The following is a 535,313-nucleotide window of genomic DNA, read 5'->3' as shown; positions in this document are numbered from 1 at the left end:
GGTCTCATTGATACAGAAAGCTTTTAAAAAAATAATTTGAACAGAATTCTATAAAACCAAATAAAATTTACTGTACACTTTAAACAACTTAATTCAGTAAACTGCAGTATTAACTTTCTTCCCAAAACAGCTAAAAATTTACAATTTTATATACTTAAGTATTTCAATTTTACTTATCGTTGCCTTCAGTTTATTCCACTATCTCACCAGTGATTGCTCATCACCCAACAGCAAATTAGATTCATCCTACAAAATGAAAGGAAAAACTAAAATTTTTTAAAGACCTATAACCAGTTCCTCAATTTTTGAAGAAAGCTGAACTATTCCCAAACACAAGAGGTTCTGCAGAGACTTGAAATCCAGAGTAACACACACAAAATACTGGAGAAACTAAGTACGTCAGGCAGCATTTGAGGCCCTCCATTGGTTGGGATTGACCATGGATGTTACGTTCTAATTGTCATATGCAAATCAGGACAGTATGATATGAAGAGCAAGCCGTTGCCCATGCAGCTGATGAATCCAAAGGAATGGCAGAGACTGATACAGTTTGACACCAGTGGTGTCACAGGAGTTGCCAGTCAGTGTTGAACTCAGCATAGGACTGCGTTTGGGACTCCGGATTTTACTTTGGGGTTTACTTCTGAAGTCTTCCCCGTGAGTGGGTATAGCTGCAAGGGAGCAGAGGTTTGAGATCAGTTTTCCTTCTCTGGCAGCATCTATGGACAGGAATAGAGTTGATGTTTCGGACTGAGCCCCTTCAGAATCATCTATGGAAAGGAAGAATTGCATTTTGAGCCAAGTCTCAGCCTGAAATGTTGACTCTTTGTTCCTTTCCATAGACGCCGCCTGGTCTGCTGAGTTCCTTCAGCATTTTGTGTGTGAATATTTGACAGTGCATTGCTATGCAACAATACCATGATTTTAGTGCATTGGGCCATAAAAAAGTATATCAATGTTAAGTGTTCTCGTGAGGTCACATAATGAAAGAATCCAACCCAATGAAAGTATTTAGCAGCAATAGTGTGGATTTAGTCTTTTCAAAAGTACTTTCCTATATTCGGAGAATGGACTCGCAAAACAATATTTATTGTCCATTTACAGGCACTGGTTTTCTGCCTCATAGTACATTTGTTTTAGTTCACAATTCAACAATTTGTAGGCCTATTTGGACAGATCACTATTGATTTCTATTTATTTAGAGATACAATGTGCAACAGTTACACCACCGATCAACCCACCTATTTAACACTAGCTTAATCACAGGATAATTTACAATGACCAATTAACCCAACAACGAGCACGTCTTTGGAATGTGGAGGAGGCCACAGCACCCAGAGGAAACCCAGGCATTCACAGAGAGGACCACAAACTCCTTACAGATGGTTTCAGAACCCAACTCAACTGCCACAAGCTTTAATAAAATCACGCTAACTGCCAAACTTTAGGTTCCCCACCCTCCCAGTAGCAGCTCCTAATACAGTGAATTTAGTCTAAATTGACCCAATGCCATTTGAATTCTCAGTGTCAATAACATTTGAATTGTACTGATAGAGAAGCTGCAGGTGATGTCTAAATTAACAGAATTGCACAGAATCCATTTGAACACCTTAACTGGCTGGAGGAATGGGTATTCAACCTCACCAACACCCAGCATCCTATGTGAGAATAAAAGTGCTATTTTCCTAGTACACTGACCGCACTGTTTAAAGCTAGTGCCAACATTGAACACATACACCCTCAGTTAGAATCGCCTACCTAATATAAAACTAAGTTGACAGATACAGATGCAGCATGAACCAAGAACGTGATCAATCCATTGTCCAGATCAGATGTCATAGGTGATATTGATCATGGCCTCCGATGGTTCAGCTTGTTCCAGTCTGTAATCCTATTGCAGGATCCATGTTCAAAGGAGCTCATTTTAAACATCCTGCGTAAAGCCATGCAATTTATAGACGTGAAAGGGATCAGCGATAGTAAACAATCCAATCTCCAGAGGAAACTGCAAGCAAAGAGAGTTCTTTATCAAGACTTCTGCTGAGCTTAACGTGGTCTGTTTATATCGACAAGAATCATTAAGTGTCCAGGAAAGGATAATTTGGCGCTGAAAATCTGCAGTCACCAGCTGAAGAACTCGCTCAGCCACTGGCCGGGTCGTCGTTAGGTCCCCGCTTTTGGAAGTTGAACCAGTAGCCGGAACGATTTCACGATGCAAAAACATCTGTGTACAAAATGTCCTTTCACTTTCTCCCTGGCCGAAGACCTGATAGCGAGAAAGGGATTCAGGCAGAGGCAGAAGTGAAAACGCACAAGTCCTTTGTTTTAAATTAGAAGAGTTGGGGTAACGCGACCCGGTGTTGGAGGATCTGATGTCCTTCGTGCCCGAAAGCGGTGGCGGGTTTGCCCCCAGGGAGCAGCGGCCGGGGTGAACCCCCTCCCCCTCTGACCCCCGGAGCTTCCAACGCGGCAGCCGAGCCCCTCAGCCCACCGTCACCTCGTTGCCGGGCACTTGCTCGGGCGGTTCTCCGGCTTCGGGCTGCGGTCCGGTCTCAGCGCCCGGCTTCTGCTGGTGGCAGCGGCACTCTCGCTGCAGCCGCTCAAGCTGGCGGGCGGTGGCGGCCAGGGCGGCTTCCAGCTGCCGGCTCCGCTGCCGCAGATGATCGTTCTCGCCCTTGAGGCAGGCGATGAGGGTGCGAGCCACCCGCTGGCTGGAGCTGCAGCGGAGCCCCATGATGGCCTGCACCGCGGCCTGTTCCCAGGAGCGGGGAGTGCCTACCGGCTCCCGCGAGTGCCACGGCTTGGGGCCGGGGTGCCGCCGCTTGCGGGCGCGGCTGGCCCGGGTCTCCCTGCCGGGCCGTGTAGGCGAGCCCGGAGAAGGGGACAGCGTCGGGGCCTGATCAGCCTTCGGCTTCTTGCAGAGACCCAGTCCGAGGAGCAGTGTGCCTTCCTCCAGGTGCTGCGAGCAGACAGTGGCCCCCGGCCCGGGGTCGGGAGCTGGCGATACCCGCAAACCGCGGCCCCGCAGCGCCTGCAGCCAGCGGCCGCGCTCCTCCACGCCGCTCGGGAAGCTGTAGAAACAGAAGGGTTCGAGGCACGGGCACTCGGCGTGCCGCAAGGGCCTGTGCAGATCGCACTCGGCCGCCCGCCACTCGCTCAGGTTGCTGCGGGTGTTCGTGCAGCCGTGGACGGCGCAGCCTCGGCCCTCGCTCTCCTCGCCGGCCATGTCCGGAAGTGTCGAGCACCGTCCGGAAACAGGCGACGCGGAACCTCAGAGCCACGGAGCGGAGGCGGTGATAACACGGAACAAAATCCGGTGGACATACATATCCGGAGTGTACATGCCTTAAGAATTTACTTCTTGTGGACATCAGTGCATAAACTTACGCATTAACAAACACCAGAAATCTTGCAAATGCCGGAAATCCAGAGCAACACACAGAAATGAATAAACAGGCGATGTTTCTGACCAACACTATTCGACTGCTGAGTTCTTCCAGCATTTTGTGTATGTTACATTATGAGCTTGTATAATTTATGTAAATGACTTCTGTTCTCATCCAAGAGACCTAGTGCACGATAGTACAGAAGCTAGTCCCATCGACCTGTACCCAGACCGAAATCCACGAAGCACCTGTCCAAAGTTCTCTTAAATGTTACACTTGACCGTCCATCTATCACGTCACTCGCAGCTCATTCTACACTCGCACCACCCTAGTGAAAAAGTTTCCCATCGGGTTCCCCTTAAATATCTCACCATTCATCCTAACCCCATGACACACATTCTGAGGGGTGGAGGGAATACTCTTATCTATACCCCTCTTAATTTAGTATACGTACTTCTAGAAGACGTTTCATTCTCCTGCGCTCCAGTCAGTAAGTCGTTACCCATTCAACCTTTTCTAATAACCCTGGCTCTCTAGTCCTGGCAACATCCTTGTAAATGTTCTTGTAAAGTATGTGAACAACAGGAATTCTGCAGATGCTGGAAATTCAAGCAACATACATCAAAGTTGCTGGTGAACGCAGCAGGCCAAGCAGCATCTATAGGAAGAGGCGCAGTCGACGTTTCAGGCCGAGACCCTTCGTCAGGACTAACTGAAGGAAGAGTGAGTAAGGGATTTGAAAGTTGGTGGGGGAGGGGGAGATCCAAAATAATAGGAGAAGACAGGAGGGGGAGGGATAGAGCCGAGAGCTGGACAGGTGATCGGCAAAAGGGGATACGAGAGGACCATGGGACAGGAGGTCCGGGAAGAAAGACAAGGGGGGGGGGTGACCCAGAGGATGGGCAAGAGGTATATTCAGAGGGACAGAGGGAGAAAAAGGAGAGTGAGAGAAAGAATGTGTGCATAAAAAAGAGTAACAGATGGGGTACGAGGGGGAGGTGGGGCCTAGCGGAAGTTAGAGAAGTCAATGTTCATGCCATCAGGTTAGAGGCTACCCAGACGGAATATAAGGTGTTGTTCCTCCAACCTGAGTGTGGCTTCATCTTTACAGTAGAGGAGGCCGTGGATAGACATGTCAGAATGGCAATGGGATGTGGAATTAAAATGTGTGGCCACTGGGAGATCCTGCTTTCTCTGGCGGACAGAGCGTAGATGTTCAGCAAAGCGGTCTCCCAGTCTGCGTCGGGTCTCACCAATATATAAAAGGCCACATCGGGAGCACCGGACGCAGTATATCACCCCAGTCGACTCACAGGTGAAGTGATGCCTCACCTGGAAGGACTGTTTGGGGCCCTGAATGGTGGTAAGGGAGGAAGTGTAAGGGCATGTGTAGCACTTGTTCCGCTTACACGGATAAGTGCCAGGAGGGAGATCAGTGGGGAGGGATGGGGGGGACGAATGGACAAGGGAGTTGTGTAGGGAGCGATCCCTGCGGAATGCAGAGAGGGGGGGAGGGAAAGATGTGCTTAGTGGTGGGATCCCGTTGGAGGTGGCGGAAGTTACGGAGAATAATATGTTGGACCCGGAGGCTGGTGGGGTGGTAGGTGAGGACCAGGGGAACCCTATTCCTAGTGGGGTGGTGGGAGGATGGAGTGAGAGCAGATGTACGTGAAATGGAGGAGATGCGTTTAAGAGCAGAGTTGATAGTGGAGGAAGGGAAGCCCCTTTCTTTAAAAAATGAAGACATCTCCCTTGTCCTAGAATGAAAAGCCTCATCCTGAGAGCAGATGCGGCGGAGACAGAGGAATTGCGAGAAGGGGATGGCGTTTTTGCAAGAGACAGGGTGAGAAGAGGAATAGTCCAGATAGCTGTGAGAGTCAGTAGGCTTATAGTAGACATCAGTGGATAAGCTGTCTCCAGAGACAGAGACAGAAAGATCTAGAAAGGGGAGGGAGGTGTCGGAAATGGACCAGGTAAACTTGAGGGCAGGGTGAAAGTTGGAGGCAAAGTTAATAAAGTCAACGAGTTCTGCATGCGTGCAGGAAGCAGCGCCAATGCAGTCGTCGATATAGCGAAGGAAAAGTGGGGGACAGATACCAGAATAGGCACGGAACATAGATTGTTCCACAAACCCAACAAAAAGGCAGGCATAGCTAGGACCCATACGGGTGCCCATAGCTACACCTTTAGTTTGGAGGAAATGGGAGGAGCAAAAGGAGAAATTATTAAGAGTAAGGACTAATTCCGCTAGACGGAGCAGAGTGGTGGTAGAGGGGAACTGATTGGGTCTGGAATCCAAAAAGCGTAGAGCTTTGAGACCTTCCTGATGGGGGATGGAAGTATATAAGGACTGGACATCCATGGTGAAAATAAAGCGGTGGGGGCCAGGGAACATAAAATCATCGAAAAGTTTAAGAGCGTGAGAAGTGTCACGAACATAGGTCGGAAGGGATTGAACAAGGGGTGATAAAACAGTGTCGAGGTATGCAGAAACAAGTTCGGTGGGGCAGGAGCAAGCTGAGACAATAGGTCGGCCAGGACAGGCAGGTTTGTGGATCTTGGGTAGGAGGTAGAAACGGGAAGTGCGGGGTGTGGGAACTATGGCCTTTTATATATTGGTGAGACCCGACGCAGACTGGGAGACCGCTTTGCTGAACATCTACGCTCTGTCCGCCAGAGAAAGCAGGATCTCCCAGTGGCCACACATTTTAATTCCACATCCCATTCCCATTCTGACATGTCTATCCACGGCCTCCTCTACTGTAAAGATGAAGCCACACTCAGGTTGGAGGAACAACACCTTATATTCCGTCTGGGTAGCCTCCAACCTGATGGCATGAACATTGACTTCTCTAACTTCCGCTAGGCCCCACCTCCCCCTCGTACCCCAGCTGTTACTCATTTTTATGCACACATTCTTTCTCTCACTCTCCTTTTTCTCCCTCTGTCCCTCTGAATATACCTCTTGCCCATCCTCTGGGTCACCCCCCCCCGTCTTTCTTCCCGGACTTCCTGTCCCATGATCCTCTCGTATCCCCTTTTGCCTATCACCTGTCCAGCTCTCGGCTCTATCCCTCCCCCTCCTGTCTTCTCCTATTATTTTGGATCTCCCCCTCCCCCTCCAGCTTTCAAATCCCTTACTCACTCTTCCTTCAGTTAGTCCTGACGAAGGGTCTCGGCCTGAAACGTCGACTGCGCCTCTTCCCATAGATGCTGCTTGGCCTGCTGCGTTCACCAGCAACTTTGATGTATGTTGCTTGTAAAGTATGTGAATTAGGTTTAATATCGCTGGCACCTGCCGTGAAATTTATTGTTTTGTGACAGTAGTACAGTGCAATACATAACAAAAAAATTATTAATGACATATATATATAAAATATGGAGTAAAAAATGGCAAAAAATAATGAGGTGTTCATTGTCCATTCAAAATTCTAATGGTGAAGGGGAAGAATCTTTTCCTGAACCGCTGAGTGTGTGTTTTCAGACTCCTGTACCTCCTCCTTAATGGTAGCAGTGAGAAGAGGTAATGTCGTGGGTAATAGGGGTCTTTAATGATAGACGCTGCCTTTTTGAGGCGTTGTCTTTTGAAAGTGTCCTCAGTACTATGGAGGCTAGTGTCCATGAAGAGTTGGCTGAGTTTACAACTTTCTGCAGCATTTTACAATCTTGTGCATACCAAATCATGACGCAACCAGTTAGAATGCTCTCCACTGTAAATCTGTGGAAGTTTGCGAAAATCTTTGGTGATATACCAATTCTCCTCAAACTTGCAATTAAATATAATTGTTGTCATGTCTTTTCTGTAATTGCATCGATATATTGGGCCCAGTATAGATCCTCAGAGATGTTGACGCCCAGGAACGTGCAACTGCTCATCCTTTCCACTGCTGATCCCTCGATGACGACTGGTGTGTGTTCCCTCGACTTCCTCTGCTGATCCCTCGATGACTGGTGTGTGTTCCCTCGACTTCCTCTGCTGATCCCTCGATGACTGGTGTGTGTTCCCTCGACTTCCTCTGCTGAAGTAAACAATCAATTCCGTGGTCCTGCTGACATTGTTGGTTGTTGTTGTAACACCACTCAACCAGCTGGTCTACCTCGCTCCTGTATGTCTCCTCGTATGTGCTGCTGCAAACAGCTCATTGTAATGGCATTTATACTCATGACATTAATACGAATGGAGTTGGAGTTGGAACTGGATGAACTCTGGATTATTCGGGAGGCTGAGGGGTTGATAGACAGGACATACTGGGAATTAGTTACACCCAAGGTGCAGGGCACAGGCAACTGGGTGACCATCAGGAAGAGCAAAGGGGAATAGGCAGCCAGTGCAGAATACCCCTGTGGCCATCCCCCTCAGAAGGTACACTGCTTTGGATACTGTTGTGGGGAAGACCAAGCAGAGGAAGGCCACAACGGTCAGGTTACTGGCCCTGAGCCTGGTTCTGTGGCTCAGGAGGGAAGTGGGGAGAAGAGGCAGGCTGTACTGATAGGGGATTTATTTGTTATGGGAACAGAAAGGATGTTCTGTGGATGAGAACGAGATTCCTAGAAGGTTTGTTGCCTCCTGGGTGCCAGGGTCAGGGGCAACTTGAATCAAGTCCACATTCCTTCTTTCTTTTTCAATCTTTTTATTAGTTTCATAATAATACACATAGCATGGTAATGGTACAAAGTTATTGGGAATACATTGTTATAATTGGCATAGTTAATTATAAAGGCAGTTGACACTTAAATGATAAAACTCCCAACCATATAGGATACAGATGAACAATATAAAACAAATAAAAATATCTAAAAAAATCATGAAAAAGAAAAAAAATTGTAACCCCCCCCCCCAAAAAAAACTAATCTAAACAGTATTAACAGTAATCTCAACCAAAGTAAAAAAAAAGACATGGGCTGTTATGTGACATCATAAAAAAAAAAGGAAACCTTAGTGTCGACGACTGCGTTCCAGTGTCCACATTCTTAAGTGGGAGGGTGAGCAGTCAGAGGTTGCGGTCCACGTTGGTACCAATGGTATGGATGGGATGGGTGATGAGATTCTGCAAAGTGAGTATAGGGAATTAGGTGCTAAGTTAAAGACAGGTCCTCCAGGGTTGTGATTTCAGGTCTGCTACTCGTACCAAGTGCTAGAAAGGGCAGAAATAGAAATATCATATAGTTTAACACGCAGCTGACTTCAAGGTCCTCTGCTGGCTGGGCTCGCCCGTAGATATTGGGTCCTAGCTGTCTAAGTGATACGCAAACAAACCAGAGCAATATGATATGGAGAACAAGCTGTCGCCCCTGCAGCAGGCTCCCCCTCGCCACACAGGTAATGAGTTCAAAGGAGTGGCAAGGACCAGTGCAGTTTGGCACTAGGATTATGTCGCAGGAGTTGCCAGCCAGCATTGAACTGAATGTAGGAGTGCCTTAGAGACTCCAGCTCTGGAGTCTTCCTCGGGTCTATTCCTGAAGCCTTTTCCGTGAGTGGGTAGGTTTGAGATCAGAGTTTCCCTTCTCCAAGATGTGCAGCCAACCACAGCTAACGTGCCCCATTTGCCTGAAGCCACTGGTTTTAGGGCACCAGTAACCTGACTTTTCCCCTTCTCCTGTCACTAGAAATGATTCTGCTGGGTTTAGTAACTGAAGCCACACATGAAGGCCAGGAGCTGGACTTGGTTGTCAGAGACTGAGATGCACGCCATAGGGAGCACTTAATAGGTAGTGGGAGCTTGTCCCCATTACCACCTGTCTATGAAAACCTTAAGGAACCAAACTTAAATTAATATAACTTACATGACAAAGTAACTTAACAAAGTTGGTACAAGTTTGGGGGAATATAGTCCAGGGTAAAATTGGGGATTTCAGGTTAGTTTAAGAACCTGAAGACAGTGAGAAGTTGCTGTTTTACCTTAAGTCTTCAGGCTCCTGTACCTCCTGCCTGATGGTAACAGTGTGAAGAGACCTTCCTGAGACATTTCCTTAATGTTGGGGAGAGCTCTACCTGTGATGGAATTGTCTGAGTCCACCATTCTCTTTAGACTCTTGTGTTCCTGTGCATTGGAGTGCCCATATCAGCAAGTTAGAATGCTTTCGGCTGTACACCTGTAAAAGTTTGTAAAGAATCTTCAGTGACATGCTGAATCTTCTTAGACTTCCAAGCTTCTAAACAGATGCTGGAAAAAACCCAGCAGGTCAGGCAGCATCTCTGGTAGAAGGTGAGTTAATGCCTCCAAGTCATCAGACCTGAAAAGACCTGGAAATCAAACGTTTTGTTTCAGACACTCCCACCTCTCCCCCTTCTCTGCAACTTAAAACACATCTGACCCCAAACAATTATTGTTATTATTACAAAGACATTGCCAGGACTGGAGAACCTGAGTTACAAGAAAAGCTTGACTCGGTTAGGTCTTTATTCCTTGGAATGTAGAAATTGAGGGAGATTTAATAGAGGTATACAAAATTATGATGGGTATAGATAGGGTAAATGAAAGCATGCTTTTTCCACTGTGATTGGGTGGGACAACTAGAGGTCATGGGTTAAGGGTGAAAGGTGAAAAGTTTAACAGGAACATGAGGAGGATCTTCTTCACTCAGAGGGTCCTGAGAGTGAGGAATGAACTGCCAGCACAAGTGGTGAATGTGAGCTCAATTTCAACATTTAAGAGAAGTTTGGATAGATACATGGATGGTAAGGTTGTGGAAAGCTATGGTCCCGGTGCAGGTCAATGGGAGCAGGCAGTTTAAATGGTTCAGCACGGACTAGATGGGCTGAACGACCTATTTCTGTGCTATACTTTTCTATGACTCTACCGTTAGATGTGCCGAGATACACTGTTCTGCATTGTTAACATTTTATCTTGCAGCACTACCTCTAACTTTTAAAACAGACATCCCACCTCTCCCAGAAGTTCCGGGAGTCTCCCGCATATCGATAGTAGCTCCCTGACACCTGGAAATTATATACAATATCCTGGAAATCAATTTTTTTTCAGAGGGAGAGGGAGAGCGAGCTTCCTGATTGGTCTCTCTTCGTGCTAAGAGTGGTCCCCATCCACTGGGCCGCAAGGAAACGATATGATTTGGCGATATGAAACGATATGAGTCAACTGCACCTTTCCTCATTCGCTGTCAAGCCCACTGTTGAACTTGAACGCACGCGAGGTCATTACACACGCGTCATCCATGTCAGCGCGGGAAGATCAACTCCTCGAGCTTGCAAATAACAGCGGGCTGAAAAGTATGTTTGATATAACATCTCTGCCAGCACTGGATCAAAGTCAAGGCTGAATATCCTGAGATAATCACAGAAGCACTGAAAACTTTGCTTCCATTTCCAACATATCTCTGCGAAGTGGAGTTTTCTGCAATGAATGCAACGAAAATAAAATTGCGGAATAGACTGGACATAAGGAACCCCCTTCGATTATCGCTGTCTCCCATCACCCCTCGATGGCACCGTCTTGTTGCAGGGAAACAAGCCCAGGGCTCCCACTGATTCAGCGATATTGGTGTGTTGCAATGATTTTATATGTTCATATGAGGAAAATATGTGTTGTGTGTTTAATATCCAAACGTTACTTAAAATGTTATGATGCTATTGACTTACGATTGACTTATCACTATATTCATGCGAGGAAAATATGCGCTGTGTGTTTAATATTAAATTCGTTAGATAAACCCTTTTAGAAACGAAATTGAGTGTATTAGCCACTTATAACTGACTTATAGTTGACTTATCACCTATGATTAGCACCCCTGCCCCCGGTCAGCAAGAATATTGTCAATATTAAACCGGTCCGCGGTGCAAAAAAAGTTGGGGACCCCTGCTAAGTAGACCTATCAGTTTTCTCTGTGGGTAGACTTTACACTCGACCTCAAAAATAATGACAGTGTTGCTCGCTGCACTGTTTGCAACAGTGACTTTTCTATTGCCCATGGCGAGTTAAAATATAAAAGACATGTTGAGGTGAGTTTAACAGGTGTCATTCGTTCATTAGCATAGCTAACGTTATTTAAACTAGCTGACTAGCTGCTAAAGAGCTACGCTATTGATGTCCTACATGATGAGGCCAAACTCCCTGTAGACTTGCTTAAAGTTGTAATAGAATAAACATGATAATATAAGTACATATTTTAATGTCACATTTTCTACATATACCCAACTTGGTTTACAGATTAGACAAAATCACTAAACAAAGTATTACATACATCCTTGGAGGTCGACGGGGGAGGGGGGGGCGAAGGGGGGGATGCTACCTCCCTGAAATGGGTTTTTGCAGGGTAGGATTTATGTTGTTGTTTAAAGTTAAATTGGATAGATATATGGACAGGAAAGGAATGGAGGGTTATGAGCCGAGTGCAGGTCGGTGGGAATAGGATAGGGTAAGAGTTTGGCACGGACTAGAAGGGCTGAGATGGCCTGTTTCCGTGCTGTAATTGTTATGTGGTTATATGGGATGTCTGCATTTATACTGAAATGATCTGCAGGCACAGTACGGAAGATGTCAGTACGTGTGCCAATAATATACTGATTACAAGCATACATCTGTTTGAAATGATCTGTCTGGATGACTTGCAAACAAAGCTAAGCTTTTCACTGTAACACGGTACATCTGACAATAATAAACCAGTTCCAGTTCTAGTTCAATTAAATTACCTGCTGCACTACAGTGCCATCCATTGAGTCTTATTTAAACAGAAGGCCCATCTGTGAAAAGCTTTGCTTGTGTGTCATCTTTCAGTCTCCCATCATAGACCTTGCACCTAATTTATCTACCTGCACTGCACTTTCTCAAACTTGTGGATGGGATTAGAGCGGAATCTGAGTGTGACATACACAGGTGACAAAGGGTCTCGGCCTGAAACGTCGACTGTACTTTTATCCATTTATGCTGCCTGGCCTGCTGAGTTCCTCCTATTGCCAGTCCTTAGGTCTATTTGTTCAAATAAATGAAATAAAAATTAAAAGATAAAATAAATGCGCCAATGCTCCCGATAATCATCATTTGTGTGTACAGTTTCTCTTTTGCTTATTTTTATTTACCGTTTTAACTCCTATTTCTCTCTAGAAGCGCTGAGGTAATTTCCTGTGCAGTGACGAGACAAACAGTTTAATTTCCGGGCCGTGTCCCCGGCAACAGTGAGGCCTGTTTACTACTCCGGAGCCTCGGACTGTCCCGTGCCCCTAGGAGGATGCGCCCCGACAGTATCGCGGTGAAACTGGCCGAGCAGCCGCGGGCCCCCAGGGTGGTGCTGCCGTTGCCCGAGGAGCCTCCGCCGGGGCCCGGCGGTGGCCTCCGCATCTCCGCCCTCAAGGAGCTGATCGCCGAGAAGCTACCCGGAGCCGCGCCGGCCCCCGAGCTGATCGGTAAAGCGAAAGTAGGGGAGGAAGCCGGGGACTGGGGACTGGGGGCTGGGGGAGGAAGGAGTGCAGTTTGGGGAAGGGTGGGGTGGGGAGCTGGGGGCTGGGGGAGGAATGAGTGTAGTTTGGGGTAGGGGGCTGGGGGAGGAATGAGTGTAGTTTGGGGTAGGGGGCTGGGGGAGGAATGAGTGTAGTTTGGGGTAGGGGGCTGGGGGAGGAAGGAGTGTAGTTTGGGGAAGGGTGTGGGGTGGGGGCTGTGGAGGAATGAGTGTAGTTTGGGGTAGGGGGCTGGGGGAGGAATGAGTGTAGTTTGGGGTAGGGGGCTGGGGGAGGAATGAGTGTAGTTTGGGGTAGGGGGCTGGGGGAGGAAGGAGTGTAGTTTGGGGAAGGGTATGGGGTAGGGGGCTGGGGGAGGAATGAGTGTAGTTTGGGGAAGGGTGTGGGGTAGGGGGCTGGGGGAGGAATGAGTGTAGTTTGGGGTAGGGGCTGGGGCAGGAAGGAGTGTAGTTTGGGGAAGGGTGTGGGGTAGGGAGCTGGGGGCTGGGGGAGGAAGGAGTGTAGTTTGGGGAAGGGTGTGGGGTAGGAGGCTGGGGAGGAAGGAGTGTAGTTTGGGGAAGGGTGTGGGGTAGGGGGCTGGGGGAGGAAGGAGTGTAGTTTGGGGAAGGGTGTGGGGTAGGGGGCTGAGGACTGGGGGAGGAAAGAGTGTAGTTTGGGGAAGGGTGTGGGCTAGGGGGCTGGGGGTAGGGAGCTGAGGGTGGGGGTAGGGGGCTGGGGGGCTAGGGGTGGGGGTGAGGGTGAGGATGAACTGTTGATTGATATGTCGAACCGATTGATGTTACAGAGCTGGTGTACTGCGGGCGGAAACTGAAAGATGAACAGACGCTGGATTTCTATGGGATTCAAGCAGGCTCCACCATCCATGTTCTGAAGAAGTCCTGGCCGGAACCAGAACAGAAGCCTGGTTTGAAACATTACTAGTGGTTTATAAGTGATTAGTCTATTAATTCATTTGGAAAATAAAAATATACTTCTTTATACTAGAGAAACTTGAAACTATAGGCTGTAGTAGACGCCATGCTGTATCTCACCGGATACATAGATTTAGCCTAAATTGGATCAGAAATAAAGCAAAGATAGCATGCAACAGAGATTATAGAAAGAACAGGCAGGAGACGAGGCATAATCACAGCCAGTGGCATAAGTTACAGGGCAATAGAGGCGTGGTGCAGTTAAAACAGAAAGCAACAAATACTGGACTGAGAGTGTTGTATTTGAATACATGCAGCATAAGGAATAAAATGGACAATCTTGAAATTCAGCTACAGATTGGCTAATAGGACTTTGTGGCCATCTCTGAAACTTGGCTAAAGGATGGCTGCCATTGGGATATATAGTAAATCGGAAAGATAGGTTAGTAGGCAGAGGGGGTGGTGTGGCTCTGTGTATAAGAAATAATGTTAAATCATTGGAAAGGGATGACATAGGATCAGAAGGCGTAGAGTTTCTATGGGTTGAGTTAAGAAATGGCAAGGGTAAAAGGACCCTAATGGCAGTTGTATACAGGAACAAACAGGAGCTGGGATGTGGATTACAAATTACAGCAGGAGATAGAGAAGGTGTGTCAGAAAGGCAATGTCATGATAATCGTTGGGGATTTTAACATGAAAGTGGATTGGGAAAACCAGGTCAGTACTGGACCTCAAGAGATAATTAGTAGAATGTCTAAGGGATGGCTTTTTAGAGCAGCTTGTTGTTGAGCCCACTAGGGGATCGGCTGTGCTGGATTGGGTGTTGTGCAATGATCCAGAGGTGATAAGAGAGTTAACCCTGAGGAGCAGTGATCACAATATGATTGATTTTAAGGTCTGTCCCGTGCTTTGTGGCCCATCAGACCGGTGCTTATGCCGGTTTCCATGGGCGTGAAGAGTCAGAGTCAGAGAGTATGAGACAACCCCCCCCCCCCCAGATAGGATGCCAGTCTATCGCGAGGTTAGCCCCCAGTATTTTTGCCGCTACCCATTCTCAGCTGGGTAGACTGGAGCACTGTGTAGGTAAGTGCCTTGCTCAAGGACACACATGCTGCCCCGGCCGAGGCTCGACCCCACGACCTTCAGATCACTAGGCCAACGCCCTAACCACTTGGCCACGTGCCACACAATATGATTGAGTTCACATTGAAATTTGAGAGGGAAAAAATAAAATCCAATGTGGTGGTATTTCAGTGGAATAAAGGAAATTACAATGGCATGAGAGGGGAACTGGCTGAAGTTGACTGGAAAGGGACATTTGCAGGATAGACAGCAGAGCAGCAATGCCTGGAGTTTCTGCAAAAAATGAGGGAAGTGCAAGACAGATATATTCCAAATAAGGAGAAATTTTCAAATGGAAAGAGGACACTACTGTGGCTGACAAGTGAAGTCAGAGCCAAAGTAAAAACAAAAGAGAGGGCATACAAGGAAGCCAGAGCTAGTGGGAAGATGGAGGATTGGAGACCTTTTAAAAACTTGCAGAAGGAAACTAGCAAGGTCATTCGGAAGGAAAAGATGAATTATGAGAGGAAACTGGCAACTAATATCAAAGAAGAAACTAAAAGCTTTTTTAAGTATATCTAACTCTCACATGTTACATATATAAAGGGTAAAAGAGAGTCGAGGATAGATATAGGACCCATACAAAATGACGCTGGAGATAATTGTGATGAGAGATGCAGAGATGGCAGAGGAACTGAATGCATATTTTGCATCAGTCTTCACAGTGGAAGAAGTCTGCAGTATACTGGACATTCAAGAGTGTCAGGGAAGTGAAGTTTGTGCAGTGAAAATTACGACTGAGAAGGTGCTCAGGAAGCTTAATGGTTTGAGGGTGGAGGAGCAGGTAGTGTTGAGGAAACAGAGAGACTCAGATAGTTTAGGGGAATGGGCAAAGAAGTGGCAAATGAAATACAATGTTGGAAAGTGTATGGTCATGTAGTGTGGTGGAAGAAATAAATGGGCAGACTATTATTTAGATGGGGAGAGAATTCAAAATGCAGAGATGCAAAGGGACTTGGGAGTCCTTGTGCAAGATACCCTAAAGGTTAACCTCTAGGTTGAGTCGGTTGTGAAGAAGGCGAATGCAGTGTTGGCATTCATTTCTGGAGGTACAGAATATAAGAGCAGGGATGTGATGTTGAGGTTCTAAAAGGCACTCGTGAGACCACACTTTGAGTACTGTGTGCAGCTTTGGGTTCCTTATTTTAGAAAGGATATACTGACATTGGAGAGGGTTCAGAGAAGATTCACGAGAATGATTCCAGGAATGAAAAGGTTACCGTAAGAGGAATGTCTGGCAGCTGTTGGGCTGTATTTATACTTTGTTCTTGGTTGGTGCAACTGTAACGAAACCAAATTTCCCTCGGGATCAATAAAGTATGACTATGACTATATTCCCTGGAGTTCAGGACAATGAGGAGGGATCTCGTAGAAACATTCCAAATGTTAAAAGGCCTGAACAGATTAGATATGGCAAAGTTATTTCCCAAGGTAGGGGATTCTAAGACAAGAGGGCACAACTTCAGGATTTAAGTCTTTTTAAAAGACATTTTAAAAAAGGATGTAGGCAAAAGGCGGGCAACTATAGGCCAGTTAGCTTAACATCTGTAGTCGGGAAAATGCTTGAAGCTGTCATTAAGGAAGAAATAGCGAAACATTTAGAAAGCAGTGGTTCCATTAGACAGACACAGCATGGATTCAAAAAGGGCAGGTCTTGTTTGACAAACTTACTGGAGTTCTTTGAGGACATAATGAGTGCAGTGGATAGAGGGGAACAGGTGGATGTCGTATACTTGGATTTCCAGAAGGCGTTCGATAAGGTGCCGCACAAGAGACTTATAAATAAGATACAGATGCATGGAGTCAGAGGAAGTGTATTAGCATGGATAGTGGATTGGTTAACCAATAGAAGGCAGAGAGTTGGTATAAATGGGTGTTTCTCCAGTTGGGAGTCAGTGGTGAGTGGGGTGCTGCAGGGGTTGGTGCTGTGCCCGTAGCTGTTTACCATTTACATTGATGATTTGGAAGAGGGGACTGAGTGTAGCGTAGCAAAATTTGCTGATGACTCTAAATTGAGTGGAAAAGCAAATTGTGCAGAGGATGTGGAGAGTCTGCAAAGGGATATAGATAGGTTAGGTGGGTGGGCCAGGGTCTGGCAGATGGAATACAATGTTGTTAAATGCGAGATCATCCACTTTGGAAGGAATAATGGAACAGCAGATTATTATTTAAATGGTGAAAGATTGCAGCATGCTGTTGTGCAGAGGGACTTGGGAGTGCTTGTTCATGAATCGCAGAAAGTTGGCTTGCAGGTACAACAGGTTATTAAGAAGGCAAACGGAATGTTGGTCTTCATTGCTAGAGGGATTGAATTTGAGAGCAGGGAGGTCATGCTGCAACTATACAAGGTACTGATGAGGCTGCACCTGGAGTACTGTCTGCAGTTCTGGTCTCCATACTTGAGGAAGGATATACTGGCTTTGGAGGTAGTGCAGAGGAGGTTCACCAGGTTTATTCCAGAGATGAAGGTGTTAACCTATGAGGAGAGATTGAGTCGCCTGGGACTGTACTCGCTGAAATTCAGAAGAATGAGAGGGGATCTTATAGAAACATACAAAATTTTGAAAGGGATAGATAAGATAGAAGTAGGAAAGTTGTTTCCATTGGTAGGTGAGACTAGAACTAGGGGACATTGCCCCAAGATTCAGGGGAGAAGATTTAGGACGGAGATGAGGAGAAACTGTTTTTCCCAAAGAGTGGTGAATCTGTGGAATTCTCTGCCCAGGGAAGCAGTTGAGGCTTCTTCATTACATATATTTAAGATACAGTTAGATAGATTCTTACATAGTGAGGGAATCAAGGGTTATAGGGAAAAGGCAGGTAGATGGAGCTGAATTTACGGACAGATTAGCCATGATCTTATTGAATGGCGGGGCAGGCTCAATGGGCCGGATGGCTTACTCCTGCTTCTGTTTCTTGTGTTCTTATTAAGAACATCCTTTTAGAACTGAGTTGCGGAGAAATTGCTTTAGTCAGAGGGTGGTAAATCTGTGGAATTTGTTGCCATGAGCGGCTGTGGAGGCCAAGTTATTGGGTTTATTTAAGGCAGAGATAGATAGGTATTTGATTAGCCAGGGCAATAAAGGGTATGGGGTGAAAGCAGGGGAGGTGGGGATGACTGGAAGAATTGTTTCAGCTCGTGATTGAATGGCGGAGCAGACTTGATGGGCCAAATGGCCTACTTCTGCTCCTATATCTTATTGACCAACGAGAGCAACAAAAATATACTAAGGATGAGATTAAGAGATGGGATGAGAGCTTGTGTAGTGTAGAAACATCGGGGGGTGGGGGCCTTAATTGAGTATTTTGAGCTTTAACTTTTCATAAGGTTGTTATAGCCAGGGGTGGGGGGGAAGCAGTGGAGATAAGCTCCCACTACCTTTTTACTAAATGGTACCAATGGCATGCGTCTCAAATAGCCTCTGATACCTGTCTAGCTCCTGGCTTTCAGGTGTAGCTTAGCTACTGACAGGAGAAGTGGGGAAGGCTGGTTACTATTGACAGGAGAAGGGAGGAAGGCTGGTTACTGGTGCCTTAAAACTATTTGCTTCGAGCAGATGGGGGTCATCAGCCACGGTTGGTAGCTCAACTAGGAGAAGGAAAACTCCAATTGTAAACCGTGGTTATTCCCACTCATGGGGAAGGCTTCGGGAGTGAACCCTGAGAAAAAATCCGGAGCTGGACCCCCTGGGGCAGTCAGTCCCAAGTTGAGTACAATGCTGACTGGTAACACCTGCAACGCGCTGGTGCCAAACTGTATCGGACTCTACTGTTCCTTTGGATTCATCAGCTGCATGGAGAGGAGGAGCCCTCTGCATTGTACTGCCCTGGCTAGTGTACGTAGACAGCTAGGACACAACATCAGTGGTGGACCCCAATTTAAAATATAGTTGGATGGGGAAGAAGAGATCTCTGGTTTCGATGTAAGCCTCATTTGTCTCTCATTTAAATGTTTTAAACAGGGGCGGTAGAGTAGCATAGTGGTTAGCACAACACTGCAGTACAGGTGACCCGGGTTCAATTCCCACTGCTGCCTGTAAGGAGTTTGTACATTCTCCCGGTGACCACATGGGTTTACTCTGGGTGCTCTGGTTTTCTCCCACAGTCCAAAGACGTAAATTAAATTGGTCATTGTAAATTGTCCCATGATTAGGCTAGGACTAAATTCAGGGGATTGCTTGGTGGCATGGCTCAAAGGGCCAGAAAAGCCTATTTTGCGGCTGTATCTCAATAATAAATAAAAACAAAATGCTAGACATACTCGATCAGGTGGCACCTATATGGAAAGAAATAGAACTAATGCTTGGAATCGATGAGTTTTCATCAGAAGTATTTGAAGTATCATTACTGGCATCAATCAAGAAAAATCATTCCCTGTTGTATTCCAGGGGACTTGGGAAATGAAGGGAACTGTGGTAAGATGTGAATTGGTTTTACCCTTGCTTGCTCTGGGAGCTCCAGAAACATTTATTATGTTGCTGCTTTACAGAGCCCGTGGACCAGGCCGCGGCAGCACGTGAGTTCCGTGTACTCCAGGCAGCGCTTCACGCCAGCCCTGCCTACAGGGAGGCGGTAAGTGAAAATGGTGGGAGCAAAGGCTTTTTTTTCCTGTTGCTTTCAGATATGAAAAGTTTACAGGTACTGTAAAGTTGATCATATTGATAGCAGGGGTACATTTTGCTGTTTGCAAGCAGGTGCAGATGGTGGAAAAATAGTGAGGAATTCAGTTTGAAGATGTATAGGAAGAATAGGTTGAGTGAGCTATTGTTTTTCTCTTTGGAGCGAAGGAAGACAGGTGACTTTCTAGAGGTGTACAAGATGATAAGAGGCATAGATCGAGTGTAACCAATGACATTATTTCTGGGGCAGAAATGGCTAACACGAGGGGACATATTTTTAAGATGATTATGGGAAAGTATGGGGGGGGATGTCAGAGTTAAGTTTTTTTTAAACACAGTGGTGGGTGCGCTTTGTCAGAGGTGATGGTCAAGGCAAATGCATTAGGTACATTTAAGAAACTCAGACAGGCACATGGATGATAGAAATATAGGGGGCCATGTAGGAGGGAAGGGTTCGATTGATCTTAGAGTAGGTTATAAGGTCAGCATAATGTGTGCTGAAGAGGCTGTGCTATGCTGTAAAGTTCTATGTGCTGTGTATTTGGGAAGGTCAAACACTTGAAGCAATAGTAGACTACTGGCAAGTATAGGCTATTGGCATCTGACGGAGAAGATACTCAGTATCTCTGTTGTACAGAGGGACCGTGGAATGCAAGTCCATAAGTTCATGAAAGGCTGATGGATAAGGTATAATAAGAGCCATGCCAAATCTGTATGCAACCACTTAAGTCTCAGCTGAGCGATGTGAACAGACCATAGAGGTTCATGGAGAGATTGGCAAGAGTTAAGGAATTCCAGGTATGGGCAAAGATCAGACAGGAGAGGATCTTGCAGCAGAGAAAGCTGAGGGAAAATTTGTATAACATTGAGAGATCTTGACAAAATAAATAGGAAGGCCCTTGGCATAAGTCAATAACTGACCATGGACTTGCTAGAAGGATTTGAAGAGTGTAAGAGATTTATTGGAGGTCTATCAACAGCTACTTGAAAGTATAGTCCCGTGAAACTTTAATCATGTCTACATAAAACTGGGCTGAGCACATAATATGCAGTATCATAAGGCTATGTACATGGACTTGAGTAGTCATCACGAGCTAGTTCCTCTCAAATGATCTGAATAGAATTAATGGAAGATAATGTTGTGGCTGGTAGTTTTGCTTCTCTCCGTTTCCAGCCACTGCCCCAGTGTCTAAATACTCACCCTGCTTTTGCTTTCTCTTTCCTAACTGGGTGGTTCTTGTTGAAATCTAGCTGTTAATTGGGTTTTGGTGCCTTAAAGCAATGAGGTACTTGGAGTGAACATTTTTAAATAACGATAATCCAAGGGGTTACTTAACTACCATCAGGGAGGAAGTATGGGAGCCTGAGCTTCTTAAGGGATGTCCTTCTATGTTGAGGCTGCACCCAGTATAAGAGAGACCACACTGTGATCGCTAAGTACAGCACATACGACATAGGAACAGAATTAGATCATTTGGCCCATCGAGTCTGCTCTGCCATTTTATCATGGCATTTTCCCCTTCAGCACCATTCTCCTGCCTTCTCCCTGTAACCTTTCATGCCCTGACTAATCAAGAATCTATCGAGCTTTGTCTTAATTATACCCAATGACTTGGCCTTCACAGCCACCTGTGGCAAAGAATTCCACAGATTTACTCTCTGGCTTAATGAATTTCTCCTCATCTCTGTTCTAAACGAATGTCCCTCTATGGTAAGGCTCTGCCCTCTGGTCCTACAGTCCCCCACCATAGGAAACATCCTCTTCACATCCACTCTATCAAGGCTTTTCAACATTTGATAAGTTTCAGTGAGATCCCACCCCCACCCCCATTCTTCTGAATTCCACTGAATATCACCTTACGTCTTGTACTCCTTCCCCTCACTCCCCCACCTTATTCTGGCTTCTCCCCCTTCCTTTCCAGTCTTGATGAAGGGTCTTGGTCAAAGCTTCAACTGTTTATTCCCTTCCATAGATGCTGCCTGACCTACTGAGCTCCTCCAGCATTTTGTGTGTGTTACTCTGGATTTCCAGCGTCTGCAGAATCTCTTTAAAGTAGCTGATTTGATTCAATTACAGGTTTTCAAGATGCTGGGTAATAAGGAGTCACTGGACCAGATTATTGTTGCTACACCAGGTCTCAGCAATGATCCCATTGCTTTAGGTAAGTTTGAATAATCATCTTTGTTCTTTCAAGCAACAATGCTGGGTCATTGTTCAAAGTACACGTGTGTTACTGTTGCCCCAAGTTGCACACCATGCTGATTTGTTCCTTTGCCTTGTTCAGTAGCATGGGGTTCCCTGTCACATGTCCTACAGTTCTTTAAGGAGAAGGTCATCACTACCAGACCCAAGTGGTGGTAGGATGGGTGATAAATGTCTCATGGCATGTATGATTTACTTTTGTACCCATTCATCTGTTTCATAAACACAATTGATTCTGCAGATGCTGGAAATCGTAAGCAACACACACAAAATGCTGGAGGAACGCAGCAAGTCAGGCATCTTTTGTGGAGGGGAGTAAACAGTCAACGTTTCAGGCTGAGACCCATCATTAGGACACTCTTGTGTTCATTTATTTATCTGTTTTGTGGTCATGGACTCCAAAGAATACTACAGTACACACGCAGGATTTTTGGCCAAATCTAGTCAATGCTGAACTAATAATCTGCCCAATCCCAACAACTTGCACCCAGACCATATCCCTCTATACCCCTCCCATCCATGTACCTGTCCAACTTATTCTTAAATGTTGAAATTGAACCCGCATCCACCAGTTCTGCTGGCGGCACGTTCCACACTCACCACTCTTTGAGTGAAGACGTTTCCCCTCTTGTTCCCCTTAAGCATTTTACCCCCATGACCTCTAATTCTAGTCTCACACAGTCTCAGTGGAAAAAGTCTGCTTGCATTTCCCCTATCTATGCCCCCTATAATTTTGTGTACTTCTATCAAATCTCCCCTCATTCTTTTGTGTTGTTTAATTGGTTGTGGGTGTAACTGGGCAGTGTGGGCTCATTGGGCTGGCAGGGCCTGTGGCGTGTTGTATCTCTAAAAACAAAAGCAGTGCACCAAAAAAAACATTTCATCACATACATTAGTGGTGGTACTCTGATTCTGATATGGGTCCCTAATGTAGACTGAGAATGAGAAGGGTGCAGGGAGAGGGGATGGAGTGGGAAGCATCTGAGAAACATTCTGTAATGATCAATAAACCAGTCGTTTGGCATCAAATGACCTTGCATGGTGTCTCGGGGCTGGGTGTGTCTGCCTTTGTGCCACCCCCAGCCCCTGGCACTCCTCTGCCATCTGTCCCACACTTTCCACGATGCTCCTCTCTCACCTTTCCCAACATCCTTTGCTCCCGCCGGATTGACAAATTCGCTCTCTGCTCCATGTTAACAAATAAGATACTGTGCAAGTCTGGGGTATGGGGGTGTGTGTGTGTGTGTGTATCTATATATCAGTGACTTTTGCACACGACTGTATATAGAAAAGAAAATTAAATTATTAGTGCAAAAAAAGAGCAAAAAAAACAGAGGTAGAGTTCATTGTCCATTCAAAGACCTGATGGTGGAGAAGAATCTGTTTTTGAAATGTTGAGTGTGTCCTCAGACTCCTGTACCTCCTTGGTGGTAGCAATGAGGAGAGGACATGTGCTGAATGATGGGGTCCTTACTGACGATGCCACCTTTCTGAGACATACTCTTGAAAAGGTACGAAGAGCATCATAGGAACAGACTGCCAGTGCCACACTAACATGTTAGCCTAGTATCTCCATGTGTTTTTCTGGAAAGGGGGAAGTAGACTCTCAGAACCAGAGCTGACAGTATAAACTGGGCTAATATCGTTTTCAGAATAACCACACTAATATCTTGGAGGCAAGCTGCATGTACAGAGTGCATTTCCATCAAGATGCTGAACCCTTTTTAAATCCCTGTGCCTTGGAGGCTGTAATGCGACTAGTCAGAATGCTCTCCACCATACACCTATAAAAATCTGTCAAGCGTCTTTGACATACCAGATCTTCTCAAACTCCTAATGAGGTAGAGCCACTGATGTGCCTTCTTCATGAGCACATCAGTGTGTTGGACCCAGGATAGATCCTCTGAGACGCTGACATACAGAAACTTGAAACTGTTCACCTTTTATATCAGTGACCCCTTAATGAGAATGCATGTACTTCAGGCACATTGCTCTGGCTTCTTTCCCCTTCTGTTCCAGTGCTGATGAAGGGTCTTGGCTTGAAACATCAGCTGTTTATCCCCCTCCATTGCTGCTGTCTAAACAGCTGAATTCATCCAGCATTTTGTCTGTGTCACTCTGGATATCCAGAATCTACGGGTTCTTGTGTTCCCATTTGAAAGCATTGTAGATAGTGGGTAACTAATACAGTTGCTAGTGTTGGTAAGTGATTAATAAGATTCTTAAACCTGCTGAGGTGGAGATTTGGGGAGCCTTCAACACGTCAGCAATGTAAACCCTATTAAACTAAGTCCAATTGTTGGGTTTTATTTGATCCTTGTTAATTTTTGTCTGTTTTTGAACCAGGTGTACTTCAAGACAAAGATCTATTTGTGCTTTTCACTGACCCAAGCCTGCTGGACACGTAAGTGTTGATTTTTATTTTCTGAACTCAATTTCCAGTGCCCTATTGTCTATTTTGTCTGTTGACCTCTATTGGTGAGCAGTGCCTGGTAGATTTTCACTGAATTAATGGATCATTTATTTAGATTTCTTTAACCTAGATTCAAGCTGCGTTTGGTTTAATTCAGCTGTTGCCCAGAAGTGAAAGAGCACAGAATCAGAATCAGATTTATTATCACGTACTTGATGGGAAATTTGTTGTTTTGCATTAGTAGTATAGTGCAAAAGCAAAGTTACTATAAATTAGTACAAACAAATGAATAACAAAGTAGTGTTTATGGATTCATGGACCGCTCAGAAGCTTTCCCTGAGTCTCCTGCTACCCATTTACATTCTGGGTAACTTTTAGTGCTTTTCTTGAATCTCAGCCATTTTCTTTCTATTGAAATCCTTGGCTGGTTGTTAGGAAAGAAACTGTGGGAAATAGACAGCAGGACCTCAGTACACCACTCTTGAGAAAGTCGATGGGAGGGGAGCCGCGGTAGTGCAGAGGTCAGCTCAATGCTGTTACAGCTTGGGACAGGGGGCGTCAGAGTTCAGAGTGCAGTTCCACCACTGTACGTAAAGACATCATCCCCTGAACATGTTCCGGTTAGTAGGTTAATTGGTCATTGTAATTTGTCCTGTGATTAGGCTAGGGTTAGATAGGTGGGTTGCTGGGAATGTGCCTCATTGGCCCAGCAGGGCGTGTTCTATGCTGTATCTCTAAATAAATAAAACATAGACAGAAGAGTGACTACAGATGCTGCAGATCTGATTCAGTGCACACAAGGTGCTGGAGGAACTCATTGGGCTGGGCAGCAGCTGTGGAGGAAAATGAATGGTAAAAGCTATGGCTAAGACTCTTCGTCAGGTCTCTAGGAATGTAGGGAGAATAAAATGGATTAGAGAAAACGGCCAGCACAGACTTGATGGGCCAGCTCTGTGCTTTAGTGACTTGACAACAACCAATCTCAATACCTTTGGGATCTACAAGGGAACAGCAGCCCAGGGAGAAACCCACTTGGTCACAGAAGAATATACAAGCTTACACATACCAGTGTATACCTGAGTCCCAAATCAAGGCAAATATTACAGGAACCAGCCCAGTAAGATCTCACTTCTCTGATATCTCAAGAGACATTGATTGGGCTGACAATAGCGACAGAGTGTGAGGCTTTGCATGTTGTACAAAGGAAATAAATTGGGTTGCCTTAACGTGGAACTGCTTTGATTTTCATGTCTGTGGTCTCACCCATCAGGTTAGTTTCCTCACACCCTGCACTGGTCAATGCAATGGTGCTGGTCCTACACTCTGTGACTGGCACTACCCCTCCTCCAGCTGCTGGCGGCAACTCCAGGAATATCCCATCTAGCTCGTACAGTGAAGTGCCAGGTAAGCTTAATATTTATATATATCTCACAGCATTTTCACATGGTACACTGATCCAAGATGCCTTGTCAGCAAAAGTTTGAGATTCCTGTCTGAGCAATGAAGTCAAGGTGACCTGTAGTGTATGAAGTAGGGGATGAAAGCTGCCTAGAAGTGAAGATACGTAGAGCTCCTAGAGATTTGTAAAAACAAAGTAGAGAAAAGGTCAGTTACAGTCATTTCACTTATTGCCCCCTTTTTCATATCATGACCTGTTAGTTTATAGCTGAAGGGGCTGGTTACTATTTTAACAATGTCTTCATTGGACAGGCAAACTGGATAAAACAGTAGCAAATAGGTTAACACTATTTGCTGCTGGCCTGGGTCCACTGCTGTTTTGGGACAAGACTTCCAACATTTATTTTCCATTTTCTGCTACAACAGAAGGTTTGTAACAAGGGGGAAGAACTTGTGTTACCGGAAGTCAAATGGGTCTGTCAGTGCCTGAAAGGAGAAAAGTGGCTTGCCATTTTCCATGTGATTCTTTTATATCCTCTCTCCGTTCTTCTTGAGAATTCTACTTGTCCTCTGCTAACCATTTCTGCTAAAATCAGTTACTGCAACACATCAAGACTGCTACTTTGGATAGTTCCACTATACTTGCCTAGTTTATCATAACGTACCTTAATTCCCCCAAATAGTTATTCTGTACTTCTAGTCTCGCTGGGCTTTTATTGTGTTTGGTTTGCTTCCCTCAGCCAGTGAAGGGCGCAGTTTTTCTGATATTGAGATGAATGGATCAGGTTGGACATGGCCACAGTTGATGGAATGTCCCCCATGCCACAAGTCATCTTGTTAACCAAGGGCAGATTTGCACAAGTTGGTTTAGTCCAAGCTCCCAATGTTTCCTGTTCCAGTTATTTTTTTAAGACAAGACACCATCCAGACTTATAGGCTGCTTATCTTGTTATGAGTCGAGCACTATATACGTACAGAATCACCCAGTAGGCTTGTCTGGAAAGTGAGATCCCATGGCTGACCAGATGCATTTGCCTGGTGGTAGGAGGCAGAGAGAGGTAGTAGAGGGGAGTTTTTCAGATTGAAGACCAGGGACCAATATTGTGCTGCAGGGATTGGTTCTGGGTCCACTGTTGTTTGTCATTCATTTCAACTATTTGTAGGACTTTCACAGTGAATATCAGGGCTCTAGGGAGTGTTGTACAACAGAGGAACCTAGCAGCCAGGTAGATAGTTCCCTCAGTGGCATCACAAGTAGATAGGATGCTGAGGAAGGTATTTGTCATGCTGGCCGTCGTCAATCAGGGCACTGAATACAAGATCTAGCATATCATGTTGCATTTGTGTGATACGTTGGTGAGGTCACACTTGAAGTATTGCGTACAGCTTTGGCCATCTCTCTATAGGAAGAATGTGGAAGCTTTTGAGAGGGTGCAGAGGAGATTCCCTGTGGACTAGAGAGCCTGTCTAATAAGCCAAGTTTGAGCAAGCTAGGCCTTTTCTCTTTGGATCAAAGGAGATTAAGAGGTGACTTGATAGAGATGTATATTGTGAGAAAGGTGAAGATTGAGTGGACAGCCAGTGCCTTTATTTCAACATGGCAATAGCAAATACAGGAGGACATAGTTATAAGGTGATTGGAGGAAAGTATAGGGAGGTGTCAGAGGTTTTTTTTAACGTGGAATTGTGGGTGTGGAACACACTGCCAGGGGTAGTGGTAGATACACTATAGACACTTAATGGTCTTGGATAGGCTCATGGATGAAAGAAAAAAGGACTATGTGGGAGGGAAGTGTTAAGATTGATTGTGGAGTAGATTAAAAGGTCATCACAACATTGTGGGCCAAAGGGCTTTGTTGTGTTGTACTGTTCTGTGTTCTAATCACACACATTCAAATGTTCTGTTAGGAGTTTAATTTGTTACTCTTCCCTGTTTCCTGTTTCAGGGGGATTCCTCTTTGATGGTCTGTCTGACGATGAGGATGAATTTCAGCAGGTAAGTAAAGTGCCAGCTGGTCACGGAAATTGTGTCTGTGCCTAACATCTTACTGCATGTGGAAAATGGCCCTAAGCATTTCAAATACACTCTCATGTTTACAGCTATACATTCCTTTCCTGTGCTTAGGTGTTAAGTAATTAAGTTTAAGAAAATGTTTTATTCTGTGAGGTCTAACCTCTGAATTATTTAAAATTACTTCCTCTTGGTTTATTTAAAATTCACCAGTGCAAAGTAGCTGTTTGGTTTATGGGGATTTAAACAGTATCTCAAAACGCACGAGTCCTCCAATGTGCCTGGTAGTATAAATGGAATTTAGTTTCTATTGCATCCACTGAGGATGTTACCCATTGACAGCATTCTCTGGGCAGTGGAGGATACATGACCCCTATAGGGCCATTGTGAACTTCCCTCTCATTTGCTACTGTGAAAGGCACCTTGTACTATAAATAATGAGGCATTGGAGCCTGTATAACACCTATTATCCTGGCTGTGATATAGCAGTGCTTGCATGTACTGTATAGTTAAACATAGAGCACCACAGACAGAAGCAAGCCCTTTGCCCCATCTAGTCCATGCCGACCTGATCTTCTGTCTAGTCCCATCTATTTACATGAAGACCATAACCCTCCGTCCCCCTCCCATTCACGTACCTGTCCAAACCTTTCTCAAATGTAACAATTGAACCTGCATCTACCATCTCTGCTGGCAGCTCGTTCCGCTCTCGCACCACCCTCTGAGCGAAGAAGTTTCACCTCAGATTCCCCTTAAATATTTCCCCTTCCCCCACTTTTTATCCAGGCATCTTTCCACTTCCTTTTCAGTCTTGAAGAAGGTTCTCAGCCCAAAATGTCGACTGCTTATTCATTTCCATAGAAGCTGCCCGACCTGCTGTGTCCCTGCAGCATTTTGTGTGGGTGTTACTCTGGATTTCCAGCGTCCGTGGAGCATTGTGTTTATGAGAGGGAAAACACCTGCATGCATTCACCCCTACTGGTATTGGTTTTGGTATTTTATTGTCACGTGCACCAAAATGAAGTGGAAAGCTTGCCTTGCCGAAATCATACAGATCAAATCATCACACAGTGCATTGAGCTAGAATAAGGTCAAACAGTAACAGTGCGGAATAAAGTGTATACGCGACTGAAAGAGTGTAGAGCAGGTAAACAGTATAGTGGAAGATCATTAACAAGGTAGATGTGAGGCCGAAGGTCCACATTCGTCATACAGGAGTGGGGTAGAAGCTGTTCTTGAGTCCGATGGTATGTGCTTTCAGGCTTTTGTATCTTCTGCCTGATGGGAGAGAGGAGAGAGCGAATGTCCAGACGGAGTCTTTGATTATGCTGGGTGCCTTACAGAGGCAGGAGGTAGTATAAACAGTTCAGAGAGGGGATGCTGGTTCCTGTGGTCTGTGATGTGCTGACCTTTGTCTACAACTCTCTGCTGGTCTTACAATCACGTTCACAGCAGTTGCCATACCAATTTGTTGTGCATCCAGACAGAATCTTGATTGGTTTCTTATTGACTCTTGTAAGAGTATTCTTGCCATCCGTGATTAAAACCTTTTCTGCTTTCTCCACAGTCCCGGCCCACTGCTTCCTCAAGCAACACCTCCGGCTCTCGCCCTTCTACTTTGGGTTACAGTGGTTCTGTGGGACCTCGGCCCATTACTCAGAGTGAGCTGGCAACCGCGCTGGCCCTGGCCAGTACGCCAGAGAGCAGTGCTGTCACCCCAACAACCGGGACGCAGGTAGGTCAAAGTTGCCCACTCGTGCTCCCACCCTCCTTGGCTGTGTCCTCTGTCACTACCAGGGGTTGCAGTAGCATAATGCTATTACAAAGCCAGCGATCCAGGTTCCTTCCTGCCACTGTCAGTAAGGAATTTGTATGTTCTCCCCGTGACCGCATGGATTTCCTCCAGTTTCTTCCCTCATTCTAAAGACATGGTTTTGTAGATTAATTGGTCACATGGGTAACTGGGTGGCATGGGCTCAGACAGGAAGTGGCTGTTACTGTGTTAGATCTCTAAACAAATTGGGTGTATGCTTCCCTCCCCACAGGGCACATCATCAAGTCTGTCTCCGGTGATGAATTCAGGCGCACCGTCAGCTGCCCCCATCAGTCACGACATATTCAGCCAGGCCCTGCAGCAGGCACTACAAGCCTCCAACATCTCGGCTCTTCAGGTCAGTACCTGCAGTTAACAGTTCTTGAGTGTAATGCTGAAACCGGGAGGTTTCAGAAACTTCTGACTGCAAAATCTGAGACACGCTCCAGCTTGATACAAAGGGTGGGTCCCCGATCTGTGACAACTCATTTGGGATGTGTCTAAAAATGTGCTAAACAGATTTTTGCAGATGCTAAAAACCTTGAGCGCACACGGATTGGTGGAGGAACTCAGTAAGTCAGACAGCGTCTATAGAGGGGAATAAATGGGGCTAAGACCATTCATCATCACTGGAAAGGAACGGGACAGAATCCAGAAGCTGAAGGGAGGGGGAAGTGCACAAACTGGCAGGTGATTGGTGAGACCAGGTGACGGGTAATGTGGGTGGGTGAGGAATGAAGAAGTTTGGGAGGGGATAGGTGGAAGAAGTAAAGGCTGAAAAAGGGAAGAGAAGAGAGGAGAGGAGCTGTGGGGAGGGGAGATGTTGCTTAACCCACTGAATCCTCCAGCATTGTGTGTATGTTGCTGAAGGTGTTAATGTCAAGTTCATTTCCTCTGTTTTATTTGGTCGATGGGGAAGGGAGCTGGAGGGGGAATATTATCTGACTCTGGCCCGTTTGCCTCCCGCAGAACCAGTGGCAGCCCCAGCTTCAGCAGTTGAGGGACATGGGGATCCAGGATACTGAGCTGAGCCTTCGCGCACTGCAGGCAACCGGAGGAGACATCCAGGCTGCGCTGGAACTCATTTTTGCTGGAGGAGCCCCTTAGCTTGGTTGGCTGGAGCCTGTGGAGCTGCTATAGAAAGCAAGCAACTGGGAGTCCATGGCAGAGTAGTTAACTCCAAAGACTGGTGTGTGTTAAAAGGAAATGTAATTGTAGGGTAAATACTACATTGGTAAGTAGATGGCCCCAGTGTGAGTCCTGGATATCTTTATCCAAAGGAAAATATTGAGATAACTGGTTTAATTTAAAAAAAAAATTCCTGTTGATTTTAAAAGATCTAGGAGAAATCTGCTGGTCATAGTTTATGTCTGTTGGAGGTTGAGACACTGCCATCGTCAGCTGCCTGACCTGGTTATCACAAACTTTTAGAAAGGTTTGGATCCTGTGATTCTCTTGGCTTTACCTCAGCAGCAAATTGTGCAGGGTCAGACGTTACATGTTGAGTTTGCTGTTCTTTGCCCTACTTATTGAGTGCTATCCCCAGTAGGGGGAGCTTGTTCAAGCTTCTCTAATTCTAACAATCTATTACTCCCTCCCAAAACAGAAACGGAGCCTGAGTCAGCACTTAAAATTACTAGCAGCTTTCTTACAGAAGTTCCCCTTTAAAATGTATAGATTTTAAATTACAGTTTTGAGTAGTTCCAGATCTGCCTTTTTATGTTGTGTATTCTGCCAATGGAGATATGCATCAGTTATTTTTCATCAAATTATTAAACATTACTGTGTGTATTACAGTTCAGTCCATGCTGAACAAGTAGTTACATGGTTTTGGAAAATGTGATGATTTTCTTATGGCAATGAGCTTCTGAACAACATGTCTGGCCTTTGTCAACTTGACATTTACTGATGTGTTGCCACCAGAGGGAAGGTCCCTGACAACTAGTAGACACCCAACAATTGCTTCCATGTGGGGACCTGGCATTGTGCTATGTTGCATAGCAGTTTGGAAAGCAGCCTTGGATTCTTCCTTTTCCTCCCTTCACGTGACTATTGGTCATTTGGGATCTTGGAGAATTGCTGCATCTAAGATTCTCAGATAGTCAGTGAAGATGATAGGTTTGAGAACAATGGAGCCGTTGTGTGTTGTAATAATTTTAAGTGTATCAAACATTAAAGGTCACCTTATGTCATGAACTTCATTGTGTTGACATCCTAGTTTTTCCAATTTGTTTGGTCAAATACGGCAGTATTTCTTTACCCCCATGATGATTGAATCTCATTCAATCAATATTTCACATCCAGTGTGCTGGTACATTTCTTTATTTTTGAGGTAGAGGCACACAGGAAAATATAATGAACAATTAGGGTGGAATGAGCATGATTTATTATCCTTCTCAACCCTATTCTTCTGCCTTCTCCCTGTAGCCTTTGACATCCCTACTAATCAAAAACCTATCAACTTCCACTTCAAATAAACCCAATGACTTGGTCTCTATGGCCACTGTGACAATTGTCACGGGCTTGTTGCACGTGCTGAAGCGCTGCAAATGGAACTGATTGGTGTGGAACTGTCAGGGATGCATTCTCAGCTCGCAGTTTATGATGGAAGAAAGATTCCTTGAGCTGAGTGATCTGTGGTGAGCAGGTTGTTGCCGGAGTGGATTTGTCTCTCTAATTCTGAGTAATGTTCCCTGCTAATAATCGTCCCTTCCATAAGCTTTCCAGCTCTTCCTCCTTCCATTCCATTCCTGAAATACCGACTGTTTATTCCTTTCCATCGATGCTGTCTGACCTGCTGAAGTCCTCCAGCATTTTGTGTATGTTGCTCTGGATTTCCGGCATCAGCAGAATCTTTTGTGTTCATCTTCCTCCTCCCCATCCTGTGTAAAATCACTAGTTTGCTGTCTGTTCAGGAACCTAGTTAATACTGACTAAATAATCAGGCCCAACTCCACCTGACTGGGAATGTTTTGACTAAATGATCTGTGCATGGTCATGTCCTGTCGGGCTTGAGCAAGGTAGCCAGTCAGGAATATTATATCAATTGATTCCGCTACCTGTCACCAGTTGGGTTCACCATATCAATACACAGCAGCATTACGCTTTAATTACTGAATGGTTGATATAACTCTCTTGCCTTCAATGCCTCTACTGATTCTCCCCATCTCTTCCACTTCCCAGAAGATGTTGACTTACTCTAGTGTCATTTCTCAACTTCCAGTCGTTTTGGTATGTCCAAGCAGCACCTTTCCACCTGGGAACCACATGAGCACAGGGGCTCAATTTCTGTCATAGTCATAGTCATACTTTATTGATCCTGGGGGGAAATTGGTTTTCATTACAGTTGCACCATAAATAATAAATAGTAATAAAACCATAAATAGTTAAATAGTAATATGTAAATTATGCCAGGAAATAAGTCCAGGACCAGCCTATTGGCTCAGGGTGTCTGACCCTCCAAGGGAGGAGTTGTAAAGTTTGATGGCCACAGGCAGGAATGACTTCCTATGACGTTCTGTGTTGCATGTCAGTGGAATGAGTCTCTGGCTGAATGTACTCCTGTGCCCAACCAGTACATTATGTAGTGGGTGGGAGACATTGTCCAAGATGGCATGCAACTTGGACAGCATCCTCTTTTCAGACACCACCGTCAGAGAGTCCAGTTCCATCCCCACAACATCACTGGCCTTACGAATGAGTTTGTTGATTCTGTTCGTGTCTGCTACCCTCAGCCTGCTGCCCCAGCACACAACAGCAAACACAATAGCATTGGCCACCGCGAACTCGTAGAACATCCTCAGCATCATCCGGCAGATGTTAAAGGATCTCAGTCTCCTCAGGAAATAGAGACGGCTCTGACCCTTCTTGTAGACAGCCTCAGTGTTCTTTGACCAGTCCAGTTTATTGTCAATTCGTATCCCTAGGAATTTGTAATCCTCCACCATGTCCACACTGACCCCCTGGATGGAAACAGGGGTCACCGGTACCTTAGCTCTCCTCAGGTCTACCACCAGCTCCTTAGTCTTTTTCACATTAAGCTGCAGATAATTCTGCTCACACCATGTGACACAGTTTCCTACCGTAGCCCTGTACCCAGCCTCATCTCCCTTGCGGATGCATCCAACTATGGCAGAGTCATCAGAAAACTTCTGAAGATGACAAGACTCCGTGCAGTAGTTGAAGTCTGAGGTGTAAATGGTGAAGAGAAAGGGAGACAAGACAGTCCCCTGTGGAGCCCCAGTGCTGCTGATCACTCTGTCGCTCTCTGTAAGGAGTTTCTACATTCTCCCTGTGAACGTGTGGGGTTTCTGCAGGTGCTCTGGTTTCTTCCCACGTTCCAAAGGTGTACAGGTTAGGACTAATAAGTTGTGGGCACGCTCTGGTGGCACTGCAAGCATAGCGACATTGCAGGCTGTCTACAGCAAATATTCAGACTGTTGTGGTCATTGATGCAAACAACATTTCACTGTATGCTTTGATGTACATGTGACAAATAAAACTAATCTTGAATCTGTTCATATGATTGCTGATCAGTGTATCTGGCCGGGGCACAGATTACCTTGTGGAAAAGTGCCACTTCTCAGGCCCGGAGCAGTCTCTTCATTTGTGCCCACTAAGTAAGTCGAAGAGGAATTTTACAGTTAGAACATTTCCAGCCAGATTTCATTCTTACTTACTGTCTTGGATTTTTTTTTCAGGAGTCCACTTGGATTTTTGATGGTAAATGAGGCTGATTAGATGAATTTGTGGAAACAGGCCTTGTTTCTATTGTGATTGTCCCACCCTCTCCCCGTAACCTTCACCCCCTTATCAGTCAAGAACTTATTAATCTCTAAAACACCCAATGGCTTGGCCTTCATAGCCCACTGTGACAATGAATTTCACAGATTCACCACCTTCTGGCTGAAGAACTTTTTCTGGATAGGAAGTTGCAATGCCAATTTTGGTTCCCTACTTGTCACCCACTTATAATAACCACGGGATTGATCATCAAAACTATGATATCCTTTCTGCTGTGACTTGGTTCACTGTGATTTGATCTATCTGTACAATGTAAATCCCTTGGTGACTGACAGTTTGGTTTCACTTCTTGCACACTGCAGATCTAAGCTCGCTCCTGTTTTTGTTTAGTAACTGAAGGCTGTTTGCCGGGTTATGAGTGCCTAACTTATGGACAGCACTGCATGCAAACAAGCTCCCACAATATAGTCCGGCATGGGTACAAACATTAGTTTCCTATATTAATTGTTCTTATCGGTCTTTTGATTTTAGCCATTACAGTACCGTGGAGGTATGGTTCCTATATTGTGTATGGCAGCGGTCCCCAACCACGAGGAAACAATATGATTTGGCGATATGAGTCAGCTGCACCTTTCCTCATTCCCTGTCACGGCCACTGATCAGCCATTACGCATACGAGGTCATGACCCGCGCGTCATCCGTGTCAGGGTGGGAAGGCGATCAACTCCTCGAGCTTGCAAATGATGACGGGCTGAAAAGTATGTTTGACATAACATCTCTGTCAGCATTTTAGATCAAAGTCAAGGCTAAATATCCTGAAATAGCCACGAAAGCACTGAAATCGTTGCTTCCATTTCCAACATTTTTCTGCGAAGCGGAGTTTTCTGCAATGAATGCAACGAAAACTAAACTGCAGAATAGACTGGACATAAGGAACCCCCTTGGAGTATCACTGTCTCCCATCACCCATCGATAGGACCGTCTTGAGCCCAGGGCTCCCACTGATTCAGCAATATTGGTGCGTTGCAATGATTTTATATATTCATACGAGGAAAATATGTGCTGTGTGTTTAATATCCAAATGTTACTTAAAATGTTACGATGCTATTGACTTATAAGTGACCTATATAACCGTATAACAATTACAGCACGGAAACAGGCGATCACGGCCCTTCTAGTCCGTGCTGAACGCTACTCTCACCTAGTCCCACCGACCTGCACTCAGCCCATAACCCTCCATTTCTTTCCTGTCCATATACCTGTCCAATTTTTCTTTAAATGATCATATCGAACCTGCTTCTGCCACTTCTTCTGGAAGTTCGTTCAACACTTACTTCAAGTTCCCCTGATAATTGATTTATCATTATATTCATGCGAGGAAAATCTGTGTTTAATATTAAATTCGTTAGATAAACCCTTTTAGAAACAAAATTGAGTGTATTACCAACGTATCACCTATATTCCGGTAGTGATTAACACCCACCCCCACGAACAGAATCGCCAAAAAGGATTTGCTGTTGGGGGGAAGGGGAATCGGCAGGTAACGACGCGCATGCGCATTGGTGCCCGCGCAAGGCTTCATGGTCATTGTAGTCTTTTGAGTAAACAACACATTTGACTGCTACTCTTGTCCGTTGGCAATGCTACCTTGCCCCCCCTCCCCCCCGGGTCGGCCGGTCCGCAAGAATATTGTCAATATTAAATCGGTCCGCAGTGCAAAAAAGGTTGGGGACCCCTGGTGTATGGGTCCTAATGCCCTTCCCTTGGACAACATCAGTGTCGTGGAGAGGGGAGACTTGCAGCATGGGCAACTGCTGGTCTTCCATACAACCTTGCCCAGGCCTGCACCCTGGAGAGTGAAGACTTTCCAGGCGCAGATCCATGGTCTCGCAAGACTAACGGATGCCATTTGTGTATTTTCTAACTCATGGACAAAATAAACTCAAAGATTGAGTCATAGAGCACTACAGCACAGAAACAGGCCCATCAGCCTATCTACTCCATGTCGCACTCACACTACCCTCTGAGTAAAGAAACACAAAACCCATTTGATACCAAGTAGACGGTCAGTATCTAGACTTTTATCCTTTGCTTCAAATTTCGACTGTTTCATTTTATTTCTCTCATTTCACAATAAATATGCTTGAAGAAAATAACTCACAATTCTATATTCCACACTCTCCTTTCCATTACTCCTCAATTTCCCTATCACTTGGCCAACCTGAGAAACTTGATTGAATTTGGTCTTCCTAGCAATCGGTTTCTTGGATTCTGAAGTCAAATTTGACGACATATTTACATGCATCTATATCCATGGGCCTTTAACATCAGAACAAAGCTTACACGGCACGTGCGTCAGTAAGTGAAGCAGAAAAGATGACAGATAGTTTGCAGAAATATACATTTTCTCCAGAAAAGTTGTAGCTCTTCCGTTTTCTGTGCCCCCGACCCTCCCTCTCCAAACTTCTTAATGCACAGGGTCTTCTAGTGTTTTACCCAGTCTTAAAAGGAGCATCTGTGTTTACGACACAGTCCCTGACTCTGCTCAGGTCTCATTCGCAGACATCAGTGGCTGCAGGAATGAGCCAGTCGACCCCAAGATGCACATCAGAATGAAGATCCAGAGGAAGATCCGATCGATCACCAAGGCAACGTACTTCCAGTCATCTTCTATCTGAAGGGAATGCCATTGAAAGGAAGTTCAGAAACTACAACTGAAGTTTAAAGGTTACAAACCAAGTGTACCTCAAACATGAGCAGGGCAGTTGAAGATTAATATTTCTTCTTCACTGTCCCATTGCATACTACCAGGTTGGTGACAGTGGGGGTTAGCAGAGTAAAACCCCCTCTACTGACCCATTACATTTAACCAACTGAGGAAATATGTATTTACACTCAGTGGCTGCTTTATTAGGTACCCCATCTAGATAATGCAAATATCTAATCAGTCATTCATATAGCAACAACTCAATTCATAAAGCATGCAGACATAGTCAAGAGGTTGAGTTGTTCAGATGAAACATCAGAATAGGGAAGAAATATGAATGACTATAAGTGACTTTGGAATGATTATTGGTGCCAGATGGGGTGTTTTTAGTATCTCCAACTGTTGATCTCCTGGGATTTTCATGCACACCAGTCTCTAGAATTTACAGAGAATAGTACAAAAAACATCCAGTGAGCATCAGTTCTGTGGGTGAAAATGCCTTGTTAATGAGAGAGGTCAAGAGGGAATGGCTAGACTGGTTCAAGCTGATTGGAAGACAAAAGTAATTCAAATAACCATGTGTTACAACAGTGGTTTGCAGAAGGGCATCTCTGAGCACACAGCACTTGAACCTTGAAGTGGATGGGCTAAAGCAGCAGAAGATTTCACTAGGTATATCTAATAAAGTGACCTCTGAGTGTGGATTCCACTGACATTAGAAATCAAACCTGACACCTCTGCTTTGTGGATCAGCATCATGGGCTACAAAATCTTTAAAAGAGGACAATTTAAGGTTAGTTTTTTTTTTAGTGATGCCAGTTCAGTAAGGATTGGACAAAAATGATAATTTTTTTAAAAACCTGCTGAAAGAGAAGCACACACGTACACACACAAAGTTGGAGGAACTCAGCATGTCAGGCAGCATCTACAGCGGGAAAAGAACAGTTAATTTTTCGGCCGAGGATCCTTCATCATGCGTCCTAAGACCCTTCATCAGAACTGGAAGGGAAGGGCATAGAAGCCAGAAAAAGTTGATGGGTGGAGGGATAGCTGTACAAGCTGGCAGGTCAGACCTATCACCTGCCAGCTTGTACTCCTATCCTTCCACCCACCACCTTTTTCTGGCTTCTTCCCCCTTCCCTTCCAGTTCTGATGAAGGGTCTTAGCCTGAAATGTCGACTGTTCGTTTTCCTCTGTAAATGCTGCCATATCTACTGAGTTTCTGCACCATTTAGTGTGTGCTTCTCCAGAGTAACAACATCTATAGAATTTCTTGTCTCTGAAAGTGCATTACAATCCTTCACCACTGGATGTCGACATGTTCCATGATTTCCTTTTCATACTTGCTTGCTCACTCATTTGTCTTGATGTCACATCTACTAATGTCCAGCTGGTAAAGTCAAAGTAAATCTATTCTCAAAATACATATATGTTACAATATACTACCTTGAGATACATTTTCTTGCAGGCATTTACAGAAAAAGAAATATAATAGAATTCATGAAAAACCTATACATAAACAATGGTTGACAAGCAACCAATGTGCAATAAAAAGTAATACTGAGAACATTGCTTGTAGGGTTGGTTTTCACTATTGTCAGTCATGCAAGTCCCGGGTGGAGACTCAGGAATACCGTCGCACACAGATGTAAAAGGATTCTTCACTGCTGTTTCCATAACAATTTTGTTAGACCAGTCAGGGTTGTTAGCCCTGAGCTGAACCTCTGAACCTGGAGGACCGGTGGACCACTCTCAGTCTGACCTCTACCCGTTGATCTATTTGGCATGGGTGACCCTACCAAGAGTCAAAGCCTACAGGCCTGACTCCAGCCAGCATATCTCTCTGGGTCATTGAGGCACACAAGCCTACAAACCATGACCACCTTATGGAGGGTGAGAGTGAATGTTGAAGATTAATGATTAACTTTATCTTCACATGTGCATCAAACTCTAGTCGGTGAGGATGTGCTGGGGGCAGTCTGTAAGGGTTGCCATGCTTCTGGCCCCAACATAACACACCCACAATTTACTAACACCGACTGTACCTCTCAGGAAATGGCGGGGGGAACTGGAGCACGTGGTGGAAACCCACGTGGTCATGGGAAGAATGTTATGGAGAGAATGCACAAAAGTCCTTACAGACAGAGGTGGGAATTGTCACTGTAATCTTGTACCTTTTCACACCTTGTGGCACACCAGGCTGCATTTTTGCCATTTCTGTAGCATTTGACAGTTTTTTTACGAGGTTGAGTTGCTAGCTCTACACTCAACCCAGCACAGATGGAAAGCATACTGAATTCGAACTCGGGACCATTCCCTCGACGTCTGGTCCTGATGCCACTACACCACCAGCCGGCTGGTTACTGTAATAGTATTACACCAGCTGCTATGCTACCGTGCCACCCAATCTCAAAATCTTTGGGTATTGATTTGATAATTCTGTAAAGGGCAAATTTCCATAAACTGAATGAGCTTAACACAGGAGTTGCCTGTACTTGCAAGTAAATCTACACGCACGATAGCAACAAAGACTAGAAGCATTGCACAGCTTTGGTGAACACCCGCCAACAAATTTCACTGAAATCCCACTGCAAAATTGCAGTCTGCCAGCTTGGCAGTGTGGAGCTTAACCAGAAAGTACAGTATATACCTTGTTAAACAGCAGAGGAGAAAAAACCTGTAGATGATCAAGGAATTAACAAAGAAAATTAAAACAGAATATGAAAAACAGATGGAGTTTATCATGGACTCATTGACTCCATCTTGGCTCTGGGCAAGAGCAATTCAGCTGGTCCCATTCCCACAGGTCCTGTAAGTTACTTACTTTCCAGAAGTTATCCACTGCCCTTCGAAATGAGTACGCACATGCTCAGTGGCCACTTTATGAGGTACAGGAGGTATCTAATAAAATCACCACAATGTATTTGTGTCTGTTCACGATCTTCTGCTTTTGTAGCTCATCCACTTCAAGGTTCAAGATGCTCTTCTGCACACACTGCTGTAACCAGTGGTTATTTGAGTTATTGTCACCTTTCTGTCAGCTTGAAATAGTCTGGTCATTCTCCTCTGACCTCTCTCATTACTGCTCACTGGATTTTTTTTCCCCTTGTTTTTTGCAGCATTCTCTGTAAACTCTAGAGACTTGTGTGTGAAAATCCCAGGAGATCAGCAATTTCTGAAATGAACCCGTCTGTCACCAACAATCATTCCATGGTCAACGTCACTGAAATCACATCCCCCCCCCCCATTCTGATGTTAGATCTGAACAACTGAATCTCTTGACCATGTCTGCAGACTTTAATGCATTGAGTTACTGCCACATGATTGGCTGATTACATATTTGCATTAATGAGCAGGTGTACAGGTATCTAATAAAGTGACCACTAAGTGTAGTTCACCTATCTCTCCTTCATCAGGCTCTGGTTTCTTTTGCTATTTACCTCTCCCTCTCCCCATTATCACCTTCTTTACATATCAGATTGCATCACCATGCCTCCCTCCCATGATGTTGTGCTGACCTTATGATCTTAGAGTAGGTTAATCTAACCCCTCCTACATAACCCTCCATTTTTCTATCTTCCATGTGTCTGGCTAAGAGTTTCTTAAATGTCTCCAATGTATCTGCCTCTGCCACCATCCCTGGCAGGGCATTCCATGCACCAACCACTTCATGTGAAAAAAACTTACATTTCACACCCGGCCTCCCCCATACTTTTTTTTCAATCACATTAAAATTATGCCATTTCTGTCCTGGGAAAAAGTCTCTGGCTAAACACATTATCTATACCTCTTAACACCTTGGACACCCCCCATCCTCTTTTATTCCAAAAAGAAAAGCTCTAGCACACTCATCCTATCCCCATAAGACATGAAGATATCTAAAATACTCCAGTGTGACAGAGCCAGTCATGGGATTAGATAGCACAGAAACAGGCGCTTCGGCCCGACTGGTCTCAGCTGACCAAGATGCCTTATCCAGTTAGTCCCATTTGCCTGTGTTTAGCCAATAACGACTCTCTAATACTTAACTGTGTCTTTCTTGTACTTTGTGCCTTGGATTATAAAACATTGAAATCTGCTCTGTGTGTGTAAAGATGTGGAACATCAGTCTTTCTCACCTCCTTGTCTTCATTCTGTTGCTTCATCCGTTCCACAATGCGTGTGATGCTTTTAACAGCTTCTTGAACTTCAGGACCAGGGCTAGGGGTTGTGAACGAAGCCTCCGGGGTCTCTACACTGGTGCTTCGTGTTAGATAGATCCCCGTGTCCAAGGATCCCAGCCTGCAGCCCCCGCAGCAGGTGCATCGCAGGCCCTGGCTGCAGGCTTCTGACGTGCCACTGAAGTTGGAGAGCTCATCGGTGCATTCAGGCGGACTGAGGGGCGTTGGGGCTTCCTGAGCTCCAGCCTCTTCTCCCGGCCTTGTCATGAACAGGAGGCGTGGCAGGGCCCTCAGAAAGAAGGTCTTCACCCAGCTTGGCATGGTGTGAGTAGAGGGGCTTCTGTAGTGGACGTTGAGGACAAAGACAGTTATGATGATAGAGAGCACCACAAAGATCATAATGAAAAGAAGGTATTCCTCAATGAGAGGGATCACCAAGGAGGTGGATGGAACACTCTCCGTGATGCCGAGGAGAAACACAGTGAGTGAAAGCAGAACTGAAACCGATAGGGTTATCTTCTCACCGCAGTCGGAGGGTAGCCAGAAAACCAGGACAGTCAGAAAAGAAATCATTAGACACGGAATGATCATGTTGATGGTGTGGAATAGAGGCATCCGTCTAATGTAAATGGAGTAGGTTATGTCCACATAGATCTCCTCACAGCAGTTATACTTGATGTCGTGCTTGTACCCAGGGGCAGCGATGATCGCCCACTCGCCGCTTTCCCAGAAGTCCTTCTGGTTCATCTCGCTGCCAATCAGGGCCAGGTCAATTTTGGCTTTGTCATGGGTCCAGGAGCCAAACTTCATGCTGCAGTTCTGGTAATCGAATGGGAAGTAGGTGACGTCCATCTTGCAGGAGCTCTTGAATATGGCTGGTGGGACCCAGGTCACTGTACCATTGGACAACAGCAGCACCTTGGTCTTTTCCTCCACTTGGAAATCCGCAACTGCACTGAAATCACAATCCAAATCAGCAGAACATCAGCAGCAGCTCTGTGGTCAGCTACCATATTCCAGACCATAGCCAATAAAGGTAAACATCTCCTCTGTCTTATTAACCACCTTATCAACCAGCCTTGGTATTTCAGGCACTTTCTGACTGGAGGCCAGATACCTGTAGTATGCCGTAGAGATCAGTGCTGGGTCCTCCATTGTCTGTCATCTACATCAATGATTTGGATGAGAATGTAGGTGGCATGATAAGGAAGCTTGCAGATGGCACTAAAATTGGTGGTATAGTGGGCAGTGAAGACCACAAGATATAGGATATGTGGCCCATTGAGTCTGCTCCACCATTCAATCAATCCTTCTCTGACTTCTGGTAATCTATTTTTCCACTCTCCATTTTGGTTCTCCTCTCACCGCTTCTCTTCATCTGTCCATTTCCTCTGTCTGGTTTAATGGTTCTGTGCCTGTATTCACTGGAATTTAGAAGAATGAGGGAGGATCTCATTGAAACCTACTGAATATTGAAAGTCTTAGAGTGAACATGAAGAAGATATTTCCTACAGTGGGGAGTCTAGGACCCCCCACTCAGAATAGAAGATGTCCCTTTAGAACTGAGATAAGGAATTTAAAGTGGAGGTTGATAGGTTCTTGATTATTAAGGGTGTCAAAGGTTATGGGGAGAAGGCAGGAGTATGTGGTTGAGAGGGATAATAAATCAGCCAAGATCGAGTGACAGAGCAGACTCAATGGGCCAAATGGCCTTATTCTGCTCCTACGTTTTATGGTCTCGTAGAGCCTTTCCTTCTTCCCTTTCTCCTTTGGTCCACTGTCCACTCCTATCAAATTCCTTCTTCAGTCCTTTACCTGTATCTGTCCATCACTTCCCTACTTCCCACTTCATTTCCCCTTCACCTTGTCTCAGCTATCACCTGCCAGCTTGTACTCCTCCCTCTTCCTCCTCCTTATTGTGGCTTCTGCACCCTTCCTTCCCAGTCCTGATAAAGGTTCTCAGCTCAAAACAATGGCTGCTTACTCCCTCTATAGATACTTCCTGACTTGCTGAGTTCCACCAGCATAGCGCGTGTGTTGCTCAAAAAATAAGTCGACTTTGCAAAACAAGTTATTAGTTAAAAAAGTCAGAACCAGAGGCAGGTCCATGGTAATGCAATGGATGGCGTGTAGTTGTTGAATTGGGATTAAGGTTGTGTAAGTTGGTTTAAGAATCTGACGGTTGTAGGAAAGTAGCTGTTCCTGAACATGGTGATGTGGGAATTGAGGCACTTTTACCCTCCTGCTTCTACATGCATAGCTCCTCTGCCAATCAGTACCATGGGGCAATGACACTCCAAGGTTCTGAGAGGCTTACCCAAGGACAAGCTACGTGAGAAGCAGGGCAAAGGACAGAGGCAGGGCAAGCCCTGTGGGACAAATGTAATCTTGCAATGAAAGCATACAACATAGAACATAGAATAGTACAGCACAGCACAGTACAAGCCCCTTGACCCATGATTTTGTGCCGACCCTTTACCCTACTCTAAGATCAATCTAACCTTCCCTCCCACACAGCCCTCCTTTTTTCTATCATCCCTGTGCCTACCTAAGAGTCTCTTAAATGAATAAACTCTTCTTGGGCTTCCAGCTAGGCACAGATAATGATGTTAACCAAAGTTGTGATTACAAACTCTACCATCTTCATTAAGGATGATGCCTGGGCATATCTAGTCTGGTGATACATATGTATCCATCCCTCTTGTTCCTTATCCAATCAGGTTTCTGCTGTCCCACCTTGTTTACATTGGAATTCCAGTTCTTGCTTAGAGTGAGACCTTCATCTTTATTAAAATTCTTTTCCTTTAGTTTTAATTCAGTGGCTTCCTTCACCAGGTGGTCCTAAAAGCCATTGGCGCAGAACAGTAGTTTTGTGCCGTCGAAGTCAATCCTGTGGCCATTGTGAATGCAATGTCCTGCTACTGCTGATTTCTCCAGGTAATCCAAACGGTACACTTCTGTGCTCCTTGATGCGGGTTTCCGCCATGTGTCCCATTTGGCCGATTTACGCTGCTCCGCATTCACAGGGAATCCTGTAAACGCCAGCTGTCCTGAGTCCCAGGTCATTTTTGATCCACATAAGCTGGGACCTCAGTTTCCTCACGAGTTTGTGGGTGGTATTAATCCGGTATTTCTTCAGGATCCTGGCGATCCTTCCAAAAACTGTGGAAATATAGAGAAGACAGGTGGTAGCAACCGGTTTCTCCTCATTAGGTTTTTCCGTTGGCCCTCTTAAGGGCCCCAATTGATTTTTTTCACCTTGTAACCACAACGAGGAGGAACCCATCACTACCTGCTGTCTTCCGTGTGAGTACAGAGCAGCGTATATCGGCCAGACGAGACGCACAGAGGAAACCTGCATCAAAGAGCATAGGAGGTGTATCATTTTGGGTTACTTGGAGAATTAGGTGGTAGCAGAACATTGCTTTCTCAATGACCATGGGATTGAATTCGATGACACAAAATTGCCGTACCACGCCAATGGCTGTCGGGACCACCCCGTAAAGGGAAGCATTGAAAGAAAACTAGAGGAAAATAATTTTAACAAAGACGAAGATCTTGGCTCTAAGTAAGAACTGGAATTCGGTTGTAAACAAGGTGGGCAGCAGAAATCTGATTGGATCAAGACTACCCAATCATGAGGGATGGATGACAGGGGTACAAATACCACTGAACTAGACATGCCCAGGCATCATCCCCGATGAAAATGGCAGAGTTTGTCATCAAAACGTTGGTTAAAATCAATATCTGTACCCAGCTGGAAGCCCGAGAAGAGCTTATTGGTCATATATGCCAGGAAAGCACTAGATCATTTTTCAGTCTCTTAAACGTTCCTAATGTCTCTGCCTCTAACACCAGCCCTGGCTGCATATTCCATACACCCACTACTCTCTGTGTATGTAAGTATGTTCTCTGGTATGGAAGTTGTCCTGTCCGAGACCGGAAGAAGCTGCAGAAGATCGTGAACACGGCGCAGCACATCACACAAACCAATCTTCCGTCCTTGGACTCACTTTACACCGCACGCTGTCAGAGCAGAGCTGCCAGGATAATCAAGGACACGACCCACCCAGCCAACACACTTTTTGTCCCTCTTCCCTCCAGGAGAAGATTCAGGAGCTTGAAGACTCATACGGCCAGATTTGGGAACAGCTTCTTTCCAACTGTGATAAGACTGCTGAATGGATCCTGACCCGGATCTGGGCCAAACCCTCCAAATATCCGGACCTGCTGCTCGGTTTTTTTTTGCACTACCTTACTTTCCATTTTCTATTTTCGATTTATAATTTAAATTTTTAATATTTACTATCGATTTGTACTCCAGGGAGCGGGAAGCGCAGAATCAAATATCACTGTGATGATTGTACGTTCTAGTATCAACTGCTTGGCGACAATAAAGTATAAAGTAAGTATAAGTAAGTAAATAAATATGTGAATAAGTAAGTAAACAAACAAACAAACAAATAAACCTATCCACTTATGACATATCCCCTCTACTTTCTTCCAAACACCCCATAAACTAGGACTACCATCATGAGAACAACTTATTGAAGTAGCCGTCCGATGAATTCTTCTTTCAACCTTTTAGGTTTAAGTGAGTTGTTTGGAAGCAGTTCTGTCAGTAGGTTTTGATGGTGGGCTCTGTTTCCTTTCAGTTGCTGCATATTATTTGACCTAAGTAGCCAGAATAAGATTGGACTGATGCAAAATGTATGGGAACATTAATTCCAATTAAAATCAATAAATTATTCTACATGAATTGTGCATTTAATGAGACTGGCCATCCATTTCATGGATAAAAAGCTCTAATCTGCTATGCATATTGATTTGTTGCATCATTTGATGTGTTAGCTTAGTGTCTTCTCGCTGAATCAGAAAGTCAGGGGTTTAAATCTGTTTCAGTGCACCTAGGTAAGATTTTCTCTTGGGCTGCAGTCAGTAAACCACCTGACCAAATGCACCAGCTTAACTCTGGAGGGCTGCCTGGAAGAACTACAGATATACCCTATGTAATTATTCAGTTCATCCTGTGGGGAGGGAGTGAATAGTTATGAGACACAGCCAACTTCTAGCATAAAAGGCCAAGGACAGTGAGTCTGTGGGTAACATTCTGCATAGATTATAGAGTCACAAAGTTGTGCAGCTTAGACACTGCTCTTTGCCCTACCAAGTCTATGATAACCATCATGCTTATCTGTATTAATCCCACTTGTCTTCATTAACTCTCTATCTCTCTATACCTGGCTCATTCATGCATCTGTCTAGATGTCTCCTAAATGTAGTGACTGTTCTTGCCTCCACCAACTACATTCCAGACACCAACTACTCTTCATGTGTAGTTCCACTTTAAAACTCTTCTATCTGACCCAAGAACCTTTTCCTCTAGTTTTAGATACCCCTATCATAGGAAACACACACTAGCTACCTACACCTCTCATAATTTCAAAGTACATTTTATATCAGAGCATGTATCCTGTGCACAACCTGAAATTTGTCCTCTTCACAGACATCCACGAAACAAAGAAACTCTATAGAATGATAGAAACATTGAAGACCCCCTCCTTCGTCCCTTACCAGAAGCAGCAGAAAGAAGTATTGATCCCCCACCCCCACCATGCAAGCAACAGTAGCAATATATGATTTTGTATATTTTCATCAGTCTCCTTCACTCCAGGGAATATGGACCCAGCCTAGCTGATCTCTCTGGCCTTGCAGTGCAAGCAACATCCCTCTGAATCTCTTCTATGGCTTATTGACATCTCTCCTGTAGGGTGGCAACCAGAACTCACACAATGCAAAACGCTGGGGGATCTCAGCAGGGCAGGCAGCATCAATGGAGGGGAAAAACAGTCGACATTTTGGACTGACACCCTTCATTGGGACTGAAACGGATTGAGGAAGATGCTAGATTTTGTTCAACAGTGACATGGAACAACTTTTGTACTTAATGCCTTAACCCAAGAAAGCATGAATGCCATATGCCATCTTTGCCACCCTATTTACCTTTGTTGCCATTTACAGAGGACAATGTGGACCAGGTACTTGTACCCTAAAGTCAATAACACTCACCAATGCTCTGCCTCTCACCATGTGTGGCCTGCCTGGTCCAACTTCCCATAAAGCACCAGTCAAGTTCTATCTGTCTTTTCCTTGTTCACTTTCCTAGTTGATTTCTATCTTGCTTTGATCTTAGACCATCAACTTCTATGAGGAGACATTTCTTCAGCCAGAGGGTGGTGAATCTGTGGAATGTGGTGGAGGCCAAAATATTGTGTGTATTTAAGGCAGAGGTTGATAGGTTCTTGATTGGTTAAAGGATTAAGGATCACAGGGAGAAGGCAGAATCGGGTTGAAAACGATCAGCCACGATGGAGTACATAAACGTGAGATTCTGCGGATGTTGGAAATCCGGAACGACACATGCATACACAAGCACACACACACTGTGCTGGAGGAACTCTGCAGATCGGGCAGCATCTATGGTGAGGTATAAACATACAATGTTTTGGGCCAAGACCCTTCAGTAGGACTGGAAAAGAAGTGGGAAGGAGCCAGAAGAAGAAGATGGGAGGAGGGAAAGGAGTACAAGCTGGCAGATGGTAAGTGAGACCAGGTGATGGGGAAAGATGGGTGGCTGAGAGAGGGGAGAATGAAGTGAGAAGCTGGCAGGGGGTAGGTGAAGAGTATTCCAGAATAGAGAATGGAAAAACGGCACATTTTTCTTCACTGTCTTGTACAACTTATACATAAATTATGTATATTTATGTCCTGATTTTTGTTTGTACCTCAATATCTCATATGACAATAAACCTGATCTGAATTCATCTGAAGAGAGGTGAAAGAAGCTTCATTTCTCATTAGTAATTTGACTGAGTTGAGCCAAGGAACGTTGCCTTTCTCCCGGCACAGGCAGGCTTCTGCTATCTCACCCATACAGCCCTAAAGTAATACAGTATACAGGCCCTTTGGTCCAACTCATCCATGCCCACCAAGCTAGACCTATTTGCTCACATATCCTGCTCAACCTCTACTTATCCGAATATCTATGTATGCGTTTTTTTTCAGGGTCATGCTTAGAGATGGCACAGTGACATTACCAGTACAGATGCTGTCTTACGCCTCCAGTGAGCTGGATTTAATCCTGATGTCTGGCGCTGTCTGTGTGGAGTTTTCACATTCTCCCCATGACTGCAGGGGTTTCCTCCGGGTGCTTCGGTTACCTACCACATCCCAAAGTCATGCAGACTGTTGGGTTGATTAGGCAATGCAGGTTGTGTGTTGGTAAATGCTAGAACCTCATTGGGAGAAAGAGGTCAACGTGGGGGAAAAATACAATGCGATTAATCAAAATGGATGTTTGATGGTCAGCACCCAGACTTGGTGAGCCAAAGGGCCTGATCCATGCCGAATGACTTCAACACTCAGTTCAAGCCATACTAGATATTCACAAACATGGATCACTGGGGAACAGTGAATAGAAGTTACAGAATGAAGCTCAAATGACCCTTCAGCCCAGAGCAACATAAAACAAAGGAACACAATTAGGCCATTTGGTCCATCGAGTCTGCTCCACCATTCCATCAAGGCTGATTTATTTTCCCTCTCAACCCCATTCTCCGCCTTTGTCCCCATAACCTTTGAAGCCCTTCCTAATCAAACATAGAAACATAGAAAACCTATAGCACAATACAGGCCCTTCAGCCCACAATACTATGCCAAACATGTACTTACTTTAGAAATTACCTAGGGTTACCCATAGCCCTCTATTTTTCTAAGCTCCATGTACCTAACCAGGAATCTCTTAAAAGCCTTTCTTCTTGACTAGATTTTCAACAGCCTTTGTACACCACGGTTCCTGTACCCTACCATCCTTTCCCTGTCTCATTGGAACGTACCTATGCAGAATGCTATGCAAGTATCCCCTGAATATTTGCCACATTTCTGCTGTACATTTCCCTGAGAACTTCTGTTCCCAATTTATGCTTCCAAGTTCCTGCCTGATAGCTTCATACTTCTCCTTACTCCAATTATGCGCTTTCCTAACGTGTCTGTTCCTATCCGTCTCCACTGCAATGGTAAAAGAGATAGAACTATGATCAGTATCTCCAAAATGCTCTTCCACTGAGAGACCTGACACCTGACCACGTTCATTTCCCAATACCAGATCAAGTACAGCTTTTCCTCTTGTAGGCTTATCTACATATTGTATCAGGAAACCTTCCTGAACATACCTAACAAACTCCACTCCATCTAAACCCCTCACTGTAGGGAGATGCCAATCAATATTCAGGAAATCAAAATCTCCCACCACGACAATCCTGTTATTATTACACCTTTCCAGAATCTATCTCCCTATCTGCTCCTCGATGTCCCTGTTACTATTGGGTGGTCTATGAAAAACACCCAGTAGAGTTATTGACCCCTTCCTGTTTCTAACTTCCACCCACAGAGACTCAGTAGACAATCCCTCCATGGCTTCCTCCTTTCCTGCAGCTGTGACACTATCTCTGATCAACAGTGCCACACTCTCACCTCTTTTGCCTCCCTCCCTGTCCTTTCTGAAACACATAAAGCTGACACTCTAAGTAACCATTCCTGCCCCTGAGCCATCCACGTCTCTGTAATTGCCACAACATCATAGCTCCAAGTACTGATCCACGCTCTATGCTCATCCACTTTGTTCATGGTGCTTCTTACATTAAAATAGACACATCTCAAACCATCAGTCTGACTGTATCCCTTCTCTATCACCTGCCTATCCTCCCTCTTGCACTGTCTCCAAGCTTTCTCTATTTGTGAGCCAACAGCCCCTTCCTCCATCGCTTCAGTTCGGTTCCCACCCCCCAGCAATTCTAGTTTAAACTCTCCCCAGTAGCCTCAGCAAACCTCCCTGCCAGGATATTGGTCTCCCTCGGAGTCAAGTGCAGCCAAGAACCTATTAACCTCTGCTTTAAAAGTATCCAATGACTTTGCCACTTGTGGCAATGAATTCCACAGATTCACCATCCTCTGGCTAAAGAAGTTCTTTCTCCTCTCTATTCTAAAGTCCTATTCTGAGGCTGTCCCCTCTGGTCCTAGACTCTCCCACAATAGGGACCATCCTCTCCATGTCCACCCTATCTAGGACTTTTCATATTCAATGAGATTTCCCTTCATTCTTCTAAATCCCAGTGAGTATAAGACCAAAGGCATCAAATATTCTTCAAATGTTAACTTTAATTCCAGGAGTCATTCTTGTGAACCTCCTGGATGCTCTTCAATGCTGGCACATCCTTTCTTAGATAAGGGACCTACAGGAGCCATATATTCTGTGTGCACATTTATTATGGCAACTACTCACATGAATGGGAGCATAGTAGAGGCAAAGTGAATAAGTTGTCTATTCTTGCTTATTTCATGCCAGTTTGTGGCTTGGGACCAGCAGAGATCATATCTTTGCTGACCATTGAGATAACGCTCAATAATGCTTAATTGCATGTTTTCTAATTACTAATGAAGGATCAAAATAAGGAATTCGACTCTTTGGAGCAATCATTGGAGCTGTGGGCATGTCACACAAGCATAACGACTCTGTCTGAGCTCGCAGGCTGGCCGCAATTGTTTTGTTTCATTTTGGATCAATTTTGCTGTTACAGGGCTTCAAACTGCTCACTGTGTGTTCATGCTGGTCACAAAACATGTAAGCTAACCTCACTCATTAAATTTCGGTCTGCTGCAGGATGTAGCAAGTCAGGTGCTTTTCATATTAAATGTAGTGAGGATTCCTCCCTCTGCCATCCTGTCAATAAAACATCCAGGATTTACCGAGCATCTCAACGAAGAGTTTGTCAAGAGCCCAAAGCAGGGGCTAATCCGGATATTGTTGTCGGCCTCTTTATGGTAACTCTGCATAGAATCATACACCTTGTGATCTAACCCACTGCAGGATTTCAGTTGTGGTAGTGCCTCACTTGGTTTAATTTGTTTAAATACACCTTGGTGGCAGGCCCTTCTGGCACAACGAGCCCACGCCGCCCAGTTACACCTATGTGACCAATTAACCCACTAACATGGAAGTCTTTTGGGTAAGGGGAAACCAGAGCACCAGGAGGAAACCCACGTGGATAACGTACAAACTCCTTACAGACAGCGGCAGGAATTGAACCCGTGTCGCGAGTGCTGTAATAGATTTAAGGAAACAAACTGCTGCACTACTCTGCCACCCATCGGCAAAGATTGTAGTCCATTTGGGCCCTGTGACACGCTGATGTTACTTACTTGTTGTACAGAATGATATCTGGCTTCCAGATTCTGTCCGAAGGAACTCTAATAAAGCGGACTCCTTCGTATTCTGCAGGGTCCCACGTTAACCTGTAATCATTCCATATCTGAGGGTGTCAAAATGAGAACAAAAAAAAGTTAAAGATACAGTAAAGACAAGTATATCCAGCATGAAATGAAACTGTACGTTGTTCGAATTGTGTAGTGAAATTGCATTTTGTGAATTTAGTCATGTTACTGTCTTGGAGGTACAACTAAAACTGTTTCCTACTTTCCTCTACTCTCTACCCTTGTGCATATGTTTGTTCACTGACATCTCACACTTCTCCATCAACTTCATGAATTGTTTATTTCAGACAATCTGCCCACAAGGACATCTTCAAGCAGCAACGCCTCAGAAGGGTGGTATTCTTCATGAAGGACCCCACCACCCAAGACCGGCCCTTCTCTCGTTGCTACCATCGGGGAGGAGCTACGGGGGCCTGAAGAACCTTCAGCATTTTGGGGACAGCTTTTTTACCTCTGCCATCAGACTTCTGAACAGTCCATAAACTCATGAGCACTACCTCATTGCTTTCTTTTTGTAGTATTTAATTTTTAAAAACATTTCTTATTGTAGCTTTTAATTTTTTTAATGTACTGTACTGCTGCCGCAAAACAACAAATTTCATGATTTGTTATTATTGGTGATAATAAACTTGATTTTGATTCTTATTGTAAGCCATGTCCTTTTTAAAGAAATGCCTTGATGCTGTGCCCAGTTTGTCAGTGTTGATTCAGATTTACATTCAGATTTATGTATCACATGTACATTGAAACATACAGTGAAATATGTCATTGTGTTAACAACCAACATTGAAGGATGTGCTGGGAGCAGTCCAGAAGTGTCACTACACATTCTGGCACCAACGTAGCATGCCTGCAATGTTTGGCAGCACAAAAGAAGCAACAACAACAAAACAAGATAACAACAGCACAGCAAGACCCTTACCCACCCTCTCAATCACACAGACAATCCTCCAACCCCAGGATAGGCCTCCCCTCTGGGCCTCCAGTCCTTGGCCACAGACTCTCAGACTTGTGAACATCAGACCTCCAGCCCCTGTTTCAGACTTACAGACTCATGGACATTGGGCCTCTGACTAACCAAACCATTACATCCGAAGCCAAGGTGGACCAATCAACAGGTGAAGTTGTGGGCCCGAGTGACATCCCCAGCCACCACCTCAAAACCCCCCATGTTCCACCACTGCAATATTGTGAATGTTGTGGTTATCAAGGCTGCTTTGACAGCTCAAACCCTTGACCTCAGCTATTAACAAAAAGAGATTCCCATGCAAGTAACACAATAACTTGCCTTGGATTTATATTACTGTTTATTTACCATCCCCATGGCACAGTAGCTTAGTGGTTACTGTACTGCTTTACAGTGATCAGAAGATCGGGGTTCAATTCCCACTGCTGTCGATAAGGACATTCTCCCTGTAACTGTATGGGTTTCCTCCGGGTGCTTCAGTTTCCTCCCACAGTCCAAAGAACGCACGGGTTAGGGTTAGTAGGTTGTGAGGATACTACGTTGGTGCCAGAAGTATAACGACACGTGGGCTGCCCCGGCACATTCTCAGACTGTGCTGGCAATTGACATACACGGCACATTTCACTATGTTTCAATGTATAGCACACATGACAAGTAATGCTAGTCTTTAATCGGAGTCTAATTCTTATAAATCCTTTCTGCACAGGTCTGTGAGAGCACCTTCACCACGTGGACCAGCTGAAGTTTAAGGGGTCAGATGACAGTGACTTCCAAGGGCAGAAATAAACAATTCATGAAGTTGATGGAGAAGTGTGAGATGTCAGTGAACAAACATGTGCACAAGGGTAGTGAGTAGAGGAAAGTAGGAAACAGTTTTAGTTGTACCTCCGGGACAGTAACATGGCTAAATTTGCAGAGGCTTTGGTACAGTCGCAATGTTTAATTAATGTGTTGAACTTCCTCCTCAGTGACATCTAAAATATGGTTATTGTTGCAATTAAGGAAAACATTGCAGCTGATTTGTACATAACAAACACCCAAGAGTAGTAATATGTTAATAATTAGATTATTTGTCTTTTAAAAAATATTTAAAAATAAATACTACCTTTCAGCTCCAAATCGTGCTGGCCACTTGACAGGTTGTGTCTATAACAGTGCAGTATTCCCTTGTACTGGACTACAGTGTTAGTCTGGATCCGAGCACAAATCCCCCCTGGGATTAGGAATCTCAACCTTCCAACTTGGAGAGGTGAATTCAATTGATTGAACTACATCTGACATTCAACAAAATGCATTTGCATTTTTTCAATATTTTTTCTACAGTGGTCTCCCATAACACTGCTCACAACAGAGAACAACCTACAGATCTCGTCTATCTTCGGTCTGTTGAGTATGTATTAACAGCAGAGCGTACTGCAAATACCTAGCAGCTCAGACATCATTCCTTGGAAAAGAAGCAGAGGTAACCTTCTATCACCTTAGAATACTGATGAGGAGGAATTTCTTTAGCCAGTGGATGGTGAACCTGTGGAATTCATTGTCACAGACTGCTGTGATGGCCAAGTAATTTGGTATATTTAAAGCAGTGGTTGATAAATTCTTGATTAGTAAGGGCATCAAAGGTTACAGGGAGAAGGCAGGAGCACGGGCTTGAGAGGGATTATAAATCAGTCATGATGGAATGGTGGAACAGACTCAATGGGACGAATGGCCTAATTCTGCTCCTATGTCTTATGGTCTATCACAATGGTGTATTGCTATTGTAGATATATAGCTAATGCAGGAACGGTGTCAAATATTTGTACGTGTAGTTTAATGCACGGAATTGCTAAGAAATTGTTTGCACTTGAGTGGTTTTCAGCTGTGATATTCAGTTTGAACTAGAAATGTAAGTTTTATCCAATGACTTAAACATCATTGATAAATCATACCCATAGTGCATGAAATGAGAAGTCACCAGGTTGGAGCAACATCAATGTTCACCATCTGTGTGTGTTCAAAGTTAAAATGTATTATCAAAGTATATATACACACACACAACCTCGAAATTCATCTTCTTGCAAGCACTCACAAAACAAAGAAACACAATAGAAATCACTAAAGCATACACACAATACTGCCACATATCCAATTTGCAAAAGAGGACAATGCGAGCAAATAGTAAGAAAAAGTAAACAAAACGACATGACACGTGAACTGCTGAGTCCACAGCTGGGAGCCAGTCCAGTGCTGAGGCAAATGAAACCTGTCCAGGAGCCCAGTGGCTGCAGGGCATCAACTGTTCCCAAACCTGGTGGTGTGGGACCCAAGACTCCTGCATCTCCCAGCTGATGGTAGTCGTGAGAAGACAGGGAGACTGGTCAAACGCGGGCAGATATCACTGAACACGATGCTCGATCCACCCCTAACTCGACACTTTAATTGGTGCAGAATAATGGAGTGGGTTTTTGCTTCCACCATCAGGCCCTAATGCAGCATCCACCTCTAGCAATGGCTGCCCTGACAGTACCTCCACTCTTGAGAGTCTAGTTCGCCGATTCCCCCAGGAGATCATAAAAAAACCAGATCATTTAGTCAGTTCAAAAGTACATCCTTAAAACGGAGATTACAGGCTGCAGACTGCAGCAATCACTGTTCAGAAGAAGTATATCTACTAATCTTGTAGTTTTGTGAACTGTCTGAAAGGCACTGCCATTGGTTGCTAGTGCCATCTTCCGTGACTCATTCATATCTAACCATAAGATCATAAGATTTAGGAGTAGAATTAGGCCGTTTGGCCCATTGAGACTGCTCAACCATTCCATGATGACATTAATCTTAACCCCAATCTCCAGCGTTCTCTTCATAACCTTTTACACTAGGCCATTCAGTCCATCGAGTTTGCTCTGCATCATGACTGATTATTATCCCTCTCAACCCCATTCTCCTGCCTTCTCCCCAAATCCTTTGATACCCTCACCAATCAAGAGCTTATCAACCTCTGCTTTAAATATACCAAATGACTTGGCTAAAGAAATTCCTTATTCTAAAGGGACATCCTTCTATTCTGAGGCTGTACCTTCTGTTGTAGACTGTGCCATTATTGCAAACATCGAACAGATTTACAATATTTTCATTAAGACTGCTAGTCTTCTAATCTCTGCTGGTGAGGATCTTGCTGGGTTCAATCATCCAATGTCTTGTGCAAAAGACCAGTTCTAATACATGAGCTAACCTGCTTTTATTGTTCAAGGGCTAGGAGCTAGATGGCTAAGGCAACATTTACTGTCCATGTCCAAATGAAGAGAATGCTGTCCATTTCTAAAGGCAATTAACAGTCAACCATATTGCATTGGTCCAAGAGCCAAGCACAGGCCTAACCCAACACAAGTAAAGATGTTGTGTTTCCTTTGCTGAAAGAGCACCAGTGGACCCAAATTGTTTATTTACAACAATTCAAAGTTTAACATTGACTACTAATCCATTCTGGATTTGAGAGCATGTCATGAGGATAGGTTGAGTGAGCCAGGGCTTTTCTCTTTGGAGAAAAGCAGGATGAGAAGTGACTTGATAGAGGTGTACAAGATGATAGGGGGAATGTCAGAGGCAGATTTTTTAATGTAGGGAGTGGCGGGTACACGGAATGCACTGCCAGGGGTGTGGATACAGTAGGAACATTCAAGAGACTGTTTGATAGGCACATGATTGTCTGTCTAAAAATGGAAGGCTATTGATGTCAGAGTAGGTTAAAGGGCAGCACAATATGGCCTGTACTGCGATGTACTGTTCTATATTCTATTACTGATAGTAGCTTTGTAATTTCAGATTTAATTAAATAACTGTAGTGTAAATCAAATTCTGAGAGGCCATATGGAGCAAATGGCAGGGACCTGAGCAAAGATGATGCAAGAGGGACCTCTGAAACGGGAGACATAGATAGACAGAGCAGAGAAGAAGCATTTGGTACTTTTCCTCCACAGGCATTGAGAATGTGAGCTGGAACATCGCATTGGTTAGACCACTCTTGGTATACTGTTTATGATTCTGGTTGCCAGTACAGGATGTGCTAGCGTTAGAGAAAGTGCAGAAGAGATTCACCAGGATAAACATTAGGGGTTTTGCAGGGCCTCAGCCTGAAACATTGACTGTTTATTCCTCTTCATAGATGCTACCTGAAATGTATCAGGATGTTACTCATAACGGAGGGCTGTAATTATAAAAAGAGATTGGATGGCTGGGTTTAACCTCACTGGAACATAGGAGGCTAAGAGGTTCCATACAGAGATTTAGAAAGCAATACGGGGCACACATGAGATATTTAAACATGGCATACATGAATAGGGACATTATTGTGCCCCTGGAGTGGGACTTAAACCCAGCTTCTTCAAGTTTGAGAGTGCTGCCCACAGACCATTGCTGACAATCCCTTCTAGCATTTAACTTTACTGATTTCACTCTCTGTCCAAGTTGGGAGCAGACTTGGAACTCATCATCAAACATCTCCAATCCACCATGGCCAAGTAAAGTCCTGCTCAGTGATCTCTGTCCTTCCACACGTTCCTGAGACCCGGATTACCTTCAGCAGACATCTCAAAGATAGTAGCCTCTGCAAGACTCTCCCAATCCATTGGTAGAGGAAACAAACCAAGGCCAGTGACAATCATTTGGTGTGACAGTTAGATGTACCGATCTAAGCATTAATTGTATACTTAGCAAACGTCCAGATATCCAATCTCTCTCAGTCTCACAAGCAAACAAGTCGACGTGGACCCACCCCCGTCACTCTAAACGCGGATTCTCACATGTTTCAGCCAGAGATTGGTCTCCATAATTTGATTGACTTCATCCTGCAATAAATCAGGCAGAACGTTATTAGGACGGCAGTTGACGGCACGGAAGAGCTCAGTAAAGCGGAGCGGGAGAAGAGTAGGGTGGATACTGTACCACTTTGATGAGCTGAGACAGCGACACCTCAAAATGCACGATGACAGGCTCCGACACATTCTTCACCGGCCGACTGCGCCGGCTGTAATTGCCGAAGAGTTTGGCGAATAGCCTTTTCTCTCCATCTAACGCAAGAGCGCCTTCCAAAGGTAGGCGAGGATGGCAAACAATTTAAAAAGTATGAATATTACTTTTAGTTACTCTTTCAACGAAACGTGATGGCCCGGCATAAAATGACAACATGTACAGGGAGAGTGAGACCCCCCCCCCGAAATAATCATTAAAATAATCAATCCAAAGATGCTGGAACATTGGATAAGATTTCACACACACACATTTTGATTGGGACCATTAATTGTGCCAATTTTGTTCCATCCAAAAACCAAGTTTCAGACTGTAGAGCAACGCACAAACCTGCAGGAGGAACTCGGCGGGTCAGGTAGCAACTGTGAAGGGACACGGACGGACCTTGTTTCGAAACAAAACCCTTCGTTTGGACCACACGACCCTTAACTTGGATTATTTAGTTCCTTCGCTAGATGCTGCTCGACTCGCTGAGTTCCTCCAGCATCTTGTTTGTTGCTACCGGTTCCAGCGGCTGCAGACTCTCGTGTCTCGTTCAGGAGTGCATCGGACGAGATGCACACTGGATAGTTGTAGGATAAACCGCGGTAGATCCGAGTAAGCAAGGCACGCCGAAGTTAAACTTACCTCCGAGCATCAGGAGAAAAGGCCATGCGGCCCGTGGCGTGCACAGGGTAGCGCTCATTTCGCGCAGGGCAGGCAGGTGGTGCTGAAAAAACAGTGCCTGCAGGAAGCGCAGCGAACGGAGTGCGAGCTCTCGGTGATCCCGGGCGGAGGCGAAACGGACAGGGGTGTGTCCGGCTGGGCGGCGGTGCTGAAAGGACAGCGCCTGGGAAGAGCAGCTGCCGGCGTGCGGGTTATGAGTGATGCCGAGGCGGAGCTTCAGGGACCGGGATAGAGACAGTCCTTGCCCCTCCGGCTGATGGACATGCTGTGTCACACACCATTTAGTCACGCCCCTCCCTCACATACAGCGGCCCTGAGGTACTGTACTGGAAAAGTCCGCGACTTTCCACAGGAGGGCCATCAGACCCCGTGTGACACCACTGGACAATCGACTTTAAACAGCGTCATAGTTGGAGAGGGAATGAGATTTGAAGAGTGGAAGTTCGGGAGCTGAAACACGACCGCACTCCAGAGGCCGGATGTGAAATTAGAGATCTGAGGTTTACGGAGTTACATGCCGTTAGAAATAGGGAGAGGCAAGTCTGCTTTCTAAGTCGTACAACAACCTTTTACAGTACAGTTTTTCCTTATATTTGACCTTCCAAAGTGGAACACTTTACATTCACCCTAACTAAATTCCGTTTGCCATTCCTCCGCCGAAATCTGTAATTGCTAATACGAGAGAGCAAAACTTTAAGGTGTTTGAAGGAAAGTATAATGGGAGATATCAGAGGTAGGTTTTTTACACAGATAGTAGGTGCATGGAACGCGTTGCCACGGATGGTGGTAAAGGAAGCTATAGGGACATTTAAGAAACTCTTAGATGGGTTGAAAGAAAAATAGAGGGCTATGTGAGAGTGAAAAGTTAGATTGATTTTAGAGTAGGCTAACCTATAATACCACTCCACAAATCGTTGTGTTCTCTGCAACATTTGGAAGCTGGTGTTTAATAGGCTTTTAGAGAGACAAGTAAATATGCAGGGAATGGAGGGATGCAGAGCATGTACCTGCAGAAAGGATCTAGTTTAATTTAGTACTGTGTTTGATGTAGATATTGTAGGTTAAGGGATTGGTTCTTGTGCTGTACTGTTCTTGTTCTATGCTCTAATGTCTTGAAAGCAGCTATAAGAATTTTAAGGGGAAATTTGAAAAAAAACCTGTAGGTGCTGGAAATGCAAAATAAAAACAAACAATACTGGAAACAGGTAGCAGGTCAGACAGTGGGTGAGGGGAAACAATCGGAGCTTTTAAAATTAAAATGCCGCCTTTGGGGTCAAAGTGATTTAAAAAATTTTCAACAGTAAACTTGGTTTTGGAGACAAAGGGGGAAGATAGGAGTCAGATTAGGGTTGAGGAACAGGATTGGGGGAGCAGTTAAAGATCAGGCCAGAGTCTAAGTTTTGCACTGCACTCCATGTTTGGAGACTAATGACGTGGCTGTGTGACAAAGGACATTGGTGAATGTCAGGCTGGCAAACACTGCGGATAAGGACCAGAGAGAATGAGGGCTTGTGGCCTCCAGGTCAGGGTGTCCCCCCAGGTCGATGGGTCCTGGGATCCAATGACAATGCAAGCAGGAGGTACCGGGGCTAGTGATGCCCTGGGTATGTTAATTGACAGTCCAGAATTCATGTCCTGGAGTTTGGCATCCCATTATTGGCTAGTCCATACTAAAGACTGAAGGCTAAAGGTCGATCGGAAGTTGAAGTCAGATGGCCGATGCTGTAGGCCGAGGGAGTCCACTGGGGAAGTTGGGGGCCGATTGTCTGTGAGTCCTCGAGTCCACTGGAGGCAGGGGACCTGGAGGCCTATCCTGGGTTTGGAGGACTCTCTATCTGTGTGATTGGGTGGGTGGGTGGATAGGAAGAGAGGGGCTTGCTTTGCAGTTGTTGTTCATTTATTGTTGATGTTTATGTTTTTCTGTTGAACAGTGTAGTAATGCTATATTGACATGACAATGTGTGGCAACGCTTACAGGCTGCCCTCAGCTCATCCTTTGGTTGTGTTGTTAATGTAAATGACACATATCACTGTATGTTTCAGTGTACATGTGATTAATGAATCTGAATCTCCTAAAAATATATACAAAAGAATAATCATGGCACAAAACTCTTCACATTCTTAGTGTTAATGGTCAATGCATCTGCTAGTGTTGGCACAAAGCACCACTACCACTCACGTTGCCCCTTTGGGTGTTACACCTTCCATTGTTTGAGGAGCTTCCCCACCGGTTTCATATCCAGAGGCATGTCCTGGGACGATGATGATTATTTTCTCTGTCTTTCTTTATCTCACTCTCTCCCCACAAATACGGCTGTTTGGAGGAGCAAAGTGAAAAATCACATGAAGTTAGTGTTTGAATAAAAAGCATTTTATTAAAGACTGGTGCGCATCAGGAGACCAGCCAAAGCTGATTTACTTGATCAAGAATTTGGTACAGCTTTTACATTCCCATTTGATGAGATTTTTGATGGGAAAATGGTGGAGACAGGAAAACTTTAACAGACTAGGTCGTAATTAAAGTATAAAGTGATTATCCACAGGTCTAGCAGTAAATCCAGTAAATTCTATTACAACAAAGGGCACATGCTGTAATCTGGGTCTCAATGCTGCTGCGTGTCTTGTCTCTACTTTTGACTGCAGTTTCCCATTATCACATTATCACAATCCACATCTATAGTTACTAATTATTAGCCCTCACTTCTTTCCCCTTCAACACGGTATATTTCCTTTTCAATTTGTTTATATTTTCTGCCTCTTAATGCTCTGCAAAATTAGGCCATTTGGACTATCAAGTCTGCTCTATCATGGCTGAATATCCCTCTCAACACCATTCTCTGGTTTTCTTCCCATAACCTTGATGCCGTTACTAATCAAGAACGTGCCAGCCTCCGCATTAAATACAGGTACCCAATGACTTGGCCTTCACAGCCATCAATGGCAATGAATCCCCCAGATTCATCACCATCACAAGTTCCTCTTCATCTCCACTCTAAAGAGACGTCCTTGCATTCTGAGGCTGTGCCCTCTGGTCCTTTTAATACAATTTTGGCTTCTGCCCAATCTCAGACATCCCGCTCCTCCCTCTCCGCAGTTTAACATGCACAAATGACTTCCTGGTTTTCCAGTTCTGACAAACAGTTTTTGGCAGAAATGTCATCTTTGTTTCCTGACTTGCTGAGCGTTTCCAGCATTTATTCTGTTTGTCTCTCCAATAGACATGGACAAGTTGCATATTGTGTCGCTTGCTCTCGCGCCCTCCTGCTGACTCTGTCCTTCTGTCTCCGCACAGGCAATGATTCACAAAGTGGCTGTTTAATAGTCATTACTGCAGACTGCAGTAGTACAATGCTATAAATCCCAGTAAATTAGACAGAGCATTCTCCTCAAGGCATAGCCATGTCACACCCAGTGCTTGCTCTTTCTAAATATTAAACACTGGACTCAGATCTGCTGCTAGACTCTGTGAAGTTCAGCTTAGATCAATGATGCTTCAAACCCCGAGGCACAGAGGAACTCTTCTTCTGTTAATACTTACCATCCGGAAAATTAGTCGCCACCTCACTGATCATTGTGTATTATGTGGTATAATGATCCTGTACGTTATTTCTGGAATTATAATGTATCTCATAGGAAAGAAATACTCATCTTCCTTTCATCGCATCAGGCCATCTCAACATTTTTTACACACAATAGTGATTCGTACTCGGTATTCAAACATTTGGAAATATTTGTGTGCAGTAAGCTTCCAAAAGATCAATAGAATAAATGACTGGATAACCTCTGTTATTTGAAGAATATTTAGTGACCAGGACATTAGGGATATCACTGAAATCTATCATTCATATAACCTCCTCCACCTCAGTGTCTACAGGAGGTGGTGCCTCAGGAAGCCAATATCCATCATCAAAGATTCCTACCGTCCACGTCATGCGATTGTCTCGCAGCTGTCAGTAGGCAGGGGGTACAGAAGACCCAAGTCCCAAGCCACCATGTTCAGGAACTGCTATTTCCCTTCAACAATTTGGTTCTTGAGCCAACCCGCACAACTCTAATCACAACCTTGCCACAGCAACTCTATGGCCATTGTGATCAATTTGCCTTTTATTTTGTTTTAATTTTGTTCTTTCTTGTAAAAATTGTATACATTTTATGTCTAATTTGATGTTTTTCTTGTGACCGCTGCCTACGTAATGTTATGTGCCTGTGATGCCACTGCAAGGAAATTTTCATCGCACCTGTGCCTACGTGTACTTGTGCATATGACAATAAACTCAACTGACTTTGATCTCCCCTGTCCTTTAATAAATAGAAGGACCTTTTGCATCCTCCTCTAGTGAAAGAGAGAACCTCATCTGAGTGTCTCTGCTGGGCCTATGCTCGCTGGAGTTTAGAAGAATGAAGGGGGATTTCATTGAAACCTATTGAATACTGAAAGGTCTAGATAGAATGGATGTGGAGATGACATTTCCTATACTGGGGGAGTCTAGAACCAAAGGGCACTTCCTTAGAATATAGGAGTGTCTCCAGAACAGAGGTGAGGAGGAATTTCTTTAGCCAGAGGGCCCAGGTCCTAGAGTGTGGACAACCCAATGTTTGGACAATTTAAACGCTGAGCCAGATGGATTGAAAAGGCTGGCTGTTGGGACCAGAGGGGAAGGTTTTATTTTCTCTCTGCGGATTGAGTGTTTGATGGTTTTTTTTTAATGGGTTCTTTTAGGTTTCTTTGTTTTGTGGCTGCCAGTTAGAAGACAAACCTCAGGGTTGTGTAATACATTCGTTGATAATAAATGTACCTTGAACTTTGACCCTGTGGAATTCATTGCCATAGATGGCTGTGGAGGCCAAGTCACTGGGTATATTTAAAGCAGAGGTTGATAGGTTCGTGATTAATCAGGGCATCAAAAATTATGAGGAGAAAGAAGGAGAGTGGAGTTGAGGGAAAACAAATCATCCATGATATAATGGTGGATTAGATTCAATGGGTCAAATGGCCTAATTCTGCTCCTGTGTCTTATGGTCTTACGGCTGAAAGACTGCACCTCTGACTGTACAGCTCTCATACAGCATTACACTGGAAGGCTAGTCTGAATATTGTGTTTGACTATGAGGCATAGGGTCGGGACTCACTAACTCACTAGGGACACCACGGTAGTTTAGCAGTTTGCACAACACTGTTACAGCTTGGGCCATGAGAATTCGGAGTTCAATTCTGATGTTGTCCATAAGGCATTTGTGCATTCCTCTCTGTGGCTGCATGGGTTTCCTCCTGATGCCCCGGGTTCCTCCCACAGTCCAAAGACGTACTGGGTAATTGATTAATTAGTCATTGTAAATTGTCCTGTGATTAGCCCAGGGTTAAAACAGAAGTTGCTGAGTGGTGAGGCTTGTTGGGCCAGAAAGGCATGTTCAGTGCTGTATCTCTAAATGAATAATAAATAAATTCCTAACTATGAGTGCTGGCTACTCAGCCATTGCCTACAGTGGTGCATTATGATGTAATGATGTTATTGTTTTAAACCAGCAATCGCCTTGTTCAACCACAAGTTTTCCCTGTGGACATCATCATTTTAATATTAAGAGGGATGAGTGAAATAATATGCAGTTTTAAATCGAGTTTGCATGAGTTAGAATCGTTAACAGGAGGCTATCAAAGATTAAGGTCTCTAATGCCAAACCACAGAACGAGATTTCAGATTAAGAAGGGTTTTTGCTTCTTCATAATGTTTCCAATTTTTTTTCGGTTTTTAAATATTCATTGAAAGCAAAACTCTTAATTTTTTAACATTTAATTTTAAGATCCAGATGTTGCTAAAAAGGCCAGCATGTTTTGCCCATCCTAAATTGCCCTTGACAATGTGGTGGTGAGATGCCTCCTTGAACTGCTCCAATCATTTGGGTAAAGGTGCAGTTGGGGAGGGAAATCCAGGATTTAGAACCAGCGCTGATGAAGGACCAGAAGACCATAACATATAGGAACAGAATTAAGCCATTCAACCCATCGAATCCGTTCCATCATTTGATCATAACTGATTTATTTTCCCCCTCAGCACCATTCTCTTGCCTTCTCCCTGTAACCTTTCACACCCAGATTAATCAGGAATCTATCAATCTCCACATTAAATACACCCAATGACTTGGCCTCTACTGCCGTCTACGGCAATGAATTCCACAGATTCGTCACCCTCTGGCTAAATAAGTTCCAGCTCATCTCTGTACCAAAGGGATGTTCTTTAGAACGCCCAACTCTGCTAGTATTTTTTAAAGTCTTATGGTGAGAAAACATCACCTCAGAACTCACCCTGTCAATCACCTCAGAACCACGTGTATGTGATAAAGACTATCCCACATTCTTCTGAAATCCATGGTATGCGCCCAATCTGCTCAACTGTCCATTCCTGGAATCAACACATGAACCTTTACTGCACTGCCTCCAATGCTGGTGTATCCTTCTGTAAATATCGATCGGGAGCTGTGTACAATGTTCCAGGTCAGTTACACGATAAAGGTGCATCAAACCTTCCCTACTTTTAAACCAAATTCCTTTTGCAAAGACAATCAACCTTCCTAGTTACCTGCTTGCTGACTTTTTGTGCTTTGTGTACCCAGAGCCACATTCCCCATCTCTTTGTCCTGCAATATTTTGTTGTCCCAAATCTCTGTTCTAAGTTACAGAACATTGAACAGTACAGGCCATTCAGCCCATGATGCAGTGTCATCTTTATTAACCTAGTTCAAACAAACCCTTCTCTCCCACATAGCCCTCCATTTTTCTTTTATCTATGTGCCTATCTAGGGGTCTTTTAATTCCCCCTAATGTAAAACCATCTACCACCATCCTGGCAGTGCATTACACTCACACACTCACTCACGCTCACACTTACACTCCATTCTCTGTGTAAAAAAACTGCCTCTTGACATCCCCTTATATTTTGCTTCAATCACCTTAAAATTATGCTTCCTTGTATTAGCCACTTCTACCCTGGGTAGAATTTTCTGGTTGTCTGCTCTCTCTGTGCCTCTTATCATTTTGTACATCTCTATCAAGTCATCTCTCGTCTTCCTTTGCTTCAAAGAGAAAAGCCCTAGCTCGCTCAACCCATCCTCATAAGACATGTTCTCAAAAGTAGGCAGCATCCAGGTAAATCTCCTCTGCGCCCTCTCTAAAGCTTCAGCATTCTATCTATAATGAGGTGACCAGAACTGAACACTGTACTCCAAGTGTGGTCTAGTCAGAGTTTTATAGAGCGGCAACATTAAGGCTCTTGAACTCAATTTTCCATCTAATGAAGGCCAGCACTCCATATACCTTCTTAACAACCCTACCTGCCCGTGTGGCAACTTTGAGAGATGCATGGATGTGGATCCCAAAGTCCCTCTGTTCTGCCGCATGGCTAAAAAGCCTGCCATTACCTTGGATTCTCCCTTCAAATTCAACCTTCCAAAGTGAGGCACTTCACAGTTCTTTGGATTGAAATCCACCTGCTACTTTTCAGCCCAGCTCTGAATTCCGTCACTGGTCCATTGTTCCTTTGACGATCTTCTACACTAATCACATCATCATCAACCCTTGTGTCACCTGCAGACGTACTAAACCACCTTCCCACATCCTCATCCAACTCACTTATATAAATCCCAAAGAGCAGGGGTCCCAGAACTCATCCCTGCGAAACGTTAAGGATTTCTTCTGAATGTTAGTTACCCTTTCAGTGCTAATATATTACCTCCAACCCCATGGACTCCTAAGCAGTAACTTTTTATTTATTGAATGCCTTCTGGAAATCTAAATACACCCAATGAAACTCCTCTATCCACTCTGCTTGTTACATCCTCGAAGAACACTTGAAAAATTGCCAAACTTGAGTCCTCCTTCTTAAAACCTATCGACTGAGCTTGATAGTCAGACTGTTTTCTAACTGTCCTCCTATTATGACAATAATAATGGATTGGAGTGATCTACCAAAGATAATTCCTAAGTTGACTGGTCTTGTTCTGTATTTATCTTCTTTCTTCAATGGTGTCATTATATTTGTGGTTTCTGATCCTCTGAACCTCTCCACAATCCAGAGAATTTTGGTGCATTCCAACCAATGTATCCACGATCTTTTTTTGCCATTATTTATACTTAAGACCCACAGGATCTTGTCTCTCAGGTCCAGGGGATCTGCAGACCTTTAGCCCATTAGATTTCCTGGTATTTTTCCTCCAATGCTGGCCATTCACATTTCCGAGTCACATATTTTTGGTTGCCTTGCTTACCTTTGGAAACTTGACCACGCAAACTGGGCTGACAGTCAACATTTCAGGCTGAGATCCTTCATCAGGACCTTTGTGAGTCCTGATGCATGATCTTGGTCTGAACCGTTGACCGTTCATTCTTCTCTGTAGAGCCTGCCTGACCTGCTGAGTTCCTCCAGCATTTTGTGTATGTTAACCTGATGATTATTGTGTTGTTGTCTGTGACAACATGATGTGTAACACTTCAATAGAGTCTACATTTCAGCTAGGGCTTAACTGGCTGTCAAGACTTTCAGATATCCTAAGGGTATATGAGATCTCTTACAATAATTTTGAAAAATGGTCTGAAATCCCAATTCAGAGAAATCCAACAGAAAATAACTTATCTTTTTGTAATTTGCTGGTTTATTAAATTCAACTAAGTACACAAGATGAAAAAATGATTGTTTAAAGTAAGATCTTTAAAAGCTAATGCTCTCCTCCAGATATTCACTCTAAATCACATCCTGATGCTAATGAATTAATGGGATAACCACCTTTTTAAAGGAATTTTTAAAAGCCGCTGAGTGACACAGAGGTCAAAAGCTGATTGTCCTCTCCAATTAACAAGGGTATTAGAACATAAGATTGGGAGGACATGTTTAGAAGTGCAAGTGTTATCTGTTCTATGCCAATTGTTGTAATGTTGTTATCATACATCAAATAAACTTGAATATGCTTATTGAAGTGCCTCGTGCCTTGCAGTCAGTGAGAAACATAAAGAAGATGGATTTTGATAGGCTCTGATGTGACAAATAAAGTAGTTTGCAATTAAAGCAATGATGGAGCCACATGTAAGACGTGGGCCTAGGAGCTTTGAGATGAAGAACATTAGAGTCACAGTGTCATAGAAAAGTACAGCATAGAAACAGGCCCTTTGGCCCATCTAATCCAGGCCCAAGCCATTTAGACTGCCTGCTCCCATTGACCTACGCCAGGACCATAGCCCTCCATGCCCTTACCATCCATGTACCCATCCAAACTTTGCTTAAATGTTGAAATCGAGCTCACATGCACCACTTGTTCTGGCAGCTCGTTCCACACTCTCATGACCCTCTGAGTGAAGAAGCTTCCCTTCATGTTCCTCTTAAACTTTTCACCTTTCACCCTTAACCAATGACCTCTGGTTGTAGTCCCACCCAAACTTAGTGGAAAAAGCCTGTTTGCATTTACCCTATTTATACCCCTCTAGTACTGTATACCTCAAACAAATATCCTCTCAATCTTCTACTTTCTAAGAAATAAGGTTCTACCCTATTCAATCTTTTCTTATAGTTCATGTCCTTCACACCCGGCAATATCCTTGTAAATTTTCTCTCTTCTCTTTCAACTAACTTTCCTGTAGGTCGGGGACCAAAACTACACACAATACTCCAAATTAGGCCTCACCAATGTGTAAAACAACTACAACATAGCATCCCATCCACTTCCACAAATAAAACAAAGTGAGGCATGTTTTGTTTAAAGAAATCCGTAGCACATTTTATTGAACTCTGAAATCTACACACACAAAAGCGCGCTAAAAATCTTTATGTAATAATGTCATCACGTCAAGCAGCCTCTGAAGGTAAAACCCAAACCCAATGTCGGTGGTTGTGAATTAAGTACATTCCCACCTGTGGTGGTACCCTACATACTCAATACTGTGATTACGTTAACTTTGTCTTACATTATTCCTAAAAGCCCAAAACAGGTTCAAGGAACATCATTGCACCTTTAGACTAGATATGTCATAGTTCTCTGGACTGAACATTGAACTCAGCAACTCCAGTTAACTAGCCCACCTGCACCTGTCCTTCCCTGTAGCTACAACACTACACTCTTTTCACCTCATTTGTATGTACGTATGTATGGCATGATGTGTCTGGATGGCAGACACTGTATCTCAGCACTTCCACGTGTGCTAGGATGCAGAGTACAGCACCTCCATACATTAATCTACCCCACCATCCCTCACTATGACTACAGACATCAGCTTACTTTTCCGAGGATCGTCACCTTATCATGAGATCCTGAGAGTGATGCGGCCTGCAGCTTTGCTCCCGGTAGGGTCACCCATGGTGGTCAGGTCAAGGGAAAGGTTCCAGATCAAGAGCTCAGTGATGGAACTGCTGGAGAATGATGACACACCAGAACGGTGGTGAAGGCTCCCCGATTATCTTGCCTTCCATGTCACTGGACCATGACCCTGATCTGTCAATGACTGCGTGGACGCTGCCCGTGTATCAGCCTCCCCACGTTAAACAAAGGTGCACACAAGCGTTCTTCATTAAGGGAATAACCCCTCAGGAGAACATCGTACTCGACTCGAGTGATCGCAGTACTACAATGCATCATCTAGAGTCACTTTATGTGCGTTAAACCAGTCTATGTATATAACAGTTACTCCTACATTGGGGTGTCTGGGGCATCCATTCCGGGGCAGCTCACTAACCTTTGGTCCCCACCAGACATTCAGCTCTCACCTGCGGCTCCAAGTAGCTGTTTGCATGTGGTGCAGAGGGTGGGTTAAACCAGGTGAGGGTAGCTGGAGGGTCTCATACCCCAGTGAGATCCCATGGTGAGGGAGGTGGTACTGCAAAGCTCCATGGAGAGTGAAGGGCATGACAAGGCACAGAAGACATCAGGGTCACCTACTGCAACCAAGGAAGACCCCAGTTTGTCACGTTTGTTCGTACCACTGGACCTGGACTTCTGAGGTCGAGAGAGTGGAACTATTCCAGTGCAACAGCTTTTCCACTTCAAAAAGTCTCCTGCACAAGTTTCCTGTCATCATCAGATACAATTGACAACCACCATATTTTAAAGGATTGCTTTTATATTTATTGTTTTTTTTTAATTGTTTATTGTGTTTTAATTACGCTGCATCAAATCTGGATTAAAATCATTTCATTTTCCTTTAACTTCACGTACTGAAGAATGACAATAAGCAATCTTGAATACAATAAGTTACTGATGGAAGGCTTCAGCATGAAACGTCGATTGTTTATTTCCCTCCATAGATGCTGACTGACCTGATGAGTTCCTCCAGTATTTTGGGTACTTCTCACAATAATTGAAGCTCCAGCAGTAGTCTAGTGGGTAGCACACCTGCTCCAGAGCCAGAAGGTTAAGAGTTCAAATCCCCTTTGAGGGGCTGGGACAAAATCTCTCCTCTAAGGGGAGGAGTTGGTAGGGATGATGAGTATTCAGGGCGGGAGCGGATGAGGGGAGCTGCAGTGTCAAGTCGGGTAGGAGATGTGAGACTCCCCTTCAAGGTGTGGTGTGGTAGCATAGCGGTTAGCTTAACCCTCTACAGCACCAACGATCTGGGTTCAGTTCCTGCCACTGTCCATAAGGAGTTTGTACATTCTCCCCTAACTATGTGAGCTCTTCTGGGTGCTCCAGTTTTCTCCTACACTCCAGAGACATATGGGCTAGTAGGTTAGTTGGTTTCATCCGTGTACAGTAATTGGGTGACGACACATTGGGCTGAAAGGACCTGTTACCATACTGTATCTCTAAATAAAAATAAACCAATACCAATTTCTTCCCAATCTGTGTCCTGTTCTGATGAAAGATCCACGAATCCATAATGTTAGCTCTGTGCTTTTCTCTCTCTAGATGCTGTCTTGCCCGCTGACTGATTTCAGCATTTGGACAGCTCCGTCTGCCAGTGCGAGTTTTGCCACCTTCTCTGTCTTCGGAGAAGTGTGGAAGAGTGGAGTCTGCTTGGCAGACCAAACTAGGTGGGCCATATTCTGCTCCTATGTCTTATGGTCTCATGTATCTCTCTATTTACACCTCCTTTCACGCTGATCAGCTTCACCCTTCTGTTTCTCTTTGTTTACCCAAAATTCATCAATTTGTGATCTTATTACTTATTTATTTAGCGAACCAGCCCAACGAGCCACACCGCCCAACAATCCACCTAGTTAACCCTAGCCTAATCACCCAAAAATTTACAATGACCAATTAATCTACTAACCAGTACATCTTTGGAATGTGGGAGGAAACCGGATCACCCGGAGGAAACCCACATGTTCAGAGGGAGGAATGTACAGAGGACGTTGTAATTGAACTCCAAACTCCAAACTCTGAGCTGTAACAGCGATGGGCCAGCTGCAACACTGCCACTCACCATACACAAAATGCTGGAGGAAATCAGCAGGCCAGGCAGAAAAGAGTACAGTCGACATGTCGGGTCGAGACCCTTCGGCAGGACTGGAGAAGAAAGATGAGGAGTAGGGTTAAAAGGATGGGGGAGGGGAGGGAGAAACACAAGGTGATAGGTGAAACCAGGAGGGGGAGGGGTGAAGTAAAGAGTTGGGAAGTTGATTGGTGAAAGACATACAGGGCTGGAGAAGGGGGGAATCTGATAGGAGAGAACAGAAGGCCATGGAAGAAAGAAAAATGAGGGAAGAGCACCAGAGGGAGGTGATGGGCAGGTAAGAAGGTATGTTATTCCTACATTGGGGTGTCTGGGGCAGCTCACTCACCTGGTTTAACCCACCCCTTGAGAGGGGGTACCATGGTATGGCTGCACCACATGCAAACAGCTACTTGGGGCCACAGGTGAGAGATGAATGTCTGGTGGGGACCAAAGGTGAATGGTCTCAACCTGAGACATCGGCTGTACTTTTCCCCGTAAATGCTGCCTGGCCTGCTGAGGTCCTCCAGAATTTTGTGTGCATTGCTCGGATTTCCAGCATCTGCAGATTTTCTCTTGTTTGTGATTGGGCAACTCCACACTGTCTACTTCAGTCAGAACTCCTCCCATCCTTCAGAGCTCCAAGGAGAACATGCCCAGATTCCCCACTCTAACCTCCCTCAGCTCTAGAACCACCCCAGTGGAAAAGGTTCCAGGCTGCATGCATTGGGCATGTTCTGAAGTGAATTGTCCATAGTTGGAGTTCTACCCTGGTTAAACATAAGACTATAAGACCATAAGACATAGGATGAGAATTAGGTCTTCCAGTTCACTTGCCACATTGAATTCCACTATTCCATCATGGCTGATTTATTATTCTACTCAACCTCATTCTCCTGCCTTCTCCCTGTAACCTTTGATATCCTTAATAATTAAGAACCCATCAACTTCTGCTTTAAATATACTCAATGACTTGGCCTCCACAGCTGTCTGTGGCAATGAATTCCACCGATTCCCCACCCTTTAGCTAAAGAAATTCCTCCTCATCTCCGTTCTAAAGAGACATCCTTGTATTCTGAGGCTGTGCCCTCAGGTCCTAGACTCCCCCACTATTGGAAGCATCTTCTCCACATCCACTCTGTCTAGGCATTTCAATATTTGATAAGTTTCAATGAGATCTCCCCTCATTCTTCTAAACTCCATTGAATACAGGCCCAGACCCATGAAACACCCCTCATACGTTAACCCTTTCGTTCCTGTGATCATTCTCATGAACATCCTTTGGACCCTGTGCAATGCCAGCAAATCCTTTCTTAGATATGGGGCCCAAAGCTGCTCAGCATGTTCCAAGTGCGTTCGGACCAGTGCCTCATAAAGCCTCAGCATTAGATCCTTGTGTCTATATTCCAGCCATCTCAAAATGAAGGCAACCACTGCATTTGCCTTCTGTACTGCCAATTTAAGCTGCAAATCCCACATGAGGACTCCCAAGTCCCTTTGTACATCTGATTTCTGAATTTGCTCCCCGTTTAGAAAGTAGTCCATACTTTTATTGCTTCTACCAAAGCATATTTTCCTACACTGTTTTCCATCTGCCACTTCTTTTCTTGTTCTACTAATCTGTTCAAGTGCTTTAGCAGACTCCCTGCTTCCTCAACTCTACCTGTCCCTCCACCTTTCTTTGCATTGAGCCCAAATTTGGCCACAAGGCTTTCAAATCCGTCATCCAGATCAGAGACATATTACATAACCTCCTTGTTTTTGTGTTGTACGACTGTATTTATGAATCTCGGGATTATGCCAATCCTACCTTTCCAATACAATTGGTCAATAAAGGAGACACGCAGCAAACATGCTGCAGTCTTCCAGTTTATTTAGAACAGTGCAACTTTCAAAAATTGAAAGGATATTATAAAGTCAAATAATCAAAAATACTTTGTATCAAACCAAAGTCATACTTGATTAATAGAAGCCAGCTATTAAAGCCAATGTTACAAGTCATACATAATGCCTCGATATAACGCAGCTTTATCAGGATAGGTATGTAGCGAAGACATTCAGAAGGACTTTGCGGGGCAGACTCCTTGGGCCAAGTAGCCTAATTCTGCTTCTATGTCTTATGGTCTTGCAGATCTTTGGGGCGATTATTGAATGTTCTGCCTTCCTTGTGAAAAACAGTCAGTGGTTAAAAATTCGGCGAACAGAGGAAGTCCATGTGCAGAGGGAGAATGCACCTGTCTCAGTGGTGGTGTGCTTCACAGAACGGTTGCAGAAATAATCCAACTGTCCCCAAAATGCAAACCACAATGAAGATCCAGAGGAACAGCCGGTCCACCACCATCGCTACATACTTCCAGTCTTCATTTACCTGGAAGGGAAGGGAATTTTCAGGTTGATGTTAATTTTAACTTGTATTATAGACTTATAACAAATGTATTTCTCTGGCCTTGAGAGTTTAGTATACTTCATTATAAGTGGCTAAGGTCAGAAACTATCCCAATCTTCCTGCTGTGGAGGCCAAGTCAATGGGTATATTTAAAGTGGAGGTTGTTAGGTTCTTGATTAGTAAAGGTGTCACAAGTTACAGGAACAACACAGAACAACGAGAGGGGTAATAAATCAGCCGTGACGGGATGGCAGAGCAGACTCTATGGGCCGAATAGCTTAATTCTGCTCCTATGTCTTAAGGCCTTATGATCTTTACAAGGTTACTTGCTCAGCAGGTCAAGCAGCAGCTATGGAAATGAATAAACAATCAAGTTTCAGGCCGAGACCCTTCTTCATTCCCATAGATGCTGCCTGGCCTGCTGAGTTTCTCCAGTATTTTGTGTGTGTTGCTTTGGATTTCCAGCATCTTCAGACGTTCTTGTGCTTATGGTTATTTGCCGTCCCAGTGGAAGTACTTACACGGTGACAGGTGACTTGAACTTAAATAGAAAATAAGAACACACAAAACAGGAACAGGAGAAGTCAACTGGCTCTTTGGCTGAGGATTATGGGAACTAGCGAAGAAGAGGAGTTGAGGCCAACATAGATAAGCGGTGATCACATTGAATGTCAGGGTAGGCTTGAGGGGCCGAGTGGCCAAGGGTGTTCTTGAGCCTGCTCTACCCCTCAGTGATGGGTTGATCCAACCTCGACCCCAGCACCACCCTATTCCTTGGCTCCCCTCAGATGCTGCCTGACTCCTGAGAGGTTCCAGCATTTTATTTCCGTTTCATCGTGTCCTTATCTTCCCCCGCACTCTGGTCCAACACTCTGTGACCAATCTCAGCCTCGGAGCTGAGTAGGGGTCTGGCAGAGAAGCTGGACCCCTCCTTGACCCAGTCCTTGCTATGACCATGTGTGCAGCACAAGAAGAAATCGTTGATGCCCGAGTTGGTCAGATCCACTGGAAAAGCTGGCCTCCATTCTATCTGGAGGATTGTTGCATTGTTGTGGTAAGAAATGAGGCCATTTGGTCCATAGGGTCTTTGCCAGCTCAATGAATATGGAATATAGTACAGGACAGGAAAAGTCCATCAGCCCATGCATGGTCAAATTAAACTCATCCCCTCTGCCTGCACATGGTCCCTATCCCTCCTTTCCCTGCATATCTGCTGCCTCTTGAAAACCACAATCAGGTTATTTCACTACCACTATCAACCATTCCAGTTATCCCTCATCTATCACTACGCTGTTAACACTTTAAACTACTTTTTAATAATGTAGACACTGGCTGGTATTTATGAATTTAGTCACATTTTACTCCATATTTGCACTTTAACCTCTAACTTTATGTTTTATATAATTCTTTATTCTTTCTAATTGTTGAATGTTGTTGTTTATTTGTTGCATGTCGTGCCCCGACCACCACACCACAGCAAATCCCTGATACATGTAAATGTACATGTCGAATAAAGTTGATCCTTGCTACCTAATTCCACTACTATCCCTGGCAGCACTGTTCTAAGCACCTAACACTCTTTTGTGTAAACTTTCCTTTAAACTTTCCCCTCTCTCACGCTAGAGTTATGCTCCCGAGTATTCGGCAGCCCTGGGAGAAAGATACATTTCGATCAGGTCTCCCTTCAGCCTTCGAAGCTCCAGAGAGAAAAAAAATCCAAATTTGTCCAACCCTCCCATTCCCCCGAATCCAGGCAGCATCCTGGTAAACCTCTTCTGCACCCTCTTCTAACCTCCACAGATTTCCTGTAATGGGGCATTGAAGATACGCACCCAATGTTTTTGGAACAGCTTCGTCCCTTCCACCATCAGATTTTTGAATAGGCCCTGAACCCATGAACATGGTCCACATCCTTCATGTAATGGGCTGTTGAAGACCCACAGTAAATGTTTCAGGACTAGCTTTTTCCCCTTTGCCATCAGATGTCTGAATGGCCCATGACACATGAACATTGCCTCATTTTTGCACCCTTTTTACACTACTTGCTTGTTTTGATATATATTTCCTATTGTAACTTATAATAATTTATTGCACTGTGTTGTTTCTGCACAACACACGTCAGTGATAATATATCTGATTCTGATTCATATACCTACTTTGATAATAAATTTACTTTGAGCTTTGAGGAAACCATTCGGTTCTGCTCATCAACTGCTGGCTCCCACTATGTGCTTCAGTTGTCATATTCATCCAGTTCCTTACTAAATCTGGTGCTGAATCTGCATCCTGCACTGTGATAGATTGTGTGTCCCATTGGCCAATTACCTTAAATCAGCAGCGTCTGGTTCTGACCCTCCTGCCGGTGGAAGGAGATGGAAGTTAATTGTCGTGCTGCGATTGTCTCATGATCTGCAGTCAGCCTGGGACTGAAGCCAAGACCTTCTGGTGTATCGCAGGGAGGAATGCAGCACGGAAACAAGTCCTTCAGCCCATTGAGTTCATACCAATGACCAATTATCTGCTCATATTAATCCCACTTTGTGAGGTGGGAGACTCGGCGACCAGAGGGCTCAACCTCAGAAGAGAAGGATTTCCCTTTAGAACAGGTATGAGGAGAGATTTCTTCAGCATGAGGAGGGTGAATCTGTGGAATTCATTGTTATATATGGCTGTGGAAATCAAGTCACTAAGTATATTTAAAGCGGAGGTTGATAGATTCTTGATTAGTAAGGATGTCAAAGGTTGTGGGGAGAACGGGGTTGAGAGGGATAATAAATCAGCCGTGGTGGAATGGTGGAGAAGACTTGATGGGCTGAATGGACAATTTTCCTCCTATATCTTATGGGCTGGGTGAGCACATGGCCAAGTGGTTAAGGCATTGGACTAGCTACCTGAAGGTCGTGAGTTCGAGCCCCAGCCGAGGGAACGTGTTGTGTCCTTGAGCAAGGCACTTAATCACACGCTGCTCTGCGACGACACTGGTGCCAAGCTGTATGGGTCCTAATGCCCTTCCCTTGGACAACATTGGTGTTGTGGAGAGGGGAGACTTGCAGCATAGGCAACTGCTGGTCTTCAATACAACCTTGTCCAGGCCTGCGCCCTGGAGAGTGAAGACTTTCCAGGGGCAGATCCATGGTCTCACAAGTCCAACAGATGCCTTTAATTTTAATCTTATGGTCTAATTCAACTTTGCCCTCCCATCAGCCCTCGTCCCCAGACCCTACACCTCACTCACACTGTAGCAATAATATACTGTGGCCACCAACCACAGGAAACTGGAGCACCCGGGGAAACTCAGAAGGTCTCAGAGAGAATGTGCAGACTTCCCAGAGAGAGTGCCAGAGTTCGGGATTGAACTCAGGTCACAGGAGCTGTGATTCAGCAATTATATTACCTGAACTGTCTGTGTTGGTATCATCCACAGTACCTTCTGGAACTAGCCCATTGCTCGGGCACCCTGTATGCTCATTACAACATTAACACCAAAAGACGATAAGACAGAGGAGCAGAATTAAGCCATTTGGCCCATCAAGTCTGCTCCATTATTCCATCATGGCTGATTTATTAGCTCATACTCCTGCCTTCTCCTGTAACTTTTAACACCATGACTAATCAAGAATCTATCAACTCCCGCTATAAAATATACCCAATGATTTGGCAATAAATTCTACAGATTCTCCACTCTCTGGCTAAAGGAATTCTCCGAATCTCTGTTTTAAATGGATGTACCACTATTCCAGGGGTTCCACAGACCCTTTGCTTAAGGTATTGGTCCATGGCTTTAAAAAGGCTGGGAATCCTCACTCTGTTCTGAGGCAGTGCCCTCTGGTTCCGGACCCCCCCACTATAAGAAACATCCTCTCTGCATTACTGTATCTAAGGCTCTCAGTATTTCAATAGGTTTAAATGAGATTCTCCCTCATCCTTCTAAACTCCAGCGACTACAAGCGGAGAGCCAACAAATGCTCTTCCTACATTAACCCTTTCATTACGGGAGAGGTTTTCTCATGAACCTCTCCAATGCCGGCTCATCTTTCCTCAGATAAAGGGTCCAAAAATACTCTTTCCAATTTCAGAGTATTTCTTCCTTTCTGCTTATCTCCCTCTTTCTCGATCTCTCTCCCTCAGTCTTCTACATTTCAGTGAAAATAAAGTATATTTCTGCCCACGTCCTTCCTGCAGATTAGGGGCACTCCCTTGCTAAGGGATCTTGTGCCCCGTCAATGGGGCAGGTGTGGCCTCAGCATTACGTAGAAGAGGGGCACTAAGCTGGTCTTTCTACCCAACTGTGTGACTCCAGAAGGAGACTGGGCTAATTGAGGTGATGCTAAAAGCAATATGTCCACTTCAGTTCTAATAAAGCCACACTTACGCTCTGATTCTCATCGTCAGTTTTCACATGGTCTGCAATGAATTTCACCCCTTCGATGGCTTCCTGCAGCTCCAGGGAAAGTTTTGCAGAAGTTCTTAGTCTCAAGTCTTGTCGGCAACTAAATCCGTCAGGTGCCTCTATCACATTCAGGTCATAGACTTTGGAAGGCGTTGGGTTGATAAAGAAGGTCGAGTGTATGGTGTTCTCTTCTGGATTTGTCTGAGCAGCAGAGAGATTGTTCTTCCTGTGATGGGTCGACTTTTGTTTATTGCAGTTGTTTTGAGGCCTTTTAATAAACAGCAGGGTTGGAAGCCTCTCGAGGAACATGATCTTCACCCACTGGGGCATGGTGTGCGTGCTGGGGGAACGGTGGTGAATGTTCAGCACGCAGACACTGGTCACTATAGAAAATGTCACCAGGACCATAGTGAACATGAGGTACTTCCCAATTAGTGGGACATCTAAGGAGGTTGGTGGGACGATCTTAGAGATCAACAACAGAAACACAGTGAGAGCCAGTAACACAGAGATACACAAGGTCATTTTCTCACCGCAGTCTGATGGCAGGTAAAACACTAGAATAGCTAGCGAGGTTATCAGTATACATGGTATTATCAGGTTGATGGTGTAAAAGAGAGGTTTCCTCTTAATGATGAAGTCGTACGTCACGTCAATATATGATGGGTCCATTGGATTTGTGTTCCTTCTGCCTGGTAGTGACACGATGTCCCACTCCCCGCTGGCCGTGAAATCATCCATGCTTGCACTGGCGGTTTTGGGGACGAGATCTATTTCTGTGTGGTCGTAGGTCCAGGACCTGAATTTCATGGTGCAGTTCTGCTGGTCGAAGGGGAAATGCTTCACTTCGATCTTGCAGGCGCTCTTGTAGATGGCAGGTGGCAGCCAGTAGATGCTCCCATTGTTCCAAATGATGGCGTTGGTGTACAGGGAGATTTCATAGGTTCCATCTGCACTGTAATGAGAGAAAGATTTGCAGAAATGAAAAAAGAAGGAATGGGACATAATGGAGTGGGGGGGGATATTTACTTGATGTAGGTATATAACACATAAAGGATGGTGGGGTGTCTAAGATCAGAGGGTACAGCCTCAGAATAGAGGGACATTCATTTAGAACAGAGATGTGGAGGAATTTCTTTAAGCAGAGAGTGGTGAATCTGTGGAATTCATTGCTACAGACAACTGTGGAGGCCAAGTCATTGGGTATATTTAAAGTGGAAATTGATGGGTTCTTACTAATTAAGAGTGTCAAAGGTTATGGGGAGAAGGCAGGAGAATGGGCTTGAGAGGGTTAACAAATCAGCCATGATGGAATGGTACAGCAGACTCAATGGACAGAATGGCCTAATTCTGCTCCTATGTCTTACGGTCTAATGGTTTATAAAAGCGTATGGTAATAAATATTCCTCTAGTGCAGGGGTTCCCGACCTTTTCTATGCCATGGACCCCTCCCGTTAACCAAGGGTTCCATGGACCCCAGACTGGGAACTGCTGCTCTAGTGATTTTCCAACAGAGACCAGGTTTACTTTAACTAGTTCAGTGCCTTTTTAAAATATTGGAATTGAAGATTTTGCATCAGTGCGCTCGATGCTAATCACAGTACAATTTGTGCAAAATTCCTACATTCACCACATTACCCAAGGAGTAATTAAACTTCATATGATGTGGTTACAATAATGGACATGCTGGTGTATCCTTTGTTAGTAATGTGCAGTGTGAGAACAGTACTGCCGAAAGATGGCACAGAAATTACCCCACCCTTTTTGATCTCTTCTCCTCCTGCTGTACCCAGGCTTCACATCTACAATCATTCAAATCTCATTCACCCAGCCTGCTCCCATTCCACGTCCAATTCTGCAGCATTGCCAAACCCTAACAGTTCACTCACATCGAAGGCAATTTGCGCTAAATCGTGCAGTTACATCCCTTTGTCTTAAATCATTTGCAATACCAGAGGGCCATTGCTACACCACCATCATCTCAGGTTGGTAGAATCTCAGGTGGTGACAGGAGGGCGTACAGGAGTGAGATGTGCCAACTAGTGGAGTGATGTCATAGCAACAACCTGGCACTCAACGTCAGTAAGACGAAAGAGCTGATTGTGGACTTCAGGAAGGGTAAGACGAAGGAACACATACCAATCCTCAGAGAGGGATCAAAAGTGGAGAGTAAGCAGCTTCAAGTTCCTGGGTATCAAGATCTCTGAGGACCTAACCTGGTCCCAATATATCGATACAGTTATAAAGAAGGCAAAACAGCGGCTATACTTAATTCGGAGTTTGAAAATATTTGGCATGTCAACAAATACACTCAAAAACTTCTATAGTTGTACTGTGGAGAGCATTCTGACAGGCTGCATCACTGTCTGGTATGGAGGGGCTACTGCACAGGACCGAAAGAAGCTGCAGAAGGTTGTAAATCTAGTCAGCTCCATCTTGGGTACGAGCCTACAAAGCACCCAGGACATCTTCAGGGAGCGGTGTCTCAGAGAGGCAGCGTCCATAATTAAGGACCCCCAGCACCCAGGGCATGCCCTTTTCTCACTGTTACCATCAGGTAGGAGGTACAGAGGCCTGAAGGCACACACTCAGCGATTCAGGAAACAGCTTCTTCCGCTCTGCCATCCGATTCCTAAATGGACATTGAACCCTTGGACACTACCTCACTTTTTTGAAATATACAGTGTTTCTGTTTTTTACATGTTTTTTAATCTATTCAATATATGTAATTGATTTACTTGTTCATTTATTATTATTATTATTTTATTTTATTTATTATTATTTTCTTTTTTTTCTCTTCTCGACTATGTATTGCATTGAACTGCTGCCGCTAAATTAACAAATTTCACGTCACATGCTGGTGATAATAAACCTGATTCTGATCATTCCCCCACTGGAACCTTCTGTTTCCACTCTGTCACATCTCTTTTGATCTCTTTGAACACAGAACAGTACAGTACAGGCACAGGCCCTTCTGCCCACAATATTTGCATTGAATCCATACGACCGTAAGAGATAGGAGCATAATGAGGCCATTCAGCCCATCGGGTCTGCTCCGCCTTTCCATCATGTCTGATTTATTACCCTCTCAACCCTACTGTCCTGCTTTCTCCCCATAACCTATGACCCACTTCCTTATCAAGAAGCTGACAACCTCTGCTTTAAAACTACCCAGTGACTTGGCCTCCATGGCCATCTGTGGCAATGAATTCCACAGATTCACCACACTCTGGCTAATAAAAAGTGCATCTCAGTTCTAAAGGGGCACCCCTGTATTCTGAGGCTGTGTCCTCTGGTCCGACAATCCCCCACCATAGAAAACCTTCTCTCCACATCCACTCAGTCTGGGGTTTTCAATATTCAGTAGGTTTCACTGAGATCTCTCATGATTCTTCGAAACCTCCATGAGTACAGGCCCAGAGCCATCAAATACTCCTCACACATTCATGCTTTAATTCCCAGGATCATTATTGAGAATCATGGCTGGACCCCCTCAATGCCAGCACACCCTTTCTGAGACAGGGGTCCCAAAACTGTTCAAAGTATTCCAAGTGTGGTCTGACAAACACCTCATAAAGCCTCAGCGTTCAAATCTCTTTGAACATAGAACAGTACAGCAGAGAATTAGGCCATTCTACCCACAATGTCTGCGCTGAATCGATGCTGAATTAAAGCAATTAATTCTCTTCTGCCTATACATGATCTATATCCCTCCAGTCCCTGCCCCCAGCACATCCTTGGTTGCTGATGCAAATGACACATCTCACTCGTGTTTTGATGTACCTGTGACAAACAAATCTGAATTTGAACCCGAACCATGTGCCTATCTAACAGTCTCTTAAACGCCGCTATCATATCAAAGACCACGCTCCCTGGAAACCTGTTGCAGGCACTTACTTTGTGAAAAGAAATTGTCCTGCACAATTATTTTAATTTTGCTTAGAGACACAAGGACCAGGACCCTCTGGCCTAACGAGCCACCCACCCTGCAACCAACCTATTTAACCCTAGCCTAACCACAGGACAATTTACAATGACCTATTAACTTACTAACCAGTATGTCTTTGGACAGTGGGAGGGAAGTGGAGCCCCAGGAGGAAACCCACGTGGTCGCGGGGAGAATGTACAAACTCCTAACAGATGGCACCAGAATTGAACTCTGAACTCCAAAACTCTAAGCTGTAACAGCATCATGATAACTGCTACACTACCGTGGCGCCCCAACTTTTCCTTTACATCTCCTTTAAATGCCCCCACCCATCTTAAATGCATGTCTTCTGACATTTCCACCCTGGGAGAAATGATTCTACCTGCCTACCTCATCCATGCCTCTCACACTCTTATAATGTTCTCAGGTCTATGCTCAGCCTCTGTTATCCTTGGAGGTTTAGACCCCATCCACCTCCCCGCAGGACCTTCGGAGCACAGTCCATCCCACTGTATCCATGGAGATGCTGGGCGTTGAGCTTACTTGTTATACAGGACGATGTCTGGCAGCCAGATGAGCTTGGAGTTGATCCTTAGCTTGCTGATCCCTTCAAACTCCTCGGGGTTCCACCTGAGCCGGTAATCCACCCACTCCTGTAACAAAGCACACGAGTGGAAGTGACCGTCTCGGCCTGCTCAGTACGGACATTCCCACTTCCCGCAAAACGTGGAGGGTCACTCACCTGTTTTAACCAAACATTCGTCGTCATTACCTGTTCGCGTTCGTTCTAAACACAGAAGGGAGAGATCAGAGAATTAGCGTGAGGGTTTATACATGAAAGGAGACAATTCTGCATAACACCAGCAGGGCAGGGAAAGGGGTGCAACCCCATCTGACTCCAGATGGGTTCAGGAATCTTCCCATGTGCAAAGACAACATTTTCTGATTCAGCAAGGAGTATTCTTAAATGTGTTGACAAACAACTGAGTCGCTGTGCACAAGAAATCACTTCATTAGAGTTGTATGAAACATGCAATATGGAAAAGAAATGATTAATGAGGTAGCAGTACAGAGAACAAACAAGCTAATACAGAGCAACACACACAAAATGCTGGAGGAACTCAACAGGTCAGGTAGCATCGATGGAGATGAATGTTTCAGGCTGAGACCTTTCTTTGGGTCTAAAAAGGAATGGGGAAGATGCCAGAGTAAAAATGTGGGGAAGGGGGAAGGAGGTTAGCTAGAAGGTGACAGGTGAAGCCAGGTGGGCGGGAAAGGTAAAGCCGAGAGAATCGGGCAGGAGATGAGCGTGGACCATAGGAGAAAGGCAAGGGGTAGGGGACCCAGGGGGAAGGGATAGGCAGGCGAGAAGAAGTGAAGGGTCAGAATGGGGAATAGAAGAAGAGGGGAGGAGGAGGGGAAAAATTACTGGAAGCAGAAGTTGGTATTCATGCCATCAGGTTGGACGCTACCTAGAGGTGTTGCTCCTCCACTCTGAGGGTGGCCCCATCTCGGCACAGGAGGAGGCCATGGATCGACATGTCGGAATGGGAATGGGAATGGGAATTATTATGTTTGGCCATCAGGAAGTTCCGTGTTTGGCAGATGGAGCGGAGGTGCTCGATGAAGCGTTCCCCCAATTTATGACGGGTCTCACCACTAGAGAGGAGGCTGCAATGGGAGCGCCGGAGACAGTAGACCATCCCAGCAGATTTGCAGGTGAAGTGTTGTTTCACCTGGCAGGATTGTTTGGGGCCCCAAATGGAGGTAAAGGAGGAGGTGAGTAGACAGGTGTAGCACTTAGGCTCCTTGCAGGGTTAAGTGTTGGGAGGGACGAATGGATAAAGGAATAGCGGAGGGATCTGACATCCTCCCTGTACTTTCCTCCAATCACTTTAACATTTTTCGCCATTGTATTAGCCAGTTCCACCCTGGGAAAAATGTCTACGCCTCTTATCACCTTATACACATCTATCAAGTCACCTCTCATCCTCCTTCGCTCCAAAGAGAAAAGGATTAGGCCAATCAGCCCAACAAGTCTATTCTGCCATTCCATCACCGGTTTAGTATCCTTCCCAACCCCATCCTCCTGCCCTCTCACCATAACATTTGATGTCCTTTCTAATCAAGAACCTATCAACTTCCACTTTAAAATATCCAATGACCTGGCCCCCACAGCTGTCCGTGGCAGTGAATTTCATAGATTCACTACCCTCTGGATAAACATCTACAAATCTTTTTATACTGCACTGTGCTATTGTAGGGAGCATAATGCTTCAGAACTTCCTGTCCTGTATCTCAGAGGACTTAGGACAAGAGCAGGCGGGAGAGTCTGATCCAGCCATTGGCTCTGGCCAAACTGTTATACGATTGCTCCATATAGACACCATCGGCTCAGCCAAGTGGCTAAAATAAAATGGAGGTCTCCAAGACAAAATAGTGTTAGCCCAGTAGTGGGAACATTTTGAGAAAGTAAATAGAGCACAAGTCTACAGCTTTGAGAGTAGATCATGATGAAAACATGGTTGTCTGGGAAGGTGAGATCATTGTGCAGGTGTAGGTACAAAAGGGTGCTTTATCGTCGCAAAGTACTGCAGTAAGGTGTTTTGAAGGGTAAAAATGAGGGCAATTTCTTTGTGCAGGGTGGAAACTAGTCTTAGGCTAGGTCACAAGTGTCAGTGCTAAGAGTTGGAGAAGATAGGAATAAGGATGTTGAGAGATGAGAGAAAGAAGGTGGCGTGAAAGGTTTCAGATTTGTGGTTCCCTCTGTCATTCAGCAGGTCAGCAAATTTAGAGGATGTCAAGTATTAGGGGATCCTACTACTGAATATATCTTTACCTAACCGCCATCCGCTTTCCACAGGAATCGCTCTGCAGAGAGTGGTAAACACTGCCCAGCTCATCACTTCCTCCCATCCTCTTCATCTTCACTGCGCATTGCTTCAGGAAGGCTAGCAGTTTCGTCAAGGATTCCTACCACCCTGACTACTTTCTCTTCCCTTTTCTTCCTTCAGGAAGAAGAAACGGGCATTTGGAAACCCAGACAACCAGGCTCAGGAACAGCTTCTTCCCCACTGCCATCCGACTCCGGGACAGATCTCCTCTTTCCCATCCCTTTCCCAGTGGTGCTGCCACATTCTCGGACCCTAGCTCTACATTTTCCGTTACCGTCACTTCACCATTTCACTTTGCACTCCCCTGATTGCACTACGGTCATTGCACTGTTCTGTTCTGCCATCATCGCTGTAGTTATGGCTGTGATTACTATTACCATGTACACTGTTTTCTCCGTGAGCTTCAAATAAGCATTGCACGCGAGTGTATATGCAAATAAAGTAATCAAATTCGGTGTAGGAGAGACACATATCCTAAATAGGGCTGGTCCTGTGCTCAAACTAGATTCAATAATCCCCTGAAGCTTCATATCTCCGGCCCCTTCCTTTCCAGTCCTGACGAAGGGTCTCACCCTGAAACATTGGCTGCTTATTCCTATCCATTGATGCTGCCTGACTTGCTGAGTTCCTCCAGCATTTTGTGTGAGCTCTTCATTAATCCCTTAGATTTCTAACCTTCACCAATCTTCTTTGTTCTAACACTGGTGGCCATGTCTCCCACTCTTAGGACCTTATCTCCTCAAACCTCCACACTCCCTTTCCGCGCTGAAACTTATTTCTTTGACTGAGCTTTCGAGATTTAAGATCCAAGATTGTTTATTGTCATTCTTTGGTATACAGGTGTAAAAGAGAACGAAATGATTGCTCATATGGATCTGATGCAGCATTAAAAAAAAATCACAATAAATATAAAGAACATAATAAAAATGCAAACAAAAAACACAATATAAGTATAAACGCAATCCTATGAAGCAAACCATATAAATAGTTGTTTGAGTGTGGCTGGGATACAAAGGCTTGATTGTATGTACATAAAGTGATGCTGGGTGCAGGAATATCTGAACAGAAGGTGACTGACAGGAAATGATAAAGTGATAAAGTGACTCTTGGCAACAGAAACTCTTCTGGGTAGCAGCAGGGCCTATGGAAACAGAGTAGGACAGTGACTGTGTCTATAGGTAAGCGGTATGGAGTGTAAATGTGAAGTGGCAATTCATGGGGGGAAGGGTGCTGAGGGGCTGTAGGGAGGAGTGGCTGATGTGGACGTAGTGATGGTGGGGTGGGTAACGGATGGAGGTGTTGATCAGCCTGACAACTTTGGGTGAGTAACTGTTTTTGAGTCTACCTGCCCCACCGTGGATACTGCGTAGCCTCTTCCTGGACGGGAGTGGGGTCCTTCATGATCTGGTTCATACTGGCCCATTGTAGTACCTCCTCATGTACATATTACATTTGATTTGATAATATTCCTTCAGCTATCACTGTAGGGCAGCACATGCTTTACAGTACAGGCAACCTGTGTTCAATTCCCGCCACTACTTGTAAAGAGATTGGACATTCTCCCCGTGACCACAGGGGTTTTCTCTGGGTGCTCCAGTTTCCACCCACAGTCCAAAGGTGTACCAGTTGGTAAATTAATAGGCATCCGTTAATCTCATGAGACCATGGATTTGTGCCTTGGGCGCAGGCCTGGGCAAGGTTGTATGGAAGACATGCTGCAAGTCTCCCCTCTCCACGGCACTGATGTTGTCCAAGGGAAGGGCATTAGGACCCATACAGCTTGGCACCGGTGTTGTCGCAGAGCAATGTGTGGTTAAGTGCCTTGCTCAAGGACACACACGCTGCCTCAGCCAAGGCTTGAACTAGTGACCTTCAAATCACTAGACAAACCCCTTAACCACTTGGCCACGCGCCAACACTGGTAAGTAAGTTAATTGGCATTGCAAATCATCCCGCATTTAGGTTAGGATTAAATCGGGGGAATTGCCAGGCAGCGTGGCGCAAATGGCTGGAAGGCCCAATTCCACACTGTATTTCAATAAATAAATTCTTAAAATAAATAAATAAACGTCCTACAAATGCTACGTCAATGTTGATCTGTGCAGAATGAAGGACGGGTTGGCTTACCACATTGATGAGCTGTGCCAGTGAGACCTGGAAGACAATCGTGACAAGCTCAGAGTTGTTCTTAGCCGGCCGGATCAGCTTATTGTATCTCTCAGGGTTCAGGAGGTGGTTCATCAGCTTCTCTTCAACCTCTGCACCATAGATCCCTGTGGAATAGGAAACACTGCTTTAGGACCAGAGCAAAATTAGTTTCAGACTGATAGTTCTGCATCAATTCCAAAGCACAGATTATTCCCTGGTTAAGTTAAAATTAGCTTTATTTATCACTTGTACATCAAAACACACAGTGAAAAACATCATTTGTATCAATGACCGGTAGTGACCACGGATGTGCCGGAAGCAGCCCACAAGTGTTGCTATGTTTCCACCGCCAATGTAGCATGCCCATGGCCGATTAACCCTAACCAGTACATCTTTGTGATGTGGGAGGAAACCAGAGCACCCGGAGGAAACCCACGTGGTCTTCGAGAGAACATGCAAACTCCTTTCAGGCAGCAGTGGGAATTGAACATTGGTCACTGTAAAGCATTATGCTAAACGTCACACTACCCAGTGAACAGCTGGAGGTCTTTCTGAACTCTTGGAATTGGAATTGAAATTGATTTATTTTTGTCACATGTACTGAGATAAAGTGAAAAGCTTGTCTTGCATACTGTTCATACAGATCAGATCATTGTATAGTGTATTGAGGAATAAAAAGTAAACAATAACAGAATTCAGAGTAAGGTGAAACTGCTACAGAGGAAATGTTGTACAGGTAGACAATAAGAAGCGAGATCATAACAAGATACTGTAGATTATGAGGTCAAACATCTTATCTCCTCTGCTTCCTAAGATCCTGATCTGTGTTGCTTTAGGCTCAGAGATCAAGATGGACAATATAAGATTCGTGGTCACAGGGTGACCTGAGCTAGTTGGTGATTCACTTGGGCTGCCAGCTCTGGTTGGATGCGTTGCTGGAGGTTTCATCACATGACTATGTGGTGGTCAGTGAACCGGAGACCTGATTAATCATGCCCCAACATTACAACAAGTCCCACCATGCAGCTGGGGAAATTAAATTAAATTGAATTAAAAGTTAGTCTCAATAGTTGTAACCATGAAATGAGTAGCTCCTTGTACAGACCCATCTGGTTTACTGCTGTTCTCTAAGGAAGAAAACTTGTTACCTCTATCTAGGAGATATAGTTGACTCGGAATTGTCTTCTGAAATGCCCCAATATTGGCGGGAGGAGAGATAGCAGTGCGCCGTGCGTGCGCAGCCCTCCGGTGAAAATTATATCATATCCATTAAATAGGGGCCGTGGACAATTCTGATTTGATGGAGACAGACGTGAGAAGGCACAGAGGAACATCTGCAGAAACTTCTGAAACGCCAGTTCGCTGCCGTTGTTACTGTGCGATCGAGAATCTTCCGGAGGGAAGGCCTCAAAATCCCCGGCTTTGCCTGCTGTTGGTGACCGAGATTGAGGTCGAATCGTTCGGATAGAGATGGTGCTCGGTACTCGGTGTCAGAGAGCTGATCGGAGGCTCGAAGTTTATGGACGACTCAGAGTCGGATTGTGGTTGGCATGGCAGGGAGAGTTTTTCTTCCTTCTCCCGTCTGCGTGAGATGTGGGACATTCGAGAGACTTTGAACTTTTTACTGTGCTCATGGACTGTTCTTCATCAAGTTATGGTATTGTTGTACTGTTGTAACTATATGTTATAATTATGTGGTTTTGTCAGTTTTTTCAGTCTTGGTCTGTCCTGTGTTTTGTGATACCACACCGGAGGAAATATTGTGTCATTTCTTAATGCATGCATTACTAAATGACAATAAAAGAGGACTGTGTGTCTTCATAATCAAAAAAAATCTAATATGATCCTTGGTCCAGAGAGTGGAAAGAAATTGTTTATCTTCTTCCAATAAGTTGTTGGCACATGCAAATGCAGTGGCCTCTTGGGAGTCAACCAAAGGTGCTTTTGCTTTATAAAATTTGTTTTTTTACGATCCAAAGACAATTCTACTCCAAGAACATTGGGTACTGCAGTGCTACTCCATCAGTGAGCTACTCGTTGAGCGGAGTAGCTGGACTGGTGTCGGCAGTGGGGCCGGCCGAGGGGTCGAAGGGGTCGGATGAAACGTCAAAGAGGTTGGCCAAGGTGTTGAAGAAGCCTGTTGGGATGTCGGAGGATCCTGTCGGGATGTCGGAGGAGCCTGTCGGGATGTCGGAGGATCCTGTCGGGACCTGTTGGGATGTTGGAGGATCCTGTCAGGATATCGGAGGATCCTGTCGGGGTGTCGGAGGAGCTGGCCAGGATATTGGAGAATCTAGGTGGGAATATCTGAGGAGCCCGCTGATGTGTCAGAGGAGCCGGTTTGGGTACGGAAGAGCTGATCCGGCCGCAGATCGTGTTGCTGCCCGCTACTCAGAAGCATCGGAGTTGACACAGTATCACTGTGGAAGTTTGTCTCAGACACTCCACTTGCAACTGCAAGACTCTGTTGGACAGGGATCATGTAAGTTACCGCAGGCCTGTTACCCTTGTCTGGTGGAGGGACAGTCAACATGGGTGCTGTGTCGCCTCAGTTGTAGCGAGAACTAGGCCACAAGCCTCGGGCTTGCCTGCTACTGCAGACCAGGTGAGCAACACAGAAGGACCACATTGTGGTTTATCTCAGCTGGGGCCTGGCCTTGCCTGTCAGTGCTGCCCTCCCATGTTCGAGTGGTGGAATGACAGGCTGGTTTGCGTGCAGCTGTACGCTGCTGGGAGACTATACATTCCATTGCCAGACGTTGTCACTCAGGGTCTTGGACTACGTATATTTTATTTTTGTAACAGTGAATGTTTCTTTGAATTTGTTACTCGCTGTTTTGAATGTTTTGCACATTGTCCCAGAGGAACGCTGTCTCGTTCAGCTGTATCTATGTATGGCTTGAATGATAATTAAATTTGATATGACTTGATTTGATTTTATTGGATTTGCCAGCGTCTTGGAAATACAAACTCTAGGGATGACCAGAAATATTTATTTCACTTTATCTAATCCAGGTGATTGTCCTGAGGGTGACGGGGGTGTAGGGTGGATGAGGCAAAAGAAAGACACTTTAAGTGCTAAATCCTGCATCTGGACCCTAACCCTGGACATGCAAAAGATGACGGTCTAACAATAGGGTGCCAGCAGGAAGAAAAATGACCCCATCAGGAGGGCTATGTGTCAGATGTGGAATACGTAGGCAGCAGGTTAGATGGGCACAAACAGAAGAGATTCTGCAGATGCTGGAAATCTTGAGCAAAACACATAAAATTCTTCTTCCCATTCCCATTCTGGAATGTCATGATGAGGCATCTCACAGCTTGGAGGAGCAACACCTCATATTCCGTCTGGGTGGCTTCCTACCTGACAGCGTGAATATTGATTTCTCTAATTTCTCTCCCCTGCCCTTTCTCTCTCTTTCATTCCCCATTCTGACTCTCCTCTTACCCCTTCTCTTCTCCTCACTTGCCCATCACGTCCCTCTGGTGCTCTTCAACCTTCCTTTTCTCCCAGGTCTACTTTACTCCTCCCTCACGTTCCTTCTTCGTCAGTCCATTCCCTGATCCACCCATCATCTCTCTGCTTCTCACTTCACCTCCTCTCCCACATCACCCCTTCCCCCTCACCTGGCTTCACCTATCATCTGCCAACTTGTACTCCTTCCCCTACCCTCCCCACCTTCTTATTCTGTCTTCTTCCCCATTCCTTTCCAGTCTTGATGAAGGGCCATGGCCCAAAACATCAACTGTTTAATCTCCTCCATAGATACTGCCTGATCTGGGGAGTCCCTTCAGCGTTTTGTGTAGATTAGGTGGGTATCTGGTTCGGCAAGGATGATTTTGGCCAAATGGCCTATTTGCATGCTGTGTTACTATATGACTCTGTGACCCTAGTTATACATATTCAGTGCCTATAAAAATATTCACACCCTTGGAAGTTTTCATGCTTTCTTTCTTTACAACATTGAATCACAGTGGAATTAATTTGGCTTTCCTGACACTGATCAACAGAAAAAGACTCTTCTGTGTCAAAGTGGAAACAGATCTCTACAAAGTGATCTAAATTAATTATAAATATAAAACACGAAATAATTGATTGCATAAGTATCCACCACCTTCAAGTCAGTATTTAGCAGATGTACTTTAGGCAGCAATTACAGCCTTGTGTCTGTGTGAATAGGTCTCTATCAGATTTGCACATCTGGTCATTGCAATTTTTCCCCATTCTTCTTTACAAAACTGCTTAAGCTCTGTCAGATTGCATGGGGATCATGAGTGAACAGCCTTTTTCAAGTCCAGCCACAAATTCTTAATTGAATTGAGGACTGGACTCTGACTTGGCCACACCAGAACATTAACTTTGTTGTTTTTAAGCTATTCCTGTGCAACTTTGGCTTTATGCTTGAGGTCATTGTCTTGCTGGAAAATAAATCTCCCCAGCTGCAGTTCTCTTGCAGACTGTATCAGGTTTTCCTCCAGGATTCCCCCGTATTTTGCTGCATTCATTTCACCCTCTGCCTTCACAACCCTTCCAGGGACTGCTATAGTGAAGCATCCCCATAGTATGATGGCACCACTGGAATGCTTCACGGTAGGGATGGTGCGTTTTTGATGATGTGTGGTGTTTGGCTTATACCAAACATAATGTTTAGTCTTATAGCCAGAAAGCTCAATTTTGGCTTCATTAGACAATAGAACCTTCCCCCACCTGACTTCAGTGTCTCTTACATGCCTTCTGGCAAACTCTAACTGAGATTTCACGTGAGTTTTTTTCAACAGTGGCTTTCTCTTTGCCACTCTCCCATAAAGCAGATGGACTCCGAGTCCATTCCTCACTACAGGAAGGATGTGGAAACCATAGAAAGGGTGCAGAGGGGATTTACAAGGATGTTGCCTGGATTGGGGAGCATGCCTTATGCGAATAGGTTGAGTGAACTTGGCCTTTTTTCCTTGGAGCGATGGAGGATGAGAGGTGACCTGACAGAGGTATATAAGATGATGAGAAGCATTGATCATTGATGAGAAACATTTTTCCCAGGGCTGAAATAACTAGCATGAGAGGGCACAGTTTTAAGGTGCTTGGAAGTAGGCACAGAGGAGATGTCAGGGGTAAGTTTTTTACACAAAGAGTGGTGAGTGTGTGGAATGGGCTGCCAGCGATGGTGGTGGAGGCGGATACAGTAGGGTCTTTTAAGAGACTCCTGGACAGGTACGTGGAGCTCAGAAAAATAGAGGGCTATGGGTAACCCTAGGTAATTTCTAAGGTAAGAACATGTTCGGCACTGCTTTGTGGGCCGAAGGGTCTGTATTGTACTGCAGGTTTTCTATGTTTCTAAAGCTGCGACTGATGAAGCACCCAGATAACAGTTGTATGTGCAGTCTCTCCCTTCTCAGCCACTGAAGCTTGTAACTCCTCCAGAGTTGCCATAGGTCTCTTGGTGGCCTTCCTCACTCATCCCCTTCCTGCACGGTCACTCAGTTATTGAGGACAACTTGCTCTAGTGTTCTTTTGTCTTCATGGTATAGTTTTTGCCAGGATACCTTCTCACCAGCAGTTGGACCTTCCAGATACAGGTGTATTTTCACTACAATCAATTGAAACATCTTGACGGCACACAGGTGATCTCCATTTTGTTAATTATGTGACTTCTAAAACCAATTGGCTGCACCAGTGATGATTTGGGTCTGTCATATTAAAGGGGGTGAATACTTATGCAATCAACTATTTTGTGTTTTATATTTGTAATTAATTTAAATCACTTTGTAGAGATCTGTTTTCACTTTGACAGAAAAGAGTCTGTTTCTGTTGATCAGTGTCAAAAAAAGCCAAATTAAATCCACTGTGATACAATGTTGTAAAACAAAAATACATGAAAACTTCCGGGTGGGGGGGGGTGTGAATACTTTTTATAGGCACTGTATCATATATTTAAACATGTTAGAGCAGATGCACTCTTTGTTGCCTTGTTAATTCCAAAGATAATGTCACACAAATTTAACAAAATCCCTGCTTCCTCTCCCCCTTCAGGTCATGCTTTTACTTGGATGTCCCAATATTATTATTCATTATGATTAATGTTCCCTCTCATTGTTTTTACAATTGCACCAATCAACCATTGCTCCAAGCAGGAAATTTTTACACAGCCTGAAAACTCTGCAGCATACTATGAATACTAGCATAAAAATTGAAAAATCACATACTTTTGATTTAATTTATTAATTGAAGAGTATAATGAATTATAAACATTTTCTTGTCAGTCTTTATTCCAGCTGTGCAGTAACGAAGGCTATGTGCAAGGGGGCATTTCAGTTATTGCGCGGCCATGCAGCTGCGCCACTTGGATGAAAAGGTGCTTATTATTTTCAACTGGATTTTTTTTCACATTAACAACTGCCAGTGGACTATTCTTGGAACATAGAACTTAGAACATAGAAATTTACAGCACATTATAGGCCCTTTGGCCCTCAATGTAACCTACTCTAGAGACTGCCTAGAATTTTCCTACCGCAAAGCCCTCCATTTTTCTAAGCTCCATGTACCTATCTGTGGTGTGTTTGTCCGTCGTCGACGTCGATGAGGACCTCAACACCATTATGATGGTGTCGAGACTAGCGCGTGATTTGGATTCAAGTGAGGGAGAGTTGCGCAGCGTCAGCCTCACTCTCTCTTCCCAATTCCCATCTGGATCCAGTGGCAAGACAGAGTCGAGATGGTTGGAGATGGAACTAGGCGCAGTGGATGACCAGGACATCTTCTGTGTCTTGTCCTGCCCTACACGTTCCACAACACTCGCAGAGACCGCCTTCTTGACCGTTGGAGCTTCCATTGGTCTCATCCACTCAATCCGCCGGAGTCTGTCTTCACATGCTGGGATAGACAACTCCCTATCTCACCAAGGGTTTGAGACCCATCATCTACCCTGACCTGGTTTAGCCGGCTTGTCAAAGCCATTGCCCGGGATATGGCCGCTGTCGAATGCAAACAACTACGAGGAGCCACAGGTGAGAGCTGAGTGCCAGGTGGGGACCAAAGGTGGACTAACCGCCTTGAAAAGGACGCAACATGTTCCCCCACCAGAGGTGCTACCCCTCCCTGACACCCCATACACCCCAATGTACTATCTAAGAGGCACTTAAAAGACCCTATTGTATCCGCTTCCACCAGCACCGCCAGCAGTGATTCCATGCACCCACCACTCTCTGTGTGAAGAACTTACCCCTGCACCCTCTCGGTACCTATTTCCAAGCACCTTGAAACTATGCCCCCTCATGTTATCCATTTCAGCCCTGGGAAAAAGCCTCTGGCTATCTACGCAATCAATGCCTCTCATCATGTTATACACTTCTATCAGGTCACCTCTCATCCTCCGTCACTCCAAGGAGAAAAGACAAAGTACACCCAAACTATTCTCGTAAGATACGCCCTCCAACTCAGGTAACATCCTTGTAAACCTCCTCTGCTCTTTCTCAGTAGTATCCACATCGTTCCTGTAGTGAGGTGACCAGAACTGAACACAGTACTCCAAGTGGGATCTGACCAAGCTGTAACATTACCTCATGGCTCTTGAACTCAATCCCACGGTTGATGAATGCTAACACACCATATGCCTTCTTAACAAGACTGTCAACCTGTGCAGCAGCTTTGGGTGTCCTATTGGCACGGACCCCAAGATCCCTCTGATCCTCCACACTGCCAAGAGTCTTACCATTTATATTATATTCCTTCTTCAAATTGGACCTACCAAAATGAACCACTTCACACTTATCCAGGTTGAAGTCCGTCTGCCACTTCTCAGCCCAGTTCTGCATCCTATCGATGTCCCACTGTAAGCCCTGACAACCCTCCAGGCTATCCACAACACCTGCAATCTTTGTGTCACCTGCAAACTTACTAACCCAGCCTTCTACTTCTTCATCCAGGTCATTTATAAAAATCACAAAGAGGGGTCCCAGAGCAGATCCCTGCGGAACACCACTGGTCACTGACCTCCATGCAGAATATGAACCATCTACAGCCACCCTTTGCCTTCTGTGGGCAAGTCAATTCTGGATCCACAAAGCAAGGTCTCCTTGGAACCCATGCCTCCTTACTTTCTGAAGCAGCCTTGCGTGGGGAACATTCTTGTGGATTTAGATGAACGGTTCCTTCACCAATCTCTGTGTTGATTCACAACTATTCAGTGGGCACACCTCATCAGAGATGAATGCTCCCAGTAAAATTTCATTCATTAATTTCAAAAGATCCTGAAAGTCAGAGGTTGCAGTTCTGGTTGAAGAAGAAAATCAGGGAAAAACACTGAAATATACACTTTATTAGGACACCTTATATATTAATAAATATATACAAAAGACAGAGGGGGTGGCGTTGCTCTGTTGGTAAAAAATTAAATCAAATCATTAGAAAGAGGTAACATAGGATCAGAAAGTGTTGAATTATTGTGGATTGAGCTAAGGAACTACAAGGGTAAAAAGACCCTAATAGGAGTTGTATACAGACCCCCACAGAGTAGTAAGGATGTGCTGTACAAATTACAATGAGAGATAGAAAATGCATGCCAAAAGGACAATGTTACAATAGTCATGGGGGACTTCAATATGCAGGTAGATTGAGAAAATCCGATTGGTGCTGGATTACAGGAGGAGTGATTTCTAGAGTGCCTTCAAGATGGCTTTTTAGAGCAGCTTGTGGTTGGGCCCACTAGAGGCTCAGCTATTTTGGATTGAATGTTATGCAATGAACCAGAATTGATTAGAGAGCTTAAGGTAAAAGAACCCTTAGGGTTAAGTGATCATAATATGATAGAATTCACCCTGCAATTTGAGAAGGAGAAGCTAAAGTCAGATGTATCAGTATTACAGTGGAGTGAAGGGAATTACAGAGGCATGAGAGAGAAGTTGGCCAGAATTGATTGGAAAAGAACACTGGCAGGGATGACGGCAAAGCAGCAATGGCTGGGATTTCTGGAAGCAATTCGGAAGGATTTATACATTCCAAAGAGGAAACAGTATTCTAAAGGAAAGATGACACAGCTGTGGCGAACAACAGAAGTCAAAGCCAACATGAAAACCAAAGAGAGGGCATATAATAGAGCAAAAATTAGTGGGAAGTTAGAGTATTGGGAAGCTTTTAAAAACCAACAGAAGGCAACTAAAAAAGTCATTAAGAAGGAAAAGATGGAATACAAAAGTAAGCCAGCCAATAATATTAAAGAGGATACCAAAAGTTTCTTCAGATACATAAAGTGTAAAAGAGAGGTGAGAGTGGAAAACGATGCTGGAGAGGTAGTAATAGGGGACAATGAAATAGTGGATGAACTGAGTAGTCTTTTGCGTCAATCTTCACTGTGGAAGATATTAGCAGTATTGTGGAAATTCCAGGTGTCAGGGGGCATGAAGTGTGCGAAGTTACCATAACTAGAGAGAAGGTTTTTGGGAAACTGAAAGGTCTGAAGGTAGATAAGTCACCTAGACCAGATGGCGTACACTCTGGAGTTCTGAAAGAGATGGCTGAAAAGATCATAGAGGCATTAATAAAGATCTTTCAAGAATTACTGGATTCTGGAATGGTCCTGGAAGACTGGAAAATTGCAGCTATCACTCCACTCTCCAAGGATGGAGAGAGGCAGAAGAAGGGAAACTATAGGCCAGTTAGTTTGACCTCAGTTGTTGCAAAGATGACGCAGTCGATTATTAAGGATGAGGTCTCAGAGTACTTGGAGGCACATGATGAAATAGGCCATAGTCAGCACGGTTTCCTCAAGGGAAAATCTTGCCTGACAAATCTGCTGGAATTCTCTGAAGAAATAACACACAGGATAGACAAAGGAGAATCAGATGATGTTGTGTACTTGGATTTTCAGAAGGCCTTTGACAAGGCGTCACACATGAAGCTGCTTAACAAACTATGAACCCATGGTATTACAGGAAAGATTCTAGCATGGATAAAGCAGTGGCTGATTGGCAGGAAGAAAAGAGTGGAATAAAGGGAGCCTTTTCTGACTGGCTGCCGGTGACTAGTGGTGTTCCACAGGTTCTGTGTTGGGTCAAATTCTTTTTACGTTATAGGTCAATGATTTGGATGATGGGATTGATGGCTTTGTGGCAAAGATTACAGTCAATTTGAGATAGGTGGAGGGGCAGCTAGTTTTGAGGAAGTAGAGTGTCATGGTCCAGTCCGTGGACTCCAGACTCCCTTGTTTCAGTTGGCACCTGATGCTCATCTTGGGGCTGGGAATATAAGTGGCCCTGGGATCCACTGTGGGGGCTGGTTTGTCTTGTCAGTATCCCCTTGGAGCAACCTGCTGGTGGAAGACTAGAGCAGCCATTTATGATCTCTAGGCCTGGTTGGAGGACCACTGCTTCTTAGAGCCTTGTTGTCTTTAGTTGGAGCAGTCATCATGGTATGGATTTGACTGTTTCTGGGGCCAGCTGAGTGGCTGTCTGCCACTCCGAGCTAGATATGGATTTGGCTGTTTCTGTAGCCAGCGAAGGTTGCTGGCCGCCCTGAGACTCGGAGCCCTGGATTGAGCTCCCTTCCTGTCCTTGCCTCTGTTGGGTAGGTCAGGCTGTCTTTGCTGTTACCCTGTGGTTGGATCTGTCCCTTCCCGTCCTTGCCTCTGTTGGGTCAGCCAGACCACCTGTGCTGTTACCCTGAGGCAGGACTGTTCTCTTCCCCTCCCCATCTGACTCCCTGTCAGTTTCCTCAGCGGTTTACCTCAGCAGTCATCCCGGCCTGGTGTCCAAGGAAGGGGCCTGGCCCTGTGTCCTAGGAAGGGTCCTGGCCCTGTGCTCTAAGAAGGGGTGCCTCGCCCTGCCCAGGGGTGCCTTGAAGAATCCAAGCCTCATCCAGTCCTGTAGCCACGTCATGTCTTTGCCTAGTTCTGGAGTCCGAGCCCGAGTCAAGACCCAGGTTCTGGGTCCTTGTCCAGTCTCTGGCTCAGAGTCCAAACCCAGGATCCTAGTTCCCAGTCTCTTGTCCTGGTCCTGCTCTCCTAGCCTAAGTCTGTGTTCCTGTCCCAGCTCCTAGTCTATGTCCAGTCCAGTTCCCAGTACTTTGGTGTCTGTGTCTTGCATCTGAGTCGCCTCCAGTTCCCCCCCACCCCATGACATGGAGAGGTTACAGAAAGACTTAGTTAGATTTGGAGAATGGGCAAAGAAATGGTGAATGGAATACAGTGTCTGGAAGTGTATGGTCATACACTTTGGTAGAAGAAATAAGAGGGTTGATTATTTTCTAAATTATCTTCTGAAACTACTGACCTCCTGGGATTTTCAAGCACAACAGTCTAGAGTTTACAGAGAACAGTACCATAAAAGACTGCAGATGCTGGAAGTTTCCAACAACACACAAGGGAGCTGGAGGAAATTAGCAGGCCAGGCAGAATCTACGGAGGGAAATGGACATTCCACATTGCCTGTAGGTTGGCCAGTTCATTCCCTTTTGAAGTCATTAATTGTTTCTGCATCTATCTATCCTCTGTAATACCAAGCTTCTCGCCCCCATATCCACCCTGTCACAAAGGTCACTAATTCCCACCTCTACAGGAGTGCTAATCTTTGAACTCGTTCAACTGAAACTCTTAACTCTGGGTATGTTTCCTTTGGGTTCAACCGCTCCACTGTTCACCTGTCCAGAAAGCAACCTCCATGAAGTCAAGCAGTGCCGATTCTGTTTTCTAGCTGGGAATGAGTCCTGATAACCCCTCACAATTTGTTCTCACTCATCAGCACTAATGCCCCATCCAACCACCAATCCCTCCCTGCATCCCTCTCTATCCTACAACACTGCCTTTCCCCTGTCCCTGCCTCTTGTCCATCCTCTGCTTGCTTCACCCATCTGTGGTGGCCGACACTTGATGTCCAAGCCTTGGGCTCAGGAGAGCCCCCTCTCAATCTCTGCAGCTCTCAGCTGAGAAGCCATTCCTTGTGAGCAAGCAATATATATTTTTTCCTTATAGAAAGCAATCTCCTTCTTCACCCCCCATGTTCCCTTGCCTCGACAGTGGAGGTAAATAAACACTGTTAGTGACACACCCATCTCCAGGCTTCGGGAGAGTCTCTGACCCCTACATCTTTGCTGGAGGGACATACAGAGGTTTTTTTTCCCCTCTTGGGAACTGCTGCTTAGGGTGGAGTGTGAAGGAAATGGTATAGCAGCCGTTCACACAGTAGAAAGCACTGAACTGTCCCTGGAGACTTGTGAAACCAAGTTGTGAGGTATGGCACACTACTTCACAACAACAAAAAACCCAGTAAAGGCTGATTAAAAATATGTTGAAAGATTGTGTGGCTTTTAAAAGCTGAAAAGCAGAACAATTGCTTTCTTAATCACATCTCGAAGTGATGGGTATGATGCTGGTACCATCTTAGGCAGACTTGAGCAGCCAGTAGCCAGCAGTATAAGTATTCTGGAGGTTTTTTGACGTTACGAGCTGTAAATGCCAGTGTAAGCAGTTCCCAGGGTGTGAGTGATGTGAGAGCAGAGTTTGTAATGCGCAGTATCATATTGGCTTCATCGCCAGGGATGGAAAAATGAAATCATCTCTCTCTACACATATGCAGAAAGGTATTGGAAAAGGGCTAGTAACATCATGAAGGATCCCACCCACCCTACCCTCATGAACTATTTGTCCCACTCTCATCAGGGAAGACGTTATGTAGCATTCACACCAAGACCACCAGACTCAAAAATCAGTTACTTTCCCCAAGCAGCAAGGCGGATCAACACCTCTACCCCCGTCAACCACCATTACTTTATCATTTCTTATCAGTCACCTTATGTGCAGACACTCCTGTGCCTAACGTCTCTTTGTGGACATACAATCAATCTACGTATATAAGCTATTTTATGCATTTATACTTATTGTGTCTTTTTATTATTTACGTGCTCTTTATGTTTTGTGGTATTTTTGTGCTGGATTGGATCCAGAGTAACAATTATTTCGTTCTTCTTTATACTTGTGTACAGGACATGACATTAGACAATCTTTATAACTCTCTCTCTCGTACACACACACAAACATGTGGACACAGTGCGCTGTATCACTCAGATCAACTCTGGCCAAAGCCAAGAGTCAATTTCGAGTAAGGGACTTGATATCAAGCATTTAGGTAGCCGCCTCTTTCATACAGAGTGATATATTCGCCCTAATGCAACAGCATTTGGGGAAGAGACAGATAGCCATCTTCCGCCACTCCGACTGAATACAATACACATCTCGGTCGGCTGTCCAGGCATTGCCACTGACTTTTTAAGTTAATGCCAATCTCAAGTTAAATGCAGGGTTAAATATTCTTGATGAAGGGTCTCGGCCGTAAGCGTCGACTCTTTATTCCTTTCCGTACATGCTGCCTGGCCTGCTAAGTTCCTCCAGCATTGTGTTGTTCTGGATTTCCAGCGTCTGCAGAATCACTTATGTGTAAAATAGTTCGCGTTTCAAACTGGTTTTTGAGTCGCCGCTGGATTCTGAGCTGCCTACACCAATTCTCTCCTCCATAAGTTCTACATCCAAGCGCTGACATCGGACAGTTGTTCCCCTCCTTCACCCTCTTTACAAACTGCCCACACATTGCAATAAAAACCTTCCGCTATTGACCCCCGGCTATAACGCCCCAAAAAGGAAGTGGACAATGCCCCCGTTGCAATAGGACTTGAGGATGCAACTCCGACGATATGCACTTTGATATAAATTAGATCCAGTCTCTCAAAACTCTTTAATATGCAGCGGCGGATCTGATGCATACATGCCCTCCGGCTAAATTTAACCTGCTAAAAGAAGATGTAAATGGTGTACTTACTTGGTACAGTAATTAGCAGGCAGAGAAAGAGCACTGAAGCCATCTCCGCTGAAGTATTGTTCCACACAACTGGGGGTGTTACGGAGCAGATTTCAGAGGAGAGGCGCAGCTCGCGTGGTTGGGAGCTCTCCGTGGTGCTGAAGAGAGAGGCTGGGAGAAGAAAGCGTCACTCAGCCGCAGCCTGCAGTACTGGGCATAAGAGCGAGGCGGGAATGCACCGGACAGCTCCTCGTCCCAGCGTCATTGGAGGGGACTTCAGCTACAACCTGCCTCGGAAGCTACCCCGTGCTTGGACAGAGCAATGGCTCAAACCCTTTCGGCTATTGTTCTATAGCAGCCGGCGCCAAAGTGTGTGGTATCCATACAGAGCGGACTCGAGTCTCCCATCGCAGGAGGGAGATATTCAGCCCTTCCAACCCTTGCTAGCTGATTGAAAGAGCTATCCCATATCTTACAGTACATAAATATTTGACCATGGTCTAGAATTATCTTCTTCATTTCACATGGTAATAGAGAAATACAGCACAGCAGCAGGCCCTTTGCCCTGCTGAATACATGCTATCAATATATTTTACACTAGTTCTGTACTAAATGATTTCTTTCTTCCCATATTGCCATCAAATTCTGCCCCATTTCTATCCATCATCTGTGCACCATGGACCAATTAATCTACTAACCCAGAGCCGCATACAAAATGCTAGATGAGCTCTACAGGTCCGGCAGTACCTACAGAAAGGAATAAGCATTCCACGCGTTTGGACGAGGTCCTTCATCAGCACTGGAAAGCAAGGGGGAAGAAGCCAGAATAAGGAGACTGGGAAGGGGAAAGAGTACAAGTAGATGGTGAAAAGTAAAGTTGGGGGAGTGGTGATGAAGTGAGAAGTTAAGAGGTAACCCCCCCCCCCACATCTTTGGGATGTGGGAGAAATAGGAGGACTGGGGGGAACCAGCAGTCATAAGGAGAGTATGCAAACCCCACACAGACATTGTTGATAGTCAGGAGTTAACCCAGGTCACCAGAGCAGTGAGGCAGTGTCTCTACCAGCTTCGCCACTGTGCTACACGATAGATTTATAAACAGTGTCAGCTTTGAGTATTTTCATGTAGGCTTAAGGCAGTTGTATTAATTTTGAATTTGCATAGAACATTGCAGAACATAGTACAGTACAGAAATTGACCCTTTGGGCCTTGGGGTAAAATTGGGGGAATGTTATTGGTTCAATTGCTCTTCAAAGAGCTGCACAGATTCGATAACAGAATGGCCTCCTTAATGGTTCAATAATTCTAGCAGAAAATATCATTTTGTAATTCAGGACAGAAAAGAACATTCTGATCGAATAATTAATTAAAGTAAAGTCTAATCAAATCAGCGATTACTGGGTCCAAGTCCTGGAACTTGTTCCCAACAGCACCTTCACTAGGAACACTGAGGTGGTTCAGGAAGATGGTTCACCACTGTCTTCCGGAGGATAGTTAAGACGGGTCAATAAGTGGTGTCCTTGAGTGGGATACCCACGTCCAATAAGTACAACAACATACCATTTTTCTTTGATTAAAGAGATCAGCTTTATTTGTCACATGTACATGGAAATCATCGAAACATAGAGTAAAATGCTTGATTTGCATCAATGACAGTCTAGGAACATGTGCTGCAGGTAACTTGCAAGTGTCACAAAGCTTCTGGCACCAACATCACATGCCCACAACTAGCCCATCCAGAGGAAACTCATGAGGGTTACGGGGAGAACGTACAAACTCCTTACAGACAGCAGTGGAATTGAACTCATGTTGCTGTCACTATAAAGCATTACACTAATTGCTACAGTACCATGCTACTGTATGACTATTGGGAGCCTTTTACTGAATTGATCCACTGACTGCCTCAAGAAAGAGATGAAAATAAATATGCTGTTTCTTGAGAGACAGTCACACTGACTTGATAGAGAATCCCTGCTCACAATGTGTTAAGATCAAACTATTGTACAGGTACAATAGCACGTACTGTAAGCACCATTACAAAAAGAGATAATGGCATCTCTACTTTCTTAGAAATTTGCAAAGATTCAACCTGTCATCTAAAACTTTGACAAACCTCTATAGATGACTAGTGGAGTGTATTCTAACTGCTTGTATCATTGCTCAGTATGGAAACATCAATGCCCAGCAATGGAAAAGTCTCCAGAAAGTGGGGGATACAGCCCAAGCCCTCCCCACCATAGAGCTCATATACATGGAGCACTGCCACAAGAAAGCAGCATCCATTATCAAGGGTGTCCACCATGCTCTCTCTTCACTGCTACCATTAGGCAGGAGGTACAAGAGCCTTAGGTCCCACAGCACTAGGTTCAGAAACAGTTATTACCCTACAACCATCAGACTGCTCAACCAGTGTGGATAACTTCATTCACCAGTACTCTGACCTGATTCCACAACCTATGGACTCACTTTCAAGGACTCTACAACTCATGTTCTCAGTACTAATATTTTTTATTTGCACAATTTGTCTTTTGCACATTGTCAGTTTTTGCTGATATATAGTTTTTCATAAATTCTATTGCATTTCTCTATTTTCCTGTGAATGCCTGTAAGAAAACAAATCTCAGTGTTGTATACAGTGACGTACAGTATAAGTACTTTAATAGTAAATTTACTTTGACTTTGAAGTTGATAAAAGGCAGAGGATGATTTGACTTGAGATTTGGCTGTTGGTAAGTGTGTCATCAAGACCAAGTCTCACCCACCTTCCTCCATATAGTAGTATTGGTTTTATTAAGGAATCACTGGAAAATGACCATGAATGGGTGTCGGCTGTGGCTCGGTGAGGTTGTTACACTAAGAAGGTTAAGTTGGTAGAATATCAGATGGTGACGAGGAGGCATACAGGAGTGAGAAAGGTCAGTTGGTTGAGTGGTGTCACAACAACATCCTTGCACTTAGCACCAGCAAGACTAGGAGATTCTAGGAGATTTAATTGTGGACTTCAGGAAGGGGAAGTTGAGGGAACATATACCAATCCTCAATGAGGGGCCAGCAGTGGAAAGGATGAGCAGTTTCAAGTTCCTGGGCACCTTCATCTCAATCTCTCTTGACATTCGTGCAATCATGAAGAAGACATGCCAGTGACTGCACTTCATTATGCATTTGAGGAGATTTGTTATTTCACCAAAGACTCTAACAAATTTCTACAGATGTACTATAGACAGGATTTTGACTGGTTGCATCACCAGCTGGTACCGATGCGCAGGATCAGAAGAGGCTGCAGAGGGCTGTAGACTCAGTCAGTTCCAACATGGAACTGACCACACTTGCCACCATCAAGGACATCTTTAAGAAGCGACGCCTCAAGGAGACATCAATCATTAAGAACCTTCACCATCCAGGCCATGCCCTCTTCTTATTACAACCATCAGGGAAGAGGTACAGGAGCTTGAAGACCCACACTCAATGTTTTAAGAACAGCTCATCCACCATCAAATTTCTGAACGGTCCATGAACACTACCTCGCTATTCACCTTTCACACTATCTATCTATCTATCTACCAAAGTGAATTTATTATCAAAGTATATACTGTATATGTCACCATATACTACCCTGAGATTCATTTTCTTGCAGGCATTCACTGTAGAACAAAGACATACAATAGAATCAATGAAACACTACACACAAAACTGATAAACAACCAATATGCAGAAGAAGATAAACAGTGTAAATACGTAAAAAAATAGGTAAATACACTATACTGTATTGAAAATATGAGTTGCAGAGTTACTGAGAGTGAATCCATAGGTTGTAGGATCAGTTCAGAGTTGAGGTGACTGGAGTTATCCACGCTGGTTCAGGAACCTGACGGTTGAAAGCAATAACTATTTCTGAAGCTGGAGATGTGGGTCCTGAGGCTCCTGTACCTCCTTCCCGATGGCAGCAGCAACAAGAAAGCATGGCCTGGATGGTGGGGTCCTTAAAGGTTGATGCTGCTTTCTTGTGGCACTGCTTCTTGTAAATATGCTCAATGGTGGGGAGGGCTTTGCCTGTGATGGACAAGGCTGTATCCATTACTTTTTGTAGACTTTTCCATTCTTGAGCATTGGTGTTTCCATACCAGGCTGTGATGCAACCAGTTAGGATACTCTCCACTGTGCATCTACATATCTGTCAAATTTTTAAATGATATGCCAAATCTGTGCACATCTATCTATCTGTCTATTTACTGTAATTAATAATAAGTTTTATGTATTGTACTGTTCTGCTGCCACAAAGTAACACATTTCATGACATATATCAGTGATAATAAACCTGATTCTGACATGTCTCATCTGATAAACCTATGCACAATATCAATTAATGAAAGATTTCTGCTTCCCATTGTCAGGTCTTTAAACCATTTGATTTCAGCTGATCTCCCTCCTGACACTTATCCTTGCAAGCGGAACAAGTGCTACACCTGCCCCTATATCTCCTCCCTCACTACCATTCAGGGCCCTAAACAGTCCTTCCAGGTGAGGCAACACTTCACCTGTAGCATACATCAAAGTTGCTGGTGAACGCAGCAGGCCAAGCAGCGTCTATAGGAAGAGGTGCAGTCGACGTTTCAGGCCGAGCCTAAAACGTCGACTGCACCTCTTCCTATAGATGCTGCTTGGCCTGCTGCGTTCACCAGCAACTTTGATGTATGTTGCTTGAATTTCCAGCATCTGCAGAATTCCTGTTGTTTGCGTTTAACTTCACCTGTAGGACTGTTGGGGTCATCTACTGTATCCAGTGCTCCCGGTGTGGCCTCCTGTATATTGATGAGACCCGACGTATATTGAGAGACTGCCAAACATCTATGCTCCGTCTGCCAGAAAAAAGTAGGATCTCCCAGTGGCCACCCATGTTAATTCCGCTTCCCATTCCCATTCCAATATGTCCATCCACAGCCTCCTCCACTGTTGTGATGAGGCCACACTTAGGCTGGAGGAACAACACCTTGTATTCCGTCTGGGTAGCCTCCAACCTGATGGCAGAAACATTGACTTCTCGAGCTTCCAGTAATGTCCCCAACCCCCCCCTTCAACATTTTCCATCCCCTTTTCCCTCTTTCCCCCTACCTCCTTGTTGCCCATTGCCTCACACTGGTTCCCTTCCCCCCTTTTCTTTCTTCCATGGCCTTCTGTCTCTTTCACCAATCAACTTCCCAGCTCTCTACTTCACCCCTTCCCCTCCATTTCACCTATCGCCTGGCGTTTCTCCCTCCCCTCCCCCCACCTTTCAAATCTACTCCTCAGCTTTTTTTCTCAGTTCTGCCGAAGGGTTTCGGCCTGAAACTTCAACTGTGCTTTTTTCCATTGATGCTGCCTGGCCAGCTGAGTTCCTTCAGCATTTTGTGTGTGTTGCTCAGATTTCCAGCATCTGCAGATATTCTCCTGTTTGTGGTTTCAACTGTATGTGGAAACCCATGAGGATCAATTTGAAGAAGAGCGATGGGGTTCTCCCTGATCATCCCTCAGCACCGCTGTATCACATAACTGGCTGAAAAGTGTTTTGGAGCTCAGAACGGGACTAAGTGAAAGCAAGATCTTTCTTTGATGAGAAACAAAGGTTCAACTTCTTCCTGGATTTTGTGTAGTCTCGGATGAATAGAAATTGAGATAGCCACAGTCCGTCTCCAGCTGAGGAAGCAAATTGAGAACGTGCCTGGGGATTAAGGCAGGTGCCTGTTTTTAATGCTGCGTTAAATCTAACCTTCAGTGAAGCCTCCAGCAAGGCATTTTACTCCACTTATCAATTTGGATATACTTTTCCTCCTGGTCTGTCTCTCTCCGGTACAGGGATTGTTACGGTGCAAGTTATTAATGAATGTCTTGATCATTATCCTGCTACTGATGTTATTGAGTTACCAGCCTACTGGCACTCAGAGGAGGTTGTAATCCTTATTTATATTCCAGCTGATTGGATTGTATGAGCATCTGTTTATCGTACAGTTTGGACACCGGCTTCTGACTGCCATAACTGAGATTGTCTCCACTTTGCATCCTTTCACCAGGTCTAATTTTGCCTCTGGCATTACTTTCCCTGCATTAAAGAGATTAATCCAAATAAAGAGACACAGAGCATGCAACTCAACTCAAAACATATTCATAAATTTTGATTAAAAGGCCATCATTGCTGCATATAATGACATTAGCCTTCCAAACCAGCTAAGCCTGTGATTTTCAGAGAATATTTTGCTGATATACTGTGTGTGATAGTGGAGTATCTGCTGGATCTCAGCAGGTGACACATTCACATCAAAACTTCTGGGATGAAGTCCCACTCGAGACATTTGAATGTAACATTGAGCCTGAGGTCCCAGACCACAGGATTAGGAACAGTTATTACCCATCAATCATCAGGCTCCTGAACCAGCCTGGATTACTTTCCCCATCTCAACACTGAACTGATTCCACAACCTATAGACTCTATAACTCATGTTCTCAGTATGTATGTGTGTACTTATCTAAAACAAGTGAAAATCTGCAGATGCTGGAAATCCAAGCAACACACACAAAATACTGGAGGAACTCAGCAGGCCAGGCAGCATCTATGGAAAAAGTACAGTCGACGTTTAGGGCTGAAACCTTTCATCAGGACTGGTGTTACATGCCTCAAGGAGATCTGTGATTTTTTTTTGTGAGAATGATGTAATGGTCTTTTGGAGGTCACCTGATGTAATTTTCCCGCCAATGTGCGGTCACGTGATAACCTGTGCACCACAGGTAAATAAGGGAAGACCCCAGATGACGCAGTTAGTTTTTAGTTTTTAGATTTCCAGCTAGAACGTGCTGTGTCTCCGTTTCTGTTGCGTATTTGTTTTTACGATGCAGTTTCATTTTTAAAACAGAGTGTTGCGTTCTGTTGCAAGGTACAATATTACTGGACTGGAAATTTTTGCTAGATGAGTTGATGTACCTTATTCCAGCAGTAGAAGGGAGAGTGAAGACTTTATCGAAGTACAGAACCCGAAGGATTGAGAGGAGTCAGTTTCGTTCAGCAGTTTAACAAAGGATCGACCTTATTGAGTCTTCGTTGAAGGAGTAGTGACCTGCATCGAAGATAACTCTTGCCAAAAGAGTAAAGAGTTCATGCAAGGTTTGCTCTCTAAAAGAAATTAAAGTCAGTTGTTTTAAACTGTTTATTTACTGCATCGTGAATCCTTTGGACCGAACCAGCAGGAAAGTCACGTCTATAAAGAAATTCTTCTCCAGAGAAGTCTCTCCCAATTGAACGTATAATTTAGCTTTTTAAGAACTATATCTGACTTTACCGCTTTAAGAACTGTTTTCACATTTATCGCTTTAAGAACCAGTGCCAAGTAACGATTTGTTAAACGGCTGCATAGCGGTTAACTTCCGGTTAAGGTTTTCGTTTGTTTTTTATTGTTGATCCGTGTTTAATAAATGTTTGGTTGTTTTTATATAACCTATCTCGATTGATATTCATTGTTGCCGGTTACGTAACACAGGGGAGAAAAAATGAGATGTCAGTCCTGCCGAACGGTCTTGGCCCAAAGTGTCGATTGTTTACTGTTTTCCTGATGCTGCCTGATCTGCTGAGTTCCTCCAGCATTTTGTGTGTGATGCTTTGTATCTATCTATCGATTTATTCACTTATTTATTTGTATTTGAATAATTTGTTTTTTGCACATTGATTGTCAGTCTTTCTTAAGTTAATCTGTTGTTGACTCTTTTATTAGAGGAATCAAAATCCAAAACTCACTCTCATTGGCTCCATCTGGTTGGTATCACTAACAGAATCAGAATCAGGTTTACTATCACCGGCATGTGACGTGAAATTCGTTAACTTAGCAGCAGCAGTTCAATGCAATACATAAGCTAGCAGAGAGTGAGAGAGGGAAAAAATAATAAATAAACAAGTAAATCAATTATGTATAATGAATAGATTTAAAAGAATGTGCAAAATCAGAAATACTGTATATTTTTAAAAAGTGAGGTAGTGTCCAAAGCTTCAATGTCCATTTAGGAATCGGGTGGCAGAGGGGAAGAAGCTGTTCCTGAATCGCTGAGTGTGTGCCTTCAGGCTTCTGTGCCTCCTACCTGATGGTAACAGTGAGAAAAGGGCATGCCCTGGGTGCTGGAGGTCCTTAATAATGGACGCTGCCTTTCTAAGACACCGCTCTCTAAAGATGTCCTGAGTAGTTTGTAGGCTAGTACCCAAGATGGAGCTGACTAGATTTACAACCTTCTGCAGCTTCTTTCAGTCCTGTGCAGTAGCCCCTCCATACCAGACAGTGATGCAGTGATGCAGTTTTTCATTGATTCTGTTGTACAGGTATTTATTTGTTCTGCTATGAATGCCTGTAAGAGACTGGATCTCAGGGTAGTAAATAGTGGCATATACATACTTCAATAATAAATTTTCTTTGAATTTTTGAATTGTAAAACTTAAACTGACGCTCTCATGTTCTGGAATGAAGTTCCGCTCGAGACATTTGAGCCTTAGGTTCCACACCATCAGTTTGAGGAAAAGTTATTACAATACCCTTCATTCATCAGGCTCCTGAACCGCCTCTCAGAGTGAACTGAGTCCAAAACCTGTGGAAACTCATGTGCCTTTTGGAGAGACTGTCTTATAGATGAGATGTGAAACCAAGGCCCAACTGAGAGGGCATGGTAACATATCTCACAAAAATCATCAAAACATGGCAAGTAGACACCTCAGGTTTACTCAACATTCATTACAATCCAAGTAGATAATTCTCCATCTCAATAGTATGTTGTTGCTCTCTCCCAATACACCAGGTCGTCTCTGGAATTCTATCTTCATGAATAAGTTCGGTGACTTGGGAATCCATCATTTCTGTGTAGTGAATTCCACGGCTTTTGCACGATTTTTAATCTATTCAGAATACATGTACTGTGGTTTGTTTGTTTATTTATCTATCTAGCTATCTATTTATTTAGTCATCTATCTATTTGTTTGTTTGTTATTTAAAATTTTCTTCTATATTATGCATTGCATTGAACTGCTGCTGTTAGGTTAACAAATTTCCCAACACATGCCGGTGATAATAAACCTGATTCTGATTCTGAACCTATCACTCACTGGCTGAAGCAAGTTCATACACCTTCTAAACTCCACATCTTCACTGCTCCCAGTCTATCTGTAAAACAGATTTTGCATCACATAAATCAGTGATATAACCATAAGACCAACAGGGGTGGCCTCGTCGAAACCTATCGAATGTTGAAAGACCCCGATAGAGTGGATGTGGAGAGGATGTTTCCTGTGGTAGGGGTGTCAGAGGACCCAACCTGAGAACAGATGGACATCCATTTAGAATGGGGATGAGAAGGAATTTCCTTAGCCAGAAGGTGGTGAATCTGTGGAATTTGTTGCCACAGGCATCTGTAAAGGCCAAGTCATTGGCTATATTTATTAGAATTAGAATTTATTTAAATCTTACATCCATCCCACAATGTGAGGGAGTAATAATCTTTGTGTTATGACTCCATTGCAATGTACAGACATGTGAATTTATAGGTCTAATGGCTTGTAAAAAGAAGCTGTCCCATAGCCTGTTGGTCCTGGCTTTAATGCTGTGCTAGTGTTTGCCAGACAGAAGCAGCTGAAACAGTTTATGGTTGGGGTGACTGGTGTCCCCGATGATCTTCCAGGCCTTCTTTCTGCACTTGCTGCTATAAATGTCCTCAATCGAGGGAAGTTCACGTCCACAGATGCGCTGGGCTGTCCATACTACTCTCTGCAGTGCCCAGCGATCAAGGTTGGTGCAGTTCCCGTACCAGGCAATGATACATCTAGTCAGTATGCTCTCAGTGGTGCCCCTGTAGAAGGTCTTGAGGATTTGGGGGCCCATGCCAAACTTCTTCAATTGCCACAAAGCCGGTGTATACAGTCCAGGTGAGATCTTCGGTGAAGTGTATACCAAGGAACTTGAAACTACCCACCCTCTCAACTGCAGTCCCATTGATGTTGATCGGGGCGAGCCTGTCTCAATTCCTCCTGTAATCCACAATCAGCTGTTTTGTTTTTTGGACACTGAGGGAGAGGTTGTTATCTTGGCACCACTGTGTCAGTGTGTCACCCTCTCCTCTGTAGGCTGTCTCATCACTGCTAGAAATAAGGCCGATCAAAGTTGTGTCATCTGTAAAATTGATCAGTAGATTGGAGTTGTGTGTGGCAGCACAGTCGTGGGTGTAAAGGGAGTAGAGGAGGGGACTCAGGACACAACCCTGGGGGAGCACCTGTTTTGAGGGTCAGAGGGGCAGAGGTGAGGGAGCGCATACTTACCACCTGTTGACAATCCGATAGGAGGTCTAGGATCCTGCTGCACAAGGTGGGGTGCAGTCCGAGGTCTCTGAGCTTCCTGTCAAGTCTGGAGGGAATTATATTGTTGAATGCAGAACCGTAGTCCAGGAACAGCATGCTAACGTATGTATCCTTCTTCTCCAGGTGAGCGAGGAGGGTGGGTCGTGCTGTGGCTATGGTGTCATCGGTAGACCGGTTCCGTCGGTAGGTGAATTGTGGGGGGCCCGGTGTGGGTGATAGCATGCTGCAGATGTAGATCTTTAAACAGCCTCTCAAAAGCATTTGCTTATAATTGGGCTGAGTGCGATAGGGTGCCAATCGTTCAGGCACACTATCTTGGTTTTCTTAGGTACAGGGAAAATGATGGACGATTTGAAACGGGGGGCACTACACACTGGGAGAAGGGAGATTGAAAATGTCCGTAAACACACCAGCCAGCTGTTCAGATACACAATTTGAGCCATCCGGCCGGCTGCCTTGCGGCAGTTGACATGTTCTATGTACCTCAGCCTCAGAGATGGTCAAGGTGCTGGTCTCGTTGGCGGTCCTCCTGGGAGGCGGGGGGGGTTCAGTCCTATCAACCCCGAATCAAGTGCAAAAAACATTTAGCTTGTCTGGGGCGAGGCAACAATGTTGGCTGTACTGCTGCATCTCCTTTTGAAGTCTTTGATGACAGAGGTTGATAGATTCCAGATTATTCCGGGCATGAAGGGTTATGGGGAGAAGGCATGAAATTGGGACTGAGAGGGAAATAGATCAACCTTGATGAAAAGGTGGAGCAAACTCAATGACCAAGTGACCTAATTCTGCTCCTGTATCTTATGGTCTATGACTATAAGATAAAGGAACAAAATTAGGCCATTCAGCCCATCAAGTCTGCTCCACTATTCCATCATTAGGTTAGATTATAAGGCCACTCAGTCCTCATTTATTGTCATTTAGAAATGCATGCATTAAGAAATGATACAATGTTCCTCCAGTATGATATTACAGAAACACAGGACAGACCAAGACTAAAACTGACAAAAACCACATAATTATAACATATAGTTACAACAGTGCAAAGCAATACCATAATTTGATAAACAGCAGACCATGGGCACGGTAAAAAAAGTCTCAAAGTCCCGATAGCCCATCATCTCACGCAGACGGTAGAAGGGAGAAACCCTCCCTGCCATGAACCTCCAGCGCCGCAAACTTGCCCATGCAGTACCCTGGAAGCACCCGACCACAGTCGACTCTGAGTCCATCCAAAAACTTCAAGCCTCCGACCAGCCCTCCGACACTGAGCACCGAGCACCATCTCTGCCGAGCGCTTCGACCCCACCCTGGCCGCCGAGCAACAAACAAAGCCAAGGACTCGGGGCCTTCCCCTCCGGAGATTCTGGATCACGCAGTAGCAGCGGCAGTGAAACAGGCATTCCAGAAGTTTCACCAGATGTTCCTCCGCGCTCTCACGTCAGCCTCCATCAAATCAGGATTGTGCACGGCACCCTACTTGACAGATAACAGATATTCATCACCGGAGTGGCCACTGTGCCCTGCGTCGTGCCACCATCTTCTCCTCTCCATGGCGGGTTCATCATCTCAACACCATTCTCCTGCCTTCTCCCTGTAACCTTTGTCACACTTGCTAATTGAGAATCTATCAACCTCTACTTTAAACATACTCAATGATCTGGCCTCCACCGCTGTCTGTGGCAGTGAATTCCACAGATTCACCACCCTCCGGATAAAGAAGTTCCTCCTCATCTGCGTTTAATTATAAATCCAGACAAAAGATTTGTGATAGCAAAAACTGACAGGAAATATGACCAGACATAGGATAGAAGATTAGTTTTGAGGCTGTGACATTTAAAATACTTAGGATATTTTGGCTTATAGAGTGAACATTATGAGGGGTATAGATAGGGTAAATGCAAATGGGCTTTTTCCACCGAGGTTGGGTGAGACTCGAACTAGAGGTCATAGGTTAAGGGTGAAAGGTGAAATGTTCAATGTGAACCTGAAGGGAATTTCTTCACTCAGAAGGTGGTGAGAGTGTGGAACGAGCTGCCAGTGGAAGTGGAAGATGCAGGTTCGATAGCAACATTTATGAAAAGTCTAGATAAGTACGTTAATAGGAGGGGTGTGGAGGGCTATGGTCCAGGTGCAGGTCAATGGGATCAGGCAGAGAAACAGTTTGGCATGGAGTAGGCCTGTTTCTGTGCTGTATTACTGTATGAATCGATAGGTACACCTGGAGGAAATCTGTTCGAGAGGGGGCTATGACAGCTCCCCCCGCTGTGCCACAGAGAACGAGCGGCAGCCGTGAAAGGAGAGACGGAACAACCAAAAACACCAATCACGAACCACAGCCACACTTACACTCGCCCGCACGGCACCAGAATATGTGGAGCCTAGGTCAGCCTCTACAGCCAGCTGAGGACCCACCAGAAGACAAACCCTAGGGGAACATCATACTCAACTCAACATGAGTGATCGTACTCCTACTGCTACTGTGACCCCAGACTATTCCACCTTAAAAGCAGAGAGATTCCTGGCAGGTTCTGAAGGATTCAATTAGTGAAAAATTCAGGATTCAAGATCCAAGACTGTTTGGTGCCATTTCCTGTGCACAAGAGTAAAGGAGAATTAAATAATTGTTACTCTGGATCTGATGTAGCACAAAGACAACCAGCAAAAGATAAAGAACACAATAATAATAACGAAACACAATAAATATAAATACGTAAGATAGCTTAAACACACGGATTGAGTGTATGTCCGTAAAATGACGTCAGGCTGTACACGAGGTGAGCGACAGGGAAGAATAAATTAGTGGTGGAGTTAATGGGTGGAGGTGTTGATCAGCCTCACTGCTTGGGGAAAGTAACTGTTTTTGAGTCTGGTGGTCCTGGTCTGGATGCTTTGCTGATGGGAGTGGTGCAAACAGTCCATGAGCAGGGTGGGTGGGGTTCCAAAGGAGCTGATCATTTATTCACAGGATAATGATCCAATGTTTTCGCAGGGACGGCGTTTAACACTTTAAATCCAAGAGTATTTTTTTCTGTTGATGATCCAGGCTGAACGGGATAGGAGAAATAAAAGTAAATTAGAAGTGATTAAAGCTGCCAAGCTTGGATTTTAAGAGCCTGAGCTTATTTTAGATCACTCAGAAGCAATTTGCTTTGTGCATGCAGCAGTTATAATGGAGGCAATAGGGGAGCCAATTTTACACACAGCAAGCATCTACAAATTAGATAATAACCAGTTAATCTATTTTTAATGATGCTGTTTGAAGAGGAATGTTTCAACATGTTGCCTATCTTTTGGAGGTTGTCTAGCGCAGTGGAGTCCCATACACCCATCTGAGCAAGATCCTCTGATTTGCTTGGGGAATCGTAAACGCAAAATACTCTGCAGATGCTGGGGTCAAAGCAACACTCACAACACGCTGGAGGAACTCAGCAGGTCAGGCAGCATCCGTGGAAACGATCAGTCAACGTTTCCGGCCGGAATGTTGACTGATCGTTTCCATGGAGGCTGCCCGGCCTGCTGAGTTCCTCCAGCGTGTTGTGAGTGTTGCTTGCTTGGAGAATGGCTGCTTTAACAGCCCCACTCTACAGTGCACGAATGTGCCAGTCTTGACCTGCGCTACTACTACCCCGAAGTGGAATGTGAGTCGCGGTGATCTCACTGCGTGCTTTCCACTGAGCCCCTAACAGAGGGTAGATGACATTGTCAGGAAGGGACGCTGTGTCTAATACATGGGGAGTTTATACGTAGCATTGCAAGGGTTTGTTTTTATCCCCATGTGTCCTGTTAGATAAGTGAAATGTGATGCACATTACAGTTGAATAACAAGGACAGAATAATAATTGTGCTAAATGCATCTGTATATTCTAGACTCTATAAGCACAAAAGAAAATTAAAATTTTATGCAAACCTTTTAAACTGTCCCCAAAGCTCTTTACAGCCAATGAAGTATTTTTTGTTGTGTCATTGCTTTTTCGTTAGATTGAATTCAGCAGCCAATTTATGCATAGAATCTTCAATATTGAGCAGATAATCCCATCCTGATTAAGGGGCTTGGCCCAAAACGCCGATTGTTTGTTCCTCTTCATAGATGCTGATTGACCTGCTGAATTTCTCCGGCAGCATTATTGTCTGTTAATTTATTTCTAGTAGTATTACCTATGTGTTGTGTGTGTGAGTTATATGTACTATGTGGTTCACCTTGGCCCAGAGGTTCATTGTTTTACTTGGTGGCATAACGGTTAGATGACAAAACATAACATTGAACTTGAACTGCTCAAGCAGGTTACGTGGGGACAGAGAGACAGAGCTAACGTTTCACATGGATGGATGGTTCCTGCACTGTTGCTGTGTGTACTACTGAGTACTTCCAGCGTTTTCTGTTTCATTTCAGCGTTCCAAAATCTTCAAGATTTAATTTTTTGGACACACTGATTTTTAGAATCGTAGAATCAGAGAGCACGATTCAGCACAGAAATAAGACCTTCACCACCAGTCCGTACCGAACTTCAGCCTCCCGTTTACTCTAATCACAGCCTGATGCATTTTATCTGTCCCACGTTCTTACAAACTCTCTTCAAGTTCAACCACTTACCCACACACTGGAAACAACTTACAGTGGTCATTTAACCCTCCGGTCTTCATGGAAGGTTGGGAAACCAGAGCACTTGGAGAAAACCATATGGTTATGGGGAGAACACGCAAACTCCACACCGACAGCGCAGACCTCGAGATAAACATGAGACAGTGTCTCTGCCAGCTGTGTCAGTTTATAAACAAGGTGTGTGGAATTTATAACACACAGATTTACTCTACTTGTGATGTGTCAGCTTTTTTTAAAGTTGACCCACATCTTGTCTAGCTGAATGACTTTGAAGCATTTTATACAAAGGACATTCTGGAGCAAGGGATGTTGGCAAAGACTCGATACCATAGCTCGAATAGTTGACACTCTCAAATGAGGCCGGGGTGAGTCCACTGTAGAATGTGACGCAGTAGGGTAGCGTTTAACACAATCACTTTACAGTGTCTGCGATTAGCGATCGGACTTTGATCCCCGACACTGTAAGTAAGATGTTTGTACGTTCTTCCTGTGAATGCGTGTCTTTCTTCTAGGTGCTTCAATCTCCTCCCACACTCGAAAGATGCACAGTTAGGGTCACTGAATTGTGGGCATGCAGAGACGCGGTGACGATTGTGGGCTGTGTCCATCAACGATTTCACTGCACGTTTTGACATTTTGACGTATATGTAAAATCTAATCTTTATCTTTTCTCAGCAGTGGTGCTTTCCTTCAAGGACCCATTGCTGGTGCAGGAGCCCTAATATTGGGGAGGCAACATTTGTCCCAAATGTGACAGAGTGCCACAGTGTGACTTGATCAAAATCCTGTGGATCATATGCCCTTGGGCAAATTTCTGACTCTCAACAGTTTTCAAATATTAAACTTGCCAACATATTAATGGTGCTGATTATAAAACAGAACAGATTCAGAGCATGAATCAGGCCAGGTGCCAGTTTTATTCAGTGTGTGTATAGAGACTCCAATGAGCAGGAAGAGCAGAGGCTGCAGAGTGTTGTAGACTCAGCTTACTCCATCACAGGCACAACCCTCCCCACCATCGAGGACATCCTCAAGAGGGCAACATCAGAATCAGAACCAGGTTTCACGTCACTGGCCTGTGTCATGAAATTTGTTCTCTTTGCAGCGTAATAATAGACAAAAATGTGACTTGTGTAACCCAGGTTAATTAAACCCAAAGATGTAATGTTAGAAAGCGCCACCTGTGGAGGGATGAAAACGAGGTTTACCAAATTTTTAAAAAAATGAGAACTTGAAAAAAAAGATAGCTATGTGAGAATGAGGAGTGGACAAGTGACAGAAATGCAGCAAACTAAACTGACTAAAGATAAAAACTGTTAAAAGTGGAGTTAGTAGTTAGTATCACCACCCCACTTACTGGAAATCCTCAGGGTAAAACCCCTGGAGGAGGGACGATATCGATATAAGATTTATTGAAGCTATGACTGTAAAGAACAGCAGCTATAGCGGGATGATATCGGCAGAGAAAGTGTCCAAGATCTTTACAGAGTAAATGGGAATTAGTTTGTTAAATCATATCAAGGGATTTGGACAGGTTTTCTTTGTGCAAGTATTGTGATTCCACTTTCCATGGATGACCCATCATTTCATCCAATAAACCAAGAGGTATGCTGGCCAGCCTCCCAAGATCGAAGAACCAGCACAGAAACAGAATGCTTCAAGATGTAGAGGTTGGATGTATAAGTTTTCTTCAAAGGGTCTGAATCTGATATTCTGGAAGAACTGATTATTTTGCAAGAACTTTGATAAGCGACGAATGGGATTTACTTTGTTTAAAAGTGGAGGTGTTGGAGATTTGTCGTGAAAGGGTATTTTTTTTTCTTTTGGTGTTGAATTTGAATTTGTAGATGTACTGACCTGAAACTGAAACTGAAGTTAACCATAATACTTAAGAATAGGAATTCAACTAGTTTTCTAACCAACTAGGGATAAATGAAAAGGGAAGGTTAGTCTGTAAACCTTTAAATAGGGAATAACATTAGATCTAATTAGTTACAGAAATTGGAGTAATAAAGGTTATTCTAATGAATCTCACTGATTCTAACTAAAAAAAATTTGGTTTCCATTGATATCTGAGACTTGGAACCTAAGACAGGATGTTGGAATCTTGAATTGTTCTTGCGCATGTAAATATTTTGTATATATTGATATTTTTAATCAACAAAACTTACCTCTAGAAGTGCATGCTTTCTATTCACTGCCTCCTTCCGATACCTTGAGCTTCTGATGGCCTACTAGAACCTAGTGTAGAACCAGGTAATTTGATGTTCTCATAAGGAGTGTATCGACCAGTCACATGAGATAAGACAAGCACTGCACAGGTGTTACACTTACAATAAATATCTATATCTATACATATTATAGTTAAGTTAAATAAACAGTGGAAGAATATTAATAAATAAGTAGCGAGGTAGTGTTCATGGGTTCAATGTCCATTCAGAAATTGGATGGCAAATGGGAAGCTGTTCCCGAATCATTATGCGTATATCTTTAGGCTTCTAAACCTCCTTGCTGGTGGTAGCAATGAGAACAGAGCATGACATGGGATGTGGGGTCCTTAATGATGGATGCTGCATTTTCCATCGCTCCTTGAACATAAGACCATAAGATATAGGAGCAGAAGTAGGCCATTCGGCCCATTGAGTCTGCTCCACCATCCAATCATGGGCTGATCCAATTCTTCCAGTCATCCCTGCCTGCCTTCTCCCCATACCCTTTGATGCCCTGGCTAATCAAGAACCTATCTATCTCTGCTTTAAATACACCCAATGACTTGGCCTCCACAGCCGCTCGTGGCAATAAATTCCACAGATTTACCACCCTCTGACTAAAGTAATTTCTCCACATCTCTGTTCTAAATGGATGTCCTTCAATCCTGAAGTCGTGCGCTCTTGTCCTAGACTCTCCTACCATGAAAAATAACTTTGCCATATCTTAAAAACACAAACAACAGGAATTCTGCAGATGCTGGAAATTCAAGTAACACACATCAAAGTTGCATTTGCCATATCTAATCTGTTCAGGCCTTTTAACATTCAGAATATTTCTATGAAATCCCCCCTCACTCTCCTGAACTCCAGGGAATACAACCCAAGAGCTGCTGGACATTCCTCATCGGTAACCCTTTCATTCCTAGATCATTCTCAAGAATCTGCTCTGAACCATCTCCAATGTCAGTATATCCTTTCTAAAATAAGGAGCCCAAAACTGCACACAGTACTCCAAGTGTGATCTCATGAGTGCCTGATAGAGCCTCAACATCACATCCCTGCTCTTATATTCTATACCTCTAGATGTCCTGGATACTATGGGCATTTATCACTAAGGACCCTCACCACCTGCAACATGCCCTCTTTGTGTTCCTACCATTGGAGAGAAGGTGCAGAAAGCTCCTGTAACTAGATCATCAAGACTCCACATTCAGTGCAGACCTCAAGAATGTGTGCTTGGCCTGTTGCCCTACTCTCTCTCTACACTCGTGACTGTGTGGCTAGGCACAGCTCAAACAGCATTTATAAATTCACTGTTATTGGGCGAATCTCTGATGGTGACGAGGAGGCATACAGGAGTGAGATAGATCAGCTGGCTGAGTGGTGTCATGGCAACAGCCTTGCACTCCATGCTAGTCAGACCAAATAATTGATTGTAGACTTCAGGAAGGTGAAGTTGAGGGAACACAAACCAGTCCTCATTGAGGGATCAGCAGTGGAAAGGGTGAGCGCTTTCAAATTCCCGGGTGTCAACATTTTTGAAGATCTACAGTATCTTGGGCCCAACATATTAATGCAATTACAAAGAAGGCATCACAGGAGCTATACTTCATTAGGAGTTTCAGAAGATTTGGTCTGCCAACAAAGATAAGCAAATTTCTACAAATGCACTATGGAGACCATTCTGACTCACTGCAGGATGGAGTCTCCAACAGACAGAAGCTGAAGGGGTCTGTACACTTAGCAGACCGCCAAGGCGCAACCATCCCAACCATCGAGGACATCTTCAAGCGGAGATGACGAGAAGGTGGCATCCATCATTAATGACTCTCACCATTTGGTACACACCTTCTTCTCGTTACTACCATCAGGGAGGAGGTACAGGAGCCTGAGACTCACACTCAACATTTAAGGAACAGCTTCTTCCCCTCTGCCGTCAGATTTCTGAACAGTCCATGAACACTACGTCACTATTCCTCATTTGGACTATACTTTTTTATTGTTGAAACTCACAGTATTCTACTTACCGTGGTGCTAGAAAGTTTTTTGAACCCTTTGGAATTTTCTCTATTTCTTCATAACTATGACTTAAAATGTGATCAGATCATGTAACTCCTAAAACTTAATAAACAGAACCCAATTAAATATATAACACAAAATGTTATACTTGTTCATTATTTATCGAGAAAAATTATCTAATATTACACGTATTTGTTGGAAAAAGTACATGAACCTTTGCTTTCAGTAACCCTTTGTACAGCAAAAACTTCAAGCAAATGTTTCCGGTAACTGTTAATCAATCCTGCACATTGGCCTGGAGGAATTTTAGACCACTCCTCTATACAAAACAGTTTCAGTTCATCAATATTTCTGGGATATCTTGCATTAACAACCCTCTTCTGGTCATGCCACAGCAAATTAATTGGGTTAAGATCTGGACTTTGACTTGGCCATATCAAAACAAATTTTCTTCTTTTTAAACCATTCTGTTGTTGATTTACTCTTGTGTTTCAGATCATTGTCTTGTTGCACCATCCAACTTCTATTAAGCTTCAGGTGATGGACCGCTACCGTGACATTCTATTGTAATATGTCTTGATACAATTCCAAATTAATTGTTCCTTCAATGATTGCAAGCTGTCTAGGCCCAGAGGCAGCGAAGCAGCCCCAAACGATGATACTCTTTCCCCAATGCTTCACTGTTGGGATGAGGTTTTGGTGTTGGTGTGCAGTGACCTTTTCCCTCCAAACATAACGGTGTGCATTTCTGCCAAAAAAGTTCAATTTTTTCTCATCTGTCCACAGAATATTGTCCCAGAAGCATTGTGGAACATCCAGGTGGTCGTTGCAAACTTGAGACGTGCAGCAATGTTTTTTCTGGAAAGCAGTGGTTTCCTCCATGGTGTCTGTCCGTGAACAACATTCTTGTTCAGTGCCTTTCTTAAAGTGAACACATGAACAGAGACTTCAGCAAGTTCCAGAGATTTCTGCAGGTCTTTTGTTGTTACCTTTCAGTTCCATTTCACCTCCTTCGGCATTGCAAGTTGTGCTCTTGCTGTGATCTTTGCAGGATGCCCACTCCTAGGGAGAGTAGCAACAGTACTGCGTTTCCTCCATTTGGAGACAATTTCTCTTACTGTCGACCGATGAACACTCAAGTCTTTAGAAATGCTCTTGTGGGCATGGTGCACCTAAACAGATCTTTCTTGAGAAGCACAGGCTCTGTCAGTAACCTGACTTTGTGTGTCTTTTTAAAGGACAGAGCACCTCTACTATCCACACCTCCAATCTCATCTCATTGATTGTAACACCTGACTCCAAATGGCTTTTGTAGAAGGCGTTATCCCAGAGGTTCTCACTACTTTTTGAACCTAGACTATGATTGTTTAAATAGTGTACTCAGTAATGATGAGAAGAAGTACAAATGTTTGTGTGTTATTAGTTTAGGTAGATTGTGTTTGTCTATTATTGTGACTTAGATGAAGATCAGACCTGATTTTATGAGTAATTAATGCAGAAAACCAGGTAATTGCAAAGGGTTCACAAACTTTTTCTTGCAACTGCATATATTGTACTGTACTGCTGCTACAAAATAAAACAAAAATTCACAACATATGTCAGTGATAGTAAGCCCAATTCTGATTCTGAAGACCCACACTCAATAATTCAGGAACAGCTTCTTCACCTCCGCCATCAGATTTTTAAATGGTCCATGAACCTGTGAACATGACCTCCTTATTCCCTTGCAACAAGCACAAAATGCTGGAAGGAACAGCAGGCCAGGCAGCATCTATGGAGAAAAGTAGTCGACGTTTCGGGCTGAGACCCTTTGACAGGACCAGCATCCCTGGAAGAGACTGGGCAGTGTGGTAATCAAATCACAGACAAGAGATTTGCTCTTTCTCATGATTTGCTCCATTTTCTTTTTTATTTTTCAATATTGAATTGAATTGAATTGACTTTGTTACTTACATCCTTCATATACACGAGGAGTAAAAATCTTTACGTTACGTCTCTGTTCAAATGTGAAATGTACAATTATACTAATTTATAATAAATATTATGTACAACAGGATAGTCAATATAACATAGAAATACAGTTGCATCAACATGAATTAATCAGTCAGATGGCCTGGTGGAAGAAGCTGTCCTGGAGCCTGTTGGTCCTGGCTTTTATGCTGCGGTACTGTTTTCCAGATAGCAGCAGCTGGAACACTTTGTGGTTGGGGTGACTTGGGTCTCCAATGATCCTTCGGGCCCTTTCTACACACCTGTCTTAAAGACAGTGTCTTTGTAATTGTCCTGAATAGTGGGAAGTTCTCATCTACAGATGTGCTGGGCTGTCCACACCACTCTCTGCAGAGTCCTGCGATTGAGGGAAGTACAGTTCCCATACCAGGCAGTGATGCAGCCAGTCAGGATGCTCTCAATTGTGCCCCTGTAGAAAGTTCTTGGGATTTGGGGGCCCATACCAAACTTCTTCAAACATCTGAAGTGAAAGAGGCACTGTTGTGCCTTTTTCACCACACAGCTGGTACGTACAGACCATGTGAGATCCTCAATGATGTTTATGCCAAGGAACTTAAAGTTGTTCACCCTCTCAACCCCAGATCCATTGATGTCAATCGGGGTTAGTCTGTCTCCATTCCTCCTGTAGTCCGCAACCAGCTCCTTTGTTTTTGCGACATTGAGGGAGAGGTTGTTCTCTTGACATATAACCATATAACCATATAACAATTACAGCACAGAAACAGGCCATCTCGGCCCTTCTGGTCTGTTCCCAACTCTGACTCTCTCCTCGTCCCACCGACCTGCAGTCAGCCCATAACCCTCCATTCCTTTCCTGTCCATATATCTATCTAAGTTAACTTTAAACGACAACATCGAACCTGCCTCAACCACTTCTGCTGGAAGCTCGTTCCACACAGCTATCACTCTCTGAGTAAAGAAGTTCCCCCTCATGTTACCCCTAAACTTTTGTCCTTTAACTCTCAACTCATGTCCTCTTGTTTGAATCTTCCCCACTCTCAATGGAAAAAGCCTATCCACGTCAATCCCCCTCATAATTTTAAACACCTCTATCAAGTCCCCCCTCAGTCTTCTATGCTCCAAAGAATAAAGACCTAACTTGTTTAACCTTTCTCTGTAATTTAGGAGATGAAACCCAGGCAACATTTTAGTAAACCTCCTCTGTACTCTCTCAATTTTATTGACATCTTTCCTATAATTCAGTGACCAGAACTGTACACGATACTCCAAATTTGGCCTTATCAATGCCTTATACAATTTCAACATTACATCCCAACTCCTGTAATCAATGATCTGATAAATAAAGGCCAGCATACCAAAAGCTTTCTTCACCACCCTATTCACATGAGATTCCACCTTCAGGGAACTATGCACCATTATTCCTAGATCCCTCTGTTCTACAGCATTCTTCAATGCCCTACCATTTACCATGTATGTCCTATTTTGATTAGTCCTACCAAAATGTAGCACCTCACATTTTTCAGCATTAAACTCCATCTGCCATCTTTCATGACTGTGTCTGGGTGATGACTTCCTCTCTGTAGGCTGCCTTATTGATAATACCATTTATTTTTGTAATTTACAGTAATTTTATGTCTCTGCACTGCAGTGTTGCTGCCAACTAACAAATATCATGTTATCTTAGTCAGCGATAATGAACACAAGAGATTCTGCATGTTAAGGCATATTCTGGAGTTGGGGTATAGAGCAAATATTAATCTCCACAGCAACCAGTCTTCAGAACTGAATGCGGATTACAGATTGAATTTAAAATGCAGCTCAGAACAATGGTCTTTTTGGAGCTGCAGACTGGGGTCGATTTCAAACCAGGAATTACCCCACTGAGATGTCTTCATTTGCATGAATGCAGCTCAGAGACAGCGGTGATTAACATTTAATCTAGGGTGTCTGGTGTGTTGCTGTGAAGATCTAGAGGTTTGAAAATTATATATAACTCAAAGGAAGCATTGTCAACCCAAAGTATTGAAGTAAACAATGTCATTGCAACTTTTGAAACTGCTTTGAGTTACCATTGATCTCAAGGGTATAAAATGTGATGTATTTTGAGTTACACACACAAAATGCTGGAGGAACTCAGCAGGCCAGGCAGCATCTATGGAAAAGAGAACAGTTGACGTTTCAGGCCGAAACCCTTCGACAGAACGGACGTTTTGAGTTTATGAGCATCTTCTTCTGAGAGTGTTTCCAGTATGATGCCTGATTGAATTGTTGAATAAAGACTTCTATATCTACCTGCTTCAGTGTCTGTCTGGTCACAATACTGCAGATGCTGGAAACCTCCCTCTTTCTCCAAACTCAAGGTGTAGCTGCAGCCACCTGCATGGGCCCCAGCTATGCCTGCCTTTTTGGTGACTATGTGGAGCAGTCCATGTTCCAAGCCTTCCCTGGTAATGCTCCCCAGCTCTTTCTGTGCTACGTTGATGACGATATTGGTGCTGTTTCATGCACCCATGTTGAACTTGTCAATTTCATCGACTTTGCCTCCAACTTCCACCCTGCCCTTAAATTCACATGGTCCATTTCTAATAACTCTCTCCCCTTTAGCCATCTCTGGGGCCAAACTATCTACCAATATCTTTTATAAACCTACCAATTCCCATAGCTACCTTGACCATTCCTCTTCCCACCCTGTCTCCCGTAAAAATGCCATTCCCTTTTCTTAGATCCTTCATCTCTGCCGCATCTGAATCCATGATGCTGCTTTCCTTTCCATGATGTCAGAGATGCCCTCCTCTTCAAAGAACCGGTGTCCCCCTTCCTCCACTATCGATGCTGTCCTCACCTGCATCTCATTCATTTCCTGGACATCTGTGCTCATGCCATTATCCCGTTGACTTAACAGGGGTAGGGTTCCTCTTGTCCTTACCCATCACCCCATGAGCCTCCACATCCAACACATCATTCTCCACAAATTCCACTATCTACAATGGGGCCCGTCCCTTTACCTCCCCCAACTCTCTTCTTTCCACAGGGATTCCTCCCTCCATGATTGTCCATTCATCCCTCCCCACTAATTTCCGTCCTGGCACTTATCTTTGCATGTGGAAGAAGTGCTACACCTGCCCACTCACCTCCTCCCTCACTTCCATTCAGGGCCTGAAACAGTCCTTCCAGGTGAGGCGACACTTCACCTGCGAATCTGTTGCGGTCGTCTACTGTATCTGGTGCTCCTGATGCTGCCTCCTGTACGTTGGTGAGACCTGATATAAATTGGGGGGACTTCGTTGTCAAGCACCATCTCTCCATCTGCAAAAAGCAGGGTTTCCTGGTGGCCAACCATTTCAATTCCAGTCCCTATTCCTACTCCGACATGTTGGTCCATGGCCTCCTCTTCTGCCATGAAGAGGCCACTCTCTGCTTGGAGGACCAACACCTTATGATCAAGCTAGATAGCCTTTAACCTGATGGCATGAGCATTGATATCTCCAGCTTCCTTTCCCCTTCTCTCTTCTTCATTTCCCCACTCTGGACCCCCTCACACCTCACACCTCACCTGCCTATCTCCTCTTCCTGGTGCCCTTTCCCCCAAGGTCCACAATCCTCTCCTATCAGATTCCTTCTTCTCCAGCTCTTTGCCTTTTCCACTTATTAACTTCTCTGCTTCTTACTTCACCTCTCCCCTTCCCCACCCGCCTGGCTTCACCTATCACTCTCTAACTTGTATTCATTCCACTCCTCCCTCCTTATTGTTCTGGCATCCCCCCCTTCCTTTCCAGTCCTGATGAAGAGTCTCAGCCCAATACTTTCCATGAGCTGCTGAGTTCCTCCAGCACTTTGTGCGTATTGCCAGTGATAATAAATCTGACTCTGATTCAAACTTTGCTTCCGGATGGTCAGAGCCGGCAGCAATGCCCCATCTCGAGTTTCCACCTGTCTCAGAGGACAGTGCAATTATGACAACATGGGAGGAGGCTATTCAGCCCATCAGGATCATGTCAGCTTCCAGGAAGGAGTCCCACCATCCCAATCCCCTTCTCCTAATGTCTCTCCTTAATTATCCACACACTCATCAACAGAACTTTCTTGTCATTAACCCTCACCAAGGGAGTGGTTTACACAGAGAATTAACCCACTCGCTCATCTCTGGGAGGAGGGAGGAAACAGGAGTGCCAGGAGGAAATCCCCACGGTCACGGGGAGGACGTGCAAACTCCACACAGACTGCACCCGGGGTAGGGGTTGGACCCGAGAGTCGTGAGGCAGTGGAACTGCGTAACTGTGCCACACTGTTTTCTCTTCAGCTAGGAGGTTGGAGGTTCAAGGCCCACCCCAGGGGCAGGATCTTGCAGTTACTGTTGACGGTTCTGCGCCTCATTGTGGGTGGCACGGGGGCACAGCAGACAGAGGCCCTGCCTGAAGGCTCCTGTGATCTGCGTCTGAGCCTGACCTCGGGCACTGTCTGGGTGGAGTGGGCACATTCTCCCTGTGACTGCATGGGTTAACCCAGTGCTCTGGTATCCCCCCACGTCCCAGTGTCAGCGGTTGGTTAACTGGTCACTGTAAATTGCCCCTCATGCGTAGGTGAGTGAAAGAACAGTGGACAATGTGGTAGATTCATAGTCAGAACATAGTACAGCACTAGAAAGGCCCTTCAGTGCACCCTGTTCATGCTGACCATCAACGTATCATCCACACTACAAGTATTTATCAGCATTTGATCAGTCCTTTAGGCTTTGGTGATTCTGGTGTCTTACTCCACAAACAAGAGAAAATCTGCAGATGCTGGAAATCCAAGCAACGCACACAAAACGCTGGAGGAACTCAGCCGGCCGGGGACTGTTTACTCTTTTCCATAGGTGCTCCCTGACTGCTGAGTTGCTCCAGCATTTCGTGTGTGTTGCTAGCATCTTACCTGATGGAATGGGGGAGGAGGGGTTATAGGGAACACGAGAGGTGACTTGATAGGGGTCTACAAGATAATAAGAGATATCGATAGAGTTGACAGCCAGAGACATTTGAGCGGAAATGGTTCCTATGAGGGGGCATAATTTTAAGATGATTTAATTTGGAAGAAAGTATGGGGGGATGTCGGATGCACGTTATTTACGCAGAGAGTGGCAGGTGCATGTGATGCACTGATAGAGGTGATGGTAGAGACAGATATTGTACATTAGAGTCATTTAACAAAATCTTGGGCACATAGATGAATGAAAATCAGAATCAGGGTTATTATCACCGGCACGTGAAATTTGTTGGCTTAGCAGCCCCAGTTCAGTGCAATACCTAATATAGCAGGAAAAAAGTGTAAATAAATAAATAAATAAATTACAGTATATGTATATTGAATAGATTAAAATCGTGCAAAAACAGAAATAATATACATTTACAAAGTGAGGTAGTGTTCATGGGATCAATGTCCATTTAGTAGTAGGATGGCAGAGGGGAAGAAGCTGTTCCTGAATCGCTGAGTGTGTGCCTTCAGGCTTCTGTATCTCCTACCTGATGGTAACAGTGAGAAAAGGACATGCCCTGGGTGCTGGAGGTCCTTAATAATGGACGCTGCCTTTCTGAAACACTGCTTCTTGAAGATGTCCTGGTTACTTTGTAGGCTAGTACCCAAGATGGAGCTGACTAGATTTATGACCCTCTGCAGCTTCTTTCGAGCTGTGTGGAAGAGAAGGGTTATATTGATCTTGATCTAGGTTGAAGGGCTTGTATTGTGTGTCTCGTTCTATGTTCTCTATTCTATGTCCTTAGAGTGGGGGAATGTGGTTTCCCTGTGAGATTGCACAGACTTGATGGGATGAATGCCTGCTTCTATGTTGTGAAGAAATACGGATATAAACAGAGTCATGCGGTGATCAAGTGCCAGGTGAGGATGTTTGCACAAGTCCCTCCAGTGGATTAAATGGCTTCCACGATGTTTTATTGAAATAGAGAGTTCTTGTTTATATCTCCAAAGTTCAAAAGTTCAAAGTTCAAAGTAAATTTATTATCAAAGTACATATATGTTACCATATACAACCCTGAGATTCATTTTCTTGTGGGCATTCAAAGTAAATAGAAAGAAACAAAATAAAATCAATGAAAAGCCACACACGACAGAGACGGACAAACAATCAGTGTGCAAAAGACAATAAACTGTGCAAATACAAAAAGAAAAGAAATAATAATAATATACTTTATACTTTATTGTTGCCAAACAATTGATACTAGAATGTACAATCATCACTGGGTGCAAAGAAAACAAATAAATAAATAAAATAATAAATAAGCAAGAAATATCAACACATGAGTGGTGGAGTCCTTCAAAGTAAATCCATCAGTAATGTACACATTTGCTAACAAGTGTTACGTACCCCGTAACTGGGTTGCCAAACCAGCAGAAATGGATCACTCAGTTGGAGTCTGGATTACTAGAACTAAGAAAGTTTTATTAAAGAAACAAGCAACACAGTACTCTAATCAAAAGGATAATAAATGCAACAGTTCAGCAAAGATAAACACACCTGTACACAGAATTCAGATAACAGGATCAATCAAGCTCTATCGCTGTCTAGGGGTAAATGACCAGTTTCAAAGTGACGCAAAGTTCAGTTCAATTTAGTTCAGTTCAGTTCGCAGTAATCGCTGCCGTGGGAGATGGACAGTGGGGGGAAGGAGAGAGAGAGAGCAAAACGAATGAATATTCAAAACGGCTTCCACACAGACCTTCGCAGTCAGCTTTCGGGCGAGTCCTTTGTGATGTCATCTGAGGTCACCGACCGTGACCCCTCCGTTTCCAGATACGATCGTTTCTCTGCGGTTAACCCGGCACCCAGGCAAGGGTGGACACACACCAGGTTCCCGCCGATCGTGCCTTTCCACCCTGTGCGTCTATGGCCTGGTCCCGCAACCGGCCTTCCAAAACTTCCCACCGACTTGTGAGAGACGCACCGCTTCCAGGGTCTCGTTACCTCGGGTGTCGTGTGTGTGTGCCTTAGCGAACCTGTCCCTTTTTATCCCCCTGCTGGGGTATCGCCTGTCCATCACTTCAAACAGTTCAGGGTTCAAAGGGGGAGCCGATCTTGACAGCTCTCTCCTTCCGGTACTCTCTCCCGTCCCTTCATTAACAACTCCAAATGCTGCTCCATTGTTTTCCTTATCTCTCTCTCTCCTGAAGTCAGGCGGCAGACCAACTGCTGATCCCACTGGTGCCAGCACAGGGCAGCTAACATCTTAATCTATGTGTATTCTCGTCACACAAGATACTGAGTAGAGGAAGTTTTACACCCTGCTGTTTTAGTCTGGCTCAGAGTCCTCCCCTCTTCTCTCTTGTTCGACCTTCATCCACTTAAAGTTGCTGCACCTGCGTTTCTGAGAGTTAAATCTGCTGAGTCCTTTGGAAGATTGTGAAATCACTAGTTCAAAAGTAAGCTACTTAAAGAGAAGTTACAGGCTGCGGATTGCAATGATAGCAGTTCAGAGGAAGTGTATTTAGAAATTCTGTCAGCTGCCCACAAAACATCGTCGTGTTGCAGCAGTGCCATTTTCCTGGAAAGATTATTCAGTCTGTTCATGAGATCTTGCATTGCACTGTCCTGATGAAAGGTCTCAGCCCAAAACGTTGACTGTTTAGTCCTCTTGGTAAACGTTGCCTGACCTGCTGACTTCCTCCGGCATTTTGTGAGCAGAGATTGCTAGTTCTTGATTAGTAAGGGAGTTATAGGTTACAAGGAGAGGGCAAGAGAATAGGGTTTGTGAGGGATAATAAATTAGCCATGATGGAATGACAGTAGCAGACTCGATGGGTCAAATAGCCTAATTCTGCTCTTATGTCGTAAGGTCTTATGTTGCCTGTTGATTTTTACCTACAAAACAATGGGGACTGACACATATGAAATTCTCCTGAATAGGGTGGAGGTGGGAAGGATGTATCCCTAGTTATGGAGACCTGAACTATATCACAGCCTCCAAATAAAGGGTAAGCTTTTTCTTTGGATATTAGAGAAATCGCAGATTATGGGGAAATTGGACCATTAGAGGGAGATCAGTTATAGTCTTGTTTAATGGGTAAGTGGGCTCATATGACTTACTGCTCCCACTTCTTATATTTTTATTACATTTCAGCACTAGCTCCTGGATATCCTGGACTTGTGAAAGAAACTACATCAGCTCAAGCACTTTTTCCGTTTTTATTGCAGAGTTCTGGCAGCTGCAGATTTTCTTGCATTTCATTGCACCCAGGAAATGGTTTCATCTGCAGCTGAGAGACTACAACTCCCAGAGTGCACCACAAAAATCCAGTCACATGATACTGAGGTACCAATGACTAGGGTCTTGGCCTGAAACGTCGACTGTACCTCTTCCTAGAGATGCTGCCTGGCCTGCTGCGTTCACCAGCAACTTTGATGTGTGTTGCACCAATGACTAGGATAATATTGTTCCTGTGTAGCAGTTTGGAGGTGTTGGGAGGAGTGAGAAGAGAGAAATAACTCTTGCATTGAGGTATGTTTCCTTTTTTGATAATTTTGTTCCTTTGAGAATGTTTGGAGGTGTTGGGAAGAGTAAGAATAGAGGAAGAGAACTTTTGTATTGAGGTAGGTTTTCTTGTTTGATGAACCCACTAGTTCTTTCTTCCATTCAAAAGCTTTAATTATCTTCTCTGCACCCTAATTTACCCTTTGGTCATCCCTACTAATAAGTCTGGTTTGAACAATATCAGGCAGTCTCTGCCTCATTGCTGACGTTTGCTTTGTGTTCTATGGAAAGGTGCTCTGAGGTGCCAATTTGGCCTTAGTGTGTGAGAACATAAATGGTCAAACAATTACACAGCTCATGTTGGCTCCCACCAGAGTAATCCCATCATCTCATTCTCCCACTTGTGATGCTTTGGCCCTGCATTCTCATTCATTCTCTCTCTATTTCCCCCTCTCTCTCTCTCCCCCCCCCCCTCTCTCCCCCCCTCCTCCCCCCCCTCTCCCCCCTCTCTCTCCCCCCTCTCCCCCCCTCTCTCCCCCTCTCTCTCCCCCTCTCTCTCCCCCCTCTCTCTCTCCCTCCCCTCTCTCTCCCCCCTCTCTCCCCCCCTCTCTCCCCCCCTCTCTCTCCCCCGCCTCTCTCTCCCCCGCCTCCCACCAGAGTTCCCCTTTGGTTCATTGACATTTCTCTACATTGGGACTAATATGCTCCGGCCAACGAATCCACCGGCAGACTGTAGATCACTAGGAACTCACTCACTACCAGCATGTAGTGTGGAGGTTAGTGGAACGCTTTGCAGCGCCAGAGATTGGGGTTCGAATCCTGGGGCTGTTGGTAAGGAGTTTGCACATTCCCTCTGTGACCATATGGGTTTCCTCTGGGTGCTCTGGCTTCCTCCCACACTCCAAAGGCATACAGATTAGGGTTAGTAGGCTGTGGGCATGCTGTGTTGGTGCCGGGCAATACTTTTCAGGCTGCCCTCAGCACATCTCCGGACTGTGTTGGTTGTTGACGCAAACGATGCATTTCACGGTATTTTTCGACATACATGTGACAAATAAAGGTAATTTTTTAAAAACCTTTGGGGTGTGCGAGGAAACCAGAGCACACTTAAAGTATGGTAGAAAGCTTGGGCAACCTGCGTGCACGCAGGGAGTCCGTGCAAACTCCACGCAGTCAGCACCGAAGGTCAGCATTGAACCTGAGTCACGGGAGCTGTGACGAGTGACTACTACAGCCCCACTCTGCCGCTTTAAATAGACGACCCGCTCCACTGGGAATTGGGGGACATCCTCCCTTTAAGATGGGGCCAAGTATGTGACTGAGGGTGGCAGTGCACACCACTGATCGATTTCCTTGAAGGTATAGCCATCTGGTTAACTGAAAAATACCATCTGTTCAATGCACAGGAATGGTCTGCCCACTGATGTTTAAGCATCACACTCTGGAATGGAGTAGCCTGATTGTTTTGCAAGACATATGTTTTTTTTTAGCTAGTCGGATTAGGGGATCTGTGAAACATTTTTCACATGCCAACATTAAATGAACTCAGTTGAAAGCTTCTCATTGCTGCTGCAACTTGGAGATTAAAAAAGAGATTCCACTCCCTGTCAGTGGCATGCTTTACCCAGATGGACACCAAACCCGTCGGAGGAACAGGATGTTCTCACCATGCCTATGGATAAGATTGTCTGCTTTAAACAGTCCTCATGAGGCTCACTACCGAATGTCAGAGATACTCCGAACAGACCACAAGTGTCAATGTTACGATCCACGCTTCTGCAGCTCACTTATAACAATCTTATGTTTTTGCATAGTACTGTTGCCGCAAAGCAGCACGTTTTGTGATGGGTGAAAATAAATCTGATTCTGATGTTATTGGTTATAATTCATGATAAACAATGCAGTGGGGAATTGATAGGCTGCAGAGATGGGCTAAGAAGTGGCAGATGGAGTTCAACCCAAACGAGTGTGAAATGATTCACTTTGAAAGGTTGAACTTGAAGGCAGAATACAGGGTGAGTGACAGGATTCTGAGCGGTGTGGAGGCACAGAGGGGGCTTGGGGTCCATGTCCCTAAACCCCTCAAAGTTGGTCGGGTGGTTAAGAAGGCATATGATGTGTAGCCTTCATTAGTCGGGGGAATGCGTTCAAGAGCCGTGAGGTAATGTTGTAGCTCTATAAAACCCTTGTTAGACCCCACTTGGAGTATTGTTTTTGGTTTTAGTTGCCTCATGATAGGGAGGATGCAGAAGCCTTAGAGAGGGTGAAGGGAAGATTTACCAGGATGTTGTCTGGACGAGAGAGCCTGTCCTGTGAGGATAGGTTGAACAAGTTAGTGTCACAATGGGGGCATTGGGAACGGACCCAAATGCAAGACACAGACGCTGAAGTACTAGGAACAGGACAAGGATGCAGGACCTGGGCTAGGACATGGACAAGAAACAGGGAAACCAGAGAAGGAACTATGAACTAGGAGCCCGGGCTTGAACCCCGAGCCAGAGACTGGACAAGGACCCAGAACCTGGGTCTTGCCTCGGGCTCAGACCGCAGAACCAGGCAAGGACATGACATGACTGCAGAACTGGAGGCTGGGGTCTTGAGGCTGGAGGCTTGGAGACAGGTTTGGGGTCTTGAGGCTGGAGGATTGGAGACAGGCTTGGAGTTGACAATCAGCTTTGAATTCAATGTAGGACTGCCTCAAGGACTGGAGCTCTGGAGTTTTCCTTGGGGGTTTACTTCTGAACCTTCCCCATGAGTGGGTACAGCCGCATGGCAGCGGAGGTTTGAGATCAGCGTTTTCCTTCTCCAAGATGAACTGCCAACGAGCCCATCTGCCCTAAGCAATTAGTTTTAAGGTGCCGGTAGCCCACCTTTGCCCCTTCTTCTGTCAGTAGAAATGGTTCTGCTGGGCATTGTAGCTTTGCGACAGAAGAAGTCTAGGAGCTGGAGTTGGTTGTCAGAGGCTATTTGAGATGGATGCCATTGAGAGAATTTAATAGGTAGTGGGAGTTTATCCCCATTACCACCCCACCCCCAGCTATGACAACCTTAAGTACTACAGAGAAACGTCGGTAAAAATACAGAATCAGCTATGCTATAATTATTGTGTATTTCACTGAACAATTACACGTATAATATAATTATAAAAATGGCAAACAAACAAGAAAAATCAAACTACAAGAAAAGTAACAACTAGACTAACTACAGTTTAACAGCACTATCACCATTTTGACTACTTTGGATTAAAATTGACCTTGTACTGATTGTGTTCTTTCTTCTAACTATTGTGTATAATTTATATTTTTTTCCCTTGTGAACACTGCTTCCCTAATGTTGTGATCCTGTGATGTTGGCCGTAAGTAACTTTTTCATTACACCTGTACGCACAGTACATGTACCTGCGCAGATGACAAATAAACCCGACTTTGACTTTGGCCTAAATTGATCTTAATAGTCAATCATTTGTTCATTTCAAATGTGCTTGGTAGGCAATTGACAGTGTAGAAATGGGAGGTATTATGCATATTTGGACTGAATGGTGTTGTAAAGTAACAGATATTGTTAAATGGATAGAAGAAAAATGTTAAAGGATTGTCTGTGGCAGATCGGCTAGCAAAGTGTCAGAGCTGGGCTGGTTTATGGATTGTCAGAACCGGGTTGGTTCATAAATTGTTAGAGCTGTGATGATTTACAAGTTGTCTGGAGTGGGTTGGTTAATGAACTTTGAGAGCCAGGTTAGTTAACGAATTGTCCTGAGCTGGGTTGGTTAATGAATTGTCAGAGCCAGGCTGGTTAATGAATTGTCCGGAGCCAGTAGGTTAATGAATCGTCAGAGCCAGGCTGGTTAACGAATTGTTCGGAGCCAGTAGGTTAACCATTTGCCCAAGGACAACTCTTTAACCAGAGCACAAGTTACAGTTAACACAATTGAAGTTGCAGATGCGGCTGCCCTTCGCTAATGGGTTGTTTACCAATGTGCTGATTGTTTAACTTTCAACTATGAGGCAAATCGGTGCGATCTTTTGACACAGTGCACCTTCCCCCATCACCTCTACTCTTCCCATCACCTTCCTTTCCTCTCTGACCATCTCCATTCGGAAGGATTGAGCCTGCCTTTTCAAACTCTCAGCAGAAACTTCCAATAATGTACGATGTGGCTGTGTTTTTGATTTGTTAGTTCTGAGGAGAGATCACACAAGGGACAAGCCTTAGCTGTGCCTAATGCTTTGCAATTGATTTATGTTTTCTTCTTCTGTCCGCCAAATGGTCCTGAAATCATCTATGTTAAAATTCACCTAAATATAATGGCCTGAAAGCTATGAGTCAGGGTAATAGATGGTGAAGGGTGGCCCTTTATAAAATATGTATGTTAATGTGATTACATGGTGATGTGATTCATAATAATAATCACTCTGCTGGTATCAGTGACCTTGGTTTAATGAGGATGCATTTACCTTCCAATTCAATCAGGGAAAAACCATTTTACTTGATTTATTCTCTAAGTGTTCACAGCAGAGAAGTGATGAATCGTGATGAAAAGGGGCAAATAGCCAATAGAAAGGGCTACCAGTGCCTGGTGCTGTTCTTCAAGGATCGGTGTTGGGACCACTTCATTTCACGTTATATGTCAATGATTTGGACGATGGGATTGATGGCTTTGTGGCCAAGTTTGAGGACGATACGAAGATAGATGGAGGGGCAGGTAGCGCTGAGAAAGCAGGGAGTCTGCCGAAGGGACTTAGTCAGACTGGGAATGTGTTACGTTTTGTAACTTCAGAACATTAAACTAACAAAAAGGAAGACATGGGGAGTCTGAAATATGAGTGTAACTTCATCTTTACTTTCAGTGAGGCGTGCACATATCACGTGGTAGCGTGATGATGTATGCAATTAATGTATTTTTATATATAACCCATAATAAATTATTTAAAGGAAGAAGAGAGCTTAATCAACTAATGTATATTCAAGATTACTCAAACATTAGATACACAATATTAAATATTAAATGCACAACAAGGCAAGGAGAATACACAAAGAAGTGGCAGATGGAATACAGTGTCAGGAATTGTATGGTCATGAACGATAGTAGACGGAATAAAGGCATAGACTACTTTCTAAACGGGGAAAAAAATTCAGAAATCAGAGGTTGCAAAGAGGCTTGGGGGTTGTTGGATCTCTCTTCAATTTCTGATCCTTGGGGTTCTTCCAGGATTCAGGAATGGCGAGCACTCTTAATTCCAAGATTTCAGTTTATCTTAGAATACAAACAAACATACAAATAATAAGCAAACTAAATATAGAGCTGGCTAACAATGCCAAGGGGCATAAGACAAAAGAACAAACATGTCACTTCTGAAAAATCTATCACTTTTATAGATGAGGTAAGAAATACCTCAGATAAAGAGAAATTAGTTAAGCTACAAAATTAAAACAACCACATCACATGGGTAATGTGCCAATGAAAAATGAAAAAAGTGATAAACCGCTAGTTCAGCTGCTATACCGCTTTCTGCCAGTGAGTGTGAAAAATACATGAGTTTGTTTAAAAAATACAAATCTTATCAAAAGTATCATTTTTTAAAAAAACAGTGGTTTCCAACAGAGTCCTTGTGTAGGATTCCTTAAAGGTTAACTTCAAGCTGAGTCAGTGACAAGGAAGGCAAATGCAATGTTAACATTCATTTTGAGAGGACTAGAATATAAAAGCAAAGATGTAATGCTAATTGTGTGGGCACATGGTCAAGTGGTTAAGGCATTGGACTAGTGACCCGAAGGTCATGAGTTCGAGCCCCAGCCGAGGGAACGTGTTGTGTCCTTGAGCAAGGCACCTAATCACACGACAACACTGGTGCCAAGCTGTATGGGTCCTAATGCCCTTCCCTTGGACAACATTGGTGTTGTGGAGAGGGGAGACTTCCATACAACCTTGCCCAGGCCTGCGCCCTGGAGAGTGAAGACTTTCCAGGAGCTGATCCAGGGTCTCGCAAGACTAATGGATGCTTTAGAATGCTAAGGTTCTGTAAAGCGTTGGTCAGACCACACTTGGAGTATTGTGAACAGTTTGGTCACAAATATCTAAATGAGGATGTGCTGCCATTGGAGACAGTCCAGAGAGGTTCATCAGAATGATCACAGTAATGAAAGGGTTAATATTTCAGTAAAGGGTTAATGTTCGGTAACTCTGGGACTGTACTCGCTGGAATTTAGAAAAATGAGGGGAGATCTCATTGAAACTTATCAAATATTGAGAGGATGGATGTGGAGATGATGTTTTCTATGGCTGGGGAGCCTTGGACTGGAGGACACAGCCTCAGAACACAAGGATATCCCTTTAGAACAGAGATGAGGAGGAATTTCTTCAGACAGGGGATGGTGAATCTGTAGAATTCATTGCCGCAGACATCTGTGGAGGACAAGTCATTGTGTATACTTAAAGTGGAGGTTGATAGGTTCTTGGTTAGTCAGGGTGTCAAAGGTTACAGGGAGAAGGCAGGAGAATGGGGTTGAGAGGGATAATAAATCAGGCACAATGGAATGGTGGAGCAGACCCAAAGGATTGAATGGCCTAATTTTCCTCCTGTGTTTTATGATCCTGTGATTAGGCCGGGGTCAAATCGATTAAATCAGTGGGTGGCTGGGCAGGACAGCTTGGTGGGCTGGAAGTGCCTGTTCCACACTGTACCTCTAAAATAAACTTAACTTGCAGTCATAGGTTAAGAGTGAAAGGTGAAATATTTAAGGGAATGAATATGAGAGCTTCTTCACTCGGAGGTTGGTGAGAGTGTGGAACGAACTGCCAGTTGAAGTGGCAGATGTGGGTTCAACTGTAACATTTTTAAAAAATTGGATAGCAACATGGATGGGAGGGCTCAGTTGCTATCTTGAACAGCAACAGTCTGTGTGGTCTGGGCTATTCGATGAGGGAGTTCCAGGGTGCAGACCCAGCAACGATGAAGAGCTGATGATATATTTCCAAGTCGGCAAGGTTTGGGGAAGAACCTGAGGGAGTCATAGAGAACTACAGCAGAAAAACAGGCCCTTCGGCTCTTTTCACCTATGACTGTGTTCCTGTACATGGTTCTAACTTCATAATCAAGTTCGCAGGCGACACCACGGTGGTTGGCCTGATCAGAGGGGATGACGAGACGGCCTACAGGGACGAGGTCCAGCACCTGGCTGCATGGTGTGCCGACAACAATCTGGCCCTTAACGCCCAGAAGACCAAGGAGATCATTGTGAACTTCAGGCATGCCAGCAGTCACACTCACATCCCCATCTACATCAACGGAGCTGTAATGGAGCGTGTATCAAGCTTCAAGTTCCTTGGTGTCCACATTTCCGAGGATCTCACTTGGTCCCTGAACTCCTCCATCCTGATCAAAAAGACACAACAGCGACTTTATTTCCTGCGGAACATCAAGAAAGCTCACTTCTGTCCCAGGATACTGACGGACTTTTACCTCTGTACCATTGAGAGCATACTCACCAACTGCATCTCAGTATGGTATGGCAATTGTCCCGTATTAGACCGCAAAGCTCTCCAGAGTGTGGAGAAAAATGCCCAATGGATTATCGGCACCCAATTGCCCACCATTGAGAACATCTACCATAAACACTGCCTGGGCAGGGAGAAAAGCATTATCAAGGATGCATCTCACCCTAACCATGGACTTTTTACTCTCCTCCCATCTGGTATGTGCTACAGGAGCCTCCGCTCCCGCACCAGCAGGCACAGGAAGAGCTTCTTCCCCGAGGCTGTGACCCTGCTGAACCTCTCATCACAGCGCTAAGCAGTATTGCACCCATATTGTACTGTCTCAGTACTTTTATATTTGTGTGCTGTAGCACTTTTTTATTTGCAGTTATTTTGTAAATAACACTATTCTTTGCATTTTTGGTCAGATGCTAACTGCATTTCATTGGCTTTGTATCTGTACTCGGCACAATGACAGTACAGTGGAATCTAATCTAATCCATGCTGACCTGGTCTTCTACATAGTCCCACCTGCCTGCACCAGGACCATATCCCTTCCACCATTGTACCTATCCAAACTTCCCTTAAGCTTTACAATTGAACCTGCATCCTCCACTTCCACTGGCAGTTCGTTTCACACTCGCACCACCCTCTGTGTGGAGTTTCCCCTCAAATATTTCATCTTTCACCGTAAACCTGTGACCCGGTGGGAGAGGGGAGAAGAGAGAATGTCTGGGCTGGGGTGGGTGTTTTCTTTAACTCTGCTGACTGCTTTACTGAGGCAGTGAGAAGGGTAGACAGATTCTATACTCCTTTGATGTGGGCTGGTTTCGGTAACATGCTGAGCTCCGTCCACAACTCTCTGCAGTTTTCTGTGGTCGTGTGCAGAGCAGATGCCACACCAAGCCATTATACACCCAGACAAAATGCTTTCTATGGTGCAGCAGTAAGAATCAGGAAGAGTCAGTGGGGCAGAAGATACCAAAGCCTGAATGCATCACTTGAGGCTTAAGGACAGCTTCTATCCCACGGTAAAGACTCTTACCGGCTGCTGCCAGCCCATCCTCGGACTACGTTGGTTGTGGATGCAAATGGCACATTTCTCTGTATGTTTTGATGCTCGTGTAATAAATAAATCTAATTGAACTTAATCCAATCTAAACTGTGGTGAGCTCTCCCAGTGAACATGTGCATCGGTCAGACCGCAGGATATTAGCTTTCTGAATGCAGCTGGCAGGAGTGCATTGGGTATCTGTCTGTGAAGTTGTTGCCCTTCACTGAGCTGATACCTTCTGGCATTTGGCTCCTTGACCTCATATTAAGTCCCTCTAGCACCAACACATTGTCGCCACGGCGGGCACCAATTACAAACCACGCTGGGGTTACTCACCCAGACTAGTCTGACTGCGGCTCCCAATCTTGTAACAAACAGTAACACACACACGAATGCTGGAGGAACTCAGCAGTTCAGGCAGCACCTATGGACAGGAATAAACAGCTGACGTTTCATAAGGCTTATGAAAGAGACAGAAGACTATTCAAAATCATAATGAGGTAGATTGTGAGGCCAAGCATCCGCCTTATCGGAGCAGTCTGAAAACAGTGGGGTAGTGTAATGGCTTGGCATGGCATCTCCTCTATACATGACAGCAGAGAGTTGTAGACTCAGCTCATCACGTCACAGGAACCTGCCTCCCCTCTATACTCCTCACTGCTTCAGTGAAGTAGTCAGCTTAATCAAAGACACAAACACGAGGAAATCTGCAGATGCTGGAAATTCAAGCAACACACACAAAATGCTGGTGGAACGCAGCAGGCCAGGCAGCATCTCTAGGAAGAGGTACAGTCGACGTTTCGGGCCGAGATCCTTCATCAGGACTAACTAGAAGAAGAGCTAGTAAGAGATTTGAAAGTGGGAGGGGGAGGGGGAAATCTGAAATGATAGAAGAAGACAGGAGGGGGAGAGATGGAGCCAAGAGCTGGACAGGTGATTGGCAAAGATGATACAAGGCTGGAGAAGGGAGAGGATCATGGGACGGGAGGCCTAGGGAGAGTGAAGGGGGGAGGGGAGCACCAGAGGAGGATATAGTGAGAGGGACAGAGGGAGAAAAAAGAGAGAGAAAGAAAGGGGAAAGAATAAATAATAATAAATAAGAGATGGGGTAAGAAGGGGAGGAGGGGCATTAACGGAAATTAGAGAAGTCAATGTTCATTCCATCAGGTTGGAGGCTACCCAGACAGAATATAAGATGTTGTTTCTCCAATCTGAGTGTGGCTTCATCTTGACAGTAGAGGAGGCCATGGATGGACATATCAGAATGGGAATGGGACGTGGAATTAAAATGTGTGGCCACTGGGAGATCCTGCTTTCTCTGGCAGACGGAGCGTAGGTGTTCAGCGAAACGGTCTCCCAGTCTGCATCAGGTCTTGCCAATATATAGAAGGCCGCACCGGGAGCACCGGATGCAGTATATCACCCCAGCTCTTTTTAGCTCTTAGCTCCATCCCTCCCCCTCCTGACTACTTCTATCATTTCGGATCTCCCCCTCCTACATTCAAATCTCTTACTATCTCTTCTTTCAGTTAGTCCTGATGAAGGGTCTCGGCCCGAAACGCCGATTGTACCTCTTCCTATAGATGCTGCCTGGCCTGCTGCATTCCACCAGCATTTTGTGTGTGTAGCTTAATCAAAGACCCCACCAGCATAGCATGCTGACCATGTTTGAGAACAACACAACCAGCAACAACAACGCAAAACAAGACAACAGCGGCGTACCATCTCTGGGGGCTCGGCAGGGACTGGAGGGCTCCAGAGAGATTGGATAGACTGTGACTGTTTTCCCTGGAGCAGGAGAGGTTGAGGGGTGACCTGATCGAGGTAGAGAAGATTATGAGAGATGGTCAGAAAGGTAAGAGGGGAGATGGTGGGCTGAAGGGCCTGTGTTTGTATTGTACAATGTTGTGAGTCTGTCTCTGAGCACTGTGGCTGGGATGTGCCACGCCATAACACGAACAATGCAAGTCTTGCCGTTATTTGATGAGTCTACAGAAAAGCAACAGCTGCCTGCGTTAGACAAGTGGATTGGTAAAATCCTATTCAGGTTCATTTATTTGTCAGGCGCACGGTGAAATGTGCCATTTGTGTTAACGAACAACACAATATAAGCAACGCACATAAAAATTGCTGGAGAACGCAGCAGGCCAGGCAGCATCTATAGGAAGAGGTACAGTCGAAGTTTTGGGCCGAGACCCTTCGTCAGGACTAACTGAAAGAAGAGATAGTAAGAGATTTGAAAGTAGGAGGGGGAGGGGGAGATCTGAAATGATAGGAGAAGACAGGAGGGGGAGGGATAGAGCTAAGAGCTGGACAGGTGATTGGCAAAAGAGATATGAGAGGATCATGGGACAAGAGGCCTAGGGAGAAAGAAAAGGGGGAGGGGAACACCAGAAGAAGATATAGTGAGAGGGACGGAGGGAGAAAAAGAAGAGAGAGAAAAAAAAATTAATGATAATACATAGATAACGGATAAGGTACGAAAGGGAGGTGGGGCATTAACAGAAGTTAGAGAAGTCAATGCTCATGTCATCAGGTTGGCTGGGGGCAGCCCGCAAGTGTTGCCACTCATTGTGGTGCCAACAGGGCACGCCCACAGTGTTCAGCAGAACAACATGCAGCTGACATTCAGCAAGCAACAACGAAACAAAACGACAACAGCAAAACAAACCCCCTTCCCACCCCTCCCAAACCAGTTGGGCCTCCAACCCTAGGACTGGCTCCCTCCAGCCACCCAGTCAGAAGCAATGGGGTTGAGTCGTCTCTACCTCTAGTACCAATCTAAAATGGAGGTCAGGATGTTATGTCAGTTATAGAGACCCATTGCGTGTCTCAGCTACCTAGGAACAGATTACCTCTAGTTAAAGCAGAGGTCAGTACGTTCTTGATTAGTAAGAGCGACAAAGGTTATGGGACAAGGCTGGAGAATATGGTTGAGAGGGATAATAAATCAGCCATGATGGAATGGCAGAGGAGACTCGACTGGCCAAATGGCCTAATTCTGCTCCTAAGTCTCACGGTCTTATTACAAGTCATGCATAGATGGTACATGTTGCCTATTTTTTTAATTGAATAATGATAGGTGATGTTTAAGCTGTAAGGGGGACGAATGGAGGGGTTGGGGGTTCCTGGTGGAAGGAGAAACATCCGAACGGGCTGAGAACAATCACAAAGAGAGCTTTCACGGGAGATAATTTAATGAGCCCCTGAGTTGTAGATAAATCAAGCAGCTCACGATAAAAGGTCAGACTTGCATTGTGACTCTGCACAGGGTAATGGTGCTCGTGGCCATACTGTTATTACATAACCCTGCCATCATTTCACCTGTCTCCAATATAGCGGCTGGGTCTGCCGAAGGGTCTCGGCTTGAAACATCGGCTGTACTTTTTTCCTTAGATGCTGCCTGGCCTGCTGAGTTCCTCCAGCATTTTGTGTGTGTTTGCCTGGGTACAGTCTACTCCCTCGGGGCATCAACCCAAACTAATTATTCGTGGACCTTAGAGATTATTGGCTTTTGTCTTTGGATTTTTCAGGTTCTGTTTGCACTTGGCAATCTTGTTCAGCTTCAGTTACTTAAAAAATAACTTTGGTCTTCAAGTGTAACCAAGTTGAAATCACAGCCACAGATATTGATTCTGACGGGAGGTGGCTGCTTTCTCTTGAGGGAGTTCAGTTCTTTCAAAATGAAATAGAAATGACATCCATGCATTTTCTGGGATAAATATTATGAACTGAAGGCACTAAAACTCAGGTAAACTATTCACTCATCTCTAGGCGGTTTGTAATATCTTGTGTGTACAGCAGCTTTGCCCTGTTTAAACTACAGTTAAAACTACTTTGCATTGCCTGCCGTGAGATGTAGCCCTGTCTCCGTCTTTTTCAATATGTAAAAATAAAGATTTAAAGACTGGCTTCATTTATCACGTATGCATTGAAACATTGAAACATACAGTGAGATATGCCATTTTGTGACAATGACCAACAAAGTCTAAGGATATGTTCCAGCTCTAACATAGCATGCTCAAAACTTACTAACCCTAACCAGTACACAACAGGAATTCTGCAGATGCTGGAAATTCAAGCAACACACATCAAATTTGCTGGTGAACGCAGCAGGCCAGGCAGCATCCCTAGGAAGAGGTACAGTCGACGTTTCAGGCCGAGACCCTTCGTCAGGACTAACTGAAGGAAGAGTTAGTAAGAGATTTGAAAGTGGGAGCGGGAGGGGGAGATCCAAAATGATAGGAGAAGACAGGAGGGGGAGGGATGGAGCCAAGAGCTGGACAGGTGATTGGCAAAAGGGATACGAGAGGATCATGGGACAGGAGGTCCAGGAAGAAAGACAAGGGGGGGGGTTACCCAGAGGATGGGCAAGGGGTATAGTCAGAGGGACAGAGGGAGAAAAAGGAGAGTGAGAGAAAGAATGTGTGTATAAAAATAAATAACAGATGGGGTACGAGGGGGAGGTGGGGCCTTAGTGGAAGTTAGAGAAGTCGATGTTCATGCCATCCGGTTGGAGGCTACCCAGACGGAATATAAGGTGTTGTTCCTCCAACCTGAGTGTGGCTTCATCTTTACAGTAGAGGAGGCCGTGGATGACATGTCAGAATGGGAATGGGATGTGGAATTAAAATGTGTGGCCACTGGGAAATCCTGTCCCATGATCCTCTCATATCCCTTTTGCCAATCACCTGTCCAGCTCTTGGCTCCATCCCTCCTCCTCCTGTCTTCTCCTATCATTTTGGATCTCCCCCTGCCCCTCCCACTTTCAAATCTCTAACTAACTCTTCCTTCAGTTAGTCCTGACGAAGGGTCTCGGCCTGAAACGTCGACTGTACCTCTTCCTAGAGATGCTGCCTGGCCTGCTGCATTCACCAGCAACTTTGATGTGTGTTGCTAACCCTAACCAGTACATCTTTGGCAGACTGGGAGGAAACTGGAGCACCCAGAGGAAACCCATGTGGTCATGGGGAGAACATACAAACATCTTACGTGTAGCAAAGGGATTTGAACCCCTATCGCTGGTGCTGTAAAGCTGGAGATGGAAAGAACAACCAGAAGAGAGCCAGGAGAAATGCAACCATGGTTGCCACCACTACCACATATACAAGTCCCACCTGCAATAGAGCTTGTGGGTCCAGGATAGGACTGTATAGTCATCAAAGATCTCACCGTTAAAGGAGTAGACATTGTCATCGGATTTCGATGGACAACCGAAGAAGAAGAAAGCATTACGCTAACTGCTACAACACTGTGCTGACCCGCGTAATGACCACATAATCTATTTTTATTGAGAACAAGGGAGGATAAACATCAGGCAGGTCTTTCAGTCAAAGTCAAAGTAATGATCTGTCACCTTATACTACCTTGAGATTCATTTTCTTGCAGACAAATATGAAAATAAAGAAATACAATAGAAGTAGTGAAAAATACATATATAAAGACTGACAAACATCTAATGTGCAAAAGAAGACAAATTGTGCAAATAAAATATATACATATATATAAAAATTAATATATATACACACACGCACATTTTCATATATTCAGTAAGTATAGGTTTTCGAATCAGTTCACTGTTGAAGTTATCTACGCTGGTTCAAGAGCCCCATGGTTGAAGGGTAGTAACTGTTCCCGAACCTGGTGGTGTGGGACCTAAGGCTCCTGTACCTCCCGTCCAACAGTAGTGGTGAGGAGAGAGGCCAGGTTGGTGGGGGCCCTTGATGATGGATGCAGCCGTTACAGAAGACTGGAGTCTGAGTTTAAGTCTCATCCAAGAAGTGGGTCCTGTGACAGTGCTGTGCTGTGGTTCCAGTTTAGACCTTGGCTCATACAGTGGGACTTGAGCCCAGGACCTCCTCAGTCTGCAGTCAATGACTAGACGGAGCACTGTGTGAAGGCACCTGCAGAGAGATGGGCTTTGAGCAGCTGCCTGGTGCCACAGGATTCCAACAACTGGTGGTAAAATGAAATTACTGAAAGATAATTACAGCTCCAGCAGCAGATATAAATCAGCATTAAAGGAGACAAGTAAGTTTTTTGTATTCAATTACAGTTGAAGTTGGAGAATTACAGGAAGGGAAGTAGAGAGGCAGAGAAAAAAATATTGGTCAATTACCCAAATGAGAGAGGACAATGGATTTAATATACTCAGGAGCATCATGCAGTTGTCAACTCATCCAGAGATCCCTTGAAGTTTTGGTCCACTTCCACATGCATTCCCTGGGATCTCCTGACTCTTGTGAAGCTTTGGTTGTGGGATGTAGATAGCAATGGACGACTGCGTTCACAAGAGGGTTGATAACATTGGGGGGGTGTACAAGTGCACAACATGGCAAAAGAAGCTTGAGAGATTAAGATAAAAAGAGCTCTTTATGTGTTCCCCCCTCCTCTTTTTCTATTTTTCCATTCCCTTTTCAGGCTCCCCACTTACCCCTTCCCTTCTCACTTGCCCATCACTTCCTTCTAGTTTCCCTCCTCCTTCCCTTTCTCCCTTGGTCCACTCACCTCTCCGATCAGATTCCCTCTTCTTCAGCCCTTTACATCTTTCACCTATCGCCTCCCTGCTTCTTACTTCATCCCCCCTCTCCCACCCACCTAGCTCCCCCCTCACCTGGTTTTACCTACCAGCTGAAAGCTTCTCCTGCCTTCCTATTCTGGTATCTGCCTCCACCCTTTATAGTCCTGATGAAGGGTCTCAGCCCAAAACATCGACAGTTTATTCACCTCCATTGATACTACATGACCTGCTAAGTTCCTCTAGCATTTTGTAGGCATTCCTCTGGATTTCCAGCACCTGCAGGATCTCCAGTATTCCTGACTATTTGGAGCTGTCTTCCTGAAAGACTGGATGAAGCAGGGTATTTGAATATTTCTGAGGCCGAGGTCATAGAATATTGACAAACAAAGGGAGTGAAGAGTTATGAGGACAGGTGGGGCAGGGAGTTGTGGTAACAATTGGCTATTACCGATTAAATGACAAACCAAGCCCGAGGGCCAAGAGGACCCTACTCTAGTTCCTAACCTCTATGTTTGTATGCTCCTTGGAGGAGTGAATTCAATGGTCTAACCATTCTCTAATGTTTTTTTGTGACGTACATGTCAATAGTCACAGAGTGACTATTTTCTGTTTGTGGTTTATATTAGTGGACTAACAGTGCTCCTTTCAGCTTTGGCTCAGTGGGTTACACTCCTGCTGAGTTCAATTCCCATTGCAGAAACCAAAACTGAAAGGTCTAGGTGGTAATGGAGGCGATGGAGGATCAGCCTTTCATATGTGGTATTACAGAGGCCTTGTGCCTTTTCTTCACTGTTTATATAGAGGATCAAAGCCCGAAAGTTGATCAGGTCTGGAAGTCAAGATCCTTGGGTCCACTGGAGGCTGGGAGCCTGGAAGTGGCTTGTCCTAAGGTTAGAGAGATGTGTGTGTGTGTGTGTGTCTGTGTGTGTGTGTATGGGGAGAAGTGAGAAGCTGGCAGATGATAGGTGAGATCAGATGAAGGGGAAGGTGGGTAGGGGGAGGAGAGTTGAAGTGAGAAGGGGGGAGGTGATGGGTGGTGGAGGTAGTTGTTTGGTTGCTGGTGTTCTGTTGTTGCTTGTGTTGTTCAGAATAGGTGACAACACTTGCGAGCCGCCCCCAGCACATCCTTATTTTGTGTTGACTGTTAATGCAAATGCCACATTTCACTGTTTAGATGTACATGTGATAAGTAAATGAATCTGCACATTAATCTGAATCACAAAATTTCAAAATGGAACAGTGATCTTCCAGTTGTCCAAAATTTACCACTTGGTTAACATTACTAAACCCAGAACACTTGGTCTTAACCTTACACTGTCTCTGGGAACTTGAGGAAAATTGCCGTGCATTACAATAATAACACTTCAAAATTCACAAACACCAGAACATTTGCAGATGCTGGAAATCCAAAACAACGTGTATAAAATACTGGAGGAACTCAGGAGGCCAGGCAGCATCTATGGAAAAAGAGTAACAGTCAACGTTTTGGGCCAAGACCCTCCATCAGGGCCCAAAACCAAGACCGCTTTCTCTTTTCTGTAAATGCTGCTTGGCCTGCCCAGTTCCTCCGGCATTTTGTGTCTGTTACTTCAGAATTCCCCTCATTGATTGTGAAGGTTTTTGAAAGGGAAGGAAAGGCAATATGTAAACTGTTTCTGTCAAACTCCCTTCATAACTTAAGCATTCTAATCAGCTCTCAGCTTTCCCATTTGCAGAGAGTCATAGCTCTGGTCTGTTTAATCTTTTCCTGAGTGATCCAATTCACATTAAGCACAAGCGTTTAATGAATGCTCATCGCCAGTCTTTCATCCATCTCGGAGAATATGCCTCTCTGTCTGGGATCATCAGTATGTCAAGGAGGAAGCTGGAGGTCCAACAATGAAAAACTGTTTCCTGTAACTACCAGTGAGAGGAGGTTGGCTTCCTACTGATGGATGATGATGGTCTGATTCTAGTTTTGATGACCTTCCAATGCCAAATTTTGCCAAATCCTCGCTAATATCATTTCTGCCTTTTTAAAGGTTTTGGTCACCTACCTAGAGTGAAAATATCAATAAGACTGAAAGAGTACAAGAGAAAATTCACAAGGATGTTGCTGGGACGTGAGGACTTGAATTGTAGGGAAAGTTGAATAGGTTAGGACTTACTCCCTGGAGCACAGGAGAATGAGGAGAGATTCGACAGAGGTATAGAAAAGATTATGAGGGGTATAAATATGGCAAATGCAAGCAGGCTTTTTCCACCGAGGTTGAGGGAAACTAGAAGAGGAGGTCATGGGTTAAGGGTGAAATGTGGGTGTCTGAGGGAGCTCTTCATTCAGAGGGCAGTGTGAGTGTGGAACGAGCTGCCAGTGGAAGTGATGGCTGCAGGTACGATGGCAACATTTAAGAGAAGTTTGGGTAAGTACATGCATGGAGAGGTATGGAGGGCTGTGGAGATCAATGGGACTAGGAACATTAACAGTTTGGTATGGACTAGATGGGCTGAAGGACTGCTTCTGTGCTGTAGTGTTTTATGACTCTATGGCTTGTAAGAATATGTGCCGCAGTTCTCAGTGCTGCTTCAGGCTTTGATGGGCTTTGCTGGCTAATAAAAGTGCATCATGCCCAGAGAATCATTCAAGCCTGCTGGCAGCCTATTGCTCTTGTAGGTTCTCCAATCAATGTTGTTAATTAAAAACTTAACAGCACCATTTGTTATGGTATGTAGATTCACTTACTTATCTTCTGGGAGATTGGATTGAGAATGAGATTTCTAATGAATCTTGAAAGATTTGAGTTTTTGTGCAGAATTTTTTTAACTATTATGATCACCTCTTTAACTCTCTGTATTTATCTTATTGTAACATCCTTTCAGTGGCACTTTATTCGGAACAGGTGTAGTCTTTTGCTGCTGTAGTCCATCCACTTCAAGGTTCAACGTGTTTTCAGAGATGCTCTTCTGTAATGTGTGGTTATTTCAGTTACTGTCAATTCCCGTCAGCTTGAACCAGCCTGCTCATTCTGATCTGACCTCTCTCATTAACAAGGCATCTTTGCCCACAGTACAGCCACTCGCTGAATATCTTTTGATTCTCGCATCATTCTCTGTAAACTCGAGAGATTGTTGTGTGTGAACATCCCAAGAGATCAGCAGTTTCTGAGATACTCAAATCACCCCATCTGACGCCAACAATCATTCCACTCCCAAGGTCACTTATATCACATTTCTTCCCCATTCTGATGTTTGGTCTGGACAACAAATGAACCTCTTGACCACATCTTAATGCATACAAGCATACAGTTGCTGCAACGTGATTAGCTGATAGTAGCATTAGCAAGCAGGTATACAGGTGTACCTAATAAAGTGGCCTCTGAGTGTATTTCCAAGTATTCTTGGATTCCACCCAAGGAAAAGGCAGATTATTTTGTCTCGAAGGATGTTTTTATCCATCGAAAATGAGACTTTTTGTTTCAGGATGGGTTTTGTAGCTGTTAAACTGTGGGAAATGAGGTATGGCTTTGTTGGCTCTCGTGTCCTTCACTCTGAGCCAAATTCCTCCTCTATTTCCGGAAAATTTATTGATCAAAACCTACCATCTGCCTCTGGATGGAAGTTTGCCCCATCACTGAGCAACCCATCTCTTTGATCTTGACCAACTGTTCCTCTCCAGGATACCAATCAATCCATGCAGTAACAGTAAATCGCTGTTCTTTCATCCATAATGGCCCACAGCTGGAGTGCATGGGATTTAGTCTCAAAAATCAAACATGCTTAATACACATTTGCTGATGAAATATTAAGCACAAGGGATTCCGCAGATGCTGGAAATCCAGAGAAATGCACACAAAGTGCTGGAGGAACTCAACGGGTCATGGTGTATCTATGGAGAGGCATAAACAGTCTGTGTTTTGGCTTGAAACTCTTCATCAGGACTGGAAAGGAAGGGGGAAGAAGCCAGAATAAGATGATGTGGGGGGGGGGGGAGGGAAAGGAGTACAAGCTGGCAGGTATTAGCTTGGTGAAGGGAAGGAGGAAGGTGCAAGAGGGAGGAATGAAGTGAAAAGCTGGGTGGTGATAGGAGGGACAGGTAAAGGGGAGAAGAAGAAGGTATCTGCTAGAAGAGAACAATGGACCACGAGAGAAAGGGAAAGAGAGAGGACATCACAGAGAGGTGATGGGCAGATGGGGTAAGAGAAGAACCAGAATGGGAAGAGGAAAAAGAGAGGAGACTGAGAGGGGAGGGGAATTTTGAGACTTTAAAAAAAATTTGTTGGTCACTTTGTCACCTTGTTGAAAGTAATCAACTGGTAGTTCTGCTGCCTCACACTCCTGTGACCTGGCTTTGATGCTAATTTCTGGTGCTGTTTGTGTGGCGTTTGCATGTTCTCCCTGTGATTACATAGGTTTCCCCTGGGTGCTCTAGTTTCTTCCCACATTCCAAAGCCATGCAGTAAGTGGGTGTGCTTGGTGTGCAGGTAGTCAGAATTGAGGGGGGATTAATGGGAAAGTGGGGTGCCTCCTAAGGGTCTGTGCAATTTCCCTAATGTATCTTCCTCAACCTCCACCCCTGGCAGGGCATTCCATACAGCACTCTCTTTGTGAAAAAAAAACAACTACTACTAATCTATCTCATTTCCACCCCCTCCCCACCCCATACTTGCCTGTAATCACCTTAAAGTCATATACTGTTGTATTAGTGATTTCCATTCTGGGAAATAACACTGGCAGTCCACACTGTCAAATCTCTTGTACATTTCTATCAAGTTGCTTCTCACCCTCCTTCACTCCAGAGAGAAAAGTCGTAGCCTGCTCTGTCTTTCCTTGTAAGAACATGAAGCTGTTTCTGAAATGTTGAGTGAGTGTGGGTCTCCTGTACATCCCCCTTGATGGTAGTAATAAGAAGAGGGTATATTCTGGATGGTGAGAGGCATCAATGATGGACACTGCCTTCTTGAAGCACTGTGTCTTAAAGATGTCTGCAACGGTCCCTATTCTACAGCGTGCATGCCGTGAGAGGGGTGGCTGTCAATGCCCGGGTAACACTATATGTGTGATCAGATATTGACTTGGTGCTGCTAGTCTCACAACTCCAGCAATGCTGGTTTGTTCATGACTTCTGGCACAGTCTGTGTGGAGCCTGCATGCTCTGCCTGTGACTGTGTAGGCTTCCTCTGATTAGAACTTGGAACATAGAAATCTACAGCACATTACAGGCCCTTCGGCCCACAATGTTGTGCTGACCATGTAACCTACTCTAGAGACTGCCAAGAATTACCCTACCGCATAGCCCTCTATTTTTCTAAGCTCTGTGTACCTATATAAGAGTCTCTTGTATCCGCCTCCACCATCGCCAGCAGTACATTTCACTCCCTGTGTGAAAAACTTACCCCTGACATCCTCCCTGTATCTACTTCCAAACACCTTAAAACTATGCCCCCACGTGTTAGCCATCCCAACCCTGGGAAAAAGCCTCTGGCTATCCACATGATCCATGCCTCCCATCATCTTATACACCTCTATTTCCCAAAGTTCCTTTCCCTTCCCAAACATGTGCTGGTTGGTAAGGTAACGCTCTAATTTGCCTTTAGTCTGTGGATAAGTGGTAAAATCTGGGGATGCTAATAGGAATGTGAAGAGAATAGGAATGAGTGCAGTAGTTAGCACAATGCTTAACAGTACAGGCGACCAGGGATCAATTCTCGCCACTGCATGTAAGAATTTAGCATATTCTCCCCGTGACTGCGTGGGTTTCCGCCGGGTGCTCCAGTGTCCTCCCACAGTCCAAAAATGTACTGATTGGTAGGTTAATTGGTCATTGTAAATTGTCCTGTGATTAGGCTAGGATTAAATCGGGATATTGCTGTGTGGCACGGCTCAAGGGGCCAGAAGGGCCTATTGCACACTGCATCTCAATAAATAAACAAGTAAATGAATAAATAAATAAATAGAAGAAAATAGGGTTCATGTAGGATTAATATAAATAGGTAACACACACAAAATGCTGGAGGACCTCCACTGGTCAGGCAGCATTTATGGGAGGGAGTAAAAAGTCACCGTTTCAGGGTGAGACATTCCAAATACTTGCAAGTGCTTGGTGGTTGGTGTAGACTCACACAGCTGACAATCTGTACAACTCCATAAACTTGTCTGTTTGCTCACTTAAATTCAAAGTTCGCAGTTCAGTGTTTTTTTTTAGTCAAAGAATGTGTATCATAAACAATCTTGAGATTAATTTTCTTGCAGGCACCCACAGGAAAATAAAGAAATACAATAGAATCCATGAAAAACCACACGTTACAAAGGTGGTGCTCCTGAAAGAAGGGGAAGCAGATCTGGGCTTCTGTAAAGTGTGAAGGTCCCAGATCTACTAATAGACTCTTGAGGTCCAGTCCAGCAGTGGGAACCCATCCTGGTGAGATTGTTCTTCACTTCCGTGAGGGAGTTCCCCCTCGGATCTGAGCAGAACAGACCCCGGTTCCGGACCAGGGGTTCCAGTGATTCCAGTGGGAAATATTGAGTTATGGAGGCAATGGGAATGTTCATGGTCTTCTGCTTCTGCAGCCCATTCACTTCCAGGTCTCCCATGTTGCGTGTTCTCTTCTGCACACTACTGTTGCAAAACATTGGTTATTTGAGATAGTGTTGTCTTCCAGTCGGCCATTCTCTCCGACCTCTCTCATTAACAATGTCTTTTCACCCACAGAACTGCTGCTCACGGGATGTTTTTACTTTTCCATACCATTCTCCGTAAACTCTAGAGACTGTTGTGTGTGAAAATCTCAGGAGATCAGCAGTTTCTGAGATATTCAAACTACACCCCCCACCCCCCGGCACCAACCATCATTCAAATGTCAATGTCACTTAGCTCACATTTCTTCCCCATTCTAGTGTTTGTTCTGAGCAACAACTGAACCTCCTGACCATGTCTGCATGCTTTTATTTACTGAGTTGCTGCCATGTGATTGGCTGATTGGATATTAGCATTAATGAGCATTTGTGCAGATGTACCTAATAAAGATGTACTTAATACTGAGTGTATTTTTCAATGGTGTGACGTAGGCTGTGATATATTTAGACATCTCTACCTCAGGCTTTTGGGGCAGATATTGGATCCTGAGTTTGATTTACAGCAGGGGTTCCCAACCTGGGGTCCACTGACCTCTCGGTCAATGGCATGAAAAGGTTTGGGAACCCCTGGAACAGCATGGGTGATGTTTTATCGTGTATTGAACAGGTTCAGTACATGTCCTGGCAGCATGTGATTGGACAGCGTAGAGACGCCATTGCTCAGCACTGGAGATGCAAACTGCAGATCTGGGATCTGGACCAACGCACAGAGCAATCTGCTGGAGGAACTCAGTGGAACTTAGCAGCATCGGCGGAAGGAAAATAAATGCCAACGTGTCAGATTGAAACCCCTATGTCGGTCCTGATGCAGAGATTTGACCCAGAACATTAACAATTCCTTCCCTCCTATGGGTATTGCTTGACCCATTGAGTTCTTCGAGCAGATTGTTTGTTGCCTTACACGGCACTGCCCCTGTCCGGGGAGTTTGTGATAAGACAGTGTAAAGGGATCTCTAGTTGGTATCTCACCAGTCCCGTCCTTGCCCTTGGAATGTGTAATGGAACCATGTGGAAGAGGCTTGGCTTTGTATCTAGCCTGGGGCGTCCCTCCCATGGGAACATTGGATAGGACAATATAAAAGGATCTTTACACTCAATCTAACCCAAAATGTTCCAGCTTTGGAAATGTTTAATTCTAACACCAGGTACCTGAATTAGAAAGTGTTCCATTTTAATTGCATGGTTAATACTTCAGTTTTGTACTTGATTACAATTTATCCCCTTTTGAAAATATTCTCAGGAAAATTAAGCCACAATTTATTGTTGCTTTAATTTTCCAAGCAGGTCATTAAGTTAATGAGAATTTCCAAAGTACATTTTCTAAATTGGGAAGTAATTCATTTTGAAATTGCTGTGTACTAATTGTCTCTTCTGAACATATGTGATGGAACATCATCAACACCAGGGTGATTATCTGCAAAGGCTCTTCAGTTCTGCCTTATTTTAGATCTGATGATGCAGAAAGTGGTGATGTGCTGAATATTGAAACTATTATATGTTTGTGAGCAATGTCAATGTTATGAAAACGTCCCCAGGGTAGGAACAACACAGGCAGAGTAAAGCTCCCTCTACACTGTCCCTCAAACATCTCCAGGAACGGGGGATCACAGGTTAGATAGTCATAGTCATAGTCATACTTTATTGATCCCGGGGGAAATTGGTTTTTGTTACAGTTGCACTATAAATAATTAAATAGTAATAAAACCATAAATAGTTAAATAGTAATATGTAAATTATGCCAGGAAATAAGTCCAGGACCAGCCTATTGGCTCAGGGTGTCTGACCCTCCAAGGGAGGAGTTGTAAAGTTTGATGGCCACAGGCAGGAATGACTTCCTATGACGCTCTGTGTTGCATCTCGGTGGAATGAGTCTCTGGCTGAATGTACTCCTGTGCCCACCCAGTACATTATGTAGTGGATGGGAGACATTGTCCAAGATGGCATGCAACTTAGACAGCATCCTCTTTTCAGACACCACCGTGAGAGAGTCCAGTTCCATCCCCACAACATCACTGGCCTTACGAATGAGTTTGTTGATTCTGTTGGTGTCTGCTACCCTCAGCCTGCTGCCCCAGCACACAACAGCAAACATGATCGCACTGGCCACCACAGACTAGTAGAACATCCTTGTAGAACATTGAAGCTCCCTCTACACTGTCCCTCCAACATCCCCAGGGAAGGGGGAGTACATTTGATACACAGTTTCAAGGCTATCCAGATGAAATCTGAGGTGTTTCACCTCTAACCTGCATTTGGTCTCATCGTGGGTATAGAGGAGGCCATGGACAGACATGTCAGAAAGGGAATGAGAAGTTGAACAAAAATTCGATTCTTCAATGTAGATGAAAAAGACGTTACCACCTACTCTACCTCAGTGGCACAACCACTAAGCTGCCTCCCCCCACTGCACCAGTGTGGAATTACACCAATTCTAATATCGGCCATCCATACAGTATGTGGAATGTGCTGCCAGAAGAATTGAGGAAGGTACAATAATGACATGCAAAAAAGCACTTGGACAGGAAGAGTTAAGAGTGTAATGGGCTAAACACTGGTAAATGGGACAAGCTGAGTTGGGCATCTTGGACGGTGTGGACAGGGTCACTTTATCCCAGCAGGATTTCTCAGCTACCTGGAGGCAAAACTAGTGGGTCTGGGATGTGACTTATCAAATACCATTCATTCCAAGGCAGGCTGATCTGATGCCTGAACTTGGCCTTCATTAGTTGGGGGATTGAATTCAAGTGCCATGAGGTAATGTTGCAGCTCTGAAAAATCCTGTTGATGAAGGGTCTCGGCCTGAAACGTTTACTGTACCTCTTCCTAGAGATGCTGCCTGGCCTGCTGTGTTCACCAGCAACTTTGGTGTGTGTCCACACTTGGAATGTTGTGTTACCTCATTATAGGAAGGACGCAGAAGCTTTAGAGAGGGTGCAGAGATTGACCAGGATGCCTGGATGAGAGATCATGTCTTATGAGAAAAATTTTATTGATTTTTTTTTAGAAAACATAGAAAACCTACAGCACAATACAGGCCCTTCAGCCCACAAAGCTGTGCTGAACATGTCCTTACCTTAGAGCAACACTCACAACATGCTGGAGGAACTCAGCAGGTTGGGCAGCATCCATGGAAGCAATCCGTCAACGTTTCCACAGATGCTGCCCGACCTGCTGAGTTCCTCCAGCGTGTTGTGAGTGTTGCTTTGACCCCAGCATCTGCGGAGTATTTTGTCCCTACCTTAGAACTACCTGGGCTTACCCATAGCCCTCTATTTTTCTAAGCTCCATGTATCCACCCAGGAGTCTCTTAAAAGACCCTATCGTTCCCACCTCCACCACTGCCACCGCCAGCCCATTCCACGCACTATTTTATTGAGATAAGGTGCAGAATAGGCCCTTCTGAACCTTCAAGCCCCATCCCAGCCTAATCACAGGACAATTTACAATGACCAGTCAACCTACTAACCAGTACATCTTTGGATTGTGGGAGGAAACCGGAGCACCCGGAGGAAATCCACGCAGTCACAGGGAGGACATACAAACTCCTTACAGGCAGCGGTGGGAAATGAACCTGCGCTATAAAGCATTGTGCTAACCACTACACTGCTTGAGTAGTTAAGGTTGAGTGAGTTAGGGCTATTCTTTTGGAGCGAAGGAGGATGAGAGCTGACTTGACAAGATGGTAAGAGACATAGAAAAAGTGAATAGCTAGAAACTTTTTCCCAGGGCTGAAACTGCTAATATAAAGGGGCATAACTTTAAGGTGATAGGAGGAAAGCAGAAGGGTGGAATTGGAGGGAGGTATTTGTGGTGGGTGTGTGGAACACCCTGCCAGGGTGGTGGTAGAGGGAGATACATTAGGGAAGTTTAAGAGACTCTTGGATAGGTGCATGGATGATAGAAAAATGGAGGGTTATATAGGAGGGAAGGGTTGGATTGATCTTGGAGTAGGTTAAAAGGTTGGCACAACATTGTGGCCTGTACTGTGTTGTATTATTCTATGCTCAACATAATGGATGAGTGTATGAGAACTGTGCAGTGTTTTTCCAGCTGAGGTTAAATGAAACACAGCCGTGCCGTCTCGATGGATTCATTTTCTTCCTTTTAATGTCAGGCATGTAATACAGTTCTGTAACTAGGATAAGGGTTGACCTTTCAAGAAATGAAACATGCCGTGCTCCCTTTGTAGTCTGAAGCCTATAAATGTCATATTTAATCCCACATACTGTGCAGCAAAAGCGAGTGGATTTAATGCATTGATTCGGAGAGGACGGGGCTGAAATAACACCGCACAGTACAGTAGTCAAAAGCATTCCTCAGTTGATGTGATGGACCTTTGACCACAAGGTTCATGGAAGAGATGAATAGTAATTCCTGGATTTTAATTGTCATTAGCTTGCGTTTCAGGTCCAAATCTGTTTTCAAAGGCTTGGCTGCATAGAATTATCGGATCATAAAAAGAATGGCTAATCAGCCCATTGAGAGTGTGATGGATAATTGTAGAGTAATCCGTCTCATCACCCATTCTGCTCCCATGGCCCTCAAATGCACATCCAGTTCCAGACTGCTTGTAATCCCACCATCCTGGAGGGAAGGCATTCCACGCCTCTCCCGAGGTTCACATCTCTCATGTCTTCTGGCCAACGCTGAATTGGATCCCCCTGCTCCTTAGTAAAACCACTAGAAGAAAAATCTTCTACCTAAGCCTCATTCACCCCTTTCAAATCTCCTCTCAATCATCTTTTCTTCAGGGAAAACAACTCCGCTTCTCCAGTCTAACCTCAGAGCTCATCCCTGGGTCTCTTCGAGTAAATCCTTACTGCATCTTCTCCAGGCTCTTCACAACCTTCCTGAATCACAGTGACCAGCAATGGACATTAAATTTTATTGATTTATTTAACGATATAGCAGGGTAAAAGGGCCCCTTCCAGCCCAATAAATCCACATCACCCAAGTATACCCAAGCCTCCAATTGACCTACTAACCTGCACACACAAAATGCTGGAGGAACTCCGCAGGCCAGGCAGTATCTATGGAGAAACGTACAGTTGACGTTTAAAACCGAGACTCTTCAGCAGGACTGCACTTTTCTCCATAGATGCTGCCTGGCCTGCTGAGTTCCTCCAGCATTTTGTGTGTGTCTTGCTTGGATTTCCAGCATCTGCAGATGTTCTCTTGTTTGTGACCTGCCAATCTGTACACCTTTGGAATGTGGGAAGAAATTGGAGGAGGACGTACAGACTGCTTGCAAACAAGATTGGGCATTGAACCACGATCTGTGATCAATTGTGCTGTAATAGGGTTATGGTAACAGTATAACTGATATTTTATAACAGTTTAACTTAACCTCCAGCTTTTGGTTACAAAGCCCAGTGACCCATTTTCTCCACTGACCAGATGCCTTGCAAAGATTTCTACGTAGTTGTAGCCCGGACCGCCTATTCCTCCGCCCTCTCTCCAGAGGGGCCGCATGGTAGTGTAGCCGTTAGCGGAATGGCTAGTGTACCCGTAACCCAGGTCTATCCCGTTGCTGGCTGTAAGGAGTTTGTATGTGCTCCCTGTGACTGTTTGGGCTCCCCCACCCCCAGATGCTCTAATTTCCTCCCACATATCAAAGGTGTACGGGTGAAGCTTGGTAAGTTGTGGGCACGCTATGTTGGTACCAGAGGCATGGTGACACTTGCAGGCTGCCCCCAGCACATCCTCGGACTGTGTTGGTCATTGAAACAGCACGGGTGTTGTAGTTGGGCACACGGGTATAATTGTGTGGCGCAGGCTTGTTCTGCCTTTCACCCTAAGTTATCTTGTATGTTTTGCTAAATATATCACAATACTTTACTCAGCCAGGGGTCCATGGACCCCATGATTAATGGTATAAAAAAGTTTGGGAATCCTGACTCTAGACTGACACTTCACTGCCGCACTGAGGGAACGCCTCTCTGTCAAGAGCTGTTTTTGACCAGATGTTAAACTGAGGCCTCTCCTTCCAGTGAAGGCAAGAATAGTTCTCCTTGATGCCCCGACCTTTGCTTATCCCAAACTCAACACCCAGAAACAGATTAAATGATCATCAGCTCCTTGCTGATAGTGGGAGCTCACTATGTGAAAATCCCTGCAGACTCAGATTTACCTATCACGTGTAAATTGAAACGTACAGTGTTTGCATTTGTGACCAACGCAACCTAGAGGTATGTAAGTGTCGCCACACATTCCGGCACCAGAATCACGTACCCACAATGCTCAGCAGAACCACACAGAACTGGACATAAGAAACAGAACAACAACAGCAAAACGAGTCCCTTTCTGCCCTCCCATCCTCACTTCCACCCACTCACCCACACGGACAATCCACCAACCCAGGACAGGTCTCCAGGCTCCAGACTTCTAACTAACCTCCGGGCTCTGATCTTTGACTTCTACCACCACACTAGCCAATGATCCCCAGACAAACACCAGGCTCAAACTCCGGGCATGCCGACCGACCGGCCCTCATGCCTCCCGCTCGCACGGCCTCTGAGCGCAGAGCGGACGCCTGGACTGTGGACGGGTCCTTCGTTGCCCGTCCACGTCGCTGGACTTTGAACACGGAGCGGGAACACGACCTCTCACTCCTCCGCATCCCTAGACCTGATGCCTAATTCCCCTCTCTGTCCCAAAACCATCCCAATAAACTTAAAAAGGAACTAAGTTTGAGCCATGATATTGATGAAGATTGCAGTTTGGCACCATCTTAAGAGGGAAAAAAAATTACAACAGTAACTATACTTCAAAAGTAGTTCATTAGTATAAAGTGCCTCAAGATATCCTGAGGTTGTAAAGGCACTGTAGGGTTGCAAAGCATCCCTCTTTCATTAGATAATATTAATATGTTGACTACTGAAATCATTCAATAGGATTTCATTTCTACATCCATCATTATCGCCTTCAGTTATTCATTTCAAGGTAGTGAGCTACACAAATCCAAACACCTACATGCTGTTGATCTCAAGAGATGGGAATGTTTTACAACCTATCAATCAGACAGCATGGAAAGAGATCGATTTGGCACGTTGTGTCAGTGCCAGCTCTTTGAAAGAGTTATTCAATTAGTCCCACTCGCTACTCACCCTAAAGCCCTGCTATTGCTTTCCCTGTGAAGGATATGCCCAACTCTCCTTCAGAATTAAGCTTCATCACCAACAGCTGAACACTCGATTTATTTTAGCTAACATTATCATTGGGAATCAGCTCACGTTCTCTGTACAGAGCTTAAGAACGTTCACTAAAACCTGCAATGCCTGCTCTATCCCACTGCAGAGGAACAATAGGAATGACTGACCATGAACACAGACACTGAGATTATTGGTTCTTACATTGATTTCAAATTGTGTTCCTCATGGGACAGCGTTCATTAAAATATTACTGGCTGTGCCGATGACCTTGAGAGAGATTTGACTAAACGTCAGAATTTCTTCTTCGTTGAAATATCTTAGCATTAGGATAGAACCTAGAATGGTACAGCAGAGGGACAGGTCCTTCACAAATCATATTCTCAATATTATTTGTGTACCTTTTTTGTTTTTTTTTATATTTGTACAATTTGTCTTATTTTACATATCGGTTTTTCTCCGTGGATTGTCACCTTGTCGCGGTGGAGAGGCTTGTGTGGTCCTGTGATCCTGAGAGCAATGCCATCTGGAGCTATGCTCCTGGTAGGGTCGCCCATGGCGGTAAGGTCAAGGGTGAGGTCCCTGACAAAGAACAATCCAACCAAGACCTCAGCGGTGAAACAGGCGGACGAAGTTACTTCGAAATCAACGGTTGTGAAGGCGAATGAAGGCTGCAACAAATCCATCAGCTCCAGTCATCGTGGTTTTCTCGCCATTGGAATCAGTTGGTTGATTTGTGAAGTATCGTGTGCTTCTTGGAGTGCAACATCAAGTACACGTTAAACAAATACACGCACAGGCATCTTCGCTCTGTGGGCCACCTCTTCAGAACAAAGACCATCATCCTTGACCTCGAGGAATAGCCACGACGACAACGACGTATCGGTTGCTTCTCAGTCTGTGTGTAGTTTTTCATTGATTCTATTGTATTTCTTTGTTCTACTGTGAATGCCTGCAAGAAAATGAATCTCATGGTGGTATATGGTGACAGATCCGTACTTAGATCAGGGGTTCCCAACCTGGGTTCCACTGACCCCTCTGTTAATGGTAGGGGGTCAATGGCATGAAAAAGATTGAGAAGTCTTGAGTTAGATAATAAATTTACCTTGAAACTTTGAACTAATTAAGTGAGTAGTTAAATGCCTAACTAATCTAATATCTTCTGCCTACACAATGTCCATATCCATCCATGCTCTGCATGTTAGTTCTGCCTATCCAACAGCCTCTTAAAAGGCACTGTTGTATTTACCTCCACCCCAACCCTGGCAATAAATTCCAAGCCCCCTCCCTGTGTAATAATCTTGTCCCCCGTCCCACTCCATATCTCCTTTGAACTTACCTCTTCTCACCTTAAACAAATGCTCTCTATTATTGGCCCTGGGAAAAAGATTCAACCTGTGTTCTCTATCTGTGCATAATCTTATAAAGTTCTATCGGCCTCCACCACTCCAGCGAAAACTACCCCGAGTTTGTCCAATCTCATCTCATAGCACCTGTCTTCTAATCCAAGCAGCATCCTGGTAAACCTCCTTGAGAGGCTGGTATCATCACCAATAAATTAAATAACTAAAATAATCAGGCCTCGAACGCACACTCTTGTTCGACTCAGACATTCTTTTAATTTTACGTGTGCACAAGGAGGACGACATGGCTCCTGTCATTCTCGCTGTTCTGAAGCCATGACAGGAAACTGCAATTTTTATATAGAATTACCTTATCAGCTATGAATATTGACCATTTGGTAAATTGCGTATGTTTGAATTCCTCACCTGCAAGATCAATCACCATTCAGAGTAAAGGTGTTAAGAGGCAATCAAAGCTTTAAGCGGACAACTGATGAGATTTTGAAGGTAGTAAAGCAATTGTCCCTTAGTTGTTTGGTGTGTTTGACGTCCTCCTGTTATTTCTATCTTGCCTGCCTCCAGCACCCCTATTGTGCAAAAGGGATGTTGTCTTTTAGAAAGACCTTTCTAGGAAAGTCTGACTACAGAGGCCTTACTCGCCTGGCTTGAGTGCACCTTGCCACAGTCACTGGCACTAGCTTCACTAGATTCACAGTCACTAGTGCTGGGTGGGGTGCTGGGCGGGGTGCTGAGGAGTGGGGTGCTGGGCGGGGTGCTGGGCAGGGTGCTGAGGAGTGGGGTGCTGGGCGGGGTGCTGAGGAGTGGGGTGCTGGGCGGGGTGCTGGGTGGGGTGCTGGGCGGGGTGCTGAGGAGTGGGGTGCTGGGCGGGGTGCTGAGGAGTGGGGTGCTGGGCGGGGTGCTGGGGGGGGTGCTGAGGCGTGGGGTGCTGGGCGGGGTGCTGAGGCGTGGGGTGCTGGGCAGGGTGCTGGGCGGGGTGCTGAGTGGGGTGCTGAGGAGTGGGGTGCTGGGCGGGGTGCTGAGTGGGGTGCTGAGGAGTGGGGTGCTGGGCGGGGTGCTGGGCGGGGCTGGGCGGGTGGGCGGGTGCTGAGGAGTGGGGTGCTGGGCGGGGTGCTGAGGAGTGGGGTGCTGAGGAGTGGGGTGCTGGGCGGGGTGCTGAGGAGTGGGGTGCTGGGCGGGGTGCTGAGGAGTGGGGTGCTGGGCGGGGTGCTGGGCGGGGTGCTGAGGAGTGGGGTGCTGAGGAGTGGGGTGCTGGGCGGGGTGCTGAGCGGGGTGCTGAGGAGTGGGGTGCTGGGCGGGGTGCTGAGGAGTGGGGTGCTGGGCGGGGTGCTGGGCGGGGTGCTGAGGAGTGGGGTGCTGGGCGGGGTGCTGAGGAGTGGGGTGCTGGGCGGGGTGCTGGGCGGGGTGCTGAGGGGTGGGGTGCTGAGGAGTGGGGTGCTGGGCGGGGTGCTGAGGAGTGGGGTGCTGGGCGGGGTGCTGAGGAGTGGGGTGCTGGGCGGGGTGCTGGGCGGGGTGCTGAGTGGGGTGCTGAGGAGTGGGGTGCTGAGCGGGGTGCTGACTGAGCGGGGTGCTGAGTGGGGTGCTGGGCGGGGTGCTGAGGAGTGGGGTGCTGGGCGGGGTGCTGAGGAGTGGGGTGCTGGGCGGGGTGCTGGGCGGGGTGCTGAGGAGTGGGGTGCTGGGCGGGGTGCTGGGCGGGGTGCTGGGCGGGGTGCTGGGCGGGGTGCTGAGGAGTGGGGTGCTGAGGAGTGGGGTGCTGGGCGGGGTGCTGGGCGGGGTGCTGAGGAGTGGGGTGCTGAGGAGTGGGGTGCTGAGGAGTGGGGTGCTGGGCGGGGTGCTGAGGAGTGGGGTGCTGGGCGGGGTGCTGGGCGGGGTGCTGAGGAGTGGGGTGCTGAGTGGGGTGCTGAGTGGGGTGCTGGGCGGGGTGCTGAGTGGGGTGCTGGGTGGGGTGCTGGGCGGGGTGCTGAGGAGTGGGGTGCTGGGCGGGGTGCTGGGCGGGGTGCTGAGGAGTGGGGTGCTGAGTGGGGTGCTGGGCGGGGTGCTGGGCGGGGTGCTGGGCGGGGTGCTGGGCGGGGTGCTGAGTGGGGTGCTGGGTGGGGTGCTGGGCGGGGTGCTGAGGAGTGGGGTGCTGAGGAGTGGGGTGCTGGGCGGGGTGCTGAGGAGTGGGGTGCTGGGCGGGGTGCTGAGGAGTGGGGTGCTGAGCGGGGTGCTGGGCGGGGTGCTGAGTGGGGTGCTGGGCGGGGTGCTGAGTGGGGTGCTGGTGAGGCCCGAACTGCAGAAGCACATTGCCACATTACAGTCATGTCTTGTCTGTAATAAGGTGTCTTCCGGTGGTGTCACTGGATTTCAACTGCCCGAGGCTATCCCCGCCTGGACATTGTCCTTAACCCTTGCCTTACTGCAACTTCTACATTAGAAGGTAATTTTATTCTTAAAGTAGCAGCTTACACAAGGAACACACATCAAAGTTGCTGGTGAACGCAGCAGGCCAGGCAGCATCTCTAGGAAGAGGTACAGTCGACGTTTCCGGCCGAGACCCTTCGTCAGGACTGTCTTACACGAATTCCTCGTGTTTAAGCTTACACAAGGTTACCCTTCCCTTATCGCCCTTTCACACTATGCTACAAGCTGAACATGTATTGATTTATTGTATTTAGAGATGCAGGGAGGAGTAGAGCTTTCCGGCCCTTTAAGTCACACTGCCCAGCAACCCCTGATGACCCCGACAGCAGGACAATTTACAATGAGCAATTAACCTACCCGGTAGGTTGAACTGTGGGTGAAAACCCACGCATTCAATGGAGAAGAGATACAATCGCCCTACAGAGGATGCTGGGTTTGAACTCCGAACTCTGGCTTTAAGAGCGTCTCACTCACCACTACATTACCGTGGCATCATAAGATTATCTCAAAGGTTAACCTAACAACAATTCACCAAAGTATGACACCTGGTAACTGATCCGGTCACCTTCACTGATAGCAATATCGTTGTGAGTGACAGGGCTTCTCTTTTATCTAACTGCACTGCCATAAACAGTGGGAATTGCAGCTTCTTCTTTGATCTAAATGCCGAGCTGCTGATCTCCCTCTCATCTGTTGCAGGAGCGATACTCTGTCTCTCCCTCATTAGTGAGAGAGAGAGAGAGAGAGAGCCTGTCTGAGATCGCCAAGTGTTGGGATGGACAGTAGTTTTCGATGGACTCCAGATCACTGCCTCTGGGGGCTTTGCTATTGCTTGCTTAGCGAGCGGTGGGGGTTGATGCTTTTGTGGAGAGACAGAGGGGGGGAAGGTTGATGCTTTTGCTGTTACTTGTGTGTGGGAGGGGGAGGGTGTGGCTTTGGGGCTTCTAACATTTTCTGTCATTCATTCTTTGGGGTCATTTTCTTCTGTTTTGTGGATGTCTGCAAAGAGGAAGGATTTCAGGTTGTGTATTGCATACGTTTTCTGACATTAAACTGAAACATTAAGTCATTGAACCATCTAAGTACAAAGTTTAAAGTAATTTATCAAAGTTCAAAATAAATTTATTACTACAGTACGAATATGTCACCATATACAACCCCGAGATTCATTTTCTCCCAGGCATACTCCATAAATCCAATAACCATAACAGAATCAATGAAAGGCCACACCAACAGGGCAGACAACCAGTCTGCAAAATACAGCAAACTGTGTAAATACAAAGAGAAGGACAAGAAACAATATTATTAATTTTATTTTTCTCAGCTCAAGCTGGTAAAGCCTGAGGTGCAGTCATAGCCACGCACAGTCATTTCTCAATTGCCAGGAACTTTCAGACTATTCTAGTGGTGTTTAGTACTGTGGCTTTTTGGAGGTTTACATAGATCTTGTTTTGTCAGCCTAATTGTTTAATGTTATTGTATAGTGACTATGGGATGATACCAGTTGTAGATATTACTATTGTATACCCTCTTTGTGTTCCTCTTTTAATTCAGCATATTTCTAGTGTTTTTCACTTACGTGTGTTTGAAATGGTTATATCTGTTAAGTGAGTTGTGTGCGTGCTGAGTGGGGTACTGGTGCGGCCCGAACTGCAGAAACTCTCGGTTGTACAGGCGAACAGGATGGCAGTGTTTGTCAGGAACACTGAGAAGAGGGAGGTCGCCTTCAAGCGGGGGATGCCCCTGGCGCATCTCTTCCCGGTGACAGTAATATCTAGTGTCCCTGTGAAGCTATCTGCAAAAGGGGGAAAGTTGACTGCGGAGTCATTCAGCTTTGGGGACTCCCCGGTACCTACGGGTTGGAAGTGGAGGTTGACAGAGAAGATGTTGTAGCTGGAAGGTGACTTTTCCACTGATGAATTTGATGTGGGTTGTTCCACGAGCACTCGTCACACTACCTGGGTGACCAAGGACACCCCATTCAGAGAGAGGTCGCAGCGACTGGCCCCTGCAGAGGTGGAAGACGCTTGGCAGCATTTGTGTAAGTTGAAGGAAACTGGGATCATCACTGAGTCCAGAAGCCCCTATGCGTCCCCAATAGTAGTGGCCAGAAAGAAGAATGGGAAGGTAGGGATGTGTGTGAACTATAGGACTCTGAGCAGGCGTACTGTCCCCGACCAGTATACGGTCCCAAGGATCGAAGACATGCTGGCCTGTCTGAGAGGTGTGAAGTGGTTCAGTGTGCTGGACTTGAGGAGTGGATGTTACCAGATCCCCATGAGTGACAAAGAGAAGATGCATTTATACGTCCACTGGGATTCTTCCAGTTTGAAATGATGCCCCAGGGCATATCGGGAGTCCAGCGTGTCGTGGAGAAAACGGTGGGGGATATGAACTTGCCTGAGATATTGGAGTATCTGGATGACCTCATAGTGTTTGGGTCCATGTTGGAAGAACATGAAGCGAGGCTACTGAACCTGAAGAAGTAGATGATGGGGTAAGGAGGTCTCAAAGAATCAGGAAACCACTGGATAGGCTGGCCTATGTAGCACAGGGGAAACAGAGTGTGGCACCTATTGCCTTGGTGAGCTATGTCACTGCCTTTTACACCTCTGTTGGACTTTGTGCTTTGTATGAAGGGTTGGCAAATTATCTCAATGTCGTGAGGACATGACTAAGTTTGGTGGGGGGAGAGTGTAACACCCTGGGAGAGGTTTCATTGCTAATGTAATGGTCTTTCTGTGGAAGGATGTGAGCCATCCAATGACGGGAGGATATTTTCGTGCCGTATGCCTGACACCAGGGTGATCTGGGTCTTTTGTTCGGTGGGAGATGAAGAGAGAAGACACTGGAGTGGGGCTGTGACCCAACGAAGTCCGGGGAGACTGAAGGAGGACTGGCGAAGGGGAAACCGTGAGCTCCAACTTGTGCACATCAGACTTTCATTAAAATGGGCCCTTTTCTTTTTTCGCTTTTTCTTCACTAAGCCTGTAGTCAAATTAAGAATTATGAAGCTAAATGGTTTAATTGTATGCGGCGTACTGGGTAACAAATCACGCAGCATCCACACAAACAGCAGGGTTTCGGGGTGGCCTCGCACCTCAATCTCACCCGTTTGGCAGGGCCAGAGATTGTCTCCCCTAGACTTCCACGGCCAACAGAACCTAAGGGTTACACTAGTTTATCCTGCAATATTATATCTGGACTTTTAATATGGATTGTCCTATCTGTAATAATGATCGATTGCAATATAATTTGTAGGACTCTGATTCTGGATCAGGCTTGTATTTATCGAAAGCATGGAGTCTTTTATGAGTTTGTGTTTTAAAGCAAGATTCTGGTGAAGGATGTTTGCCACTTGATTGTGCCTGTGTAAAGTAATCAGATTGAGTTAAACTGCTATAGGATCCTGTATTGTGTTGGATTGTTTCTGGTTTCTCTTGGCATTTTCTGCATTTATCATATTAAATTTGTTGTTCTTTTTTATGTATGTTTATGTACCTGCATCAGCTGTTTTATCCAATTTTTAATTTATAAGGCAGTAATTTTGAATTGTGTTCTAAGTCATTAAAGATGTTTCCTGGTGTTATAATGGGGTCACTTTAAGCAAGAGAGAAGCCAGCTTAATGGAATTAAAGTCACGATTCAGATTAGTTATTGCCATATACACCAGGGTGCAATGAAGCTTACAGAGTAAACAATGTATGTGGTAAGAATAAATGCAGAAATGATTACAATGATGACTGCAAGCCAGCGGAATGGTGCAAATTCCATGCATGCTGAAGAGCAAAACAGCATAGTGCAATGACAGTAGTGCAATCAGGGAAGTGCAAAAAGAAATGGTGAAGTCATGGTAAAAGAAGAGGGAGAGCTAAGAGTCTGAGAATGTGGCAGCACCACTGGGAAGGGGATGGGAAAGAGGAATCTGATAGCAGTGGGGAAGAAGCTGTTTCTCGTTCTGATCATTCTGGCTTCTGGGCTCTTGTGTCTTCTCCCTGAAAGGAGAAGAGGGAAGAGGAAATGGTCAGGGTGGCAGGTGCCCTTGATGGTACTGCTAGCCTTCCTGAAGCAATGCACGGTGAAGATGAAGAGGATAGGAGGAAGTGATGAGCCTGTGATGGTCTGAGCAGTGTTTGCCACTCTCTACAAGCTCCGACCATGTAGTGCAGCACAGTTGCCATTCCAGGCTGAGATGCAGCCCATGGGGATAATTTCTATACTCCATCTGTACAAGTTTGAGAAGATCCTTGCGGATCGGCTGGAACTTCTCAGACGCCTAAGAAAGTGCACACGCTGATCACTTCGTCAGTGTGGAGGATTCCTTTCAGCTGGGTGCCAGCTGTGCAGAATTCATCACCCTCCCTTCATAGGCACTCTGACTAAATCCTGGAACTCCCTCCCCAGGCACCTTCAGAAGGAGAGCAGTAATTCAAGAAACACACACACACACACACACACACACACACACACACAAAACAATGGAAGAACTTAGCAGATTAGGCTGTGTCTATGGAAAGGAATACGGAGTCGACATTGTGGGTTGAGATGCTGATAAAGGGTCTACGGATCCATTTTTGCAGCCTGAACCCTCCGCAGATGCTGTCTGACCTCCTGAGTTCCTCCAGCATTTTGTGTGTGTTACTCTGGCTTTCCAGCACCTGCAGATAAGGTGTACAGACAAGGTTGCGCGGGGGGATGATGTGAGAGTCTAGGAGGTAACCAAGGATGGGTAACAAGCGGAGAGACAAGATGCTGGAAATCTGGAGCAACACACACAAAGTACTGGAGGATCTCAGGTCCGAGATCAGGCCAGTCCTGAAGAAAGGTCTCCGCCCAAAATGTCAACTGTTCAATTCCCTCAATAGATGCTGCCTGACTTGTTGAGTTCGTCCAGCGCTTGGTGTGAGGTGGACTATAAACACCGGCCTTGCCTCAGTCGGAAGTGGACAAAGGATCAACTTTATTCTCCATGTACATTTACGTGTATTCAGAATTTGCTGTGATGTGTTGGTCAGGGTGCGACATGCAACATTGCATCAACAACACAGGTAGAAGAGGTGAGGAGATCCTGAGGAGAGGTTTTAGGGAGCTAGGTAGAAAATTGAAAAACAGGATCTCCCGGGTGGGCTCTCTTCTGGGGAAGGTGCGATCTGTGCAAGAGGGACAGGTTACACCTGAACCAGAGGGGGACCAATATCCTTGCGGATAAGTTCGCTAGAATTGCTCAGGAGGGTTTAAGCTAATTTGGCAGGGGGCTGGGACAGTGCTGAGGATGAGGTAGTTGATTCACAAACAGAGGCAGTTACAGAGAGACCATGAGCAAAGAGGGACTGATGACAGGGCAAAACTGCAGTCAACAGGATGAGTTGCAATATAAGAGGCAGGCAAAATTAAAAAGGATGATTACAAGACTGGAGGTGGTATATTAGAATGCGCGCAGTATATGGAATAAGGTAGATGAACTTGTAACACAGTTACAGATTGGCATGTATGATGCTGTGGGCATCACTGAATCATGGCTCAAAGAAGATTATAGATGGGAGCTTAACGTCCAAGAACACACATTGTATCAAAAGGACTGGAAGGAAGGCAGAGGGGGTGGCGTGGCTCTGCTGGTAAAAAGTAAAATCAAATCATTAGGAAGAGGTGACATGGGGTTGGAAGACATTGAATCATTCTGGATAGAGCTAAGGAACAGCCAGGAAAAAAAGACCCTGATGGGAGATGTATACAGACCCCCAAACAGTAGAAAGGATAAGGTCGACAAATTACAGTGGGAGGTGCAAAATGCATGCTGAAAGGGCAAGGTTACAATAGTCATAGAGGATTTCAACATGCAGGTAGATTGGAACATCAGGTTGGTGCTGGATCAAAAGAGGAGGAATTTCTAGAATGCCTATGGGATAGCTTTTTAAGCAGCTCGTGGTTGAGCCAACTAGGTGTTCAGCTATGATGGGCTGGGTGTTGTGCAATGAACCAGAATTGATTAGAGAGCTTAAGGTAAAAGAACCCTTAGGGGTTAAGTGATCATAGTAGTCATAGTCATACTTTATTGATCCTGGGGGAAATTGGTTTTCGTTACAGTTGCACCATAAATAATTAAATAGTAATAAAACCATAAATAATTAAATAGTAATATGTAAATTATGCCAGGAAATAAGTGCAGGACCAGCCTATTGGCTCAGGGTGTCTGACCCTCCAAGGGAGGAGTTGTAAAGTTTGATGGCCACAGGCAGGAATGACTTCCTATGACGCTCTGTGTTGCATCTCGGTGGAATGAGTCTCTGGCTGAATGTACTCCTGTGCCCAACCAGTACATTATGTAGTGGATGGGAGACGTTGTCCAAGATAGCATGCAACTGGAACAGCATCCTCTTTTCAGACACCACCGTCAGAGAGTCCAGTTCCATCCCCACAACATCACTGGCCTTACGAATGAGTTTGTTGATTCTGCTGGTGTCTGCTACCCTCAGCCTGCTGCCCCAGCACACAACAGCAAACATGATCGCACTGGCCACCACAGACTCATAGAACATCCTCAGCATAACATGATCGAATTCACCCTGCAATTTGAGAAGGAGAAGCTAAAGTCAGATGTATCAGTATTAGAATGGAGTAAAGGGAATTACAGAGGCCTGAGAAAGGAGTTGGCCAGAACTGATTGGAAACCAATACGAGCAGGGATAATGGCAGAGCAGCAATGGTTGAAATTTCTGGAAGCAATTTGGAAGGCATGGAATATATGCATCCCAATGAGGAAGAAGTATTCTAAAACTAGGTTGATACAACTGTGGCTAACAAGTGAAGTCAAAGCCAACATAAAAACCAAAGTGAGGGCATATAATAGAGCAAGAGTTAATGGCAAGTTAGAATATTGAGAAGCTTTTAAAAACCAACAGAAAGGAACTAAAAAAGTCATTAGGAAAGAAAAATATGGAATACAAAGGTAAGCTAGCCAATAATATTAAAGAGGATACCAAAAGTTTATTCAAATACATAAAGTGTAAAAGACAGGTGAGAGTGAATATTGGTCCACCGGAAAATGATGTTGGAGAGGTAGTAATGGGGGACAATAGAATAGCGGACAAACTGAATAAGTATTTTGCTTGAGTCTTCACTGTGGAAGACACTAGCAGTATGCCAGAAATCCGAGTGTATCAGGGATCAGAAATGGGTAAAGTTACCATTACTAGGAAGAAGGTTCTTGGGAAACTGAAAGGTCTGAAGGTAGCAAAGTCACCTGAACCAGATGGGATGTACCCCGGTGTTCTGAAAGAGGTGGCTGATAAGATTGAGGAGGCATTAATAATGATCTTTGAAGTATCAATAGATTCTGGCATGGTTCTGGAGGAATGGAAAATTGTAAATGTCACTCCACTCTTCATGAACAGAGGGAGGCAGGAGAAAGGAAATTATAAACCAATCTGTCTGACTTCAGTGGTTGGGAAGATGTTGGAGTTGATTATCAAGGATGAGGACTCAGGCACATGATAAAATAGGCCATAGTCAGTATGGTTTCCTCAAGGGAAAATCTTGCCTGACAAATCTGTTACAATCCTTGGAAGAAATAACAAGCAGGATAGACAAAGGAGAATCGGCTGATGTTGTGCACTTGGATTTTCAAAAGGCCTTTGACAAGGGTCCACACATGAGGCTGCTTAACAAGTTAAGAGCCTGGGGTATGACAGGAAAGATACTAGCATGAACAAAGCACTGGCTGATTGGCAGGAGGCAAAGAGCAGGAATAAAGGGAGCCTTTTTTGGATGGTTGCCAATGAGTGGTGGTGTTCCACAGGGGTCTGTGTTGGGACCGATTCTTTTTTGTGTTATGTGTCAATAACTTGGACGATGAAATGGATGACTTTATTTCAAAGTTTGCAGTTGATGTGAAGATAGGTGGAGGGGCAGGTTGTGAGGAAGTAGAGAGGCTACAGAAGGACATAGGCAGGTTAGGAGAGAGGGCAACGAAGTGGCAGATGGAACACCGTGTCAGGAAGTGTATGGTCATGCACTTTGGTAGAAGAAATAAAAGGGTAGATTGGTTTCTAAATGAGAGAAAATTCAAAAATCTGTGATGCAACGATGGGAGTCCTTGTGCAGGATTCCCTAAAGGTTGATTTGCAGGTTGTGCCTGGTGAGGAGGACAAATACAATGTCAGCATTTATTTCAAGAGGACTGGAATATAAAAGCAAGGATGTAATGTTGAGGCTTTCTAAAGCACTGGTGAGCCCTCACATGGAATATTTGGCAGTTTTGAGCTCCTTATCTAAGAAAGGGTGTGTTGACATTGGAGGAGAATCAAAGGAGGTTCATAAAAATGACTCTGGGATTGAAAGGCTTGTCATTTGAAGAGCGTTTGATGCCCCTGGGCCTGTACTCTTTGGAATTCAGGAGAACGAGGGCAACCTATCGAATGTTGAAAGGCTTTGATATAGTGGATGTGGAGAGGATGTTTCCTGTGGTGGGAGAGTCTACGACCAGAGGAGACAGCCTCCGAATAGAGGTGCGTCCTTTCAGAGCAAGGATGAGGAGGAACTTCTTTAGTCAGGGAGTGGTGAATCTGTGGAATTTGGTGCCACGGCCGGCTGAGGAGGCCAAGTCACTGGGTTATATTTAAGTCAGAGGTTGATGGGCCGTGAAGAGATATAGGAAGGAGACTGGGGCTGAGAGGGAAAATTGATCAGCCAGGGTGAAATGACGGAGCAGACTATATGGGCCAGATGGTCTAGCTCTGCTCCAATGTCTTATAGTCTAAAAAAACAACAATTCAACAATTATTTTTTAAAAAATCAAAAAATAAAGTTAGAATTTAAAATATGGATGTGGAATAAAATGTGCGTAAACACCAGCAGTGTAAACGGCGTATAAAGAGTTTAAAGTGTTTACAGTGCTGTGACTGAGGTAATAGAGGGGGGAGGGGGGAGGTGTGCTAACTCAAATGGATTAACTGCCTGGGGGAAGAAATTTTTAAGACGTTGTGAAGTTTTTGCTTTAATAGGCTGACAGTGCTTTCAAGAAGGGAGTTTTTGGAAAAGGTATTTTGTAGGGTTGTTACTGTCTTCAATTTCTTTGACCTGGCTATATTCAAGTCCTGCAGCGATGGTAGACTGCAGCCAGTGACTTTTCGTGCTGACCTGATAGTTTCTGTGTATTGTGAGAGGATGCTGCTCCAAACCAGACAGTAATGGCTGGGATGAGGATTCTGTCCATGACGACAGTGTCGAATTGCACCAGGATGTTCTGGGTGGGATGGGATTTTACCAGCTGCTGCAAGGAGTATATCTTCTGCCAAGCCATCTTGTTAACAGGGGATGAGAGAAAGAACTTGGCTGTATGAGGGACTGGTGTCAGTGACTGAAAACTTGCTTGAAATGGAAAAGAGAGTCAGAGAGGAATGGAGATGGATTCCAGAGGTTAGGAATTTAAGCGGCTAAAACCTCAACAACCTGTCCAGCACTGATTAAATTTGAAGAGGACTGAAAGGCATGGTTTTAGAAGCACAGAAAAGGATAAGGACAGAAAGAGATTTAAAAAAACTAGGGAGAGATGATGGGACTTGCAAAAGCCTGAATCATTTTAAAAACCAGCACATTATTCGACTGTAATCCAGTTTATGGGTGACATGGTGGTGTAGCGGTTAGCACAATCCCTTTACAGGGTAAAATTCTGATCAGGGTTCAATTCCCACTGCTGAGTCTGTGGTGGCTAGTGCTATCATATTTGCTGTTGTGTGCTGGGGCAGCAGGCTGAGGGTAGCAGACACCAACAGAATCAACAAACTCATTCGTAAGGCCAGTGATGTTGTGGGGATGGAACTGGACTCTTCTCACGGTGGTGTCTGAAAAGAGGATGCTGTCCAAGTTGCATGCCATCTTGGACAATGTCTCCCATCCACTACATAATGTACTGGTTGGGCACAGGAGTACATTCAGCCAGAGACTCATTCCACTGAGATGCAGCACAGAGCGTCATAGGAAGTCATTCCTGCCTGTGGCCATCAAACTTTACAACTCCTCCCTTAGAGGGTCAGACACCCTGAGCCGATAGGCTGGTCCTGGACTTATTTCATAATTTTACTGGCATAATTTACATATTACTATTTAACTACTTATGGTTTTATTACTATTTATTACTTATGGTGCAACTGTAATGAAAACCAATTTCCCCCGGGATCAATAAAGTATGACTATGACTATTTGTAAGGAGTTTATGTTCTCCCTGTGACAGTGTGGCTTTCCTCCAGGTGCTCTGGTTTCCTCCCACATTCCAAAGATGTATGGGTTGGGCATAGTAAATTGTTGGCATGCTATCTTGGCAGCGGAATCCTAGTGACACTTGTGAGCTGCCCCAGCACAGCCTCGCCAACAATGCATTTCATTATATCAAGCAGTAGTAAATCAAGGCAACTGGACTTGCTGTGTTGTCTAGAGGACATTTCACCACTCATCCGAGAGGCTTCTTCAGTTCTGATCCGTGGTGGGTAGTTTTCCAGTTTATAAACTCTGTGAGTTGTTTAAAGGTATAGAAATCACATCATAGTGGTAATGAGAGGGTGACTAGTCTTATCCTTGCATGAATGGAGGTGTGATCTGTTGTGGAGATGCTGGGCTAGAGATGTTGGAACTGCATTGTAAGAAGCTGATAGGTGGTGTCGTGTCGTACCCTACCCCTCTGTTCGGGGATGGATTTTCCAGTTTGACAAAGATGCCTTCTTTAACCCCTCTTTCAAACCACCTTTCCTCCCTGTCCAAAACGTGCACATTGTTATCATCAAAGGCATGTCCCTTGTCCTTTAGGTGTAGATATACAGTCGAGACTTCACCTGAGGTGTTAGCCCTCCTATGTGGAACTATCCATTTGTGAAGTGGTTGTTTTGTCTCGCCGATATACAGATCTGTGCAGTTCTCATTGCATTGGATGGCATATACAATATTGTTCTGCTTATGTTTGCATGTTGGATCCTTGGGGTGGACGAGTTTCTGAAGAATCCTCTCGGATGAGTGGCAAAACACCTTCTAGACAACACAAGTCCAGTTACTTTGATTTACCACTGCTTGATATGCAATGGCTGAGAACAAGCATTTCATAGACAAGAATTTCATGTCAGTTTCAATGCACATGTGACAATAAGTAAATCTGAGTCTGTACCTGAAATCTCTTCAGCACCCTTTCCAAAGCCTTTACTACTTAAAAGTAATAAAATATGATCAGACTTAACGATGGATATTGGTAAACATTGGGGCGGCGTGATAGTGTAGTGGTTAGCACAATGCTTCACAGTACCAGCAATCTGGGTTCAACTTCCACTGCCGTTTGTAAGGAGTTTGTCCATTCTCCCCGTGACAGTGTGGGTTTCCTCCAGATACTCCGGTTTCCTCCCACATTCCAAAGATGTACCGGTTGGTAAGTTAATTGGTCATTGTAAATTGCCCCGTGACTAGGCTTTGTTGGATGGCACAGCTTGATGGGCCGAAAGGCCTTATTCCCTGTTGTATCTCAGTAAATTAATAAATAAACACCTGTTGAAGGAAGCTTGTGAATGCCAGTCACTGGAGGCGTGTAAAGTAGTTGGATGTTTGAAAGATCAGAGAATTAAGACCATAAGACCATAAGACATAGGAGCAGAATTAGGCCATTCAGCCCATTAAGTCTGCTCCCCCATTCCATCATGGCTGATCCTGGATGCCACTCAACCCCATATACCTGCCTCTTGCCATTATCCTTTGATGCTCTGACTGATCAGGAAACTATCAACTTCCGCCTTAAATGTACGCACGGACTTGGCCTCCAGCACAGTCTGTGGCAGAACATTCCACAGATGTACTACCCTCTGGCTAAAAAGTTTCCTCTTTATCTCTGTTCTAAAGGGTTGCCTCTCAGTTTTGAGGCTGTGCCCTCTAGTTCTGGATACCCCTGCACCATAGGAAACATCCTCTCCACATCCACCCTATTTAGTCCTTTCAACATTCAGTAGGTTTCAATGAGATCCCCCCCACATTTGTCTAAGTTCCAGTGAGTACAGGCCCAAAACCGCCAAACGCTTCTCATATGTTAACTCCTTCATAACCGGAATCATCCTCATGAACCTCCTCTGGACTCTCTCCGATGACAACGCATACTTTCTGAAATATGGGGCCCAAAACTGTTGACAATACTCTTAGGTGTGGCCTGACTAGTGTTCTATAAAGGCTCAGCATTATCTCTTTGCTTTTATATTCTATCCCCCTTGAAATAAATGCCAACATTGCATTTGCCTTCTTTACCACAGACAACCTGTAAATTAACCTCTGGGAGTCTTGCACAAGGACTCCCAAGTCCCTCTGCACCTCTGATATTTGAACCTTCTCCCCATTTGGATAATAGTCTGCAGTATTGTTCCTTTTACCCAAATGCATTATCAGACATTTCCCAACACTGTATTCCATCTGCCACTTTTTTGCCCATTCTTCCAATTTGCCTAAGTCTTGCTGACCGCATTGCTTCCTCAGCACTACCTACCCCTCCACCTGTTTTCGTGTCATCCGCAAACTTTGTCACAACGCCATCAATTACATTATCCAACTCATTGACAAATAATGTGAAAAGCAGCAGTCCTAATACTGACCGCTGAGGAACACCACTGGTCACCAGCAGCTAACCAGAAAAGGCTCCTTTTTATTCCCACTCACTGCCTCCTGCCTGTCAGCTATTCCTCTATCCATGCCAGTAACTTTCCTGTCACACCATAGGATTTTATCTTGTTAAGCAGCCTCAGGTGTGGCACCTTATCAAATGCCTTCTGAAAATCCAAGTAAATGACATCCACTGTCTCTCCTTTGTCCACCCTGCTTGTTACTTCCTTGAAGATCTGTTACAGATTTGTCAGGCAAGAGTTCCCTTTACAGAAATCATGCTGACTTTGACTCATTTTATCATTAAGATAAATAGGGAAGAGAAATGAGACCTGGTAGATCAAAGTTTCAAGGTACACTTAATATCAGAGATTATGTATCCAGTCCTATTCCCAGGCATCCCCAAACCAAAGAAACCCCACAGAACAATAGAAGCATCAAAGCCCCGAAGCCTCCCCTGCTCCCCTGCCTTAGCACATACAGCCGCAAAACGCATTGCCCCTACCTGCGCGAGGAGAAACACCAACCACGCCATCCTCCCCCACCCCCATGCGGGCAGCAGCGGGAGCCTCAAAGAGTCCATCAGACTACAGACCACAAACCAGCATTTCAGTACCTCAGACAGGCCCTCTCTCTCTCCAGCAAGGGAGGGAGGGAGAGGTTTGATTACACCCATGATTACGTTGAACGACGGGGCAGGTTTTGGTGTCTCTTTCCGCAGGAATGTCTCACTGCATCATTAGTAAGTTACGGGAATGCTGCGTTGGCTGAGGCCGCACACTGACTCTTGTGGGCTGCCCCCAGCATGTCCCTGGACTGTGTTGGTTGGTGCAAACAACACACTTCACTGGGATGTCTCAATGTTCACGTGACAAGTAAAACCAATAATCCTGACACTGAGTGTTGAACTGGCAGTTCCTACCATTCCATAAAGCCGGGGTCTTTATTAAATCTTCATCATGCAATTTTGAACATGCCAAGGGCTTCAGAAATTCAGTGTCTGTGGAGAAATCTCTTTGAAAACTGGTTTCTGCTGTGCAGTAAATATTATTCGGACAGTGACTAATCTGCAGTTTGGAGCTTATCTGAACAACAGGTTGTGTTGCTGTCATCCGTCTTCCAGTAATTACAATTCCGTTTGTACGAAAGAAAAATTAAACAGACAGGCTGACTCTGTTGAATGCATTTCGGAAGTTGTCAGTCTTTAATTGTCTTAGCCAGTGCATTACTTATCCTGCCTTAATATAGAATCTTGTGCAAGTATTCTTTTAATATTTCTGAGTGTGCACTTCAAAGTGCCAACTGTATTTTAGTGGGCTGAACTGTCCCCTTGGAGAAAGGAGATTGTACAGGGACTTCAGCCCAATAATTTCTCCAGTTCATGACTGAAGGAATTCCACACTGTCAGTGGACTCAGATTCATTTATTTTTCACATGGAACATAGAACACTACCGCCTTCAGCCCCAGACGTTGTGCTGAACTTTTAACCTACTGTAAGATCAATCTAACCCTTTCCTCCCACACAGCCCACAACTTTTCTATCATCCATATACAGTCTGCCTATCTACAAGTTTCTTAAATGCTCCTAATGTATCTGCCTCTACCACCACCCCTGGCAGAGCACTCCACACACTCTCCCCTCTCTGTGTAGAAAACCTACCCCGACATTCCCCTACACATCTTAGCTACGGGTAGCATCAGCAGACGTGTTCGGTGTCCATTGACGCAGAGAGCAGAGGCAAAGTTTGGGCCCAGAATCTGGTCTTTTATTTCAGTACTGGTTGAAACAACACACCAGCCCTCACAGAGGGATCAGAAAAGGAAAGGATGAGCAACTTCAACCCGCTGGGTGTCAACATCTCTGAGGATCTATCCTGGTCCCAACATACCGAAGCAGTTACAAAGATGGTGGCTACATTTCATTGGGAGGTGGGGAGATTAGGTATGACACCAAAGACACTTGCAGATTTCTACAGTTGTACCAAGGAGAGCGCTCTGACTGGCTTCATCACCGTCTGGAATGCGGGAGTGGGGGTTGGGAGGGTGTGGGGAGCTACTGCTCAGGACTGAAATAAGCTGCAGTGAGCTGTGAACATAATCAGCTCTGTCAAGGCCATTAGCCTCCCTGGCATCCAGGACGCCTTCAAGCAGCGATGCTTCAAAAAGGCAGCATCCATCATGAAGAACACCCATCTCCCAGGACGTGCCCTTTTCTCACACTGCCATCAGGGAGAAGGTACAAGAACCTGAAGGCAGACTCTCAACGATTCAGGAATAGCTTCTCCTCTGCCATCAGATTTCTAAATGGTCATTGAACCCATAAACTACCTCATTACTTTTTCTTTTTGCACTATATACTTAATTTAACTTTTAAAATTATGTATTATACATATTGTAATTTACAGTTTATTTTAGGTATTACATTGTGCTGCTGCCATATAACAAATTTCATGATGTATGCTGGTGGTATTAAACCTGATTCTGATTCTGGTTGTGGGAGTTGCTATTATTGCAGAACATTTTAACACTCTGTTTTCTAAGCGTTTATTTTAGTGTGCTTTTATTGTGCATCAAGTGTTTATTCAGGTTTTTACTACGCATTAAGTGTCTGTTATTGAGAGTGTAGGGATTACTACAGTATTTCAACTATGTAACCATTGAATGAAACCTGTGTACTTTTGACCTCTTGAGAAAGAAAGAATTTAACCAAGTAGATTGATTTATTAGTTAGAGTAAAACTTACAGCGGTATGTTAACCCAGAAGGGCTTTAAAAATTGTTGTGTGAAACCGACAGGCGGACATTCAGTGGCAGACTTACAAAGGTTAGCCCACTGACTGTCTCAGCTTTACTTTGCAAATTAAAGTTTAAACATTTCTTGAAGAATCTTCGGCGTCTCCCTTTGTCATTTGTAAAACCACAACACTATACACCAATTTAACCCCACCCTGCCCCGGTTTTTTTTGCCTTCATTGTCACAATACTTTATTGTTCAGATTCAGACTTACTTATCACAGTGACATGTGTAGTTTGCAAAACGACCAACGCACCCAAGGACGTGTTGTGGGCAGCCCACAAGTGTCGCTGCACATGACAGCGCCAGTGTGGAATGGCCATATTGTTCAGCGTAATAACACAAGCAGTGGCAATGCCAGTAACAGAACAAAACAAGACGAAGAGAGTACAAAACCCCCTTGCCCACCCACCCATCCACTCTCACACACAGACGGGCCCAGGACAGGCTGTCTCTTGACTTCCTATCATTGGCCCCTTTGGGAGGACAAATCAGGGTAGGACTTACACAGTGAACGGTAGGGCACGCAGGAGAGCGGTAGAAAAGAGGGATCTGGGAATACAGATCCATAATTCCTTGAAAGTGGCACCACAGGTTGTTAAGAGAGTTTCTGGCATAATGGCCTTCATAAATCAAACTATTGAGCACAGGAGTTAGAATGTTATGTTGAAATTGTATAAGACGTTGGTGATGCCTAATTTGGAGTATTGCCTGCAGTTCTGGCACCTACCTAGAGGGAAGCTATCAATAAGATTGAAAGAGTACAGAGGCCATTTACAAGGACTTTGCCGGGACTTGAGTTGTTGGAAAAGGTTGAATCAGTGAGGACTTTGTTCCCTGGAGCACAGGAGAATGAGGGGAGATTTGAGAAAGGTATACAAAATTATGAGGGCTACAGATAGGGTAACTGCCACAGATGGTCGTAATCCTGGCTGCAAAAGGAGGAGGATCGGGCATGAGGAAAGCAAACCAAGAGTTGCAGGAATGCCAACAGAAGTGTCAAAGACTTTGACAGGATCTTCGCCTGCAAGATGTATGAGGTCACCTGCTGAAAGTGGAAGACACAGGGCCAATCAAACTTCCAGCAGCCCAAAGTATACAGTGCAGAATAGAATGGGCCCTTCCAGCTACCCAGATCACACAGCCCAGCAACCCCCTGATTTAATCCTAGCCTAATCACAGGACAATTTACAATGGCCAATTAGTGTTCCAACCGGTACGTCTTTGGACTGTGGGAGGAAACCGGGGCATCTGGAAGAAACCCACACAGTCATGGGGAGAACATACAGACTCCTCGCAGGCAGTAGCGGGAATTGAACCCGGGACCCTGGTACCGTAAAGCGTGGTGCTAACCACTACGCTACCGTGCGAGAGGAGCTTCCTCGGAAGATGGTGAGAGTGTGGAATGAGCTGCCAGCTACTGATGGAGGTGATAGTTGCGGGTTTGATTTCAGTATTTAAGCGAAATTTGGATAGGTACATGGATGGGAGGGGTGTGGACGGCTGTGCTCTGGGTGCAGGTCGATGGGACGAGGCAGATTAATAAGAGGACCAAAAGGACTGGTATTGTGCTACAGAGCTCTCTGACTGTGCAGTCACAGGGAGCAAGTGCCAACTCCCATCTACAAACTATTCTCATTGTTACTGGCAAGAGTAGCAGCCAATTTGCAAAAAGCCAAGTTCCCAGTAGCAGTTATGAAAAGAATGACAAGTTAATTAATCTTAAAGTTAATATATTGGGCAGTGGGTGAACTCATATTTATACTTTCTAAACTGTATATTCATTTCTTTAGCATAGTAGTGTCTGTATGAATATAAAACCAGCATCGGTTCAAAACATTGGCTTTGTAAACAACTCGATAGCATAAAACATTTCAAAGATATTTGTTGTGTTGGGGAGACAGCTCATTTGCAGTCTGGCACTGGGAGTTCTTCCAGATTCTAAGTGAAAAGGTAAATCTCCACCGGATGAGTGGTTTACGTTTGATTGTGGTGAAGGTTTGATTACACATGGCTGAATAATTGAAACGCATTCATGAATATCATGGTGCCCTGTTCACCTGTTGAATTGGTGCACACTTCAGCTCCACTCTGTTTGAGCTAATTCTACTCTAATTCCCAGGCCAGTCCTCAATTCCATGGAGGCTTCTCCTCTTCTGCCAAATCCACCCCCTCGTCTTCTCAGCCTTTCTCCTTTACCTCTTTCCATCTTGCTCTTTGGCCCCTTTCTCTCTCCCCCCATTCCATGGTATCTCTTCACTCACTCCTTCATCATTACTGTTACTCCCTTGATCCTTTCTTCCCACCCTCACCCATTTCCTTCTTCGCTCTCTTTCTGCTCACCCCTCCCCCTCATCCCTTCCTTCCCTTTCCCCTCCCTCTTCATATTCAGATCAGATTCAATTATTTATCGTAGACACAAGAGATTCTGCAGATGCTGGGAAATCTTGAGGCGCGCACACAGTGCAGGAGGAACTCGGCAGGTCAGGCAGCATCTACGGTGGGGAATAAACAGTTGAAGTTTTGAGCTGAGATGAAGATAGATGCTGTCCGACCTGCTGAATTCCTCCAGCATTTTGTGCATGTTGCTCATTTACTTATCGCATGTACATCGAGGCATACATATAGTGAAATGCTTCATGTGTGTTTATAACCAACACAAGCTAGGGTTCAGGTTGGTATTGTCCAGGTCTGGGTTGGGATAGACCAGGTCCAGGCTGTTGTTGGCCAGGTCCAGGCTAGGTTTGATTGGGTCTGGGTTGGATTGGTCAAATACCGTTTGGATAGAATTGGGAATGGCTGTGTTGGAGTGGGATTCCCACAGTCAAGTTGGATTTTAATTTTAAACCTACCCAATGGCACTATTAGTACATTTTAACCCTAGAGAACCAGGTCAGTCGAAGTTCATTGCTGTATAACCATTGAGTCCTTTCTGTAATTTTTCAGGAAGTTTCAGTTAACAAATTGGGAAAGATTTACAGGAAAGCAAATTTCTTGAAGACTTTACATGAATTATTAATATTGTCAAAGTGCAAAGTGGCTTTTGATGGAATCCCTGGCACCTTCCCAGTCACCAACATTAACTACTTGTAATTGAGGGAATGACCACAAACTTTTTCATTCAAGAGAGTTGAAGATGTGAAGGAGAAAGTAATTTGGAAAACATTGGCCCACTGAAGGCACAAAGTCCCTTTCTCCCATGGTCCAGTCTCTTCTATCAGGTTCCTCCTTCTTCAGCCATTTACCTTTTCTACCTGTTACCTTCCAGCTTCTCATTTCGTTCCTCCTCCTCCCCCACCTGGCTTCACCTATCATCTTCTAGCTTGTACTCCTTCCTCTCCACCTGCCTTCTTCTGATATGTCTTTGGACTGTGGGAGGACACCAGAGCATCCGGGGAAAACGTAAGCATTCCACGGGGAGGACGTACAGACTCCTTACAGATGACGCCAGAATTGGACTCGGAACTCCAACAGCCCGCGTTGTAATGACGTTGCGCTAAGCACTACACTACCATGGTGCCCTAACGTGCGAGAGATGATATAAGATAACGTATGCTGGAGAAACTCACCAAGTCAGGCAGCATCTATGAACAGAAATAAATAGCCGATGTTCTAGGCCGAGGTCCTTCACTTTGCATTGTTTCCTCGGATTCTTTTCTTTTTTGAAGTCCTTTGAACCTGCTGTCCCCTTCTGTAAAATTATGGCTCTGGGGTTGAACAACTCTCAGAGAAGGAATTCCCTCCCATCTCCCTTTTCTGAAACTAATCATCTTCTCCGTATCTATCCTGTCATGCCTTCTCAGAGACTCAAAGGTTTCAAGGATTACAAGATTCAAAATTCAAGTTTATTGGTCACATGTGCCTCAATACAAACACCCACCGACAACTTGCTGACCCTGGGGGAGAGGTCTCTCTCATCCACTCTCTGATGGCCCAATATCTGCCCATGACTGTGTCACTGATCTTTGAGTACAGAGTGGATAATTAGACTCCGGCCTGAACTCTAATTTCCCTCACATTCCTGTTCCTAAACCCGGTCACTGACCTCTAATTCCCCTCTCTGTCCCCAAAACCATCCTTACGAATGTGGAGCATGACAGGAACATAACAATAAGCATCACGTTATCACAGCTTGGAGCATTGCATTTCAGAGTTCAATTCCAATGTTGTCTGTAAGGAGTTTATATGTCCTCCCACGAGTGCATGGGTTTCCTCTGGGTGCTCTGGTTTCCTCCCAAATTCCAAGGACGTACCAGTTAGTAAGTTAATTGGTCATTGTAAATGCTTCGTAATTTGGCTCGGGTTAAATTAGTGGGTTGCTGGGCAGTACAGCTAGTTTGGCCAGAGGGCCTATTCCACACTGAATCAATAAATTAAAAAAAAAGAAAAGAACAGAAGCAATAAAAACATAAATAATTTAAAAAACAACTAAATCTGTGCTGCAACTCATCGGACACAGTTCGGTGCCACCTTGGATCTATGGATTACCTTGCAGCCTCCTTTGAGTTATCGGCCCAACTTGCTTCCTCAGTGTGCTAGTGCCCCGGCTCCAATCATGGCCTGGAATGCTGTCTGCGTTGATGTTTAACTGGGAGTGACATCCAGATCCGACAGCCCCATACCAACAAAGTCCCTATGATGTTGGAGCATCAGAATTTCACTGTAGTTCAGCTTGGTGGGGCTCAGGTTGGGAAACCAGGATCCAATCCTCACGCCACATAATTCAAACCCTTCTGTCATGCCACTCAGCCCTTCGTCCCTCCTGTTATCCAATGAGATTATGGTCTTCTGATGACCCAACTCCACCTTCTTCCCTCTCCCGTTTGGCAGAAGGTACAAAAGCCAGAAAGCTCGTACCACCAGGTTTAAGGACAGCCTCTACCCCATTGTTATCAGAATGAGATAGACTCTTGGCCTCATAATCCACCTCGTTATGATCTTGCACTTTATCGTTTACCTGCACTGCACCTCCTTTAGGGAGCTAATTTGTGCAGAGCAAGATCCCACAAACTGTGACGTGATTATGTTCAGATCTACTGTTAGTGTGGTCTGAAGAATCAACACTGGCTCTTCTGTAACGTTCAGAATGGTGTTATGTACTATGTCCACCCGAGAGAGTAGAGCAGTCCCTGTTCCACACACTGCAGTACTCCCTCAGTAGTATGTCGGATGGGGAACATATCGGGCAAGTATGTTCATTTCTGATCTACCTGCCAATATTGAGAAAGGTTGTATTTGAAGAGTGAATCTTGATGGAGAAGCTGATGATTTAGAAAGGCCACACCTTTCTGCAAAATATTTTCTGTTAATTATTAGGAGAAAAAAAATTATCAAGTGTAAAAAAAACATCATTTTAGTGCAATTATTTACATAAGAGATTCTTCAGATGCTAGATATCCAGAGTGCAATTATTAATGTTGTTCTTGAAGTTTCCTTAAGTTGAGGAACTGGACTACACTCTGGTAAACAACTTAAGTTCATACACTCAGTGGCCACTTTATTAGGTACACCTGGACACCTGCTCATTAATTCAAATAACTAATCAGCCAATCACGTGGGAACAACTCAATGCATACAAGCATGCAGATATGGTCTAGAGCAGGGGTGGCCAACCTTTTACATTCCATGTGTCAATTTTTTCATGCACGAGTTCAGATGTGCCATGCAACTCTTGTACCCCCACAATTCTTGTAAAAATAGGTTAATATAGAACTTGTGCATGAAAAAATTGACGCATGGAATGTAAAAGGTTGGCCACCCCTGGTCTAGAGGTTCAGTTGTTCAAACCAAACACCAGAAATGGGGAAGCAATGTGATCTAAATGACTTTGACCAAGGAATGATAAGTTGGTGTCAGTCGCGGTGGTTTAAGTATCTCAGAAACTGCTGATCTCCTGGGATTTTCACACACAACTGGCTCTAGAGTTTACAGAGAATGGTGTGGAAGAAAAAGACATCCAGTGAGTGACAGTTCTGTGGGTGAAAATGCCTTTTCAATGCGGGATGTCAGAACAGAACGGCCAGACTGGTTCAAACTGACAGGAGTGCAACATTAACTTGAGTAATGATAGGCTACAACAGTGGTGTGCATGAAACAGCTCTGAACACACAACATGTCGAACCTAGAAATGTAGCTACAGAAGACCACACTACGTTCCACACTTGTACCTGATGAAGTGGCTAGTAAGTGTACTTTTTGTCAATTAGAAATGAAGATATAATTTTGAACATTAGCTCCTAGTTATTGTTCCACAGATGTCTAGTTGATTTCAGCTGATCACTGTCAAAGACTCTTTGGGCAGAAAATGTGACAATATCAAGCCTAGGCAGGTTTAGTCATGACATTGACTACAGTTCAGCAGCTCACTGTTGAGACTTGAGTAAGGGATATTGCTTGAGACCAGCGCCTGAAAGTAGGTATCAGCTTGGGTGTAAAACTTCGTAAGATTAAAGATGACCTTTATTTGTCACAAGTACATCAAAGCATTGTGACATACAGTGAAATGCTTCGTTTGCGTCAACGACACATTTCTCTGTTCAAGGATGTACTGGGGGCAGCCTGCAACTGTCACACATGCTTCTGGCACCAACATAGCATGCCCACAGCTTAATAACCTTTAACCCATGCGATTTGGAATATGGGATTTGTACTGTTGCCACATAACAACAAATTTCACAACTTACAGTGACAATAAACCTGATTCTGATTCTTACTCTGAAGATACCTCTTTCAGCTGAAGATCTGCCAGTGTAGATCTGCCTGATTTGAGAGTCTAGCCAGTACCTGCTGTTGCAGCCCAGGGATACCCATGTTTATTCCCACAGTTGGCAAGCTGTTATCCTCTCCAGCTGTTTGAAAGGCCATTTTGAGATGGTAAATTCCCTTTCACAGATGTTTCATCGTTTTTTAAGGAAAAAGCAGGCATTAGTTACTAGGTGAGAGGTTGAGAATGGATGTGATCTAAAGCTGTCAGTTCTGTTGCAGACTCTACAGACCAGTTGATAGAGTCAGAACATCTCACACTCTGCAAGTCGAAACCACAACAGCTTGTTTGCATGTGAGGGGAATGCAAATGAAATGTTTCTTGGCATGGATCAACCGAGAGCTCGGGGAGACGGTTTCCTGTTTGTTCCCTGACTCCAGGGATTCCAAGGCAGCAGAATGCGGCACCTGGCCCATGATCCTGCTTTAACGGGAGCAAGCTTCGAAAGGGGCTGGGCAAGGGTCACGAGAGGGAGCTGCTGTCAGGGGGAAACCTTGCAGGGTAGCTTACATTAAGAAAAGTCATACAAGATAAAAGAAAAGAACAGATTTGCATTTGCCTCTTACAGTGAATACACTTTGTGAGCAGTTTTGGGCCCCCTATTTGAGAAAGGACTCGCTGGCATTGGAGAGGGTCTGAAGGAGGCTGACAAGAATAATTCCAGGAAATAAAGGGTTAATGCATGAGGGGTGTTTGATGGCTCTGGGCTTGTACTTCCGGAGTTTAGAGGATTGAGGGCAACCTCATTGAAACCAACCAAATATTGAAAGGAACACAAACAAAATGCTGGAGGAACTCAGCAGGCCAGGCAGCATCTGTGGAAAAGAATAAACAGTTGATGTTCTGGGCCAAGGCCCTTCTCCAGTCCTGATGGAAAAAGTTCTCCGGTTCCTAAAAGTCCTTACTCTTTTAGGAAATTGCCTTTTAAACTCAGGAGAGAGTTCTTGCTGTTGGTGTTCCTGTAGCAGGCAGTTTCTTTTTTACAATGTCGAGTTGCTAGCTCGACGCTCAACCCAGCACGGATGGAAAGCGTGCCTGGGGAACCGGCTGGATTCGAACTCGGGAGCCTTCACTCCAAAGCCTGGTGCTGATGCCACTACACCACCAGCCGGCCTTGTTCACTCTTTCAGTAAATAGTAAATCCAAAGCATTTTGTGTGCATTGCTTTGGATTTCCAGCATCTGCAGATTTTCTCACGTTTGAAATATTGTAAAGCCTAGGTAGAGTAGATGTGCAGAGGATGTTTCCAGTAGTGGGAGAGTCTAGGATCAGAGAGCAGAATGTCAGACTAGAAGATCAACGCTTTAGAGCAAAACTGAAGAATTTCTTTAGCCAGAGAGTGGTGAATCTGTGGAAATCATTGTCACAGGGGACTGTGGAAATCATTGTCACAGGGGACTGTGGAGGCCATGTCCTTGGGTATATTTAAAGCAGATTGATAAATACTTAATCAGTATCGGTGTCAAAGTTATGGGGAGAAGATAGGAAAATGGGCTTGAGCGGGATAATAAATCAGCCATGATCAAATGGTGGAGCTGATCTGATCTGCTGAATTCCGCTCCTGTGTGCGATGGCCTAATATTTCCAAAGTGTAGTCACCACCAGCCTGGTAGAACAACACACCTAGTGCTATATAGGAACTCATCTGAAGGGTCTTGACCCAAACGTCAACTCCAAAGATGCTGCCTGACCAGATGAGTTTCTTCAGCATCTTGTGAGTGTTGCTCCAGATTCCAGCGTCTCCAGAATCTTTGGTGTCTTCACTGATGTGACCAAAACTGATTGATGCTATTTGTACAAGGGCTGGTGAGATCTTCTCCGTCCACAGTGTACGTCAGGTCCTTGATATGACAGTTAACCAGAACACTGCAGGACAGCATTCACTCAATCTGGAAGTTTCATTTTCATTATAATGACACAGAAGGAGGCCCTTCTGTCCATTGGGTACATACTGATTCTTAAAGGAGCAATCTCATTGGTCGCATTCCTCCTCCTCCTCACGACCCTGTGTTCTATTCCCTCTCATAAGTACATCAACTCCCCCTATCATTCTTTTAAAATGTACCTATGCTAAGGGTAACCTATGTCAGCCATTTAACCTCCAACCCCACAATTTGGGATGTGGGAGGGAAACTGGAGCACCCACACAGTCACAAGGAGAACATGCAAACTCCACATGGACAGCGCTGGAGTTCAGGATCGAACCCAGGTTGCTGGTGCTGTGCGCCACCACATCGTCAGGATTGATGTGCTCCAGCTTCTGGAATGAGTGGAACGCACTGATACACATTGTTGGCTGGCATGTTGGGCAGGAGCAGGGACTTGCCATGTTGCCTGTAGCTATTTGCCTGTGATACTGCTGAAAGCAGGGTTTTCATCATACCTGTGCCTCACCGTGCTCCTGCACAAGATGATAAACTCAGCTTGACAATGTCCTCCCAGACATTGGTCACTCTCCGAGGCCACATCTGCCATGAAAACAGTAGCCAGGGTTCGATTCCCACTGCTGTCAGAAAGAGTCCGTACATTGTCCCTGTGACTGTGTGGGGTTCATCTGGGAGCTCTGATTTCCTCCCACATTTCGAAATGTGCGGGTTAGTACATGGCAGGGTGGGCTGGTTGGGCCAGAAGGTCCTATTATCATGCTTCAGGGTCAAGCAACATCTGTGGAGAAATGAACAGAATTAACCTTTCAGGTTGAATTCTCTTCACAGAGGTCATCGACCTGAAACACTATCTCTGTACCTCTCTCCACAGGTGCTGCCTGACCTGCCGAGCTTATCATCTGTATTTCTTCTCACTTTGACCGAGCTTGGGCTTTTCTCTTTGGCGTGAAGCAGGATTAGAGTTGACCTTATAGAGGTGTATAAGATGGTAAGAGGCATAGATAGGGTGGACAGTGAGAGGTGTTTTCCCAGGGCAGAAATAGCTGATGAAAGGGTAAGTAATTGGGGCGGTTAGCGTAGCGTTATTACAGCGGGAGTGACCCGTGTTCAATTCCCGCTGCTGTCTATAAGGAGACCGCACTTTCTCCCGTGACCACATGGGTTTCCTCCGGGTGCTCCGGTTTCTTTCCACATTCCAAAGAAGACTTATGGGTTAGGGTTAGCCAATTGTGGGCATGCGACGTTGGCACCAGAAACATGCCAACACATCCTCAGACTGTGTTTCAATGTACATATGACAAATAAAGCTAATTTTTAACCCTGATGTGCTATCAGTCTAAACTTACATCTCTCAGAAGCTTCACTTTTTCCTGGATCCCACAGCGCTTTGGGGAAGGGAGTCCAGATTCCCATCAGCCAAAGTGCTCAAGGATTCCATTCCAAATTCGTGTGGATTTGTACGTTAATTGGTCACATGGTGTAAATGGGTAGCGTGGGCTTGTGGGGACGGATTGGCCTGTTACAATGCTGTACCGCCAATCGAATAAATAGCAACTGGAGATACTCAGCAGATCAGGGAGCATCAATGGAGGGAGGAACAGAATTGACCTTTTAGGTCAAAGCTTTTTCATAGAGGTCATCCACCTAAGCATTACCTCTGCTCTTCTCTCACTACAGATGCTGCCTGACCTGCTGAGCATGTTAGGAACGTTGTTTTTTAAATTTGGATCTGTAGAATCTGTGATTTCTTGCAGCTGTTGTAAGTTGAAATAAAAATGGACAAGGATTGTCCCATTTGTATGACGTCACCAAGCCCCATGCAGTGGTACCAAAGTGCAGAATTGGCTTCTCCCGGAAGATTAATAGAACTTTAAAGATGAATCACAATGATTAGCTTTATTTGTCACATATACATCAAAACATACAGTGAAATGTGTCGTTCTGCGGGAACAACCAAATACAGTCGGAGAATTGTGCTGAGGGCAGCTCGCAATTGCCGCCACGCTCCTGGTGCCAACGTGATACAGCAGAGCCTCTTAGATAGGTAGATGGAACTTAGGAAAATAGAGGGCTGTGTGCTAGGGAAATTCTAGGCAGTTTCTAGAGTAGGTTACATGGTCAGCACAACATTGTGGGCCGAAGGGCCTGTAATCTGCTGTAGATTTCTATGTTCTATGACATGCCACAGTTTACTAACCCTAACCTGTACGTCTTTGGACTATGGGCGGAAACCGGAGTCCCTGGAGGAAATCCACATGGTCATGGGAAGAATGTACAAACTCCTTACCGCAGTGGGAGTTGAACCCTGATCTTACAGCCAGCTCTGTAAAGCATGACGCTAACCGTTGCACTACTTGCTTCCAGAGTGCAAACAAACTGGCGGATGTTGTCTCGCGAGGGTACATCAGGAAGGATTTGGAAGGTGCAGCTGGACAGAAATTCCTTTCTTGTAGCCCCGTTATTCTGAATGCAGATGCCAATCGTCAGAACTGTAGGTGCCTTGTGAGAGAAGTCACTCTGTGATGTTGTGCCAGTAACCATCTGACCTACCTGTTATTCCTCATTCTCCTCTGCTGACTAAAGGGGACTTCCGAGCAATCTGCAGTTAAGTGTGAATTTGGCTAAAGCCAGCTCCAAAAGACGTGATGTGTTTCACAATTAATTAGTGAGTGTAATCCAATCTAGGGTTTAAGAAGTGGGAGCAGGAGTTGGCCATCTGGCCCGTTGAGCCTGCTCCACCATTCTACACAACTGTGGCTGATCAGGCCTTGGACTCAGCTACGTTTCCCTGTAACCCTACATTCTCCTGCTGTGCAAAAATCTAATGGTGTTTTAAGTATATTTAATGAGGCCGCCTCTACTACAAACCTGAGCAGCAAATTCCATGGACTCACTACTCTCTGGGAAAAGCAGTCATTCCACATTCCCATCCTAAATCTACTCCCTCAAATCTACACGGTTTGCCTCCTAATTCTGGTCTCACTTACCAATGGAAGCAACTTCACTGCCTCTATCTTATCTATTCCTTCCATAATTTTATAACGGTCTATAAGATCCCCTCTCGTCTTCTGAATTCCAGTGAGTGTAGTTGCAGGAGACTCCCTCTCTCCTCTCGGGTTAAATCCCTCATCTCCAGAATCAGCTTTAAATTTTGAAAAAGGTAAAGATTGTCACACGTACCTTGAAGCACATAGTAAAATGCACCATTTGCATCAGTGGCCAGCATAGCCCAAAGATGTGCTGGGGGCAGCCCACAAGCATCAGCAAGCTTCTGGCGCCAATATAGCATACCCACAACTCACTAACCCATATGTCTTTGGAATGTCGGCAGAGACCGGAGTACCCGGAGAAAATGCACACAATCACGGGGAGAATGTAGCAACACCTCACAGACAGTGGTGGGAATCGAACTCCAGTCAGTGATCGCTGGTGTCGTAAAGCAATTGTGCAAACCACTGTGCTACTGGGGAACAAAGTTCAACAACACAGGGTTGAGGTCCAAGCCAGCCGCAATCGAGCTGAAAGGTAGCATGACCTTGAAGGGCTGAGTTTCTCCAGCTGTAGCCACAATTACCCAGTGCACAATACGGCTTTGCGGGGAGATGGCTGGTGTCCTTGTCCGAGGAAGGATGTCCCTTGGGATGATGGAGCAGAAGTTTATCAGATAGGTTTCTGCCCTGAGCACCAGATTCAGAAGACTGGATCTCTCTGAAGGCAAGGGTTCGGGAGGGCAGATGCCAAAGTCTGGCCACTCATGTGGCAGAACCTCAAACCAGGTGACAAAGTTTCTCAGATGAAGAGTTAGAGTCATACAACAGGGAAGCCGGCCATTCAGTCCAGCTGTTCCATGCCAGCCAAGATGCCCATCCAAGCTAGTTCCGTTTGCCCACATTTGGCCCATAACCTTCTAGACTTCTTCCAGTCCATGTCTTTTAAAAGTTATTAGTATACCTGCCTGAACCACTTCCCTGGCAGCTCATTCTACATACATACCATCCTGTATGTAAGAAAAAAACAAAATTGCCCATCAAATTCCTATTAAATCTTTCCCCTCTATCCTTAAGCTTACGTCCTCTTGTTCTTGACTCCACAGGCCTGGGAGTCAAGCCTGTCTATACCCTGCATGGTGTTATGCGCCTCTAACAGATCACCTCCTAACCCATCAATACCCCTCATGGCATTATACACCTCTATAAGATCACCTCCTAGCCTGTCTATACCCTCGTGGTGTTATACACCTCTAACAAATCACCTCCTAACCCATCAATACCCCTCGTGGCATTATACACCTCTATAAGATCACCTCCTAGCCTGTCTATACCCTCGTGGTGTTATACACCTCTAACAGATCACCTCCTAACCTGTCAATACCCCTCGTGGTGTTATACACCTCTATAAGATCACCTCCTAGCCTGTCTATACCCCTCGTGGTGTTATACATCTCTAACAGATCACCTCCTAACCCATCAATACCCCTCGTGGTGTTATACACCTCTATAAGATCACCTCCTAGCCTGTCTATACCCCTCGTGGCATTATACACCTCTATAAGATCACCTCCTAGCCTCTCCCTGTAACTCAATTCCTCTAGTCCTGGCAACTCCCTTGTAAACTTTTTCTGCACTCTGTCAAGTTTAATAACATTGTTCCTTTAGCAGGGCAACCAAAACCAAACGCAGGACTCCAAGTGTGGCCTCATCAGTGTCTTGTAGAACCAGACATGACCTCCTGACTTGGATATTCAGTGCCCTGACTGACATAGGCCAGCGTGCTAAAAGCTTTCTTCACCGTACTGTCTCCCTGTGACAGCACTTTCAGGGCACTATATACCTGAATTCCAAGTGCTGCTCTTCCTATTATATTCCCATATTCTGTGCTGATAGAGAAGGAGGCCATTCAACTCATTGACTACATACTATCCCATCAGTGGTATCCCATTCTGTACATATAGTGCCTCCCTGCTGAAATAAGACTGAGACGGGATGAAGTATCTTCACCCATAGAATGGTGAACATGGAAACCTTCATCCCAGTGATGTACAGGTTCACTCTCTGAGGATATTTAATTGGATTTTGGACACTACATGTTCTGGAGCAGATCCCTCATTGTTCTGGATCAGAGTCCCTCCTGGTTCTGGAACAGATCCCTCACTTTCTGGAGGAGATTTTTCACTGTCCAAATCAGGGTCCCCCTCTGTTCTGGAGAAGATCCCTCAATGTTTGGAGGAAATTCTCTCTCTATTCTAGAGCAGATCCTCAATGTTCTGGAGGAGGTTCTCTCTCCATGTTCTGGAACAAACAGTGAACCAATACGTTTCGCAGAGCTGTCTCACAGCAGGTAAATCTTTTTTTTATTTCAAAATATTTTCTTTAGTAAAATATCTAACACGTATAATACAGAACATCTAAATCATGAATCCAATAAATTATTAGCATGACCTTGGGTATATTGAAATGAAATCGTTGAACAAACCGTTTGTGGAATGTTAACTCCAATTCCAGCCATTTAGTGTTCAGAGGCAGGAGGGGCCTTCATCGGAGGGGCAAATATTTTATTAGGCGGCTGTGCCTTAAAGATCTACATGCACAGGATGGTGGAGCACCAGGTGTAATCACACTTGAAGCTCTCAGTGGTGTGACTGCGCTGTGTGTGCTTGTATACATTCCTGGCATAATTCTTACTGATGAACAGTTCTCCATTACATCAGCGCTCTGCCAGAAATCCTGCTTTCGTTGTGAGAGTCAAGCGGCTTAACCCTTTGCTACCTGGGTGTATGTTTGATAGGTTAACTAAGTGGTATTGATGGCCTTCCTGCAGGGTGTAAACTGCAGCGTCTCTTACACACGGGGTAAGTGTAACGCTTTACAGCGCTGGCTGGAAGATTGGGGTTCAGTTCCTACTGCTGCCTGTAAGGAGTTCGTACATTCTCCCCGTGACCGTGTGGATTTCCTCCGGGTGCTCAGGTTTCCTCCCATATTCCAAAGACGTGTGGTTACGGTTAGTGAGATATGGGCATGCTCTGTTGGCGCCAGAAGCATGGCGATACTTGCAGGCTGCCCCCAGCACAATTCTTGCTGATTACATTTGACACAAATGATGTATTTTATTGTATATTTCAATTTACTTGTCAAATAAAGCCTATCTTTATCTTCTTTATCATACCCCTGCATTCTCTGCACATTCATATGCCTATCTAACAGCTTCTCTTATGCATCCCTCCACCATCCCAGCAGAACATTCCAGGCACCCACCACTCTCTGTGTAAATAAAAAAATACTTGCCCCCCCCGCCACACCTCCTTTGAACTTTTTCCCTCTCACTTTAAATGCATGTTCTCTAATACCAGACATTATGACTCCAGAAGAAAGATTCAATGTATCTCTGCATCTCATAATTGTATACATTTCTATTATGTCTCCCCCCCACCCCCCCAAGCTCTGACGTTCCAGAGAAAACAACCCAAGTTTGTCCAACCTTTCCTCATCACTTGTGCTCTCTAATCTAGGCTACACGCTGGTGAATCTCTTCTGCACCCTCTCCAAAGCCTCCACATCCTTCCTATAATGGGTGACCAGAACCAAATGCAACAGTCCATCTACATTCTGCTGTCTGTACACAGAACTTGTCCAGAACCTTGCTGGCCATATCCAAATTGTCTCGTTGACATGCTCAGTAGATCCAAGTTAAGCAACAGTTCACCAATAGAACTCCTATTCTTGTTATCAGGTACAACCTCAGCCCCAACCCCCACCCTGTAGGCCCCTGTAGGATCCTCTGGTCACGGAATTGGGGCCTCAACCCAAAACATTGACTGTCCATTTCCCTCCACAGATGCTGCCTGATCCACCAAGTTCCTCCAGCAAATCATAAGTTAGCAAATCTGCAGGCAGACCTCTTCCCAGCTTCTCACTTCATCTCCCTCCCCTGCCCACCCATTTTTGTGTTTATCAGCATTTTGTGTATATCATTCTGAGTTCCTCCAGCAGATTTTTTGAACCTCCCAGGTCCCTGTCCTCCTCCATCTCCAGCTTCCTGACCAATTGGTCCAAAAGCTCAATCTCTTGTACCTTCCATCTCTTGAGACCTAATCTCCGGGATCCATTCCTGAACCTATTGACTATTTAAAAGCCTGGAATGAGTGGATGTGGAGATATGAGTGGATATATCCTATAGTGGGGGATGCTTAAGATCAGAGGGCACTGCCTCAGAATAGAAGGGCTTCTCTTTAGAACAGAGATGAGGAGAATTTCTTTAGCCAGAAGCCGGTGAATCTGTTTGAATCCATTGCCATAGACGACTGTGGAAGCCAAGTTATTGGGTATATTTAAAGTGGATGTTAATGGGTTCTTGATTAGTAAGGGTGTCAAAGGTTATGGGGAGAAAGCAGGAGAGCGGAATTGAGAGGGTTAATCAGCCATGATGGAATGGTCGAGCAGTCCCGATGGGCTGAATGGCCTATTTCTGCTCCTATGTCTTTTGGCCTTATGGTCTGTTGTCTAAATCGCTCTGTCCCTCCTTCTCCTTTAAAGATCCACCTTTGGATCCACAGTGACTCACCATCGCCTATTCAATTCTCTCATCCAGGGCCAAGTGCTTCCGGTTACTTCTCCTGCGGGTTCACCTCACATTCAGAATCAGGTTTGTTATCACTGGCACACGGTATGTCACAGAATTTGTCGTTTTGCTGCAGCAGTACAGTGCAAGACAGAAAACAAATACTCCAAGTTACATAAAAAAGTGCAAAAGAGGAAATCCAGAGCAACACACACAAAATGCTAGAAGAACTCAACAGGTCAGGTAGTATTGATGGAGGGGAATGAACAGTTGAGGTTTCAAGGCAAGATCCTTCACGTTTCTCTCCAATCAGAATCCTCCTTCTTCAGTCCTTTACCTTTCTCCACCTATCCCTTCCCAGCTTCTGACTTCATCCACCCACCTTCCTCCTCACCAAGTCTCATCTATCACCCGCCAGCTTGTTCTCTTTCCCTTCCACCCCACCTTCATATTCTGGCATCTTTCACCTTCCTTTCCATTCCTGATTCGGGGACTTTATTCCTCTGGCCGGCTGAGTCCCTCCAGCATTGTGTGTGTGTGTGTTGGTCTGGATCTCCCGCACCTGCGGAACCTCGCGTGTTCATGGGGCCATGGGCCGTTCGGAAATCTGATGGCGGAGGGGAAGCGGCTGTTTCTGAAGCTTTGCGTTTGGTTCAGCGGGCTGTAGCAGCTCTTCCCTGACGACAGCAATGAGAAGAGGGCATGTCCTGGGTGGTAAGAGTCCTTCATGGTGGGCACTGCCTCCTTGAGGTGCGACCTTCTGAAGATGTTCTCGATGGTGGGGAGTGTTCTGCCCATGCTGGAGCTGGATGACCTTATAACCCTCTGCAGTGTCTGTGCATTGGTAATCCAGCCAGTCAGAATGCACTCCTCTGTGCATCTGTGGAAATTTGCCAGTCTTTGGTGACGTACCAGATCAGCTCAAGCTCCTGATGAATGCTGCGGGTGAGCGGCTGACTTGGTCCAGGTTCCCACAGGTGGCTAGGGTTCTGGGGTTCGGAGGTGGACTGCAGGCTGCCACTGCCACCTGATGGACAGAAGTGGGAATTACGGATCAATGGCGCGGAGCCTGGGCGGCGGGATTGGGCTGGATTGACAAATGGGTTCCTGAAGGACCCATTGCTGTAGAGTCTGGGAGGGGCAAGTCATCTGGCATTGTGGGAAGGCCTTCTGGTCTCTAAAGTCTTCCATCCGAGGGCTGCTTGGAGAAAATTGGTGGCCCTGAGGTTGAGTGATGGACATTGGTTGGGGTGATTGGTTTGTTAGTTCAGGGTCGGTGGGGGGGGGGGGGCAATGAACCAGGCGAGGGGACGTGCGATTAGTATGGGTAAGTACAACGGTCAGTGTGGATGTAGTGGGCCAAAGGGCCTGTTTCTGTGTTGGAGCTCCCTGGCTCGCTGGATGGGAGGAGAGCCTGGGAATACACCACTCAAAGCCTGGCTCCCAGAGCTAGGAGCTGTGGCCTTGAACTTCATGCAAGGCTAAAGGTGATGCACTAGCAATGGGAGGTCCTGTGCTATCCAAAGTTCAAAGTACATTTATTATCAAAGTGTATATACTATATACAGCCTTGAGATTTGTCACCTTACAGACAGCCACAAAGAAACCCAATAGAACCCATTTTCAAAAACGACTGTCAAACACCCAATGTGTAGAAAAAAGAACAAATCATGCAAATGATAAAAGTAAGCAAATAGCATTCGGAACTGAAGTTCGGAAAGTGAGTGGACAGACACGAAGCCAGCTGCCAGTCCAGGAGCCCGTTAGCTGCAGTCCACAGCCACAGTTCAGTGCAGAGCAGAGTAAACCTTACGGAACAGCGAGCTGAACTGGCTCACCCTTCGACCTTCGACCCCGGCCCCGACAACCTGACCTTTCCAGCCTTGCCTGGCACTTAAATCGTCCAAACCTCGGGTTGTTCTTTGCTCTTGGACTGGGGCCCTGTCACCTCGATGTGCTGTCGGGCCCGGGCTCTACCATCTCAGTTTGGCTCATCCCCAGTCTTTCCAATCTGGCCCAACACTTAAATCAATCCAACCTCAGGTCTTTCCTCGCTCTCAGGCCTGGGCTCCACCTCGACTCTGCCTTGCCTCTGCCTGCCTCACTGGTTCTACCAGATTGAATCGCTTCCAAGTCCACTCCAAACGTTCCCCACTCTCACGCCCCGGCCAAACTGCCTTAATTCGGCATGTACACGCCACACCGCAACCATCCTGTATCTTCGATACTTCAATTCACACTGCATTAACGCCAGGTCGTACAACTGGTTCAAATCTCGACTTCGAACGGGATGTTACAGGACATTAGTTATAGTGATTACTTACCTGAAAAAGTGAAATTAATAAAGTAGTTTGTAGTTTATTTGGTTTTGTTTGCCTCTGGTCAGGAGTCGCTGAGCTTCACCTGTGCCATCTTAAACCAGAACAGTTCAGAGTTGAGTTTATTGTCTTATGAACAAGTACATGTATGTACACTGATGATTGAGAAACAGCTTTTTCTCCTCTTCCACCATCAGATTTCTGAATGGACATTGAACCCATAAATACAACCTCTATTTTTCCTCTTTTTTTTGCACTGTTTATTTAATAATACATACTTCAGAATCAGAACCAGAATCAGGTTTATTATCACTGGCCTGTGACGTGAAATTTGTTAACTTAGCAGCAGCAGTTCAATGTAACACATAATCTAGCAGAGAGAGAAAAAATAATACATAAAATAAAACATAATAATAAATAAACAAGCAAATCAATTGTGTATATTGAATAGATTTTTTTAAATGTGCAAAAACAGAAATACGGTATATTAGAAAAGGTGAGGTAGTATCCAAAGATTCAGTGTCCATTTAGGAATTGGATGGTGGAGGGGAAGAAGCTGTTCCTGAATCGCTGAGTGTGTGCCTTCAGGCTTCTGTACCTCCTACCTGATGGTAACAGTGAGAAAAGGACATGCCCTGGGTGCTGGATGTCCTTAATAATGGACGCTGCCTTTCTGAGACACTGCTCCCTAAAGATGTCTTGGATACTTTGTAGGCTAGTGCCCAAGATGGAGCTGACTAGATTTATAACCTTCTGCAGCTTCTTTTGGTCCTGTGCAGTAGCCCCTCCATACCAGACAGTGATGCAGCCTGTCAGAATGCTCTCCATGGTACAACTATAGAAGTTTTTGAGGTAATTTGTTGACATGCCAAATCTCTTCAAACTCCTAATAAAGTATAGCCACTGTCTTGCCTTCTTTATAACTACACCGATATGTTGGGACCAGGTTAGATCCTCAGAGATCTTGACACCCAGGAACTTGAAGCTGCTCACTCTCTCCACTTCTGATCCCTCTATGAGGATTGGTATGTGTTCCTTCGTCTTACCCTTGCTGAAGTCCACAATCAGCTCTTTTGTCTTACTGACATTGAGTGCCAGGTTGTTGCTGCGACACCACTCCACTAGTTGGCATATCTCACTCCTGTACGCCCTCTTGTCACCACCTGGGATTCTACCAACAATGGTTGTATCATCAACAAATTTATAGATGGTATTAGAGCTATGCCTAGTCACACAGTCATGTGTATATAGAGAGTAGAGCGGTGGGCTAAGCACACACCCCTGAGGTGCGCCAGTGTTGATCGTCAGGAGGAGATGTTATCACCAATCCGCATAGACTGTGGTCTTCCAGTTAGGAAGCTGAGGATCCAATTGCAGAGGGAGCTACAGAGGCCCAGGTTCTGCAACTTCTCAATCAGGATTATGGGAATGATGGTATTAAATGCTTATTGTAATTGATAGTTTTTTATTGTTATGTATGGAATGTACTGCTGCCACAAAACAACATATTTCACGTCATATGTCAGTGATATGAAACCTGATTCTGATGCATAGGTACGATGACAAAATCACTTGCAAGCAGCAAGACAGACACATAGTGTTAGATCCACAGCATTCATAAGTGAGATATAGATAAAACATAAATTATACACAATTCTAACATGAAAGAACAAAAGTAGAACCAAGAACTCCATTGTAGTGCAAAGTGATCAAAGTGGTCACAGCGTTGCAGTACTGAGGTAGTGATTAGGGTCGTGCATTGAGTGCCTTCCTCTTGTACCAAGGTAAGAAAGTGAATGATTTGCCTCAGGCAACACACACAAAATGCTGGTGAACGCAGCAGGCCAGGCAGCATCTCTAGGAAGAAGCACAGTCGATGTTTCGGGCCGAGACCCTTCGTCAGGAGACTTCTTTCAGTTAGTCCCGACGAAGGGTCTCGGCCTGAAACGTCGACTGTACTTTTCCCTATAGACGCTGCCTGGCCTGCTGCATTCCACCAGCATCTCGTGTGTGTTGAATGAATCGCCTGATGCCGTGTGATAAGTTGTTTGGCCACTGGGTGGCAGCAGTAAGCCACAGCAGCCCAGCTCCTTCCCAGCTGTGCGCAGGGGCTCACCCACCGGGACTCCCAGGAATCGATGCTTCACCGCTGCTCAGTGTGGAGGAGGAACAATCAGGAAGGTATCGACAATCTCAAGGCCTTCACCAGCTGCTGCCTACTCCATCTGTGGACGAGTGATCACTTTAACCCCAACGCAGGCAGCACGGTTGCATAACGCTTTACAGTGGCAGCGACTGGGGATTTAACTCCTGCCGCTGCCTGCAAGCAGCTTGTACGTTCTCCATCTGGGCTTTCTGCGGGTGCTCCGGTTTCCTCCCACGTTCCAAAGACACGTGGTTAGGGTTAGTAAGTTGTGGGCATGCGATGTTGGTGCTGGAAGAGTGACAACACTTGCAGGCTGCACAAGCACTTCTTCGGACTGCAGTGGTCGTTGACATAAAGCATTTCATTGCATTTTTCAGTGTTTCAATGTATATGTGACAAATAAAGTTAATTTTATGATCTTCTCCCACCCCAAGAGGCTCAGACTTGTTTTCTTGAAAGCAAAAAGTGGTGGAAATCAGCATTCATCGTCAGGGACCACCACCACCATCCAGGCCATGCTCTCTTCTCGTTGCTGCCGTCAGGAAGAGGGTACAGGAGCCTCAGGATTCACATCACCAGGTTCAGGAACAGTTATTACCCCTCAGCCGTCAGGCTTGTGAACCAGGGGGATACCTTCACTCAACTTCACTTCCACTATCATATATCATCCCCACAACCGATGGGCTCCAGTTCAAGGATTTTCATCTCATGTTCTTGATATATGTTTTGCTTACTTATTTATTATTATTATTTCATTCTTTTTGTATTTACACAGTTTGCTGTCTTCTACACTCTGGATGAATGCTTTAGTCATGTGGTCTTTCATTGATTCAGTTGTGGTTATTTGTCTATAGATTTATTGAGTATGCCCAACAAGAAATTGAATCTCAGGGTTGTATATGGTGACATAATAGATTAGATTATGAGGACACGCTGTCCTCTTTTATTGTCATTTAGTAATGCATGCATTAAGAAATGATACAATGTTTTTCCAGAATGATATCACAGAAACGCATGACAAACCGACTTAAAAACTGACAAAAACCACATAATTATAACATATAGTTACAACAGTGCAAAGCAATACCGTAATTTGATAAGAACAGACCATGGGCACGGTAAAAGTCTCTCAAAAGTCCCATCATCTCACGGTGACGGTTGAAGGGAGAAACTCTCCCTGCCATGAGCTTCCAGTGCCGCAAACTTGCCGATGCAGCATCCTGGAAGCATCCGACCACAGTCCGACTCTGAGTCCGTCCGAAAACTCCGAGCCTTCGACCAGCTCTTCGACACCGAGCCCCGAGCACCATCTCTGCTGAGCGCTTCGACCCCGACCCCGATAGGCAAAGCCAAGGATTGGGTGCCTTCCCCTCCGGAGATTCTCGATCGCGCAGTAGCAGCGGCAGTGAAGCGGGCATTTCAGAAGTTTCTCCAGATGTTCCTCCGTGCTTCTCACGTCCGTCTCCATCAAATCAGGATTGTGCACGGCCCCCTAGTTAACACATATGATGTTCATTCGGAACGGCCGCACGTGCTGCATCGCGCCGCCAACTTCTCCTCCCTCCTTTGATAAAAAATTAGTACACTTTGATAATAAATTTACTTTGAACTTTTTGAACTTTGAGATGCAGCAAGTTTAAGCTCAAGTTTATCGCCGTGGGTATAAATGACATGAAAATTAGTTTTATTCAGTAGGAGCACTTTAGAAACATGACAAAGCATAAACCACATAAATTAACATAAATTATACATGATGAAATAAAAATAAACATTATTGAATTTGTGCAAGTTGAGAAAATATAGTTTGAAGTAGAATGAGAGATTCTTAGGTCAGTTCAGAATGTGATGGCAGTGCGGAAAGCAGCCGTACTGTACAGAAGCTGAGGCAGAATACATGGGGTCCATGTCTGTAGATCCCTCTAGGGTCCCTCAAGATGATAAGAAGACATATGTGGTGTTGGCCTTAGTTAGTCAGGGGACTGAGTTCAAGGGCCATGAGGTGATGTTGCAGCTCTATAAAACCCGAGTTAAACCACACTTGGAGTATTAACCCACCTCAACTAGCTTCACATTATGTACAAACAATTAATCTATGTACTGTATATAACAGTCATTTGCACATCGCATTTTATAGACAGATTCTGCAGATGCTGGAAATCCATAGCAGCACACACAAAATGCTGGAGGATCTCAGCAGGTCAGGCAGCATCGATGGAGAGGAATAAAGAGTCAACATTTTGGGCCAAGACCCTTCATCAGAACTGGAAAGAAAGGGGGAAGGATCCAGAATAAGAGGGTGAGGGGAGGAAAAGGAGTACAAGCTAGAAGCTGAGAGTTAGGTGAAGCCAGGTGGGTGGGGGAGGAAGTAAGTAGCAGGGAGGTGATAGGTGGAAAAGGTAGAGGGATGAAGAAGGAATCTGATTGGACAGGAGAGTGGACCATGGGAGAAAGGGAAGGAGGAAGGGCACCAGGGGAAGATAATAGGCAGGTGAGCTGAGGGGGGAACAAGAGTGGGGAATGGAAGAAGAGAAGGCAGAGGGGAAATTATTGGAAGTTAGAGAAATCGATATTCATGACATCAGTTTGGAGGCTATCCAGGCTAATTATGAGGTTGTGCTCTTCCAACCTGAGAGTGGCCCCATCTTGGCCGTAGAGGAGACCAATGGATTGATATCTTGGAATGGAATGGGAATTGGAATTAAAGTGGTTGGCCAGCGGGAATCAATGCTTTTTGTGGATGGAGTGAAGATGCTCGACAAAGCGGTACTCCAATCTACATAGAGTTTCAGCAATGTAGTGGAGGCTGCCTCAGGAGCACGGGATACAGTAGATGATGCCAACGGATCTGCAGGTGAAGCGTTGCCTCACCTGGAAGGACCATTTGAGGCCCAGAATGGAGGTGAGGGAAGATGTTGCGTCTGTATTTACTAAGGAAACTGGCATGAAGCCTATGGAATTACGGGAAACAAGTAGTGAGGTTATGGAAACTGTACAGATTGAAAAAGAGGAGGTGCTTGCTATCTTGAGGCAAATTAAAGTGGCTAAATCCCCAGGACCTGACAGGGTATTCCCTCGGACCTTGAAGGAGACTAGTGTTGAAATTGCAGGGGCCCTGGCAGATATATTTAAAATGTCAGTGTCTACAGGCCGGAGGATTGGAGAGTGGCTCATGTTATTCCGTTGTTTAAAAAAGGATCGAAAAGTAATCCAGGAAATTATAGGCCGGTAAATTTGCTGTCGGTAGTGGGTAAGTTGTTGGAGGGAGTACTAAGGGACAGAGTGTACAAGCATTTGGATAGACAGGGACTTATTAGGGAGAGTTAACATGGCTTTGTGCGTGGTAGGTCATGTTTGACCAATCTATTGGAGTTTTTTGAGGAGGTTACCAGAAAAGTGGATGAAGGGAAGGCAGTGGATGTTGTCTACATGGACTTCAGTAAGGCCTTTGACAAGGTCCGCATGGGAGGTTAGTTAAGAAAATTCAGTCGCTAGGTATACATGGAGAGGTGGTAAATTGGATTAGACATTGGCTCAATGGAAGAAGCCAAAGAGTGGTAGTAGAGAATTGCTTCTCTGAGTGGAGGCCTGTGACTAGTGGTGTGCCACAGGGATCAGTGCTGGGTCCATTGTTATTTGTCATCTATATCAATGATCTGGATGATAATGTGGTAAATTGGATCAGCAAACTTGCTGATGATACAAAGATTGGAGGTGTAGTGGACAGTGAAGAAAGTTTTCAGAGCCTGCAGAGGGACTTGGACCAGCTGGAAAAATGGGTTAAAAAATGGCAGATGGAGTTTAATACTGACAAGTGTGAGGTATTGCACGTTGGAAGGACAAACCAACGTAGAACATACAGGGTTAATGGTAAGGCACTGAGGAGTACAGTAGAACAGAGGGATCTGGGAATACAGATACAAAATTCCCTAAAAGTGGCGTCATAGGTAGATACGGTCGTAAAGAGAGCTTTTGGTACATTGGCCTTTATTAATCAAAGTATTGAGTATAAGAGCTGGAATGTTATGATAAGGTTGTATAAGGCATTGGTGAGGCTGAATCTGGAGTATTGTGTTCAGTTTTGGTCACCAAATTACAGGAAGGATATTAATAAGGTTGAAAGAGTGCAGAGAAGGTTTACAAGGATGTTGCCGGGACTTGAGAAACTCAGTTACAGAGGAAAGTTGAATAGGTTAGGACTTTATTCCTTGGAGCGTAGAAGAATGAGGGGAGATTTGATAGAGGTATATAAAATTATGATGGGTATAGATAGAGTGAATGCAAGCAGGCTTTTTCTACTGAGGCAAGGAGAGAAAAAAACCAGAGGACATGGGTTAAGGGTGAGGGGGGAAAAGTTTAAAGGGAACATTGGGGGGGGCTTCTTCACACAGAGAGTGGTGGGAGTATGGAATGAGCTGCCAGACGAGGTGGTAAATGCGAGTTCTTTTTTAACATTTAAGAATAATTTGGACAGATACATGGATGGAAGGTGTATGGAGGGATATGGTCCGTGTGCAGGTCAGTGGGACTAGGCAGAAAAATGGTTCGGCACAGCCAAGAATGGCCAAAAGGCCTGTTTCTGTGCTGTAGTTTCTATGGTTTCTATAGAAAAGGTAGAGGGATGAAGAAGGAATCTGATTGGAGAGGAGAGTGGACCATGGGAGAAAGGGAAGGAGGAAGGGCACCAGGGGGAGATAATAGGCAGGTGAGCTGAGGGGGGAACAAGAGTGGGGAATGGAAGAAGAGAAGGCAGAGGGGAAAATTATTGGAAGTTAGAGAAATCGATATTCATGACATCAGTTTGGAGGCTATCCAGACTAATTATGAGGTTGTGCTCTTCCAACCTGAGAGTGGCCCCATCTTGGCCATAGAGGAGACCAATGGATCAATATCCTGGAATGGAATGGGAATTGGAGTTAAGGTGGTTGGCCAGCGGGAATCAATGCTTTTTGTGGATGGAGTGAAGATGCTCGACAAAGTGGGACGACAATCTACATAGAGTTTCATCAGTGTAGTGGAGGCTGTCTCAGGAGCACAGGATACAGTAGATGATGCCAACGGATCTGCAGGTGAAGCGTTGCCTCACCTGGAAGGACCATTTGAGGCGCAGAATGGAGGTGAGGGAAGATGTAAATGGGCAGGTGTAGCACTTTAGGTGCTTGCAGGGATTGGTGCCGGAGGGAGATTAGGCGGGAGGGATGAATGGACAAGGGAATCATGGAGACTGTGATCCCTGTGGAGGGCAGAGAGCGGGAAGAAGGTTTAGATGTGTTTGGCAGTAGGGGCCTGTTGAATATGGCAGATATTGCGGAAAATGACATGTTTGGCCTCACTGAAAGTCTTATACATCGTCAACAGAACATCCATACTCCTGCAATCAGTGCTCTGCTCTGATTTATGAAGGATAATGTGCCAAAAGCTCTCTTTATGACCTTATCTACCTGTGATGCCACTTAACAAGGAATTATGAACCTGTATTCCCAGATACTTTTGTTGTGGTTTATAGAGTTGTTTTATATTTATATTAGTTGTGTTTTTATTGCATTCTTTATGCTTACTGTGTTTTTTATGCTGCTTTGGATTCGGAGTTACAATCATTTTGTACAACCTCTTTACACTTGTTACTGAAAAATGACAAGAACCAAACCTTGAATCTTGAATTGTGTTCATTTCTGGTTCCACTATGATAGGAAGGGTGCAAAAACTTTAGAGAGGGTGCAGAGGAGATTTGCCAGGGTGCTGTCTGGAATAAAGAGCATGTCTTATGAGTAAAGACTGAGCGAGTTGGTGCTTTTCTCTTTGGAGTGAAGGAGGATGAGGGGCAACTCGATAGAGGTGTATAAGGTAAGAGGCATTGATAGATTGGACATCCAGCAACTTTTCCCCTGGGTGGCAATGGCTAATACTAAAAGACATGTTTTTAAGGTGTTTGGAGGAAAGTATAGGGGTGGATATCAGAAGTAGGTTTTTTACTCAGGGAGTGGTGGAATGTTCTGCCGGGGTGATGGTAGAGACAAATATGTTAGGGACTTTAAGAGACTCTTTAATGGGCACATGGATGAAAGGAAAATGAGGACCACGTAGGAGGGAAGTATTGGAATTTTGGAATAGGTTAAAAGGTTGGCACAATATTGTGGGTCAGAGGACCTGCACAGTTCTGTACTACTCTATGTTTTATGTATAGTAAACTTCAACAGTCCAACATAGACCATAAGATCAAAACCTCATTCTCCTGCCTTCTCCATTTGGTTTTTAATGCCTATACTTACCAAGAACCCATCAACCTCCACTTCAAATATATTCAATAACAACTGTCAGTGGCAATGATTTCCACAGATTCACCATCTAAAGAAATTCCTCCTCATCTCTGTTCTAAAGAGATATCTTCGTATTCTGAGGTTGTACCCTCTGGAAACATCCTCTGCCCATCCGCTCTATCTCTGCCTTTCAATATTCGATAGGTTTCAATGAGATCCCCCCTCATTCTTCTAAGCTCCATGGAGTACAAGCCCAGAGCCATCAAATGCTCCTCACACATTAACTCTTTCTCATGAACATCCTCTGAACCTTTCCAATGCTAGTACGTCCTTTCTTAAATAGTATGTTAGGAAATCCCAATATTCCAGTTCTCTAGGTTCTGTTACCGATGTCCCCTATAGACACACTGAGTTCAAAGTTCAAAGTACATTTATTATCGAAGTATGTATGGTATAAGCAATTTGAGAGTTGTCTCCTTACAGGCAAACACAAAACCAAGAAACCCAATAGAACCCATTAAAAAAAGAAAGACTGTAAACGCCCAATGTGCAGAAAAAGAACAAATTCTGCAAGCAATAAAAGTAAGCAAATAGCATTCAGAACTGAAGTTCATGAAGCAGGTCACACTGTAGCCGATCCAGGTGCCCTGTCCTCTGCTTTCCATTTAAGGTATACCTGGTCTCGGTTTTCACCCTTGCTTTAAATATCTTGGGTTCTGCTTTCTCAGCTTAATTTAAATACACCAAACCTAACTTTGCATATATCCTTTAAACATAATGGGGTTTCTGGAAATGTGTTGTACTACAATTAAAAGTATGTTGAGGTACTAATGGATCTTCCACTAGTCTGGAAGATTTGCCGGTCCACCACTGCCAAGGTCCCAAATGTTTGGAGTGTTACTGAATGTTCAGGGTATCATAGGGTCATAGAGCACAATAGCGGAGAAACAGGTCTTTCAGATGATCTGGTCCGTGCCAAACTGTACTCTGAGGACCACTCTCTGTGCCTGAGCTGGTAGGAGGGGCAAGTTCCGGGAGATGTAAGTCCCATATCGGGGCATGGTGTCGGGTCAAGTGCCATTGTTATGTGATGGCCATTGCCTCGGTGCTGGTGATGGGTGACCTCAGCGAGGGTACCATTCTGCATGCGTCCATCTTCCCAATCCTTGAAGTGCGCATACTCGGCCAAGACTTGGGGGGGGATTTACAATGTCAAATGAAGTAGTTATGGGACATGAGGAGGTGGGTCCAGGGGAGATAAAATTAGGAATGGGAGAAACATCTGAAATCACTCAGCTTGATGTTGGCTCCAAAGTGCTGTCTTATGCCCAGTCAGAAGGTGAGGTGCACTCGCTCGGCTTCACTGAGATAGTGGATGAGGCCAAAGAACAGGGGGATCTGAGATGGAAAAAGAATTAACATACCAAAATTCATGCCTTAGAATATGAAAAGCAGGTGTAGGCCACTTGGCCCATCAAAACTGCCCTGCTGTTCGGTATGATCATGACTGATCTGCCTCAGGGATTAGTTCCTTTTCCATGTCTGTTCATCACAGCCCACATTCCCTGAGCTTTCAGAGATTTATCTACCTCATTTTTTTGTTGCTTTTCTCAGTGCACTGATTATGGTGGAATGATCTATTTGGAACAACATACAGGATTTAACCGTAAACAAATTACCAGCTGCCAAACTGACTTGACACAACCCACAAACTCCCACCCGTATGCTCCATCTTTCTCTGAAGAGAGGTTGCAGCGTGATCTGATGGAAGTGTTGTACGGTGCAGTAGCATAGCAGTTATTTTATTTTATTTAGAGGTATAGCCTGGCTACAGCTCCTTCCAGCCCAATAAACCCACACTGCCCAATGACACCCATGTGATTGATTAACCTACGAACCTGTACACCTTTGGAATGTGGGTGGAAACGGAGGAGCCAGTGGAAAACAAGGAGAGCGTACAAACTCCTTACAGATGGTGACGGGAACTGACCCCAGTCACTGACACTGTAATACTGTGACTGACAAACGATGCGTTTCCCTGTGTGCTTCAATGTGACTAATGAAGCTAATCTTTAAAGTAAGTTCTGAAGTATATAAAACTCTGAGAGTCACAGGTAGGGTCTTTTGTCCCAGGGCTGGAAGGCAGAGGACAAAGGTTTAAGGTAAAAGGGGAAATATTAAGGGATATTGTACGTGGCTAATATTTTTACCCAGAGAGTGGTAGATGTCTGGAACACATTCCCAGGGAAATGGTGGAAGCAGATTTTAGATGGGATGAGATGAGCTTTATTTGTCACTCGCGCACTGAAACATACAGTGAAATGTGTTGGCTGTGTCAACACAGTCTGAATATATCTGCAAGTGTCACCACGCTTCTGGCGTCGACATAGCACGTCCACATCTCACTAACCCTATCCCGTATGTCTTTTGGAAGCTGGGAGGAGACCAGAGCATCTGCAGCAAACCCACGCATACTAACTCCTTGCAGACAGTGGTGGGAATTGAACCCAGATCGCTGGTGCTGTACAGCATTACGAAACCACAATACAAGAGCAATGTTTAAGAATTTACTTTATACTTTATACTTTATTGTCGCCAAGCAATTGATACTAGAACGTACAATCATCATAGCGAAATTTGATTCTGTGCTTTCCGCTCCCTGGATTACAAATCGATAGTAAATATTAAAAATTTAAATTATAAATCATAAATAGAAAAATGGAAAGTAAGGTAGTGCAAAAAAACCGAGAGGCAGGTCCGGATATTTGGAGGGTACGGCCCAGATCCAGGTCAGGATCCGTTCAGCAGTCTTATCACAGTTGGAAAGAAGCTGTTCCCAAATCTGGCCGTACGAGTCTTCAAGCTCCTGAGCCTTCTCCTGGAGGGAAGAGGGTCGAAAAGTGTGTTGGCTGGGTGGGTCGTGTCCTTGATTATCCTGGCAGCACTGCTCCGACAGTGTGCGGTGTAAAGTGAGTCCACGGACGGAAGATTGGTTTGTGTGATGTGCTGCGCCGTGTTCACGATCTTCTGCAGCTTCTTCCGATCTTGTGTGGAACTTAGACAACAGATCAGGCAGGGAACAGAGAGACATGGACCAGATGCAGGCTAATGGGATCAGTTAGAATCAGAATCAGGTTTATTCTCACCAGCATGTGACGTGAAATTTGTTAACTTAGCAGCAGCGTTCAATGCAATACATAACATAGAAAAGGAAAAAAAAATAATAAATAAAATAAAAATAATAAATAAACAAGTAAATCAATTACAGTATTCGTATATCAAACAGATTTTTTTAAAAATGTGCATAAAAACAGAAATACGGTATATTTTTAAAAGTGAGAGTGCTTATGGGTTCAATGTTCATTCAGGAATCGGATGACAGAGGGGAAGAAGCTGTTCCTGAATCGCTGAGTGTGTGCTTTCAGGCTTCTGTACCCCCCATCTGATGGTAGATTAGCATTATGGGTGGCACAGATCAAGATTCAAGACTGTTTAATGTCATTTCCAGTGCACAAGTGTGAAGGAAAATGAAATAATTGTTACTCTGGACCTGATGCAGAGCAAAGAGAACACAATAAGGGAAAAAACACGTAAGACAGCTTATATACACAGATTGATTATATGTCCCTAAAATGACGTTGGCCACGGGAGTGTCTGTACATACAGTGACTGACAGGAAATGATAAAGTAGTGGTGGTGGGTTCGCGGGTGGAGGTGTTGATCAGCCTTACTGCTTGAGGAAAGTAACTGTTTTTGAGTCTGCTGGTCCTGGCATTAATGCTACGTAGCCTTCTCCCTGATGGGAGGGGGGCAGACACTCCATGAGCAGGGTGGGTGAATCCTTCATGATGTTACTGGGCTTTTCCCAGAACTTTTCTGTATATATGTCCTTGACGGCAGGTTGATATGATGGGCTGAAGGGCCTGATCTTGCACTATCAGAGGCCACAGTTTAAGAATAAGGGGTAGACAATTTAGAATGGAGTTGAGGAAAATCTTTTTCACCCAGAGGGTTGTGGATCTGTGGAATGCTCTGCCTCAGAAGGCAGTGGAGGCCAGTTCTCTGGATTCTTTCAAGAAAGAGTTAGATAGAGCTCTTAAAGATAGTGGAGTGAAGGAATATAGGGAGAAGGCAGGAAAAGGGTACTGATTGTGGATGATCAGCCATGATCACAGTAAATGATGGTGCTGCCTCGAAGGGCTAAATGGCCTACTCCTGCACCTATTGTCTATTGTCTATCATGTTCTTTGCCTGTCATCCCTCCCTGAACCCTGCTTGACTTTCTGAGAAGATGGATTACATTCTGTGCTCGTTTCTGGAGAGGTGCTTTGCCAGACAAGAGTTGTGTTTGCTAACAACCTCAGTGGAACAGTAATCCTGACTGCGGGTTATCGGAAGAAGAAATCATCTCCAAAATAAATGCAGGAAATAGTCAGTGTACATATTTGAAAGCACACTGTAATTATAGTAGATTATGTCCCACAAAACTCGTACTGAGCTATTTATTGCTTCAGTGACTGTGACTTATCATACAGCCTGCTGTCTTTGCACAGATTACTGCTTATGAGTGTTTCTCCAGGATGGTTAGGGATGCTTAGGTGCTTGAAGTCAGGTTTTTACAGATCTATTCAGCATTCCTGCTAAGACTAGCAGCTCCAGCAGACAGGGAGAAGACCATGGAGGGAGGACAATAGCAGTGTGATCAGACAGGCCGGATGTGCTCTTCTCCAGAGGCTTGTCTCCTAGCTGGCCCTCAGGAGGCTGCCAAGGCTGATCCGGGATCCACACACAGGTGACCCGGGTTCAATTCCAGCCACTGCCTGTAAGGAGTTTGTACGTTCTCCCCGTGACTGTCTGGGTTTCCTCAGAGAGCTCTGGTTTCCTCCCACAGTCCAAAGACGTACCAGTTAGTGAGTCAGACATTGCAAATTGTCCCAGGATTAGGCTTGGATTAAATCGGGGCATTGCTGGGCAGCGTGGTCGATGTGCTGGAAGGGCTTGTTCCACGCTGTATATCAATGAATAAATAAAATAACCGGGATGTCAGGGTGGATTCCCTTAATGGAGAATGCCCTTTGTCTAATGTGGGGAGGCTTATACATGGGTAGCCACCGCACGGTCCAGTGGCATGGAGTGCAAGACGATGCTTCACTGCTGTAGCCCTCCTCCACCGTCCACCATCACTGCTGTTGTGATGTGTCCTCATCTGTCAGCTCCACCACTGAGGTCTTGGTTGGATTGATGTTTGTCTGGAACCTCTCCCCTTTGACCTTACCGCCATGGATGACCCTATCAGGAGCCAAGCGCCAGATGGCTAAACTTCAGGCAGCATTGCTCTCGGGACCTCAGGAACGCACAGGCTTCGCCACCAGGACAAAGGGACCATCCTTGGAGGAGTCTGTACGCATTAGGGTTGGGGAGGGGACTGACATTCTCTCATTTAAACCATATTGCATTACCCAGGTAACGAGTTTGGTGCTACAAGGAAGGTTCAGTATGGACAACACCAGGACATCGATAGGATGCAGACCTGGGCTAGGAGGTGGCAGATGGAGTTCAATCCAGAAAGGATTGAAGGAATTCACTTTTGAAGGACGAACTTGAGACAGAAATCAACGTTAATTGTAGGATTCTTAACAGTGTGAAGGGACAGAGGGATCCTGGGGTTCATGTCCATTTCAAAGATGCCATACAGGTTGATGGAGTGCTTAAGAAGGCATATATAGGAGATTGAGTTGAAGAGCTGTGAGATGATGTTGTAGCTCTATCAAAACTCTTGTCTAGACCACACTTGGAGTATTGTGTTCAGTTCTGGTCACCTCATTGCAGGAAGGATGTGGAAGCTTGGGAGAGGTGCAGAGGAGATTTACCAGGATGCTGCCTGGATGAGAGGGTGTGTCTTATGAGGGTAGGTTGAGTGAGTGAGGGCTTTTCCCTTTGGAGTGAAGGAAGATGAGAGGGGAGCAGACAAAGGTGTACAAGATGATAAGAGGCATCGATTGAATGGACAGCCAGAGTTTTTCCCAGGACGGAAATGTCTAATACAAGTGGATATAACTTTGCGGTGATTGGAGGAAAGTATAGGTGGAATGCCATAAACAGGTTTGTTTACACAGAGAGGGGTAGGCGCATGAAATGTACCGTGAAATGCATTGTTTGCCTGAACAACCTGCATAAGCTAAGGATGTGCTGGGGGCAGCTCACAGGTGTCACCACACGTTCCTGTGCCAACGTAGCGTGCCCACAACGTTCAGCAGAACAACGCAAAAAACAACAACAGCAAATGAGCCCCATTCCTCACTCCCATACCCTCTGACCCCCAGAGAGGCCAGCTTCGGCCTGCCAGCTTCCAGCGAACTCGTGGACCCACAGTCATCAGGCCACTGACTTCCCCAGCACGCGTGGAGAGAGGTGGACAGTCGACATTTCAGATCGAGACCCTTCATGGGAGACCAAAATTCGTAAAACATAGGAGCAGAATTAGGCTATTCAGCCCATCAAGTCTGCTCCACCATTTCATCATGGCTGATTTATTATCCCGCTCAACTCCATTCCCTGTAACCCTTGACACCCTAACTAATCGAAAACCTATCAGCTTTCCCTTTAATCATACACAATGACTTGGCCCCCCACAGCTGTCTGTGGCAATGAATTCCACAGATTCACCACCCTCTGGCTAAAGAAACACCTCCTCATTTCTGTTCTAAAGCAACATCCCTCTATTCTGAGGCTGTGGCCTCTGGTCCGAGACGCCTCCACTCCCGGAAACATCTTCACCACATCCACTCTCTAAACCTTCCAATATTTGATAGGTTTCAATGATATCCCACGTCATTCTTCTGAACTCCAGTGAGTGCAGGCCCAGAGCTCTCAAACACTCTTCACACGTTAACCCTTCCATTCCCAGAGTCATTCTCTTGAATCTCCTCTGGACCCTCTCCAATGTCAGCAAAACTTTTCTTAGATAAGGGGCCCAAAACTGCTCACAATACTCCATGTGCAGTTTGACCAGTGCCCTATAAAGTCTCAAAAATGGAGGGCTGCAGATGGTGGCATCTGATAGGGAGGGAGGTGGAGCATAGAACAAGGGAGGGAGGTGGAGCATAGAACAAGGGAGGGAGGTGGGGAGAATAATGGGAACAGTGGGGGTAGGGGAGCCAGTGTGTGGGTGATGGGCAGATGGAGGGAGTGGGGTAGACGGTAGGGTAGGAGAGCCAGAGGGAGGTGTGTGGCTGATGGGCAGATAGAGGAAGGGTAAAAAGCAAGATGATGAGGGTTGGAGATGGTGGATGGGTGGGTTAGAAAGAAGGGAGTGTGAGAGAGGACCTAGATCAGAGGAGAGAGAAAGGATTGGGGTGAAGGTTAGGGGAAGAGTTGAGAAATGCATTATCTTGCTTCTGGTCTAATTAGCCTTTGTTTTATCATCTCATAGCTCCGTAATGAACCCCATTCTGAGTGATAAAATGAGCTAACTTTATGGCCCAGCCGTGACTGCTGAGAACATGGAGAGCAGCAAAGATGCAGCCGTGAATTTCTGAGTGTGTGACTCATTATCTGTAATCAATGGTCCAAAGTCTGCAAATCAATGGCCCTCCACTCTCCATTTAATCCCAGCACTTCCCGTTGCGAGGTTCCCTGTTCTGGTCAGGACGGAAAACACCACAGGATTGACAATCTACAACCCCTGAGTTAACACGACCCCATTCCATCCCATGCAACACATTGCCTCAAAGTATTTCCGGAATGTTCTCCAAGCCATCATAGGCCCAAAGGGTGGGATCATTCAGACTCAAGGTCACATGGGTAACTAGCCCAGCGATGTCAAGGATGACAGTAAAATTCCAAAGATCAACTTTATTTGCCATATAAGTTTACGTGTGTTTACATGCAACAAAAAAATACGACATTCAACACTCCCCGTAAATGTGTGCATTTCCTCCGTGTGCTCTGGTTTCCTCCCACATTCCTAAGATGTACCTGTTAGTAGATTAACTACCCATTGTAACTTGTCGTGTGATCAGGCTAGTGTTAAATCAAATCGGTGGGTTGCTGAGCGGTTCCGGAAGATAGATAGATAGATAGATTGATAGATTAGATAGATAGGTACTTAAATGCGCTGGAACAGCTTTTGGACATCTCCGAACAAGAGTCTTTCATGATCGTGACATCCGAACAGACACCAAAATGTTAGTGTACAAAGCAATGGTAATCCCAACGCTGCTGTATGCATCAGAAACCTTTGTCAACATACCGACGACATCTGAAGGCACTTGAAAAGTTTCATCAACGCTGTCTTCGAAACATCTTAAATATCAGCTGGGAAGATAGAAGAACCAACGTTAGTGTGCTGAATGAAGCAAAAATAACAAGCATTGAAGCCTAGGTCATCAAGAACCAACTAAGATGGAGCAGTCATGTTGTTCGGACAAAAGACAAACGTCTGCCGAAACAAATCTTCTACTCCCAGTTTAAAGAAGGCAAACGTAAAAGAAGCGGACAACAGAAGAGATTCAAAGACGTCTTAAAAGCCAACATGAAGAAATGTAACATCGACATCAACAATTGGGAAACCAATGCCAAGGACAGGAAGCTCTGGCAAGCCATCATCCGAGAAGGAACAGCAACTTTCGAAGCCAACAGATGTGCAGAATTAGAAGAAAAGAGAAGAAAATGGAAAGAGAGGCAGCAACAACCAAAGCCCGATCTGCCATCTGGAACTACCTGTCCTGAATGCAGAAGAACTTTCAAAGCCAAGATTGGACCCATAAGCCACTTGAGAACCCATAAATAGATCAACAGAACAAAGACCATCATCCTCGACCTCGAGGGATAGCCACGACAAGGTAGGTAAGTAGGTAGATAGACAAAGATAAACAAAATTGGAGGTTAAATTGTTCAATCCTTTTCCAACTGAGTGTGTGGCTGTGGTGATGGAATCCTATGTAAACATGTCACATTATAATTGCCCCCATTGGGGCAGGCGGCTTTACTTAGTCAGCTGACCAGGCTGTAGTTTAGCATCACCTGCTGTCACCCCACCAAATTGTCTTTCCATTATCACCTTTAATCAAGTACAGTAGTCATAGTCATACTTTATTGATCCTGGGGGAAATTGGTTTTCATTACAGTTGTACCATAAATAATTAAATAGTAATAAAACCATAAATAGTTAAATAGTAATATGTAAATTATGCCAGGAAATAAGTCCAGGACCAGCCTATTGGCTCAGGGTTGGAGTTGTAAAGTTTGATGGCCACAGGCAGGAATGACTTCCTATGACACTCTGTGTTGCATCTCGGTGGAATGAGTCTCTGGCTGAATGTACTCCTGTGCCCAACCAGTACATTATGTAGTGGGTGGGAGACATTGTCCAAGATGGCATGCAACTTGGACAGTACAAGTAGAGTGGACAGCTCAGTAGTGTAGCAGGTAATGTAATGCTGTAAAATCCGGGTTTAATTCCTGCCTCTGCTTATAAGGAGTTTGTACGTTCTCCCTGTGACTGTGTGAGTTTCCTCCGTGTACTCTGGTTTCCTCCCATATTCCAAAGACATACAGGTTAGCGTTAGTGACTTGAGGGCAGGCTTTGTTGGCATTGAAAGCATGGTAACACTTGTGGGCGGCTCCAGCAGATCCTCAGAATGTCTTGGTCTTTGAATGCGAATGATGCATTTCGCTGTATATTTTGATGTACGTGTGACAAATAAAGCTCATTAAAATTTTTAACCAAGGGGGATTTATGCCATGTAACCAAGTGAGAAGTTCTTAGGAGCCTTGGGAGGGAAGAGGGAAGGGTACTGGGGCAGATCGGGACCGGGAGAGTTGGAGAGCAGGCTGCTGTTGGTGGCGTTCCCCAACAGGGGCACAAAGGATGTCCGTGTTGCAGCTCGGACCCGCACATTGTGAACTGACACCAGGAGAGCGACATTGCAAAGCAAAGAGTAACAGCAGGATATAACTGTCCGGGCCAGTAACACTATTGTGTCTTTGGCACTAGATAGTCAAAGCTTAAATACATTGTAAAGAAAACCTAGATAAAGCGGACGGATTACTGTTGGGCTGTCAAAGTGGTTTCACACTACACAATGCCCCGGAGCGCTGTGCCGCGTAGGAGCACACACCACCGATTCATTTCTGTCACCGAGGCGTATTTACTTTCAGTGAATGAGACCACTCCTTGCTCCGGGCTGCATTGTGTCCTAGAATTGAATTTCACTGATCCGAATGCTCTTTTTTTAGAGGAGGGATGGGGATGTTGTTGTGTAACCTGACAGGCAGGGCAGACACAAAGGGGGGGAGCCTCACATAACCAGCAAGTGACCAGCCAGCGGCTCTGTTCAACCTTCCAGTGCAGATGTAACGGTGGCTGGGGATAGGACTACCACAGAATGAACTAATTTAGTTAATGATGACCAGGTCGAATAGGCACACCAGAGTGAGAAAGATCAGCTGGTTGTGTCATGTCACAACAAATTTGCATTCAGCATCAGCAAGATCAAATAATTGATTATGGACTTCAGGAAGGGGAAGTCAAAGGAACACACACCGGTCCTCGACTAGGAATCAGCAGTGGGAAAGGTGAGCAATTTCAAGTTCCTGGGTTTAGCATCTCTGAAGATCCATCCTGGGTACAACATGTTGATGCAGTTACAAAAGAGGCACGCCAGCAGCTCTAGCTCGTTAGGAGTTTGAGGTGAGTTGGTGTCACTGCACATTTCTACAGATGTATTGAGGAGAGTGTTCTACAAACAAGAGAAAATCTGCAGATGCTGGAAATCTGAGCAACACACACAAAATGCTGGAGGGACTCAGCAGGCCAGGCAGCGTCTATGAAAAAGAGTAAACAGTTGATGTTTTGGGTTGAAACGTTGACTGTTTACTCTTTTCCGTAGATGCTGCCTGGCCTGCTGAGTTCCTCCAGCATTCTGTGTGAGAGTATTCTACCTGCTTGCATCACCGTCGGGCACAGAGGGGCGACAGCACAGGAGGAGAAAAAGCTACGGAAAGGTGTAAACACAGCCATCTCCATCATGGGCGCTAGACTCCCCAGAATCAGGGACATTTTCAAAAAGCAATGCCTTTAAAGGGTGTCATCCATCATGAAGGACCCTCACAATCTAGGACATGCCGTCTTCTCGTTGCTGTCATCAGGATGGAGGTTCGGGAGCCTGAAGACACAGAGTCAATGTTTTGGAAACAGCTCCATCCCCTCCGCCATCAGATTTGTGAACAGTCCATGAACACTACTTCACTATTCTGCTCTCTTTTTATACCATTTACTAAATTTTTATATCTCTTACAGTCATTTTTTTAGGTATTGCAGTGTACAGCTGCCGCAAAGCAAAACAAGATGTCAGTGATAATAAACCTGATTCAGGATCTGCTTCTTTCTGTTTCTAACTCAAACTGAGAGATTACAATAATCTAAAGTGACAGTTGACACTACAAACTCGAATACCTGCTCTTTCTAAGTTAGAAGCTTAGCAACCCTGCATCTTCCTGACAGTTCCGATGTTCAATCCATATCCAAGCATTTCTCCAGAGATTTATTGTCTGAGCTCAGCCTGCTCCTTTCCATCAGGGGGAAAATTAGTTAAGACTCAGGACAACACATCCCCGCACGAAATAAGCACTGAAATTTATGTTGTGTAGAGCTCTGCAAATAACATAATGAAATACTGCATGAAGTTACTGCTGCAGCCTTCCTCCGCCTTCACCACTGCAGTGATGCATCAGCGTCTCATGCCAGCTCCACCACTGAGGCCTAGGCTGGATCTCTCTTTGTCTGGAACCACCCTTTGACCTTACCGTCATGGGTGACCCTACAGGTCTTGACCTTACTGACATGGGTGACCCTACCAGGTCTTGACCTTATTGTCATGGATGACCCTACCAGGACTTGACCTTACCGTCATGGGTGACCCTACCAAGGGTTAAGTGGCATCGCTCCCGGGATCTCAGCAGCTCACAAGCCTCTCCACCACAGCAAGGTGATGACCCGAAAAGAAGATCTGTTATGCCTATTAAACTAATCCCAACTCCCTGTGCATGGTCTATAACCCTCCATTTCCTATCTGCTTGTGTGCCTGTATAATTGCCTCTTCAATGTTGCTATCATATCTGTTTCTACCATCGCCCCTGGCATCACATCGCAGGCACCCGCCGCTCTCTGTGCAAAAAAACCTTGCCTCACAATTTCCCCTTAAGATTTTCTCCTTCCACCTTTAAACATTTGCCATCTAAAGAATAGCCTTACTTGCCAGGTGTACATTGAAACAAACAGTGAAATGCACCTTTTGTGTCAATGACCAACACAGTCCGAGGATGTGCTGGGGGCAGGCTGCAAGTGTTGCCAAGGTTCTGGCATCAACAAAGCAGGCCCACAACTCACTAACCCTAACCTGTATGTCTTTGGAATGTGGGAGGATCTGTGCGATATCCCTTCCTTTTATACACAGGATACAGCACACTTATACAGCCTCTGCACTCTATCTAACAACCTGTTGTAAAAGAGAACTACAGATGATGGAAATCTGAAATAAAAACTGAAAATCCTGGAAAAAAAACGCTGCGGGTCAGGCAGCATCTGTGAAGGGAGAAACAGCAAATGTTTCAGATCCAGAGCAATTAATCAGAACTGAGACTGGAAAATGAATGCTTCAGTTAGATTAGACAATCCGGAAACAGCCATGGAATTATCAGCCATTTCAGCTCTGAGACAGGATGAGTAGTTTAATCATGTCTTCTGCTGAGTCATTCAGTTCCTGATCCTGTCCAGTTGCCTAGAATGTAGCTGTTAATTTCATTCGATTTACTTATTTAGTTAACTAGCTTGTTAAAAATACAGTGAGGATTAGGCTCTTCCAGCCCTTTGAGCTGTGACACCCAGCAGCCCCCAACACCCCGATTTAACCCTAACCTTAATCACAGGACAACTTATGATGACCAGTTAACCTGCCTGGTGAAACTGGGGCGCCTGGAGGAAATCGATGCGTTCTACGGGGAGGAACGTACAGAGACTCCTTGCAGAGAGCGCCAGGGTTGAACTCCGAATTCCGAAGCCCCACGCTGTAATAGCATCGTGTTAACTGTTATGTTGCCGTGGCGCCGAACGGGGAACGGCCATTCACACGAGTGACCAATCTCTTCCGCTGTAGCCACTGGGAGCTTTGATCGGTGAATGATCAGACGCGGGTTAATTATTGAAATGTTCACCCTACAGAATAATCCGTAACTAAGTAATAGAGTTTAAAACAGTACAATCCTGGACTGGCTATTCAGCCCACAATGTTGTGTTGATTCTGTTGCCAATTTATACTAAACGTCCAACAAATTTCGTGACATTTGCCGTTGACATTAAACCTGATTCTGTCCCTCCTGTGTGTCATCCACATCCCTCCATTCCCTTCATATTTATGGGTCTATCTAAAAGCCCCTTGAACTCCACCAAGCCATCTGCTTCCACTATCACCCCTAGGTACACATTCCAGGCACCTGCTACTCTCTCCATAAAAGACTGCCCCTCACATCACCTTTAAATTCCCCCTTTGATTTTAAAAGCATGTTGTCTGGTAGTTGACATTTCTACCCTGGGGAAGGTATCTTGATTCTTCCCTGTCTATACCACTCATAAGTTTATAAATCTCTATCAGGTCTCCCCTTGGCCTCTAACACTCTAAAGAAAACAACCCAAGTTTGCCCAACCTCCCCTTATAGCACATACCCTCTAATCCAGACACCATCCTGGTGAAACCTCCCACAGTCTCCACATCCTTCCTGTAATGGGGTGACCCCTCCAAACGTCAAGCAAATATCCTAACTCCTCAATGGATAAAGTAGCAATGCTTCAAGACATGTCTCTGTCTCCCGCGCTCTTCACCATCCCTCACCATCTTAGATTCAGTCCACCTCTTCTTCTTCCATTCTCTCTCTATCCCTAACTGCCTGTCCAGTGACAGACAGAAAGAGTTTGTAAGTTGTTGTTACTTTATTATTGTCTCATGTACTGAGGTACTGTGAAAAACTTGTCTTGCATACTGTATAAGCTGTTCAAATCATACACAGTGCACTGAGGTAGAATGAGGTAAAATAACAACAGAATGCAGAAGGAAGTTTTAGAGATTGTGTAGTCTCTCTCTCGCTCTCGCTCTCACTCTCTCTCTCTCTCTCTCTCTCTCTTTCCCCCTCACTCTCCACTTTCCCTCTCTCTCACCCTCTCCCTCTCTCTTATTCCTCCCTCACTTCTCTCTCTCCCTCTCTCTAGCTTTTCTCTCTCTCTCTCTCTCGTTTTCTCTTCCTCTACTGACCTTTGTCAGTTTGCCTGTTGATATGTTATATCTTCCTCTCTCTCTTCCAATCCTTTTGCCCCTCTCTTTTTCCCCCTCTTCATCCTCTCTCCTCTTGACTGGGCAAGTCTGGAACATCGACTGTTCACTTCCCTCCATAGATGCCACCTGACCTGGTGAGCTCCCCCAGCATCTTTAGTGTTTTGTTCAAGACTTGCAGCATCTGCAGAACATTTTGTGTCTCTGGGCAAAAGTCTGACCAGTTTTGGTCATGAACGGTCTTTGCAAACAAGGATGTGATTGCACTGGAGAGGGTGCAGAGAACAGTCTCTGAGTTGATGCTGGGTTCTACCACCTACTCACACTCCAGGGTTTACAGACATCCCACCCTGCAAAAACTCATTTCAGGGAGGTAGCACCATCAATTTGCGGGAGACCTCTGGAACTTCCGGGAGAGGTGGGATGTCTGCAACAGAGTAGCTCCTTAGCTGCTAGCCAGCTAGTTTAAATAACGTTAGCTATGCTAATGAACGAATGACACCTGTTAAACTCACCTTAGCAAGTCTTTTACAGTCTTAACCCACCATGGGCAATAGAAAAGTCACTGTTGCAAACAGTGCAGCGAGCAACACTGTCATTATTTTGACCCTGTTAGGCAGGGGTACACTTTAGGGTAGTCTTGGGTGACGTACGTTTTATGTTTTCTTTTTTGGAACACTCTGCCATGACGTGCTCTCTCTCACTCCCTCTCTCTTGCGCTCTCTCTCTCTCTCGCTTGTGCACTCTCTCACTCTCACGCTCTCGCTCTCTCGCACGCGCTCTCTCTCTCTCGTAGTCGCTCACGCGCTCTCTCTTGCTTTCTCTCGCTCGCTCGCTCGTTCTCAAAAAAATTGATTTCCGTGATATTGTATATAATTTGCGGGCATCAGGGAGCCACTATTAATATGCGGGAGACTCCCGGAACTTCCGGGAGAGGTGGGATGTCAGGGTTTATGCTCTGTTCTAATGGTGCTTAACCTCAATGCATCCCTTGAACAAACTTGTTACTGTTGTAATGTTGTGCATGAAAAGCGCACACCAGCTAGACTGGAAGATACACTCAAACACGGTGGAAAGTCCTTTCTTCTCCCATCATCACTTTCCCCACTGTATTTACCCCAAAATGCCTGACGTTTTCCTGCTCCCTCTCACTGGGCCTCTGGGCCTAACGTAGTCAAACCTCACCCTGTTTTACCATCATCTTTTAGCATCCACCCTATTGACAATCGAGTGCGTGAAAATCTCCAGTAGCAGGGGAAGAGGAATGCTCTTTAACGTGCAGCAAAGTCTCTCTGCAACAACACAAGTTTTTCTTTCTAAAGGTCAGATACCGCAGCATTGATTACGACTCCTGTATCTCGGGCAGATTCTCTGATCTCACAGTCGGCTGGGACACAATAGAAGCTCATCAACTGATAACTAATCTCTCTCTCACCTCTAGCTCCCAGCTGTTCCGCTGCGATGTGCCTTTCTCTATTTTATCTGAATTACTGCAGCCGCTACAGTTGCCTTTTCTCCCTTTTCCTGCCTGCTGATCCCTACTCCGTCTCCCTGGTCCTGACAGCAGGAATCGTCACACTAATCCCTGCTTCAATCCAGGTCCCTTCTTTTCCGTCTCAGACTCACTCCCAAGTAGCATTTGCTCACTCTTCTTATCAAAGTTCAAATTAAATTTATTATCAAGTTGCAAGCATGTTACCATTTACTACCTTGTGATTCATTTTCTTGCTGGCATTTACATGAAAAATAAATACGACAGAATTTTATGAAAAAAACTATTCACAAACTGACAAAGATTGACAAACACCAATGTATAAAAGAAGATAAACTGTAATACTGACGACATGAGTTATAAAGCGTCCTTGAAAGTGAGTCCATAGATTGTACAATCAGTTCTCAGCAGTAGTGAGTGGAGTTCAGGAGCCTGATGTTTGTGGGGTAATAACTGTTCCTGAACATGGTGGTGTGGGATCTAAGGCTTCCGATCCCTCCTGCCGGATGGTTGTAGTGAGAAGAGGACATGACCTGAATGGGAGGGGGAGGGGGCGGGAGTGGTCTGTTTTCTTTGGCCGCGCTCGACTAAATGTGATCTCCGACGAGGAGGGCTTTACCTGTGACGGGCTGGGCCGTAAGCACCACTTTCTGAAGGCTTTTCTCCAACCCTGAAGAAGACAACATCCTTTATTAAGGACTCTGACTGTCCGGACATACCCTTTTCTCATTGGGGAGGAGGTACAGGAGCCTGAAGGCCCACGCTCAACAATCCAGGAACAGCTTCTTCCCCTCGGCTATCAGATTTTTGAACCATCAATAAAAAACTAACTGGTTATTCTTTTTTTTCCAGTTTATTTATTTTTGTAATTTTAGCAAAATTACATATATCTTTGCGGCAAGACAACATACAAGACAGTGATAAAAACCGGATTCTGATTCCAGCAGGTCTGTGAGAGACAGCAACAACAGAAGTAAAGTTACTACCTGAGGTGGGCTAAGGTACCGGTGACCCCTGTTTCCATCCAGGGGGTCAGTGTGGACATGGTGGAGGATTACAAATACCTGGGGATACGAATTGACAATAAACTAGACTGGTTAAAGAACACTGAGGCTGTCTACAAGAAGGGTCAGAGCCGTCTCTATTTCCTGAGGAGACTGAGGTCCTTTAACATCTGCCGGACAATGCTGAGGATGTTCTACGAGTCTGTGGTGGCCAGTGCGATCATGTTTGCTGTTGTGTGCTGGGGCAGCAGGCTGAGGGTAGCAGACACCAACAGAATCAACAAACTGATTCGTAAGGCCAGTGATGTTGTGGGGATGGAACTGGACTCTCTGACGGTGGTGTCTGAAAAGAGGATGCTGTCCAAGTTGCATGCCATCTTGGACAATGTCTCCCATCCACTACATAATGTACTGGTTGGGCACAGGAGTACATTCAGCCAGAGACTCATTCCACCGAGATGCAACACTGAGCGTCATAGGAAGTCATTCCTGCCTGTGGCCATCAAACTTTACAACTACTCCCTTGGAGGGTCAGACACCCTGAGTCAATAGGCTGGTCCTGGACTTATTTCCTGGCATAATTTACATATTACTATTTAATTATTTATGGTGCAACTGTAATGAAAACCATTCACCCGGGATCAATAAAGTATGACTATGACTGTGAGTATGATACAGAACGGAATGGGCCCATCGACCCACTGACTCTGCAGTGGACATCATCTGGCAGAACGGAATGGGCCCATCGACCCACTGACTCTGCAGTGGGCATCACCGGGTGACCCACACTAACCTCACTTTAAAGCACTTTGGTTATGGCCTTCTACATCCTGGTGTCTCAGGTGCCCATGTATGTACTTCATGGACAATGTGAGAGAACACATTTCCCCTTCATGCATTAACTTCCAGATTTAAGACCATGAGACCATAAAGCATTGGAGCCGAATTAGGCCACTTGACCTATTGAATCTGCTCCACCATTTTGCCATGGTTGATCCATTTCCCTCTCAACCCCATTCTCCTGCCTTCTCCCCATAACCTTTCACACCCTGACTTATCAAAAATCTATCAACCTCCGTTTTAAATATACCCAGTGACTTGTCCTCCACACACAGATTCACCTTGCTCCGGCTAAAAAAATTCCTCCTCTCTGTTCTAAATAGACATCCCTCTATTCCGAGGCTGTGCCCTCTGGTCATAGACTCCCACACCATAGGAAACATCTTCTCCACATCCACACTATCTTTAAACATTCAATAGATTTCAATGAGATTCCCCCCGCCATTCTTCAAAATTCCAGCAAGTACAGGCCCAGAGCTGTCAAACGCTCATATAATAAGTCTTAAAATTGCAGAATCATTTTCATGAACCTCCTTTGAGCGCTCTCCGATGTCAGCCTCTGTGAAAAATTTAATTCAACCTCTATGGAAAAAAAACTTCCTCAAATCCGTTCTAAATCTCCCACTTGCTTCCTTAAACCCTTGTCCCTCTGAATATGGATTCAGATTTATTAATCACATGGAAACATACAGTGAAATGGGTCATTTGTGTTAACAACCTTTCCTCCCTCCCTCCCACCCACCCACCCACCCACACGTCATAAAAACAGTCCTCCAACTCCAGGACACGCCTTCGGATCTCCAATCGCCAATCTCCAGGTTTCAGCCAGCAGGCTTCAACTTCCAGATTTCTGATCACCTTTGAGCTTTTATCTCTTTCGAGAAATAAATCTATATAGTGCTGGAACCTCCAAGTGTTGCAAACTAATCCCTCTAACATGAAGTCTAACAGGAGGCGGATCAAATGGCCTGCAGCTAACATGACCACCGATGCGGCAGAGAGGGCCTCAAGATGGCTGTGGCTCAAAAGAGGGGACCATGGAGTCATAAGTAGCTAGCCATCTGGACACAATCTGGGGTCTGATCAGCCCGGCTGGGTCATCTGGAGGAGGTTGTATGATGTTGAAAGACCCGAAACACACGATGATTCCAGGGACATCACTGAAGATGTGTCCAGAAGCATCGATAGATGTACGTACACAGCAGTACCCTATCAATACCCTTCATAGTTTTGTGTAACTCAGTCAGGTCCCCAATGAGTCTTCTCTGCTTCAGGAACTACTGTACAGCTGGGAGAGACACAGCCTCACAACTGCAGTGAAATGGGTTCAGTACTGACCTCTGGTGCCGTCCCTGTGGGGTCTGCACAGTCCCTTTGTGAATATGCGAACTCTGATTTCCTCCCACGTCCCAAAGGTGTCGATTCATTACTCACAGAAACTGCCCTGGTGTTTCGGTGGGTGAGTCCAGAAGGGTTAATGGAAATGTGAGATTTAATTGGGATTGATGTAAATGGAGCTTTAATAGATGTACAGGCCCATTCGGGTGGCAGGGTAGAGATACGTCTCCACCAAAGGAGCTGCAAGCTGCGCCTTCCCTCCGTTAGCCTGCAGGTCATCCCTGGTCAAGGTGTAGTACCTGCTTAGACCCCCCCCCCCCGGCCCGATCAGGGTCACGTGAAGCGGTGGAGCAGGTGCTGGATAGTTGTATGAGCAGCTGGTGCAGATCACGACTCCTGGTTGTACTGTAGGTTTTCTCAAATGAAATGGCGTGAGGCATTTTAAATTTAAAGGAAACCATAATAAACTCCTTTATTGTCCTCCATTTGCAGAACATAAAGCATGGTAAAAGAACTTCATATCATTACCCCATCTCGTCAGACCAGCCCCTTAAAGTGAACCCCAACTCAATGTTGGTGGTTGTGAATTATGTACATTCCCTCCAATTACATTAAGTCTACAACACAACCACTGATGCCAGGCAGTCAATCTCTGAAGAGTATTGATAATGGCTGGGGTCACCTGTCTTGTAAGAAGAAGGCAATGGCAAACCACTTCTGTAGAAAAATTTGCCAAGGACAATCGTGGTCATGAGACGTGGCAGATGATGCTGATGACGAACTCATTGGGACTGCTGTGGTGCTGTATTTCTCCATGACCACTGTCCCAGACACATCAATGCTGAAATACCCCCACTGCTCACTGCCTGAGACGGAAGTGGAGGCCTGTTCTTTCATACTGTCCATGAGGTACAGTCATGAGAGAGGACCAGGACAAAGAAGGCCACAGCACAAGCGCTGTAAAGTGGTGTTAGCGTGGGCCGCTAGCTGATGTCCGCTGCACTCACTCTCTCACTGTGATTCCTTCACTTTCCTTCTGTCTTTCCTCCACTCTCTCCACTGCCCTCTCACTGTTATGGGCGTAGCGGTTAGCCTATCACTGTTACAGCACCAGTGACCCTGGTCTAATTCCGCTGTGGTTGATGAAGAGTTTGTACCTTCTCCCTGTGACCGTGGTGTCCCGATTTCCTCCCACATTCTAAAAACGTACAGCCTAGTAGTTAATCAGTCTGATGGGTGTAATTGGGTCCTCCGAGAAGACCACAAGCTTGTCGTAGGGTTTGGAGGCTTGCATACCTAAAAGAGCTGGAGAGCTATGTTGGCTGGAGTCAAGGCCTTGTGCTCATGGTAGGATCACCCATACCAAGCAGGTCAAAGGGTAAAGGACAAACTCGGAGTAGTCCACTGGTCCTCTGGGTTTGGGGTTCAGCTCAGGGCTAACAACCCTAACTGAGAAACAGCAATGAAGAATTCTTCTACATCTGAGTGTGAGGGTGTTCCTGAGTCTCCACCCGGGACTGGCATGACTGACTGTAGTGAAAACTGAGAGGAAGCTACTGACACGATGAAGGAAGCCCTGAACACCGCCAAAGATGGAGGACCTTCATTGCTGCCCTAAACCAGCAGCAAGTCGGGCAGTAGGTGTGAAACTGTGTGGCGTGGGCTCTTTGGGTCGGAAGGACCTGTTACCATGCTGTATCTTTAAACAAAAATTAAATTAAAGTAAAAGATCTTTTAGAATCAATACCAGGATTAGATACCGTGAACTTTGTTATTTTGCACAAGCAGACAGTGCAAAGGCATGAAATTACTATAACCTACAAAACTAAATAATGCAGAGAAAGGAATGATGAGGTTGTGTTCATGGGTTCATTTTCTGTTCAGAAATCTGACTGGGGGGGCAAGAAACTGTTCCTAAATCATGGAGTGAGTGTATTCAGACTCCTGTACCTCACCCTGATGGTAGTAATGAGAGAGATCGTGTTCCGGATGTGAGGGTCTCTATGCCACCTTCTTGAGGATATGATAAGGAAAATGAGAAAGTCCAACTTCAGAGTGAGTCTGAGACGGAAAAGAAGGGACCTGGATTGAAGCAGGGATTAGTGTGACGATTCCTGCTGTCAGGACCAGAGAGACGGAGTAGGGATCAGCAGGCAGGAGAAGGGAGAAAAGGCAACTGTAGCGGCTGCAGTAATTCAGATAAAATAGAGAAAGGCACATCGCAGCGGAACAGCTGGGAGCTAGAGGTGAGAGAGAGATTAGTTATCAGTTGATGAGCTTCTATTGTGTCCCAGCCGACTGTGAGATCAGAGAATCTGCCCTAGATTCGGGAGTCGTAATCAACGCTGCGGTATCTGACCTTTAGAAAGAAAAACTTGTGTTGTTGCAGAGAGACTTTGCTGCATGTTAAAGAGCATTCCTCTTCCCCTGCCACTGGAGATTTTCGCGAACTCGATTGTCAATAGGGTGGATGCTGAAGATGATAAAACAGGGTGAGGTTTGACTACGTTAGGCCCAGAGGCCCAGTGAGAGGAAGCGGGAAAACGTCAGTCATTTTGGGGTAAATACAGTGGGGAAGTGATGAAGGGAGAAGAAAGGACTTTCCACCGTGTCTGAGTGAATCTTTCAGACTGGCTGGTGTGGACTTTTCATGCTCAACATTACAACAGTAAAGAAAAAGCCTGTTCAAGGGACAGAGGTGGTTGTCTGTTGTATCGTGACAATGACAGGGAACCTGTGCGGGACAGTTTTAAGTAGGAAAGCCATTGCACTGGGGCAGTTCCATTTTCTTGACCTTGGAAGTCTGGGTTCGGTGGTATCAGTAGTCGTCACAACTAGGGTCCTCCTTGGGTGCAGTGGATGAACATAGCTTCTTCGATGCTCCATCGTGCCCTTGGTGCTCCACAAAGTGAGGCACAACTGCCTTCCTGGGTGAAAATGGTGCGTTGCTTCAAGTTCCTGGCTGTTAACATCTTTGAAGATCTACTCTGGGCCAAATATTGAGGCAATTACGAAGAAGTCAAGCCAGCAGCTATATTTCATTAGGAATCTGAGGAGATTTCGTAGACACCTAAGGCTGTAGCAAATTTCTATGGCTGTACAGTGGGGAGCATTCCGACTGGTTGCATCCACCACTGGTATGAGGGGCCAGTGGACGGGATTACAGAGGGCTGTAACCTCAGCCGGCTCCACCACGGGCACAAGCCTCAGCACCATCGAGGACATCTTCGAAAGGTGAAGCCTCAAGAAAGCGGTATCCATCATGAAGAACCCTCACCACTCAGATCTCAGCCTCTTCTCATGACTACCATCAGGGAGGAGGTGCAGGAGGCTGAGGACTCACACTCAACATTTTAGGAACAGTTTCTTTCCCTCCGCCGTCAGATTTCTGAGCAGACTATGAACCCGTGAACACTACCTCACAATTTTGCTCCTTTTTGCACTGTTGATTTACATTTTTATATAATACTTATTCTACCTTATTGTAATTTGTTTTTATTGCACTGTCTGAGAGCCTTAATATTTGTCTTTTGCATTATTCATTTATTTTTGTAATTTATAGTGAATCTTATATGTTGCACTGTACAGCTGCCACAAAACAACAAATTTGCCAACATACGTCAGCGGTAATAAAACCGATTCTGATTCCAGACACTGTAGCCAGAGAAACCACCATCCCTTTTAAAGCACAGTCGGAGTTTTGTATGTGGCAGCTCTTACTCTGCAGACTGAGTAATGCTCGCGAGGTTAAGCTGTTGGGAGGCAGCAGCAATAACTGGATATTCATAAGCTAGTTTATCGGTTAATGCAGTGGAAAATGGCAGTCAGAGCTGATGATCGCTAATGGAAGGAATCTCAACTAAATAGGGCTTTTATGATTCTGGCAAGGAATGGCTGGCTGGTTGTAAAACCCAAACTGCTGAGTTATCAGCTGACTCAGAGTCCGCTCCAAAGCACAAAGCAGAAAGTAGATTTATTTATTATCCAGGTATGTATATGATATATAACCTTGAGGTTTGTATTCTTGCAGGCAGCCACAAAACAAAGTAACACAATAGAACCCGTTTAAAACACTCACTCACAAAAGGTTGTTAGCACAACGCTTTACCGTGCTAGTGACCTGGTTCAATTCCTGCTCCTGTCTGTAAGGAGTTTGCACAGTTCCCCCATGACCGTGGGCGTTTCCTCTGGGTGCTCCGGTTTCCTCATTGTAAATTGACCCGTGATTAAGCTCCGATTAAATCCGGGGTTTGCTGTGTAATGAGGCTTGAAGGACGGGAAGGGATTGTATCTCAATAAATAAATAGATATCTGGATAGATAGAAAAAGAAAAAAATGTGCAAACAAGATAAAAATGAAATAACATTAACCACAGAGTCTCAAAATTGAGTTCTCAGCACTGTGCCGACTGTAGTTCTCAGCACTGTGCCGACTGTAGTTCTCAGCACTGTGCCGATGTTAGTTCTCAGCACTGTGCCGACAGTAGTTCTCAGCACTGTGCCGATGTTAGTTCTCAACACTGTGCCAATGGTAGTTCTCAACAGTGTGCCGATAATAGTTCTCAACAGTGTGCCGATGGTAGTTCTCAACACTGTGCCAATGGTAGTTCTCAACACTGTGCCAATGGTAGTTCTCAGCACTGTGCCGATGGTAGTTCTCAGCACTGTGCCGACTGTAGTTCTCAGCACTGTGCTGATGGTAGTTCTCAGCACTGTGCTGATGGTAGTTCTCAACACTGTGCCAATGGTAGTTCTCAGCACTGTGCCGATGGTAGTTCTCAGCACTGTGCCGACTGTAGTTCTCAGCACTGTGCTGATGGTAGTTCTCAGCACTGTGCTGATGGTAGTTCTCAACACTGTGCCAATGGTAGTTCTCAACACTGTGCCAATGGTAGTTCTCAGCACTGTGCCGATGGTAGTTCTCAGCACTGTGCCGATGTTAGTTCTCAGCACTGTGCCGATGTTAGTTCTCAACACTGTGCCAATGGTAGTTCTCAACAGTGTGCCGATAATAGTTCTCAACAGTGTGCCAATGGTAGTTCTCAACACTGTGCCAATGGTAGTTCTCAGCACTGTGCCGATGGTAGTTCTCAGCACTGTGCTGATGGTAGTTCTCAGCACTGTGCTGATGGTAGTTCTCAGCACTGTGCTGATGGTAGTTCTCAGCACTGTGCCAATGGTAGTTCTCAGCACTGTGCCGATGGTAGTTCTCAGCACTGTGCCGACTGTAGTTCTCAGCACTGTGCCGATGGTAGTTCTCAGCACTGTGCTGATGGTAGTTCTCAACACTGTGCCGATGGTAGTTCTCAACACTGTGCCGATGGTAGTTCTCAGCACTGTGCCGATGGTAGTTCTCAGCACTGTGCCGATGGTAGTTCTCAGCACTGTGCCGATGGTAGTTCTCAGCACTGTGCCGACTGTAGTTCTCAGCACTGTGCTGATGGTAGTTCTCAGCACTGTGCCGATGGTAGTTCTCAGTGTTTTGTCGATGCAGAGTTCGTTCAGTGCTGAAGCTCCCTGATCAAATCATACAAATAGTAAAAAGGAAGTAAACTAACACAAAGGAACATGAAGTGAAGCCTCTCCTACAGTGAGCGCACAATTGCAGAATGTGTTCAGCAATGAGGCGAGCCAGTCCAGAAGCCCAATGTTGGCAGGAAACAGCACCCAGCCTCCTGCACCTTCCGCCCACTGACTGCAGCAAGAGAGACCAGTCAAACGCAGGCAGATGGCACTGAAAACCTGTTCATATTCTGCTCTCTTCTGCCACAATTTTAATCTTGTGTGGCGTAACACCGACCACAGGCCCGCATTCCACCTTTAGGAATTGGCACAGAGTCTCATCCACGCCAAATCTACCAGGAGGTTGCACAAATGCCAGATTGTTCAGTCGGTCCAAAGATACATTCTCATCGGGAACTTACAGGCTGCAAACGATCGCCGTTCAGAAGAAGTCGATTTAGAAGAGTATCCGGCAGTTTTGTAAGCTGTCTGCAAGTTGTTAATATTGGTCACTGGCACCATCTTGCTGGAAGTATTGAACATTGAGCCGTGCAGGCCCTTCAGCCCACAATGTTTTGCCAGCCCTTTGACCAACTCCAAGATCAATCCAAACACTTCCTTCCCCCCTCCCCCACCACGCTCACAGCCCTCCATTTTCTCTCATATGTCTGCCCATCTAAGTTACCCTTAAATGTCACTTATATATTTGGCTCTACCACCACCACCCCTGGCAGGGCAGGGGGTTCTGTGCACTCACCACTCTCTGTGTGAAGAACCCTACCTCTGACATTTACCCTCCCCCCACATACTGTCCTCCAATCACCTTAAAATCATGTCCCCTTGTATTAGCCTTTCATGGAAGATTGTTTAAATAAAGATATGTTTCTACAGGGGCTTGCTTTGCTGTTGTTGCCTTGTTGCTTACGTAGTTCCGTTGAACTTTATGGGCTGACTGTGTTGCTGCCAGAATGTGTGGTGACGCTTGTGGGCTGCCCCCAGCACATCCTCAGATTCTGTTGGTCCTTAACACAGACGGTGCATTTCACTGTATGTTTCGATGTACATGTGATGAGTAAATCTGAATCATCACCTGGTCATAGACTCGGGTTCAGATCTGAATCTGACTCTGTGACCCGGGGTGATGGTTTCAATGTTTTCTTCTGCCTGCTCAGGGACCCAGTTCCCGTCCTCTCCTCAAACTGACTATGGTCCCTTTTCAGGGATCCCTTCAAGTGTGCAGGCAGACTAGGAAATACATATAACATAGAACATTACAGCACAGCACAGTCAGCCCATAATGTTGTGCTGACATTTAACCTACTTCAAGATCAATCTAACACTTCCCTCTCCATTTTCCTTTCATCCATAAGCCTGTCTAAGAGTTTATTAAATGCCCATAATGAATCTGCCTCTACCACCACCCCTGGCAGTGTGTTTCACACACCCACCACTCTGTGTAAAGAACTTACTTCTGACATCCCCCTGTACATTCCTCCAATCACCTTAAAGTTATGCCCCCTTGAGTTAGCCATTCACTCCCTGGGGAAAAGTCTCTGGCTATCTACTCAATCTATACCTCTTATCACCTTGTACACCTCTAGCAAGTCACCTCGCATCCTCATAGAGTGTAATATCTAAACAAAAGTGAGTTTAAGAACAGAAATATCATCCCATAATCTGGAGGTTCTGCTTGTCTGAGCCACCAAGTCCCAAGTGTGCTGGATTATCAGAGTTTACTGTGGATGGGGCTTAGTTGCAGTAGTACTGCAATCATTCGAGTTGAGTATGATTTTAAAAAGGAGTTGTATTTTGGTAGGCCCTCAAGTAGCCGTAGAGGTCGATCCAGGATCCACATAACCAGAATAATACAGTGGATTCCCTTAACGCAGGACGCCTGGACATGCATTTGTTTAACATGGGGAGGATGATACATGTGCAGCCACCACAGGGTCCTTGACAGATCGGGGTCAGGGTGCAGTGGGATGGAATGCAGGATGACTGGGGACCCTTTACTGCTGCGCCTTTCCTCCGTCTTTACTGCCGTTGTGATGTAGGGTGCCGTGCACAATTCTGATTTGATGGCAAACATGAGAGCACGGAGGAACATCGGGAGAAACTTCTGAAATGCCTGTTTTGCTGCCGCTGCTACTGTGTGATCTGAAATCTCCGGAGGGGAAGGCCCTGAGTCCTCGGCTTTGCTTGTTGCTCGGCGGCCGGGGTGGGGTCAAAGCGCTCGGCAGAGATGGTGCTCGGTGCTTGGTGTCGGAGGCTCAAAGTTTTCGGACGGACTCAGAGTTGGACTGTGGTCGGGTGCTTCCAGGGTGCTGCATCGACAAGTTTGCGGCGCTGGAGGTTCATGGCAGGGAGAGTTTTTCTTCCTTCTACCGTCTGCGTGAAATGATGGGACTTTCGAGAGACTTGAGACTTTTTTTTTTACTGTGCCCATGGTCTGTTCTTTATCAAAATACGGTATTGCTTTGCACTGTTGTAACTATATGTTATAATTATGTGTTTTTTGTCAGTTTTAGTCTTGGTCTGTCCTATGTTTCCGTGATATCATATGGAGGAACATTGTATCATTTCTTAATGCATGCATTTCTAAACAACAATAAACGAGGACTGAGTGTCTTCATAATCTAATGTCTCATCATCTTCTGCCAGCTCCACCAATGAGGCCTTGTTTGCTTCACCCTTTGTTTGGAACATCCCCTTGACCCACCATGGGTGACCCACCAGGAGCTAAACACCAGATGACTAAACTCCAGGCAGCATCGCTCTCAAGATCTCAGGAACGCACAAGTTTCTCCACCACAACAAGGTGACGATCTGCCGATCCTCGGAGGAGAGACGGAGGGAACCACAGTGGGAAGTTCAGGACAAACAGCCTCATTACGTAAGGCCAGTATTACTGTCCGATATAATGGACTTCCTGCGAGCAACTCCACCTTTTCAACCGTCGTCCACTGCGCTAACCTCATACCACCTGTCATAGCTGACAGGCTGATACAACCGGTCACTGTGACAAGCAGTAATATTTTAATCATTTGCTGTCCGCAACCCCACAATTTGAATGCTACACAGTTCAGAATTCTACGAGGCCACAAGACTAAAGTTCAGGAGCAGAATTGGGCTTTTCAGCCCATTGAGTCTGATACCCCATTCCAGCATGGCTGATTATTATCCCTGTCAACCCATTCTCCTGCTTTCACCCTGTAACCTTTGATGTCCGTACTAATTAAGAACCTATCAGCCTCCACTTTAAATATACCCAATGGCTTGGCCTCTGTAGCAATGAATTCCACATGTTCACCTCCCTCTTACACCACCACGTCATATGTGCTTGCCTTGCTAAAGAAATTCTTCCTTGTCTCGGTTCTGAAGGGACGTCTCTCTACACTGAGGCTGTTCCTTCTGGTCTTAGACTTCCCCCGCTACAGGAAACATCCTCTCCACGTCCACTCTATCTATGCCTATCAATATTCAGTAGGTTTCAATGAGATCCTAATCACTACTTCTGACCTCTGTGTAATGCTTCCCTCAGTCCCTGGCCTGGTCAGTATACCCTGGGGGTTGGAGGCTATTGAGCCCACTGCTGCTAGCCCTAAATTACTGACCCTCTGCCCTGTACCCCAGTTTAAAGATTCTGCCTGGTAATTAGGAACATTGGTTGTTGTATTTAGACAGAAACATGAACAGGTGGGGACTGGAGGGAGATAGACTGCGTGCAAGCAGATGTACTTTTAATTTGACACTGTTCTATGAAATCGTGTTAAATGAGTTCTTGATGGAGGCATGAACTCAGTGGGCTGAAGGGCCTGTTTCTGTGCTGGACGAGCCTCTGACTCTATCAGATTTGACTTGAATTGACCTGTCAACCTTTCTTAAATCAGAATCAGAACCAGATTTATTGTCACTGATATGACCTGAAATATGTCATTTTGTGGCTGAGGTACATAGCAGATATAATTGACAAAAATAAATAAAAAACTATTGTTGTGTATTTATTATATCAGCGATATTGTAAGTATATTGTCTAATTAAACATTCTTTGTTGTTTACATAATACATTGTGGGTTATATGTTGATTGGTTGGCATCCATCTGTCTTGAAGGACAATGGGTGATGATCTCAAGCCGGGTGGAAGGCGTGGAGATCCTGAGATGCCCAGTCAAGATCCCCCTCTCAGCCTCACCAGTGTAGTCCAAAGGAAAGCTTATGAAGCAATACGTTTGGTACCAGCTTGACTGCAGGAGCTGCTGGAAGGATGTTCAATGATGTCCAGTGTCTTAGGGGCTCCACTCCAGATTTGCTGTTGGGTTTACTCCCGTAGCCTTCGTCTCTCCTGAGGCTGTCAACAAGGCAGTGGGGTTACCTACCCATAGCTGGTGGGCCTATGTGTGCAGAGGCCAGATGTCCTCCCTGTCCTCTGTAGTTCTGCCTGTGTCCGAAAGGACGTTCAGTTTCCATGTATTACCAGTGAGGAGGCACTACATGAGGCTTGCTGTTGGAGAGGCTATGCACTGGCAGGGAGAGACTTACACATTCAGATCTCCTTTTCACAAGACGGCTAGCCAGCGGTGGAAGCTGAAAGTGAGAGCGACAAGCACTACCCACTACACTACCACACTAAACAACCATTTTGACATCTATATGTAGAAGTACATAAATAGCATACGTCATTAGGTCACCATGTCATACGTACGTGCCTTGCTTAAAGTAAAACTAAATTTAGACTCACATTCATGGCTCTGTGTTTCCTTCCAATAAGTTTTTATGCTTTGGAGTATTAAAACTATAAATATATAAATAATTAAACAAACAGTACAAAAAGGAAGAGTGAGTTAGTGTTCATGGGTTTATGGACTATTCAGAAATCTGAAGGTGGAGGGCAAGAAACTGTTCCTGAATCACTGAGTGTTCAGGCTCCTACCCCCTCCCTGATGATAGTAATAAGAAAAGAGCTGTCTCGGGTGGAGAGGGTCCTTAATGATGGATGCCGCCTTCCAGAGGCATCACCGTCCAAAGATGTCCTCGATGGTTTTGCCCGTGATGGAGCTGACTGAGTCTACATCACTACATCACTCTGCAACTTCTTGTGATCCTCTGCATTTGAGCCTCCATGCCAGCTGGTCATGCAACCAGTCAGAATGCATCTACAGACATCTGCAAGAGTCTTTGTTGATATACCAAACGTCCTCAAACCGCTAATGAAGTATAGCCATTGGCGAGCTGTCTTCACGATTGGCAATGTACTCCATGCCTCCTCAACTCATCCCTCTCCTCCCTCGGGCAGAGGCAGGGAAAGGCCATGTGCAGGACCCCTCTCAAAGAAGTGCCACACGGGGGTGCAGCGGGTGCAGCCACAGCCTCGTAGCTCCAGGAATCCAGGTTCAGTCCTGATTACCAGCGCTGTCTGTGTGGAGTTTGCAAGATTAGTCCCAGGAGCTCCAGCTTTCTCCTGCATCCCAAAGACCAGTGGACTAGTTAATAAATTGGCTTCTGTAAACTCCCCTCGAGAGTGAGGGTGAGTAGTGGAGTCCGAGGGGAGTTATGGGAACTTGAGAAGAACAACATGGCACATCGGATGCTGAGGAGAGACTAGACAGGAGAATATAAAATCACAAGAGGCATAGATAGAGTAGATATTTGTTGTCTTTATGCCAGGTTGGAAATATCAAATATCAGAGGACATTGACCTAAGGTGAGAGAGGGACAGTTTATGGAGATACAGTGGATTCTGGCTAACTGGGACACATCAGGACCGGTACATTTTGGCCCAATTACGTGGCTGTCCCAATTAGCCAAAGCTTCACGGAAAAAATTAAAAAGGTATACAAAAAGGCAACCTACCATTTAACTGAATAACAATTTATGTATTTAAATGAAATACAGAACAAATTAGAACACTGCCAATACCTCTACAGTACTATAAAATTGCGTATTAGTTCCAAATAGTTATCGATGGAGAAATTCATCAGGTGTTCTCTTGATTGACTGTAAATGAACAAAATCCGTGCAGACACCTTGTAAAGACTTCCTTCATACAATGCTTTAGATAATTGCATCATACAGATCTTCGTTTTCATTCCAACTTGCTAGATAACTGTCGATACCTTTGTAATTCCTAACCTGCTGAAGTAGTGAAATAGTTTTATTTTTACTCCCGGCTGTTTCTGGCATCTCCAAACCTGAAAACTTGAATCCGCAGTGACAAAAATCACTGCTTTATGAACACATACACACGCCACTGATAACATTTAAATACTGATCGCTTTAAGCATAGTGCAGTGTCTAACGGCAACTCAAGTTCGCACGTCTGATGCTAGTTAGAAACTGTTTGACAACTGTCTCCTGCCCCAGTTAAGCAGAATAGTGTCCCAGATAACTGAAGGGAATCCCGGCTGTTTTCTCAATTTAGTTTTTGTTTTTTAACAGTTGTTCCAAACAAATGGCCGCCTCGATTAACCAATCAGCCAAGTAACTGGAACGCGTGGAACTTGCGGGACAAATTTATGACATGGAGAGGTGTGTGTCTGGAACTCACTGCAAGGGGAAATGAACTAAAAAGATATAAATATAAAAAGATTAGCTTTATTTGTCACTTGTACATTGAAATACACAGTGAAATGCTTTGTTTGTGTCAAATCTAATCCGGGAGAATTGTGTTGGGCAGCCTGCAAGTGTCGCCATGCTTCCAGTGACACATAACATGGTCAAACTCAGTAACCCTAGCCCGTACGCTTCCAGTGACACATAACATGCTCAAACCCAGTAACCCTGGCCCGTACGCTTCCAGTGACACATAATATGCTCAAACTCACTAACCCTGGCCCGTACGCTTCCAGTGACACATAACATGCTCAGACTCACTAACCCTGGCCCGTACGCTTCCAGTGACACATAACATGCTCATACCCAGTAACCCTGGCCCGTACGCTTCCAGTGACACATAACATGCTCAAACCCAGTAACCCTGGCCCGTACGCTTCCAGTGACACATAACATGCTCATACCCAGTAACCCTGGCCCGTACGCTTCCAGTGACACATAACATGCTCAGACTCACTAACCCTGGCCCGTACGCTTCCAGTGACACATAACATGCTCATACCCAGTAACCCTGGCCCGTACGCTTCCAGTGACACATAACATGCTCAAACCCAGTAACCCTGGCCCGTACGCTTCCAGTGACACATAACATGCTCAGACTCACTAACCCTGGCCCGTACGCTTCCAGTGACACATAACATGCTCAAACTCACTAACCCTGGCCCGTACGCTTCCAGTGACACATAACATGCTCAGACTCACTAACCCTGGCCCGTACGCTTCCAGTGACACATAACATGCTCAGACACACTAACCCTGGCCCGTACGCTTCCAGTGACACATAACATGCTCAGACTCACTAACCCTGGCCCGTACGCTTCCAGTGACACATAACATGCTCAGACTCACTAACCCTGGCCCGTACGCTGCCAGTGACATATAACATGGTCAAACTCAGTAACCCTAGCCCGTACGCTTCCAGTGACACATAACATGATCAAACCCAGTAACCCTGGCCCGTACGCTTCCAGTGACACATAACTTGGTCAAACTCAGTAACCCTGGCCCATACGCTTCCAGTGACACATAACATGCTCAAACCCACTAACCCTGGTCCTTACATCTTTGGAATGTGGGAGGAAACTGAGGCAAGTGGAGGAAACCCATGCATTCGCCGGAAGAACATACAAACTCCTTATAGACAGCAGTGGGAATCAAATCCCGATTGTTATAGCTGCCACTGTTAAGCAATAGTGCTAATCGATAAGCTAACATGTGGAAGCAGATTCAATAGCAATGTTTGAGAGGCATGTACCGTGAACAGGCAGTGAATGGAGGGATATAGAAAACGTAGTTTTAATTGTATCATAGGCAGCACTGACAGGATGGGCTAAACAGTCTGATCCTGTGCTGTACAGTTCCATGTCCTATATACTGTAAATTAGTGTAACTTGGTGTTTGACAGCAGACGTCTGAAGGGACTGTTTACTTGCTGGATGAACCTCTAACCCTGTTGTTTTTGACTTGGCGTTGACCTGTCAACCTTTCTTAGATCAACAGGTAATCTACTCAAAGCCTCACTGGTGACTGGGATCTTGCTGAGCTCAATTTGGTTTCCATAGTAATGATCACTGTACTAAAAGTGAGATTGAGAAGTGATAATGGATCCTGTTGGGATCTAGAACTTCCTCAGATCTATCCTCTCCCTCCATCCTTCATTGCAAGGAGGCTGGCAACGGTAACGGGTGTTGACATTACCAACAAACCCATGTCTTAAAAACAAAGTTAAAAATAATGTTACAGAGTGAGCATTCAAGAGAGCTTTGAATGTCCCATGAGATTTCATCTGAAAACTCCTGTGTAGCGAAATATCTCTTATTTTAACATTTCAAAGATTTTGCTGATTGAAAATCTCTCAATTATTCATTACGCCAAGATCAGCTGAATTTGGCATTTGAAACTTTTAGCAAACAGTACATTGCTCAGCTGAAGGAATTAAGGTTTGAGTAGACAGCTGAGACCTCGTAATATGACCAAAAGACCATACGGCACAGGGGCAGAATTGGGCCATTTGGCCCATCAAGTCTGTTCCGCCATTCCATCATGGCTGATTTATTATCCCTCTTACTTCCATTCTCCCCCTAATTTTTGACACCCTTATTAATCAAGAACCTGTCAACCTTGGCCTCCATGGCTATCTGTGGCAATGAATTTAGTGGATTCACCACCCTCTGGCTAAATTAATAGTGGTGTCAGGGATCGGAATGAGAGGTGGAGGGTGATGGGGGCGGGGTGCAGAGTCTGACGCTGAGAGAGAATTAGAAAATCTAAGCCTGCAAGTAAATCAGATGAGAAGGGAGTTGATCAGATTAAGATAGATTACATCTCCTCACTCAATAGCATGTCTGCATTCAACCATCACTCTGAGAATAAGTGGGTAATTCATTTGGAGGCACAGGAGACTGGAAACAGTGGAATCTGGAGCATATGTGCAACAAATTAGATGCTGGGGGACTGCATCGAGAGTCCTGATGAAGGATCTCGCCCTCCACAATTATTGCCCAACCCTCTGGCAACTTGCTTGTTGCTTGGGAAATTCATTTTACTTTTAAAGAAGTTTAGAAATAACACAGGTGCCATTCAGCAGGTCATTTAGTTTTCAAGACTTCACTGCATTCCAATAGGCCACAAGATATAGGAGCAGAATTAGGCCATTTGGCCCATCGAATCTGTTCCACCATTCAATCTTGGCTGATTTATTATTTATGTATTTACTGGGTTACAGCACAGAATAGGTCCTACTGGCCCTTCAAGTAGCATCACTTAGCAATCTCCCGATCTAACCCTAGCCTAATCACGGGTCAATTTACAATGACCAATTAATCTACCAACCGATACGTCTTTAGACTGTAGGAGGGAACAGGCAGCAGCAGGAATTGAACCTGGGTTGCCTGTACTGTAAGACCTGGTTCTAACCACTACACTATCCTCTCAACCCCGTTCTCCTGCCTTCTCCCCATAACCTTTCTGACTAATCAAAGACCTATCAATCTCTGCCTTCTATATACCCAATGTCTTGGCCTCCACTGGTCAAACAGATACTGTGGTTCATGTTCTGCCTTCCTACTCAGTTCCCAGAACCTCGTGTAAAAGTCTGTCAGCATCAAGAACATATTTAATGAATGAACATTCACTGCCCAAGAAATGACAGCTCTCTGAATCAAAACATTTTTCAAAATTCAACATTTAAGATTGTTTAATGTAATTTCCTGTCCACAAGTGTAAGTAGAACAAAATAATTGTTACTCTGGATCTGATGCAGCACAAAAAAGCACAAAAGATTAAAAAAAACACAATAATAAAAATAATAAAACATGATAAATGTAAATAGATAAGACAACTTATATACTTAGATTGATTATATGTCCATAAAGTGATGCTGGGCTGTCCATAAGGTGACGGGAAATAATACAGTAGGGGTGGGTCAGTGTGTGGAGGTGTTGATCAGCCTTACTGCTTGGGGAAAGTAACTGTTTTTGAGTCTAATAGTCCTGGCGTGGATGCTGTAGTATGTAGCCTCCTCCCTGAATGGAGTGGGACAAACAGTCCATGAGCAGGATGTGTGTGATCCTTCAGAATGTTAGTGGCCCTTTTCTGTATATATGTCCTTGATGGTGGGTAAGATGGTGTCAGTGATACGTTGGGCAGTTTTGACTAATGTAGAGCCTTCCTGTCCGCCGCGGTGCCGCTTACGTACCAGGCAGTGATGCTCCCTACTGCACAACTGTAGAACAACGTGAGTTTGAACATGCAATGTCCAGCTCGCTTCAGCCTCTCAGAATGTAGAACCATTGGCGAGCTTTCTAGAATGTGCAGGATGTGTTCCAGGACGATGAGAGGTAGGGTGTAAAGTGCACTCCTAGGAGTTTGAACTGACTCCTCAGCTCTTAAATGACCAAGGCCTTATGCTGAATCTGTGGTCCCTCGTCCCACACCCTTCAGCCTCTCAGCAAGGGCCTCCTACACCTGGATGAGTCTGTGTGCCTGACATTCACAATGTCACTTCTTTCTCTTTTCTATCCGGATGCATCGTGGCTTGGAACGGCAACGGCTCTGCACAGGACTGCAAGAAACTGCAGAGAGTTTTGGACACAATTCAGCACCTCACAGAAACCAAAGCAACACACACAGAATGCTGGAGGAACTCAGCAGGCCAGGCAGCATCTATGAAAATGAATAAACAGTCGATGTTTTGGGCCAAGACCCTTCTTCAGGACTGATGAGGGGTCTCGGCCTGAAATGGTAACTGTTTACTCTTTTCCATAGATGCTACCTGGTCAGCTGAGTTCCTCCAGCATTTTGTGTGTGTTGCTTTGGATTTCCAGCACCTGCAGATTTTCCTGTGTTTGTCACCATAGGAACCAGCCTCCCCTCTATCAATTCTCTATACATTTCTCGCTGCCTCAGTAAAACAACCAGGATAATCAAAACCCCCCACCCACTCCAGACATTTTATTTTTTCCTCTTTTCCATTAGGCAGAAGATACAAAAGCCTGAAAGTACATTCTACCCAGCTCAAGGACAGGTCCTACCCCGCTGTAATCAGACTTGTGAATGGGCCTCTTGTACAATAAGGTGAACTCTTGGGCTCACCAGTTATCCCGTTATGATCTGGTACTTTATCATTTACCTTTCTCGGTAGCTTTTACGCTTTATTTGGCAGTGATGTTACTTTTTACTGTGCTCTAGCTCAGTGCACTGTATAAACAGTATGCAAGACAAGCGTTTCACTGCATGGGACAATAATCGGCCAATACCAATAGGGTGAATGCATGCAGGCGTTTGGTGAGACCAGAGCCGGAGGTCGTACAGTAGGTTTGGGGTGAAAGGTGAAATATTTGAGGGGAAATTTCTTCACTCAGATGGTGGTGTGAGTGTGGAATGAACTGCCAGTGAAGGTGGTAGATGTGGATTCATTTGACTCTGTAAACACTTGCCACTGCCTCAGGAAAACAGCCAACTTAATCAGGGATCCCTCTTACCCCGGTCATTCGCTTTTCTCCCCTCTCCCGTTGGGCAGAAGATACAAACTCTTGGAATCTCTTTAGACTCTAGGGCATCTTCCTTGTTATCAGCCTTGAATGGAATGTTCACATGCTGGAGGTGAACCAATTTCTGATTTCCCAGTCTAGACCACTGTGGCTCTTGTATTTTTTGGTCTACCCGCTTTGCATTTTTCTCTGTACCTATACTTTATTTTGCTTTTTTTTTTGCAACCTTTTGAAGGTATAGAGCGGATAGGCAGAGACTTTTTTCCCAGGGCAGAAATGACTAGTACAAGGGGTCATAACTTTAAGGTGATTGAAGGAAAGTACTGGGGGGGAAGTCAGTGATAGCTTTTTATTACAAAGAGTGGTGGGTGTGTGGAACGCACTATCTGGGTTGGTGGTAGAGGTGGATACATTAGGGTCATTTAAAAGACTTTTAGATGGGCACAAAGATGAAAGAAAAATGGAGGGCTACGTGGGACGGAAGGGTTAAATTGATCTTGGAGTAGGTTAAAAAGTCAGCACATCATAGGCCTAAGAGTCTGTCCTGTGCTGTACTGTTCTATGTAACTTGATATACTTATGTATGGCATAATCTACACAAAACAAAAGCTTTTATTTATTTATTGAGATACAGTGCTGAACAGGCCACACCAACCAGCAATCCCCCAATTTAATCCTAGCGTAACCACAGGACAATTTACAATGACCGGTATGTTCTTGGACTGTGGGAGGAAACCAGAGCACCTGGAGGAAACCCACGCGGTAACAGCAAAGAGCGCACAAACTTCTTACAGGCAGTGGCAGGAATTGAACCCGAGTCACTGGTACTGTAAACTGTAGTGCTAACCACAACGCTACGAATCAGTATCAGAACAAATTTATTATCACTGACATATGTCATGAAATGTATTGTTTTACAATATAAAATATATGATACATTGCAATAAGAACTCTTTTAAAAATTTAAATAAGCAGTCTGTCTGTCTGTCTGTCTAGGTACCATATTCAATGCAGACTTTGGTAACCATGGTTTTCCGTATAGATCTATCCTTCGTTTTTTGGATGACTTCCATTTCCTCGATGTGTAACCACCTGGCTATGCTTTTGATGTACATAAGCTGAGGTCTTCCTCTAGGTTTGCTCCCCTCAATCTTTCCAGAGAGTATGAGTTTTTCTAGTTCATCTTTCTGCATGATGTGTCCTGGGAATCTGAGTTGTCTTTCTCTTATTGTTGGTATGAGTGATCGAACTGTTTGGGCTCTTCTGAAAACTTCTTCATTTGATGTGTGTGTGGTCCATGATATTTTTAACATTCTCCTGTAGAACCATAATTCAGCTGCTTCTAGTCTCTTTTCCATTGCTGGAGAAATGGTCCAGCATTCACTTCCATAAGTCAGGTTAGAATAAATGTAGCACTGCAGTATTCTGTTTTTATTGTACATGCTCATCTTTCTGTCTGTCAATATGGTCTTCATTTTTTGGAAAGCTTCTTTTGCCATTGCTATTCTGTATTTGTTATCTGTGTCGCACCTGCCATCACTTGTTATTAGGCTGCCAAGATATCTGAATTTGTTGACTTGTTTGATGTTTGTATTTCCGATCTTGATCACACGTTGTGGGATGTTTGTCTTTCTGAAGATGACCATGCTTTCTGTCTTCTTGGTGTTGATCAAGAGGCCTCTGTGATTACTTTCTGCTGCCACTATAGTGAGTAGTTCTTGAAGTTTTGTTTCTGAGTCAGCTATTAGTACAATGTTAACAGCATTTCTGATGTTATTTATATTATGGCCTCCAATTGTGAATCCTTTGATGTCTTTGATACCTCTCAAGATACTTTCACTATACAGGTTGAATAAGTCTGGTGAAAAGACACAACCTTGCCTGACTCCTCTCATGATATTCACATACTCACTCACTTCTCCTTCTATTCTGATGGATGCTGTCTGGTCCCAGTATAAGTTTCTTAAGAAACTTATATCTTTCCCATCTATGTCAAGATCTTGAACCATATCCAGAAGATCTTGCTGTCTGACAGTGTCAAAAGCTTTTGTATAGTCGATGAAACATAGGTGGATGTCTTTTTGTACCTGGATGGCTCGTTCACTGATCATCCGTAGCATGAAAATTGCATTTCTGGTTCCAGTGTTTTCCACAAAGCCGCATTGTTCTTTACTGATTTCTGGTTTTATACAGCATCTTGCTCTCATCATGATTACCCTGAGAATAATTTTTGCCATGTGGCTCATCAGGCTTATTGTACGATGTAACTCACATTCTGTTGCTCCCTCTTTCTTTGGAACTGTGATGAACACTGATTTACTTAAATCATCAGGTATCTCCCCATGATCATAGATTTCATTTGCTGTTTCTGTTATTTTCTCTATTCCAAAATCTTCTCAGTATCATTTCAACAGCGATGTTGTCTGGACCAGTTGCTCTGTTATGTTTTGTTTTATTTACGGCTGCTCGAATTTCTGATTTTAGAATGCTAGGTCCTTTAAGATTCTTCCTTATGTTCGGTTTTTCTCCTCTTTGGTCTTCAAAAAGTTCTTTTATATATTCTGTCCATCTGTTTAGGATTTCCTCTTTGTTCATAATTAAGCTGCCACCTTTTGCCTGATGCATCGACTTGCTGGGTAAGCAGTGCACATATAAAAATATGGAATAGGTGGTGCATCCTGTACATGGGACAATAATCCTTGACCAGTCTTTCCCCTTTCTCTTCATCAGCTATTTCTTGGTATTGAGGATGACTTGCTTCTTCTCTAGTTCCATGAGTTCTGAGGCCATTCTGAGAGCCTCAGGTTCAGCCCATAGATGGACAAGAGGTGCCCGACAGGATGGGTGAGTGGGTAGTCGGCTGGCAGTGCTCCTTTCAGTTTATGTTTCGCTCTTGATACACCAACTCAAAGGTCTTCAATGACATCCCCAGTGCTCCTTCTCCACTCTGAGTGGTCATGGGCCATGGACTCTCATGAGATAATGGGAATGCTGTACTTTCTTAAGGAGACCCTAGGACCATCCTTGAACCTTTTCCTCCCTTCACCTGGTTTGCTGTTGCCATAATGAATGTGGGCTGCTGTATTCAAGCAGCAATAGAGCAAGTCTCCCTCCCGCACGTGAAGGGAGAAACGTCAGGTGCAGAAAGGAGTACACCAAACAAGCACCACCTTCATAGCAAAAGAAGGCAGGTCCTGTGGAGAGCATTCTAACTGGTTGCATTCCTGCTTGATACAGAGGTTCCAGTGCTCAGGATCGCAAGAGGCTACAGAGGGTTGTAGGTTCATTCAGCTCCATGATGGGCACCACCCTCCCCACCATCGAGGATATCTTCATAAGACAGTGCCTCAAGAGGCAACTTCCCTCACCTTCCGGGACATGCCCTCTTCTCATTACTACCATCAGTTTAGGAACAGCTTCCTCCCGTCCATTGTCAGATTTCTGAACAGCTGATGAACTCATGAACACTACTTTATTATTTGTCTTTTGCAGTATTTATTTTTGTAAGTTGTAGTAGTTTTTATGTATTGCACTTTACTGCTGCTGCGAAACAACAAATCTCTTTTAGAAAGCTAAAGAAATTTGGCCTGTTCCCTAAAACCCTCACCAATTTTTATAGGTGCACCGTAGAAAGCATTCTTCTAGGGTGCATCACAACCTGGTATGGAAGTTGTCCTGTCCAAGACTGGAAGAAGCTGCAGAAGATCGTGAAGACGGCGCAGCACATCACACAAAGCAACCTTCGTCCGAAGGATCTCGGCCTGAAACGTCGACTGTACCTCTTCCTATAGATGCTGCCTGGCCTGCTGCGTTCACCAGCAACTTCGATGTGTGTTGCTTCCGTCCTTGGACTCACTTTACACCGCACGCTCTCGGAGCAGTGCTGCCAGGATAATTAAGGACACGACCCACCCAGCCAACACAGTTTTCATCCCTCTTCTCTCCGGGAGAAGGCTCAGGAGCTTGAAGGCTCCTACTGCCAGATTTGGAAACAGCTTCTTTCCAACTGTGATAAGACTGCTGAACAGATCCTAACCCGGATCTGGGCCGTACCCTCCAAATATTCGGACTGGCCGCTTGGTTTTTTTGCACTACCTTACTTTCCCTTTTCTATTTATGATTTAGTTTTTAAACTTTTACTATTTCTATCGATTTGTACTCCAGGGAGCACGAAACGCAGAATCAAATATCGCTGTGATGATTGTACGCTCTAGTATCAATTGTTTGGCGACAATAAAGTATTTCATGATATTTGTCAGTGATGATAACTTGATTCTGATTCTGAAGCAGGATGAGAGAAGTAAGGGATCTCAAACAAATGAGGAGCAGGAGGAGAATAACACGTGGCAGCATGGTAGTGTAGCAGCTAGCGTTAACGCTTTACAGCGCCAGCGAACAGGGTTCAATTCCCACTGCTGTCTGTATGGAGATCATATATTCTCCTCATGCCCACACGGGTTTCATTCGGGTGCTCCGGTTTCCTCCCACATTCCAAAGATTTGCCAGTTAGATTATAAGAACACTCAGTCCTCTTTTAGTGTCATTTAGAAATGCATACATGCGTTAAGAAATGATACAATGTTCCTCCAGAGTGATATCACAGAAAACAGGACAAACCAAAGACTAACACTGACAGAACCACATAATTATAACATATAGTTACAGCAGTGCAAAACAATACCATAATTTGATGAAGAGCAGACCATGGGCACGATTAAAAAAAAGTCTCAGAGTCCCTGAGTCGATCGACTCCCGAGTCCCCGATAGCAGGCGGCAAAAGGGAGAAACTCCCTGCCATAAACCTCCAGGGACCGACAACTGCCAATGCCTTGGAAGCAGCCGACCACAGCCAACACCGAGTCCGTCCATCCGAAAACGCGAGCTTCCGACCAGCCCCTCCGATACAGCCTCCCGAGCGCCTTCGACCTTACCCTGGCCGCCGAAGCAAGCAAAGCCGAGGATTTCGGGGCCTTCTGCTCCGGAGATTCCGGTTACCGCACAATAGCAGCGGCAGCGAAGCGGGCATTTCAGAAGTTTTCCAGATGTTCCTCCATACTCTTACATCTGTCTCCATCAAATCAGAATTGTGCACGGCACCCTACTTGACAGGTTACAGATATCATTCTTTATATATCATTACAGGATTGGTAAATTGCGGGCATACTATTTTGGCGCCGGAAGCATGGCGACACTTGCAGGCTGCCCCCAGCACATCCTCAGGCTGCGTTGGTCATTGGCGCAGATGCTGCATTTCATTGTATGTTTCGATGTAAGTGTGACAAATAAAGCTAATCCATTCACCAAATATAAAAGAGGTTAGTGTGGCTCGTGTGAATTGTGGAGGCTTACACCAGTGAAATGAAAAGTTTAAAGCTCGATGTTTACAAGAAATAGATTCTGCAAGAGTTCATATTTGTGAAGGGTTTAGTGCATCTCATACAGTCATTCCCCGAACGACTGGATGTTTAATGGAGTAATTAAAATGCTGTAGAGGATGGTCAAAATCTCTCCTGTAAGTAAGCTCTGCAATTTACGTGGTCTATACAGCAAACTGGGGAGTAATTACAGGACTATAATGTCGCACAGAGTTCGGGAGTTGTTACAAATCATTCCGGAGATTTACGACTGACTGTTTGGCTGAGTACAAGTTACAACTAATTTCAGCTGATCAGTTATTGGGGGCAGCATGATATTATGCCCAGTGCAACTCTACCCAGCAGCAGCGATCATGATCGGGGTTCAATTCCCACCGTTGTTTGTTAGAAATTTGTGTGTTCTCCCTCTGACCACGTGGGTTTCCTCCTGGTGCTCTGGTCTCCTCCCACATTCGTGTTAATAAGTAGTGGGCATGCTGCATTGGAGCAAAGGGCAGAGTAACACTTGTGGGCTGCCACCAGCACATCCTCGGCAGTGCTGGTCTTTGACACAAATGATAAACTTCACCGTTTGTTTCAATGTTTTGAAATCCATGTTCAGAATTCCAGTGGCAGAGGGGAAGAAGCTGTTCTTAATACGTTAGTGTGAATGGAGGCAGTGGGTTTAAGGGCCTTTTTCTGTGCTGTATGACAGTTTCCCCAGCCATGTAGAACTAACTGTCCCTGTACCTTTCTTCATTTTCCCTGTCTCTCTGGTTATTTCTTCTCTACATCAGCACTTTGCACGGTGAGCTACCTGCAGTTCCTGACACTGCACAACAAGTCACAACGGGTAGTCAAAACTGCCCAACACATCACTGCCATCAGGGACATACAGTATATACAAAAAAGTGCCAAAGAAAGTCCAGTAACATCATAAAGGACCCCAGCCACCCTGCTTATGAACTGTCTGTCCCACTCCCTCAGGGAGGAGGCTACAGAGCATCCACTCCAGGACCACCAGACACAAAACAATTACATCTCCCAAGTTATCAGGCTGATCAACACCTCCTTTACTTCACTCTTACTTTTACTTTATAGTCGCCAAACAACTGATACTAGAGTGTACATTCATCACAATGATATTTGATTCTGCTCTTCATGCTCCCTGGAGTACAATTCGATAGTAAATATTAAAAATGTAATGATTATGAAGACACGTAGTCCTCTTTTATTGTCATTTAGTAATGCATGCGTTAAGAAATGATACATTATTTCCTCCGGGGTGATATCACAAAACACAGGACAAACCAAGACTGAAAAAACTGACAAAACCACATAATTATAACATATAGTTACAAACAGTGCAATAATACCATAACTTGATGAAGGAAGTCCATGAGCACAGTAAAGTTCAAAGTTTCTCAAATGTCCCACATCTCACGCAGACGGGAGAAGGAAGAAAAACTCTCCCTGCCATGCTGACCACAATCCGACTCTGAGTCATTCGAAAACTTCGAGCTCTGATCAGGTCTCCGACACCGAGTACTGAGCGCCATCTCTGTCCGAACGATTCGACCTCCTTCTTGGTCGCCAAAAGCAGGCAAGGCTGGGGATTTTGAGGCCTACCCTCCGAAAGATTCCCGACCACACAGTAACGACAGCAGCGAATGGGTGTTTCAGAAATTTCTCCAAATGTTCCTCTGTGCTTTCACGTCCATTCTCCATCAAATCAGAATTGTCCACGGCCCCTATTTAACAGACAAGATATCATTTTTCACCGGAGGGCTGCGCACACACAGGTGCACCGCCATCTTCTCCTCCCAAAGTTAAATAATAAATCATAAATAGAAAATAGAAAAGGGAAGGTAAGGTAATGCAAAAAAACCAAGAGGCAGGTCCGGATATTTGGAGGGTACGGCCCAGATTTGGGTCAGGATCCGTTCAGCAGTCTTATCACAGTTGGAAAGAAGCTGTTCCCAAATCTGGCCATAGGAGTCTTCAAGCTCCTGAGCCTTCTCCTGGAGGGAAGAGGGATGAAAAGTGTGTTGGCTGGGTGGGTCGTGTCCTTGATTATCCTGGCAGCACTGCTCCGACAGCGTGCAGTGTAAAGTGAGTCCACAGATGGAAGATTGGTTTGTGTGATGTGCTGGGCTGTGTTCTCCCACTAACACACCACCACCTCCACCACTATTTTATCATTTCCTGTCAGTCAGATGCCTCTGTACCTAGCCTCACTTTATGTACATACAATCAATCTATATATATAAGCTCTTATGAATTTATGTTTATTGTGTTTTTATTATTGCGATCTTATTGTGTTTTTTAATGCTGCATCAGAGTAACGCTTATTTGTTCTCCTTTACATGTGTGTACTGAAAATGACATTAAGTTATTTTAAATGTGAACACAAGAGATTCTACAGATGCTGGAAATCCAGAGTAACACACAAAAAATGCTGGAAGAACTCAGAAGGTCAGGTAACATCGATGGAAATGAATAAACAGTTGACGTTTCATGCTGAAACCCTTCTTTGGGACCAGAATCTTGAAACTTGAAAGGTCAGCCCTTTGCCCATGAAGCAAACACTCAGGAATATCCAGACAATTAGAGATTAAAACCTTCAATGGGTCTTGACCCCTTTCCGTCCAAACCCTCTGAGCAGTTTATGGAGGAAAGGGAACCAACAAGTGTCATCTTGTCCAGGCAATTAAAAGCCTAACAAAAGACGTCATTCTTGACACACACCAAAGAAGTCATCTCTTTTGTCTGCTCTCTGGGGAAGTGAGGATTGCACGGTTATTTGTTATTTCAAGCTCTTTTGATATGTCTGAACGAAACCCATTTAAACGGCCGCTGCTGCCTTTGTAGCTTCGCTCTGTGGTGAAAGGTAAACAGACACAAGATAATTTGGTTGTCAGAGGGAGAAACGGACACAGCGCAACAAAGAGAATGATTTCAGTAATTGTCAACGGTGTCTCATTAGATGCTGCAGTTCGATCAGATGTGTGTGTTTGTGCCAGAAAGAGCTTCTTTCTTTGCGCTGCCTTTTACCCTTTACTGGGAAATGGGTTTCCCGCAGACAGCTAGTAAAGTTTACAGGGCTCAGAGTGACACAGCAGGTTAGATCCACTGATACACACACAGAATGATGGAGGAACATAACGGGTCAGACAGCGTCTGTGGATGGGAATAAACAGTTGATGTTTCAGGCTGAGGCCCATTCCTCTCCACAGAATCAAAAACATAATCAGGTTTAATATCGCCGGCCCATGTCATGAAATTTGCTAACTTAACGTCTCAGTCCGAAACGTCAACTGTACCTCTTCCAATAGATGCCGCCTGGCCTGCTGCATTCCACCGGCATTTTGTGTTTGTTAACTTAAAGTTGTTTCCATTAGGAAATTGGATGGCAGAAGGGGAGAAGCTGTTCCGTAATCGGTGAGTGTGTGCCTTCACGCTTCCGTACCTTCTCGGTGGTAACAATGAGAAGAGGGTATGTTTTGGGTGGTGGGCATCCTTAATAATGGACGCCGCTTTTCTAAGGCACCGTTTCTTGAAGATGTCTTCGATACTGTGGAGGCCAGCACCCATGATGGAGCTGCCTAATCTTTCAAGTTATAGGATGCTACCTGACTAGATGAGCTCCCCCAGCATTTAGTGTGTCTTGCCCTTAATTTCTACATGAACTGTCTCAGGACTTGTGGGGTAATATACAACGGCCAACCAACCTCCCGATCCTGCATTCCTTTGCAAAGTGGAAGGAAACCGAGCACCTGGGGAGGTACAGGCAGCCTCAGAGAGAAAGTTCAGAGTCCATGCTGGGAGCTGTGGAGGTCAGGATTGACTTGGGGGGGTGGGTCACTGGCGCTGTGAGGCAGTAACTCTGCCTGCTGTGCCCTGTGCCGCATCATGAGATGTGGGTGGAGGAGTTATTGGGTCTGAGATGACAAGGAGCTGCAGATTGTAGACCCAGAAGAGCACATCACAGAAACCAGCCTCCCCTCCATGGACTATGTCAGCACTTCTCCCTGCCTCAGACCCTACTAACACCCCAGACATTCTCTCTTCCCGCCCTCCCATCGTGGAGAAGATAAAGCTTAAAGCCATGCACAGCACCCTCAAGGACACCTTCTACCCTGCTGTTATAGGGCTATTGAACAGTTCCCTAGAATGATAACTCGACCCTTGACCTCACAGTCTACTCCATTGTGACCATGCATCTTATTGTCTACCTGCACTGCAATTTCACTGCTGTAACACTTTAATCTGCACTTATTTAATGTTTTACCTTGTACTACCTCGATGCACTGTTGTAATGAATTGATCTGTACAGACAGTGAGCAAGACAAGTTTTTCACTGTACGTAAGACAATGATAAACCAATTTATCATTTACCCTTCTGTCGAACTCTGACTATTTTCCTGTGAGCTGGTAGGCAAACCAGCATTCCTGCTGCTAGCAATGAGATGTTAAATTGAGGCCCTTGTCACATTGTTGGCAATTTTGAAGAATTACAGGGGACATCTTCCTGCTACCTTCTATCCCCAGTTAATGCATGGGTTCCGTTTTTATAGACGTCCATAAGTCATCTTAGTCCATTGGTTGGAAAATGCAAAAAGATAACTTGATACAGTACTCAGACCTTGACCATATTGTAATGAATAGCGTTAAAATCGCACAAGGATGATAAGAAATATCAATAAAAGAAAAGAGGGAGAATCGGATCAGGTTTATTATCACTGAACTATGTTGTGAAATTGGTTGTTTTGCGGCAGCAGGACAGTGCAATATGTAAAACATACTATAATTTATAATAAATATATAAATAGTGCAAAAAGAGAGGAAAAGCAGTGAGGTAGCGTTCGGGGTTCATGAAATGTTCAGAAATTTGATGATGGAGGGGATGAAGCTGTTCCTAAAATGTTGAGTGTGTGTCTTCAGGTTCCTGTACCTCCTTCCTGATAGAACATAGAACGTAGAACAGTACACCTCAGGAGCTGGCCCTTCAGCCCACAGTGTTGTGCTGAACCAGCTAACAAGTGGATCAAAAACCCCTAAAACAATCCCTCCTACCTACACAAGGTCCATATCCCTGCATCTTCCTCACATTCACGGGCCTATCTAAATGTCTCTTAAAAGCCTCAAATGTATTTGCCTGTACCACCACACCAGGAAGCGCATTCCAGGGACCCACCACTCTCTTACCCCTCACATCCCCTTTGATCCTACCTGTTGTAGCGTGGATAAAATCACCGGAGAGACAGAGTCACTGGTAGATACAAAGCAGCTTCTTTATTCGACGCAACAAGCAGGCATCATATGGACGGAGACACTTTCGGTAGAAGAGTCTGTTAGCTCAATATTTATATGCTAAACACAAAGCCAATCGCTACTTAAAAAGTTATAGGCAATGCTTCCTTTTGAAGCTACATACAAACATCACACCTTTAGATTTCATCCTTTCCTTCTGACGCCAACATGTCTGGGTTGGTATCCACAGCCTTTAGTTAAATCCACAATACATTTATTTGGCATTTTACGTGCTAACATAGAAGACAATTAATATTTATAATGTATAGATAATACTGTCTTCGAAACTACAGCATCAGGTCAAACTACCGCGCCAGAAGCATCTGGTATTCACACCATTTTAGGAAGTGCATTGTTGTGGACTCAATCCACAGTACCTTGTCAAATTGTCAAATAGAAGTCTGGTGGCCAAAGTCATTTAAGTGTAAACAAATCATCTACCCAAAAAACTCACTCTAACACTACCCCCTCTCGCCCTCAATGCATGCCCCCTGGTATTAGACACTGGACAAACAGCAGAGGTGCCAGCACAGATCCCTGCGGAACACCACTGATTCCAGTAATCAGACAAAGGAATGCCCTGCATGGTGAGGGTCTTTAATGATGGATGCTACCGTCCTGAGGCGCTGTGCTTTGAAGATTACCTTGATGGTGCCCATGGTGGAACTGCCTGAGTCCGCAGCCATCTGTAGTTTTCTCAGTCCTGTGAATTGGAGGTGGTAAACTACTTCTGCCGTAGGTAGGTGTGAACGTGTGTACCTGTGTCAGGCTTTTGAATGCAATAATATTATGAGAGCTTCCTCGTACGTAGGGGGGTATCCATGAGTTGGGTGTTCGCCACCCGAGGGTGACCCATACACCAACCTGATTGTTACTGTGTCACCACAGTTACTGTATGCATTTTGTCAAGAGATTCTACCTTGCTGAGCTAAATACATAATGCAAGTATCTCAGCTGCCTAGGGATTTAGATTGTCTTGAGGCTATACAGGGGACTTTTGTAATGCAAATCTTCCTTACAATTGAAACTCAACAAATATTAATTTTTTCCCAAAGGGGTGCTGAGGTGTCCTGTGCTGGCCGTGACGGGCGGCACACAGGTGATTTGTAGTGCTGATGACAGCGAGGCTCTGAGTAAGACATCAAAGCTCCTAATTTAGGGTATTTGCTTTTGCACAATTTGCACGGAGCTCAGAGCTCGGAGGACGCCGCAGCCAGGCTACGGTAATTCATCCGTTCCCAGCAAGCGAGGAGGCGCTGGAGAATTAAAGTGCAGGATGCCGCCTTGAATTTGCAATGCAACCTTTATTTCCCAAGTTTCAGTAATTATTCTCCATGATGCTTTATTCATGGATTCAACTGGCCACCTGAGAATTTGTTTAAGAATACAGTAAGAAATGATGTTTTATTTAAGGGCACTCACTCAAATTGAAATAAAACGTTAGAACATAGAACAGTACAGCACATTGCAGACCCCTTGGCCCACAGTGCTATGCCAACCTTTTAACCTTCTCGAAAATCAATTGAAATGTTCTCCCCTATATAGGTCTCCACTTTTCTATTATCCATATGTCTATCTAAGAGTTTCAAAATTGCCCCTCATGTACCTGCTTCTGCCACCACCCCTGCAGTGCAACTACCACTCTCCGTGTGAAAGACTGACCTCAGAAGTCTCTCCTCTACTTTCCTTCAATCACTTTAAAATTGTATTACCCATTGCTGCCCTGGGAAAATGTCGCTGGGTATCCACTTAATCAATGCCTCTTATCACCTTGTACACCTCAGTTAAGTTACCTCTCACCCTTAAAGTTTAAAGTAAAATTATTATCAAAGCACATGGAGCTTGGAAAAATAGGGGCTATGGGTAACCCTTGGTAATTTCTAAAGTGCATGTTTGGCACAGCATTGAGGTCCGAAGGACCTGTATTGTGCTGTAGGTTTTCTATGTTTCTATGTTAAAGTACGTATATGTCACCATATACTACCCTGACATTCATTTTCTTGCAAGGTTTACAGAAGAACAAAGAAATTCAAGAGATGAGAAGTTACTTTGACTTCTCATCTCTTTTTCCGGTCCTGATGAAAGGTTTAGACCCAAAACTCTTCCGTAGGTGCTGCCTGACCTGCTGTGCTCTTCCAGCATTTTGTCTGTGTTGCCCTGGATTTCCAGCATCTCCATAAATTTCTCCTGTCTCTGACTCCCTTTTATAGACTCTGTCCACACTTTTCATTTTGCGTGTGTTGCTCTATAAAGGGGAGGCTGATTTCTGTGATGTGCTGAGCTGTGTTCACAACTCTCTGCGATTTCTTGTGACCATGTGCAGGTTGCTTTAAGGTGAGAGGAAGAAGGGTTACAGGAGATGTTCAAGTTTTTTTTTACATAGAGAATAGCAGGCGCTTGGAATGGACTACGAGAGGAGAAGGGGAAAACAAGTAGTAATGTTTAAGGGAGAGTTAGACAGACAGGAGATAGATGGATATGGACCATGGGCCGGCAGATGGACTTAGTTAGCTTGCATGATGGGCAGCACAGACATGGTGGGCTAAAGGGCCTGTTCCGTGCTGTACGATTTTATGTTCTAAATAAAAAGATTTTGGGTCAAGGCCTGGGGCGAAGTCCAAAGTTGGAAGCCTGATGTCTGTAAGTCCAGGACTACAGGGCCGAGGTCTGGAGACCAGGAGGTGGTCTGTCCTGGGCTTCCAGGCATATTTGTGTTTAGGAGTGGGTGTGTGGGTGGGAGGGTCTGATTTTACTGTCATTGACTCACCTTGTGTTGTTCCGCTGAGCATGGTAGGCATGCTATGGTGGCTGTGGAATGTGCGGTGACACTTAGGGGCTGCTCCCAGCACACCCTCGGATGTGCTGGTTGTTACTGTAAATGAGGCATTCCACTGTACGCTTCGACGTACATGTGATAAATAAATCTGAATCTGAATCTACGTGTATTGCTGGGATCATCCCATGAGGGAGGAGAAGATGGCGCGACGCAGCGTGCGCGGCCACTCCGGAATGCTATCTGTATTTGTTAAGTAGGGACCGTGCACAATCCTGATTTGATGGAGACAGCTGTGAGAAGCACGGAGGAACATCCGGAGAAACCTCTGAAATGCCTGCTTCGCTGCCGCTGCTACTGTGCGATCGAGAATCTCCGGAGGGGAAGGCCCCAAATCCTCGGCTTTGCCTGTTGCTGGTGGTCGGGGCCGGGGTCGAAGCGCTCAGCAGAGATGGTGCTCGGGGTCGGAGGGCTGGTCGGAGGCTCGAAGTTTTCAGACAGACTCAATAGTCGGCTGTGGTCGGGTGCTTCCAGGGTGCTGCATCGGCAAATTTGCAGCGCTGGAAGCTCATGGCAGGGAGAGTTTTTCTTCCTTCTACCATCTGCGTGAGATGATGGGACTTTCGAGAGAATTTGAGAATTTTTTTTACCGTGCCCATGGTCTGTTCTTTATCAAATTACGGTATTGCTTTGCACTGTTGTAACTATATGTTATAATTATGTGTTTTGTCAGTTTTTCAGTCTTGGTCTGTCTTGTATTTCTGTGATATCATACTGGAGGAACATTGTATCATTTCTTAATGCATGCATTACTAAATGACAATAAAAGAGGACTGCGTGTCCTCATAATCTAATCTAATGAGAGGAAACACCAATGTCCTTGAACAAGAAAATCCTACAAAAAATAGTGGGTACAGCCCAGTCCGTCACGGCTAAAGTCGGGGGAGTCGGAATATCTGCGGCTGTATGCCCAGAGACTCATGATCTTTGGGCACAGAGCTTGAAAAAGGAGACATGACGGACTTTTAACATTGTAAACCAGCGAGTTGTTTGTGATGTCTCCCTGCTCGCTGTGAAAACGGAGACATCTCTTTTTCCCTTATTAGGGAAAGAGAGCCTGTGGTATGTCGAATACCGGGTGAACGATGTATTATTTGGGGTAACTGCAAGTCTGTGTCTTTACTGTTGTTTTGCTCACGCTTGAGTGCTCGGTGACAGGTGCCGATGCGCCTTTTTTTGTCGGTGGGGGTGGGGGGGGGTAATTGCTTGCTGCCGCTTACGCGCGGAGGGGGGACTTTGGGGTTTTAACATTTGACTGTCATTCACTCTTTGGGGCACTCCTCTGTTTTTGTGGATGTTTGCGAAGAAAAAGCATTTCAGGATGCTGTATATTGTATACATTTCTCTGACTTTAAATTGTACCTTTGAAACCTTTAAAGCCCTCTCCACCATTGAGCACGTCAACATGGAGCGCTGTCACAGGAAAGCAGCGTCTATCATGACCAACCCGGCCACGCTGTCTTCTCACTGCTGCCATCAGGAAGGTGGTGCAGGAGCCCCAGGACCCATATCACCAGTTTCAGGAACAGTTATCACCCCTCAACTATCAGGCTCTTGAACCAGAGGGGATAACTTCACTCACTCCAACACTGAACTGTTTCCGCAATCTATGGGCTTACTTTCAAGGACTCTTCATCTCATGCTCTTGTTATTTATTAATAGAAAACATAGAAACATAGAAAATAGGTGCAGGAGTAGGCCATTCGGCCCATCGAGCCTGCACCGCCATTCAGTATGATCATGGCTGATCATCCAACTCAGAACCCCGTACCAGCCTTCCCTCCATACCCCCTGATCCCTTTACCCACAACGGCCATATCCAACTCCCTCTTAAATATAGCCAAAGAACTGGCCTCAACTGTTTCCTGTGGCAGAGAATTCCACAGATTCACCACTCTCTGTGTGAAGAAGTTTTTCCTCATCTCGGTCCTAAAAGGCTTCCCCTTTATCCTCAAACTGTGACCCCTTGTTCTGGACTTCCCCAACATCGGGAACAATCTTCCTGCATCTAGCCTGTCCAATCCCTTTAGAATTTTATATGTTTCAATAAGATCCCCCCTCAATCTTCTAAACTCCAGCGAGTATAAGCCTAGTCGATCCAGTATTTCATCATATGAAAGTCCGGCCATCCCAGGAGTCAATCTGGTGAACCTTCTTTGTACTCCCTCTATGGCAAGGATGTCTTTCCTCAGATTAGGGGACCAAAACTGCACACAATACTCCAGGTGTGGTCTCACCAAGGCCTTGTACAACTGCAGTAGTACCTCCCTGCTCCTGTACTCGAATCCTCTTGCTATGAATGCCAGCATACCATTCGCCTTTTTCACCGCCTGCTGTACCTGCATGCCCACTTTCAATGACTGGTGTACAATGACACCCAGGTCTCGTTGCACCTCCCCTTTTCCTAATCGGCCACCATTCAGATAATAATCTGTTTTCCTGTTTTTGCCACCAAAGTGGATAACCTCACATTATCCACATTATTGCTTATTTATTGATTATTATTCTTTTTTCCTTTTGCATTTGCACAGCTCACTGTCTTTTGCACATTGGTTGTTTGTCCATCCTGTTGGGTGTGGTCTTTCATTGATTCTATTATTGTGTTTCTTAGATTTACTGTGTATGCTCACAAGAAAATTAATCTCAGGGCTGCATATGGTGTCATATACGTACTTTGATAATAAATTTACATTGAACTTTGATCTTTGAATACTGTCATTTGGATGAGAAAGTTCTGTCTGGTCTTCAGTAAATGTAAAAGGTCGTGTGGTGCTAACTCAAAGAAGGCCAAGGAAATTATCCCAGTCCGCATTAATCTCTCATTACCAGGAAAAGGTTATTTAGTCATTATCACGTTGCTACTTGTGAGAACTGACTATGTGTGAACTGGCTGTGGCTATTTTCCTACCTTAAAAAAAATCTGCATTTCAAAACCTTACTTAATTGAATGTAAAATGCTTTATCCTTTATCCTTAAAGAGATGAGTCACCAAGCACCGAGATTTTTTTCAGCCCATCGCCTTCAAAGTTTAAAGTAAATTTATTATCAAAGTACATATAAAGGCATCCGTTAGTCTTGCGAGACCATGGATCTGTGCCTGGAAAGTCTTCACTCTCCAGGGCACAGGCCTGGGCAAGGTTGTATGGAAGACCAACAGTTGCCCATGCTGCAAGTCTCCCCTCTTCACGACACCAATATTGTCCATGGGAAGGGCACTAGGACCCATACAGCTTGACACCAGTGTCATCGTGTGATGAAGTGCCTTGCTCAAGGATACAACACGTTCCCTCGGCTGGGGCTCGAACTCACGACCTTCAGGTCGCTAGTCCAATGCCTTAACCACTTGGCCACGTGCCCACCCCACAAAGTACATATATGACACCTCGAGATTCATTTTCTTGTGGGTATTCATTGTAACTAAAAAGAAACAATAGAAAAGAAACAATGAAAAACTGCACACGACAAAGATGGACAAAAAACAATGTGCAAAAGACGACAAACTATTCAAATACAAAAAGACAAGAAATAATAATAATAAATAGGTATCAAATATCACGGTCCAGAGTTGTAGAGTTGGTCCTTAAAAGTGACTCCACAGGTTTTGGAACCAGTTCAGTGTTGGGGTGAGTGAAGTTATCCTTTCTGATTCAAGAGCCTGATGGTTGAGGGGTAATAACTGTTCCTGAACCTGATGGTCTGGGACTTAAGGTCATTGTACCCCCTTCCTGACAGCAGCGGCAAAAAGAGAGTACCGTACAGTATAGCCAGGATGGTGGGGGCCCTTGATAATGGATGCTGGTTTCCTGTGACAGCGCTCTGTGTAGGTGTGCTCAATGGTGGAAGGGCTTTACTCGTGAGGGATTGGACTATAGCCACTACCTTTTGTAGTTTTTTTTTCCATTCAAGGGTATTTGTGTTCCCATAACAGGCCGTGATGAAACCAGTCAGTATACTCTCCACCGTGCATCTATAGAAGTTTTTCATGCCGAATCTTCACAAATGTTTAAGAAAGTAGAGCTGCTGCTGTTCCTTTTTTGTAATGCTGGACCCAGGACAGATCCTCGGAAATGATAATCCCGAGGTATTTAAAGTTGCTGACCCTCTCCACCTCTGATCCCTTGATGAGGACTGGGTCACAGACCTCCGGTTTCCTGCTTTCGTCAACAATCAGCTCTTTGGTTTGGCTCATGGTGACATTAAGTACCTGTCCACACTCATTCATTTACCAGCACTTGGTCCAGATCCCTCTCTGTCTTGGTGATTCAGGCGCATGTCCAGATACTTCTTCCATGTTGTGAGGGTTTCTGTATCCACCACCCCTCAGTCACTGTGTTCTGTATTCCAACCCCCTTTCAGGGCAGACGTTCTTCTCTAAACCTCCAACCGCTTCACCAGGCCAGGAGACTACTGAACTCCCTGCCAGCACCAAGGTCTCAACACAGGTGAAGTGCCAGTAGAGTAATCTGTTTAGTTTTTAACTTGTGTTGTAAATACACCTTATTAATTGCTGAGTTATTTGTGGTAAGATTGGAAGAAGATGGCGGCGCGACGACAGCGTGCGCAGCCTCTCCGGTGATGAATATCTGTTATCTGTCAAGTAGAGGACCGTGCACAATCCTGATTTGATGGAGACAGATGTGAGTGCATAGCGGAACATCTGGAAAACTTCTGAAATGTCTGCTTCGCTGTCGCTGCTACTGTGTGGTAACTGGAATCTCTGGAGCTGAAGACCTCGAAGTCCTCGGCTTTGCGTGCTTCAGCGGCCGGGGAGAGGTCAAAGGCGCTCGGCAGAGGATGGCGCTCGGGAGGCTGTATTGGAGAGGCTGCTCGGAAGCTCGGAGTTTTCGGATGGATGGACTCAGGGTCGGCTGTGGCCCGCTGCTTCCAAGGTATCGGCAAGTTGACGGTGCCTGGAGGTTTATGGCAGGGAGTTTCTCCCTTTTGCCGCCTGCTATCGGGGACTCGGGAGTCGATCGACTCGGGGACTTTGAGACTTTTTTTTACTGTGCCCATTTACTGTTCTTCATCAAATTATGGTATTCCTTTGCACTGCTGTAACTATATGGTATAACTATGTGGTTTTGTCAGTGTTAGTCTTTGGTCTGTATTGTTTTCTGTGATATCACGCCAGAGAAACATTGTGTCATTTCTTAATGCATGTATGCATTTCTAAGTGACAATAAAAGAGGACTGAGCGTTCTCATAATCTAATATTACTTTATGTGTTGTGTGTGAGTTACATGTTCGGTGTTGTGCGGGAATGTTGTTTCGTTTAGCTGTATACACGTGTGTGGATGAATGACAATAAACTTCAACTTGTACCTGAAGCCTGTGCCTGCTGCTCTGGGGAACTGTTTCCATCCAGCTCCTCTATCAATGACTTTATTTCTTACATCCTTCACATACACGAGGAGTAAAAATCTTTTCATTGCCTATCCGTCTAAATGTGCAATGTGCAATTTATAGTAATTTGTAATAAATAGTATGTACAACAGGACAGTCAATATAGCATAGAAATACAATTGTATCAGTGTGAATTAATCAGTCTGGTGCCCTGGTGGAGGAAGTTGTCCCGGAGCCTGTTGGTCCGGGCTTTTATGTTGCAGTACAGTTTCCCAGATGGTAGCAGCTGGAGCAGTTTGTGGCTGGGGTGACTCGGGTCCCCAATGATCCTTCAGGCCCTTTTTACGCACCTGTCTCTGTAGATGTCCTGAACAGTGGGAAGTTCACATCTACAGACGTGCTGGGCTGTCCGTACCACTCTCTGCAGAGTCCTGCGATTGAGGGAGGTACAGTTCCCATACCAGGCAGTGATGCAGCCAGTCAGGATGCTCTCAATTGTGCCCCTGTAGAAAGTCCTTGGGATCTGGGGACTCATGCCGAACTTCTTCAACCAGCTGTGGTGAAAGAGGCACTGTTGTGCTTTTTCCACCACATAGCCAGTACGTACAGACCATGTGAGATCCTTGGTGATGTGTATGCTGAGGAACTTAAAGCTATTCACCCTCTCAAGCCCAGATCCATTGATGTCAATAGGGGTTAGCCTGTCTCCATTCCTCCTGTAGTCCACAACTAGCTCCTTTGTTTTTGTGACATTGAGGAAGAGGTTGTTTTCTTGACACCACGGTGTCAGGGTGATGACTTCTTCACCGTAGGCTGCCTCGTTATTATTTGAGATAAAGCCAATGAATGTAGTGTCGTCAGCAAATTTAATTAGCAGATTGGAGCTGTGGGTGGTGACACAGTCATGGTGTACCGGGAGTAAAGGAGGGGGCTTAGGACACAGCCCTGGGGGCACCTGTGTTGAGGGTCCGAGGGGCAGAGGTGAGGGAGCCCACTCTTACCACCTGCCGGCCATCTGACAGGAAGTCCAGGATCTAGCGCACGAGGCAGGGTGAATTCCCTTGAGGTGTCTGAGATTCTTGTCAAGCCTGGAGGGAATCATGGTGTTGATTGCTGAACTGTAGTCCAAAAATAGCATTCTCACATAAGCAATCTTCTTCTTCACATGTGGAAGGACAGTGCGTAGAGCAGTGGCTATTGCATCGTCTGTCAATCGGTTGTGTCGGTAGGTGAATTGTAGGGGGTCCAGTTTGGGTGGTAGCAAGCTGCAAATGAGCAGCCTGTCAAAGCATTTGCTTATTATTGAGGTGAGTGTGACAGGACGCCAGTCGTTCAGACATGTTACCTTGGTGTTTTTAGGTATAGGAACAATAGTGGATGTTTTGAAGCAGGAGGGCACTCGACACTGGGAGAGGAGAGATTAAAAATATCAGTAAACACACCTGCCAGTTGTGCTGTGCCCATCCTGAGTACTCACCCTAGGACGCCCAACGGTCCCGCAGCCACTCGTTGGAAATACCTGCGTACTTCAGCCTCAGAGATGACCAAGGTGCCGGTCAGTTCAGCGGCTCTCCTCGGGGGCTCAGTGTTGGCAACATCAAATCGAGCATAAAAATAATTTAGCTCATCTGGGAGAGAGGCAACACCACTGTGCTTAGCTTTGAAGCCTGCAATGGTGTGCAGACCTTGCCATAATCTGCGTGTGTTGTTGGTGGAGAGTCGAGTCTGGATCTTGTCCCTGTATTGTCGTTTCGCTGCCTTGACGACTTTGCATAGATCGTAGCTGCATTTCTTGAGCTCCTGTTGGTTCCTGGCAACGTACAGTTGGTGCTGCTCGCACGGAACTGTTGATCCAGGGTTTATGGTTTGCATAGACCCTGACTGATTTTGTGGGGGAACAACATCCTCGATGAACTTCCGGATGAAGCTCTTGACCCCATCTGTGAACTTGGAGACATCCTCGTCATGAACGACATTCCAGTTGACATCATCAAAACAATCCTGGAGCATGGAAACCGATTGGTCAGATCAACAGTGGACGGTTTTAGCTATGGCCACCTCTTAGTTCAGCTTCTGCCTGTACATCGGCAGAACCAAGAAGGAGGAGTGATCCGACTCCCCAAACGGCAGACGGAGGAGCACTTTGTAAGTGTTGCAGAAGGGAGAGTAGCAGTGGTCGAGTATGCTATCTCCCCATGTGTTGACAAAACTTCGGAGAGATTTTAGACAGTGAAACTCTATAAAAGTCTCCGGCAACAATGAAGGCAGGCTCTGGGTACACAGTCTCCAGGTTGCTGATGGTCTTGTACAGTTCCTTGAGAGCCAGTTCAGTATCAGCCCGTGGCGGAATATACACAGCTGTGATAATGTAGCATTCCTCTCTCAGTTACTCCATTATAATGTAGCATTCCTCTCTCAGTCACTCCGTTAGCTTCCTCTGGGCTGTTCAAGTTTCTTTCCCTTGATTTCTTTATTTTCAGCTTAGTGGGAGGAAACACAAAATAATCATTCGAGATATGAATTTATGTTTATATCATAATGGCAAGCTGATGCAGTTCGTGACTCTAAGTCTGGAGCCCTGTAAACAGGAACACAGCAGAAGTGTTATCAACACTTAACTAAATCTTTTCTAATGCACCATGGTCCTGTTTGCAGGCTGGCCTGATTTGTTTTCTATATTTCCATTCTAAAAATAGAAAATACTGAATATTATCCGGCTGTCAGACAGCATAAATGGAGAGAGAAAAACGAGAGCTTTTCATGTCCATTTTCACTTCAGATTCAGATTCATTTCATGTACATTGAAACACACAGTAAAATGTCTCCTTTTCATTAACAACCAACATAACCTAAGGATCTGCTGGGGACAGCCCGCAGGTGTTGGCACACATTCCATGGCCAGAATGGCATGCCCATGATGTTCAGCAGAACAACGCAAACAACAACAGCAGCAAAACAAGCCGCATTCTGCCTTCTCCCCACCCACTCACACACATAGGCCCCAGGACAGGCTTCCTCTGGGTCTCCTGCCTTCACTGGACTCAGGGACTCAGACATTGGGTCCTTGACTTCCCCAGTGGACTCACAGCCCCAGGGATACGGCCATCAGGCCTCGACTTCTGATTGACCTTTGGCCTTCTCTCTGCGGTATTGACCTCTGGACTTGGCGATGATGAACCTATCTGTTTATTTATTGAGATACAGCGCAGAATAGGCCCTTCCAGAACTTCACGCCACGCCGCAGAGCAACTCCTGATTTAACCCTGACCTATTCATGGGACAACTTACAATGACAAGTGAACTACTAACCAGTGGGACAGAAGGACAGACTCCTTACAGAGGACACCAGAATTGAACTCTGAACTCTGACACCCCGAGCTGTTATAGCGTCCTGCTAACCGTAGCGAATGAAGATCTCAAAATCCAAGCCTGTTCCTATCAGAACAGTTCTGATGAATGGTTGTCAACTTGAGGAATGAACCCAGTTTCTCTCTCCTCAGATGCTACCTGACCTCCTGAGAATTTCTCGCATTCCCTGTCTTTATTTCAGGTTTCCAGCTACTGCTGGGTTATAGTTCTGTTTCATTACTTCTGCCAAGAGATACTCAGTGTCTAGACAAGGCTCCAGCAATTTGTAACTCTTACTTCAGCTTAGAAGGTCGTGAGTTCAAACTATGCCTTGGAGCCTTCAAGATCAAAATTGAGGCTCTGTCTCCGTGCTGGTTCTCAGGCAGGTCTGAACAGCTGGGGGTTGAGGAGGTGTTAATCCAACTGCTCCGACCTACTGATCAGATGGAAAACTCCCACTGCAATACTTAAAGAGCAGAGAAGTTCCCAGTGCTCTACACCATCAAAAGTAGATCAATTGCCTTTTCATCTGTTTCTTTGTATGCACAGTGTGCAAGCTTGGCTTTAAGCTAACACTAGGTGGATTTTAGAAATACAAGAATAAATATAAAAGCATTTTTTGTAGCTTTGGTGGTGATTCACAGTGTAATGGGAATGTGAGTTCTGTCTTTCCATTCACACCTACACTCAGTAGCCACTTTATTACCTCCAGGAACCTGTGGTCATCTGCTGCAAGGTTTAATGTTTTGTGTGTTCATAAAAGCTCTTCTGCACACCACTGTTGTTATGCGTGGTTATCTGAGTTACTGTCACCTTCCTGTCAGCTTGAACCAGTCTGGTCATTCTCCTCTGACCCCTCTCACTGACAAGGCACTTTCACCCACAGAACTGCCACTTACTGATTGTTCTTTTGTTTTTTGCACCATTCTCTGTAAACTCTAGATACTGTTGTGCGTGAAAATCCCAAACCAGCAGTGTCTGAGATGCTCAAACCATCCCGTCTAGCACCAACAATCATTCCACGGTCAAAGTCACTCTGATCACATTTCCTTCCCATCCTTATGTTTGGTCTGAACAACTGAACTTCTTGACCATGCCTGCATGCTTCTATGCACTGAATTACTGCCAGATGATTGGCTGATTAGATATTTGCATTAATGAGCAGGTCTACCTAATAAAGTGGCCACTGATAATACTTTGTTCACTCGTCTTAGTTTGAACTCACACTAATACACAGTGACAGGACAATAATCAATCTCAACTGGAGGAACACAGTGGGCCAAGCAGCTTCAGGGTCAAACTCAAAGTTCAAAAGTTCATAGTCAAGGATGTATGCATTAATATACCCTATCCTGAGATTCATTTTCTTACAGCCATTTACGGGGAAGAAAGAAATACCTGCTCTCTTCTCATTACTACCATTGAGTAGGAGACACAGGAGCCAGGTTTAGATACAGTTATTACCTGACAACCATCAGTCTCCTGAACCAGTGTGGATAACTTCACTCACTTCAGCACTGAACTAATTCCTCAACCTACAGACTCACTTTTAAGGATTCTAGAACTCATGGTCTCAGCGTTACTTGTTTTATTTACGTAATCTGTCTTCCTTTGCACATTGGTTGCTTGTCAGTCTTTGTTTATGTATATTTTTATGTAAATTCTATAGTATTTCTTTTTTTTGCAAATGCCTGCAAGAAAAAAAATCTCAAGGTAGTATATGGTAGCATATATGTACTTTGAATTTCAAACTGTGAAGTTATTGGACTATTGTTGTCACTATTAGTGTGACTATGGTTAGAGCTTAGTAAAGACATTGAATGATTGTTCATTAGCTAGTGAAGTCATTCAGTGACTCTGGTTGGTGAAGCCAGAGAGTCATTGCTTTCTCTGGGGGGGCGTGGGGGAGGAGAAGATGGCGTCACGAAGCAGCGCACGCGGCTGCTCTGAAATGATATCATATTTGTTAAGTAGGGGCCATGCACAATCCTGACTTGATGGAGACGGACGCGAGGAGCATAGAGGAACGTCTGGAGAAACTTCTGAAATGCCTGCTTCACTGCCCCTGCTATTGTGCGATCAAGAATGTGGGAAGGCCCCAGATCCTCGGCTTTGCCTATTGCCTGTTGCTGGGGCCGGGGTCGAAGCGCTCGGCAGAGATGGCGCTCGGTGTCGGAAGGCTGGTCGGAGACTCGAAGTTTTCGGACAGACTCAAGAGTCGGCTGTGGTCGGGTGCTTCCAGGGTGCTGCATCAGCAAGTTTGCGGTGCTGGAGGTTCATGGCGGGGAGAGTTTTTTTCTTCCTTCTACCGTCTGTGTGAGATGATGGGACTTTCGAGAGACTTTGACTTTTTTTTTACCATGCCCATGGTCTGTTCTTTATCAAATTACGGTATTGCTTTGCACTGTTGTAACTATATGTTATAATTATGTAGTTTTTGTCAGTTTTTCAGTCTTGATTTGTCTTGTGTTTCTGTGATATCATTCTGGAGGAACATTGTATCATTTCTTAATGCGTGCATTACTAAATGACAATAAAAGAGGACTGTGTATCCTCATAATCTAATATTTAGTGAAGTCCTTGAGCTAATTGTGATCACCAGTTAGTAAAAGTATTTGAGTTCCTGAGTCAGTGGTTAGTAAACTTTTTGAGTGACTGTCGTTGATTAAGTTGTCATGTTATCCCAGCTTGGTTGTCAAGGTGCTAGTTTTTATCGCGGTAATATTGTGAAATGGCTATAATAAGGTCATAAGACATAAGAGAAGAATTAGTCCATTCAGCCCATCAAGTCTGCTGTGCCATTCAGTCATGGTTGATTTATTTTCCCTCTCAACCCTATCCTCCTGCCTTCTCCTCACAACCATTGAAGCCATGACTAATCAAGAACCTATCAAACCGCTTTAAATATACGCCATGACTTGGCCTCCACAGCCATCTGCGTCAGGGAATTCCACAGATACACCACTCTCTGGCTAAAGAAATTCCTCCTCATCTCTGTTCTATAGGGATGCCCTTCGATTCTGAGGCTGTGCTTCAGAAGAATCCTTGAAAGTGAGTCCATAGGTTGTGGGAATAGTTCAGTGATGGGGCAAGTGAAGTTAAGTGAATTATCCTTTCTGGTTCAAGGGCCTGATGGACGATGGTAATAGCTGTCTAGAACCTGTTGCCATGGGCCCCAACGTTCCAGCAGTGACATGGTGGGGTCCTTGATAACAGATGCTGCTTTTTTTGTGGCAGCGCTCCTTGTAGACATACTGAACGGTGGGGATGATTTTTCTGCTGATGGACTGGTCTGTATCTTGTACTTTTTGGAGGCTTTTCCATTCCTGGGCATTGGTGTTCCCATACCAGGCCGTGCTGCAGACAGTCAGGATACTCTCCACTGTGCACCTATAGAGGTTTGTCAAAGTTTTAGATAACACGACGAACCTGTGCAAACTTCCAGGAAAGTAAAGGTGCTTTGAAATGGCATGTACATGCTGGATACTCTGAAATGATAATGCTGATGAATTTAAAGTTACTGAACTTCTAGGCATGCGCCAAAAATTTGGGGAGAGTTCCTTTGTATCAATTTGAATGTTGTGGTCAGATCTGAAACGCATAAAATAGAAATTTGCATCGAGACAGCTCCTGTGGTTTCAGGCAAGTGAATCATTGCTGGATTTATTGAAACTGGCAAGTAACATAATAATATCATTTTTTTTTAAACTGGGGGTCATGCTTGATTCAATGGACTTCAAAAGAATTTTACAAACAATATTGAGACATGTTTGTGGTTTGGTACAGTTTATAGCAGAACAGTGCCATTTTCCAGAGGTACTTGGATGTCACGGTGACACAGATTGTACAGTTTCTGCCTCGCTACACCAGAGACCCAGGTTCACTCCTGACCTCGGGTCCTGTCTGTGCGGAGTTTGCACGTTCTTCCCTGTGACAAGGCAGGTTTCCCCAAGATGCTCCTGTTTGTTCCCACAATTCAAAGGTATAAAGATTCATCCTTGTGCAAGGTGTAGCACCACCTCCCCCCGCCCCCCCACCACCCCGATCAGGGTCATGTGAAGCCATGGGAGTAGGTGGTGGACGGTCGTATGAGCAGCTGGTGCATATCGCAAGTCCTGGTTATGCAACCGTTGACACCAGGCAGACAATCTCTGAAGAGTATTGATGATGGCTGGGGTCACCAGTCTTGTAAAAACACTGCCTGGAAGAATGCAATGGCAAACCAGTTCTGTAGGAAAATTTGCCAAGAACAATCATGGACCTGGAAAGACCATGATCAGCTCTGCCATACAACATGGCACTTAATGAAAAAAATGAAAGATCTGGTAAGTTAACCAACTTGTAAATTGCCCCTCATAAGTAGGTAAGTGGTAGAATATGGTGAGAATAAACGAAGTGATCAATGTAGAATTAATATAGATGTGTGACTGATGGTCTGCATGGACTTGATGGGCAGAAGGGCCTGCTTCCATGCTGTATCTCTCTATGACTGTATAAGCAGACAATCTGTTAACAACAGTTGACCATCAACAGGGAGTACTGACTCAAAGTCAAAATGCGTGGCACTGTAATGTAGCGGTTAGCGCAATGCTTTGCAGCGCCTGTAATCGGTCACCCAAGCTATCGAACAGTCCCTACATTGGGGTCAAAGCCATTATACTCGGACACATTAGCCATGTGGGAGCACTGATTTGTTAAAAGCAGGGTTCTCTGGGTGAGTGTCCAGTAGATAGACAGGTAGAAAAGAGAAAATCTGCAGCTGCTGGAAATCCAAAGCAACACATACAAAATGCTGGAGGAACTCAGCAGGCCATGCAGCATCTATGGAAAAGAGTACAGTGAACATTTTGGGCTGAGACCTTTCAGAAGGACTGTATTTTTTTTTCCAATAGATGCTGACTGACCTGCTGAGTTTCTCCAGCATTTTGTGTGTGTGTTGCTTAGATAGATACTTTACTGATCCCAAAGGAAATTACAGTGTCACAGCAGCATTACAAGTGCACAGATATAAATATTAGAAGAGAAGTAGAACGAATAAAAAAAATAAGTTACTACAAACAGTCTAAAAGGAGGGGGTCATCACTTCCCCGGCGATAGGTTGACTCATTATAGAGCCTAATGGCTGAGGGTAAGAATGACCTCATACAGCGCTGTTTGGAGCGGCACAATTGTCTTAGTCCATCACTAAAAGTGCTCCTGTTCAGCCAAGGTGGCATGCAGAGGGTGAGAAACATTGTCCAGAATTGCCAGGATTTTCCGTAGGGTCCTTTGTTCTACCACAGCCTCCAGTATGTCCAGTTTGACTCCTATAACAGAGCCAGCCTTTCTAATCAGTTTACTGAGCCTGTTGGCATCATCTGTGTTGATGCCATTGCCCCAGCACACCACTGCATAGAACATTCTACTGGCGACAACAGACTGGTGGAACATGTGAAGGAGAGGCCTGCATACTCCAAAGGACCTCAGTCTCCTCAGGAAGTAGAAGCGACTCTGGCCCTTCTTGTACACAGCCTCTGTGCTGGTGCTCCACCCAAGTCTGTCATCCAGGAGCATCCTCAGGTACTTGTAGGTCCTCACCATCAGTAATATCAGGGAGCAGTGCAGGCTTAGTCTTCATAAAGTCCATCACCATCTCCTTTGTCTTACTGATGTTGAGCTGCAGATGATTCAGCTTGCACCGTTTGACAAAATCCTCCACCAGGGCCCTGTATTCATCCTCCCATCCTCCCTTTATACACCCAACTATTGCTGGGTCATCAGAGAATTTCTGCAGATAACGTGACTCAGAGTTGTATCTTAAGTCCAAGGTACACGGGGAAAAAGGTTGTACCTGAAGTCTGAGGTATACAGGGCAAACAGAAAGGGAGCCAATACAGTCCCCGAGGCCCCAGTGCTGCTTGTAGCTACACTCCAGCATGTGGAATTTTGCAAAGTTCATCCATGAACTGGGGCTATCAGGAACCACCCACCTGGTTATTCACCCTTACTTGTCAGACCTTGATTTGTGTAGTTGACACACTCATGTGGACAATTGGAGCTTATGCTGGGAACTGGTTATGACAGTTGTGCTGTGATATAAGGATGTGGAGTACTAATGAGAACAGGAGGTACATAATAAAGTGTATTTCACAGTCATACTTTGCAGTCACTTACATCCATACATAATGCAGAGTGTATGTGGACGGAAATAATCCTCAGTAATCTCTCTGCTCAGACTAACTTTTGATATCTCTCACCAGATTCTGTGCTTGAATGCAATTTAATTCACTCACACTCCCTATAAAACCTTGTTTACTTATGCACACAGTGAGAGCTGGAATTTTAATCTTGCCTTTCACTTGTTCATCGCAGCGTGCCAGCTTCCATCGCGTACAGGAGTGAGATATAGCAAGCCTGCTGAACAAACACATGAGCCAATTGTCTTCAAGGATTAATGGCAATGGGGAGGGTTCACTTCCATCACCTCACTCCCAAGAAGTTGTAGAGGGTATGAACTCTGCTCAATATATCACGGGCAGTTCACTCCCCAACCATCGGCATCCACAAGAGGTACTGCCTCAAAAACTACTACGTCAACTCAGGCCTAGGGGGCCAGCCTTGGGCACGATGACAGACTCTCCACTTCTCCCTCTCCCTCATCAGTGTGTTCAGTTCATCTACATTAGCCACGCTGCTGTCCTCTAGGAGCGTGTTGACCATAGTCTTGGGAGGGTGCCCAGGGTTCATCCTCACGTGCTTGGGCTCGCATATGATGACTAGGCTGGCAGGTAGCTCGGGGTGGCGTAGACAGTGCCCCGCTAGTTGCAGTCTTCTCACCTCGATTTTAGTGGTGAGCATCGGTAGGTCGTCATGGAGCTCGACGTTCGTCATGTGCTGTTGCCAACTCACATCAAGAGCCATCCGGAGCATTTGTGTATAGCAACCATCTAGAGACTTTCACATCGTCTTGGTGAGTGTCCACATCTCACATCCGTACGTGACAATGTATTCTATGACTGCTATGAAAATCCTTTCTTTAAGCCCTCTGGTCAGGTTCGACTTCCAGATTTTCTTCATGTCGTTCATAGTCCTCCACGCCAGCACCTTCCTTATCTTTATGTCCTTCTCCGAACTCATCATTCTTGACCCGAGATACTTGTAATCAAAGACTTTTCTAATGGTATCATTCTTTACGGTCTTGAGAGTACCTTGGTCGCAGATAAACGCCATGTACTCTGTCTTTTTAGCGTTTAGGTGAAGTCCAACTCTATTGCGTTCAATTTCCACTTTTGTCAGTAGCTGCTGTGCTTCCTCCATCTGGTCAGAGAGCAGGACTACGTCACCTGCAAAATCAAGATCTGTGAGCGTAACTGGTCTGACCCTTCTGGTTCGCCCTGGTTTTATGGTGAAACCAAGCTTGTCATGATCTTTGGTAGCTTGACGGTGCCTCAAGAAGGCAACATCCATCATCAAAGATCCTCACCACTATGCCACCTTGAATCTCCCGTTGAGCAGGAGGCACGGAAGCCGGAATTCCCACACCAAGAGGGTGGGAGGAGGAAGGAGAAGGAGTGAGGGCAGTTGAGTGAGGGAAGGGGACAGAGAGCAGGGGATGGAGAGAGGTTGAGAGTTGGGGAAGGAGGGGCAATGGTTGGGAGGGAAGGCTCAACAACAGCTACTTCCTTTCGATTCTTTCATTCTTGAACCAACGCGTTCAACTCTGACTTTGAAGAGACCGGGATGGAGGAAGGAATAAGGGAGCAAGAAAGTAGTGGAGAATAATGGAATGGAAAAGAATTCTCACTGTAGATTGATGGAGCCACGGGAGTCTAGAGGGAGGGTCAGATAGACCATGGAACACTACAGTACAGGAACAGGCCCTTTGACCCACGATGTTCCATAGTCATAGTCATACTTTATCGATCCCGGGGGAAATTGTTTTTTGTTACAGTTGCACCATAAATAATAAATAGTAATAGAACCATAAATAGTTAGATAGTAAATGTAAATTATGCCAGTAAATTATGAAATAAGTCCAGGACCAGCCTATCAGCTCAGGGTGTCTGAGCCTCCAAGGGAGGAGTTGTAAAGTTTGATGGCCACAGGCAGGAATGACTTCCTATGACGCTCTGTGTTGCATCTCGGTGGAATGAGTCTCTGGCTGAATGTACACCCTCCCTCCCCCTCCCCTTCCCTTCCCCTTCCCCCTCCCCTGCCCATCCCCGCCCCTCCCCTCCCCCCCTCACCTCCCCTCCCCGTCTCCCGCTCACCTCTCCTCCACTCTCCCCCTCCCCTCCCCTCCACTTTCCCCCTCCCCGTCCCCTCCCCTCCTCTCCCCCTCTCCTCTCCCCTCTCCCCCTCCTCTCCCCTCTCCCCTCTCCCCCTCCTCTCCCCTCTCCCCCTCCTCTCTCTCCCCTCTCCCCCTCCTCTCTCCCCTCTCCCCTCTCCCCCTCCTCTCTCCCTCTCCTCTCTCCTCTCTCCCTCTCCTCTCTCCCTCTCCTCTCTCCCTCTCCTCTCTCCCTCTCCTCTCTCCCCTCTCCTCTCCCCTCTCCCCCTCCTCTCCCCTCCCCTCTCCCCCTCTCCCCCTCTCCCCCTCCCCTCCCCGTCTCCCCTTCACCACTCCTCCACTCTCCCCCTCCCCTCCCCTCCCCTCCACTTTCCCCCTCCCCATCCCCTCCCCTCCCCTCCTCTCTCCCTCTCCTCTCCCCCCTCCTCTCTCCCTCTCCTCTCCCCTCTCCCCTCTCCCCTCTCCCCCTCCTCTCCCCTCTCCCCCTCCCCCCCTCCTCTCCCCTCTCCCCCTCCCCTCCCCCCTCCCCCTGCCCTCTCCCCCTCCCCTCCCCCCTCCCCTCCCCTCTCCCCCTCCCCTCCCCTCTCCCCCTCTCCCTCTCCTCCTCCCCCTCTCCCCCTCTCCTCCCCCTCTCCCCCCCTCCTCCCCCTCTCCCCCCCTCCTCTCCCCCTCCCCCTCTCCCCCTCTCCTCCCCCTCTCCCCCCCTCCTCCCCCTCTCCCCCCCTCCTCTCCCCCTCCCCTCCTCTCCCCCTCTCCTCCTCTCCCCCTCTCCTCCTCTCCCCCTCTCCTCTCCCCCTCTCCTCTCCCCCTCTCCTCTCCCCCTCTCCTCTCCCCCTCTCCTCTCCCCTCCCCTCCCCCTCCTCTCCCCTCCCCTCCCCCTCCTCTCCCCTCCCCCCTCCTCTCCCCTCTCCTCCCCCCTCCCCTCCCCCTCCCCTCTCCCCCCTCCCCTCTCTCCCCTCCTCTCCCCTCTCCCCCTCCTCTCCCCTCTCCCCCTCCCCCTCCCTCTCCCCTCCCCCCTCCCCCTCCCCCTCCCCCCTCCCCCTCCCCCCTCCCCTCTACCCTCTCCCCCTCTACCCTCTCCCTCTCCCCCTCTACCCCCTCCCATCTCCCCCCTCCCCTCTCCCCCCTCCCCCTCCCCCCTCCCCCTCCTCCCCCTCCCCCTCCTCCCCCTCCAACCCTCCCCTATCCCATCCCCTCCCCTATCCCCATCCCCTCCACTCTTCCCCCTCTTCCTTCCCCCCCTCACCTTCCCTTCCCCTCCCCTTCCCTCCCCCTCCCCATCACCTCCCCTCCCCCTCCCCATCACCTCCCCTACCCTCCCCCTCCCCATCACCTACCCTCCCCCTCCCCATCACCTCCCCTACCCTCCCCCCATCACCTCCCCATCCCCTCCCCATCACCTCCCCTCCCCTTCCCCTCCCCTCCCCTAACCCCTCCCCCTCACTTCCCCTCCCCACATGTCCCTCCCTCTCCCCCTCTCTTTGCTTCCCCACCCTCCCCTCCCCCTCCCTTTCCCTCCGCTTCCCCTCCCCTCCCCTAACCCCTCCCCCTCACTTCCCCTCCCCCTCCCTTTCCCCCCCCTTCCCCTCCCCTCCCCTTCCCCTCCCCTCCCCTTCCCCTCCCCTCCCCCTCACTTCCCCTCCCCACATGTCCCTCCCTCTCCCCCTCTCTTTGCTTCCCCACCCCTTCCTTCTTCCCCTCTACCTCCCATCCCCTCACCTTCCCTCCCCTCCTCCTCTCTCTCCCCAATTCCTTCCCCTTCCCTCTCTCCCTCCCTTCCCTCCCTCCCTTCCCTCCCTCCCTTCCCTCTCCCTCCCTCCCTCCCTTCCCTCTCCCTCCCTCCCTCCCTTCCCTCTCCCTCCCTCCCTCCCTTCCCTCTCCCTCCCTCCCTCCCTTCCCTCTCCCTCCCTCCCTCCCTTCCCTCTCCCTCCCTCCCTCCCTTCCCTCTCCCTCCCTCCCTCCCTTCCCTCTCCCTCCCTCCCTCCCTTCCCTCTCCCTCCCTCCCTCCCTTCCCTCTCCCTCCCTTCCCTCTCCCTCCCTCCCTCCCTTCCCTCTCCCTCCCTCCCTCCCTTCCCTCTCCCTCCCTCCCTCCCTTCCCTCTCCCTCCCTCCCTCCCTCCCTCCCTTCCCTCTCCCTCCCTCCCTCCCTTCCCTCTCCCTCCCTCCCTCCCTTCCCTCTCCCTCCCTCCCTCCCTTCCCTCTCCCTCCCTCCCTCCCTTCCCTCTCCCTCCCTCCCTCCCTTCCCTCTCCCTCCCTCCCTCCCTCCCTCTCCCTCCCTCCCTCCCTTCCCTCTCCCTCCCTCCCCTCTCCCTCCCTCCCTCCCTTCCCTCTCCCTCCCTCCCTCCCTTCCCTCTCCCTCCCTCCCTTCCCTCCCTCCCTTCCCTCTCCCTCCCTCCCTCCCTTCCCTCTCCCTCCCTTTCCCTCCCTCTCCCCCCTCTCCCCCTTTCCCTCCCTCCCCCCTTTCCCCCCTCCCTCCCTCCCCCCTTCCCCCCTCCCTCCCTCCCCCCTTTCCCCCCTCCCTCCCTCCCTTTCCCCCCTCCCTCCCTCCCTTTCCCCCCTCCCTCCCTCCCTTTCCCCCCTCCCTCCCTTTCCTCCCTCCCTCCCTTTCCCCCCTCCCTCCCTCCCTCCCTCCCTTCCCTCCCTCCCTCCCTCCCTCCCTTTCCCTCCCTCCCTCCCTCCCTTTCCCTCCCTCCCTCCCTCCCTTTCCCTCCCTCCCTCCCTTTCCCTCCCTTTCCCTCCCTCCCTCCCTCCCTCCCTTTCCCTCCCTCCCTCCCTCCCTCTCCCTCTCCCCCTCCCTCCCTCCCTCTCCCCCTCCCTCCCTCCCTCTCCCCCTCCCTCCCTTTCCCTCCCTCCCTCCCTCCCTCCCTTTCCCTCCCTCCCTCCCTCCCTCCCTTTCCCTCCCTCCCTCCCTCCCTTTCCCTCCCTCCCTCCCTCCCTCCCTTTCCCTCCCTCCCTCCCTCCCTCCCTTCCCTCCCTCCCTCCCTCCCTTTCCCTCCCTCCCTCCCTCCCTTTCCCTCCCTTTCCCTCCCTCTCCCCCTCTCCCCCTTTCCCTCCCTCTCCCCCTCCCTCTCCCCCCCTCCCCTCCCTCTCCCCTCCCCCCTCTCCCTCCCTCTCCCCTCCCCCCTCTCCCCTCCCCCCTCTCCCTCCCTCTCCCCTCCCCCCTCCCCCCCTCTCCCCCCCCCCTCTCCCCTCCCCCTCTCCCCTCCCCCTCTCCCTTTCCTTCCCCCTCTCCCTTTCCTTCCCCCTCTCCCCTCCCCCCTCCCTTTCCTTCCCCTCTCCCTCTCCCCTCCCCCCTCCCTTTCCTTCCCCCTCTCCCTCTCCTTCCCCCTCTCCCTCCCCTCTCCCCTCCAAACCTTCCCAATCCCTCCACTTTCCTTCCCCATCCCTCTATTTCTCCCTCCATAACCTCCACTTCCCTCCCCATCCCTCTACCCTGCTCGCTCCCTTCATTCCTCCACTTCCCCTCCCTCACTCCATTTCTCTCTCCATAACCTCCACTTCACTTCCCCATCCATCGACTTTTTCCTCCAGCCCTCCATCCTTTCTCTTCCCTCTATCCCTCCACTTCCCTCTATCCCGCTAGTTCCCTTCATCCCTCCACTTCCTCCTCCATCCCTCCTCCCCTATCCCTCATTGCCTTTCCCATCCCTCATTTCCCTCCCCATCCCTCATTGCCCTCCCCATCCCTCATTGTCCTCCCCATCCCTCATTGCCCTCCCCATCCCTCATTGCCTTCCCCATCCCTCATTTCCCTCCCCATCCCTCACTGCCCTCCCCATCCCTCAGTCGGCTGTAAGGAGCCGCTCGGCCTGCAGGCGGCGCCGGCGGCCCCGCTGCCCCCGCCGCCCGTGTGCGAGGATCGGCGGCGCCAGTCGGCGGAGGCTCCGACGGGACCGGCCGGGCAGAGCGATGCGCGGCTGCAGCGATGGCCAAATGGTTCAAGGAGCACTTGATCTTCAAGAGCAACAAGGGTCCTCCGCAGCCCCCCAAACCCGACTACCGACTGCGCTCGGCCGGGCAGCCCGACATCCTGGCCGCTTACAAGCTGCAGAAAGAGCGGGACTTCGAGGACCCTTACACCGGCTCCCGGGGCTGCGGCGCTCCGGCTCCGGGCTGCGGTGCCAGCTCTTGCCCGCTCCCCAACCCCGTCAAGAAAGGCGCCGCCGAGGTCAGGTACATCTCGCCGAAACACCGGCTCATCAAAGTAGAAAACCCCGAGAAAAACTGCGGTAAATCGCCCGGATCCCCCGAGGATCAACAGGGCAAGGTGAGTGACCGAGACCCCGAAACGTCCCGCTCTTCAGCCCGCACTCCAGGCAGCGCCGGGGCTCTCGGCACACTTCGCCTTTCGGCAGATAAACATCGGGATTTCACACTTTTCCGCTTAAAGAATAGCACTTTCAAGACGCAGAGTGTTTACTGCGAAGTAGTTACTTTGTTTCTTAAAATATCTTCCTGGAAAGATATTTTCAGATACAAAGTACCTCCGCAAAATAAGCCCGCTGTGTTTTGAAGGATACTTTGTTGCTGATGAGGTTGTTATGTTTCTGTGACTCAGCGGGCGCCTCTTTCTCTTCAGAATTAGCTTGCGAATTGACACCTTGGTTTCTTAAGCTTTGATTTTTTAAGCTTAGATTTTTCGGTTGGAGTTTCAAATGCTCGCTCAGATCCCAGAGACTGACCGAGGGAGGGATTCCCCGATTCGGAGAAGACATCCTGTGCTGCTGTTTGCTCCGACTGGGGGAATTCTGAGGTCTTGATTAGCCTTTCTTTTTTTTATATAAAAACGGGGTGTTTTATAATGACTTCTTCGCTTGTGTGATGTTGCTTGTGTATGAATTAGTTGCAAAGTTACGTACATCACAACAATGGCGGTAATGCGTTTTGGCATGATGAGAAAGGCGCTACAGAAACGTACGTCCTCGGGTGAAATAAAGGTTCCTGTTCGCTTCTCGCTTTTTAAACGTTGTTTTGATTCACTTCACCTGGAAAGAGGAGTTAATAGACACAGGAGATTCTGCAGATGCTGGAAGTCCAGAGCAACAAACACAAAATTGCTGGAGGAGCTCAGGTCAGGCAACATCTATGGCAGAGAATAAACAGTCGATGTTCTGCTCAAGAGGAATTAATAGTCTGCCCCACCCCCTCTCTTCACTTCTTCCTTCACAAAGTTCAAAGTAAATCTTTCTCCCTCCCCTACACATACACCCACTCTCTCTTGTACAACACATATATACACACACACCCATATAAACACTACACTCACTCCCGTACTAACACTCACACTTCCACACACTCCTCAGAGTTCCAGGTTAACCATGTCAGGGGAAGGGGCCACATTCTGAGACAGAGGGTCTCTGGGGAGGGCTGATGGTTGCAGTGTCACCAATTTAATATTGTCACTGCGAGTGAAGGGGGTGGGGAGTTTGGCACCATTCCTTTTGACAGATAAGATGTATTGCGGCCGACGCTGAGAGGTCTGAAATAGATTTCACCGCACCTAGGGAAGAGGGGAGAAAAGTAAACGATAGAGAGTGTGAATGAGGTACTGGTTTAGAGAGTGGGTTCAGATTCATCTGTTTATCACATGCACTTTGAGACATACAGTGAAATGTGCCATTTGGATTAACAGCCAGCACAACCTGAGGATGCGGTGGCTGCAAGTAACACACACAAAATGCTGAAGGAACTCGGCATATCAGACAACATCTGTGGAGAGGAATAAAGAGTTAATGTTTCTGGCTTCATCCCACTTCCTTTCCAGTCGTGGTGAAGGGTCTTGGCCTGAAACTGTGACTGTCTATTCCCCTCTGTAGACGCTGCCTGACCTGCTGAGCTCCTTTGTGTGTTACTCTGGATTTCCAGCATCTGCAGAAATCGCTTGTGTTTGTGTTGGTGGCAGGAGCAGCCACTCAGTGGGTCAAGTAGGACCACAATCTAGATGGGCTGAATGGACTTGAATAATAAATTTACCTTTTATGTAATACTTTGTTATTTCAAAGATAACATTCATTGTGAAATCGGTAGGTGTCTTCATCTTCATTTGTTTTATATCATAAGATCAATACACTGAGTTCTTGTGAATCTGTGTGTGTGTGTGTGTGTATTAGAAAGCCTATTCAAATGGGGAGTGAATCCACAAATGAGCTAGTATTTGCTGTACGTGATGCCTGCTTGGCACAAGGGATTCCGTACATGCTGAAAGTCCAGAGCAACACACACACACACACACACACACACACACACACACAATGCTGGAGATGCTGCCTGACCTGCTTATGAAGGGGAATGAACTGCTGGCATTTTGGGTGGAGACCCTTTATCAGCATCTGACTCAGTCTGAAGCTTTGACTGTCTCTTCCCCTCCATAGATGCTGCCTGACCTGCTGAGTTTCTCCAGCATCATTTTGCGTGTGATCGGTTATGGGGGGGGGGGGGTGAATGAACGTAGCGAGTGGCTTCATTACAGGGGAATAAGTCCTGATGAAGGGTCACAAACCAGAAATGTGGGCTGTCCATTTCCCTCTACAGAAGTGGCTTGGCTCACTGCGTATTTTGTCTTCCTCCTGAATCCAGCTTCAGTCTCTTACATCTCCATGAGGCAGTGATATTCGGGAGTCAGTGGGAGGGGGTGATGTCATTCAGTGATATTAGGGAGTCACTGGGAGGGAGTGATGTCATTCAGTGGTGATGTCAACAGCAGTGAAATTCGGGAGTCAGTGGGAGGGGGTGATGTCAACAGCAGTGATATTCGGGAGTCAGTGGGAGGGGGTGTTGTCAATAGCAGTGAAATTCGGGAGTCAGTGGGAGGGGGTGATGTCAACAGCAGTGATATTCGGGAGTCAGTGGGAGGGGGTGTTGTCAATAGCAGTGATATTCGGGAGTCAGTGGGAGGGGGAGTTGTCAATAGCAGTGATATTCGGGAGTCAATGGGAGGGGGTGATGTCAACAGCAGTGATATTCTGGAGTCAGTGGGAGGGGGTGTTGTCAATAGCAGTGATTTTCGGGAGTCAATGGGAGGGGGTGATGTCAACAGCAGTGATATTCGGGAGTCAGTGGGAGGGGGTGTTGTCAATAGCAGTGATATTCGGGAGTCAGTGGGAGGGGGTGATGTCAATAGCAGTGATATTCGGGAGTCAGTGGGAGGGGGTGATGTCAACAGCAGTGATATTCGGGATCAGTGGGAGGGGGTGTTGTCAATAGCAGTGATATTCGGGAGTCAGTGGGAGGGGGTGATGTCATTCAGTGGTGATGTCAATGGCAGTGATATTAGGGAGTGGTGTCAATGGGGGGGGGGAAGATGTCACACAGGAGTTTGTAGGGTAAACGTGCCTTATCCTTGGCATCCCCTCCCTCAATGACAGTTGATTACCAGCGCTTCTCTCCTCAAGATCACCCCCAAACCAGAACCTTTCTGTTTGTGACTGCAATCTTCAGTAAAGCTTTTGGTATGATGAGGTCTCCGGGGTAATACCTTCTCAAATAGACCAGTCCCTATCAAGAGAGCACTGTGCACAATTAAACTCTCTGTCGAAGCTGTGCTGATGATCCCCCACAAGCCCTGTTAACTGCGGCAATTAACCACCGTCCCTCACTCTTGGAGGAGGTTTCTGCCTTCCCCTCAGTGGTCAGTGCCAAGCTCTTGTCTTAAGCCACTGTGTTTTTTCCCTAAGCCTGCAGTGGTGCTCCTGGGGATTATTGTGCTTTTGTTTAAAGGTCGATTGTAAAGTCAGTTTTATGGGATCATATATAATGGACAGCCGCTCACAGACTGGCGCACTTTTGCTATTGTATTTAACGTAGGGCGATGGCATTGTGATCGTTAATCCTGTGGCGTGGAGCTTACTATCAGCTGTGGGAAGGCAGAGAGCAGTTACACAATAATGTGTGTCTGAGAGTGAATACATGCATCTGATGGACTGGCTAGGCATGAGTGTATCTGTACGTAGCACTATGCTACATTACCAGTGAGGATGGGTTTGTCACTGTACAAGATTAGGGTACGGTACTAGTGAAGAAAGTTGTATACTGGGGTACAGTACCTGTGGGATAGGTATAACACTGGGGTACAGTACTGATGGGGATAAGTCTGTCACTGTATAGCACTGGGGTACGGTACCAGTGGGGATGGGTCTGTCACTGTATAACACCAGGGTACAGTACCAGTGGGGATGGGTCTGTCACTGTATAACACTGGGGTGCGGTGCCGGTGCGGATGGGTCTGTCACTGTATAACTCTGGGGTACAATACCGGTGGGGATGGGTCTGTCACTGTATAACTCTGGGGTACAGTACCGGTGGGGACAGGTCTGTCACTGTAAAACACTGGGGTATAGTACCGGTGGGGACAGGTCTGTCACTGTATAACACCAGGTACAGTACCAGTGGGGACAGGTCTGTCACTGTATAACACTGGGGTACGGTACCGGTGGGGATGGGTCTGTCACTGTATAACACCGGGGTATAGTACCGGTGGGGACGGGTCTGTCACTGTATAACACCGGGTACAGTACCGGTGGGGACGGGTCTGTCACTGTATAACACTGGGGTACGGTACTGGTGGGGACGGGTCTGTCACTGTATAACACCGGGGTACGGTACCAGTGGAGACAGGTCTGTCACCGTATAACTCTGGGGTACAGTACCGGTGGGGATGGGTCTGTCACTGTATAACACCAGGGTACAGTACCAGTGGGGACGGGTCTGTCATTGTATAACACTGGGATACAGTACCGGTGGGGATGGGTCTGTCAGTGTATAACTCTGGGGTACAGTACCGGTGCGGACGGGTCTGTCACTGTATAACACCGGGGTACGGTACCGGTGGGGATGGGTCTGTCACTGTATAACACCGGGTACAGTACCGGTGGGGACGGGTCTGTCACTGTATAACACCGGGGTACGGTACCGGTGGGGACGGGTCTGTCACTGTATAACGCTGGGGTACAGTACCGGTGGGGATGGGTCTGTCACTGTATAATGCTGGGGTACAGTACCGGTGGGGATGGGTCTGTCACTGTATAACACCGGGTACAGTACCGGTGGGGATGGGTCTGTCACTGTATAACACTGGGGTATAGTACTGGTGGGGATGGGTCTGTCACTGTATAACACTGGGGTACAGTACTGGTGGGGATGGGTCTGTCACTGTATAACACTGGGGTATAGTACCGGTGGGGATGGGTCTGTCACTGTATAACACCGGGTACAGTACCGGTGGGGATGGGTCTGTCACTGTATAACACTGGGGTACAGTACCGGTGGGGATGGGTCTGTCACTGTATAACACCGGGGTATAGTACCGGTGGGGATGGGTCTGTCACTGTATAACACCGGGGTATAGTACCGGTGGGGATGGGTCTGTCACTGTATAACACCGGGGTATAGTACCAGTGGGGATGGGTCTGTCACTGTATAACACCAGGGTACAGTACCGGTGGGGACGGGTCTGTCACTGTATAACACCAGGGTACGGTACCGATGGGGACAGGTCTGCCATTGGTGTTGAAAGGAGCAGGTTAGAGTGATGAATTGAAAGCGTCTGACTAAACGATGGCAATAAAATGCTGGCTTTTATTAGCTACCTGCAGTGTGACGAGCTGGTGCCTTTCCTACTCCAGCTCTAATCCTCTCTCTCGTTCCTACCCTGGGATGTGGTTATGATTCAATGCTGAAATCTTCCCATTTAACATCATTACATTATTTATATCATTTTGAATAGCCTTTTAACTTATGCAATGGAGATGTTTGACATACAGATGTGTTGATTTGGTGAGGGGGCGGGAACGTGGGACTTGTGCTAACGGGCTCTAGGTGAAGCACTTCAAACCTGGAGCTCCTTGCCAAAGGGTTGTCCAGGGATCTTTCCCATTCTGTCTCATGCTCAGCGAATCTTTAAGGAAGAGCTTCAGATGGCACTGTAAGGGATTCTTTCCTGCCTGTTGTTGAAGTCTCCGGCCAGAGCAGAGTGAGCCTGTGAGAGTTTGAACAAGTGTCTGTCCGCTCTCCGTATCCTCTTCTGACTGGGCCCACCTCCATCCACACCCTCGTTGTCTCCACACTTCACAACTCCTGCATATTCCCAGTGGGCATCTTCTCCTGAGTTCAGCAGGATGGGGGCGAATCTCACTGAAATCACCTGAATACTGAAAGACCTGACCACTGGGGGTGGGGTCTCTGTATCTGTACTCTATGCACTTCAGAAGGATGAGGCTGGAGATTCTCATTAAAATGTATTGCATACTGAAAGTCCTGGATAGAGTGGATGTGGAGAGGATGTTTCTGTCAATGGGGGAGTCTAGGATCAGAGGGCACAGCCCCAGAATAGAGGGATATCCCTTTAGAACAGAGATGAGGAGGAGTTTTTTAGTTAGAGGGTGGTGAATCTGGAATTCATTGCCACAGATGGCTGTGGAGGCCAGGTTATTTAAAGTAGAGATTAGTGAGGGGTTTTAAGGGTTACAAGGAGACGGCAGGAGAATTTCAGTCATGATTGCCTGATTCTGCTCCTCTATTTCGTGGCCTTATTGTACCCTCTAAACGAGGCATCCAAAACTCGTGCACCTGAGCTCTTTTTAATCCAACTTCGCCCCTACCTTCCCAGCCTGCTTCCTAGGTGAGCAGTGGTGCAATCTGTTTAAAAAAACATCTCACCTTCTCACCTTTGATTTCAAAACTCCCCCCGCAGCCACCACCCTCTCCAGTTTCAATCCCTGTGCTCTTCGTTCCAAGACTTTTCTCTGTTCCAGAATAATTTCTCCACGACTGGTGTTACCTTTTCCGTTGCCTGGGCCCTGAGTCTGAAATTCCCCCCCTAAACCTCTGTGTGCTTCCCTCCCCCGTCATTAACATGACTTTTAAAGCCTTTCTTTTTATCAGCCTGCATTGTCCATGCCTAACATTGAGCGTCCATCTATAATCCCGATCAAATTCCGATTCACATATACACTGAAACATAGAGGGAAATGCGTTGTTTGTGTTAAACAACCAACACAACCGAAGGATGTGCTGGGGGCAGCCCACAAGTGTGGCCACACATTCTGATGCCTATAACAGAATGCCTACAATGTTCGGCTGAACAACACAGAGCATAGCAAGTAACAAAACAACAGCAAAACAAGCCCCATCCTCCCTCCCACCCACCCACCCGCGTACACACACACACACACACACACACACACACACACCCCTGCACACACCCCTGCACACACATGTACACACACCCACACACACACATGTACACACACCCCCCCACACACACACACAGTCCTCCAACCCCTGGGCAGACAGTCTGAGGCCTCCAGCCTCTGGTGGATTTGCAGATCGCAGACACTGGGCTCAACTTCCCCAGTGCACACAGAGGCCAGGGCTCCAGATATCGCGTTTGACTTCCGAACTTTCAGTCGAACTTGAGGCTTTGATCTTCCATTGCCAGCACTTGTCTGTAGCCTTTCAGGTTCAAGTGATTGTCTAGATTTTAATGTCGTGAGAGTTTCTGTTGTCATCACTCTCTCAGTGTGTCCCAGATTCCAACCACCCTGGGTGTAAGAATACTTCCCTCAAACCCTTCTAAACCTTCTGTCTTTGTTCCTGTGTTTTCTTATTTTGTACATTTCTATTATGCAGAAGCTTTTAAAATCATTCTGTCTATGTCCCTCTGCTGTTGTACAGCTCAGTCAGCAACACCCCACTCCCCAGAACCCTCTCCAGTACAATCACTGTTTTCTTCCCGCAGTATCGTCAGGTTTAGTGCAATAATTTGTCTTCTGCTTTGTAAAAGGTTTAAAAATAATAACTTCTCTTAACTAATATAAGATACAATAGTTTAAGAATAAAATGCTATCCTCATTGTCCAATACCCCAGGAGGGTAGAGGGAGCTTCACTCTGTGTCTGACCCCATGAATGTGTGATGGGACAGTGTAGAGGGAGCTTCACTCTGTGTCTGACCCCATGAGTATGTGATGGGACAGTGCAGAGGGAGCTTCACTCTGTGTCTGACCCCATGAGTGTGTGATGGGACAGTGTAGAGGGAGCTTCACTCTGTGTCTGACCCAGGGAGTGTATGATGGGACAGTGTAGAGGAAGCTTCACTCTGTGTCTGACCCCATGAGTGTGTGATGGGACAGTGTAGAGGAAGCTTCACTCTGTGTCTGACCCCGAGAGTGTGTGATGGGACAGTGTAGAGGGAGCTTCACTCTGTGTCTGACCCCATGAGTGTGTGATGGGACAGTGTAGAGGAAGCTTCACTCTGTGTCTGACCCCGAGAGTGTGTGATGGGACAGTGTAGAGGGAGCTTCACTCTGTGTCTGACCCCATGAGTGTGTGATGGGACAGTGTAGAGGAAGCTTCACTCTGTGTCTGACCCCGAGAGTGTGTGATGGGACAGTGTAGAGGAAGCTTCACTCTGTGTCTGACCCCGAGAGTGTGTGATGGGACAGTGTAGAGGGAGCTTCACTCTGTGTCTGACCCCATGAGTGTGTTATGGGACAGTGTAGAGGGAGCTTCACCCCTAAAGTTGCAGGATATAGAACATTACAGCGCAGTACAGGCCCTTTGGTCCATGATGTTATGACAACCTTTTAACCTACTTGAAGATCAATATAACCCTTCCCTCTCACATGGACCTCCATTGTCCTTTCATCCATGTTCCTAAGAGTGTCCTAAATGTCCCTTATGTATCTGACTCTACCACCTCCCATGGCAGTATGTTCCACGCACCCACCACTCTCTGTGTATAATAAAACAGCGACCTGTGACATCCCCCATATACTTTCCTCCAATCACTTAAAACTTTGCCCCCTGGCATTAGCCACTTACGCCCCGTGAAAATGTCTTTGACTGTCCACTTCGTCTCTGCCTCTTATCATTTTATACACCTCTGTCAAGTCACCACTCATCCTCCTGCGTTCCAAAGAGAGAAGCTCTGCTTCACTCAACCTGTCCTCATAAGACATGCTCTGTAATCCAGAGAGAGAAAGCAGGAAGATTCAGAGAGGACAGATGGAAGGTCTGTGTTAGAGGACAAGAGCTTGGATGGTGGAAAAGAGAGGTAGTGGCGATGGGAACAAATGAGGCATAAATAGGATCTTTACCTGCCTGAAGGAGCACACTTTCAACAACCGCGTTATGCTATGGGATTTATATTAAAGCTGTACAAAATATTGGTTAGGCCAAATTTGGAGTATTGTGTGTAATTCTGTCACCTACCTACAAGAAAGCTATGAATAAGATTGAAAGAGGGCAGAGGAAATTTACACAGATGCTGACAGGACTTGAGTTACAGGGAAAGGTTGACTAGGTTAAGACATTATTTCCTAAAGTGTAGGAGAACGATGGGAGATTTGATAGAGGTATAGAAAAAATGATGAGGGATATAGATCGGGTGAATGCAAGCAGGCTTTTTCCACTGAGCTTGGGTGAGACTAGAACTAGAGATCATCGATTAGGGGTGAAAGGTGAAATGTTTGAAGGGAACCTGAGGGGGAACGAGTTCACTCAGAGGGTGGTGCGTGGGTGAAGTGAGCTGCCAGCGGAAGTGGCGGATGCAGGTTTGATTGCAAGCTTGGATAAGTACACGGCTGGGAAGAATGTGGAGGGTTATGATCCAGGTGTGTGTCGAAGGGACTAGACAGAATTACAGCTTGACACAGACTAAATGGGCTGAATGACTTGTTTTTGTGCTGTAGCTCTCTGACTCTGTGGCTGGATAACACTCAATGCCCTTCTGAAAGCTGCCCTGAGCGCATCTTTCCAAGGGCACTAGGAGGGACGTAATACCTATAGGAATGTAATATGCACCTAGTGATTTCAGGATGCCAAGGGTTAAACTGCAAGAAGCTACTCAAGCTTGCCTTATTGTTTTGGTTGGTGGGTGATTGAGTGGGCCCTTTTAATACATTTAAGGAAACTGATAGGTGGGGGGGGGTTGCAATCTCTGCTGGTCTTGGAGTCTGGGGCCACGGTGTCTGGCATGTACATGGTGCTGGAAATCAGTGCCAGGTGAGGGGTATTGTGGTAAGCTGAGTTATTGCAGGGGATAGAAAAGAGGTCGCTACATGTAGCTGGGAGATGGTTTAGCCATGATCTTGCAGAATGGCAGAGTATCCCCGAGAGGCTGAATAGTGCCCCTTGTCGATGTTGATGGGATTTATTGAAATATCAAATTAATTGAATCGGAAGTCTGGAAGTGGTGGCCCATTGGCCAGAGCCCAGGACTGCGAGTCTGCTAGGGTCATCAAAGGCCCAATGTCCGTGTCCAAATCCAAGTCCACTGGCGGCCAAGGAAGTCAAACTGACTTGGGGTTAGAGGATTGTGTGTCTGCGTGGGACGGACGGAGGAAAGGGGCTTGTTTTGCTGTTGTTGTTTCATTGCTTGTTGTGTTCTGTGTTGTTCTACCAAGCATACCGGGCATGCATGGCGACCTTGCGGGCTGCCCCCAGTATATTCTCTGGTGCGATGGCTGTTAACACAAAACAATGCATTTCACTCTATGTTTTGATGTACACACGATAGGTAAACTTAAGTATTGAATCTCGAATATCCTTCATCCGGAACGTACATTCATCTTAACTGTATCAAACAGAGTAAGGACACTGAATAACTGTTGCAAGTCAGTGGCGAGGTTTAACAACTGGTTCTGCTGATATAATTGCCAAATGTGTACCTTCCTTACTGATGTCCAATTGCTTTTTGCTCAGGAGATTTGTCTTTACCATAATTGTAAAAAGCAGAGTCGCCCTTCAAAGCCACATCTTTGCTGAGTCCTAAGCAGCTGTTTGATGATGGCTGATTGGATTGGACAGTGTTATATCGTACATTGGACATGTTCATGGGCTCCAATTAATGTAAAGCCCTGGCTAATTGACCTGTCGGGCTCTGTAACATTCATCACTGGGTCATCAGCTGCTCCAGAGCAGCCCCTGAATTCTCATCATGGGGAGAATCTAGGGGCATTGAGGCCAGTTTCTGTTCTGAAATGTATTAAAAAAAACATGATCAACCTGGAGTAGGGAAAACTAACTACAAATTCTCCCGGGCATTTTTCAAACTGGTGATAATAATAATAATCAAATGTTTCACATCATTCATTAATGACCAGGTGCAGTATATATTCCATTAGTTAATTATGGGGAGCGTTAGGGTGATTATTCAATGAAATGAAAGAATTATTGCTCGTGTTCGTATGGTGCCTGGAAAAGGCAGTGTCAGTCATTAAGAACCCCATCATCCAGGGACACGCCCTCTACTCATTGCGACCATCAGCGAGGAAGTGCAGGAGCCTGGAGAGATGCACTCAACGTTTCAGACACAACTGCTTCCACTCCGCCATCAGATTTCTGAACCGTCCAAGAACACCACCACTAGTTTTACTCTCTTTTTGCACTACTTATTGCAGTCAATGGCTTCTTTTCTTTTCTTTTCTTCTTGTACTTTATAGTATTTTTTATGAATTGCACTGTACAGTAGTCACAAAATGACAAATTTCACGACAAATGTCAGTGATATTAAACCTGATTCTGAGTGTTACAGTACCAATTACTGTAGAAAACAGATGTTTCCAACTTGTGAAAACAAGAATCATCTCGCAAACGGATTTCAGGGACAGAACCCAGGGGCTGCCTGTACTCAGAAGATCAGGCTGCATCTGAATCTGAATCAGGTGTAATATCACTGGTATATGTTGTGAAATTTGTTTTGGAGCAGGAGTACATTGCAATACATAATAGAAAATCAATAAATTAGAGTAAGAATTATGTTTATTAATTAAGTAGTGCAAAAAGAAAGCGAAAAAATAGAGGTAGTATACATGGGTTCATTGTCCATTCAGAAATGTGATGTCAGGGAAGAAGAAGCTGTCCCTGAAACGTCAAGTGTGTGTCTCTTCAGGCTACTGTATCTCCTCCCTGATGGTAGCAATGAGAATAGGACGTGTCCTGCATGGTGGGGGATAGGGGTCTTTCATGATGGATGCCGCCCTTTTGAGGCATCGCCTTTTGAAGATGTCCTCGATGCTGGGGAGGCTAGTGCCCATGATGGAGCTGGCTGAGTTTACAACTTTCTTCAGCTTTTTCCGACCTTGTGCAGTAGCCCCTCTGTACCCGACAGATGCAGCCATTTAGAATGCTCTCTACAGTACATCTGTGGAAATTTGTGAGAGTCTTTGGTGTCATACCAAGTCTCCTCAAACGAATGAATTATAGATGCTGTCGTGCTTTCTTGTAATTGCATCGATATGTTGGGCCTGGGATAGATCCTCAGAGGTGTTGACGCCCTGGAACTTGAAACTGTTCACCCTTTCCACTTCTGATTCCTTAATGTGGATTGGTGTGCGTTCCCTTGACTTCCCTTTCCTGAATTCCACTGTTAATTCCTTGGTCCTACTGATTTTGAATGCAAGAATCTTGTTGTGACACCACTCAACCAGCAGGTCTCTCTCACTCTTGTATGCCTCTTTGTCGCCATCTGAAAGTCTGCCTACAATACTTGTGTCATCAGTAAATTTATAGACGATATTTGAGCTGTGCCTAGCCACATAGTTGTGGGTGTAGACAGAGAGTAGAGCAGTGGGCTAAGCACAGATCCTTGAGGTGTGCCTGTGTTGATTGTCAGTGAGGAGGAGATGCTTTTTGTGATCTGCACTGACTGGTGAGGAAGTCGGGGATCTGTGTAGAGAGATACAGCGTTAATATTTCAGTTCTATAATCTGAAAGGTGCTGCCTGACCTGCTGAGTATTGCTAGCACTTTCTGTCTTTATTTCAGATTTCCTGCATCTGCAATGTTTGATTACTTTTCTGATCTAGTTCCCCCAAACCTATCTCCTTCCTTGCTCAAAGTGCAAAGTAATTTCGTTAACACAAGAGATTCTGGAATGACAAACAAAATGCCGGAGGAACTCGGCATCTATGGAACGGAATAACCAGTCCACATTTCAGGCCGAGACCCTTCATCAGTCATTTGGCAGTCGTTGTGTGTAGTTTTTCATTGATTCTATCGTATTGCTTTGTTTTACTGTGAATGACTGCATCAAAATGAATACTCAAGATAGTATATGGTGACATAAACGTACTTCGATAATAAATTTACTTTGAACATTGAAGTACATATATGATAGATACTACATTGAGATTAATTTTCTTGCTGGAATTTACTGGAAAAATAAAGAAATACGTTAGAATTTATGAAAAACTATACATGGCAAATACTGATAAACAATCTATGTGCAAAGAAGACCAAAACAGAGCAAATAAAAATTAATGCAAGACTGCAAGTGCAGGGGGACTCTTTGGGTTTCAGTTGACCTGACCGGGAAAATTACTCTACACAAATTCTTCCATGCATTTTGGTGGCAGTGAGGCACAATTTTTGTATGACTTCACAACCTGACAACTCCAACGCCCTATGTGCCTGGGGGAATCATCACTCTAAACCTGCCTGATGTTCTCAGTCTGTGCTTTCCCCTCTGTAGAGCAGGAAGGGGTGGGGGAGGGGGCTGGATTTAATCTCTGGTTGAAGCAGCATTCCTCCAGTGCGATTCCCATCTGAGGGCTGGTACTTGCATCTGAAGTGCCAAAGAAAATTAAATGAGGAAGAACCTGTAGAATTCTTCACTCGCCGAGGGACCTAGGTAGGTCATCATGGACAGGAGTAACCTCCTTGTGGTCGAGTCCTCATTGACTCATGGCGACCCTATGCATAGTGTAGGTGGAAATAGATTGTTAGGCCTTTCCTCCGCACAGATACTGCTGCTTCCCAGGTTGGGACCTGGCTGGATTCGAACTTGGGACCATCCGCCTCAGGGTCCAGCACTGATGCCACTACACCACCAGCCAGCTCAACCTCCTAGTATCTCACACAAATTCAGCATGTCAACAACCAGAGGCGGGGAGGGTCAGTAGCTTTAAAATCCTTGGCGTTAACTTATCAGGAGGACCAGCACATAGCTTCTCTACTTCTTTATAAGTTTGCACAGATTCAGTGTGTCACCAGAAACACTGACGAACTTCTATAGATGCAGAGTGGAGAGTATTGTAACTGGTTGCATCATGGCCTGGTATGGAAGCACCAATGCCCAGGAACAAAGAAATCTACAGAATGGTGGATACAGGCCAGTCCATTACAAAAAATGCCCTCCCCACCATTGAGCACATTCACATGGTGCGCTGCCACAAAAAAGCAGCGTCCATCATCAGAGCCCCCCATCCTCCAGGCCATTCCCTCTTCTCACTGCTACCTATGGCAAATGATGTGAAAGCCTTAGTTTCCACACCACCAGGTTCAGGAAGAGTTATTACCCTACCACTCTGAACCGACATGAATAAGTTCATTCACTACTGCTCTGAACTGATTCTGCAACCTATGGATTCAATTTCAAGAGCTCTTTACAACTCATGTTCTCTGTACTTCTGACAACAGTGACAAATTGAAAACCGCTTACAAAACTACTGAATACTCTCCTTCTTCTAGATATAGCACTACTTCTGAACAGCAATCGATTGCAGCCAGTAATTTCCCGTTTTAGGAATGTATGTTTGGGCCCAGTGAACGATCTGGCACTTCTGCGATCTCCTGGGGGACTCAGAATGGGGTGCAGCCACGGCAATCGCTGGGGGTGGGCGCTGCGTCGATTCCTAATGGCAGAACACAAACCCGTTGTTGGCTCCGTTACGCTGTGCCAATTAAAGTGTCGAGCAAGATTAAAAATCGACAAGGACGAGTGCGGAAAACTGTATTTGGCTGGTCTCCCTCTCGCTGCTGCCGGCGGAAGGCACAGGGGTAGGTAGATAGATAGATAGATATACTTTATTGATCCTGAGGAAAATTGGGTTTCATTACAGCCACACCAACCAAGAATAGAGCATAAATATAGCAATACAAAAACCACAAACAATCAAACAACAAAATGCAAACTATGCCAGATGGAAAATAAGTCCAGGACCAGCCTATTGGCTCAGAGTGTCTGACCCTCCACGGGAGGAGCTGCACGTTCGATGGCCACAGGCAGGAACAACCTCCCATGACGCCCAGTGTTGTGTCTCGGTGGAATATGGCCGAAGTCCAACAGCAAAAAGTTCAATATCCGGTCTACGGACACGTTCCTCGATCGTAATATGACCTGGATTGCACCATCCGTTGTTAACCAGAACAGTAAGCACCCAACTCTTTCACGCTTACCGCTCTCAGTGCACTTCCGGTCAGCCCGAACGGTCTGGAAGCCGTCCATGGAAAAGTTTTGATTGGGTATGTCCTCGTGCAGCCCCGTTCCAGTGAAACACATAACACTGCACTCCTGGAATGTTCTCTGACGCCTGGCTAGCGCTGTGAACTCGTCCATTTTATTACCCACCAAACTCCTCTTCTCCATAAGTCTCTGTTGTCTCGACCCGGTCCTCTTTCCTTGACTTTGTGATCCTCCTCTGCATCCTCTGTGCGTTTTCCTCCAGATTTCAGCCAGGGTGTCCACCGCTTTGTTCGCTAAACCGGCCGGCATAAGCTCAATCAGCTGGTCCCTGGAATAAACAACGTGACCATGCTTCTGTCCCGCTAATGAGACGTGTCGGAATGTAACTATTTCCAGCGCTAAAAATCCAAATAAAACTCTCTCTACCAGCATGTTAGAGAGGGTGCAGCTTCGACGTGTTACTGTGCAAAAAAAAATACAAAACGTAACATAAATTAAACAGTAAGAAGAAAAAAGTAAGAATACTGGTCTGGAACGGCTGTAACAGGCTGCATGCACAATGATCTTGGGTCCCACACTGCAGGGTTTGATTGCCTCGTTGGCTCATGGTGGTGGAATCACTTTCGGTTGTGGTTTGATGTCTATTGTCCTCAGTGCTCAATGCGCTGTGCTATTTGTGTGATTTGATCGCGGACGTTCTGGTGCAGAACTGGATCTGTGGCTGTGGCTTGCAGCCATCTGCAGAGCACTGAACTGTCTGACTCAGGGGCTGTGGCCATGCTCATCAGCTCCTGGACCAGCTTCACTCGCCTCAGCGGCTCGTGGCTCTGCACTCTCTTTTGGGGCACTGCGGTTTGATGTTGAATGTTCTCTGTGTTATTTGTTCACTTTATGTTGTTTGCGCAATTTGCTCTTCTGTTTTTGCATATTTGAAGGTCTTTGGTCTCATTTTCTTTACGTCATGGTGTTTCTATTTAGTGGCTGCCTACAAGAAGACAAATCTCAAGGTGGTATACTATATACATACCTTGATAACGAATGCACTTTGGACCTTGAACTATATGTTATCTCACCTGTGGCTCCTCGTAGCTGTTTGCTTGTGACAGTGACCACACCCTGGGCAATGGCTTCGACAAGCCGGCTAAACCAAGTGAGGGTAGCCGACGGGTCTCAAACCCTCGGTGAGATAGGGAGTTGTCTATCCCAGCATGTGAAGACAGACTCCGGCGGATTGAGCGGACGAGACCAGCGGAAGGTCCAATGGTCAAGAAGGTGGTCTCTGCATGCATCGTGGAACATGTAGAGCACGACAAGACACAGAAGATGTCCTGGTCATCCACTGCGCCTAGTCCCATCTCCAGCCGTCTCGACTCTGTCTTGCCACCGGATCCAGATGGGAATTGGGAAGAGAGAGTGAGGCTGACACTACGCAACTCTCCCTCACTTAAATCCAAATCACGCGCTAGTCTCGACACCATCAATAATGGTGTCGAGGTCCTCACCGACGTTGACGATGGACGAACACATATTTTATTGCACAGTTTGTCTTTTGCACATTGGTTGATTATCAGTTTTTGCTCAAAAGATAAGATTAGGTTAAGTTTTATTTATCACATGTACATCAAAACATACAGGAGAATGCGTTGGTTGTGTCAAATCAAATCACAACGTTTGTGCTGGGAAGCCCACAGTGTTGCAAGGCTTTGGAATGTGAGAGTTAGAGGAAACCCATGTGGTCACGGGGAAAACATACAAACTCCTTACAGTGGCGAGAATGGAATCCCGAACTCATCGCTATCACTGTAGTAGTGTTATGCTAACTGCTATACTACTGTGTTGCCCCACTTATATTTAGCTATTTATGTATAGTGTTTGGTAAATTCTATTCTTTTTCTTATATTTCTTCTAAAAACTTCCATGAAAACTAATCTCAAGTACATTTACGTACTTTGATAATAAACTTACTTTGAACTTTGAAATGATAAGTACACCCCTGCCCCAGGTTCTAGCTCAAGGACTGTTCAGCTTGAGCCATTGGCTCTTACAAATGCCGCAGGAATGCTGTTTATTTCCCTGTATCGATGCTGCCTGACCTGCTGAGTTCCTCTAGCACTTTGTGTGTGTTGCTCTGGATTTCCAACATCTCTTGTGCTCTTAGCCAGCCTTTAGGAACTTCACATTAAGCCTCCAAGGATCAATGTTCTCCTTGCTGCTACTATCTCTGGGTTACCTAATCATTATCATGCTGCTACCCTTGAGAGCTTCCTGCACACTGTTATGCTCTGACATTTAGAAAGAAAAAGACCTAATTTTTAGAGGGATTTTAATTTCCCTTCCAGGCTAACCTCGAGCACTTAACTGTCAGTGAAGTACCTTTAAAGTATTCTCCCAGTGGTGGTGTAGGAAATTCTTCCATAGCTGCGCCAAGAGCAACCCAAAACCACATTATTGGCTGTCAATCTCTTTGGAAAGTGCTGGGATGGTGAAAGATGCAAAGCTTTTCTTTTGTGGTGTTGGGTGTGAGTCAGTTTGCTGAATTGTGTGTGTGTGTGTGTGTGTGTGTAACAGAGTAATTTGTTTGTCTTCACTAGTGAGATGTCAAACAAGCCCCCGAGTCGCGTCCAGCCCGGCCCGAAGTGTCAACTGTGTATTCCCCTCAGATGCTGCCCAAGCTGCTGAGTTGCTCCAGCATTTCGTGTGTGTGTTGCTCAGAATTCCCAGTGTCTGCAGAATTGGTTGTACTTTTGACCAACACTGAAGTGCCTACATGTGAAACAAGGCCATAAGACCATTTGATATATGAGCAGAATCAGGCCATTTGGCCCATCGAGTCTGCTCCACCAAATGGCTGATCCATTTTTCCTTTCTCCCGCCTTCATGCCCTGACTAATCAAGAATCTGTCAACCTCTATCTTAAATTTACCAAAAAACGCGGCCTCCACAGCTGCCTGTGGCAATGAATTCCACAGATTCACCACTCTCTGGCTCGAGAAGTTCCTCCTCATCTCTGTTCTAAAAGGATACCCTTCCGTTCTAAGGCTGTGTCCTCTGGTCTGACACGTCCACCGTAGGAAACATCCTCTCCCCATCCACTCTGTCGAGGCTTTTCACCATTCGATAGGTTTCAATGAAGTCACCACCCATTCTTCTGAATTCCAGTGAGCAGAGTCCCAGAGCCTTCAAACACTCCTCGTATGATAAGCCTTTCAATCTCAGAATCATTTTCATGAACCTCCTTCGAACCCTCTCCAATGTAAGTATATGCTTTCTTAGATAAGAGGCCCAAAATTGCTCTGAATACTCCAAGTGAGACGTCACCAGTGCTCAACATTACATCCTTGCTTTTATATTCTAGTCCTCTCAAAATAAATGTTTACTTCACATTTGCCTTCCTCTCCACCAACTCAGCCTGCAAATTAACCTTTAGGGTGTTCTGCACAAGGACTCCCAAATCCCTTTACATCTCAGATTTTTGGATTTTCTCCCCATTTAGAAAATAGTCTGCATATTTATTTGTACTACCAAAGTATTTCATTTGCCACTCTCTTGCCCATTCTCCTAATTTGTCTAAGTCCTTCTGCAGCCTACCTGTTTCTGCAACACTACCTGCCCCTCCATCAATCTTTGTATCATCTGCAAACTTGGCATCAAAGCCGTTTATTTCATCATCTAAATCTTTGATATACAGTGTAAAAAGAAGTGGTCCTAACACCGACCCCTGTGGAACAGCACTAGTCACTGGCAGCCAACCAGAAAAAGATCCTTTTATTCCCACTCACTGCCTCCTACCAATCAGCCAATGCTCTAACCATGCACCAGGACTCTTTGGCCCTCAGATTTCTGAACTTTTCTCTCCATTTCTCTCACTGTATTCCCAGCTCCCTTGCTACAACGCATATCTCCCAGTCACTTCAAATAAAAGGGGCTTATTGGTTTGTCGCAGGCTTCTGCTGCAAGGATCTCATGGGGGTGGGGGCTGGAGAGTGCGCTGCTAGACAAATTCAGCCTGTGTGCCTTGGTTGCAGAGAAACTTCCTGCCGTTGGATCTTGATGCTTGTGTGTAGGGAGAGTGGAGGGAACGACCAATTACCCTCCCCCAACCTGAGCAATACAAACAGTGGGTAAATGGATTAGTGAAGGCAGCATCATTGGTTTAAAACTTGGGGGAGTGTTTAGGTGTGAATTGCATTAGGTTCTGAACCACCCACTCCTTGTATGATGTGTGTGATCTGCTAGTGGGTCCATCAGCACACCAGTTTCCTAAATTGCTCAGCGTTTTACAGAGGCTGTCCGTTGGTTGGTTGACCATGGATGTTGTGTCCTAGCTACCTACATTGTTAGTGCAGCACCGCCAGTACACAAGCCAGGGCAGTATGATATGTACAGCAACGCCAGTACGCAAGCCAGGGCAGTATGATATGTACAGCACCGCCAGTACGCAAGCCAGGGCAGTATGATATGTACAGCACCGCCAGTACACATGCCAGGGCTGTATGATATGTACAGCACCGCCGGGACACATGCCAGGGCAGTATGATATGTACAGCACTGCCAGTACACATGCCAGGGCAGTATGATATGTACAGCACCGCCGGGACACATGCCAGGGCAGTATGATATGTACAGCACCGCCAGTACACATGCCAGGGCAGTATGATATGTACAGCAATGCCGGGACGCATGCCAGGGCAGTATGATATGTACAGCACCGCCAGTACACATGCCAGGGCAGTATGATATGTACAGCACCGCCAGTACACATGCCAGGGCAGTATGATATGTACAGCACCGCCAGTACACATGCCAGGGCAGTATGATATGTACAGCACCACCGGGACGCATGCCAGGGCAGTATGATATGGAGAGCAAGCTGCCATCCAAAGGAATGGCAGAGACCAATACAGTTTTGCACCAACAGTAGTCAGCCCCGAACTCGACATAGGGCTGCTGTATAGATTCCAGCTGTGATTTTTCATTGGGGTTTATGCCCGAAGCCTTCACCATGAGTGGGCATAGCTGCAAGGCAGCAGAGGTTTGAGATCAGAGTTTTCCTTCTAGATCAGGAGCTGGACTTGATTGTCAGAGGCTATTTGAGACGCACACCACTGGGAACATTTAATAGGTAGTGGGAGATTATCTTCCCCCACCCATGGCCATGACAACCTTAAGTGTTGTAATACATAAGAACTTGGAGCAGGAATTGGCCAGGTGGCCCGTCGAACCTGCTCCACAAATCAATAGATCATGGCTGATCTGTCCGTGGTCTCAGCTCCACCTTATCCTTAGTTCCCCTGATGTCCAAAAATCTAACCAACTGTGCCTTAAGTATACTTACAGAGGAAACATCTACAGCTTCTCTGGGCAGGGAATTCCACAGATTCACTACTGTCTGAGAAAAGCAGTTTCTCTTCATCTCCGTCCTAAATCTATTGTCTATTTTATTTATCCCTTTCATAATTCTATAAGATCCCTTCTCATTCTTCTGAATCCCAGTGAATATAGTCCCAGGTGACTCAATCTCTCCTCATAGCTATAGAGAGCCTCCTGACGTATTGCTGTGCAGTGTGGTTTCCCAGCTGCACGGAACAGAACAGGAAGGACTTGCAGCGGGTGGTGAGGGTAGAAGAGCGGGTTATTGGCACATTACCCTCCCTCAGAGACATTTATACTGGCAGACTTCAAAAGAAGGCTACTTGTATTTCAAAGGATCCCACTCATCCTGGACATCACCTGTTTTCCCCTCTACCTTCTGGGAAGAGATACAGAGCATTAAGGATGAAAACAAAGAGACTCCTTAACAGCTTCTACCCACAAACAGTGAAATGTGTAACAGCCCCCTTCCCTTCTCCTGCCCCCCCTCCTAAGACGGCAGCAGCTAAATGCATCACACTTCCAGGAATGACAGGTGTGCAATAGTCCTACCCCCCCCATCCATATATTATTAATTTTGGGCTGCACTCCTGAGGTTTTAGAATTTATTTTATGCGTATATTCTTTGTCATGCTGCAAAATGTTGAGCTGCTAAACTGTGTTTCATTGCTCCACAACAATGACAATAAAGATAAAGATAAGGATAGCTAACCCCTTCAATTCTCAGAATCAACCAGGTGAACTTCCTCTGCACTGCCTCCAAAGTCAGTATATATTTACTCAAATGATCTGGGTTCAATTCCACCGCTGTCTGTAAGGAGTTTTCCCCGTGACCGTGTGGGTTTCCTCCCACATTTGAAAGATGCACAGGTTAGAAGGTTAATTGCCGACAGGTCTGTAATTGGGCGACGCGGGATCATGGTCCAGAAGGTTCTATTACTGTGCTCTATCTCTTAATAAATAAGGAGAGCAGAACTGTATGCAGTACTCCGGGTGTAGCCTCACACCAGTTGGAGCATAATCTCCTTGTTCTTAAATTCGATCCCTCTAGCTAATGCACTGTCACTTTATGCTTACACTCCACACCTCATACCTACACAGACACAGTCACTGTCCAACTGTGTTTTCAAATGTCTGTTGCTATCTGGAAGAGTTCCTCTTGCCAAGAGTCACGTTGTCACTTCATCATTTCCTGTCAGAGTCACCTTCGGTTCAGGTACTGCCCTTAGCCTCATTTCTGTACGTACAATCGGTCTATGTACCATATAGAAGCTGATCTTATGTATATACGGCCACACTCAACAGTTACATGTACATAGTGTTTTATAGGATTGCTTTTATATTGATTGTGTTTTTATGCTTATCATGTTTTTATGCTGCATCGGCTCTGCAGTAACAATCTTTTCATCCTCCATTAGGATGCACACTGAAAAATGACAATAATGTTGAATCTGTCTCAGAGATTAACTTATTTTCTTTCTCCCTTTCTCTCATGTACCTTATCTTGTTCCCGTCAGTAAGATAAATCTGTGTGAGGGAGTGCTACTCTGTAAGAATGATGTCTTTTTGGTTTAGTCAATAAGTCAGACCCCAGCAGTGTACCGCGCAAGACAGAAGGTCCCTGGTTCTACTTCAGAGAAGATCAGTGTTCTCCCTGGTCTGATGACACTCCCAGTATTCATCCCTCAGCCTGAATTATTAAAGCAGATTAGCTGTTCGTCACGGGATTGCTGTTTGTGAGAGCTTGCTGTGTACAAAGTGGCTGCTGATCTCCACGGTATTTTGGGGAGTGCTGACATCCCCAACAGTGCTAGGGAAATGCAAGCCTTGCTAATGGTATGGGACGACTTTCGATCTCACAGAAAGGCGTTATTACGCAAATTAATATATAATTCGGTAGTTAAGATGTGTTCCAGACTCAGAGTCATAGAGCATAGGGCCTACAGCCAAACCAATCCATGCTGACCAAGAGGCCTATACAACTGAGCCCTATTTTCCCCCATTTGGCCCATATCCTTGTAGACCTATAGTCATACAAGATAGAAACAGGCCCCTCAGCCCACCAAGTCTACCCTGACCATAAAGCTCCCAACCACACTGATCCAACATTAAACCCAGTCCTGTTGAAGGGTCTTGACCTGAAACGTTGACTGTCATTTCCACCACAGATGCTGCCCGACTTGCTGCGTTTCATGAGTGTTTTGTATGGGGCCTGATTTGCAGCATCTGCAGTCCCTCCTGTGTCTCTATTATTCCCGTTGACTCACAGTAGGCTCTACCTCTTGCATCTACATTCAGTGGCCACATTATTAGGTACACCTGTGCACCTGCTCGCTAATGCAAATGTCTAATCAGCCAATCATGTGGCAGCAACTCAATGCATAAAGCATGCAGACATGGTCAAGAGGCTCAGTCGTTATTCAGACCAAACATCAGAATGGGGAAGAAATGTGATCTAAGTGATTTCCACTGTGGAATGATAGTTGGTGTGAGACAGGGTGTTTTGAATCAACACACACAAAACGCTGGAGGAACTCAGCAGGTCAGGCAGCATCTATTGAAATGAATACACGGTCGCTGTTTTGGGCTGAGACCCTTACTCAGGCATGAGAAGGAAAGCGGAAGATGCCAGAATAAAATGGTGAGGGGAGGGGAAGGTGGGTAGCTGGAAGGTGATGGGTGAAGCCAGGTGGGTGGGAAAGGTAAAAGGCTGGAGCGGAAGGAATCTGATAGGACGGTGGACAACGGGAGAAAATGAAGGAGGAGGAGACATTTTGAATGTACCAGAAACTGCTGATCTCCTTGGATTTTCATGCACAACAGTCTCTAATGTTTATAGAGAATGGTGAGAAAAACAAACAAAAAATAAATCCAGTGAGCAGCAGTTCTGTGGCTGAAAATGCCTTACTAATGAAAGAGGCCAGAGGAGAATAGTCAGACTGGTTCAAGCTGACAGGAAGGTGACAGTGTTACAACACACTTTACAAGGGTTGTGCAGAAGAGCATCTCAAAACGTACAACATTGAACCTTGAAGCGGATGGGCTACAGCAGTAGAAGAACACAAACATATACAGTCTCTATTTCCTGAGGAGACTGAGGTCCTTTAACATCTGCTGGAAGATGCTGAGGATGTTCTACAAGTCTGTGGTGGCCAGTGCGACCATGTTTGCTGTTGTGTGCTGGGGCAGCAGGCTGAGGGTAGCAGACACCAACAGAATCAACAAACTCATTCGTAAGGCCAGTGATGTTGTGGGGATGGAACTGGACTCTCTGACGGTGGTGTCTGAAAAGAGGATGCTGTCCAAGTTGCATGCCATCTTGGACAATGTCCCCCATCCACTACATAATGTACTGGTTGGGCACAGGAGTACATTCAGCCAGAGACTCATTCCACCGAGATGCAACACAGAGTGTCATAGGAAGTCATTCCTGCCTGTGGCCATCAAACTTTACAACTCCCTTGGAGGGTCAGACACCCTGAGCCAATAGGCTGGTCCTGGACTTATTTCCTGGCATAATTTACATATTGCTATTTAATTATTTATGGTTTTATTACTATTTAATTATTTATGGTGCAACTATGACGAAAACCAATTTCCCCCGGGATCAATAAAGTATGACTACTACCTTCAGTGGCCACTTCATTAGATACTGGAGGTGTACACTCAAGCCAAGTTATAGTGGCTAATTAAACTCCCTATGTCCTTGTGATGTGGCAGGAATCCCTCATGGTCGCATGGAGAATATACATTCTTGAAGGGCTGAACGGCTTAATTCTGCTCCTATGTCTTATGGTGGTTATGATGCCAAGCAAGGTTTGGATTACCCTACAGTCTGGACTGGATTTGAAAGTTAGAGTCTAAGCAAATAATTTTCATTTAATGTTTTCTGTTCTAACCTGGGAAAGACTCATCCATGCTCCAAACCTATGATTACAAGGTGTAAAGGATATTTGGACCCGTACATGGATAGGAAAGGTCTAGAGAATATGGGCATGGGACTGTCAATAAGCATCTTTTTCAGTGTGGATGAGTTGGGTCAAAGGGCCTGTTTCTGTGCTGTATGACTAAGAGTGGAGCCATTGTGAATGGAGAGCAGACACTCACCCTTTCCTACCCACTGACCTCTCTGTGGCCTGGGGGTATTTAAGTAACAGCCTGCAGAAGTCACGTGGCCAAGTGGTTAAGGCGTTCGACTAGCAATCTGAAGGTCGTGAGTTCGAGCCCCAGCCGAAGGAACGTGTTGTGTCCTTGAGCAAGGCACTTAACCACACAGTGCTCTGCGATGGCACTGGTGTCAAGCTGTATGGGTCCTAATGCCCTTCCCTTGGACAACATCGGTGTCATGGAGAGGGGAGACTTGCAGCATGGGCAACTGCCAGTCTTCCATACAACCTTGCCCAGGCCTGTGCCTGGAGAATGAAGACTATCCAGGCGCAGGTTCATGGTCTCGCAAGACTAACGGATGCAGAGGTCTCTTTTGAGACCGGCTCTGGGAGGACGTGTGACAGGCTACTCGGCTGTACAATCTTCACTGCAGAGAAGCTCGAGAGCTCAAAGAGAGAGAATGAACAGAATAAACAGAAACACAGACCGAAGAAAGGATGTAAAAAGGCTTTTGTCACTGTCAGAATTGATATCTTCGGCTGACACAGATGAGTCTCTCTGTGATGTGTGCTGGTATCCGACTGCAGCACTCTTTCTGCCTGCATCTGGACCCCCACTGTTCCTCTCGCTTCTTCCAGCTCTCTGCTCTGCTGCTCTCACTCCCTCCTTCACGGTCACCCTCCGCTCTCCCTCGAGCCTGGTGTCAAACAACCGGGTTTAAATGAAAACATGGAATTGCCCATCGGTGTCCGTCAGCACCTGGGCCAGGTGAGGTCAGTACTGCTGCTGCAGGTATGGAGAGTCAGGGGAGTGTTTATCCTGCTCAGTAGATGCATGGATCTCAGCCTTAGACTGTGGGCAGCAGATGACAAATGATATTCCTCCCTGCACACACTCATAATCTAACAGCTTATCTCAGCAGTTAAATCACTAACTGTCTAAAGAACTGAGAAAATACACACGGCTGACATCTCCGATTTCTTCTCTCGCCCTGGTGCTCCTGGCATGAATCATTCATGCTGCCCACTGCCACCCACTCACCCTCAGAGCCAACAAGACATCTAGTGTTCCCTCCGCAACCCCGTCTCCTCATTTGTTAACTTTTTCCTGACAGGAGTTACAGATTTGAGCTCAAGAATCTTTTCACAAATAATTCATTGCTTGCTCCATATAATTCATTAGCTTACAGAGGGTACAGATGAAAAAAGGCACTCTTGGTGCTGCGATAAGACCGTAAAACATAGGAGCAGAATTAGGCCATTTGGCCTATTGAGTCCTGCAGAACTGAGGAGATGCAGGTGGAGGCAGAGCCCAGGCCCAACTGCAAGGGAAGACCCGAGGTTTAATTAACTTAAGCGCCAAGTAGAATTGGAAAGGTTGGGCTCAGGCCCAAGAGTGTACTGAAGTGGTGGTAACTGGGTCAAGTTACAGGGAATGGCCCAAGGCTTGGATGATTTAAGCACCGAGCCAGATTGATAAGGTCAGGGTGTTGGGGCTGGGGGCAAGGGACGGGTCAGTTCAGCTCACTGCTCTGTGAGGCTTTCTCGCCTGAGCACCGAACTTCATGCGTGATTTATTATCCCTCCCAACTCCATTGTGAACAGTTTTGGGCCCCATATCTTAGAAAGGATGTGCTGGCATTCTGAACCTCCTCCATGAGAATAATCCTAGGAGTAAAATCATTAACGTATGAGGAGCATCTGATAACTCTGCACCTGAATTTACTGGAGATAAAAGGAATGAGGGAGGATCTAATTGAAACCTATTGAATATTGAAAGGTCTAGATAAAGTGGACATAGAGAGGATGTTTCCTATAGCGGGGAGAGTCTAGGACCAGAGGGTGTAGCTCAGAATACAAGGATGTCCCTCTAGAACAGAGATGAGGAAATTCTTTACCAGAGGGTGGTGAATCTGTGAAATTTGTTACCACAGATACCAATTGGGTATATTTAAAGCAGAGGTTGATAGATTCTCGATTAGTAAGGGCATCAAAGGTTATGGGGAGTAGGCAGGAAAATGGGGTTGAGAGGGATAATAAATCAGCCATAATTGACTGAGAGCAGACTTGATGGGCAAAATGGCTTCATTCTACTTCTATGTCTTATGGTCTTGTTTTCCCCTTCAAAGCTTCAAGCTTCAGCGGTTGGATGGGTATAGGAGCAGTCTTGGGCTTATGGTCAGGGGACTGGAGACGGAGTGAGCCTTCGGGTTTGGAGTTTGGGATTGGGGTGTGGCTCTGTTTTAGGATCTGAGGCTTTTTTGTGTCGGGTTTAGAGTTAATATGGGAGGGTCTCAGTGCAGGGCAGGTGTTTAAGGTCTGGCGATGGGACACTCTGGGCCAGGATTTGGCACTGGATTATGGGTACAGCTTTGAATTTTGCCTCTTGGGATGGGAGTCTCAGTGCAAGGCATGGTTTTAGGGTCTGGGCATGGGAATATAGGGCAGGGCTTTGGCATCAGGTTACGAACGGAGGTCATAGGTTTCGGATTTGTCGCAGACTGGGGGTTTAGTCCCTAATTATCCTGCCCCTGACAGCAAATAGCAAGTTGAGGGAGCTGCCCTTTCCCAGTCAGTATGATCTGGGTGAGTGAGTGAACCATTGTCTTCCTGGTTACATGAATGTGGAAAGTTTCATTTAGCAAAGTGTTGGACAATGCCAGAACCTTGGTGAGGTTTTGTAGCCCGGTGAAGGAATTTCTGGTGATGCAGTCGTTGACAGGCACACGGTAACATACAACAGATACTGGAAACTCCAGAGGCCATTTGATCCAGGATAGAGACTCGAGGCTGCAGACTCATTCAAGCTCCTTTCCCATTCCTTCCCTCTTGGCTTTATGTCCTTTCTCCATCACCTCCCCCTTCCCAACCTCAGTCAGGACCCCAGGGATCATTGCTTCACAAGTCTATAATGGGGGTTCAGTGCCCTTGGGGAGGCAGATGGGTGCTTGGTTTACGTGTAAGAGGACAGCCCCAACATCGCAGTGCTCCCTCGGTATGTCATGGAGGTAATTTGCTCGGCATCGAGCCAGTGCTGATGCAGAGGTGAAGCCCAGTGGGTGAAGTCATTGGGGGGGGGGGGTGTTGGTGGCCTGTCGCACACTGATGTAGAGGGTAGAGCTGCTGCCTCACAAGGCCAGAGACCCAGGTTCGATCCTGAGTGCCGGTACTGTCTGTGTGGCGATCTCCCTGTGACTGCTCTGGCTTCCTCCCACATTCCAAAGACAAGTGCGGTGGTGAGTTAATTGGCCAGTGTAAGTTGCCCTAGTGTTTAGGTGAGGGGGAGTTAAGGAGGGTAGCACTATAGCATAGCGGTTAGCACCAGCAATCACTGTAAGAAGTTCATACATTCTCTCTGTGACCACAGTGTTTACTCCAGGGGCTCTGGTTTTCTCCCACATTTCAGAGGCGTATGAGTCAAGGTGAGTAAGTTGTGTTGGTGCCGGAAATATGGCAACACTTGCCGGCCACCCAGCACAATCCTCACTGATCTGATTTGACGTAAATGATGCATTTCACTGTACCTTTCACTGTACATGCGACAAATAAAGCTGATCTTTCTTTTTCCTTTCCACATACTAAATATGAAAAGTAGGTCAGGGGTTTAAATGGCTGTAGATGCCCGAGTGTATGGTGAGGGGCAGAATCTGGGGTGAGTGGAACGATTGGCGAAACAATGGGCCAGATTTGATGGGCTGAGGGGCCTGGGTACATCTGCATGACTCTCTGTGTGTGAACAGAGAGGGAAATCTCTGCTGGAATAAACCAGTGGGCTGAATATAGATGAGTGTAAATGGGAGAGTGATGACACGCACAGACTCGATAGACCAGAGGGCCTGTGCCCTTGCTCCATGACTTTCTGTGTGTGGACAGAGATGGGAATCTCAGCTGGAAGCTGGTCTCTGAGGAGTCTGGGTGTGTGCACTTCCTCTGCCTGGCAATTGATGTTTCCTGGACTCTCCTACACCCTTCCAGATGTCTCATCACATGTCCTGTTGTGTGCTGCTTACCTCCCACACCCTGCACTCTGCAGCCTTCTCTGGAACTCCCTGCAGCCCGTGACCTGCTCAGGCAGAGCTGCCTGTCATCGGATTCCTTTCCCGACTTCCGGGATTATCTTTGTCAAGCATTTGTTGAATTGGTCAATGAGAGTGCTTCCCGGCCACCAATAAACTCTTCCTCGTCTCCATCCTGTTTTCTCCAGGAATATGATTTCCTCCCCTGGGTCATCTTGACATACTCGGGGGAATGAATCAGTCTTTCCCTCTCTAATCTCTCTCCCCTCCCCTCTCTAATCTCTCTCCCCTCCCCTCTCTCTCCCCTCCCCCTCTCCCCCTCCCCTCCCCCTCCCCCTCTCCCCCTCCCCTCCCCCTCCCCCCTCTCCCCCTCCCCTCCCCACTCTCCCCCTCTCTCTCCCCCCTCTCTCTCCCCCTCTCTCCCCCCTCTCCCCTCCGCAACCTCCCTGCTCTCTTCCCCTGCCACTCTCTCCCCTCCTCTCTCCTCCCCCACCACTCCCTCCCTCCCTTACCTCTCCCCCATCCACGCTCCTTTCTCCCCCCCTACTTTTTATCACACGTACATCAAAATGTACACTGTTATTTGCACCTACAACCAACACAGTCCGAGGGTGTGCCGGGGTGAGCCCGCAATTGTCACAGTGCCAACATAGATGCCCACCGCTCACTAACCCTCGTCTGTACGTCTGTGGAATGTGGGTGGAAACTGGAGCATCCGGAGCAAACCCATGCAGTCATGAGGAGAGCACAGAAACTCCTTACAGACAGCAGCAGGTATTGACAGCCGGTGCTGTAAAGTGATACCCCAACTGTTATGTTACCTCGCTGCACTGTTTGACTGTGGAGGCTTCACATTTTGGTGTAAGTTCATGCTGGATGATGCTGGGATGAGAATGTTGGACAGGGTCAGCAAAGATCTCGGTTACTGTGGTTAGCGATGTGTTTGTGTGAAGCCAGAGTATGAATGGTGCCTGGTGATAATTGCCTTCCACAGCCAAAAAGCCTGATGGCTTTGGAGCACGGACTGTGATTTATCTGTGGCCTAGTTGTGACCAGAGTACACAAATCCAGCACATCTCTCCCTCTGCTGTTTTTGCACTCTTTGTGTCTCTCTCTTTTCCGTTTTTGCACTACTCCTTCAGGTTCCACTCTCTTCTTACCTGCCCATTGCCTCTTTCTGTTCTTCTTCCTCCTTCCCTTTCTCCGCATGTCCACTCTCCTCTCCTATCAAATTCATTCTTCTTCACCCCTTTGCCTCTTCCACCCATCACCTCCTTACTTCATCCCTCTTCCCTCAACCACCTGCCGTCCTTTCCTCTCATCTGATCCCAACGAGCACCTTCCAGCTTGAACTCATCCTCCTCAACCCCCTTCTTGTGCTGTGTTCTTCCCCTGCCCCTTCCTTTCCAGTTCCCCTCCCCTTATTCTGGCCTCTGCCTCCTTCCTGTCCTGATGAAAGGTTTTGGTCTGGGATGTCCACTGTTTATTTCTCTGCATGGATGCCGCCTGCCTTGCTGAGTTCCTCCAGCATATTGTGTAGTTATTCCGGAGTATCCAGCATCTGCAGAATCGGGATTGGAGGCAAGAGTCAGGGCCGATTTTGCTCGCTCTCCCGCGATGTCCACTCCTCTGTCCGCGGCGCTGAGGACGTGAGACTGCCTCAGGCTGCTGTGCTTCACGTCTGTGAGCTTTGTGGTGATTTGCCTGGCTAGTATGATGAACTGAGTCTGAGGCTTTGGGCCTACCCTGCGGATTCGGATCTAAGGACTCAGTTTGGTTTGGAATGCTGTTGCTCACTCCGATTTTTTTTTGCATAATTTGTTTTTTTTTCTCTTTCTCTGCGCATTGGGTGTTGGTCTTTATTTTCTTTTAAGTTGGGTTCTTTTGGGTTTCTTGACTTCTGGCTGCCTGTAAGCAGACGAATCACAAGGTTGTTTAATTTATACACACTTTGATAATAAATGCATTTTGAATCTTGTGTGAATGAATGTGAATCTTTTGCCTGGGCTTAGAGCAGGACAAATGCAATGGGCAGTGGAGTGTGGTTACTGTATCAAGACAACATTAAAAGAATGAGGAAGACATTCCTTCCGATGATAAATCTGCCACCTTCCTTCCTTCCCCGTCTCGTTGTCTGAGAGATTAATGATTATCTGCTATTTCCATCCCAGCAAGTATCAGGAGTTCACCCTCAGTATTATTTACATGCTGTAGTTTGTCACTTTAAAGCTGCTGGTTTATGGAGAAAGTCTCTTTTACTAATGCCTAGAGGGCGTGGAATACAGATCTTTAGCACATTACAGAAACAATTACCTATTCAATGAGTGCCGTGTGTCTAATGTAGCTCTTTTGTGCTCTAATTTGTTCCCACTGACAGGTCATTATTCTTGAAGATTATGCCGATCCTTTCGATGCTCAGGCTGGTGTGACCCAGGCTGGTCAGGAGAAAGTGGTGGGAAACGATGGCTACATGGAGCCGTACGAGGCCCAAAGAATGATGGCAGGTACGAAAGTCAACGTTCTACAATTGTACCGTGGAGCGCAGACCTGTTATGTTGTTCCTGGCGTCGGGTGTCGGCTCTTCATTCAAGTTGGGCGGCACGGTAGCGTAGTGGTCAGCACAACGCCTTACGGTGTGGGCGACGCGGGTTCAATTCTCGCCGCTGCCTGTAAGGAGTTTGGAATCTCTCTGTGACCACGTGGGTTTCCTATTGGGCTCTCTGGTTTCCTCCCGCAGTCCAAAGACGTACTGGTTGGTAGGCTAATTGGTCGTGTGATAAAGCTAGGATTAAATCAGGGCATTGCTGGGTAGGTATGGCTCAAAGGGCCAGAAGGGCCTATTCTGTGCTGTATCTCAATAAATAATTAAATATATTCAAGTTTATTACCACAGGCATGCAGGGTATAAATGCCACAAAAATTAGCAGTCTGCAGCTGCTGCACAGTACATTGCAAACATGACAATCATAAGTTAACATCAATTTAGATTAACATGAATTATACATAACTTGGAGCACATCTACAAAGGAGTGCTGTCAGAAGAAAGAAGCATTCGTCATCAAGGACACCCCAATACCAGTCTGTCAGACGAGCTCAGGTAACCTGATTCTGTGCTGCCCTCGTACCAATCCAAGCAGCCCTGTTCGGATTCAACGTTAAGTGGCAAATCCTCAGCCGAGTATCTCTTCTTCCTCAGGAACTACTCTGTAGCTCTGGAGTTAATACTTAGCAAGTGCGTCCAAAGTATTGTATCTCCTTAACTCTTTCAGGAACTGAGTTAGAGCTCCTAGAATCTTTGGCTCAGTCAGTTCAGACACTTCAATCTTATATTGTGTTTTCTTGTTATTATCACATGAAGTAAGAACATACAATGCCACAGTGCAGGCTCTTCTGTTCATCAAGTTGTGCTGACCTTTTAATCTAGTCCAAGATCAATATAGTCCTCTATTTTTTCTTTATCCATATGCCTATTTAAGAATCTCTTTGGTGTCCCTTAGGCACCTACCTCTGCTGCCATGCACTTGCACTCTTGTGTAAAACAAAATGCCTCTGACAGCCCCCCCCCATATTTTTCTCCAATCATCCTAAAGGCAATGTCCTTTTTTGTCACATCAGCTGTGACAAGCCTTGCTTATAAGGAGAGACCGTGGCAAGGGGTGATCTTACAAAGGGTTATAAAATCAGGAGGGGCACGGATAATGGGGGTGCTCAGGAAAGGGGGGGGTCTAAAAATACAGTTAAGGTGAGAAGGGACAGATTTAAAGAGGATCTGGGGGGTAGCTGAAACCCATCTAATATTGAAAGGACTGGACAGAGTGCACATGGAGAGGATGTTTCCAACAGTGGAGCGATCTAGGAGTAGAGAGCACAGCCTTAGAGTAGAAGGGCGTCCCATTAGAACAGAGATGAGGAGGAATTTCTTTAGCCTGGGGGGGGGGTGAATCTGTAGAATTCATTGCCCCAGACGGTTGTAGAGTTCAAGTCAATGGGGATATTTAAAGCGGAGGCTAATATATTCTTGATAAGTAGAGGTGTGAAATGTATGGGCAGAAGCCAGGAGAATGGGGTTGAGGTATGATGAATGGCGGAACAGACTCGATGGGCTGAATGGTCTAACTCTGTTCTATGCCTTTTGCTCTTATAAGTTTTTCAGTTAAGAGTGTGGTGTGCTGCACACAGCTCTGCTATTTCTTATTTCACCGAAGCTGACCTGATTTATTGAGTCAGACCGTTCCTTATAGTCAATATTCAATAGGCACCATGCCCATGACACACTGACCCTTGTCTTTATTTGTAAAGGCTTAGGGCGTGAGTACATTAAAACTTCAATAATCTCTCTGGATATTCAGAAATCCCAGTGGCTCATGGTTTGCCCTCCTCCCTTCAGATTTCTCAGTCGCTCATCAGAGGGGCAGTTAATAGGAGTGCTGGCTGTCTCACAAGCACCAGTGACCCGGCTTCCACCTTGATGTCTGGTGCTGTGTGGACATATTCTCTGTGACCGCGGGGGTTCCCGGCCGGGTGCTCTGGTTTCCTCCCACATCCCAGAGATGTGCTGGTCAGTGGGTAATTGACCGCTGTAAGTTGGCTCCAAAGTGTGGCTAAGTGGTAGAATCTTTGGTGGGGGGGGGAGAGGGTAGTTGAGAGGAACATGGGGAGAACAAAACTCTAGTCAGTGCAGGATTAATGCACATGAGTGATTAATGGCTAGTGCAGACTCGATGGACCAAAGGACCTATTTCCATGCCTCACTTAAAAAGTTCAAACTACATTTTATTGTCAAAGTGTTTATACTTAATACGACCTTGAGATCTGTCTTCTTACAGGAGGCTACAAAACAAAGAATCCATTAAAAACAAAAGAAGACCTTCAAACACCCAATATGCAGAGAGGGAAAAAAACAAATAAAAACAAATCATGCAAACAATAAAAGCAAGCAAGTAGCATTCCGAACTGAAGTTCACAACGCCAGGCATCATTGCAGCCAATTCAGAAGCCCACTAGTTGCAGGCAACAGCCTCAGTCCAGCACAGAGATGAGCAGACCCCTGCGGAACAGCGAGTTGAAGTGGCCCATCTCTCGCCTCCGAGCCCGACACATTCCAATCTTGCTCGGCGTTTAAATCGTCCAACCCTCGGGTCGTTCCTCGACCATGGGCTCGGGCTGTGTCGCTTCAATACTTTAAGAAGTTGTCCATTACTGAGAGCCGTAAGCCCCCCGTACTATCAACAGGACAGACCCCCCCACCCCGCCTTCCCTAAAAGACATTATTGAACCATTTGGGATTTTTATGTACTTTTATGTTTACCATGCCTGGCACAAGCCTTTTCTATCCGTTACGTTTAATAAGATTGATTTAATTTATTTAGGATTGAAGCCGGGTCTTTGGATCTTTATCTAAGACTCTGGTTTACTAATCCCACAATGTAACCACTCTGCTGTTTCCCTGTTCTATTCACTCTCGAGTCCCTTTGTCGGCCAAACACTAAGAGGCTTTTGTTATTATTCTATTGACTTCTTGTTTCCTGACAGTTGCCACACTCACAAGCCCCCTATGTGTTCGCTGTGTTGTTTTATTCTGGAGTGTGTGCCTACTTGCCTGCCCACGAGTCCTTTAACACAGACCGGCTGGCTGTGACATCCCCTCTTTGTTGCGCGGTGTGTAAAACAATCAGAATGAGTCGCACTTCTCCATCCCCAGAGTGACTCAGTGCCTCGACTGATATCATCACCAGCAGGATATCGGTTTGATTAAAGTCCACGTCTTCAAACCCAGCCTCATTACATATGCAAAAGCAAAATGTTAATGTGTTCGTTTCTGATTATATTAACTTACCGCCACCTCTCTCCAGCACAGGAGGGTTGGTGATTAACACGAGTATAATCCCCATGAGATCATGAGAACCATATTTAAAGGGCAGGTGCAATCAAGTCACTCAATTTTGCTGAGTGCCATTAAAGTTTCTGCTGGAAATTATCTTAGTTTTATCCTCCTGTCAACCTCATGTATAGTGCTTGGCTTGCATCCCTGTACCAACCACGTGACTGAAGCAAGATAAGTCGAAGTTCAAAGCAAATTTATTACTGAAGTGCATATACACTTAGTGGCCACTTTATTAGGTACACCTGCTCATTAATGCAAATATCTAATCAGCCAATCATGTGGCAGCAACTTTTTGCAAAAAAAGCCTGCAGACATGGTCAAGAGGTTCAGTTGTTATTCAGACAAAACGTCAGAATGGGGAAGAAATGTGATCTCAGTGACTTTGTCTGTGGAACAATTGCTGGTGCCAGAAAGGGTGGTTTGAATTTCTCAGAAACTGTTGATCACTGGGAATTTTCATACACGACAATCTCTAGAGGTTAGAGAGAACGGTGTGAAAAACAAAAAAAAATCCAACAGTCCTGAAGAAGGCTTGGCTTGAAATATCAACTCATTTCTACAAATGCTGCCTGACCTGTTGAGTTCCTCCAGCATTTTTTGTTGCTTTGGATTTCCAGTATTTGCAGACTTTCTCATGTGTATGATCCAGTGAACGGCAGTTCTGTGGGTAAAAATGCCTTGTTAATGAGAGAGAATGGCCAGACTGGTTCAAGCTGACCGTAACTTAAATAACCACACGTTTCAACCACGATGTGCAGAAATGCATCTCTAAATGCATAACATGTTGAACCTTGAAGTGGATGGGCTACAGCAGCGGAAGATCATGAATGTACAATCAGAGACTACTTCATGAGGTAACTAATAAAGTGGCCACTGAATGTATGTCACCAAATACTGTCTTGAGATTCATTTTCTTGCAGGCATTCACAGTAGAACAAAGAAATACAATAGAGTCAATAGAAAGCTACACGTAGAAACTGACAAGCAAAACCAATGTGCAATGCCGTCCATTTTGAGCTGGTGGGTGACCAATGGTAGTTTGCATTGGTTTGCACTCTGCGCCGTTACACTGGCAGGCCAGTGTGCAAGCCATCCAAACTTGGCAGCGACATAAATCACTATGATTTATGTGGCGTAGATCCATATCTTTATAAAGCAACAAATCATCTGACTTACAGCGGTGACAAGAAATCTGCAAGTGAACTCAATATTCACTGGTTCTGTCATCTTGTCTTTCTTCTTTTCTGGAGACCTAATGGGTAACTTTGGTGAGGAAAGTTGTTAGTGTTGTAGATAGGCTGAGTATCGGCTGTTGAACCTACCTGTCTTTGATTCTGTAGAAATTCCACTGGAACCGATTGTTGATACAGATTTAGCCCTCAGGCTGAAGATTCATTTCTCCGTTCTCTCCAGTCCCTATCCCTCTACAATAGTCTTGTCAATCATGTTGGAAGCTACCCTAAGTTTAGCTCTCCAGGATGTTTCCCCACTATTCCTTTTAGTCTTTCTTTCTCTTTCCATCCTTGTCTATAGACACTTATGGGCACTTCATGAGATACCTCTTGTACCTAATAAAGTGACCACTGAGTATGGTCATAATCTTCTGTTGCTGTAGCCCATCCACTTCAACGTTTGACATGTGCATTTAGAAATGCTATTCTGCACACCAGTATTGTAATGCATGATTAGTTGAGTTACTGTTGCCCTCCTATTAGCTTAAACCAGTCTGGCCATTTTCCTCTGTCCTCTCTCATTTACGAGGCATTTTCACCCACAGAACTGCTGCTCACTGAATTTTTGTTTTGTTTTTCGCACCATTCTCTGTAAACTCTAGAGATTGTTGTGTGTGAAAATCCCAGGAGATCAGCAGTTTCTGAGATACTCAAACCACCCCGTCTGGCATCTGCAATCATTCCACGGTCAAAGTCACTCAGATCACATTTCAAAGTACATTTACCTAAGTACATATGCGGTGTACAACCCTGAGATTTGTCTTCCTGCAGACAGGCACAGAACAAAGAAACACCATGGAACCTATTCAAAGAAAACAAACACCCATTGCGCAAAAAAGAACAAACCTTGCAAATGACAAAAAAAATGAGCGAATACCACAGAATATAAAACATCAAACCATTGAATGGCCATAAAGTTTAGTTCCGTTCAACTTAGTGTTAACATTCTGATGGTTTGTGTGGACAACAACTGAACCTCTTGACCATGTTTGCATGCTCTATGCATTGAGTTGCTGATTGGCTGATTAGGTTTTTACACTAACGATCAGGTGTACCTAGTAAAGTGGCTACAGAGTGTATGTCACCCCTCATCCCTCCTCGCACCAATACTGATTTGCTCCCAGTATCTTGAGCAAATTCCACCCCTCCCTGTTCTGCTTTTAACACATAGCAAGTGCTTGACACTCCTGATTTAACTTTTTGTTGGTCCTAGGCTTTTGAGCCTTGGTGTCATACAACCTGGAAATGGACCCTTCGGCCCATCAAGTGTTTGCCTGCCATCAATCATCAATGGGCAAAGACTGCAGTCCATCTGTGCCCTGTGACATGCTGATGTTTCTTACTTGTGCAGAATGATATCTGGCTGCTAGTTTTTGAAAGAGGGAACTTTAATAAAGTGGACTGCTTTGTGTTCTGCAAGATCCTTTATTAACTTGTGATTATTCCTGGTAAGTATTCCTGAACTCTCAGAGCCTGACTTTGCCCCAAGTTCGGAATGGGCTTGTGGCCGGTGGGTCTAGGGGCAAGAACATCAGGGAGTTTTTCCGTCTGTGTTGTCATCTTCCATAACGGATGGTCTCGGCGCACGGCGGCTGGAGGAACCAGGGAGGGAGAGCTGTGTGCTGCGGCCATGAAAAGACACTAACATTTCATTCCCACCACTTCTCTCTCAACGACGGGCAAATCAATATCTGCTGCATGCATCAGTAACCTTTCACTCGCTCACACTGTCTGGCGCTGTTGTGCGCTCTCTCCATCCTCCCTCTTTCCCCTGAGATTGTGCTGGGGCCGAATAAGACCAAACTATTCAAGTGCTTAGTCTGGCCCAGTGCCCACCTTGATGTATTCTGTCGCTGATGTTGATTACCGTAAGATCTTAAGACAGAGGAGCAGAATTAGGCCATTCAATCCATTGAGCCTGCTTGAAACCTGGCTACACTACCTCCAGTCAGCTCACAGCACTGAATCAGCGCAGAGATCGGATTATCCCACACACAACTCTGGCTGCCCCATTACAAGAGGGTTGTGGGGACTTCGGAGAGGGTGCAGAAGTGGTTAACCGTATGCTGCTGGATTATAGGGGTTAACTATAAGGATAGAACATACAACAGTACAGTACACGCCCTTCAGCCCACAATGCTGTACTGACCTTTTAACTTACACCAAGATCAATCTAATCCTTCCCTCCATTTTTCTTTCGTCCATGTGCTTATCAAAGAGTCTGTTGAATGAGCCGAATGTCCCTGTGGCCTATGTCTTGTGGAACAGTATTGTTGTCAGAAGTGCAATTGTTTGAGAAACACCCTGCCTGCCCCCTCAGGTGGCCCTTGTTTGTAATTATTCAGAGTATTCTAGCCAACGTTTATCCCTCAAATAAAATGACTGAAAGACACATTGTGTTGTTTGTGGGACCTTGCTGTGTGTGAATTGTCAACCTTACAGATGGGAACATACTCAGGAGAATGGGTGTTGGGAATCTGTTAAAACCTGATAGGGTTCCAGCTACCCCCTTCCTCCGCCCCGTCAACCCCACCCTGCCACACCCACTCCGTCCTCAACCCCACCCTGCTCTGCCCACCTCTGTCCTCTGCCACGCCCACCCCATCATCTGCCATGCCCACCCTATCCTCTGCCCAACCCACCCCCATCATTTGCCATGCCCACCCCATCCTCTACCACCCCACCCCCATCATCTGCCACGCCCACCCTATCCTCTGCCCAGCCCACCCCCGTCCTCTGCCCCGCCAACCCCACCCTGCTCTGCCCTGCCCACTCCCGTCCTCCGCCATGCCCACGCCCATCCTCTGCCATGCCACCCCCTGTCACACTCCCCCCCACCCCATCCTCCTCTGCCACCTCCCTCCAGTCCTACTCCCCCTCTCCCACCCTGTCCTCTGCCACCCCCCCGATCCTACTCCCCCTCCCCATGCCGCATGTGACCCCCTACCATGCCCTCCCACTCTCTGCTGCCCGTGCACCTTCCCCCAACGCCCCCTCTCTGTCCTATGCCAGCTGTGCCACGCCACCCCACTGCTGCGCTCCCCCCCCCACCTCAGTTAGGTTGAAAAAGTCAGTTATCATGGTTCAGTGGGCTGAGAGATGATTTAACAACTGGACAAGGCTTCCAGCCTTTTTTTTTAAATGGCTGCTGCCACCTCATAGGATAGGTTCAGTTCCAGTCCGACTAGGTGGGGGCTTGCCTCTGCACATGAGTGCTCCCTTCTCATGCTCTGACCAGCTACAAAGCTCGTACAGTTTGCTGGCGGGGTATCACTGTCGAGAGGAAAGGATTAATAAGAGTAAAGAGAGGTGTACACACAGAGGAGAGGACACAAGCATACACTATCACCCTTCAAAACACACACACACATACTCTCTCTAAGCACTGCTTTATGTCTTAGCTTGCTTGTGTGTGTCTGTCTCTGTCTGAGTATCTCTCCCTCTCCCTTTGTTTGTGTGTGTGTCTGTCTGTCTGTCTCCCTTTGCGTGTGTAAGTTTGTGTGTGTGTGTCTGTCTGTCTCGCTCTGTCTCCTTTTGTGTGTCTGCGTGTCTGCCTGTCTCCCCCCCTTTCTCTCTCTCTCTGTATCTTCGTCCGCATCTGTGTTTCTGTCTGTGTGTGTCTCTCCCACTGTCTCTTTCTTTGTCTCTCTGTCTGTAACTCTCTCCATCTCCCTGTGTGTGCTTGAGTGCCTGTCTCCATCTCCTCTGTGTGTGGGAGACCCTCGGTACCTCTGCATCTATGTGTGTGTGTGTGTGTGTGTATCTCTTTTTTCTCTCTTCTCCCCTCTCTGTCTGTCTCTCTCTCTTTCCCTTTTTATGTGCGTATGTGTGTGTCTGTCCCTATCTCTCTCACATACACACTGCCTACCATACAAATGGACACACATATGTTCATATACAAACTCCAGATATGTATGCATAGTCCACTTGTTAAAATTTTAATTGCCTCTTTAGCAGAATTCAATTGTATTGATTGAACTGATTATTCAGACCACTTCCTTCATCAAACACAAGCTGTGTTTCTAATTTAAACATGAACACAAACTTGTCAAAATCTGCCACTCTAGTCAAATATAATAAACCAGGCGTGGGCTGGAAAAAGCAATTTCATTCTTAAAGGGAGATACAAATAAATTAGTGTCTTCATAAATCATCTGTTGTTGTTTCTGGACCTTGAGTCATGAGGAACAGAGGGACCAACTCTGGCTGAAACCTGTGGCAACTTGATTCACTTTGGTAGGTGGCACTGGAATTGGTTTATAATAGTCATATATAGCAAGGTACAGTGAAAAGCTTGTCTTGCATACCATTGCGCAGTGTATTGAGGCAGAACAAGTTAAAACAAAAACAATGCAGAATAAATATAACAGCTACAGAAAAAGTGCAGCGCAGGAAAATGATAACGAGGTAGATGTAAGGTCAAGGGTCCATCTTATTGTACAAGAGGTCCATTCAATAGCCTTATAACCTGGGCTAGATGGACTACATCCTAGAGTCCTGAGAGAGGTTGCTGAAGAGGTCATGGATGCATTGGTCATGATCTTTCAAGAATCACTTGATTCTGGCATGGTCCCAGGGGACTGGAAGATTGCAAATGCCATTCCACCCTTTAAGAAGGGTGAAATTATAGGCCAGTTAGCCTAACCTTACTGATTGGGAAAGTGACTTAGATAATGGAATTGATGACTTTGAGGCAAAGTTTGAGGATGATATGAAGATAGGTGGAGGGGTAGGTAGTGTTGAGGAAACAATGTGATTGCAGCAGGACTTAGTCAAATTGGAAGAATGGGCAAAAAAGTGGCACGTGGAATACAGTGTTGGGAAATGTATGATAATGCATTTTGATAAAAGGAACAATAGTGCAAACTTTTATCTAAATGGAGAGAAGGCTCAAACATCAGGGGTGCAGAGGGACTTGGGAGTCCTTGTGCAATACTGCCAGAAGATTAACGTACAGATTGAGTCTGTGGTAAAGAATGCAAATGCAATGTTGGCATTTATTTCAAGGGGAGTAGAATATAAAAGCAAGGAGATAATGCTGAGCCTTTATAAAACACCAGTCAGACCCCACGTAGAGTACTGTCAACGGTTTTGGGCACAATATTTCAGAAAGGATGTGTGGTCATTGGAGAGAGTCCAGAGGAGGTTCATGAGAATGATACACATCAAAGTTGCTGGTGAACGCAGCAGGCCAGGCAGCATCTCTAGGAAGAGGTACAGTCGACGTTTCGGGCCGAGACTCTTTGTCAGGACCCTTCGTCAGCCCGAAACGTCGACTGTAGCTCTTCCTAGAGATGCTGCCTGGCCTGCTGCGTTCACCAGCAACTTTGATGTGTGTGGTTTGAATTTCCAGCATCTGCAGATTTCCTCGTGTTCATGAGAATGATTCTGGGAATGTAAGGAGTGTTTGGCAGCTTTGGACCTGTACTCACTGGAATTCAGAAGAATGCGGGGGGTCTCATTGAAACCTACTGAATGTTGAAAGGACTAGATAGGGTGGATGTGGAGAGGATGTTTCCTGCGTTAGGGGTATCCAGAACTAGAGGGTACATCCTCAAAATTATCATCCCTCCTCACTTGGATCCACCTGTTGCAGCAACCCCCCCCCCCCAGCCTTCTCCCCTCTATCTTTCAATCCAGGTGAAGGGTTTTGACTTGAGATGTCGACTGTCCATCTCCCTCCCCAGATGCTGCCTGTCCCACCGAGTTCCTCCAGCAGTATGGTTTAGTTTTTACACTGTATAGGGACAGTTCACTGATGTGGAACGGAGTGTAGCAAGCTCTGATTGGTAGTATAGTGCTCAACCAGATTGCCTTACAGTGCCAGTGCTAACAGATCAGCGGTTCAATTCCTGCCACCGTCTGTAAGGAGTTTGTACGTTCTCCCTGTGACCGCGTGGGTTTCCTCCGGGTCTCCGGTTTCCTCCCACGTTCCAGATACTTGAGGGTTAGGGCGTGCTATGTTGGCACCGGAAGCACGGCGACACCTGCGGGCTGTTCCCAGCGCGTCTGCGGACTGTGTTGGTTGTTGACACAAAATGACGCATTTCACTGTATGTTCCGAGGTACATGCAACAAATAAAGCCAATCTTTTAAAAGGCATTTGTGGAGCAAATCATTCCCCAAGCAACTGAACACTGGCTGGCACATACCAGTGGAAGTGTTGACTGACGTGGTAAAGTTGATAGGCACTGCAGAAATAGATCAAATTATCGCAGGTCATTATTTCAACCAGCATATCATGTCGTTAATTTGAAGCCTGATTAACCGCTCTCTATAAAAATTGCGAATTTCATTAATGACCGCATATCATAACTGCAGGGCTGCATGGTGGGACAGGTCAATAGTTCACGTTCTCTACTATGAAGAAAACATCTCCCTCGGAAGGTTATCATTAGCCTTTTATCGTCATGACAACTGGCTTCCGTTTATTTTTGCCCATGCTTGCTTAGCAAGGCTGGGCTCTTTGGGCTTTGCCAGTTGAACTTGTCCTTCGAGCTTTCCATGTGGGACCCTTGGCTCTTCCCAGTAAATCAATCTTTACAATGTTCTTATAATTAAAATACTTCAGTGGTGATAAAGTGCTTTGGGGCATCCTGAGGTTGTGAATGGCACATTGGCAATAAAGCCTTTTTAAAACGAATTCAAATAAATTAGGAAATTAATACCAATCCTTTTAAATGCATTAATATTTATTCTCCTACATCCAGCTGGACCCAGGAATTTAATTTTGGAGCCTGTGACTTGCACCCCTCCCATCCAGGATGGGGCTAATGGGGGGGGGGCAAACAAGATGGGCTTCATCCTTGTCAGGCGCAGACTGAGTGTTGCGTTTGGTCTGACAGTAGAAGGGAGCAGTTGTTTTCCAAGAGGTCTTTTTGCAGCCCATTCAGGTTGTTTCAAAGTGCTGAATGACCATTGCAGTACCTTTGAAGCCTGTTGCCAAGGGGATGAGGGTAACAGCATCAATTTATGTGGAGAAAACTCCAACAGGTAACAAAGGGGTTGTTGTCAAATGCATGGTGGTGGGCTAGGAGAGGCCAGTCCTTCCAGCAGGATGAAGAATTGTGATCTTTTAGGACCAATACTGAAGCACACATCCATTGTACTGGGTTGGTCTACATTCATTGTCAGTGACTGAGAGGAGCTTTCCCCACCTACCCATTCCTTAGCCCCCAGGCACTTGGCCCTGCAACTGCAAGAGGTGTAGCCCTTGTTCGTACACTTTCTCCGTTGCCAACATCCAGGGCCCTAACCAGCCCTTCTATATGAGACTACAATTCATGTTCACTTCCTCCAATTTTACTTATTTATTTTTTGTTCAGAAATACAGCACAGTAACATGGTCTTCCGGCCCAACAAACCCATGCTGCCCAATTACATCGGGCCAATCTGACCATGTGACCAATTAATCTATTAACCCGTACGTGTTTGGAACGTGGAAGGAAACCCACATGGTCATGAGAAGAATGTACTAACTCCTTACGGACAGTGGCAGGAATTGACCCCTGCTCACTGGTACTGTAATAGCATTACACTGGTACTGTAATAGCATTACACTAACCGTGCTGCCCCAGATTTGTCTGCTGCCTTTGTTGCTCCTGATGTGACCTTCTCTATAGACTGAATCGCAGATCACCTGTGCTCCGTCCACAGTGGCCATCCTGAGCTCCCAATAGCATGGGAACCTCCTTCCCGCTTCCACAGCAACCTGTCCGTCCACCAGTACCAGAGTAAAGTACTAGACCAACAAAACCTTGTATTCCGCCTGGGTAGTCTGCAATCCAGTGATATGAATGTTGACTTTTCCAATTTCATGTTCCCCTTACTTCTGTGTTCCCCCACCACCCCATTCTAATCCACAAATGGTCCTTCTATTCGTCTGTCCTTTCCCTTAACTCTCCTCCCCCCACAACACCTATTTTCATCTCCCCCTGTTCTATCCACCTACTGAAGTGTAATCACTGGAGTTTAGTATGATGTACTCCTCAGAGGTTGTCTACTGGTGGGTCTTCAGGTGGCTGTAGAATGAATCCATGATCTACATATTCTGGTGCAGTGTGGGGCAAAACGACCACTCTTCTCCTCCTCCAGTTGCCCTTCTTAAACCCAACACCATGGATCTTGGCTTATACGTACCTCACAGTCCTCCTCCCTTCGCCACTTGCTGATTGCCACGGGACTTAATCCAGGATGTTAGAGTGAATTCCCTTAATGGGGAATGCCTTTAACGTGGGGAGGCCGACACATGGGCAGCCACCTCACAGTCCTTGACAGATCGGTGTCAGGGTCCAGTGGGATGGAATGCAAGACGACTGGGGACCCTTCACTGCTGCAGCCTTTCTCCACCTTCACTGCTGTTGTGACGTCTCATCATCTTCTGCCAGCTCCACTGTTAGGTTCTTGGTTGGATCGCTCTTTGTCTAAAACCTCCCCCTTAAACTTACTGCCATGAGTAACCCTATCAGGAGCTAAGCATCAAATGGTTAAACCCCAGACAGTATCACCCTCGGATTTTCAGGAACTCACAAGCCGCAGAAAAACCAGCAACAATAACAATCCCCAATCCCCTCCCTACAGAAAAACCAGCAACATTAACAATCCCCAATCCCCTCCCCACAGAAAAACCAGCAACAATAACAATCCCCAATCCCGTCCCCACAGAAAAACCAGCAACAATAACAATCCCTGACCCTTCCCGCACAGAAAAAGATCTTAGCAGTTGGGCTGCCCCCCATACGTTGTCAGACTGTGTTGGCCATTGATGTAAAAAACAACACATTTCACTGTATGTTTTGATGTACGTGTGACAACTAAAGCTCATCTTTCTTCCTTTCTGCCAGCTCCTGTCTCACCCCCATCCTATCTTCCTCTTTACAGCAGCTACCTTCCCCCTCCATTCTCAGCCCTGATGTCGGGGCTTGATCTGAAACATCGACAATTCCTCCCCCCGCCCCCCCCCGGCCAATGCATCTCGCCCCGCTGAGTCTCTCCAGCAGATTGTGTGTTGCAGACTGTAGTCTCTTGCACCACTGTTGTTGGTAACACAAAAGTCTGGAGGAATCTCTCGCCGCCTAAAATACAGTTGTCTCCAAATATCTCTTTACTGTCAGGGTTGAAAGAAGAGCAGGCTGACTAGAAATCATTTGTGGGTTTTGACAGAATTTAATTCTGACCCAGGAGCAGTGAACTAAACTGACACTGGATGAAGCTGGATTTGTGTCAACTTCATATGGCAGAGAACAGACTCAGGCTTATTGGAATTGATAAAGCTGTTTTGTGTTTATGTTTTTCCCATCTTTCGCTGTCTGGTTATTGGTTGCCAGGGCGACAGTGATTGCCTATGAGCACTGAGATGCAACAAGTGCAGAAAATCTATTTTAGAGAATGCTGATTGACAGGGCCCACAAGCACGACTCAGCTGATCCAATTGCACCTTTCTCGTTGCATAGCTGCTCTTGGTGATTACGTACCAGGGTGATTTCTCTGTGAGCAGGAGACCATGGCTTGATGTCTCAGTTAAAAGCAGTGAGCCATTTGCTTATGCACAGTGCTCTCGGTCCCAGTCCCCCCATCTCACAACTGCCGACTGTCACTGGACTAGCAAGGCTGGCCAGTCAGCTTCCTCTGTTTACGGTCTTCTGACGTGGGAGGATATTTGGCTCATTGAGTCAACCTAGGTGCAGTCCCATTCTATCTGACTTCTCAGGAGTAGAGTATTCGCTCTCGCTTGCTCATAAACATTCTCCCATTCTCCTACCACTCCCATGCACACACTGGGAGTAACCTACAGGGACCAATTAACCTATGAGGGGTAATTATAGGGGAAATGCAAGTCGGCTTTTCCCATTGAGGTTCGGTGAGACTGCAACTGGAGGTCATGGGTGAAAGGGGAAAGGGGAACATGAATGGGAACTTTTCCACTCTTGAGGGTGGTGAGAGTGTGGAACGAGTTGCCAGCGGATGTGGCAGATGCAGGTTCGATTTCAACGTGGAAGAGAAATTTAGACAGGTGCAGAACAAACCCTTCTGGCCCTTCAAGCTGTGCCGCCCAACAATGCCCAATTTTAATCCCAGCATGATCACGGGGTAATTTACAATGCCCAATTTTAATCCCAGCATGATCACAGGGTAATTTACAATGCCCAATTTTAATCCCAGCATGATCACGGGGTAATTTACAATGCCCAGCATGATCACGGGATAATTTACAATGCCCAATTTTAATCCCAGCATGATCACGGGATAATTTACAATGCCCAATTTTGATCCCAGCATGATCACGGGATAATTTACAATGCCCAATTTTAATCCCAGCATGATCACGGGATAATTTACAATGCCCAATTTTAATCCCAGCATGATCACGGGGTAATTTACAATGCCCAATTTTAATCCCAGCATGATCACGGGATAATTTACAATGCCCAATTTTAATCCTAGCATGATCACAGGATAATTTACAATGCCCAATTAATCTACCAACCAGTACATCTTTGGACTGTGGGAGGAAACCAGAGCACCCTGAGGAAACCCACACAGCCATGGGGAGAACGTACAAACACCTTACAGGCAGTAGCAGGAATGGAGGGTCAGGGTCAGGTCCAGGTGCAGGTCGATGGGACTAGGTGGATTAGTCGTTCGGCAGAGACTGGATGTGCCATAGTGTTCTATGACCCCGTGACTATGAATCTACCAACCACACATCACCTGAGCACCACAGGGGTTCAGGAAGGAGACGCAAGCTTCCACACATCCTGACTTCAGCCAGAGACTCATTCCACTGAGATGCAACACAGAGCGTCATAGGAAGCCATTCCTGCCTGTGGCCATCAAACTTTACAACTCCTCCCTTGGAGGGTCAGACACCCTGAGCCGATAGGCTGGTCCTGGACTTATTTCCTGGCGTAATTTACATATTACTATTTAATTATTTATAGTTTTATTACTATTTAATTATTTATGGTGCAACTGTAACAAAAACCAATTTCCCCCGGGATCAATAAAGTATGACTATGACTATGACTTCTCGAGGGCAGTTGGGGACGGTGGTAAGTATAGACCACATCAATGAAAACCAGGGACTGAGAAGTGAATAAAGTGAATAAATTAAATAGCTTCTGCCATCTGGTTTGGACAAAGTCTCCTCGCCATTGCTCCATACCCTATGATGGCCATAAAGCCTATTGTGGCTGGTGAGCGATGAAGTTTTATTTATTAAATTTATTGGGGTTCAGTTCTGGTCACCTTATTATAGGAAGAACGTGGAAACTTTAGAGAGGGTGCAGGGGAGATTTTCCAGGATGCTGCCTGGCTTAGAGAGCATGCCTTATAAGGATAGGTTGAGTGAACTAGGGCTTTTCTCTTTGGATCAAAGGAGGATGAGAGGTGACTTGATAAAAATGTGCAAGGTGATAAGAGGCATAGATCGAGTGGACAGCCAGCATCTTTTGCAAGGTGGCAATGGCTAATATGAGGGGACATAATTTTAAGGTGATTGGAGGACAATGTGAGGGGTTGTCAGATGTAGATTCTTTACACAGGTTACGCACTGCCAGGGTGGTGCTATGGCATGGGATACATGTTGCACCACTGGTGTTTAGGGCAGCAATGAAGGTCCTCCATCTCTGGTGTGTTCAGGGCTTCCTTCATTGTGTCAGTAGCTTCCTCTCGGTTTTCACTTCTGTCAGTCATGCAAGTTCCAGGTGGAGACTTAGGAACACTGTTGAACTAAGATGTAGAAGAATTCTTTATTGCTATTTCTGTAACAATTTTGTTTCTCCAGTCAGGGTTGTTAGCCCTGAGCTGAACCCCTGAACCAGGAGGACCGGTGGACCACTCTCAGTCTGTCCTCTACCCTTTGACCTGTTTGGCGTGGGTGACCCTACCAAGGGCCAAAACATAAAGCCCTGACTTCAGCCAACATAGTTCTCCAATCATTGAGGCATGCAAGTGGCCAAACCTCGACAGGGTTGCTGTCCTCTTGGAGGAGGATGGTGGTAGAGGCAGATGTATTAGGGACATATAACAAACTTTTAGATAAGCATGTGGATGAATGAAAAATGGGAAAGAAGAGTTAGATTGATTTTAGAGTAGAATAAAAAGCACAACTTTGTGGGCTGAAGGATCTGTTCTTTGCTGTAATGTTATATGTTGTAGGTTCACTATCAAATTCTCTGACTTTAGGTAACTAGGTTGCTCTTTCTGGGTCGATCAGAACTATTTCTGCTATAAGTTACCCATCTCTAACTTTTAGCTCCTTTTTCTCTATAATGCGGTTCTGATGAATGGTCTTTGACCCAAAGTGTGCACAGTTTCTCTTCACATAAATACTACTTGACCCGCTGAGTGTTTCCAGCAATTTCTGCTTTTATCTTGGTTTAGTCAGGCCTGCTGGGAATGTTTCATAGCCCTGTTATTAACAGCACAATTAACAGACAAATGGGCACAATGTGCATCTGAAGCCACATTAACCCACTTGGACTCTGGTTGTCAGAGAGATTCCTTTTGTTTTGCACTTTCCTGCCCAGCTTCTTTACAACAGAAAGTTAACTCCCTTCCCAGTTCTGTCCTGGTTAAATCTGTTAACTTTGTTTCTCTTTTTACTGGTGCTGCCTACCCTGCTCAATAATTCAAACAGTTTTTGTTTTTGTTACAAATTTCCAGCTTCTGCAGTTTAAAAAAATATATATTTATATTTGGAGGACTGTCTTGGAATTGGTTTATTATTGTCACATGTACTGAGATGAAGTGAAAAGTTTGTCTTGCGTATAGTTCATACAGATCAGATCATTAGCACGGTACATTCTTGTCACTGAATCACAGAGCTGCTATGCTGTGTCTACAGTGGCCATCCTGGTCTCACGGTTGCATGGGACTCCCTCAGCAAACTGTCCACCCTCCAGTACCAGGGTGAAGCCCAAAGCAAACTGGAAGAACGAAGCCTTGAATTCCGCTGGGGTAATCTGCAACCCAATGGTGTGAACATTGACCATTTCTGATTTCAGGTACCCCTTACCCCTGCAAGGACAGAACACTGGAGACACAGACCCACCAGATCTGTGTAAGAATTGGCTGGGAGCAGCCCACCAGTGTTGCCATGCTTTCAGTGCCAACACAGCATGGCCACAACCTACTAACCCCAACCTGTATGTATTTGGAAATTAACACCCGGAGGAAACCCACACGGTCACAGGGGGAATGCGCAAATGTCTTACATACTACGGCAGAATTTGAACCCTGATCAATTTTACAGCTGACGCTGTTAAGCATTGTGCTAACCACTGTTACCGTGCCCAAAAGAGATGCGATCTCCGAAGAGAACAGATAAATGGAATTTTTTTGCCCTGCAATGCCGGGGTCAGATGAAGCTTTGTTTTAAGGTAGAATGTTCAGTAATCACTAAATGGATTTGGGAGACAGATGAAGGAGAAATTGAGCAGATGGCACATGGCTGGTTTATTGTTTGTACGGATCTCAGTATACATTGTGATATGCAATCTAATTGAAAGGCCCTCGGGTCTGAACAGACTCCCTCTGGTCCTGCTGTCAGCAGTGTTACAGACTGACTAAAGAAACAACTCATAATGAAAATGGCTATTAAGAACATGCAAAACCATTAAGTCCCTCATGTCTGTACTGCTATTTGGTACCATGGGATGCTGGGGTCTCCCAGAGGAGCAATCTCATTAGTCTAATTCTCTCTCATTCTCTCTCTCTCTCTCTCTCTCTCTCTGTCTCTCTGTCTCTCTGTCTCTCTGACTCTCTGTCTCTATCTCTTATCTCTCTATCTCTATCTATCTATCTATCTGTCCTCCAACTGCTTTTTCACACCTGATGATCAGTTCTCCCAGGATACTGGCGGGTCTGTGTCTCCAGTGTTCTGTCCTTCCATGAACTTCCCACAACTTCCATCATAAGGTTACCTTAGAGTTCTTCTAGCCTGTCTTGGAAATCGGAGGTGCAAAGAGACTTGAACGTCCCCGTGTTGGATTCCTTAAACATCCACTTTCATGTTGAGTTGGTAGTCAGGAAGGCAAATGCAATGTTCGCAATCATTTCCAGAGGACGAGAAAATGAAGGCAAAGATGTAATGTTGAGGCTTGGTCAGACCACGTCTGGAGTATTGTGAGCAGTTCTGGCCCTTTTTTTTTATCTAAGAAAGGATGTGCTGGCATTAGAGAGGGTCCAGAGGAAGTTCAAGGGAATGATCCCGAGAATGAAAGGGTTAATGTGCAGTATGTGAACCGTTTGATGGCTTGGGGGCCTGTACTCGCTAGAATTTAGAAGAATGAGGCGGGGTATCTCAAGGACACGTGTCGAATACTGAAAGGATTAGATAGAGCACGCATTGGAGAGGATGTTTCTTATAGTTGGGAGGGGGGAGGTCTCATACAAGAGTGCACAGGTTCAAAGTACAAGAATGTCCCTTTAGAACAGAGATGAGGAGGAATTTTTTGAGCCAGTGGTTGGTGAATCTATGGAAATTATTGAAACATTTGGCTGTGGAGACCAAGTCAATGGGTATATTCAAAGCAGAGGTTGATATGTTCTTGATTAGTAAGGGCGTCAAAGGTTATGAGGAGAAGACAGAAGAATGGGGTTGAGAGGGATAATAAATCAGCCATGATTGAAGGGCAGAACAGACTCAATGGGCCAAATAGCCTAATTCTGCTCCTATGCTTATGGTCTTGTGCCAGTATTTAGTCATGCATTTCCTCAACTTATTAGGGAATATTCCATCTTTTTAAAACATATTTGTGGGACCTGGGCATCGGAAGCATTTGCTGTTCACCCCTAGCTGCTCTAGAGAAGGTGATGGTGACCTTGAACTTCTAATGGAGATTCTCCCATTGTGTCGCTGGACGGGGAGATGCAAGATTTAGACCTCGAGCTGGAGAAACATTTCTGAATTGGGGTGGTGTGAGACTGTGAGGGGAGCTGGTGGTTGCCATTGTCCTTGTGTACTTGCTACACCTGTCCTCCATGGCAGGTGTTGGTGCAGTGTTGCTGAGGTATGTTCACCATGGCTGGAAATGTAGAGTACAATCCATACACAGCAAGCTCCCGCCGATCTTACTGTTCCCCTTTCCTCCTGCCTGCTTCTCTCCCTCCCCCTCACCCCTCCAGCCCTTCTCCCACTTCCCACCCCCTCTTCCACCACTCGCCTACCTCTCTGCTTCCCCTCCCATCTCCCTCCCTCTTTTCTCCTCCCATCTCCCTCCATCCTTTCTCCTCCATCTCCCTCCCTCCTTCCATCTCCCTCACTCCTTTCCCCTCCCATCTCCCTCCCTCCTTTCCCCTCCCATCTCCCTCCCTCCTTTCCCTTCCCATCTCCCTCCCTCCTTTCCTCTCCCAACTGCCTCCTTCCTTTCCCCTCCCATCTCCCTCCCTCCTTTCCCCTCCCATCTCCCTCCCTCCTTTCCTCTCCCAACTCTTCCCCTTTCCCCTCTTGCCACACTCCCTCCTTCCCTCCTTAACCCCCACCTCCTTCCTCTTCATCACACCCCCTGCCCCCTTCCCTCTTCTGCCTCCCTCCCCATCTGTCCGCCTCCCTTTATTCCCCCTTTGTTCTCTCCCTCTGCCCCAGGTTTAGGTTTGGGCTATTTTTAGTTGAACCACCTCATTAACTGGGACGGTTTGGATCGAGAAGCTTCTCAGCCATGCTGCTGGCCTGCCTGCCCACCTGTCAGCTCTGGCTTGTGTTCCAGTCCACTTGGCCAAGTAGCCACTCCTGTGTGAGAGAGACCGGGCCGTGTGTCTGTTGGCTGTTTGCCACAGGAAAGCAGCGCAGTAATGCTCAGGAACTGAGAGATGATTTGGCTGATTCATCCTGTCTCCTAGAGACCCGTTCACCCAAGCCAGCTGCAGGAAAGTCTGGGATCTTGCAGATCAATATTACTCAGTAGGAGTACTGTGTAGTGCGGTAGGAGACCGAGGGAATGCAGAGTCAGAATCACCTTTATTATTACTGACTTACAGTGTGACTTTTTTTGTTTCAAGACTGTTGCCCAGTGGGAAGACACACCCAGCGCAGTAAGGAGGACTTGATGGACTGAATGGAAAATGCTGAATACTTTTCGTACGATTTTCTAGTCGACTGAGCTGGCTGTATGCCTGTTCCAGGGGAGTGATGTGCCGTGTTAAGTGGTGGCACGGGGCTGTGGTGTTAGTTCGTGGAGGTGTTCCATCTGTTGCCTTTCTGTGCACAAACCTTGAAGGGCGTCACATCCATGGCGCAGTAGTGTGTGTGTGTGTGTGTGTGTGTGTGTGTGAGAGAGAGAGAAACATAGAAAACCTACAGCACAATACAGGCCCTTCGGCCCACAAAGCTGTGCCGAACATGTCCTTACCTTAGAAATTACCCTTCAATACACGAGTGTAATGGAGAACAAAATGATTGTTTTTTTTGATCCGATGCATCATAAAAAACATAATAAGCATAAAAACAGAATATAAATATAAAAGCAATCCTAGAAAACAAAATGTACAAGTAACTTCTGAGTGTGGCTATATATACATAGGTTGATTTTATGTACACAAAGTGACACTAGGTGTGGAAATATTTGAACATAAGGTGACTCTGACAGGAAGTGATAAAGTGTCCAGTCTCTATACACTTTTATTCACCATTAAGAAGGCTTAAAGCTCTCTGGTTCTTTCTCAATAAAAGAACCAACCAGATCCCCTCCACTACCACCCTCCTCCATCTGGTAGATCTGGTTCTCCCCCTCAACAATTTTTCCTTCGGCTTTTCTCACTTCCTACAGACTTGAGGGGTAACCATGGGCACCTGTATGGGTCCTAGCTATGCCTGGCTTTTCATTGGCTACATAGAACAGTCCATATTCCAAGCCTTCATAGGTAATGCTCTGCAATTCTTCCTCCGCTGCACTGACAACTGCATTGGTTCTGCTCCCAGCACCTATGCTGAGCACATCTATTTCATCAACCTTACTTCCAACCTCCACTCTGTCCTTTAAATTCACTTGGTCCATTTCTGACACCTCCCTCCCTTTCTTGACTTCACAGTCTCCATCTCTGGAGATGAACTGTCGACTGACATCTTTTATAAACCTACCAATTCCCATGGCTATCTTGACTATACCTCATCCCACCCTGTCTCCTGTAAAAATGCCATTCCCTTTTCTCATTTCTTTCATCTCTGACACATCTGTTCCTAGGATATCAGAGGCATCCTCCTTCTTCAAAGGAAGGGATTTCCCTTCCTCTGTCATTGATGGTACCTTCACCTGCATCTCCTCCATCTCTCAAACATCTGCGCTCACTCCACCAGCTGAACGGTGATAGAGTTCCTCTTGTCCTTACGTATTGGCCCATTAGCCTCCACAGCCAACGCATCATTCTCCATAACTTCTGCTGTCTCCAAAGGGATCCTACCACCAAACATCTCTTTACCTACCTCCCTCCCCCAGCTTTCTGCAGGGATTGCTCCCTCTGTATTCCCTTGTCCATTTGTCCGCCCTGGCACTTACCCCTGCCTGCGGCTAAAGTGCTACACCTGCCCATTCGCCTCCTCCCTCGTCTCTGTTCAGAGCCCCAAGTAGGCAGCACTTCACCTGCCAATGTGCCAGCATTGTCTATCGCATCCAGTGCTCCTGATGCAGCCTCCTCTACATCGGTAAATTGGGGGACTGCTTCGTTGAGCACCTCCGCTCAATCCACCAAAAGCAGAACTTCCTGGTGGCCAACGATTTTAAGTTTGATTCCCATTCCCGTACCAACATGTTGGTCCATGGCCTCCTCTTGTGCCATGATGAGGCTGCCCTCAGAACAGAGGAGAAACACCTCATATTCTGTCTGGGTAGCCTCCAACCTAATGGCATGAGTATCAATTTCTCCTCCTTTTATATATATATAAAAATTTCCCTCCTCCTCCCCTCTTCTATTCCTTACTCTGGCATCTTGCTTCCTCTCACCTGCCTATCACCTCCCCCTCCATTACCCTCCTTCTTCCCTTTCTCTTATGGTCCACTCTCCTCCCCTATCAGATTCCTTCTTCTCCAGCCCTTTATCTTTCCTACCCACCTGGCTTCACCTATCACCTTTTCCAAGCTATCCTCCTTCTCTCCTCCCTACACCTTTTTACTGTGGCCTCTTCCTCCCTCCTTTCCAGTCCAGAAGAAAGGTCTCGGTCCAAAGCGTCTACTATTTGTCCTTTCCATGGATACTGCCTGACTTGAGTCCTCCAGCATTTTCTGTGTGGTGCTTTGGATTTCCAGCATCTGCAGAGTTTCTCGTGTTTACAAAGTGACTCTTGGCAAGAGGAGCTCTGCTAGGACTGCAGCAAGGCGTACGAAAACACATTAAGACAGTGACTGTGTCAGTGTAGGGATGAAGTGTGGAGTGTAATTGTAAAGTGGCAGTGTATGGGGGGGATGAAGGGTGCTGAGGGGCTGTGGAGAGGAGTGGCTGACACGGGTGTAGTGGTGGGGTGGCTGTGAGGTGGATTAATGGCTGGAGATGTTACTCAACCTATTGGCTTGGGGGAAGTAACTGTTTTTGAGTCTAGTGGTCCTGGCATAAAATGCTGCATTGTATCTTCCCTGATGGGAGTGGGATAAACAATCCCCGAGCAGGGTGGGCGGGATCCTTCATGATATTATCGGCTTTTTGCCAACACCTGTCTGTCTACATGTCCTTGATGGCGGGTAGGCTGGTGCTGGTGATGCATTGGGCAGTTTTAACCACTCACTTTAGAGAAGCCTGAGAGTTCTTTAGCCAGAAAGTGGGTAAATCTGTGGAATTCTTTGCCACAGGCAGCTGCGAAGACCAAGTCTTTATGTCTATTTAAGGCAGAGGTTGATGGATTCTTGATTGGTCAGGGTGTGAAGTAATTTGGGGAGAAGGCAGGAGATTGGGGCTGGGAGGAAAAATGGATCAGCCACAATAAAATGGTGGAGCGGACTCGATGGGCCAAAAGGCCTAATTCTGCTTCTATGTCTTATGGTCTAATGAGATGACTTTTTGATGGTTTGGGTTCTGGTGCAGGGTTTTGGCCTGAATTGGTAAAAATCCCTTCCTCCTATCCCCCCGCCCCACCCCCAGACCCACCCCGCCCCTCCCCCACCCCCACACAGTAGCTGCTTGGCCTGCTGAGCTCCCTCAGCGGATTCCTGGTTGTATCAGCATTTGGTGTTGCCAATAGCAACCAGAGGAGTTTTAGTCTCACACAAAATAATGCTGGAGGAACTCAGCAAGTCAGGCAGCATCTATGGAGGGGAATAAACAGTTGATATTTTGGGTCAAGACCCTTCAATAGAGTAATAGCTCTCAGGCAGAACTATTCTCAGAGCTGTCTCTGACAATTCTTGCCCAGACAGTTGCAGTCTGAGCTTTGTACCAACTGGTGATCTGTTCATATAAGGAGTTTTCCAGCAAACCAGTGTGGGGTATCCATGGAGCGAGTCGTGGTGCGGTGTGCAGGAGAGGAGCCAACATATTCAAGATTCAAAGTGCGTTTATTATCAAAACCCTGAGATTCGTGTTCCCCACGGACAGCCATGAAACAAAGAAAACCACAGAACCTGTTCAGTGAAAAACATCAAACCCCCCCCATTGCAAAAAACACAAATACGCAAACAGCAGCAAAAACCTGAGCGAGAAACACAGAATATAAAACACCAAATCGAAGGAGTTCAGGCATATTCAGTTCAGCTCAGTGTCTCACTGTTATCCCATTCTTGTATGATAAGATGGACACTTGGCCTCACAATCTACCTTGTTATGATTCTGCACTTTATCACTGTACTCTTTCAGTAACTTTTACATTTTATACTGCATTGTTGTTGTTTTACCTTATTCCAGCTCAGTACACTGTGTAATAATCTAATCTGTATGAACAGTATACAAGCCGAGCTTTTCACTGTTAAGTTGGTATATGTGACAATAATAAACCAACACAAATTCATTCCCCCTCCCAAACATTGACCATCTCCATCTAAGCCCACTTGTCCCGAGTATCATTGAGTCTCGGACACCTTTTCTGGGATTGTGAGGATGCTTTTAACGATGAAGATTCCAACACTAGGGAACGACATTTAAAGAAACATTAGCTTTATTTCTCACATATACATCAAAATATCACAACATACAGTGGATTGTGCTGGGAGCAGCTCGCGAATGGTGCCATGCCTCTGGTGCCAACAGAGCCTGGCCACCATTTACTAACCCTGACCTGAACACCTTGGGAATGTGGGAGGACGCTCACAGGGTCACAGAGAGAGCACGCAAACGTCTCGCAGACAGCGGTGGGAATTGGACCCAGATCGCTGGTGCTGTAGACTGGTGCACTAACTGCTCTGCTATTTTGCCACCCCTATCAGATGAGCATGAATAATCCAGTAGGGAATCTGGGAGAGTCCTCATGCCTAAGGACTGGTTTTTGATGTGGAACGCAAGTGAAATATCCTGAAGTGTTTAAGGTTGAAGGGAATTGAGTGGCATCTAATTGTGGTACGGATCAGTTGCTGAGACATTCAGTCTCTTTCTGTACCACCTGGGGATCAGGGTGCCATGGTGTTTGGGTTTAGAGAGTGAGAGGAGACAGTGAGATAATAATTGTCTGCGGGAATGTTGATATCTCTCCTCTTCCCACTTGGAGACTTTCCTCAATTCCCAACCCAGTGCTGTGCCGGGAAGGGACCTGCCTGGCTGGTGAATTTTTGACTGATCTGCAATGTTTCAATAGCTCTCTGAGAGTTCTGTGAATATTAGAGAAACAGAGGAGCTGGTGGAGCTCAGCAGGTCTGGCCGCATTTGTAGAGAGGAATAAACAGTTTATGTTTTAGACCAAGGACCTTTCCCAGCCTGAAATGTTGATTATTTATTCCTCTCCACGGATGCTGCCTGACCTGCTGAGTTTTACAGCATCTTCAACATCTCTTAGACTTGTGGAGGGAAATGGACAGTTGACATTTCGGGTTGAGACCCTTCATCTGAATTGGATATGGACTGCCAGTCGTGATGAAGGGTCTCAACCTGAAATATCAGCTGTTCATTTCCCTCCATAGATGTTGCCTGATCCACTGAGTATCCCCCAGCTCTGTATTCCACTGTCTACACTCTCTCCTGTGGCCTTGAAATGTTGGCTACACGCTGATCTTAAACTTGCCATGTCCTTGCTCTACTTTCCACTGGAGGCTGTTTTCGACTTCACATTTCGGAAACAAGCCATGGTGCTATCTGTAGCAGATTATTGAGTGCCAGATCCAGGTCAGTTGTGATCTGGGAAAAACTTTCTTTTACTCAGGTGAAAGAAAAGTGGAGGGCTATGTGGGAGGGAAAGGGCAGACTGATCTTTAGAGTAGTTCAAAAGATCAGCACAACATCATTAGCTGAAAGGTCTGTGCTGTATTGTACTATGTTCTAGATAATTGTAAACTGAGGTGAGTCACACCGTCACAGACACCGGAGTCCTGCACGATCTGCGGTGGCTCCTAACTGAGCAGCTCCTTACCAATTGTTTAAAAATCCCTCTAGTGCAACCTTTTTTTCCGCCATGGACCAATACCATTAAGCAAGGGGTCCGTGCACCTCGGGTTGGGAATCCTTGCTCTGCAGTTCTACTCCTTCCCACCCCTGCAAGGATCTCTGCATCTTCAGCCCCTTCACTCTCTCCCTGGTCCCCACAATCCCACGGTCCTGACTGCCTCTGGTTTTAATAGCTCAACGTGGGTTTAGAACATGCAGCCTGGAACAGTACAGTGCTGGAACAGGACCTTTGGCCCTACACTGACCATGATACCCATTAAAATAACCCCATCTGCTTGCGCATGATCCATATCCCTCTACCTCCTACACGTTCATGTGTCTGTCTTAAATCAGGGGTCCCCAACCTGGGGTGAACGGACCACTTGGTTAATGGTAAGGGGTCCATGGCATAACAAAAATTGGGAACCCCTGGTCTAAATGCTTCTTAAACACTACCATCATATCTGTTTCTACCGCTTCCTCTGGCAGTGCGTCCCAGTCACCTATCTCCTACATAAAGCAAGTAGCTCTGCTTTAAACTTTTCGCCCCTCTGATTAATCCTATACCCTCTAGCATATAACATTTCCACCCTGACAGCTGAGTTTTCTGTTGTTGAGCTTCAAGCTCTGGAATTCGCTTCATCAACCTTCAAAAACGTTAGGATAGATAGGTCCCCGAGACTGGATGGGATATGGCCCAGGCTACAATAGAAAGTGTGAGAGGAGACTGCTGTGCCTTTACTGATGATCTTTGTGTCTTTACTGGCCATAGGAATAGTGCCAGAAAACTGGAGAAGCATAGTCTGATTAGGGATAGTCAGCATGGCTTTGTGAGGGGCAGGTTGCGCTTCATGAGCCTGATGGAATTTTTCGAGGAAGTGACAAAGCAAATTGATGAGCTGTGGATGTGGTGTCTATGGACTTTCGTAAGGGGTTTGGTAAGGTTCTTCATAGGAGCTCATTCAGAAAGTCAGGAGGTGTGGGATCCAGGGAAACATGGCTGTGTCGATTCCGAACTGGCTTGCCCACAGGAGGCAGAGGGTGGTAGTAGATGGAGTGTATTCTGTCTGGGGGTCAGTGACCAGCTGTATTCCACAGGGTCCCCTGCTCTTAGTGATGAGGTGGGTCAGTAAGTTTGCAGATGACACAAAGGTTGGTGGTATTGTGGATGGTGTGGACGGTTACAACAGTGATGGTAGAGACTGATTCATTCAGGACTTAAAGAGACTCTCAGATAGGCACTTGGATGATGGGAAAATGGAGGGCTATGTGGGTAAAGAGTTGGATTGATCTTGAAGTAGGTTAAAGGGTTGGCACAACTTCATAGGCTGAAGGGCGGGTACCATGCTTTAGTGTTCTGTGTTCAAACTCTCTCCATCTTTCTTTAAAACACTCCCTAATATCCACATCTCTGACTATACTTCTAATTTCAGTTCCATTTTGTGGCTGTGTGCCCAGTTATGGTCCCATGAAGCACCTTGCAATATTCAAAGGTGCAAATTAAATGAAGTTATTTCCTGTGAAATTCAGGAAGTTCAGTAGTCTCTTGTTCCTTGAGCCCGAAGCTTTCCATTTCACTTGTTATATTTATTTTTATTAATTGACTCACCGAGTTTGGTTGTTGCTGGCAAGAAAACTGTTCCTTGTTCTTCCTTATTTGCCCCGTGGGAAGGAGGGATGTGAGCAAGCTTCTAGCGTCATTGCAGTCTCTCAGGCCAGGGTACCCCCCCCCCCATTGCACAGCTGGGGAGCTAGTTCCGGGGCTTAGTCCTGATTAAGGGAATATCTCAAACTTGCATATGCAACTCATAATGCAGTTCAAATTTTGGGAAGGCAAGGAGTTCCCATGAATAGACATAGTGTGTCCTCAGAATCAGATTTACTATCACCAGCACATGTCGTGAAATTTGTTAACCTTACGGGAGCAGAACAATGCAATACATGATAAATAAATATAGAGACAAAAAACAGAGTTATATTAAGTATATATAATTATAAAACTGTTATGTTAAGTATACAATTATAAAACTGAGTTACATTATATATGTCTATTGAATAGTTAAAATAAGTAGTGCAAAGTAACAGAAATAAAAAAAGTCATGAGGTGCTGTTCATGGGTTAAATGTTCCGTTAGAAACTGGATGGCAGTAGGGAAGAAGCTGTTGCTGAATTGCCGAGCGTGTGTGTGCCTTCCTTCCTGACAGTAACGGTGTGCAGAGGACATGTTCTGCAAGTTTCTGTGTGGGATCATTAAAACAGTATTGTGTTAGATCCAGAAAGTCACCTGCAAATGGTGATATTCAGCCATGTGTCCTCATGATGTGAGTCAACAGAATATTAAAATTGTGTATTAAAACGCAAGCACCCTTCCAATGCAATAATTTACTAATTTAACACAATAATAAAGCAGTGGCTATATTTCATGAGGAGTTTGAGGAGATTTGGTATGTCACCGAAGACTGTTCTCCACTGTACAGCTGTGGAAATTTGTCATTCTAACTGGCTGCATCACCATCTGGCACGGAAGGTCCGTTGCAGACGATTGGAAAAAGCTACAGTGGGTTGTAGACTCAGCCAGCTCCATCGTGAGCATAACCCTTTCCACCCATCAAGAACACCTTCAAAAGATAAGGCCTCAGAAAGGGGGCATCCATTATTAAGGACCTTCGCGACCCTCTTCTCATTGCTGCCATCAGGGAAGAGGTACAGGACCCCGAAGCACATACTCGACAGTTTAGCAACAGCTTCTTCCCCATTTTAGGAACAACTTTTCCCCCTCTGCCATCTGATTTCTGAACGGCCCATGAACACTACCTCACTGCTTCGCTCCCTTTTTCACTGCCTATTTTTTATATTTATATTAATTTACATAAATATATTTTTATTATAATTTACAGCATACTTTGTCTATTGCACTGTACTGTTAATGCAAAAGAGCAAATTTCACACCTTATGTTAGTATTAATAAACATGATTCTTTTGATTGATTAAGGGCTATTCAAAGATGATTCAGACAAATTATGGCTTTGAGTTTGCAAGAAAAGATGAGTCCTGTTCCATTGAGCTCAGAATACTAACTCACACTGGAACTTGCAAGGACAATGTGTAAGCATTCCTGGGCATTCCTTCCCTCTGCATTGCAGGTTGTGAATGGAAATTCCCGACGTTCCCTTAATCAACAACTGGCAGTCAACCTAGCAGGCATCTGGAGTGAGGCAGACCGGCCAGCCAGCACCCCCCTGAACTTGGCCTTCTCGTGCAGTGTGTGCACAAACTTTAATACAATTATTCTTTTCATTGCATCTTAGAATAGCAATAGAACCCTCTCCACTCAAAAGAAAAGCTTTTATTAATTACATTTGGGGGCCTGTTACAAGTCTGTCCACTGGGAATATCATTTCCCGCATTGACCTGTCAGAATTCAGTAGGCTAAAGAAAAAAATTGCAAATCAACGTGAAATTTCATCGAAAATAATGGAAATTGCTGAAACTGTTTAATATTTATGAAATACACTGAAGCGAATACTTCAATGCATTGTGTTATTTAAGTGGATTAAAGTTATGCTAAATAGGAAACAGGGTTCCAGAGTTTGAAGATACAGATGGCGTTGCAGGGAAGTAGCCTTGAGCATGATGTGCTGGAGTGGACTATCACAGTCCTGAGAATTAATCCAGTGGCAAATCCATTCGATAGGTTTTCAAGTTTAATTATACAGTTGGTTCTTTCATAAAGTCTTCACAGCTTAGAAGCAGGCCCTTCAATGCAACTAGTCCATGCTGATGACAATGTTGCCCGGTGACCTCTTCCCATCCAGCCGTGTTAGGCCCGTAGCTCTCTAAATCATCCGTATCAATGTACTCATCGAGAAGGCTTTTAAACGTCGATAATGTGGCCTCCTCAGCCACTATTTCTGGTCGAAAAATGCACCACCCTTTATGTCAGGGGTTCCCAGTCTGTGGTCTACAGACCCCTTGATTAATGTTATGGCATTAAAAAAGTTGTTATAAAGCCCCCGCTTGCATGAAGAATCTGTCCCTGAGGTCACCTCTGATCTTAAATCTAAGCCCTTTCATTTAGAACCCCTTCCCTGGGGAAAAGACTATGTGGCTTCACACTGTCTCTTGCCCTTCCTGATCTTGTATCAGCCACCCCTCAGTCGCCTAGGTTCCAGGGAATAAAAAAATGCGAATATAGTCCCATTCTATGCAACCTCTCCTTGTAACTCAGAGTCCCGAGTCTAGGTATCATCCCGGTAGAACAGTCTCTGTATTTTTTGGTAGCTGTAGCTTGATGTTAAAGTCAGAGTCAGAATCAGGCTTCCTATCAGTGGCTTATGTTGCGAAATTTGTTAACTTTGCGGCAGCAGTGCAATGCAATACATGATAAATATAGAAAAAAATACTGAATTACTGTAAGTATAAATGTGTCTGTAAAATAATTAAGTTAAAATAAGTGGTGCCAAAACAGAAATAGTATTAAAAGGGAAGTGAGGTAGTGTTCATAAGTTCAATGTCCATTTGGAAATTGAATGGTGGAGGGGAAGAAGCTGTATCTGAATTGCTGAGTGTGATCCTTCAGGCTCTTGTACCTTCCTCCCAATGGTAACAATGAGAAGGCATGTCGTGGGTGGTGGGGGGTTATTAATGAAGTACGCCGGGTTCCTGAGGCACTGCTCCTTGAAGATGTCTTGGATCCTATGGAGGCTAGTACCCATGATGGAGCTGACCAACAATGTAAATAAATTTACAAGATGTAATTTTTTTTTTCTCATTTTCTTTTATACATGGTGACCTGCGTTTATAGGTCCTTGATTAGTCAGGGCATCAAACCGGGAGAAGGCAGGGGAATAGGGTTGAGAGGGAAAATAAATCAGCCGTGATCGAATGGTGTAATGCTGCTCAAATGTTTTATGGTGTTATGGTCTTAAATCTTTAGTGCACTCTTTTTAGTTTAATAAAATCTTTCCTCTAACAGGGTGACCAAAACTGAACACAATACTCCAAGCAAGGCCTCATCAATGTCTTACATATTCATCCTGCCTTTATTATTTGCAATAATGAAACACGGGATGGAGTTATGAGTCGAGACCAGAGGGTGGGCTTGTTTTCCTTGGATTGGGGGAGGCTGAGGGGACAGCTAACAGATGTATCCAAAATAAAGAAGGGGGCAGATAAAGTGAGTGAGAAAGATTTTCCCGCAGTGAGTGTCAGGCGCTCTAGAGCAGGAAATCACAACCTGGGGTCCAGGGACTGCTTGCTTAATGGTATTGGTCTCTGGCAAAAAGGAGGATGTGAACCCCCGCTCTGGAGCTTGGGTTGAGGGTAAAGGGGTAGGATGTCTTGAGGGGATCTGAGGTTGAATCTTTCCAACCAGAGAATGGTTGAAATCTGGAACCCACTTCCTGTGTGGGTGTTATACACAAGTCCTTTTACATTAAAAAAACTATCTAGATAAGCACTTGAATCACAAGTGCTGGTAAACCGGATTCATATAGTTCATGGTTAGCATGGCCACAGTGGGCTGAATGGCCTGCTTCTGTGCTGTATGACATTGAGTTGGCCAGTCTACACCAGATTTTCCCAACCTGGTGTCCATGCAACATTTAGTTAATGATAACGGCCCATGGCATAAAAAAGGTTGGGAACCTCTTGTCTACACTGACCACTTCCCAGTATCTATTGATCACGCAGGCAGAGTCTAATCCTGTTGGCGGGATGGCGGGACTGTCATATGTCGAAAGATTGGAGCAACTGGGCTTGTATACTCTGGAATTTAGAAGGCTGAGAGGGGAGCTTATTGAAACATATAAGATTATTAAGGGATTGGACACGCTGGAGGCAGGAAGCATGTTCCTGCTTATGGGTGAGTCCAGAACCAAAGGCCACAGTTTAAGAATTAGGGGTAGGCCATTTAGAACGGAGTTGAGGAAAAACCTTTTCACCCAGAGAGTGGTGTATATATGGAATGCTCTGCCCCAGAAGGCTGTGGAGACCAAGTCTCTGGATGCTTTCAAAAAAGAGATGGATAGAGCTCTTAAAGATAGTGGAATCAAAGGTTATGGGGATAAGGCAGGAACTGGATACTGATAGTGGATGATCAGCCATGATCACAGTGAATGGCGGTGCTGGCTTGAAGGGCCGAATGGCCTAGTCCTGCACTTATTGTCTGTTGCCTCTTCGTAAAGGGGGAGAAACAGTTCAAAGTAATCACAGAATGTTTACTAACTGTAGTTCTACAGAGAGCCAGTGAGTCTGGCCCCAAGATACTCCAGTAACCAAATAACCAAATTTATAATTGCCGTTATATAATTACAGGCTGCCGAAGATCAATCATTATCCTTTGAGATCATTATATTTTGATGAGCTAGAGTTCAGCAAACTCCACCCAGTAATGTAGTCTTTCCTGAACGCTGATGGCCATCGTTCTGTTCAAAATTCAAATTTATTTATCACGTGTACATTGAAACATTGTGAGGTGCATTGTTTGTGATAACTGCAGTCTGGGTTATCCATTGCTCTATCTGAGCCAGCCTCCACTGAGGTTGCCAGGGGGGTTTTAGATTAGTGGGGTATCATCTTCACACCCATCCTCCCCTCTATTCAAGCTCGTTTAATTGTCATTCAATCATACACATGTATATAGCTAAACAAAACATTGTTCCTCTGTGTCCAAGGTGCAAAACACAGTACATGCAGTCACACACAGCTCATATAGTTACGACAGCACATACAATATTAGCAGAGTGGCACGGCCTGAAGATTGGTGGTGCATGAGATGTTGTCATGGAACCCCATTTCTGCAAGAACAACATGCAGCAGTTCCTTATCTTGCACTGGGTCAGCTACAGACAAAGGCCAGCTTCTTTCAGGGAGTGGACACTGGAGAGCCTCGTGCTGGTGAGCTGCAGATGAAGACAATCAAGCTGGTCTTCCAGGGGGTGAAAACTGAGAGCGGCATTGACAAGAGAGCTGGCCTGCAGGGGCCAGGCCCCAATCCGGCACAGATTCCAGCCCGTCTGCCATGCCTCTGTTCTCTTCCACACCACCCCCAGCGTCTCCTCCCCTGCAGCAGGCGATGCCACGGCATGGGGCCTGTTCCACGCAGCTTCCCTGCTATCGGTCTGGCCAATGAACCCTGAAAGACACTGCTCATTCCCCCCTCCCTTTGGCTTCAATCTCTGCTCATTGATTCTCTCCTCTCCTTGCAAAAGCCTTTTTCAAAACAAGTTCTACCCATGCGTTCTGAGGGCTCCCCAGACACTTTGTCTTGCTTGGATCTCTTCCACTGCTTTGCAAAGTACCCTGATGAGTTTATTACATAAAAGATGAAATGTCACTACAACCATGTGTGTGCATTCTTTGTTTCCTCTGCATTCCACTGCCATCAGCTGCCTGATTCCTGCTCTCCAAATTCCCTTGCTGTATCTTGCTCCCTACATCTCCTCCAGCTCCTTTGAGAGCCTCCTTAAAGTCCCTCTCATTGGCTGAGCTGTTGGCACCCTTCGTTTGACTTGGCATCCATCATCCTAACAATACCTTTGTAAAGCTCCTTGGGACATTTCTTTGTGTTAAAAGCACTGACTGAACGCAAGTCACTGTTCCTCCGGCTTCTAAATAAATCATCGGCATACTTTTATGCAGAGAATCAAACTGAAATAATCCCACAGTCAGTTGTTTGGTTGACGTGTTGCATGAAGCTTCACTCAACAAGCAAAGGCACTGGCCCTGTGATGCAAGCTTTAATTAAACACATCAGATTCCCCTGGTCTGCAACACTTTGAAGTGAATTCACAAGTTTGTGAACCATCCCGTGCTTTTTGTGGGTGACACGGTAACATAAATGCTACCATATCACAGTGCCAGCGATCACCGATCAGTGTGCATTTCCCGCCGCTGTCTATAAGGAGTTTGCATGCTCTCCCCGTGACCTAGTGGGTTTCCTCTGTGTGCTCTTGTTTAATCCAACCTTCCAAAGATGTATGGTTCAATGTACGTGTCAAATAAAGCTGAACGTTAATCTGTAGGTAAGTGGTGCTTGGAAGTTTCAATTCAAGGTAAAAGTGACAGTGGGAGACTATTTCCTGAATTGGTGCTACTGTTGACCTCACCTCGTAGCTCTAGAAACCTGGCTTCACTCCTGACAACGACCCTGGGATCTGTCAGTGTGGGGAGCTTCTGCATGGACACTGAGTCCATGAAAATATATATATATATAGGTAGTGCCCAAAAACAGGGAAAAATATAGTGAAGTAGTGTTTATGAATATATACACACTTGTAATTTAATGTTGCCCCTGGGGTTGAAGGTGACTAGTAGAATCTGAGGGGAGGGGCGAGCCTATGGGGAAGAGGGGAGGGGAGGGAACGTCGACTCAGACCATGAGAGGCCTGCCTCGGGCATTTTCTGCCTTACAAGGCGCGGATTGGAAGTCTGTGTGGGGCGCCACTGCTCGCACAGACACGAGAGCGATGTGTGGTTAAGTGCCTTGCTCAAGGACACAAACACGCTGCCACAGCTGAGGCTCGAACTAGCGACCTTCAGACCACTAGATGAATGCCTTAACCACTTGGCCACGTGCCTATCGGAAGGTAGGGGAATAAACTGGATTTAGAATAAACAAATGTTGCTGGAAAATGCAGCTCGATGGGCTGAACGGGCTGTCTGTGTGTTGTGTGATATTATTACAATGGGTTAAATTTTTGATTTTGTTACCAGACAAAGCACTTTGGAGCATGTGTCAATCTCCAGGAATAACAAGGAGCCAGGAATAAATTGTCTGGGGCTGTGGTGGCCCTTGGTGGAAGCACGTCAGACAGTCCCCACCACACTCGTCCCAGTGCCTTATTTACAGTAGGGTCACACTGAGTTGCCTTTAACTCTACCGTCTCATGACAGATGATGACTTTTGATAGCTCTGGGCTCACTGGAGTTTAGAATAATGAGGGGGAAGTCCACTAAGTAATAAAAGGCCTAGGTAGAGTGGATGTGGAGATGTTTTCTATTGTGGGAGAGACTAGGACCAGAGGGCACTGCTTCAGATTAGAAGAACGCTCCTTTAGAACAGAGATGAAGAGGAATTTCTTGAGCCAGAGGGTGAGGAATCTGTGGAATCCATTGCCACAGGTGACCGTGGAGTCCAAGTCGTGGAGTATATTTAAAACGAAGGTTGTTAACGTTCTTGATTAGTAAGGGCATCAAATATTACAGGATGAAGGCAGGGGAATGAGGTTGAGAGGGAGAATAAATCAGCCATGATGAAATGGCAGAGCAGACTTGATGGGCCAAATGGCCTAATTCTGCTCCTGTGTCTTATCTGTCTACAAGAACGGTCAGAGCCGTCTCTATTTCCTGAGGAGACTGAGGTCCTTTAACATCTGCCGGACGATGCTGAGGATGTTCTACGAGTCTGTGGTGGCCAGTGCGATCATGTTTGCTGTTGTGTGCTGGGGCAGCAGGCTGAGGGTAGCAGACACCAATAGAATCAACAAACTGATTCGTAAGGCCAGTGATGTTGTGGGGATGGAACTGGACTCTCTGACGGTGGTGTCTGAAAAGAGGATGCTGTCCAAGTTGCATGCCATCTTGGATAATGTCTCCCATCCACTACATAATGTACTGGTTGGGCACAGGAGTACATTCAGCCAGAGACTCATTCCACCGAGATGCAGCACAGAGCGTCATAGGAAGTCATTCCTGCCTGTGGCCATCAAACTTTACAACTCCTCCCTTGGAGGGTCAGACATCCTGAGCCAATAGTCCTGGACTTATTTCCTGGCATAATTTACATATTACTATTTAACTATTTATGGTTTTATTACTATTTAATTATTTATGGTGCAACTGTAACAAAAACCAATTTCCCCCAGGATCAATAAAGTATGTCTATGACTATGACTATGTTATGATCTCTGTACCTAGTGCCCAGCTTAGGCAGTGGAAGTTGCTTCCGGGGACTGTTCAAAACATCTGCTCTGGAAGCAGTCGGGAGATGAACGCCATTGGATTTGGAATTGGTTTATTATTGTTTTATGTACCAAGATACAGTGAAAAGCTTGTCTTGCATACTGCTCATACAGATCAGATCATTACACAGTGCATTGAGGTAGAACAAGATAAGATAACAGAGGGCAGAATAAAGTGTAACAGCTACAGAGAAAGTGCAGTGCAGGTAAACAATGAGGTGCAGGATTATAACAAAGTAGATTGTGCGGCCAAGAGTCCATCTTATTGTACTATTGTTCTCCTTGTGCTGATATGGGTTACCTCTGGGTACCCTGGTGTCCTCACGCTCTGTAAATTGTCTTTGTTGCATAGATGGGGGGTGGAATCTGAGTAGAGTTGATGGGAATGTGGGACAAACATGCTTCATGGAAAATTGGTGGGGGTAAAGGAATGCTTTTTCTCTGTGAGCTGGCATGGACTCTAGGGGCCAAATGGCCTCACGTTACGTCACATTGAAATAATAGAGTGGAGATCACGCTCACTGCAACGTGAGGTTAAAAAGGCACAAAGTACACCTTCCCTCATTGGCTGAGGTGCAGATTAAAAATAAGCTTTATTCTGTCACCTACTTTGAAACATGAAAACTTGCAGTGAAGTGCGTCATTTGCGTCAACAACCAACACGGGGGGGGGGAGGGGGGGATGAAGTAAGAAGCTGGGAGGTGATAGGTGGAAGAGATAAAGGGCTGAGGGAGAAGGAATCTGATCAGCGAGAAAAGTGGCTCGTGAGACAAGGGGAAGGAGGAGGGGCACCAAAGGGAGGTGAGGGATGATGCTGCTTGACCTGCAGGGTCCGTCCAGGGTTTTAGACTATAAGAGACAGCAAAAGAATCAGGCCATTTACCCTATCGAGTCTGCTCTACTGTTTCGTCATGGTTGATCCATTTTCCTTCTCAACCCCATTCTCCTGCCTTCTCCCTGTAACCTTTCGCCCTCTGTCTAATCGAGAGCCTATCAACCTCTGTCTTAAATACACCCAACGATCTGGCCTCCACAGCTGACTGTACGTCGCTCAAAATTTCCAGCATCTGCAGAATCTCTTGTGTTACTGATCAGTCTTGCTACTTTTGAAACCCATGGGTGTACACTGCAATAGCCCTCTGTTTTTCCACACCAGAGGTTCCCAACCTGGGCTCCATAGACTCCTCAGTTAATGGTAGGGGTCCATGGCATAGGAAAGATTGGGAACCCCTGCTCTACACCATTTAATATCTTCCTACTTCTTGTATATTCCCCTTACCGTGTAGCAGTCCCCAAATGCATTCCCACATACTTCTGTCACTTAAATTCCACTTACCTTTTTCTGCTCAACTGATCATAGCACCTGTATCTCCCATAGTTTAAAGCTTTCCTTGCCCCGTTAACCATGCAGGTGAATTTTGTGACGAGGGATTTGTAGCCTTATCTGAACTTGCACCAGCCTTTCCCATGTCATTTCCAGAGTGCAGTTCCCATGCTACAGATTCAGATTGATTTATCCTCTGTGCATCAAGGCGTACAGTGAAACCTGCTTGTGTTAACAGCCGACACACACGAGGGTGTGCTGGGGGCAGCCCGCAAGTGTCACCACACATTCCAGCACCAGGACAGCGTGCCTACAATGCTCAGCAGAGCAACACAAACAGTAACAGCAAAACAGTCCTTTCCCTTCCCCCACCCACCCTCGCACAGGTCCGCTGTTCATCAGAAGAACATGGCAGACACTTGCACGTTGCAGGGAGGTGTCGAGGAAAAGGCAGCCCTGTGTTTTCTGTAGTACCCTGCACATTCTCTTCAGCCGCAGAAACAGGCCATTTGGCCCACATTATCTGTGTCTTCCTGTTTCTTTTGCATCCCAGACCATAGCCCTCCATGCCCCTCCCAACCAATGTACCTATCCAAAACTAAAATGTTAGAATTGAACCTGCATCCACCATTCCACTGATGACTCGTTCCACACTTGTACCACCCTCTGAGCGTAGAAGTTCCTTCCCAGGTTCCCCTTAAATTCAGGCGCAGGTTCATTTACAGTATTTATCACATGTCCATTGAAACATCGGGTGAAAAGTGTTCTGTTAGCAACCGCACAATCTAAACGTGCTGGGACAGCCCGCAGATGTCACCACACAATGTAGCATGACCACAGTGTTCAGCAGAAAGACACAAACAGCAATAACAATGGCAAAACAAGCCCCTGTTTCACTTGTCACCCTAAACCTGTGACCCCTGTTCTAGTCTCACCCAACTTGAGGGAAGGGCAGAGTCCTGGCTCAATATCTCCTCTGAAGACAACTCCCCTGACAGTCGCACTCTCTCAGTACTGTACTGGCATGCCAGACTCTGGGGGGGCCGTCTATCTCCTAACAAGAGTGTCAATGGACTTGACATACCATTGACAGATTAGTGCCATGGAGATCATTAACAATGAAGCTCACAGTTTAAAGCTTCATCCCAAGAACAACAAGGAACTCTGGCTTTCATGTCAGCGTATCAGTCTGATAATCATACACTAAGGCTGTGATATCTTGAGTCAGTGTGATAGAAGGAAGCCCACTATAGCTGCTGAACTCGCTGTGTAGATTATCAGAAGAAAGATGGGTATTGACTTCCATAATACTGAAGGACTGTTTTCAATACTCATTGTGAAAACTGCTTGCGTAGAAAGCCGAGGGCGTAGAAAGCTGAGAGCTTGCTGTCTGAAGATGCCATTGGAGGCCTGCTAACCATTTATTGACGCCAAGCTAAAGACATCCCAGGAGGGACACAATTAGCCTCCAAACAATCCTCATATCAGTCCTCTCAATCAATTTAAGGAGATTCGCATCAATGGTTTCCTGCATGTTAAGCATGTTGCTTGACCTAGTTCTTGTTGAGATTGTACAGGGGCTTTGGAGAGACCCTTGTGTGCAGTTTCTGGCACTGAACCCCTCCCCCCACCCACAGGAAGGGTATATACTTGGAGCCAGTGCAACATAGAATGGGATGATGGGTTTGGGTGGGAAAAAGGACAAGCACGGGGTTAAATCTGATTGACCCAGGACTGGAAATGAAAGGAACAGAAGCCAGAATAAGGGGCAGGATAGAGGAGCACAGGCTGACAGGTAATAGGTCAAACCAAGTGAAGGGGAAGGTGTCACAGTCGCACAGTATGGCCCACCATGCTAATTAAGTTCTAATATGGGAGGGCATAATTTTAAGGTGAGTGGAAGAAAGTTTAGCCTGTAAGACATGGGAGCAGAATTTGGCCATTCAGCCTATCAAGTTCTGCTTTGCCAATCTTTAGGGGAAATGTCAAAGGTAGATTTTCACAGAGAGTGGTGGGTGTTTGGAACGCATTGCCAGGGGTGGTAGTAGAGGCAGATACATTAGGGACCTTTGAGACACTCTCAGATAGACACGTGTACAAAGAAAAATGAATGGTTATGGAATGTGTAGGCAAGAAGGGTTAGATTAACTGTAGAGGAGGGTGAGAGGTCAAAACAACACGATGGGCTGAAGAGCCTCTGCTCATCCATTCTGTAGGTGAGTGGGCAGCAGTATTGTCTCTATTGTTGTGGGGAAAGCCACTCCACTGTAGTACTGAGGGGGTAATCCCCCTCGGAGTGCTGTAAAACAGTTTCAATCTGCCTTCCGCTGACAATGTCATGTAAAGCTCACTGCATATGTCTCTTCCGCCCTCCTTCTCTCCTTATTCCTCTCATCTCATCTCTTCCCTTCTCCCCATCTGCCCATCACCTTCTTCTGGAGCCCTGCCTCTTTCCCTTTCTCCCATAGTCCACTCTCCTCTCCAACCAGATTCCTCCTCCTTCAGAATTTCACTTCTTCCAAATATCACCTCCCAGCTTCTTACTTCATCCCACTCCTCCACCTTCCCCCTCACCTCCCACTCCTCCACCTTCCCTCACCTACCCCTCATCCACCTTCCCCCTCACCTCCCACTCATCCACCTTCCCCCTCACCTCCCACTCCTCCACCTTCCCCTCACCTCCCACTCCTCCACCTTCCCCTCACCTCCCACTCCTCCACCTTCCCTCACCTACCCCTCATCCACCTTCCCCCTCACCTCCCACTCCTCCACCTTCCCTAACCTCCCACTCCTCCACCTTCCCTAACCTCCCACTCCTCTACCTTTCCCCTCACCTCCCACTCATCCACCTTCCCCATCACCTCCCACTCCTCCACCATCCCCCTCATCTCCCACTCCTCCACCTTCCCCCTCATCTCCCACCCATTCACCATCCCACTCACCTCCCACTCCTCCACCTTCCCATCACCTCCCACTCATCCACCTTCCCCCTCACCTCCCACTCCTCCACCTTCCCCTCACCTCCACCTTCCCCTCACCTCCCACTCTTCCTCCTTCCCCCAACACCCACTCATCCACCTTCCCCTCACCTCCCACTCCTCCACCTTCCCCTAACCTCCCACTCCTCCACCTTCCCCTAACCTCCCACTCCTCCACCTTCCCCTCACCTGCCACTCATCCACCTTCCCCCTCACCTCCCACTGATCCACCTTCCCCTCATCTCCCATTCATCCACCTTCCCCTCATCTCCCACCCATTCACCTTCCCACTCACCTCCCACTCCTCCACCTTCCCCTCACCTCCCACTCATCCACCTTCCCCTTCACCTCCCACTCCTCCACCTTCCCCTCACCTCCCACTCCTCCTCCTTCCCCAACACCCACTCATCCACCTTCCCCTCACCTCCCACTCCTCCTCCTTCCCCCAACACCCACTCATCCACCTTCCCCTCACCTCCCACTCCTCCACCTTCCCCTCACCTCCCACTCATCCACCTTCCCCTCACCTCCCACTCCTCCACCTTCCCCTCACCTCCCACTCCTCCACCTTCCCCTCACCTCCCACTCCTCCACCTTCCACTTCACCCCCACTCCTCCACGTTCCCCTCACCTCCCACTCCTCCACCTTTCCCCCACCTCTCACTCCTCCACCTTGCCCTCACCACCCACTCCTCCATCTTCCCCTCAGTCCCACACCTCCACCTTCCCCTTAACCTCCCACTCATCCACCTTCCCCTCACCTCCCACTCCTCCACCTTCCCCAACCTCCCACTCCTCCACCTTCCCCTCACCTCCCACTCATCCACCTTCCCCCTCACCTCCCACTGATCCACCTTCCCCTCATCTCCCATTCATCCACCCTCCCCTCACCTCCCACTCCTCCACCTTCCCCCTCATATCCCACTACTCCACCTTCCCCCTCACCTCCCACTCATCCACCTTCCCCTCATCTCCCACCCATTCACCTTCCCACTTACCTCCCACTCCTCCACCTTCCCCTCAGCTCCCACTCATCCACCTTCCCCCTCACCTCCCACTCCTCCACCTCCCCTCACCTCCCACTCCACCTCCTTCCCCCAACACCCACTCATCCACCTTCCCCTCACCTCCCACTCCTCCACCTTCCCCTCACCTCCCACTCCTCCACCTTCCACTTCACCCCCCACTCCTCCACGTTCCCATCACCTCCCACTCCTCCACCTTTCCCCCACCTCCCACTCCTCCACCTTGCCCTCACCACCCACTCCTCCATCTTCCCCTCAGTCCCACACCTCCACCTTCCCCTTCACCTCCCACTCCTCCACCTTCCCATCAGCCTCCACTCCTCCACTTTCCCCTCAATTCACACTCCTCCACCTTCCCCTTACCTTCCACTGCTCCACCTTCCCCTCACCTTCCACTGCTCCACCTTCCCCTCACCTCCAACTCCTCCAACTTCTCCTCACCTCCCACTCATCCACCTTCCCCTCACCTCCCACTCATCCACCTTCCCCTCACCTCCGACTCCTCCATCTTCCCCTCACCTCCCACCCTCCACCTTCCCCTCACCTCCCACTCCTCCACCTTCCACTCACCTCCCACTCGTCCACCTTCCCCTCACCTCCCACTCCTCCAAATTCCCCTCACCTCCCACTCATCCACCTTCCCCTCACCTCCCACTCATCCACCTTCCCCTCACCTCCGACTCCTCCATCTTCCCCTCACCTCCCACCCTCCACCTTCCCACTCACCTTCCACAAATCCACCTTCCCCTCATCTCCCACTCATCCACCCTCTCCTCACCTCCCATTCCTCCACATTCCCCTCACCTGCCACTCATCAACATTCCCCTCACCTCCCACTCCTCCACCTTCTCCCTCACCTCCCACTCATCCACCTTCCCCCTCACCTCTCACTCCATCAAATTGCCCTCACCTCCCACTCATCCACCTTGCCGTCACCTCCCACTCATCCACCTTCTCCTCACCTCCCACTCATCCACTTTCCCCTCACCTCCCACCTCCACCTCCCCTCACCTCTCACTCATCCACCTTCCCCTCAGCTCCCACCCTCCACCTTCCCCTCACCTACCACTCCTCCACTTTCCCCTCACCTCCTACTCCTCCATCTTTCCCCTCACCTGCCCCATCCACCTTCCCCTCACATCCCACTCCTCCACCTCTCCCTCACCTTCCACTCCTCCACCTTCCACTCTCCTCCCACTCCACTACCTTCCCTCTCACCTCCCATTCCCCCACCTTCCCCTCACCTCCCACTCATCCACCTTCCCCTCATCTCCCACTCCTCCACCTTCCCCTCACCTCCCACTCTTCCACCTTCCATTTCACCCCCCATTCCTCCACCTTCCGCTCACCTCCCACTCCTCCACCTTCACCCTCACCTCCCACTACTCCACCTTCCCCTCACCTCCCACTACTCCACCTTCCCCTCACCTCCCACTCATCCACCTTCCCCCTCACCTCCCACTCCTCCACCTTCCCCTCACCTCCCACTCCTCCACCTTCCACTTCACCCCCCATTCCTCCACCTTCCGCTCACCTCCCACTTCTCCACCTTCCCCCTCACCTCCCACTACTCCACCTTCCCCTCACCTCCCACTACTCCACCTTCCCCTCACCTCCCACTCATCCACCTTCCCCCTCACCTCCCACTCCTCCACCTTCCCCTCACCTCCCACTCATCCACATTCCCCTCACCTCCAACTCCTCCATCTTCCCCTCAACACCCACTTCTCCACCTTCACCTCACCTCCACCTCACCTCCCACTCATCCACCTTCTCCTCACCTCCCACTCATCCACCCTCCCCTCACCTCCCACTCATCCACCTTCCCCTCACTTCCCACTCCTCCAACTTCCCCTCACCTCCCACCCTCCACCTTCCCCTCACCTCCCACTCCTCCACCTTTCCCTCACCTCCCACTCCTGCACCTTCCCCTCACCTCCCACTCCTCCACCTTTCCCTCACCTCCCACTCCTGCACCTTCCCCCTGACCTCCCACTCATCCACCTTTCCTTCACCTCCCACTCATCCACCTTCCCACTCACCTTCCACTGATCCACCTTCCCCTCATCTCCCACACATCCCCCCCCTCTCCTCCCACTCGTCCACATTCCCCTCACCTGCCACTCATCGACATTCCCCTCAGCTGCCACTCCTGCACCATCTCCCTCACCTCCTACTCATCCACCTTCCTCTCACCTCCCACTCATCCACCTTCCCCTCACCTCCCACTCCTCCAACTTCCCCTCACCTCCCACTCATCCACCTTCCCCTCACCTCTGACTCCTCCATCTTCCCCTCACCTCCCACCCTCCACCTTCCCCTCACCTCCCACTCATCCACCTTCCCCTCACCTCCCACTCCTCCAACTTCCTCTCACCTCCCACTCATCCACCCCCTCACCTCCCAATCCTCCACCTTCCCCTCACCTCCCGCCCTCCACCTACCCCTCACCTCCCACTCATCCACCTTCCCTTCACCTCCCACTCATCCACCTTCCCACTCACCTTCCACTGATCCACCTTCCCCTCATCTCCCACTCCTCCACCCTCCCCTCACCTCCCACTCGTCCACATTCCCCTCACCTGCCACTCATCGACATTCCCCTCACCTCCCACTCCTCCACCTTCTCCCTCACCTCCTACTCATCCACCTTCCCCTCACCTCCCACTCATCCACCATCCCCCTCACCTCCCACTCATTCACCTTCCCCCTCACCTCCCACTCCTCCACCTTCCCCTCACCTCCACTCCTCCACCTTGCCCTCACCTCCCACTCCTCCACCTTCCCCCTCACCTCCCACTACTCCACCTTCCCCTCACCTCCCACTACTCCACCTTCCCCTCACCTCCCACTCCTCCAACTTCCCCTCACCTCCCACTCATCCACCTTCCCACTCACCTTCCACTGATCCACCTTCCCCTCATCTGCCACTCATCCACCCTCCCCTCACCTCCCACTCGTCCACATTCCCCTCACCTGCCACTCATCGACATTCCCCTCAGCTCCCACTCCTCCACCTTCTCCCTCACCTCCTACTCATCCACCTTCCCCTCACCTCCCACTCATCCACCTTCCCCCTCACCTCCCACTCATTCACCTTCCCCCTCACCTCCCACTCCTCCACCTTCCCCTCACCTCCCACTCCTCCACCTTGCCCTCACCTCCCATTCATCCACCTTCCCCTCACCCACTCATCCAACTTCCCCTCACCCCCCACTCATCCACCTTCCCGCTCACCTCCCACTCATCCACCCTCCCCTCACATCGCACTCATCCACCTTCCCCTCACCTCCCAGTCATCCACCTTCCCCCTCACCTCCCAGTCATCCACCTTCCCCCTCACCTCCCACTCATCCACCTTCCCGCTCACCTCCCACTGATCCACCTTCCCGTCATCTCCCACTCATCCACCCTCCCCTCACCTTCCACTCCTCCACCTTCCCCCTCATCTCCCACTCCTCCACCTTCCCCCTCACCTCCCACTCATCCACCTTCCCCTCACCTCCCACTCATCCACCTTCCCACTCATCTCCCACTCATCCACCCTCCCCCCACCTTCCCCCTCAGCTCCCACTCATCCACCTTCCCCCTCACCTCCCACTCATCCACCTTCCCCTCACCTCCCACTCATCCACCTTCCCCTCACCTCCCACTCATCCACCTTCCCGCTCACCTCCCACTGATTCACCTTCCCCTCATCTCCCACTCATCCATCCTCCCCTCACCTCCCACTCCTCCACCTTCCCCCTCACCTCCCACTCATCCACCTTCCCCTCACCTCCCATTCATCCACCTTCCCCTCACCCACTCATCCAACTTCCCCTCACCTCCCACTCCTCCACCTTCCCACTCACCTCCCACTCCTCCACCTTCCACTCACCTCCCACTCCACTACCTTCCCTCTCACCTCCCACTCCTCCACCTTCCCCTCACCTTCCCCCTCACCAACCACTCATCCACCTTCCCCCTCACCTCCCACTCATCCACCTTCCCCTCACCCCCCACTCATCCGCCTATCCCTAACCTCCCACTCCTCCACATTCCCCTCACCTCCCACTCATTCATCTTCCCCTCATGTCCCACTCCTGCACCTTCGCCCTCACCTCCCACTCATGCACCTTCCCCTCACCCACTCATCCAACTTCCCCTCACCTCCCACTCATCCACCTTCCCCTCACCTCCCACTCATCCACCTTCCCCTCACCTCCCACTCCTCCACCTTCCCCTCACCTCCCACTCATCCACCTTCCCCCTCACCTACCCCTCATCCACCTTCCCCTCACCTCCCACTCATCCACCTTCCCGCTCACCTCCCACTCATCCACCCTCCCCTCACATCCCACTCATCCACCTTCCCCTCACCTCCCAGTCATCCACCTTCCCCCTCACCTCCCAGTCATCCACCTTCCCCCTCACCTCCCACTCATCCACCTTCCCCTCACCTCCCACTCATCCACCTTCCCGCTCATCTCCCACTGATCCACCTTCCCGTCATCTCCCACTCATCCACCCTCCCGTCACCTTCCACTCCTCCACCTTCCCCCTCATCTCCCACTCCTCCACCTTCCCCCTCACCTCCCACTCATCCACCTTCCCACTCATCTCCCACTCATCCACCCTCCCCCCACCTTCCCCCTCACCTCCCACTCATCCACCTTCCCCCTCACCTCCCACTCATCCACCTTCCCCTCACCTCCCACTCATCCACCTTCCCCTCACCTCCCACTCATCCACCTTCCCGCTCACCTCCCACTGATCCACCTTCCCCTCATCTCCCACTCATCCATCCTCCCCTCACCTCCCAGTCCTCCACCTTCCCCCTCACCTCCCACTCATTCACCTTCCCTCTCATCTCCCAGTCCTCCACCTTCCCCCCACCTCCCACTCATCCACCTTCCCCTCACCTCCCACTCATCCAAATTCCCCTCACCTCCCACTCCTCCACCTTCCCCCTCACCTCCCACTCCTCCACCTTCCCCCTCACCTCCCGCCCTCCACCTTCCCCCTTATCTCCCCTGCATTGCATCCGGTGTAACAATCATTTTGTTCTCCTTTACACTCATGTACTGAAGAATAGCAATAAATAATCTTGAATCTTGACTTTGTAGCATTGCGAGTTTTGAGTTGTTGGCTTGTGCCTAGCTACCATTTTCCTACCAGACCAGCGATTAGTCTGTCCGACGTCTGTGATGTTGTTCCTTTCCTTCAGCTCTGTGAATGTGAACTTGGCCGGTTACCAAGGGATAAAGTATCTGTCTGAAGCTGCTGATGAAGCATTGTATTCTCTTTGCAAATGTCACTTCCTTGTCTGTCTGTCAGTTGGCTGAGGCTCTCAGGTCCTGGCCCTCCATCTTGTGATTGTAAATCAAGCTTTGAAGTTGTTTGGATGACTTGAAGCAGTCCTGGAGGCTGTATCTTTAACTAACTGCCTCCTTCCAAGGCCCGGAATTGCCCCCATGGACTGCTCTGCCTCTCTTTTCGATGCTTCTCTCTCATCATCGTCATGTGTTGTGTTGTATGTGGATGATCATAGCCTCATTGCTGATTGTTGGTTCTGTAAAGCAATTGCAGTAACCACGACGCTACTGTGCTACCCTTAACTCTGGACCACCTCAGAGATAGAACATAGAACATAGAGCATAGAATAGTACAGCACAGTACAGGCCCTTCGGCCCACATTGTTGTGCTGACCCTCAAACCCTACCTCCCATATAAGCGCCCACCTTAAATTCCTCCATATGCCTGTCCAGTAGTCTCTTAAACTTCGATAGTTTTACATGGCTACATGGGGTGGGGAGCAGTGGCGGGGTGTCAATTCTTTTCCTCACAGGATGGTCCCTTTTGAATGCATCTTGTAATGCTTGTTATGGCTGGTTATTGGGCCAACACCCAGTGGGTATACCGAGCTGGGATTGAACCGAGTCTCCAGTGCTGAGTGGTCGCGGCTCTGCTAACTGCACCGCTGCCCGACCGTTGATTTCTCTGAAGTGAGGTGAGCTGTCTTCCTGAACCCCTACACTCCTGAGAGTCATAGAGACATACAACATGGAAGCAAGCCCTCTTGGCCCAACAAGTTCCTGCCGACTGCGTTAACCAGCGAGCTCGTCCCATCGGCCTACGTTTGCCCTTAGCCCTTTAAATTTGTCCGATCCACGTAGCTACCTTGATGGCTCTTAAATGTCGCTAATGGGACCATCTCAACCGATATTCTAAATATGCACCATCATTTGTGTGAGGATGCTGGCCTGATGTCCCTTTTAAGCCACTCCCCTCTGATTTCAAACCTATACCCTCTTGTTTAAAAACGCAAACACGAGGAAATCTGCCGATGCTGGAATTTCAAGCAACACACATAAAAGTTGCTGGTGAATGCAACTGGCCAGGCAGCATCTATAGGAAGAGGTACAGTCGACGTCCCTGACGAAGGGTCTCGGCCCAAAACATTGACTGTACCTCTTCCTAGAGATGCTGCCTGGCCTGCTGCGTTCCGCCAGCAACTTCAATGTGTGTTGCCCTCTTGTTTAATTAGTTTTCTCCCTGGGAGAAAGACTGGGTTCTGGTTAGGGTCTGCCATGGTGCTGTTGGGGAGGGAGTTCTCGGGGTTAGACCCAGTGGTGCCGATGGAGGGGCGATACATTTCTGAGTCAGGATGGTGTGTGGATGAGAGGGGGATCTGCAGGGAAAGGAAGGGTGTGCTTCGGATCCTGCAGGCAGAGACTGCGGGTTTGGGATATACTGTCAGAGTGGCCCGGGTGAATAACTGCAGTGCATCTTACAATTGCGTAGTGATCAATGTTGGCAGCTCCCAACCCTGCACATCGAACCATCGCAGCACTTCTTGGAGCAGCTGCATAGCGTTGGGAACATGCAAGTCCAGTCAAATCTGAATCTTTCTTTAAAACACTCTTTTAACATTAATTTTTCAACTACTCCTTCAGCTGACTCTGGGTCGATCTTTGTCACAGGCAGGGCCGGAGAATTATTGGGCTACAAAAGCTGCTTGCTGTCTCTGTGAAATATTGGCCTTGCTGGCAAGGCGCAGATCACAGACAGTGAATGAAGTGAAAAAGAGAGATTGTGCTGGCAAGTCTCCCATGGCTTTGAACATTGTACTACATCTATACTGGTTCATACACATTTCACTTCCACTGCAGTCTCCTGCTTATCATCATGGAGTCTCACATTTAGAGTCATCGAGTCATTGAGGACATCTTCAAAAGGCAATGCCTCTAAAAAGTGGCGTCAATCATGAATGACCCCGTATACCCAGCACATGCCTTCTTCTCATTGCTACTATTGGAAAGGAGGTATAAGAGCCTAAAGACCCATATTAGAAACAGCTTCTTCCTCTCTGTGATCAGATTTCTGAATGGACAATGAACTCATGAACAATATTTTACTATTTTTGCTCTCTTTTGTACTACTCATTTATTTTATGTATATATTTCCTATAATTTACGGTATATTTTATGTAATGCATGGTACTGTTGACACAAAACAAAAAATTTCAAGACGTGTCAGAAATAATAAACCTGCTTCTGATTCTGATTCTCGTTTGACGGGAACACGAGGAAATCTGTAGATGGTAAACATTTTCTTTCACCGCAATCCAGCGGGCTCATGGACAACGGGCCTCGAACTTTCCCAGTGGAGCCCCCTCGCTGACATGAAGAACATTTGGCCATCGAGTCTGTTGCTCCATTCAGTCACGGCTGAGTCATTATCCCTCTCAACCCCACTCTCTTACCCTTTCCCGTAATCATTGACACCCTGACTAATCAAGAACCTCTGCTTTAAATGTACTCAATGACTTAGCTTCATCAAGCGGCAATGAAGTCCATAGATTCTCCATCCTCTGGCAAAAGAAATTCATTGTCTCTCTGAGAACCTTCTATTCAGAGGCTGCGGTACATGACGTGCAGGTAGTTGGGTTGTTGCTGTTCAGTGAGGTTTGGAAAGGAATATAATGGACAGAACAGAGCTCTTTTAATCGGGCGCAGTATTATATTGCTTTCAATTACCAAGCCTAATTAATTTCCCATTGCACAGATTATGCAGCTTATCCATCTGAAAGCCTTCACTGGGGATTGAGATAACTCCACAAGCTGATTAACAGTAACGGCCTTATGGCTGGGCTCCATGCACCATTTAATCCGCCACTCAGCCAGAAACACAGCAACCACATCTGACTCTGAACTGACTGGATCTCTAAAACTTTGGTCAGACTGCACTTAGTGTATAGTGCACCGTTCTGGATGCCTGCTCCCCCCTCCACCCCATTACAGGTGGAGGCCTTGGAGTGTTTAGGGAAAGGTAACAGTTTGGCAGAGACTAGGTTGGGCCAGAGGGCCTGTACTGCTCTATGATTCTGTCAGTTTTTTAAATTGAGATTTCGGCCCTTCTGGCTCTTCGAACCCACCGCCTAACAATCCCCCAATTTAATCCTAGACTAATCATGGTGCAATTTACAACAGCCAATTAACCTACCAACCGGTACATCTTCGGACTGTAGGAAGAAACCAGAGAACCCGGAGTAAATCCACACAATCACGGGGAGGATGTAGAGACACCTTACAGGCATCGGAGGGAATTAGACCATAAGACGTAGGAGCAGAATGAGGCCGTTCAGTCCATCGAAACTGCCCTACCATCGCATCATGCTGATCCTGGATCCCACTCAAACCCCATACACCTACCCTCTCACCATATCCCTTGATGCCCCGACCAATCAGGAATCCCAACTTCTGCTTTGAATATACCCACAGACTTGGCCTCCACTGCAGTCTGTGGCAGAGCATTCCACAGATTCATCACTCTCAGGCTAAAATAATTCCTCTTTACTCCTGTTCTGAAAGGTTGCCCCTAAATTTTGAAGCTGTGCCCTTTAGTTCTGGATACCCCCACCAGAGGAAACATCCTCTCCACGTCCACCTTATCCAGTCTTTTCAATATTCTCCCAGGAATTAGGCCCGGGTCATTGGTACCGTAAAGTGTTGTGCTAACTAACCATTATGCTGCCCCTACATTCACCAGGATGCTGCCTGGATGAGCAGGTATGACCTGGAAGGAGAGGTTAGACAAACTTCAGTTGTTCTGTTTGGTTTCGGAGGCTAAGAGGAGACCTGTCAGATGTATGAGAGGCATAGACACAATTGACAGTCAGAATCTTTTTTTCAGTGCAGCAATGTCTGATTCTAGCTTTAAGGTGAGATGGGAGAAGTTCACACAGAGGGCAGTGGGTGCACAGAATGCACTGTCAGGGATACTGCAAGAAACAGATGTAATGGGGGATGTCAGGAAGCTTTTAGATAAATATACAGGAAATGGAGGAATATGGATCATTTTCAGGCAGAAGGGATTAAATTAATCCTGCATTGTGCCCGACACAGACGTTGTCTCTGTGCTGGGGTATTCAAAAAGCCTCCTTCCCAGCTCCAGTTGGGTTCGGAGTCAAGACCAGGAATTGAGGGGTAGGACTGCAGGTCTGCACTGAGCACTGCAGGCGTTGCATTGCAGCTGATAGCATTCATCCTGCCCACACCAACCATGCATCTCAGTGAAATGGTCAACTTGGAGGGTATCGTGCACCAGCCTGAGGTCCCACACCAGGTTCAGGAACAGTTAATACCTTACAAGCATCAGGCTCCTGAACCAGCACTAAACTGCTTCCTCAACCTACAGAATCACCTTCAAGGACTCAAGTTTTCAGTATTTTTTGAATTATTATTTGCACTATTTGTCTTCTTTTGCACGTTGGTTGTAATTCTACTGTATTTTTTTTATTTTCCTGTAATTGCCTGCAGGAAATCAATCTCAAGGTAGTATATGGTAAAATGCACACACCTTGGTAATAAATTTTACTTTGAACTTTGAACTTCTCTCCCAATGTGATTTAAAGCTGATGAAGTATTTTTGCATTGTTTGGGAAATGGTGGAGGGATAATTAATGCTGAAATAATGTCCAGTATCCTGTGGCTACTCTGTAAGGTGCTGTATGTCTATGGTCTTCTACTGCTGTGGTCCATCTACGTCAAGCTTCAACAGTCCATGCATTTAGAGATGCTTTTCAACACGCCACTGTTGGAACGCGTGGTTATTTGAGTTACTGTCGCCTTCCTGTCAGCTTGAACCAGTCTGGCCGTTCTCCTCTGCCCTCTCTCATTAACAAGGCACTTTCACCCACAGAACTGCCGCTCACTGGATGTTCTTTTGTCTTTCGCACCATCCTCTCTCTGGAGACTGTTGTGCATGATTATCCCAGGTGATCAGCTGTTTCTGAGATACTCAAACCACTGACTGATGCCAGCAATCGTTCCACAGTCAAAGTCACTTAGATCACATTTCCTTCCCAATCTGATATTTGGTCTGAACAACAAATGAACCTCTTGACCATGTCTGCATGCTTTTCTGCAATGAGTTGCTGCCACGTGACTGGCTGATTAGATATTTGCATTAACGAGCAGCCGTACAGATGTACAGCTAATAAAATGACAACTGATGTATGACCATACATGGGTTTTCTTTACTCATCCCCGGGCTGAGGCTCCCATTGCCGAATCTGCTCTTCGCGTTTTAGCTGCAGGAGAGATTCTGGCCGGTGTACCAGGTAGAACCTCCCTGGTCTCTTAACCAATTGTGTGGATCCTTTAGTCCCATCAAAGGGCATTTATGTGGCCTCTGGATTAATGGCTCAAATGAAAGATGTTAACTCGATTACTGAGCCCCTCCCTCAGTAAGACTGCAAAGTGTAGAGCCTGGTTTTAGAATCAGAATCAGGTTTATTATCGCTGATATATGTTATGAAAACTGTTGTTTTACAACAGCAGTGCAAGACATAAAAGGTTGTTATAAGCTAGAGTAAGAATATAAAAAATAAATGAGAAGTGCAAAAAAAAGCACAATATAGTAAGTTAGTGTTCATGGACTCATTGACTGTTCAGAAATCTGATGGGAGGGGGGGAAGAGGCTGTTCCTAAAATGTTGAGTGCGTGCTTTCAGGCTCCTGTACCTCCTCCCTGGGGCGGCAAGGGTCCTCAACGATGGATACCGCCTTCCTGGGGCACTGCCTTTTAAAGATGTCATCGGTGGTGGGGAGGGTTGTGCCCGTGATGAAGCTGGCTTCGTTTACAACCCGCTGCGATGTTTTCCGATCCTGTGCAGCGGCCCCCTCCATACCGGCTGGTGATGCAACTAGTCAGAACGCTCACCACGGTACATTTGTAGAGATTTGCTGGGATCAGAATCAAGTTTAATACCACAGGTATATGTCATGAAATTTGATGTCTTTGCATCAGCAGTAGAATGCAATACATAATAATAAAAAACAGTGAATTACATTAAGTAAATAAATAAATTATATATACATATACATGCAGTATAATAATAGTTAAATATGTAGTGCAAAAAAGTAGTGAGGTAGTATTCGCAAACATGAGGAAATCTGCAGATGCTGGAATTTCAAGCAACACACTTAAAAGTTGCTGGTGAACGCAGCAGGCCAGGCAGCATCTCTAGGAAGAGGTACAGTCGACGTTTCGGGCTGACACCCTTCGTCAGGGCTAACTGAAGGAAGAGCTAGTAAGAGATTCTCCCACTTTCAAATCTCTTACTAGCTCCTCTTTCAGTTAGTCCTGACGAAGGGTCTTGGTCCAAAACGTCGACTGTACCTCTTCCTAGAGATGCTCCCTGGCCTGCTGCGTTCACCAGCAACTTTGATGTGTGTTGAGTGAGGTAGTATTCATGGGTTCAATGTCCATTTAGAAATCCAATGACAGAGGCAAAGAAATGTTGAGTGTGCACCTTTAGGCTCCTGTACCTGATGACAGCAATGAGAACAGGCAAGTCCTGGGTGATAGAGGACCTTAATGATGGACGCCACCTTTTTGAGACATCGCTCCTTGAAGATGTCTTGGATACTACGAATGATGGAGCTGACTGTGTTCGCAACTTTGGACTTGAATCTCCTGAAATTCACTAGTGTGTCTTCTTGGTAATTGCATCAACACATTGGGCCCCGGATAAATCGTCCATGGACAATGCAACCCCAACAGCTCAGCAGAATCTCCAGTTGCCAGGGTTGTGCACACAACCAGATCACAAGGGTTGATTAGTGAATTAGCAGTATTGTTTGTGAGTTTGGTGAGTGCTGGTGTACAGAGGGAATAGAACTGAAGTGTGGGTGCGACTAGGTTCTGGCATCAGTCTGACTTTGTTCTTCTTCAGAGGCACCAACCGCATTCAAACCTGGATAGATCATCCAATTGATAAAGATATGGATCTGAACTGGTCTCATTATCAGTTTGCTCCCCCCTCCCCCCACCATGCAGTGATGGAGTGGTGAAGCATTCCATGTGCAAGATGTTTGTCAAGTGTGCTTTAATCAACAACGTTTGACCATGCTTTCTGGGCTCAGAGTGAAGCAACTGAACGCTGAACTTAACCAACAGAATGTTGAAAGTACTGGACAGGGTGGATGTGGAGGGGATGTTTCTTATGGTGGGGGTGTCCAGAACTAGAGGGCACAGCCTCAAAATTGACAAGCGACCCTTTAGAACAGAGGTAAGGAGGAATTTTTTTAGCCAGAGAGTAGTGAATCTATGGAATGCTCTGCGGTGGAGGCCAAGTCCGTGCGTATATTTAAGGCGGAAGTTGATCATTTCCTGATTGGTCAGGGCATCAAAGGATATGGTGAGAAGGCAGGTGTGTGGGGTTGAGTGGGATCTGGGATCAGCCATGATGGAATGGTGGAGCAGACTCGATGGGCTGAATGTCCTAATTCTGCTCCTGTGTCTTATGGTCCATTATGAGTCCCACTTGAATCATGTTTGTAAATCTAATTCCTGGTGGGCATGGAACAATCCCAAATTTGTCACCTATTGGCAGAAGTTCCTAGCAAGGGTTGGATGAGGAGACATTCAGACTTCCTTTAGAAAATAGAGCAACTGCTGTCCCAGAGCGAACGGTGGTGTTACAGGAAAATAAAGAAATGCAATAGAATTTATGAAAAATCTATACATAAATACCAACTACCAATGTGGAAAAGGTGAAAAACTGTGTAAACAAAAAATAAATAATACAGGGAACATGAGTGGTAGAGTCCTTGAAAGTGAGACCATCGTTTGTGGAATCATCTGAGAGCTGAGGTGAATGAAGTTATCCACACCAGTACTGGAGCCTGATGGTTGAAGGGCGATAACTGTTCCTGAACCTGGTGGTGTGGGACCTAAGGCTTCTGTACCTCCTGCCCAATGGCAGTAGTAAGAAGAGAGCAAGGCCTGGATGGTGGGGTCCTTGATGATAGATGCTGTTTTTTTTGTGGCAATGCTGCTGGTAAATGTGCTCAGTTGTGGAGAGGGATTTACCTGTGATGGATTGGGCTGTATCCATCATTTTCTGTTCATGGGCATTGGTGTTTCCATACTAGGCTGTGATTCAACCAGTTAGGATACCCTTCACTGAATATATAGAAGTTTGTCAAAGTTTTATTTTGTCAAAGCTACATAAACTTCTTAGAAGGTAGAGCTGATGTCTTGCCTTCTTTGTGATGACACATGCTGGCTGAAGGACAGATCCACTGATATTGATAATGACGTAGAATTTAAAGTTACTGATCCTTTCCACCTGCCTATGAATCCCATCAGAGCTTAAACCCACCTGCAGTTATATTCAATGCCAGAATAGGCTAGAGGGACTGAATGGCCTACTCGGGCTTCTGATTCCTTTAGCTAGGAGATCAGTTCTATGAATATCATTTGCTCTTTCTCTACAGCCAGTGCCCTTGAGAAATGCTTGAGCTTCTGCTCATTGTTTAGATTGAGAGGTGATTTCATTAAAACTTAAGCCTCTGAGGGAGAGTAATGGGGTCGATGTTGAGAGGATCGTTCCCTCATGGGATTATCTAGAACCAGGCAATGTAGTTACAGGAGAAGTTACAAAAAGTAGAGGAAATCCCCAGTCCATCATGGCTAAATCCCCACCACCAAAGAGTACATCTACACAGAGTGTTATCACGGTAAAGCAGCTTCCATCATCAGGGTCCCCCAACCCCCACCATCCAGGTCATGCTCTCTTCTTGCTGTTGCCATCGGGAAGAAGGTACAGGAGCCCCAGGACTCTCACCACCAGGTTCAGGAACAGTTATTGCCCTTCATTCATCAGCTTTTTGAATCAAAGGGGTTAACTTCACTTGCCCTGTCTCTGAAATTTCCCACAACCTGTGGACTCACTTCCAAGAACTCTTCATCTCATGTTCTAGATATTTATTGCTTATTTAGTTGCAATAATAATATTATTATTATTATCTCTTTCTTTTCCTATTTGCACAGTCTGTTGCCTTTTGCACACTGGTTGACCACCAAGTTGAGGTGCGGTCTTTTATTGATTCTATTATAGTTATTATTCTATTATGGATTTATGGAATATGCCTGCAAGAAAATGAACCTCAGGGTTGTATATGGTGATATATATGTACTTTGATAAGAAATTTACTTTAAACTTTAATCTAGACCAGATTCCTGATTTTTAAATTCTGGTGAGAACACACTTGGATTATTGTGTTCATTTCTGTTTACCCCATTATACGAAGGATGTAGAAGTTTTAGAGAGGGTGCGGATGTGATTTCCAAGTATGCCGCCTGAATTAGACAGCATGTCTTATGAGGACTGGTTAAGCACACTAGGGTTTTTCTCTTTGGAGCAAAGGAGGATGAGAGGCCATATGATAGAAGTGTGTAAGATCAGAATCAGGTTTAATACATAGCAATACATAATAATAAAAACTGTAAATTATAGTAAGTTTATATATCAAAAAAGTTAAATTAAATAAGAAGTGCAAAAAGAGAAAAAAAATTGTTCGTGTACATGGGTTTAACGTCCATTCAGAAATCAGATGGCAGAGAGGAAGAAGCTGTTCCTGAATTGTTGAGTGTGTGCCTTCAGGCTCCTGTACCTTCTTCCGGATGATAGCAATGAGAAGAGGGCATGTTCTGGGGTGATGGTGGTCCTTAATCATGGATTCCACAGCTCCTTGAAGATGTCCTTGATGCAGGGGAAACCAGTACCCATGATGGAGCTGACAGAATTTACAACTTTCTGAAGCTTACTTTGATCCTGTGCATTGCTTCCCCCATACTGTATGGCAATGCAGCCAGTTGGAATGATCTCCACAGTACATCTGTGGAAACTTGTGTCTTTGGTGACATACCAAATCTCCTCACGCTCCAAATGAAATATAGCCACAGTCGATATGTTGGCCCCAGGATAGATCCTTGGAGATGTTGACTACCCCGGGAACTTGAAATTGCTCACCCTCAGTGAGGACAGGTGTGTGTTCCCTCACCCTTACTCTTTCTGAAGTCCACAATCAGTTCTTTGGTCTTACTGATGAGCACCAGGTTGTTGCTGCAGCACCAGTCAACCCGCTGATCTATCGTGCCTGTACACCTTCTCATCATGATAAGATAGAGTAGGCAGCCAGAGACTTTTCCAGGGTAGAAATGGGTAATATATGGGAGCATAATATTAAGGTGCCTACTACCCCAGCGTGGGGGTGGGGGGAGGGTGTCAGAGGTAGGTATTTTATGCAGGTGTGTTGGGTGTGTAAGGGGGTTTCCAGGGGGGCTACAGGTGCATGGTGTATGATATCAGTATTGGCGTAGTAGGTGCAGGTACATTAGAGACATTTATGAGACTCTTAGATGGGCACATTGATGAAAGGAAAATGGGGGGCTATGTGGGAGGGAAGAATTAAATTGATGTTAGAGTAGATTAAAGGATCAGAGCAAAATCCTGGGTTGAAGAGCCTGTACTGTTCTATGCTATCGAATAGAACAGCAGATGTATCAAGTCATATCGTAAAACACAAAATGCTGGAGGAACTCAGCATTTTGTATGTTTTCTATTGAGTTCCTCCGCATTTTGTGTGTTACTCTGGATTTCCCACGTCTGTAGTATCTCTTGTGTCTACGGGGTCAAATGACTTGCTCTGGCTCCTACTTCATACGTTTTGATGTTGATCAAGGTTTTGTGGTTAGCTTTACTTCCAGGTTTATTTAATTACTTGAATTTGAAATCCCCTGCTTCCTTGATGGGTCTTGAATTCACATCACTAGATCAGTGCTCAGGGATGGTGGTCAACTAACTTAACCACTGTGCCATCCTATCTGCTGAGTCATCGAGCTTTATCCATGAGGTCATAGGCTTTATTCTATCAATGTCAAAACAGATGTTGGTGAAAGTAAGTGATCTTAACTTCCTGATTGTTTCTTTTAGTTATCATCTTTCCTTATACTTTTAATGGGGAGTTTTGGTTTTCCAGGCTGAAATTTAGGGTTGAGGCACGCAGGCTGACTGCAGAGGTCACGACAGCGTGTAAATCCCCTGAGTCACTTGAGCCGAACATCTCGTCAGTCATGAGGAGATGCAAGAGACCGCAGAGGCTGGAATCTAGAGCAATGCACAATCTGCTAGACAGACCCAGTGGTTTGAGAACCTATGAGGGGTTGTCAAGGACGAATTGTCAGTCTTTTGGGTCAAACTACATTAATCACAAGGGCTCTCTGAAGAGAATTAGGTAGGCATTTGAGGAGCATATGATTTGTGGGGTAACAGCAGGAGATGGGACTGATCTAGGTTTCCTCACACAGAGTTAGTGGACTGAATGACTACTCTTATGTTGACTCCATAGTCTTATCTGATTTTATTTAGAGATACAGCAGAGTAACAGGTCCTACCAGCACCATGAGCCCACATCCATCAAGTTAACCTACTAACTAGTACATCTTTGCATTCTGGGAAACCAGAGCACCGAAAGGAAATCCATTCGGTCACGGGGAGAATCTACAAACTTCTTACAGACAGTGGTGGAAATATCCACTTCAGGGTTGGGTGTGTTGTGCATTCAGAGATGTTCTTCTGCACACCACTGTTGTAACGTATGGTTATTTGAGATACTGTCGCCTTCCTGTCAGCTTGAACCAGTCTGGCCATTCTCCTCTGTAACAAGGCGTTTTTGCCCACAACTCACTGGATTTCTTTTTGTTTTTCACACTGTTCTCTGTAAACTCTAGGGACAGTTATGCATAAATATTCCAGAAGGTCAGCAAGTTTAGACATACCCAAACCTCCCTATCTGGCACCAACAATTATTCCACGATCAAAGTCACTTAGATCATATTTCTTCCCCAATCTGATGTTTGGTCTGAACAATAACTGAACCTCTTGACCATGTCTGCATGCTTTTATTCATTAAGTTGCTGCCACATGATTGGCTGATTAGATATTTGCATTAATGTGCAGGTGTACAGGTGTACCTACTAAAGTGGCCACTGACAGTATACTTGTGCAGTAGACTTTGACCTTGTGATTTGGGGACAACTGACCATTGTGTGGCTCTTGGGGGTTTCAGTTTAATTCATTCAGACACGTCTCTCTAATTCCCCTCCCCCACCACACCCCAACCTTCAGACTGAGGAAGCAACACAATGGAAAATCACCCCTGCCCTGAAGCTAGATATTCTGCAGATGCTGGAAACCTTCAGCAACACACACAACATGCAGGAGGAACTCGGCAAGTCAGGCAGCGTCTCTGGAAAGGAATACATTTTCGATGTTTTGGGACCTTCTGAAGGGTCTCTGCCCACAACGTCACCTGTTTACTCCCCTCCATAGTTGCTGTCCTATTTGCAGAGTTCCTAAAGCATCCATGGTGTGTGGTTGAGTGGGGGAGGCTAATTCTTAAAGTGATCTAGTAATCTCTGGGATTTAGGTAAAGAAAGCTCAGATACGTATGAATGTAAAAACATGGAATCTAGCCCCTGACCCCTCAATTTAGGAGTCTTATTAGCAAACCTTCCCACCTGCAAGTCAGCAGGCTGTGGGTTCAAGTCCCACTCCACTGACTGAAGAACAAAATCCAGGCTGCCATTCCAGTACAGTACCAAGGTATGCCTTCCTGTTGTTGCTCGGACTAAGTGCCTGTGCATTTGAGGCAGTTACTCTTGTAGTATTTAAGAAACATCTGGACCAGGGGTGGCGAACCTATGGAACCCCCCAAAAATTTTGTTGGCATACGGCATGCAATACCACCTCTCAATTCTTTAAACCCCCCGCCATAATAAAAAAAATACATAATGATTATCTTTACTTCCAAGTGAAGCAGTGAATTCTTTTTCACAGAAACATCTCACACCAGCTTGCTGCCAGCTTGACGGTTGGAGAACATGTGTCATTGGATGATTCATTTTGAAATCCTCACAGATATGGTGTATGCAACAGTATTTGGATAGTAAGCAGTTATAATAACAAAACTATTTAGACATGATGTCATTTTGAAAAGGTTAATACTAATAATTTTAAAACAGGTTTTCTTAAATGCTTCATTTATTTGAATCTGTCTCTGTTAGATAGATAGATAGATAGATATACTTTATTGATTCCAAGGGAAGTTGGGTTTTGTTCCAGCCGCACCAACCAAGAATAGAGCATAAATATAGCAATACAAAAACCAGGAACAATCAAACAACAAAATGCAAACTATGCCAGATGGAAATAAGTCCAGGACCAGTCTATTGGCTCAGGGTGTCTGACCCTCCACGGGAGGAGCTGCAAAGTTCGATGACCACAGGCAGGAACAACCTCCCGTGACCCCAGTGTTGTGTCTCGGTGGAATATGGCTGAAGTCCAACAGCAAAAAGTTCAATATCCGGTCTACAAACATGTTCCTTGATCGTAATATGACCCGGATTGCACCATCTGTTGTTAACCAGAACAGTAAGCACCCAACTCCTTCACGCTTACCGCTCTCAGTGCACTTCCGGTCAGCCCAAACGGTCTGGAAGCTGTCCATGGAAAAGTTTTGATCGGTTATGTCCTCGTGCAGCCCCGTTCCAGTAAAACACATAACGCTGCACTCCTGGAATGTTCTCTGACGCCTGGCTAGCGCTGTGAACTCGTCCATTTTATTACCCACCGAACTCTTCTTCTCCATAAGTCTCTGTTGTCTCGAGCCAGTCCTCTTTCCTCGCTTTTGTGATCCCCCTCTGCATCCTCTGTGTGTTTTCCTCCAGATTTCAGCCGGGGTGTCCGCCGCTCTGCTCGCTAAACCGGCCGGCATTAGCGCAATCAACTGGTCCCTGGAATAAACAATGCGACCATACTGCTGCCCCGCTAATGAGACGTGTCAGAATGTAACTATTTCCAGCGCTAAAAACCCAAATAAAACTCTCTCTACCAGCATGTTAGAGAGGGTGCAGCTTCAACGTGTTACCATGAAAAAAAAATGCAAAAAATAACGTAAGTTAAAGAAGTAAGAAGAAAAAAGTAAGAATACTCGTCGGAACAGCTTTAATATAAGACAGTGATGATGAACCTGACTCTGAGCAACTTCTTCTTCACTTCCCTATTTTACCCCTCGAACTTCGCTCCATGGGATCTCCAACTTCGCTCCATGGGATCTCCAACTTCGCTCCATGGGATCTCCAACTTTGTTCCATGGGATTTCTCACTTCACCCAGTATCCCTGCTCCCCTCTTTCTGTCACAGGATCTGATATCTTTAAACTCCCCTCTTTCAAACCACCCTTTAAAGTTTTCAGAAACCAGTCCATAGGGTGCATCCTGCAATTTTCGTCCGTGCTGGTGTCCTGTGCTCTGAGCTGGTCTGTCTGGACAATGGATGCTGCAGCTGCTGCTTGTCTCTGCAGTGTCTTGGGTAAGGGTGGCTTGGGACTGGGTGGTCTACTCCACTGCCGTGACACCTGACTGGTGACAGGAGGCAAGGAAACTCGGAGGAGAGGATACCGAAATGCAGCAATAGGAAAACCAGACTCTTGCAGCCCACTCTCTAATTGGGCAGTCAATATTGCAAAAGTCCTTGTGTAAATCTTTATGCCATTTGTTTATCTGTGCTCATTCACTGGGGGGCACTGAAACTAATTGAATAGCTGTCAGAGTAAATGAAATGGCCGTGAGAAATGGCCCTTCAGTAATTCAATCATCCACCTTCCCTCTCCTCCCTCGAAAGTCACTTGTTGTTTGCATGTTTTTATTCCATAGTCTTGCAAAACTTTTTTGACTTGCAAGGCTGTTGCATTTTAAACTCCAATGATTAAGCCATTTAAATTAGAATCATGGAATTAATATTAATTATACAGTGCAGAAGTAGGTACCTCGGCACAACTTGTCCATTCCAACCAAGATGTCTTCTTGACAAGTCCCATGTGCCTTTAGCTGACCCGTCTCTCTCTAAATTTTTCCCAAAAGAGAAAAATATTAGCTTTACTTGTCTCAAGTACATTGAAACATAAGGCGAAATGTACTGCTTGTGTCAAATCAGATCAGGAGAGGATTTGTTGCAGGGCAGTCCGCAAGTGTCGCCATGCTTCCAGCACCATCATATCATGCCCACAACTTGAGTCTTTGGAATGTGGGAGGGACCTGGAGTACGCAGAGGGAAACCATGCAGCCACAGGCGGAACGTGCAAACTCCTTACAGACAGGAGCAGGAATTGAGCCCCGATCTTACAATTGGCGCTGTAATCGTGTTACGTTAAGCATAGCACTGTCATGCTGCTGCTATCCATATACCTGTCCAAATGTCTTTTAAACATCATAAAAGTCCCTCCTCTGGCAGCTTGTTCCTTACACACACCACCGTATATGTGGAACCCTTGCCTATCAGATCCCTTTAAATTCCTTATCCTCTCCCACTGCGTAAAACTATACCCTCTAGTCCTGACGAAGGGTCTCGGCCTGAAACGTCGACTGCGCCTCTTCCTATAGATGCTGCCTGGCCTGCTGCGTTCACCAGTAACTTTGATGTGTGTTGCTTGAATTTCCAGCATCTGCAGAATTCCTGTTGTTTCCCTCTAGTCCTTCCACAGGGATCGCTCCCTACGCAACTCTCTTGTCCACTCGTCCCCCCCATCCCTCCCCACCGATCTCCCTCCTGGCACTTATCCCTGTAAGTGGAACAAGTGCTACACATGCCCTTACACTTCCTCCCTTACCACCATTCAGGGCCCCAAACAGTCCTTCCAGGTGAGGCGACACTTCACCTGTGAGTCAGCTGGGGTGATATACTGCGTACGGTGCTCCCGATGTGGCCTTCTGTATATTGGCGAGACCCGATGCAGACTGGGAGACTGTTTCGCTGAACACCTACGCTCTGTCTGCCAGGGAAAGCAGAATCTCCCAGTGGCCACACATTTTAATTCCACATCCCATTCCCATTCTGATATGTCTATCCACGGCCTCCTCTACTGTCAAGATGAAGCCACACTCAGGTTGGAGGAACAACAACTTATATTCCGTCTGGGTAGCTTCCAACCTGATGGCATGAACATTGACTTCTCAAACTTCCGCTAATGCTCCACCTCCCCCTTGTACCCCATCCGTTATTTATTTATATACACACATTCTTTCTCTCTCTCTCCTTTTTCTCCCTCTGTCCCTCTCACTATACCCCTTTCCCATCCTCTGGGGTTTTCCCCCCTCCCCCTTTTCTTTCTCCCTGGACCTCCTGTTTCATGATCCCCTCATATCCCTTTTGCCAATCACCTGTCCAGCTCTTGGCTCCATCCCTCCCCCTCCTGTCTTCTCCTATCATTTCGGATCTCCCCTCCCCCTCCCACTTTCAAATCTCTTACTAACTTTTCTTTCACATGGTCCTGACGAAGTGTCTCGGCCCAAAACGTCGACCGTACCGCTTCGTAGAGATACTGCCTGGCCTGCTGCGTTCACCAGCAACTTTGATGTGTGTTGCTTGAATTTCCAGCATCTGCAGAATTCCTCGTGTTTACCCTCTCGTCTTATTCCGTTGGCATGGGGTAAGAGTGCAGTCCAAGTCCAGATGCAGAAGGAGGAGGAGGATTGGGCATGGGGCTAGCAATGCCATCCCGTAAAAACCCAGGGCTTCAAAAATGCCAACAAAAGCTCCAAATACCTCATCCCTTCCAGTCATTTTTGGTACAATACAGTATATGCCCTTCCCTTGGCTTTTATGCAGTCCTTAACTATCTTGTCGGTTATGGTTGCCTACTCCTGTCATCTCAGAACAATTTCTTCTGTGGGATATATTTATCCTGTGCCCTGTGAACTATTCCCAGAAACTTCAGCCACATCTGCTCTGCCATCATCCCCGCCAGTATCCCCCTCCAATCCACCTGGGCAAGCTCCTCTCTCATGCCTCTGTAATTCCCTTTATTCTATTGCGATACTAATGCATCTGATTAATGCTTCTCCCTCTCAAATTGCAGTATGAATTCAATCATATTATGATCACTACCTCATAAGGGTTCCCTTACCTTAAGTTCCCAAATAAAATCTGGATTATTACACAACACCCAATCCAAGATAGCCTTTCCCCGAATAGGCTGAAGCATAATTTGATCTAAAAAGCCATCTCGTAGGCTTTCAACAAATTCCCCCTCTTGTGATCCAACACCAACCTGATATTCCCAATCCCCTTGCATATTGAGGTCCCCCATTACAATTGTGACATTACCCTTATTACATGCCCTTTCCAGTTCCCTCTGCAATCTCAACCCCACATCTTGGCTACTATTTGGAGGCCTATACATGATTCCCATAATGATTTTTTTACCTTTGCGATTTCTTAACTCCACCCACAAAGATTCAACATTCTCTGGCCCTATGTCACCTCTTTCTAAAGATGTAATTCCATCTCTTACCAACAGAGCCACACCACTGCCTATGCCTTCCTGCCTGTCCTTTTGAGACAACGTGTATCTTTTGATATTAGGCTCCCAAATATGACCTTCTTTCAGCCACGACTCAGTGATGCACATGACATCATACTGACAAACCTCTAATTGCGCCACAAGTTCTTCCACCTTATTCTAAATGCTACGTGCATTTAAATACAACACTTTCAGTCCTACATTCTTCACCCTTTTGAACTTTGCCTCTGTGTGTACAATTTAACTCTTTGCACTGTCTGTATTGTACTCAATCATTGGCTTGTCCTTCCTAACATTCATTTTACACCCATCATGTAAACCTGCTGGGTCATCCTCAGCTCTGTCGTACTGGTTCCCATCCTCCTGCCATATTAGTTGAAACCACCCCCAACAGCTTGAGCACATCTGCCCGCACGGATATTGGCCCCCCCTTGGATTCAAGTGTGATACATCCCTTTTTTTTAACAGGTTTTTTTTTTATTTCAAAATATACTTTATTCAAAAATAAATATATACAATAAACCATTCAATAACTTTTCATCCTTTACATACGTTTGCATTATACACAGTACATATCCGTATTTATACCACATCATTTCATTGTTGAGGGGTATACTCCCCGCCCTCCGACCCCTCCCACTCCCACGGGTGGAGAAACCTATACTGTGGTCCTTCCCCACCGGGCCCTTGCGGTGGCTGCACCAAGTTTCAGTGCGTCCCTCAGCACGTACTCCTGCAGTCGAGAATGTGCCAGTCGGCAGCATTCTCCCACGGACATCTCCATGTGCTGGTAGATCATCAAGTTACGGGCCGACCAAATAGCATCTTTCACCGAGTTGATGATCTGCCAGCAGCACCGGACGTTGGTCTCCGTGTGTGTCCCCGGGAACAGCCCGTAGATCAGAGAGTCCTCTGTTACGCAGCTGCTGGGGATAAACCGTGACACTAGCCCATCCATCCTCCTCCACACCCTCTTTGCGAACTGGCAGTGTGCAAAGAGGTGGGTCACAGACTCCTCCTCACTGCAGTCCTCCCGTGGGCAATGGGGTGCGGAGACGACGTTCCGGGCGTACAGGAGGGCTCTGACTGGGAGGGCCCCTCTCACCGCCAGCCAGGCGAGCACCAAGTGAGATGTTAGCACTTGGAATATAGAGTCTTTGAAGTGTTGAATAACCACAGTAGGTTTTGTGTACAGTGAAGCCACATTATAATGGTGATGTTTAGGGATGCAAATCACTTGCATTCTCTTCATGTTATTGGTCGAACACAAAGTTGCCGCTTGCTTTCTTTGGCAGAACTCACCTTGTAGACACTGATAAGCCGAAAAAGTTCTGCAGATGCTGGAAATCCAGAGTGGTGCACACAAAATGCTGGAGGAACTCAGCAGGCCAGGCAGCATCTCTAGGAAGAGGTACAGTCGACATTTTGGGCCGAGACCCTTCGTCAGGGCTAACTGAAAGAAGAGCTAGTAAGAGATTTGAAAGGGGGGGGGGAGACCACTTTCAAATCTCTTACTAGCTCTTCTTTCAGTTAGCCCTGACGAAGGGTCTCGGCCCAAAATGTCGACTGTACCTCTTCCTAGAGATGCTGCCTGGCCTGCTGCGTTCACCAGCAACTTTGATGTGTGTTGTTTGAAATTCCAGCATCTGCAGATTTCCTTGTGTTTGCATTTTCTGCGGAGACCCTTCGTCAGGACTGGAAAGGAAAGGGGAAGAAACCAGATAAAGAAGGTTGAGAGGGGAAGTACAAGCTTGGAGGTGATAGGTGAAGCCAGGTGAAGGGGGAAGATGGGTGGAGGAAGTGGAATGAAGTGAGAAGCTGAGAGGTGATTGGTGGGAAAGGTAAAGGGCTGAAGAAGAAGGACTCTGATAGAAAAACAGAGTGGACCATGGGAGAAAGGGAAGGGGGAGGGGCAGAGGAGAGGAGAAGAGAAAGAGGTAAGAGGGAAGCAAAAATAAGGAATGGAAGAAGGATGAGGGGGCAGAAATTATTGGAAGTTAGAGAAATTGATGTTCCTGCTGTCAGGTTGGAGGCTACTGATACTGATGGTCCGATTTGGAAATGCTCACCTCACTGTGGTCGGCCGCACCTGATACCAGCTGCCATATTTTCTCATTAGTCCTTGTTATTGCTCACCTCTCTGAATAATCCTTTGTGCAATATGCAACCAACAGATGCTGCAGCCTGTAAATACATTTAGTGTGGACCAGTTGGTGTCATTAATTGATTGGTCAGGGCTGAGGATCCCATGAGGGGAATGAGAGTGAAACACTGTCTAATGTTTATCTGGCAGTTAGCCATGTGGTTGGGTAAAATACATCCAACTGAGATAGGACTGAGCAGGCTCTTTCTTTCTTTACTGCTCAGGCGTTGTTTCCTTAGATTCAATTAGCTTTACTTGTACATCAAAAGATACAGTGAAATGCAATGTTTGCGTCAACAACCTACACATTCTAAGGATGTGCTGAGGGCAGCCATGTTTCTGGTACCAACATCGCATGCCCACAACTTACTAAATCTGACACATACATCCTTGGACTGTGGAGCACATGGAGGAATCTCACACGGTCACAGAGAGAATGTACGAACTCCTTACAGACCACAGTGGGAATTGAACCCCAGTCTTGCAGATGGCGCTGTAAAGTCTTATGCTAACCACTACACAACGACCATGGTGCCCTGTTTAAAGACCACAGACTTTACTGGTCACTTTCTTTTGTTCCTCCAGCACATTATGAAGATGACTCAGATTGGTATAGGTAGGGAAGTGTGAGGTCATGCACTTTGGTAGAGGGAGTAAAGGTGTAAACTATTTTCTAAACAGGGAGAAAATTCAAAAATCAGAGGTGCAAATGGACTTGGGAGTCCTTGTGCAGAATTCCCTAAAGGTTAACTTGCGGGTTGAGTCAGTGGTGAGGAAGGCAAATGAATGTTAGCAATTTTCTCAAGAGGACTAGAATATAAGAGCAGGGATGTAATGCAAATGCATTGGTCAGACTGCACTTGGAATATTGTGCCCAGTTTTGGGCCCCTTATCTAAGAAGTGTTGGCATTGGAAAGGGTCCAGAGGAGGTTCACAACAATGATTCTGGGAATGAAAGGGTTAACATGAGTAATGCTTGATGGCTCTGGGCCCGTACTCATCGGAGTTTAGAAGAATTAGTGGGGGGGGGGTGGTTTCATTGAAATCTACTGAATATTGTAAGGCCTAGATAGAGTGGATGTGGAGACGATGTTTCCTATAATGGGTAAGTCTAAGACCAGAGGGGACAGACTCAGAATAGAGGGATGTGCTTTTTGAACACTGATGTGAAGGAATTTCTTTAGCTAGAGGGTGGTTGATCTGTGGAATATAATGCCACAGGCGGCTGCGGAGGCCAAGTCATACTCAAAGCGTAAGTTGATAGGCTTTTGGTTAGTCAGGGCATCAAAGGAACTTGGAGAAAGCCAGGGAATGGGGATAAGAGAGATAATAAATCAGCCATGGTAGAATGGCAGAGGAATGGCTAAGTGACCTAATTCAGCTCTTATGTTTTATAATCTTGTGGGTTGCTGCAACTGTTCAGCTCTTCCTGTGTTGCTGACTCCCTCTGACTATTGGCACATTCCCAGAGACTGTGAGACTATTGGTATTTAATCCCTGAACCTTTAGTGTGTGAGACTTTACCTAGCATGCATTTTAGCTCTGGAATTCCCTCCCTGGACATCTTTATCTCTACTTTAATGTACTTCTTAAACCCTGCCTCTCTCTGAAAAGTCATTTCAACATTAGAATCAAATTTATTATCACTGACATAGATGATGTGAAATTTGTTGATAGGTGGCAATAGTACTGTATAAAGATATAAAATTACTATCAATTAGAAAAAAGAAAGAAATAGTGCAAAAACAGGATTAGGTTCCTGCGTTTATGGACTGTTCAGAAATCTGATAGCAGAGAGGTAGAAGCTGTTCCTAAGTCATTGAGTGTGAATGTTTAGGTTCCTTTACCTGCTCCCTGATGGTAGTAATGAGAAGAAGGCATGTTCCGATGGGGAGGCTTCTTAAAGATGGGTGTTCCCTTCTTGAGAGACTGCATCTTGAAGATATTCTCAGTGGTGGGAATGGTTGTGCTGTGATGGAGCCTGCTGAACCCACGGCCCTCTGCTGCCTCTGTTCATTCAAGTCAGTGATGCAACCAGTTTGAGTATTCTCTGTATATTATCTTTAAAAATATCTTTGGTCATGTAACACATCTCAATACTCATAATGAAATAGATTTGCTAGTGTGACTCCTTTGTGATTACGAGTTGGCTCCAGGATAGATCCTCCAAGATGTTGTCAACCAGGAACTGGAAACTGTTCACTCTTTCCACCACTAACCCTTCAATGGGGACTGGTGGGTGTTTTCCCAACTTTCCCTTCCTGAAATTCACAATCAAATTCCGTCATTGAAGTGTGCTTGTGAAATGCTATGGGTCATTTACTACATAATAGAAAAATAAAGGCATCTGTTAGTCTTGCGAAACCATGGATCTGCGCCTGGAAAGTCTTCACTCTCCAGGGCGCAGGCCTGGACAAGGTTGTATGGAAGTCTCCCCTCTCCACAATACCAATGTTGTTCAAGGGAAGGGCATTAGGACTCATACAGCTTGGCACCAGTGTCATCGCAGAGCAATGTGTGATTAAGTGCCTTGCTCAAGGACACAACACGTTGCCTCGGCTGGGGCTTGAACTCACGACCTTCAGGTCGCTAGTCCAATGCCTTAACCACTTGGCCACGTGCCCACACACTACTACATAATATTTGCTTATTAATGTAGCTGGCTGGTACCGTCCTCTATAAAAAATGCTGTGAAGTTTCTATGACTTTTGCTGTAGTCCTTTGGACCTTTTGTGAATATTGGCATAATGCTAAGGAACATCTGAAAATATTGCCACATTTTTGAGAAAGTCCTCTGCGCAGCAATCTTGAGGAACTTCCAGGATGAACCAGTCCCTCTCTGGGAGTGTTTTCAGTCCTTATTCCGAGGATTTTCTGCAAATATAATTGTATTCAGGAGATTTTCTGTAAGATCTCTTCAATGTGTGAAGAGCGTTTTTTGGAGTCAGAATTTTAGATGTGAGAGGGGCATCACTGGATGTTCTGAGGAAGTACCGACTAGTTGGCCCAATAAACATGCCTATTAATTTATATTCAAATATTGACCACGTAGAGATCGAAAATAGATTAGACAAACTAAAGTAGTTAGACACTGTGCTCTGATTAATTGCAGAATTTAGCACTGAAGGAATGGATTAGATGTGGTAGTTTTTAATTAGCTGTTATGCTCCTCTGACTGTGCTCATGAAAGAGTACTTGCTGTGTTAAAGGATATAAATTTTGAACCAAACTTATTAGCTCTGTCACATCCAACTTGTTGAGAAATCCTCCCTATACCTTCTGGCAATTCTTATCCCTACTTGTGGTGCTGGGATTTCCAATCCTTTTGTCTTACCTTTGTTCCCCAGATGCATTGGAAATCAATGTATCCCATCATCCATTTCGAGACAGCAAAAGCTCTGTTAAAATACTTATTTATTGAGATATAGCGTGAAGTAAGCCTTTCGGGCCCTTCAAGCCATGCTGCCCAGCAACTCCCCAATTTAATGCTAGCCTAATCACAGGACAATTTGCAATTTGAGGAAAAACTTTTTCACCCAGAGAGTGGTGGATATATGGAATGCTCTGCCCCAGAAGGCTGTGGAGGCCAAGTCTCTGGATGCTTTCAAGAAAGAGATGGATAGAGCTCTTATAGTGGAATCAAAGGTTATGGGGATAAAGCAGGAACTGGATACTGATTGTGGATGATCAGCCATGATCACAGTGAATGGCGGTGCTGGCTCGAAGGACCGAATGGCCTACTCCTGCACCTATTGTCTATTGTCTGTTGTCTATTAACCAATTAACCTACCAACTGGACTGTGGGAGGAAACTGGGAGCACTTGGACGAAACCCACACAGTCACGGAGAGAACGTACAAATTCCTTACAGGTAGGGGCGGGAATTGAACCTGTGTCACATGTATTGTAAAGCGTTGTGCTAACCACCAGCTACTGTGCTGTCCAGAGCTTTAATTAGGTGAGGTTAGTGTTTTGCTCACTACTGCAAAAGTTGGGGTATGCTCATTTCCACTGTAAGCAGCATGTTTTCCTGAGACAAGGCACACATGGCTACACTTCATGAACAGTTTGAGGAGATTTGATATGTCACCAAAGGTTCCAGCAAATTTTATAGACGTACCATGGAGAGCATGTCGATTAGTTACTCGACTGCCTGGTATGAAGGCTTCAGTGCACTGGATCAGAGAAAGCTACAGATGGTTGTAGAATCAGCCAGCTCCATCATGAGCACAGCCCACTACTCCATTGAGGATATCTTCAAGAGCTGGCATCCACCATTAAGAATCCTCAACATCAGGGAGGAGGTACAGGACCCACTCTCAATGTTTTAGGAACACGCTCTTCACCTCTGTCATAAGATTTCTGAATGGTCCATGAACCCATGGATATTACTTCACTATAATTTTTATAGATGCACTGTAGAAAGCTTTCTTCTAGGGTGCATCACAACCTGGTATGGAAGTTGTCCTGTCCAAGACCGAAAGAAGCTGCAGAAGATCGTGAACACGGCGCAGCACATCACACAAACCAACCTTCCGTCCGTGGGCTCACTTTACACCGCACGCTGTCGGAGTAGTGTTGCCAGGATAATCAAGGACATGACCCACCCAGGCAACAGACTTTTCGTCCCTCTTCCCTCCGGGATAAGATTCAGGAGCTTGAAGACTCCCACGGCCAGATTTGGGAACAGCTTCTTTCCAACTGTGATAAGACTGCTGAACGGATCCTGACCCGGATCTGGGCCATACCCTCCAAATATCTGGACCTGCCTCTCGGTTTTTTTGCACTACCTTACTTCCCATTTTTCTATTTTCTACTTATGATTTATAATTTAAATTATTAATATTTACTAATTTTAACTATTTTTAATATTTAATATTTGTAATTCAGGGAGTGTGAAGTACAGAATTAAATATCGCTGTGATGATTGTACATTCTAGTACCAATTGTTTGGCGACAATAAAGTATAAAGTATAAAGTTTAAAATATTCCTCTTTGCACTAGAATTCCTTCTGCCTAAGCCCATCACCCCTACAGGAGAATAGGCTGCTGACAGCAGCTCACCAGATTCCTCTGACCTGAGTCAGTCTTTCAAGTGTCCCCAGGTGTAACTCATCTTATCTTCTAGGTGAAGATTCTTCCTCTCCCAGGGATGGGGTCTTCAAGGCTTCTATTGGCATTTTGGTAGCTCTGGGTTTTTTATGGAATGGGGTTGCTAGCCCCAGACTCAACCCTCCTCCTTTTGCAGCCGGGCTTAGGACTGTCCATGGTGGAATTGCATACGGTAATTTTTTCTATCTTGCACTGTACTGCTGCTGAGAAACGACAAATTTGAAGACTTATATCAGTGATAATATGCCCGATTTCTGATTCTGAAATTATGAGAAGCAGAGCCTTTCAGTAAGAGGAATTTAAGGGGAGATTGTTATCTAAATGGAGAAAAATTACAAATGAGTGAAGTACAGAGAGGTCAAGGTGTTCTCGTGCACACATTGTGAAAGCTTGTCAGGTAGAAGACAGATTTGTCTTCATTCCCAGGGGAAGTAACACTAGCCTTTATTGCAAGAGGGTGGGAGTTTAGAAACAGTGAAGTATTACTACACGTGTAGAGGGTATCAGTGAGGCAGGTTCTGAAGGAGTGCCCACAGTTCATCCCTTGCATTTGAGAAAGGATCCAGTGGCACTGGAGGTGGTCCAAAGGCGACTCACCAGGCTAATTCTTGAAATGAGGAGTTGCTCTATGACAAGAACCTTAAGAAATTAGATCTATGTTTCTTGGAATTTAGACAAATGGGGACTGATTGTATTGGAGTCATAGAGACATACAATACCGCATCCAGTGACTCTTTGCTGACCTCAACTGCATAATTGTGCTAACCCTACATAAATCCAATTATTATAGCATATAAACATCTGAAAGGGCGTAAAGATGTGGAGGTGTTTCCATAGTGGGGGAATCTTGAATAAGATTGGAGGTAGGTCATTCAAAACTGAGGAATGTAGTGACAACTTTGTGAGAGATGTGCTGTTCCAATAGTATAGTATAGTACTGGAGTCAAATGTGATGTTCTCCTAAGGTAGGGGTTCCCAGCCTTTTGAATGCCATGGACCAATACCTTTTAGCAAGGTCTGTGAGACCCCAGTTTGGCAGCCCCTCTCCGAAGGAAATCTCTATTCGTGAGTCCTCAGGTGGCTGTTTCAATAGTAATCCTGTTCAGAAGAACCACAGGTTTGGACATTTGGTTTCTGTGCTTGACAAAGGAGTCTGTGTTGTGAAACTACCATCCATGGGCTTATTATTGAGTGTGTCCGAGACAGATTACAATCTTAATGGTGAATCTCTGTGCTCTGGAGGGTTGTAGAGGTTGGATCATTGGAGATATTTAAAAAGGAGGTGGATGTATTTTTGATAGATCTGGCAGTTGAATGCTATGGGAACTGGCATAGATTGGGCCTGGGGCAAATCATCCATTGGAAGGGCTGAGTGACCTACTCCTATTTTATCTTTTGCTTGCAAATCACATGCCCGGGCTGAAAGAGAGAATGGAATGCAAGACTCCTGCAGTTATGGAAGTGCAAAGGGACTTCGGAGTCCTAGTGCAGGATTCCCTAAAGGTTAACTTGCAGGTTGAGTCAGTGGTGCGGGAGACAAATGCAACATTAGAAGTCATTTCAAGAGGACTAGAATATAAAGGATGTAATGCTGAGGCTTTATAAGGCATTGCTCAGACCACATTTGGAGTATTATTATCAGTTTTGGGTTCCGTATCTAAGAAAGGATGTGCTTGCACAGGAGAGGGTCCAGAGGAGTTTTACAAGATTAAGTCCAGGAATGAAAGGGTTAATATATTAGGAGAGTTTGTTGGTTCTTGGCCTGTACTTGCTGGAGTTTAGAACAATGTCGGGGGACGTTATTGAAACTGACTAAATTTAGAGTGGACATGGAGAGGATGTTTTCAATAGTAGGAGAGTCTAGGACCAGAGGGCACAGTTTCAGGACATCCCTTTAGAACAGATGAAGATGAATTTCTTTAGCTAGAGGGTGGTGAATCTGTGGACTTCATTGCCACAGACATCCATGGAGGCCAAGTCATTGGTTATATTTAAGGCAGGTTCTTTTTAATGAAGGCGTCATAGGTTATGGGGAAAAGAAAGGAGAACGGGGTTGAGGTGGGATAGTTAATCAGCCATGATGGAATGATAGAGAAGAGTCAGTGAGCTGAATGGCCTAATATACATCTTGTGGTCTTATGGGAGTGTTGTAGATGATAGGACTCCTATGAGCCATCTCATGGTCAGTGTGAAGATTTGACACATGGTGAGATAAAGGTTTGGCATTTTCGGCTGATGGCCTCTATCTTGTTAAGCTTTGAGAGGCAAACATATGGTAGCGTACATGGACGCACAGTAATGTAGCTGTTAGCATAACACTTTACAGCACCAGTGATCTCCGCTGGGGTTCAATTCCTGCTGCGGTTTGTAAGGAGCTTGTGTGTTCTCCCCGTGACCACCTGGGTTTCCTTCCAGGTGCTCCAGTTTCCTCCCTCAGTCCAAAGACGTACGGGTGAGGGTAAATAAATTGTGGGCAAGCTCTGTTGGCAGTAGAAGCGTGGCAACACTGCGGGTTGCCCGAATACATCCTCAGATTGTGTTGGTCATTGAAGCAAACAACTGCATGTTTTTGATGTACTTGGGATAAGTAAAGCTAATCTTCAAAAAAAATCGTTAAAGTCATACTGCTGAACATAGTGAGCACGCTATGTTGGTGCTGGAAGTGAGGTGAAACTTGCCGGCTGCCTGCAGTACATCCTCAGGCTATGGTGGTCGTTGGCACAAAATGCCGTATTTCACTGCCTGTTTCTATACTTCAACGTACGTGTGACAAGCAAAGCTAATCTTTAGCTCTTGTGATGAACAGCTCGCCGGCTCAGGGTCAGTGGGCAGTGCTAGCACGTGCTGAGATTTGGGTTTGGAAGCTTTTACCTGTAGTCCTCTATTGTAGGGTAAGATTTGAGAAAGGAAAGGAGTTTAGCTGTGTTTGCACTGGTTGTGCAGTGCTGTCTGTTAGTAAGGGTGATTTATGCTGTTTTCTGCATAACTACTCGCACTTGCTAATTGTGCAGCATGAGGGTCATCAATAATCCACATTATCTTGGCATAAAAGTTATATTTGGGTGATTGATTGTCCGTGTGAATGTAGAGTATTAATGATTGTATTGTGTGAAGCCTCTGGGGAACTGTTCAAACAATCAGCACATGCAGAGAGGCACATGGTCTGAGTGTAACTCTGTAATTATACAAGGTGCTGTGAGAAAGGCCATTTGGTCTCAATGCACCAGGACCAAAATGAGCAAGCTGCTCGATTCAGGGAGACTCACAGTTAGCTGAAGAAGGGAATGGCAGTCTTCATATATAGTTGGTTCAGGATTTGGGATTCGATCAGCTTGATTATTCGTTGTTCACCTTTTATCACGGTCCAAAATATAACTCTGCCTCCCTACGCTGTAACCTCTTGCCACTCCCCCACCCTCTCCAGCCATTGTTCTTCCCCTTCGGTTTGTTCAAGTCCCATTATAGACCGGGACACAAAAAATCCAGACCAGTGCAGTGCGGAGCAAGTGTTGTGCTCTGAGGTTTCAAGTTTCAGTGAGACACCGTCAGGATAGATCTATAGAGCCTCTCAAAAGCAGAGGTGGAGGAATATGCCTCATGATCAACTCTTCTTGGTGCACAAATATATCAGTGCTGTCCCAATTCTGCTCACCAGACCTGGAATATCTAGCAGTAAAGTGCCGTCTCTTTTACGGGAGCTCTCTGGGATCATTTTGGTAACAGTTTACATTCCACCTCAGGCCAATGTCAAACAGGCTTTAGATGATCTGAGTAATTGGATCAACATGCATGAAACAGCACACCCTAACGCCTTCACCATCGTTTTGGGAGATCTTAACCAGGGCAGTCTGAAAAAAATCACTAAGCAATTACCATCAACAGATCACTTGCAATACCAGAGGAAACAACACATTGGACCATTGTTACACCACCATCAAGAATGCCTACTGTGCTATTCCACACCCTCACTTTGGGAAGTCTGATCACCTGGCTGTACTTCTACTCCCCAAGTATAGGCAGAGACTGAAGACTGCAGCACCAGCAGTGAGGATCAAGAAAGGGAAGCACAGGAGCGCCTACAGGACTGCTTTGAATCGGTGGACTGGACTATATTCAGTGATTCATCTTCGAACCTGAATGACTATGCTGCAGTTGTTACTGACTTCATTAAAACCTGTGTGGATGAGTGTGTGCCCACAAAGACTTATTGTACATTCCCAAACCAAAAGCCGTGGATGAACCAGGAGGTATGTTGCCTGCTGAAGGCTAGATCTGTGGCATTCAAGTCTGGCAACCCAGGCCTGTACCAGAAAACCAAGTATGATTTGCGGAGGGCTATTTCAAGGGCGAAGAGACAATTTTAAATGAGGTTGGAGGCGATATCAGATGCACGGCAACTCTAGCAGGGACTGCAAGACATTACTTCCTACAAAGTGAAACCCAATAGCATGAATTACAATGATGCTTCACTGCCAGATGAACTCAATGCCTTCTGTGCATGCTTTGAAAGGGAGAACACAACTACAGCTGTGAAGATCCCTGCTGCACCTGATGATCCTGTGATCTCCGTCTCAGAGGCTGATGTTAGACTGTCTTTAAAGAGAGTGAACACTCGTAAGGTGGAAGGTCCCAATGGAGTACCTGGTAAGGTTCTGAAAACCAGTGCTAACTGACTAGCGGGAGTATTCAAGGACATTTTCAACCTCTCACTGCTACGCATGAAAGTTCCCACTTGCTTCAAAAAGGCAACAATCATACCAGTATCTAAGAAGAATAATGTGGGCTGCCTTAATGACTATCGCCTGGTAGCACTCATTTCAACAGTGATGAAATCCTTTGAGAGGTTGGTTATGACTAGACTGAACTCCTGCCCCAGCAAGGACCTGGACCCATTGCAGTTTGTCTAATGCCACAATAGGTCAATGGCAGATGCAATCTCAGTGGCTCTCCACATGGCTTTAGACCACCTAGACAACCTATGTCAGGATGCTGTTCATCGACTATAGCTCAGCATTTAATACCATCATTCCCACAATCCTGACTGAGAAGTTACAGAACCTGGGCCTCTGTACCTCCCTCTGCAATTGGATCCTCGACTTCCTAACTGGAACACCACAGTCTGTGCGGATTGGTGATAACATATCCTCCTCACTGACGATCAACCCCGGCGCACCTCAGCGGGGTGTGCCTCGCCCACTGCTCTACTCTCTGTATACACATGACTGTGTGGCTAGGCATAGCTCAAATACCATCTCTAAATTTGCTGACGATACAACCATTGTTGGTAGAATCTTAGGTTGTGACATGAGGACATACAGGAGTGAGATATGCCAACTGGTGGAGTGGTGTCACAGCAACAACCTAGCACTCAATGTCAATAAGACGAAAGAGCTGACTCTGGACTTCAGGAAGGGTAAGACAAAGGAACACATATAATCCTCATAGAAGGATCAGAAGTGGAGAGAGTGAGCAGCTTTAAGTTCCTGAGTCTCAAGATCTCTGAGGCTCTAACCTGGTCCCAACATATCGATGTAGTTATAAAGAGGGCAAGACAGCGGCTATACTTTAGTAGGAGTTTGAAGAGATTTGGCACGTCAACAAGTACACTCAAAAACTTCTATAGTTGTATTGTGGAGAGCATTCTGACAGGCTGCATCACTGTCTGGTATGGAGGGACTACTGCACAGGACTGAAAGAAGCTGCAGAAGGTTGTAAATCTAGTCAGCTCCATCTTGGGTACGAGCCTACAAAGTACCCAGGACATCTTTAGGGAGCGGTGTCTCAGAAAGGCAGTGTCTATTGTTAAAGGCAGCATCTCCAGCACCCAGGACATGCCCTTTTCTCACTGTTACCATCAGGTAGGAGGTACAGAAGCCTGAAGGCACACACTCAGCGATTCAGGAACAGCTTCTTCCCCTCTGCCATCCGATTTCTAAATGGACATTGAATCTTTGGACACTACCTCACTTTTTTTTACAATATATAGTATTTCTGTTTTTGCACATTTTAAAAAATCTATTCAATATATGTGATTGATTTACTTGTTTATTTATTTTTTTAAAATTTTAGACGTAGAAACATAGAAAATCTACAGAGCAATACAGGCCTTTCAGCCCACAAAGCTGTGCCGAACATGTCCCTACCTTAGAACTACCTAGGATTACCCATAGCCCTCTATTTTTCTAAGCTCCATGTAGCCATCCAGGAGTCTCTTAAAAGACCCTATCGTTTCTACCTTCACCACTGTTGCTGGCAGCCCATTCCATGCACTCACCACTCTCTGCGTAAAAAACTTACCCCTGACATCTCCTCTGTACCTAAATTTTATTTATTTTTTTTCTCTGCTAGATTATGTATTGCATTGAACTGCTGCTGCTAAATTAACAAATTTCACGTCACGTGCCAGTGGTAAAAAACCTGATTCTGAGATGTTCTGCTGGGTGAAAGAAAGATACTGTGATGCTGGTTCTAATAGCAGGGGAGCTGTCCATGGTATCTCATTTATCACTCAGTCAAATCAATCAGAGTGTCACTGAGCATTCCAGCATAGAAACAGGCCCTTTGGCCCATCTAGAACATGCTGAACTGTTATTCTGCTTAGTCCCATCGACCTGTACAGGTATCATAGCCTCCATACCCCTCCCATCCATGTACTTATCCAAACTTCTCTTGAATGCTGAAATTGAACCTGCATCCAACAGTTCATCCGGCAGTTCGTTCCACACTCTTAGCACCCTCTGAGGGAAGAAGTACTGTACCCCCTCTAGTTCACCTTAAATATTTCACCTTTCACCCTAAACAGTGTTAGGCATGTGGCCAAGTGGTTAAGGCGTTCGTCTAGTTACCTCAAGATCGCTAGTTCGAGCCGCAGCTGTGGCAGTGTGTTTGTGCCCTTGAGCAAGGCGCTTAACCACACATTGCTCTAGTGTCTGTGCGAGGAATGGCGTCCCACACAGACTTCCAATCTGTGCCTTGTAAGGCATGAAAATGCCCGACGCAGGCCTCTCGTGGTCTGAGTCGACGTTCCCCTCCCCCCTCCCTCCCCGCCCTAAACAGCTGACCTGTCGTTCTCATCTCTCCCAACCTCAGTGGAAAAGGTCTACTTGCGAAAACCCTATTTATGCCCCTCATAATTTTGAATAACTCCATCAAATCTCCCTTTGCTCTCCTACGCTCCTACTATTCAACCTTTCCCTGTAATTCAGGTCCTCGAGTGCTGGCAACATCTGATAAAGTTTCTCTGCACTCTTTCCTGTAGGTAACCGACCAGAAATGCACACTATACTCCAAATTTAGTCTCAACAACTTCTTATACAACTTAGTCATACCATCCCAACTCCTGTACTTTGATTTATGAAGGCCAGATGCTGTCTGACCTGCCTTGTTCCTCCAGCATGTCGTATGTTGCGCCGAGTTCTAATATCTGTGGCCTCCTGTGGCCCCAGTTACGATGAAACGTGACCAGACGAAAACATGCATCCACATCCACTGCCCCCGACACAAATTCGACTTATGTCTCCTGTGCCTGATAAAAGAAAATCAGACTTTTGTTGAAAGTTCCTGCTATAATTCACCATCCAGAGCTCAAAAAATGGGTCAGCAACAATGGAAATCTAGGATGACCCCCTCCTCTCCAATAGCTCATTGGAACTGGAAACAAGGTATCAGCAAATGGGAGCAACACACATCAAAGTTGCTGGTGAACGCAGCAGGCCAGGCAGCATCTATAGGAAGAGGTACAGTCGATGTTTTGGGCCGAGACTCTTCGTCAGGACTAACTGAAAGAAGAGCTAGTAAGAGATTTGAAAGTGGGGGGGGGGGAGATCCAAAATGATAGGAGAAGACAGGAGGGGGAGGGATGGAGCCAAGAGCTGGACAGGTGATTGGCAAAAGGGATATGAGAGGATCATAGGACAGGAGGCCTAGGGAGAAAGAAAAGGGGGACGGGGGGGAAAACCCAGAGGATGGGCAAGGAGTAAATGGGAAGCCGTTTAACTTGTGCCCCTTGTAGACCTGAACCAGAGATCTCCGTGGCATTCCCACTTCTCAGTCATAAGGTGAATTAGAATCAGAATCAGGCTTAATATCACTGGCATATGTCATGAAATATATTGTTTTATGACAGCAGTATGTTGTAATATATAATAAAAAACTATAAATTACAATAAGAAATATATATTCAAAATTAAATTTAATAAGTAATGTAAAAAGAGAGTAAAAAAGGAAAAATAATAGTGAGGAGGTACATATGGGTTCATTGTCCATTCAAAAAATCTGATGGCAGAGGGGAAGAAACTGTTCCTTTCTTTTCTTTTTAAATCTTTTTATTGAATAAGTATACAAAAAGGTAAGCCATATAAACATTAATACAATGTTAAAATATAATAAAATTCCAGAAGGTATCAATACCAAAAAAAATACTACAAACAATGTAATTTAAACATAAGAAACCAAGATAACATAATAGTATACTAAATTTTATATATATCAATAGAAAAAAAGAAAAAAAAAACCCCCAAAAAAAACCCACCGTGCAACTAACTAAAAGCAAAGCAAAGCAATGGGCTAACTTGAAACCAAACAGAGTTAAACTTAAAATCACGTCCTCAATCCCGACCTCCATTAAAAACAGTGAAAAAAAAACAAGAAGGGTATATATTACATTAAATGAAAATATCGAAGAAAAGGTCCCCAAATCTGTTCAAATTTAAATGAAGAATCATAAAGGTTACTTCTAACTTTCTCCAGATTCAAACATAAAATCGTCTGAGAGAACCAAAAAAAGGTAGTTGGAAAACTGTTCCTAAAACATTGAGTGAGCGTCTTCAGGCTCCTGTACCGCCTCCTTGATAGTAGCATTGAGAAGAGAGCATGTCCTAGGTGATGGGTGTCCTTAATGATGAATGGTGTCTTTTTGATGCATTGCCTTTTAAAGATATCTTCAATGCTGGGGAAGCTAGTGCCCATGATGGAGCTGGCTGAGTGAGCAACTTTTTTCCGATCCCGTGCAGTGGATCCTCCATGCCATTCAGTGTCACAACCAGCTAAAATACTTTCCAAGGTGTATCTGCGGAAATTCGCTGAGTAGGAATCCAGCTCCAGATACTAAGGCAGATGAGTCTAGGCCAATAATTCACTGCATTACTGAGGGATAAATCAGCATGACCAAATGTCAGAATAGGCTCAATGGGCCGAATAGCCTAATTCTGCTCAATGTCATGTAGTCTCATGGTTAATGTACCAACAATTATGAAGGTCCATGTGCCAAAATATCATCTGGGAAAAGTGTGGATTTCGTGGGATCTTACTGTGCAAATATTTGCTGTGACTGTTCCCTACATCACAACAATGATTGCGTTTCGAAAATACTTCATTGGCTGTAGGTCACTTTGGCACAATGGGGCAGAGATATGGAAGGGGTGTCAGCCATGCAAGTCACTTTCTGCCGTTGCCACTTGTGCCACAGGCCAGATGTTGCAGCCTTGCGGGCGAGAAGTCAGCAGCCTCCAGCTGTGTTGACAAATGAGAGAGCGGTAACACTGCAGATGGAGGCTACAGCCAAGAGCAAACAGCTGTCAGTTCACTATACCTGCCCTGCATGCAGAAATGAATCAGATGCTGGAAATCTTTGATAAACAGGATCTGAGACAGCCACGTACCTGGTGCAGAAAAGCTCTGAAATAATGACTTTGTGGCCAAGTTTGCAGATGATACAAAGATAGGCAGAGGGGCAGGTAACAGAGAGAAATTAAAAGTACTTGGACACATTAGGACAATGGGCAGAGAAGTGGCAGATGGAATACAGTGTCAGGAAGTGTATGGTCAAGTACTTTAGTATAAGGAATAAAGACGTAGACTATTTTCTAAACAGGGCGCAAATTCAGAAATCGGAGGTACAAGGGGACTTGGGAGTCCTTGTGCAGGATTACTAAATGTTAGCTTGCAGGTTTAGCAGTAGTAATGAAGGCTGAGGCTTTATAAGCCATTGGTCAGACTGCATCTGGAGGATTATGAGCCGTTTTGAGCCTTTACCTAAGAAGGAATGTGCTGGCATTGCAGAGGGTCCAGACGCGATTCATGAGAATGATCTTAGGAATGAAAGGGTTAATGTATGAGGAGCATTTGAAGGGTCTGGGCCTGTACTCCTGGAGTTTAGGAATCTCATTGAAGCCGACTGATTATTGAAAGGCTAAGATAGAGTGGACGTGGAGAGGATGTTTCCAATAGCGGGAGAGTCTCGGACCAGAGGACACAGCCTCAGAATAGAGATGAAGAGGAATTTAGTTAGCCAAATGGAATTCATTGCTACAGACAGCTGTGGAAGACAAGTCATTGAGTATATTTAAAGTGGAGGTTGATAGATTCTTGACGAGTAAGGATGACAAAGATAATGGGGCAGGAATGAAAATGGAATTGAGAGGGAAAATAAATCAGCTATGATCGAATGGTGGAATAGGCCTGATGGGCTAAACAGCCTAATTATGCTCATATGTCTTATGTCTTGTGAGGACAGAAAACACTTCAGACACTCAGCAGGTCAAGCAGTCGCCATGCGGGGGTTAAGCAGAGTTATTGTTTCAGGCCAGTTGCCTGAAAGCTCCAAGTGTCACCCCTGTGCAGCAGACTTGACTCAAAGGCAGAGACTGTTTGCTTCACACCAGACACAGAGGCAGGAGGAGTCAAGGCTCTGAGTCAAATACACTTCAGTCCTCAGCGCCGCTGTGTGCTTAAAGAGATTTCTGCTGGTCTTCAGTGTCTCAATAGAGGCTCGTAAACTTTTCATTGCTCGTTAACCAGACTGAAATGAATAGCTTTCCTCTCTCTTGCATTTTCTATGGTTCTTGGATGCCCCTGGGTGTTTAGTAAGCAGTGAAGCACTTAACTGAAATGCAGCCATTTGATTTAATGTAGGAAGCATTGTACAAGAAGCCAATAAGCACAAAGCAAGATCCCATGGTCACCTGAGCAGGTTGGATTTTGAGTCATTCACTCGTCAGAAGAGCTGTGCCTCTGGCAGTGTTCGACCGCTCCGGGGCGCAAACTGGTAGATGTCCCAGCCTCCCGTGCTGTCTGGGTGGAGTCTGCACGTTCTCCCTGTGACCGAGTGGTTTCCGAGTGCTCTGGATTTTTCTGGCACATTTATGCTCTCAACTCTCTCCGGAACGAGCCACAGCTTCTCCAGCTCGGAGGTGAGTGAGATTCCCATTGACAACTATCAGCAGCATCTGGTGGAGGTGAGGGACAAGGAAAGATGAAATGTCGACTGTTTACTCTTTTCCATAGATGCTGCCTGGTCTGCTGCGTTCCTCCAGCATTCTGTGTGTATGGCATTATTAAGATGAAAGATTAGCTTTATTAGTTACATGTACATCGAAACGTGCAGTGAAATGCATCGTTCACACCAAATCAAGTCAGCGAGGGTTGTGCTGGGCAGCTCGCACTTCTGACGCCAACATAGCATGCGCACAACTTATTAACCCTAACTTGTGCAGCTTTGGAATGTGGGAGGAAACCCGAACACCCAGAGGAAACCACGCGGACATGGGGAGAACATTACAAATTCTTTACTTAAGGATGGGAGGAATCAAACTTCGACCTCACAGCGGTAAAGCATTCAGCTGATCGCTACGCCGCTGTGCTAACCCGCGAGGTAGTGGACATGAAGCATTGTCTGCTCCACACGGGACCTGGAGGGTGGGCAGTGACCCTGATCCAGCCTCTGCTCCTGATCATGCCGTCCCCAGCCAGGGAGACCTCACAGTCCGGCAACACTGCTTCGATACATGTTACCATGCACGTCTCCCGTAGAGCGAGAGCGATGGACGAGGAGCGTGACAGCAGTGGAACTGGAGCCGGGTTGGTAGCATTTCACCAACCACCGTGCTGTCCACTTAATGCTTTGATTTAATTTCCCTTTCTTTACCTTCCCGTCACTTCCCTTGACCTTTGGAACCGAGGAAACTGGAGCCAGATTTAAAAAGTGGAGGGGGGAGGAACACTGTTATAGCAGGACACAGGCAGGGTGATTGTTTCCCCTTGGCAGTGCGGCCAGTGACAGAAGGAAATGAAGGGAGGGGAACTGAGTGAGGAAAAGAGTGTTGAGGGGAAAGTATTTACACCCACTGGGCGGTGGGGTGGGGTGTGGAATCGAACTCACCACCAAGGAAGAAATGGAGGCAGAAACGCCTCATTGCTCCTTGCAGTGGGACTTGGGACAGTCACAGAGCTATACAGGAGGGAAACAGGCCCTTCAGCCTGACTCTTTGATGCTAGCCAAGAAAGCTGCCTGAGTTAATCCTGCTTGCCTGCTTTCAGCTCATATCCCTGTTCATGTACCCAACCAAATATCTGTTAATGCAGCGTTTCCCATGGACTCCTCAGTTGTTTATTTATTTATTTATTGACATACAGGACAGTGTAAACCCTTCTGGCCCTCCGAGCCTCACCACAGGACAATTTACAATGACCAATTAACCTACCAACTGGTCCATCTTCAGGATGTGGGAGGAAGCTCTCACGGTCACGGGGGAATGTGCAAACTCTCACGGTCACCGGGGGAGCGTGCAAACTCTCACGGTCACTGGGGGAGTGTGCAAACTGTCACGGGGAAAGTGCAACTCTCACGGTCACTGGGGGAGTGTGCAAACTCTCATGGTCACGGGGGAGCGTGCAAACTCTCACGGTCACAGGGGGAACTTGCAAACTCTCACGGTCACGGGAGGAACGTGCAAACTCTCACGGTCACAGAGGGAGTGTGCAAATTCTCATGGTCACAGGGGGAGTGTGCAAACTCACGGTCACGGGGTGAGCGTGCAAACTCTCACGGTCACGGGGTAAATTGCAAACTCTCACGGTCACGGGGGAGTGTGCAAACTCTCACAGTCACGGGGGAGGGTGCAAACTCTCACGGTCACTGGGGGAGCGTGCAAACTCTCACGTCACGGGGTAAAGTGCAAACTCTCACGGTCACAGAGGGACGTGCAAACTCTCACAGTCACGGGGGGAGCATGCAAACTCTCACGGTCACAGGGGAGCGTGCAAATTCTCACGGTCATGTGGGGAGCATGCAAACTCTCACGGTCATGGGGGGAGTGTGCAAACTCTCACGGTCATGGGGGGAGCGTGCAAACTCTCACAGTCATGTGGGGAGCATGCAAACTCTCACGGTCATGGGGGGAGTGTGCAAACTCTCACGGTCATGGGGGGAGTGTGCAAACTCTCACAGTCACGGGGGGAGCGTGCAAACTCCTTACAGCAAACGGTGGGAATTGAACCTGGGTCACCGGTACAGTAAAACGTTGTGCTGATCACTACACAACCGTGCTGCCCCGGTGTTTGGGTCCATGGCGTAAAAGAGGTTGGCGACCATTGTATTAATGAGAAGCATTGACCTTTGATGTTAAGGAGTAGGAGCAGGGAGAAGGGGTGAACTCAAATTGCTTTCTTTTACTGGCGTAGGCATGTTGGGCTGAATGTCCACCTATTCTGTATTCAAAGTCAGCTTATTGTCTCTCTCACACACATATGCACACACACACACACACACACACATACACACACGCTCACGGTCTCACACACACAAATCCATGCACACAGGTGGAATGAAAAACAACAGAAATTAAACTCATGCACACAAGTCCTGACGAAGGATCTTGGCCTGAACTGTTTACTGTTCATTTCTCTCCATGGACACTGCCTGACCTGCTGAGTTCCTCCAGCATTTATGTGTGATGCTATAAATAAAACTCAATTTTACAAGAATACCCAATTTGAACAAAGAAAAAAATGTGGTACTGCTGAAACACTTTAGTGTTATAGGGTTTTGGTTGGTTGGTTCAAGAACTGAATGACTGATGATGTTGGATTAAAGTCTAAAATATTATTTTTCTTGTAGTTTCTTTCTTTATGCTTCCTTACACTTCTATATAATTACCTGTTTATGTGTCATTGTTCAGTGATTTTTCAGTAATTGCATAGTTCCATGTTTTTTGAGAAGTTTCTCTGCAACCTGTGTCAGCACTCTCTGAACTTGACTATTTCATAGGTTCCCTTTTATCAGTGGAATACCCTTTTTCTGTCTGGTCTGAGCTTGTTTTTAGTATAAGGCCCGGTGACTTTGTCGCTCTTTGTTCAATTTTTGTTCTTGTGACACCTAAAGAAATGGCCGTAACCTCCGAATCAGTGTTACCAGATCCGACAAGGGAAACAGCTGCTTTTGAGCCAAATGGTGTGGGACTTCAGACTTCTGTACCCCAGCAGGTCAGGCAGCATCTATGAAAAGGAATAAACAATCAGCCCTTCATCAGGAGGGTCTCGGCCAGAAACATCAACTGTTCATTTCCTTCCCTAGGTGAAACCTGATTTGCTGAGGCTCCCCCTCTCTGTGTGTCTTGTTCTGGATTTCCAGCATCTGCAGAATCTCATGCGTTTAGATTTCCGTACCTCCTGCCTGTTGGTAGCCACATGGCCCAGACAGTGGAGGTCACTCACCCCAGAGTCAGACAGTCATTCAGCACAGAACCAGGCCCTTCAGCCCACTGAGTCCATGCTATCCACTTAAACTAACTCTATATTAATCCCATTTTTTATTCTCACCAACTCCCCCCAGATTGGCTACACACTAGACACAGCTGTAAGCTTGTATAACTTTCTCTGTTCCACCCTGATCTTTCCCTGCTCCCGTCCATCCACTGACAAACCCTGTGTGCATTGACAGCTGTTTCCGCTGTGTCGTTGAGGGTTCAGTGTTGCTAAATGCTGTCCCACTGTTGTGCAGAGATCCGCCGGAGAGGATCAAAGGATGCCTCCAACAAGCCGCTGCCTCTGTACGACACGCCCTACGAGCCCACGGAGAACGGCGGAGACTCGGACGCGGAAAGGGTGCCCTCTCACCGGCCTCGCGAGAGTCGTCTCCCCGAGGATGACGAGCGGCCTCCTGGCGAGTACGACCAGCCCTGGGAGTGGAAGAAGGGCCGGATCTCGAAGGCCTTCGCAGGTAATTAGTTTCCCTGTTGATAAGTGGGGGTCTCTGGGTCTGTACTTGACGGAGCTCAGAAGGATGAGAATGGAGGTTCTCGTTTACACCTCCCGAATACTGAAAGTATTGTCGTGGAGAGGACGTTTCTATGAATGGGAGTGTCTAGAATCGGAGGACACAACCTCAGAATAAAAGGACCGTCCTTTAAAACTGAAACGAAGGGAAATTTCTTCAGCCAGAGTAAAGGGAACCTGTGGAGTTCGTTGCCACTGAGGGGGGTGGAGCCCAAGTTATTGGGTGTATTTCAGGCAAAGATTATTAGATTCTTGATTGGTAAAGGGGTTAAGGGTCACGGGGCAAAGGGTGGAGATAGGGGTTGAGAAGAGATGAAAACAGCCATGATTGAACAGTCGAGTAGACTCGATGGGCCAAATGGCCTAATTCATTTCCTAAGGACCACAGCCGCTCTCTGACTCACACAGTCATACGGCGCAGGAACAATGCTTCGTGCCACCAGGGTGATCTTGCCGCTGGTGGTGGCGTCTGCGACTCCCTATCACTGCGTGGATTTCCCCCACACTTCCCAAATGCTTGGTTGGTCAGTTCCTATAAATGACCCCTTGTGTGGGCAGGTGGCAGGAGAATTGGGGCGAGTTGGTGGAGAGATGATAGATTCAGGGGCAGACTGTGGTGGTGAATGGGACTGAAGGCATTGCTCTGAGAGCCAGCATAGACTGAATGGGTTGAATGGCCCCTTCTATGCCACAGTCTACCTCATCTTGCATCTCATTGCCTGCCTACACTGCTCATTCTCAGTAACCGTAACACTTTATTCTGCATTCTGTTATTGTTTTTCCTTCGTACTATCTCGATGTACTTAAATATTTTGAAATGATCTTTCTGGTTGGCGTGCAAAGCTTAAAATTCAAGTTCAATTTTATTGTCATCTAAGTGTACATATGTACAACCAAATGAAACAACATTCCTCCAGACCACAGTGCACCCACAAAACCAATATCACACACAGCACATAAACCAAAATATTACTGTAAACAAGGTAATGAAATATAGTTCAAAATTCATGTAATGTGCAGCACAGTAAACAGTAAACAGGTCGCTGTCCAGTGACGAGACCTCAGTGGGGACAGGGTCTTCATTAGTCTCACAGCCTGAGGGAAGAAGCTTTTACCCTGTCTGGCAGTCCTAGTCCTGATACTCCTGTCCCTCGTCCCTGACGGTAGTGGCTCAAGGAGAATGTGGGATGGGTGTTAGGGATCTTCAACAATATTTTGGGCCCTTTGTCTGCAAGTTTGCCACTGTATCTAGATACATGTGATGACTATGATCTGATTCCAAATCCTTATGAAAATAGGAGAAATTATCACAAGGAAACTCACGGTTAACAGGGTCAGTAGAACCCAACTGATTCCTCCCTTGGCTGAAGCTTCCTGTTGGGAGCGGGGGGGCTTCACTGTAGGGTTGAGGCACTCTCAAGAGGGAGTGTGGTGACCTGTAATATTGGGAAGTCTCGGTACATTTGACAGAGGAGAGTGAAGTTCCTGGAGCTGCTGTCAATGGTATTATTGAAGCTGGTGGCAGTGTTTAAACTTGACGCACTTGTTAATGTCACATCCGGCCCCCTAGTCATGAAAATGCCTCATCAAGCTGCAAACCCATGGTCCGTGGGAGGCATGGTAGCGTAACAGTTAGAGTAACCATTTACAGTGCCAGCGATTGGAAGATCAGAGTTCAATTCCCACCGCTGCCTGTAAGGAGTTTGTATGTTCTCCCCATGACTACCTGGGTTTTCTCTGGATGCTCCAATTTCCTTCCACATTCCAAAGACGTAGAGGTTAGGATTAGTGAGTTGTGGGTATTCCATATTGGTGCTGGAAGCACGGTGACACTTGTGGGCTGCCCCCAGCACATCCCCGGACTGTGTTGGTCGTTGACACAAACAATGCACTTCAATATGACAAATAAAGCTAATCTCGCTCGCACAGAAATTTTGGGAAATGATTCAGAAGCATCATTGGAAGATTAGAGTAGGATTCATTTACAGGCAAGGAGATCAGAAGGAGAGGTGGGAGTTGTGGGGGATGTGTAACTGGGGAGGAGCATGAGGGCGATATTTTTGCTCTGATGGGAATTTTGACCTCACAGATCCACACACTGTCTTGTGCCAGGAGGTTCCCTCACTCAGCGTGGCACTAGGTGGGGCAGGGGGACGTATTCGCTGGGGAAAGGAATGGCCACACAGGTCACTGGGTGCTGAAGAGAGGTGTGGTAATTGGGAATGGAAGGGACGGATTCAAGGAGTCATACAGCACAGAAACAGGCCATTTGGCCTATCTTATGCATGCCAATTGCGATGCCAATCCCATTTGCCTGCCTTTGGCCCACATCCCTCTAAATCTTTCCTGTCCAGGCAAGGATCACTGAGTGCTTAAGAGGGGTGCAGTTGTTCAGGAGTTGCTGCCTCACCTTGAGGAATCGATGGCCTTTGTACCTCAGGAAGCTTCCACTGTTTAGTCTCCCCTTTCCTGCTGAAATGAGCAGCCAGTCCCTGATAGAAGATGTTGGTCGGGGTGCAAGTCGATGGGACTTGGCAGAATAACATTTCAGCATGAACTAGATGGGCCAAAGAGCCTGTTTCTGCCCTGCAGTGCTCTACAACTCTATAACTTAATGGGCATTGGATTGACCACCATTTTTTGGTTTATTCATATTCATATTCATTTACAAAACAGGAGACCATTCAGCCCATTGAGTTTCTCCCAGCTCTCAGAGCTATTCTATTGTCCGATCTTTCCCTGTAACCTATTCACTGTCTGATTCCTGGTGTGCCTACAGTATAGGGGTAACGTTTCACTAGCTATTATCCTAGCAACCGGCAGGTCTCAGGGACGTATACTCCTGAAGATGCTCTGAACAAGTATAGATTAGATGGGCTGAAGGGCCTGTTTCTGTGCTGTAGTGATCCATGTCTCAGTGACACATTTACCTCCAGGAAAATTGGACCTTTTCTACTTTGATGATCTCAATTTTGAGTCTTCTACCTTGGAATGCTTAATTATGACTCTTACTATAAAATTTGAAATGCTTTGACCCAAGTAAGTCGAGGTGAGGGTTATTCTGTGGGCCTGGTGTGAATAGATATCGCTATCTCTTTTTACTTTTCAGTAATCTATTAGCTAAGCAGTTTTTCATCAGCAATAAATCGAGCACCCGGTAAAAACCAGACAAAGTGCCTTTCAATGGGCCTTTGGAAAAACGGGAAGTAATTGAGTGCATAAATTGCTTTTTTTTTTGGGTACTGGATGTCGCTATGGAAACCTCGCAGAGTGGAAGGAAAGAAGAGCAATGGCTTGAAGCAGCTGACTGAGAGGCTTACGAGGGGTGGGTGCAACGATAGGGGAGGCATCCCTGACGCTTGGCTGAGTGGCATTTTGGCATTTGTTTTTGCACTCCAGAAGAGTCCCGGCTTGGTAATGCACTGAGCAGCCATCCATCAGCACGTCCACTGCGTGCTCGGAAGGAGTTATGAATCGCCACTACGATTCCTGTTAGGATGTGATGCTAAGGCATTGGGCAGACTGCACTTGGATGTAAAGAATGAAACCAGGGTGTATGCTGAGGCTTTATAAGGCATTGGTCACACCACACTGGGAGATTGTGAGCAGTTTTGGGCCCCTTATCTAAGAAAGGATGTGCTAGCATTAGAGAGGGTTCAGAGGGCGCTCACTAGAATGATTCCGGGAAAGAAAGGGTTAACGTATGAGGAGTATTTCAGGGCTCTGGGCCTAGAATCTCACTGAAGTTTACCGAATATTGAAAGGCCCAGATAGAGTGGACATGGTGATGACGTTTCCAGTACAGGGGGAGTCTAGGTTCGGAGGGCACAGCCTCAAGGTAGAAGAACGGCCCCTTTAGAACAGAGGTGAGGAGGTATTTCTTTAGCCAGAGGACACTGAATCTGGAATTCATTGTCACTGATGTCTGTGGAGGCTAAAGCATTGGGTATATTTAAAGCAGAGTTCAATAGGTCTTTAATTAGTAAGGGAGTCAAAGGTTTCAGGTAGAAAGCAGGAGAACGGAGTTGAGGTGGTTAATAAATCAGCCATGATCGAGTGATTGAGCAATCTTGATGGGCCAAATGGCGTAATTCAAATCCTATGTCTTATGGATAGTAAACCATACTTGGGTAGAGACTGCGACTTCCAACAGCAGGGAGACAGTTGTGGCTATAAATAGGGCCTTCAAAACTAAAGATTACTTCCATTTTTTGTTCGGAGTGTGGGGTTATCGCTGAGAATGGCGCCTATTGTCCGTCTCTTGTTGAACTGGCAAAGAGGAAGTGTTTCAAAGTCAACTGCAGGTTAGTTTACAGGGAAATAACTGGGCCAGGCGAGTCAAGGGTGGCGGTCACGGGCAGCACAGTAGCGTAGCGGTTAGCGGCGCTGTCGGTAAGGGGTTTGTATATTCTACCCGTACCGCGTAAGTTTTTTCAGGATGGTCCGGTTTCCTCCCGCATTCTAACGACATAGGGTTAGGGTTGATGAGCTGAGGGCATGCTACGTTGTCACAGGAAGCGTACTGTGGGCTGCCCGGGCGCATCGCAACGATGGCGCAAACAGCGCACTTCACTCGTATGTTTGGGTGTTTCGATGTATATGTGACAAATAAAGCTAATCTTTGATCTTTAATCAGATTACCATCCCTGATTGCTGAACCAGATGTGTTTTTGACCACCCAATGATTTCATAGAACATACAGCACAGTGCTGATTGTGTCAGTCCTTTAACCTAGATCAACCTAACCCCTCCCACATAGCCCTCCATTTTAATTTTTCCATGTGTCTATCTAAGTATATCTTAAGTGTCCTTAAAGTATCTGCCTCTTCTGTCACCCCGCAGTGCTTCCCATGCCTCTACCATTCTTTGTGTAAAAAATACCTACCTCTGGCATTGCTCCTGCACTTTCCTCCAGTAAATCCTGCTTGTAGCAGCATTACCGGCAGATCTTAAAAATATGCTCCCTTGTATTCATCAGCATCATCGTTATGTGCCATGGCGTATGACATGGGCAACCAAGATCTTCAATCTGTCCATAACCACAATTGTTCTTTGCAAATTTTTCCACAGAAGTGGTTTGCCATTGCCTTCCTCTCCAGGCAGTGTCTTTACAAGACAGGTGACTCCGGCCATTATCAATACTCTTAAGAGATTGTCTGTCTGGCGTCAGTAGTCACATAACCAGGACTTGTGATGTGCACCAGCCGCTCATATGACCATCCACTATCTGCTCCCATGGCTTCTCATGACCCTGATTGTTGGGGGGGGGGGGTGGGATGCAGGTGCTACACCTCGCCCAAGGGTGACCAGAGGGAAGGAATGCCTTGCACGACCTCCTTTGGTAGAGACGTAGCTCCACCCTGCCCTCCTCCCCTTGTATTAGCCATAAATATTTCAAGTCAAGTCAAGTTTATTGTCATGTGCACAAGAATGGTGAGATACAGGTGTAATGAAAATCTTGCTTGCAACAGCATCACTGACATATAGGTTCAGACAACACACGGAATATAAATTATCCAAGACAAGTGACGGAAAGAAGGTTGTAAACCACGAAACACACACAAAATGCTGGAGAACTCAGCAGGCCAGGCAGCATCTATGGAGAAGAGTAAATACACCGTTGTGCGGTTCACTTCAAGAACTGAGTAACTATTCTTGAGCCTGGTGGCGTGTGATTTGGGACTTCTGTACCTCCTGCCTGACGGTACCAGTGAGAAGTGGGCGAGGGCAGCATTGATGTCAGTGGAAGGGAAACCCTGTGCTTTGAAAAGGAGAACATCTCAGGTGGTCTCGAATTGAAAGCCTCGTCCTGAGAACAGATGCGGTGGAGACAGAGGAACTGAGAAGTGGGAATAGCATTTTTACAAGTGACAGGGTGGAAAGAAGTATGGTCAAGATAGCTATGAGAGACAGATGTCAGTGGATAGTCTGTCTCCAGAAATCTCTTGCGACCTTAATTCCCCCAACCCCCACCAATCCTGCACACACACTGCAGCTCCTGTTCCTGCATCATAAACCGCTTTAAACTATCCACACTATGCTAATACTCCAGCATTGCTGGAGTAAGCTGCCCTTTGTGGAAGGTACCCACAGTGTTTGAGTTGTTATGGTGTCGAAATTAAATTCCTGCCTTAACTGAAGACCCCCAGGTTCCAAGCTCCCTCCCCGGCCCCCACCCCCACCTGAAGACCCCCCAGGTTTCAGGCTCCCACAGACTGAAGACCCGCCCCCCCCCCCCGGGTTTCAGGCTCTCCCAAGTCCTGCACATCATTCGAACTTGGAGCTACGCCACCTCAGCCAAGGCCCGTAATCTGTGATACCCCGTGTGGTTGAGTGGCCAGGGACCGGACAGTTATACCCACACTCACCCTGTGCTCGAGCAGTTCCGATGCAGGTCTACCAGCACCTCGCTTTTCTGGCCAGTACCTTCGGCATGGAAGGAAGCGTGGCAGGTAATGACGGATGTTGTGTTTCAATTGGCCTGAAGCTCCTTGTACATTATTGTCAGGTTTGCATCTTAGGAGCACGTCTGGAGAATCAGGAAGATTCCTTGCACATTGCTTCCCCTCCCCCCCATCTATGTGCATGTCCCTGCTAGTGTTTGCCTCTGTGTTTCTCTCTCCTGAATGTGCGTCTGTCTCTCTCTCTGACTTTCTTTCTGTCTGTCTGTCTCTATCTCTCTCTGTCTTTCTGTTTCTCTCCTCTCTCTCTCCCTCTGTCTGTCTCACTCTGCTTATCTGTCCCTCTTTCTGTCTATACCTCTCTCCTCCTCCTCCTCCTCCTCCTTCTACTCTCTCTCTCCCTCTCTCTCTCCCCCCTCCCTCTCTATCTCTCTCTCTCTCTCTCTCTCTATCTCTATCTCTATCTCTCCCCCCGCCCCCGCTACCCATCTGTCTTTTTACTGTCTTGGATCACAGAATGATTTTCTTTCCCCATCTTTTCCTGAGCAGTAGAAAGTGCCTGCAGATAATTATACTGAGATTGAAACATTAGTGTGTGATTTCCCTTCCCAGTGCAGTCACTGTGGCTGAAAATACAAAGAGGTATTTCCATCTTTTTCCTATGATAAACTTGCCTGTATAGACAGCTGATGACTAACAGGCATAGTCTGGCTATCTCTGATAATAATTCCTGCTTTTAAACTGCCCTTGTGCAGATAAATGGGTGCTGATAAATTCGAAGGCCGCGTGTCACCAGCGAACTGCCCAGCATGAGCTTGGGCAATCGGCAGTCCTATCACTGACGGCAAGGCATTACACACAGAGAATAAGAGGCTGCACAGGACAAGACTCGTGGCCATTCTGCTGGAGGAGATGCTCCAGATGGATAGCACGGTAACATAACGGTTAGCGTAACACGCTAGTGACATGGGTTCAGTTCCTTACGCTGTCTGCAAGGAGTTTGTATTTTCTCCCCGTGACCACGTGGGCTTCCTCTGGGGGCTCCATTTTCCTCCCACATTCCAAAGGTGTGCAGGTTAGTAGTTTAATTGGTCACATGGGTATAATTGTGCAGCGAGGGCTGGAAGAGCTAGTTACTGTGCTGTATCTCTAAATAAAACTAAAAAAAATAGAATTCACAAGGAATCAAGATAAGGAAATAAATTGTTCCCAGAGTCAGAGTCTGACGAACAAGCACAGAAACTGGCTTTTTGATCCAATTCATCTGTGTTGATCAAGATGTCCGATTGAGCTAGTCTCATTTGTCCATGTTTAGCCCATAATCTTTCAAACCTCTCCTATTCATTATTGTACCCGTCTCAACTGCTTCCTCTGGCACCTAATTTCATTAAAAGATTTTAAGTGAGGGAGAAAAAAAATTAAATAAAATTCTTCAATTTGTGCTGAAGATTTGTATTACATTAAATCGTGAGGCAGATTGTTTTCAAGGAACGCAATGTCTTTGTAATGCGGAGGGTGTCACTGACTTCCCTCTCTTATCCACTCTCCCCTCCTCAACCAACTGTGCGTTTGCTTCAGATACTGAGGGACAAAATATTGTGTTGTACAGCTCAGGAATAGGCTGCACTGCCCATCATGCCCATGCTGACCTTTGCCCCCATCTACTTGGCCACATCCATTCCTTGCCCTTTTGTGTCTGTCTAAGTGTCCCTGAGTCCACCACCTCCTCTGGCAGCAAGTTCCAGGTGTCAAATGCTCTGTGTTCTATTCTTCCGACCCTCTCCACCCCTGCCTCTGACCCATGAGTTTTACTAGCTCATTAAAGGCATGGAGAAAGGCTCTACAAAAATGCAAGCACCTCACATCCCTGTCAGGACATCCCAACACACTTCAAAGTTTTAGGCATTTCCAGAGGCCACCCATTTTAACACCACTTCCCCTTCCTATTCCAATATGTCAGCTCACGGCCTCCTCTAATGCCACAATGAGGCCACGCTCAGGTTGGAGAAGCAACCCCTCATATTCTGCTTGGATAGCCTCCAACCTGATGGCATAAACATTGATTTTTCTAACTGCCAATTACTTCTTTCTTCTCTCTTTCTCTATTCCCCACTCTGTCTCCCCTCTTACTTCTTCTCTCCTCCTCACCTGCCGATCATCTTCTTCTCCTTTCTCCCATGGTCCTATCAAATTCCTTCTTCTTCCGCCCTTTACCTTTTCCACCTACCACCTCACAGCTTCTCAATTCTTCTCTCCTCCCTAGCCCAGCCACCTTCTCCCACACCTGGCTTCACCTTTCACCTCCCAGCTTGTACTCCTTCCCCTCCCCCGCTTCATATTCTCAATCCTCCCCTTGCCTTTCCAGTCCTGATGAAGGGTCTCTGCCCAAAATGTCGACTGTTCTTTCCCCTCCATATACGCTGTCTGACCTACAGAGTTCTTTCTGCATTTTGCATGTGTTGTTCCAGATTTCAGTGCCAGTAGTGTCAAAGAAACACACAGCAACCAATGTGTGCATAAGACCATCAGATGTAGGAACAGAATTAGGGCAATTGGCCCACCGAGTCTGTTCCGCCATTTCATCATGGCTAATTCACTATTCCTTTCAGCCCCATTCTCCCACCCCCTCTCCACAATCTTTGACACCTTTACTAATTGAGAACCTATCACCCTCTGCTTTAAATATACCCAATGATTTGGCCTCATTTGCTATCTGTTGCAATGAATTCCACAGATTCCCACCCTCTACCTAAAGAAATACCCCCTTATCTCTGATCTAAAGGGACGACCTTCAATTCTGAGGCTGTGCCCTCTGGTCCTAGACTCCCCCACTATACACAGTGTGATCCCATACACAGGAGTTCAGTTGAGATTATATAAATTCATTAGTGATATTGGGGGATAGGCATTGCTCCTTCAAGAACTCCACTGCATTCATCGGAGAAGCCGAGGAATTCTATACATTGGTGTGGTCGAGTAGGCTCACTGAAGTACCCCTGTTATTTTGAAGGGTGAACGAGGGGTTAAATATTTAACTGTCCGATCATTTATACCCCAGCAACCTGACCTTGCAGTATGACAGCTGACAGGGCCTCTGTTATGGAAACATCTCCATGCTCTGTCTTACTATCTCGTTCTTTCTTTGGGCGGTGAAGTGATAAGACGAGTTCATCAAAAATCCGCCTGTTTTTATGTGACAGGTGAATGTATTTTTCTCAGCAGCAAGACTACACATCTCCTGTAAAACAACCCAAGGTCAAGGCACCTGAGGGAACTGAAAATACAATTTAAATGCAACACTACTGTGTTTGAAAGCGATAAAGATAATTTATAAGACTCGTCATATCCAGCACAAACCTTTCAAACAGTTTCAAACAATGTAAATTTAAAGCTGTTAGCACTGCCGACAGACTACCTGATGGATGTAGCGTATCCGACTACATTTGCTTTATTAAAATATGACTCAATTATTTTTTAATGTTCTTTTGCATTTTTGAATCATGTTTTTGATTTTCCTCCTGAATTGAAAGGTTTCTACCCAACCTATGGACTCGCTTTCAAGGAATCTACAATTCATGTTCTCAATATTATTTATTTACTTATTTATTTTATTATTATATTTTTATATTTGCACGGTTTGTCTTCCTCTGCACATTGGTTGTTTGTCAGTCTTTGTGTGCAGATTTTCATTGATTCTATTGTACTCCTTTGTTCGACTGTGAATGCCTGCAGGTATTACAGGAAAGTTACCGGCATGGTTGGAGCATTGGCTGATTAGTAAGAGGCAGCGAATGCGAATAAAAGGATCCTTTTCTGGTTGGCTGCCAGTGACTAGTGGTGTTCCGCAGGGGTCATTGTTGGGACTGCTTCTTTTAATGCTGTATATCAATGATTTAAATGATGGAATAGATGGCTTTGTTGCCAAGTTTGCAGATGATGTGAAGATTGGTGGAGGGGCAGGTAGTGTTGAGGAAACAAGTAGGCTGCAGAAGGACTTAAATAGATTAGGAGAATGAGCAAGAAGTGGTAAATGGAATACAATGTTGGAAAATGCATGGTCCTGCACGTTTGTAGTAGAAATAAATGTGCGGACTATTTTCTAAACGGAGAAAATCCTAAAACCTGAGATGCAAAGGGACTTGGGAGTCCTTGTGCAGAACACCATAAAAGTTAACTTGCAGGTAGAGTTGGTGTGAGTCTTGAGGCTCCTGTTTCTTCTTCCTGATGGCAGTAGAGAGCATGATCTGGGTGGTGGGGGTTCCTGATGATGGATGCTGCTTTCCTACGACAATAGTCCATGTAGATGTGCTCGATGGTGAGGAGGGCTTAACCCCTGATGGACTGGCCGTGTTCCCTACTTTTGTAGGATTTCCCATACAAAGGCATTGGTGTTTCCATACCAGACAGTGATGCTCCCTGTCAATATACTCTTCACCACACATCTATAAAAGTTTGTCAAAGTCTTGGATGACATGCCAAATCTCACAATCTTCTAAGGAGGTAGAGGTACTGCTGTGCTTTCTTCGTAATTGCACTTAGTGCCGGGCCCAAGACAGGTCCTCTGAAGTTATAGCACTGAAGAATTTAAAGTTACTGATCCCCTCCGCCTCTGGTTCTCCTGATGAGGACTAGTTCACGGACCTCCATTTTCCTCTTTCTGACGTCAACAATAGAGATGCCTTGTTACAATTATATAAAGGCCGGGTGAACCTATCTGGAAAGAACCTATCTACAAAGCTGGTTTCCCAACCTTTGAAAGGGTGTTTATGTGGTGGGGGCTATGCAGGGAAAACTTGGCTCTATTGTATGTGTGTAATTGAGCAGACCGGGTCCATTTTGAGCAGAGATGAGAAGACACCCACTCTCTGTCAGGAGTTTGCAGTTCTTCCCATGACAGTGTAGGTTTCCTCCATTGCTCCGGGTTCTTCTCACATACCAATAATGTACAAGTTAGGATTAGTGAACAGTGGGCATACTGCGTTGGTGCCAGAAGCATGGTAACATTTGCAGACTTCTCCCAGCGCAATCCTAACTGATCTGATTTAACATAATGCAAATAATGTATTTCAGTGTATGTTTCGAGTACATATGACAAAGCTGATCTTTAAAACAAGAGGTGATCCCATTGAAGCATCCAAAATTCTGGCAAGGTTTGAGAGGGTGGGTATGAGGATGGTTCTCCTGGCTAGGTGCCTAGAGCAAGAGGTCATAGCTTCAGAATAAAGGGTAAGCACTTAGGGCAGATATAGCAAGGTTCTGCACCCAGAGATGGTAAACCTTCGGGATTCTGTATGCAGGAGGGTTGTGGAGGGTCCATCACTGAGTAGAAAGACTCTTCATCCAGAGGTGGTGAACCTTCAAGATTCTAATTCAGGAGGATGTGGAGGATCCATCACAGAGTGCATTCAAGCGTGTGCAGGAGTAATTGGTGGAATTTAGATACAACTGGAACTGAGAAAGATGGGATGGGAGCAGGAAAGTAGGGCAAAGATAGAAGTTCAGCCATAATCTTACTGAATAGGACAACAGGCTCGAGGAGCTGAATGGCCTACCCCTGCTCCTGTTTGTCATCTGTACAGTGCTATTCCTTTGTTAAAGACCTGGTGGTCCTGAGGGCAAGAGCAGTTCACCACAGATGCGGTGGGGAGGGGGAGACGCTCACTAACCTGGAGCACTGAAGGGAAACATCAGTAACACATGCTGAACTCTCGCCACTTGCTGTGATCTCCCAGCACACACTGGGACTGTGCCCAATGTGCAGAGGTCACAGCAATCTCCTGCAACTGGACCCAGGACCAGGAGCTGACTGATTGTGTCACTCTAAGGTAAATTACTCAGAGCAAACACTACTTCACTCAGAGGGTGATGCAAATGTGGAATGAGCAGACAGCGGGAGTGGTGGATGCAGATACAATTGTAACGTTAAGGAGAAATTTGGTCTGATGCATGGATGGGATGGGTATGGAGAGATGTGGCTGGAGAGCAGGTAGTTGGGTTGACGGGGCTGTAGTGCTCTATGTCTGTTTCTGGGCAATTCCAGGGCAGATACACCCACCCTTCACCCACTAGTCCCCTCAACAAACTGTTCAAACACAGTGAAACATGCCAATCAGTCAGAATCTGGACCAAATCATGTAAGGGGCTACTTGGGCAGGAAGTTTCCAAATCTAAGTCAGGCAGATGTTGGAAACCTGAAATAAAACCAGAAATTGCCGGAAGCATTCAGCAGGTCGGTCAGCACCCGTGGAGATGGCCTTCCATCAGAACCTTTCAGCCTGTACAGAAGAGAGGAAATAGGTTCAAGACAGAGAGGTTAGCGAGGCAATTCCAGAGCTTGAAGTACAGATGGCTACCAAGGTTGGACCAGTGATCTGTTATGCAGGGACACACTTACCTAGGCAGGTTCCATATAGACAGAGACAGGCCCTTCCCTGTGAACACCTTCCCCATCTCACCACCAAGGGCAGTTCAGGAAGAGAATCAAAGCTTCCCAGTTGGATTCCATTGACTTTACTTATGAACAGGTGGCAAACACAGGTCACCTACAGGTAGATGAGTTTGGTAAGGTGGTATCATGGTTGGTGCAGATACACCCCTGTGCTGTACTGTTCTATGTTGTAAACCCATGGGTGTTACAAGTGTTTCTCAATTGTCCTGTACCGTGGAAGATTTACACACACGTTGGGCTCCAGGGGAGAAGAGGGAGGGATACAGTTGCCCAGGTAGGTCTACAGAGACAGGGACAGGCACTCCCTGGTGAATGCCAGCCATACCTCAGCACCAAAAGCGTGGTTCATTGTCAGAGCTGTATTCCTGCCTTCTGCATGATGTACAGTGTGGGCAGCAACCGGATACGGTGGTTGGCTGATGATAAACAGGAGAGGAATAACATTTTGGAACTGTGGATAAACACGAAATTCCAGTGCTCCGCTCAGCACAAGAAGCTTTTATCGCCACTCAATTATTTAGGCTTCCTGATGCTGCTGAGTCCTTCAATAGGCAGTGTCTCGTTCCAAGGTAAACATCCCCTGGATTGGTTAGAGGCAGTCTCGCCCAATACATTACTACGGGAACGTCTGCTGCCTGGAAAATCTCTGCATCTCTATGGGAGACCTTGCATTCTTTCCACATTACAGTCTGTGTCTCTGCTCGTTCATTATCCCATCTATATCCCCCTCCTCCGTAACATCTGCACAGCCCGCGCCGACGACCAGCTATGCAACATCACCGAGGTTGGATGAGGTAAATCAGGCAGCAATGATGTTGCAATTTAAAGGGGGTGTAATTTTAAGGTGATTGGAGGAAATTATAGGGGGGGTGTCAGAGGTAAGTTTTTTTTTACACAGAATGGTGCATGCATGGAATGCTCTGCCAGGGGCGATGGTATTTAAGAAACTTTTGTAGGAAGGAAGTAAAGGTTAAATTGATTTCAGAGTAGGTTAAATATTCAGCACAACATCATGGGCTGAAGGTTCCGTACAGTTCTATGTTAAAGAGAGTATCATATCTCAGTACTGCCTTCCACATGTTTTCTAGACACCCTAAATTTCCTTCATGTTTCCCTACAACATAGGAGACTATTCAGCCCTTTGAATCTCTGCTGGCTCACACAGCAATCCCATTCTCCCATTCATTTTCCCTGTAATGTATTCTCCCAATGTTCCCAACAATTCCATCCCTCACATATTAGTAGGGGAGACAATAAACTTGCCAACATGCACGTCTCTGGGATGTGGGAGGAAACTGGAGCAGGGAGAATCTGCAAACCCCACACAGACAGCGCACGAGGTGGGGATCGAACCATGGACCTTGGAGCTGTGAGGCGGCGGCTCTTCCCACTGCGCCACGGCCAGTGAAGCACATCACTGTTGTGAGGTAGGAGATGGCTGTCTGAAGTTCCTCCAGGCATCGTGGATATTTTACCATCATTAGAGGGGAGATAAATCCCTAAATACCCCTCTTCTGAGTGGCATGCCAGGTGCTGTTTAGGATGTACCAATAGTGATGTGTCCAGAGTCACACACTGGTTCAGGATGGCTGATTTCTTGTTCTCTTCTTCTCTGGAAATTATTTAATTAACCAAATTTAAATTCACCAGCTGTTGTGTGGGGTTCTGAACTCTTGCAGTCGGATCAATAGCCCAGCCTTTGAGTCAGTTGTTCAGCAACTTAGTCACTGCACCATTGATCCCACGGAACAAGAGAATACAAAACCTATTTTAACATAAATTGGTTTATTATTGTCACATGTACTGAGGCACAATGAAAAACCTTGTTTTGCATGCCATCCATACACATCATGACCATAAGTCATAGGAGCAGAATTAGGCCATTCAGCCCATCAAGTCTGCTCCGCCATTCCATCATGGCTGATCCCGGATTCCCATTCAACCCCATACACCTGCCTTCATGCCATATCCTTTGATGCCCTGACCAATCAGGAAACTATCAACTTCTGCCTTAAATATACCCACGGACTTAGCCTCCACTGCAGTCTGTGGCAGAGCATTCCACAGGTTCACTACTCTCTGACTAAAAAAAATTCCTCCTTACCTCTGTTCTAAAAGGTTGCCTCTCAATTTTGATGCTGTGCCCTCTAGTTCTGGATACCCCCACTGTAGGAAACATCCTCTCCACATCGACTTTATCTAGTCCTTTCAACATTCAGTAGGATTCAATGAGAATTCTAAATTCCAGCGAGTACAGGCCCAAAGCTGCCAAACGCTCCTCATATGTTAAACCCTTCATTCCCAGAATCATCCTTGAGAAACTCCTCTGGACTCTCTCCAATGACAACACATCTTTTCTGAGATATGGGGCCCAAAACTGTTGACAACACTCCAAGTGTGGCTTGAATGCGGTCATTCAACACAATGAAGTAGTATAATGGGAAAGTCAATAACAGACTGCAGCTACAGAGGAAGTACAGTGCAGGTGCAAGGCCACGGTCAGGTACATTGAGAGCTCAGGTGTCCATTGGAGACGTCCATTGAGGCCAATTGTTGGAATCAAACCGTTCTAGCATTTCCAAGCCAGCAGGGCGAGACCCTTGATACTGTCTCATTTTTTTGTAAGTCTGCTGCAAGTGATTTTTTACCGGGTTGTTAGTGACTCTGATTCTCAGAATTTCGTTTTACTCCATGGTAATGTCACTGAATTTGTGAGCTTTTTTACTCAGTTATTAATGACTTAGTTTCTATTATTACCCAGTTGTTAAAGACACCAATTCTGAAAGTATTTTTTTACCTGTTTGTTAATGACACCAGCTCTACATGTTTTGTTTTACCCAGTGGTTAATGACTCTGATTCTGAGAGTTTTGTTTTACCTAGTTATAAATGACACCGAATCCGTCAGTATTTTTTTACTCAGTTATTAATGACTCTAATTCTAAAATTACCCAAATGTTAAAGGCACCAATTCTGAGAGTATTTTTAAACCTGGTTCTTAATAGCACTGATATGAGAGTTTTGATTGTTAATGACAGTGATTCTGAGCATTTTTCTTACCCGGTTATCGATTGCTCCAATTCTCTTATTACCCAGTTGTTAAAGACACCAATTTTGATTTTCTTTTACCTGGTTATTAATTAGACCATAAGACCATAAAAGTGGGAGCGGAATCAGGCCATTTGGCCCGTCGAGTCTGCCTTTTCATCAGGGCTGATTGAATTTTCCTCTCAGCCCAATCTCCAACCTATGGATTCCAATTCTATAATTACCCAGTTGTTAAAGACACTGATTCTGAGAGTTATTTTATTTTACCCGGTTCTAATGACACCAATTCTGAGGAGATAACCTGCAGCCACCCATAAATTAAAGTGTTTTGAAGCCTGACCCGACAGGAAGAAGTGGCTTTGGGATTGCCTGACCTTTTGGAAGGGAACTCCCCCAACAATGCTTGAGCCATCAGCCGGCCCTGCTGACGGGTTATCGAGTCACTGCCTCCTCCTGTTCTCCTCCGGCAGGTGTACCTCCCGCCGAGGCCGAGCACAATGCCTGAACTTCAGCTGATGGCCGCTGAGTCAGAGCTGCATTTTGATAGCGCCTTTCGCAGCCTTTGGGAACTTTCACATATCCCAAAGCATTTATGGTAGTAGTAATCGTGAAATTTAGGCACAGCAAGAATTAAGTGATTTGCTTTGGTGCTGTCTGGTGAGAAAAACCCAAGATACTAAGGTAACTCCCCTGCTGCGGAGACACAGGAAACAGCAGGTGGTAGAATCCAGAACAACAAACACTCTGCTGGAGGAACTCTGGGTTGAGCAGCATCAGTGGGGAAAGGAATTGTTGGCCTTTCAAGGTTTCAACCCAAACCCCTGTATTACCACACCTGGCCCACCACTGCCAGACTGTATAACCCCGCCTGGCTCATTATGGTTTGACTGTAGGCACCCACCTAGTTGAATACAGTCAGACTGTACAAACCCAACCAGTTCACCACGTTCTTGTCAGTGGAAGACCAACCTCCCCTCCTACAGTGGAACAGTACAGGCCTTTCAACCCGCAATATTGTGCCAACCTTTTACCTCTTCCAAATTCAATCCGCTTCACTCCCACAAAGCCCTCTTTTTTTTTCATCCATGTGCCTATCTAAAAGTCATTTAAATGTCTCAAACAAGACAAAATCTGCAGATGCTGAAAATCCAAGCAACGCACACAAAATGCTGGAGGAACCCAGCAGGCCAAGCTGCATCTATGGACAAGAGTACAGTTGCTGTTTTGGGCCGAGTCTCTGCTGGCTTGCTGGGTTCCTCCACCACTATCCCCGGCAGGGCATTCTACGCAGCCACCACTCTCTCAGGAAAGGATGGAAGTCTCACTGGCCCCCGGCCTTCCCCTCAGTTGACTCTGCAAGTGCTTCAGTGGTTAGTTATTAGGGTTGGGCAACTGATTTTGCTCTTGCAGCCAAGCTCCTATCCCAAGAAGGAATACAGTGGATTCTGGTTAATAGGGCCATCAGTTAATCCAGGCAGCTGCTTATTTGGGACTACTCTTAAAGAACAAAAAACTAATTGAGAAAATAGCTGGGATACCCTTTATTTATGTGGGACACTATGCTACTTAATTGGGAGGAGACTGTTGCCAAACTAGCGTCAGTCATGTGCACTTTTGTGGCCATTGGACACGACACCTTGCTTAAAGTTGCAAACACGAGGAAATCTGCAGATGCTGGAATTTCAAGCAACACACATCAAAGTTGCTGGTGAACATAGCAGGCCAGGCAGCATCTCTAGGAAGAGGTACAGTCGACATTTCGGGCCGAGACCCTTCGTCAGGGCTAACTGAAAGAAGAGTGTCAATGCTCATGCCATCAGGTTGGAGGCTACCTAGACGGAATATAAGGTGTTGTTCCTGTCAATGTTCCATCCGATATTTATTTATATATACACATTCTTTTTCTCTCTCTCCTTTGTCTCCCTCTGCCCCTCTCACTGTACCCCTTGCCCATCCTCTGGGTCTTCCCCCCCTCCCCCTTTTCCTTCTCCCTGGGCCTCCTGTCCCATGATCCTCTCATATCCTTTTTGCCAATCACCTGTCCAGCTCTTGGCTCCATCCCTCCCCCTCCTGTCTTCTCCTATCATTTTGGATCTCCCCCTCCCCCTCCCACTTTCAAATCTCTTACTAGCTCTTCTTTCAGTTAGTCCTGACGAAGGGTCTCGGCTCGAAACGTCGACTGTACCTCTTCCTAGAGATGCTGCCTGGCCTGCTGCGTTCACCAGCAACTTTTATGTGTGAACCTTGCTTAAAGTGAACAGTTTTTAAATAGCATCAGTTGCACATGGTCGTGTTATGTATTTGGGCCAATGGACGCCGATTTTATTTTTATTTTGAGTTTAAAATTTTCAGACCCTTTCCAAGGTGCCACAAAAAGATTTTACACTAGCAAGGCAGTGCATACTGGATGAATTCCTCTGTTGATAACTATTAGAAACTAATACTCAGTTTTATGGGACTATAGTGGTATTGGTCATGTTCTCATTTGTTCTGTATTTCATTTAAATATATAATTTGTTACTCAGTTAAATTGTAGTTTGTGTTTTATATATCTTTTAACTATTTCCATTATACTTTGGCTAATTGAGGCAGCAGCTTAATTGGGCCTGATGTGCCCCAATTAACTGGAATCCACTGCACTGTATTTAATACTCGCTGGAGAGCTGCCGTCACCTTCCGGTTTGGTAGCGATAGTGAACCAGCTAGTTAGTATTGGGAGCCTCGGAGGGACAGGAAAGGAAGCGATATCAGTTTTGTTAACGAGCTTTGAGCTGTTGACCTTTTGTCCTTGTTGGTCAATAGTTGTTGATGTCCTTGACTGCCTATAATAACCTCATTAAAGTTATTGAAGGAACAATGGGAGGTACGGTGGGGGAAGTGGTTGCCTGTGCTGACTTGGAAGGAAGTGGCGGGGCGGAGACACCACAGTGGCCCGTGGCTCAGGCTTGTGGTTAACAGCCATCAACACTTGTAATTAGGGGTTGGTTTATTATTGTCACATGTAACGAGATTAAGTGAAAAACTTTTGTTTGCTTGTGATTCAGACGGATCATTCATACACATACAAAACACTGGAGGAGCTCAGAAGGTCAGGCAGCATCCATGAAGAGGAATAAATAGTCGACATATTGGGCTGAGACCCTTCCTCGGCACTGGAAAGGAAAGGGGGAGGAAGCCAGGAGAATAATGCTGGGGGTGGTAGGAAAGGACTGCAAGCTGGCAGGTGATAGGTGAAACCAGCTGTGGGGGAGGGGAGGGGAGGGGAAGGGGTATAAAGTGAGAAGCTGGGAAAAATCTGATGGGAGAGGAGAGTGGACCATGGGAGAAAGGGAAGGAGGAGCAGAATCAGAGGGAGGTGAGGAGAAGAGAAACGGTAAGATGGGAGCCTGAATGGGGAATGGAGAAAGAGAGGAGGGGAAGTTGGGAGAAATTACTGGAGTTTCGCAAAATCGATGTTCATGCTGTCGGGCTGGAGGCTACTCAGATGGAATATGAGGTGTTGCTCCTCCACCAAGCCTTGACATACGTTGGGATCTTGGGGTTCAAGTCCACCCCAACACAAGTAGACAGAGTAGTAAAGGAGATGTGCGGCTTGCTTGCATTCATCTCCAGTGGCAGAGTATGGGAGTCAGGGAGTACACGATGCAGTTGTAGAAGACCTTGGTGACTCCACCCTTTGAAGCATTGTGTGCATTCTGGCTGCCACCTTATAGTGGAGGCTTTGCAGAGGGTGCTGCCTGGATTAGAGGGGGGAGGAATGTCGACTCAGACCATGAAAGGCCTGCGTTGGGCATTTTCATGCCTTATAAGGCGCAGATTGGAAGTCTGTGTGGGGCACCACTCCTCTCACAGACCAGAGCAATGTGTGATTAAGTGCCTTGCTCAAGGTCATAAACACGCTGCCACAGCTGAGGCTCGAACTAGCAACCTTGAGGTAACTAGACGAACGCCTTAACCACTTGGCCACGTGCCCAACACAGGTGGATTAGAGGGTATTAGCTGTAATCCAGGTTAGATAGACTTGGATTGTGGAACATTGGAGGCTGAGAGGAGGCCTGATAGTTTATAAAATAGATAAGGTAAACAGTCAGAATCTTTTATCCCAGGGTAGAAATGTCAGATACTGGAGGCGTGCATTTAAGAGAGAGGGGGAAAGTTTAAAGGTGGTGTGGGACACAGATGGTGGTGGGAGGCTGGAATGTGCTGTCAGGTGTGCTTGTGGAGGCAGATACTACAGAGGTGTTCAAGAGGCTTTTAGATAGGCACATGAATGTGTACATAATGGAGGGATATGGACCACGTGCAGGTAGAAGGGATGAGTTTAAATGGCATCATGCACAGCACAGATGTCATGGGCCGAAGGGCCATTCCTACGCTGCACTATTTTATGTGAACAATGGAGAGAGCAGGGTGTATGAATTCCATCACAGAGCTGGTACAGGTGCAGTAGATGGAATAGTCACCTCCTGTGCGGTCAGATTCTGCAGTTGTATAGACGTGCCTCTGGAATTTTAACCCTTTCGAGCGAGTGCCTTCAGGAGCAGCGCAGAGGGAAATCTTCCTTACCCCGTCCCTCACTTGCACTGAATTAACTGTGAGCATGCCCGTTAGAACCTGCCGGGTCTCCTTTATCCCTTCCAATGAGGTTTGGGCCTCAAAGGAGTCTCTCGGGAGCCTGTCACCTCCTGTCACGGCTTCCACTGTGACTTGGTGGATATTTAGGAGTCTTTTCATTGTGACAGCCGGCAGACATCAGGGATAATGAAGCTGTGTAATGGCCAGGGCATTCGGCGATGTTTGTGATGGCTGGAGGGAGTAATTATATCTTGAAAAATATGTTAATTGCCTTACAGTGTTGGAAAGGGGAAAGAGGAGGTTTCGATGCAATTGGACTGTAGGACTGAGCTACATGAAGTTGGCATTCGGTCTGTTCCACTTTGGTCTCAGTAGTTGGCCACAGGCTATAGAGAGAGCTATGACAGAATAAAACATCAGTTTCCTCACCCCCACTGCCCACAGCTGAAAATTGTGCATATCTGGGAGAATGGGGAGTGTGAGGAATAATTTCCTCTTTAATCCTGTAGCCATGCACCCTACCAGAACTTCCGTCAATTAACATGAACCCTATGTGCACTTTTGACAGGGGAAACCAGTGCATTGTTTAACCCCGTCATTACTGCACTGTGGGATGTGGACACCCTTTTACATCAGTCATTCTCAGCCCTGCCTGCTCTCCATGCCGAATCTGAGTCAGAGTAAGGTTTAATATTATTGTCTTGTGGCAGCAGTCCATTGCTGCTGTTCCTTTTCGCGCCTTCTGCCGCATCGGGCGGCTTATTTGCTGTTTCCGTAGCATCTTGGCTTCTTTTCTGAGGGCAAGTTGCGAGCTCGACGCTCAGCCCTGCATGGATGGAAACCGGCTGGATTCAAACTCAAAACTGTTCGCCTCGAAGTCCGGTCCTGATGCCACTACGACCACCGGCCGCCATGGCAGTACATTGTAATACATAATAATTCAGAAAAACTATTAATTACAATCAGAAGTATATATAAAAAGATCAGGAATCTGATGGTGGAGGGGAAGAAGCTGCTCCTGAAACATCGAGTGTGTGTCTTCAGGCTTCTGTACCTCCTCCCTGATGGTAGCAATGAGATGAGAGCACGTCCTGGGTGATGGGGACCCTTAATGATGGATGCTGCCTTTTTGAGGCTTTGTGGTTTGAAGATGGCCTCGATGCTGGTGACCATGATGGAGCCGGCTGAGTTTATGACTTTCTGCTGCTTTTCCCGATCCTGTGCAGTGACGACCTCTATCCAGACGGTACTGCAACCATGGGATGCTCTCCACGGTATATCTGCAGAAACTTGTGAGCGCCTGTGCTGTCAAACATATCAAGTCTCCTCAAGCTCCAAATGAAATATAGCCACTGTTGTGCCTTCTTTGTAATTGCATCAATATGTTGAGTTCAGCATAGATCTTCACAGGTGTTGACACGCAAGAACTTGAAACTGCTCACTGCAGGTTTTCCTCAAGGGAGACTCAGAGCACAGCCAGTGTAATCTGGTTAATGTGCAATGAGTGTTTGATGGCTCAGGGCCTGCACTCACTGGAGTTTAGAAGAATGAGGGGGATCTCATTGAAATCTATCGAATATTGAAAGGCCTAGACAGGGGTGATGTGGAGAGGATGTTCCAATGGTGGAAGAGTCTAGGACCGGAGAGCACAGCCTCAGAATAGAAGGACGTCCCTTTAGAACAGGGATGAGGAGGAATTTCTTTAGCCAGACGGTGGTGAATCTGTGGAATTCATTGCTGTGGAGACCAAGTCGTTGGGTATATTTAAAGTGGAGGTTGCTAGGTTTTTGATTAGTAAGAGCATAAAAGGTTACAGGGAGAAAGCAGACGAATGTCAGTGAGAAGGGTAATAAATCATCCTTGATTGAATGGCGGAGCATAATCAGCAGGCCAAGTTGCCTAATCCTGCTCCCATGTCTGATGGTCAGGAACCAGCTGTCAGATCTAATACGCTTTACTGGTGCAAATCTATCGATCCCGGAGTTAAGATGACTCACTGAACCGGCATATTGTGCATAGGAATCCTTCTGTTTACTAACCTAACCAACTTCAGGGTTATGTTCCCTCTGTCTTGACTCTTCCCTCCCCAGAATCACAGCACGGTAGAGTAACTTTACAGCACCAACAAACTCTGCTCAGGGTTCGATTCCTGACGCTGTCTGTAAGCAGTTTGTATGTTCTCCCCATGACCGCATGGGTTTCCTCCGGGTGACCTGGTTTCCTCCCACATTGCAAAGATATACAGCACTGTGCAAAATTCTTATGCTATGTATATGTAGCTGGGGTGCGTAAGACTTTTGCACAGTACTGTAGTAACTTTATGTATTGCACTGTACTGCTGCTAAAAAAAAACAAATCTTGTGGCGTGTGAGTGACGATAGACCTGGTCTCTATTGTAGAGTGAGAGTGGGAAGGGGCAGGGAGAAGGGAATCATGGAAGGAGAATGGGGAAGGAGGAGGAAGCACCAAAGCAACTTTCTGTGATGATCAATAAATCAATTGTTTGGAATCTAATGACCTTGCCTGGTGTCTCAGGGCTGAGTGTGTTTGAACACATGCCAGCCTCCACCCTGGCACTCCTCTGCCACTTGTCCCACACCCCTCCTGTGGAGCTCCACCCTCACCATTCCCAATATCATTTGCTTCTGCCAGATTTACAAACTCACTTTCAACTCCATGTTGACAAATAGAATACTGTGCAAAGTCTTCTGCACCCTAGCTATAGATAGGTGCTTAAGACTTCTGCGCAGTACTGTACAGACTAGGGTTAGTAAATTGTGGGCACACTGTTGGGACCGGAAATGTGGCAATGCTTGCGGGATGCCTCCAAGACAATCCTTGTTGACTTTATTTGACGCAAACCATGCATTTCACTGTTGGTTTCTTGGTACACCTTTCCAGGGGTGGTGGTAGAGGCAGATAATTTAGGGGTATTCAAGAAACTCTTAGCTAGGCACATGGATAATAGAAAATGGAGGGCGATATAGGGGGGAAGAGTTACATTGATCTTTGAGTAAGTTAGAAGGTCAGCACAACATTATGGGCCAAAGGGCCTGTACTGTGCTTTAATATCATTGTTCACTGTATGTTTTGATATATATGTGACAAATAAAGCTAAGCTTTAATCTTTAATTATTTCCCAAATGGATAAAATTTCTCTCTAACTTATTAATTAACTTCAAAACACTCCACTTAAGGAATTAAAGCTGTGAGAGACTGTTTGGCCCCTCGTATCTGTTCTACCATTCATTAAGATCAATGCTGAAGGTTTGCCTTAGTACTACCTTCCTCATTGATCCTGCTTCCCCTCACATTCTTATTGTCTCTGCATTGAACATATTCTACAGCCCGGCCAGAGAATTCTGAAGGTTTGCCACTCTCCAGGGGAAGAAATTTATTTTCATCTGGGAGTCAATGAGAGTAGGCAGTTTAAATGGTTCGGCATGGAGTAGATGGGCCGAAGGCCTGTTTATGTGCTGTACTTATCTACGGCTTCATGACTTCATCTCATCTTCTCTCATAAGAAATTGACATTGGTGCTAAATGCCCCAACCAGGGATGCCATCTATCCCATTAATTGCCTCGCAATTATAGTCAAATGATCTCTCTTTTCCATTCCCTATTCTGGCTCTTCTCTTATTCCTCGTTTCCTCACCTGCCTATCAGCTCCTTCCGATGCTCCTCCTTCCCTTTCTTCCATGGTCCATTCCTCTCCTATCAGATTCCTTCTTCTTCATCCTTATACATTTCCTACCTATCACCACCAAGCTTCTCACTTCATCCTCCCTCCTCCACCTTCCTCCTCACCTATATCATCTGTCAACTTGTACTCCTTCCCCAATCGCCACCTTTGAAAGTCGACTATTTATTCATTTCCCTAGGTACTGCCTGACCTGCTGAGTTCCTTCGACATTTTGTGCTGTGCATGTTGCTCTGGGTTTCCAGCATCTGCAGAATCTCTTGTGTTTGCAGAGGAGATCACTTCCTCACTTTCTGTAAACTACCCTTAAATACCTTTACTGAGTGTTGGTGATGGGGAAGCCCAGTAATTAGAACATAGAACATCACAGCACATACAGGCCCTTTGGGCACAATGTTGTGCCTACCTTTTAACCTAGTCTAAAATCAATCTAATCCATCGCTCTTATGGAGCCCAAGTGTTTTTATCATCCATGTGCCTATCTAAGAGCATCATAAATACCCATAATGTATCTGCCTCTACTGCCCCCCGGCCGGGCATTCCACGTACCCCTCACTCTCTTACCTCTGACATCCCTCCTGTACTTTCCCTCAATTACCTTAAAATTATACTCCCTTGTATTAGCCACTTCTTCCCTGGGAGGAAGTCTCTGAATGTCCACTTTGGCCACTTTATCAGGTACACCCGGTGTGGTCTGCTGCTGCTGTCGCGCACCATTTCAAGGTTCAAGTGTTGTGCGTTCAGAGATGCTCTTCTGCACCCCACCGTTGTAGCACCTGGTTATTTGAGGTACTGTTGCCCTCCTGTCATCTTGAGCCAGTTTGGTCATACTCCTATGACTTCTCTGGTTAACAAGGCGTTTTTTTGTCCACAGAGCTGCTGCTCACTAGATGTTTTTTGCTTTTTGCATCATTCTCTATAAAACTCTATTAGCATGTTGTGCATGAAAACCCCAGGAAATCAATAGACCTGAGATACTCAAACTACCCCTTCTGGCACCAATAATCAGTCCATGGTCAAAGTTCCTTGGATCACATTTCTTCCCCATTTTGATATTTGGTCTGAACAACAGCTGAACCTCTTGACCATGTCTGCATGCTTTTATGCATTGAGTTGCTGCCACATGATTGGCTGATTAGATATTTGCACTAGTGAGCAGGTATACAGGTGACACACACAAAATGCTGGTGGAACGCAGCAGGCCAGGCAGCATCTATAGGAAGAAATACAGTCAACATTTCGGGCCGAGACCCTTCATCAGGACTAACTGAAAGAAGAGCTAGTAAGAGATTTGAAAGTGGGAGGGAAGGGGGAGGGGGAGATCCGAAATGATAGGAGAAGACAGGAGGGGGAGGGATGGAGCCAAGAGCCGGACAGTTGATTGGCAAAAGGGATACAAGGCTCGAGAAGGGAGAGGATCATGGGACGGGAGGCCTGGGGAGAAAGAAAGGGGGAGGGGAGCACCAGAGGAAGATATAGTGAGAGGGACAGAGAGAGAAAGGGAAAAACAGGTGTACCTAGTAAAGTAGCCACTGAGTCTTATCATCTTGTGCACCTATATCAGGTCACCTCTCAGCCTCCTTTGTTGCAAAGAGAAAAACTCCTAGCTAGTTATCATTGTGTTGACGTTGGTTCAGTTGTTTTCAGATGGGACAGGACATCGAAAATGAAGCATGAAAGAGCAGCAGCAAACTAAATCAGCCACCGTTGACTGCAGGAGATTGACAAAACTATTATTAGAACACGATGGTCCTCAGGGTACCTCCTGGGCAATGCTCAGGGTGGGCTGCTGTCCTGTTCACTGTTTGCTCCATTAAGGAATGATTCAGTGATACATAAACGTTGTCAGAACAAACATTACCAGCAAAGAGTGATGTTAAGCACTGCAGGCCACCACCGTTTGTTGTTAGTTTTTGAAGTTCATAAGCCAGTGTGTGCAAAGTTTACCAGTTAACTAGCAAGACGAGACTACAGAGCTCTGTGGTGACCTGGGCAATATCCAGGACATCTTCAAGGAGCAATGCCTCAAAAAAGCGGCATCCATCATTAAGGACCCGCATCACCAAAAACATGCCCTTTTCTTTTTTTTTTGGCATGTGCGTGTGCGATGTTGGCGGGACGATGTCTTTTTCATGCCTTTACAAGGTGCGGAGCGAGAGAGAGAGACTGTGTTGCGCGCCACTCCTCACACGGACATTTCGCAGTATGTTTCCCTTTATATTTTACGAGGTCAAGTTGCGATCTTGACGCTCAACCCGGCACGGGTGGAAAGCGTACTCGGGAGTGGCTCCAACTGGGTTCGAACCCGGGAACCTCCATTCCAGAGTCCGGCGCTGATGTCATTGCGCCACTGGCCGGCCCAAAACATGCCCTTCCTCACTGCTACCATTGGGAAAGAGGCACAGAAGCCTGAAGACACACACTCAATGATTCAGGAACAGCTTCTTCCCCTCTGAATGGACATTGAACCCATGAATACTACCTCACTACTTTTTAAAAAAAGATATTTTTGCACTACTTATTTAATTTAACAATTATATATATATACTGTAATTCACTTTTTCTCTCTATTATTATGTATTGCACTGTACTGCTACCTCAAAAACAACAAATTTCATGACATATGCTGGAGATATTAAACCTGATTCAAATTCTGATTCTGGTACTGATAGGTACAAATACAACATTTGAAAGACGTTAGGACGGCTATGTGGATAGGAAAAGTTTAGAAGAATAAGGGTCAAAAGCAGGCAAATAGGACTAGCTCAGGTGGTCAATCTGGTCAGCATGGACAAGTTGGGCTGAAGGACCTTTTTCTATCTTCTGTTTTATTTCAAAATCCCATTGAGCCAATTGATCATTTTCAACTTTAATCGCTGCAATATTAGTAACTCCATTGAATCCCCAGGTTTATAATTACCTCTCCATGTTTGTCTGTCCTTGTTCCCCTTTGTGATAGTTCTTAATCCAAACCTCTTCAGTCACCTGCCTTAAATATAAAAGGAGAGTGCTGGGACTGATCATCAGGTCAGGCGGTGTCTGTGGAGAGATACACAGAGTTAATGTTTCAGGTCCAAGACCCTTTGGCAGGACCATAGGTAAAGGTTCCTGGATCTGAGAGCTCTGTTTGTCTATCCACATATGATGACTGACACGCTGAGCGTTTCCAGAAATTTGCAGATTTCCATCTTCCAAATTTTTTTCCGGAATTTTGTTATTTCCTCATGTGGTTTGGTGTCAGATGAAGCCCTATGGGGCATCTTTATCTCCATGTTGATGGAACATTGGAATAAAAATTTCATTGTTAAAGTCTGCATATCGGACGTGACAGTTTTGCTTTCAGAAATCTTCATCGGATCATTCTGATGTGTGTCTCTTGCAAAGGAGATAAAGCGTACGGCACGGTAGTGTAACGCTTTGCAGCCCCAGCGACCTGGGTTCAACTCCCACTGCAGTCTGTAAGGAGTTTGTACGTTCTGCCCATGACCGCATGGGTTTCCTGCGGGTGCTCTGGTTTTCTCCCACAGTCCAAAGGGTTGGGGTTAGAGAGTTGTGGCATTGCTATGTTGGCGTTGGAAGAATGGTGGCACTTGCAGACTCTGCTGATTGTTGATGCAACTGACGCATTTCACTGTATGCTTCAATGTACATGTGACAAATAAAGCTAATCTTTATGTCAGCACAGACAGACAGACAGACACACACACACACACACACACACACACACACACACACGTACGTGCACACACACCTGCTTTCAATGAACTGCCGTGGAGGGTAGCCAGTCCTTGGGCTCGAGTAGCTGAGTCCCCCGTGGCTGCAGCTGAGTCAGTTGGCCACCCTGGATCTGTTGTCAGCCCTGCAGTGGCCAAGTGGAATTTCTGAGTGTCTGTTTGGCAGCTATGAAGTTACTGTTGCTGCAAGTTCTAGCTTTGATTTTTAAAAGTAGTATTTCCAAGAGGCTCCTGGAGGACTGCCATGTGTTAATGGATCTAAACATGAAAAGAAGCCGATATTATACTTTGTGTGTGTTTCAACTCTTTATTCCTCCATTAATTGATCCTTTACATTGCACCTTCAGTAATAAAACATTTTAATGTCTGACAAAGTATAAGAAGGCAGCCTAGAACTGAAACCATGTTGTCAATTTACAGAATAAGTCTTGAACAAAGAAATTAAGGCAAAAGCCAATGAAACATTGGAGTGGCTTCTTCAGGATAGATGGGCTGAATGGTCAACAATGAGAAAGGGCAGGTGATGTCAGCAAGATGGAAGTGCTGGGTTTGGAAGATTATTTATGTTGCTGATCAACAGGTGTAGAAGCTTTAGAGAGGGTGCAGAGAAGAGTTACCAAATATTGCCTGTCACAGTGATCGCTGGCAGACAACGGAACCCAGGTGCAGAGGAATGGCAGACTCCCATGTTGAGACAGAAGCATGAGTTTACTCATCGGAACTCCACTTGAACTTTGGTGGCTCGACTGGGCAACACTGCGAGGTGAATCACTCTTGAAGCACAGACAAGGACTCCACAATGAGTGATAATTGGGGGTCCACTTTAAATAGTCACAGCATACCGAAACCCCGTGCCAGTCACGATTACTTTGACAAGATTAAACAGAAAGCACAAGCACTTAATGACTGTTGTTAAGACAACAATAATAAACACAGGTGCCTGAGAAACCTGGAAGCCCAACACTCTATGGCTCATGACAGAAGCCACATGGCTCATAACTGCCTGGATTAGAGATCTTGTGATGAAAGGTTGGGCAGGCTAGAGCTTTTCTTTTTGGAGAGAAGGAGGATGTGAGGCACAAGGTGATAAGTGGCATACATAGAGCAGACAGCCAAAGACTTTATCCCAGGGTGGAAATGGCTAATGCCAGGGAGCATAATTTTAAGGTGTTGGAGGAAAGTATAGGGGGATGTCAGAGGGAAGCCTTCTACACAGAGAGTAGTGAGTGTGTGGAACACCCTGCCAGGGGTGGTTTTAGAAGCAGATATACTCAGGGCAGTTAAGAAACTCTTAGATAGACAAATAAAGGGTTATATAGTTTGATCTTAGTTTGACCTTAGGGTAGTTTAAAATGTCTGCACAACATTGCAGTCTGAAGGGCCTGTAATGTGCTGTGTTGTGTTCTTTGTTCTGTGTAAGATTACTTTCTACAAACTGCTGTGGCCTACAGAAAGAACCATGCTCCAGGACTGAGTGAAGAAATTAAAGGCAAAAGCAAAATGCCGCAGATGCTGGAAACCTGGAATAAAAACAGATCAGGCAGCAAATGAAAATAAGATAAAAACAGCTGGATACTTGAATCAAAAACTGCAGGTGCCAGGTGGCAGGTCAGGCAGCATCTACACATAGAGAGAGTCAATGTATTAGGCCTGAGCCCCCTTGTCAGAAATAGGAAAGGGAAATATATCAGTTAATTTTTAGTAGGAGATCATGCAGCAGCTGAGGAGAAGGAAACAAAGTTTAATCTGTCCTTACTGCCATGTTAATAGGTCTCACCCTATCAGGGGTATTCCTTTTGTTCTATACATCCCCTTCTCCCACCTTCTCTGCTCCCTAAAACCTACATGCTTTCAGGCTTGTGTATCTTCTGTCCAATGGGAGAGGGAAGAAAAAAGAATGGAGTGGTCAGGTCTTTGATTATGCTGGCTGCTTTACCTAGGCAGTGAGAAGTATAGACTGAGTCCATCGAGGGGAGTTTGGATTTAGAGTTGAAGCTCTATCCATGACTTTGCCGTTTCTTGCAGTCATGTGCAGTTGGCATATCAGCTGGGTATGGAGCCTGTGGCAGCAGACTGTAACTGCTCTACACCCTGATCTTTGCATCAGCCACACTCAAACTATGAGGTTCCTGGGTTTTTTTGTGCCACACATTGCCCACATCAAGCCACCTTTTGAGGTTGGGATCAACCATGGATGTTACGTCCCGTCTGTCTATGTGATACGCAAGCCAGGGCAGTACGATATGGAGAGCAAGCTGTTGCCCATGCAGCAGACCCCCCCCACCCCATTCAACTGATGAATCCAGAGGTACGGCAGAGACCGAGACAGTTCAGCACCCGCCCCATCACAGGAGTTGCCAGTCTGCGCTGAACCCAACATCGAAGTGCCTTAGAGACTCCAGCCCCTTGCAGGTTGCTCCCATGAGTGGGTATAGCCACAGGGTGGCGGAGGTTTGAGATGAGAAGTTTCCTTCTCCTCGATGAGCTGCCAGCCATGGCTGTTGAGCCCCATCTACCCGAAGCGACTGGTTTTAAGGCACCAGTAACCCGCCCACCTTTGCCCCTTCTCCTGTCAGTAGAAATGGTTTCGCCAGGCTTAGTAGATAAGCCACACGTGAAGGTTAAGAGCTGGACTTGGTTGTCAGAGGCTATTTGAGATGCACGCCCTTGAGAGCATTTAATAGGTAATGGGAGCTTGTCCTCACTACCACCCCTGGCTATAACAACCTTAAGAAACCTTTATTTTTACAGTATTTTTACAGTAATCCTACTCTAACCCATGTTTTATAAATTTTCCCCACATCCCCATCAACTCCCCCCAGATTCCATCACTCACCCACAGCAGGGGCAACTTACACGGACCTGCAAGTCTTTGGGACGCGGCAGGAAAGCGGAACATTCCAAGGAAGCCCATGTAGTCACAGGGAGAACGTGCAAACTCCACACTGACAGCACGTGAGGTCAGGATTGAACCTGAGTCACAGGAGCTTTGAGACAGTGACCTTACCAGCTGCACCACTTTGCCTCTTTCTTTTGTAAGATTAAAAAAAAATTATTTCTAAAAAATACCTGCTTCTGGGCATCCTTCTGACTTAAATTTCAACTAACCTGCTCTGGGTCAATTTTTCAGGAACTTAAGATGGATACTTGCAAGTAATGAGGCCATTTGGGCCATTGGGATAGTGCTGATTTTTATTACAATCCTTCCATTAGTCTCACTGCCCTCATTTGACCCTGTAAATCTCTGGGTAAGAAATATTTCTGAAATGCAGTGCCCTTTGTGTGTTCAGATTTGTGATGCTACAGATGAACTAGTTTGCTCTGATTCTAAGATTACAGTTCCAAGCAATTTATTGTGTTTTTTTAAAGTATCTGTCTCCTGATTTCATCTCTCCTTTCCATCTCTTTCATTCCCCTTTATACCCTACAGGCTGTGCCTTGTCACTCTCTCTCCATCACAGCACGCAGAAACTCCTGTCCATTACTATCCTTTAAAATAATTTATGGATGCTTCTGTGCTAAGAGTTCTGCACCAATCAGCCTCTGTGTGAATAGTTATTTCCAGCCAACCCCCGAAGTGAGTAGTTAACTCACTGAGGGGAAACAGTCCTTTGCTTTTATCCATGGAAACTCGGGCTTTGGTGAAGAGAGGCCCGTTGTTTCGTTCTCCTTTATAATTAGCCCACGTCATTCCTGAGTCGTCCATTCTTCTGTTTTTCTCCATGAAAGACGGAGGACCTCTTCCAGTCCCACAGCCGCACCCCCCCCCCCAGGTTTTGGTGCTCCTCCAAGTCTGACCTCTGTATAAGCTCTGACTGCAATCACACCATCACTGATAACCTCTTATCCACTTCCTACTTCTTCAATGATCCTTAGCAAACCGACACCGTGACAAACATGAGGAAATCCAAAGCAACACACACAAAATGCTGGAGGAACTCAGCAGGTCAAGCAGCATCCATGGTAAAGAATAAACAGTCAATGCTTTGGGTTGAGACCCTACATCAGGACTGGGAAGGAAGGGGGGGAGTCAGAGTAAGTAGGTGGGGGGAGGGCAGAAAGAAGTACAAGGTGGTAGGTGGTAGGTGAAACCGAGGGAGGGGGAGGGAGGAGGTGAACTAAAGAGCTGAGAGGTTGATTAGTGGAAGAGATAAAAGGCTGGAGAAGGGAGAATCTGATGGGAGAGGACAGAAGACCATGAAAGAAAGGGAAGGGGGAAGAGCACCAGAGGGAGGTGATGGATAGGTAAGGAGATAGGGTAAGAAAGGAAAACAGGAACAGCGAATGGTGAAGAAGAGGGCAGGGCAATTACTGGAAGTTCGAGAAATAGATGTGCATGCCACAGGCAGGAGGCTACCCAGACGGAATATAAATCTACACCTTGACGAGGTTATTCAGTAAATCATTACCTCTGTACGTGAGGCACTTGAGATACCTGGCCAATGCAATAAAACTGACAATCCACATCACGCCACAGCACCAGTACCAGATTTACTGGAGTTCATTGATACCAGAAACACAATTTATTTCTCTTTAATTCAGTACACCAGGGGTCCCCAACCTTTCTAGCACCGCGGACCGGTTTAATATTGACAATATTCTTGCGGACCGGCTGACAGAGGTGGTCTGTTAATCACAACCAGAATATAGGCGATAAGTCAACTATGAGTAACTTATCAGTGGCTAATACACTCAATTTTGTTTCTAAAGGTTTATCTAACGAATTTAATATTATACACACAGCACATATTTTCCTCGCATGAATATAGTGATAAGTCAATTATAAGTCTTAAGGGGATTCCTTATGTCCAGTCTATTCCGCAATTTAGTTTTCATTGCATTCATTGCAGAAAGCTCCGCTTCGCAGAGATATGATGTTGTAAATGGAAGCAACGTTTTCAGTGCCCTTGTGGCTACCTAAGAATATTCAGCCTTGACTTTGATCCAGAATGCCGGCAGAGATGTTATATCAAACATACTTTTCAGCTCACAGTCATTTGCAGGCTCGAGGAGTTGATCTTCTTCCCGCGCTGATGTGGATGATTCACTGGGGACATTCACAAATGGGTCACGGACCCATTCCTTTGCACGTCTTGGGTCATTTGCGGTTGGGAAGTAACAATCGAATTCTGTCAACCGCGAAGATAGATGTTCACGCACCAGCTGTGAGCCTCAGTCTCTCCCAAATTCCTAGCTAATGTTGGGAACATGTCAGATATGCCCCTGTCCACTCGCTGTCCCCCCAGTTCCAGTTTGGCTTTGAAAGCAGACACTTTATCTGCCAACTTGAAGACAGTTGTCATTCTCCCCCGAAGTGACAACTTGAGTTCATTGAGCAGGTTGAAGATGTCACACAGATAAGCAAGTTTTGCTATCCACTCCTCGTCACTGAAGTGACTTTTTTCTTGAAAGAAATCTCTGTAGCTGCTCTCTTAACTCAAAAACCCTGGCCAGGGCTCTCCCCCTTGATAGCCACCTGACTTCAGTGTGTAAGGGAAGCGTTTGTGCTCTGCATCCATTTCCTCGCAAAGCTGCTCAAACAGATGTGGGTTAAGGGCTTTTGCTTTGATGTGATTGATAACTCCAACAACGTCACTCAATGCGCTGTTAAGATCAGGTGACAGTTTTCAGCTAGCCAGCATTTCCCAGTGTGTGACACAGTGTGTAGACTGGCATTCAGGAGCAAACTCTTTGACTCGGGTAGTGAAACCAGACTCGGTAAAGCCGTTCCAACAGCTGTGCTTCGATGTCCTCCGCTATGTCATCGATTCTCCTTGAAACTGTGGTAGCTGAAAGAGAAACCTGTGCCATCTTGTTAGCTGCAGCTTCTCCCAACAGTTCACGGCACATGTCCTTGGCAGCAGGCAGAATCAATTCTTCACCAACAGTGAAAGGCTTCTTAGCCTTAGCAATACGGCCAGCCACTAAGTACGACGCTCTCAGAGCAGCAGCGTTTGTGGAGGCGGTGGCTCTCAGCACTTGCTTCTGTCCCGCTTGCTCACGTTTTTTCCACTCAAGAAACTCGACGGGTTTGCCTTTAAGTGCAGGGTGTCTGGACTCAAGGTTCCGAAGCAGTTTTGAGGGCTTCATTGTCTCATTAGACAGCTTGTCTCCACATATCACACACAGGGGGCTTGGAGATATTTTATGTACGACTCTTCATATTTTCTGCTGAAGGAAATTTTCTTTTTTTTTTTGCAGACTCGGCCTCAGCTGTCTCTGCGTTATCATTATCGTTAGGCCTTTTATGTCCCCTACCACCTCTTCCAAAGAAACTCTCAAGCGACGTTTGTTTTTTACTCATCGAGTGGTTGCAGGTTAACGACCGACTGATGACCTCGTGTGCGTTCAAATTCAACAGTGGGCGTGACAGGGAATGAGGAAAGGTGCAGTTGACTCATATCGTTTCCTCGCGACCCGGTAGCACATGCTTTGCGGCCCGGTGGTCGGGGACCACTGCAGTACACTGTATAATGATATGATCTGTATAAACAGTATGCTAGACAAGCTTTTCACTCTAACTTGGTACATGTGAGAACAGTAAACCAATAGCCATACCTTCCGAGCCATCAGATTGCAGATTATTGGATTGAATTTTAAGTGGAATATCATGTTGAGTCTTTATAAAGCACAGGTGAGGCCTCATTTGGAGTATTGAGAGCAGTTTCAGGCTCCTTATCTTAGAAAGGATGTGCTGACACTGGAGAGAGTTTAGAGGAGGTTCATGAAAAAGAGTCCAGGTTTGAATGACTTGTCATATGAAGAGCGTTTGATGGCTCTGGGCCTGTACTCACTAGAATTCATAAGAATGATGGGTGACCTCATTGAAACCTATCGAATGGTGAAAGGCCTCAAAGGAGTGGATGTGGAGAGGATGTTTCCTACAGTGAGGGAGTGTAGGACCAGAGGACACAGCCTCAGAATAGGGGAGCGTCCTTTTAGAATGGAAATGAGGAGGAATTTCTTTAGCCAGAAAGTGGTGAACCTGTGGAATTCGTTGCCACAGGCAGCCGTGGAGGCCATGTCTTGAGATAGATGAGAGACAGATACTTCAGTGATCCTAAAGGAAATTACAGTGTCACAGCGGCATTACAAGTGCACAGATACACAAATATTAGAAGGGAAGTAAGAAAGTATAAAAAATAAGTTATCACAAACAGTCTAACAGGAGGGGGGTCATCACTTCCCGGCTGTAGGTTGATTCATTATAGAGTCTAATGGCCGGGAGTAAGAATGACCTCATACAACACTTTTTGGAGGACCGCAGTTGTCTTAGTCCATCACTAAAAATGCTCCTCTGTTCAGCCAAGGTGCCATGCAGAGGATGAGAAACATTGTCCAGAATTGCCAGGATTTTCCGTAGGGACCTTTGTTTTACCCCAGCCTCCAGCGTGTCCAGTTTGACTCCTATAACAGAGCCAGCCTTTCTAATCAGTTTACTGAGCCTGTTGGCATCACCCGTGTTGATGCCATTGCCCCAGCACACCACTGCATAGAAGATTGTACTGGCAGCAACAGACTGGTGGAACATGTGAAGGAGAGGCCTGCATACTCCAAAGGACCTCAGTCTCCTCAGGAAGTAGAGGCAACTCTGGCCCCTCTTGAACACAGCCTCTGTGTTGGAGCTCCACTCAAGTCTGTCATCCAGGTGCACCCCTGGGTACTTGTAGGTCCTCACCACATCCACGTCCTCACCATCAACAGTAACAGGGAGCAGTGCAGGCTTGGTCTTCCTAAAGTCCATCACCATCTTCTTTGTTGTACTGATGTTGAGCTGCAGATGATTCAGCTTGCACCATTTGACAACGTCCTCCATCACGGCCCTGTATTCATCCTCTTGTCCTCCCTTTATACACCCAACTATTGCTGAGTCATCAGAGAATTTCTGCAGATGACATGACTTAGTGCTGTACCTGAAGTCTGAGGTATATGGGGTAAGCAGAAAGGGAGCCAATACAGTCCCCTGTGGGGCCCCGGTGCTGCTTATAACCATGTCTGACACATCGCTCTGAAGCCACACAAGCTGTGGTCTGCCAGTCAGGTAGTCCGTCATCCAGGACACATTGGAAATGCCAATCTGCATGGAACAGCTTTTCCCCCAGCGATGAGGGCTGTGTGGTATTGAAGGCACTTGAGAAATCAAAAAACATGATCCTCACAGTACTGCCCTGCTTATCCAAATGGGAGAAGGATCTGTTCAACAGGTAGATGGGACAGCATTGTTGACTCTAATGTGCTCCTGGTAGGCGAACTGCAGGGGATTGAGGGCTGATCTGACCAGGGGTCAGACATGAGCCAGGAACAGCCTCTCTAGAGTCTTCATGATGTGTATTTAAGGCAGAAGTTGATAGATTCTTGATTAGTCAGGGCATGAAGGGATACAGGGAGAAGGCAAGAGATTGTGACTGAAAGGGAAATGGATCAGTCATGATGAAGGACTCGATGGACCAAATGGCCTAATTCTGTTCCTATATCTTATGGTCTTACTATCGGAGTCCAACATATAAAATATTGTTGGTGTTGCTCCGCAAGCTTGTGATGTTCCTCGAACCCCCTTCTGCTCTTTGACCCAGGGGTCACTGTTTTGCAGAGCTAAAATCACATCGATTGATCAACTGCCAATTAGGAGCAACTGTGGATTCTACAGGGAGGAGAAATTGGATTGTTATTGATTGTGTGCTCAGAATTATGGTCTGTTTATAGATCAGATAACTGAGTTGTTTTCTTATCAGAGTTCCAGTTATCTGGATGTCATGGAATTACTGTATGTTTCTCCCCTCTTTCCCATCCTTCCTATACCAGAGGCAGTTCTGCATTATGTGATAGCCGGTAGTTAGCACAACGTTTTACAGTACTAGCGAACTGGGTTCAGTTTCCACCGCTGTCTGTAAGAAGTTTGCATGTTCTGTCCATGACCACCTGGGTCTCCTCTGGGTGTTCCAGTTTCCTCCCGCTGCCCAAAGATTGGTAGGTTAATTGATCATTGTAAATTATCTCGTGATTAGGCTAGGGTTAAGGCAGGGGTTGCATTCCATGCAGTATCTGAATAAATAAATAATCCCAACCATAACTTTTCAACGATGGACTCAGGGATTGGAAATGTCTGGGATATTTATCCCGGAAAGTGCAAAAGAAGCAGATTTCACTTCTAAAGGAATTTGGTTAGAGACTGGGAAATGAAGGGCTTTTGAGGCTCCGGGGAAAATAGTGTGAAAGGCTGGCCAGGGAGCAGAGAGATGAATGGCCTCTCTTTTGTGCTGTGGGGTTTAGCCCTCACCTTAACAATACAACGCAGACGATCATAAATCAGAATGTAACATTTGCAGAACGGAAAAGCCTACAAAAGGTGGCGGATACAGCCCAGTCTGTCATGGGGAAAGCCCTCCCCAATAATGAGCACATTGCAGGAAAGCAGCATCTATCATCAAGGACCCCCATCATCCAGGACATGCTCTCTTTTTGCTACTGCCATTAGGAAAGAGATACAGGAGCCTTAGGTCCCATGCCACAAGGTTCAGAAACAAAGGAGGGGAGGAGAAGATGGCCACGCGACGCAGCGTGCGTGGCCGCTCCGAAATGATATCGTATTTGTTGAATAGGGGCCGTGCACAATCCTGATTTGATGGAGACAGATGTGAGAAGCACGGAGGAACATCTGGAGAAACTTCTGAAATGCCTGCTTCGCTGCCGCTGTGCGATCGAGAATCTCCGGAGGGGAAGGCCACAAATCCTCGGCTTTGTCTATTGCCCGTTGCTGGGGTCGAAGGACTCGGCAGAGATGGTGCTCGGTGCTCGGTGTCGGAGGGCTGGTCGGAGGCTTGAAGTTTTCAGACAGACTCAAGAGTCAGCTGTGGTCGGGTGCTTCCAGGTTGCTGCATCGGCAAGCTTGTGGCGCTGGAAGCTCATGGCAGGGAGAGTTTCTCCCTTCTACCGTCTGTGTGAGATGATGGGACTTTTGAGAGACTTTGAAAGATGTATTTTACAACATTGGAAAGAGCTTAATGCTCCAACTACCTTTTTTTGGTTCTCTCAGACGATATTATGTTTGAATCTGGAGAAAATTAGAAGTAACCTTTATGATTCTTCATTTAAATTTGAACAGATTTGGGGATCTTTTATTCGATATTTTCATTTAATGTAATATATACCCTTCTTGTTTTTTTTCACTGTTTTTAATGGAGGTCGGGATTGAGGACGTGATTTTAAGTTTAACTCTGTTTGGTTTCAAGTTAGCCCATTGCTTTGCTTTGCTTCTAGTTAGTTGCACGGTGGGTTTTTTTTTGGGGGGGGTTTTTTTCTCTTTTTTTCTATTGATATATATATAAAATTTAGTATACTATTATGTTATCTTGGTTTCTTATGTTTAAATTACATTGTTTGTAGTATTTTTTTTGGTATTGATACCTTCTGTAATTTTATTATATTTTAACATTGTATTAATGTTTATATGGCTTACCTTTTTGTATACTTATTCAATAAAAAGATTTAAAAAGAAAGAAAGAGAGACTTTGAGACTTTTTTTTACCGTGCCCATGGTCTGTTCTTTATCAAATTATGGTATTGCTTTGCACTGTTGAACTATATGTTATAATTATGTGGTTTTTGTCAGTTTTTTTAGTGTTGGTTTGTCTTGTGTTTCTGTGATATCATTCTGGAGGAACATTGTATCATTTCTTAATGCATGCATTTCTAAATGGCAATAAAAGAGGACTGTGTGTCCTCATAATCTAATCTAATTATTATCCTTCAATTAGGCTCCTGAACCTCGCCTCAACTCTGAACCGACCACTGTACACAAGCTATGGACTCACCTTATGACCAGCTTGTAAACCTTGGAGCCGTGTTGTGAAATTTGCTGTTTTGTGGCAGCGGTACATTGCATGACATATGAAATTACTATGTTACAATAAAGTTTTTTAAAAATAGTGTGAAAAGGGAGCAATATAGTGAGGTGGTGTTCACGGGTTCTTGGTCCATTCAGAAATCTAATGGCGGAGGAGAAGAAGCTGTTGTTAATACGTTGAGTGTGGGTCTTCAGGCTCCCTGATGGTAGTAATTGAAGAGGGCATGTCCTGGATGGTGGGGGTGCTGCCTTCCTGCGGCATCACTTTTTAAAGATGTCCTCAATGGTGGAGAGGGTTCAAAGTAAATTTATTATCTAAGTACATATATGTCACCATATACAACCTTGAGATTCATTTTCTAGTGAGCATACTCAATAGATCTATCCAATAATAACCATAGCATAATCAATGAACGAGCGCACCAACCAGTCGTGTGCAAAGGGCAACAGGCTGTGCAAATTCAAACAGAAAGAAATAATAATAATAATAAGTAAGTGATAAGTATCATGAACGTTAGAAGAAGAGTCTTTTTGAAAGTGGGTCTGTAGGTTGTGGGAACATTTCAATGATCGGGCAAGTGAAGTTGAATGAAGTTATCCCTTTTTGTTCAAGAGAAGAGTACTGACTGTTTCTGAACCTGGTAGTGAGAGTCCTGAGGCACCTGTACCGTCTTCCCGATGGCAGTAGCAAGAAGAGAGCACCTGGGTGGTGAGGCGCCCTGATTTGGGATGCTGCATTCCTGCGACACCGTTTCTCAATGACAGTGAGAGCTGTATCGATGATGTACTGGGCTGTACCCACTATTTTTTGCTGGGTTTTCTGTTTAAGGGCATTGTTTTTTTCATACAAGGCAGTGATGCAGCCAGTCAACGTACTCTCCACTATAGAAGTTTGTTGAAGTGTTAGGTGCCACGCTGAACCTCTGCAGACTCCGAAGGAAGTAGAGGTGCTGGCGTGCTTTTACGTGCTGGGCCCAGGGCAGGTCCTCCAAAGTGATAACACCAAGAAATTTAAAGTTGCTGATCCTCTCCTCCTCTGATTCCCCCACTGAGGACCGGCTCGTGGACCTCTGGTTTCATAAGACCATAAGACAAAGGAGCAGAAGTTGGCCATTCAGCCCATCGAACCTGCTCTGCCATTTTATCATGAGCTGATCCATTCTCCTATTTAGTCCCACTCCCCTGCCTTCTCACCATAACCTTTGATGCCCTGGCTACTCAGATACCTATCAATCTCTGCCTTAAATACACCCAATGACTTGGCCTCCACTGCTGCCCGTGGCAACAAATTTCATAGATTCACCACCCTCTGACTAAAAAAATTTCTTCGCATTTCTGTTCTGAATGGGCACCCTTCAATCCTTAAATCATGCCCTCTCATACTAGACTCCCCCATCATGGGAAACAACTTTGCCACATCCACTCTGTCCATGCCTTTCAATATTCGAAATGTTTCTATGAGGTCTCTCCTCATTCTTCTAAACTCCAAGGAGTACAGTCCAAGAGCAGACAAACCTTCCTCATATGTTAACCAATATGTTTCCTTCTCCTAAAGTCAATAAGCAGAATTTGGTCTTGTTGACGTTGAGTAAGCGGTTATTGTTATGGCACCACTCAGCCAGGCTTTCATTCTCCCTCCTAGATGCTGATTTATCATATGTGCCTCTGACGGGCTGGCTGAATCTTCTGACTAGTTTCGATCCTGTGCAGTGGCCTGTCCATACCAGATGGTGATGAATCCAGTCAGGATGCTCTCCACAGTAAATTTGTACAAATTTGCTGGGGTCTTTGGTGACATACCAAATCTCATCATACTCTGACATGCCTTCTTCACAATTGCATCAGTGTACTGGGCCCAGGATAGATCGTCTGAGGTGCTGATGCCCTGGAGCTTGATGCTCACCTTTTCCCAGCTGATCCCTCAATGAGGATTGGTGTGTGTTCTTTAGAGTTTCCCTTCCTGAAGTCCACAGTCAGTTCCTTGGTCTTACTGACATAGTGTGCAAGCTTGTTGCTGCAGCACCAGTTAATCAGCCGATTTATCTCATTCCTATATGCTTCCTCGTCACCAGAATCTGCCTGATGCTGCATGCTGTGAAAGGAATTAAAGCATTAAACAGTTCATGCCAACCTTGTGCTCTGCAGGAATGAAGAATTCCAATCAAATTAACGCAGGTCGAATTCACCAAAGTAACACGCACGAAGTGCTAGAGGAACTGGGAAGGAAGGGGGAAGAAGGCAGAATAAGAAGGAGGGGCACCAGAGGGAGATAATAGGCAGGTGAGGAGATGAGAGGGTGCCTTTCTCTAATGCCCCTCCTCCCCTCTCTCCTATGATCCACTCTCCTCTCCTATCAGATTCCTTCTTCTTCAGCCCTTTACAGTTTCCACCAATCCCCATCCAGCTTCTTACTTCAAACCCCCTCCCCCACCCACCTGGCTTTACCTATCACCTTTTAGCTTATACTCTTTCCCCTCCGCCACCTTCTTATTCCGGCTCCTTCCCCCTTCCTTTCTATTCCTGATGAAGGGTCTTGGCCCAAAACGTCAACTGTTTATTCCTCTCCTTAGATGCTGTCTAACCTGCTGAATTCCTCCAGCATTTTGTGTGTGACTCTGGATGTCCAGCATCTGCTGAATCGTTTGTGTTTAGAATTCACCACTGGCTGTTTGTGTAGAATCCTGTGATGATTGGATGAGAAAGTGAAATATGACTCATATTCCAGGACTCCATGTAATGGGCAACCTCTCCTAGGATGGAGACTATTAGATGCAGAATAAAGTTCCCTCTGCAAAGTCCAATGCTACACTTACAGAATTGAGTCAATACAGCTTACATGCAGAGTTACAAACAGCTTATACTTTCTCTTCAAACTTTACCAGGGCTGGGACAGATTAAATAAAGCTGCCTCTCTACTGACCTGGGACACAATTATGCAAAGTTAAGCTTCATCTGCACTGTCCTGTCACACTTTCAAGGCAGGGGGTGCGTTTGGGTGAACTGCCTGACGATGTTCTGGGGATATATCGGTGCCCGGTAACCATGGGGAGGGAACACAAAGTGTCCAGGACTGCTGGTCACCTCAGGGAATAAATGTCGCCCTGCATGCGGATGTGAACATTTTAATTTAGCTTGTTTAGTTGCTGTTAATGGCGACAATTGTTTTGTAAAAATTACATTTCTACAATACTGTAAGAAACACACCATGGCAGTCATTTTTTCCACCTGGGGCCGGGGGAATCATCAGAAGAGGTGTCCTCCCTAGGTCCCCAATGTATGGGGGGGGTAATCCTCATAAAAAGACCTCCACTGAGAACCCCCCTCCCTTGTTCCCAGGTGAAAAAACAACCACCGCTATGTGTTTATTGTAGCATTGTAATTTGCAATAAATGTATTTGTAAATAAATGCCATCTCCTATAGGGGATATCACACTGATGCCCATGGCACTGTAGGCATCCAGGACAGCACCCAGAGGGCTGGAAGAGGCCGTGTAACATATGTACCTGGAGTGCGTAAGGGTGCTGTCCCGATTCACATATCTATCGGGGCAGTACCCTTACACACTCCTGGTACCTACGCTACACGGCCTCTTCCAGCCCTCTTGGTGCTGTCCTGTGTGTCTACAGTGCCGTGGCATCAGTGTGATATTTTTTGTTTTATTAAAAAGACCATTTTAGATTTGTGGCAAATATGACTATATGATGTATATGTGCAGTATCTGAAATACATCTTATGGAAATGTTTGTTTGATGATGAACTTCAATAAAAAATAAATTACAAAAAAAAGACCGCTTTGCCAACATAGCACTTTTGCTTACTGCTGAAGAGGTGCAGTTCTGTATAAGACAATGGGGTATGTTAATTTTGATAAGTTACTTAGTTCAAAGGAGCTTGCAAGCCACATTGATAATATCATTTAGCATATCAAATAGCTGATATGTGAATAGTTGGAAGTATTCAAAAGAGCCCTCTTCACAGCATTAATTGTGGGTACCTAGGAATTCTTGTCTCCAGAGGCTTTTAGACCACTTGTGTTAAAAGCTTATCTGAAAAAATATCATGTGTGTGAAGTCATCCAAGTGGCAGAGAATCTATAACTGTAGAGAACAGTCCAGGCTTTCTCGGAATGGTCCAAGATTATCAAGAAAAATGATAGAAACATGGGGTGAGCTAGAATCCATTCCTCCACCTTTAATTTCTGCGACGAATGACTGGTTCATCTGCGACACATGGGAGTGTCCTTTTAGCTTATAGGAGTTGTACCTGCGTTTTGGAAATCCTTTGTGTTTTAGAAACAATTTGAAATTTGGGAATCTTTTATAAGATAGAAATCCTCTGTGAGTTTTAAATGTGTTTTAAGAATGTTGTTTGAATTTAAACGAGTATCACTGAAAATGCATGAACTGCGTTTAAACTACTTTGTTAGCTGGAAGTATTCCCTCCTTGGGAGGTGGGACCCACCACTCGAATCGTGGGTATTGTATAGGCAGCTAAACTCACCATGGGGAGTAAACAAGGAGTGAACTTGTCTTTAAAGGTCAGGCAGTTACAGCACAACTTTCCTTCAGCGAAGGCATCATTGGCTAACTCTATTGGATAGGGCTTAAGGACTTCATTTAAACTTCATGGTCAGCAACCCCAATACAATCACTGGGGACAAAGAGGGATGAGGATGTCCTGGTAAACTTGCTGCTGGAGCTGACAAAAACGGCTATCTATGAATCCTGGAGGCAGGCAGTGCCCCGGCTAGCTGCCCAGGCAATGTTCCAGGGATATGTCTGTTCAAGTAACCTTGGGGAGGGAACATGTGGTGTCCATTGGATGCCCTGGTGGTGGCCAGTGCTATCATGTTTGCTGTTGTGTGCTGGGGCAGCAGGCTGAGGGTAGCAGACATCAACAGAATCAACAAACTCATTCGTAAGGCCAGTGATGTTGTGGGGATGGAACTGGACTCTCTGATGGTGGTGTCTGAAAAGAGGATGCTGTCTAAGTTGCATGCCATCTTGGACAATGTCTCCCATCCACTACGTAATGTACTGGTTGGGCACAGGAGTACATTCAGCCAGAGACTCATTCCACCGAGATGCAACACAGATCGTCATAGGAAGTCATTCCTGCCTGTGGCCATCAAACTTTACAACTCCTCCCTTGGAGGGTCAGACACCCTGAGCCAATAGGCTGGTCCTGGACTTATTTCCTGGCATAATTTACATATTACTATTTAATTATTTATGGTTTTATATTGCTATATTTATACTCTATTCTTGGTTGGGGCAACTGTAACGAAAATCAGTTTCCCTCGGGATCAATAAAGTATGACTATGACTATGACTATGACTATGGAGGTGTTCCAGAACTGTTGGGACCACAGGAGATAAATACCATCCTGGACAGGGATGAGAACATTTTAATTTAGTTTAGTTTGTGTTAGTCACTGTTATTGTTTCTGTGTTTGTTGTGGTACTGTAGAATTAAATTTGTAATAAACTAATCGTTGAAAAAAAGGCAGGGAGTGTACAGGCTGGACAGGGCAGTTCCCCCCTATGCTGTCCCATCAAACACCCCCAGGGCAGGGACAATATAGATCAGAACGGATGCTGTACTGCATTCAGAGCTTTGGTCTTCTGGATCCCTGCAGTGTTCTGATGTACTGGGGTGACTCCATTCTTTTGCACTCGTTATTTTCATGCTATGTAATTCAGTTATGAAAACCTGCTTCTGATAAGTTAGCCAGTTTTATTGTTGTGTGCAGAAACATGGTGAGTTACAGCTACAAAGAACATAGGATATAAAACTTAGAATATAACATCACAGCACACCACGGTACAGGTCCTTCAGCCCACAATGTTGTGCCAACCTTTGAACCTACTCCAAGATCAATCTAACCCTTCCCTCCCACATAGCCCTCCATTTTTCCGTCATCCATGTATCCATCCAAGAGGTTCTTAAATGTCCATAATATAAATGCCTCTACCACCATTCTTGGCAGGGCATTTCACACACCCACTACTCTGTGTAAAAAACCTACCCCGATACTTTCCTAAAATTACCTTAAAATTGTGCTCTGTTCTATTAACCATTTCTGTCCTGGGAAAACATTCTCTTGCTATCCACCCTATCTATGTCTCTTATCATCTTGTACACCTCGATCAAGTCACCTCTCAACCTCCTTCACTCCAAAGAGAAAAGCTGTAGCTTGTTCACCCTATCCTCATAAGACATGATTTTTAATCCAGGCAGCGTGCTGGTAGATCTCTTCTGCCACCTCTCTAAAGGCTGCCAGGTCCAGACAGCACTGAACACAATATCCCAAGTGTGGTCTAACTGGGGGTTTTAGAGAGCTGCAATATTACCTTGCAGCTCTGGAACTAATGAAGGCCAACACACCACACACCTTCTTAACCGCCCTATCGACCTGCATGTCAACTTTGAGGGATCTATATGTGTGGACCTGAGACTGCGTAAGGTATAGGAGCAGAATCAGGCCATTCAGCCCATTCAGTCCGCTTTGCAATTTCATCACGGCTCTCAAGCCCATTCTCCTGCCTCTTCCCCATGACTGTTGACACCCTTACTAATCAAGAACCCGTCAAACTATGCTTTAAATACGTGCAATGACTCATTTCTGTTCCTCCACACTGCTAAGAATCCTGCCATTAGCCTGGTATTCTGCCTTCAAATTCCAAACTTTCCAAAGTGAATCACTTCAACTTTTCTTATTTGCAAACCTTGCTTGCAGCAGCATCGCAGGCAAAAGTCGGTAAAGAAAACATCACGTCTGCATAAAACTAAACCACGTATGACATCGGTGCAGAGCCAGACCACTCAGCCCACTGAGTCTGCTCAGCCATTCTGGCATGGCTTCTCAACCCCATTCGCCTGCCTTCTCCCCGTAACCTTTGGCACGTGGTGTGTCCTGACAGACGGCAGATTTGTACCCGGGTCTCTGGCGCCGTGAGGAAGTGGCTCAACTATCAATGCCACCTGTACCCAGTAAAGTGGCCGCTGAGCGTATGTTTGTGGCTTTCTGCTGCTGTAGCCCGACCACTTCAAGGTTCGACAAGCCGTGTGTTCAGGAATGTTCTTCTCTGCACCACTGTTGTAACGTGTGATTATTTGAGTTACTGTTACCTTCCTCTCAGTTTGAACCAGTCTGGCCATTCCCCCCTGACCTCTGACGTTTACAAAGGGTTTTCACCCACAGAGCTGCCGCCCCCTGTATATTTTTTGCCTCCTGCACCATTCTCTGTAAACTCTTGAGACCGTTGTGTGTGAAAATCCCAGGAGATCAGCAGGTTCTGAGATACTCAAACCACCCCGACTGACACCAACTATCAGGATCACTTAAATCACATTCCTTCCCCATTCGGATATTTGGTCTGAACAATGACTGAACCTTTTGACCATGTCTGCATGCTGCTATGCGTTGAGTTGCTGTCACATGATTGGCTGATTAGATATGTACGGTGATGAGCGGGTGTACTGGTGTACCAAATAAAGTGGCCTCTGAGTGTATATTTAAAATACCTTTCTATAGCGCCGTTTACAAGCACGGAACTAGCTGGGCCATGGGGGGAGATACTGTTGCTGTTTTCCTACCCCTTTTCTATTCGGACCAAATGATTTATTTTTCCTTCTTAGTTCTGCAACATTTTCTCAGCCTTCCTGCCTAACTGTTCTTATCTGTCTTTTTCTCCCCTTCTATTCTTTTTCTCCTCTCCTATCTCTCTCCCTCCCTCCATCGCCACCTCTGCAGTGGAGATTAAGGTAATTAAAGAGCTGCCTTGGCCCCCACCAGTGGGACAACTGGACAGAGCCCTGCCGGACCACGAAGGGGACATTCTGCCTTCTCACTGCCACCTCGTGCATCAGCACCCGCTGCCACAGACGCAGCCCACGCTCGAAGACACCAGTGGTGGGTCCAACAATTCAATCTGTTACGGGCTAAAGTGTAACTGTTTTAACTGAAGAGTCCACCTCTGCTTCACCCATGTGAGTTGGAGAGGGAGGGGTCTCTCGGCTGACGGTGGGTTTTGCTACTCATCCTGGGATGATCCACCCACCCCAATGTTGGGACATGTACCCCCACTCCTCAGTCCTTGTTCTCCGAACTGACAGAGGGAGAGTTCACTCCCTCCTTCCCTTCCCACCCTATACTCCCCTACTTTATCCAACTCACCCTTCCTCCTCCCTCCCTCTCCTCTCCTCATTCTCCCCTCCACCCCATATCTCTCCTTCTCCCTTTCTCTCCCCTGCTCTCCTCTCCTCCCTCCCTCACCTCGCTCTCTACCTTTGCTCCGTCTCCTCCTCTCCCTTCACTCTTTTTCCTCCTTTGCTCTTTGCCATTTCCTCCTCCTCCACTGTTATCCTTCTCCATCCATTTACCCTCCCCATCCTTTCTTCCTCCCTGTTCCTCCCATTCCTCCACATTCCCCTCCTCTCTGCCTCTTCACTCTCCTCACCTTCCTCGACTCTCTTATTCCTTCCCCCTTCTCTCTCTTCCCCTTCCCTCCTCTCCTCCCCTTCTCCTCCTCTCCTCCCCTTCCTTCCCTCCTCTCTTTCCTCACCCTCCCCTCCTCCCTACCTCTCACTCCCCACTCCTTCATTCTCCGCCCCCCTTCCCTCTCCACTCCTCGCACTCTCGAAAGCAGGTGTTCTCAACCTTTTTTACGCCATGGACCAATACCATTAACCAAGAGGTCAGTGTATCCAGGTTGCGGATCCCTGTGAAAGCATGTTTCGGCCTGACACGCTGTCCAACTCTTGACTGAGACCAGTTGAAATGTTTACGACTCTGAGAACTTTAGGTGAACAGCAGGAAAGTGTTCCCGGTGTCAAGTTGGCCAGTTACGAGAAGCTATTGACTGGTATCTGGGTAAAAGATTGATAAGTTGAGGGGTGGGGAAGAGCAAGGGAGAAGATGGGAAGTTGTTCCATTCCAAATCTATAAGGGAAGGAGGAAGTAGATTAAATCAAAATTTCCAAAAGAAGTTGAGTTGATATTGAAAACAAAGTCCAAGTAGTGACTAGGACAATGAGATTAACTGGACTGGTCAGTATAAGCACAGTGGGCCGAATGCACATAGATCATTGAATAGTATATCCCAGTACAGGCCCTTCAGCCCAGAATGTTGTACCAGGCCTTTAACCTACACTAAGAGTCAACCTATTCGTTCCACTCCCACACAGCCCTCCAGTTTTCTCTCATCCATGTGCCTATCTAACTGTCTCTTAAATGTCCATAATGTATCAGCCTCGCCCACCTGCCCTGGTAGTGCATTCCTCAAGCCTGCAGTAGAATGGCCTCTCACTGGCTGTTCCCATGCCCAGCTTTCTGTGTGTCTACCACAAGAGAGGTAAATCAACACTTGGAAACCACATTGTGAGTTGTCAGTGGTGTGTAACCACTGGCCTTGCACCTTCCAGTGAGAGCTGGTATGGATTCAATGCAAGCTGTGACCAAGAGTTGAAAGCCCCATCGGAATGAGGAATATGACAAGACTTGCCCATGCCCAAGGTAATGGAGATGTGGAATGGTTTGTCCAATTGATTGGCCTAGGTGCTAGTCTTTGGATGAAATCTCTGTGGCTGCAACAATTCCAGAAACATACAGAAACATAACGCACACAGTTAGACCCTAAAGCAAGAAAGTGTTGGAAACACCCAGGCAGTAAGGCTCCCTGACCAGCCAATTGTTTTTATTTCAGATTTCCAGGATTTTTAAGATTTAAAGCATCACGGTATTGTAGTAGTTAGTGTGACGCAGTTACAGCTCAGGGCATTCCTGAGTTGGGAGTTCAATTCTGGCAATGTCTGTAAGCAGTTGATATGTTCCCCCTGTGAGCACATGGGTTTCCTCCATGTGCTCCGGTTTCACTCCACGTTCCAAAGATGTACTGGTCATAGTAAATTGTCCCGTGATTAGGCCAGTGTTCAATCGGTGGGTTGCTGGATGTCACGGCTCATTGGGCTGGAAGGGCTTGCTTCACGTTGTATCTCTAGAGAGAGACAGTAAGAAAGTTAGTTAGTTGTAGCGTAAGGAAAGCCTTCCTTAACTTCTTAACTTATGTGGCACCTTTGGAGACCGTCTTCACTGCTCCGGTTTTTGCCTCTTGCTGCACTGCACCAGTCCCAGCTGTTCTGCCAGATCTAAAGGCTGTGACCTCTGCCAATACTTCTCTAATCCCTGCAATCTCTTCCAGATGCTATGTAAAACCCACATCCTGGTGTATGGCAGGGTGCCGGATTCTATTTGAGGCACCATGGACTGTTTGACCACAGCAGCAGCACTGTGGATATTCAAAGTTCAAAGTAAATTTATTATCAAAGTATGTGTATAATCACCATATACAAACTGGAGATTCATTTTCTTGCAGGCATTTGCAGGAAAATAAAGAAATACAATAGAGATTATGAAAAACTATACAGAACAAAGACTGCCAAACATCCAGTGTGCAAAAGAGGGTAAATCTTGCCAATAATAAATTTAGAGTCATAGAAAAGTACAACACTGAAACAGGCTTCTCAAACCATCTAGTGCCGAGCCATTTAGAATGTCTACTCCCATCAACCTGCACTGGGACCATAACCTTCCCTACCCTTACCATCCAGGACTCTATCCAAACTTCTCTTCAACATTGAAATCAAGCTGGCATGCTCCACTTCCGTTGACAGCTCATTCCAGACACTCACGACCATCTGAGTGAAGTTTCCCCTCATGCTCCCCTTAAACTTTTCACCTTTCACCCTTAACCCATGACCTCTAGTTGTAGTCTCACCCAACCTCAGTGGAAAAAATCTGCTTGCATTTACCCTATCAACTATACCCCTCATAATTTTGTATACCTCTATCAAATCTCCTCTCAATCTTGTACATTCTAAGGAATAAAGTTCAGACCTATTCAATCTTTCTGTTTAACTCAGGTCCTCCAGTCCTGCCAGCAACCTTGCAGATTTTCTCAGTACTCTTTCAACCTTATTTACATCTTTCCTGTAGTCAGGTGACCAAAACTGCATACAATATGACATAATTAATAAGGTAAATAAATAATACTGAGAACATGAGATGTAAATCCTTAAGTCCTTAAGTCCTCCATAAGTCCATGGCTTATGGAGTCAGTTCGGTGTTGTGGTGAGTGAAATTATCCACATTAGTAACAAATCCTGATGGCTTTAGAGATAACAACTGTTCCTGAAAATGGTGGTGCGGGGCCTAAGGCTGCCCTACATCCTGCCCGACAGTAGTGACAAGAAGATAGCATGGCCTGGATGGATATTTCATTTATGACTGGAGCATAGACCGATATAGCAAAGTGTAGGGTCTTCAGCCCTCAATGTGATGCCAACTTTTTAACCTACCTAATCCTTCTATCCCACATGGCCTCCATTTTTCTTTCACCCATGCGTCTATTTAAATATTGTTAATGTATCAGGCTCTACCACCACATCCAGTAGTGTGTTTCATGCACCCACCATTTTCCGAGTAAAAAGACCTCTGACATTCCCCCATATTTTCTTCCAATCACCTTAACAGTATGTCCTCTCATTTTAGCCATTGCTGCCCTGGGAAAAGGGTGCTGTCTGTCCTTTTATCATCTGATGCACCTGTATAAGAGGTCACTTCTCATCCTCCTTCGCTCCAAAGAGAAAAGCCCTCGCTCGCTCAACCTATCCTCATAAAACATGTTCTCTAATCCAGGCACATCTTGGTCAATCTCCTCGGCACCCTCTCTAAAACTTTCATATCCTTCCTATAATGAAGAGACCAGAAAAGGACACAGTACTCCGTGTGGTTCAACAAGAGTTTTAAAGCAAGAGTTGCCTGGATTGTACATTCTGGCCGCACTCTGCTTCCTGATCTTGTTGGGATGCCCTCCCCCTTCCCAGTGACTGCCGCCCACCTACCTTCCTTTGCAAAGGTGAAAGGTACCCAAAAAGAAGTATTATAGTACCAAGTACTTGTCACACATACCCTCCTGCTTATAAAGTGACAAGTGCTGTGGAATCAGAAGAAAATTGGATGTATCATTGGAGAGAGATGGAGTTTGAGGGATATTGGGAAGTGGGTTGGTGCAGCCTGTAATATGGTGCATAATTGACTTGGGGATATGATGTGTCGGAGTGGTTGAGGGAAATGGTGAGCGCATGGATAGTTGGTGATATAGAGAATGTATCGGGTTTGAGGGATACAGTCAACTAGGAGGCAGCAGTGATAATAAGGGGAGAACCTGACCGGTTGAGTTTAATGTCTGTCAACATTTGATGAACAAATAGACAGCTTCAGTTCAAAAATACTTTGTTTTCTTTAGCAAACTACTGCCACTAGAGAACTTAGGCATTACTTTTTGTTCCTCCTCTCCCTTATGCATGACTCTTCATTCATTTCTTGTTACCTTCCACCCAAAGTATAATCTTTCCAATAATCTTTCCAGTTCCACCACCTGCTGTAGAAGGCCTTTAATTTTTAGGAAAAGTGGAGCTGTCCATTGAAGTGGTGCAAATAACAGACCATGGAAACATTTAAAAATAAATATTAACTTTATTTGTTACATGTACATCAAAACATCCAAACATACAGTGAAATGCAACATTTGCATCAAATCAAGTCAGTGAGGATGTGCTAAGGGCAGCCCGCAAGTGTCGCCATACTTCTGGCGCCCACACCTTACCAACCCTAGTCTGCATGTCTTTGGAATGTGGGAGGAGGCCAGAGCACTCAGAGAAAATCCACATGGTCATAGGGAGAACGTACAAACTTCTCCCAGACAGCGGCAGAAATTGGACCCTGAAGGGTAATTGCTGGAACTTTAAGGCAATTGCGCTAACCATGTCGCCCCAATTTCACCACCACGAGTGGGATATAATGCGGATACTTTGCCAAGTAAGATTCTGACCTGGGATAATGGAAACATAGAAACATAGAAAACCTACAGCACAACACAGGCCCTTTGGCCCACAAAGCTGTGCTGAACATGTCCCTACCTTAGAAATGATCTAGGGTTACCCAGAACCCTCTATTTTTCTGCTCCATGAACCTATCCAGGAGTCTCTCAGAAGTCGCTATCGTATCCTCCTCCACCAGTGTCGCCGGCAGCCCATTCCGCGCACTCATCACTCTCTGCGTAAAATACTGATGCCTGACATCTCCGGACCATAATCTGGGCCAATTTTCCGGTAAGTTAGATGAGGGAGCTTTGAAACTTGATCTTTATATTTCATGATTCACAATAATCTTCCAGTAGAAGATCCCTGATCAAAATCATGGCAACTGACCTCTTAGAATACACTGTTAGATAAATAGTAAACATCTCCATCTAATTTACTGAGTGATCAGTGATACTCCAGTGCAGTACTGAGAGAGGGTATCACTCTCAGAAGTCACAAACCCACAAAACACTGGAGGAGATCTCAGCAAGTCAGGCAGCATTTAGTCCACAGTTTAGGCCAACGCCCTTCATCAGGACTGGAAAGGAAGAGGGAAGAAGCCAGAATAAGAAGGTGGGGGGAGGGGAAGGAGTACAAGCTAGCAGGTGATAGGTGAGACCAGGTAGGTGGGTGGAGCATCTTTCGGGGTGAGGCGTTGAATCAGAAACTGGTGTGTATGGTTGTGCAACAAAGGGTCCAATGGCACTCTGTCCAAGCTAGGCAAAGAACTTCTGCTAGTTGGTATCCATCCCCTGACCAAAGAGAAAAGATTATCAGTTTGTTAATAGTGTGTGGGAACTTGCTGTGTTTCTGGAAATTCCTCTTTGCTGTGAAATGTTTTGGTACATTTTGAGCTGGTGAATGGTACTCAGGAATTTCAAATCTTAGTTTCTTTTGGTGTAACTGTCCTCATGGCTGAATAGCTCTTTCAAACAAAGGGACAAATCAGTGGCCCAGTAGGGTAGTGCCTGCCCTTCCATCGGGCAGAAGGAGGGTGGGACAACAGTGTTGAGTTGTCTGGACTTGGCCCGGTTGTTCTGGAGTCCAGTGGCAGAGAATGGCATGGGGGGAAGTAGGCACTGGATACTGTCGTCGATCAATAGGAATATCATGTGGCTGGGGTCCCCCTTCACCCAGGTCGTGCCCTCTTCTCATTGTTACCGTCAGGAAGGAGGTACAGAAGCCTGAAGGCACACACTCAGTGATTCAGGAACAGCTTCTTCCCCTCTGCCGTATGATTCCTAAATGGACATTAAACCGATGAACACTACTTCACTTTTTAAAAATATATATTATTTCTGTTTTGCACTATTTTTAATCTAACTATTTAATATACATATATATACTTACTGTAATTGATTTACTTATTTTTTTTTCTTTCTATATTATCATTGTACCGCTGCCATTAAGTTAACAAATTTCACGACACATGCCGGTGATAATGCACCTGATTGTGATTCTGGGGTATGGTGGACATCTGGTTCAGTGCGAGAGAGGACTACTACCCTCCGCAGTGCTGACATGTACATGAGAAGACGATCAGAAAGCCATTCATCCCCACTGGCTTGTTCCACCGTTGACTGTATGTCTTCAGTACGCCCGTCCCATTGAGAAGATTGGATGGACTCCTCGTGTCATCAGTAAAACGTGAAGAAGGTTCTGCAATGTATTGACCCCCAGGAGCTGTGGCTAGCGATTAGTCCTCATTGGGTTAGCTCTGTGGTTAGCTAATGATGAATGAGATTTATATATATATATATTTATATATCTTCTTCTTCGGCTGTCCATTGATTTCGATGTTGACTGTGCTGTCCCTGCAGGCACGCTTATGGGCCACAAGACCAGCATTGGATCAGCACTGTCTCCCACATCGGTTGCATTTGTGATTTGACTGGTCTAGCATCAGATGACTGCGTTCATGACCTGCTTCATTTATATTTATATATATAAAATGTTGGAAGTACATGCCTTCTATTTCCGCATATTGTACAGCAAATGCTTTCACATTTCCTTCCTCTTTTCTCTTTCCACTGCTAAGACTCCATTTCCAACCCCCTTCCCCCACCACGCTGCACCCTCTCCCCACGTCCGTGAGAGCTGAAAATGAGCTCTGGGTTCCTTATGTTGCCCATGCGTGGTCCCAGCTGTGGAATAGCCAGTATCAACAGAGAGCTCACGGCCACGCTTTGCTGTGCTGTGGAACCTGGGGCATTATTCGTCATTCCCCTGCTCTGTCCAAACCAATATTGTTCAAAGTTCGAAGTCCATTTGTTATCTAAGTATGTGCTTAATAAAGTAGTTAGCAGTTTTGTTTGCTGCCAGTAAGGCATTGCTGTGTTTCACCAGCACCATCTTAAACTTGATGTCCTCTAGTGACGGTAATACACTGCTGTTATCCAGACTGATCTACATGTGACTGTAAACCATGGCGATCTTGGGTTCAGATTCAGTTATTTATCAGATGTTACAAGGAAGTTGCCTGGATTGGGGAGCATGCCTTATGAGAACAGGTTGAGTGAACTTGGGCCTTTTCTCCTTGGAGCGACGTAGGATGAGAGGTGACCTGTTAGAGGTGTATAAGATGATGAGAGGCATTGATCGTGTGGATAGCCAGAGGCTTTTTCCCAGGGCTGAAGTGGCTAACACAAAGGAGCAACACACATAAAAGTTGCTGGTGAACGCAGCAGGCCAGGCAGCATCGCTAGGAAGAGGTGCAGTCGATGTTTCAGGCCGAGACCCTTCGTCAGGACTAACTGAAGGAAGAGTGAGTAAGGGATTTGAAAGTTGGAGGGGGAGGGGGAGATGCAAAATGATAGGAGAAGACAGGAGGGGGAGGGATGGAGCCAAGAGCTGGACAGGTGATAGGCAAAAGGGATACGAGAGGATCATGGGACAGGAGGTCCGGGAAGAAAGACAAGGGGGGGGGGGTCCCAGAGGATGGGCAAGGGGTATATTCAGAGGGACAGAGGGAGAAAAAGGAGAGTGAGAGAAAGAATGTGTGTATAAAAATAAGTAACAGATGGGGTACGAGGGGGAGGTGGGGCATTAGTGGAAGTTAGAGAAGTCGATGTTCATGCCATCAGGTTGGGGGCTACCCAGACGGAATATAAGGTGTTGTTCCTCCAACCTGAGTGTGGCTTCATCTTTACAGTAGAGGAGGCCGTGGATAGACATGTCAGAATGGGAATGGGTTGTGGAATTAAAACGTGTGGCCACTGGGAGATCCTGCTTTCTCTGGCGGACAGAACGTAGATGTTCAGCAAAGCAGTCTCCCAGTCTGCGTCGGGTCTCGCCAATATACTGTCCAGCTCTCGGCTCCATCCCTCCCCCTCCTGTCTTCTCCTATCATTTTGGATCTCCCCCTCCCCCTCCAACTTTCAAATCTCTTACTCACTTTCCTTCAGTTAGTCCTGACGAAGGGTCTCAGCCTGAAACGTCGACTGCACCTCTTCCTAGAGATGCTGCCTGGCCTGCTGCGTTCACCAGCAACTTTGATGTGTGTTGCTTGAATTTCCAGCATCCGCAGAATTCCTGTTGTTTGCGTTTAAAAACATGAAGGAGCATCGGTTTAAGTGCTTGGAAGTGGGTACAAGGGAGATGTCAGAGGTAAGTTTTTCACACAGCAAGAGGTGGGTGCGTGGAATGCACTGCCAGTGAAGGTGGCAGAGGTGGATGCAACAGGGTCTTTTAAGAGACTCTTAGATAGGTACATGGAGCTTAGAAAAATAGAGGGCTTTGCGATAGGGAAATTCCAGGCAGTTTCTAGAGTAGGCTACATGGTCAGCACAAGATTGTGGGTCGAAGGGCCTGTGATATGCTGTAGATTTCTGTGTTTCTATGTTTCCAGATGTACATCAAAACATACAGTGAAATGCGTCATTTGCTTCAACAACGAGCACAAGCATGTGCTGGGGGCAGCCCACAAGAGTCACCACTCATTCTGGAGCCGGCATAACGTGTCCACAATGCTCAGCAGAACAACACAGAGGGTTGCCAACTGTCCTGTATTAGCCAGGACATCCTGTATATTGGGCTAAATTGGTTTGTCCCATACAGGACCGCCTTTGTCCCGTATTTCCCCCGCTAAGGTAGAGCGTTCCTATGAAACAGTTCGTAAGCCGAAAAGTTGTAAAGTGAAGAAGCAATTACCATTAATTTATATGGGAAAAATTTTTGAGCGTTCCCAGACCCAAAAAATAACGTACCACGTCATACCAAATAACACATAAAACCTAAAATAACACTAACATATAGTAAAAGCAGGAATGATATGATAAATACACAGCCTATATAAAGTAGAAATAATGTATGTACAGTGTAGTTTCACTTACCAGAATCGGGAAGATTAAGCCAAAACCGATTATGTAGAAAAAAACTGGCACGTACACGTATGCACACGTCACGTAAGTGCCACAGGTGCCCGCGCAAGGCTTCATGGTCATGGTAGTCTTTCTCGAGGTAAACACAAGTGTCCTGTATTTGACTGCTACTTTTGTCCCTTATTAGGGAGTGAGAAAGTTGGCAACCCTAACAACACAGAACACAACAGGCAACAAAACCATAGCAGCAAAACAAGCCCCTTCACCCACCCACACAACCACACAGACAGTTCTCCAACCTCAGGACAGGCCTTCAGGCCTCCAGTGTACTCGTGGTCAACGGGCCTCCTACTTCCCCTTCAGAGTCGTAGACCTAGAGTTTCTTAGCTCTCAGCAAACCACTCAATTCAAGAGTAATTAGGAACAAGCAATAAGTGGTAGAAATGCAGTACCACCTGACTGAACATAAGAGAAAGTATGGTCCAGAACAAGCATGTATACCTTTACTGGTCTACAAAGCACAGGTACTCACTAGAGAGGGTCAAAGTCAGGTTTATTGTCATCTGCACAACTACTCGTGTGCACAGCTGCAATGAAAAACTTACTTGCAACATCATCACAGGCACATGGCATTAGAGAAGCAGCATTCATTATTAAACATAAATCATACACACACACTGAATGCTGAGGGAACTCAACAGCTTGGGCAGCATCTACAGAGAAGAATAAAAAGTCGGCGCTTCAGGCCAAGACCTTCATCAGGAATGCTACCTCATCTTCTGAATTCCTCCAGCATTTTGTGTGTGTTATCCTGGATTTCTAAAATCTGCAGGATCGCTAGCCTTTGTAAATTACAGTCGGCGGAGGGATTGGTTCTGGGACCCCTCGCGGATGCCAAAAAACGCGGATGCTCAAGTCCCTTAATCAACCTGACTAAATCCAGTGGACATTAGGACCCGGTGGTGGAGCTCTGAATCCGCAGTGTTTCTGTTCACATGATCACGACTGAAAATAAAGTGGAAATAATAAAGCAATCGGAAAGAGGTGAAATGCCATCGGTCATTTGAAAAGTGTTAGGCTACAGTCGGTTAACGATCAGAACAATTTTAAAGGATAAAGTGAGAAAGGCCCTGCCCCGATGAAAGCTACAATTATTACTAAGCAACGCAGTGGTTTAATTATTGGGTTTTGGGGTTTTGGGTTTTTGATCCTCCACGTCAACCCAGCACAGATGGAGAGCGCGCTCAGGAGTGATCTGTCACTGGATCGAACTCGGGAACTTCTGTTCCCGAGTCTGGCGCTGAAACATACGTTTCTTAAGTGTTTTATATGCATAGAAAGGTAAAATACATCTATATACTAAGATAAACGTTTGACTAACTGACGCTAAATAATACCGGATGTACCTGTTCCGACTTACTTAGTAAGAGAACTTATGGTTTTTTTTTCGATCCCGATCCACGATAACCTACGCACATTCTCCTGTATACTTTAAATCATCTCTAGATTACTTATAATACCTAATACAATGTAAATTAGATGTAAAATATTTGTTATACTGCATTGTTTAGGGAATAATGACAAGAAAAGAAGTCTGTACATGTTCGAACAACAAGTGCTGGAAGAGCACTTCCGGGTTTTCTTGATTCGCGGTTGGTTGAATTTGCGCATGCGGAACTCATGGATAAGGAGGGCTGACTGCATTCACATTTTTTTCAGGCAAGGACAGAGTTAGAATAAAAAAAACACAAAGCCCATCTTAGTGCAAAGTGATCGAAGTGGTCATCGTGTTGCCAAACTGCAGTGATTAGGGTTGTGCCAGTTGGTTTAAGAGTAGAATGGTTGAAAGGAGGTGGCTGTTCTTGGATTGAACTTGAAACCTATCCGTGGAACGAGTGCTGTAGTGCGCTATGACTTTATTCAATGGAACTACGAAGAATAATAGTTGGCATGGTCTGGATGGGCCAAAGAGCTTGTTTCTGTGCAGTAGACTCTATAACTCTAGTAAGTGAAGTTACCCATACTGGTTCAAGAGCCTGACGGTTGAGGGAAAATAACTTTCTGAACCTGGTGGTGGGTCCTGAGGCTCCTGTACCTTCTTCCTGTCGGCAGCAGTAAGACGAGAGCATGGCCAGGATGGTGGGGGTTCCTGATGATGTATGCTGTTTTCCTGCAATGCTCCTTGGAGATATACTCAATGGTGGGGAGAGCTTTGCCTGTGATGGACAGAAATGTATCCATTACTTTTTGAAGGCTTTTCCTTTCAGGCTGTGTTGCAGCCAGTTAATATACTCTCCACCGCATATCGTTAGAAGTTTGTCAAAGTTTTAGATGGCATGTCAAATCTTCACAAACTTCTAAGAAAGTAGAGGTGTTACTGTGCTTTATTTGTAATGACACTTACATGCATGGACCCAGAATCACAGTTTAGCTCCACTTCTGCAGACGACAGAACTTCCATCCACCTAAATGACAGATGGTAGTCAGATGCTAGTCAGGATTGATATTAAGAATATTTACTTAATATTTCCAATTAGTTTGTTCGATAAAGTTCCAATAGATAGAAACTTTCAGAAACGTTGCTTTATCCCACACACCATTAATCTTTAGGGTATTCCACTCAGGGACCTGTGCTAATATTGCTCTGTAACCCTATGTGCTGTGTGTGACTGTATGTACTGTTTTGCACCTTGGCCCCAGAGGGACAATATTTCAATACATGTGTACAGTTGAATGACAATTAAACTTGAACTTAAAACTTGATAATCCGGCATCATTGGGGTTTTGGTGTTGCCGAACCAGTGGATTTTCCAGGTTATTGGATGGTACCTCATACCCAAACACACTTTTATTTTACACATTGCATAGCGGTGTTATAAATCTTCCAGTGGCTAAAGGGAGCAGGAAATGTACAAACGTTCTGAATCTCAACTCTTTCCCATAATCCTGATCCCTGCTATTCCGGACCCCAACCCTGGTTCCGGCTGCATACTTGGACCCCATCCCTGGCTGCTCAAGTTCAGGTTCAAATTTATTGTCATTTAACCATATATGTGTATCCAGCCAGATGTAACAATGTTCCATCAAACCAAGGCGCACAACACAGTACAAATAATTCACACACAACTCATAAAGTAATATTGCCACACGTAAATAAACAAAATAATAAAATATATTGCTGAAGATTGACATTTAGCACAAAGTACATTTATGTCACAAGTTAAAAAGTAAAGAGTGTAACTTCATGAGTGATTGGACCTGGGTGGCGGCAGGAAGTTCAGTAGTCTCACGGCCTGGAGGAAGAAGCTGTTTCCCATCCTAACAGTCCTTGTACTAATGCTACGGTACCTCCTGCCTGATGGTAGGGGGTCAAAGACATTGTGCTCCGGAACCCCAGCTCTGGCCTCACATCCCGCTTGTGCTCTGGACCCTCAACTCATCTCTCAGACTAATGTATGAACTGTCAGACCTTTGGGACCTTGGGACAATCAGATGTCCGATTATTGGCGTTTATGTACAACTGGCAATTGCACAAAGTTTTATGGGCAGTTTGTGTGTTTAATAGTATTTCCAATTAAGATATGTAATTAGTTTGTATTTTCATTACCAATAGCAACTAATTAGTATATATTAGTGGTAGCGTGATTGAAACATGCAACAGAGAATCAGACCCTTCGGGCCAACTTCTCCATGCTGACTATAGTGCCCACCAAGCTGGTCCCACCTGCCCATGTTTGGCCCATATCCCTCTATACCATGGATTCCCAACCTTTTTTATGCCATGGACCCCTGGCATGAACCGAGGGGTCTGTGAACCCCAGGCTGGGAGGCTCTGCTCTAAACCTTTACTATCCATTTAGTTATACAATTGTCTTTCGAACGTTACTGCACGAGTTTCAGCCGCTTCATCTGGCAGCTCATTCCATAAACTCACTACCTGCTAGGTGAAGGAGTTGCCCCTCAGATCCCCCTTAAATCTTTCCCTTCTCACCTTACATCTATGTTTCAGGTAGAACATAAAACGTCACAGCACAGTACAGGCCCTTTGTTGTGAGGTTGTGAGGACCTTTTAACTGAATTCAGTCTAACTGTTGGGGCAGCAGAGTAGCGAAGTGGTTATCATAGCGCTTTACAGTGCCAGCAATCAGGATTCAGTTCCTGCTGCTGTCTGTTAGGAAGCTGTACGTTCTCCCCATTACCGCATAGGTTTCTTCCGGCTGCTCCTGTTTCCGCATATCTGGCTTTGATTAAGTTCTCCTTCCCTGGGAAAGGTGTACCATGCATTCACCCTCTCAATGCCCCTCATGATTTTATACCCCTTGATAAGGTCACCCCTCAGTCTACTATGCCCCAACCTCTCAGAGTCATGAAGCCATAAAGCACTACAGCACAGGAACAGGCCCTTCAGCCCATCAATTACATGTCGAACTGTTACTCTGCCGAGTCACATCGACCTGCTTCTGGATCATAGCCCTCCATACCGCTCCCATCCATGTCCTTACCCACACTTATGTTAAGTGTCGCAATTGAACCTGCATCCACCACTTTCTCTCTCCCGATGACTCAGGCTCTCAAATCTTGGTTACATTCTGATAAAACATCTTCGTACTCTTTCCACCTTGATCACACCTTTCCTATAGCGGGGTTTTAAAAATTGTACATGACACTCTTATACAGCTGCAAAGTAACACCTCGACTCCTACACTCAGTGTTAATAAAGATCTGATAAAGATCAGTGTGCCAAATGCTTTCTTCACCACTCTGTCAAATGCTTTCTTCACCATCTTGTCAAACACCTTCTTTCTTTTTCAATCTTTTTATTAGTTTCATAAAAATAAACATAACATGGTAATGGTACAAAGTTATTGGGAATACATTGTTATAATTAGCATAAGTAATTATAAAGCCAGTTGACACTTAAATGATAAAACTCCCAATCATATAGGATACAGATGAACAATATAAAACAAAGAAAAATATCTAAAAAGAAATCATGAAAAAGGGAAAAAAATATAACCCCCAAAAAAACTAATCTAAACAGAATTAATCAACTAAACTAAAAAAAAGACATGGGCTGTCTTGTAACAGCATAAAAAAAAGAGAAAAGAGAAAACCTTAGTGTCGACGACTCTGTTCCTGTCAACCAACATTACAAAGAAATAAAATAAGTTTGGAAAAGGTCAAATTACGTCATATGAAACTGTTGAATAAATGGCCTCCAAGTCTTTTCGAATTTAATAGAGGAATCATAAACAACACTTCTAATTTTTTCCAAATTTAAACACAGCATAGTTTGAGAAAACCAATGAAATGTGGTGGGAGGATTAATCTCTTTCCAATTCAGCAAAATGGATCTTCTAGCCATTAAAGTAAGAAATGCAATCATCCAACGAGCTGAAGAGGTTAAATGATTTGATTCTATCATTGGTAACCCAAAAATAGCAGTAACTGGGTGAGGTTGTAAGTCTATATTCAAAACCGTTGAGATAATATCAAAAATATCTTTCCAATATTTTTTCAACAAGGACATGACCAAAACATGTGAGTTAGAGAAGCTATCTTGGAATGACATCTATCATATATAGGATTTATATAAGAGTAATAACAAGATAATTTATCTTTGGACATATGAGGCCTGTGCACTACTTTTTTTTTAATATAATTTTTATTGAATTTTCAAAATGAATACATGAAAAGATAGTGTCTACCCTCCCCCCCATATATAGTCCTACCTAAAAAAGAAGAAAGAAGGACCGCCCCTGTGCACTACCTAAAACTGTATCAATGCATGTTTAGCACATATAGAGGATGAACTAACTAATTGAAGAATTTTTTCCCATTTTTCAATCGGTACAGTTATCTTAAGTTCTCTTTCCCAATCAGTTTTAATTTTATTAGATACATCAGGACATAAATTCATAATTGTATTATAAATAATTGCTACAACATCTTTCTGAAAAAGATTTAAATCTAAAATTTTTTCCAAAATATCCATTGAAACACCTTCTTCACCACCCTGTATACCACCTTCTTCACTGTCCTGTCTACCATTCTGTCAAATTCCTTCTTCGCCATCCTGTCTTGAATCCCATCAAACACCTTCACCATCCTGCCAACCACTTTCTTCTTCACCACCCTGTCAAACACCTTCTTCACCATCATGTATACACCTGTCTTCACCATCCTGTCTACCAGCCTGTCAGACTCCTTCTTCACCATCCTGTCTATCTCTTTCTGAAAAACCAGATGCCAAATTATCAGAGTTTATTCAAAATTATTATACAAGGCTTTATGGGCAAATAATGTTTTTAATAGTATTTCCAATGAGTGTATGCAATTGTTTAGTATTTGCCATTAACAATAGCAGCTAGTTGGTATACGGTAGTGTAGCTACTTTTTAAAACAGGCTGTTATCTGTTGTATGGATTCCAAATGGTCTGCTGGTCAGATGCTATGTTTTATCTCAGTGTGTCAGGGCTGCTGGAGCCAAAAATTAGTGTCATCCTTGCTCCTGGTCAAGTCTCCCAGGATCAGGGGCAATGTGAGTTATGGTCTTGGCTAGAACCAGTAGAAATTACTTTCTGATGATATTTGAATTGGGACACAGGGCACTTCGGGTTCTTTTCAAACACAGGGGAATGTCTACCCTTGGTCATAGAGTCACAGAGTCGTACAGCACAGAAACAGGCCCTTCAGCCCACTATGCCCATGCTGACCTTTTTTGTCCATTCCATTTGCTTTCATTAGGTCCGTATCTTTTTATTCCTTGGCTATTTAAGTGCCTATCACAGTCTGTCTTAACTGTAGTGATTGTATCTGATTCCTCCACCTCCCCAAGCAGCAGGTTCCAGATATCAGCCACCCTGTCCCACACCAACCCCCTTGAAAACTCCCTCTTTCCTTCAGCCTGTGCCACCTTGTTTCTGATGCCCCTCCCTTGAGAAGAGATTCAAATTGCCTACCATATCCATGACTTTCCTAATGTTACATACCTCTGTCAGAGAAATAAGAATCAATGACCTACTATAACTAAAGCCCTCTAATCCAGGCAGAAACCTGGTGAATCTGCTCTTCGCCCTGTCCAGCACAACCACGTCCTTCCTAAAGTGCCATGACTGGAACCACACAGTGCACCAAGTGTGGTCCAACCGATGTTTTCTAAACTTGCGAAATGACATCCCAACTTCTATATTTTGTGTTCCCACCTAGTGTGCCCATATGCCTTCTCACCACCTATGTTACCAATTTCTGACAATATAGACTTGAACCCCAAGGTCTGTCTGTTCACCAACATTCCTTTATGCCCTTTGATTCACTGTATACGTCCCGCCCCAATTTGACTTCCCAAAACACATCACTTCAAATTTCTTAAGATTAAATTCCATCTGCTAATGCTCCATCCAAATTTCCATTCATTCTTTGTCCCAATGTAGCCTTAGAAAACCCTTCTCGCCATCCACTCCATTACCAACTATAGTGTTACCTGCAAGGTTATTAATTATAATTCCTATACAGTATTCATATCCATTAGTACATGTCAGAATGGAGCCCGATCCTAGCTGGATACAACTCCCTCCGCATGGAGGGAACAGGAGCAAAAGTGAATCTCAAGTCCCCTATCTGCATTCCCCTGGCCCTTCCTCTTTCATCTCACCCAACAAACCCCCCCCCCACCTTCTATTCATCTCTCTCCTCCCGTCACAGCATCCTTCTCCCGCCCCATCCCAAACTCTCTCTGCCTTCCACTCCATCATCTCTTCTTCCTACCCCAACCAGATTTCCCTCTGCATCACTTCACCAGCTTCACTTGTTCTGTCGTCTACCCAACATATATCCCATCTCCCATCTTCTCCTCCCAATACACATCCCATGTTCTCTACCCAATACCTATCCTATCTCCTCTACCCAACACATATCCCATTTTCTCTACCCAACACATATCCCACCTCCTCTACCCAACACACATCCCATCTTCTCCTCTATTCCTTATCACTTCCATCTATCCCACCTCCTCCACCCATTTCACACCATGCTCCCTCCCATCCTGTCCTCTCCGGCTATTCTCCCCTCTCACTCTCCTTCCTGTCCCATCCCTTTACCCTCCTCACCCTCCTCTCTCCCGCCTATCACTCCCCTCCCTTTTACTCTCCTCCTCCTCCTCTTTAACCACCTCCCTTCATCCCTGTACCCTTCTCTCCCTTCCTTATCCTCCCCTCCTTCCCCTCCTCCTTTTCCCTTTCTCTTCCCCTTAACCCCCCTCTGCTCTCCACTGTTTCCCTCCCGCCCTCTCTCCATTCCTGAACTTCTCCCAGTAGTATCACAGACAGAGATGGGTCGGAGGGTAGGACTCATTCTGGTTAAGCCATGCTGTGACTGTATGCCTGTGTGAATTACCCCGGCATCTAACATTGTTCTGAGCATGTTAACGTATCCTCCACAACCCCTGCACCACGGGCTGCTGAAGTGTGTTCTTTCTAATGGAATGCTGTAACCATGTGACAACATAGTCATTTGTACATAATAAATAATTTATTTTTTAAAAATAAACTTTTCTGCGCCTTTTTGTGTTGCTTCTCCATGTGATCTTCAGTGGGACCAGCAGGCATCTCTCTATCCATCACCTTTTGTACACGGATAGACAGCATTTCATGTCTCCCACTCCCCAGTGTAATTCAAGGAATGGGAGCCTGGGAGAGAGACAGAGAAAGGCAGAGAGAGAGAGAGAGAGAGGGTGGGGGAGGGAAAGGGGGGAAGGGGAATTAGAGGCAGAGAGAGGGGGAAAAGTGCAGAGGGGGATCAAAGGCAGAGAGCAAGTGCAGGGGATGGGGGTCAGGAGCAGAAAGTGGGAGCGAGGAGGGTTGGTTAGGGAGAGAGGGTGGGTTAATGGGCAAGTTTCTTGGTAGCAACCTTCTCTCATTTGATAGCATCTGTGCAAAACTTGTCCTTGTCCAGGTCTGTCGGGGGTTGATCCTCATCAATCTTCCAGGAGAACAATTAATTTTGACCCAAGTCCAGGAAACTAATAAACAAAAACAAAATTTTACCATTTTCAAAGAAGCATTTTGTTGCACATAATTGAGAGAGGCTGGAGTAGTGCTGGGCAAAGGGGCCCTCAGAGTAGCTTTATTATCAATGTACATATATGTCACCATATACTATCTTGAGACTCACTTTCTTGCAGGCATTCACAAGAAAATAAAGAAATAAAGTAGGATTATGGAAACCTGAGTGATCAGGTATTTTGGACTAAGACGTATTGTGTTGAAGCCTCCAGTGATGTAAAACCTCAGCTGGGCGGTCTAGTGCCGAGTCTCCTGATAGCTGGGCAGTGAAGGGATGTGTCAGCACTGGCCAATCCCGTCCGCACCCTGCAGAGACAAGACTGAATCCCCCTCATCAGCGTTTCCCACTGAGTTTCGCGATTGCAACTGTCACGCTGTTCACAGCTTCTAGCCACTGAGGGTGGGGAGAGCAAGTCCCTCAGAATTAGAGGTTTATTGTCACTGATATGTCGTGACATTTGTCGTTTTGTGACAAGTTGCAGATTTTACTATAAATGGCAAAATAAATAGTATCTGAAAAGGAATGGTGAGGCAGTGTTCATGGCTTACTCAGAAATCTGATGGTGAAGGGGAAGAAGCTGTTCCCTGAATCATTGGGTGTGGTTCTTCAGGCTTCTGCACCTCCAGCCTGATGGTGGTAATGAGAAGAGGGCATGTCCTGGATGCTGAGGGTCCTTAATGATGGATGCTACCTTTTTTTTTGAGGCACCGCCTCTTGAAGATGGCCTTGATGGAGGAGAGGGTGGTGTCTGTGATAGAGGTAGCTGAGTCTACAGCTTTCTGTAACCTCTTGTCATCCTGTGCATTGCAGGCCCCAGACCAGACAGTGCTGTAGCCAGTTAGAATGCTCTCCATGGTACAACCCTAGCAACCTGCGAGGATCTTTGGTGACATACCAAAGCTCCTCAAACTCCTAATTAAGGAAAACCACTTCTTCATGATTGCATTGATTTGTTTGGCCCAGGATAGATCTTCAGAGATGCTGACACCCAGGAACTTGAAACTACTCCTACTTCCCTTCGCTGACCCCTTAATGAGGATTGGTCTGTACTCTCCCAACTTCTCCTTCCTGAAGTCCACAATCAAGTCCTTGGTCTTGCTTAAGTTGAGTGCAAAATTGTTATTATCACACGACTCAAACAGCCAATCTATCTCAGTCCTACACAGCTCCTTGGCACTTCTGAGATTTCACCAACAATAGTTGTCCTCGGCAAATATATAGATGGTGTCTGAGCTGCACCTAGCCACAGTCGTGGGTGTAAGCATGCATCCGTGAGGTGCATCTGTGTTCATTGTTAGTGAGGAGCAGGTGTTATTATCAATCTGTGATCTTCTGTTGAGGAAGTCGAGGATCCAGTGGCAGAGGAAGGTTTGGAAGCTTAGGGCAAGTATGTGTCAGCCCACTCAGTGAGGTGGCACAGAGCATCCGACTCAAAGCAAGCAGTCTTTTGAATAGTAATTTAACAATTCTTAGGCTGAAACTACAGCAGTAGAATCAGGATAATTCCGCTACCACAAGCGGTTCTGCAGATGCTGAAAATCCTGAGCAACACACACAAAATGCTGGAGGAACTTAGCAAGTCAGGCACCATCATCTCACAATATACAACAACTACAGCAAGCTGTCAGGTCAGCAGAAAAGGTCATTGGCTGCCGTCTACCATCACCACAGAACGTATGTTTCCAGGACAAAAGCAGGCAGGAGCAATCACTGCGGACACTACCGGCCCAGAAAATGTCATTTCTAACAGCTCCCTTCTGGAAAATGCTATAGGGCTATTAAAACAAAAACTTCATGTCATCTTCAAAGTTTCTCCCCAGGCAGTTAATCTGATCAACCATTCTAGTTAGCCCATCACTGCACTGAACTATAGACACATTATAAACCATTTTTTATCATGCTGTTTACATTGTAAATACATGCTGGTATTATTTATGTACATTTTATTCCATACTCATCCTTTAGCCTCTAACTTTAATTTTTATATAATTCTTTATTCTTTTTAATTGTTGAATGTTTTTGTTGCATGTCGTGCCCTGACCAACACATCACAGCAAATTCCTAATCCATGTAAATATCTATGGTGAATAGAGTTGATCCTTGATTTCATCTGTGGCATAGAATGGACAGTTGACTCTTTGGGCCGAGGCCTGGTGAAGGTCATTCGAGCCATGCTGCCAGCAACCAATCAATTTAACCTTAGCCTAATCACGGGACAATTTTCAATGACCAATAAACCAAAGCACCCAGAGAAAATCCACATGTTCCACAGGGAGATGTACAAAACTCCTTACGAAGGACACTGGGATCGAACTCTGAAGTCCTACGCCCTGAGCTGTAATAGCGTTGCACTAACTGCTGCCGTACTGTAGGATTTCTTTTACACTGACCTAGAGGAGCAGATGGAACATCAGGTAGACGTCTAGAGACCTCAACAGCACAGCACTCCCTCGAGTCAGCCTGAGCTGTTGGTCTTAGTCCTGGGAGCGGGACCTGAACCCACGATCTAAACAAATTACCTTTATTTGTCACGTGTAGACCAAAACATCAAATACACGGTGAAATGCGCGGTTTGCATCAACGGCCAGCATAGTCCGAGAGTGCGCTGGGGACGGCCTCCATGCCTCTGGCGCCAGCAGAGCATGCTCACAGTTCCCGAAACCTAACCGGTACACCTTTGGAAAACGGGAGGAATGCCGCGCCATCCTGAGGGGACCGTACAAACTCCTCACCGACAGTAGCGGGAACCTCTGTGCCACCCGTGTGCCAGGTCGCCTTTGCCTAATCAGGAAACACTTGCAGTTCTAGAGAACAGCAGAAAGATAAAAAAGCAACACACACAGAATGCTGCAGGAACTCAGCCGGTCAGGCAGCATCTGTGGGGAGGAATAAACAGTCAGTGTTTCAGACTGAGACCCTTCTTCAGGACCGAGAAGGGAGGGGGAAGCCTGCAGAATATAAAGGTGTGGGGTGGGGCTACTTTTGTTGTAAGCAACCTCTCTGGTGAAAGTGTATGGAGCAATGGGTAAGGGAAAAAGTATTTCTTCATATTTCAGAAATGATCCTTACTCTAGTCACTGAGTCATTGTGCCTTCGGCCTAATCAGGCCATGGATGACCTTGGTGCCCAACCAGCTCATCCCAATTTCCTGTGTAAGCTCTGCCCCTTCCTGTACCTATCTGGATCTGCTTAACGATCCTGTTGCATTTGCCTCAACTCCCTTCCTCGGGCACCTTCCATGCGCTCACCACTCTGCGTCATAAAGTTGCCCCTCAGGTCCCTTCTAACGTACGGAGGAGATTTATCAGATGATACCTGGACTGGAGAACCTGTATTATGAGAATAGGTTGAGCGAGCTCTTTGAAGCGAAGGAGTAAAAAGAGATGATGTGATAGAGGTCTGCAGGATGACAAGAGGCATAGGTCAAGTGGATAGTCAGAGACTTTTTCCCCAGGGCAAAAATAACCAACACAAGGGGTCATAGTTTTTAACATGATTAGAGTAAAGTATAGGGGGAATGTCAGAGGTGTGTATTTTTTTAACATAGAGTGGTGGGTGTGTGGAATGCCCTGCCAGAGATGGTGGCATACATTAGAGACAACTAAGAGACTCTTAAAAAGGCACATGGATGATAGAAATATGGAGGGCTATGCAGGAGGGAAGGGTTAGATTCATTTTAGAGTAAGTTTTAAGGTAGGCACAACATCATAGGCAAAGAGCCTGTACTGTGCTGTAAGCTCTAAATCCTTCCCCTCTCATCCTAAACCTATCCTTATCGTTTTGGACTCTCCTTCCTGGCAGAAAAGACCACCTTATAATTCTAAACATTTCTATAAGGACGCCTCTTATTCACCTACGTTCCAAGAAATAAAGATCTAGCCCGGTTAACCTCTCTCTAATCATGGCAACATCCTCGTAAACCTTTCATGCAAAGTCATACACTAACATGGCAGGACAATGCAAAGAGATTGAAATAACAGGAGACACAATAGACTGGAGCAGAGAGAAAAACTGTTAGAACTCAAGGGGTTGAGCAGGTTCTTGTTTCAGGTGTTTACACAGGACTGGATTTTTTTTGTTGGCTATGTGGACCTGTCTGTATTCCAAACCTACCCTAGCACCATTCCCCAACTCGTCTGCCAGTGCTACTGAAGGGTCTTGCCCCAAAACATTGACTGTCCATTTCCTCCCACAGATATATGCTGCCTGACCCATTGAATTTCTCCAGATGTTTGTTTTATATTCAGACAATGAGAATTTGTTGTTTAGTTCCCACCTCACCCTCACCATCTGTACAAACTCTGTACAAATCGACCACTAGTGCATCACAAATTATTGGCAGCTGTGCATTCAACTGCCTGAGCCGCAGGCTCTGGAATCACCTCCACAATCTCTCTCTCCTGCTCCCTCTTTCACTCCATCTGTCTTCCTCTCCCTCTCTCTGTCAGTCTCTCTGTCTTCTTCCTTCCTCTCTCTCCACCAGTCTCTCTTTCTGGCTCCCTTATTTCTCTGTCTCTCACTTTCCAGTTTTCTTCCCTCCGCCCTCTCTTTGTCACTCTCTCCCCAACCTTCTCCCTCTATTTTACTCTCTCCCTCCATCTCATTATCTCCCTTCCCTCTCTGTCTGTCTGTCTGTCTCTCCGTCTTCCCCCTCTCTCCCGATTCTCCCTCTTTCACTCCCTCTCTTCTCTCTGTGTGTGTCTCTCTCTCCCTCTCTTTGCCTCTCTCTCTCATCTCTCTCGCTCACTCTCTTTCTATCTGTCAGTTTGTCTATCTATCTCCATCTCATTCTCTCCCCCCCCCACCCCGATGCCTTATAAAACAAACCTTGGGCATACCATCAGTAAAGCCGCTACTGTGAGCCTGTGTGAATATTTCTGCATGTTTTGCCTGCATGGGTGTCCGTGTGGCACTGTGAAGCCATTTGATGCAGACTTCCAGTCGGTGAACCCTTTCACGTAATGAGTCCCCTTCACAGTTGAAGAGAGAGAGGAGACTGCCAGCTGTGTTCTGATTTAGTCGGGACAAACGAAGCAGTCTGCTTTGTCATTGACTCCTGGGACAGCAGTCCACTTACCAGTGAGCACGTTACCCTTTCACCCAGGGGTAGGCAACCTTAAGCACAAATGATTTTCTAGCATGCTTCATTCATTAATTTGAGGCAAAACATAACTAGATGCATTTAAATGGATAATTCCCATATTTCAAGTTTTTAATGACATTTATCTGGCTCACCGTCTGCTCATTAATACGTGATCCGGCCCACAGAGGCAAAAAAGTTGCCAACCCCTGTTTTAACCATTCGGTCACTCACTCAGGAAACCCAGTCAGCCGGATTAGGGAGTATCAACATGGCCAGAACTAAATCCGTTTCTACTGCCCGGGTTCTTCATCAAGAATCAAGGATAGAATCACTTTATATATAGTGCACTTACGTATATTCAGAATTTGTTTCGGTGTGTTGGTCAGGGTGGAACATGCCACATAAAACAATAACACACACAAACTGCTGAGTTTGTCCAGCACTTTGTAGAAAACTGATCACCCCTCCTCGGGTGGCACCTCTTAAAGAAGGTCCACCTGTGTTTTTGCCACCCCAGTCTGTGATCTGTGCCACCGTCGCTGAACGGCCACCGTGCCCAGGCTCTGTTAGCCCAGCTGCCTTTGGAAATCAGCACCTTCCTCATTGCTAATGTTATATTCCGTAACTGCAAAGCATAAAATGAACTGCACGAAAAGGACAGGAGCCCAGGAGAACCGGTCTAGTTACGTTTTTACTGCAAGCAAGGTGTGCACATATGGCGTGGCAGTGTGATGACATATGCCATTCATGTATTGAATTATTTAAACAAAGAATGCTTAATCAAATGATGTATTTACAATATTACTCAAATATTACCAAAATATTAGATACATAACACTCCTGCCTGCATCATGCTGTGGGGATGCTTCACTGCAGCAGGCCCTGGAGGCTTATGAAGGTAGACGGTAAAATGAATGCAGCAAAATGCAGGGAAATCCTGGAGGAAAACCAGATGCAGTCTGCAAGAGAACTGCGACTTGGTAAAGGATTTGTTTTCCAGCAAGACAATGACCCCAAGCAGAAAGCCAAAGCTATACAGGAGTGGCTTAAAAACAACAGAAGTTAATGTTCTGGAGTGGCCAAATCAGAGTCCAGACCTCAATCCAATTGAGGATTTGTGGCTGAACTTGAAAAGGGTTATTCATTCAATTTCCCCATGCAATCTGACAGAGCTTGAGCAGTTTTGTAAAGAAGAATGGGGAACAATTGCATTTGTTCAGATGTGCAAAGCTGATAGAGACCTATCCACACAGACTCAAGGCTGTAATTGCTGCCTAAGGCGCATCTCCTAAGTACTGACTCTAAGTAGGGAGGGAAGGGAGACAGAGAGGGTGATCCACAAACTCTACCACCACTATTGTAGCATTTCCTCGAGAGTCCCCTCATGAAAAGACATTCCTGTAATTAATGTCATTTTATGGACATACAAGCAATCTATGTGCATAAACTATCTCATGTATTTAGATTAGATTAGATTATGAGGACACGCAGTCCTCTTTTATTGTCATTTAGTAATGCATGCATTAAGAAATGATACAATATTCCTCCGGTGTGATATCACAAAAACACAGGACAGACCAAGACTGAAAAACTTACAAAAACCACATAATTATAACATATAGCTACAACAGTGCAACAATACCATAACTTGATGAAGAACAGGCCATGGGACAGTAAAAAAGTTCAAAGTCTCTCAAAAGTTCCACATCTCACGCAGACGGGAGAAGGAAGAAAACTTTCCCTGCCATGCCCGACCACAGTCCGACTCTGAGTCGTCCAAAAACTTTGAGCTCTGATCAGCCCTCCGACATCGAGTACCGAGCACCATCTCTATCCGAACGATTCGACCTCAGCCTCAGTCACCAGCAGCAGGCAAAGCTGGGGATTTTGGGGCCTTCCCTCCGGAGATTCTCGATCGCACAGTAGCAGCGGCAGCGAACTGGGCATTTCAGAAATTTCTCCAAATGTTCCTCTGCTTCTCACGTCTGTCTTCATCAAATCAGAATTGTGCACGGCGTCCTACTTACAAATACGATATCATTTCACCGGAGAGGCTACGCGCACTGCGTTGTGCCGCCATCTTCTCCTCCCGTCTACATTTATATTTATATTTATTGTGATTTTTTTGTTATTGTGATATTTATCTCATTGGTTTATTTTGGTGCTCTATCTAATTGGAGTAACAATTATTTTGTTCTCTATTACACTTGTGCACTGGAAATGATATTAAGCAATCTTGAATCTTGAAATTTGAATCTCTCTCCTTCTCCCCTCCCACTTCCTTCTCCTTCCCCTTCTGCCCCTTCTTCGCACTTCGTCCTTTCCTGTAATGCCTCATTATAACAAGGATGTGGAAGCTTTAGAGAGGGCGCAGTGGAGATTTAACAGGGTGCTGCCTGGATTAGAGAACATGCCTTACATGGATAGAATGAGTGGGCTGGAGCTTTTCTTTTTGGAGCAAAGGAGGATGAGAGGTGGCTTTGTAGAGGTGTCCTGACGATACGAGGCAGATACATTGGGGACATTGAAGAAACTCTTGGATAGGCACATAAATGATAGGGCTACGTAAGAGGAGAAAGTTAAATTGATCTTGGAGTAGGTTATAAGGTTGGCACGACATCGTAGGCCAAAAGGCCTGTACATTGCTTTGATCTACACCAAAATGACCACTTTATAAGGTACACCTGTACAACTTGTTAATGCAGATACCTAATCAGCCAATCATGTAGCAGCAACTCTGTATATTGAAGCATGCAGACATGGTCAAGAGGTTCAGTTGTTCAGGCCAAACATCAACACGGAGAAGGAATAGGATCTAAGTGACATTGACCGTGGAGTGATTGTTGGTGCCAGACAGGGTGGTTTGAGTATCTCAGAAACTGCTGATCTTCTGGGATTTTCACACACAACAGTCTCTAGAGTTTACAGGGAATGGTGTGAACAACAAAAAAAAATCCAGTGAGCAGCAGTTCTGTGGGTGAAAACGTCTTGTTAATGAGAGAGGTTAGAGGAGAATGGCCCGATTGGTTCAAACTGACAGGAAGGTGACAGCAACTCAAATAACCACACGTTAAAACAGAGGTGTGCAGAAGAGCATCTCTAAACACATCACATATTGAACCCTGAAGTGAATGGGCTACAAGAGTAGAACATCACACCAGTTTCCACGCCTGTACTTAGTAAAGTGGCTCCTGAGTGTCTATGTCAGTGATAATAAACCTGATTCTGATTCACGTTAGGCAGAAGGGATTAGGTGTCATTGGCTTAATTAGTTCAGTATGCGGTGGACTGAAAGGCCTGTACTGTTCTACGTTCTGTATGTCAGCAATAATACACACGATTCTCTGATTCATGTGCAGTAGGAATTAGGTGTCATTGGTTTAATTAGTTCAATACAACATTGTGGGCCAAAGAGCTTACACTATCCTGGGCAGTTCTATATTCTGAGTTATACAGAAATCAGAGGCCGTATCTGTGGTGCTAGGCTTCCCCAAGGTGATCATTTCCTCTCCTGGCAGCTGGTTTGATGTAGTGAGATGCTGCTGTCTGATGGAGGAATGCTAATTGAATGAGCTGACGCCTGTTCAGCATGTTTGTTGATGTGCTTTCATTACCTGTCAAGCTTTATGACATGTTGAAGGTAATTTATACACAGCAGATTTTAAATTATTGAGGCTCCGGGAAGCCCCCTGAGTTTTAGGGTCCCTCCTGACCCTTCACGCCTGCAGAGTGAATTCCAGTGTTAGGTCCAATAAGACCTACAGGAAGTGTTGAGACACACCACCAGGTTTAGGAACAGTTATTACCCCTCAACTATCAGGTTCCTGAACCAGCGTGGATCACTTCACTCACAACTTCGCACTGATCCCACAACCCACAGACTCACTTTCAAGGACTCTACTTATGTTCTCAGTATTATTTATTTACTAGATTTTTTTTATTTGTACAATTTGTCTTTTTTTGCACATTGGCTGTTTGTCAGTCTTTTTCATTGACTCTATTGTGTTTCTTTGTTCTACTGTGAATGCCTACAAGAAAATGAATCTCAAGGTAGTATATGTGACATACAGTGTACGTGCTTTGATAATAAATTTATTTTGAACTTCTGTCGGCGGTGAGACCTGACAGCACAAAAACGGGCCATGTGCCACATTTCGTCCATGCCAATCACGGAATGCCCGACTAATCAAATGCTGAACTAATCTCAACAAAGGCATGGTCACTAGCTCTTCCTGCTACCTGCTGGGGTCACATTGCCATGATGGAGTGAATTTCAATGTGAGATCCAATATGAGCTAATACTGTAAGTGGGTATGGCTTTCCATGTTGGCCTTGCACGGCTACAGCTGTAACACTGGGACCGATCTGGTCTCTTTGTCTAAGAAAGAATATCCGTGCATCTGAAGGAGTGAATATTGGTTCTGGCATGGTTCGTGGTTCTGTCTGTTGAGGAGAGATAGAACATAGAACATAGAACAGTACAGCACAGTACAGGCCCTTCGGCCCACAATGTTGTGCCAACCCTCAAACCCTGCCTCCCATATAAGCCCCCACCTTAGATTCCTCCATATACCTGTCTAGTAGTCTCTTAAACTTCACTAGTGTATCTGCCTCCACCACTGACTCAGGCAGTGCATTCCACGCACCAACCACTCTCTGAGTAAAAAACCTTCCTCTAATATCCCCCTTGAACTTCCCACCCCTTACCTTAAAGCCATGTCCTCTTGTATTGAGCAGTGGTGCCCTGGGGAAGAGGCGCTGGCTATCCACTCTATCTATTCCTCTTATTATCTTGTACACCTCTATCATGTCTCCTCTCATCCTCCTTCTCTCCAAAGAGTAAAGCCCTAGCTCCCTTAATCTCTGATCATAATGCATACTCTCTAAACCAGGCAGCATCCTGGTAAATCTCCTCTGTACCCTTTCCAATGCTTCCACATCCTCCTATAGTGAGGTGACCAGAACTGGACACAGTACTCCAAGCGTGGCCTAACCAGAGTTTTATAGAGCTGCATCATTACATCGCGACTCTTAAGCTCTATCCCTCGACTTATGAAAGTCGATAAACGACCTTTATTTTCACACTTACATCAAAACATACATTGAAAGGTGTTAATTTGCGTCAGCGAACAACACAGTGCAAGGATTGTGCTGGGGACAGCCTGCAAGTGCTGCCATATTTCTGGCTTCAACATAGCTTACCTACAACTGTACTTCTTTGGAATATGGGAGGAAACCAGAGCACCTGGAGGAAACCCACGTGGTCATGGGGAGCACATAGAAATTCCTACAGGCAGCGGTGGGGATTGTACCACAATCGGTGGTTGTTGGCGCTGTAGAGGCATTGTGCAAACCACTATGCTACCATATTGCCCACTGATAAAGCCGACTGGCTGATTTTCTCTGGAGTTGGGGAACAACGGGGTGATCTCACTGAAATGTACAGAGCTCCGACAGAGTTCTGCGTTTGATACAGGAATGTTTTTTTTTGCTAGCCGGGGGGCCTAGAATCAGAGTTCCCTCCACAGATGCTCCCTGAATAACAGGGCTTCCTCCAGCTTTCTGTGTGTGTTGCTCAGGAATCAGCTCGGTACCTTTACCAACAGAGAGTTCAGCAGTATCTGAAGAGAGAGTCACATCTGTGCACCCTGAACTCGCGTCACACACTACCTCTGACCGAGCGAAATCTGGATTCACGCAAAATTGCAGAAACCTCAGGTCTGAAATTGAGAGACACATCAACAACTATGCTGTATATAAAATTTTCAGGATCTCTGATATCCTGGTGATTCCTCTCTGTTACCCTCTCCAGTGCAACCATGCCTTTCCTGTGGTGTACAGAGCAGAGAAAATGTCTCCATGGTTCCTGTCCCAAGACCACAGTGTCCCAACGACTGGCTGGGGAGAGGAGTGGATGTGTGATGCCTCCTCAGTTCAATAGTCTGGGGATGTGTGTGCAAGCGCCTTCGGGGCAGAGGATGTGGGGATGAGGTGTGGCTCCAGCTGAAAGCTGATCATTTGTAAATGCTCCTTGTCCTCCCTTTAGTTCAGTTTGATGAGGCGGACAGCACTCAGCAGTCCCCACCCAAGGAGGAGAAGGTGTGGCACCACAATCGCCTGTCAGGTTCGAACCTGAAATCCCTGAAGCAGCAGAGCGTGGAGCTGGGGGAGAAGGTGGAGGCAGACCTGCCCCTCGTCAGCCAGACGTAAGTGTTGGACCACGTCCCCCCCTGCCCCCGCACTCATACAGCCTCCCCCACACTCATACAGCCTCCCCGCAGTCATACAGCCCCGCCCACACTCATACAGCCCCCCTGCACTCATACAGCCCCCCACACTCATACAGCCCCCCCTGCACTCATACAGCCCCGCCCACACTCATACAGCCCCCCCGCACTCATACAGCCCCCCACACTCATACAGCCCCCCCTGCACTCATACAGCCCCGCCCACACTCATACAGCCCCCCCGCACTCATACAGCCCCCCACACTCATACAGCCCCCCCGCACTCATACAGCCCCCCACACTCATACAGCCTCCCCACTGCAGCTGCCCCTGCACTCATACAGCCCCCCCCACACTCATACAGCCCCACTGCAGCTGCCCCCGCACTCATACAGCCCCCTCACTCGTACAGCCCCCCACGCTCATACAGCCCCCCCACTCATACAGCACCCCCCACACTCATACAGCCCCCCCACTCACACAGCCCTCCCACACTCATACAGCCCCCCCACTCATACAGCACCCCCCACACTCATACAGCCCCCCCCACACTCATACAGCCCCCCCACTCACACAGCCCTCCCACACTCATACAGCCCCCCCACTCATACAGCACCCCCACACTCATACAGCCCCCCCACACTCATACAGTCCTCCCCCACACTCATACAGCCTCCCCACACTCATACAGCCCCCCTGCACTCATACAGCCCCCCCTGCACTCATACAGCCTCCCCACACTCATACAGCCCCCCGCACTCATACAGCCTCCCCACTGCAGCTGCCCCCGCACTCATACAGCCCCCCCACACTCGTACAGCCCCCCCACTCATACAGCCCCCCCACACTCATAAAGCCCCCCCCACACTCATACAACCCCCCACACTCATACAACCCCCCCCACTCATACAGCACCCCCACACTCATACAACCCCCCCACACTCATACAGTCCTCCCCCACACTCATACAGCCTCCCCACACTCATACAGCCCCCCACTCATACAGCCCCCCCCACACTCATACAGCCCCCCCACTCATACAGCCCCCCCACACTCATACAGCCCCCCCACTCATACAGCCCCCCCACACTCATACAGCGGCTTGCCCTCTCTTTCACCTGGAGCTCTGTATATGTGTATGTATGTGTGTGTGTGTGTGTGTGTGTGTGTGTGTGTGTGTGTGTGTATGTGTGTGTGTGTGTGTGTGTGTGTGTGTGTGTGTGTGTGTGTGTGTGTGTGTATGTGTGTTTGTGTGTGTGAGTGTGTATGCGTGTGTGTGTGTGAGTGTGTATGCATGTGTGTGTGTGTGTGTGTGTGTGTGTGTGTGTGTATGTATGCATGTATGCTTGAGTGTGTGTCCTTGTCAGGGAGTGGACTGCATATCAGTGTGAGTATGTAGGAGAATTCAGAAGTGATATTGAGCATTTTGGTGAGTCTGTGGTTATGTAGGTCCCTCTCCCCCTCCACCTCCCCTCCCCTCCCCCCCTCTCTCCCTGCCTTTCTCCCCCTTTCCCTCTACTTCTTCCCCTCTCCCTCTCTCCCCTCTCCACTTTACTTCTCTCACTTTCTGCTCCTTCCCTCTTCATCTCCCCATCTCACTTTCCCTCGCTCTCCCCTCCTCTTCCTCTCACCTTTAACTCTTCCCCTCCCCATCCCTCTTCCTCCCCCTCTCTCCCCATCTCACTTTCCCTCTCAATCCCTCTCCCCCTCCCTCTCTATCTCTCTCTGTCTCTCCCCCCTCACCTTCCCTCTTCCTCTCTCCTCTTCTCTCCCGCTTTCCCTCTATCCCCTCCTCTCCCTCTCCCTTTCCCTCTCACTCCCTCTCTTCCCTTCTCTCTCACCCTTTCCCACTTTCCTTCTCTCTTTCCTCTCCCTCCCTCTCCCCCTCTTCCTCTCCTCCTCTCTCTCTCCCTCTCTCTCTCCCCCCCCTCTCTCTCCCTCCCCCTCTCCCTCTCCGTCCTTTCTCCCCCATCCTCTGTGGTGAATTTCTGTGTACTGTGAGTGTGTCTCTGACTGAGTGCGTTTCATTCTCTCTCATCTGCCTATCGATGGTCATGTGTGTTGGTGAGCCCATCTCTCCTTTTCGGTGTCTGCCTAGTTCTGTCTGTGTGTCTCTCTCTATGGTGGCTATATGTAAACATGTGATATATTTATGGTGGCATGTGAATGCCTGTGGTTGTGTATCTATCTATATGTTGTGTGTGTGAGTGTAGCTATCCCTGTCTCCCTTTCTCTTGTTCTGTGTGTCTGCACGTGCACTTGTTTGGTATGCAAATCTGAAGCTTGTGTGGTTATGTGTTGGTGTATGTGTGGTTGTGTGTGTGAGTCTGTCTGTCTGCAGTTCTGTAAGTCTGTGTGTATATTAATGTGCATGCTGTGTTGTGAATGTGTGCAGTTGTGTGTATGCATTGATGTTTCTGTCGCTCTGCGCGCGCGCGTGTGTATGTGTGTGTGTGTGTACGCGCGCACTTCCTGGTGATATGTGTGTTGGTGTCTGTGGTTTTATGTGAAAGTGTGTGTGATCTCTCTATGTCTATAGGTCTGGTTCTGTGGCTGTGTGTCTACCCGGTCTGCAGTTCTGTGTGATTGTCTTAATGTGTGTGTATCTCTGTGGATGTGTGTGAACTTCAGTTCTGAATGCTGTTTGGTAATTTATATTGTTTGCATGATTTGTTTTTTCCTCTCTGCATATTGGGTATTTGACGGTCTTTTTTTAAAAAAGGTTCCATTGGGTTTTCTTTGTTTTGCGGCTGCCTCTAAGGAGACAAATCTCAATGTTGTGTGAAGTATACATAGCTTGATAATCAATATACTTTAAATTTTGATTGTGTCTGTGGTTGTGTGTACGTGCTGGTGTGTGTGTGTGAGTTTATGTTTGTGTGTGTGTGTGTGTGTGTGTGTGTGTGTGTATGGCTCTGAGGTTGTGTGTGAGTGTATGTTGTGTGTGTGTGTGTGTGTGTGTGTGTGTGTGTCTCTGCGGTTGTGTGTGTGTGTGTGTGTGTGTGTCTCTGCGGTTGTGTGTGTGTGTGTGTGTGTGTGTGTGGCTCTGAGGTTGTGTGTGTGTGTGTGTGTGGCTCTGCGGTTTTGTGTGTGGGTGTGTGGCTCTGCGGTTGTGTGTGCGTGTGTGTGTGTGTGTGTGTGTGTGTGTGTATGGCTCTGCGGTGTGTGTGTGTGTGTGTGTGTGTGTGTGTATGGCTCTGTGGTTGTGTGTGTGTATGGCTCTGCGGTTGTGTGCGTGTGTGTGTGTGTGGCTCTGCGGTTGTGTGTGCGTGTGTGTGTGTGTGTGTGTGTGTGTGTGTGTGTATGGCTCTGTGGTTGTGTGTGTGTATGGCTCTGCGGTTGTGTGTGTGTGGCTCTGCGGTTGTGTGTGTGTGTGTGTGTGTGTGTGTGTGTGTGTGTGTGGCTCTGAGGTTGTGTGTGTGTGTGTGTATGGCTCTGCGGTTGTGTGTGTGTGTGTGTGTGTGTGTTTGGCTCTGAGGTTGTGTGTGTGTGTGTATGGCTCTGCAGTTGTGTGTGTGTGTGTGTGTGTGTGTGTGTGTGTGTGTGACTCTGAGGTTGTGTGTGTGTTTGTGTGTGTGTGTGTGTGTGTGGCTCTGCGGTTGCATGTGTGTGTGTGTGGGGGGGCTCTGCGGTTGTGTGTGTGTGTGTGTGTGTGGCTCTGCGGTTGCATGTGTGTGTGTGGGGGGGGCTCTGCGGTTGTGTGTGTGTGTGTGTGGCTCTGCAGTTGTGTGTGTGTGGCTCTGCGGTGTGTGTGTGTGTGTGTGTGTGTGTGTGTGGCTCTGCAGTTGTGTGTGTGTGGCTCTGCGGTTGTGTGTGTGTGTGTGTGTGTGTGGCTCTGAGATTGTGTGTGTGGGGTTCTGCGGTTGTGTGTGTGTGTGTGTGTGTGTGTGTGGCTCTGCGGTTGTGTGTGTGTGGCTCTGCGGTTGTGTGTGTGTGTGTGTGTGTGTGTGTCTCTGCGGTTGTGTGTGTGTGGCTCTGCGGTTGTGTGTGTGTGTGTGTGTGTGTGTGTGTGTCTCTGCGGTTGTGTGTGTGTGTGTGTGTGTGTGTGTGTGTGTGTGTGTGTGTGTGTGTCTGTGTGTGTGTGGGGCTCTGCGGTTGTGTGTGTGTGTGTGGCTCTGCGGTTGTGTGTTCTGGTGATGATGGTGACAATGCTTCAGTTATGGGCCACTGAGCTTCACAGCCTGGTGCAGGGTGCAGGCCTCTAACGTACAGTAGGCTGGTGTTTAACACACCCGCTTAGAGCTTGTTTTCAGCAAAGGAGACAGATTGTGAGTGAGGCAAATGCATCTTCTCTCCCCTGCAGCTGGTATCATGGAGCTATCAGCCGGACGGATGCTGAGAACCTCCTGCGTCTGTGTAAAGAGGCCAGTTACCTGGTGAGGAACAGCGAGACCACCAAGAACGACTACTCCCTCTCGCTGAAGTAAGTGCCTCGTGCAGAGCCTGCCATCTTCCCACTCGTCTTGGGTTAGCACTGTCTAGACAGGTCCTCCCGCCAGCCACCACTGGGCTTGTCAGCGTACTTCACCATCAGAGATGTAGCTATGTACCACAGGTCGCCTCCTGTGGGCTCGGGACCTGGAACAGGGACAGGGACAGGGTGGAGAGATGGTGGAGGGCTCAGATCGGGGGAAGGAGAAAGAGTAGGTGGAGGCTGGGTTGGGATGGGATGGGATGGGGACAGGATTGCCGGCTGAGTGTTTCCCATGTCATCATCAGTAATGTAGTGAGATCAGAACAACACACACAAAATGCTCGAGGAATTCAACGGGTCAGGCAGCATCTATGGCAAAGAATAAACTGTTGACGTTTCAGGACAAGGCCCTTCAGCAAGACTGGAAAGGAAGTTTTTTGTTTATGGTTTTTCATAGATGCTATTGTATTTCTTTACTTTTTCCTGTAAATGCCTTGTCTTCTTTTGCACATTGCAGTTTTGTTTACGTATGGATGGCTTTTGGTAGATTCTTTTCCAGTCCGGATGAAGGGTCTTGGCCTGAAACATCAACTTTTTATTGATTTCCATAGATGCTGTCTGACCTGCTGAGTTCCTGCAGCATTTTGTGTGTGTTGCTCTGGATTTCCAGCATCTGCAGATTTTGCTGTGTTTATGATTTGGAGCTCACACACACACACACACACACACACACACACACATGTATAATGCACACACTGTGTATTGCACAAGATTTTCAGTACCTCAGCATCTGTAGAAACTCCTCTGTCTCAGCCTGCTCAGTAGTTGCCCCACCCTAGGTGAGGTGGAGGGGAGACTGGAGACTATTTTTATTCAATAATCCCAGAATTACACCCCTCCCCACCCAATTTCTTCCCCACTCATCCAGCTTTGGGAACTGTAAATCCATTCAGCGCAGAACTCGCAGGTTGAGCAGCATCTATGTAGGTAAAGGGAGACGATATTTCCTGATGGAGGGTTTCAATGTCACTTTACCTCCACAGGGTGTAACTGAGTGCCGTGGACTCACTGGGCCATGAGGGCCAGTTGTCGTGCTGTATCTGTAAATACAGGGTGGAAGGGTGGAGTTACATCTCTACCAAATAAGGTATAAGATGTTTGTTTCCTCTGCTAGCCTGCGGGTCACGCTTGGGCAAGGTGTAGCACCTGCTTAACCAACCCCCACCTCCCCCCACCCCCCGATCAGGGTCACCTGAAGCCATGGGATCAGATAGTGGACGGTCGTATAAGCAGCCAGTGCATATCACAATTCCTGGTTATGCTACCATTGACGCCAGGCAGACCATCTCTGAAGGGTATTGACAATGGCTGGGGTCACCCACTTCTAAAGGCACTGCCCGGAAGAAGGCAATGCCAAACCAGTTCTGTAGAAAAATTTGCCAAGAACAGTTGTGGTTAAAGGTGATAATCACCTACATCATACGACACATGATGATGATGGTCTGTAAGTAAATAAATACACGAGTTATTTCAGGGCCAGAGAGCAGCCAGCTGCCTTTAGTGCCCTGACATGTAAGTAATTTGGCCTGGAATATTTGGAATTTAATTGTTGGTCAGAAAGGTTTGTAACTTCAGCAGATTCATCCTATAGAGCGGGAGCACAGAGTGCTTTAAGAGAAAGACATTTCCTGCACTTTAATGGCTTGTGATACCAGAGGGTAGTCACTGTCTACAAATGTTAGAGCTTCTTCCGAACTTCATTTGATCATTTCCTTTCTCCAGCTGTATAATGGAAACCTCTTTATATCAGTATGTGAAAGTCCTTAAGTACCAGCCCATCTGCCAAGTGCCATCGACCCGCACCTGGACCATAGCTTCCACACCCCTTTCATCCATGTACCTAGGGTGTCAAAGGTCACGGAGAAAAGGCAGAAGAATGGAATTGAGAGAGAAAATAAATCAGCCATGGCAGAGCAGACTCGATGGGCTGAATGGCCTAATTCTGCCCCTATATCTTATGGTCTCATGGTCCTGTTTTACAAACAAAATGTCAAAGTAAGCCTTTTAAACGAAGGGTTACATCAATACTTTCCACCTTCAGTTAATTTGCCTCAACTCCATCCTGTATACCCTCTTTTCAGAAAACTAAAGACGAGAGATTCTGCAGCTGCTGGAAATCGAGACACACACACACACACACACACACACACACACAAAATGCTGTAGGAGCTCAGCTGGTCAGGCAGCATCTATGGAAAGAAATAAAGAGTTGGTATTTCAGGCCATTTCTTTATTCCTTTCCATAGATGCTGTTGGACTTGCTGAGTTTCTCCAGCATTTTGTATGTGTGTGCTATTCCGCTTCCTTCTCTGCCACAGGTAATGGCTGTTGCAGAAATAGATATAAACGCATGTGAAAATATTAATATTTGGTGCAGTCATTTATTTTGATTTCCATCCCGCGGATTAACAAAGACAGCAGTTCCCAGAGTTATTAGAAAATGGGAATTACATTGCTGTCTGCTCTGCCTCCCAAGAGACCAGCAACCGATCGGTTGGCATTTTCTCAGGAGACAGCACATCATGCTTACAGGACTGTATACAAGAGCTGACAATTCAGCCCTGTGTTGCTTTGAGGGGCTACGTGAGCTCCTGTGCATCCCCATCCTCGTTGCCTGTGAGCTAAATGTGAAATGACAGTGGTTCGGTGAAAATTGAAAAGCATATTTAAGGAGCGTGGGGAGGTAATATCATGTCACTGCGTAAAGAGATGGGGACCGGTGTCTGTGTGTTCAGGATTCAGTCGCTGTCCCATGCTTTCACCTCTCCCCCCCCTCCTTCTGTCCCCAGATAGCCCAAGTCAGGAATTACCTCCCTTGTCCTTCACTCCTTGAACAGCAATTAGCTTCCGTTTGGTACTTTGCTGCCGCCCCTGACCTTTCAGAGAGAGATGAAGATCCCCCAGGGTAAGGCAGAGATTGGTAACAGTGAAGGGATGACGTTCTCAGGGCTGTTTAGTTAGTGACTTCAGTTCATGCCTGACTGTGGGTTGCTTAACTCAGGGAGTGTCAGAGAAGTCCAGGTCCTAGTCTCATTCACTCGTCCAGACCACGGCTAGTGTAATGCTGTTACAGCACCAGCAACCCCGGTTCAATTCCCACTGTCGTCTGTAAGTAGCTTGTGCATTCTCCCGGTGACCATGTGACTTTCCTCCGGGTGCCCTGGTTTCCTCCCACATTCCACTTACGGGTTAGTAGGCTAATTGTTCAGATGGGCGTAAATGGGCCAGAAGGGTCTGTTACCATGCTGTATCTAAATAAAATACAGGGTTTGAATGAACAAGGGAACAATAATAATCTGATCCCCCTTTGTTCCATTCAATCCCAAATCTCACCTCCCTTTTCACAATCTTGACGCTAATCCCTGGTTAGGCCCGGGCCAGAGTGGAGATTTAGCCTCCTTGAGGCAGGAAGGAGAACATGGTCACATGATCAATGGGGACATCACCTCATGAGTTGTTGAGGGGCCATTTTACTTAATTAGACATACAGCACAATAGCAGGTATTTCCGGCTCAAAACACCCAGTTACAGCCATGTGACCAATTAACCTACTAACCGGTACATCTTTGGACTGTGGGAGGAAACCGGAGCACCCAGAGGAAGCCCCATTGGTCACGGAGAGACCATAAGAGCCCTTTACAGACAACGGCTGGAAGAGAACCTGGCTTACTGGTGCCGTATTAGGGTGACGCTAACTGTTACACTACCGTACCACCCCATTTTGCTTGTCAGCTGGCCTCAGGTCACCACAATACCTCAAGCTGCTGAGGCGGAGGGGTGCAGGAGTGGGGCCAGAGGTCACCTGGCAAAACTGTGAGTAATTATTGGTGGTAGAGAGAGGCAACACGGGAACAGGCACTTCGGCCCATCAGCCTGTACTTGGAGTTGGAGGGGCAGCAGAGTCGGGGCCTTTGGAAATGAGGAGGAACATTTTAAAATCAGTGCCTCAAAGGCTTCACCCAATAAAGCCATTTGGTAGCTGGGGTGCGCTGGCGTACTGTAAAGCTGAGAGGTTCTGTGGGATGTTTAATAATTGGAACAGATTTCCAATCTGTGTAAAGTATTTTTGCTGTCTAAGATTACAATTTGGCATTGATCGGCATCCACTAATGCAGCTGCCTGTAAATCATAAGTCTGCTCCCAATTCATTTCTCTCACGGTGTCTGTTCTAACTTCCATTGACATACCTCAGATGGTTTGGGATTGTTGAGCCGTCAATCTGCTGTAAGTTGCATGATTACTATTGAACAGTCAGTGGAATAATACATGAGGCATCAGTGACAGTCAGCTGTGTAGCTCCCTCAGCCTGAATCCTTATCCAGTCTCAAAGAAGACAATCTCACCACTCCCAGAGTCTCCAGCCAACAAGATAAATGTAAATCACTGCTGCGCTGTGGGAAACAAGGTATCCGAATCAGAATATCGAGATGTACAGCAAAATACAGTGATAGAGGTGTACAAAATTATGAGGCGTATAGATAGCGCAAATGCAAGCAGGCTTTTTCTGAATCTGTGTACAGGAAAATCCCATGTGGTGATAATTAGATTATGAAGACATGTAGTCCCCTTTTATTGTCATTTAGTAATGCATGCATTAAGAAATGATACATTATTTCCTCCGGGGTGATATCACAAAACACAGGACAAACCAAGACTGAAAGAACTGACAAAACCACATAATTATAACATATAGTTACAAACAGTATAACAATACCATAACTTGATGAAGAAGTCCGTGAGCACAGTAAAGTTCAAAGCTTTTCAAATGTCCCACATCTCACGCAGACGGGAGAAGGAAGAAAAACTCTCCCTGCCATGCCGACCACAATCCGACTCTGAGTCATCCGAAAACTTCGAGCTCTGATCAGCTCTCCGACACCGAGTACTGAGCGCCATCACTATCCGAACGATTCGACCTCCTTCTCGGTCGCCAAAAGCAGGCAAGGCCGGGGATTTTGAAGCCTACCCTCCGAAAGATTCCCGACCACACAGCAACGACAGCAGCAGACGGGCGTTTCAGAAATTTCTCTAGATGTTCCTCTGTGATTTCACGTCCATTCTCCATCAAATCAGAATTGTCCACTGCCCCTATTTAACAGATACGACGTCATTTTTCACCGGAGAGCTGCGCACGCGCGGCGCGCTGCCATCTTCTCCCCCCACCGATGACCAGTTTGGTACAATTCACACTGCTCCTCTTCGACATTGTGTAATGGGATCCGTTACACGCAAACAAGATGGTGTTCAATCTAACAGGCGGCACGGGCACATAGCGGTCAGTGCAATGCTTTATAGCACCGGCGATCAGGTTCAATTCCCGACGCCATCCGCAGAGAGTTCGTATGTTCTCCCCTTGACCACCTGGATTTCCTCTGCAGGAAGATGTGCGGGTGAGGGTGAGTAAGTTGGCGCTGGAAGCGTGGCAATACCTCCAGCAAATCCTTGGAGTGTGTTGGTCATTGATGCTAAACGATGCCTTTAGAGTCATTGAGTCATAGAAAAGTGCAACACAGAAACAGGCCCTTTGGCCCATCTAGTCCATGCTAAACTATTTAAACTGGCTACTCCCATTGACCTGCATCAGGACCATAGCCCTCCATATCCCTATCATCCATGTACCTATCCAAGCTACTCTTAAACATTGAAATCGAGCTCACGTGCACCAGTTGTGCTGGCAGCTCGTTCCACATGCTCACGACCCTCTGAGTGAAGAAGTTTCCCCTCAGTTTCCCCTTAACCTTTTAACCTTTCAGTCTTAACCAATGACCTCTGGTTGTAGTCCCACCCAGCCCCAGTGGGAGAAGCCTGCTTGCATTTGCTCTATACCTCTGTCAATGTATTTCACTGTATATTTCAATATTTTGATGTAAACGTGACAAATAAAGCTACTCTTTGTCTTTAACGTCACACTCATGTGGAAGTCCTTAAGTACCAGCCCATCTGCCAAGTGCCTCTGAGTGATGAAGTTCCCCCTCAGCTTCCCCTTAAATATTTCACCTTACACCTTTAACCGATGACCTCTAGTTCTAGAATTCCTCACTGTGACACCGAACAGGCACCACTTTAATCCTCAGATCCCCTTTGACACACTGACACCCATTGTATTGCCTTGGGACCACTTCATCCTGGGACCCCCTACTTAGAATCTCTTTCCTCCTCCAGGAACCATTTCCTGCCCCGGAACATCCCTCCCCCCTCAACTACTGTCCTTGAACCCCTTTGACTCTTGGATCACTTTATCTCTACATAGATCTTATACCTCTTTAATGTTGTAAGACCCTCCGCCTCCCTTTCCATTTTGATACCTTGACTCTAGAATTTCTTCATTTCCCAGAAGATTCGGACACTGTCCTGACAGCCTTTTGTCTCAGGTCTCCTTTTCTGACCTGTGGCTACTGAACTCCCCAGCTTAAGCCTGTGTGATTGCAGACTGATACAAATAGAAGCAGGCAACCAGGTTCTGAATGAAATCTACTTCAGTCTTGATGGTTTACACTAAACACATCAGTAATGCATCTTTAATGAAGCTCCCTAGTATCAGATGCCGGCACATTGAGGGAATCCAATTGAAATTAATAAGCTTTATATAACACAGGTTATGGCTTCTGAAATTAATTTATGTGCAAGTTGCAGTGGTTTGTGCCCTGTATTAAGAGGCGTGTTGGTTCAATCTGGTTTCTCTTTCAAGAATTTATAGCAATGCCAAAGGGATGTTGGCTTTTATCTAAACGGTGTTTTATCTGAGCTGAAAGATTGTCTTAGCTTCTCTCCTGTGCTTTCTGAGTTAAAAGATACACTTTGTTTTATTTTGCTTACCCCGCAGTCTCTCAGCTCCTCCATCTCTCGATCGTTGTAGTAGTTTATTTCTGTCACTCCCCGCTCACATCTGTACTCTGTTCTTTTCTGTCTCCCTCACTCTGCCCGAGGAGGAATTTCTTTAGCCAGTAGGTGGTGAATCTGTGGAATTCATTGGCACAGATGGCTGTGGAGGCCAAGTCTTTGGGTCTTTAGGCAGTGACTAGTGGGGTACCGCAAGGCTCAGTGCTGGGACCGCAGCTATTTACAATAAACATTAATGATTTAGATGAAGGGATTAAAAGTAACATTAGCAAATTTGCAGATGACACAAAGCTGGGTGGCAGTGTGAAATGTGAGGAGAATGTGACGAGAATGCAGGGTGACTTGGATGGGTTGGGTGAGTGGGCAGATGCAGTTTAATGTGGATAAATGTGAGGCAAGAACAGGAAGGCAGATTACTATCTGAATGGTGTCAAGTTAGGAAAAGGGGAAGTACAACGAGATCTAGGTGTCCTTGTTCATCAGTCACTGAAAGTAAGCATGTGGGTATAGCGGGTAGTGAAGGAAGCTAATGGCATGGCAGGACTGTCAAGTGTCGAAAGGTTGGAGCGACTTGGGGTTGTATACACTGGAATTTAGAAGGATGAGAGGGGATCTGATTGAAACATATAAGATTATTAAGGGATTAGATACGCTAGAGGCAGGAAACATGTTCCCGATGTTGGGGGAGTCTAGAACCAGAGGCCACAGTTTAAGAATAAGGGCTAGAGCATTTAGAACAGAGTTGAGGAAAAACTTTTTCACACAGAGGGTTGTGGTTCTGTGGAATGCTCTGCCTCAGAAGGCAGTGGAGGCCAATTCTCTGGATTCTTTCAAAAAAGAGTTAGATAGAGCTCTTAAAGATACTGGAGTGAAGGGATATGGGGAGAAGGCAGGAAAAGGGTACTGATTGTGGATGATCAGCCATGATCACAGTGAATGGTGGTGCTGGCTCGAAGGGCTGAATGGCCTACTCCTGCACCTATTGTCTATATTTAAAGTGGAGGTTAATAGGAACTAGATTATAAGGGTGCTGAAGGTGAGGGGGAGAAGACAGAAGAATGGGTTTGAGAGGGATAATAAATCAGCCATGATTTATTATCCCTTAGCATTCTTGATGGGCCGAATGGTCCAATTCTGTTCCTATGTCTTAAGGTCTCTCTCCCGCTCTCTCTCTCTCTCTCTCTCTCTCTCTCTCTCTCTCTCTCTCTCTCTCTCTCTCTCTCTCTCTCTCACTCACTCACCAACACACTGGATCTCATACCTCATCTGTTCTCTCTTTCTGTCCCCCCTCCCTCCCTCCCTTTCTCTCTCTCTCTCTCTCTCTCACACACACTCCTCACTCTCACTCACCATCACACTGGATCTCATACCTCATCTGTTCTCTGTCCCCCCTCCCCTATTTTGTGCTCTCTCTCTCTCTTACTCTCTTTCTCACTCTCTCTCTCTCACTCCCACTCTCTCACTATCACACTGGATCTCATACTTCCTCTGTTCTCTCTTTCTGTTCCCCCCCCTTCCCCACCTATTTTGCTCTCTCTCCCCCTCCTTCTCTCTCCCTCTCCTCCCTCTCTCCCCCTCTCCCTCCCTTTCTGTCTTTAACTCACCATCACACTGGATCTCATACCTCTGCTCTTTCTTTCCGCCCCCCCCCACCATTTTGCTCCCTCTCTCTCCCCCCCTCTCTCTCCCTCCTCTCTCCTCTCTCTCTTTCTCTCACTCTCTGTTTACCCTCTCCTTGTCCCCTATATTTCTCTCCCTCTCTCATTTACCATGTGAGATATATGCAGATTTTATTCCGATACCAGCTGCCTGTCTTGAATGCAGTTTGCATATAAATTACTTACTTAAAATACAATTATAGCCACTCAGATGGTGTAACCGAAAGGGTTGGGCAAGTAATTACAGAGCCTCTCCTTCGGGCAATTACACGGCTGATGGCGAGGGTAACCGACAGGTTGAGGTGCCCTTGAATTTGATGATCTGTGCCCTCTCTGAACCACTTGCCCCAGCTATTAAAGGGTGAACAGTCAGAGGGAATGACTGTCTCTCCTGCTCCGGCAACTGAGGATTGTAGATGGACAGTGGGATCCTTCGTTTAAGAAAGTCTACCTTCTTTCCCAGTCTCTAGAAGTTCTGTTTTTTTTTTCTGGTCCCAGTTTAATGGAGGTGCCATCACTGTTTCACCAAATATGAATCTGGATCAGACTGCTTTTAAAGTTCTGCACACAGTTTGGGGCTCAATCTCATATGGAAAACAGTGCAAGGAATGATCTGTAATTCCACTCCCTATTCCCATTTTAAGAAAGCAAGAGGAAGACAAAGACAAATGATGATGGAGACAGCCGCCAGAGAACTGGAAATGAATACCAATGAATTGATCCACTTGACCCGAAACAGGAGTGTGTGGGCCATGGCAGTCAAAGCTCAAACTGGGCATGGCACCTGATGATGATGATGATGATTCCTATCTTGACATGTTGGTCCATAGCCTCCTCTATTGCCACATGAGGCCACTGTCAGGTGTAGGAGGAACACCTCATATTACGAATAATCTCTTCTTGGGCTTCTGTAATTGCCAGCTGCCCTGAGTCCTAGGTCATCTTATATCAGCACGGTGGAAACCTGCGTCAAGGCACACAGGAGGTCTATCCGTTTGGGTTACCGGGAAAACTTGCTGGTGGCAGAACATTGCATTCACGTTGGATTGACTTCAACGCCGCAAAACTACTGGCCATGCCACTGGCTTTTGGAGCCGCCTGGTAAAGGAAGCCATTGAAGTAAAAGTAGCGGGAAAGAATTTTAACGAAGACAAATGTCTCGCTCTAAAGTAAGAATTGGAATTTGATTGTAAACAAAGTGGGACAGCGGAAACCTGATTGGATGAGGTTGAACCAATCAGAAGGGATGGGTGACGGGGGTATAAATATTACTGGACTAGACATGCCTAGGCATCATCTCTGATGAAGATGGCAGAGTTTGACATTGAAGTGTTGGTTAAACTCTACACTTGTACCCAGCTGGAAGCCTGTGAAGAGTTGATTTGTTATCTATGCCGGGAAAGCACTAGACCCTTTTTGCCTCATATTATGTCTGGGTAACTTGACAGCATGAACGTCGATTTCTCCCAGTAAATTCTACTCCTCCCCTACTCCCTTTTCCCATTTCCCACTCCGGTTACCCTCTCATTCCCTCCCTTCTCCTCACCTGCCTATCACTTCCCTCTGGTGGCCCTCCTCCTTCCCTTTCTCCCATGGTCCGCTCTCCTCTCCTGTCAGATTCCATCTTCAGCCCTTTGCCCGTTCCCGTATCATCTCCCAGCTTCTTCATCCCCAACTCCCCCACCCACCTGCCTTCCCCCTCACCTGTCTTCGCCTATCACTTGATAGGCTTGTAATGCTTCCCCTCCCAGCACCCCCTAATTCTGACTTCTCACCCCCCACCTTCATTTCCAGTCCCGAGAAAGGGCCTCGCCTGTTTATTCCACTCCGTAGACACTGCCTGACCCGCTGAGTTCCTCCAGCATTTTGTACATGTGTTACTCTGGGTTTCTAGCATCTGCAGAACCTCTTGTGTTAAAGAAAGATATTTACAAGGATGGAACCAGAACATTAGAATATAAAAATATCTCACCAGTTAGCCCCTCAACCTGTCATGCCATTCAGCAAAATCGTGGCTAAGTCTCTGTCTCCACTCTATCTGATTACTTGACACTGCTGCAAGGATATTTTCATTGCATGGATACGTATCAGTTGTGCATGTGAAGTAAATTGGACTTAGAGTTTGATCCCCAAGTCTTGTACAGTATCAGCCTTGGATACAATGACTTAGGAGAGATTGCCACTACAGCAGCTGGTGGATTTAAAGTAATTAAATAGAGGGGAAAAAAGCTATCAATTAAAAATAACGGCAGCTCAGAAATACTAACCGTGGAATGGGTGGGTTGTTGTAAATGCCCATCTGGTTGGTGCACGTTGTCTCATACTGAGCAGAGTCTCCACTGCCCTGTGGTGTTGGTGCTCCAGACTCAAAAGCTGGTGTGATTACAATGTCATACACACAGAAACTGCCAGTGAAATCCCACTTCACCACCATTGATTTACACTTAATAACTCTCTGCTGTGTCCTTATTGAAATTCCCATAATGAGAGTGGATAATTTATCAGTGGCGTTGATGGAGAGGATAGATATTTCAGGGTTTTTCTGTTGTTCTTGAAATGAAGCTAAGTAATCCTAACGTCATGGCAGGGACAGTTTAATATCTTGCCTGTAGGACAACTCTCCCTCAGTATCACCCCCCCCCCCGCAGAGTGACCCTCCCACTGTACCCCCCACAGTGAAACTCTCCCTCAGTATCACCCCCCCCGCAGAGTGACCCTCCCACTGTACCCCCCACAGTGAAACTCTCCCTCAGTATCACCCCTCTCACAAAGTGACCCTCCCACTGTACCCCCCACAGTGAAACTCTCCTTCAGTATCACCCCCCCACACAGAGTGACCCTCCCACTGTACCCCCCACAGTGAAACTCTCCTTCAGTATCACCCCCCACAAAGTGACCCTCCCACTGTACCCCCCCACAGTGAAACTCTCCCTCAGTATCACCCCCCCACAGAGTGACCCTCCCACTGTACCCCCCCACAGTGAAACTCTCCCTCAGTATCACCCCCCCACAAAGTGACCCTCCCACTGTACCCCCCCCACAGTGAAACTCTCCCTCAGTATCACCCCCCCACAGAGTGACCCTCCCACTGTAGCCCCCCACAGTGAAACTCTCCCTCAGTATCACCCCCCCCGCAGAGTGACCCTCCCACTGTACCCCCCACAGTGAAACTCTCCCTCAGTATCACCCCTCTCACAAAGTGACCCTCCCACTGTACCCCCCACAGTGAAACTCTCCTTCAGTATCACCCCCCCACACAGAGTGACCCTCCCACTGTACCCCCCACAGTGAAACTCTCCTTCAGTATCACCCCCCACAAAGTGACCCTCCCACTGTACCCCCCCACAGTGAAACTCTCCCTCAGTATCACCCCCCCACAGAGTGACCCTCCCACTGTACCCCCCCACAGTGAAACTCTCCCTCAGTATCACCCCCCCACAAAGTGACCCTCCCACTGTACCCCCCCCACAGTGAAACTCTCCCTCAGTATCACCCCCCCACAGAGTGACCCTCCCACTGTAGCCCCCCACAGTGAAACTCTCCCTCAGTATCACCCCCCCCCCCGCAGAGTGACCCTCCCACTGTACCCCCCACAGTGAAACTCTCCCTCAGTATCACCCCTCTCACAAAGTGACCCTCCCACTGTACCCCCCACAGTGAAACTCTCCTTCAGTATCACCCCCCCACACAGAGTGACCCTCCCACTGTACCCCCCACAGTGAAACTCTCCTTCAGTATCACCCCCCACAGAGTGACCCTCCCACTGTACCCCCCCACAGTGAAACTCTCCCTCAGTATCACCCCCCCACAGAGTGACCCTCCCACTGTACCCCCCCACAGTGAAACTCTCCCTCAGTATCACCCCCCCACAAAGTGACCCTCCCACTGTACCCCCCCACAGTGAAACTCTCCCTCAGTATCACCCCCCCACAGAGTGACCCTCCCACTGTAGCCCCCCACAGTGAAACTCTCCCTCAGTATCACCCCTCTCACAAAGTGACCCTCCCACTGTACCCCCCAGAGTGAAACTCTCCCTCAGTATCACCTCCCTCACAGAGTGACCCTCCCACTGTACCCCCACAGTGAAACTCCCTCAGTATCACCCCCTCACAGAGTGACCTTCCCACTGTACCCCCCTCACAGTGAAATTCTCCCTCAGTATCACCCCCCCGCAGAGTGACCCTCCCACTGTACCCCCCCACAGTGAAACTCTCCCTCAGTATCACCCCTCTCACAAAGTGACCCTCCCACTGTACCCCCCCACTGTGAAACTCTCCCTCAGTATCACCCCCCCCACAGAGTGACCCTCCCACTGTACCCCCCTCACAGTGAAACTCTCCCTCAGTATCACCCCCCCACACAGAGTGACCCTCCCACTGTACCCCCCCCACAGTGAAACTCTCCCTCAGTATCACCCCTCTCACAAAGTGACCCTCCCACTGAACCCCCCCACAGTGAAACTCTCCCTCAGTATCACCTCCCTCACAGAGTGACCCTCCCACTGTACCCCCCACAGTGAAACTCTCCCTCAGTATCACCCCCCCACGGAGTGACCCTCCCACTGTACAAACTCTCCCTCAGTATCACCCCCCCACGGAGTGACCCTCCCACTGTACCCCCCCACAGTGAAACTCTCCCTCAGTATCACCTCCCTCACAGAGTGACCCTCCCACTGTACCCCCCACAGTGAAACTCTCCCTCAGTATCACCTCCCCCACAGAGTGACCCTCCCACTGTACCCCCCCACAGTGTAAAGAATTGTTTAGTATCTCTCCTCTGACAGCGTGACTCTCCCTCAGTACCACCCCTTTGTTTCACAAAACTATAAAAGTTTATTTACACAACAAATACATAAAGTATAAACATTCAGTATTTACAAGACAGTGAATAAATTCAAATTAGAACATGATTATTACTATCTACAAAACGGTCAATTCCCTTGGGGGGGGGGAGGGCTACCACTCCCGAAAGTTCCCCACTGTAGCCTTTGTGACTGCACGCTTCCGCTCCAAGAATAGCCAGGCTTGAACGTATTCCGGAAGAGTCAGCCCTGGCAGAGCCCTCTACTTTCCACCGCCTACATCTGTGAATGGGCAACTTGGCCAGGCCCCAGAGCAAGTCCACCAGCAGGTTCTGCTCGCAACCCGCCCCCTCAGTATACAAGGAGCGCGGGGGTGAACTGCAACCAGAAGTGAGCAGCAGCCCCTCCAGACACTCAAACAGGAGCTGCAGCCTCTCACTCTTCACATCAGCGTGGTACACTGACTGCTCCCAGGCACAGAATGGACAGGTGGACGGGACATCAGTGGACCTGCTTAAAGTCCTGTTGCATGGTACTGCCCGATGCAACACCTTCTATCCGAGGTCCCCGATGTACAGGGGAAAGACCCCTGCACTAGGGATCTCCTCCGCAGCCAGAACTTCTCCACTTCCTCGACACCCACTGTGATAGGATGGGGACCAGTCCCCCACGCAGTCAGGGCACCATCCCCCACCAGCATGGGAGCACCATGTCTGGACGAGATTAGACCCCATACCCTCAACAGCTCTCAGTAAAAGCGAGGCAGTTCCCTCAGAGCGGCACGGCTGATTCTGCCCGCTGGAAGCCGCTTGCCCTCCTGCAGGGTATGAGGCAGAGAGCCGCCAGCTGGGTGCACACACACCAACGACTGACCGACTTCCGCAATTGAAAGACTCAACAGGGACCCAATGCCTCCTGTTGCCCCAGCCTCTGAGTCCACCAGCCTCTTCTGGGTCCTGGAGACTAAAGCAGTGGGCAGGACTAAAGTAATCAGTCGGTACCATATAATGGAGGCGACCAGCTGATGTATAAATAATGCCCTTCCCTGGTATGAGATCGCATGAAGGAGGCCTGACTAGTGTCCCAGTCAGGCAGAGATCTTTGTCTCCAAATCCCACCAGTTCGCTGGCCAGGCCTCCTCCATTGATCTCAGATAGACCTGCAGGTAGAGGAGGTGCATGGTGCTCAACCCCTCCGGTAGGGACTCCACCTGCCACTGACCCACCAAGAGGCCCGCACTCTTCTCCTAGTCGACCCTTGCAGAGGATGCAGCCGAGAAGACCCGCTGGCAGTCTCGCATCCTCTGCAAGTCAACAGGGTCAGTGATCATGAGAAGGACGTCATCGGTGTAAGCCAAGAGGATGACCTCCATTCCTGGTTTGTATAGAACCAAACCCGTTAACCTCTTACGGACAAGGCACAGGAATGGATGCATGCAAACTGAGTACAACTGCTCCAACATGGAGCACTCCCGACACCGCCCCCCCAAAGCACAAGGGCGCTGCCAAGGACCCACTGTACTCAACAGCACTCTACAACAGTTGGACGTGGGCAACAAGATGCTGACCACCCTGACAAATGCCTTCTCTTGGTCAAGGGAGAGGAAGACGACTGACAGACCAGCCTCTCGGCACATGTAAATCAGGTCCCAGCCAAGGTGGATATTGTCCTGAATGGTCTGCCCTGGGACTGTGTAGGACTTGTAACTCTTGCTTCAGTTAGCGGCTTAATATAGGGGGTGATAGCCCCCGGCCCGGCCAAACTTAAGAAATATAGTTTGGGTGGATGTTGCACGATGTGTCCCCTGTTACAAATCAGTACCCCGAAATAATAAACAGTACACAATATGCGATTAAACCATTAAGCTTTATAATTCTTACTTTGACTATATGGTTAGTAGAGAAACGAAATAAAAGGAAAAGGGGGCCCAATCTTATTAAACCATCTGTTGTGCAAAGTTGGAGCTCACTGATAAGTCAATCGTCCACCATCGACCTCCTCCGATCGTCACTGCCCTTCTGACCCTCGGTCCTAGTCCACCCCGTCCGGTGGTGTACCAACTCTCTCCATTTGCGTCTTCTCTCCTCATCTCTCCCCGGCAAAAGCCTGCGAAAAATCTACTTCCAGATTCACAAGACAAAGCAACAAAATCCTGATTGGCTAACATGCATAACCTCAGTCCTGTTATCTCCAGCCATAACCCAAACATTGCTGCTACAGAGAAACCGTTACCTCAGCACTGAACATTACAGAGAAGCCATTTCATTAGCCTTAGCAGTGAAACATTACAGAGGAGCAATTACAGCACGTTACAGACTGATCAGGGTGGACCATCTGAGCCAGCATGGAGCCCAGACGATTGACCATTGCCCAGGCAAAGATTTTGTACTCTGCACAGAGGAGAGATACTGGGCGCCAATTCCTTAGGCAACAGAGATCCCCCTTCTTAGGCAGCAGGGCTACAGCTGCTCTGCGCCAGGAGAGAGGCATCTCACCTGTCTCCAGGCTTTCCCCCAGTACCCCTGCATAATCTGCCCCCAGGATGGCCCAGAAGGCCCGGAGAAATTCAGCAGTCAGACCATCAGTCCCGGGGCTTGCCTCTCGGGTTGGGGACACTAGTCAGCTGCACCAAAGATAGTGGTGCATCAAGCTACACAGCACTCCCAGGGCTAACCCTTGGCAAGTCCTCCCACTGAGCCCAGCATGCATCCTCACTGCACGGGTCAGGCAAGAATACAACCTCATAAAAGGAATGGACTTCCGCAACAATTCTTGCTGGATCCGTGACGGAGGAGCCACCCTCTGCAGGATCTCCATGAGCTGCCTGCGGACACCCCCTCCCCTTCTCGACAGAGTAGAAGAAGGGTGAGGTGTGAGCCAGGTCCTGCGGCATCTGGACCCGCGACCTCACGTAAGCACCTCGGGACCTCTCGAGCTGCAGGTGCCTCAGCGCCTCCTTCATCCTCTAGTACTCATCCCAGAGGGGCTGGTCTCCAGTGGTCAGCCTCAGCAGGGACTCTGAGTCAATCAGCTCCTCCTCAAGCCGAGTGATCCTGAACATCTGTCACTTGGTCGACCCGCAAGCATATTCCTGGCAGAACGGTCAGATGTGAGCCTTGCCCACATCCCACCAGAGCCCCACGGAGGGGAAACTCCCCCATCTTTCCTGCCACGTCCTCCAAAACTGACAGAACGAATCCCGGAAATGGCCACCTGCCAGCAGCTGGTTGTTGAAATGCCAGTTCACGGACCCCACCCGTGCAGGCAGCACATTCAGCTCCACCCACACCAGGTGGTGGTCCGAGCACGCAACCGGCCGCATGGAGGCGGCCAACACCCAGGAGACATGCGCCCTGGAGGTGTACAGTTGATCGGTCTGCGAGCACCTACCCCCTCTGTACCTCCTTGAGATTGCACAGAGGTCAGGGTGAAGGCTCTGCCAGGCATCGACCAAATCAGAGGATACGAGCAACTCCCTTAACTTTCTTACCGATGCTCGACTACTCCGGGGACCTCGAGGGTGCAATTGAAATCACTTCCCAGGATAAAGCACTTGCTACAATAATGGACCAAGGCAACACAGACACTTCTTGGAACAGGCGCGATTGCATCGGGCCGGGCTCAGGGGAGTAAACATTTACAGAATGCATTGGCACACCGTCCTGGCACACAGCGTGGTGAAGCAGGCGGCCTGGCACGAGTTCCTGAACCTGCAATATCTCAGGCTGGAAAGAAAAGGGCCAACAAGATGGCCACCCCGCTGGATGTGGAGCTGAGGTGGTTCATGGGGACGCCTCCTCGCCATTCCAGGAGCCAGGTAGATTCGTCTCCTGGAACGGTGTGGGTTTCCTGCTGGAAGGTCACCGCACATCTCCCGTCCCAGAGGACAGACAGATGGCAGAGTCTGCTGAAAGCCCCCCTACCGTCATTGACACTAAGTGTTGCAACACATAACTTCATAATGCACTTTATTGTGACCTCTGACCAGAGCCCCTGGGAGAAAGAGCAGAGCTCTCCTTCAAGCCCTCTCCCATCTTCACCCTGCAACTGTTCTCCAGGGACACCAGGAGTCTCTTAAACTGATGCCTCTCCTTGTGGGTCACTTCAGCTCCCTTCCCCTTCTTTTGGAGGAGCGTGCGGATAGACTGAATGACCCCTCCCAGACCCGACCAGTGATCAGTGGCCAACCGGGCCTTGAAAGGTTTCCTCCAGTAATCCCGCATGAACTGCAGGATCTCCTCCAGAGAGAGGGGCTGTGACTCGGTGATGGGATCCAGCCCGCCTGCCATTTCAGCTTCAAAAGAGTCCCCCTCCTCCCCCTCACCATGTCCAATGCTGTCGTCATCCTCCAAGCAGTCATCATCTCCCCACTCCTCACCATGGCCCTAACAGGAGACCCGATCCCCGGGACCAGTGACAGAGGAAGGCCTTGCCACCTCCAGATCCAGAATTCCTCCCCCAGCCAGTATATCAGCTTGCTGGGCCACACACATCTCCACACCCTTGTCACCCTCCCCAGAAACAGCATGAGACGAGTCCCCAACCTTTCACCCCCTGGGACGCCTTCCTGATTAGCTACACAGGATGGCGCACCAGGGTTGTTCCGGTTCCCCTCGAGGACTAAACACCCTCCACAGGGCACGGCCTCAACTGAGGCAACAATCTGGGAAACCAATCCCACTGGTGACCCTGTACCCGCAGGCAACCCCCCCCCATCCTACAGGGCTTTGCCCCTCCCCAGGGAATACGCACTCCGAGAGCACAGTCTCAACTGAAGGGAAGTCTGCCCCCCCCCACATGGCCCCCCTACAGTGGGAACGCTCACCAGCCTGGAGGGGGCATGTTCAGGAGGTGCCACCCCAGCAGAGGGCCCCTGTATGACAGGGCTGTCCTCCAGCTCTGAGTGGACATACTCTGTGCATATGGCCTTTACTAGGGGTAAATCTTCCTCCTCGTCCTCTTGTGGCCCTTGATCTCCAGTCACAGGGGACACATCCTTCTGTCGTTTCAGGCCACAGATACGCTGAGGCACACTGACCTCCTTTTCAGAGGCGTCCTCAGTCTCTGGCTCCACTTCCCCTCCCCGAATTCCCCAGGCTCTTGCTGGGTTTCGAGAGCCACAGGGCCCTCGGGGCTTGATTCAACAGCAGCAATCTGCTTCTTCTCCTTTTTCCCCTTCCTGCCCGCCACCTGAACCCACCCCTCACCATCATTCGCACCGTGCCCAACCCTGCCTTCCACAGCCGATGGCATGGTGGGGTGACAGGGGGAGGGGCACCAGGAGGGGTTTCAGTGGAGGAAGGCCCAGCCGTATCACCCTGTGCCTCCGAGCCCGAGATGGCAGCCTTCCGAAAATGCCCAAACTTTTTACAGGCATGGCACCCCGGGCGACCCATAGCCCACGGGATGGTATAGTATTGCCCCTCAAAATAAACCTGAAGCTGCCCCTCGGCATCCCCAGCCTGCTCCAGCTGCATGAGCAGACGGCGCTGGAATGAGAATAGGAGCTCATAATCCCGCGGAGGTGCCCTGTACCGGATCGGGGTTATTTTCGATTGTACCTCGCTGATGGAGCGCAGGTAGGGGAAGAGGGCTGTGTCAGGGATATGGGGGTGGACGTCTGAGAGCATTCCCCATCTGCATGGGGGCCAGCACTGACTCCAGCTGTGTATAAACCCTCCCCACCCTTAATCCCTGACTCAGGGCCAAAACATACCCCCCGCCGACTTCAAAACCACTGACACATTAATGCCCTCATGGCTTCCAAGAATCTCCGCCAAGGCTCCTATGGCGGCATTCCTACTGACTGAAGTAGGCACAGAACATTGTACATGTTCTTCAAGGTCAGTAATTTGAACGGGTGGTTTTCTTCGTGAGCTGCCACTCGTGAACCTGCGGCCACCACATTTGACTTTGGCGCAGACATCGTAGAGCCGCACCCCGCCATGACGCAGTTGGAATTCAAAAGTTCAACACCGCCACGGGGATACTGCACAGTCTATACCCAGCGGAACACCAGCAAACAGTCAAAAAGTAACAGTTCAGAGACGAGACGAGACAGGACAGGAGGGGAAAAGGGAGCAGACACGCAGGGAAGCCCGTGTGCCATTAAAAACCTTAGCGCCATCTGTGCAGCAGCCACGAAGAATGAAAGCTTCTCCGAGCCCGTCCACTGCTCCTCTCACCACTCCAAAGTCCAGCGTCCTCTTCACCTAGTCACACTGGGCTAGGCATTCCAAATCCGGCGGGGTTTTCCGCTATTACAAATGGAATAAATCCTACCCTGCTCCCGGCAAGTCAGACTCGAATTCTGGCAATCTGCCAGAAAATTTTGACAAAACAAATCCTTCCAGCAAGGAAATTGTTTCAGTTTGATGCTGAGGTGATACTCCACACTCCCAAAGTCTTCTGGTGGTCTCCAAAACCATTCTTTGGCAATTTTGTAGCAAATTGTCAACTTTAGGAGAGAGAGCTCCCACAGTGTGATACTCCCTCAGTATCACCCCACAATGTGACCCTCCCTCAGTACTGCCCCGTCCCACAGGACTGGTGCTTTAACAGTGGATGTAATCCTTCGGTGCTGCCCTCACACTGAGCTGCCCCTCCTCACTCTTGCTTCCTGAAGGCAGGTGTGTGGCCATGCACTGGGAAATAGGCACATTAATCACCGGTGGCGAATGTCACTTCAGCCTTGTAGATTTCTAAACGTTTGCTGAAATCTGTGCCTTTTGTCTGTGGCTTCAGAGTAACACTGGAACGGGTGAAGGATAATGTGGTGTACATCTGCCACCCTCTGGATTTGGCACACCTCCCATTCTGGGGTTCTATAAAAAATGTTTGAGCAAAATCTTTTGAAAAGTCATCGGCTCTGAAATAAAGCAGTCATTTATCTGTAGACTTTGGGAAGGGTCCAACTAATGCATCTTCTGAGACTAAATAGCTCTTTGTTGAAAGGTGATGTAGTGCAGAAGGAAATAGTATGGCCAGTTATAAATGCCAGCTCATTGCTCAAATCATACAGAATTAATCCTATTCCTCACCAATACCAGCATTGCTGCCCTCCCCAGTACTGTCCATCCAGAATTGCTGCCCTCCCCAGTACTGTCCGTCCAAAATTGTTGTCCTCCTCAGTACTGTCCGTCCAGAATTGCTGCCCTCCCCAGTACTGTCCGTCCAGAATTGCTGCCCTCCTCAGTACTGTCCGTCCAAAATTGCTGCCCTTCCCAGTACTGTCCCCCCAACAATGTCACCCCCTAGTACTGTCCAGCTAACAGAGAAGTCCCCAGTACTGTCTACCAAACAATTCTGCCTCCAGTACTGCCCACACAACAGTACTGCCTCCACATTACTGTCCACCCAACAGAGCTACGCCGAAAACTGTCCATCCAAAATTGCTGCCCTTCTCCTAGTAGAAGGGGAATTTTGTGTTCAGCTTCCTTACTCCCAGCTAAGAATCTCCCTGGTTCCCTAGCATTGCAGAGCAGCTCAAGGCCCGAACAGTGTTAGTTACAAAGGTAAAAGAGGCTGCTGCTCAGTTACATCTGACAACAGTGCTGGTATCCAGAATCATCCACTCAACTACAGCAGGACATTACGCTGAGTGATCAAGTTATATTTCAGGCTTCATAAATCTGGGCAATAGATTATTGTCCAAGCCACAGATTTGGGGTCCATCCTTGTTACAAGGCCATGTAAGTGGGTTTGAAGTTTTTATTTGATCAAATACCTCCCATTGACATTTAGTATTTAACTTGTCTGTCAGTACCTACCTCCCACACCCACAGTGCATTGGTCACAATCCTATCATCCTTACTGCTGAACCAAGACCTTAAGATAACCAGTCATTGTGCTGCGAATGGGTAAGGCCCCTCCTTCAGCATGGAATTCCCTCCTCACTGCCCGTCAGTGTCGTGCTCGCTCAGTTCCACCCCTCACTCAGTATGATACTCACTGCTCACCAAGTATGAGGGGTGGAAAATTTTCCCTCTAATGTTTTGTTTACACAGCTGCATGGACCAGCCATTGCTCTGAGCAGGAAACTTTTGTATGGCCTGTAAACTGCACGGCAGTTTCATAAAGGAAAATTCCAGCTGTGTGGCAACAAAGGTTATGTGCATGGCAGCATTTCAGTTACTGTGCGGCCCTGCTCTCGCACAACTTAGAGGGAACAGTGCTCCTCCCTGCCCCTCAGTGTGGTGCTCTCTCAGAACTGCCCCTCGCTCAGTGTGATCCTCGTTTCTCACTGCTCCTCCCACAGTGTGACACTCTCTCAGAACCTCCCCTCCCTCAATGTTACACTCCCTCCTCACTGTCCCTAACTCAGTGTGTTGCTTCTCTGTACTTCCCCTCCCTCAGTGCGACACTCCCTTCTCATTGCCCATTCCCCCTACTGAGTACCACCCCTCCTACAGTGCAACACTCCCTCCGTCCTCACTCCCCCTCCAGTGTGGCACTCCCCTCCTCACTGCCCCCCCCCGTGTGACACTTCCTCAATACTGCTGCTCCTACAGTTTGACACTTCCTCCTCAATGCCCCTCCCTCAAGTGTGGTACGCCCTCAATACTGCCCCTCCCAGAGTGTGACACTCCCCCCTCGCTTCCCTTTTCTCTACAAAAAAAAAGATTCACCAACAAACACTGTACAATAATCAGGGCTTGATAATTTTTTTGCAATTTCAAATTAAAATACGATTATCACTATCTACTACATACTTGAGTCCCTGAGGGGCCTACTGTTCTCAGAAACCCCCCACTGTGTCCATAGAGACCGTGTGCTCCCTCTGCAAGGACCACCCAGGCAAAGGAGTAACTTGTTAAGCAGAGCTGGGCAACAGTAAATGAGACACTGGGCTCCAAGCATGTTCCAAGCATTTGGGGAGGTGACTCTGAGGCCCAGCAGGTCTCTACTGAATAAGTAAATGGCAAAGGAACCGGAGGAATGGAATGCTATGGCTACGGGGAGAGGGACAGATGGGATTGCTGTACTAGGAGCCAATACAGACGTTATAGGCCAAACACCTCCTCCTGCATTGCGTTAAGTAAGTGACAGAAATCCCACAGTCAGCAACAAGCCTGTCCCATTCAGAATCACAATCAGGTTTATTATCACAGGTATAAGTCGTGAAATCTGTTGTTTGCGGCAGCAGTACAGTGTGATACATAAAACATTACTATAAATTACAATAAGTGCTATAAATATAATTACTATAAATATCCATAGTTCAAAAAGAGAAAAAAATAGTGAGGTAGTGTTTATGGGTTGTGGTCTGTTCAGAAATCTGATGGTGGAGAAGCTGCTCCTAGAAGGTTGAGTATGTGTCTTCAGGCTCCTGTACCTCCTCCTTGATGGTAGTAATGAGAAGAGAGCATGTCCATTTACAAAGGCCATTCAGCCCAGATGTCCTGAGCCAGAGTTTTTAAGCTTCCCACAAGCTTTTCCTCCCCCACCCCTTCTTCTCCTCAGCCTGCTGGATCCCTCCTTTGTTTTGGTCGCCTTCCTGGAGAGGTCTTCCTCCGTCTGCATTGGTGGTGGTGGTAACCACATGTTAGAGACGGGCATTGATTGAGAAGTACGTCTTCAGATAGGAGCATTCAGATGCTGACACCTGATATCGTCCTATTTAACAAGTTCAGAGGGGATCGATTCTACATCCCAGCTGATCAATAGAGAAAGGGGCTTGTGTAATACATCTGTGATTCTTCACTGCACAGAGGGGCTATTTTGTCCAGGGAATCAGACATTGAATGGATGACCAACATCTCTTGCCTATCCATTAATTGCCTCTAGAATAGATGGTGGTGGGCATTGAACTGCCCATCGCCTATCTAGTCATCTACCCACTTGCCACAGTGTCTCTGGTCTGAATACAACAAATGCTTTTGGTGGGGAGTTTCTTCGACTTAAAGAGAATTATGATCACAGCCCAGTCCATGCTGTTGTATGAAACTACAAAACACTATTCTCTGTTCACCCATCCTGGGGCAACAATTTAGTTCAAGAAGAGAACAAAACAGTGAGGTGGGTTCATGGGTTGTGGTCTGTTCAGAAATCTGATGGTGGAGAAGCTGCTCCTAAAAGGTACTGTGCGGCGTCTCCGTAAGGCCACTCAGCCAGTTGAAATTCCTCGGACATTCCATCATGGCCGAATCATTTTCTCTCATAACCTCACTCTCATGCTTTCTCCCCCTGACCTCTGACCATAACCATAAGACAAGACCAGAAGCAAACCACCCGGACCGTCAAGCCTGCTCCGCCATTCCGCCATGGCTGCTTTATTTTCCCTCTCAACCCCATTCTCCTGCCTTCTCCCTACTGCCCTTACTAATCCAGAAACTAACAATTTCCAGATTAAATATACCCAGTGATTGGGCCTCCACAGATTCACTACCATCTGGCTAAAGAACTTCCTCCTCACTTCTGTTCTAAAGAGACATCCTTCTATTGTGAGGCTGTGCCCTCTAGTCCTAGATATTCCCCTCTCTGAGGGACGAGAGACATCTTCTTCACGTACACTTTACCCAGTTCTTTCAATATTCAATAGGTTTCTATGAGATCACCCCTCATTCGTCTAAACTACAGCAAGTACAGGCCCAGAGCCATCAATACCTCCCCATATGTTAACTCTTTCATTCCCAGGATCATTCTCGTAAAACCCCTGTGGACCCTCTCCAACGTCAGCACATCCTTTCTTAGATATGGTGCCCAAAGCTGCTCACCATACAGCAAATTCAGTCTGACCAATGCCCTATAATATCTCTGCATTAAATCTTTGCTCCCTTGGTGTCACAGTCGAGATTTTTATGCCCATATCTCTGGGGCTTGTGGCCTGCAGTCACTCAATAGACCAAACTTTGCTCCTATGTTTTATGGTCTTAAAGCTATGGACACCAAGATCTCAGTGCACATCAATGCTGTTAAAGGTCCTGCCATTAAAAGTACATTTCCCCCTTATATTTAATGCCCATGTCAGAATCAGAATCAGATTTAATGTCACCAATATATGTCATGAAAGTGTTGACTTCGCAACAGCAGCACAATGCCGAAAGAAACTGAATTACAGTAAGTGTGTGGGTATATATATACTTACTGTAATTCATAATATATACTTATATTTGTATAAAATAGTTAAATTAAATAAATAGTGCAAAAATAGAAATGAAAAAGTAGTGAGGTATTGTTCATGGGTTCAATGTCCATTCAGGAATCAGATGGCAGAGGGAAAGAAGCTGTTCCTGAATCGTTGAGTGTGTGCCTTCAGGCTTCAGTACCTCCTTCCTGTTGGCAGCAATGAGAACAGGGCATGACCTGGGCGATAAGGGTCCTTAATGATGGACGCCGCCTTTTTGAGGCATCACTGCTTGGAGATGTCCTGGATACTACGGAGGCTAGTGCCCATGATGGAGCTGACTAAGTGGACAACTCTCTGCAGCTTATTTCGATCCTGTGCAGTAGCCGCCACTCCCCCCCCCCCCCATACAGACGGTGATGCAGCCAGTTAGAATGCTCTGCACGGTACATCTGCAAAAATTTTCAAGTGTTTTTGGAGACATACCAAATCTTCTGAAAGTTCTAAAACTCTGGAGCTTGTGTCCTACTGTCAGTGAGTGTGCATGCTACCCACTAAGTCACTCATTGGGACAAATGGTCTAATTCTGCTCTGTTTTATGGTCTTAGCTCTATGGACACCAAGATTTCTCTATACATCAATGCCTTTATTGGTCCTGCCTGTACATTTTCACCTGACATTTGACCCCCTGAAGTGCAACACCTCATACTTAGCCGTACACACCAGCAGTAACAATCTGAAAAGATGAAGTTTCGATAAAGATGAGGTTTCGAATAAAGATGAGGTTTTGAACCTCCACTGTGGCAGTGTGTGAATGCTGGATTGCTGCCAACTCTTCGGAGGAGATTACCTGAAATTAATTCTGTTTATTGCCTGTAATGACTTCTTTTCAAACAATTGCTTCTGCACCACTAATTCTCCAGGATGGAATCCTTTTTGGTTCTGCAAGTGTTTTGTGCTTATTGTTCTGCAAAAAAAATTGCTACAAGTATAAAAATCATGTTCCTACACAATGCTGATTAGAAAGTGTGCACTTCATGCTGCTAATCGAAATTCCCTCCTTTCCGGGAAGCCCAAGGGAGGACACAACCCCTGCAGTGCAGGCACGTAGAGCTGTAGCGTCGAGAAGCAGTGGCCAGATGGTTCATGAGGGACAGAGGTAGGAGTGTGGTATCTGGCTTGTCAGTTTCACTGTACCTCTCGTGTACAACACCCAACCTGCTATTAAGAGCCATACGTTCATTCGTTAAGCCCATTATACCTACTGGGGCATAGACCGTCAAGAGCAGCTCGCCAAAGTCTTCTGTCCTGGGCCAGTCTTTCAAGGTGTAGCCCATCTTCTTCTAAGTGAAGATCCATCTTCTCCCAAGGATGAGGCCCTTTGGTGCTTTTTTTTGTGTTTCTGTAGCGCTGGCTTTTTACGGATGGGGTTGCTAACCCCATGCGCAACCCTCCTTTTGCAGCCAGGCTTGGCTCCGTCCATGGCGGAGTTAAAAGCAACACACACACAAAATGCTGGAGGAACTCAGCAGGTCAGGTAGCGTCCACGGAGGGGAATACACGGTCACTTTGGGCCGAGACCATTCAACAGGAAGAGCTTCACTTGGATGCAGTCTGCATTAAAGGGTGTAAAACACAGGAGCGGAATTAGGCCATTGGGCATCAGGTCTACGCTGCCATTCAATCATGGCTAAATTATTGACCCTCTCATCCCCATCTTCTGTAATACCATGGCCTCTTATCTTGTTTAGCAGCCTCATGCATGAAATATAAGGAGAGGTTGGACAAACTTGGGTTGTTTTCTCTAGAGCATCAATGGCTGAGGGCAGACCTGATACAAGTTTACAAAATTATGAAAGCATTGATAGGGTAGACAGTCAGAGTCTTTTCCCCAGCATAGAAATGTCAAGTCGCGGAGGGCAGGCATTGTTTAAGGTAAGGGATTTGTGAGAGGCAGGTTTCATACACAGAGAGCAGTGAGTCCCTGGAATATGCTGCCGGGGGTAATGGTGAAAGCAGTCTCAATAGGGGCATTTCAGAGGCTCTTAGACGTGTGAGTACGCAGGGAATGGATCATCGATGAACGTGCATTATATGAACCGTATGGATCGAGTTCACATTCATAGTCTTTCAGCTATACACATATATACAGCTAAATGAAGCATCATTCCTTTGGAACACATTACATATATCACACACAGCTTATAGAGTTACGATCCAGCATATGCAGTCACAGGATAATATTAGCACAAGTCACTCAGTGGCATGGTCTGAAGATTGAGAGGCTGACATATAATGTGAGGTGCAAATAGAAGAGGTTTAGTTCAATTTAGCATTATGTTTAGCAAAGGCATTGTGGGCCAAAGGGTCTGTTCCTGTGTTGTACTGTTCTATATTCCATGATTCTGGGCACTCAAGCTAAATGTCGCCCAGCCTTTACTCTGTCCGGCCCCAGCAGAATTTTGTACTTTTTAACGTGGTCACTCCTCATTCTCTCAAACTCAAAAGAAAATATGGGTCAACTTGCTTAATTTCACATGGGGGGAAATCTGCTATCCCAGGAGAGTTTGAAAAGTGATGAGTTGTGGTGTAAAAAAAAATCAGCATTTTGATCCCTGCAAAGTCCAAGTTCTGGGATTTGAGGGATCATGCCAAGATATAGGAACAGAAGGGAGTTCAAACTGCCATTCAAAAGTCCACCAGTCCCACACTTGAGTCCTGAAGCCTTCACAGCTCTCTGGGGGACATAATTCCAAATGTTTACACTCCTCTGCATTAAAAACTGGTCTCCCACTCTCTGCAAATGGGCCCTTATCATGAGGCATTATCGTTGTTCTGTGTCTGTAGTGTCTACCCTGTAAATCCCACAGGATTCCAGATATTCAAAGGGAAAGGTATTGTTCTACTTAGTCCCCCCCTTTCCCACTTCTCTTCTCTTCTTTTTCCTATGTCCCTCTGCCCATGTGTCTCTCTGTTACTCACCTTTTCCCTCACTTGGCTCCCACACTCTCTGTCTCTCCATTTCCCTCTCCCAACATCTTAAACCATCCTCAATCTCCATACTCTCTCTCTCATTCTCTCTTATTTCTCTCCATTACCCGTTCTTGCTCACACACACTTACTCTCTCTCTGTTTCTCTCTCTCCCCCCCCTCTACGTCCATCAAACATTTACCTCACTCTCCTAGTTGCAAGTGCTGAAATCTAGAGTTAAAAACAAGCTGCTGGAGGAACTCAGCAGTTCAGAGGGAAATGGTCAATCGATGCTCTAGGTGAAGGAGATCCAGGTGAAAGGTCTTGACCAAAACAGTCGAGTATCTATTTCCCTCCACAGCTGCTGCCTGACACAGGGTTCCTCCAGCAGTTTACGTGTTCTTTACTTTATTTGTCTCTGACTGTCTTTTTCCATCCCCAACTCTCCCCTACTGGTGCTTCTTTCTCTTTCTCTATCTCTCTTGCTCCCTCTCCCTCCCTCCCTCTGTCTCTCCATCATTCACCCCTCCCCCTCTCTGTCCTTCCTTTATCTCTGCCTGTCTTCCCCCTCTCCCCTCCCCTCTCCTTCACTGTCTTTTTATTACTGTCTCACTCATTCTCTCCCTTCCTCTGCCTGTCCTCCCTCCCTCCCTCTCTCTCCCTCTCTTTCTTCCTCTCTCCATCCCTTCTCTCCCATTTTCTACCTGTCTTCCTCCCTGTCTTTCCCTCCTTCTCTCTCTCCCCCACTCTCAGTCTTTCTATCTTCCTCTCTTTCTGTCTGTCTCTCACTCTCCCCTCTGTCCATCCTTTTTCTCTCTTTGTCACCCTCTCTTCCTTTTCTTGTCTGTCCTTCCTCCCTCTTATTCTCTCTCCCTCTCTCCTCCTTCCCTCGCTCTCTCTCTCTCCCCCTCTTTCTCTCTTCCCCTCTCTCCCAATCTCTCTCCCCCTCCCTCTCTCCCTCTCTCTCTCCCAATCTCTCTCTCCCCCTCCCTCTCTCCCTCTCTCTCTCCCAATCTCTCTCCCCCTCCCTCTCTCCCTCTCTCTCTCCCAATCTCTCTCCCTCCCTCCCTCTCTCCCTCTCTCCCTCTCTTTCTCTCCCCACCCTCTCTCTCTCCCAATCTCTCTCTCCCTCCCTCCCTCTCTCCCTCTCTTTCTGAAGTGGTGAAAACATTCACATAATTTTGTATGATTTAGAAGTGGGTTAATGCTGACATTGCCAGTGCTTTGTGCATTTTACACTGAAATGCAGGTGATTTCGCTTTATTAAAATGCTAGTGTGTGATTAATGTCCTTATTAATGCAAATATTCTGTTCCATTAGCTGATGTATTTGCTCATGGAGATGATAAATATTGCAAAGCCTGAGTGGAGTCTGAGATTTTCAGTAAATTTTCCTTCAACACTTAAAAATTCAGAACAAAATCATCTGAAAGGAGCAGGTATAGGCCATTCAGCTTATCAATCCTGTTTTTGAAGCCATTCAGTACCATGTTGGGGAGGTATGGTTACTTTATCGAGTGATTTTTGTGTGTTTTATAAGTTATAATCTAAATCAATTTACATAGAACATAGAGGAGTACATCACAGTAACACACAACACGCTGGAGGAACTCAGCAGGCCAGGCGTCACCTATGGACCCTTCATCAGGACTGGAAAGGAGGGGGAAAGAGGTCAGAATAAAAAGGTGGGGGGAGGGGAAGGAGAATAGCTGGAAGGTGAGAGGTGAAGCCAGGTCGGTGGAAAAGGTAACGAGCTGGAGAGGAAGGAATTTGATAAGAGAGGTGAATGGACCATAGGGAAAAGGGAAGGAGGAGGGGCACCAGTGGGAGGCGATGGGCAGGTGAGAAGAGGTAAGAGGCCAGAGTAGGGAAAAGAAGAAGAGGGAAGGGGAGGGAAGGAGAAATCAATATTTATTCTATCGGGTTGAAGTCTGTCCAGACAGAATATAAGGTGTTGCTCCTCCACCCTGTGGGTGGCTCATCGTGGCTCAACAAGAGGCCATGGAACGACATGTTGGAACGGGAATTGGAAGTAAAATGTTTGGCCACTGGGAAGTTCTGCTCTTGGCAAATGGGGCAGAGGTGCTCGACGAAGCATCTCTCACCAAAGTAGAGGAGGCCACATCGGGGTCACCGGACACATTGGCAACCCGAGCAGGTTCGCAGGTGAAGTGTTGCTTCATCTGGTACGACTCTCTGGGGCCTTGAATTGAGGTGAATGGACAGGAACAGCACTTTCCGGGGATAAGTGCCAGGATGGAGATCAGTGGTGACGGGCAAATGCAGAAGGGAATCACAAAGGGAGCAACCCTTGTGGAAAGAGGAGGGGGGGGGAGGTAAAGGTATACTTAGCGGTAGGATAAATTTGGAGATGGTGGAAATTGCAGAGAATTATGTGCTAGTTACAGAGGCTGATGGGGTGGTAAGGAAAGACAAGAAGAACTCTTTCGCTGTTACGGTGGCGCAAAGATCGGGTGAGTGTGGATGTTCGGGAAATGGAGGAGATGCAGGTGAGGGCAGCATCAATGGTGGAGGAATGGAAACCCCATTCTTTGAAGAAGGAGGATGTCCTGGAAAGGAAAGCCACATCCTAGGAAGAGATGCGCTGGAGACAAAAGAACTGAGAGTACAGCACGATACAGATCCTTTGGCCCAAGAGCATTCTATGTAGTCCTCAGTTTTTCTTTCATCCTTGTGCCTATCTAAAGAGTCCTTCAAATATCCCTAATGCATCTTCATCTACCACCACCCCTGGCAGGACATTCCACGCATCTACAACTCTCTATGAAAAAAAAAATCTACCTCTGATAGTCCCCTATACTCTTCTCCAAACACATTAAAATTATGCCCCCACGTATTAGTCATTTCTTCCATGGGGAAAGAGGCACTGGCTGTCACTCAGTCTGTTCCTCTTGTCATTTTACACACCTCTTTTAAGTCACCTCTCATCGTCCTTCATTCCAAAGAGAAAAGCCCCATCTCACTCAACCTATCTTCATAGGACATGCTCTCCGCTAAATCTCCTCTGCACCCTCTCTAAAGCTTCCACAACTATCCTATAATGAGGTGACCAGAACTGAACACAATATTCCAAGTGTTGGCAGACCAAGTTTTCGTAGAGCTGCAACGTTACATCATGATAGCTGTGACAACAGAACCCATTCACTTTCTGGGGATGGCCTGTATCTGGTCATTATCATATTGCAATTTCTGGAGAAGTTGGAGGCAAAATTGATGAAGTCGCAAGCTCGGCAGGGATACAGGAAGCAGCACCAATGCAATCATTGATGTAACATAGGAAAAGGGGGGACGGATACCAGTGTAGGCTCGGAACATAGACTGATCCATGTAGCCAACAAAAAGGCAGGCATAGCTGGGACCCATGCGAGTGCCCATGGTTACGCCTTTTGATTGAAGGAAGTGGGAGAAGCCAAAGAAGAAATTATTGAGAGTGAGGACAAGTTCTGCTAGATGGAGGAGAGTGGTGGTGGAGGGGAACTCGTTGGGTCTGATGTCCAGAAAGAAATGGAGAGTTTTGAGGCCTTTCTGGTGGGGGATGGACATCCATGGTGAAAATGAGATGCCCAGAGGGCAGGGAACTTGAAGTCAATGGAAAATCAATTTTTCATTTGCATCCAACTTCCACCCTGCCCTCAAACTTACCCGGTCCATTTCCGACACCTCCCCCCCCCCCCCCCGATCTCTCTGTCTCTGTGTCTAGAGACAGCTTACTTATCCACCGATGCTTATTACAAACTCACTGACTCTCACAACTACCTGGACTACCCTATTACTTGTAAATACGCCATCCCCTTCTCTCAATTCCTCCTTCTCCGTCACATTTGCTCTCAGGATGAGACTTTTCATTCCAGAACAAAAGAGGCGTTCTCCTTCTTCAAAAAAAAGAGGTTTCCCTTCCTCCACCATCAACACTGCCCTCAATCACATCTCTTCTATTTCATGCATGTCAGCCCTCACCCCATCCTCCCACCACTCCACCAGGGATAGGGTTCCTCTCGTCCTCACCTACCAGCCCACCAGCCTCTGCATCCAGCGCATAGTTCTCTGTGACTTTAGCCACCTTCAAAAGGATCCCACCACCAAGCACAACCTTCCCTCCCCCCCACTTTCTGCTTTCCGCAGGGATCGCTCCCTACGCGACTCTCTAGTCCATTCGTCCATCCCCACTGATCTCCCTCCTGGCACTTATCCTTGTAAGCAGAGCAAGTGCTACACCTGCCCCTACACCTCCTGCCTCATTACCATTCAGGGCCCCAAACAGTCCTTCCAGGTGAGGCAACACTTCACCTGTGAGTCTGTTGGGGTCATCTACTATATCCAGCGCTCCTGATGTGGCCTCGTGTATATCGGAGAGACCTGACGTAGATTGGGAGACTGCTTTGCCGAGCACCTATGCTCCATCCGCCAGAAGAAGCGGAATCTCCTAGTGATCAACCATTTTAATTCCACTTCCCATTCCCATTCTGACATGTCAGCCCATGGCCTCCTTTACTGCCACGATGAGGCCACACTCAGGTTGGAGGAGTAACACCTTATGTTCCATCTGGGTAGCCTCCAACCTGATGGCAAGAACGTTGATTCCTCGAGCTTCCAGTAATGCCCCCCTTCTCTATACCCCGCCCCCTTTTCCCTCTCTCACCTTATCTCCTTGCCTGCCCATCACCCCCCTCTGGTGCTCCTTTGCCTTTTCTTTCTTCCATGGCCTTCTGTCCTCTCCTGTCAGATTCCTCCTTCTCCAGCCCAGTATCTCTTTCACCAATCAGCTCCCCAGCTCTTTACTTTGCCCCTACCTCCCCTCCCCAGTTTCACCTTTCACCCTGTGTTTCTTCATCCCCTCCCCCTCCCCCCCACCTCCTACCTCTGTCTCCTCATCTTTTTTTCTCCAGTCCTGCTGCAGGGTCTCGGCCCGGAATGTCGACTGTACTCTTTTCCATAGACGCTGCCTGGCCTGCTGAGTTCCTCCAGCAATTTGTGTGTGTTGCTTGCATTTCCAGCATCTGTAGATTTTCTCTTGTTTGTGATTCAAAACACACACACACACACACACACACACACAAACACACACACACACACACACACACAGTAGAGACCAGGTTAAAATAGGAGCAGCTGGAACAGTATGGGGTTAAGGAATATAGTTTATCATATTTCCTTATGAAATAGAAGTAAGCCAGTGCTCTCACCCACCACCCCCCCCTTGTTTCTCTGTAACCTGTTCCCTCTCCCCACAAGACTCTACTGGTCATCTACACACCAGGGACAGTGTACAACTGTCAACATGCAGGTCTTTGAGATGTGGAAAAAGACAGAACATCTGTGGGAAACCCATACGATCAAGGAGAGGCTGTGCAAACTCCACACAGACAGTACCCAAAGTCAGCATTGATCCAGAGTCACTGGAGCTCTGAGGTATCAGCTTGTGAGCAGAGTGGCAGGAAGGGAGATTCTGGGGTGAAAGTAGGCTTACTTTCTGAATTTGAGTCCAGTGTGAACAGGTAAGTCCCTACATTGAAAATCAAAGATCTGCAGATGCTGGAAATCTGAAAAAAAAACAGGAAATACTAGAAGCAGTCAGCGAGTCAGGTAATTCCTGTACAAACAGGAATCAGATAACCTTTTTGGGATGCTTTGTTAGATATGGGAAAGAAAGAGAAACAGACTTGTTTTCTGCAGCAGAGACGTTGTAGGGCAAGGGGAATATCTGTGGCAGGACAGGACCAACAGGTTAAAGGGAGCAGTTTGAGGCACATTCCTAAAGTGGCTGGCATTCCCGTCAGATTAGCAAGCAGGTGAATGGAAGAGGCTGGAGGGGAGAGAGAATAGGTTATAGAGCAACAAGATTGTAATGGGATTATGAGCTAGCATAAATCCAAAGGGCTGAATGGCTTCCTTCAGTTTAATAAGGTAATATGGAAAAAAGACAAAAAGTTTCTTTATATATGTTATATATATATATATATATATGTATAACATTGTAGGCCTCAGGGCCTGTACAGTGCTGTAATGTTCTATGTTGTCCTTAAATTCTGGGCTGTTAAGACCATAGGACTTCGGAGCAGAATTAGTCTATTCAGCCCATTGAATCTACTTCGTCATTCTATCATGGCTGATTTATTATCCCTCTCAGCCCAGTTCTTCTTCCCATAACCTTTGACGCCCTGACTAATGATGAATCTATCAATCTCTACATTAAATATACCCAATGACCTTGTCCTCACAGACGTCTGTGGCAATGAATTCCACAGATTCACCACCCTCTGGCGAAAGAAACACCTCCTCATCTCTGTTCTGGCTGCACCCTCCTCTGATCATACCTGCAGCTGCTTTGTGCCGTCGCTGGGTGTTTAATGATGTGCATCGGCTCTCCGGGCTGTTCTGACCGTCTTGTATTGCGTTCAGTGTCTGGGTCAAAGCCACTCCAGTCGCGCGATATCCCCTGTATGTTACAGGATAATGACAGCAGTTGGAACCTGTAAGTGCTTCAGCTTAAAGCCTCATGAAAAATTGATGCACAGCCTGGGGAAAACTTGTAGCCAGCGTGTCTCCCGAGCTCAGCACAAGGTCCCTGTTTGGTTAGAGTCTTAATTAAGTCCAGGGGCTCCTTACTCTGTTAGAATGTTTCCTCTAATAAACTCACCCTTTTAAGTGACTGTTCCATGTCCAGAGCCTGGTCCCTCAATGCACAGACCAGCTCTCCAGACCCCGGGTCCCTTGATGCACAGACCAGCTAGTTTCCGCCACAAGAAATCCTGTGGGCTGTATGTGATTATTTCACAGTGGACATGTGTTCTCTTGGTCTCAGCCAGCTCCCCCCGTCCAGCAATGCTCTGATTTTAAATTTCAAATCCTCCTTGTGAAATTCCTTTCCTCACTCCCACTGTAACCCATTGCAAACTCTGCCCACTGTAACCTCCCTGATTCGTAACAGTATGGAGGCACGCCACTTGGCCCATCAAGGGCAATCCTGGCATTTCTGGCTCTTCCCACATCCATTCCTATAATTCCTTCCTCTGTACAGATGGCACACAGAGCAAAGTCTTGCTTTACATTTACCTCAGTACACGTGTGAATAATAAACCGACTTACCAACTTCATTTCAAAGTTCAAAGAACATTATTATCTAAGCATGCACACCACATACAACCTTGAGATCCACCTTCTTGCAGGCAGCCACAAGACAGAGGGACACAATAAAATGCACGAAAAAGTCCCCACACAACAGACCATGTGAAAAAAAGAACAATTCATGCAAACAATCCAAAAAAGTAAATCAACAGTACACAGCACATGAACCGCAGAGTCTCCGAAAGTGAGTTCACGGCCCCAAACCCTGCAGCTCAAGGGCTTTTTATCTGAAGTGACGGTGAAATCCACTTGCTAAAACAAAAGGCAGAGATATTGGACCCTGCCTGCCTTTATGTGTGTGTGTGTAGGCAAATGTATTCTCTCTTTCAATGTATTTCTGATGTGTAACCTATGTGATAGAGAGAGCAGGTCTCTCTATCTGAGTCTTTTTGTGTATGACCATATCTTTGATTGTACATGCTTGTTTCTGGGTAGCTGAATCTCTTTGTCTATCCGTTTATCTGTGTGTGTGTGTGTGTGTCAATGAGTCTACATCTGTGTGTGTAGGGGTACATCTGTAATTGTATTTGCATGTGTATATGTATCTTTGTGTAGATCTGTGGGTATCTGCATCTGTGTGTATATACCTGCATCCCTATCTCTGTATCTGGATATATAGGTTGATATGTATTTGCATGTGTTTGTTTCTTTATAACTGTGTGTGGATGATTATGTGATTATTTCTGCATGTATATATGTATCTACATATGGAGCTTTATGTATGAATCTGTGGGTTGGGGGTGAATCTGCAGGTTCATGTACGGTATGTATCTGTGGGTGTGGGTTTATGTACGTATCTGTATGTGTGTAGGGTTATGTATGTATCTGTGGGTTTAGGGTTATGGCTGTATCTGTGGGTGTAGGCATGTGTGTGTATGTAGGGTTATGTGTGTACCTGTGTGTGAGTAGGTTTATGTATTTAGCTGTGGCTGTGTGTGTGTGTGTGTGTGTGTGTGTGTGTGTGTGTGTGTGTGTGTGTGTATAAATCATTTCCTCTATTTCAGCTGCCACTTGAAGCCCTGCCCTTTCCCAATGTCAGGAAATCTCTTCTTAGACTTATTCTTTGCTTTAAAAAAAATCAGATTAAATCCTGCAACAAAAGAAAACGTTCCAGATATAAAATACAGTCAATTAGAGGATAACAACCAGACCCACATTGCCAATCCCAAAAGCTTTCAATGAAGCGTGTTCAGAGTGGATGAAAACAAGTCACCGAGTGTAACCATAGAAATTCAGTGACCTTTGCCAAAACAAAAGGTTTCGTTAACAGAATAAGGGAGAATGAGGCAAACAGCAGGTCAGCACTGTGGGAGTAGGAGTCCTTGCCTGGAAGGCAAACGCGGAGAGCCAATTACAGAGGAGATCTCACAAAATCCTCAAGTAACACATCCTTCCGACTCCGAGACGCGGCTGAAGGCAGCTCACTGTTGGGGCTACTTTGGGAGCCGGAGACTGTGGAAAATGCTGCCAGTATCTCTGAGAGGGGAGGGGGAAAGGGAGGGCTTCGCACATTGCACAGAGCAGCACTGGGGATTTACCATCAATTGCAGAGGTTCCCCCCCCCCCACTCCCAGTGCACGGTGTAGAAAGTTCACTGGGACACTGAGGCTCCTCTGCAAACAGGGGCCCTAACATCACCCTGTAGGTTAGAGTGGGTGGGAATCTGAGGCAGAAAGGTGGCCCTCCCTCAGTGTCACACTCTGTCAGTACCGTTCCTCCCACAGTGCAGTCCTCCCTCAGTACTACCCCTCCCTCAGTGTCACAATCTGTCAGTACCGCTCCTCCCCAGTGCAGTCCTCCCTCAGTACTGAAGCTCCAGCAGTGTGACGAAAGCACTGGGTTTTTACAGAATGGGGTTGCTAGCCCCATGCCTAACCCTCCTCCTTTTGCAGCCGAGATTGGGACCGCCTGTGGCAGAGTCTGATGGTAGGGTAGTCAGAGTAAAAAAGGAACATATGGGCACGGTGAAAACGGTCAGGATGGGCTGAAGGGTCTGATTCAGAGCTGCTTGGCTTTGTGTGTCAAAAAGGTCCCACAGGTTTCACTTCTCATTTAAAGATTAGCTTTATTTGTCACAGGTACATCGAAACATCAAAACCTATGGCGAAATGTGTCGTTTGTATCAATGATCGACACAGTCCCAGCATGTGCTGGGGGCAGCCCACAAGTGTCACCATGCTTTCCAGTGCCAGCGTAGTGTGCCCACAACTTACTAACCCTAACCCACACGTCTCTGGGACGTGAGAGGAAACCCACGCGGTCACGGAGAGAAAGTACAAACTCCTTACAGATGGCGACAGGTCGCTGCTGTAATAGCATTACGCAAACTGCTATGCCACTGCGCCACCCTATTAATTGCATTTGGATTTTGGGACAGCAGTAGTCCATTTGGCCCCTCAATCCTGCCCCACCATTTAGTACAATCTCAGCTGTTCTGCTCCATGCCTCATCTCCCTCTCTGTGCTGGTGTCCTACGGTCCTCAGTTACCCGAGCTTTCGAACATTTAACCTCTTGCCCTTTAGGTACCACCAACGATCCACCCTGCATTACCCTCTGCCCTCTAGGATCACGTCCTGTGACTGCACAATCGCAGGACTGAACATCACACTCCAGTCACTGCACTGCTGGAAGTGATGACATTTGGATCAGACATTACACCAGCCCCCACCTCCCTCCTCAGGGCTGCACACAAAGATCCCATGGTACTAACTGGTAACTGGAATTGATCGTCACCTGTACCGAGGTGCAGGGAAAAACTTTAAACATGAGAAAGTCTGCAGATGCTGGAAATCCAGAGCAACACACACACACATAGTGCTGGAGGAACTCAGCAGCTCAGGCAGTACCTATGGAAATGAATAACAAGACGATGTTTCAGGCCGAGGCCCTTCTTTGGCACTGCTTGGTTTTACATGCTACCCATACACGTCATTTCATCACATTAGTACTTTGAGGTAGTACAAGGGAAAGGCAATAACAGAATGCAGAATAAAGTGTCACAGAGAATGTGCAGTGCAGGTTGACGGGAAGGTACAAGGAACATGAATGAAGTGGATTCGGAGGTCATTTTATCATATGAGAGGTCCTTTCGATAGCTGCTCGGGAACTGGAGTGGAAGCTATCAGTTTCCTGAACCAGTCACCTCCTTTACATCCCCTTCCCGGTGACGCTGCCACATTCTCAGATTCTCAATCCTACCTCTCGATTATTCTATTCTCATTATTTTTTTAGAGATACAGCACGACAACAAGCCCTTCCAGCCTAACGAGTCCTGTGCCCCCCAATTACAGCCATGTCACCAACTAACTTACTGACCCGTACGTCTTTGGAATCTGGGAGAGAACTGGAGCACCCGGAAGAAACCCTCGTGGTCACAGGGAGAGCATACAAAACTCCTTACTGACAGCGGCGGGAATTGAACCTGGGCCGCTGATGCTGACTGCTATGCTGCACTTTATCATTTCTTTCTGCACTCACAGGGTCTTGGCACCATTGCATTTTGTCTGTACTCATAGCCGTTATCTGTTATCACCACATACACAGTTTGCTCTGTGAAATCCACATGATCAGGGATTGTATTGCACCCTAGTGCTGGGGTGGCAAGCCATTTTGAGAGAGTGTGCCCAAGTTGGTGATAAACTTTTAAAAAATCCTCTTGTGTGTCATAGTAATTTTGAGCACTGATTATCACTGATTAATGAATTAGTAACAATTATTATGGGCTTTTTAAGGAAAAAGGAAAAGCCTTGTTCCTTATTTGCATGTATTCATTGCTTTACTATTAATAAAAGTACAACAGAGACAGATTGAAATAAATGAGGCATTTGAGAAAACCTGCTGAAAAATGATTAATATTGATCTTTTTAAAAGACAATTGAAAAATAACATTATTTCTAGATAGAAACATGAGAAAGTCTGCAGATGCTGGAAATCCAGAGCAACACACACAAGATGCTGGAGGAACTCAGCAGGTCAGGCAGCAACTATGGAAATGAATAGATGGTTGACGTTTTGGGCCAAGACCCTTCTCCAGGACTGAGTCAGGGGAAGATGCCAGAATAAAAAAGCTGGGGGGAGGAGAAAGAGGCTAGCTGGAAGGTGATAGGTGAAGCCAGGTGGATGGGAAAGGTCAAGGGCTGGAGAAGAAGGAATCTGATAGGAGAGGAGAGAGGGAAGGAGGAGGGGACACATGGGGAAGTAATAGGCAGGTGAGAAGAGGTAAAAGTCAGAGTGGAGAATAGAAGGGGGGGGCAGAATTTGTTTACTGGAAGGAGAAACAATTCTAAATAGAACTGTTTAACCTGTTCACTATCCAAATACTGATGTATACACCAGGTCTGTAAGGATTTCAAAACCTATCATCCTATTACATGTTCTCGCAACTGTCTGGCTGGTGCCAAGCCAACGTGAGACGTTTCCTTTTGAAAGCATCTCACTGCACTCAAGTTGTAAAAGATCATTTGCTGCTTCACTTGGCAGTAATAATAATCATTATGCATCTTTTTATCTTTCTTATTCTATAAAGGCATCCATTAGTCGCGCGAGACCATGGATCTGCGCCTGGAAAGTCTTCACTCTCCAGGGCGCAGGCCTGGGCAAGGTTGTATGGAAGACCAGCAGTTGCCCATGCTGCAAGTTTCCCCTCTCCATGACACCAATGTTGTCCAAGGGAAGGGCATTAGGACGCATACAGCTTGGCACCAGTGTCATCATAGAGCAATGTGTGATTAAGTGCCTTGCTCAAGGACACAACACGTTCCCTCGGCTGGAGCTTGAACTCACGACCTTCAGGTTGCTAGTCCAATGCCTTAACCACCTGGCCATGTGCCCACACCTTTATTCTGGGTGGGGTTTAAAGAATTGAGGGGCAGCACTGCATGACACATGCCAACAATATTTTTTGCGGGCGCCATCTTGGACGCGTGCCATAGGCTTGCCACCCCTGCCAGAGTATATGACACTCAACTAAGCTAACACATAATTAATTCAGGGAGCGCGATCAAGGGGCCAGGACACGGACGATGGGCAGCACGGTAGTGTAGTGGTTAGCACAACACTTTCCAGTTCAGACGACCCAGGTTCAATTCCTGCTGCTGCCTGTAAGGAGTTTGTATGTTCTCCCCGTGACGACGTAGGTTTCGTCCCACAGTCCAGAGATGTACCAGTTGGTAGGTTAACGGTCATTGTAAATTGTCCTGTGATTAGGCTCGATTTGAATCGGGGATTGCTGGGCGGTGTGGTTTGGAAGGCCGGAAGGGCCTATTCCACTCCGTATCTCAATTAATAAATAAAATGTAATCTCCCCCAACACTTCCACAGTGTGTAAGTTTCACTGAAGTTCTGTACCAGTAAGATCAAGATAGATGTATTGTCTGGGCTGTGCATAACTGTATATTAAATGCCATAACTCTGTTCGTTATGGATCTGGGTTTGTCAATCGGCACACAGACTTTGTGAGAGGAACTGTAAGTCTTGCATTATTAATGAGTGTAAGTAAATTTGTACGATTTAATGTTCGCATTTTAGTTATGACTTCATGATGCTGTCCTGCTCTCTGAAAGACCCTCTCCAATTAGTCCCACTACAAAAAAACACTACTTGGCTTTCCTACAAACCCGTATTTTTTATTCTTTTCAAATATTTATCTAATTCCCTTTGAAAACTGCTGTTTAATCTACTTCCACTTTTCAGACCATGGATTTTAAATGTTTTTTTTAATCATTTTCCTCTCCCTGGGTAGGCCTGCTGTATAATGTAATGGGTTGGGCCTGTCTTACAGAAAATGTAGATTCTCATGGCAGCTCTCAGGGAATGTGGAGACTGAGAAAGAAAGTCTGCTTGGGATACAGCCGTGAGCCTCAATCTTGGCACAGTGGTGAAGGGGGTAGAACTGCCTCACAGCGATGGAGACCCGGTTCAATACTGACCTCAGATGCTGTCTATGTGGAGTTTACGTGCTCGCACTGTGACAGGGTGTGTTTCCCCTAGATGCTCTGGCTTCCTCCCACGTCACAAAGACTGGAGGTCTGTGGGTGCATTGACTGCTGTAAATTGCCGCCGTTGTGCTTCACACACGACTGCACGGCCAGACACCCGAGCAATTGCATTGGCAAGTTCACCAGTGACGTGATAGTGCTGGGGCTCTTCACCAACAACGTGAGATGGCCGACAGAGAGGGGATGGAAGAGCTCGAGGCCCGGTGCCAGGCAAATAACCTCCTCTTCAGTGTCAACAAGACAAAGGAGATGGTTATCGACTTCAGGAGGATCTGCACCATTCACATACCTCTACGTTGGCAGCAACAGCAGTGGAAATAGCTAGCAGTTTCAAACTCTTGCAAGTGCACATCTCTCAGCTCCAGACTCGCAAAATAAGGAGCCAGTCATTTAAAACTGAGCTGTGTAGAACTTCAAGTGGTTGGTGGTAAATCCCTGGAATTCCCAGACCCCAAGGGTGTGGAGGTTGGATTATTAGACTGACTAGAGTAATGGGAACCATACCCTGTTAGCATAGAGCAGTCCTGATTGGTGGGGCAGGGCTGAGGGGCTGAGTGGCCTCCTCACACTCCTTATTTCCCTGGGTTTCCTTTGGGTGGGGGGGGGGCAGAGATGAATAAGGAAGGAGATAAAGTTTACATTTAAGTTCATTAAGACGATGCTAAAGTCTCTAGATGGTTGCTATACACGAATGCTCTGGATGGCTCTTGACGTGGAGTTGGCAACAACACATGACAAACGTCGAGCTCTATAACAAACTACCGATGCTCACCACTAAAATCGAGGCGAGAAGACTGCAACTAGCGGGGCACTGTCTATGCCACCCCGAGCTACCTGCCAGCTTAGTCATCTAATGGGAGCCCAAGCACGGGAGGATGAACTCTGGGCGCCCTCCCAAGACTATGGTCAACACGCTCCTAGAAGACAGCGGCGCAGCTAATGTAGATGAACTGAACACACTGATGAGGGAGAGGGAGAAGTGGAGAGTCCGTCATCGTGCCCGATGCCGGCCCCTTAGGCCTGAGTCGACATAGTAGTAGTTTAAGTTCAGCAATGATGTCTGGGACCACTCTTCATATGGAGGGCATGGAGAAGTCTGGTACTCTTATAAAATACCAGCAGCAGAGGAAGAGTCCATTCAGCCCATTATGTGCATGACAGAACTCTGCAAGAGCAGCACAGTGAGTCCTACACGCTGGCTTTTTCCAACTTGGCAATCTATCATTCTTCTAACACCAACCTAGAAAAGACAGGATTGGATTCCTGATCGCAATCAAGGAGAGGGAGTGGGGGTGGGGGTGGTCAGATTGAAATTTTCACAAGTTCCTTGCAAAGTTGCTCCACAGTTTGATACGGCGATTAGGAAGCCGTATGGTGTGGTGGATTGAGTTCAGGAGCCGTGAGGTAATGTTGCAGCTCTATAAAACTCTGGCTAGACCACACTTGGAGTGTTCTCCTCACTTCTGGTTGCCTCATTATAGAAAATATATCAAAGCTTGAGAGAGGTGCAAAGGAGATTTATCAGCATGCTGCCTGGATTAGAGAGCATGTGTTTTTGAGGACAGGTTGAGTAAACTGGGGCTGGAGCTGGGATGATAAGAGGTGATTTGGCAGAGGTGTACAAAATGATAAAATCCACTTAGTCCCTTCCCCAGCGCTTCCATCTGCCTTCCATGCCTCCCTTATATGGTGAAAGAGTACTGCAGCACAGAATCTGGCTATTCAGCCCATCTAGTCCATGCCAACCTGATGTTCTGCCTAGTCCAATCTTCCTGCACCTCAACCATATCCCTCCGTACCCCTCCCATCCATGTACTTACCCGAGCTTCTCTTAAATCTTACAATTGAACACACAACCTTCACTTCTTCTGGCAGCTCGTTCCACACTTCCACCACCCTCTGAGTGAAGATGTTCCCCTCAAGTTTCCTTAAATATTTCACCTTTCATCCTAATCCCATGGCCACTAGTTTCAGTGTCAACCAACCTGAGGGGAGAAAGCCTGATTGCATTCACCCCATTTATCCTTAAGGTTGTCATAGCTGGGGTGGGGGAGGGTACCACTACCTACTACCTATTAAATCCCCCCAATGGCATGCAGCTGAAAGAGCTTCTGACAACTACATCCAGCTCCTGGCCTTCACATGTGGCCTAGCTACCAAGCCTGGTGGAACTGTTTCTACTGACGGGAGAAGGGTTAAGGCAGGTTACCAGCATCCTAGAATCAGTCGCTTTGGGCAAATGAAGCCCGTCAGCCATGGTTGGCAGCTCATCCAGAAGTAAAGCTCTGATCTTAAACCTACATGGACTGCAGCTATACCCACACATGGGGAAGGCTTTGGGGGTAAATCCCGAGGAAAAATTCAGAGCTGGATTCCCTGAGGCAGTTCAATGCTGACTGGTAACTCCCGAAACACCACTGGTACCAAACTATATCAGTCTCTGCCGTTCCTTCAGATTCATCGGCCGTGCAGAGAGAGGGAGCCTGCTGCAGGGGCAACAGCTTTCTCTCCATACCGTACTGAGCTGGCCTGTGTACTGACTTGCATATCATGTACACAACCGGGAAGCTATATCCATGGTCAACCCCTTAGGTCAAGCCCTAAGTGATCTCCCTCATAATTTTCTAGGAAAAGGTGCAGTCGACGTTTCAGGCTGAGACGTCGACTGCACCTTTTCCTAGAGATGCTGCTTGGCCTGCTGCGTTCACCAGCGACTTTGATGTGTGTTGCTTGAATTTCCAGCATCTGCAGAATTCCTGTTGTTTCCCTCATAATTTTGTATACTTCCATACGATCTCTCTTCATTCTCCTGTGCTGTACAGAATAAAGTCCTAACCCATTCAAACTCTTCCTATAACTCTGGTCTTCAAGTCACGACAGTATACTTGAAAATGTTATCACAGCCTTTTCAGCTTATTGACATAATTGCTGCATGTAGCTGACCGGAACTGCACACAGTATTGCAAATTCGGCCTCACTATGTTCCACCATAGTGCAATGCTCCATTTTCCTATCCTATCAAATTTCACAACCTGCAGCCCTCTGTTGCCTCCACCCATCACTCCCAGCCTTGTTGCTATTTTTACATTTCCCTCCTCCATCTGCCTGACATCCCCTCCACTCATCACCTGCCAGTTCTTGCACCACAATTCTCCCTCCCCATTGACCTCTACCTTTTGGTCCATCTCAACCCAAAATGTTGACTGCCCATCTCCCTCCACGGGTACTACTTGACTGTTGAGTTCCTCCAGCCGTTTATTTGTTCTTCCAGCAGTTCAGTAGCTCACTGTGGGCGAGGCACCAGGTCTCCAGAAAGTCACTCATGGTCATATCTCCAATTCCAACTCACCCCAAGAACTTCCTCCCCAGACCTGCAGCCTAGAGTGCCAAGTGGCTTTTCACTCTGGATTAGTGGGCCATAGGACGGCGTGGTAGCGCTAGCGGCTAACGCAACACTGTTATTGCCAGTGACCCAGGATCAATTCTGCTGCTTTGTATATTCTCCCTATGACCACACGGGTTCCTCCAGGTGTTCCAGTCACCGCCTACATCCCAGAGATGCACAGGTTAGTAGATTAATTGGTCACATGAATGTAATTGGGTGGCACGAGCTCGTTGGGCCGGAAGGTTCTGTTCCCGTGATGTATCTCAAAATAAATAAGAACATAAGAGAGAAGGGCAGAAGTAGGCCATCTGTCCCATCGAGTCTTCGCTACCATTCAGTCATGGCTGATTTACTTTCCCTGTCAACCCCATTCTCTCTCCATAACCTTTGACACCCTTACCAATCAAGAACCCATCAACCCCATTTTATATATACCCAATGACTTGGCCTCCACGTCCATGGCAGTGAATTCCATGGATTCACCACTCTCTGGTTAAAGAAGTTCCTCCTCATCTCTGTTCTCGAGATACATCCCTCTAAAGATTAAAGATTAGCTTTACTTTTCACATCTACGTTGAAACATACAGCGAAGTGCGCCGTCTGCGTCAATAACCAACCACAATCCAAAGCTACACACATCAAAGTTGCTGGTGAATGCAGCAGGCCAGGCAGCATCTCTAGGAAGAGGTACAGTCGACGTTTCGGGCTGAGACCCTTCAGACAAAGGGTCTCGGCCCGAAACGTCGACTGTACCTCTTCCTAGAGATGCTGCCTGGCCTGCTGCGTTCACCAGCAATTTTGATGTGTGTTGCTTGAATTTCCCACATCTGCAGAATTTACAGTCCAAAGCTGCGCTGGGGCAGTCTGCAAGTGTTGTCATGCTCCAGTGCCAACATAGCGTGCCCACAGCTCATTAACAGATATGTCTTTGGAATGTGGGAAGAAACTGGAGCACCCGGAGCAAAGCCAGACTGTCACGGGGAGAACGTAAAAACTCCTTACAGACAACAGTGAGAGTTGAACCTAGGTCACTGGTGTGGTAAAGCATTATGTTAACTACTGTGCTGCCATGCCACGCCCATTCTATTCTGAAGCTGTTCCCTCTGGTGCTAGGCTCTTGTCCCATATTAGGAACATCCTCTCCACATCCACTCTATCTCGGCTGTTCAGTATTCAGTAGGTTTCCCCCGGAGAATCAGGAAAATGCCAACCATTGCCTGTTAGTTGAAGCATAATCTGATTGTCTGTGTCCGGCAAGCCGCCTCCCAAGGAAGGAAGCGATTAATTCTGTAAGCGGAGATAGAAGGAATTGGACAATGCACTGGGCTCTCTGAAGAACACTTCAAAGCCTGTGTGATAGAGACAAGCCGTCGTTAAAATAGTTGCTGTTCTGGACTGAAGAGCTTTAGTTACAAGGAGAGATTGGATAGGTTGGGATTGTTCTCTCTAGAGCCCAGAAGGCTGTGTTGTGACTTTAGAAGGGTTTATAAGTTTATTGATAGGATAGTTAGTCACTGTCTTTCCCCCAGGGTAGGAGCGTCTAAAATTAGAGGGCACAGGTTTAAGGTGAGAGGGGGAATTTAAAGGAGATTTGAGGGGCAGGTTTTTCACATGATGGTAAGTAATAGAACGAGCTGCTAGAGGTGATATTCAGTAATTGGTTTCTGACACATTTCATTGTATGTTTCATTGTACGTGTGGTTTATAAATCTGAATCTGAATTACTGTCACAGTGAAAAGCTTTGTTCTGTGTGGCACGCCATCCAGACAGATAGACAATGTTTAACAATTACAACGTTTAAGACACATTTGCGCGGATAGATGGATAGGAAAGGAATAGTGTGATGTGAGACAAATGATTGTCCCAATTTACCCAAATGTATGGCATTAATTTGTATGCATCATCACTTAGTCTATGAGCATAATCTTCATACTCACTGCGAGTGTATGGATGAACTTTATGATAACGCTAAACCTGGATGTCTTGAGTCGCCAGAACACTGAAGGCTATATACCAAGAAACTGGGATGAATTCTCAGTCTGCCAGAAAAAGCCAGACCTCCCAGTGGCCACCCATTTTAATTCCACTTCCCATTCCCATCCCAATATGTCTATCTATGGCCTCCTCTGCAGCCTTGATGAGACCACACTCAGGTTGGAGGAACAGCACCTTATGTTCTGTCTGGGTAGCCTCCAACCTGATGGCATGAATGCTGATTTCTCAAAATTCCAGTTATACCCCCCCCCCTTCACTATTCCCCATCCCCTTTTCCCTCTCTTACCTTATATCCTTGCCTGCCCATCGCCTCCCTCTGGTGCCTCTCCCACCTTTTCTTTCTTCCATGGGCTTCTGTCTTCACCTATCAGACTCCCCCTTCTCCAGCCCTGTACCTCATTCACCAATCAGCTTCACCCCCCCCCCGTTTCACCTATCACCCTGTGATTCTCCCTCCCCCCCCCACCTTTTAACTCTACTCCTCATCTTTTATTTTCTCCAGTCCTGCTGAAGGGTATCGGTCCGAAACATCGACTGTTTATTCCTCTCCATGGATGCTGCCTGGCCTGCTGAGTTCCTCGTTCCTCCAGCATTTTGTGTGTGTTGCTGGATTGGATGCTTGATGGTTGGCATAGAGCCAGTGGCCAAATGGCCTGTTTCTCCGTTCATTTCCAGTCCTGAGCAGGGTTTTCAGCCCGAAATGTCAACTGTTTATTCCTCTCCATGGATGCTGCCTGGTCTGCTGAGTTCCTCCAGCATTTCATGTTGCTCTGGATTTCCAGCATCTGCATGATCTCTTGTGTTTGGGGCTGTATGACTCGATTAGTTCAGTTTGCTTAACTCCTCTCCTGGTTGGACAGAACCTCCACTGCAAGAATCGAACTGGTAAACCCTTTCTGCATTTCTTCAGTTGCAACATTTTCATCCAAAGGCTCTCCCAACTGCATCCCTCTCCTTCCCCTACCAGGCTCAATCTGTCCATCATCTAACATCAAGCCAACCACCTTTCCCAGTTCACTAATCACCCCTGCGCTCCTTTATACCTATCCACCTTTGCACTTTATACTGGCCATCTCCCTGCTTCACTCAGAGTCGCAATGCTCTCCAATATAAATCGGAAAGGGGCTTGATAAAACCTCCTCTCCCCACGGATGCTGCTCGACCTGAAGAGTTCCCCTTACAGATTGTTGCTCCTGATTCCGGAATCTGCAGCCTCTTGTGTAAAGGGACTTGGGAATCCTCATGCAGCATTCCTTAAAGGTTAACTTGCAGGCTGAGCTGGTAGTGTGGAAGGCAAATGTAATATTAGCATTCATTTTTAGAGGACTAAAATATAAAAGAAAGTATGTAATGCTGAGGCTTTATAAGGCATTGTTCAAACTGCACTTGGAGTATTGTGAGCAGTTTTGGGCCCCATGTGTAAGGAAGGATGTGCTGCCACTGGAAGGCGTCCAGAGGTTTATGAAAATTATCCTGGGAATGAAAGGGTTAATATATGAGAAGTGTTTGATGGTCCTGGGCCTCCTCTTGCTGGAGTTCAGAAGAATGAGGGGATCTCATTGAGACCTACAGAATATTGAAAGGCCTAGATAGAGTCGGAGAGGCTGTTTCCATCAGTGGGGGAGTCTAGGACTGGAGAGCACAGCCTCAGAATAGAGGGACATCCCTTTAGAACAGAGATGAGGAGGAACTCCTTTAGGCCCACGGTGGTGGATCTATGAAATTCATTGCTACAGGTGGCTGTGGTGACCAAGTCATTGGGTATTTTTAAAGCAAAGGTTGATAGTTTCATGATTGGTAAGAGCATCAAATGGTAAGGGAGAAGGCAGGAGAATGGAGTTGAGAGGGAAAACAAATCAGCCATGATGGAATGGTTGAGCAGACTTAATGGGCCGAATAGCCTAAATCTGCTCCTGTATCTTATGGTCTTTTGCCTTGCAAGTATATCGTTCCCTGAGCAGGAAGACTGAATCTGCCTACAGTGTTCTATTTCAGTCTCACCTGTGCTCCTGTATAATTTTCAGTGAGACTTCGTAACGCTTGTCCTCACGTTCTCTGTAATAAAGGCCAAAGTGCAGTTCAGCTTCTTGTCGCTTGCTGTGCCTATAGGTTAAACTTCAATGATTAGGGCACAAGGTCCCTCTGAACACCAACATCTTGCAACCTCTCACTAATTATTTGTCCTACCGGAGTGGAAGACCTGATACTTGTATGCTCTGGGCTTCAGAAGAACAAGAAGTGATCTGATTGAGACACACAAACCTCTGAGAGTCATCACAGTGTGAATGATGAGAGACCGTCTCCTCGGAGAGTGGAACCTTGGGCTGGAGGTAGATGAGAGCACCAGAGTAAGGTAGCAAGCCTTTAGAGTGAAAGGGAGGAGAAATTTACTCAACTAGTAACTAGTTGGAAGCCAGTTCAAAGTATGTCACCATATACTAACTTGAGATTATTTTCTTGCGGGCATTCACAGTAAATAGAAAGAAACACCATGGAATCAATGAAAAACCACCCAGAGAGAGACGAACAAACAACCAATGTGCACAAGACAATAAACTGTGCAAATACAAAAAGAGAGGAAAAGAAAACAATAACAATAATAAATAATAATAAATAAATAAGCAATAAACATCAAGAACATGAGTTGTAGAGCCCTTAAAAGTAAGTCATAGGTTGAGGAATCAGTTCAGTGCTGAGATGATTGAAGTTATCCACACTGGTTCAAGGGCCTGATGGTTTAGGGGTAGTTTGTTTGTTTATTTATTTAGAGATACAGTGCAGAATAGACCCTTCGAGCCGTGTCTAAAGCATAGGATGTGATCTTACTGGATGCAAGTGATGGTTTGAAGGACCGAATGGCCTTCTCTTGTTCCAGTCTTTTGGCTTGCTACTCATTGCCGGGTAACCATACTGACCTCTGACCTGTGGCTGTTTCAACCAATCAGCAGCAGGATTTCTGCTATTTGATAACTGCGGGTCAGAGAGAGTGATCCTGATGCTGGAGGAAGTTGGGGGGGGGGGGGAAGTGTGGTTGGTATGTACAAGTTCCTGGCCATGACCTAAACCCGACACACAGCAGGGTCTTCTGCTGCTGTGATACTCATCATTTGTGATTCCCTTCACTCAGCCCGGGCCAGGCACCCTCCTGAGCCTCCATCCCATCATCAAAAGCAGCAGTTCGATGGCCGTTCCCTCTCTGAGGGGAGTGCCCCTTCCTTTGTTCCACTCACCACATGGAAAGGATCAGCATGATGTGAAGTTTGACCCTGGCCCTTACTCACCGGTAACTAGGACTTTCTCCAGGCAAGTCTCACACCTCACTGTCTCCAAGTTTACATAGAAACAGAGAAAACCTACAGCACAATACAGGCCCTTTGGCCCACAAAGTTGTGCTGAACATGTCCCTACCTTAGAAATTACTAGGATTACCTATAGCCCTCTATTTTTCTAAGCTCCATGTACCTATCCAAAAGTCTCTTAAAAGACCCTATCGTATCCACCTCCACCACCATTGCCAGCAACCCATTTCACGCACTCACCACTCTCTTGAGTAAAACACTTACCCCTGACATTACCTCTGTACCTACTTCCCAGCACCTTAAACCTGTGTCCTCTTGTGGCAAACATTTCAGCCCTAAGAAAAAGCCTCTGACTATCCTCGCGATCAATGCCTCTTATCACTTATACACCTCTATCAGGTCACCTCTCATCCTCTGTCGCTCCAAGGAGAAAAGGCCAAGTACATTCAACCTGTTTTCATAAGGCATGCTCCCCAACCTAGGCAACATCCTTGTAAATCTCTTCTGCACCCTTTCTACGGCTTCCACATCCTTCCTGTAGTGAGGCGACCAGAACTGAGCATGGTACTCCAAGTGGGGTCTGACCAGGGTCCTATATAGCTGCAACATTACCTCTCAGCTCCTAAATTCAATTCCATGATTAATGAAGGCCAATACACCGTATGCTTTCTTAACCACAGAGTCAACCTGCACTGCTGCTTTGAGCATCCTATGGACTCGGACCCCAGGATCCCTCTGATCCTCCAAACTACCAAGAGTCTTACCATTAATACTATATTCTGCCACCATATTTGACCTACCAAAATGAACCTCTTCACACTTATCTGGGTTGAACTCCAACTGCCACTTCTCAGCCCAGTTTTTCATCCTATCAATGTCCCACTGTAACCTCTGACAGCCCTCCACACTATCCACAACACCCCCAACCTTTGTGTCATCAGCAAACTTACTAACCCATCCCTCCACTTCCTCATCCAGGTCATTCATAAAAATCACGAAGAATAAGGGTCCCAGAACAGATCCCTGAGGTACACCACTGGTCACTGGCCTCCATGCAGAATATGACCCATCTACAACCATCCTTTGCCTTCTGTGGGCAAGCCAGTTCTGGATCCACAAAGCAATGTCCCCTTGGATCCCATGCCTCCTTACTTTCTCAATAAGCCTTGCATGGGGTATCTTATCAAATGCCTTGCTGAAATCCATATACACTATATCTACTGCTCTTCCTTCATCAATGTGTTTGGTCACATCCTGAAAAAATTCAATCAGGCTCAATAAGGCATGACTTGTCCTTGACAAAGCCATGCTGACTATTCCTAATCATATTATACCTCTCCAAATGTTCATAAATCCTGCCTCTCAGGATCTTCTCCATCAACTTACCAACCACTGAAGTAAGACTCACTGGTCTATAATTTCCTGGGCTATCTCTACTCCCTTTCTTAAATAAAGGAACAACATCCGCAATCTTCCAGTCCTCCGGAACCTCTCCCGTCCCCATTGATGATTCAAAGATCATCGCCAGAGGCTGAGCAATCTCCTCCCTCGCCTCCCACAGTAGCCTGGGGTACATCTCATCCGGTCCCGGCGACTTATCCAACTTGATGCTTTCCAAAAACTCCAGCACATCCTCTTTTTTAACATCTACATGCTCAAGCTTTTCAGTCTGCTGCAAGTCATCACGATAATCACCAAGATCCTTTTCCATAGTGAATACTGAAGTAAAGTATTCATTAAGTACCCCTACTATTTCCTCCGGTTCCATACACACTTTCCCACTGTCACACTTAATAGGTCCTATTCTTTCATGTCTTATCCTCTTGCTCTTCATATAACCATATAACCATATAACACATACTTGTAGAATGCCTTGGGGTTTTCCTTAATCCTGCCTGCCAAGGCCTTCTCATGGCCCATTCTGGCTCTCCTAATTTCCTTCTTAAGCTCCTTCCTATTAGCCTTATAATCTTTTAGATCCCTAACATTACCTAACTTTCTGAACCTTTTGTAAGCCTGTCTTCTTGACTAGATTTATTACAGCCTTTGTTCATCACGGTTCCTGCACCCTACCATAACTTCCCTGTCTCATTGGAACGTACCTATGCAGAACTCCACACAAATATCCCCTGAACATTTGCCACATTTCTTCCGTACTTTTCCCTGAGAACATCTGTTCCTAATTTAAGCTTCCAATTTCCTGCCTGATAGCCTCATAATTCCCCTTACTCCAATTAAATGCTTTTCTAACTTGTCTGTTCCTATCTCTCTCCAATGCTATTGTAAAGAAGATAGAATTATGATCACTATCTCCAAAATGCTCTCCCACTGTGAGATCTGACACCTGACCAGATTCATTTCCCAATACCAGATCAAGTACAGTCTCTCCTCTTGTAGGCTTATCTACATATTGGGTCAAGAAACCTTCCTGAACACCTGTTTACCTGATGCAGTCCACGAATAACCCCTGACTGCTCATGTTGACCCTGATAACTTCCCAATTGCCTTATTCTGGAGAGAATATTACTGACCTGGAGGCAGGGCAAGTCGGTGTATCATCCGTCACTACGTTTTAGAAAGATTTGTCACATGTACATCACAGCATACAGTGAAATACATCATTTGTGTCGGTGACCAACACAGTCTGAGGATTGTGCTGGAGGCAGCCCGCAAGTATCACCACACCTCTAGAGTCTACATAGCATGCCCATAACTTACTGACACTAACACTATGTCTTTGGGAGGAAACGCATACAGTGACAGGAAGAACGTACAAGCTACAATCGCTGGCGCTGTAAAGTATTACAGTACTGTTCGCAGTTTTCAGCACATGGAAACCAACAGTAGCAAGGGCTCAGTGTCACAGTGCACTCTTGGAGTCCAGACATGGATCAGAAGTGATCGTAAACTCTTATTAGACCAACAGCCTCTTTTATACTTCTTTCATTTTGTTTTAAGTGTTACTAATATATCGATTCAGAGTCTACCTCAAACAATGAGAGACCTGTCCCCACTAGTACTGTACCCAATTTAATACATAGATCTGTCCCCACTGGTTCTGTACCACGGAGTTATACAGTGACAGACCCATCCTCATCAGTACTGTACCCCAGTATTATACAGTGACAGACCTGTCCCCAACGGTACTGTACGCTGGTGTTATACAGTGACAGACCTGTCCCCACCGGTACTGTACTCTGGTGTTATACAGTGACAGACTTGTCCCCAACGGTACTGTACGCTGGTGTTATACAGTGACAGACCTGTCCCCACCAGTACTGTACGCTGGTGTTATACAGTGACAGACCCATCCCCACCGGTACTGTACCCCAGTGTTACACAGTGACAGACCCATTCTCACCGGTACAGTACCCCAGTGTTATACAGTGTCAGACCCATCCCCACTGGTACTATACCCCAGTGTTACACAGTGACAGACCCATTCTCACCGGTACAGTACCCCACTGTTATACAGTGTCAGACCCATCCCCACTGGTACTATACCCCAGTGTTATACAGTGACAGACCCATCCCCACCAGTACTGTACCCCAGTGTTATACAGTGACAGACCCGTCCCCACCAGTACCGTACCACAGTGTTATACAGTGACAGACCCGTCCCCACCGGTACTGTACCCCAGTGTTATACAGTGACAGACCCATCCCCACCGGTACTGTACCCCAGTGTTATACAGTGACAGACCCATCCCCACCGGCACTGTACCTCAGTGCTGCACAGCGACAGATCTGTACCCCAGTTTTACAGTGTTTCCTGAATGATGTTCATTGCATCGTGCACATTCATACTAAAATCAGGTTGTTCTGTGACACCAGCTTTTTGTTCCAAGATCATGGCTCCTGCTAAGTGCGGGTTGACATTGTAACTATCGATTCTGCAGCTCTAACTATGTGTTTTGCATCTCTTGTCTGCAGGAGTAACCAGGGGTTCATGCACATGAAACTCACGCGGACCAAAGAGAGCAAGTACATCCTGGGCCTGAACAGTCCCCCATTTGACAGCGTGCCAGAAGTAATCCACTACTACAGCAGTCGTAAACTGCCCATTAAAGGGGCCGAACACATGTCCCTCCTGTACCCCGTGGCTATCAGAACACTATAGCAATGGCAGCAACTCCCACTGGCACAGGACTGTATCGTATGGGCACGCACACACTCCCTCACTCACACAGAGGCAGCCCTTTGATCTTTGACCTTCAGCATTGCCGAGCAGAACCAGAGGGACTGTCTTCAGACATTGATGGCACGAGGCTGCAGTTACCTTCACCCCAATCACAACGTCCGAGAGAACACTGCGCACTGCAGACCCGAACCATGGTGCCCCACCGGAAGCTGCAGTTTGCCTGCCGTATTCACGGGATTTATCAGTGTTGCAATTTCCTGCAAGTCTAGACTGCTGTCAAAATCCTTACTTGATGACTATTTATATGCAGAGTTTTCCTGTTCGTGTCTAGGGGCTTTCTTGAGCCTGTGAGATCTCCAGTTCCTCCAAGTGTAAGGGCACTGAACAACCCCCAGATCTAGTCCTAAATTCACAGTTTGTCTGAAAAAGTAGCAGGTTGGGAAGTTATAACTGATACTATATGCTGGTGCGTTCAAAGGTGAATCAGTGGTACGAAGTGAGCATCTTGTTGGACAGCGTATAGAGAGCTCTACTCAGTATTTGAAGGGACAGTATGGAGAAAGCTATTCTCTTATGTCTAACCCCTGCTGTCCCTGTCCTGGGAGTGTATGAAGGGAGATTTACTCTGCATGTAAACTGTGCTGTGTCTGCTATGAGCATGTGTGTTGGGACAATGTAGAGGGAACCATACTAAATGTCTAACCCCTGCTGTCCCTGCCCTGCGAGTGTGTGGTGAGACAATTAGAAAGAACTTTCTTCTGTACTTAACCTGTCCTGCTTCCATCCTGGAGTGTGCAATGGGTCTGTTTAGAGCAAGCCTTACTCTGTAACTAACCTATGCTGTCTCTGTCCTGGGAGTTTGAATTGGGGCAGTGTAGAGGGAGCTTTTCTCTGCACTGTCTCCACCCTGGGAATAAATGGGTCTGTTTAGAGTGAGTTTACTCCGTAACTAACCTGTGCTGTCTCCGTCCTGGGAGTGTGTGATGGGTCAGTTTAGAGTGAGGCTTACTCTTTATGTAACTTGAGTTGACCCTGTCCTGTGACCATGATCGATAGTTGTGCGAAACTACGAAGGTTTCTCTCACAGGGACATCTCTCACTCTGAAGAAATGGAAGCCACAGTAATACCCAGCACTTGACCACCCACTAACAACTGAGCTGTGCCAAGCACTGCTCTTGGGAAGAACAAAGACAACTTGTTCCTGGTGTTTAATGGAAGAAAGGGTATGAAACATTCTAAATAGTGGGGGTAGACAGGAGTTGCTTTCCTGAGAAACTACCAGTAAGTGGTGGCTGGGGAAAGAGTGCAGACAAGCTGAAGAGCTTTGAAAATGGTCGACGTGGGAGTTAATGAGGAATCTAGTAATTTACTGAAGGCAAGTACTTAAAATGGGGGACTAAGATGTCATTTATATTCCAATATCACAAGCAGTATTTTTTTTACAGTTCCCAACTCTAGTGGGTTTTAAAACTTGCCCTTATACATTCATAGTATCTGTTTACGTGCTCCGTTTCAATGGAGATATTCCTTGTGGAGCAATAGAGTTTTACTATTTACAGCTTCGAAACTGGCCATTCAGCCCACATAGTTTCTGCTCCCCCCTGACCGTCCTCCCACACCCTTCTATTCATTCCCCACTCTAATGTAGAAATGAACCATTTGGCCCATCTAGTGCAGCCAGTGGCTAGGGTGCCACGGTAGCATAGCTGTTAGTGCAATGCATTCCAGTGTACAGAGTTCAATCCCAGTGCCGTCTGCAAGGAGTTTGAACGTTCTCCACATGAGCACATGGGTTTCCTGCAGGCGCTCTGGGTTCCTCCCACAGTCCAAAGACGTACCAGTGAATAGGTTAATTGGTCATTGTAAATTGTCTTGTGATTAGACAATAGACAATAGGTGCAGGAGTAGGCCATTCAGCCCTTTGAGCCAGCACCACCATTCACTGTGATCATGGCTGATCATCCACAATCAGTACCCTTTTCCTGCCTTCTCCCCATATCCCTTCACTCTGCTATCTTTAAGAGCTCTATCTAACTCTTTCTTGAAAGAATCCAGAGAATTGGCCTCCACTGCCTCCTGAGGCAGAGCATTCCACAGATCCACAACCCTCTTTGTGAAAGTTTTTCCTCAACTCCGTTCTAAATTGTCCACCCCTTATTCTTAAACTGTGGCCTCTGGTTCTGGACTCCCCCAACATCGGGAACATGTTTCCTGCCTCTAGCGTGTCCAATCCCTTAATAATCTTATATGTTTCAATCAGATCCCCTCTCATCCTTCTAAATTCCAGTGTGTACAACCCCAGTCGCTCCAGTCTTTCAACATCTGACAGTCCCACCATCCCGGGAATTAACCTCATGAATCTACACTGAGTGTTAAGTAGCCTCGTCGCTGGGCAGTGAGGCTTGTTGGGCCAGAAGAGCCTGTTCTGTGCTCTATCTCTAAACAAACAAATAAATAAATAATAAAATCGCTTATGTGCTGATCCCCTAGAGGAGCAATCCCAATGGTCCCATTTCCTCTTCCTTCCCTGTCAGCTCTCCTCCCCGAGAGTAAGGGGTGTTACAGTAGCTACTTAACCTGTCAGCCCACACGCGCCTGGGGTGTGGGAGGAATCCAGCACCCAGAATAAACCCACACGGTCACGGGGAGAATGTGAACATTCTTTATACAGACAGTACTGGAGGTCAGGATCGAACCCAGCTCTCCAGAGCTGTGAAACAGCAGCTCTCCTCACTGTGCTACCGTGGGTCTATCTGACCACCTATTGAAACCATTACTGCTATTTGCCCCACCCATGCCTCACGGGAGTGAGGGCCACATTTCCATCACTGCCTGGGGAAGCAGGTCTCCGAGTGGGTAGTCCATCCCGTTCAAAATGCCCCTAATTCTGGCCTCCCACAAGGAGAAACAGCTCTCTCCCCCACTGAATGCTGATTTTATTAAAGATCTACATGGGCTTCAGGACCATAAGGCACGGGAGCAGAATTAGCCTGTTGAGTCTTCCCCACCGTTCAGTCATCCCTTTCAACCCCATTCTCCTACCTTCTCCCCGTAATCTTTGCTGCTCATACTTATCAAGAACCTAGTAACCGCCTCTTTAATGATGTGGCCTCCACAGCTGTCTGCGGCAATGAATTCCACAGATTCACCACCCTCTGGCTAAAGAAGTCTATCTTCATCTCTGTTCTAAAGGGACATCCCTCTACTCTGAGGCTGTGCCCTCTGGTCCTTGACTCTTCCATCACTGGAAACATTCTCTCCACATGCCTGTCCTTTCAATATAACAGCATAAGCTACAGGAGCAGAATTAAGCCATCTGGCCCATCAAGTCTGCTCCGCTATTTGCTCATGGCTGATCCAATTCTCCTCTCAGCCCCAATCTCCTGCTTTCTCCCCATATCCCTTCATACCCTAACCAATCAAGTATCTATCAACCTCTGCCTTAAATATTCATAGACTTGGCCTCCACAGCTGCCTGTGGCAAAGAATTCCACAGATTCACCACTCTCTGGCTGAAGAATAAAAATAAAAAATAGGTTTCAATGAGATCCTCCCTCATTCTTCTGAACTCCAGTGAGTACAAGACCAGAACCATCAAATGCTCCTCATATGTTAACCCTTTCATTCCCGGGATTATTCTTGTGAACCTCCTCTTGTTCCTCTCCAATGGCCAGCACACCCTCTCTGCGATAAAGGCCCAAAATTGCTCAGCATACTCCATGTGCAGCCTGACCAATGCCTTACAAAGGCTCAGCATTGCATCCCATAACACTGGACCATAATGACACTCCTCTGTGTGGAATCCTACAACAGGATGAATTGGGAGTGTGGGAGAGGTCTGAGGAGTTGGCCCATTGAGGTTCACACTCGGTCTTCCTGATCCCACCAAGACAGCTTGAGAATTCCAGTCTTCTGGTCCCAGAACACAGGGCAGTGAGGTGGTTGGATTTATATTGAACTCCCATTCTGTGGGCTTCAGAGAAAGAAATCTGTCTTCCTTCTGTGGATCTAGACATCATCTCCAATCCACACATGGTTGAATCCAGTGGTGACTGCCGACAAGGGTTGAGCAATAAGAAAAATGTCTCCCGGGGAGGCAATGACATAAGTCCATGGGTGTTGTCCATGCCTTTGACCTTCAGCCTGTGGCATGGTGAACAACAGTGGTGACGGGTGTGTGGTTATACTTGGGAGAGTGTAATGGGCTACATTGCATTGCACCCGGTTGCTCAACATGGAAGTTAGCACTCAACTAGAATGCTGATTGGTGGAGACACTTAGTGGGGTAGAGGTCACTGGGTTGGGAGACCAGGTTGGGGCCGTGGTGGGATGGGGAGGTGGTATGTCTACTGTTAATCCTGGTGTGCAAATGTTAGGAGAGGTCACATCTGGATTCAGCTGTGGCTAAATGTCCAAACATTCCAGAACGTGAAGAATGAGCCAGGGATGGCTAGAAGGACATTGAGTCAGTCTGGTCTGGGTGTGAGCTCGGTCAGTCTGGTCTCTGGGTCAGTCTGGTCTGGGTGTGAGCTTAGTCAGTCTGATCTCTGGGTCAATCTGGTCTGGGTGTGAGCTTGGTCAGTCTGCTCTCTAGGTTAGTTTGGTCTGGATGTGAGCTCGATCAGTCTGGTCTCTGGGTTGGTCTGGTCTGGGTCTGAGCTCGGTCAGTCTGGTCTGGGTGTGAGCTCGGTCAGTCTGGTCTCTGAGTTGGTCTGGTCTGGGTGTGAGCTCGGTCAGTCTGGTCTCTGGGTTGGTCTGGTCTGGGTGTAAGCTCGGTCAGTCTTGTCTCTGGGTCAGTCTGGTCTGGGTCTGAGCTTGGTCAGTCTGGTCTCTGGGTCAGTCTGGTCTGGGTGTGAGCTCGGTCAGTCTGGTCTCTGGGTTGGTCTGGTCTGGGTGTAAGCTCGGTCAGTCTTGTCTCTGGGTCAGTCTGGTCTGGGTCTGAGCTTGGTCAGTCTGGTCTGGGTGTGAGCTCGGTCAGTCTGGTCTCTGGGTTGGTCTGGTCTGGGTCAGTTTGGTCTGGGTTAGTTTGGTCTGGGTCTGAGCTCGGTCAGTCTTGTCTCTGGGTTGGTCTGGTCTGGGTGTAAGCTCGGTCAGTCTTGTCTCTGGGTCAGTCTGGTCTGGGTGTGAGCTCGGTCAGTCTGGTCTCCGGGTTGGTCTGGTCTGGGTCAGTTTGATCTGGGTGTAAGCTCGGTCAGTCTTGTCTTGGTTTGGTTTGGTCTGGGTTAATCTGCCCTGGGTCAGTCTGGTTTATGTCATTTTGTCCTGGTTCAGTCTGGTTGGGTCAGTCTGTCCCTGGTTGTGAGAGGAGAGGATGAGAATGAAGTGAGCACAACCAGCTGAACTCCCACAACCAGTCAGCCCACTCTGCCTGAAGCTTTCACAATGGCACAGTGATTCAGAAGGATCCCTTTATGTGATGCCCTGCACTGTGGAGCCGTTTCGGTATGTTATTTATTAAATTTAGTAACTGATCTGACGCACTTGTGTCTGGGATGTTGCATCAATGATCATTAAACTTCCATGCTTGTTTAATATGCTCTCAGCTCTTGATCTGGAGCAGCTATGTCAAGGACACGTCACTGAGTGAGGTTCATTTTATGTTCCAAATTCAAGATTGGTTAATGTCATTTCCAGTACACACATGTAAAGGAGAGTGAAATAATCGTTACTCCAGATACAATGCAGCACAAAAAATCACACAATACAATAAAGAACTCTATAATAATTTTTAAAAACACAAAATAAATATAAATACATAAGATAGCTTAGATACACAGATTTATATTCATAGAGTGATGCTAGGTGACGGACAGGAAATGATAAAGTAGGGGTGGTTGGTGGTGTGGAAGGGTGGGTTAGTGGGTGGAGGTGTTGATCAGCCTTACTGCTCGGGAAAGTAACTGTTCTTGAGTCTGGTGGTCCTGGCTTGGATGCTACATAGCCTCCTCCCTGATGGGAGTGGGATAAAGAGTCCATGAGCAGGGTTGGTGGGATCCTTCTAGATGTTGCTGGTCTTTTTCAGCCAGCTTTCTGTATATATATGGTGCCAGTGTTGAGTTGAGCAGTTTTAACTGCTAATTATAGAGCATTCCTGTCCGCCTCAGTACAGTTTCTGTACCAAGCAGTAATGCTTGTTAGCATGCTCTGTAGAATGATGTAAGTATAGACGTGCAATGTCCAGCTCACTTCAGCCTCCTCAGAACTTAGAGGCACTAAATTACATTCCCAGTTAGCGTCATTTGTGAGTTCCTGGGAACAACTTATTCTGCGAATGGTCACTTGCAGATTCAGAAACAAAAGAAAATCTGCAGATGCTGAAAATCAAAGTAACACACACAAAATGCTGGAGGAGCTCAGCAGGCCAGGCAGCATCTATGGAAAAAAGTAAACAGTCAACACCTTGGGCTGAAGAAGGGGTTCAGCCTGCTGAGTTCCTCCAGCATTTTGTGTGTATTACTTTCAGATTCAGATTCAGATTGTAACATAGAGCAAAATATGTTGTTTCTATTAATGACCAACGCAACCTAACGATGTGATGGGAGCAGCCAGAGGTCGCCAAACAGCCCAGCGCCAACATAGAATGCCCACAATGCTCATCAGAATGACACAGAACTCAAATAAACAGAACACAACAAGCAACAAAACCACAACAGCAAAACCAGCCCTGTTGGTCCCTTTCACCCATGCACAGCCCTCCAGCACCAGGACAGGACTCATGCCTTCACAGATACTGGGCTTTCTCCTCCCTGGCAGACTTGGAAAGAATTGCAAATCCAGGTTTCCGCAGACTTCCAGACTTCTGATTGACCTTTGGGCAAATAACGAATAAGGTCCCTGAACACTAGGCCTTGAAATATGGACAGGGATGAGATCTCATTGTAACTGAACAAATGCTGATAGAGTGGATGCAGAGAGGATATTTCCTATGGTGGGGGAGACTAGGACCAGAGGGCACAGCCTCAAAATAGGGGGACATCCATTTAGAACAGAGATTAGGAGGAATTGTTTCAGCCAGAGCAGAGGGTGGTGAATCTGTGGAATTCACTGACACGGATGGCTATGGATGCCACGACACTGGGTATATTTAAAGCAGAGGTTGATAGGTTCTTGGTTAGTCAGGGTGTCAAAGGTTGTGGGTAGATGGCAGGAGAATGGAGTTGAGAGGGAAAATAAATCAGCCATGATGAAATAGTAAAGCAGACTCGATGGGCCAAGTGGCTTAATTCTGCTCTTATGTCTTATGGTTAAAAACACAGCAGCTGAGTACATGTCTCCTTTAGTAACTGACACAAAAATACAAGAAAATAGGGGCAGTATTAGGACACTCAACCCCATGAGCCTGCCTCACCGTTTAATACGACCTTGACTGATCTACAGTGCCTCAACTCTTCTGTGCCAGTCCCCCAGAACCCTCATTTCCTCAATCTTTCCGATATTTATCTATCTCCACCTTAAATATATAACTCTGCCATGGACGGTCCCAGGCCCGGCTGCGAAAGGAGGAGGGTTGGGCACGGGGCTAGCAACCCCATCCCATAAAAACCCAGAGCTCCAACAAAGACCTCATCCCTGGGAGAAGAAGCATACACCAAGAAGATGGCTACATCTGGTGACAACGTGAAAGACTGGCAGAGAAATCTAGCGAGCGGCTGTGTGCAGCCTATGCCCGAGTAGGGGTGATTGGCTTACGTAAGTTAGTACCTCAAATATATCCAATGATCTGGCCTCCCACAACCTCTCGGGCAGAGCATTCCAGAGATTCACTGCCCTTTGAGAGAAGACAGATCTTCAGACCTCAGCTTTAATAACAGGTTCCTTTCTTCTCTACTGTTTCCCTTCAGTTGTGACTCTTCCATTAACAAAAACACCTCAAAATGTGCCCTGTCGAGCTCCCGTAACATCTTGTATGATTGAATAAGGTCAACACTTGTTCTTCTAAACCCCAGGGAATGTAGACCCAGCCCTTCTTGGTAGGACAACCCTCTCATCTCTGGAATAAGCCTAGTGAACCTCTTCTTCAGTGCCCCCAATGCTACTCTTTCTATCCATTCCTGATTAAGTGTCTTGGCCTGAAACGTTGACTTATGATTTCCCTCCAGAGATGCTGCTTGACCCATTGAGTTCCTCTTGCATTTTGTGTGTGTTTGCTACCGTAACCTTCACCAACACATTGTCCAACCAACGCCTGCTGTGCAAGACCGACTGTGAAGGAGGGGCTGTTGATGGGGCCCCAGTCAGTTCACTGTGTTTTTCTGTCCATTGACCTAGGTTGGCTTCTGCACCCTCTGTATCCAGTGCACCTTCTGCTCTCTGTGCACCCTCTGTATCTAGTGTAACCTCTATCCAGTGTGCCCCTTGTGCTTTCTGTACCCAGTACAGAGCCCCCTCTAAACCCAGTGTGACCTCTGTATCCAGTGCACTTTCTGTATCCAGTGCGCCAGTGCCCATGTTGCACCTCAGCTGATGGCTGAGGCAGGTGCCTATTGTGTCCAGCCCCAAACTCTATCCCCATGTCTGCTCTTCCCAGGCCACCTGCTGTTCATCTGGGACTAGGCTGGCAGCTGGAACTGGCCGACCACATTTTCCACACTACCTCAGGTGCCCGTAGCACCTGACTCTTCACACCGTCCCCTGGGTCCCAGGGAACATGAGTACGAGCTGTGGCAGGCAGTTGCCAGCATCATGCCCGGTTCACCACCATCCCCGGCATCCCTTCTTCTAGAAACATAGAAACATAGAAAACCTACAGCACAATACAG

At 46.1% G+C, this 535,313-nt stretch overlaps 5 protein-coding genes and 1 long non-coding RNA gene across 9 annotated transcripts; 2 read left to right on the top strand and 4 right to left on the bottom strand.

The window, feature by feature from the left end:
• Positions 1-8,050: 8,050 nt before the first annotated feature.
• LOC134358328 (uncharacterized) lies at positions 8,051-12,520 on the bottom strand. Its single transcript, XR_010020855.1, has 3 exons — positions 12,421-12,520; positions 9,286-9,479; positions 8,051-8,434 (listed from the first exon to the last, which is right to left on the bottom strand). It is a non-coding gene; the product is annotated as an uncharacterized LOC134358328 (long non-coding RNA).
• On the top strand, positions 12,461-31,481 carry ubl7a (ubiquitin-like 7a (bone marrow stromal cell-derived)). Its single transcript, XM_063070444.1, has 10 exons — positions 12,461-12,744; positions 13,580-13,699; positions 19,318-19,400; positions 21,525-21,609; positions 23,997-24,054; positions 25,334-25,467; positions 27,408-27,457; positions 29,040-29,207; positions 29,518-29,643; positions 30,255-31,481. Exons 1-10 carry the CDS (start codon positions 12,570-12,572, stop codon positions 30,390-30,392), a joined length of 1,137 nt encoding a protein of 378 aa, XP_062926514.1. The 5' UTR covers positions 12,461-12,569; the 3' UTR covers positions 30,393-31,481.
• A 4,611-nt stretch (positions 31,482-36,092) lies between these two features.
• Positions 36,093-57,255, bottom strand: LOC134358152 (neuronal acetylcholine receptor subunit alpha-3-like). Its single transcript, XM_063070144.1, has 5 exons — positions 57,115-57,255; positions 56,973-57,017; positions 51,153-51,262; positions 40,854-41,850; positions 36,093-36,702 (listed from the first exon to the last, which is right to left on the bottom strand). The coding sequence occupies exons 2-5, from the start codon at positions 56,997-56,999 to the stop codon at positions 36,574-36,576; spliced, it is 1,263 nt and encodes a 420-aa protein (XP_062926214.1). The 5' UTR covers positions 57,000-57,017; positions 57,115-57,255; the 3' UTR covers positions 36,093-36,573.
• Positions 57,256-72,509: 15,254 nt separating this feature from the next.
• Positions 72,510-86,136, bottom strand: LOC134358426 (neuronal acetylcholine receptor subunit beta-4-like). The gene is made up of 5 exons (XM_063070649.1): positions 85,996-86,136; positions 81,717-81,761; positions 81,518-81,627; positions 77,029-78,001; positions 72,510-72,638 (listed from the first exon to the last, which is right to left on the bottom strand). Exons 1-5 carry the CDS (start codon positions 86,107-86,109, stop codon positions 72,510-72,512), a joined length of 1,371 nt encoding a protein of 456 aa, XP_062926719.1. The 5' UTR covers positions 86,110-86,136.
• Positions 86,137-227,796: 141,660 nt separating this feature from the next.
• LOC134358422 (histidine-rich glycoprotein) lies at positions 227,797-229,313 on the bottom strand. Its single transcript, XM_063070639.1, has 3 exons — positions 229,214-229,313; positions 228,272-228,806; positions 227,797-228,145 (listed from the first exon to the last, which is right to left on the bottom strand). The coding sequence occupies exons 1-3, from the start codon at positions 229,311-229,313 to the stop codon at positions 227,797-227,799; spliced, it is 984 nt and encodes a 327-aa protein (XP_062926709.1).
• Positions 229,314-274,716: 45,403 nt separating this feature from the next.
• Positions 274,717-532,131, top strand: LOC134358324 (SH2 domain-containing adapter protein F-like). Of its 4 annotated transcripts, none has more exons than XM_063070436.1 (7): positions 274,717-275,020; positions 305,897-306,023; positions 392,143-392,361; positions 438,922-439,080; positions 468,601-468,760; positions 473,085-473,204; positions 526,346-532,131. In XM_063070436.1, exons 1-7 carry the CDS (start codon positions 274,757-274,759, stop codon positions 526,530-526,532), a joined length of 1,236 nt encoding a protein of 411 aa, XP_062926506.1. In that variant the 5' UTR covers positions 274,717-274,756; the 3' UTR covers positions 526,533-532,131. The 4 variants fall into 4 exon arrangements, with proteins under 4 accessions (XP_062926506.1, XP_062926505.1, XP_062926508.1 ...); XM_063070435.1 differs by having other exon boundaries at positions 274,717-275,114; XM_063070438.1 differs by lacking the exon at positions 392,143-392,361 and having other exon boundaries at positions 274,717-275,114.
• The last annotated feature ends 3,182 nt before the right edge of the window (positions 532,132-535,313 follow it).

The sequence above is a fragment of the Mobula hypostoma genome, chromosome 18, assembly GCF_963921235.1.
Source record: "Mobula hypostoma chromosome 18, sMobHyp1.1, whole genome shotgun sequence".
Taxonomy (NCBI): domain Eukaryota; kingdom Metazoa; phylum Chordata; class Chondrichthyes; order Myliobatiformes; family Myliobatidae; genus Mobula; species Mobula hypostoma.
Note: the sequence above shows the minus strand (reverse complement) of the source record. Positions and strands in the feature narration are given on the sequence as shown.

Bases quoted from the DNA above. Each gene is read 5' to 3' on its own strand.
- ubl7a (XM_063070444.1), top strand. From the start codon at position 12,570: ATGCGCCCCGACAGTATCGCGGTGAAACTGGCCGAGCAGCCGCGGGCC. The intron at 21,610-23,996 runs GTAAGTTTGAAT...TTTTTGAACCAG, and splicing joins CAATGATCCCATTGCTTTAG to GTGTACTTCAAGACAAAGAT. The intron at 25,468-27,407 runs GTAAGCTTAATA...TTCCTGTTTCAG, and splicing joins CTCGTACAGTGAAGTGCCAG to GGGGATTCCTCTTTGATGGT.
- LOC134358152 (XM_063070144.1), bottom strand. From the start codon at position 56,999: ATGGAGACCAATCTCTGGCTGAAACAT. The intron at 51,263-56,972 runs GTGAGAATCCGC...TGACACCCTCAG, and splicing joins CCAATCTCTGGCTGAAACAT to ATATGGAATGATTACAGGTT. The intron at 41,851-51,152 runs GTAAGTAACATC...TTGTGATTTCAG, and splicing joins GATATCATTCTGTACAACAA to TGCAGTTGCGGATTTCCAAG.
- LOC134358426 (XM_063070649.1), bottom strand. From the start codon at position 86,109: ATGAACCACCTCCTGAACCCTGAGAGATACAATAAGCTGATCCGGCCG. The intron at 81,628-81,716 runs GTGAGTGACCCT...GCTTTGTTACAG, and splicing joins CGAATGTTTGGTTAAAACAG to GAGTGGGTGGATTACCGGCT. The intron at 72,639-77,028 runs GTAAGTGTGGCT...CTTCCCTTCCAG, and splicing joins CTGACGATGAGAATCAGAGC to GTAAATGAAGACTGGAAGTA.
- LOC134358422 (XM_063070639.1), bottom strand. From the start codon at position 229,313: ATGGTGCCAGTGACCAATATTAACAACTTGCAGACAGCTTACAAAACT. The intron at 228,807-229,213 runs GTAAGTTCCCGA...TGATTTGATCAG, and splicing joins ACGGCGATCGTTTGCAGCCT to GGAGCTTCAGCACTGAACGA. The intron at 228,146-228,271 runs GCACAGTGTTGA...CCATTGGCACAG, and splicing joins ACTGTTGAGAACTACCATTG to TGTTGAGAACTACCATCAGC.
- LOC134358324 (XM_063070435.1), top strand. From the start codon at position 274,773: ATGGCCAAATGGTTCAAGGAGCACTTGATCTTCAAGAGCAACAAGGGT. The intron at 306,024-392,142 runs GTACGAAAGTCA...ACTGTTGTGCAG, and splicing joins GGCCCAAAGAATGATGGCAG to AGATCCGCCGGAGAGGATCA. The intron at 473,205-526,345 runs GTAAGTGCCTCG...TCTTGTCTGCAG, and splicing joins GACTACTCCCTCTCGCTGAA to GAGTAACCAGGGGTTCATGC.